The 576,716-nt window shown below is 45.2% G+C and overlaps 2 protein-coding genes across 2 annotated transcripts; both read left to right on the top strand.

Annotated features, from left to right (window-relative positions):
- The first annotated feature begins 1,839 nt into the window (after positions 1 to 1,839).
- On the top strand, positions 1,840 to 237,193 carry LOC146809818 (E3 ubiquitin-protein ligase TRIM39-like). Its single transcript, XM_085614908.1, has 7 exons — positions 1,840 to 2,253; positions 87,692 to 87,787; positions 88,401 to 88,625; positions 106,163 to 106,185; positions 122,176 to 122,285; positions 219,360 to 219,392; positions 236,658 to 237,193. The coding sequence occupies exons 1-7, from the start codon at positions 1,840 to 1,842 to the stop codon at positions 237,191 to 237,193; spliced, it is 1,437 nt and encodes a 478-aa protein (XP_085471034.1).
- A 328,136-nt stretch (positions 237,194 to 565,329) lies between these two features.
- LOC146809819 (erythroid membrane-associated protein-like) lies at positions 565,330 to 571,902 on the top strand. Its single transcript, XM_085614910.1, has 2 exons — positions 565,330 to 565,387; positions 570,366 to 571,902. The coding sequence occupies exons 1-2, from the start codon at positions 565,330 to 565,332 to the stop codon at positions 570,863 to 570,865; spliced, it is 558 nt and encodes a 185-aa protein (XP_085471036.1). The 3' UTR covers positions 570,866 to 571,902.
- The last annotated feature ends 4,814 nt before the right edge of the window (positions 571,903 to 576,716 follow it).

The following is a 576,716-nucleotide window of genomic DNA, read 5'->3' on the forward strand; positions in this document are numbered from 1 at the left end:
GTAGTTTAGGTATTATCAACATTTTGTATAAGGCCACCCACCCAGGATGTTCAAAGGGAGGCTTGTCCATCTTTTTGTAGCCTATCTGTTCACTGAGTCAGATTAAGGCTCAGTTGAGTCCGGGCTCTATTTTAATATGTATGCCTAGATATTTTAAACTTTGAGTTTGATGTCTTAATGGGGACTGGCTGTTGGTGACTCAGGCCCTCCCTTCATTGAAACCAAGATTGATTATTTTCCCCAGTTAATCTTCAGGTTAGAGACGTCTCAATACAAATCTATGCCCTGTCCACTGGATATTTCCCATGAAGAGCAGTGCAACGTCCACCTAAAAGCAATATGCAGGACCCACCCCTACCTCCTTGTGAAATTCCCTTACTTGAGTGTCGCCTTGGATCCAGGTCGCTCCTTTGCCAAGGTGAAAAGCAAGGGAAAGCACTGCCTGGTGCCACGTTTGATCAGGAAGGGTGCTAAGAGTGTTCCCTTCAATTTGACCAGAGCTAGGTGCCTACCATGTAAGAATTAAATATGTAGTAGAATGCGGGGCTTAGCCTCATGCACTGCAGAAAAGGAACGTCCAATCAATAGTGTTGCACGCCTTCTTAAGGATGGCCAGCATCATGGAATCCCCGAGCTCCTGCAACTGTGCAAGGGATATTTAAACCGTGCACATACTGTGACTTGTGCCCTGATTAGGTTTAAATCCACTATGATCTGGATACACCAGAGAGGAAATGAGACTTATTCATTTTTAAGACTGGCTAGAGGCAGCTATTGTTGTTTGCCAGAGCTACTGTAATAGCAAAAAAAAGATTTAAAAAACAAAATATTGAGAGGTCTGCAGTTTTCTTAGTCTACCAAAAGAGTGCTTCTACCCCAGTGCATAGACATGACGTGCCCTTGGAATGCCATGGAGGTGCAATATTATCAAACCACTCCTGCTGCTGCTCGTGCAACCACCAGCTATGCCACCCATATCCCCCAAGAACATCACCCGCCACAAACCCAGCCAAAGGTCAATGAGAACCTTTGGAGATGAGCCCAGGGCCGAAGCACTAAACCGCCATGCAACTTCTCCATTCTGCCACATGCAGAGATCTCCATTTGTTCCATTGTTTGGTGTAAACAGATCTCACAGATCTATTTCTTATTTATCCTCTGGTACTGTGGCCAGGCATTTGTTCAGGAAATGTACCACTGAACATTTGTCCTAAAAAATGGAAGCAGTTGATATGTCTTAACTTGTTCTCTGCATTTATCATTAACTTGTAACAAAAGCTATAGCTTCTTTCTGTCTCCTTATTAGTGTGCATACAGTAGTCCACTGAATACGTGGCAAGGGTATGTCCAGACATGGGTCCCATGCTCACTGTGCCACTGGCTCCACACTACAACCAGTTTCTTGTGTTCTGATTCAGGGATGACCTGGCCTGGAAATGTGTGCTGGGCGGTTCCTGTCAGAGCAGGGTTAAGAATGATTTGCATTGGTTGGGTCTAAACTGAGGTGGCATGGTGGGCAAAAGACTGATGGGTTTGAATGCTACCCTGAGCGATTGCTAGTGGTTAGACTTATTACAAGCATTTCTTCATCACCTTTTGTCTGTTTGATGTTGCTTAGTGTGATCTGGCATTCCATAACAATTTCACAGACACGTGTCATGAAATTAATGCCAAAACAAATTGGTATTACTTTTATGTGGTAACATGCAAACAACGTGTGTACATACCTATGATCTAATGCATTAGCAAAGTTAAGCCAGATTTGCCTCTGAGAATGATTGTTTGAAGAAACTGACTACAGTTGTCAATTATCCCCCTCTGCTTCTCTCAGCTAAAATAATGAATGCAGCGGATGAGTACCAGCCTCTCAATGCCGAAGCAACTTGCTGGATTTGCCTGCAGCTCTTCACAGAACCAGTCACCACAGAATGTGGACACAACTTCTGCAAGGCCTGCATCACTGCCCGCTGGGAGGTCCTGCCAGGAGAGTACCCCTGCCCTCAGTGCCGCGAGATATTTCAAGACATCCGCCTACTTCCGAACCGGGCGCTGGGCAACGTTGCAGATATAGTGAAAGAAATGAGCTTGAAGAGGAAGAGAAATGCAATGAACCACTACTGCAAGAAGCACCGGGGGGAGCTGGAGATGTTCTGCCAAGATGACGCCCAGCCCATCTGTGGAGCATGCCACCAGAGCCCAGAACACAAGGCGCACTCTGTCATTTCCGTACGGAAGGCTGCCTCTAAGTACAAGGTAAAGACACTGGATCTGTTGGGGTAACAGGTCAGAGGTACCATTACAGCCCCTATTCAACAGGGTCAATTCTTTGTGCTGTGCCAGATGTATACATCCAGCACAGCACAAAGAGGCTGGCCATAAGCTGCATCAGCCAGTATTCGTCCTGAAAAAGGTGTCTGATCAGATGCGAATTCTGCACTAAAAACATACAAGGAGTAGCAGTATTCGCAATATGCTGGTACTGCAGCCCCTGTCCCTTGCATGTTGTCTGTTCCTTACAAGAATAGTGGTTTCTGTAATAAAGCCACACCTATCATTCTCACGTTAGGAGCTAACCTTCAAACCGAGATTCCACAGGTCAAAATCATCAAATGACAAGGGCATTAAGAAACCATCGGGTGATTTGCGATTGGTTGAGCGGTCACAAAACATGAATACATCGTCTTGAGAATTGTAAGGACAGGGGAACAATTCTTTGGTTTGCAGTTTGCAAGTACTCATAATACTGACACAAGGAAGCACCCTCAGTAAATAAAGATAACACATATCACTTCAAATAACAGACAAAATAAACAAACAACATACACAGAATACACAAAACGTATTCAGAAAATGTAAGCAAAACACAAAAGAGCACAAATAAGTGCAACCCCCTCAATTTCTTGCCAAAAACACTAGACACTACACAAAACAACACAGCACAACACACTATGCCACACTCCATCGAAGCGTAGCCTAACATTAAAATTACTACAAAATACCACACCACAAATCGCAGCTGCATAAAACAGTGCAAAACATGGTTCCTGCCCAGGTTCAGAAGAGCTTTCCGACACATAAACTAGAATTCCTAGCATTCCGAAGGACCATAACTGAATACTGCTATGATTAAATCTATAGAGCCATTGATAACCTGCTCATTAATGTATGTGCTAAAAAAAGTAAAAGAGCAAAGTTTAATGCAATCATGCACACATTTCTGGCTGCTTTATCCTTGCACCATTTCCAAATACAGTAAGGCCCTGTAAAGACCAACATTGATTGTGACGCTTTAACCAAGATATCATACCCATCTACAGAGAATCGGGGTGAACAGTCAGATTTCAGAATAACAACTGTCTACCAGTTTGCCAAAAGAAGATATCAAAGAAACACAGATATTTATCCAGCAATAACTGAAGTACTCTTTCCCCAAAAAGTGGCCAAGGTATGGGAATTAGAGAAGCACACTTACTTTTATATTCCTGCTCCGCCTCCTCTCTATTTATTTCTCCAGACCACTAAGCCATAAAATAAACAGAAAGACTGGAGGGGTGCTGTTTTGTTGGATGTTTTAACACACCGGCCAATAAGGCCAGGGATGAGGCTGCAGGAAATGGAGCAGACCTGCAGGACCACCAGCGGATGGAGCCCAAGGATGTAACGTGCAAGTGAACGCTGTGATGTCAGCGGCGGACACTAGACAATCAGGCAGGAGCATGCACATAGTCAAACAAGACACAGACTCTACTCATTTGGAGAGATGTAGATGCTATGCATTGAGATCCCCCTGAGCACAACCTCACTATTACTCAAGGAAGTCTAAGGAGGATAGCAGACCAATTGGCTGGGAGACGCTTCCTGGAGAAGGGGCAGGAGTCTCCCCTCACTCTAGCCATGGAAATGACCCCACCCTGCCTGTCCCTGATACCCTTCTACCCTTGATAGAGTATCCCACTCTGAGGGCAGGGGTAGAGTCACTGGCCCCTTGGGCCCCATCTGCAGCAATGGGCATTCCGAAAAAGCTTCCCAATATTGGATCACTACCCCCGACCCCCTCCCCTTCCCCCACTCAGTTCTGTGAAGAATTGCCAAGCGTGTTTGAAACTTGCTGACTGATCTGGGCTGAGGGGAATCAATTGCTACGGTTAGTGGTACCGAGTGTAGTGAGAAAGTTGGCATGGACAAAACAGGGCCCCAGGAATGATGGGGACATTACCATGATAAACGATTCATTGTTGAATGCTGTTGTGGAAGTGTCTCCGGTGAGAGCAGATTAGAATTCAAGATTTGAAATTGCAAACAGAATAAGGGTGAATCACTCACAGATTATTTAGATTTACTCAAGGATGTGTTTGAAAGGTAATCTAGTCATCTCCGATGACTCAGACATCTGTAGGTGCTACCTTTGTGCAGGGATTGTTGTCGAATGTGCAAAGTTAACTGATGACAATATGCTTTTGATGGCAATCTAAGAAGCTAGTGACTGTTGCCTATTTCTGTGTGGCTATACAAGAAAGAAAGAAAGAAAGACAGGGTTTAATCCAAACTAATGTCTTTGTAACTGCACTACTTGCAGCAGAGTGTGAACTGAAGAAGACAAGGGAGAAAATTAGGGGAGAAACGAGATGGGGTAGAGGGAAGAAAAGTGGGGAAGGGCAATGGGCAGGAAATGAGATAAGCGTCTGGTACGGGGGTCTTGTTTTACCAGTGGTCAGTTGAGGCATTGGAAAAGTGATAAGCCTGTCAGCCTTAGGGTGCTCTTTCCCCAAACCTTTTGCCTGCTTACCACCGATTTTTGCTGATTCTTTATGCTGGCCTTAGGACTCTGCGCCCTTTACCTCTGTTGACCAGTGCAAACATGCATGTGCTTCTCCCTTGAACATGGTTACATTGGTTTATCCACAATTGGGTGATTTAATTTATCTTAGGTCTCTAGTAGAGTGTACTACCTGTGCTCAGGGCCTGTTAATTAAATGCTACTAGTGGGCCTCCAGCACTGACTGTGCCACCCACACCAGTAGCCCTTTAAACATGTCTTAGGTCTGTCACTACAGAGCCTGTGTGAACAGTGTTACTGCCATGTTGACTTGACATTTAAAACCCCTTGCCAAGCCTTAAACACCCATTTTATAACCCATAAGTCACCCCTAAGTTAGAGGCTAGGTAGCCCATAGGCCAGGGTGCTGTGTAAGTAAAAAGCGAGACATGTCATTTTCGATTTTGCATATCCTGGTGGTGAAAACCACATACATTCGTTTTTGCAATACTGTGAGGCCTACCCTTTCATAGGTTAACATTGGGAATTCCATAATACCCTTTTAAGCTGTAATTCCTGATTGAGTTGTAATTCCTGGTTGAGAAGGAGTAGCTCTGTCATGTTTCATATCATTGGACTGGTAATGATCAATCCTCTACTGGTAACGTTGGATTTAACATTACTATTTTAGAAATACCACTTTTAGAAAGTTGGTATTTCTCTGTTTTTAAAGAATTTCCTCTAGACAGCCACAGGCAAAGGAAAGTTAGATGTGTTTGAGTGCCCATCTGCATCCTGATGGCTCGTCCTGGGCAAGATGGGAGGGAGAACTAACACTTACACTTGAAAAGGCAGTGTCCTGTCCTCACTCTATGGGTTGATTACCCCCCTGTGGTGCGTCTGGAGCATGAAACTCTGTCAGGAAGAAGGACTGCTGTGCTGCTACATGTATTGTCACTCTGGTGGACTGCTGCTCTGTAAAAACTGCTTTTCTGCTGCGCTGTCCTGCTGCGTGACACCCTCTGTTCGTGCTGAGGAAGAACTAGACTCTGTTTTAACCCAGAGTGATCTCCAACAGCTTGTTGGTTTGCCTCCTGTTTCTGAGACTCAGGGATATCAAAGTCTCACCCCCTGCTTCTGTGCCTGTTCCATTTGAAGTGGACCCAGGTGCTTCCTCCAGTCGAACGACGCATCTCCTGTCTGCGTGTGGCAGAATTGACTTATCCTCGCTGTTGCAGAAGCTGAATCAGCACATCGCACTTGAAACCAACGCATCACCTTAAAGAACTATTGTCGTTGCTGCAGTGTGGGAAGATTGATGCATACCTTCGACTGCGTGGAGAAACCCGGCTCATCATCTACAGAACCAGCGCTGTGCGGTGCATCGTCTTCGTATCTGGTGCTTTGCCATCCCTGCATGATGAAAATTGATGTATTACTTCGATTGCTGGATCGACCCATCGATCAGCTGCACCCCGCATCTTGCGGTTGCAACCAGGATCAAGGTACTTTGTTCAGCGGACCCTGTGTGGCTCCTGCACCTGCCCTGTGCGTCTTCGCCGTTGGCCTGAACTTTTGACTTTGCCCCATTCAGCAGGTCCAGATAGCCCCCACAGGCGCTTATTGCTTCTAAGGGATCACTGACATAATATCGATGGGCAGAATATCGAGTTGCAAAATATCGACACCAAAATATCGACTTTAAGAAAATCGACTTCCTCTCTACATCATGGTAAGTACAAAAATATCGAAGAAAAATATCGGTCAAAAATATAGTTGTAAAAAATATCGTTATTTTTAAATGTTAAAAAAATCATGTAAAATAAAGTAAATAATACATATAATTAAAAGAAACAGTTAAGAATATTAAAACATGTTTAAAAATAATAACTAATACATATAGGGGCCGATTCCAATCCTGGAAAAAGGCTGTACGAATCATTGTACGGAGCATTTTCTCCGTACGACTCGTACCCGGTAAACTTTCCGTACATCCTAGGAAGTACGATTCGTACAGAAAGCCTATTTCCGTACGTTTCGTACAAAACACCGTACGGGTCAAACCAACGATTCTGATCCGGAACAGCTTGTACGCGACGTCCGGACGCATTCAAGCTGCGGTTTCCGGCACAGCAAGTACGATTCGTCCCTACGTCACTCGGTACGGCTCTTTTTTTTACGGGAGCCAAACACAGCCGGAAAAGTAGAGTCCTACGCGAACCACTACGCAATGGAGCCCCGGTACGCGACGTACACGCCATGAACCCCATCGTACGTGTCATCCCGGTCCTCCTAGACTACGACCTGGTGCACCGGACCCGACGCACACGCCGCAGAAGGTGAGAACAACACCCAGGGTCCGGGGGGGGGTAAGGGGCAGGAAACATACCCCATACCCAAAGCCAAACCTAGAATATGGAGCCCATACATTACCACCAGGGTCTGCTCACTGGGGGGGTGTGGCCAGCAACCCCTGCGTACCGTGTGTGTACGGTGCGTTGCACACGTACTCCTATGGCACCAGTAGAACAGTGATACGGACCGTACACACGCAATGAATGCGTGGGTACGGTGCGTTGCACATGTACTCCTACGGCACCAGTAGAACAGTGATATGGACCGTACACACGCAATGAATGCGTGGGTACGGTGCGTTGCACACGTACTCCTACGGCACCAGTAGAACAGTGATACGGACCGTACACACGCAATGAATGCGTGAGTGCGGTGCATTGCACACGTACTCCTACAGCACCAGTACATTTGGGATACGAGGCGTACACACGCCAGGAATGTGGGCTTATGGACTGGCCCTGCATGTTACCTTCATATTGGTGTGTGTGTAGGTCCAGGCCAGCAGTGTACTGCTCCAAGGGGGTGGGTGGGTGGGTGCAGAGGATTCCCAGCAGTGGCCAGCCATATGGGGGTGGCTGCAGATCAATACCAGCAGTGGCCTGCAATATGAGGGGTGTGCGCACATGAATACCAGCAGTGTCCAGACATATGGGGGTGGGTGCACAGGACTCCCAGCAGTGGACAGAGACATGGTGGTGGGTGCAGAGGACTCCCAGCAGTGTCCAGACATATGGGGGTGGGTGCAGAGGAATCCCAGCAGTGGCCTGTAATATGAGGGGTTTGTGCAGATGAATACCAGCAGTGTCCAGACATATGGGGGTGGGTGCACAGGACTCCCAGCAGTGGACAGAGACATGGGGGTGGGTGCATAGGACACCCAGCAGTATACAGAGACATGGGGGGGGTGCACAAGACTCCCAGTAGTGGACAGAGACATGGGGTGGGTGCACAGGACTCCCAGCAGTGGACAGATACATGGGGGTGGGTGCAGATGAATACCAGCAGTGTCCAGACATATGGGGGTGGGTGCACAGGACTCCCAGCAGTGGACAGAGATATGGGGGTGGGTGCAGAGGACTCCCAGCAGTGGCCTGCAATATGAGGGGTGTGTGCAGATGAATACCGGCAGTGTCCAGACATATGGGGGTGGGTGCACAGGACTCCCAGCAGTGGAGAGAGACATGGAGGTGGGTGCAGAGGACTCCCAGCAGTGTCCAGACATATGGGGGTGGGTGCACAGGACTCCCAGCAGTGGACAGAGACATGGGGGTGGGTGCAGAGGACTCCCAGCAGTGTCCAGACATATGGGGGTGGGTGCATAGGACTCCCAGCAGTGGACAGAGACATGGGGGTGGGTGCAGAGGACTCCCAGCAGTGTCCAGACATATGGGGGTGGGTGCACATGACTCTCAGCAGTGGACAGAGACATGGGGGTGGGTGCACAGGACTCCCAGCAGTGGACAGAGATGGGGGGGTGTACATCATTATCAGATGACCACACCTACATGGTGGTATGGACGCATCCCTAACTTTGGACTATGATGATAGTGCTATAACAACACATCACTGACAGCAGTGTCCCACTCCCAGGAGGATGGATGTATTTCACACACTGCATGACACACCACGTGTGGGTGTGAGGACAAATAACACATGCATACCCACCCATGGCGGATGCAGCACAATACACACCCTGATATCATGCCACAAGACTGTATAGTCATGTAATTGCCTACAAAACTAAGATAGCCAAAGGGAACACACACTGTCACGCACATCCCAGGACTGATAGGAATGTCCAGGTGGTGGTCCAGCCACCAATATGTTGTCTCTCATGGAAGGAATAGGGTGGAATTCCCCTAGATACAATGCCCACAATTGTCAGTCAGGTGCCCAAATACCCTGCATGACAAGTACCATTTGTGTGGTAGGCCGTGATTACACACATGCATAGTGCTGAAAAGGGTGAATTTGTCCCTGAAGGCATTCCTACATACTCAAAACACAAGTACAGTGACTAGCAAGGATGGCACAGACGATTCAGCAGGAGACATCGGTGAGCAGGCATGGCCATTGTTGAAGGGATCCGTCACCAACAAAGGAAATGTTGATACAGGTCAGCACAACAATTGTGCAACTGTTTGCAGGCAAGATGCCAGGTGCCACAGAGGAAGGAACACTCCTTGGTACAATGTCTCAAAACAAAATGAACACACACTACCAATGATTGTTTGCAGAGACATTGTGATGTCACACAGATACCATGGTCCACCTCATGACCATCATACAAAAACATTTCTCAGAACCCTAACACATTACCAGAACACCAACTCCAGGAGCCTCAGCACCAACATCAAGTACCTGGAATGCAATAGTGTTGAAAGTAAAACAAAAGGCTTTATTCAGCACCAAAAAAAAAAAAGAAAAATAGACTATGTACAGAGGCCAATGGCCAGTCCATATTTCAAGTCCAAGGGGGGATGTAGGGGACCGCGTCTACCCCTAGCTTGCCTGCACAAAGGAACCTCAAGGTTTATCGATGGGGGGGGGGGGCATCATCTGTGGCAGTACCAGGCACTGCAGGGACAGGAGGGGGAAGGGTAGGTGTGGCGGGTGCAGGGGTGGACGTCTCCACCACAGGGGGTGGGGCAGCGCCGAGGGTGGAGGCGAGCGTGGTGCTGCACACTGCTGCTAGGACGTCCAGCCTAACCCCTGCACCAGAGGATTCCCCAGGGTTAACGGAGGGTGTGGTGGGTGAGGGATGGGGTGCAGCACTCTTGGGGGAGGGGGTCGACATGGTGGGGGACTCAACTCCCGTGCCCGGGGACTTCCTCGCCCGCTTGTGGGGTGGTCGCTCAGTGGGGGCGAGGTCCAGCGCACCCATAAAGATCTCCTTGGGTGAGCGTTTGGCAGGGGAGCCAAGGGGAGTGGTTTTGAAGGGACAGGGTTGGGAGGACTGCGGACTGCGACTGTGGCTGCGTGTATGTTGTCTGTCCCCAGACCCTGTGGGTGTGCCTACATCCCCCTGAGTGTGCGTGCCAGGAGGTGTGCGCTTTGCCTTACTTGGGGGTGTGCTGGCTGTGTCTGGTGGGGTGCGTGCCCGTGACTGTCTGGGTGTGCGTTGGACAGGCATGGGAGAGGGAAGTGTGTATAGGTCTGGGGTAGGGGGGGCGGAGCGCTGCAGGAGAGTAACTGCTGCCGTCAGGGAAGAGTCCATGGACGCAGAATCCTGCGTTGGTCAGACATCGTTGCTGACATGCCCTCCATAAACGACACCATCTGTGTGAGCAGTTTAGTGTGTCTATGGAGGACATTCAGCACCGATGCCTGCCCAACCTGCAACTGCCGCAGTATGTCCACAGACTCTTCACTGAGGGCAGCAGGGGGACAGATGTGGGGATGCTGCCAGGTGGTGTTGCAGCCTCCACCTCCTCGAGGAGGTCAGCGTCGGACCCGTCGGTGTCGTAGCTGGTATCGTGTCCAGACATGTCCTCTGACTGACTCCCCTCGCCCTCCGTGCCACTGGCTCCTCCTGACTCTACAGCACTGGTGGCACTGTCGCTGGGTCCCTCCTCCAGGTCCGTGCAGATGTCTCCCTCTGTTGCGGATGATGATGCTGTGGGCAAGGAGAAGAAACAGAAATGCATCAGTCACCTGTATACATCTGACACATGAGCACAAAAACAATTGGTCACAGTGCATATCAGGCAATGCATCACGAGTAACAGCTAGATTACTCCGCACATATGTAAGCCCTGTACTGCCCAGTTGGTAGATCCACTATGCCACTTGGACACAAGGAAAAAAATAACACACCAGGCCACAACTTGAATGAGAAATACACTGAGAAGCTAGTGTCTGTGAACCGGTGAGCACAGCAATACAATTAAGTCATGCCACCTCTTGTTTACCCTGAAAGAAACAGTAGTGGTGCACCCAACGTAAACTAACACACCTCAATACTCAAGGTGTCACCACACTCAGAGACCTGTAAGTACTTTGGAACACTAAACGAAAAAATGTTGTTACCTTGGGACTCACAATACTTTACACAATCGACTTGTTTTTATTGTGGTTAATTCGCCATTCCGTGAAAATAACACTCATGTGCCTGCATGAAAGATGTCTCCCAAGGAAGTGCACACAAAACTACATTTACACTGTCATTGAAGAAGCTGGCACCTTTTTCAAAGAAGCCACTGTTAGAAATAAATGGTGTTGCAGAAAGTACATATACATGGGCCCACGGAGGTCTTGATGTCTTGACACTCGTTAGTTTGTATCACCAACAACAAAGGAGTTTCACAAAATCAAGACCACTGTGGGAACATGTATATGGAGAATCTGCAACACCATTTAATTCTAACAGTGGCTTCTTTGAAAAGGTGCCAGCCTGTTCCATGAAAGTGGAAATGTTGTTTGGTGTGCACTTCCTTGGGAGACATCTTTCATGCAGGCACATTAGTGTTCTTAACACAAATCATCAAATTACCACATTTAAAACATAAAGAACTGTTGACAAGTGCTGTGAGTGGCAAGGTACAATATCTGTTGACTAACAACTTGAATTATGTCAGTTGTCACATGGCCATCCGTTACCTGATGACACAGTTGGCTACACATATGACCTACTGCCTGTCATGTGGTGTGGCAAACATGTCCAAACCCAGGACAATGCATAAGCTAATGGGCCTGCAATTGGGTTTTAAAAAAGCATAGCTGTACTGTGGAGACACCCTTATGGCAAGCCAGAATGTCCACACAGATGTGAGCACACAAAGACCAAACTGCGTTGCATCTGAACCACACACAGGTGCCAAAAATGTATGAGCAGGAATCATGTTTTTTTTTAAATGACACAGGCTACAAAGCACGAACATTAAGCACTGGCCACCATCACAGGGGCACTGCATGGTGATTCTTTGTACAGCCATTTCTCACACAGAGGTCAAACCTGGCAAGGAAAAATCAGGGGTGCCCATGTAGGCCTCGCCCGCACAACCCCCCCATACCTGAGTCAATGTGATTGATACAGATCAAGAAGTGACAGCTCTTAATCAGGGTTACAAAAACTGTGCAGCAACAATTGCTACATTGACACAACATCACCTCGTGGGGCTGGCACCACATATTTGCGACAAACAACCATCAACAGATTGTTGTGAATAGCCACACAGGCACTGCCCAGTGCGAGTATGCACAAGCCAAATGGTGTATACCTGTCCAGTGGACACATGTAGCACACATTTTAAAAATACAAACTAGGCCAGGGAACAATGCCAAAGAGGCAGACCTATGCTGAACCCACAGAGAATGTGCACAGTGTTGGATGACACACATGATTAGGAAGCCAGGGTGTCTCAGGGGACTGTAGTGGGCACACTGCTCCGTGTTCCTGGAATGAGCTGACTGTACCATGAGCAACCGTCATGGCACTATGCATATCTCCCAGTCATGCTCATCATGTCTAAGGCCACAACATTGGTCATGCATGGTGCAAGGGTGTTCAGTTGAAACCTCACACTCCTATGTTGAGACTCATCATCAGTGCCAACAAATATGGACCCCCAACATAGTGAACAGGTCATGGCACAGGCAAGGTACCAACACAAGTCACAGACCACCCTCCCACATGATGCAGAAAGCAATGTGCACTTTGATTTTCTGGCACCCTAGATGGCCATGTGCAAATGTGATTACACACAGACCAGGGGACACATGTGAAGGAGGGTAAGGGATGAAAAAGAGCACCAGGTGACATTGGGGAACAGAAAATGCACTGCACATATAAACTCTGGGAGTGTATCCAGGCTACAGAGCACTTCCAAAAGCTGGTGACACATAAAACAACAAACAGCCATGTACCTACCCCCTCCTTGCTGCAGTCTCTCCTGTAACTGCCTATCGAGGTCAGGGAAGACCACCGCCAGGACACGGGTCATGTGGGGGGTCAGGCGTCGGCGCCCGCCGTGGGGGCGAGGAGGGTTGATCCCCAGCTGGACCCGGGCGATCCACCGGGTCCAGCACCGGATATCCTGTCACCTTTTTGTGACCTGTTGTAGGCGTCGACTACGATCCCCCGCCGATCTCACGGCCCTGACGATGTCCCGCCTGATCAACATCTTCTCGTAGGCAGTTGCCTGTCAGGATGACAAAGTGAAACAACATCACTACACCTGCTCCATGTCCCAGAGACACAGATTTGAACATCTTTGATATGTTGAACAGGGCATAGGATGCTGACAGGAATTGCATCATTCTCATGGAGAAACTGGCCTGTGTGCAAGCTCCAATGCACTACATGGCATTGAAAGTCAACAGGTGGCATAAGGGGTGCGGCACACTCACTGATCATAGCACACACTGTGCAGCACATGCAACAGCAGGTTGATGGACAGCACGTGCCAAGCAGTCACATGTCCCACTCCACTGACGCACCCTCAGCAGCCTAGACAGACACACCCAGGCACATATCACTCGCCTGTCAGTCACAACAGAGGATACAACCCTCACTCTGCACATGTGCCACTTGCCTGTGGGGTGTCGCAGGTTTTGTGCTAGCTCTGCAAGTCAGACACACAACACGGCTTACTTGTCACATCAGATGGGTAGAGCTGTTGCCTCCTCCATGCAGCTGTGGTGCAACACTTCACATAGACACTCACTCACATGACAAGGAACATTCACACACATCAATGTCCATGAGGTCATACACATCATTTGGACACTCTCACCACAGGTCCACTCAACTCATACAGATCTGTGGGTACAGTCACCTGTCACACCGGGGGGACCACTGAATCACCTCAGGACAATAGGAAAAAAAGCCACCAAGGATTTGCCAGGCTGAATGTGTCATGCAATATGCAGTGAATGTCACAGTAAGCACAATGCAAGTGAGGCGTGCACACAGGAACTACATCATGCTCTGCATGAGAGACATAAGCATGTCCCCCCCTGGGACCCACTCTAGACAACATTGCATGTCTGTCACACCTGGACACAATACCAGAAGTGACAGTCACACAACTGGTGCACAGTCAAAGGTAGTGTTTTACACCGCTTATGGTAACATTACAACAGTGATACGATACTAACAGACACCATGGGTACGATGCGTACACACGCAATGAATGCAGGTGTACGCTTCGTTTCACATAGCATGTCTGTCCCACCTGGACACAATATTGACAGTCACACAACAGGTGCATAGGCAAAGGTAGTGGAGTCAGCACTCACCTGCTCCCCTGGTCTCCCATACAGCTTGGGGTACTGTGGGAGGAGGCAGTCCAGCAACGCCTCATTCTCTAGGGTGAATGGCTGGGCCCTCTCCACAGTAGGCGACATGGTCCAGAGGAAGCAGAGAAGCAGCAGTGTGGTCGACTTGAAAGTTGTGCAGGCAAGTGCCCTCTCATGGGTTCTGGCTGCCTAATATCTGTCTTGCTGAGGGGCATTCATTTAGAGGACTACATTGTGATTGGACTCATTTGCATCATATGTTTACTCCAATCCCTTTAAACATACACCAATGACACGCATTTGCATTGTTCAAATTTTGAGCATCATGTCAAGTCAACAACCACTTTGCAACATTGTATTTTTTTGCCAACTGACTGTTCCAGGACACCTGATGGACACATTGCAACTGAAAACTCTGTACCCATGACAACCAGCATGCATTTTGGGCCTAATACTTGTCCCCTATGTGTCCCCTATGTAATTTTGAAATCCACACATATGTACGGTGCGTTTCACACGTACCCATACGGCACCAGTACAATAGTGATGCGGGGCATACACACGCAATGAATGTGTGGGTACGGTGCATTTCACACGTACCCCTACGGCACCAGTACAATAGTGATACGGGGCGTACACACGCAATGAATGCGTGGGTACGATGCATTTCACACATACCCCTACGGCACCAGTACAATAGTGATACGGGGCGTACATACGCAATGAATGCATGGGTACGGTGCGTTTCACACGTACCCGTACGGCACCACTACAATAGTGATACAGGGCGTACACACGCAATGAATGCGTGGGTACGGTGCATTTCACACGTACCCCTACGGCACCAGTACAATAGTGATACAGTGCGTACACACACAATGAATGCGTGGGTAAGGTACGTTTCACACGTACCCGTACGGCACCAGTACAATAGTGATACGGGGCGTACACACGCAATGAATGCCTGGGTATGGTGCGTTTCACGCATACCCCTATGGCACCACTACAATAGTGATACGGGGCGTACACACGCAATGAATGCGGGGGTACGGTGCATTTCACCCGCTTACAATGGTGATACGAGGCGTACACACTACAGGAATGGAGGGCTACGAGTCGCACAAGGATGTCCATCAAGTACTTGTCATTGCATACTTTCATGTGCAGGCCCTAGGTGTGTCAGCCAGTGATATTGCCCAGGTCATCTCATCTAGTTGCACAGTTGATGTGTGATGACCTGTGTACACATGTCATGTGTGATGGGGCACTATGTGCACACATCACCTTGACACTTGCCACATGTGTGTCTGTAGTCCAACTGTGTCATTCACAGCAGCAGTGGGATGGCACAGTCATCACCACCCGCACCTGTCTCCTGATGCCAGGGACAGGAACACTCTATCAACTGACATGTCACGATCAGCGTGCCCCTATGTGACTATGTCAGGTGTGTGTCATGTGTTCCCATGAGCTTGCTGTTAGTGTTCCGTCAACTGCATCTGCTGTTGGTGCATCCAACATGGGTCTGTGTGGAGATGAGCATGGCACACATCTACGCACACCATGCCACAGGTGGATTCCCACGCCTGTTGGGTCTGTGTGCATCAGACATCATATTTTCCCAGGCATACATGTCTGCGTCGTCTCAATGGCTGTGTTTTTTTGTTGTCACGTATACCCCTTCATCGCAATGTGTTTGATATGTACATTTGACATTCCATGTGACCTGTGAGTGTGCCTTGCAGTCAGCTGTCTGGATGAGATGACATCCTTCCAATGCTATGTGGATGTGTGTCACTCCGGAGATATCTCTGGCTGTTCACTCAGACTTGCCCCCAACTCATCTCAGGGCATGTCATGTAGACTTGACAATCAAAAGGTGTATCTGGCTTTTTGTAGGAGTGCCAGCAAGCTGGCATATGTGTCACACCAGACTCCATAGTTACCTGATGTTTAGTAGCAGTTTAGCATGTGCTATGTTCATTGACATTGATGTTGGCAGACTCTCAATCTTCATTATTCCTAACAATGTCCTGCAGGGCACCGCCTGTCCCAAGACCAATGCCAGACTTGGCTGCCATGAGGGAACATGCCTGCATCCGACGATACAGATTCATTCGACAGTTGATTGAGGACTTGACTGACAAGCTGGCACCACACCTCCAACCGCGACACAGGTATCCTACTGCGCTGACCCCCAAGATGAAGGTGATGGCAGCCCTACATTTTTTTTGCCACAGGTACGTTTCAATTGACCATAGCTGATGTTGGTGGGATGTCACAGACAATGTTCAGCCGTGTCCTGCGTGATGTTTCGGCAGCCATGTTGGAGCACCTTGATCAATTCATCAAATGTCCTACTCCTGAGAAGTTGACAGATGTCAAGGGTGATTTCTATGCCCTGGGAGGAATGCCCCATGTCATTGGGTCCATTGATGGGACACATGTGGCTTTGGTACCACCACAGGCACAGGAGCAAGCCTATCGCAACCGTAAACATTACCACTCAATAAATGCCCTTGTGGTGTGTCTCGCTAACATGCTGATTTCCCATGTCTGTGCACGTTTTCCAGGATCAGCACATGATGCCTACATCATGAGGCGTAGCAGGGTGCCACAAATGATGCTGCGGCTGCACAACGAACGAGCATGTCTTGTTGATGGGTATACTCTATTTGTCCTGTGTGTTGCGGTATCTTTTGCTCTTACGGCATCTCCTGACCCACTTATTTACATGATGTTTCCATGTAGGGAACTCTGGATATCTCAAAATGCCATGACTAATGACACCTCTCCGCAACTCAAGAACAGCTGCAGATCACCGGTACAACAATGCACACGGGCAGACCAGGCGAGTGATTGAGAGGACGTTTGGCCTCCTGAAGAGCCGATTCCGGTGCCTTGACAAGACAGGCGGGTCCCTCCCATATGCACCGGAGAAGGTCTGCAAAATCTTCATTGTGTGCTGCATGCTGCACAACATGGCAGTTGAGAAGGCAGTGCCACTCATCCTGGATCCGGATGAGCAGCAACATCCACCCGTGAAGGATCCAGGGCTTGGTCACAAGGCAAGTGATGAGGAGGAGGAGGATGATATCCGGTGTCAGCTGATACGCAACTTCTTCTCATAATGGTGAGTCACTGGGTATGAGTGTGCAAGCTTGTAGCATTGAGTGACATTTGTTGCAATGTGTGTGTCCAGCTGACTGAATGCAAAGTGACTTTGATGTGTGTTCTGATGTGTCACTCGAGTGATGATGTCATGCCACACAGTTTTGCGGAGAGACTTTCTTTGAAATTTGCATGTGTCCAACATTGTTCATGTTTCGTAACTGACCATGTGTGCGGTGAGATTTGTTTTAGGTGACTTCTTGTGTGTCTGTCATTCCCAGATTTTTGCGCCTGTTGTCTGCTCGTGTCATCTTTGTCCTCCTGCTATTCCTCATGAGTATTGCAACGTGTGCTGAATCAGCGTTCCATGCACGGACATGTGGAAATGTCTGTTTGGGTAAGGATTGCAGCAAGGCTTTTTGGTGGTGGTACGGGTTGGGAATGTGTGAGGACTGCTTCTGTGCATGTTGTGGTACCATGCATATATGTCTTCTCACCATGGAGCATATAACATGTAGCATCACTCCCATGACATGATAGTCACCCTTCTTGACAGTCATCTGCAGTGGAGTGTGGAGTCTGATGAAGGCATCAATGTGCGTAAACCTTGCCTCTGAAACATTGCGGATGCTACGGGTGAACATAGTGTGGGACATCACAACAGGCTCTATGGTGAATTGTAGCCTCTCCATGTGCAGCAGGATGTGTTTGGCTCATCCCCTTAACTTGTGTGCCAGTTCATTGGGATTTACAATATCCATGTTGTGAAGGGGGAGTTCAACGTATGTCCCACATGTTCTGTTAACTGACCTGTGAGTCTGTTCATATGGATGCATTTCCCTTTGTGTGAGTTTGTGTAATAAAGGTGTTCAGCACAATCCAAAGTGCCTCATCTCTGTCACTGCAGATCTCTTGCCAATTTGCATGCGTCATCTATGGCATAATTGTCAAAGATTGAGCATATGAGTGTATGTGTACTTTGGCAACATGCATGCAGTTCTTCATGGCTAATAATCTCTATTGTGCATGAAGTACCTGGTTGTGTATGTATTTGTGCAGGTTTCTCCCCACAACGGGACGTCAACGCCTGCTGACAGTGTGCCTCCTGTGCGCAGCTCCGCATATTGTTGCCTGATCCTGTGGCCGTCATTTTTGGTGATTGTTCATACATTTTCTCGGAGTGACCCATGAGTAACCTGACACTCCTTCCTTTACATACACCTGTTGCACTGTGCCTTTCTGACCTCCTTGTCTTTGGGTGCTACTTTTTGCATAGTTTCTCACCCCTTCCGCCTGCTGCTGCCTCACCTGCGTCACCGCCCCACCGAGTGCCCTGATTCTGCAACCCACACGCCTCCAAAATGCTCCTCCCTTCCCCCTCCGCCCATTCAAAATGCAACCAGCAGCTTGTCTCTGCCACTGTTGCGCCAACGCCGTGCCAAAGGCAGGACCGTCTGTACCTGCAACGTGCACAGTGCACGACCCTCTGGTCCTTGCATGACCCACGTCACACAACAGGCTCATGCTGCAGCCACCCTCCAAGCAATGTCCACCAGACAATCAACCGCCTGCTATCAGGCAACCCCTAAGCGCACACATGACACCTTCGCATGCTGAGTGTGCAACTCCAACTGCCTACACAGCGCAGCCCCGCCTACCAGACCCTGTCAGAACAACCAGTTCATGTGCCTCCTACTCCACACCCGCTCCGTCCACCAGCACGCCATTGGACTCTGTTACCTCCTCAACACAACAGCCCCACACATCACCTTCATGACAGTAACCTGGATAAAAGCATCCTCAGCACGCAACTCCTTCATTGCCATCTCTGACGGATACAAGATCACCCGCAGGGACGGCACTAACAATCCCGGAGGATGATTTGTAATTTATTCACAAGTACACCCTCAGACTCACCAATCTGGTTTCGCACCAACCCCCTGGCAACCCTCAGAGTAATACTCATCTACAGATCTCCAGGCCTACTTCCACAATTCCGCAAAGCCATCAACACGTACATCTGCACGCACGCCCTCACCTCCACAGGCTACATGTGGCTGGGGGCCAGTAACGTCTTGCTGGAGGAGAACCACACCACCATCCATCATTGGGCCATCAACATTTGCATCCACGTCTCTGACAAGCAACACACTGCCCCACACCCCACTACCGATCCCCCAAAGATGCTTGATGTAAGTCACCACAGACAAGCTGTGTGGGACACTCGAACCCACACCACCACCACACCCTGCAACCTCACACACTGGATCAACAGCTGATCCAACAATCTTGCCACATTGACGGACTTTCCTGTGAAGCACAACAACAGTTAAGCCACCTGGGACAAGGCAGACCTACTGGACTCATACAGATCGAGCCGGACTCTTGTGCAAACATTGCAACACAAAGAACCATCAGTTACCTTACAGCCCTTGAAAACGCCACACACAGCCATCACCATATCATCAGCAAGGACAAGTGGAGATCCTTCAGATAGGGCCGAGGCACCAAAACACACGACATCAAGGAGCTCATCAGCATTGTGAGTGAACTGACAGCAGCTCTCCCTCCAAAAGACACCCCACCCTTGCAAGGCAGATCAAATCCCTTGCAACTTTCTACCACTGCAAGCTCATGGACTTACACGACAGCCTTGGCACACAGAGGCAGACAGCACTATTATCCGCAGGACAAACCCCCCTCAGGTTCTGGACTCCCGTCAGCAGCAAACACACCACCTGGCTCATGTGCACCATCCACTCTGGCTCTCCATCAGGCCCCTTCCCACACAACATCTCAACCACATCATTCCCCATCCTTGAAGCCCACGTCAAGCACGTCATGAATGTCTCCTTTCAGTTTGCCACATTCCATGGGAGCTGGAGGCATGCAGAGACCCAGGCACTTCTTAAACAACGGACGGCAGTACCGCAGGATCTCCTGGAACATCACCATGCTTCCCTACCCAGCAAATGTCATCAGGAAGACACTCAACGAGCAACTGACAAACTTCCTCCATGCAAACAGCTCCAGGCAACCGGCACCAGACCATCTTCCACAGTAATCACACCACTGCAACCGTCATAATTGCCACCACCAACGAGAACTTTGCCTGCTCAACAATGGTGAGACCACCCCCTTGACCTCTCAACGGCATTCTACACCATGTGCTAGCACACTGTCAGCTCACACATCTCCAACACTGGTATCCAGAAGAGGGCACAGGATTAAATCAACAAGTAGCTCACCAGCAAGGCCCAGGGAGTCGGCCTCCACCCTTCAGCATGTAGTACACTGGGGTCATCTGGCCCATGCCCCAGGGCTCATCTCTCAGCGTGACGATCTTCAATGTCTCCATGACCCCCTCTCCACCATCACATGCGCACACGACCTCATCATCATCTCGTATGCCTTTGACACCCAGCTGCTCCTCACCCTCGCCAAAGACCCAGCCATTGCCAGATCCAACCTTCAAGAAGGCATGAGATCCGTTGACGAATGGCTGAACATCAGCCACCTGAGGCTGGACTTGGACAAGACTAAGGTCATCATCTGAGGATTGTCCCCTTACGGCTGGGTCAACTCCTTGTGTCCCACCGACCTGGGCACCGCACCAGCACCCAGTGGCCACGCACGCTAGCTGGTGTTCATCATGGACTCATCGCTCACAATTACCATGCAACTCAACACCATCTGTACCTCATGCTGCAACACCCTCCGCATGCTGCAAATGATCCACAGATAGATCCACTCCAAGGCAAGACAGACCGCCCCCCAGGTCCACGACACCAGCCGCGTCAACTACAGCACCGCCCTCTACGGAGGAACAACAGCAAAACTGCAGGAGAACTTGTCCACATCCAGGGTGCATCCGCACATCTCATCTTCAACATCCCCCGCCCCAGCCACATCACCGTCCACCTGAGATAGCTACAATGGCTCACTGTCTGCTGCAGGATCACCTTCAGACTCCTCAACCACACTCAGGAGGCAGTCCACAACCCCAGAGCCAAAACCGACCTTGGACGTCTGTCATCCAAAACCCCGTTGGGCCAACTCCGTGCAGCCAACCTTGCCCTGGCCAACATTCATCACATCCACAGAACAACTGCATGCAGGAGATAGTTCTCCCACCTCACCAAACAGACCTGGGACTCCCTCCCCGGGCACCTCCACATGACCCATGACCTCTACGCCTTCATGACACTCTTCCAAATGTGTTTGTCCAAGCAGTATTGCCAGCCCCCCCTCAGCAGCTTGAGGCCATCACGGGTGAGTATTGGGCTCCATGTCTGTATTTGATGATACATTGTGACCCATGTGTGTCCTCGACCGGACTCAGATCCCAGTGTATGGATGGCTGGAGTTAGTTCCAAACTCAGGCATACTTTGACATATCCCCACACGTATGAGGACTCATGCTAAATGACTGCAACATAAAATTTCAATTATTCTTTTTTGTATTATAGGTCTGGTTCGAGATTTGTGCAAAGAAAAAGGTGCAATACAGGGACCATAGAATCCAAAGTTCACAGGGGGAGATGGGATCCTTGGCATTTGAAGTCAGCAGAGTCCAGACCACAGTGTTTGGCATCATTGGTCAGACTGTGACCAGCAAGTCCACATGGCAGAAAATGTCAGTCAATGAGGTGATGCTGTCGCACATGAAGGCCAGGTGCCAGGCCAGGTGACCTGGGAGATGTGGATGGGCCGCTGCCTCTCACGGTCTTTTCCGTGGACGACCCACCTTCCTCAGGGGACCCTTAGATGCAGGCCTTGATGATGCTTGGGACGCTCCGTCGGACGAATACTCCTCCTCCTCCCTCCCTGTGGCTGGTGGTGGTCTTCGCCTGGTGGCACAGGGAGGGTTGCCCATGTTGTCGGCGATCCAACGGAATGAATGGCTTATGTCCCTTTGCACCGCCAGGAGCTCAACCAGTCTTGCCTCCATCCGTCCTTGGTGTTCTTGTTGACTGGCGTGTTGCTCGGCCTGCTGGTTCTTCATCTCTGTGATGGTCCCCTTTATCTCTGCGAGGGTCCCCACTACCTGGCTGAACTCCCTGGTGTCACGCCGGTATGCATCCATGATGTTGTGTATGTGTGAGATACCAGTCCCTTCAGCTGGCTGGTCAGGTTCTCGCCTCCGCCAGCCTACACTCCCACCACCCCTGCCCACACAAGCCTGGGCTGCCTTTGTGGGCACATCGGGTCTACGGGACCCCTGAGGGATGGCAGTGGCGGTGTTGTCTGACTCCTCTTGGGTGCCCGGCCCACCTTGTCCCTCCTGGTCAGACTGGCTCAGTTGTTCACTGGGGGCACGGCTCCTCGGTGTCTCCTGGGATGTGGCAGGAATGGGGTGGTGGTTGGCACAGATGTTCCTGAACCAGGTGCTGCAGGGGCTTGGACAGCAGAGGGTCCAGGTCGGTCGGGGTCAACCGCGGAGTGTTGAGAGGCGTCGCTGCCGGTGGGATCAGGTTCCTCCCGAGCCTGGGACTGTGATTCTTCACCCCCATTGTTGGGGGGAGATTCATCACGTTGCCCTGCGTGTGAGAGACAGACAATGTTGATGCTGTTTCATGCAACATCCATGTTTCATACACATTCAAGTTGGCACTGTTCCTCCAGGTAGTTGTATGTGCCTAGCATTCTCCTCAATGTTCACTTGTGGATGGGTATGTTGCGGGGGACAGATTGATATGTTCTCCTGAGTCTTTGACATGTAGATTTTTGGCTTGGATGCTTCTTCGGCTATGTATTGGTCTTGTTGGTTTACATGTCCATTGTGACAGTGGGTAAATCCATTGCCTGTCCCGTGGGTGTCTGCTTGTGTAAGGGGTGTGTGTGACAGGGCCTTCTGGTGGGTGTAGTGTGATTTGGCACTGGGGCTCCCAGGTGATGTAGCTGTCCCCCCATGGAGCATGCTGCCATGACAGTGAGTGTGAGTTCCTGTCCTAGATATCTGACCTTGTTGTCTTGGTGTTTGTGTTTGCACTGGTCACAGGAGGGCCTTGTGCTGCCTACACCAGGGCCAAGTGTCAGCTATCTTGACAGTACTTTCCCAGTCCCTGTGCATTGCGCATGGTGCATGGGTATGTACCTGGGCCATATGGGATGAGGGCAATTGTGTCTGATTTGGAGTTCAACAATGCGTTTTGTGACACCCACTCTCCCAGCATACCGGACATCCATTCTTGGGTTAGTGCTTCGTGTAGCATGGGACATAGCATGGCCTTGCTTTCTCAATGGGGCATACACATGTTAGTGGCATTAGCGTTGTTTTTGACTGTGGTTGTGGCCGGTGAGGGCTTGGGGGTAGTTGCGTGCATTTTGTGTAGTTGGGGTGTGGATGCCATTACCCCATGTTACATAAGTTGTTTGTGTACTCACCAGGCTCTGGAAGTCCTAGAAGTCCATGTACTCCCACCGGCGGAAGCAGGGCCATCACCTTCTCCTCCCAGGGATGGAAATGTACTGGTCTGCGGGGCCCACCACCTCCAGTGATGTTGCTCTGGGCATAGTCGTCATTCATTTTTCACTTGACTGACCTCCGCAGATCGTACCACCTGGCTTGGCATTCAGTCCTGGTCCTTCTGATGGGTGCAACAGCATTCACCCTATCGACGATCCTCTGCCACAGATGCGCTTTTTCGCCTCTGCTGGTCTGTCTGACCAATGTTCCAAACAGCTGTGGCTCGACTCTGATGACTTCATTGACAAGGATCTCCAGCTCCTCCCTTGTGAACTTTGGATTCTTGTCTGTGGGCATGGTGTGGGGTGAGGGTGTGGATGGTTGTGGGTGTGTGGGTCTGAATGTGAAGGTGTGGGTCGGAATGTGAAGAGGGGGTATGTGTGAAGGAGGTTGTGTGAAGGTGTATATTTTAAGGTGGATGGGTGCAGTTGTTGGTGTGTGCTCTCTAGCCGCAGTGAGTCTGTTGCAAAGGCTCATGGTTTGTGTGTGTGGACCCTTTTTATTGGTCCATTTGTGGGTGGGTCTCAGTTTGAATTTTTGGTGGGTGTGTTATAAGGGGTGGTTGTGAGTTTGCCCCTCTGTTTGCCTGTTTAGATATGGCCAGGTCAGTCATTTCGATGTTTTGTGCACTGTAGACGTGTTTTGTGGTGTTGTGCGAGTCGAATAGACCCTCCTTGTGCTGTTTTACAGTGTCCGTGGTTCAGTACGACTCGTTTCGTTGTATTTGCTTCTGTTTTTTTGTGTGTCCGACTCGGTCATAGGCGACGTTCTCCGCGGTACGAGTCGTACTCCGACACGTTCCCAGGGGTGTGAGTCGTACAGGGGTACAAGTCGTACAGGCATACACCCCCATGCGTTGTGTATGTACGGTGCATACCCCAACATTGCGTATGTACGGTGCGTACATACGCGATGTTGTTGTAAGGTGCGTACATACGCGATGTTGGGTTACGCACCGTACATACGCGATGTTGTTGTAAGGTGCGTACATATGCGATGTTGGGGTACACACCGTACATACACAATGTTGTTGTAAGGTGCGTACATACGCGATGTTGGGGCATGCACCGTACATATGCGATGTTGTTGTAAGGTGCGTACATACGCGATGTTGTTGTAAGGTGCGTACATACGCGATGTTGGGGTATGCACCGTTCATACGCGATGTTGTAAGGTATGTACATACGCGATGTTGGGGTACGCACCGTACATACGCGATGTTGTTGTAAGGTGCGTACATACGCGATGTTGTTGTAAGGTCCGTCCATACGCGATGTTGTTGTAAGGTGCATACATACGCGATGTTGTTGTAAGGTGTGTACATACACGATGTTGTTGTAAGGTGCGTACATACGCGATGTTGTTGTAAGGTGCGTACATATGTAGGGGGGGCCTGTACAACTCGTACCCCTGTACGACTCGCACCACGGGAACAACTTTTCCCGGGATACGAGTCGTACAAAGTTCGCTTCGTAGCGGATAAAGTCATTCCCCGTGTACGGGACGTTTTCCGTACGATTTGTAAATCGGAAATCCGGTCCGAATCGTACTTGTGCGGTCGGGCAGTATTTTTAGGATTCGTACAGAAAAGTGTTCGGGTCAGTCTTGTACAACTTTTCCCGATACGATTCGTACGGATCGGGCCGATCCGTATGTATTTTTCCCGTACGAATCGTACTTCGTGGGTCGGACGGGACTTGTACGATTCGTACGGAAAAAATCACGGATACGAGTCGTACTGAAAAATAAAATACAGGATCGGAATCGACCCCAATGTGTACTATAATGATGTAGAAGCTCTCTAACATGGAAGTTGCATGATGAAAGAAATGTTACCGATAAGTGTACAGTTTAAAAAACTGCATAGAAGTAGATCTGAACAAATATATAAGCATTACAGTATCCATCTACTACATTCAAAAAAGATTATGGGGATGCCATTGAACTGTATGAGATAAGCTAAAAATAACGCCAACAAGTGTCTGATGAAATGGTTTAAGTTGCTTCTTTGCAGTCCTCTTTGAAAAAAAGAAAATGTATAAAACTGTTAGAAACAACTTCTTAAACAACAACAGTACTTTTAACAAACATTTCAAAACTACCCCACAAAATCCTCCCAGTAGTAGTCACACAGTTTCTGACTAACACTGTATGTCAAATTGCACCCCTCTGGGTTTAATTCATACTTACTAACAAAGTCCTCCTTTATAGTGGGATACCTCAATCTTCCTTTTTCTAGAGCCAGCATGTTGTCATTTATCACCACGAATATTACTTCAAATGCATTTCGACAATCCTCCTAAGATATCCTCTCTACCACCACAGCTACTTCTTATGCCAGAAAGAACCTGTCTAAATCAAACCCCTCCTTAAAGTCAGGCAGCAAGTCTCTGAATATATGACCTCTTTCTTCTGCACTGGACACAGTGAAGGTGCTCACACATTTTCAGATACAGTCTAACACATATTTGGCCTTTTCTATTCTTAACCTCTCCTTTTCTCTCCTCTGGACCCAGCTAGTCCAGCTGTGGCCTTAGGTCGCATTCAGCCTTTCTGTCCTTTAGATCCTCAGGGGACTGGATTTGGGAGGCAACAGTACTTCCTGCACCATATCCAAGAAAGATGTTTGTGTCTGATGGATCCCCTCTCTCTGGAGACTTTACCCACTCACTTATTCACTCTTCTCCCTTCTTCTGACACCAATTACTCTTTAGGGCCCTTATTCTTAAGTACACTACAATCAGTGTTCTACCTTTTCAAGAGTGCTAAAGTAGTCCTCTTCAAACTCTTCCTGTGGTGCAGACTGCATTCTGTGCATGTCCTCCCAGTCTCTAGGGGGCAAACTAGGACTCAAACCTGGACATATAGGTGAGTAAATGGGTGTGTGAATGATTTCATGGTTGTGTGACTGAGTATTGCAGTTACTGTCTGGCTACATGAGGGGTGAGTACATAAGTGATTGTGTGGAAGTGTAACCGTATATGTAAGTGCCTGCCTGACTGTGTGAGTGTGTGCAAATTACATACTATTAAATTACATACTGTAAGCAAACACCCAAATCTAATTTCAAACACATTTAGCCATACTGGCTTACTAAAAGTACCGAACTTTTAGTATTCCAATTTATCTTCCTCCTATCCTGCTCACTGTATTTTGAGTCAATGTTCTCATCTAAGCCCCCTTCTATTTTCACTTCTAGTATAGTCTCTAGAAGGCACACATATACTCTCAATGTTTTATCTAAATATACTTTTATATACTACAACCTAATTAACATACCCGTAAAAAAGCTTTACTGTTCTTTCAGTTTTATTTCTAACTCTGATCACATCTGTTTTCATTCCAAATGTCCAGTCAGAACTCCTGTAAACCCCCTCCTCTTTCAGTAGTAAAGCAGGTACCCCTCACCATGTGGTCTCACTTATACTGCTCTAGTTAACAAATTACAGCATTCCTTTCATCTTTCTTTTTTGTTATACCCCTTCTAAATGGTCAGTATTTCTTTAAACCTTTCCATCCTTCCTGTAAACAGGCCCAATTTGTTTGGGTTTTTCTGCAACTCCACAAATCCTCCACAGCGCTCAGTCCCCCCCCCCTTGTAACTTTGAGGCATGGTTCACAGATTTACATGGACCATGCTAAGCATTGTGGAGGATTCACAGATTTCATGAGTGACCAAAAAAATGTTTTGGGACATTATACTGCCCCCTAAACATGCTTTCACCTCATTTATAACACACCCATAGGGTCCGGGAACCTCTACTCTGACTCATTCATCTGTTTTACATGCTTATTTCAGCCCCGGGGACTGTTTCCCAACATTAAAAAATGGCTTTTGCAACTTTTCTATGAACCAGCCAATCAGGGTCTTGCTGTGCCACGTGGAGCAGTAGATTCACCGCGGTGGATCTGTGGAGTGTCCGCACCCCTAGATATTCAAATTAGGATTTTGGTTCATATCTCTAAAACTACTGGATGGATTTACAACAATTAGTCAATTTTTGGGGGAAAATTTCGTCAAGGTTCATCAACCACTGCAAAAAATATAAGCAAGTCAAAAAACACTGTTCCTATACAAACATGGTCTTAATTATAACTACCTACTGCCACCCACAGCAGGAGATTTTACATATATATATATATAAATGACCTTGAAAAATGCATGCTAAATGGATTTTTTAAAAGACACTATAAAGATGTCTGTAAATGTAATTAGAGGACGTGCATAAATCCAGTCCGGGTTTTGGATAGAACTGAATGAGGCATGATGCATGCCTTTCTTAAAATAAAATGAACTGGAAGGCAGAAATACGGATTAGCACAGAACATGAACAATCCTAAAAGCAATTTAGTTTGCAGGACTGATGCTGTTGCGTTCTTTGAATATCTGTATGTGTGCTCTGTTAAGAATCACTGGTCATTATACCACATGCTCCAATCCACCCAATTGCAGTGAAGTGCAGTGCATCTTTAGTTTTAACTAATGTTTTCTTTAAATGGAGGAAGTATATGGCGCATACCAGGTTGAGAAAGACAGCTTGACTGCCGAAACGCGTTCCTGTTTTGTCCATGGGTCTATTGAAGCCTGCGCAATAAACGAGAGAACCCCCACGATAGCGAGTGCTGGCTCTTCAATCAGATAAGGTTGGGGAATATTTTTATATATATATATATATATATATATATATATATATATATATATATATATATATTCTTCAAATAAAAGGATGCACCGCACTCCAGAGAATGATTGTGATAGCTTAATTTATTTTAAGCACAAATCCCGCCACCATTCACCAACCACCAACGTTTCGAACAAGAAATGTTCTTTCTCACGGTATAGTGAGTCCGTTTTTAGTTTCTTCTTTAAATAGTGTTTGTTTCAGTTTTTCCCAGTGCAAAGCATTATGGTACTAGTAGTACATATTTGAATCATAGTTTAATGCAAGAATTATATATTTAGTAGTGCATTTTGTCAATAACGCAGTTAATATATTTCAGTTTATGATGGCATGATTCGATTGCCAAAGTGATTAGTATCATGTTTTGGCTCAAACACGTACTTCCCTTCATGTATCTAAATCGTCAGATACCCAATATTGTTCAAGGTATATCGCCTGTGTTTCCTCTTCTATTGCGATGACATGGGTCAGGGAAGATTTTTATATCGGATTTAGTATCCATATTTCCACGTATTTTACAGTTTTACAATGTACATATAATTCTTCGTCCCCATTTTGACCAAATGGGGTCTTTGTTTTAAAACGAATGATGAGGCGTGATTCCAATTTTCTCAGTTTCATAGTGCGATTGCCACCTCTTTCATGTATGGGTACAGTTGCAATTCCAAAATAACGGATGTCCTCCCAGTTTGTCCTATGTTGCGTATGGATATGTTTGGAGATTGCATATGTCATGTCTCTGTTGTGGATGGCTCTCAGATGTTCTAATATTCGTTTTTTCAGCGGACAGATGGTACTTCCAATATAGCGCATTCCACATGTGCATTCAATCATATATACAACATAGGTTGTATCGCATGTTATTCTTTCATTGATGTTGAAAGTTTTTCCTCTAGAGTCTTTGATGTTTGATACAGATTTTCCGATTTTGCAAGCCTTGCATTTCCCACAATGTTTGAATCCTTTTTGTTTGGCTGATAACAACGTTGTAGTTTCTTTAGACATGAAGTGGCTATTAACAAGTTTGTCTTTTAGGGAAGGAGCTTTGCGATAGGTTATGTTAGGTTTTTCTCCTAATGAATTTCCAATATCTGGGTCTTTTTCTAGGACATTCCAATATTTTAGGAGGATTTTGCGGATCTTGAAACTCTCCTTACTGTATGTTATAATCAGTCTAGTGGTGTCTTCTGTTTGTTTTTTGCTCTTATTGATGAGAGTTTCTTCTCGAGAGACTGATTTAGCTCGTGTTAGACCTTGTTGTACATCCCTATATTTATATCCTCTTTCCAAGAATCGTTCTTTACTTTCTTCAAGATTTGTTAAAGCCATGTCATCTGTTGAACAGTTTCTTTTCATTCTTATGAATTCTCCATATGGAATACTTCTTATTAGACTAGTAGGATGGAAACTTTTACCATGGAGAATACTATTAGTGGCTGTTGGTTTGCGATATACTTTAGCTTGTATCTGCCCATTTTCAATGTATATCTGCACATCAAGATATTGGATTGATTTGGAACTGATGTTGTAGGTGAACTTTAATCCCACTTCATTTGTATTGAGGATGTCAAAGTATTGTTTGAATTCACTTGTACTTCCGTTCCAAATCAAGAAAAGATCGTCAAGATATCTTAGCCACAGTTCTATTTTGGCTGTGTGTTCTTCATTTTCTTCTTGCCATGCCACAAATTTCTCCCACCATCCCATGGTCAGGTTGGCGTAGCTCGGTGAAAAAGAAATTCCCATGGCAGTACCACGTTTTTGATTGTAGATTTTGTGGTTGAACAAAAAGATGTTATTTCTCAGGCATAGTTCCACCATTTCTAATAGCATTTCCGTATGTTTCTTTTCTTGGATGTTTCTCTGTCGTAAGAAGTATTCTACTGCTTTTAATCCGATTTCATGGTCAATGGATGTATATAGGGATACCACATCAATAGTCACTAATTGGAAACCTTTTTGCCATCCCATGTTGGACAATGTTCTTAAAAAATCCCCAGTGTCTTTGATGTATGAACTGAGGTTCATAACTATTGGTGCCAAGTATTTGTCTACGTAAATAGAGATGTTTTTATATAGGGATTGGCAACTTGACACTATTGGTCTGCCTGGTGGATTGATGAATGTTTTATGGACTTTTGGAAGAAAATATATAGTGGGCATCACAGGACATTTATTGAGTAAAATCGAGCTTCCTCATCATTTAGAAGTCCATTGGTTTTCCATATTTTAATTCTTCTTTCTAGATCTAAGGTTAGATCATTGGTGGGATTTGTCCACAATTGAGCATAGTTTGGTTCATCTCTCAGTTGTCTCATTGCTTCTTTGATGTAGTCTGATGTATTTAGGACCACTACATTTCCTCCTTTGTCCGCTAGTTTGATAGTTATTTTTTCATTTTTCATCAGATCTTCTAATGCCAGGCGCTCTTTTTTTGTTAGGTTTTCTTTTTTAGTTCGTGATGTGGTATTTTCCATTTTTTCCAGTTCATTTACGACTAAATCGTGGAATTGATCAATTCTGATTCCTGGACTCAGAGTCGGACAAAATTTAGACTTTGGCTTCATTCCAGATCTTAAGTGTTTGTTTGTATCTATATTGAGGTCATCCAATATTTGTGTCTCTGTCATTTCTTCATCGCTTTGATTGAAAGCCAGGTCATAGATATTTTTAAGATTCGTAGTGTCCTGGATTGACAGAGTATTGTCCTTTGTAATGGTTGTTGATAGATCTTGTTCTGTTGTTTGTATTTGCTTTGCAAAGAACTTTTTTAGTTTCAATTTTCTAGTATATTTATATAGATCTATTCTTGTTTCAACAAAGAAGAAACTAAAAATGGACTCACTATACCGTGAGAAAGAACATTTCTTGTTCGAAACGTTGGTGGGTGGTGAATGGTGGCGGGATTTGTGCTTAAAATAAATTAAGCTATCACGATCATTCTCTGGAGTGCAGTGCATCCTTTTGTTTGAAGAATTATCGACGAGGTAAATGTAAATGTAAATGTAAATGTTGTAGACTTGTAAAGCGCACAGCTACCCAACACCGGGGCGTCCCGGCGCTGTAGACCGCTGGGGAACCCGTCCTGGCTATCCCTGTGAGATTGTCCCTTTCTGGGTATCTCCAAGGTGAAACCAGGCATCCCCGGCGTCTGTGGGGGGCCGTTGTAGAGATGAGGCAAGCTTAATGCCCAGAGTTGCCGAGTGTGTTCCTGGTTAGAGTAGGTACCGAGGCGAGAATTATCGAGTCCGTTTTGACCCTGGTCCACGACCCTGCCGCGTCGGGGATTGAACCCTGGTCCCTGGCCGATTCTCTGCTTACGGGTCTGCCGCCTCTAACTAGTGAGCCACACCTCTCCACGAGAGGTACTGTCTGACCTCGACACCGGCACACGCTAAACTAGAGTGCATCAGCTACAGACTATTCGTTTTAAACACATTAATTATGCTGATAGCACCCGGCGTCTAATTGAAAACCTCGTGTCAACCATTTGAGACGGAGAGGAGACTGAGGAAAACTACTAAACGAAGAAATCACTGGCAAGTCGACAACGATTCCTTCGGAGCCTCTGAGGAAAGTAATTCCTCTTTGCGAATAATTGGTGACACAAAGCAACATTTACAGAAACGTGCAAGCAGTTCCGAACCCGGAGTGGGAACATCGAGAAAGCGGAGCCGGAGGACGCTGCTGAACCGACGAACTCACCAGGTAAGGAACATGCTGGTAGCGCGACACTGTATAATTTGAAAGAACCAAGTGGAGTGCATTGTGGGCGCGCGAGTTATAGTTAGCAGAACTAACTATAACAGAGGAATTTCTATGGTTTTGTACGAGTGAAATGTCCAGCTAACTATAACACCCCTGAAACCTATGGTTTTTTCTGTGAATTTCTAAAGAGTTTTAAATGCTAATTTCTAACTATAACAACTCTGAAACCTATGGTTTTTCCAGTGAATTTCAAAGCTTTTTTAAATGCTAATTTCTACATATAACGTCTCTGAAACCTATGTTTTATTCAGTGAATTTCAAAGGTTTTTTAACTGTTTATTTATAATATTTTATTCATTAAATAACGTTATATATTTTTCTGAAAATTGCAAAAAAATAAAGAAATGAAAACTGAAATATTGTTTAATTTTTTTGTTTTATTATTGTATTTTAATATATTTATATTATTTTCTTTTGTAATTTTTTTGTTCTAAAATTTTTTCGGAGTCGCGCACCCAAAGCGTACACATCACGGTGGGTGCGCGGATTCTAGCCGCCATTTTAGAAACGTCGTGAAGGATCCGTGTACGGTGTGCGACAGTTGCGTGTTTTTCAGTTACATCATATCCATTTAATATTACTCGATGTGCGCGATTGGTATGTGACCAGTCTGCGACTCCTGCTCCCGTGCATTCGCGACACATGCACATTATGGTACGCGACGCTTGTGCAGTGGCGGGACCCGCGTGACATCATATACGTGCTGGGGCGTGCTGGGTGCGCGACTCCCGTGAAATTTTTTTATGTTCTAAAATGATATGTATGTGGGTTTAATATACATTTAGGGCAAGAGACTATCTAAGATATTCATAAAAATAATATATTTGTACTTATAATAAACATAATAATAATAAAATAAATATTATTTTTAAATATAATTTTCGGGAAGTTGCGTCAGGTGTGTGCTTCGTGAGCGCAGAGTGCGCGGATCCCATGTGACCTAAAAAAAAAAAGATTTCATCGGTTCATAACATTTCCCACTGTAACTATTGAAGTACCCCACCCATTTTAATCATTCTTGTTGGAGCATCTTTAGAGCGACATCTCTTTTCCTACAAGAACCCTTTTTGCTTGTTTTTTGGGTGTTTTTCAAAAAATATCAAACAAAATGGCATCTGGACAGCAGCAGGAGGAAGTATCTTCTGAAGAAGAATTCATGCAGGAGGCACCACGTCCTTAGAGGCCGGAATCTGTAGTGTGGAAATTCTTCACTTTTCCACCTGGAGAGAAGAAAGTAAATGCAAGAAAGGTGACGTGCAACATTTGTGACCGAGTCCTGTCAAGAGGCAGTGAAAAAAAATACTCTTGTGGCACTGCTTCTATGTACAAGCATCTCCAGACCACACATCCTCTCAATCTTGCTCGGGAGGAAATGAGGCGAGCTGCTTTGAACCCCTCACCTGCTGTGACAAGTACATCTGCAGCATCCTCAGGAACACCTGCAATGGATATTAGGCCAGAATTCGCCTTTCTCGAGCAACACTGCGTGAAGTGTAAGAAACTTATATGCTTTGGTGAGCAGTCGGTGGATGCAGATTGTGCTGCGCAACGCAACCATTGTTGTTATTTTTTTTGTTTTTGTAATGATAAGTAGCTCCAAATGTTTCCTGTTTTATTTGTTCTTTCTTATGTTCATTTTTTGAAAAAACACCGAAAAAAATACAAAACTGTTCAAAACAATAAAAAAAAAATACAAAAGAAAAAAGAAGGAAAAAAAAAAGTTCTTATCAGAACTACCTTATCTGGTTAAACACAGAAATATAATTGCAAGGTAATGTGTGAAAGTTTGGTTGAATATATGTATACAGCATGATTGACTGAAAGAATGCATTAGAAGTGTATGGTGAATCTATAGGTGAAGATTTATGAGGCAGTACTGCAGCGTGACACTTAAAGCTCTTTAGCTGCACTGCACTGTGGCACTTCCGAAGCACAGGGATGTGACATATGTGCATGGATATGTTGCAACTCTGTGCTTCCCTCTGCACTGCTGCACAAACTGCAGCCATGCGGTGACACAGGCACCCTTGCACCATGATGCAAGGATGTCTGTGTCGTGTGGAGATTGTTTTTGTGCAGGAAGGGACACCTTCCTGCACAAAAACAATCAGTAAAGGCATTTTCCTCTTTCAATGTATGCTGTGGAATGCAGCATGCATTGAAAGAGGACATAATGAGGAGAAATGAAAACAATTCTCCTCGTTGCGCCTTGCTACACCAACTCATAGATAGCGCAGCATTCACATACATCTCCAGATTTACGATTTCTCATAAATCTGGAGATGTGTCTTGTTCAATGGGTGTTGCGTGGAAACACCCACAGTAACACCTATGGGACGCTCCTTCAACGCAAAGTTCTGTGTATGAAGGGGTCGTATTTACAAGGAGAGGAAAAACCACGCAGGGTGGCTTTTCCTCTTCTTGCAAATATGAAGGAGTGCCTGGCGCCATCACTACGTTATAAAAAGTGACGAACTGGTGGCGCAGGGTGCTTGTAGATCTGCCCCATAAGTGCTTAGGTAATGGCAGACTGATACAATAAGAACATAGTGCTGGATGGGTGAAGAATTGCATGAGACTGACAGGAGGTATCTTACGCTGCATGGGTACTACTGCAGTATTTAATGGAGTGGACCAATAGTATGTATCTGCTTAGAGATTTGTAGGGATTATGCACAGAATTTTTTATGTGTACTTGTGTCGGTGCCTAGGTCATTTTATAAGAATGCCACTAGTAACTGGAATGATGACAGTGCTGCAAACAGAGTGAACACTTAATTTATAAGTGCTTATGTATTGGTGGAGTGATAGGATAAGTAGATAGTGGTAGATAAGTGATTAAAGAAGTGCTTGGGACAGACTGGACGATTCTTACACTGCATGAGTACTAACTGGGTATTTAGAAGAGTGTATCAATAGTATGTAGATAGTTAGAGGTCAGCTTGGATACTGCACAAAATATTATAGATGTACTTGTGTTAGTAGCTAGGCCATTCCATAAATTCATGGCTAGTAACTAGAATAATTACAGTATTACAAACAGAGTGTATAGTGAATTTATAAGTGCCTAGGTATTGCTGGAGTAATAGGATAAGTAGATAGTGCTGGATGGGTGATTGGAGAAATGCATGGGACAGACAGGAGGATTCCTACACTGCATAGGTACTAACTGGGTATTTAGAAGAGCGCATCAATAGTTTGTAGCTGGTTAGAGGTGTGCATGCATAGTGTACAAAATATTGTACCTGCACTTGTGGTTTTGACTACGCCATTCCTTAGGAATATGACTAATAACTGGAGTAATTTCAGTGTTGCAAAGAAAGTGCGTGCTGAATTTATAAGTGCTTAGGTAGTGGTGGATTGATAGGATACGTAGATAGTGCTGGATGGGTGAATGGAGAAGTGCATGGGATAGACAGATGGATTCCTAGACTGCATAGGTACTAACTGGGTATTTAGAAGAGCGTATCAATAGTATGTAGCTGGTTAGAGGTCTGCATGCATAGTGTACAAAATATTGTACCTGCAATGTGTTAATGGCTAGGCCATTCCTTAAGTATATGACTAATAACTGGAGTAATTTCAGTGCTGCAAAGAGAGTGCATGCTAAATTTATTAGTGCTTAGGTATTGGCAGAGTGATTTATCTACATAGATAGTGCTGGATGGTTGAATGGAGAAGTGCATGGGACAGACAGAAGGATTCCTAGACTGCAGAGGTACTAACTGAGTATTTAAAAGACTGTATCAAAGCTATGTATCTGATTAGATGTATGCATGCATAGTGCACAGAATATTGTAGCTGTACTAGTATTGGTGTGTCTATGGTTTCGAGAATGGTAGTCTGTATTGTAGGGTGTGAGGAGGTGCATCAGATGATCACGTAGATGATGTCATCAGTGATGTCATTTGAGATGTCATCAGTGATGTCATCAGTGATGTCGCTGACCATGTCATGAATGATGTAATATGTGACGTCATCAGCAGTGCATTACTTTAACCAAAAAAGCTGGCGGCCACATTGACCTGGTCACAATGTGAAAATTCAGGAATTGATACAATAAAGAAAAGAAAACAAGTGTTAATATGCACACAATGTCATTTCAGCATATCTTGCCCCGTGACCGCCATACATGTATGTTCGTCAACGTGACTTATTCATAATAAATATACTTAGAATTGCAAACAGCAACATAAACAATGGACTACACATTACTTTAAAGTGAAAGCCTATCGGCCATATTAATATGGGCACGTTGCGTATTATAATGGTTCTTACACGAAAGAAAAGGAAAAAAAGGGGTGTTAATATACACACACTATCCCTAAATAAAGTTCTAGCGATTATAGTTCCATTCCATTCACAGCTCATTTGAGATGTCATGATTGATGTCATGAGTGATGTAACTGACCATGTCATGAATGATGTAATGTCTGAGGTCATTAGCAGTACATTGTGGGGGCGTAAGTTATAGTTAGCTCAGGTAACTATAACTGCTGAATTTCACTGGTTGTGTATGAGTGAAATCTGAGTCTAACTATACCGTTCCTGTAATCTTTGTTTTTTTCAGCAAATTTCTAGTTTTTTTTAACGTTAAGTAAGATGCATATCACAATGGATGGTGGGGGGTTGGAATCAGGGCCTGGCATTGTGCTGCCCCACCCAAGCTTGCTGCTCTTGCCTTCCCTCCTCCTAGCCATCCATTGTCCAAGTCCATGTCCCTGCTCCCTTATTACAGCCCTGTGTGGCCGTTGTTCTGCCACTGGCCTTCCCGCCTTCTCTGAACAGTTAGCTTGCTGCCCCATCCACCTTCTCACTATACTCTGTTGTCTGAATCCATGGACCAGCCTCCTCCCTCCTGCCATGCATGGTCTGATGTGCTGCCACTGCCCTCTATTTAGCATGATGTACCAGTCCACTCCTCCTGTCCTCCATTGCCCATTTCTATGCCCCATCATTGACCTCCTGCTTAGCCTCTGTGCTTAGCTTGCTGCCCCTATTCTCCTTCCCCCTGCCCTCCGATGTCTTTGTGCATGCCCCTGCTCCATCCTTTTTGCCCACCATGTTCCATAGACCTGCCACTCCTATCTACTCTGAGTGTTCTGTTGAGCTGCCACTCCCCTCCCACCTGCCTAGCATTGTCAGATGACTGTAACCTGTCCCTGCCACCTCCACCCTGCCTGTCCACATTCCATGCCCCTATCCCCTTCCTCCTGTCCTCCATGGTCCATTTTACTGCCACACCCTTCTGCCCTCCCTGGTCTGTCGTGCTGCAGCTGCTCCTCCTGCCTGCCCCGCGTGGTCTGTTGTGAGGCCCCTTCCCCTGAACTCTCTTGTCTGTGCCCAGGTCCTGACCCTCCCTTCTATCCTCCATGGTCCTTTGTGCATGCCCCTGCACCCTCCTTCTTGCCCATCATAGCCATTGTGCTGCCACTTACCCTCCCGCTTGCCATGCATGGTCTTCTGTGCTGCCACAGCCCCTCCCACCTTCCCTGTGTGGTCAACTAGCTGCCCCTGACCCCCTCCCACCTTCCCTCCATGGTCTGTGTGTATGCCATCATATTCTCACTGTTGCTCTCCATGGTGTGTCTTGCCTAGTGCCCATCCTGCGGACCTCCATGGTCATCTTGCTGCTCCTGCCCTACCCCCTTGCCCCCAGCCCTCTGTTTCCATGTGCAGAACCCTACTCCCTCCCTCCTGGCTTGTCTGTTCCATTGCAATGCGCCTGATCCGTCCCTCTTGCCCTTTATGGTCTGTTATGCTGCATTTTTCTCTCCTGTCTGTCCATTATGGTCAGCTTGCCTCTTTCCCCTCTGTTCTCTGTTGTCCATGTGCATGGTCCTGTTCCCTCCCTATTGCTTTCTATGGATTGGTGTGCTGCACTCCCGTCCCGCATGCCCTGTGTGGTGTATTGTGCTGCTGCAAACCCTGATGCCTGCCCTGTAGGGTCAGTTTGGTGCACCTCTCGATGTCCCTCCTGCCCTCTGTTATGCGAGTCCATGTCCCTACCCCAATTCCTCCTGCCATCCATGATCCAATGTACCATACTTGCTAACATTTTGAACTGGGTAAGAGGGAGATTTGAAAAAAAACTGGGGTATTGATTTTCCCCTTTGACTTACATTGAAAAAGAGGAGATTGTAGACCGGAGACAGATCAAATAAAGCCCACTTGGGCTTAAAAACATTGGACGTTTCCTAGCTGAATCAGGACTGTTGGCATGTATGGTTGTACTACCACTGCCTCTTCCTTCTGCCCACAATGGTCTAATATATTGCCACAGCCTCTCTTGCCAGTCCTGTATTGTTGGTTTGTTGCCCCTGCCCCCCGTTCGACTGCCCTCCATAGTCTGTTGTGCTGCCACTGCCCTTACTGCCTGCCCAGTGTGGTCAAATTGTTGCCTCTGCACCCTCCTACCTGCCTTCAATTTTCAGAGTCCGTGCCCCTGGCCTCTGCCTCTCAACAGTATCCTAATGAACAACTAGATTGCTAACATTCTATATTTATTACAAAAGTGTGGAACGCCTGACGTCATCTTGATGTAATCAAAACTGTAATACCTAGAGCATTTCCTTTAGAAATCACATATATGAGAGGGTCTTATTTGCATCAAAATTATGGTTAGTGCTCTAAAAAACTAAAATGAGGACATATTTTCTGAGTTTTCAAATAGCGACGAAGCACTTTTAAATTATTTGTTATCTTTATGTTTTTTTATCCAGTTGACCACTTGATGAAATGTTGCACTTAGGGTAGAGGATGTGGTGTTACTTCAAGAGCTGCAGACTTTGCAACTGGGGAACCAGGTTGGAGTTTCTGCTTCAGGTCGACATTCTGTCATTCTGGTCAAATCACTTAATCTCCCCATGTCTACAACCAAAATGAATTTGTTCTTGTGTGATGTAACCAATGCTCATGTAAAGCACTGATACCTGACAAGTCTGCACTATATAAAACTGCAAAAACACAAAAAATAAAAAGTGTTTTGCACACTTCTGTCATTGGGCTACATGTGGGCTACATCTGGGTGATATTTTTGCTACATTTGGGCTCTTTTGTCTCTGGTGGCCATCTTGGGAGATTTATTTGTTATGAAGTTTCCTCATTTTCTGCAGTCTCCTCAGTAGGAAATGCTTTCAGTTTTTTACTTTGATTCCATCAAGAAGGTATTCAGATATGTCACACATTTGCCATAAATTCTGAATGTTAGCACTCTAGTTGCTCATTAGATCACTGTAGTAAGCTACTGCTCACCACTAGGGGTGGGCGGAATTTGCGAAAGTGACTTTCGCAAATTATCGCGAAAATGTTAAAAATCTCCGCAAACACGCGGAAATATCGCGAAGATGCGGAAGTTTTTTTCCCGCCCGTTCGCGGTATTTTCTGCGTGGTCGCGGCTCGCCAACTTACCCATGCGGTGGCTCGCGGGCGCGGCCATCTTGTTTTCACTCTTCTCGCGGTGCATGATCGCGAGAAGAAAGACGTGATCGCGTGACCAATGACATTACTGCGGGCGCGAACTGTCGCGAGACAGCGCAAATGGCTACCAACAATCCAACATCTCATGGAGAACGCGACCGGATCGGGAAAACTTGTCGGCGAACGCGGGGATTCAGGTAAGGCGATCGCGCGCGAGAATGTATTATTTTACAGCGCGAGCAAGAAACAAATTATAGCTAAGCTGCGGAATGCGGAAATTTCGACATTTTCGCGCTCTCCACGGAACGCGAAAATGTCAAATTATCGCAATTTCCGTGAGCGGAATGGAAATTTAGCCCAGGCCTACTCACCACGGAAGTCTGCTGCTGGTATTAAAAGTGCATGTTTCAGTCTGCATGTCAGAATTTTTTTATGAAATAGAAAAGGATTTGAGAAGTCAAAATGTGCGCTAATTTTTCTTTCTGCAGCACTAATCATAATTTCTATGGCAAAATGAACCCCCTCATTTTGTTCCTTTGCAAATTAAATGTTTTAAGTGTTACCACTTTATTCCAATCAAGATGGCTTCAGGTGTGCCATACTTTTGTCATAAGTAAGACTGTTAGCGCTCTAGTTGTTCTTTAGAACACTCTGGGACATTCTACCATTGAGCTATACTTGGGCTACATCTGGGTGATATGTGTGCTACATTTGGGCTCTTTTGTCTCTGGTGGATATCTTGGGAGACTTATTTGTTATGAAGTTTCCTAATTTCCTCATTTACTACAGTCTCCTCAGTAGGACATTTTTTCAGTTTTTTACTTTGATTCCATCAAGAAGGCATTCAGATGTGTCACACTTTTGCTATAAATTCAGAATGTTAGCACTCTAGTTGCTCATTAGATCACTGTAGTAAAGCTACTGCTCACCAGGGAAGTCTGCTGCTGGTATTGAAAGTGCAGGTTTCAGTCTGCATGTCAGAATTTTTTAATGAAATAGAAGAGGATTTGAGAAGTCACTCAAAATGTGCCCTAATGTTTCTTTCTGCAGCATTAATCATACTTTCTATGGCAAAATGAACCCCCTCATTGTGTTCCTTTTAAAATTAAAGATTTAAGAGTTTCCACTTTATTCCAATCAAGATGGCTTCAGGTGTGCAATACGTTTGTCATAAATAGGACTGTTAGCGCTCTAGTTGTTCTTTAGAACACTCTGGGAAGCTGCAGTAGAACACAAAGGAATCAACAGTCTCTGCCCTTGTTGGATGTACATGTTTTACTGAGAATGTCAGACTTCATTCTCACATGACTGAGAAAAATAATGTGAATTTACTGAAAATATGCTCTCATTTTAGCTTAAGATCACCTTCCAAACCTCTGTGGGAAAAGCATGAGAAAAGAGTTTTTTCTCAAACATGATTCATGATATCCCAGCAGAAGGCTTTTTCACATGGTAAAATCACCTTATAACACACCACAGTTCCTAAAATGAGTATGGTACCATCAACAAATGATTTATAATGTAACTAAAGTCTTAAAACCTTCTATTAACTGCAATGCTTTTTAATGAGGTGCCATCATGTATATTGGTCCCAAGATGGCTGTCAACACTTCTTGTATGAAGTGCTGACAGCCAATCAGATTTCACGATGAGATGTGTGGTTAGGCTCCGCCCAGATATATATATTTATTTTTCCATTAATAGTTTAAAAAACTACTGAACAGATTTACACCATTTAACCAAAAGGCACGACTCTGAACCAAGGGCGACATTTTTGCCAAATTTGGTGTAATTACGTTCAGCAGTTCGGGCTGTAGCTGTGACTAAAGGTTCCTATGGAAAATTGCATGGGGAAAACACGTTTTGGGACCCCCATTTTCTCTCGGCCCCCGCTTGACGAATCACCCCGAGTCTTTCAGGATAGGTGCCAACAGAGAGCCAGCTATTTACGCACTCCCCTGCTCAGTAAACAAAGTCCTAAAACACAACTTGTTAAATAGGGACCAATGTTGGATGCTAAGTAAGTACAAAATATATGAAAGTCCTAAAGGAAAGTAAGGTATTCCACAGTTCCACCGGATAGGATGAAAGGTCATCAAGGCTTCAATATCAAATGTTCTTTTTATTGGTTTTCAAACCCATATGCATTTTCCAAAACAGCCAACACGTGTTTCGTCCGTACTTGATAAGTACTATGACTTTCTCAAGGCTAATAGCTGACTGGTAGTAATTCTCTGGACTCTTCTACTTTGTGTTATCAAGCACGTTACTATATATGGATAATGACTGATACGGTTTCTTCACACATTCGCCACAGTCTATTCCAGTGGGAATTTATATTTTAAGATTTACCAATATTGATGAATACAGAGATTATTGATGCACTAATCGCTTTGAATTGATGTGATTTTGGCCTATATGCTGTGGAGATTCCTCATTGACTTGATACCTTATCTTTGTTACTATTTACTGGTCTCTGTAATTACTACCAGTCAGCTATTAGCCTTGAGAAAGTCATAGTACTTATCAAGTACGGACGAAACACATGGGAGTGCGTAAATAGCTGGCTTTCTGTTGGCAACTTTATTGACAAGTTGATTCGTCAACTTGCCATTGGCACTTCTGGGTAGTGAGTGCCTACAGCTGTCTCAGCACCCCGCTATACTCATAGCAATTGTATTTTTGATACGCCATTCGACTGGATTTGTATGACATTTGTTCTTTGTTTTTGATGTGCGATTCTCTCCCAATTTGGGAACACTACTACCTTTCTTTGTATTTACACTTTCAGGATAGGAGCGGACCGGAGCTGGCCAAAAGTTTTGAAAATTTCGCGAAGATTCGTCAACCGGTGTCAAAGTTATTGGGAATAGAATGTTGCGGATTTCCCATGGAAAATAGGTCCTAACTATAACTACCTACTGGCGACCGCCAGTAGTTAATATATAGATATATATAGATTCAGTGAAAAAACCATAGGTTTCACACATGTTATAGTTAGCTGGACATTTTACTCGTAAAAAACCAATGAAATTGCCCCGTTATAGTTAGTTCAGCTAACTATAACTCGCGCGCCCGCAATGCACTGCTGATGACGTCACATATTACATCACTCATGACATGGTCAGTGACATCACTCATGACATCACTGATGACATCTCAAATGACATCACTGATGACATCACTGATGACATCATCCAGTGAATGTGGGTTTTTCTGAAAATTAAATATGTTTTATATATGTATATCTCAAGGTCGATGGAAGAATAAATGGGTATATAAGTGTCTAAATGGATGATTTGTTTTTGAAAAATTGATTGTGTAACTGACTGATTAAGTGTATCTTAGTGAATACATGGCTTAGTGAGTAATGTTTAAATGTGTAAATATCTGTATGAGTCTCTCACTTTGTGTATAAGTGGCTGCATGGGTTGGTGAGTAGCTACATGGGTGTCTATATAGGTTATTAGTTGGTTTTTTGAGTATCAGTCTGAGTGTCTGTATGGTTCGGTGGGGGGTATTACGTAGTGCATAGGTGCATGAATGAGTGACTCACTGTTTGTATGTGTTGAACAGACCATGTGTGCAGGACTGCATGGGTGGATGAGTGTGTGTATGGGTGTGTTAGTGAGTGAATGACTGTCTCAATAGTGTCTTTATGAGTAACTACATATGTTTAAAACTAGTATATGTGACTATTGGTGTATATATGTGAGTATATGCAAGGGTGAGAGATTGGAAGAGTTCCTGTATGAATAAGTATGTGTTTCTATAAGTGATTGTTTAAAAGACTAAGTATGTGTAAGTTTCCGTAGAAGTAAGTATGGTGGTGTGTGTATAACTGTATATGCAAGTAAATGTATGTTTGATTCTTTATTAGTACGAGTGACTATGTGTGTGAGTAACTCTATGGATGAGTGGCATTGTGTAACAGGATGTATAGGTGTATGAGTACATATGATGAGTGAGTACATGTATGAGTGACTGTATTGGACTGTTGGTGAATGAGTGGATGTGTATGTGGATCTTAGAATTACTGAAGAGGTTGTTGTAACTGGTATTGGTATGTCCATTGTTTTGAAAATTTTAGTCTCTATTTTTGAATGTGTGTGTCAAAGGTTATATTAGGGTGAGAGGAGGTCTGCCACTCTATCACAAGGATGATGTCATCAGTGATGTCATCAGTGATGTCATTTGAGATGTCATCAGTGATGTCATGAGTGATGTCACTGACCATGTCATGAGTGATGTAATATGTGACGTCATCAGCAGTGCATTGCGGGCGCGCGAGTTATAGTTAGCTGAACTAACTATAACGGGGCAATTTCATTGGTTTTTTACGAGTAAAATGTCCAGCTAACTATAACATGTGTGAAACCTATGGTTTTTTCACTGAATTTCTAAGGTTTTTTAAATGCTAATTCCTAACTATAACGTGTGTGAAACCTATGGTTTTTTCACTGAATTTCTAAGGTTTTTTAAATGCTAATTCCTAACTATAACGTGTGTGAAACCCATGGTTTTTTCAGTGAATTTGCAAGGTTTTTTAAATGCTAATTTTTTTTTTTATTTTTTTTTTTTTCTAACATATTTTTAATTTAATTATCTTACCTTTTATAAAGACTATGATTAAATTTTTAAAATTCTTTAATATGTTTTTTTAAATATATTTTTTAAAATAAACGTGTAAAATTTATTTGCAGTACTTTTTTTTTTAAAAAAATATTTTTTTAGTACGCGTACCGTAAGCTCACGGTAAGCGTACGGTTTACGCAACGTCCGTAATCTATCTACGCTGCTTGCGTATAGTTACGCACTTTGCGTAGCCGCGCGTACTGCGCGTGGGACGCGTGCGCGCTTACGCTACACGCGCACGTTACGCGGAAGTGTCGGGTAGTGACTGTTATGCGCATGCGCGCAAGCGCGTGTCTTTTTTACGCGCATGCGTACTTTTTGCCGTAAGCGTACCGTAAGCGTACCGTAAGCGTACGGTAGGTCATGTGATCATGAAACACAACTTTTGATTGGTTGAAACTACTTTCAGTTCTAGAACTCTCCTACACCACACCCATTCCCCTCATTTCTGCTTGTGATCCCTTGGGAGAAGGAGCTGGTTTGTCTTTGGGATACGATGGCAGAACAGCAGAGCTCTTCTGAGAGTGAGGCTAGCACTAGCAGCACTGTCTTGAGGCAGAGATCGAGGAAACAAAAGCCCTCTTATGTATGGGATTATTTTACTTTTCCTGAAGGCCAGCAAAAGGTAAATGCACCCTTAGTGACTTGTAAGCTGTGTAAGCGTGTACTTTCTAGAGGTAATCCTAACAGGAAGTATTCCTTTGGGAATCACACCATGAAGAGACACCTCCAGGATGTACACAGAAGGACACATGGTCATCTTTTTGGAGGTAACTCTTCAGAAAGACGAGCCAGTACATCCACAGTAGCTCAGCCTGGACCATCATCTGCAGGGCTGACTCCTTCTTCTGCAGGTCAGGTGAGCCCTTCATCTGTGGGGGGAGAATCTCCTTTTGCTGGCCCTCTGGAAATGAACCCTCGATTTCGGAAGGTTGATATTCATTGCACATTTTGTAAAGATCTAATTTGCCATAGGGAGACCAGTGTTTCCCTAGTGAACAACAAAATAGATCAGCACATTTGTCGCTTTGAATAATTTTCCCATGCTTCCTTTCCTCTGTCCCTGCATGAACACAACGGTTCTTTTAAGAGCCAACCTTATCTTTCATCTTTTTTTTACATATGTTTTTAAAAACTTTTTTTTATTTTTTTTTTACCGTACGCGTACGGTGCGCGTACTTTTTTTTTTTTTTTTTAAAAAACACTAAATATCATTTATCACATTACATTGTCCTTGAGAGACTACAATTATTATTATTGACTTACCATACTCACTGAAAAAATATTTATTCATTTGTTTTTTTAAAAAATAGTTTTAAAAATGTTTGTAGTTTTCGAAAATTTTCTATATCTATCTGGAAAAAAAGAAAAAAGTATTAATATTTTTAAAACATTTTATAATACAGTACACATATTTACATTTTTTTCCAAAAAATATTTTTGCCTTATTTTTGCTGTTTTCAGAATATATTGCATTTCACTATAAATTGTGAAAGCAATTGCATTCATCATTTTACAGCGGGCAAAAAAAAATACCAATCACAAAGATTGTATTAAAAATGCCCTGATTCTTTTTTTACTTAAACTTAACATTATAGAAATGCATAATATTGTAAAAAAATATCATCTAATACCAATAGTTATTTCTTTAAAATACCGTCTGATATGTTTGTTTCAGAAGTATAATCACAATATTATATCTCAAATAACTCCAAAATACATCTGATTTCATTTCCTTCAGACCAAATAGTAATTTTAAATTTTTTTTTGGAATAAATTTCCAACGGTAATCCAATAAAATTCTAAAGTTTAATTTGTCCAGATCTCACCGATTCTCTGTAACATTTTGGTTCACGAAAATTTTTTGAATAATTTATTAAGTCCACAATAGAATTGGTTACTTTTCCACATGGCCAAATAGTAATTTTTTAAAACATTTTTGAAAAAATTTCCAATGGCAGTCCAATAACATTCCAAAATTTAAAATGTGCAGAAGTTACCGATAATCTCTAAATTATTGGTTTTTCAAAGTTTCATTAAAAATTAAAAAAGTCCACATTACAATTGGTTATCTTTCCATTAGGCCAAATGATAATTTAAAAAATCTTTTTTTTACAAAATTGCAATGGTAATCCAGTAAAATGGTAAAATTGTTTTGTCCAGATCTTGCCAAGTCTCTCTAAAATTTAGGTTTCAGGAAGATTAGATAGGAATTTGCTAAATCAAAAGGCAAACGTTGTTTGAAAATCAATTGGGAATCATTACACAGTGTCCAGCCTTTTTCACATTTAAGATAAACTGTGTAATGTCCAGAAGTAACAGTAGGTCCATCATGGAAAATTATTGCAACAGTTACAAAAGTTTTTCCTGAAATTGATAATTGCTGTCCTGTAAACTTCTTTATTAAAGTATCCAATTTTGAACCATCAGCTCTACATCGTTGCATCATTAAAATTACATACTGTCCGTATTCCTTTAAAATGAATGTTGAAAACATGTCAGAATTACACTCACCACATTTCATGCTATGATTAGCATCTTTAACTAATTTTGCAAAAGTGACTGTTTTACTCTCTGGCAATGTCAAATAAATAAACCTTTCATTATCAACAATAGAGCCACATATATTATAACAATTATCACAACTATGTTCCCATTTATAAGAGAGACCAAAAAAAATGTCAATGGGAACTCCTTCTTCTTCCACTACCTGAAGAAAATACATCAAAAATTCATGTGCATCTTGCTGTTCATTTTGAGAAAACTGTGTTCGTCCTGAACATACATCTAAAAGTTTTCTAATGTCAGTAGCACTTTCTATTTGAGTTTTATCTTTACTCAGCTTTTGAAAAAGGAGACTCAGCTCTGAACAGAATCTTTTTCCCTGATTTACTATTATCTTCTCTTGCAAACTTTCCAGAAAAAATGCAACATTCAGCACTACATTTGCGTAGCAGTTGACACCAGAGCTATTTTCAAATTGACATCCTACAACCTGTTCTTCATTTTCCTTTTTCTTTTTGCTTGCAATTACATCACTCCTCTTTTTTTTCCTCTTCTCTACATCTTCACTACAGATATTCTCATTTTTTCTTTTACGAGAAACTACACGTTTCTCCAACACAGGATACTGACCTAAATGAGGAGCATAGCTTCTTCTTAATCTATTATACTCCTTTACACAGTTTGTATCAGCACTAACTTTTGACTCATCAAAGTCTATCATGAATAAACCTGATAATGTTTTGACTCGTGACAAAGCAACATATGCCATACCTTCTTTGAACACAGTTGAACCAATGTTCACAAATGCACAATCTACAGTCAATCCTTGAGACTTGTGAATAGTTACAGCATATGCTAGAGAAAACGGAAACTGCTTCCTACGTACATATAAGTCTTTCATAAGCATAAAACGAACTGTACAACGACAAATATCTTTAACTTCATCTATCTGATCAAATTTTATTTTTAAACATTCAACTCCTTCTTTTTTCTGGTAATTAATAAAACCCACAACTCTTCCCATCGCTCCATTAACTAAACCTTTCTCAACATCCAAATTTCTCCTTAAAAACACTCTACAGTTCATGCAAACATATAGATTTTTTTCTAATCCAGCTGTTTTGGAGATGTTCTTCTCTAGTGAGTCCAATTTATTTTTCAGTTTGCCTGTTACTGTGACAGTAATTCTTCCATCCTCAATTTTGTCCACTGCTTCCAATTTCCTGATCTCTTCCTTTTCCAATTTCAAAAGCTCCTCATTGAATATTGAGCATTCACGTAGAGTTGGCATTAAGCAGATGACACTTTTGTTTTCTGCAATGTTCTTGTATATCTTCTCTGCAACTATTTCTTCCTTTGGAAATAAATTATGTAGCAGCCGACTCTGTAATGCTTTTTTGCCAACTTCTGTCAGTAGTCCAATCCTGATATCTTTCAGAATACTTCCATATTCTTCATCGTTTGCTTGCCTCATATTAGTAGTAAGTTCCTTGTACTCAAAGAAGGACCAAATATTTGTATTTCCGATGCTTCCCAATGACTTCTTCGTGTCTTCATGTGTCACAGTATTAAACACTGGTTGTCCTTTAACTGGAGTAAGTTGCAAAAGATCTCCAAAAACTATGACGTGTTTTCCACCAAATAACATGTCAAAGTCTGTCTTCAAAATTTGCTGCATTCTTAAATGCACAAAGGCAAGCATTAGGTTTGATACCATGCTCACCTCATCAATAATGAGAACTTGCATCTTCTTCAATACTCTTGAAACTTCCAAGGATGCTTCTCCAGTTAGCTTGTTGAATTGTATTTTGTTCTCATGCTCCACTGGTAACATTAGCAAACGATGTAAGGTGATTCCTTTTATGTTATATGCTGCTAACCCAGTTGGAGCAGTAACCACACAAGACAAAGTAGAATCCGTTTTTTGCTGTAGGTAGCTTCTGATGACTTTTATTAGGAAACTTTTTCCAGTTCCAGCTTGTCCGCTTACATACATCCTGATTGGATGAAATGATGTGCATGAGCACTCTTTTTTTACATGTAGAAATCCGTGATCAATTTTGTTTTTGATCTCTTCATAAATTTGTTGCTGCTCTTGATTCAGTTGTCTTTCCAAATTTTCTAAGTCTATAAATTCTTCTTGAGCTTGATTCATAGCCGTTTCCACTTCATTCATGGCTATTGATGCTTCATTTTCAATGATTGGTTGTCCTAGGGGATCTTGACTGTGTGTTCCTGAACTTTGGCTGTCCTGAGAACTGTCTCTAGCTATTTCTGCTGCAATTGTAGTTTCCTGTTCAATTTCTTCATTTAACATTTGCAGATAAGTTGTGAATGTATTGCATTGTATGCTGTCTTTGCAAGCATTAAATGAATCTTCATAGCTTTGAAATTCTCCCAGTAGTTCATCCTCTGTACGCCATGGTTTAAACAACTGTAAAAGAGCCAAGTAGTAAAATTCTTTCTTGTCAGTAGTGTCGCAACTCAGCTTCCGGTGATTTATCAAACTTCCTTTTGTTTGCTTCACCAAACATCCTTCTTCACCAACGACTTTATATTTTCCATTATTGATGTCTTCTGTGGCTTTCCTTGAATAAATGTAGTTCTGCAGCACTTCATAGAGACACATGTTCTCCAGATGTTGACTTCTCTTGGGATAATATGTGTCCAACATGTTTGTTTTCAATATATCTGTACTTTCTGGGTCATTCTCGACCAAATATTCAATTTCTCCTACAGATTTCAGTACCCGATTTCTCATTGCTGCAAGGCCTAAACTTGCCCAAATTATTCTTCTTGACTTCGAGTAGAGACTTGCAGAAGATAACCTATCTGAACATTCGTAGGATCCAATTTCTCGATGCGATAACATCTTCAAACTGAAACTGTACAGCTTCTTACTGACAGTCTTCTCGTGAGAAATCTCTTCCCACATTTCCTTCAATTCTGTTTTTTCTGATTTCGTAATGTAAGACGTTACATATCGTGCAACAGCAATGGAATTGTCAGCTACATACTGTATATCCATGTTAGCGTTCCACATGGATAAAATGACTGGGTTGTAGTCATTTATATTTTTTGATTCTTCTTTTCTTTTAAGGTTGTAGGTATTCTTAGGTGATTTTCTTGTGATAGTATGTCTCACAGCTGACATAAAACTGTTTACTCTTCCATTTGAAAGAACAGGTCTAGGAAATCCAAATCGACATTTAGTGTAGTATTTTTCTTTGCTCTTGTATTTCCGTCGACAGTATTTTCCACACCGATGACTTTGGAAACGTAAAACTTGCTCCTTTAACTTGTTCTCCTCTGTGCTTTTTGGTATAGCACATGTTGCATATTCAGCATCTGTTCCAAACTTTGGGGCATCCTTGATCCACAACAGCATATGAATATGAGGAGCACCTCTTGCCTGGTACTCTTTTCTCCAAAAGAAATCCACTACTTCTCCAAGGGGTGGATTTTTTTTATTGCAGATGAAGGACATCATAGCCTCAAATCTATGATTGAAATATCTGCAAACATTAACCGGATCCAATGAGCACAGTTCTCCTGCTGTCTTGTATTCGATGTTTTTAATGTTTGAATTGGCCTCTCGTAGAAAATCCAGTAAATCATCCCAAGCGTACTCGGCACAGCTTAGGGTAAGGAACCATGTTGGTGTTCCTAAATTCCGTAACATGCATTTTAGTTCACCATGGCGTCGGTACCAATATTCATTTGTCCCACGCTGACAAGCCATCAGATTGATCAGTTGTGTTTCCAAATGATCATCTCGGTGCTGCACTTTCTCCATAAAATCCTTAGCAGACACATTTTGTAAATGTACTCCACTTTTTAAAATGTGATTTACTGCATAAGACAGTGCAGACAAGTCGCTTTCAAATAAAAGATGGAACAAATAAGGAATACTTTGTCGAAATCTGGGATCTTCAGCATATAGTCTTGTAGTCCGATACTCTGAAGCTGGAATCTGTTCTGGACGTTCATCGTATCGTCCTCCTTTTCCTTTAGGAAACAGCTGAGGAAAACATCGAGCTTCCAAGCTCTCCTCCCATACACTCACAGGAGTTCCTTTTGCTTTCTTCATCTGAAAGAGATCAATATTGTCTCCCATAACTTCTTTCGAATGAAGAGGATGTATGCTAAAATGTTCATAAATTTCTTCTTCCTTTGACTTGTCCACTTTTTCAATTTGTCCAGTTGGTGTTTCTGTGTCTTCTTGAAAATCTTCTTCTTCTTCTTCTTCTTCTATATAAATTGATTCATACCATTTGTTATTTTTTTTCAAATACAAATTTGCTCTTTGTACTTTCCGCACATCTACCAGCTCCTGCCAAATCTTCTTATTCTTTGTAGGTACACCATTAACCAGAATAATTAATGGTTCAGTTTCCAAAGTATCCGCATCAATAGTTTCCATATTTTTTTTCAAATCCAAGGGCAAATACACCACTCTACCTTTTAAACCTCTCAGTAAATCTGAAGGAGGTAATTTACCAGTTTTGGGCTCCATACGTACTATGGTCTGGAACGGATGAACACATTGAATGAGTATAGACTCATATGTATTTAATTCAGAAAGTTCAGCAGGAATAGCATCCAATTCTAAATTATTATGTACAGCTCTGGTCGGCATTCTATTTTCCTCTAACTTGTTGTAACAGTATTTACAAATACGCTGATCTTCACCCAATTCAAAACAATTTTCTAGAAATATATATGTGGCAAAATCCTTCCACTTATAATTATCTTCATTTTCACTCTTTCTGTAGAGATCAACATTCCTAGTTTGTTTTCTATAATGAGTTCTGCGGCAACAAATACAAGTAACATTTGGTCTTTCATTAGAGACTATTGCAAATTTTGTTATGTGATCATTAAATGTCTTACTTACAGAAGGTTCTACATTCTCTTCCACTTCTTCCTCATTTACTGTGTCCTTCTCTGCACTGTTTTGTTCAGGACCAAAGTAACAAAACTGAATTTCATCAACAACCTTCTCTACATCTGATACCGTTCCTCGGAACAGAGCCCTATTCAATTCATTTAACTTTATTGCTGGACTTTTGGCAAAATACAACCGTCTCACAAACTTTCTCATTTCAGTATGATGAACAGCCAGCATCCTAAAATGATGGAAAACACTATTGCACACTTTTCTAGATAGACAAGCCAGAGAATGACCCTGCAAACCAGTATTCTCTCTCACTCTGCATGGATCCAGACTTTGAAGCACCTTAATCTTCTGTTTTACACTTTTTTTTACTATATTCTCTAAGAAACTCTCGAAATTTGTCAATAGAATCCTGACGCACAGTGCAAATACTACTACAATTCCAAGTGTACACTGGGGCTTTAGGACGTCTCCCCATTGCCTCATCTGCCATCACTTGTACCTCATCTCTTGGAACCATTATCTCCTTCTCCATTATGCAACCATTTTTCACTTCGTAAGCACGACCTCTGGTGTCAACTGCATGCAGCAAACTATTACTTTGAAAATAGCTCTCTTCATTAAAAAAAGGTTCACTACTTGAACTATGCATCCACTTTCCTAAAAACACTTTACAAAAGTTTGTTCTGTTCACTACTCTTTTGCTTTTGCTTTGTGATTTCAGTACATTAACCATTTTATCTAATGTACGCATCCTATTCAAAATTAATATGAATAGTTTCCTTTTTAATTCTAATGCCTTTGCTGCAATGGCTTCAATTTCTTTTTTTCTCTTGTAATATTTTGCCTTTTGCTTATATTTCTTCACATCCTTTATCAAATTGGACATAACTCTTCTCTGAAACATTTTTCTACGTATCTCTTTAAACGCTGTTTTTCTGTTTATGTAAATCTTTTCAGTTGCAGAAGGTATATTTGCATTAACTAAATTCTCAATTTTTTCCTGTTCTCTTCCTTTTGTAACATTCTTTCCAGTACAGACATTTTGTACATTTTTCTTTGTTTTGAATATATTTTTAAGAAATTGTTTTTTCTGCTTACCAGAAGATTTTTTCTTTTTCCCAACATGAGCATCTTCTACTAACTTTGGTCCTCCAGTTGTCTTCAAATATAGTTTTTTTTTTTGCGTTTTTTGAACTCTGGATTTTGTAGGCATCTTAAATTTTGTTCACTGCTCTTCAGCAATACCTGAAAAAAACTAAAAAAAAAATCCTTTATTGTATTTAAATATATTACTACATTTCTTTTCACAATAGTCACAAAACGAAATTTCTTTGCCAATTTGAATACACACAAACTGCTCTTTTTTTTGGGCAAGTGAAAATCACTTTTACAAACTGTCACATTATGAAACCACTTTTCAGATTTTTTAAAAAGCCCATGTCCAGAGTGCTACACTCCAGCAAGGGCAACCAGCCTTAGTGATGCTGAATGTATTTGCATTACAGAATGAAACCTGAAAACCCCACTCGCTTGTAAATACTGTGCATGACTATACATGGCAAGCACATGGGTGTGTGCTAAGACTCTGCTTCTTCCCCCAAAAATTCGCTCCCCCTTTCCATCTAATGCAACTGTGAAATCACCAGAGCAAGACGCAATAAATCTCTGCCTATAATTCCTCTCTGCACACAGAGTCATGTTTTCACATTAGTCCCAAAACGAAATTTCTTTGCCAATTTGAATGCACACTTACTGCTCTTTTTTTTTTCGGCGCAAGTGAAAATCACTTTTACAGACTGACACATTATGAAACCACTTTTTTTGATTTATTTAAATGCACATGTCCAAACTGTTTTTTCAGACCACCACCATGTGTATTCTTGGTGACTGCCTACACTCCAGCAAGGGCAACTAGCCTTAGTGATGCTGAATGTATTTGCATTACAGACTGAAACCTGAAAACCCCACTCGCTTGTAAATACTGTGCATGACTATACATGGCAAGCACATGGGTGTGTGCTAAGACTCTGCTTCTTCCCCCAAAAATTCGCTCCCCCTTTCCATCTAATGCAACTGTGAAATCACCAGAGCAATACGCAATAAATCTCTGCCTATAATTCCTCTCTGCACACAGAGTCATGTTTTCACATTAGTCCCAAAACTAAATTTCTTTGCCAATTTGAAAGCACACTTACTGCTCTTTTTTTTTTCGGGGCAAGTGAAAATCACTTTTACAGACTGACACATTATGAAACCACTTTTTTTGATTTATTTAAATGCACATGTCCAAACTGTTTTTTCAGACCACCACCTAGTGTATTCTCGGTGACTGCCTACACTCCAGCAAGGGCAACCAGCCTTAGTGATGCTGAATGTATTTGCATTACAGACTGAAACCTGAAAACCCCACTCGCTTGTAAATACTGTGCATGACTATACATGGCAAGCACATGGGTGTGTGCTAAGACTCTGCTTCTTCCCCCAAAAATTCGCTCCCCCTTTCCATCTAATGCAACTGTGAAATCACCAGAGCAAGACGCAATAAATCTCTGCCTATAATTCCTCTCTGCACACAGAGTCATGTTTTCACATTAGTCACCAAACGAAATTTCTTTGCCAATTTGAATGCACACAAACTGCTCTTTTTTTTGGGCAAGTGAAAATCACTTTTACAAACTGTCACATTATGAAACCACTTTTCAGATTTTTTTAAATGCACATGTCCAAACTGTTTTTTCAGACCACCACCATGTGTATTCTCGGTGACTGCCTACACTCCAGCAAGGGCAACCAGCCTTAGTGATGCTGAATGTATTTGCATTACAGACTGAAACCTGAAAACCCCACTCGCTTGTAAATACTGTGCATGACTATACATGGCAAGCACATGGGTGTGTGCTAAGACTCTGCTTCTTCCCCCAAAAATTCGCTCCCCTTTCCATCTAATGCAACTGTGAAATCACCAGAGCAAGACGCAATAAATCTCTGCCTATAATTCCTCTCTGCACACAGAGTCATGTTTTCACATTAGTCCCAAAACGAAATTTCTTTGCCAATTTGAAAGCACACTTACTGCTCTTTTTTTTTTCGGCGCAAGTGAAAATCACTTTTACAGACTGACACATTATGAAACCACTTTTTTTGATTTATTTAAATGCACATGTCCAAACTGTTTTTTCAGACCACCACCATGTGTATTCTCGGTGACTGCCTACACTCCAGCAAGGGCAACCAGCCTTAGTGATGCTGAATGTATTTGCATTACAGACTGAAACCTGAAAACCCCACTCGCTTGTAAATACTGTGCATGACTATACATGGCAAGCACATGGGTGTGTGCTAAGACTCTGCTTCTTCCCCCAAAAATTCGCTCCCCCTTTCCATCTAATGTAACTGTGAAATCACCAGAGCAATACGCAATAAATCTCTGCCTATAATTCCTCTCTGCACACAGAGTCATGATTTCACATTAGTCCCAAAACGAAATTTCTTTGCCAATTTGAAAGTACACTTACTGCTCTTTTTTTTTTCGGGGCAAGTGAAAATCACTTTTTACAAGTGAAAATCACTTTTACAGACTGACACATTATGAAACCACTTTTTTTGATTTATTTAAATGCACATGTCCAAACTGTTTTTTCAGACCACCACCATGTGTATTCTCGGTGACTGCCTACACTCCAGCAAGGGCAACCAGCCTTAGTGATGCTGAATGTATTTGCATTACAGACTGAAACCTGAAAACCCCACTCGCTTGTAAATACTGTGCATGACTATACATGGCAAGCACATGGGTGTGTGCTAAGACTCTGCTTCTTCCTCCAAAAATTCGCTCCCCCTTTCCATCTAATGCAACTGTGAAATCACCAGAGCAATACGCAATAAATCTCTGCCTATAATTCCTCTCTGCACACAGAGTCATGTTTTCACATTAGTCCCAAAACGAAATTTCTTTGCCAATTTGAAAGCACACTTACTGCTCTTTTTTTTTTCGGGGCAAGTGAAAATCACTTTTACAGACTGACACATTATGAAACCACCATGTGTAACTACAACAAAAACAATTTCCATTTCTATTATTCATTTCTTAAGTTACCACATACATCCCCTCTCAAACTGTAAACTCACCTTTAAAATTAGTTAGTTGTGAAAGAAATGTGACACTCAAACAGCAGATTATCAGAGCCAGGATCTCTGTTGTGTTCACCTCTCTCCTCTCAGCAGAACCAGATAATGGCAAACTTTCCCTCTATTTTTCCACACATATACTTGTAAGTTTCAAATCTCAGTGCTTCCCCCTTTTTTTCAAATGTAATCACACATTTCTATTGGTTGAAAACCAACCCTTTTCCAAAAGTACCCTTCCCCCAACTTGACTTCTGCCTAGTACCCTTCCCCCAACTTGACTTCTGCCTGCTACCATAGCAACAGCTCATGGAACACTGCTGTGTTGAGTTAGGTCAGAAGTTCGCCAAACAATGTTTCAATTCCACAGAGCAAGAGTGCTTGACTTTTCAAACCTAACAGCAAATCCATAGTACTGTTCTTTGGTTACACATTTTTTTTTACCAATACAAAACATGCTTCTATTAATTTACACATACAGCCTAGTTTTTATTCTAGAATGGTATGAAACAGCCAATCAGTTCTTTTTGTTTTGAAAAAAATATGTATGCCTCCATTTCCAAACTGTCTTTCTTTTCATATTGCCATTCTACTGAAAGACACCTCCTGAGTGCATCCAGTTCTCCTTTGAAGATGTTCACAGTGTGGATTGTAGGGCACAGCTATGTCTTCTGGAGTGAAAAGTTTGCAGAGAAAACAGGTATGGTGAGAGACCTTGCTTTGCCAAATGTAGACATTAAATGGATTGGTCAGAGAGGGTTAAAGTGGCACCAATTGATGCCATTGGTGAAATCCTTCATTCAAATCCAACACCCTGACCTCATAATAGTGCACTGTGGTGGCAATGACCTAGGCACTTTGACTGGGGTAGGTCTGGAAATGCTTATGAAGGACACCTTTGCACAACTGTTTACACTTTTCCCTAAAACTGCCTTTGTGTTTTCCAACATATGCCAAAGGCAAAAATGGAACTGGTCCAATCATTTCTGTCCACAGATTGACAAAGCAAGAAAGCACGTCAACAAATCTGTTTCTGCTTTCCTCCGTGACTATGGTATGGGTGCCATTTACCACAACAACTTGCGTTATGACATGCAAGACATTTATAGAGGAGATGGTGTGCACTTCAATGATGAAGGGAACAGAGTCTTCCTCTTGAACCTTAGACTCTGCATCGGTACTTACTTGTAGGTACCACTAAAAAAATGACTTCATAAACACAACAGCTCTTTTTAGAGCTCCCTAATATCTAAACTCTTAAATCTGCTTTTCATTTATTTTTTTTTATTTTTTTTACCGTACGCTTACCGTAAGCTTACCGTACGCGTACCCCGTGATTTTTTTTAAAATCAATAAATGTTTTTTTTGTACTTTTCTGTCCTTCTTTGACCCCCTTACAAATGTTAGGGGGTCTGTAACTCTCCTCATTGCCCCCTTTCCTTGTTTTCACTCTTTTTTTTCAGAGTGAAATACACAAAATGGCGGCCGCCGCTTCCTGGTTTCGACCGATTCGAATGTTTACTAAGATCTAAGAGCCAATCAGAATCGCGCTCACGCACGCCACCGTACGCTTACCGTAAGCGTACGGTAAGCGTACCGTAAGCGGGCTCAGATATATATATTGATTTAAAGGCTATTTTCTCAGAATCTACTGAACAGATTTACACCAAACCTACAAAAGGCACTTCCTTGACCTAGGGACTACCTCTCTGCCAAATTTTGAGTAATTCTGTTCAGCCGTTCGGGCTGTAGCTCGTTCTAAAGGTCCTATGGAAAAATGCATGGGAAAAACGCGTTTTGGGACCCCCCTTTTATCTCAGCCCCCGCTTAACGGATCCCCCCGAGACTTTCAGGGTAGGAGCGGAGCGTAGCGCCCCACCTATTTTGAGAAATTCGCGAGGATTCGTCGACCGGCGCCAAAGTTATTCAAAATAGAATGTTGAGGTTTTCCTATGGAAACGTGGTCCTAACTATAACTACCTACTGGCGACCGCCAGTAGGTAATATAGATATATAGATATATTACATCTCAGATATATGGACATATATGTACACATCAATACAGACATAGATTTACATTACATTCTTGTATATATATTCAACATTTTTAATTATTTGTCTATATGTCCATATATATTATGTATGTATGTGTGTAACCTATATTGTTATAGCATACAAAAATACAATTACTTATATACAACATTTAATTATAAATATAATGTATTTTTAAATAGCGCATTTCTATTTATAAATGATAAAAAAATATATATTGACAATAATATGCACATTCATTATACACACAATATATTTCTTAAATAATTAAATCAACGGTTTCATATATATTATACTCGCAAACACACATAAACCTATCTGTGATGTAATTCTACCTGAAAGGTAATAAATATAATATTATAATATTAAAACAAATTATAGCAAAACATCACTTACCTAGCCCCGCCACTTCAACTCCTAGCTGGGCAAATAGCTCCTGCTTGATGATGTCGTCCCAGCTGTGCGTCAATTGCTACTGGCAAGGGAGGAGACCCCAGTGTGGCAATGCATGTACCGCCGCACTCTACTCCACCTCAGCTGATGCTCCACTAGGCCGTAGGCTTGGCCGGGCCTGCTACCAGCATGAAAGGGAAGTGATGCTGCGTATAGCTCTGCCACCACTGCCTTACTAAAAATGTGGAGGAGCGTCGTCGGCCACAGGAGATGTGTTCCTGGTGGTTGGTGCTTGGTGCTGTCTGCCTTTGGTCATAGCTAGAGTGGGGCTGTTTGCAACAAGTATAAAACACAAAAACACACTAACTGGGAAACAATCATGTAAAATAAACACACAGATGAGTAGGAAGCTAATAAAAATAGTGAAAGTATACTAAAAAAAAGGCTGACAGGTGGAGCAGAACGGGTTGGATTATGTTGGATGGGGCATAGGTAGCAGGTAAGATGAGGGGATGACTTGACAGTGGCATGTCTTAAAAAATAAAATAGCCGCAATGCGACGTGTGCGAGATGCTTCTCGTGTAATTCTGCATAATCTCGTGTAATTTCTCGGGTATTCCACATGATCATGCTATGCAGGTTTATGCCACTTACACCCATGCGTACTGCTGATTGATGCTTATAACCAATTGTGATTTCATTTATGAACCTCATTTACGCTCACTAAAGCCTTAGCATTATTACACATTTTAAACAAACTACCATTCTATTACCCTGTGTTGTAGATTGCAAATTTTAGCATGACCGTTCCAGGAAACATAGCCGCGTTCTGAAGTTGACACATTGAAGCAAGTAAATAGCAGTCAGCCTTTTGTTCGAGACACTGTTAACAGTTTTATAAGGTCTTCTTGCATCCTTCCCACAAGAAGAACCCCACACTTTTCTGTAGGTTTCCTACGTTCATTTAATAGCATTGAAAAAAGAATGTAAATGTTGCACCAAAATGTCTGGATTGCAGCATTGCACTGTTCATACTGACTGGGCAGCAAAGCTCCGGTCCAATGTTTTGGCATTTTGTCCCAAGTGCAGTGGCTGCTGGTAAAACTTGAAAGTGGTGAAGCAGAAAGGACCAGCATGTAGTGCAGGAAGTTCAATTCCTGCCATTCCAACTTGACCTACAGTTTGCTGAGGCATCAATGATAATAGAAACAAGAGCTGCCATTCACCTGATGAAAATATTGTCATCAACGGGGTAGAACCTTAAAATGTAAATTCTCATGCAGAAGGCAAGGGAACTTCTACAAATGGTATGGCCAAGGCATAGTTTCACACACGCGCCTCTCACCCTAAAGAGTCAGTCACTCACCCAAGCAGCCACCATCACCCGAGGAACTATCCAAATCCATTACTCCTTTGCTCCCTCCAACTCCAAACCCCTACACCCATACAGGAAGTCCAAAAGCCACTGCACATGACCACCATGGAGCAAAAAGACATCATAGATTTCTGCGTGTTTACATTCTCTTTAAGGTTTGTGTGAGAAATCTCCTATGGAGGAAGGAGTTCACACAACATCCTCTAATAATGGAAACAGCAAGTAAAGAGGCAAATCATCCGGTTTGTATCACTACATTGTGGAGATTACCACTACAGCCACTGCTAAAGTTAACACTAATCGTAGCTTTAGGCTTTTGACCAGAATAATTAGTTTTGCTCCCTAACCAACATCAGTTTAATTCAGAGTTAGGAACGCATTACAGGTGAATGTTGGAGTTTAGTATTCTGCAGAATTAGGATTCAGCTGTGAAATCTGTGATTGCGATGAATCACTCTTAACACTGCCACCTCAGAAAGAAGTTTGCAGTCTACGCCTCGTAACTAGTTAAGTTGTGACAAAGGTCATAATGTATACATTTTGTCCAAATTAGTCTATGCTGCAAATTCAATGGAAACACTATTTTTTTTCATGGCATAACTTAAATTCTTCAGGCAGAGCTCACAAAATTACATTGGTTTCCTTAATTTAAGATCAATTTAAATTTCAGGAAAAACATTCCTGAAGGTGGTGGTGTTTAATTAATCTACTTGAGTGCAACTTCCGGTTTATGTGATACAACCTGGAAAGACAATATAGCAAATGCTTACCTATTGTAAAAGAAAATATGACACACTGCCACTGTATCCCTAACAATACGTTCTTCAAATCATTACTGGCATTGCTTACTTAAAAAAATAGTAATGCATTTTGTTAAGAGAACATGAGTTGCAGGATCTGTGAATAAACAGTGAGTGATGCGCGTCGGTTCGGAAAGTACCTATACATCTTTGAGCTGCGACTAACTACAACCACGAGTGGGCAGTCTGTCTTCAAGGAAGAATTGAAGACGGACTGCTGTAAAACCGGATATTTGCAACGACTTGAGAGGCCTGACCTCACCAGGGCGGGCTTCTGCATACATCGCCTTGGAAGACCAAATTCCATCTGCGGCATTCCACTTCCCTGATCTGGCATCTCCCTTGTGAAAATAAAAGGCTGTGATAAAGGTAAGCCCTGCGTGAGAAAGATTCCCCCATAGGCGCCTTTGGCTTTCCAACTTTGCCTGTCTATTCTCGGACAGGACAGAGTGTTACACAGCCCGGCGCCTCAGGCATTGTTTGGGAAGTGCGAGCCTCACCCAAAAAACGTATTGCCTCACAAATAGGAGGGGCGGCGATCCAAATCCCGAGTACAGAAGCCACCATTGCCTAAGTGTCTGTTTTCTTTTAAAGTGGTAAGTGCAAAGTGTTTCTCAGAAGAGAAAGAATGTAATTCAGAGTAAATCAAGAAAGATCAGACACACAGGACAAGAAGTCACTGGTGAATCCTAATGTGAAATGTCTGAACAGATCATGAAGTATGGGCAGAGGCATTAACACCACCAGTAACTGAAACACCCGTCTCTGAAAAGATGCTCTAAAGGCGCTGGTGCCAGTGGAGTTTAACAGGGATGCACCTGAACTCGGATGAGAATCAAAAACAGGTATAGGTCGTACTTTCAGTATTTTGGCATTTATATTTCAGAAATCTATTTGTTTGATGATCAATTCAATCACTGCAGGATAACCTGTATTTGAAATGAATAACCAGCAAGAGATCAGTCCATTCGTTCCAATTGATTAGCTGTAAAAACGAATATAGCACAAGCTTTGAAGAAGACCAGACCCGCTGCAAAGTTAGAAATTCATTTGTGTTTTATATGACGCGGATTGATTGTATGAAAACTAGTTGTTGGGGCAGTACCTGACTGAAGCTGTTGGAGTCAAGGAGGAACACAGAAAGGCTGAACAGAGTGATGAGACTGTTGGCTTTCCAATTATGTTAAAAGGTGTGCAGGACGAGGAGAAGGAAATAATTTATTTGAGCTGTGTGCACTAAACATGATTAGAAATCTGTATAATGAGCTGCTACGGTAAATGCCTTAACAGACTGAGGAAAGCTGTTTAAGCCACAGCTCCTTATCCTTCAAGCTCCTAGACTGACACACGATACTTGTCAAGGTTCTATTTCTTAAAACTCTGTATTAGAAATATCTACATTACTTGAAAGGAATAGGCTCAAATATTTCCAGAAGTCTATACAATTAAAATAGCCGAATTGTGTTTGATTTAAGTAAATGTAGGAAGGTATTTTCATATATGCACCAACATTATACGATTATATTTGAAAGTTACTTAGAAGAGAATTTTACCAAATACCATTTCTTAACTAAATGGAGAAAACATTTTTTTTTCCTTTTTTTAAGTTTGAGCTTATTGAGAAGCATTGATCATCATTTAGTAAACATAGAATAAAAAACATATTATATATCATAAAGCGTACAGTAGAACTATTGAGAAGGACATAGAGAGACCTAAATATACATCGTATGCTGTAAACAACAGTTGAAATTCACAAATTACATTGAGGGGGATCAGTAGAGGATAGGGATGGGATCCAGGCAAATGTTATCTGAGTAATATAGATAAGAAATTCCAATAGAAACTGTAGACGCATTAAAGGAGAGGAACATTTTTTGGCGATATGCATTTATGAACTATAGAAAAATATGTGTGGCAGGATTCATGCCGCAGCTCACTTCTCTTGACTATCACAATATATCGGCATGGCTCATATCATTCCCCCCAACACTTATGAATGAACAAACCTCTTGTACCATTACTTTTGACCATATTACATTCTATTGGTTATTGCTAGTTGCAGCTGGTGTTCATGGCCGGACTGGAAACCCGAAAGCAGCCCTGGCCAATTTTTCCTGAGCAGCCCCCGTCCGGCGCGGAGCATGCCCGACCGCTAATTGGAGGGTTCGGGGAAGGGGGGGGGGGGGGTCGTGGTAAATTCTCCCCCGAAGAAAACTTTGGAAAACAACAGATGGTGAATTTTACAGCACATTTTTCATGACATAATCAATTGTATCAACTTTCAAAGCACAGTAAATAGTAGATGATGACCTTAAAGAGCACCAGGTTACCCACCCAGTCATATGTACCCATAGACATTCTTTCAGAGAGCACCAAAAATAGACACAAGTAGTGAATCAGAGAGAACAAAGTAAAAGTGAGACCAGCCCCCACATGGTGTGTAGGGACAGAGAGAGAGAGGGAGAGAGAGAGAGAGAGGAAGAGAGAGGGATAGACAGAGAGCGGAGAGAGAGAGTGGAGAGAGAGAGAGAGCGAGAGTGGGAGAGACAGAGAGAGGGAGTGGGAGAGAGAAAGGGAGTGAGGGAGAGAGAGAGGGAGTGAGGGAGAGACAGGGAGTGAGAGAGAGAGAGGGAGAGGGAGAGAAATACAGGGATAGAAAAGAGAGAGATGGAGGGATAGAGAGAGAGAGAAAAGGATAGAGAGAAAGGGATAGAGAGTGAGAGAGGAAGCGAGAGAGATATGGGGATAGAGGGGGATAGAGGGAGGGAGTGAAGGAGAGAGAGAGAGAAAGGGAAGGGATGGAAGGAGAGAGAGGAAGAGAGAGGAGAGAGAGAAGGAGATAGAGGTATGTATATATATATATATATATATATATATATATATATAGAGAGAGAGAGAGAGGTATAGAGAGAGAGGTATAGAGAGAGAGAGAAGGAGAGAGAGAAGCAGAGAGAGAAAGGAGAGAAAGGAGAGAGAGAGAGAAAGTAGAGAGAGAGAGAGAGAAAGAGAGAAGGAGAGAGAGAGAGAGAGAGAGAGAGAGAGAGAGAGATTTCCATCATTTCACTACAGAACATACCACTAATTTACGTATAATTTTTCCCTCACTACACCAAAAGCGCCATCGTTGTTCCACATAATGCAATATTCTTTCACCACAGAAAAAGGGAATAGTTGAACTAGATAATCTTATTGTATTATAACAAAGCGGGTATCAACATACTGAACAACATGTCATTAATGTAGTACAGAATGTCCCCTTGACTGTACTTCCGAATGTAGCCATCTTTGTACCGAATATGACTACCATCTCTGTGCTTCTGTACTACAAAATATGCAATGATTGTAGTACAGAATATGCAATAAGTGTATTATAGAATGTCATTGCTACCCTACCGAATGAGGCTATTGTACTACAGAATATGTTATAATTTTACTAAAGAATAAGGCTATTATTGCACTGTAGAATGGGCATTAATGTAATGATGTTTCGTACTATGGTATATGTTCATTATTGTACTACAGAATGGTTTCATGACTGGACTCTACAGAATATGCTATTATTGTATTACTAATGCAATCACTCTCCTACAGGAATGAGGCCACAACTGTACTAGAGACTATGTCATTATTTGACTACAGAGAATGGCTATTATTGCCCTACCGAATAGGCATTAATGCACCACAAAACATGCTGTTATCCTACTGTAGTAAATGTGCATTATTGTGCCACAGAATGTTTCCATGGCTTTACTGAAGAAGGTGGCCATAGTTGTATAGAACATGAGTATCGGCTAATACTATCAATCAAATATTCTTTATCTATACTATCATCCCACTCATATGTCCTTAAACAATCAGAGATGGGAGCACCGGACAGATACACAAAAATAACCACACGCGCAGAAAGGCAAACAAGAGGCAATCAGACATTTAATTACACATGGAAACTCTGTCAGACAAGCATTTAGACACTGACACAGAGGCAGACACAGTCATGGTGGTGCCATTTTAGCACCCAATGTAGCTAGGCACAAAGATCCAGACGGATGCAATCACACAGAGACAGACAGTGTACACACTGTGACAGACACACATACATGTCACAGCCAGAAAAACAGTGATACAGTTATATCCCAAGAAATATATTATTATGTAAGTAAGTAAAATGTTAGCTACCCAAGAGAACTACTCTTCTCATGGCTACTAAGTAGTTTGGAAACTACTGCAATTGTCTTTTTTGTATAGCTGTTTTTATATTAATGACGTAGTGACATGTATTTTTATTTTTGTATAGTAATTTTGAAATTAATGATGCTGTAAAATGTTTCTTTTAGATTTGTATTTTTTCGAGTATGTTTTTACTTGGTGATGTAAATGATCATAAATTGATCGAATAAATTACTTACTATTAATATGTATATACAACACACACGGTGGCACAGTGGTATACAAGTCAAACACATGCTGTCAATCAGATGTACATACAGCCTTATCAAATTATCTACACTGTTTTTGTATAATATGAAGCTGTTATTAGACCAGCATGTGTGTGTATAGATTAAGAAAGATTTTCCCATTTGTTAAATTGACTGTGTATACAATGCACTATGTGCAGCTTTGGCCTTTGGGGCCTTGTGACTTGTAAGATAGTCCTCATTTTTATACTTGACAAGTTTGTTTTCTTACTTACTAACATAATCAAGGTATGTTTTGTATTTTATATACATATTATGGGTTATGGTTGTTTGAAACTATATGGATTTACTGTTTCTAGAGATGTACTTTGGCACCTCTATACTTATTCATGTATTTATGTAATATAACAATCACATACTGGTGATGGGATGTTTCTATGACTATACCTCTTTGTTGAAATTTAGTGAGTTTGGAAACTCATTCATGCATTTATGAAATGCAATGAGTTTACATTGGTGGTAGGATGCACCTTTAACCATATCCCTTCATTACAATTCAGTGAGTTTGGATATTGTAGGCACTATAAAGCCTTTTTTCCACATATTGATGGACCAATTCATATTCCATCTGACTTTCTTTGCGTTTTGCCCCATCACTCCAATGGGTGCATTATAAACATGCGTTTCAGGGATTTGTGCACACTAGACACTATGGGGTCGATTCCGATCCTGGAGAAACCTGGTACGAACCATCGGTCAGAGCGCTTTCTCCGTCCGACTCGTACCCGGTAAAAACACCATACAAACATGAAAGTACAATTCGTACGGAAACACCATTTCCGTACGATTCGTACAAAACACTGACCGACACAAAAACACATACAAATGTGATCCGGGATGGCGCGTACGCGACATGCGGATGGAGTTAGGCAGCTTTTTACGTACCAGCAAGTACGATTCGTACCGACAGCACTCCGGACGGCTATATTTTTACGGCACACAAAAAGTGCCGGTAAAGCAAAGTACGCCGCGAAGCGTCAGGAAAAGCGGGCACGGTACGCGCCGGACACCCCCCAAGCCCCCCCCATGTCCGCGCCGTACCCCCAACACCCCGGCATGTCCGCGACGTCCCCCCAGCCCCCCCCGTATGTACGGTGCAGACCCCCACCCCTGTATGTACGGTGCGGACCCCCACCCCACCCCCGTATGTACGGTGCGGACCCCCACCCCTGTATGTACGTTGCGGACCCCCACCCCCGTATGTATGGTGCAGACCCCCACCCCCGTATGTACGGTGCGGACCCCCACCCCACCCCCGTATGTAGGGTCCGCACCGTACATACAGAGGTGGGGGTCCACCCTGTACATACGGAGGTGGGGGTCTGCACTGTACATACGGGGGTGGGGTGGGGGTCCGCACCATACATACGGGGGTGGGGTCTGCACCGTACATACGGGGGTGGGGTGGGGGTCCGCACCGTACATACGGGGGTGGGGGTCTGCACCGTACATACGGGGTGGGGGTCTGCACCGTACATACGGGGGGTGTGGGGGTACGGCGCAGACGTACGGGGGGCTGGGGGTACGGTGCAGATGTACGGGGGGCTGGGGGGACATCGCGGACATACGGGGGGCTGGGGGGACATCGCGGACATGGGGGGGGTGTTCGGTGCGTATGCGGGCACATGTTTGGACGTCTCCATGGTTGCTGTGGAGGTTCGCTCCGTACGGGGTTTTTACCATACGGTTGTGGATTCGGACGGACGGGACGGATCGTACTTGCGCGTTCGGACGTCGGTTTACCGAGTCGTACGTAAAAACGTCCGGGGATGTGTCAGACACTTTTTCCGACCCGAGGACGTGTCGGGGTATATTCCCAATACGATTCGTATGGTGTTTTTTACATACGAATCGTACTTGCCAGTTTGTACGGGACTTGTACGATTCGTACGTAAAAAAATCCGGATACGATTCGTACGGGGAATATTTCTCCAGGATCGGAATCGACCCCTATATATTCGAACAATATTCATTACAATGACATTAACGGGGTTTCCCCGACATTTGTTGTGCCAATACTTTTTCATCTTTTCCTATGCCGAGTGCACCAGTTATTATTTACGATTAGGAGCCTAACCTTGCAATATGGCGGCCGTTCTCTGTGCATTTTCGCCGTATATTTTCACTTAGGTCACGTGAGCATCATGGAAATTTTGATCACGTAACGCGAGATCAGGACCATTGACTGTCTATTTGGCCACCCGCATTTTGTTCCTTAATTCGTCCGACGTCCAGCAGTGCCAATTGTCACGTTAGACAATTGCTATATGATAGGTGAGTGTGTAGGAATGTACTTTATCTTTTCCCTTGTTGAGTGCACTAGTGATTATTCACGATTAAAATCCTAACTTTATAAGATGGCGGTCATCCTTCATGCATTTTGCCATATAGCTTAACCCAGGTCCCGCGAGCGTCATGTGAACACAGATAACGTGAGGGTAGATCGGGACCATATATTTCCAATATGACCCCTCGCACTTTGGTTCGTACTTTGCAGATGGCGTTGGTTTATTGCCAGATTAGCGGTGAGAGTGTAGCAATGTTTTTAGCTATCTAGACAGATCATTGTACCAAACAGTTAGAGGCTGAATGGTTGTAATATTCTTCCTTCTCCAGCCAGGTACTTTCTTATCATGGATTTGTACCGATATTGCTGACATTTTGGGGAAGTAGATTGTGCTTATGTCAGACCGCTGACTATTTTCTCCATAGAGGCTTTCTTACACCAATAGGTATGTCATCTTTATGGGGGGTCGCATATTATGTTGTTCATTATTACTACATGGCTACTAGTATACCATTATATTTATTTTTCATAGATTTCCATTGGTGCGTTACAACACGGGTTTATCTGGATACCCATGATTTAGATGATAACAGTCCTCTCACAGTGACTAGTAGATATTCAGGTGAGATTATGCACATGCAACTGTTTGTAGAGATATGGTGTGCTTACTTTCATACTCTACATACGAAGGTCTTCCGTGCATCATCGCTTTGTTGGTGGTGTCGATTACGCTTTCTTGAAGTACATGATAATGTGTTGTGATGTATGGGTGATATTACCATTTTGGAAATCCAAAATAAACATGTACACACCTTCGTAGGGTATTTATTCAAGTATCGCTTGGGTATATCTACGCCCTGGGGCTTTTTACTTTTGGATTGGATTTCTGCCCCACTCTAGTATTGATAGGCAGGTTCATTATGGGGAGGTACTTACTATATATTGGCCCTCAACTATTTATTCATGACTATGTTTTACGCTTGCCCATGTAAGCGTGCCAATGGGCAGGTGGCCATGTTTTTATTTACTTAAGGCTTTTTTATAATTAGATTGAAATTACTTTATGGCCGATCTACATGCAGGTCGTTGTTCGTTTGATTATATTGAAGAAATTATATTTATCGAAGTCTGAAACTCCCAATCGGTGGGTTCCGTCTATTCTTATTTTTGTTTGTATTTTGTGTTCTTAGTCTATGGGCCTCCTCTCTACATTTCGAAGTCACAGTGATATCTGGTAGTGGGTCTATTTCAGTCTCTATCGATATGATTCACATATTTCCATTTTTTAATAAGAAACACTGTATTGGCATGTGCTTTTGAGCACTCAGGTTTGAGCACTTGTGCCAACTAAGCACCATTTTTCTTATGACTTCACTCTTTTCTCCTCTATGGGATTTCTTTCATAGGTCTTTTTCCTCCATCTGATGTCCTTTCTGGTACATAAGAATGAATCATAGTTGAAGTCATTGTATTTGTGCATTTTGTATGGAATATTTATTATACATATCTACTTTTCCAGAATTGAAAAAATCTGAGTACAGACGAAACACATGTCGGCTAGATCGTGTGCTGGGAATTCTTTTAAAGTCAATAAAGACAAGAATCTGCGAATTTGTTTAACTTGGATTGGACTCTCTGTTGGATGTGAAGAACATCAATTCAGTTGATCTTTTTAGAATTGCATGTACCAACAAGTACATTACAATTGCGTTTTCTAATCAACTGATATTAATGTTGGACTGACTATAGATTGAAGGGTGTGCGGTTAAAGCTTATATGGATCTTGAGATACATACAGCATGGTACCAAAGTAACACACTGCAAAGACACAGTGTCACACAATACATACACAATGACATAAAACACGCACATGGTGACACTGCAGCATACAGCACTAATACAGTGAAACACAGATCAAAAATACCATGACACATAGCCCAGAAAACAGTCACACAACACACAGTACAGGGCAGGCGCATTGTGGTACAAAGCACATAAGTCATGACGCGCAGCACGGACAGTGATGGGCACCACACAGCACAAAGATGCAGCAGGGACCACATCACAGCAAAACCCACATCTGTGGCATGCACACACTTGTTGCTGCCGAAAACACCACTCTCACAGGGTCAGACTGATTTGCATATGGCCATGTCTGAACTGGGGTGGCGGAGTGAGCTAAAGAATGATGATGGATTAAACCCAGATCAGTTGACTGGGGGTGAGTGCTTGCATTGTTCAACACTCCGTCCATCATCCCCTTTGGTTTTGCTTTGTTCGCCCTAAGTTGGCAGGGTATGCCCAGACGTAGGTCCCTTGCTCACTTTGCCACTGGATTCAAGCTAGCCTGGCTGATGATGGCTGATTAGCCAGAAACCGGTCAAAGGATGCTTGTTTCCGGTCCAGGGAAGACATGGCTTGGCAGTTCGGGCTGGACTGTTCCCATGATGCACAGGGTCAGACTGATTTGCATATGGCCATGTCTGAACTGGGGTAGCGGAGTGAGCTAAAGAATGATGATGGATTAAACCCAGTTCAGTTGACTGGGGGTGAGTGCTTGCATTGTTCAACACTCCGTCCATCATCCCCTTTGGTTTTGCTTTGTTCGCCCTAAGTTGGCAGGGTATGCCCAGACGTGGGTCCCTTGCTCACTTTGCCACTGGATTCAAGCTAGCCTGGCTGATGACAGCTGATTAGCCAGAAACCGGTCCCAGGATGCTTGTTTCCGGTCCAGGGAAGACATGGCTTGGCAGTTCGGGCTGGACTGTTCCCATGAGGCACAGGGTCAGACTGATTTGCATAAGGCCATGTCTGAACTGGGGTGGCGGAGTGAGCTAAAGAATGATGATGGATCAAACCCAGATCAGTTGACTGGGGGTGAGTGCTTGCATTGTTCAACACTCCGTCCATCATCCCCTTTGGTTTCGCTTTGTTCGCCCTAAGTTAGCAGGGTATGCCCAGACGTGGGTCCCTTGCTCACTTTGCCACTGGATTCAAGCTAGGCTGGCTGATGACGGCTGATTAGCCAGAAACCGGTCCCAGGATGCTAGTTTCCGGTCCAGGGAAGACATGGCTTGGCAGTTCGGGCTGGACTGTTCCCATGAGGCACAGGGTCAGACTGATTTGCATATGGCCATGTCTGAACTGGGGTGGCGGAGTGAGCTAAAGAATGATGATGGATTAAACCCAGATCAGTTGACTGGGGGTGAGTGCTTGCATTGTTCAACACTCCGTCCATCATCCCCTTTGGTTTTACCACTGTCACAACACCATCTAACACACCCAGAGTGTACCACAGCCACAACTTTACCACCAGACCTCAGCCTGGCCTGTTCCTGCCAGTGGAAATGTTTATTATTGCTCTGTGAACATTTATCCACAGCCCCGGTCTGTTCCTGCCTGTGAAAATGATTCCTGTTATGGGAACATCTCTCCACAGACCACTGTCAGCCCTGGCCTGGTCCTGTCTGTGGAGATTATTCATCCCGGTTCTGCGCTGCACAGTGGAGTGGAGCTGCCATGCTGGCCGCAAATCACATTTTAATTTTTATGGTGGGAATGCGGGGTGGGAATGCGGGGTCAGGGGTGGAAGTCATTATGCCCTCCATGCTGCACTCCTTCCCTCCTTCTGACACGTCTCCCTCCCTGCTCTCTCACAAGCAGGCTACATCGTTATAGCTTTTTTTTCTTCTCAATTTTCAGCCATGAATCCGATGCACAGAAGCCACTCTGCTGTGCAATAGGGCTACAAATATTGCAAAAGGCAATAGCTTGTTTCTTCTGCACCAATTGACGGAACACTTTTCCTTTTGCTGTTTGATTTTCTAGGCTCACCTCCAGTGAGAAGGTCAGCCATTTACAGAAGGGAGCCGTCTACTTGCTCGATGCCTGTCCAGAACCATGGGAGACCCTTACATACACGCTGTGCTTGTAGAAAGGCCATGTGTTGCCTCTCTAACTCTTTTCTTTCTTGGAATAATTGACAACCATTCCACATGTCCCAAATAATGTTTGCTCCGTTTTTTTTTTGCACATGCCATCTGATTAGGCCTCAATCTGATGGTATGTGCAAAAAATTAATTGGGCCTGTAATTTACTTTCATCAGCTGCGGCCGCCCCATGCAGCCCCCGAGAGGCTGAGGCAACAATCACAGTAGGTCACGATTAATGTAGGAGAACGAACGAAGCAGCCAGCCTGCATTAGCTTAATTCAGTTCTCCTACTTTAATCACGGCCTGGCCGCCCGCACCACGCGCACCAAATCAAAAATTGTAATCATGATGATGATTGATTCATCATCATAATTACAAATTTTGATTTATTGCCTGCACCCGCGACGGTCCTGTGAGAGGCTGAGCGCACAACCCAGGCCAACTCTGCCCTCCGCCCTGCTCACAGCAAGTCACTCAAAATCAAATAAAATAAAATTGACTCCACCACTGTGCGCGGTGCGAGTCCCTTCCGACCCAGTGCCAACTGTGCCACCATGAATCATTAATTGGCTGCAGTGCAGGGAAAAACTCACCTGCTGTGGGCGGCAGTCGGGGGGATAGCCTAGGAATAATTAAATTATGGCCACCCACAAGCTCCGGTCAAGTGCGCACATTGCCTCTCTGACTCAGTCGTCACTCGTGATGCTACAGGCAGTCTGCGCGAGGCCCAATGCACATGCAGCATGATGACATCAGCCCCGGCCCCCACCCTAAGAGTGGCACGCAGACATGGCTGAGGAGGAGACAGTGCATCATTCTGCGCACTGCGCATAGGCACCTCCTCTTCCTCCTGATTATTGGTTTGCACTGCACAGGTCAATCAGGCTGCGGTGTTTATTTTCCCTGCAGCCCAGGCCGTCCACTCCTGCACCACGGAGTAAGCGGAGACACGGCGGACAGAGAGAGCGGACTCGGAGTAGTAGTCTCAGGAAGTCTGACTGACTGTCTGTCTGAGTCTGACACAGACTGTCTCAGTCTGTCAGACTCAGAGAGACAGTCAGTCAGACTTCTCTTTGAAGTGACTCACGTCACGTCACTCACGGTCGGACCGAAAATCGGCCCCAGCCACAAAACCAGTCCCCATGTGAAAACCGGCCCCTAGCCCATCCAGCCTACCGGGATTGCCCGGTTCCAGGAAGTACCAGTCCGGCCCTGCTGGTGTTCCCCGGTTTGTTTGAAAAGGCTTAATAGCTTTCACAAATATTTTACCATGCATATGCAAGGTCAGGTTTTAGGCGCCACTTAAACCATCAGAAAATCCACCAGAATACGCATCAACTTTCTAAAGCACCTTCTAGAAGGCAGTCTCATCAAGTTAATTATCTGCACCTGTTATTGTTACAAACAATTAGAATATGACCTTTATGAACGTTCTAAAGCACTCTTATATAAAGACCGTCCACACTCCTACCCTTCACTTAGCCTCTTCGCCTGCCACAGACCTTTTTCTCAGCTTCCAGGACTCTGTCTTGCCAGCTCCCTTCATCCTCCCGCTTTGACCTCACCGCAAAGAATGTCCTGCATTAGTCTTGGACCTGGATGGAAAAAAGAACAAGAAGAAAAGGAGGGGCGCATTAACAGACTTGATTTTACTACATGCTGAGCACTGTTGCGACATCGTGCTGCAAACAAAGATAACCAATGCTTTTGTTCAGTTTGTACATACTGTTGGCAGGGCTCTGCCAGAGAGGGCTAAACCCGTCCAAATTTGCTTCTGGGTTTGATGCTTTAATCATACTCAGACCATTTATCAGACTGGTGTGGAAGCCTCCTGCAGTGTTGCTGTTGAGTAGACGAACCACACCATCTTTGACTCTACATGCACGTTCCATCCCAACCCACATTCCCCCGGGATTTGCCACAGGAGCAGTGCCTCCTCTTTAAACCAAGGGCAAGTCTCGGGAGGATTCGGGAACTAGCGTTGCCACCTCATTTGAATCATCTGAGATCCAGGTAGGTGGCTTAGGATAGACAGAAGGCTAAGCCACACACTTACCATTCCTTTCGGGCGGCGCCATGACCAATCAAGACCAAATATTCACGAACGATCTAGCACATGCCTTATCAGGGGACCTCAATGACGCTAACAATCTTCCTGAGTTAATGCAGCAGTTGCAACTAGATCTGAATAGGTTAAAAGCAGAGAATGCAACACTTAAAGAAGAGTTGCAACGAGAGAGGACACATTTCACACAATGGAGGGACACTAAACCCAAAGATAGTCTCCCAGTTTTAACCCAGCCTGTGTTTGGAGAATCATTTCAGAGAGGGGAATTTACAACTTCTGACCAGAATCTGCATGTATCTGTCTCTACACCCAGTCCTGTACCCTTAGCAGCTTCAGAACACTTTCATGGTAACAGTACTAAATTTACAGCCTTTAAGAGTCAAGAACAGGAAAAGCTAAGGCTCTCGACCAGAAGGGAGATCATCTCCTGGAAAAAAGCCATACAGATGTCACAATTTCTGAGACATGTAGGAACACAAATTCCAAGGCATCTGACTATCTGAGTCACAGTAATCCTATCACCACAGCGGAGTCACATAATGTCCATGCTTATTGACTCAGGGGCTACAGGCAATTTCTTTGATCTGACCCTAGCTGCCAAGCTCAGGCTCACAAAAGTTCCCAAATAGAAACCTGAGCCTGTGCGAGCAGTAGATGGTTCAGAGTTGTCCTCTGGACTAATTTGTTTTCAGACAGAGGTTCTAACATTAGTGTGCGAAAATGGGCATTCTACTTGTCTTTGATCTAATAAACAGTCCCACCTTTGGGGTAATTATGGGAGTACCTTGGCTAGATCACCATAATCCAAACATTGATTGAGTACACCGCACCGCAACCCTCGACTCACCATTCTGCACTACTACCTGCTAACAAGAGGCTCCAGAGGTAGGAATACCTCTGTATTGCACCTTGATCCAAGGAACAGAAAACCTTAAACTACCCAAAAAATACCAGAACTTTCACAATGTTTATGACCCAGTGAAAGCAACCCAACTGCCCCTTTGATACACCTCCTCCTGGGAGCAACGCTGCCCTGCAGTAGAGTTTACATGTTGACAGAACCTGAAACTCAATATATGCGCAAATATCTGGATGAACTACTAGAGGTTTTATACGTCACACCACATAGCCTGTGTCTTCCCCACTCATCTTTGTACCCATGAAGAATGGGGAGTTGGGGACTTGTGTGGATTATAGGGCGGCCAAGAAGGGGATTATTAAGAACCATTATCCTCTCTTGTTAATTCTGGTACTACTTGAACAGGTCAGAAATTCCACCATTTACACAAAACTAGATATATGGGGAGCTTACCACTTAATCTGCGTACAAGAAGGTGATGAATGGAAAACCGTCTTTAGGACTAGGTTCGGGCTGTTTGAGTATACTGTTATGCCCTTCTGCTCTGTAATGCTCCAGCAGCATTTCAATATTTCATTAATGAGGTCTTGAGTGAGTTTTTGGATGTTTGTGCAATCATCTACATAGATGACATTCAGATTTACTCAAACTCAGAACAAGAACATGTACAGCATGTACGTGGCATCTGGCAGCGCCTTAGGGAAAACTCTCTCTTTGCTAAATTAGACAAATGTTCCTTCCATGTACAGTCAGTAGAGTTTCGGCGCTATCACTTATCTCCGACAGGCATCATTATGGGCCCTAAAAAGGTATATGCCATTAGCAATTGGCTAACTCCAACAAATGTCAAGGAAATTCAACATATACTTAGCTTTGCTAATTTATATCGTAGTTTCATTCTTCAGCATCCCAATCCAGACCAGCCCTATTAAATCAAAGCTTATTCCCAAAAACATCTACCAGCGGAGCAAAACTAGATGATGGCTAAAAGAGAACTTATGACCATCAAACTGGTGTTCACTCAATGGAGGAGGCATTACCTACGGAGGGTTAAACATACAGTCACATTATTCTCAGATCATAAACATTTACAATTCGTAACGCCGATAGGGCTCTCACATTTGATGGCTGCATTTCTTTAGTGGGTAAGATTTCATCATCATCTATCGCCCAGGGACCACGCAGTTACAGTCTGATGTTCTTGCTAGAGTGGCGTATGCTCACTCTTCCCATTCCACATCAGACTCCCTAATTGTCATTCCACTGGAAAAGATAGTCGCAGTCAGCGAGGGTTACACCTTTATGGTGGCCTTACATGAAGAATATAACTAAAGGGCAAAGAATAGATCAAAACATTTAACCATACTATCACAGACAAGCTGTTCCTTCACTCTCAGAAACTGACATCCCTGCTATAGAAGTAAGACGTCAGGTAATTCAGTTGAATCACAACACAGCATTAGCAGGGCACCCCGGTATAACAAAAACAGTAAGGAATTGTACAAAAACCTTCTGGTGGAACAGCATGCAGAACGATATACAAGAATACGTATCTGGTTGCCCAGCTTGTGCACCAAACAAGAACACCCATGCTGCACCTGCAGGCTTATTACAGCCTCTGCCTATACCCCCAGTTCCTTGGCACATCATTACTCTGCATTTTATTACTAACGTTCCAGCAAGTGATACCTTCGCTACCATTTTAGTAGTTGTGGCGATGTTCTAAAAAACACCACAAACATCCCTCTCAAAAAGATACCCACCGCCGCAGAATTTTGTTAAATATTCATTGATCATATCGTAAGACTATATGATCTACCGACTAAAATCATCTCTGATAGCGGAGTTCAGTTCACATCTACATTTTTTAGAACTCTCTGCGATATGTTAGGACTAGAGTTAGCCTTGTCATCTGCCTTCCACCCACACACCAATGGCAAACTGAATGGGTCAACCAATCCCTAGAAACTACACTAAGATGCTTACGATCCACGTACACTAGACAATGGGATCAGGCCTTACCCCTAGCTGAATTCACCTATAATAATAGCACCTACTCAGCCACAAACTACACACCCTTCTTCTTCATCTCAGGACAACATCCTCAGGCCTTTCCCATTGAAACATCAGGCGTTTCTACTACGCTACCTTCAATCACAGAAAGATCGGAACAACTGAATGAGATTCAAAAACACGCTAGGAAGAGTTTAGCAAAAGCCAAATTGGCCATGAAAGTACAGACTGACAAGTATAGAACTCCAGCACCTATATACAAGGAAGGAGGCAGGGTATGGTTATCAACAGAACACCTACAACTAGAAGGCCCAATGAAACTACAACCACAGTTTACAGGTCCTTATGACATTATCAAGATAATTAATCCAAGTCAACGTCAAGCTACGGCTTCTCCTGAATACACTATTCACCCAGTGTTTCACATTTCACTAATCATGCTATACCTCCCTGCCAAACAAAAATATACCCCACTCCCACCCGTTCTGATTAATGGTCAAAAAGAGTGTGAAGTTTGCTGTATCTTGGACTTTAAACAATTTCTGGGAAAACTATATTACCTTATTGATTGGAAGCTTTATGAGCCCTCACAGCGTTCCTAGGAACTGGCCTCCTCAATTCATGCCCCCCGTCTGGTGAGGCAAATTCATGCCCTCCACCCCACCAAACCACGACCTGTAAGACTGCCTTTTGGAAGGGCGAGTGTCAGGATTCCTACCACAGCTCACCTCTCCTGACTAACACAATATACAAGCATGGCTCATATCATTCCTCCCAATACTTATGAATGAACAAACATCTTGTACATTGGCTTTTGACCATATTACATACTATTGGTAATAGCCAGCTGCAGCGGGTGTTTCCCAGTTTGTTTGAAAAGGCATAATAGCTTTTACAAATGTTTTACCGTGCATATGCAAGGTCAGGCTACAGGCGCCACAGAAACATCCAGAAAATCCATCAGAATAAGCATCAAGCAACTGACATTAGTGAACTCAATGTGAACCTTCTGGAAGACAGCCTTCATTAAATTAATCCCCTGCTCCTATTCATTGTTATTCTTGCTGTACTATTTTTCTTTCTAGGGATCACTTCTCCTCTACATCTCGTTGTCTTATTCCCATTATCCAAAATCTAGCCATTACGAGTTTTGCCGTTCCTCCTTTTTTGTTCATTGGCTTCTATTCATACCAGAACAAGTATACCACCTTTAAGATGGCTGATTTTTTTCCCCTTTCTTTCCCCGACAAACTTGCGAGTCACATGACTATCATGCCTTCATGTGACTGATGGACTCTCGCATTCTGCTTTTTTAGGCTGACGATTACGCAGAATCGGTTCGGACCTCAGAGACTCCCTCAATCTTTATACCACTTCAATTTGTCAACATTGCCTGCGTCCTCTTCAACATTGATTTACTGCCATTACTATTGAAAACCATCACGATTGAAACGATCGTCTCTTTTCTGCTCAGCCCTTTCCTCTTACCATTTGGTGCCACATATGGACGTCTCGTAAATACACTTAATGTACCTGTGCTCCCCTCCCCGCATTTTGCAGACTGTTCATGATTTTACCTTCCTTCTCTCCTACCCTTCTTCTATCTTTTCTACTATAGATGAATATACATTAAGACATATGGGGCCTCATGTAGGTAGCCAAATACCGGTCGGTAACGGCCGATTTTCGGTAAATATGCCGTTACCGACCGGTATTCAGACAAGTGAGATGTAGGAGTCCAAAAACGACTTTTCGGTAAATATGAGGCGGTAAATACCGAATCATATTTACCGAATTCTAAAATACCGAATCAGATTTACCGAATACATACTTAACGAATCGGTAAATATGAAGTGGTAAATATGAAGTGGTAAAAATGAAAATGACATGTAGGAGCACTCGGTAATTAAGAAATCCAAGAAAATCGGTAAATAAGAGTCGGTAATTAACACGATTGAAAGCAGGTGGTAACCATCAACAGTGCATATAAGCAATCCCAAAATGCAACAGCGTGGACAACATGGCCGCTATGTATGTCATTGCAAGGCGCCTACGTCTACAGGCAGCAGGACTGAGGGCTTGGCGACGGGAGGAACGCATCTACAGACAGCGCATCACACTATTCCACCTGACTGATGCAGAGATACATGAGAGGTACAGGCTACACCCCGAAACCATCATGGACTTAATCAGGGACCTTCACCCACTCCTGGACCAGCCAATAAGAAGGGCGCACGCCATACCCCCACATGTGCAGGTGCTCTGCAGCCTACATCTGCTGGCATCCGGCAGTTATCAGGTGGTGATAGCTGCGGTGGGTGGTGTATCCCAGAGTTGCCTGTCACGTTTCTTCAGGAAGTTCCTGGATGCCATGATGCAGAGAATGCACCACTACATCAGCTTCCCCAACACACAGGCTGCACTGCAGAAAACAAAAACAGACTTTTATCACATGGCACAGTTCCCCCATGTCATCGGCTGTATTGACGGTACACACATCCCAATCTGTCCACCAGCTGACACAGAGCACATCTACAGGAACAGGAAGTCCACCCACTCCATCAATGTGCAGGTGATCTGTGATGCAGGGAACATCATCACAGATATTGTTGCAAAGTTTCCTGGGAGCACCCACGATTCGTACATCTTCCAGAATAGTGGGATCTACACACGACTGAGTGCCGGAGAATTTGGAGAGGGATACCTGCTAGGTGAGTAACAGTGACGCCCCTTGCAACCTGCAAATCATAGTGTAAAGAAGCATGTGACTGATGTTTCCCTTTAACTCATCTAGGCGACAGTGCATATGCATGCCGGTCATTCATCCTCACTCCCTACCTACACCCATCAACCCAGAGTGAGAGACGATACAACGTGGCACACAAAACAACACGCAATGTGGTGGAGCGCACGTTTGGACTACTGAAGAGCAGGTTCCGCTGCCTCCACAAGAGCGGAGGCGCACGCCAGTACACACCCATCACCTGCTGCAAGATTATTGCCACTTGTGCAATGCTGCACAACCTTGCCACGAAAAAAGGTACAGATGTGGAACTAACATATTTTGAGGACAACGAGGATGAGTCAGGCCAGCCACAGGGCAACGCAGCTAGAGTGCCAACTGCAATCGATGGGAGAGAGAGACGGACAGAGATCACATGCAACTATTTCTGAGTAAGTAAGGGGACACAGCCAGTTGTGATTAGTCATGACGTAGTTTTAATGTGGCACCACGCCATGAACACATGAACAAGCCAATCTGGCAATATACCATCTATACAAGGAGTATGTCCAGGGTTACGTCACCCATTGGGAAGTGGCTAAGCAGGGCCACATCAATGTTTGCGCATACGCGCTGCAGTTGTGGATGGCACGGCCTGTGCATCCTCACTAGAGCCAACCCCAAGCCGCCTGCTGCTCCTGCGTCCTTCTGGGACGGGGGGTGTGATGCTGCTCCTGCTGCTGGTGTCGATGCTCTCCGCAGCATCCCCTGCAGCAGTTGTCGACGCCTGACTAGTAAATAGCACCCCTAGTGCACTTGTCACCTGCACCATCCCCCGAGACAGGTCGCTGCAGCAGTGTGTTAGGCCCTCCTGCATCGTCACAGAGCGCCGGCACAGTAGAGAAGTCGCAGTTGCCAGACGGTTGAGTGCCCTGTTGGTAGTGTCCCTTCTCTGCCGTTCCCGGCGCCGTGCCTCGATGTCAGCATCTAATTTGCTGCACAACTGCTGGATTGACTGGGACATGTCCCGAATGCCCGCAGCCATGCCGCTGATGTTATTGTCCATGTTGACTAATGTAGTTTTCATCACCCGCATGTGCCTCTGGACTGTCATGACTGCCTTTGTTTGCAGGCGCTGTTGTTTCAACATTTGGCCCTCGAGACCCAAGAAGACACCATGGCCGTCAATGGGTGCTGGTGGACTCTGGACACGCGACCTGCGGCGCCCTCTTGCTCCCGTCTGTGCTGCCTGTGAGGTGTGGGGCACAGTGGCATGGCTCCCTTCCTGGGGCCTGGTGAGTTCTTCAGGGCCCATGCTGTCGTCTGACGAGGTGTCTAAGGCTCGTAGCCTGGCTGCTGGACGCCTCCTCATTCCCACACCTGCAAGCGGAGATGTGGCCGGTGATTCAAACATGAGTGGCGATGCTGGCTCTGGGTGAGGTGATGCTGGCTCTGAGTGAGGTGATGCTGGCTCTGGGTGAGGTGATGCTGGCTCTGGCTGCGGCGAGGCTGCCTGTGTTGGTGGTGCGGCTGCCAGTGGGCCTGCTCCCTGGTCTGAACTTGTGCTGGCTAGAGGTGATATTTGTGGCCGGTGTGCCGTCTCTCCTGCAGCATGCCCTGTCCTGCATGATGTCACATCTGTGGACAGAAATACAACATTGGCTCAGTGTCCCCGAAGGGCTGCATTGAAAGCGTCACAATAAATAATTTCACATTCCAAAATGTCCTCTGTCTCCTTGTGCCTCGAGTGCGTGACATGCCTTGTTGCCCTGTAACATTTACGTCATGGTTGGTGTTTCCCTGACTACATCTCCCGGAATGCATTGCCTGTCTGCACTGACACGTGTGGACTGCAGTGTGATTCTCGTTTCACAATGGGGGATGTGGGATAGGGATAGGGGGTGCTACATTGCTGTGCTTTCGTCTTACCTTGTTGTGTGGCGGCTCTGGCAGAGCTGTCGGCGTCCCCAAGACCCACGACGCTCTCTTGCTCGATTGTGGCCCCCACCAGCTCCTCCAGTTCGGTGAGGGCAGGTGCCCTGTTGGTTCCACCTCCAGTCTGGCTGGCCTCCTTCTGGATGTCGCCCATCTTCCTCTTGGTTACAATCCTCAGGTCATACCAGCGCTTCTTTAGGACCTCTATGTCCCTGTGGGTCACTCCCACAGCATTCACATGGGCCTGGATGGCCAGCCATATGTTGCGCTTTTCAGCCTCAGGCACTTGCAGGGATTGCCTTCCAAACAGCTTCTGGTGCTGCTTCACCACCTCCTCCACCAGCACCTGGAGTTCCTTGGGGCTAAATTTCAGCTTCCTCCTCCTTTCCCCTCCGTCTCTCTGTGTTCTCTGGCTGGACATGATGTTCGTTTTCCCGCTCGCACAGGCACCGGCTCCCTGCCTCTCCTCTGCACTCCAAGCCTCTCCAGGGTCGGCTAATTATGTACACCTGCCTGGGTGTGGCCACTTCCTGGTTGGGTGGGCTGTGGTTGCACAGGATTAGCTGTTTCGTCAAGTCATGTGATTTTATTTACCGATTCCGTACATACCGATTCGGTATTTTCCGATTCGGTAAATACCACCTCGGTATTTTCCGATTCGGTAAATACCACCTCGGTATTTTCCGATTCGGTAAATACCACCTCGGTATTTTCCGATTCGGTAAATACCACCTCGGTATTTACCGATTCGGTGAATTCCGATTCGTGATTACCGAATGTTACCGAATCGGTAACTGTTACCGAATTTTTACCTACATATAACTTACCGATTCTAATTTACCGATTCGGTACGGCTCGGTATTTAAGAAACGGTAAAATTTATTTACCTACATGAGGCCCATGGTGAGCGATTATTTTTATTACCCCTCACAATTTTAGTTTTTTTTAAAAATAAGCAGCACTGTCTTAACACATGGTGTCTCTTATAATGCATTTTGGAATGATTTTACTATGCAGTTTGAATAATATTAATATGGTTCATGTCTGTTGCGCATGGGAGTTTAACAAATATAGATACTCACACGGTTAGTAACTTTACTTGCAACCACTTTAACCTGCCACCTAATAAGTTGTACAGGAACACTCTGCTTATGACCATATCATGATAAGCTTAAATATAAGCACATAAATTCTAGATAAGAGAATATCTGCATGTTATTCCATCAGAACGCTATGTTTGGCTGTTACCTTGCTAAAATATCAATGCGCCTGCCATCATATCATATATACGTTGTATTGAAGAATATTGCTGTTACTAATGATGTGATGGTGTGATGTAACCAACCCAGATATGTACTATATTAACCTTATGCTCATAACATACATTTTTTCCATTCCCCTTTTTTCCATTCCCTCTTTTTCTCTCTAATCTCCTTTTTCCTACTAAATGTTCCACCCCTTACGTCAGGTACTTCCCTGTTTACCCTTATTTGCAATTCCTGTGTCTTTTCTACTTTTTGTATTTTTATGCCCTTGCACCATGCATTATGATATAATAATGTTGTACTGATCAGCCTTGCGAAAGCCCTTGGTGGGATAGCCAGATGGGCAAAACACGTATTAGCTGTTCATTCTCTACGCTATCTTGATTACTTGTTCTCAGAACCAATAAAAGGAGGAACCATTATGCATTGACGTTGGAATTTGGAGAATTTCTTCCAAGACTAAATTTATAACCTGCAGGAGCTGTCCCTTCATTGACAATTATTTTCCAATTTCGGTGGACCTTGGGGTGTAACTACCGGACAGGCTTTTCTGCATTTGCATTATGACTTAGGGTCCTGTCTAGTTACACGTGAAATCCCTTCAGCTGCACACCCCTACTTTACTACTAGCAGTAATTTTTACATTGTGAGAGAACCTTATTTTCTTTTGGTATTAGACAAATCATGGCTTCCTAGAAATTGCCATCATAGGTGCAATTAATGCTGAAAAAGTCTAACAAAAGGAAAAGGTTAGGAAGGGGGAAGTTTGCAAAATGATGATAAAGTTCAATGGTAACATCATGTGGTCCAGGTGTTTTCCCTCTTTGTATGATAGAGACTGTATGAGTGATTTCTGATAAAAAGTTGTCTGTATCTAATGATTCAAAATCAATATGTTGGGATTGGGGGGATGCAATAGATTGAAAATAATTGGTCAACTTTGCTTCAGAAGGGTGTTTTTCTGGGGACTATAAATTAATATAAAAATTGACAAATTCATTAAAAATATCTTTGTCCATATATGGAACAGCCCCTTCACTGTTTCCTAAAGACTCTATCGTAGTTCTATCTTTTTTAACATTTAAGTAATTCACAAGTTCTTTACTCATCTTAATTTGGCCACCATAATATCTTGCACTTCTCTTCAATAAATAAATAGACATGACATCTGTAGTTAATCAATGGAAAGTTAATTTGGTGTCTATTAAGCTTTGTAAGGAGGCTTAATTTTTGTAGGGACAATAGGAGTATTCCTGTGTTTTTATTTTCTGAAGACGTTGGTTTTATTGAGCTTCCATGAGTTTTTTAGTGTGAAACAAAATTAAAAATGACACCTCGAGCTCGTAACCAAGTATCCAGTGCGGAATATTCTTGCTTCACTCTACATGTCCGACTTCTTTGGCGATCTGCTCACGACTTCCGACTTCCGTGTTCGTCACATGCACTGGATACTTGGTTCCGAGCAACAACCAAGACAGCAAGAGTACAAAAAAGTGCAATGTGTTCCTTTCTGCTGAGAAATGACTTCCAAACCCCTTTGAGAGAATACTCCGATTCATAATAGTGTCCTACACCGCAGTTCTAAGTCCTGAGGAAGACCTTCCTTAAATCCTCTCGGTCCCCACACGAAGATCAAAACGCGTCGGCACACCCTTCACTCACGCCTTCACTTCACGAGGCCAAGAGTATCGCCATATCAAACTGAAAAGAGATTATGGACATTCAGGTTTAACCAACCGATGCTGGTTTAAACAGATATAAAATGCACTAAGGCGTCCTCTGACCTCCACACTATCTGGACCGTCTACTGAATTAGTATCGAGTAGGATATAGATCCCGATACACGTTTATAATGAAGTAGGACCTTTCTGATTTATGACACTGTTCATGCAATGTTTTGTAAAGATGATTTATGTATTTTGTCTCCCATGCACTGTATATAGAGTATCTTTTTGTATTATAACCATGCACTAATATGTAAAATAGTATCAGAATGAAAACATGTGTTCAAATTTTGAAACAAAAAAAAGAAAATACAAAAGTATGAAGTGAATTAGTATTGATGAAACACGAAACATTGCGTATTAAATACTTTGAATAATTCATGTTTGTTAATTTACCCACTTGCCTAAGTAGCAACAAGAACCCTAGTTCATTTATGAACAAATACGGAGGTAATACGTTTAGACCTAAGCATTAAACAAGACTAGCGAATTCATGGTCAAAAAGGCAGCATTTCATTGTACTGTTTAATAGATCCCAGCCTCTTTGGTCCTGAACTGAATCAGTCCCCTTTCTTTTGGACAAATCAAAGGAATCCCATATCATGGCAAAAGAAAAAACTCAGAAGTACAATTTTCAAACTGAGAAGTTAAATTAGTAAAATGAGGGAATAGAGGGAAAAGAAAATAGAGTACAGCAACAGAAAAGAAAACAAAAAAGAATGCTTCAAAAAAAGGGACATAGAGACAGTACAAGTCATACAAATGATCACTGAAAAACATACCTAGGAATACAAATAAAGATGAGTGGAGGGTGGGAAAATGACGGAGACAACATCTTTACCAAAGAAGACAAGGAGAGCAGCTAAGAATTGAAATAGGGCATCACATGGAATTGGGACCAGAAGATAAAGAGGTAGAAAAATAAACAACCGTATAAAACAAGAAAAATATGTAAATAGAGCTTGTCATTAAGAGAGAAATATACCATAATAACAAGTCACAAAAGATACAGTTGTAACTGATTGATTATGAAAGAAAAAATTGTAAGGAACAAATTAATATTTAAGTAATTCTTAAAGTTTCCATGTCTTCTCCTCCATATTACTGACTGTATCTCCTGAGAGTGACAGAATCTTCATAAGTAGAAGCTTTTTCTTTATAAGTCATCTTAAATAAACATGGATGGATTAAACCAAATCTATCATTCATGGCTCTCAACTGAGGATGCATGTTCAGGAATTGTTTCAGATGGTCTGCTGTAGCTTTTGCCATGTCCCAGGAGAAGTAAAGTCTGCGACCAGCCCAGAATATTTGTTTTTTAGGTTTAACAGCAGGTATGACCTGTATAAGGTCTGTATATTGCAAGAAAAATAGAATAACTCCTCTCGGTTTAATAAAACCACTGGGACCAAGTTGGTGCGCCCTTTGAATATTGAGATGAGTAGGCATTTCCAGAAGTTTGGGGCGAAAAAACAGAAAATACACAGTCAGATCAGAAACCTCAGTGTTTTTGGGAAGACCATAAATGTGAAGGTTATTTGGTCAATTTTGGTTTTCAAGGTCCTCTGTCAGCTTTTTAAGTAGGGAGATCTCTGACTCTAAATTAGCAACACATGAGGGTGTATTGTCAAAATTATCAGTGTTTTGCTCTTCCGGTAGAACTTGCAATTCCAATAACGACCATTTATAATCCAAATGTTGTGAAGTCTTGGAAGCTTCTTTCATAAAGGGTTTTAATGCACTAATTTCCTCAAGGATCACTTCCTTGTTTGATCCCATGAGCATTTTACCAAGCGTAGACAATTTCGGAAGTGTTGCTGGGTTAGTGTCATAGTTCTGCATGGTATTGTCATCTATATAATTATAGGTAGAGTCAGAGTCTGAGAACAAAATAGTAGTTGAGGCTCCAGACAGTTAGTTTAAGGTTAATTTTTTTCCCCATATCAGATAAATGGACTAAAAAAGGGGGCAATTTTAGTGAAACAACAGTCACAAATGTAAAATGTAAGCAAAAATTCAAATGCAAGGATTAGTAGCAACTGAAAAACAGTAATTATGAGCCACCGAGGAAGGAAAAAGTCTTGTGCAAGAAAAATTATAAAAATAGAATTACTTATGTACTGGATTACAGATAATTAAAAGGTTGGTATGGTACATAGATGAGTACCAGCAGCATAGATTTACAAAAGCATGAAAAGTGGCTCAGGAAACCAAGTTGAAACATATAGGCAAATGGTGGGTCTCCTATAAATGATTGAAAGAAGGCAGGCAGACTGCTGTATAAAGTGATATGTTGGTGCAAGGAAAGTGCAAAAAATAAAAGAAATGCACTTACTGCCTTACAACAAATCAGGCGCAAATACTTGAGTTGACTAAAAAAAGTCCCCATGGCCGGCTGCATGTTAGAAAGAAGAGCCAGCTTTTGAAGGAGATTGCTATAGAAACAAATATTATTGTGTGAGACACTTACTGCCTTACACCGGGACAGGGGCATAGTATTATGTTGATGACAAAAGTCCCTGATGCTGGCCGCATGCTGGAAAGAAGAGATGATAATGAAATGCAAAGCAAGTGACTGAAAGAGGCTGATTTGCAAGAAGGCACTCTCACCGCCCTTCAAAATGGCAGGCGCGACCTCACATTCTGACTGAGATTCCCCCAAAACTGGCAGCGCTTTGTAATGAGGAGCTGGCAAGTTGAAAAATTAATCCAGCGACTCACATGGTGCTCAGGAGGATGTCCTCACTGCCGTTGAGTGCTGGAAAGGCCCCCAAACTGTAAAAAAGCTCCCGGCTCATACCAGAGCTCAGAAGTGTGCTACAATCTTGGATGGCGCTCAAACCACACCCCCTGGAGAAAACATTTGTATTTACATTTTAGTTGAATGGGAAAGCCTTAGACAAGTCTTCATTGAGAAAATTCAAATTCACTTTCATTAAGCAAACTGAAGAGTGTAACTAAACTTTATATTTAATATAAACTAAATCATTTATAAATTTAGACACTTTAGAAGTATAAGATAATGAACAAACATTTTAAAATGACTGTTTATTTTGGGAAATAGTCACACTTAGTTTGGTAACCTGGATATTTTAACCATGGGTTCAATAAATATTTGACTTTATTTTATCTCTGCTTTTGGGTTTGTGCTTGGATTATTAATAGACACTTGATGAGTATTGCATATGTGAGTAGCTCCTTGGTGCTTACATTAATTTAAGTTACATATGTGGCACTGCACTCGAGTTTTGAACTCATACTACACTATTATTTTCCGTACACTCAGGTATATGCACACACACTTACCCTCAGTTGAGTTCTACCAGTTTGGGAAGGGTTTATGTCTACTTACTGCAGCCACATACCTGAGAAAGTGGGGCCCCTGTGTAGTAGACCTACTGTGCCAAGATACATGTTAAACGTAAAGGGCCTAGAAGGAGTTTTAAGTAGAGCTCCTACAGTCAGTACAGATACCCACAGAGACCATACTGACCTGTAGCTAGAATGGTCCAAGACCCTCTTTACAACAGTGGTATTGAGAGGGATCAGGACATCAATAAAGCATATAGACCAGTTGTCCCTGTCAAGTGGGGTGATGGCTTAGGTCATGTGGACAGAATGATTACCACGCTGAAGACTGACAGCAGAACTCACAGCTGATGTCACTTTGGTGGCATGTTGGAAAATGTGTAAATTGCAACATAACACAGTAAATATCTTTGTAAATGCTTAACAGTGATCTTTCAGGAATCTCACTTTTGCTCTTTGCTAACTTTAAAGTAGTTCTTAATGACTCTTTCTTGTACTTTTCCTTTAACTGTTAGACTAAACTTGAGCAGCAGAAGGAAGCAATTAAAAAGACCTTGGAGGACATGACGAAAATTAACTGCACAAACATTAAGAATGCATCAGAATTAGAGGTGAGAAAACATAAAGGGATTATTCACCTGATACTGGTCATGTTTACTTCAATATGAGTTTGCTGTAGTCAGCTAAGAATGTTCCGCACAACAGTGGCGTAACGAAAGTTGAAGGGTCCCCCCTGCAAGGTACACAGAGAGGCCCCCGCTCCAGATTTATTCCAGAGCTCTCCGGTGTGAGTACAGAGCTGAGGGGGCCCCCTGCAGCTCGGGCCCCCCGCACTGTGGGGGATGCGGGGGCCTGTGTTATGCCCCCGCATAGATTCTGATTTAACTATGCATAATCCTGTATTTTGTCACAGTGATTGCGACAATTTATTGGAATAAAATATTAGCTGACATGACATATACAGAGATCAGGTAATATTCCTGTAAACAGGTAAATAACAGTTTCTCCACTATGCTTCTGTGTCCCCATGGGCCACTTGCCCTCTGCCACCTCACTCAGGAATTTCAAGAGACATCAGTGCAAACCATTATGCATTTTGTGTTTATGTTATTCAGAAGCCCTTGGTAGAAAGCATTCTTGTCAGTGATATTTAGACTCAACGTCTATACTTTGTTCCAAAGCTCATGTTAAGTTTAATGTGACATATTTTTCTTTCTCATAAAGGGAAAATTTGAAAGCCAAAAATTCATTAACTCATTTGATGAGATGCACTTCATGGTTAAGACGATGAAACTGCAGCTGTGCCTTGGCATAGATGAAGATCACCAGCTTGTTTTAGATGCCATAGAGAAGAAAGTGGAGAAGTCAAAAAAGCAGCAAACGTCCTTGAGAGATTACATCATCTTTCTGGAGAAGAAGCTTGCTCTGCCAGATGTAGAACTATTAAGGGTGAGCATCCATTTTAATATCTTAAAAACGTAAGATTTTCTTTGCTTTACCTAGGAGCTTTGTATAGCATGCTATTAAATGAATACTTCTTAGTTATTCAAATCGCTAAATGCACACAGGACAGAATGAGTTAAACATTAACGCAGATGGTTTTCTTTTCAGTTTGAAAGAAAGATTTTATTGATGCAAGCAAAGGTATCCATACAAAAGTAATAACAGTAAATGCTTGTCAAAGTATTTCATTAACATATGGCTAAAGAATGCGATAAGTTCATGCCACTACAACACAATAGATTATACTGCACAAAATGAAAAACAGATTCATGAGTAAGAAAGAGGCCATTAATACAAAGAGATTAAATCATAACAGTAGTGGATTTGGGAATAAATCTGGGAACGCACAAGGGGTTCAGGGGGGCTTGAAAACCTCTTGCTGGGATGGTTTTGGCTGGGAGCATTTTTTGGCACACATGTCAATGTAAAATGTAACAGGGGACCACAGGTCCAGACGTTTAGTTGCCAGCCGTATGGGATATACAAAAGAGGTGTCCAGTCTGTGATTATGGCAAACTGCATACCACCATGCCTTGTAAGAAATCTTTGTAAAATCCTTTCAATTAACAGTGATCTGCTGAAAAGCAGCCGCTAACAACAAATCAATAATTTTAGTATTAACTGGGATATTCTCCCAACACGGTGAAAGACTCCCCAAGAAAATATGAGTGGTAGAAAAGGGAAATGTAGTGTCAAAAATTAAATTAATTTGGGACCAGACTTGCTTCCAAAAACTGTGTACAAGCGGGCACAAAAATAACGCGTGCAGTATGTCAGCCTTTGGGGAAGAACATGACCAACAGGTATCTGGGGTGGATGCAAAGCTTTTGCTCAGAGCACTTGGAGTGAGTAGGAGTCGGTTATACACAAAGAACAGCGTTTGTGTGAGATTAGCTGCCCTGGAGGACTTACGCAGCTTGAGCCATATGTTATTTCAGAGAGATAATGGCCACGAAAGCTGAAAATCTCGTTCCCAGGCGTCTTCCACTTTAGATTTCTGTCTAGGGGTATCTGTCCCCTGTAAATGCTTATATATACTAGAGGCTGAGGGTGTAGTCTTAAGTAGGGAGGAAAGTTGTGAGGAAGAAGTCCGGGAAATGGGGGACTGGGACATAGCAGAGAATCAATCAAACCTATCCATCACAGCCAACTTGAGTAAATTATATTTATGTAGGAATGAGTCAGGCAAGTCAAAACGCTGTTTAAGTGAATGAAAGGTCATAAAATTTGAGTCTGAGAATAACTGACGTATCCATATTAAACCCTTACGACGCCAGGTCTTCCAATAAATTGGTTTACCATGAATAACTAAGTCTTTATTATGCCATATTGTTGAACTCAGGAAGTAATCAGTAGTGTCCGGGGGGGGAGGGTATAACAGCTAAAAGCTTGGAGGTAAACTTAATTATAGGAGAGGACACCGCCTGCGGCTTACGCGAGAAGGAAAGATATTCTGAGAAGGAGAAGGGAGAAAGGAAAAGACGCTCTGTTCTAAGCCATAGAGGGCAGTTCTCTGAGGGATCAAGTAACCAAAGTGAAGCCTGTCGCAAAAGGAAAGCTCTTTGATAAACCTGAAAATCAGGGAAACTGACTCCTCCCTCTGTCTTGGGACAAATTAATTTAGCTAGAGACATTCGAGGTCTCTTTGAGTTCCACAAGAAAGAAGAAAGGGTGGAATTAATCTTTTTAAAGAACTTGGCAGGGATAGGGACTGGAATATTAGAGATGGTGTACATTACAATGGGTGACAGCATCATCTTTATAGTGTCCAACCGACCCCACCATGATAAGTAAAGTGGGTGCCACTTGGCCACTAAGTCAGCAAGTTTCTGTATACATTTGTTTAAGCATAGCGCTACTGTGTCTGATATTGAGGGGGTGACGTACATGCCTAAATATTTAATATGGGAGGGGCTCCATGTGAAGTTTGAGGCGCTAAAATCTGCTTTAAAGGTATACTTGGTCAGGGGAAGAATCTCACACTTGTCGTTATTTAACTTGTAACCAGAAATTTGGGAATATGCCTGTACGTCTGCCAGAAAGGCAGGAATGGAGGCACTAGGATTGGACATAAAAAGTAAGATGTCATCCGCATAAGCAGCCAGTTTAAGGTGAATGCTTGCCGACTGAAAGCCATATAAATTCGGATTCTGACGGAGCTTAGAAAGAAAGGGCTCCAAGGCTAAATTAAAAAGGAAAGGAGAGAGAGGGCAGCCCTGACGGACTCCCCTACCCAAATCAAATTACGAGGAGATCAGACCATTAGCACAGATAGCCGCCCTTGGGTGGGAATAAAGAAGAGAGATCAAGGATACAAACTTGGGACCGAAACCAAACCAACGAAGAGTATAAAATAAATAAGTCCATTCAACTCTATCGAACGCCTTCTCAGCATCGAGCGCAATTGCCGCTAGGGGGTGCTTTAAGGATGAGGATTTAGACAGGACATCGAAAAGGAGTCTTGTATTGTCCGTGATAAATCTGCCTTTGACAAAGCCAGACTGTTCCGTACTTAATAGATCAGGTAAGTAGGAATCAAGACGCATAGCCAAGGCGTTGGAGAAGATCTTATAATCTATATTTACCAAAGAAATAGGTCTATAGTTTTTGCAGTACCTGTGATCTTTCCCCTCCTTCGGTATAAGGCATATGTGTGCTTCCGAAAAAGATCCCGAGGAGCAGCCCAAGGTATTGAAGGAAGTTATAAGAGAGTATAACTTGGGCAATAGGAGTTTGGAAAAGTGCTGGAAGAATTCTACTGTAAAGCCATCAGGCCCAGGCGCCTTATCCTTTTTGAGGCGCTGGAGAGCCGTTAATAGTTCTTGTTGTGTTAGGTCTAACTCCAGAAGACTTAGATCCGGTGAATGAAGCGGGGGCGTCTGGAGAGTTGAGAAAAACTGAGAAAGAGAGTGATCGGAGGGCTGCGATTCCGAGGCGTAGAGGGATTTGTAGCAGAGGGAGAATTCGTTCAGAATATCCGCGTCTTTGAACTTTAAATCCGAGCGGTCGTCGTAAATGGATTCAATGTTAAGTCTGTTGTGTTTGACTTTCAAGTAATTAGCTAGTATCTTTCCTGCCTTGTTTTTGCCCCCATAAAATTTAGCACTAGATTTTAACAAATATAGCGAAGCATCCTCCGTCGATTTCTTGTTAAATTCCAATTTAGTATTAATGAGGGCCGTGAGGGACTGTTTTGAATGTGAAGTGTAAAAAGAGTGCTCTAACTGTTTGATGTCCTGTAAAAGGTTGTCAGTGAATTTGCGAGAGAGTTTCCGCCTCTTAGCCACAAAGCCAATGATGAAATCTCTCGCTGAAGCCTTGAAAGCATCCCATACAGTTGAGAAGGGTAGAGATTGGTCTGTATTGAACATAAAAAACTCATCGAAAAAGGTGGTAAAAGCGGCAGTAAATTTTGGATCCAGGAGGAGGGCATTATTGAAGCGCCACCTCTTGGGACCTGCGACCCTAGGCAAAATTTCTAGGCCAATTGAAACAGGGGCATGATCTGACAGTAGGATAGGACCAATTTCCGCGTGTGTAAGGGTTTGTGAGATGGAGTGGGAGACAAAAACATAATCAATTCTTGATTGAGTTTGATGTGATGGGGAATAAAAAGTATACTCTCTGGCAATTGGATTCCAAAGACGCCAAGCGTCTAAAAGTTTGTGCTGGGAAATAACTCGTACAAATGATTTCTGAGGCTTGTTGGGAATGTAGGGAACTCTGGAATTCCTATCTATAAACGGATCAAAGACCTGGTTACAGTCACCAGCCAGAATAAAATTGTCCTCCATGCCAAAGGCAATCTGTGCGGCTAAGGTGGACCAAAAGGAAGGCTCTCCGCAGGTTGGAGCGTAGACATTAAAAAGAGAAACAGGAACACCTTTCAAAGACAGTTTAACATTTAACCATCGTCCATTAACATCTGAGTCTTGAGCTATTAACGTAAGCGGGAGGGATTTGCGGCAAAGAATCATCACCCCATTCCGTTTACCATCACCAGGAGAGAAGAAAAGTTCCCCTACCCAGCCCCTTTTCAACTTTAACGATTCATCATCGGAGAGGTGAGTCTCCTGCAAAAAGACAATGTCCGCATTGAGTTTAGCGAGGTGGGTCAGGACTCTTTGCCGCTTAATAGGAGAGTGTAAACCCCTGACGTTCCATGTAACCAGTTTCAAGGACATGAGCAATCAAAAATAATACAAAATGCAATTATAAGGCAAGATGTCAGTGCAGTACAAGAACAGTATAAAATATAAAAGAAGCGTGGCACAAAATAAATATTTTGTCTAAAGACGTAGGCAGAAGAAAAAAATGAGTCAAATATGCACAAAAAAATAAGGTTAGATAAGAGAGAAAAAGTCGGAGTAGTAAAGATACCAGACAAGCAATAGAACACGAATAAAGGAATGGATTGCCGAAGCAAAAACAATACAACAGGAATTACGTACAACAAAACAGAAAACATACCTACAAAAGGAGAGAATGGGTGGGAGGGTAGGTGGAACCACATGGAGCAAACACACGTCCAGGGAGGGCCCAGCGGGGATCGGGGAAGACCTTGTGAGAAGAAGTCAGAACTGTGAAGCAAGAACACAAGATGAAAGTTAATCTCAGGAAGAAGCTGTAAAAATATACATCAGGAAATTACGAGCTAAAAAGCATTAAAGAACATCATTGCAAAAATTCAGAAACGTTAATACAGTGGTGAATGGTGAATAAAACTAACGCTGCTATAAAGAATAAAATAGTAATAACTGCTCAACTAGCTTAAAAAAATCCATAAAAACAGGAAGGGTGACAGAAAGTTAAACATGTTGGTTAATGATTAAGTAACATGTGAGGAAGCAGTTCCTGAAGAAGTTGTGGCATCCATCCTGTGGGAATTAATAAAGCTCTGCAAGCGTACTGGATCCTCGTAAGTCGTAGTTCTATTGTTGTACGTGACCTTGAAAAGACACGGATGAAAAAGGCCATATCTGGCCCCCAGAGAACGAAGAGCAGGTCGTAAATTTAGAAAAGCTTTGCGTCTATCAGCTGTAGCTTTGGAGTAGTCCTGCGCAAAGAACAGTGTGGAGCCTGACCATGTAACACGTTGGATAGCTCTGGAAGCTGCTAAGACCTTTAGCAGATCTGTATACTCTAGGAAGTAAATGATGACACCTCTCGGTCGCTGCGAAGAGGAACCAACAGAAGGAGCGCGCCCCAATCTGTGGGCTCGTTGGATGTTTAACTGAGTATCTTCTGACATGTGAAGGATCTTAGGGAGAAAGGATTTGAAGAACGCAATGGGATCATTCCCTTCGATTCCCTCTCCCCGACCAAAAATGCGCAAATTATTCCTTCGATTGCGATTTTCAAGGTCCTCGACCTGCTTCTGAAGGCTTGTAATTTGCGAGTGTAGAAAAGGGACACTTTTAGTAGCATCACTGAGGGAGACAACACTGTGTTCGACCGCTGTAAGCCTTGTATCAAGTTGCACCCAATTTTCTGAGAGAGTTTGTAACTTGGAATTTGTTTCCTCCATAAAGGGTCTGAGAGCCCCAATCTCATGCAATAATAATTCCATGGAGACATCTGAAGATGGTTTGGGAGGTGAGGGAGGGTCCTTTTTTAACCGTTTTACGTTTGACTTGCCGGTCGCAGCAGGTACAGGATCCATCGTCAAGTGCGTGGTCTCAGTCAGGTGATTGCAGTTCTTCCAGTTTAGAAAGTTGTGAAAAAAGAGTAGAGTTTTTAATAAAGGAACGCTTTGGTAAGGACGCACCCGTGTGAGCACCCCGTGTTCTACCCATAAATTGGTAGGCTTGATGTTGAGGCACGAAAGAAAAGAGACTGCCAACTGGAATGCGCAATGTTCAAAACATAGATCACAGGTAGAAATGTTGGTAGGGGTGAAGGAGAGCACTCGATATTTATTTGCCGATGAGGTCACTAGAAACCACAGTCAATTAAATAAGAGCCGGTCAAAAATAACTGTAAGGACCATTCATGAATTCAAAATGAAGCATTACAATCCCAGCCAACACATACATGGTGTTAAGAAGCCAGGAATTGAAAAGTGCAGCAGGGAGAAGTTGTAAGGAGAACCATCACCCAAAATGGCGGCCGCAGCTGACATCCTCATAAGCTGAGATAAAAATTAAAGCAGCAGCACAAAAAGCCCAATAAAAACAGTCTTACAGTCATTATGGGCAGTGAGGAAACATATTCCAATGAAAAGTATGCATGTATGCTGCAGTTGGATAAGGCTTATGAGGAGAGGGTCGAATCCGCCGAAATTCGAAATGGCGGCCGCGATGTTGCTGGAGCGTTAGAAGCTCGTTACCTGGAAAAGAAGTGCATTTCGTCTCAGTCAGGCTCGGGTAACATCGTGCGCGATGCAGAAGCGCTGCCGATGCAAACCCCTGCCTGCCGCTTCGCAGAAAACCACCACGAAATGGGACTTCTCCGCTCCGGAGCCGGGAGCCTCACGGAGATGCGTCCATACTCCTTGGGCGCCTAGCCACGCCCCCCAGATGGTTTTCTAGATTCATGCTTAAAGATAGTTGTTGGGTATTCTTACCTGAAGCAGAAGCATAAGCCATTGCAAGGAGTCCACCTCTGAGATTCATTGGCCTTCATGCAATGGAATGTACAATAACTCCAGGGATACATATCTCAATTTGGTGTTTTGTGACTAAATTATGTTTAATCTCTTATGTAGATTCATGCCAGTAATAATAGGGGTGATGTAGATTCCCTCCTGTAATGGCAGGCTTGAAATCAAGAGTCTCTTGAAGTTGCTGAGTTTAAACCCCCAGAGCAATGAAAAGCATTTGGCATTTTTCACATGGCCTTTTCTCAGCTGTTAAATGAAAAGCAGATAGTTTGGTAGTCTTAAAAGACATGATTGAATTGAGTGGTTTGTGGGTTGCAAGAAAGGTGCAGCTGTTCATGAACACAAAAACGATTCAATTCCTCCTATTGTGTCAAACAAAATTTTGGTAAATACACATTTTACCAAATATTCTTATGGTATTGCTTTTTAATTTCACCAGTCAAATACCCTACTAATTGTGATTAAAGACATCATTTCTATGAGTGAGTGTAACTAGTGTAATTGAAATTACAGCAACATTATTCAAGATTATGTGGAATTACTTGATGAGTGTAACCCAGCATTTAGCGCTATTATCTTAGAGTAAAATGCACCCTCACATCCAAAATTGACCAGAAGTTGCATTTTGAGCTAAGAAAATGTCAATAAATGCAACAGCACACAAACAGTTGCAGCCATTGGCAATCTTTAGGTGTGTTGTTCCTGTGCTACTGCAGTAGGAGTTTAGCACTAAATTACCCACATTCACCACAAACAGGTGTAATAGCGTAATTGTAATTAATTTTGCATCAGAAAAGTGATATAAAATTACTGAAATCACTCCGATCACTCAGGTGTAATTAAAATTGCTCCCACATCTAATTGTTATTTTTTTTTAAATGTGTGGTCTTACTGATAGAACCCTCTATTGTGACTTGAATAAAAAGGTGAAAATTCTGGAAAAGGAGCAGGTAGGTAGAAAGGAATCTGTTGAAGCAACCCCTCATATTTTACTTTAATCTATTGACCCTTTTAAACATCTGCTGTATGTATTTCAGACCTAGGTGGTATTAGTTGACTAAGAAACACCATCTTGGGACAAACTTCTAATTAAAGTTCAGGTGTTCCCTTCTGGACTTCTCAGACTGTCCTCAAATGCTTTACCCTCTTCTGAGCTGTCAGAAGGTGTTCTCTATGATGAAAATGTCACATGTGCCTGGTAGTACAGGCCTAGGCACCTGGTTTTATCAGGTTTGTTCTGGTTAGCTTACATATTTGGGCAATAGGGAAACACAAGAATTTCAAATATTTAATACAGTATCTAATTTTCAATGCAGCAACATATAGTATGTATTGTCCTAATCTCTCAAGATTGTCATTATATTGTTCTCGCTCATTCTTCCCCTTATACTAGGTCTTGCTTGGCAGTTTGATTTAATTACTTAATAGACCCAAGTAAGCATTATCATGTAAGTTCAAATTCACCTGGAATGCAAAATCTTACATTCTTTTGTCCAACTGTGGCTGTTATGCATTGAATTCTAATGATAACCTTTAAGGTTCTCTAATTTGGTTTCAGATGGTACAGGGAATTTGCTGCATGTTGCTGAAATGAGGAAAGTTAAATTGGTCTTGTCTCAATCACAGTGTATCTCCATTGTCTCCCATCTTGACCCTGTTTCCAGGCAGCCGCGCAGCTCCACCTGTGTGTGCCCGTGCTCTGTACACAGCTGCCGCTGCTGTTGACTGTGTTCGAGGCCCGCCTCCACCCGCAGGCTACCACCTGCGCCTCATCCCTGGTGGCAAGTGGTAGGCAGGAGGTTGCTTACTGGTATCGGCACTGTATATTGTTTTATTGTTTTTCTGCTCTTATCTGGTATATGCACTGTATTTTGTTAATTATTTCTGTGATGGTTTTTCACTCCCCTCCTTTTGTGCCTTTTTGCCTTCTGTCTCCCTTCACTGTTCCTCCCTCCTTTTTCCCGCCGTTGCGTCCCCGCCCCCTCGCTCGCCCATTCGTCCACTCCCCCCTCCCAGCTGCTCCTCCCTCCCACCTCCCCTTCTTATGGCGGCCGTTGCGCGGTGAAGAGAGTGACCCTTGACCCTGTTTCCAGGCAGGTCGCTCCCCACGCCGCGCAGCTCCACCTGTCTGTGCCAGTGCTCTGTACCCAGCTGCCGCTGCTGCTGGCTGTGTTCGAGGCCCGCCTCCACCCGTAGGCTACCACCTGCGCCTCATCCCTGGTGGCAAGTGGTAGGCAGTTGGTTGCTTACTGGTATCTGCACTGTATATTGTTTTTATTGTTTTTCTGCTCTTTTCTGGTATTTTCACTGTATTTTGTTAATTGTTTCTGTGATCGTTTTTCACTCCCCTCCTTTTGTGCCTTTTTGCTTCTGTCTCCCTTTGCCGTTCCTCCCTCCCGTTTTCCCACTGCTGCGTCCCCTGTGGCCCTGCCCCCCCACTCGCCCATTTGGCCACTCCCCCCTCCCAGCTGCTCCTCCCTCCCACCTCCCCTTCTTATGGCGGCTGCGCTGCTGGCGCGCCGAGGGCGCGCCTAAGGCAAGCCCGTCGGCGCCCATCAGCGCCTGGACTGTGGCCAGCGCCAGAACCCCTGGCCCCTGCGACCGCCACGACGCCCGTCTCCGCTGCGATGCCAGCACCCTCCATGCACTCAACACCCGACAATCTCACACGTGCCTCCTAGCCGCCACGAAGCGCACCCAAGGACCCTTCTCCTGCCAGAACTGCATCTTCACCAGCATCCGACCTGCCAACCCACCCACCAGGAAAGAACCCAACTACCTCAGATGCATTCTTCTCAACACCTGCTCCGCCCGCAAACATGCCGTTGAACCCTGGGACCTACTCGACTCAACCTCCCCAGACGTTGCCTTCCTGACAGAGACCTGGCTGAACCCCTCCTCGGCATCCGACATTGCCATAGCCATCCCAGACAGCTACAAGATCTCCCACAGGGACCGCACCAATGGAGTAGGAGGAGGAATCACCATCATCCACAGGAACACTCTCAAAGTCTCGACCAACAACGCCCTCAGAGGAGCCCTCATCTACAGACCCCCCAGACCCCGACCACAGTTCAGCGACTCCATCGCCGACTTCGTCAGCACTCACGCCCTCACCTCCACGAACTCCATCCTCCTCGGGGACCTGAACTTCCACCTCGAGAACAACAACGACACCAACTCCACCACCCTGATCGACAACCTCACCAACCTCGGACTCAGACAACTCATCACAACACCCCGCCGGCCACACGCTTGACCCCATCTTCTCTGCTAGCTCCCACGTCTCCTTCAGACACACCACCGAACTCCACTGGACCGACCATCGCTGCATCTACTTCACCTTCCGGAAACCCACCACGCACCACCGCACCCAACAGATCCCATGCCGCTGCTGGAGCAAAGTCACCGAAGACCAGCTAACCACCACCCTTGCCTGGAGCCCACCCGCCAACCCCACCGACCCTGACACCGCCGCCCGCAACCTCAGACAGTGGATCGACGACTACGCCAACACCGCCGCCCCGATCAAGAAACCCTCCAACAGTCACACCAGAAAGAAAGCCAGTTGGTTCACTGAAGACCTCCAGGCCTCCAAACAAACCTGCCAAAAGCTAGAGAAGAAATGGCACCATGAACGAACACCGGACAGCTACGCAGCCCACAAGGATGCAACCCGCAGACACCATCACCTCATAAAATCCGCCAAAAGGACCTCCTTCAAAGACCGCCTAGACAACAATGCACACAACAGCAAAGAGCTCTTCAACATCGTGAAGGAACTCTCCAACCCCAGCTCCAAAACCAACGACATCCCACCTTCGCAAGACCTATGCGACTCCCTTGCCACCTACTTCCATCGCAAGATCGCAGACATCCACGACAGCTTCAACGTCTCGACCGCCCCGACAACCAATGAGACCACCACCCCCACGACCACCATCCGCACCGACCCCCTGCTCTCCTGGATCAACATAAACAACGACGACACCATCAAAATCATGAGCTGCATCCACTCCGGATCTCTGTCAGACCCATGCCCACACCACATCTTCAAGAAAGCCAGCACCACCATCGCACCCCATCTCTGGAAAGCCATCAACATCTCCTTAGAGACAGCAACCTTCCTGGAGAGCTGGAAGCATGCCGAGATCAACGCCTTACTCAAAAAACCCAAGGCTGACCCCAAGGACCTCAAGAACTTCCGGCCCATCTCCCTGCTCCCATTCCCAGTGAAGGTCAGTGAGAAGACCGTCAACAAACAACTGACCCACTACCTTGAGGAGAAAAAGTATCCTGGACCCGTCCCAGTCCGGGTTCCACAGCAACCACAGCACTGAAACTGCCCTCATCGCTGCCACCGATGACATCAGGGCCCTGCTAGACAACGGAGAAACCGCGGCCCCCATCCTCCTGGACCTGTCAGCCGCCTTCGACACAGTCTGCCACCGCACCCTACACACACGCCTCCACGATGCTGGGATCCAAGAGAAGGCACAGGACTGGACCACCTCTTTCCTCTCCGGCAGAACCCAGAGCGTCCGCCTCCCCCCTTTCCACTCTGAAGCCACCGAGATCATCTGTGGCGTACCCCGAGGCTCATCCCTCAGCCCAACACTGTTTAACATCTGCATGGCACTGCTCGCCCACGTTGCCCGACTGCATGACCTCAACATCATCTCATACGTCGACGACACCCAGCTGATCCTCTTGCTCACCAAGGACCCCCACACCACCAAAACCAACCTCCATGGAGGAATGAAAGCTGTCGCCGAGTGGATGAAGAACAGCCGACTGAAGCTAAACTCGGACAAGACGGAAGTCCTCATCCTCGGATCCACCCCCTCGGCCTGGGACGACTCCTGGTGGCCGACTGCACTGGGAACAGCTCCAACACCCACCGACCACGCACGCAACCTAGGGTTCATCCTCGACTCCACCCTCTCCATGACAAAGCAGGTCAACGCCGTCTCATCCTCCTGCTTCAACACCCTCCGCATGCTCCGCAAGATCTACAGGTGGATCCCCACCGAAACGAGAAGAACGGTCACCCAGGCCCTCGTCAGCAGCAGGTTGGACTACGGAAACGCCCTCTACGCAGGAGCCTCGGCCAAACTCCTGAAACAACTTCAATGCATTCAGAACGCCTCAGCACACCTGATCCTCGACATCCCTCGCCGCAGCCACATCACACCCCACCTGAGAAACCTGCACTGGCTCCCCGTCAACAAGAGGATCAACTTCAAGCTCCTCACCCACGCACACAAGGCACTCCACAACACCGGACTAGAATACCTCAACAGACGACTCAGCTTCTACACCCCCAACCGCCAGCTTCGCTCCGCCAACCTCGCCCTGGCCACTCCCCGCATCCGAAGAGCGACCCCCGCGGCAGATCGTTCTCCCACCTCGCCGCCGAGACCTGGAACACCCTCCCCATCCCCCTTCGGCATACCCAAGACCTGCTGACCTTGAGAAGAATCCTCAAGACCTGGCTTTTTGAGCAGTAGCAGCACCCCCCCCCCCCCCCCCCACCCCAGCGCTTTGGGACCCTCACGGATAAGTAACGCACTTTACAAATGTTCTGATTGTTTGATTGATTGATTGATCTGAGCATCATTAGCTAGTTGCTTGTACATGAACATGACACTTGGCACTACCAGGTCTCATTTATAGAGGCATCCAATGAATCACTTCTTTTGAAACCCTATTTTTACAATACCATAATAATTTTACTTTTTCCAGGGTGACCATGATTTGGTAGAACGTGGCTTGAAGACTTCATTAGTATTGATCCATTTGTCTTAGTGCTTGGACATGGCTTTGTTAAGTGCTAGATTCAAGAAAGTTGTCTCAGTTCCACTGAGATCCATGAAAGAGAGTCATTTTAATTGCATGTAGGTCAAGCATTCAGAAGCAATGGCTTTGATTTGTGTTCTTCTGACGTTAAAATGGCGCATGTTTATGCAGTTCCTAACACTAAGCCCTTCTAGGCTTAAACAGTTAATTGTAAACATTTTACTAGTTCACCACATTGCTCTAGTTTGTAAAGCACATCTTGAGACATCTTCGTTTTTGGTGTATGGTTGTAGCTACTACATACTGGCAATACGGTTAGTGATTTTGTAGGATCAAACCAAAACGGAGATATTTGCAATACAGATTTGGTATTTATGATGCAGCCATTGTGAAAGTCTTCGTAGCAAACATTTCCCTTCTCACCGGGATTTTATTGTGATTTGGATCATAATCACACAGCTTAGATAGTTACCTATGCAACTTTACGTCTTCTGTGACCGCATTTTAGCATCTTTTTAATCCATGTAATATTTGTGTTAAACCTTTTTGTTAAGATCGTGTTATATAAGTTAAGTTAATATTCTTTGGGTAAAATGGATCCTTCAGGCTTTACGTCAAAACTTCGAGATTTGTAATGCATAATATTCCATAAATATGATATCCCTTAATGTCAAGAGACTTAGATACGCACTGAAGAGACACAGGATAACTGAATAGTTAAAGAGTTTAAAATGTATTAAATTGCTGCGAGAGGTGCATGTAGCTGATAAACAAATGAAATCTATGGCCACAGGTCGCTTTTCTTATGCACCACATTGCTTCTTCTACTCAGCTGCCAACCAGTCCAGGTTGTTCTTACCCCTCTCGGCACATTATGATTTGCATGTTTGACAGCTGTCATGTTTTACTTGTCTGTGCCCTTGTTCTAAATCTTTCTTCGTCAATCATTTGCTAACCTGGAAATGCTACCCAGGCCGTTCCTCAGTCATACAACTTCTATGTTGTTTCTATGGCCACTGGTTGCGTTTTTTGTGCAATCATGTTTTGTGCCTATCCTGTTCTGTCCCCCCACCAACCTTCACACTCAACCTTGACTTTCTCTGCCCCTTAAGTGAACACACCACTGGTGGGTGTAGGTTGTTTTTAGGAATAGGGTACCTGTCTCTTTATCCGGCTCCTCCCTTTCAAGACCACATTTTACACCGTCAGCTTGGCTGCCTTCACTACCTTTGCCCTTTCCCCTTATTTGACTCACTGCTGACTTTCCTTGGCTGTGATTCAAACCGGAGAGGGGGTCCAAGCTTTTCCAGTTTTAGTGGATTCAGTAGAATGTGGATTATGTTGCCTGTACTTCTCCATTATATAGTTTCATTTTCTGACACTCTATTTCCCACCATTGTCTCTTTTTATTCCACTGCCCAATCAACCCAACTGTCTCTTTTCTTTGACTCCTTCCGCTGGTTTTTATTAGTCTCTTTATATTCATCCACTTCTATGTTCTGTCTCTTTTCATTCCTCCTTCTCCCTTTTTCCTCACTGGTTCTTTTTCTGTTCCTGGTACACAGCATGCTTTTCTCCTTATAATCAAGAACTCTTGTACCTGAGATTGGGCTCCTAAAGCTGGCACTGACTAATGTGGGTACACACATTTTTGCAACAGAAACTCTATCTACCTTTTGCACCAATTATTCTAAGCAAAAGTGATGCCCTGGCCCTTTTATAGAATGACTTCTTTCCACTCCACACCTAAATACATGGCCATCCGGGCACTAGACAAGGACACAGCCATGATCACATGGGCAAGAGACTGGGTCAAATATGATGCAATATGAACCACAATCCTTAGTGCGCTCTGTTAAAGTCGGTGGCAACATTATATATAGCTACTCAACTCATTGAGTGAGGCAGCACTGCAAGGTGTGGGGTTAACGGAAAATGCCTGGGACTGTGCCCCCTAGATATGCAACACATACCATAGGGGTAAACCAAGATGTCAGATCCAAACCAGTAAGTCAGAATGTGCTCCAAGAGTTTCACTCAAGTGAGTGACCCTGTGCTCTAAGAACTGTAGCTCACGCCCAGTAAGATAAACTTGTCCTGCAGGACGTGATATTTTTGAAAGTGCCATACAAAAGAGTGAACCTGTACTCTACAATAAAACCCATACCAAAGATGTTGTGTGCTGCAAGAAGCAAACCTTACAGTCAGTCAGTGAGTAAATCCGGACTCCCAGGCATGAAGACTCCCACCCAAAGACCAGAGACTCTACAGTCAGGCACAAGATTATAATTGATTACCTCTGTTGTTTCTCTGTCACTTGTGCCCCCTGCTGTTTTTACCTTCCTGGTGCTGTTTTACTCCATGGTCACTTGCTGCCCAGTCCTTCTGTGCTCTTTGTACTCTTCTGGTTCGGGATACAGTATACTTGGAAACATGGAAACACCTGGCCACTATCACAAGAAGCTTTACAGGACACTGGGCTTTACATCACTTACCTGTTGCAGTTACACAGCAGGATCGTCATACAAGAGTCTGGAGCCACTCAGTTAGGGAGCAAGTTCTTTATTTCATGTTAGACCCTTGGATTTCAGCAACAGTAGGTAGGTCCTGTTAGTGCACAATCTTCCCTCCAACTGTCTATATCTCCTATCTTCCACTCCACACCACACTTTAACATTCAATTACATCACTCACCCTCAGCATTGCAGACAGCTTCTCAGAAATACAGGGAATGGAAAAGCACCTCCCTTTTATACAAACAACATTACAAAGAACAGCCTTTCCCTTGCATATAATGTACAGGGACAGTCATTTACGTTCACTAAATCTTTAAATAGTTTAGCTTGCACTTTCAGCCAACAAAAACCTGTAAAACTCTCCACAGAAACCTCTTGATGGGTCAAAATATGGAGCTCCACACACCTCAGATCAAGCAAAGAAACAAGACAACAACTGAATTTTGACTACCATTTCTCAGTGGTACAAGAAGTGCAAGTCTTATGACATCCTTAGACCATAGGCCCCACCACCACATGTCTGTACACTCACAATAACACAATATAACGTTTATGAATGCATGGCATGTAGTCACAGATGTTCAGTCATGGAACAGCCAGAGCACGTAACACACCAGCTTCCTTCAACAGAGGTTTTCCCCATTATCCTTAAGTCTACACATTTAAGACACAGACAAAACAAAAACAGAAAGTTTAACCATATATCACCTTAACTCAAAATGTATTTGCTCAGAGTCCAACACAAAACATGTCATCACAACAACAGTCATACACAATGTCCTCAGACATCCACCTCACATCACTAAACTGTGCTTATAACAGAGAAGCATCAACTCTCACACTTTCTCTATCTGTCACAAGAAACACAAACAGCCCCAGAATGACAACATACTCCACCACACTGACACACAAAAGTGAGCTTAGTGCTCCAACATGCCCCACACAGAGTCACATTAGCTGGCCAAACCACAATGACTATTTGCAGGCCAAACAAAGCTCTTAATCTGCAACCCAATACTACACCTTCTAGAAACTGCACCAGAACAATTTGTTACATCTTCTGAACACAATGATGACAGCCTTTGGTAGAAACATACTAAGAAATTATTGGCACGACACAACAATCAAACACTGGAGCAATCCCACAATACCACATCAGCAGGTAAACAAGAATTCACCAACATTAAACACTACCATTGAAACATCACACACAAACTGAACAAAATGACCCACTAAACAATTCCAATCGTACTCTGCTTCTTGTACAACACACCTGTCAAATCTTCCATTCATACAGAATGATGACACAGGTGGAACGTGAGATTATCATTCATAACACTCAAGCAAACCTTATGTCTATTACTCAAAACATCCAGAGTACTATACTTCTCCATATTTTCACTCCATCTGGTACTTCCCTTGTAACCTCTTGAAACATGGCACTTCTCTTCTTCCACATAGCACCGGTGCAGTACTTCCCCATGCAACTTTACACAACAAGATACTACTCTTCCCCAGTTTAGCACACCCCAGGGTACATCCCCATGTAACTTCTCCCAACATGGTACTACTCTTCACCAACCTAGCAAACCACAAGGTACTCCCCAATTTAACTTCTCACGACCAGGTACTACCCTTTCCCAACTTCGCATTCCATGTGGTGCTTCCCAAGTACAACTTGTAGCCCCAGGCTACTGCTCTTTCCCTGGTTCGCACGCACACACACACACACGCACGCACGCACTCACGCACGCACGCAGCCAGAGCCCGTAACACACCAGCTTCCTTCAACAGAGGTTTTCCCCATTATCCTTAAGTCCACACATTTAAGACACAGACAAAACAAAAACAGAAAGTTTAACCATATATCACCTTAACTCAAAATGTATTTGATCAGAGTCCAACACAAAACATGTCATCACAACAACAGTCATACACAATGTCCTCAGACATCCACCTCACATCACTAAACTGTGCTTATAACAGAGAAGCATCAACTCTCACACTTTCTCCATGTTCACAGGGGCACCTTCCTTCTTTTGACAGGCCTCCTCCTCTGCCAGAAAGGGCTTCCAACTGCCACCAGATCCTAGCTACATTTTGACGGTGGTCCTTAACAACATATTGCCAAGATTTTGTAGTTAGACAGCAGGGTCTTCTTACAAGAACCACTCAGGTAAGAGATTAGTTCTTCATTTCATGTTAGCCATTAGGTTAAAGGAAAACAGATATGTCCCATCAGGGTATCATTCTCCCTCTATCTGTCTCAGTCTCTTAGCTTCCACTCCACACCACACACATCATTCACTCTCAGCATTCCAGACACTAGCTCAGAGGTGCAAGTAATGGGGACACACAGGATACTACATTACCCCATGTCACAGAGATTAGTGTTATTTGTTTCATGTACTTAATGTCTGAGGTGCCGTGACATTTAAGAAAATAGTACTCGTAGTCATTATGCTATCATTATTTCAACTTCTGTTGCATCACAGACTATTCTCACCTTGAAATGACAGACCTTCGGGGAACAGAAATTGATATGTATTTTCTCTTTCACTTTCTAGGATATGAAGAGCATCCTCATGGGGTATGTTGTATGCTTTTATTAACAATGAACATGAATGCTACTATTAATACTACTAATGTTATTAGTAATTTAAAAAATTGATCATAACATGCAGGAATGGCATAGGCAGTTAGCATTTAATATTGATTATATAAGGATTGTTAGAAATGGGGCCTCTGGTTAGCAGAGTATGCACCCTGTCCAAGCAGGAACCACAATCCTAGTCAGGGTAAGTCACTATATAATGTAAATTATTCTGTGCTCACCCTCTGGTATCTTGGCACAGAGTAGACAGGCTTAACTTAAGAGGTAATGTGTAAAGTATTTGTGCAACACTTAAACTGTAAAACAGTGAAAACACCACAAAAAGACTCCTCGACAGTTTAGTAAATTAAAGATGACATTATAAATAAAACAAGACCAAAGTGACAGAAATCCAATATGTTGAAGTTGAGATATGATTTTTTAAAGAATAAAGGAGTTCCATAGGGACAGGAGATGCATCGATTTCCATGATGCAAGTATCTGGGCCCACTTCCAGTGAACCAGGCACAGGATAAGGGTAGAGACTTTGATATCCCTGAGTCTCGAACAACAAGAGGCAAGCGAAGTAGGCCCTGTAGCACACTTAGATAAAAAAGCAAAGCCTAGCTCTCCTTCAGCAGAATCAGAGAGCAGCAGGCAGCAGAGCAGCACAAGATAGCCTTTTAAGTCAGCAGTCCAGCAAGGAGTCCTTTGAGCAGCACAGCAGTTATTCTGACAGAGCTCCAGTTGTAGGTGCAGAAGTGTTTGATCTCAGAGGGTCAGAGAGCCAGTAATTATACCCAAAAGTGCCTTCAAAGTAGGGGTGACTTCAAAGAGTAGTCTTTAAAGTACACAAATTTCCTTTCAACCCAGTCCTGACTGCTAGGCTATCTGTGGGGGATAATCAGTCCTTTGTGTGGAGCCAGACCACTATCTTTTGACAGATGTATGTAGATGGGTACTCAGCCATACTTAGCGTTCCTGTGTTTGTGGCTTTCTGGAGGGAATGCTCAAAGTATAACTGTCACCCAGGCCATATGTGTATTGGAGGCAGGCCGCAGAACAGTGAGAGCAAAGAAATGCCCACTTTCTAAAAGTGGCATTTCTAAAATAGTAATGTTAACTCCTACTTTACCAGTAAAGAGTATTTATCATTACCATTCCAAAGATACAAAACATGATGCAGCTACTCCTTTTGGATCAGGAATTACAGCTTAAAAGAAGGAATTTCCATTGTTAACCAATGAGAGGTTTTGACATTACAATAGTGAAAAACAAATGTAACTGTTTGTCAATACCAGGATACAAAATATAAATGTACATGTCCTGCCTTTTCCTTACACAGTACCCTGCCCTTAGAGCTACATAGGGCCTACCTTAGGAGTGACTTGTGTGTAATAAAAAGGGAGTTTTCAGGCTTGGCAGGTAGTTTTAAATGCCAGGTCGAAGTGGCAGTAGACGGCATATACAGGCCTTGCAATGGCAGGCCTGAGACATGGGTAGGAGAAGCACAATCATCAGTGCTACAGGCCCACTAGTAGCATTTAATTTACAGGCCCAGGGAATATGTAGTGCACTTTACTAGGGACTTATAAGTAAATTAAATATGCCAAATGGAGATGAACCAATATTTCCATGTTTAGGGGAGAGATCACAATCACATTTTCACTGTTTCGCAGAGTCCTGAAACTCAAACAACAAATAAGAGAGTAACTCTTCAAACAAAAGGGACACAGTTAGAGCCACTAACAACATATGTATATAATATATGTATTATTACCTTCAACTTTTCACACAGCACATATTCAACAATACTCTTTCATAATGACAATCATACAATGAGGCCTGTTAATTGTAAATATATCTATCCTTTTATTAAAAATACTATTTTTGTTCTCCAATACAATTCCTTAAAAACAATATCAACAATCCATAACTTAAAACTATCATAAAATATATCATTAAAAATGGGGTTTATCAACCCCTATTGCATATGGACAAATCACTAATATTTTCTTACTATATTCTATCAATATTGTCCTTTATGACAGTTTTACTGCATTGTTTAGGTAGAACACCATTATTTTATACACATGAAATATTGTCCAACAAAGTCAATGCATCTAAATCGCCTCTTAAAAGTTTAGAAAAACATAATTTTCAATTCACAAAGAGATCAAAAGCAATTTATAAAAATATAAATTTATAAAAACAACTTGATATTGTTATAAATTGTTTTTGATCTCTTTGTGAATTGAAAATTATGTTTTTGTAAACTTTTAAGAGAAGTTTTAGATGCATTGACTTTGTTGGACAATATTCCATGTGTATAAAATAATACTGTTCTACCCAAACAATGCCGTTAAACTGTACCCTCAGTGCACGGCAATATATCCAGAAAAGTGGAGTAATTCCATTCAAAACGCTTATAAATATGTGGGTTGCATCAATTTAATTTATTCATTTGGTAACAAGATTATTTGGGTCCCAATTTGTCAGTCTCAATGCATTTTGGGCTCAAGGGGGGATGTTCAATATCTGCATAAATGAAGCACAACTTGCTACAAATGTCCTGCCATGGGGATGTCATGAGCCAGGCTCAGTAGGAAGGCCTGGTAGCATTGGGGGACCACCAGCACACGGGCTACCCAGCACCAGAGACCTTAGGCTCACTGTAAATGACTTTGTTCTCCCAGTAAACTAGGTATCCCTAAAAGTATCACCTGCTGCATAGACTGAGACCTGGCACCTCAAGCCCTCAAGAATGGGACACTCCTTTGCGATGGGTAGAATTTCTCCCTGGTGGGGCCACCCTCAACCTGCCAGCTGGCAAACGGAGGTAGGTCACCTAGGGGGGAAATGTCTTTGCTGGTAGGCTCGGACCTCCTCCTCAGGGACCCCGTCAACCTCCACTGTGGGAACTTGCTCTCTCCTTGGCAGCTGCCTGGGCCATTTTCCTGGGCTCCCTTTCCGGGCAGCAATTGCTCCTGTGGTCATGCAGACGCACTCAGGCAACCGCATCATCTCAAAGTGAGACCTGAGCTCTAGTTCCCTCCAGGTAGTGTTCTGCAGGTCATTGCCTAACAGACAATCTACAGGCATGGCATGGCCCACAGCAACTTTAAGAGAACCCCACTAAAGGGAGCTGACTCTCACGATTGCTAGCGACTATGACTTGGTAGAATGTGTTTGGTGGAACTGCTCTGCAGACACTTGACAGTTGTCATGCTGGCTTCTCTGTCACCTGCTGCCCATCAATGGTGACCCACTCCCTATACTTGGAAGTATATGCAGATATGTGGGCTTTGGGCACCATTTGTCTATACCACATGGACACTAGGGTTACCTCTGTGTGTTTCCCAAACCTATCAGTGACTACCTCCTCCCCAAGCACTATACTCGCCAATGCAGGTGTCGCCCTTGAAGTGACCATATTTATAGCACTCTGTACAATGGCATACACACCTCCCTGTCTTGTGATCAAAGAACCCTATCTTCTTTGGATCAGATTGGGACTACACTAGTGCTACTCCCTTGGGAGTTATTTTGGGGGCATTTTGGGAACTCCTCGTTTTTACATATTTGTCCCCCCTTTTTCTTCTGTTGGTAGCCCTGACCACCTTTGTGGGTGCCCCCCAGATATCTTTTTGGACACTCTGGTGCTAGCCCAGAGGTTCTCCTCCACAGCAAGCTTCCTGCGGTCCGTCAGCTTATTGTCAACTAGGTGCTGGCACAACTCTGTAAAGCAAATACTGAGAATGTGCCATCTCATGACCAAATTGTAAAACCCAACATAATAATTTAATTTGCTGCCCCTCACCCAGCCGTACTGGAGAAATCAACAAAATCTACCCAGGACTGGTTGGGGAGCATCTGACAATCCCTCAATCTTTGCCGATACTTCTCAAATGTCAGTCCAAATTTGGCAAGTAAGATATCCTTCATGGGTGTGTACTTGGTGAGGTCCCAAACCTCTAATGTAAGAAGTGTGTCCCTCCCAAGTATAGGCTTGTGTTTCCACGGCCATCCCCCTCTCCCAGTGCTCCTCAGGAACCCTGTACACCTTTAGTGCAACCTCATAAGCAGAAAACCACTAATCGATGTAATCTCTCACCACAAAATTAGGCACCACATCCTTGGGTATATGAACCCTCTTTTCTACTTCAGGGACTGCATGTCTGCTCCCACCATCACTGCAGGAATCTTTCTGCCTGGCCTTGATTTCCAGATGTTTTAGACCCAGTTTGCGAGCTAGAAGTTTTAAAAAAAATTATAATTCTTTATATTGTTGACATCTGCAAGAGTTACAAGTACATATCAAACATTTCAGTATCAATTTGACACATTTCAACATATTCATACATTATTCTCAATACCATAGATAATTCCCTACTCTGTGCTATTCTACATCTAGTGTCGGGAGTCTAGCGACTTGGGGGGATTTGCAGATATTTCCTCTGTAGTCGTTCCATTTTTCCAAAATCTGTGACCACTTTTTAGGGCAGCCACGTGATACATGCACGGTCTTCTCCATTACCATACACCAGTCCATATCTTTTTTCCAGGAGTTCAGTGTAGGCGTTTCACTCGCACCCCATAGTTTGGCAATGTTTCTTTTGGCAATCAAGAATCCAAATGTCACCCAGGTTTTCCCCCTTCCTGTTAAATCTGTGGGGTCCCATACATTCAGGATACATAATTTTATCTTGGGCTCTATTTGTTTACCCTGTACATGTGCCATGCATTGAGCACGCAGGTCACAGGAGCGGCTTATCGTCACCAGTATCGGGAGCAGCTGCCAATGACACACTATTGACGTCATCAGCCCGGAAGAGCAGCTGGAAGCACTTCTAGTGCAGAAAGAAATACAAGTAACTGTAACAATAGAGGATCTTCTTCTAAAGTCCGAGTTCGAAATTCATTATTTAAAACGTCACCAGGATGTGCATGGCAACACGTGAAAGTAAATGGAGAAAGTAAGAGCAAGAATTGAGAGGTCGGGCTGGCCCCTGCAGCAGGCCAGAGTGTATCAGGCTTGCGCTTCTCCGGATGTGGAACTGAGGAGTGGCGGATGAAAATGGCAGCGATCGCTTGAGGGCAAATTAGAACCGCTAGCTTCCCCATTCCCTTGACAGCACGGCTGGGGCTGTGGATTCCCCTTGCTGTTCTCCAGCTTCTTACTTGAGCGGAGCGGAGACAGAGCATTGAATGGAACTGGCCGAGCGACTGGAACTGGGGCCTGGCGTAATCTGGCACCTGGTACGCGGAGACGAGGGAGAATGCTCCATTCCCGCTGAAGTGTGCCTGAGAGTACGCGGGCCGATGTCTGACTTTACAATGGTTGCCGTGCGAAAGCTCTCCCCTGATGCAGGTACCAGCAGGACTGGTGGAGACTGCAGGGGGAGCTAGAGGCAAATTGAGCAGCGTGCCCTGGGTTACTGAGGTGTCTGGGGGCATTGTAGGAGGGATTTTAACAAACTCAGGTGCCTGACCTTGACATGGTCACCACACCAAAAGCCTGAGACGGCCTGGCTCCTATCTACAATTCATGAGTCCCATGAGGCCATTCATCTACACAAGCAGAGAACTCCCTCGAATTGGAGACCCACACGGAGCAGAGGGAAACTAGCTCCCATGCAGGGACAGCCCAGAGGGAGGAAGAGATCTGGAAGAAGGGGGTCCCAGCCTATAATGTCCAACTAGGGTGGCATATTAGCAAAAGGAGGGAGGGTCGGTGCAAACCTCTTTAACTCTAGCAACGGTAGGTCTCTCCCCCTAAAGGCGGGTTCCCCCCCGAAGTTGTGGGGACATCTCCACAAGATGAATCCAAGGCGATGTCCACGCCGCACAGAGGTCACAAATGCAACAGCACCTGGAGTTGACACCGATCAGACCTTGCACATATCCCCCACCTCCCACCCCATCTGGCTCACCCACCAGGACAGGTGGTGCTCAGACGAAAACCAAAGAGACAAGGCAGCATTAATATCGGCCTCTGTGTAGACAATCACTCCATCCTTGGGCATCCACGTGCTCATGAATCGGCAGCCATACTAACTAATCAGCAAGATGGCCGACAGATGAGGTGCTCTGGTGGGGAGCTCCCTGGCTAGGATTTCCTTTTTGGCTCTAATCCCCTGGAATCTACCCCCTCCTTGATCCTTTTTACACACCTTGGGTTCTATGGACTGCGGTCCTTTGATTCTCCAATTCCCGCAATTGAATTTGAAACCAACCTCAGCAACTTCAGAGGAATCGGTGACTATATTCTCCTGACCGTGGAGACCTAATAATATGGCCGATGCCCGGTGGAGCTACCTAGGTAGCTATAGAGGAGATTGGCTGTGGATCAGCCGTCACCTACCCAGCCGGACATTGGGCAGACTTTCTTTCGTCTCCCCGCCGTGTCTCTTTCCTCCCCCGCCTTCTGACAAATCAGTCGGCTTGTTTGACTTTTGCTTTGTCTTTTTGGTTCCCCTGAATTACTTTCCCCCTTTCCGGTCTTTCCTGACCCGATCTTCATTCCAACCCCATGTTACTTTTTCTCTCTTCCTTCTATACCCCATAGGATGTGTGTATATGTTTAAGCTATGCTCTAGTAACTCATGTTACTGTGTACCACTGTTCCTTTCATATGTTATACTAGGCTCCTGTAACTGATGTAATTTTGTAACTCGCTAATCCTCATGTTCAGCACTCTGATACCTCCAGGTCTAGCCAGCGCTATATAAAACCTCTGCAAATAAATAAATAAATAAATAAATAAAGTCACTTTTGCCCAGTATCGCTGGATAAATACACAGCTTCAAATGGTATGTATAAAGTTCCCTTCCTGGTTACACCCACAGTTACATCTGGGATCTCCCTTGTACCCCATTCTCACGAGAACAGTTCTCGCCAAATATACTCTATGTAATATTTTAAGTTGCACCAGTCGCAACTTTTATGAAATTGTGGCTTCCCTAGGGGACAATAGAGTTTCTTGACATTCCTCATCCTCCATTTCCATTGTGTCGTTTTCCCAGTGTTTCCGGAGTTGCAAGAGGGGGTCGGGCATGTTATTTATTAACTTCCTATAAACCAATGAGATTGCTTTCCTGGGCATATACTCATCTAGAATCCTACCTTCGAGTGGGAAGGACTCTGGAAACTGTTGGCCCGGCTGGATGACTGTTTGCAGCGTGTGACGGATCTGCAAGTATCTGAATTTTTCTGTCTCAGCCATATCATATTCTCGTTGCAGCTGAGCAAATGGAATCATCTCCCCTTTCCTCCACAGATCACCCACATGAGGGACACCAATCAAATCCAAAGCCGTGAAACCCTTGGATTTTCTCAAGTTTCCTAATTTTTCTGTGTTAGAACTGGGGGTCTCCAATTGGTTGAGGTAGGTACCTTAGGCCAAATAGGGACCATTGCTTCCACGTCAGGGAAAGGAAGGACACCTTCTCAGATAGCCCATGCTCATCCCCTCGGTAGCTTGGCACGAGCAGCCAGGCTTATCTTCAAGGCTAGTGTGTAAAGTATTTGCAACCACGCTCTCAGTAACCCAATGATGACACCACAAATGGACTCCACACAAGTTTCATAAAAACAAGTATATATTTATATAAAAAGAAATACGATGAGACCACACGATATAAATCCAACATATGCGTATTTGTGATATTCCTCCTGGCCGGTTATTAGGCCAGCCAGCCCTTGTAGGTTCTGGCGATATTAATGAGCAATTCTAGATGATCCAATGCAGTCCTAATACAATGCTATGCAGTTCGTAATGCAAGAATCAGGCACTTTGCAATGTAAAAATTATGCAGTTCGTTATGCAACAATCAAGCAGTTCGTAATGCCAAACTAATGCAATGCGTAACGCAACAATCAGGTAGTACGTTATGCAAATGAATGCAATGCGTAAGGCAACAATCAGGCAGTTCGTAATGCAGAACTAATGCAATGCGTAATGCAACAATCAGGTAGTTCATTATGCAAAATAGTGCAAAGTGTAATGCAACAATCAGGCAGTTTGTAACTCAGAAATAATGCAATGCGTAATGCAACAATCAGGCAGTTCGTAATGCAGAAATAATGCAATGCGTAATGCAACAATCAGGTAGTTTGTAATGCAGAAATAATGCAATGCATAAAACACTCCAGCACCGATCACGGTGCTTTAGACAGTCTCTCCGCCACTCGTACTGACTCGCGGTCAGCTTCCACCAACATATGCGCCCAACATGGGTATGGGGTAAACCAAAGTGCAACTCCGCACTCTGGCCCCGGTACTGCCACTCCTCGGCAAGTACAGGCCGCAATACGAACTGAAGCACAGGCTCGCGCTGCAAGAATGGGAGAGGCCGAGAGCCTCTCTCTCTGAGCCCGCACCCCGCCCCAGGCGGCGACACACGTTACCTGGGGGGTGCGACCTCGCTCTCCTCTCCTGTTCTTGCGACTTGGGCCTCCGATGCGACTTTGTGGATTCCGGGAAGTGACGATAACAAAGATCTTAGGCTGCCACAGGGCACACGCACGCAGCGTCGCTGAGACTCTCTTGAGCTTCGGGTGTGCACGATCACGGGGCAATCCTCACGAAGGTCTCAGGCTGCAAGAAGCACACACACACTGCTTCGCTGAGACTCACCTGAGCTCTGGGTGCACACGATAACAGGGCATTCCTCACGAAGGTCTCAGGCTGCAGAAAGCACACCCACATAGCGCCGCTGACACTCACTTGGACTCCGGGTGTGCAAGATAACAGGGCAATCCTCACGAAGAGCTCAGGCTGCACGAAGCACACGCACACAGTGTCGCTGAGACACACTTGGACTCCAGGTGCACACAATCACAGGACAATACTTACGGAGGGCTCAGGCTGCACGAAGCACACGCACACAGCATTGCTGAGACTCGCTTGGACTCTAGGTGCCCATGATCACAGGGCAATTCTTACGAGGATCTCAGGCTTCAAAAAGCACATGCACACAGCATTGCTGAGACACACCTGGGAACTTTTGTGTTCCTGAGTTTCCACAACAGGGAGCCAGCTCTTCTCGGGCTCTTTGGGACAAGTTACTTCAGGACACAGCACACAGCAAAGTCCTTTCAAGCAGGGGAACACAGCAAGTCCCTTAGCCTCTCCTTGGTTAAATCAGCAAACTGCATGCCAGCCCCAGAACACACAGCAAGAGTCAGTCCTTTCCTTCAGTCTCTTCATCTGTTTCTTCCTTTGCAGAGGTTCCTCTTGACCACAAAATAGTTTCAATTCTTTTCAGTCTTGATCAATCCAACTTACAGGGGTTTCAGCTTTCATAGTTATACCCCTCAAGGTCTTTGAAGTCTTTGTGTTCAGGGGGGCACTGACCCATGTCCAAACCAGTTCTGGGTGTCTCCCTGCCAGTGACACCTTCTTTCTTTGATAGTGGGGGTCTGGATCCTTAATCATTCAGCAGGAGATGGAGCCATTGTTTTATGGCAGCAACCCAGGCCTCTTCACCTCCAGGAGCTACTCCTCCCCCTACACTCCAGATGCAGGTCAACCTGTTGCTGTCTCACCTCCTTTCCCTGAGTCAAGACATTCCCCAGAGCCTATCGCTTTCAAATCCAGACAGTCAATCCACAACCAGGCAGAGACACACAGAAATGTTAGAGCACAAAAACCCAGCCACTTCTAAAAGAGTGGTTTCTAAACACACAATGCAAAAACCACCTTCACAAAAAGATGTGTTATTGAATTGTGAGTTCAGGCACACTAAACTTCACCTCTCCATCTTAAGCCTTTGGGAAGATAGGCTGGAAACATATTGCACAGCCTCCCCATTCTGTCCTATAGGCAAGATGTCCTTTCAGCAGTGAAAAACGAAATGGAGAGTATTTTACTGTTAAGACATGGTACACAGCCCGGTACATGTCCTACCTTTCACATACACTGTACCCTGCCCAGTGGGTTCCTTGGACCTACCATAGGGGTGTCTGATGTGTGTATAAAGGGAAGGGTAAGGCCTGGCAAGTGGGTGCACTTGTCAGGACAACAGGCAGTTTAACAAACTGCTCGCAGGCACTGCAGTGGCAGGTGTGAGTTCTCTCTTTAAGGCTACTTGTGTGAGTGGCACAATTAGTGCTGCAGGCCAACTAGTAGCATTTTGCATTACCAGCTCTGGCACACATAGTGCACTTTACTAGGGACTTTACCTGTAAGGCAATCATACCAATCATGGACAACCAATTACCATTACACTTTACACAGAGAGCACTTGCACTATGACACTGATCAGCAGTGGTAAAGTGCCCAAAGCATCTAAGTTGGCAACACCATGTCAGAAAAAAGGTCTAGGGGGAAAGCAAAAGGTTTAGGGAACTTTAGCCAAAAAGGGCCAAGTCCAACACAACCCCCTCTCAGCCTAAAGCCAGGGTACACCAATCAACTACCTTGATATACTTCCCTGCTTGGGGCGATAGAACACCGACGCAGGCCCGCTACTGCAGGGACACCCTCCTGTTCTTTGCCTTCCTGACCCCAGGGGGTTCTCTTGGTCACTACTCCCTGGGCCAACTATGCTGCTCCATGGCTACTTCCTGGCAGTCGGGGGCCCTCCAGGAGTGCTGGTCCCTTGCCAGATCCCACCTAGAGCAGTACCCCTGGAAGACTCATCGGTCTGGATACTGTCTTCAGTTATCCTGCCCTCCAGGATAGAGGTGGGTTTAACCTGGTCACTTCTAGGGGACCTAGCCCTACTGGCTGGGCACTGTCCCACAGGTTTCCCCACTGGGGAACACTTCCCTCTCTTGACCTTCCATTTAGATTTCTGTGCCTGCCACGTAGGAATGGCACCCACAAACTTCAGGACCACGGGAGCTCTGGTTATTGACGCCCCACGCCCTACTGATGCTAGGGGTTCTCCCTCACACAGCTGGTAAGTAGGCGCTAGGCCTCCCACCTGGTGCTCCTCTAAAGAACCCTCCAGTCTCTGGGGTGGGGTGGTGAACCCCTGAGGACGCTACTCACACTCCCTCCCTCTCCTTTGTGACAGGGTGCTAGCCCGCATGCCCGTCCCACTACTCTCGGACCTAACTACTCTACTTCGCCTCTTTTCCCTCTCTAATGCCTCCTCAGACCCTTGGACCAGTGACCAGGGGTCGGGCTCATGTGCCAGCTCCCGGTAATCAAAGAGCTCGCACCCTAACACGGGTTGGCGCAATCCTGGAAAACAATGACTGAGCCTAGGCTCCCTGGGGGCCAAATTGAGCAACCTCTTCAAATCATTTGCCATGTTAACCAACACGCAATCATCCAGTGCATACTTGTACTCATCCACACTTGGCACTGGCTGTGCACTGCCACCATTCAAACTGGACTACACCTGTTGAACCTTAATGTCCAGTTCCCTCATGCTTAACTCATGAGCTAAGAGAATCTTTTTCTCGTTCTGGTTGAGAGCGTTCCTGCTCTCCTCTGCTCGCTTTTCACTTTCAATGAGCAGCTTCTTGTATTCCGCTTGAGTTTTAAGTTTAAAAACCTCCAACTCATACTCTCTGACCCTTTGGTTTTCCTCCAGTTCTTCTGGTGAAAAACTCCTCCCTGAATGATTACTACCAGCCCCTGAGGCTGGTCTTTCCACTGGCAAATCCTGTGGACCAAATCCATTCCCTGGGTCATCCTCATCCACCTCAACATCACCTGTCTCCTGAGCCCCTTTGGCTTCCCACCAGGCCCTCAAGGCCATTTGCAGCTCCTCCTTCTTTGCGCTATATTACATGGGACATCCCAAAGCTCTCCAGAATTGCCTCAATTGATAAACTTTGTAGGTAAGCAATGCCTCAATGTCGAACACTAATTCTGCAGCCTCACTGGTTACTTGACTCCTCTGAGACATGATGCGTGGCTTAAAGGTCGCTCAAAAATAGAACCAAAAATCAAAACACAAAATGTGGGTACGTCATGGTCTGCGCTACTAGTGATGTACACCAATTACTGTGAGTGAATGTGCAAATACACGTTCAAATCCAAAACCGCTGACCACCAATGTTAGAATTGGGGGTCTCTAGGTGGCTGAGGTAGGTACCTTAGGCCAAATAGGGACCCTTGCTTTCACGTCAGGTGCACTTGTCAGGACAACATGGCAGTTTAACAAACTGCGCACAGGCAATGCAGTGGCAGGCCTGAGTTCTCTCGTTAAGGCTACTTTTGTGGGTGGCACAATTAGTGCTGCAGACCCACTATTAGCATTTGCATTACCAACCCTGGCACACATAGTGCACTTTACTAGGGACTTTACTAGTACGGCAACATACCAATCATGGACAACCAATTACCATTACACTTTACACAGGGAACACTTGCACTTTGACACTGATCAGCAGTGGCAAAGTGCCCAAAGCATCTAAGTTGGCAACACCATGTCTGAAAAAAGGTCTCGGGGAGAGCAAAAAGTTTAGGGAACTTTAGCCAAAAAGGGCCAAGTCCAACATTCTGTACCCCAAAAAGGGGTCATCTGTGTTATTGTCCCCTCCCATCCCATTCTCTTATTGACAGTGTGCCATTTTTGAACTGCATGTTGGGTTGGGCCGGTTACGTTTAATTTTGTGGTATTCGTGTACAGTACCCGGGTATAGTGACCCTCAGGAAGGAGCCATCTATCCATCCTATAGCCAGGATCATCATTAGTTCTGTACATACATTGGTTAATTGCTGTCAGTTGCGCCGCCGAGCTAGATGTTTTTTATCTCTGCCAAAGCTCTGTCAGCCTCAGCTTTCTTCTCCTCTAATCCAATGTTTAATTTTGCCATCTGTAGCTTGAATTCCCTCTCCTCCCTCCTCTTAGCCAGTTCCTCAGAGGATAGGCCCGGGGCGGAGAGACTGCTTCCTGCTCTGTCAGGGAGCTCAAATTCAGAGATGTGTTACTTAGCTTCTACAAGTTTTTCCTCTGAAAAGCCATTTCTTGACTCACCTGCTTCATCGTTCTCCTACGAGCGGGCTACTGCCAGGCCCTCTGCACCTTTTAAATCTCCAACTTTTTGGTGGCTCCCTTGGCAGGTACTCCCATCTCCTTACAAAATTCTTCAAGATGGACCACTGTATTCGTATCCAGGTTGGACAGATCACCAAATTTTGTACCAGTTGTAAAACCAGCTTAAGAAAATATGTTAGAGGACTTAAAATTAAGAAAATGCAAATCAGAGAAAATGTGACAAAATGTGAAATATTTGGATGTGGATGGGTAGTGTATACCAAGTTACTGTATGCTGCACAAACACAAATCCTATCCTCACCGCTGATCACAAATGTTAGAAATGGGGTTTCTGGTTGGCAGAGTGTGCACCCGGTCCAAGCAGGAATCACAATCCTAGCTAGGGTAATTCACTACATAACATACATTATCCTGTGCCCACTCTCGGGTAGCTTGATACAAAGCAGTCAGGCTTAAATTAAGAGGCAATGAGTAAAGTATTTGTGCAACACTTAAACAGTGAAACAGTGAAAACACCACAAAAGACTCAAAACTAAAGTACGACTTCATTAATGAAACAATATGTAAAAGTTGAGATATTAATTTTCAAAGAATAAAATGGGTTCTAGCAATTAGAAGCAAATAGCACTTATGGGGTCACTTGAGGTCTTGCTGGACCGGGGCAAAGTCAAAAGTTTGGTCTGCCCACGATGGAGGGCAGACCTGCTATAGGACCCATGCAGGCCCTGGTGAACAAAGTACTTTATTCTGGTCCCAACAGTGAGATACGGCCCGCAGTCGAGCAATGTGTTGATGTCGATTCCATAGTGAGGGTGATGCGTCGCTTCCACAGATGGGATGCCTGGCCACGATGCGTTGGTTCTGAAGTGCGATGCATAGGGTTCCCCATGCAGCAGAGGAGATGCGTTGATTTCCTCAAGCTGTGGAGGTGCTGATGCGAGGTTCCGATGCATTGGGCCTCTCATGGTGATGCATTTGTTCCAAGAGCGATGCACCGATTCTACTCATGCAACCATGTCAATGCACCAGTTTTGCTACATGCAGGCAGAGGATGCATCGATTTCCATGATGCATGTATCTGTGTCCACTTCCACTGAAACAGGCACAGGGGCAGTGGTAGATTCTTTGATGTCCCTGAGTCTCAAGCAACAGGAGTCAAGTCAACAAGCCCTTGAATTACATTTGGATGGAAAAGCAGAGTTCAGCTGGAGTCCCAGCCCACCATTTAAATAGACCTGCAAAAACTATTTTACTGCGAAATATTCTACATCTTTAACTGCATCCAGCAATGAATTCTTTTTCTATTTGTAGATAGATCCTTGAACATTGAGCAAGTCTAGCCTTCATTATGAGGGCCCCTCTATCCCCTGGTAATTTTACCTCGGAGTTTCCAAAAACTAAGCGTCTGTAACTCCGGTGTCAAAGGGTCCCCATGGATTACAAGTGAGACCCTGTGCATCCCCTTAGAAATAAGTTATTCTAGTACTGTTTCCTCTCGCAATTCATCACTCTCTTCCACTATCGCACTCAAAATCTTTACGTGCCCTAGGGAGGTGGAGTTGCTTGGTGAAACATTACAGATCTGTGGGGTAAGCATGGACCATATATTCTGATTCAGATGGTAATTCATTTTACAGACCAAATCAGGATTAATGAAAACCTTATAATGAGGTCCCAGGGTTGAACTCTAGCCCCTGGTCTGGAAAGCTGACCGCTAAAATGAGGGGATGTGGTGGAGGCTGTGGCCCTGCCAGATGAACATTGTGCAGAATGATTATAGTTACATTTTTGGGAATTACAATACCTCTGGAGCTTCAGAAGGATCTCAAAACAATGGCATTACCTTTCAGAAGGACTTCTTTGGGTAGTTTTAGGCTTGGCCCTCTGGAGATTTTGAGCTCCAAAAAAGAGAATAAGCGCCTGATTTAAATATTGGCAGGGATGGAACCAAATTGCAATGGCAAAGGAGTGTCCTTTCCACCAACATTATGCCCCCCCCCCCTGATTTTGGTTTGGGAAGACAACAACAGAGACTTCTCTGTCTCTACCTTGGTCAAACTTCTCCAACGGCCCAATGGAGTAAGTGCTATCAGAGATTTAGCCCCTTCAATACCAGGAAAAACATGCTGGTAAGAGGCACTCTAAAGAGCGTAATGCTCCCCATGGCTTGGCGGGCATTGTTGTTTTTATTTTAGAAATAAATTTCACTTTGGGATTTTCTTTTTGAAAATATATATTTTTTTAATTTTGCCACGACTGAGTTATCTGGCAAAGTAAGACTGCATTGGAAGGAACCACCAAGACAGCACATTTTTGTCAATCCTTCAAACATCAGCTGGCCAATGACATTTCAAAACTTGGTTGTTGGCACCGCCGTCAATGCGATGGAGCAATTTATCGCTAAAATTTAAATGAGAAACCCTGACCGAGCGAAGGAATAAAAAATATCTGCCTGACAAATGGACTTCAGCGGGCCAAAAAATTTGAATTTTCCCTTTCAGAGTTTGTCCTGCCAAACCAACAGCTTCAGCAGCACCTTGTCCAGCAGCTATCCAGATTCCACAATTAAGAGTCCATTTTCTTACAATAACAGATCTATAGTCCTATTGACACCAAACGGAGGGTTCCTATTCATCATGTGGGTCCCAATAAAGGCCCACACGACCATCCTTAATTTTTTTTCATTTTTTTCATTTTTTTCATACAAAAATCCACTAACCAATCCCTTCGCTGAAAGCATTTTTTCTCTTTTCACATGCTTTACAGTGAAAGTAAGTGGGCCTGGATCCCTTGTAGGTTTCTCACTCTGGCCATGTACTACATCTGTGCTCTCTGTGGGGGAGCTATACGTTGATGTAATTGATACTGGGATAGAATCCACTCTGTCCTCACTCCATGCCCCTCTTTCTATATTTAACACCTTAAAGGCCTTTTAAACCCTACCACACATCTTTATTAAAGCCTCTCTGCCAAGTCTGACCTACCCATAGCTTGATAAAGTAACAGTTCTTGTCTTTTTTATTAGGTGTCTACAGTTACAACTCAGAACCTCAGAGCCGAGGGCCTTCAAGCGCTGTATACAGACCTTCAGGCACCAGCAAAGCCAAAAATATGATATTATAAAGAAGATAAAAGGTAAAGAACAAATATACTGAAGTGACAATTATGTCTTTGGAAGTATGAAAAAGGAAGATGTGTACCAGATCAGATTGATCGTTCCATGTATGTATTTGTACATTTGAGTTGAATAATGCTGCATGGCACTCAGTAGAATGTTTGCCACTTCTCTACTAAATTAAAGGAGAACTTCTGCCACTGTGACTGAAGGGTTTTTAGATCTAGCTGGACAGGACAACTGTTGTTACCTTATGTAATGGCAAAATAGCTTTAATAAGTAGTTCTTGGAGAAGAGCTTGTATTTGATTTGGCAGAGGCTGTGTAAAAGAGTGCTTATATTGTACTGAATTGAATTATTTATGCTGACAAGCAATGATGTCAGATTCCACAATATGATCTGTTTATTATGAAAAGTTAACACCAAGGCAGTAAGCCTGTCTTCTTTTAAATGTGGATTGTTATTCTACTGTGGTAAAGACTGTATACAGGTGTTTTGTTACATAGAATCTCACATATTATAATAGTAGGTAAAGGTTTTGACGTTATTTATCCCTCTGACAGACCCTCAGGTGAAAAGACCTTATTAGACCCACTTAGGAGGGGATGTATACTGTTTTGCCAACTGCAATGCTTTGTGTGAAAGCCCATGTTCGATACCGCAGGGCTGAGTTGGTTATAGTGACAGGTCATTGTTAAAGGCTCTAAGCCTGATTTGTTTTTTTAAAGAGTTATGTCAAGTACGATTTTTATGGTCTGTTTATTAGGAACAGTTTGACAAAGGCAATAGACCTGTCTTCTTTTATAGTGAAAAGCATATGTTAAAGCAAATAAACCTTTAACGATAGATTATTATTATACTGTTTTAAAGTCTGTATGTAGGTATTTTGTTGCACAGAATGTCACAGAGTTCTACAGTAGGCAAAGGTTTTGATGTTGGTTACCCCCTCTCACTAACTCTGAGGGTAAAAGTTGCTTTTGATCATCCTTATTAGACCCTCTTAGGATAGGATGCTTATTGTTTTGTCAACTTTAACTGTACACATATTTGTAATGTGAGGACTGTATGCTTCACGATTGCCTTGTAGGAAAGCTTATTCTCAGAACAGTAGGCCTTATTTTGGTGACAAGCCAGAAATAAAGGTTGCTCGGATGCCCTATGTCTGGTTGATTCTTTTATGAAAAGGTACAACAAAGGCAGTAGGAGCGCTAAATTATATATAGTGAAAAACACGTTAATGGGTCTTTATGAGTGAATTGTTATGGCATTGTGCTAATGCACTTAGTCAGACATTTTGCTACCTTGTCTCACAGATTACTGTAGTAGGCAATGATGTTTGTGTTGGCTACCCCCATCTGACAAACCCTGGGGGTAGAAGATTTGCTATGTGATAATCCTTGCTATAAAGTTTTAGGAGGTGTTGCATTTTCTGAGACGAAAGTCAAACTTTACGACTTACGGTATTCACAAAGATCAAAGGTTTAGTCTCAGTTAACCTTAAGACCAAAACTTAAGTTTAACTGAGACAAAAGTCTAACTTGACTACTCATAAATGCCCTTTGTGAATACCAAAAGTTGTAAAGTAAAACCTTTATCTCAGTCTATCTTTGTGGATCGAACTCTTTGTGTGTAGTGGAGAAGATTTTGAATTCAAGGCAAGGATGGCGAGGGTACTCGAACAGAAGGGACAACAAACTGGAAATGTGGTCTAATTTCTTCAATTGCTTGACTAGTCTGTCTGCTTGGCAGAGGATGGCTGTTGACTGTTTAGTACTGAACTGGGAACTGGGAAAAATTAAAAAAAAATCTTTGTTCTCTGCCAAAATGTTATATTTGCAGACTTTCTTTCTATGTGGTGAAGGCTTGAGCAGGAATTGGAGGATTGATGCTACTTTAGAGGTATTTGTTTAGAAAGCTAATTTAACTGATTACAGGCTAAGGTGAATACAAGTGATTTATTGTGGCAGTGCTTAGAGTGAGATCGCTTGGGCTGACAGAGGAACCTCAGTTAGACTATTGGCACATGGCTTATAAGGGCTGAGGAAAAGGAAGTCAGTCATCTGAGGATTTAGGATTAGCAAAGCTGAGAGCATCCACTGTTGAAATCAAGAGAGTGCTCATTTTAGGCTGTGGGTCTGATCAGGGGAGGTGATCCCTAGAAAAGGCTGAGTATGATCGGTATGCTGATGATTTAAACTCCTAGACTAGATAACTTGGCTACCACTTGCTTAACATAATAAGTAAACAAAATACTCGAGATAATCAAATCCTTAGAAAGACTATATTTCAAAGGCTACGAGGAATTGAAATCAATTTGCAGAAATGGGTATACCCGAAAGATAAGTAAAGAATGATCCTAGTACTTTTCCCTTGTAGCCCATAATGGCAGAAAGGAGAGCATAATGGTGAAATGAAAAGTCCTGTAAAGATCTAATTTCACCAGCAGGAGCCATTATTGAGGATGCGGTGAACTTTTTCCACTACCTACAGAGTCTCTGTCTCAGTGCTGAATCTATGAGTGACATTTTATTTGTAGTGTTGGAGGAGGTGGTTGTCATTTGTATGTACTAGAAGTTATTCCGTTCTGCGAGTCGGTGGTCTGTTCGCCTCCCCCATGGCTCCTCTGCAAGCTCTTTCACTTATCCAATCTTTAGTGCCCTGCCAAGCGGATGGCGCTTTTGGGCAGTCAGAATTTTGGGGATTCGGAGGGCGGAGCCTGCTTCAACCCCTGTCACTATAGTCACCTCTGCGGGCTAGGTGAGTTGGGTAGGTGGTTTGAATGTTGTTGGAGGGATGGGCATGATTGGAGGCTGAAGGTAGGGTAGTGCTGTCGGAGGAAATGCAGGATTGATTTCTGTCCTTCAAGGGGTATCGTCATTGCCTCTGATGGTGGGCAGTGTGTCTTTGGATTATTGATGAGCCACTGTTTCAGGGAGGGAGAGACTTTGAGAGTGTTGGGATGGACAGTGTTTCTTCGAGGTAGAGTATGGGACAGTGCTGCACAGGTTGGATCAGTGTGTCTCCATATGGGGGAATGGGACAGTGCTTCTTAAGACAGTGCTCATTGTTTTTTCAGCATGGGGCAGTGGTGCTCAGGGTGGATCAGGGTTTCTCTATAAGAGGGGGGTATGGGATAGGGATTCTTAGGATGGATCAGTGTTCTTCCTTGGAAGAAGAACAGTTTAACCGGATGGTCAATATTTTTTCGTGGGAGAATATGGCACAGTGTTTTCCGAGGGGAGAAGATAGATGGGTTTTCTCAGGGTGGATGGTAGTTCTTAGTAGATGAGCATGGACAGTGCTAGGACAGGTGAGTGTTTCTCAGGGTAGTATGATATTGTTGATTGAGAGGACAGTGCTTATGAAGACAACAGTATTTCTCCATGGGAGAGTACAGGACAGTGCTTCTCTGTATGGATAGTGTGTTTCCATGGGAAAGTATGGGACAGTGCATCTCAGGATGGACAGTTGGACAGTGTTTCTCTGGGGCAGGGGAATGGAAAAGAGCTTGTCAGGATGAACGGTTCTTTTACGTGGGAGAGTATGGGACAGAGCTTCCCAGGATAAACAGTGGTTTTCTGGGGGAGAGTGTTGGGCAGTCCTCAGGATGGAAATTGTTTCTCAGGATGGAAAGTGGTTCTCCGCAGTTGAGTATGGGACATTGCTTGTCAGCAGGATGGACAGTTGACTCTCTGGGGGAGAGTATGAGTCAGTGTTTGCAGGGTGGACAGCGTTTCTCCGTTGGGGAGAATGGACAGTGCTACTCAGGATTAACAGTGTTTTACTGAAGGAGACTATGGGAAAATGCTTCTCAGGATGGACAATTTTTCCTCAGAGGAGAGTATGGGACTGTGCTTCTCTGGGTGGACAATATTTCTCCAGGGAGAGTAGGACAGTGCTTCTCATGGTGGACAGTCTTTATGGGGAAAATGCTTGTCAGGTTTGACAATATTTCAAAAGTTATGAGGCAGGGCGTAAAGTAGATGTGTGTTTTTTTTCTGGACCAGATGCTAAAGTGTGAGGTTTCTCCACAGCTGTCAATAAGGTGGATGATTTCTCAGGGGCAAGTGATATGGAAAAAGTCAAGGCAGTGATTTTCCAGGGACTGGGGGGTTTCATTTCGACTGTCTCCAGAAACAAATTATGATTTTTTTGGGACAGAGTAGGATGTTAGTGATTTGTCTGATGCTCTCTGGGACTGAGAATTAACCCTGGGCGGCCAACTACGCTACGCTCGCGTAGTTTGCGTAGTTTGTGCTACTTCCCGCTACGCGAATTGCACGTAGCACAGTGCAAAAACGCATAGGGTAGTTGCCATTTTTTGCTCGCTCGCGATCCTCAACGTCAAGTAGGCGACCGCGAGCGAGCAAAAAGATATCACGGAGAGACTTTTTCCTCATTTGCGATCAGCAACATCAAGTTGGCGATCGCGAGCATGGAAAATAAACCTCCCGGCGAGATTCTCAACGCGGGGAGGTCAGGTTCCGCACTGCGAGTGGTCGCGTATGCTCGCGACCGCTCGCGATGAGAAACTACCAGTCTGCGTTGAGAAAGCAGCCGCTCAAGTAAAAATCTACTCGAGCGGCAGAAAACAACAGCTCGCACTGTGCGAGATGCCGTTTTCAATGATTGCACAGTGTGGACAAGCATCCGGCACTGTGCAATCATCCCGAACAGCGCACTACGCAGTTCGCGTAGTGCTACGCGTATCTTGCGTAGTGCGAAGTGCACTCCCTGTTGCTACGCGTAGCGCTACTACGCAAACTACGCCCAGGGTTATTGAGAATATGGCATTTGGGTGGGGATTAGGGATATATCTTCTTGAAGACAGAGGATGAGGTAGCTGATTTTTGTGGGCAAGGGAATAAGGTAGACGTTCAATGAGGTGCATGCTCTTGTGTGCATTGTGGTTTCCCTGAATGTAGATGCTGCCTTTTGTGTCTATGGTGGGGCAAATGGGGTGAGGAAGGTGGTATCCATGGGGGGGGAGTCTGTGAGTCTGGTGATTTCTTCGACAGGCAGAATTCTTTGGTATGGAGCAAGTGTGCCTTATAGCTTTGTTGCTGTGGCAAATGCCTTGAATGGCACAGAGGATGAGGCACATAGGTTCACTGAGGAATGTAGTGAAACTCTGAGTTTTTGGAACTGATGACGAAGTAGTTGTTTCCTGTTAGCCAGAGGTTAAGGCAAATGAATGTTCTAGATCAGGGAGTAAGGCAGGTGTTTTAGTTTTATACAAAAAAATGGCAATCTTCCCCAAACCACTACTCTACAAATAATAATATTTCTCTTTCAAAATATCCTGCGCTTCCAGCCTCTGACTCATCCCAAACCTCATTCATTACTATGAACTCCCAAAATAACTATTTCTAAACTCTTCACTCCTCTAGCCATCCTTTATCCTATTCGTCCAACTAACATACTCAAATGTCCACCACTCCCAATAATTATATTTCCCTCTACTAATCCACCTTTGGTTTACGGAGTGTGGTTCTCACCGGAAAGCACTTCAGCGCCTCGCAAGCTGTATGAGTTACTCAATGATTTTTCTTAGGATTGGGAGTTATGTCACTGCCAGGCAGCCAAATGATCTTTGATGGCTGGATTTATTACATAGTGTGTAAACCTTCCCAACATTGCGAGAGAAGAGCAATTATACTTGCTCAAGTGAAGCATTGTTTATTTCAGAGTTTGAGGGGGCTGCTGATGGATTAAAACCTATCCCCAGCCAGGTACACATATACCTGCATGGAATAACTTCACAGCACTAAGATAAAACAAACCACTAGTAAAATGTATGCTTTAATTTCACATACATTTTATCTACTGTGTTTTGGGAAGAGAAGTCCCTGGCAGACTGCTATATCATTGCCTGTTTCCCTTAGTTACATTGTGAAGGTGATTGCTTTCTGTTTGAGTGGAATTGTTGCATGCCACCCTCTTTATGGGGGATGGCAAAATGACGCCCTACGACAATCTTTTATCACTGCCATCCTGCAAACTATCTCCAAACACTTGGTCATTGCTGGCTCTTGTGCTAGTAAAATGATTGGGTACAGGCCATTGGGAAGAGTTGGTAAAAAACATACTGTCTAGTTGTGAAAGACACTGGATGAGGACCAACAGCATTGTTTGGATGGGGCTGGTCTACCCATGCTACCTACAAGAAAATATCATGCTTGAATTAGTCTTATCCACTGGTAAATCTTCGGGCTGAATTTATTTCCCATTTATTTCCAGCTGAACTTTGTCATTTGCAGTCATGCAATGATAATACGGAAACCAGTCTTTGCCCCACTCTATGAATAACAATGGTGTATACTGCTAGATCGCACCCTCTGTGGGCGGGAATGCCTGCAACCTCAGATGTATTTTAGACAGCTTTTCCCCAACTGTAGGTTGCAACCTACTGACCGGTCACCAGCCGATTTTTGGTGGGTTGTGACAGAGCATTAAATAAACATGCTTTATATTTAGTATTTTTCTTGTCACATGTATGTGCTTCAAAGACAGAGGTCCAATGTCAGGCTTCTGACAAATTGCTTCCTATTCTTTAAACATGGCAATTGATGTTTGCTGTTCTTTGTCTGCCTGCAAAGTGAGACAGTGAAGTGTGAAAGGAAAGGCTGTAGGATGTCATTTTTTGTAACACTTCCCCAAAAACTATTAACAGACCTGTGAATGAACTGTACACATATTTCAGAATAAATCAGCAGTTAGGAAAACAAAAAGGAACCACTTTTTTGTAATTCTGAAGTGTGATTGAAACAAAGATTTTAGTAGAATCCAAACAAATCAAGACACTTTCACTTGGTGATACGCAAATGATAAATATTCTTCCGCCATTATCTTTTGTGTGCTATATAGTTTTATCAATAAAACTGTGTGACTGTGCAAGTTTAGTGGCCATTTCAATGGAAAATGTGCTATCTTTAAATAACAGCGTGTTATTGCACAATGCTTTAGTAATATACCTGCAACAGTGTGCTCCAAAATGTACCACCAGCTACATACTACACCCTTATCACTCTCCTGCTGTATACATTTGCTACACTTAGGTGCCGATTCCGATCCTGTAAAACCCGGGTACAAATGGTCGTACGGAGCGTTTTCTCCGTACGACTCGTACCCTGGAATTCCACCGTACAAACCAGCAAGTACGATTCGTACAGAAATACCATTTCCGTACGAATCGTAAGAAACACCGTACGGCTAAAAAATATACAATTCCGATCCTGGACAGCGCGTACGCGACGTCCGCACGGAGTCAGGCAGCATTTTACAGACCAGCAAGTACGATTCGTACCTACAGCACTCCGCACGGCTATATTTATACGGGAGCCAAAAAGTGCCGGAAAAGCTAAGTACACTGCGATGCACGAGGAAAAGGGGGCCCACTACGTGACGTACACGCCATCACCCACATTGTACATGTCATCATGTACGGTGCGTACCCCAACATGGCATATGTATGGCCCGTACCCCCCACCCCCAGTATGTACGGCGCGTACCCCCACCCACGTATGTCCGCGCCGTACCCCAGGCATACCCCCACCCGCGTATGTCCGCACCGTACCCCAGGCGTACCCCCCACCCGCGTATGTCCGCACCGTATCCCAGGCGTACCCCAATCCTCACGTATGTACAGTCTGTACCCCAGGCGTACCCCAATCGTCGCGTATGTACGGTCCGTACATACGCGGGTGGGGGGTACGCCTGGGGTACGGTGCGAACATACGCGGGTGGGGGGTACGCCTGGGGTACGGTGGGGACATACGCGGGTGGAGGGTATGCCTGGGGTACGCATTCTAGCTGTGGAGTAGTGCGTGCGCCTGAACTCCTGAGACAGAACATATAGGTTGGATACCAATTTGAACAGAGTCTTAGCACATAGGAGAAAAGTGAAGGAGGGAAGAGCAGGGGGCTCTTGAAGATCATCTCTCAACAGAGCCAACATAGCATGGCGAACCCTAAAATAGTGAAACTGGGTGAGTGGAGAGGTGGAATGCAAACCCACAGAAGTCTCCTCCCAAGTAGAGACCCTACCATCGGTGAAAAGATCACCCATCATGCAAATACGAACAGCCTTGAGTGACTGTATCACAGCACTTTCCTCACACATCGGGAGCCATGGACACCAATCCACTGGTAGCAGAGGGGAGTATAGTAGTGCACCCACTTGTCTTTTTAATAAGTCGTGGCAAGCATGCACAGTCGAGTTTAGAGAGTCTAAAACTCTGCACTGTCTGCTAGTAGGCCGAGTAAGCCCCCGAGGCAGCGGGGAGGGGTCTACTGCTATTTTATCAATATGGAGATGAGGGAGAATGTATGGGCCATAGCACCAGGAGTAGGCATGTGAGCTCTGAGCAGCTCTATAATATAGTTCCAGATCCGGGGCTCCCAGCCCACCCCTAGAGTATGGAAGTGTAAGTGTGTCCATCTTAACATGAGGGGACTTCCCCACCCACGCCAATCGAACCATCAGAGCTCTCAGCCTCTTGAAAATATGTTTGCGGTGTACCATTGGGCTGTTAGTAAAAATAAATAATAATCTGGGCAACCTTATCCATTTATCGACATCTTCCTCTAGTTTACTCATTGCTTTACCATAATTGTCCTGCAGGACTATGTCTGAATCAGTATGAACTTGTATCCTCAGATATCGGACTGAATCCGTGGTCCACTGCAGAGGGAAGTCTAAATCAAATGGTGACATGGCAAGGGTTAATGGAAAAATAATGGACTTATTCCAGTTAATCTGTAAACCGGAGACACCCCCAAATCTAATCACCTCACAAATCAATGGAGCAAGGTTGGTTGCTGGGTCACTTGTGTACAGAAGCATATCATCTGCTGACATGACAAGGTTATAGTTGGGAAATCGTATCACCCGGGAAGCATGGTACTCTCTGAGAGAGAACGCCAAAGGTTCTGCCACTATGGCATAAAACAGCGGGGACAGGGGGCAGCCCTGCCGGGTGCCTCACCATATACAAATGGGGGATGTGACATGACTTCTGGACCTAACTCTAGCCGTCGGCTGGTTATACAAAACTGATAGCAATTATAGGAAAATCTCTCCAACTCCCATTCTTCGCAAAACCGCCAACATAAACGGCCACTCAACCAAGTCAAATGCCTTTTCAGTGTCTAGAAAGACTGCTGCAGCTTTGACATCCGGTTTAACATGCTAAATTACCCCAAACACTGTCCTACGGTTTAGGACGGCATGCGTCCCGGTACAAATCCTGCTTGTTCAGGTCCCACAAGCGTCGGAAGGAGAGGGGCAAGTCTATTTGCAAAAATTTTTTAGAAGATTTTCGTGTCTACATTAAGAAGTGATAACGGCCTGTATGAAGAACAAAACTGTGGAGCTTTACCTGGTTTCAGAAGAGTAACTATGAGGGCCTCCCTCATTGTTGGCAGCATTATACCCAATTCGCCAATTTCCTCGAATAACCGACCCAGGTGGGGTACCAGTAGGTCCTTATAAGTCTTGTAGAAGGTGACGGTTAGTCCATCGTGCCCTTGATCGCTTACGTCTCGCATAGAGTTCAAGACAAGCTAGATCTCTGTGAAATCCAGCGGCCTCATCAGATACTCCCTGTGCACAGCCGAGAGCCAGGGTAGCTGCACCTGTTCCAAGTAATCCAACAGGGCCGCATCATGAACCGCAATCTTAGAGCTACACAGATCTGCATAGTACTTACTAAATCTATGCGCTATATCAGAAGGGTCAATTAGAATAGTAGCATCCTCCTCAAGCAACTCTGAAACCCCACCTGAATCTCTTTGGCGCCAAGCCAGCACCACCAGCACGGATCCAGGTCTATCTCATTTCCCCATAAGCTCTAGCAACCGTGTATTTCCCCATGTGTTTAACTTCACTGTCTGCTTCCTCTCTGTATGAGCACAAAAACTGTACTCTACCCTTATTATTTAAACAGGTACAGTGTATCATATACTTAAATACAAGTTAGTGATCACATCCCATGAACATTTTTGCTAAGACGCCGGTCGATTGTTTTCGACGCTGTTTCTATTTCTCAAGCACTTGTAATCTCTACTGCTGATCCGATTTGAATTTATACCCGTTAGCTGCCAATTTTCCTGTACGTTGTGTTTTGCCTTGATGTCAGAGTTGAGCCCGCTGGAATGGCCTTTCTCCTAAAAGATTGAACCCCTTTTAAGGTTCTTCTTCTGCTAATTAGCCCTGATGATTTGACCCCTCATGACATTTAGAGTGATTTCTTTGCTCTTTGTGGAATTTCATTTCGGAAGTAATTGCGCTGAACAGCCCCTCTTTATCGACGCAGGTCCCGTTCCTATTTGTGCTGTTTGTTACGCCGTGAAGAAGGTGGTACTCCTTATTAGGAGTTGTTTCACTGAAACGCGCGTCTGCGTTTTGAAAAGGGCCCCACTATTTCTCCTACCTGATTGAACCTTGAAACTGTGCCTCTCAGAAACCTTGGATACCATCTTTATATATATTTATATATCTTTTTGAACAATTACAAGGACTCTTCCTGAGGTTTTGTTCTTGGGTGGGGCCTATGAGTGCTGTCGGTCCACACCATAATGAACAATGTGGTTGTGTGATGTTGTATGAATGTGTTTTGGATACGAATGAGTGTATGTTTGATTAAGCTCTTTTTCCTGATTGGGAACCTGTCACTCTCTTTCTTTTTTCCGCCTTGCATTACAATTGTATTTTGTGACTCACTTATTTTTTGCTGTGCATCAACCGCATTTGTCTGAATTATTATTTTTTGATGCGAATTGTGTTTCTGAATTTTTTATATGTATAAAATGTGATTTGTATACTTTGATCATATCGGAAAGAATCTAATGATAATTTATAAAAGAAATAATAATAAAAAAAGAAAAATTGATGTGATATCCTTTTCCCTTATCTTTTCTCAATTCTCAAGACGTGTTTATGTATGTGTATATATATTTCGTGTTTGATCCAGCCAGAGTGTCTTTAGCTTGTATTTAAGTATGTGATACACTGTACCTGTTTAAATAATAAGGGTAGAGTATAGTTTTTGTGTTCAAATTGACTTTCCCCTGACTCTCTACCCATATTAGTTCTCTAGGGGTCCCCTTTGTTTATTGGTTCTGCTTCCTCTCTGTATTCTTCCAGAGTTGTTTTCAGAGCATCAGCAAACCTGCGGGTCATTGCCCTTAAGGGTCTCCAGCTCGAGCTTGCACAATTGCCCCTCCAGGGTCGATAGTCTGCCCCTAATTGAGCAAAGAACTCATGCATGCTTGCTTATGGCCACACCCCTAATGTGCACCTTAAATGCCTCCCAGACAGTAGAGAATTGGTCAACTGAACCAATATTTATTTAAAGAAAATTGGATATTCCTGTAGCCAGCTCTGCCCTAAACACTGAGTCAAGTAACGAATAAGGAGGAAACCTCCATGTGAAAGGGGCAATCCCACGTGGGGGGATTGCAATCTCCATAAGGACTGGAGATTGATCTGAGAACGTGCGGGGTAGTACTATGCACTCATGGACCCGAGGAAGGAGAGATCTTGACATAAGCATGTAATCAATTCTAGTGTGTATGTCATGAGGGGAAGGGAAATGGATAAACCCTCCCGCCTCAGGATTCCTAGCCCTCCAAATGTCGACCAGTCCCATCTGCGTGGCTATATCATCAATAACTTTAGCAGCAGGTGAGGGGCACCTAGGCGGGCCCCGGACCTAGCTAATAGTGGGTTCAAAACACAATTTAGGTTGCCTCCCCATAATTGCAGCAACATGGGGTAAATGGATGTATGAGCTGATAATGCCTTATAGAACAGAGGGCATCATAGTTTGGTCCATATATATTGACTACCTGCATTTCTATGTCATTACCCTGACAGTGAGAGATGGCAAACCTACCATTTGGGTCTGTCTTAAGCTCAGTTAGAGAAATCCCCGATCTAGAGTTCAACCCAGGTCAGCACCCCTCTAGCATGGGAGGAAAATCAGCTACCTGAAACGCACCTTGAAACCTCCGTTTGTTGAGCATGCTATTATTAGGGGCCAGGTGCGTCTCCTGCAATAAAGCTACATCAACCCTGTGACATTTGAGAAAGGGTAGTATCTTGCGTAGGTTCCTAAATTCATTTAACCTTCTAACGTTCCAAGTCATGAACTGGACAACCACGCTCAGTATCTCCTAACGTCTATAGTACCTTGTTGTAATCTATCTCCAGCTGAACATCATCCTGTATACTCTCTGTTGCTGTAATCATATGGTACATGTATACAAAAGCTGGGTAAACAAAGCTATAACCCCTCCCACGCAATGCAAAACCCAACCCTGCAAATGTAGGCAAACTCCCACCCATTATGTAGCTGAACATTCCTGCCTTTCACAGAAATTATACACACAGAAAAGAAAAGAAGAAAAAAACTAGCAATAAACCAGTCAGGAGGTAACACACAGGGGAGGATGTTACCAGGCATGACATCTATACCGACTAAAATCACTACCGTCTGACAATGAGTGAATTCTCAGTCGAAAGTGCGTGAAGAAAAAATCCTTCCGCTGGTGTGAGCACTGTCATCAGCCGATTTCTTCAAATATTCATAATAAGTCAATTGAGAACAAGTATTCAATGTCTCCAAAATGTATTGCATTCATTTGATGCAAAAGTAATTCTTTGAAATCAAATGGTGTTCAAAACCATTCGTTAATCATCCATATATGACATCAGTACATCCAAACCCAATGCATTTCGGGTCCCATCCAGACCCTTCATCAGGGGTCATATGTCAATACTATAAGTGAAACAGAAAAAGGCAATTTTATCTCACAGCCCTCAATAACTATTGTCCATCATATTTACACAAAAATATGTAAAAATAAAGAAAAGCTCTTAAGAATGATTACGTGAAAATAAGTGCACATGCAACCTAATAGTGCCAAACGCTACGTGAAAGCGTGAAAATGCCAAATGAAAAAACATGCCTTAAGCGAAGCGTTGCTTACACTAGGTGCTAATGGCTATGTTGCGAAGCAACAGTAGTGGTGTCAGAAAAAATAACAGTCGCGGTGTCAGAGAAAATAATCGCGTGTTATAGAAAATAATAACAGTCGCGGTGTCAGAAAAAATAATAATAATCAAACCTCTTGGTGTCGGAAACAGTTCATAAAGTGAGAGCCAAAAGTACTCGCGGTAACCCACACCGTAAAGCAAAATAGCTGAACGCTAAAGAATTTCAAACGTTAAGAAATTCAAACTCACCGAGTTCAATGATTGTACGTGGCTTCCTCGGCCAAGAACATGTACGTGATGTAAGTGACGTGTTTATTTGAACTACCTCTAAAGATAGAAAGCGGATCACAGTGTCTCATCATAGAAATAGAAAACGGTGCATTGCAGGTGAAGGTGAACACTGACAGTGCGCTTAAAGTAACCAAACAATAGATATGGAAAAGCTACTTGATGGTTAGTGGTAGATTCACGTTGCAATCCAAGGAAAAATTAAATACAAGAGAAATTCGTTACAGCCTGTAGATCTAAAAAAACAATGCATAATAATAAACAGATGTTAAAAACGAAAAACGAAACACCACCATGTTGTGAATAATCATCAAAATCAATACTTTTTACGAAAAATCTTTACAAAAAACAACTGTATTCAATCCGATCATTCAACCCCATTGGTTGCAGAGATTGCAATTTTTTGGTCCAGAAGAATTCGGAACGTGCTAGTGATTTGGAGGGATCAGTGTCTTTTGACGGCTTTTGTGCTTCCAGAATAGTGAAACGGAGTTGCGCTATGTTATGTCTGGCTTCTTTCCAGTGTAATGCTACTGTTGACTTTTCATTCAACATACAAATGTTACTTTTATGTTCACCTATTCGGATTTTAACCTTTCTTTCTGTCCTGCCCACATAGATTTTATTACAGGGACATTTCAAAGCGTAAATCACATTCATAGTGTCACAAGTGCTAGAATGTCGTAATTTGATTTTGTATCCTTTAGTGGGATGATTAAAATGATCGCCTATCATGACGTTGTTGCAGTGTATGCAATTCATACATTTTTGCATGCCTTTAAACGTTCTTTTGGGGCCCGTAGATCCTTTAGCCAGCAGTTCTTTGAGATTCTTAGACCGTTGCATAGCAAAGATCGGACGTTGCGGAAATAGAAAACTGAGATCCGGTTCAGTTTGTAGAATGTCCCAATGTTTCATGATAATGGATTTAATCATTGAAGAATGAGTGGAATGTTTCAATATGCACACTATTCGATTGGTTTGTAATTTCTCTGTGCATTTCAATAGATTAGTGCGATCAATAGCTTCTAGTCTTTTTATGGTTTTTTCAAGAATGCATTCTGGGTAACCTCTCTTCCGGAATCTATCTGAGAATGTGTGAATGATGTCTACTGTGTCTTGAGGATCAGAAGTAATTCTTTTTAATCGAATACATTGAGAATAAGGTAGATGCTCTTTTAGAGCAGGTTGATGAAAGCTATTGAAATGCAGACAATTATTTCTGTCGGTTGCCTTAATAAATACATTGGTGTTGATAGTGCCTTGGTCAATTTGAATAAGTACATCCAAAAAATTGATGCAGGATTTGTCGATTTGATGAGTGAATTTGATGCGATTATGAATGTGATTCAGATCAACGATATTCTTTTCCAAAAGACTAAGGTCACCTCTCCAAATTATCAATATATCATCAATGTACCGTTTGAATAAGATCAAATGTTGAACCCGTGCTTCATTGTTTAAAATGTGGTCATGTTCAAGTTTAGCCATAAAAATATTGGCATATGAAGGGGCCCCGGTAAAGCCCATAGAAGTACCATTATTCTGGGCGTAAAAGACACCCTTCCATTCAAAATAACTATGAAATAATGCGAAATGAAGAAGTTCTAAGAGAAACACCTTTTCAGCTTTGATGTTATTGTGGTTCAGTAAAGCCCATTCAATGGCGTCTAATCCATCACTATGCGGTATGGAGGTATAAAGAGAAGTAACATCCACGGTGTATGTTACTTCTCTTTATACACAATAACATCAAAGCTGAAAAGGTGTTTCTCTTAGAACTTCTTCATTTCGCATTATTTCACTGCAACAACGTCATGATAGGCGATCATTTTAATCATCCCACTAAAGGATACAAAATCAAATTACAACATTCTAGCACTTGTGACACTATGAATGTGATTTACGCTTTGAAATGTCCCTGTGTTAAAATCTATGTGGGCAGGACAGAAAGAAAGGTTAAAATCCGAATAGGAGAACATAAAAGTAACATTTGTTTGTTGAATGAAAAGTCAACAGTAGCAGTAGAAGACACGGGCTACCATGCCGTTTAGGTGAGGATATGCAGATGAAACATTCTGGCCATAATTAAGGTGTTCATCGTGTAGGGGATGTCTGGTATGGAACGTGTTTATGTTGACACACTATTTGAATCCTAAGATCTGTAAACTCTTAAGCTTGTACGATATTAATATTTTCACTTTGCCTTTCCGCTTAGATTATAGTGATATATTTCACCTGGAAATATTATCTCAATGGTCACCAATTGATGCTTATCTATATTCGGTCATCTTAAGATGGCCGCACGGTTGTTTGCGTCGCTGATTTTCACTTATATCGTTCGCCAGGTATTGTATACTATGGAGCGGGAGGTTTAAAGAAGCTATTGCTTAGGTATCCGACTTATCTACTGCGACTGAAAAAAAGCTAGAGATATTATTTTGTTTGGGTGAGTTTATTTAGGACACAATACTTTTCTTCTTCTATATTGACAGGTAGTTTCATTTTCTTATTAGCGAGTAGGGTCTGATGTTTTATTTTATATGAGCCCAATTTTTTTCTTACATCCTTAAGAGCATAGATTTATAGTACTTGATTCAATAAGTGTCACTTGGTTTGTGTGAAATATCCTTGATTATTTTGGCTGTCTGTTGAATTTATTATTTTTTAATTTGACTACTATGCCTATGTTTCATCTTTTCATGGCAGCCTTTCCCTTTTTTTTAAAAAAAAGCGTTGCCCATTGTGTATGTAACACTTGAGAATATCTGTTGTTTTTCATAAATCGAATATCTACTTATGATGCTCACCTCTTATCTTCCCCTAATAGATATTGATCTGTTCATTATTTTTTATTAAAACATTCTGTTTTTACTAATCTTTCGATAGGTATTGAATATTATTGATTGGAGGTTTACATATGCCCTCACCTAGACAAATGCTTTGTTCCTTGACTGAGGAAACTCTATGAAATAGGTAATTTCGACTTTTTCTTTGGTAAGTTCTATATGGCCAACAATATTCCTTTTTAACGCATACTTAAGTTATTGAGATGCATCTATGATGAACTAAGTTCTTGCGCATCATGTTTGCTTCAGAAATAATAAGTTACTAATAAATAATTTTTCATTGATGTTTTGTGTATATGACACTGAAAATATTTGTGAATTATATGAGCAATATGGTTCTTGACAATGAACTCAGGGACTAGTAATAATGTTTTAATCTAGTAGAGTGTATAAATGTATTAGCAATCAATCAGGCAACAATTTGAAGGTGCGGTATTGTCTGAAATATACATTATAATATGTTGGTCTTTAGGTTTTGCTCTGTTTCCTTGATATTTTTCAATAATTCTCACATCATGAGTTATGTGGTCAACATTACATTTGTATAACTGACATTGGCTTTGGGATCTTTTATGTTTAATGACACAACATGAATTATCAAGGAGATGCAATGTCTATATTATGTGCTTTCTTGAACATTGCATTCAACATATACATGGTAATGAAAATGTAGAGTGATAGGCACTCAAACTACATATGATAGTGATTATATTCTTTTGTTATATAGGCCCTCCTTCTTCTAGTATTAATTTATCACTGGCGATTTATTATTATACATGCCGTATATTCGGCAACATTTTCTGTCAAACTCATGTTTTTAAAATGTTTTGTCTTTGTATTTACATATACATGTTGGTGTTTTGGGAATTAAATTATATTCTGTATGTTTCTTTCAATAGCCCTGAAGAAGTCTCCTTATAGGAGACGAAAAGCGTCGGCTATGGCTTTCTCGTGCTATTAAGGCTGTGATATTCCATGCCTGTGAAAGTATCAAATAAAGAAAAGAATTTCCTTTGAAAATCATATCTACGTCTTGGACATTCCTTTCAATACAACGGACTTTTTTTAAATAGTGCTGAACCCTGTTGCATTTATGTTTATGATAGGACTTGTTCCTGTTTGAGGAGCTCAGAGGGAAGTGTTCCTCGGTTCGTTGCACTATAGAATTACACGCTAACGACACTATTCATTTGTCAGGTGCGGTACTATAGCCTTCACCCTCTTCTTATTTGCTTAAAAAAAAAAAAAGTAACATTCGTTTGTTGTCACTATTCTGGAAGCACAAAAGCTGTCAAAAGACACTGATCCCTCCAAATCACTAGCACGTTCCGAATTCTTCTGGACCAAAAAATTGCAATCTCTGCAACCAATGGGGTTGAATGATCGGATTGAATACAGTTGTTTTTTGTAAAGATTTTTCGTAAAAAGTATTGATTTTGATGATTATTCACAACATGGTGGTGTTTCGTTTTTCGTTTTTAACATCTGTTTATTATTATGCATTGTTTTTTTAGATCTACAGGCTGTAACAAATTTCTATTTGTATTTAATTTTTCCTTGGATTGCAACGTGAATCTACCACTAACCATCAAGTAGCTTTTCCATATCTATTGTTTGGTTACTTTAAGCGCACTGTCAGTGTTCACCTTCACCTGCAATGCACCGTTTTCTATTTCTATGATGAGACACTGTGATCCGCTTTCTATCTTTAGAGGTAGTTCAAATAAACACGTCACTTACGTCACGTACATGTTCTTGGCTGAGGAAGCCACGTACAATCATTGAACTTGGTGAGTTTGAATTTCTTAACGTCTGAAATTCTTTAGCGTTCAGCTGTTTTGCTTTACGGTGTGGGTTACCGCGTGTACTTTTAGCTCTCACTTTATGAACTGTTTCCGACACAAAGAGGTTTGATTATTATTATTTTTTCTGACACCGCGACTGTTATTATTTTCTCTAACAATGCGATTATTTTCTCTGACACCGCGACTGTTATTTTTTCTGACACCACGACTGTTGCTTCGCAACATAGCCATTAGCACCTAGTGTAAGCAACGCTTCGCTTAAGGCATGTTTTTTCATTTGGCATTTTCACGCTTTCACGTAGCGTTTGGCACTATTAGGTTGCATGTGCACTTATTTTCACGTAATCATTCTTAAGAGCTTTTCTTTATTTTTACATATTTTTGTGTAAATATGATGGACAATAGTTATTGAGGGCTGTGAGATAAAATTGCCTTTTTCTGTTTCACTTATAGTATTGACATATGACCCCTGATGAAGGGTCTGGATGGGACCCGAAATGCATTGGGTTTGGATGCACTGATGTCATATATGGATGATTAACGAATGGTTTTGAACACCATTTGATTTCAAAGAATTACTTTTGCATGAAATGAATGCAATAAATTTTGGAGACATTGAATACTTGTTCTCAATTGACTTATTATGAATATTTGAAGAAATCGGCTGATAGCAATATACTTGCTGTGATAACAGTGCTCACACCAGCAGAAGGATTTTTTCTTCACGCACTTTCGACTTGATGTTACCTTTATGACGCCTCGGACAGGCGCCATGGTGTTTGAAGCACATGAGTAGGTATACAAGGAAACACGTTAAACTAAGTGTGCACGTCGGCATCTGTTAGATCTGGGGGTCTCTAGTTGGCAGGGTAGGTACCACTGTCCAAGTAGGGACCCTTGCTTCTAGTCAGGGAAAGGGGGATACACCGTTAAGATAACCCCTGCTCACCCTCTAGGTAGCTTGGCCTGAGCAGTCTAGGCTATCAAAGGCAATGTGTAAAGTATTTGTACCAACACTCACAGTAACACAGTGAAAACACCACAGATTTACTCCACACTAGTTTTAGAAAAATAAGGTATCTTTACTAAAAACTTCACAAGACCAAATACTTCAGAAAAAAACCAACATACAATTAAAAAGATTACTTTAAAGATAGTTCAAGAGTTTGCAGAAAGTACTCCAGGATGTAAAAGTCAGTGTCCTGCACAATGCGACTCTCAATGCACCAAATGCGACACTCTCGTGCCCAACAGTACCTGTAGTTGCGATAAGGTTCCCAAAAGCTATCACAAGGAAGATGGCAAAGGCGATGCGATACTCCTGAGATCTTGGGGAGGCTTTGCAGCAGCCCTGCTTCACACAGCAGAGGTGGATGCACCAGCTCCGATCTGTAGGGGGAGGATGCGATGACTTTGGCTTTCGTTGCGTAGGTTTCTTAGGGGGAAGCTTCACGCACAGGTACGATGCGACGATCTTCGGTGCGGCGCGATACGCGGCGCAGCGCTGACTTCTGGCGCGGCAACCCTCGATGCGTCACGGGACGGGACTCTGCGTCGACACACGCAGCGACTGGATACTTTCACGCACCGGCAGTGGTGCGGCTCGCAAACTGGTTCTGCGACGACCCTCTCAGCGTCAGGAATCTTCTCGCACCAGAACGATGCTCGACGCGCTCGGTGATGCGGGGACTCCGGGTGCTGCGATGACGCCGCGATGAAATTCTCCTCGCACTCTCGTTCTTGCGACACGCAATCGGATGATGCGTTGGGTACCAGTTACTCTTTTTCACGCTTCTGCGTCCCAGCTCCCAAACACAGCAAAACGACCTCCTGAGGCCCCAAGACTGGGCAAGCACTCCAAGGCAGGTCAGAACTCCTTCAGCAGAGTTCCAGGGGAGCTGGTGGTGAAGTCCTTTTGTTCCTGGGACTTCTTAACAGGGAGCCAGCTCTTCTCAGGCCCTTGGAGATCAGAATCAAAAGAAGGGGACACAGCAAAGTCCTTCCCCTCTCCTTGGCAGCAAAGCAAAACAGCAAGCAGGCAGTCTTCTCCTCTTCAGTTCTTTTCAGCTTTCTCCTTGGCAGAGGTTTCTTCTTAGTTCCAAAGTGATCTAAAGTTTAGGTGTCTGGGGACCTCGTTTTATACCCCTCCAAGTCTTTGTCTCTCTTTGTTCCAGTGGGGGTATTCCCCTGCTCAAACCGGTTCCTGGGTGTGCTCTGCCCTGGTGCACCTGGTTCCTTTCAGAGTGAGGGGCAGGGTCGTTAGACGCTCAGCAGGAGGTGGAGCCTTCTTTGTGCCAGCAGAGGCAGAGTCCTCAGCCTGGCCAGCAGGGGGTGGAGCCAGCATTTTGTTGGCAGGGGCAGCCCTATTCAAACCCATGGACTACTCCTCCCACCCATCTAAAGCAGATCTCCCTATTCACCCTGCTGCTGACTCATCCAGGCCCCTGGAGCCACCTAGCCCATCACATGACACCAGTCAGCCAACCAGCACACAGGCACACAGGAAGGTTAAACAGGAGAATAGCTACTTTCGAAAAAGTGCTATTCCCACACAGTGAATTTAAAAACCATCTTGCTAAAAAGATGTATAATTAAATTCTGAACACAGAGATACCAAACTTGGATTTTCTATCTTGCCCTTATGGGAAGATAGGCATGTAAACAGCCTCCCCCATTCTATCCTATGGGCAAGATAGCCTCTCAGCAGTGAAAAACGAAAATGGCTGTAATTCACTACCAGGGCATGTTACACACCTCAGTACATGCCCTACCTTTCAGATACACTGCACCCAGCCCAGGGGGGTACCTAGGGCCACCATAGGGATGCCTGACATGTACAGAAAGGGAAGGATAAGGCCTGGTCAGTGGGTGCACTGGCCAGGTCGACATGGCAGTCCTGGACTGCACATAGGCACTGCAAGCAGGCCTAAGACATCATTTTAGCGCTACTCCGGTGGGTGGCACAATCAGTGCTGCAGCCCACTAGTAGCATTTGAATCACCAGCCCTGGCACACGCAGTGCACTTTACTAGGGGCTAACAGGTGAAACAAATATACCAATCATGGATAACCAATCAATATAACAATTTACCAAGGAAGCACTTGCACTTTGACACTGATCAGCAGTGGCAAAGTGCCCAAAGCATCTAAACCAGCAAAAACGAAATCCAGCATAGCATCAAAAATACAGGAGGTAGAGGCAAAAAGTCAGGGGTAACCACGCCAAAGATGCCAGGTCTAACACGTGTCCCCTCCAGCTGAAAGTGGGGAGAACTACCCACCCTCTTGGGAGTTCTCATCGCTAAGGCGGAAAAACCTGGACAGACCATCAGCGTTGGCGTGTTGTGTACCAGGGCGGTGTTCCACCGTAAAGTCCATCCCCTGTAGGGAAATGGACCACCTCAACAGCCTAGGATTCTCACCCCTCATCTGCATCAACCATCTGAGGGGCCTGTGGTCCATCTGAACCCGGAAGTGAGTCCCAAACAAGTAGGGTCTCAGCTTCTTCAGCGCCCAGACCACAGCAAAAGCTTCCCTTTCAATCGCACTCCACCTCTGTTCCCTGGGAAGTAGCCTCCTACTAATGAAAGCTACAGGTTGGTCCAAGTCCTCATCATTTAGTTGTGAGAGCACCGCTCCCACTCCATGCTCACAAGCGTCTGTCTGCACTATGAATTCCTTGGAGAAGTCAGGTGCCTTAAGTACAAGTGCTGTACACATGGCCTCCTTCAGGGCATCAAAAGCTTCTTGGCAGGCACTGGTCCAAATCACTTTCTTCGGTAACTTCTTGGAAGTTAGTTCTGTCAAGGGAGCAACAATGGTGCCATACCCCTTGACAAAACGGCGATAGTACCCGGTGAGTCCTAAGAAGGCTCTCACCGCTGTCTGGGTCTTGGGGGGTTCCCAGGCCCGGATGGTATCTATCTTGGCTTGTAGGGGCGCCACCTGGCCGCTTCCTACTTGGTGTCCCAAATACACCACCGAACCCTGCCCTATCTGGCACTTACTGGCCTTGATAGTGAGGTCTACACTGCGCAGAGGTGTTGCAAGTGTTCTTCCCAAGTGGAGCTGAACACAGCAATGTCGTCCAGATATGCGGCGCTGAATTGCTCCAGCCCGGACAATACCTGGTTGACCAGTCTCTGGAATGTGGCAGGGGCGTTCTTCAACCCAAAGGGCATGACACGGAACTGGAAGTGCCCCTCTGGCGTTGAAAACGTAGACCTCTCCTTGGCCCCATCAGTTAAGACAATCTGCCAGTACCCAGAAGTTAAATCAAACGTACTGAGGTAGTTGGCAGCTCCCAACCAATCCACGAGCTCATCAGCTCTGGTGATGGGGTGTGCGTTAGTCTTCGTGACCGCATTGAGCCCACGGTAGTCCTCACAAAACCTAAGTTCTGGAGTGGCACCTGGCGCAGTAGCTTTCGGTACAAGTACCACTGGGCTAGCCCAGGGGCTGCTGGAGGTCTCAATCACCCCTAGTTCCAACATCTTAGAAACCTCCTTCTTGATGCTGGCCCTGACCTTGTCAGCCACCCGGTAAAACTTCTGTTTCACAGGCACATCTCCTGTGTCCACGTCATGGACACACCAGTTGGTGATACCGGGGGTCAGGGAGAACAGAGATGCAAACTGACCCAGCACATGGCGACAGTCCCTCTGCTGTTCTGGGGTCAGGGTGGGCGAGAGGACCACTCCATCCACTGACCCATCTTGCTCCTTAGCTTCCAGGAGGTCAGGAAGAGGATCGCTATCCTCCTCCATCCCTGCATCTGTAGCAAGTAGCATTGTGATTTCAGACCTCTCAAAATGGGGTTTGAGGCGGTTCACATGTAGGACCCTCATGGGGTTCCTGGGAGACCGCAAGTTGACCAGGTAGGTCACTTCACTCTTGTGCTCCACCACCTCATATGGCCCAGTCCACTTGTCTTGGAGCGCGCAAGGCTCCACTGGCGCCATCACCCACACCATCTGCCCAGGTTGAAATTCCACCAGAGTGGTATGCTGGTCATACCACCTCTTCATCTCATCCTGGCTGGCTTCCAGGTTCGCCTGAGCGAGGGCCCGGAAGCGCTGTGTCTGGTTGCGGATGGCCAGCACATAGCTGAACACATCCTGGGGGGTTTTCCCAGGGGATTTCTCCCAACCCTCCTTCACCAGACTGAGAGGTCCTCTAACAGGGTGCCCGTACAAAAGCTCAAAGGGACTGAACCCTAGAGACTTTTGTGGTACCTCCCTGTAGGCAAATAATAGGCATGGCAAAAAGACGTCCCACTTCCGTCTCATGGGCTCTGTCAGCCCCATGATCATGCCTTTCAGGGTCCGGTTGAACCTTTCAACCAACCCATTTCCTTGAGGGTGGTAAGGAGTGGTGAACTTATAAGTTACCCCACACTCCTCCCACAGAGACTTCATATACCTGGAGATGAAGTTGGTACCCCGGTCAGATACCACCTCTTTGGGGAAACCCACACGGGAAAAGATCCCCATCAATGCACGGCCCACCACCGGGGTTGTGGTTGTCCTGAGAGGGATAGCCTCCGGGTACCGGGTGGCATGATCCACCAGGACCAGGATGAACCTGTTGCCTAAGGCTGTCCTGGGGTCCAGTGGCCCCACAATATCTATCCCCACCCGCTCGAAAGGGGTGCTCACTACCGGAAAAGGCTGGAGAGGGCCTTTGCATTTTCCTCCAGCCTTGCCACTTGCCTGGCAAGTCTGGCATGATTTACAAAAGGAAGCGACGTCCGTCTTCATCCCGGGCCAGTAAAAGTGGGTGGCAAGCCTTTGTCGGGTCTTGTCCTGCCCGAGATGTCCTGCAAGAGGCACGTCGTGAGCCAGACCCAGTAGGAAGTCTCTGAACCCTGCGGGTACCACCAGGGTACGTGATCCACTGGGCTCAGCAAACCTAGGCTCACTGTACAACAAGTCATTCTCCCAGTAGAGAAAGAAGTTCTTCGGATCAGCACCTGCTGCCTGGTCTGCAGCCTGGTGCCGCAGACCTTCAAGAGTAGGGCATGCCTTCTGCGCTCGGCAGAACTCCTCTCTGGAGGGACCACCCTCTTGCTGCCAATGGGTCAGCTCAGGTATGTCTCCCAGCTCAGCTACCTGTTCCCCTGTAGGCTCCAGGGCATCCCCCGCAGGTTCTGCCCCTTCCTGGACCGTGGGAACAGCGGGGGTGGACGCACCACACCCCTTGCCCTTCCTCTTTCTGGCAGGAACCTGGGCCACTGTTTCAGGCTCCAGGTCTGCTTCACAACCCTGTCTGGCTGCCATGGACCGGGGGGTCACACAGACCCACTCAGGCAAACCCAACATCTCCAAATGAGCCTGGCGTTCCACCTCCTTCCATGGGGAACTCTCCAGGTCATTACCTAGCAGACAGTCTACTGGCATGAATGGACTCACAACAACTCTGAGAGGACCTGAGACCCCCCCCCACTCAAAGGGAACATGTGCTACCTTGCAAAGGCGCACAGAGTTGTCAGCTGACACTACAGGGTGAAGTACATCGGGAATGATCAGCTCCTCAGGGACCCACTGACACCTGACCGTGGTCACACTGGCTCCAGTGTCCCTGAGAGCCTCCACCCTCTTCCCATTGATGGTCACCCACTGCCTGTACTTCTTAGTGTTATCAGGGACAGGGGTTTCCTGGACCATCTCTGTGTCTCCTAAAGAGACAAGGGACATAACTGCTAATCCCTCCAAATCGCTAGAAATTAAATCCCCACCAAAAGCTACACTAGCTATACCCGGTGTTGGAGCACCAGAGGGTGCCTGGGATTTCTTGGGACACACAGGAGCTTTGTGACCCAATTCCTGACAGTGATAACACCTAATGGGACCCTTGTTATCCGACCTGCCCTTAGGGGGCCAGGTCGGTTTGGGTTTTGACTTGGGGGGCTGGGACTGGTTACCCTGGGAACTGTTTTGGGGCCCTTGTGAGAACTCCTTTTGGTTACCCTTGTCCCCCCCACTCTTCTGCTGGGGACCCTGCCCACCTTTGGCAATGGTACCCACAATTCCTCTGTGGACCCTGGTACTGTTCCAGCGGTCCGCCTCCTTAGCAAGCTCAATGGGGTCCGTCAGCTAGCTGTCTAAAAGATGCTGGCGCAGCTCTGGAACACATAGACTACTCAAGTGCTCCCAACTAATTAAATGTAACAACCCCTTATAATCAGTTACCTTGCTGCCCTTCATCCAACCTTCCAGTGCCCGCGAGTACAGATTCACACACTCCATCCAAGTCTCAGACTCTTTCTTCTTGGAGTTCCTAAACTGCAGTCTATACTGTTCTGGAGTAAGTCCATACCTGAGACATAGGGCCTCCTTCATATTGGGATAGGTCATGGTACCTGCTAATTCTAAGGGCTCTAGAGCACTCCTCCCAGAAGCCTCAAAATGTTTCCACAGGCCCGCCCCCCAATGCTGTTCAGGCACACCATTCATTCTCAATGCTATTTCATACGATGTAAACCAGGCATAGATATCTTCACTCCTATTGTAATTCTGTACTAAATCTTTGGGGATATATACTTTACCCCCCTGCACTGGCTGTGCGCTGCCACCATTGGAACCGGACTCCGCCTGCTTGGCCTTGATGTCCAGTTCTCTCATGCTCACTTCATGAGCCAGTAGCAATTTCTTCTCCTCCACCGCCCTTTCTACTTCCAATTGCTTCATTTTCATTTTTATTATTTCCAATTTATGGTTTCTCACCCTTTGATTCTCCTCCAACTCCTCTGCAGTGTGCCCCCTACTGGAATGGGAGCTGCCAGCCCTTGAGACTGCTCTGCCCACGGGCAGATCTTAGGGAACAAAACCATCTTCTTCATTTGCACCACCTTCCTCTTGGGCCTCCCACCAGGCCTTCAAGATTCTTTGTAGAACATCCTTTCTAGCTCCGCTTTTCACAGGGCAACCAAGGTCTTTGCAGAATTGCTTGAGTTCCTCGACTTTGTATGAATATAAATCCGAAATGGAAAACTCAAATTCTGCCCTCTCACTTGTTGTCACCTGAGACATGATGCTCTTGAAGAGTTACTCAAAAATAGAAAAATACAGTATGTGGTTGTCTATTGGTCTGCACTCCTAGTGATGTACACCAATTACTGTGGGTCAAGTACAAATACAAGTTCAATCCTCACCGCTGACCACCAATGTTAGATCTGGGGGTCTCTAGTTGGCAGGGTAGGTACCACTGTCCAAGTAGGGAACCTTGCTTCTAGTCAGGGAAAGGGGGATACACTGTTCAGATAACCCCTGCTCAACCTCTAGGTAGCTTGACCTGAGCAGTCTAGGCTATCAAAGGCAATGTGTAAAGTATTTGTACCAACACTCACAGTAACACAGTGAAAACACCACAGATTTACTCCACACCAGTTTTAGAAAAATAAGGTATCTTTACTAAAATTTTCACAAGACCAAATACTTCAGAAAAAAACCAACATACAATTAAAAAGATTACTTTAAAGATAGTTCAAGAGTTTGCAGAAAGTACTCCAGGATGTAAAAGTCAGTGTCCTGCACAATCCGACTCTCAATGCATCAAATGCGACACTCTCGTGCCAAACAGTACCTGTAGTTGCGATAAGGTTCCCAAAAGCTATCACAAGGAAGATGGCAAAGGCGATGCGATACTCCTGAGATCTTGGGGAGGCTTTGCAGCAGCCCTGCTTCACGCAGCAGAGGTGGATGCGCCGGCTCCGATCTGTAGGGGAAGGATGCGATGACTTTGGCTTTCGTTGCGTAAGTTTCTTAGGGGGAAGCATCACGCACAGGTACGATGCGACGATCTTCGGTGCGGCGCGATGCGCGGCGCAGCGCTGACTTTTGCCGCCGCAACCCTCGATGCGTCACGGGACGGGACTCTGCATCGACACACGCAGCGACTGGATACTTTCACGCACCGGCAGTGGTACGGCTCGCAAACTGGTTCTGCGACGACCCTCGCAGCGTCAGGAATCTTCTCGCACCGGAACGATGCTCGACGCACTCGGTGATGCGGGGACTCCGGGTGCTGCGATGACGCCGCGATGAAATTCTCCTCGCACTCTCGTTCTTGCGACACGCAATCGGATGATGCGTTGGGTACCAGTTACTCTTTTTCACGCTTCTGCTTCCCAGCTCCCAAACACAGCAAAACGACCTCCTGAGGCCCCAAGACTGGGCAAGCACTCCAAGGCAGGTCAGAACTCCTTCAGCAGAGTTCCAGGGGAGCTGGTGGTGAAGTCCTTTTGTTCCTGGGACTTCTTAACAGGGAGCCAGCTCTTCTCAGGCCCTTGGAGATCAGAATCAAAAGAAAGGGACACAGCAAAGTCCTTCCCTTCTCCTTGGCAGCAAAGCAAAACAGCAAGCAGGCAGTCTTCTCCTCTTCAGTTCTTTTCAGCTTTCTCCTTGGCAGAGGTTTCTTCTTAGTTCCAAAGTGATCTAAAGTTTAGGTGTCTGGGGTCCTCTTCTTATACCCCTCCAAGTCTTTGTCTCTCTTTGTTCCAGTGGGGGGATTCCCCTGCTCAAACCGGTTCCTTTCAGAGTGAGGGGAAGGGTCGTTAGACGCTCAGCAGGAGGTGGAGCCTTCTTTGTGCCAGCAAAGGCAGAGTCTTCAGCCTGGCCAGCAGGGGGTGGAGCCAGCATTGTGTTGGCAGGGGCAGCCCTATTCAAACCCAGGGACTACTCCTCCCACCCATCTAAAGCAGATCTCCCTATTCACCCTGCTGCTGACTCATCCAGGCCCCTGGAGCCACCTAGCCCATCACATGACACCAGTCAGCCAACCAGCACACAGGCACACAGGAAGGTTAAACAGGAGAATAGCTACTTTCTAAAAAGTGCTATTCCCACACAGTGAATTTAAAAACCATCTTGCTAAAAAGATGTATAATTAAATTCTGAACACAGAGATACCAAACTTGGATTTTCTATCTTGCCCTTATGGGAAGATAGGCATGTAAACAGCCTCCCCATTCTATCCTATGGGCAAGATAGCCTCTCAGCAGTGAAAAACGAAAATGGCTGTAATTCACTACCAGGGCATGTTACACACCTCAGTACATGCCCTACCTTTCAGATACACTGCACCCAACCCAGGGGGGTACCTAGGGCCACCATAGGGATGCCTGACATGTACAGAAAGGGAAGGATAAGGCCTGGTCAGTGGGTGCACTGGCCAGGTCGACATGGCAGTCCTGGACTGCACATAGGCACTGCAAGCAGGCCTAAGACATCATTTTAGCGCTACTCCTGTGGGTGGCACAATCAGTGCTGCAGCCCACTAGTAGCATTTGAATCACCAGCCCTGGCACATGCAGTGCACTTTACTAGGGGCTAACAGGTGAAACAAATATACCAATCATGGATAACCAATCAATATAACAATTTACCAAGGGAGCACTTGCACTTTGACACTGATCAGCAGTGGCAAAGTGCCCAAAGCATCTAAACCAGCAAAAACGAAATCCAGCACAGCATCAAAAATACAGGAGGTAGAGGCAAAAAGTCAGGGGTAACCACGCCAAAGATGCCAGGTCTAACAGCATCTATTTAGTATTTCTACAATGAGTGAATTCTCACCACTAGGGGACGCCGCCCCTGCAAAACTAGCTTACATGGAATTTGTACATCCAAATAGCCAATCTTTATAACCCACTAAGTCCTGCAATAAGTAAGTAAAAAAAAAGGGGGGAGGAAGGGAGAAGCGAAGAGGAAAACATGTAATGAGTCCGAGCCAGATCCCAATGTTCAAATTAGCAGGCAAAGAATAGGTACATTATTGTGCCTATCTAAGGATGTTATGAATCAAAACAACAATATTAAACAAAAATCGCAATCTGAGGTTAATCATTTTCGTCCAGAATGCCAGCTGTACCGGCCGCACCATCCCCGGCAGGGGCCTGTTTGAGGGTGCCGGCAATATTCCACTCTTTGATGGCTTTTTGAAGAGATTTCGGATCCGAGAAAACTTTAGCAGAGCCATTCACCACAACTCGCAGTTTAGCGGGGTACAACATAGCATATTCAACCTTAGGTTCTCTCAGTTTGTGTTTCATTGGAACAAATTTCCTCCTTGCCTCTTGAACCCTAAGTGTAAAGTCTGGAAACAACAAGATGGAGGAGCCCAATTCTCCCAATTAAATCTCCCAATTCTCTGGCTTTTTTCAGCGCAGCCTCTCAGTCCCTATAGTTAACCAGTTTGGCAATGATAGGGCGTGGTGCTCAATGAGCGGTGCGCTTGCTCAACAACAAACATAGCCATGAAGATTTCAGTGCCCAGCAGGGTAGTAAGCAATTTTTCAACAAAGATTTCCATGAGCCCAGTTGCGTTGGATTGTAGGCCAGTAATGCGCAGGTTGCTACGCCACGATCTGGCCTCCAAATTCTCGGTTTTATTCTGCAGAACGGATAAGGCTTTTTCCATTTGCTTTTGTGTAATGTGGGCGTCAGTTTGCGCCTCCTCTACCTCCATAATGCGCCATTCAGACATACCTAGGAGTTCTGCCTGCTTATCTAGCCTTTCCCACATCTGGTCCATTCTATATGATAGGGAGTCTAAATTACCATCTTTGGTGGACAGACTTTTTTGCACTGTCGCCCAAATCTGTTTAATGTCCCCACTCGTTACCTCAGTTTCTTCACTTGATCCTGCCATCGCCGCTTCCGATGATGCATCCCTCTGCCTGGATTTTTGTTGTTCAAAGCTGAATTTTGTTTGGGATTTATCTGTTTTACCCATTGCGCTGGATAATCCAGGGGAGCACCCTGATTGCAGACAATGTGGGCCGCAGGAACCTTCCGGCCTTAAAAACCTGCAGGCGATGGCGCTATCAGTGGCAACCATGTCTCAGCTAGAGTCTGCCAGCCTCGTGAATAGAACAAGACAACGGCGTGACAAATCGCTTCTATGTAGGACGGCCCAGCTACAGGACAGTTTGGCGCAGTCAGTAACTCCTCGCTGCTACATGAAAGGCCAGTCTAGTGTAATGTCAAACTCAGGAGTCAGGGAACACGGATCACACTGGCCCAGCCATGGGGGTTGGCCATCCCTGCAGCCAATGCCTATCAGATCGCAGGGTGTAGGCAGCCCTCACCTTACATGCGGAAACAGTCCATGAATTATAAACCCCCAATCTAGTACATGCTAATGGTAAGGCCTTTACGAGCAGCTGCAGGGATTAAACAGATTTCTGCAAGGAGGTGTAGTAAAAACAAGCCGCTGCCGATCCGCTCAAGCAGGGTGCCTCCCTTAGGGCACATCGTGGATGAAGCACAAGGGAAAACCCCGGGCATTCAACACACCGGTAATGTATCAAAGATCGGGAGGCCCAGTGTTCAGGCTGTGTACAGGAGTCAGGCCTTCTGGTGCGTATGGTTCTGGGCAGGTTGCCACTCGCAACCCAGCCTTCTGCAGCACTGCGTCCCGGCTAGCCCTAGTGCTACATGCTCGAGGCCAGCAGAAATATGCAATTTCCCCAGGCAAACCCCAGGGGGCAGGGGGCAGGTCGCAGCAGTGACACGGTCAGCGGATAGGCTCCAGATGCCTCCGATCGTAAGCCACGTGTTGAAACTTGCAGCGTGAGTACGATCTGGGGAGGCCGTGTCACAGTGCTCGTCATACCTCGGTGAATGCAGGCCACAGTACACAGCAGTTCCGAGTGGCACTCCAGGAGAGACTACCAGCCCATTTCCCCCATCGCAGGACTGCTCTTCTTATGACGCATCTCTCAGTCCTTTTCACGGGCTGCGGGCTCCGGGTGAAAAGGATAAATTATCGGATTGTTTCAGACGGATTGCGGAGCAAGCTCAATCCGCGGCCAACTTCGTGCCTGGCAAACTCTGTCCCAACTTATTATAGTTGTGTGTACTGATGATCCTACATATTCGGACCCCACAGAGGTTTGCTATTTGATTCAATAATCTACCAAGACCCCACAATATTAATGAACAGCTGTTAAAAAATCTAGCAATTGGCAGCAATAATGGTTACTCGATTCGTTGGGCTCTGGTAGACCAGGTAAAACTGGTCAGCAACATGGTAAAAAAAAAAAAATCTGATATAGATTTGTGCCTGAGCAAAGAAGCTGCCCCTGACCAGATTTTAACCTCATTTATGGCCATATCTACAGCAATAAGTAACTCCCTTATCAGGCAGAAAAAGAACATCGGATCATTACAGGGCTGGTTTGATACTAACTGTTCTCGAGCGCATTCCCAGCTAAAGAAGGAGCTACAGAAAACTCCTAGAAACCTGATTGCCACCAGGTTGGCCAGAGGAGTCTACAAACAAGCACTAAGGCACAGAAAGTCAAAAATGAAGCAGGAGGCTTGGGAGGCCATATATTTGGCCTCAGTAATGAATGACAGTGCGGCATTCTGGAAGGCAGTTAGGGCCCCTTTTTTAGCTGGTGATGGCGGCCCGTCGCTTGAGATAGCGATCGCGGAGGAACAATGGATTAACCATTTCTCCCAAGTATAAATGGCGAAGACCCTGCTCTTACGATCGATATGCATGCCCGGTATATACTGGGGGAAAATAGTTTTTTGCAACAGAAGAAGTTATGGATCACCCTAGAGGAGGTGGAGAGGGCCCTTCACGCAAGTCAAGGAGGAAAGGCCCCGGGCCCTGACGGGGTCCCCATTGATATATTTAATTCAAACGTTCCCATGTGGGGGCACCCGCTGGTGCAAGTACTTAATGCAAGTTGCAGCACACATTTTTTATCTACTTGGGTACTCTCAACCATTGTGCCAATTTTTTAAAAGGGGAATAGACAGGATCCAGGATGCTACAGACCAATTTCCCTGCTAGATTCCATAACAAAAGTAGCAGGTAGAGTTCTACTTGAGCGTCTTCAGGACTGGGCCGAGGAGAACTCCATCCTGTCAGACTTGCAGTATGGATTCCGGCCCGGCCTGGGGACCGTAGGGCAGGGTTTAAATCTCTCTCTGTTGGTGGGGAAATATACCAGGGCAAGGAATGGGCACCTGTTTTTAGCATTCGTGGATCTCACAGCCGCTTTTGACTGTGTGGTCCACGCTAAATTGTGGTCAATTTTAGAAGTTATGGGAGTCAATTTAAACATTATTTACTTTCTTAAACGCTTTTATTGTGATGCTAAGGCCTCTGTGCGTTATGGCACAAGGGGTGAATGCTCAGAAGCCTTCCCGATCAGGAGCGGAGTCAGACAGGGATGTGTCTTGGCTCCGTTCCTTTTTAATCTGTATATAAACGGGTTTGCGGAGGCGCTCCTGAACGACAATCAGGACTTCCCTACAGTAGCGGGCCGTCTGATTCCAGAGCTTTTGTACGCGGATGACGCGGTGCTGATGTCCCGTACTCAAGTTGGCCTTCAGCGAGTCTTAAACAGCTTCTCCCATTTTATGAATCAACTAGGCCTAAGGGTGAACACAACTAAAACCTTTATTATGCGTTGTGGTATAGGCATCAAGAAACAAAAGGATATGTTTATGGGAGGCCAAAAAATCGGGGTCACTATAAAAGTTTTGTACCTTGGTATTCTTTTTGCTTATAATGATACATGGGTACAAGCAGTCTCCGCTAAAAAATTGGCACTTGCACACACCACTTCTGCTCTAATTGCCTTCTCAATAAAACTGAGTAAAGGACCACCGGTGGAACTTTTAAAGTTCTAAAAGGCTAAATGTGTCTCAGTGGCAATTTATGGGAGCGGAGTCTGGGGATTTTCTGACCCTTTACCAATTCAAAGAGTAGAAAACTCGTATATTTTATCTGTACTAAATAGCTGTGTCACAAGTGTTTGTCATGCCTGTCATTTATTTCTGACCTAATCAAGACTGAACCCATGCTCTTGTGGCGCAGATTGTGGCTTGAAGAAGATGTCATCAGTGATGTCATTTGAGATGTCATCAGTGATGTCATCAGTGATGTCACTGACCATGTCATGAGTGATGTAATGTGTGACGTCATCAGCAGTGCATTGCGGGAGCACGAGTTATAGTTAGCTGAACTAACTATAACAGGGGAATTTCTAGGGTTTTGTACGAGGGAAATGTCCAGCTAACTATATCGCCCCTGAAACCTATGGTTTTTTCATTGAATTTCTAAGGTTTTTTTGAATGCCAATTCCTAACTATAACGCCCCTGAAACCTTTGGTTTTTTCAGTGAATTTCAAAGGTTTTTTAAATGCCAATTCCTAACTATAACGTGCATGAAACCTATGGTTTTTTCAGTGAATTTCAAAGGTTTTTTAAATGCTAATTCCTATCTATAACTTATCTCTAAAGATATCATGTTTAATGATTTTGATTGGATTTCTATATTTTTCAAATTCAGTGTGTCAATTTCATTAATTATGTTTTTTTTTAAATACTTTTTTATCACCATTTTTTAAACTTTTTTTTTCAATTAATTCTTATTAAAAAATATTATTTGAATTTAATGGGTTTTTCAAACATATTTTTTGATATTTTTCAAAATATTTTTTTAACTATATGTTCAAAACGTTATTTTATATATTTTTTTCCCATGTTTTTGGATCCGCGCACCCTATGCACACCGTTCTCGATCCCTACGTGATAGCATCCGTGCATGGTATGCGTTGGGTACGTGTTTTGTGCGCAATCGCAATGCGACCGGTACGCGACTCCCAGCCTATACGCGACACGTTTGATGTACGTAATGTGACGTTAACGCGCTTCCGCGATGCGTCATCTGTGTCTATGACGCGGTAGGTGCGCGGATCCCGCGAAATATTTAACATTTTAAAAAATATATATATGTATTTCATGTGAATATTAATTGAAGACAAACTCTGAACTAGTCTTAAAAGTAATATATTTGTACATCTAATCCTATATTTCTTTTTAATTCAATTTCGCGGATGCGCGCTGGGTGCGTGCTGCGTATGCGCAGGGTGCCGGGATCCAATGTGACCTGCAAAAAAAGAGATTTGATTGGTTCATTACACTTCCTCTTCTAACTATTGAAAGACCCCACCCAATTCAATCATTCTTCTTTGACCTTCTTTGGAGGAGCATCTCTTTGCAGAGAAGAAGATTTTTTTAGACTAAGTTTACACTTAGCTCTAACTTTTTTCTACCAAAAATGGCTTCAGGGCAGCAGGCATCACCTGCATCTCCTCATACATCTGAGGATGAATTTTTGGAGGAGACACCACGCACACCACGTTTTTCTTCAATGGTGTGGACATTTTTTACTTTTCCCGAGGGGCAAACAAAGACCAATGCCACCTTGGTCACATGCAAGATTTGCAAAAGAGTGCTGTCGCGAGGGGATACTCGTGCGGCACGGCGAGTATGATGAAGCACCTAAGGACCCTTCATCCGAACAATCTTGCACGAGAAGAGTGCAGACGGATGAGAAACACTCATGCGCCTTCCACCTCATCGCAGCCGAGCACTTCAAGAGTGCATCCATCAGCCAAAAACTTGGACATCCGTCCTCAATTTCAATATTTAAAAGTGCTCTGCACTAAGTGCAATGCGACTTCGTGTTACGGTGAGCAATCGATCGATCTGATCTGCCACCGGCAAGAAAGTCACATTTGCTAGTTCTTTTTAGTTTTTTTTTATTGTTCCCTGAAGTTCATTGTTTGGTTCCTCCTGGTTTTTTGGGGTTTATTTTTTGCAGAAAAACCCCCAAAATAATAAAAACTGTTCAGAAAACCCCCTAAAAAATATAAAAGAAGAAAGAAGAAAAAAAAAAGTTCTTGTAAGAGCTAACTTTCCTGGTTTAAAAAAAGAGCTAAATTTCTTTGTTAGTGTGTGAAAGTTTAGATGAATGTATGTGGAGTACGTAATTGAGTGAATGAATGCATTAGTAGCATATGGTGAATGCATAAGTGTAGAACTATAAGGAAGTGCTGCAGCATCACACAGTAACCCCTTTAACTACAGTGTGCTGTAGTACTTCCGAAGCACAGGGATGCAACATATGTACATAAATATGTTGCAAATCTATGCTTCTCTCTGCACGACTGCTTAAACTGCAGCCATGTGGTGACACAGGCACCCTTGCACCATAGTGCAAGGATATCTGTGTCATGAGCTGTTTGTTTTTGTGCAGGAAGACACACCTTCCTGCACAAAAACAATCAGTAAAGGCATTTTTCTCCTTCAATGTATGCTGAGCATTGTAGCATGAATTGAAGATATAAAAATGTGGAGAAATGAAAACAATTCTCCTTGTTGTGCTTTCCTACACCAATTTTAGAATGGTGCAGCATTCACACACAAATCGAGATTTATGATTTCTGACAAATCTAGACATGTGTCTTGTTCTATGAGTATTCAGTGCAATCATGCACAACAACACTTATAGAACACTCTTTCAACGCAAACTGGTGTGCATAATGAGGTTGTATTTACATGGAGTATATAAAGTGCACAGAGTGCCTTTTCCTCTCTTTGTAAATATGAAAGAGTATCTTGCGCAATAACTATGTTACAAAAAGTGACATATTTCCAGTTTAAAAATTTCTTGCGAATGATAGAAGGTAAGCACAGAGTTTTGTCTGCAAAGATGTTCAAAGAAGAATTATTGAAATAATTGCGGTCCTTCAATAGCTACAATGGGAAATATTATGAACCCCTCAAATCTCTTTTTTTGCAGGTCATATGATATCTGATTATGGTCAGATTTCAAAACTACATAGGTATAAACAGAGTGTTTTTAGAAACGTGTTTCAACTTTGTAGCTTCTTGCAGACCTCCTCATTCTGCATATTGAGACTTAGTTAAACTTACCTTCACAGTAATAGCAATAAAAAATGGTATACATTTTTTTCAGATTTTCATTGCAATCTAAATTCATATAAATTGCTTATTTTTAAATTTGGATCTGTGAAAGAAAAGGAAAAAAAATATATAAAATGTAATCATACATTTTTTACAACACAGCATAATTTCCACAAAGTAATTTGTTTGCCTTTTTTGCTGTTCTCAGAATATATTGAATTTCACTAAAAATAGTGATTTCAATCGTACTCATCACTTAACAGCGGGCAAAAATAAAACAATCAAAAACATTGTTAAAAAAAACCAACATTCTATTCTCAACAAAATACCGCAAGATACAAATCACAGATATATAAAATGCTTACAGCTAACAAAATTTTATAAGTTTAACTTACAAAAACGGTAAATGTCGTCGCTTTAAAATATTCACCAAATCTAAGGATGAATTTTTGAAGGACGCACCACGCCCACAACGTTTTCCTTCAGTGGTGTAGAAATTTTTTACTTTTCCCAAGGGGCAATGAAAGATCAATGCCCCCTTGGTCACGTGCAAGATTTGCAAAAGAGTTCTGTTGCAAGGGGATCCTAACAAGAAATACTCGTACGGCACGGCAAGTATGATGAAACACCGAAGGACTCTTCATCCAAACAATCTTGCACGAGAAAAGTGCAAACGGATGAGAAACACTCCTGTTCTGTATCTGTAAAAAATAATCACAAATAAATGTATATTAATAACTTTCAAATTTATACTATTCCATTACTGTACAAACACATTTTATATAAAAACTGACTAAGAAACTATAGCCCTGAACCACAAGTGTGACGATGGTTAAAACACTACATGCATAGTGCATACTACTTTGAAGCAGTTCATGCCCTAAAGCCTACCTCACTAAAAGACTACATGCTAACTGACTGAATGATTACAGTACTATAAGGAGACACACTGGGTGAGTGACAGGGTGTTTGCTAGAAGTGTATGAATACTGACTGGGGAATTGAAGGTGTGAAAGACAACTGTGTAGGTGGATAGAGGCCTGCATGCATAGTGAATAGGCATTTGAAGCAGTCTATGTGCTCAGGCCTGGCTCACTGCATGAGTACTTGGGAACTGACAGAATGATTAGAGTACAGCAAAGAGAGTGCCTGGGTGAATTTATAAGTGGTTGGTTTTTGACACAGTGAATGGATTAGTACTTGGTACTGAATGGGTCACTAGAGGAGTGCAAAGGGAGGTACAGGATGTTTGCTGGACTGTATGGATACTGACTAGGGAATTGAAGATGTGAAAGACAAGTGTATAGTATGTTAGAAGACTGCATGCATACTGCATAGACATTTGAAGCAGTCTATGTGGTAATGTATGGTTCACAACATGAGTACTTGGAAACTGACTAAATCATCAGACTATTGCTAGGACACTGCCTGGGTAAAACATTTACATTTTCAGTTCTGGCACAGTGAAGAGAATAGTACATGGTACTGCACTTTAGTGTCAAACCCTGACTCATTTTATCAATGCATAAGCAAAGAATAGCTTCTAAAGCTACTAAAACTTGACAACATGACAGATTTTAAAACAGTTATCTGCCAGCAAATACACCATGTTACCAAATGCTTCTATCACAATCCTTACTCAAATGTACACAGACTCACAGTGTGATTTTAGACAAGCATTACTATCCCTAGCAGTTTACCAAAACTCATTCACTAGTCTAGAAGAGGTAAGGGTACTGCACACAATCTACATATTTAAGTACACAGCACATTAGTGTCAAAGCATGACTTATTTAATCAACGCATAAGCAAAGACTGGCTTCTAATGCTACTAAAACTTGACAACAAGACAGGTTTTAAAACAATTATCTGTCAACAAATACACAATGTTACCAAATGCTTCTCTCACAGTGGTTCCCAAATGCACACAGACTCACAGTGTGATTCTAGACAAGCAACACTATCCCTAGCAGCTTACCAAAACTCAGTCACTACTGTGCAAGGGGTAAGGAGACTACACACAATCTACCTATTAAAGTACAGCACATTAGTGTCAAAGCATGAATCATTTTATCAATGCATAAGCAAAGACTGGCTTCTAATGCTACTAAAACTTGACAACATGACAGGTTTTAAAAGAGTTATCTCTCACCAAATGCACAATGTTACCAAATGCTTCTCTCACAGTGGTTCCCAAATGCACACAGACTCACAGTGTGATTCTAGACAACAGCCACTATACCTAGGATTTTACCAACAATCATTCACTTCTGTGGAAGTGGTAAGGGAACTGCACACAATCTACATATTTCAGGACTGCACTTTTGTGTCAAAGCCTGACTCATTTAATAGAAGCATAAGCAAAAACTGCCTTCTAATGCTACTAAAACTTGACAATAAGACAGGTTTTAAAACAGTTTTCTGTCAGCAAATACACGATGTTACCACATACTTCTCTCACAGTGGTTCCCAAATGCACACAGACTCACAGTGTGATTCTAGACAAGCAACACTATCACTAGCAGCTTACCAAAACTCATTCACTACTGTGCAAGGGGTAAGGAGACTACACACAATCTACATATTAAAGTATAGCACATTACTGTCAAAGCATGACTTATTGTATCAATGCATAAGCAAAGACTGGCTTCTAATGCTACTAAAACTTGACAACATGACAGGTTTTAAAACAGTTATCTGTCAGCAAATACACGATGTTACCAAATGCTTCTCTCACAGTGGTTCCCAAATGCACTCATACTCACTGTGTGATTCTAGACAAACAACACTATCCCTTGCACTATACCAAAACACATTTCTTCATCTAGAAGGAGTACTACATTTTAATATAGAAACATAACTCATTTCACAAATTCATAAACAATGACTGGTTTCTAATTCTACCAAAATATAAAAACAGCACAGTTATCTGTCTGCAAACACATGAAAAACACAAATGCTTATCACAGAATGGTTTCTACATGCACACACACTGTCAATAAGATTGTAGAGAAAAAAAATCAAAATAGTCTACATACATCCCCTCACAATTAAATAACTCACCTTTCAAGTTGTTTTGTAGATTAAGAAGTATATCAGTCACACACCAGATTTTCTTTTACAGAATCTCTGCACTGTGCACCTCTCAGCAAAAACAAAGAATGGAAAAGTTTCCCTTTCATTTTCCACACATCTACATGTAAACATCAAATCACAATCCTTCACACATAAATTCAAAAGCAAACACACATTTCTATTGGTTAAAAATTTCAACCCTTTCCAAATGAAATACATTTCAAATCTTCCCCCAATCTGCCTTCTGCCTGTTACCATAGAAACAGGTCATGGAACACTGCACTGAGCACACAGGTCACAGGTTCAGCACACAATGTTGCTAAACAAGACAGCAAGTGTGCTTGACTTTTCAACATATCAGCTTATCATATATAATGTTCCTTACAATCAGTTTTTGTTAACCAATAAGAATCATGCGTTTAAAAAACAGAAATATACACCCTACTTTTCAGTGTAGAAAGTTGTCATACAACCAATGATTTCTTGTCTTTTTTCAGTTTTTTTTTCCTTGGATCCGCGCACCCAACGCGAGAGGATCCGTGCACCAAACGCGATAGGATGCGCGCACCGTGCGCGCATTTTGCCGTATTAAAAAAAAACCCTAAGCACTTCTACAGGGTCAGAGTATTTCCACTCTGCCCCCTTTATATGTTTTACACACTTATTCCCCTTGCTTCTTCAGCCTCGCTTCTACCGAGGCTGAAAATGGCCGCCAACAGTTCCTGGTTTCGAATGTAGACAGACATTCGACAGCCAATTAACATTCAGCGCGCGATCGGAAGGGTGCGCGCTCGGTTCGAGCAGGGTGCGCTTACAGTGCGGGTAGGGTGTGCGGATCCTCCACGGCCATAGATGTATATGTACATTTAACTTTAATTTTCTCAGGAACTACTGAACAGATTCACACCATTTATGCAAAAGGCACGAGTCTGAACTGAAGACTACCTCTTTGCCAAATTTGGTGTCATTCCGTTCAGCGGTTCGGGCTGTAGCTGCGACAACAGATCCTATGGGAAATTGCAGGGGAAAAACGCGTTTTGGGACCCCCCTTTTTTCTCGGCCCCTGCTTGACAAATCACCACGAAACTTTCAGGGTAGGAGCGGAGCGGAGCTGGCCAAAAGTTTTGAAAATGTCACGAGGATTCATCAACCGGCGCCAGACTTATTGGGAATAGAATGTTGCGGATTTCCTAAGGAAAATAGGTCCTAACTATAACTATCTACTGGCGACCGCCAGTAGATAATATATATATATATAAAAACCAAGGTTGCCCAAGAGAAGAAGCCGCACATGAGAAGTTAATGCCCTTTTATTGCAGAAGGCAGCAGGTACAGCACACCATCAAACTTCGAGTAAAATTGCCAAAGTTATCACAAGACGCGTTTCAAACTCCATCGAGTCCTTGTTCACAGGCTGTTTGACAAAAGGGAAACAACAGACTGTCTAGGAATCATCTCTTCTTTTGCAATGGTACTACTGTCTTTCACTTTATAACATCGGGCAGTTATTTCAACTGCATACTCTAATTCATTGTCCTGTAAGTAGCTATATTCATTAAAGTAGCGGTCTGGAGTAGATGTCTAACTTACACCTCCTCCATTACAAATTTGGAGAGGTAAAGTAAATAGACGGCAGCAGTGTAAGTTAACGGGTGAGTTCCTAAAGTAGTTAATCAAAAGTTCAAGTTTCAACATGTTTCTGTAATTTTAAATAGTTAAATAAGTTGTGTCATGTTATTGTGTTAACTGATTGGTTTAAATTGTATTCTAATATGTTAAGAAAATATACTTGTAAAGTTATAAACATATTAAGTTGAGGGTCACAAACACAACCATACAGGTTCTCAGACATGTGCTCACACACCGATACAGTCATTCACACAGGTACTGACACACACACACACACACACACAATGTCACACACCCACTCTAAAAAATAACCTGCACGTTCAAACATTTGACATTTTGCACAGTGAGTAACCATCTCACTCAAATCTTCCCAAGCTGCTGGTATTATGATGACTGCACATCATGAAAGTTTTCTCAATAGTGCTGTGAAGATGGATCATTCTGCTGCACCTAATATCTCTTGCATCATTCAGTTGTACACTTGTTCATGAATTGTTTTTAAGTGGTTTCATTTGGAACGTGTTCAATGTAAGTACTTCTTTGCTCTGTTGCTGGGTAACTGTATGCTGCAAATATTACACTGCACATATTTAGAGAGGTAACCTTCTTTTCCCCTGAAGGTATTATAAAATGCTTGAAGACTTCACTTTCTTTTGTGCTTGCTGGTGTAAACATATATCTGCATGTGTTCAAAGTGGTTGTGCACAAAACTATTTGCAAATAGTTAAATAAGTTGTGTTATGTTTGTTTATTTATTTGTAGTGAGTGCAATGCACAGTGTTCCTTAAGTGCAATGAGACAGTGTGCAGTTTGGGGTTTTTCCCACAATCTTTACGATTGTTTTTTCGTACTGTTCACTAATGACTTCTTAAAAAGTACATTGTTTATGGTGTATGATTAAAGAAGCTGAGAACAGTAAAGAAGGAAAAATTAAATGCTTATTTATATTAATATATACCTTTACAGTATGAGACATGTCTAGTAATTTCTTAGAATTATGTGTTTATGCATTGTTGGAATTGTAAGTGACTTTTGTAATTCTATTAATTGTAAAACGTAAAAATATTTCAGTTTTTTCTTTCTATGCAGATCAATGGCACCATCTATTGGAGAAATGTACTGTACTAATTAGTTCCTGCAGTGTTGCTTCCTAACTTTAGATTTTAAGGATGCACATCCAAGGACAGATTGATACAGTTACTAACACACTGAAGCACACACCAATGCAGCAACTCACACACCCAGCTACACACATATAGAGGTACTAACATGCACAGGCTCACGCTGATACAGTCACTTACACACCTCGACACATATCAAGGTGTGATACAGTAACTGACAATTCAAGCCAAACACTAATGCATCCCATAAGATACCCATGCACAAACTGATGCATACATTGACAGATCCAGGGACATAACAATACAGACACTGATACATCCAGACACACAGCAATGCAGACACAGACACACCCAGCCAAACAATAATGCATCCAATAACACACTCAGGCACACACTGATGCATACACTGACATGCCTCTGCTCACACTGATGCATATGCTTACACATCCAGGCACACACTCACATATACACTGACACACTCATGTGCACATTATTGCATACACTAAAACACCCAGGGACACACTGAGGCATACAGTAACAAACACAGAAACACACTAATGCTAACACTAACACACCCAGGCAGACACTGACATATACATTGACACACTCAGACACACACAGATGCATACACTAACAAACCGCGGGACATACCAATAATGATACTAACACACCCAGGTATTCAATAACACACCAGGCACTCACTGATGCACACACTGACAGTCCCTGGGACTTTGCAGACACTGACACACCCAGGCATACTGCAATGCAGACACTGAAACACCCAGCCAAACATTAATGCATCTAGTAACACACCCAGACAAACACTGATGTATACAGTGAGACACCCAGGGACCTACCAATGCAGACACTGGCACACCCAGGCATTCAGCAATGCAGACACTGACACACTTATCTGAACACTAATGCATCCAGTAAGACACCCAGGCAAACAAGGACGCATACACTGAGACATAGATTGTCTACATACATTGCAGACTCTGACAAATCCAGGCATACAGCAATGTAGACACAGACACACCCAGCCAAACAGTAATGCATCCATTAATTCACTCAGGCACACACTGAGGCATAGACAGACATACCCATGCTCACACTGATTCGTATTCTAACACACCCAGGTACATACTGATGCATACACTAACACACCCAAGCACACATTCACGTATACACTAACATACTCAGGCACACATTCCTTCATATACACTGATACATACACTAACACACCCAGGCATACAGTAATGCATACACTAACACACCCCGGGCAGACTCTGACATATACACTGACACAACCAGGCACACAATGATGTACACACTTGCACACCCTGGGACTTAGCAATACAGACACTGACACGCCCAGGAATACACCACTGCAGACACTGACACACTCAGCCAAATATAATACATTGACATACCCAGGCACACATTGATGCATATGCTAACACACCCTGGCACTCACTAATGCATACACTAAAACACTCAAGGATACACTCATGCACACACTTACATACCCACTCACAACGATACAGTCACTGAAACATTAAAAATACAGAGTTAGCTCTTTGTTTGAGTAGATAGTGGTTGTAACAAGAACTGTTTTTCCCTAAAAGGGTCTTTTTTTGTCAAGCTTCTGTTTATTGATACAACTTTTTGACTTATTTCCATACAATCAAGGCCAGTTGCCAAATAGAAAATCCTGCTAGCTCCTCCGCTAAACCATTCACAGTGTCTTACAGTGCTGGAATTATCGCCGTCTGTTGCGTAAAACAAGCCAATGACACATTGAAATGAACTTTTTACAACTTTCAAAACTCCCCCCCCTCCCCCCCTATGGTGGAGAAGCAATACCGGTCTAGTCCCTGCTTACTGCTCTACCCCGGCATGTGGAGTGGATTCTTCTCATGTGGTCTCTAGGTTGTTCCCTTCCTTCTGTTGATGAGTGCAGTCTATGCTTACCCTTCTATACATCCTTAATCTGGAATAAGTGTAGTCATCTCAACGTGGGTGGGCACACCGCCAGCAGCAGCCCCTATGAAAGATAGGACACCAGAGGGCCCCATTTATACTCAAAATTTTTATATTCATCTCTGAAGATATCAAACATCTGCTCCATCGTGAGTATTCTCCACAGGCGTGACCTCTGACCCTCTGGGCCGGTCACACCACCACGCACCACGCACACTCCCCGTGGGTGTGCCCAGGCTGCCCTGATCCCGCCGCTGCCCGCAGCTGTGCTCCTGAACACTGGTGTGGTCTCAGCCTCCGTACCGCAGCGGCGCTTTCTCCTGCTGACTGTTTGTTTTCCCCCTGTTGCCCGTTTCGTGACCTGTCTCCTGTGATTTGCGGTTTGTTTCCCCTCTGATTGTTGCTGTATCCTCTGTTGCCCTTTCTGTGCCCAGCCTTTGTCCTCTTATTTGTTGCCCGCTGTTTTCCCTTGCTGTGCCCCCGCCGCGTTTCCCGCCACCTCCCCGCTCCCCGCCGCTGCTCCCCTGTGGCCCCACCCCCTTCTACCTAGGACCCTTCCCATTCGCCGCCCCGCTCCCGCCTCCCAGCTGCTCCTCCCTCGCTCCCCCCCCACTCTCCTCATATGGCAGAGTGGCAAAAGCGCAGCGTTGACGCGCAGCGGGTGCACCGTAAGCGCGCCGAAGGTGCGCCAAAGGTATGCCCGTCTGCGCCCGTCCGTGCCTGGACCGCGCCCAGCGCCCGATCCCCTGGCCCCCGCAGACATCAGCCCCCCCGCCGGACATACAACACCACCGAACTCAACGCACTCAACACCGGCCGAACCCCGGGATGCTACCCACGGACCCTTCAGCTGCCACTCCTGCAAGTTCACCTGCATCCGGACCTGCACCGCACCCGCCAAGCCGAGCACCAGCAGCAACCACCTGAAGTGCATCCTGCTCAACACTCGCTCCGTCCACAGACACGCCGTCGAACTCTGGAACCTCCTCGACACCACATCCCCAAACGTCGCATTCCTCACGGAAACCTGGATGAACGCCTCCTCAGCACCCGACATCGCCATCCCGGACGGATACAAGATCACCCGGAGGGACCGCGGCAACCAAACTGGAGGAGGCATCGCCATCGTCCACAGGAACACCATCCGCATCACGACCAACACCAACGACACCCTGACAACCGCCGAACACCTGCACTTCCAGATCCACACCAACCCGAAGACCACCCTCATCTACAGACCCCCGGGTCCCCGCACACAATTCAGCGAAGACATTGCCGACTTCATCACCCCGCACGCCCTCCCCTCCGCTGACTACATCCTCCTCGGGGACCTCAACTTCCACCTGGAGAACAGCAACGACCGCAACACCACCACCCTGCTGGACAACCTCGCCAACCTCGGTCTCAAGCAGCTGGTGACCACCCTCACCCACTACGCCGGACACACACTCGACCCCGTCTTCTCATCCAGCAAGGACATCGTCTTCAGCCACGCCACCGGACTCCAATGGACGGACCACAGCTGCATCCACTTCAGCTTCAAAAGAACAACGGTCCACCACCTCCAGCAACAGGTTGCACGCAGAAGCTGGAACAAGATCACAGCCAACCAGCTCGCCACATCCCTGAGCCAGCACCCCCCCACCAGCTCAGCGAACCCCAGCCAGGCTGCCGACATCCTCACGAAGTGGATCAGCAGCTGCGCAGACGACCTCGCCCCATTGAGGACCCCACCTAGCAGACCCGGCAGCAAGAAAGCACCCTGGTTCACCGACGAACTCAAGAGCTCCAAGAAGAACTGCCCTCGAGAGAACCTGCCGCAGAGACCCTACACCAGACAACATGACCACCCTCAAGCTCGCAACCCGAAAACACCATCAACTGATCCACGCCACCAAGAAAACTGCATTCAAGGAATGACTGGACAACAACGCACACAACATCAAGGAACTCTTCAACATCGTTAACGAGCTCTCCAACCCCAACGCCGGAAACAACGACATCACCCCATCTCAAGACCTCTGCAACTCCCTCGCCTCCTACTTCCACAACAAGATCGCTGACATTCACAACAGCTTCAGCACACAACCAACGCTCCCCACGACCGCACCTACGCTCCCCACCACCACCCTACGCGCATGGACCCAGATCAGCACCGAAGACACCATCCGCACGATGAACACCATCCACTCTGGATCTCCAACCGACCCCTGCCCCCACCACGTCTTCAACAAGGCCGACGCTGTCATCGCACCCCACCTGCGGGACATCATCAACACCTCCTTCGACACCGCTACCTTCCCTGAGAGCTGGAAGCACGCCGAACTCAGCGCTCTACTCAAGAAACCGTCAGCGGACCCCACCAAACTCAAAAACTACCGCCCCATCTCGCTCCTCCCGTTTCCGGCCAATGTCATCGAGAAGAACATCAACAAGCAGCTGGCCGCCTTCTTCGAGATGAATGGATCCCTCGACATCTCGCAGTCTGGCTTCCGGGCCAACCACAGCACCGAGACCGCCCTCATTGCTGCCACCGATGACATCCGAGCCCTGCTCGACAATCGAGAAACAGCGTCCCTCATCCTCCTGGACCTCTCCGCGGCATTCGACACTGTCTGCCACCGCACCCTAGTGCAGCGCCTCAGCAACGTCGGAATCCAGGAGAAGGCCCTGGAGTGGATCATCTCCTTCCTCGCCGGAAGGACACAGAGAGTCCGCCTTCCACCGTTCAGATCAGAAGCCACCGAAGTAATCTGCGGCGTCCCTCAGGGCTCCTCGCTCAGCCCCACCCTCTTCAATGTCTACATGAGCCCCCTTGCGGCCATCGCACGCCAACACAACCTCAACATCATCTCCTACGCCGACGACACTCAGCTGATCCTCTCCCTCACCAACGACCCCGCCACCGCCAGAGCCAACCTACACGAAGGGATGAAAGACGTAGCCGAGTGGATGACGACCAGCCGCCTGAAACTGAACACAGACAAGACGGAAGTTCTCATCCTGGGCTCCTCTTCCTCCGCCTGGGACGACTCCTGGTGGCCCCCCACCCTGGGCAGCGCACCCAAACCAACAGACCACGCACGCAACCTGGGCTTCATCTTGGATTCCTCCCTCTCCATGACCAGACAAGTCAACGCCGTCTCCTCGTCTTGCTTCAATATCCTGCGCATGCTACGCAAGATCTTCCGGTGGATCCCCACCGAGACCAGGAAGACGGTCACCCAGGTTCTCGTCACCAGCCGACTGGACTATGGCAACGCCCTCTACGCCGGAACCACCGCCAAGCTCCAGAAGAGACTCCAGCGGATCCAGAACGCCTCAGCAAGACTCATCCTCGACATCCCCCGACACAGCCACATCTCCGGACACCTGAGAGACCTGCACTGGCTCCCGGTCAACAAGAGAATCACCTTCTGTCTCCTCACCCACGCTCACAAAGCCCTACACAACCAAGGCCCAAGATACCTCAACAGCCGCCTCAACTTTTACACTCCCACCCGCCAGCTTCGATCGACCAGCCACGCCCTCGCCGCCGTCCCCCGCATCCGAAGAGCCACAACAGGAGGAAGGTCCTTCTCCTACCTGTCCGCCAAGACTTGGAACTCCCTCCCGACCCACCTCCGCCTGACCCAAAACCACCTCGCCTTCAGGAAGCAGCTCAAGACCTGGCTGTTCGAGCAGTAGCGGACCCCCCCTCCCCAGCGCCTTGAGACCCTCCGGGTGAGTAGTGCGCTATATAAATGCTTTGATTGATTGATTGAGGCGTGAATGCCATTGTGCCAACACTGGAGCCGCTTTCTACTTCCAATTAGCCGCTATGGCCTTCTTGGCTGCCCCTATACATGCCCACATAATTGCTTTGTCTGCCCTGGTTTGATGCTCTAAAGAGGTGTCCCTCCAGTCACAGAAGATTCGCCTCTATAGAACATTGGCATGGGATACCCCAAAATGTCTTTCATTTGGGCCAGAATCTCCTCCCAGAATGGCTTGATAGTTGGGCAGTCCCACCAGATATGGCAGGAATCCCCCAGTAGGCCACATCCCCTCCAGCAGAGGTCTGAGGTTAGGGGAAAGATCCTCGTCCCTCCTGCTCCTGTGCCTCACCTGCTGCCTGTGCCTGCCTGATTGCCGAACGACGTCTTCTCCCTCCCCCAGCGCCCCAGCCGCCGCAGGGCCGCCCGCCAAGCCCGCACTCGATTTTCCTGCCGCTGCCTGCCTGCGGCCCCGCCCCCCGCCAGCCGATAGGCTAACACGCTCCCGCCTCCCAGCGGACCCTCCCCTCCCGGCTCCCTTCTTATGACGCCCCCAGAGCGACTGTGCAGCGGACGCGCGCAGCGGGAACACCGATTGAGCACCGAAGGTGCGCCAAAGGTAAGCCCGTCTGCACCCGTCCGCGCCTGGACCGCGCCCAGTGCCAGGACCCCTGACCCCCACAAACACCAGCCCACCCGCCGGACCTACGACGCCACCGAACTCTACGCACTCAACGCCGGCAGAATCCCGGGCTGCTATCGAGCCACCCCGAGACGCACCCACGGACCCTTCTGCTGCCATTCCTGCCAGTTCACCTGCATTCGGACCTGCACCACACCAGCACCGACCAAGCCGAACTCCAGCAGCAACCACCTCAAGTGCATCCTGCTCAACACCCGCTCCGTCCACAGACACGCCGTTGAGCTCTGGATCCTGTTTGACACCACAGCCCCAGACGTCGCCTTCCTCACGGAAACCTGGATGAACGCCTCCTCAGCACCCGACATCGCCATCGCCATCCCGGACGGATACAAGATCATCCGGAGGGACCGCGTCAACCAGACAGGAGGAGGCATCGCCATCATCCACAGGAACTCCATCTGCATCACGACCAACACCGACGACACCCTCGCACCCGTCGAACACCTGCACTTCCAGATCCACATCAACCCCAAGACCACCCTCAGAGGCACCCTCATCTACAGACCCCCGGGACCACGCACACAATTCAGCGAAGACATCGCCGATTTCATCAGCCCGCACGCCCTCCCCTCCGCTGACTACTTCCTCCTCGGGGACCTCAACTTCCACCTGGAGAACAACAACGACCGCAACACCACCACCCTACTGGACAACCTCGCCAACCTCGGTCTCAAGCAACTGGTGACCACCCCCACTCACTACGCCGGACACACACTCGACCCCGTCTTCTCATCCAGCAAGGACATCGCCTTCAGCCACGCCATCAGACTCCACTGGACGGACCACAGCTGCGTCCACTTCAGCTTCAGAAGGACCACGATCCACCACCACCAGCAACAGGTTGCACGCAGAAGCTGGAACAAGATCACAGCCGACCAGCTTGCGACATCCCTGAGCACGAACCCTCCCACCAGCGCAACGAACCCAAGCCAGGCAGCCACCAACCTCGTGAAGTGGATCAGCAACTGCGCAGACGACTTCGCCACTCTGAAGACCCGGCCTAGCAGACCCGGCAGCAAGAAAGCCCCATGGTTCACCGAAGAACTCAAGAGCTCCAAGAAGAACTGCCGAGCCCTCGAGAAAGCCTGGCGCAGAGACCCAACACCGAACAACATGACTGCCCTCAAGCTCGCCACCCGAAAACACCACCTACTGATCCATGCCACCAAGAAAACTGCATTCAAGGAACGACTGGACAACAACACCCACAACAGCAAGGAACTCTTCAACATCGTTAAAGAGCTCTCCAACCCCAACGCCGGAAACAACAACATCACCCCTTCGCAAGACCACTGCAACTCCCTCGCCTCCTACTTCCACAACAAGATCGCGGACATACACAATAGCTTCAGCTCTCAACCGACGCACGCTACGACTGAACCACCGCCCCCTACCACCACCCTCCGCACCTGGACCCCGATCAGCACCGAAGACACCATCCGCACGATGAACTCCATCCACTCCGGATCTCCGACCGACCCCCTGCCCTCACCACGTCTTCAACAAGGCCGACGCTGTCATCGCACCCCACCTGCGGGACATCATCAACACCTCCTTCGACACCGCTACCTTCCCGGAGAGCTGGAAGCACGCCGAACTCAGCGCCCATCTAAAGAAGCCATCAGCCGACCCCACCGACCTCAAGAACTACTGCCCCATCTCGCTGCTCCCGTATCCAGCAAAATTCATCGAGAAGACCGTCAACAAGCAGCTGGCCGCCTTCCTCGAGACGAACGGATCCCTCGACCTCTCACAGTCTGGCTTCCGGGCCAACCACAGCACCGAGACCGCCCTGATCGCAGCTACCGATGACATCCGAGCCCTGCTCGACAATGGAGAAACAGCGGCCCTCATCCTCCTAGACCTCTCCGCGGCCTTCGACACTGTTTGCCACCGTACCCTAGTGCAGCGCCTCAGCAACGTCGGAATCCAGGGGAAGGCACTGGAATGGATCATCTCGTTCCTCGCCGGAAGGACACAGAGAGTCCGCCTCCCCCCGTTCAGATCAGAAGCCACCGAAGTCATCTGCGGCGTTCCTCAAGGCTCCTCGCTCAGCCCAACCCTCTTCAACGTCTACATGAGTGCCCTCGCAGCCATCGCATGCCAACACAACCTCAACATCATATCCTACACCGACGACACCCAGCTGATCCTCTCCCTCACCAACGACCCCGCCACCGCCAGAGCCAACCTACACGAAGGGATGACAGACGTAGCCAAGTGGATGATGAACAGCCGCCTGAAACTGAACTGGGGCAAGACGGAAGTCCTCATCCTGGGTTCTTCACCCTCCGCCTGGGACGACTCCTGGTGGCCCCCCGCCCTGGGCAGCGCACCCAAACCAACAGACCACGCACGCAACCTGGGCTTCATCCTGGACTCCTCCCTCTCCATAACCAGACAAGTCAACTCCGTCTCCTCGTCATGCTTCAACATCCTGCGCATGCTACGTAAGATCTTCCGGTGGATCCCCACCGAGACCAGGAAGACGGTCACCCAGGCCCTCGTCACCAGCCGTCTGGACTACGGCAACTCCCTCTACGCCGGAACCACCGCTAAACTCCAGAAGAGACTCCAGCGAATCCAGAATGCCTCAGCACGACTCATCCTGGACTTCCCCCGTCGCAGCCACATCTCCGGACACCTAAGAGATCTGCACTGGCTCCCGGTCAACAAGAGAATCACCTTCCGTCTCCTCACCCACGCTCACAAAGCCCTACACAACCATGGCCCAAGATACCTCAACAGCCGCCTCAACTTCTACACTCCCACCCGCCAGCTCCGATCGACCAGCCACACCCTCGCCGCTGTCCCCCGCATCCGAAGAGCCAGAACAGGAGGAAGTTCCTTCTCCTACCTGGCCGCCAAGACTTGGAACTCCCTCCCGACCCACCTCCGCCTGACCCAGGACCACCTCGCCTTCAGGAAGCAGCTCAAGACCTGGCTGTTCGAGCAGTAGCGGACCCCCCCTCCCCTAGCGCCTTGAGACCCTCCGGGTGAGTAGTGCGCTATATAAATGCTGTGATTGATTGATTGATTGATTTGGAGTTTGGTAGGGAATAAGTACCAATCATATAATGTTTTGTAATGAGCCTCCCTTAGTTCAAGTGAGTGGTTATTCTTGGCGATATCGGACCATAGGTGTTTCCATTCCCCCTCCATCATCTCCTTTCTCAGGGTCTGCTCCCAGGAGGGCATGTCTCGCATGTGGCGCATTTGTTGTGGAAACCAGGAGATTATATAAAAAAGAAATAGTGCCCCTTGAGGTACTCACCCTCCTAACAAAAGTTCTATTAGTGTCAATTCTCTAGTTGCCACCTCCCTAACTGGTGGGTGGAGTGCCCAATGCTTAAGTTGAAAGTAATGAAAGTATTCAGTGGTTGGAATCTGAAAGTCTCGCTGGCAATTTTCAAAGGTAAGGAGGTCGTGGTTGTGAAATAGGTCTGAAAGGACCAGGCATCCCCCCTCCCTCGAGGCATCATACAGCCCCGCCTTTAGTGCAGGAGGGAAGTCTGGGTTGAAGTGTATAGGTGTGTATGGAGAAAGAAAAGAGGTCAATCCCAAGTCTTGAGAGTAGTACGGGTGGGGGTGCTTAAGTAGGCGTTGGGGGGTCTGTCATTTTTGGGTTTCCAAAGAACACCCCAAATTGTCCTTGCCGCAATGGCCTGATCCATGTGGAGCCACTGTTTGTCCGACTCTCTCATGGACCATTCTGTTACCACTCTCAGTTGTTCGCCTTTGTAGTAAAGCCCGATGTCTGGGAGTGCTGCCCCCCCTCCGATCTTGGCCTTCTCAAAACATGAAAGGGTAGCCGCGCTCTACCATCTTGCCAGATGTAACGTAATATCATGGAGTGAACCCCTGATAGAAAATCTTTTTCCAATTCTATCGGGAGTGCTTGGAACAGGTCTAACAATTTGGGGAGAAGGGTCATTTTGACTGCATGTATCCGTCCTAGCCAGGATATAAACAATGGTTTCCATCGCTTTGGATCCTGTTGTATCTGAGCGAGCAAAGGTGTGAAATTCACCCCTCTATACGCAGTGTCATCTGGATCCCTAAGTATGTTAGCTCGTGTTTAGCCCATGTGAATGGGGACTCTCCATGGTTCTGCATCCTCTCCCCCTCCGGTAGTGTAAGTTTTAACACAGTGATTTAGACAGCTTGACTCGAAACCCGTCTACTGCCTCAAAGTTCTTCAGCTCCTCCTGCAATGCCCGCAATGACGTTCTGGGGGATGTGAGAGTCAACAGGACGTCGTCCGCTAAATATAATCCCCTGGATGTCCGGAGTTGCTCTGAGGTGAGCCACTAGCTGCTCAATGCTCAGAACAAACAGCAGGGTGGATAAAGGGCATCCCTGCTGTGTGCCTCAGCCTAGTTCAAAGAAGCTCAAGCTTACTCCTTTGACCTCTACTCTAGAGCGTGGGCTCATGTAGTTAGTTTTAATCATGTTTAAAAACTTGTCCCCGAAGCCAAAGCGTTCCAGATTGAGAAACAGAAAGTGCCAGTCTACCCTGTCAAAGACTTTCTCTGCGTCTAACCCCACTACTATCACTGGGATTTTAAACTTGTTTGCCTTTTCTATAAGATGCAGTGTCCTGCGGATATTATCTTGTGTCTGTCTCCCCTTTATTAAACCGGACTGGTCCAGGTGGATAATATTGGGCATTAAGTTTTCTAAGCGTGACTCTAAAATGGCCAAATAAAGTTTGGCATTTAGGTTCAGGAGGGAGATCGGTCTATACGAGGCGCATTGTTGAGTGTTCTTCCCAGGATTTGGTATCACCTTAATTAGCGCCTCTGCCATAGGTGGGGTCCCCTCTTGTACCATCGCTATGTTATTAAATAAGCCCATTAGGTGGGTTATTAGTTCCAGGGCATATGTCTTATAGATATAGTGCTGTTAGTCCGTCCATTCCTGGTGATTTATAAGGCTTCAGTACCCTGATCGTTTGCCTCACCTGGTTCTCAGATATTGGGGCATCTAACTGGTCTTTCCAAGGTTCCGGGAGCTTTGGGAGCACAAGTGTGGTGAAGTATTCTATCTGTGTCTTAGTATCGGGGGCGGTTGTCCTATTTAGGTCTTGATAGAAGGTACCAAAAATATTAGCCTTACCCAGATCGTCTAATTATATATCCCCATTGCCTTTGCTTATTCCCCCAACAAATTCCTCCCCTCTCTTTGCCCTTAGTTGCCACGCCAGGTGGGTGCCTACCTCGTTTCCCTGTGCATATGCATTATGGCATACTTGCAGGAGTGTGAATTAATCCCTATTAGCATATATTGTACCAAGTTTCCATTTTAGTGCACTCTTCTGGCGTTTTAAACAATGTGTTGGGTTCTTTTTATAATCGCTTTCTGTCTGGGTCAGGGCGACCTTTAATTCTACCATTTCCTTTGCTCTTTCTTTATTAAGCGCTGAAACCAATGCAATACATTTGCCCCGTATTAACGCATTGAAAGCATCCCAATTAATTTGAGGTGACGTGTCACCGGGATCGTTTGTCTGAAAATACACCTAAATCGCAACCCGCAACTCATCCTGTAGTCAGTGCGGCGGGAAAATTAAAAGAGTCTTTTAACAGATTTTTTATTTTTTTATTTATTTTTTTAACAAAAAGTGAACAGTGCAGTAAAAAGGGTAAGGGTGGGGAAATACAAAGCAGAAACTGACTTCACTCTTCAACAAACATGTAGCAACAACGAAAATACTAAGTGATGCTTTTTCACTGTATCCAAGAATTCACCCACAGAAGTAATTTTTAAAGCGACAAGCATGTGGCATTTTGCACAATGAAAACCATATAACTCAATTAATCACAGGCAGCTGGTATTGTAATGACTGCAGTTGATGATGGTTCTCCCAAAGCTGCTGTAGAGGTCGACTGCCCTGCTGAATCTGCTTTCTATCACATTATCTGGTTGTAGACCTTTTGATAAATTATTTTTCGGTGCTTCCACATGTGAATACTTCTTTGCAGTGCCTCTGGATAGCTGCTTATCGCAAATATTACACTGCACATATTGTGCTGTTACCAGAAGATATAGTAAAGTGCTTCCACACATTACTTTCTTTTCTGCTAATTAGTGTGTCTTCCTCTTCATCCTTAACTGGTTGTGGATGCTCATCCTGGACGGATATGTAGCTTCAGCCATTGTGTAAAAGCACAGCACTGCTGGTTCTCAATCGTCCTTCTAGATACTTCATTGGAGAAGTTACTGCTTTTGGGGGTGATTTTCCAGTGTGGGATCTTAATGTATCCAATCAGAAGGGAAGATTTGGGTGTGCTGTTAAGTGAATTTGCAAATCTGGCCCATAAATATGCGGATTTGCAAAACTGGTGATAAAAACAGATATAAGGTTGTTTAAATATGCTTGTAAATATATTTACACTGATATCATTAATGACATTAGAGGGGTGTTTATATGTGCAGTAATTTATAAACCTTTCGGCGAATCAATGGATTCAGACTAGCGTAATAGATCTGATCACATGATTGGGAGTAAAAACCATAGACTAATAGTCTGTCTATGTTCCCTTACCCATGAAAGTACCGATGTACACCTAAAATATTTGATAAAAATGCTATTTGCTCAGTTACATTAAAAAACATTATGTACTTTACATTAACTACATAAATGATTTTTATGTTTTAAAACATATAAAAAGTATATTTGTAAAAATATAAATGTATACAGCCGGGTCTGGTGGCTTAGGGGACTAATGCATCTACTGTATGGGCCTGTGTTTGACCTCATAGTCACAGGTTCAAATCTTGCTGGGTCCACTCAGCCTTTTATACTTCTGAGGTCTATAAACGGAGTTGGGTAACAAGAAACATCTGTTATTCAGAACCAAGATATCCTTGGGTTAACAGGTGCCTTACAAATACACGTTATGTGACAGTACAAAAAATTAAATAAATTGTGATGCACTTAGTATTAAAAATATACCTCACAAATGAAGTAAAAAAACTAAACATTAATGGGACATAATATTTAAGAAATGGAATTTGAAAATCCTTTGAAATTCACTGAAAAAAAATGAAATGTTAGAGGTACGTTATAGTTAGGAGATAGCAAAAAACCTTAGAAATTCACTGAAAAAAAATAAGATTACAGGGATGTTATAGTTGGAGATAGAAAAGCAAAACGTAGAAATTCACTGAAAAAAACTAAGGTTAAAGGACGTTATGGTTATAAAAGAGAATTAAAGTTGATGTAATATGTGAGGTTATAAGCAATGCATTACGGGGCATAAGTTATAGTAAGTTGAGGCAACTATAACTAGTGAATTTCAATGGTTTTGTACAAGTAAAATCTGATCCTAACTATAACGTCTCTGTAACCTTTGTTTTTTTTGTGAATTTCTAAGTTTTTTTATTCTATTCTCTAACTATAACTTCGCTGTAACCTTTCTTTATATGTATATATATATATATTCACTGAAAAAACCATAGGTTTCAGGGGCGTTATAGTTAGCTGGACTTTTCACTCGTACCAAACCATTGAAATTCCCCCGTTATAGTTAGTTCAGCTAACTATAACTTGCGCGCCCGCAATGCACTGCTGATGATGTCACATATTACATCACTCATGACATGGTCAGTGACATCACTGATGACATCTTAAATGACATCACTGATGACATCATCCAGTGAACGTGTGTTTTTCTGAAAATTACATATGTTTTATATATGTATATCTCAAGGTCGATGGAAGAATAAATGGGTATATAAGTGTCTAAATGGATGATTTGTTTTTGAAAAATTGATTTTATAACTGACTGATTAAGTGTATCTTAGTGAATACATGGCTTAGTGAGTAATGTTTAAATATGTAAATATCTGTATCAGTCTCTCACTTTGTGCATAAGTGGCTGCATGGGTTGTGAGTAGCTACATGAGTGTCTATATAGGTTATTAGTTGGTTTTTTGATCATCAGTATGAGTGTCTGAGTGTCTGTATGGATCGGTGGGGGTATTACGTAGTGCATAGGTGCATGAATGAGTGACTCACTGTTTGTATGTGTTGAAGACAGCATGTGTGCAGGACTGTATGGGTGGATGAGTGTGTGCATGGGTGTGTTAGTGAGTGAATGACTGTCTCAATAGTGTCTTTATGAGTAACTACATATGTTTTAAACTAGTATATGTGACTATTGGTGTATATAAGTGAGCATATGTGAGAGTGAGAGATTGAAAGAGTTCCTGTATGAATAAGTATGTGCTATAAGTGATTGTTTAAAAGACTAAGAATGTGTAAGTTTCTGTAGAAGTAAGTGTGGTGGTGTGTGTATAACTGGATATGCAAGTAAATGGATGTTTGATTCTTTATTAGCATGAGTGACTATGTGTGTGAGTAACTCTATGGATGAGTGGCGTTGTGTAACAGGATGTATAGGTGTATGAGTACATATGATGAGTGAGTACATGAATGAGTGACTGTATAGGACTGTTGGTGAATGAGTGGATGTGTATGTGGATCTTAGAATTACAGAATAGGTTGTTGTAACTGGTATTGGTATGTCCATTGTTTTGAACATTTTTGTTTCTATTTTTGAATGTGTGTATCAAAGGTTATATTAGGGGGAGAGGAGGTCTGCCACACTATCACAAGGATGGTGTCATCAGTGATGTCATTTGAGATGTCATGAGTGATGTCATGAGTGATGTCACTGACCATGTCATGAGTGATGTAATATGTGACGTCATCAGCAGTGCGTTGCGGGCGCGCAAGTTATAGTTAGCTGAACTAACTATAACAGGGGAATTTCAATGGTTTTGTACGAGTGAAAAGTCCAGCTAACTATAACGCCCCTGAAACCTATGGTTTTTTCTGTGAATTTTTAAGGTTTTTTAAATATTAATTCCTAACTATAACGTGCCTGAAACCTATGGTTTTTTCAGTGAATTTCAAAGGTTTTTTAAATGCTAATTTCTAACTATGCCTACAGAGATAGGACATGTGAAAAAAGAAGAAAAAACGCACAGAAAGAAAAAAAGAAATGCAGAAAGAAGCAACAGATGTCCTCAAAGACGAAGAAAAGTGCAGGAAGAAGGATAACGTGCAGAAAGAACAAACAGAAGAGCAGAAAGAAGCCTTGTTGCAAAATCATCCTGTACCCTCAACTTTTTCAGACGGATACTGGTGATAACTGAGTCTGACTAACCAGTCCTAGAGGCAGTGCTATGTTAAAAGACACTCAGATTACAGTGAAAACACCTACATACACTAGGGAACACTATGCGTTGGGGTCCCCCTGTGATTAGCATGACCTCCTATGTAAGCCCCTAGTATATAATAGGGCAGGGGATTAAAACTACCTCTTAAAATGCGCCGCAGGGCGTGTTTGCACACGTTAACTCAGGCCCCTCTCTTCACCACTGTGTAAACACGCCCTGTGGCCGTTTTTAGTTGGGAGATTAAGTTCATTTGAATCCTGAGGGTCCCTAGGGTCCAACTAGCCCACTAGGTACCGCCAGTAAGCGTCACAGAGCTGCGTTGCAGAGAGGTGTAAAAAGTGGCACGGCCTGGACCAACTCTCTGCAACGCAGCTCAGTTGCGCTTACTGGAAGCACCTGGTGGGCTAGTTAGCCCCCCGAGGCCCTCAGGATTGAAGAGGAATTATTTCTCCAACTTAAAATGCACATTGGGCGTGCTTGCAAACGTCACCTCAGGCCCCGTCCCCTCCCTTCCCCACTGTGTAAACACACCCTGTGGCCGTTTTAAGTTGGGAGATTAAGTCCCCTTGAATCCTAAGGGTCCCTAGGGGCAAAATAGCCCACTAGGTTCGTCCAGTAAGTGCCATTGCAGAGAGGTGTAAAAAGAGGCACGGCCTGCACCACCTCTCTGCAACGCAGAGCAGTGGCGCTTACTGGAAGCACCTGGTGGGCTAGTTGGCCCCCAGGGTCCCTCAGGATTGAAAGGGAATTATTTCCCCAACTTAAAACGTGCCACAGGGCGTGTTTGCACACGTCACCTCAGGCCCCATCCCCTCCCTTCACCACTGTGTAAATGCACCCTGTGGCCGTTCTAAGTTGAGAGATTAAGTCCCCTTGAATCCTAAGGGTCCCTAGGGTCAAACTAGCCCACTAGGTACCTCCAGTAAGCGCCACAGAGCTGCGTTGCATAGAGGTGTAAAAAGGGGCGTGGCCTCAGAACACCTGTCTGCAACGCATACTGGAGATACCTGTTGGGCTAGTTGGCCCTCAGGGATCCTCAGTATTGAAGGGGAATATATTCCCCAACTTACAACTGGCCAGGGGGCGCTCTTGCAGAGTGGTGCAAGGAGGGGGTATGGCCTCCGGCGCAATGCCGGTCTTTTATTTATTTAATTTTTTTAAGAAGGAGGGCTGTGTGGCCCTCCTTCTTTTTCTAATTTATTGGCCCTGGGGACCCCATCCCCCAGGGCCTGAACCCTAATTTTTTTTGTTGAAAAAAATTAATTTGGAATGGGGCCGCATGGCCCCCCTCCCAAGGCCTTAATCGTCCCCGGGCACCCCAACCACTGGGTCATGGCCTTTTTTTTTTTATTTATTCTTTAGGAGGGGGGCTGCGTTGCCCCCCTCCTCCGGCCACTTATGGCCCCAGGGACCCCATCCCCCGGGGCCGGCCTTTGTTTTTTATTATTTTAAAAATATATATATTTATAGAAGCACCTAGGACATGCTGGACAAACCGTATGTACCTATCACCATGACGATTTGCGTGATATTCATTAAAAGCCGACCATGCATACAATGAATCCACGTGGAATGTATATAGACCGCTAGTGAAGCTCTGACGTGTCTGATGCCCTACTGTGCCTAATCCCGGCGCCCCCGCCGGTGGGTACTCTCCAAGTAGATACCCTTGTCGTTTATTTATACAAACATGGGTAGCTATTGACGAGCACATTTAATACACACGCACACCAAGCCATTCAAAGGGGATTCGACAAAAATTCGACCAAACTATGCAAGAAACCCCCCTCACGGTTAATAAAAGACACATCCACCGCCGGATGTGTAATACTTTTTATTTTACTCTCTGGAAAGGAGACTAACCTCACTTGAGAGTCACAGCGTGCTCCTGGCTGAGCCCAATGCTGTGTTACACCCACCAGTGCCCGCCGAGTGCCACACACCTCTGTGTTGTATTCCACCAGCTAGTGCGTATGCTATGACACTCTCTAGCCCATGTGTACTGTAACACCACCCTGTGAATATGTCATGCCAAACTTGCCTTCGCACGGGTTATATTGCCCCATCTAACGTGCCTTCCTCGATGCCTATGTTATAACGCACAGCGCTATGCCATACATATTACAATCTGGGATCCATATCTTTGTCGCAGTACATATGCAATGTTACACTCCCCAGCACATATTTTACATTACAACTTTAGAGACTAGTTAGGTTACACAACACTGCCCTGTGCATGTTACACTCCAAGGCACATATCGCATAGCTCGTGCTAGTGCCTGTGCTATCTCGCGCTCTCCAATGAATCTGTCATTGCGCACAATGTATTGCATATTATATTTCACGCCCCGGTTCATCTTATATCATACTTTTTGGTGCATAGTTTATACCATATACTATATCTAGTTTTCATTTTCAATCATGCTCTCAGGACTATGTTCTATATAACACTGCGTCCACCTACCCTTTTCACGGGCATTACATTTTGCAATGGGGTGGAGGGTCAGGGGTGTTTCTGCCAAGTGAGCCCGGAGTCACAGTCACAAACATCCTCTTCTTCCTGAATAAAAGTGAGATTATGCTGCATACTTTTTCATATTTTAAGTAGTTCGCACAGACACACATTTTAAAAACAATAAAGTTCCTAATACCCCCTTCTCTGAACAGTTAGCTTGCTGCCCCATCCACCTCCTCCCTATCCTCTGTTGTCTGAATCCATGGACTAGCCTCCTCCCTCCTGCAATGCATGGTCTGATGTGCTGCCACTGCCCTCCATTTAGCATGATGTACCAGTCCACTCCTCCTGCCCTCCATTGCCCAATTCTATGGCCCATCATGGACCTCCTGCATAGCCTCTGTGCTTAGCTTCCTGCCCCTATGCTCCTTCCCCCTGCTCTCCGATGTCTTTGTGCATGCCCCTGCTCCATCCTTTTTGCCCACCATGCTCCATGGACCTGCCACTCCTATCTACTCTGAGTGTTCTATTGAGCTGCCACTCCCCTCCCACCTGCCTAGCATTGTCAGATGACTGTAACCTGTCCCTGCCACCTCCACCCTGCCTGTCCACATGCCATGTCCCTATCCCCTTCCTCCTGTCCTCCATGGTCCATTTTACTGCCACACCCTTCTGCCCTCCCTGGTCTGTTGTGCTGCAACTGCTCCTCTTGCCTGCCCCACGCGGTCTGTAGTGAGGCCCCTTCCCCTGAACTATCTTGTCTGTGGCCAGGTCCTGACCCTCCCTACTATCCTCCATGGTCCTTTGTGCATGCCTCTGCACCCTCCTTCTTGCCCATCATAGCCATTGTGCTGCCACTAACCCTCCTGCTTGCCATGCATGGTCTTCTGTGCTACCATGGCCCCTCCCACCTTCCCTGTGTGGTCAGCTAGTTGCCCCTGACCCCCTCCCACCTTCCCTCCATGGTCTGTGTGTATACCATCATAGTCTCACTGTTGTTCTCCATGGTGTGTCTTGTTTCTAGTGCCTATACTGCCTGACCTCCATGGTCATCTTGCTGCTCCTGCCCTGCCCCCTTGCCCCCAGCCCTCTGTTTCCATGTGCAGACCCCTATTCCCTCCCTCCTGGCTTGTCTCTTCCATTGTAATGCCCCTGATCCGTTTATGGTCTGTTATGCTGCAGCTTTCTCCCCTGTCTGTCCATTATGGTCAGCTAGCTACCATTGCCTCTATCCCCTCTGTTCTCTGTTGTCCATGTGCATGGTCCTGTCCCCTCCCTATTGCTTTCTATGGATTGTTGTGCTGCACTCCCGTCCTGCATGCCCTGTGTGGTGTATTGTGCTGCTGCAAACCCTGATGCCTGCCCTGTAGGGTCAGTTTGGTGCACCTCTCCATGTCCCTCCTGTCCTCTGTTATCCGAGTCCATGTCCCTACCCCAATTCCTCCTGCCTACCATGATCCAATGTACCATACTTGCGAACATTTTGAACTTGGTAAGAGGGAGACTTTGAAAAAAAAACCTGGGGTATTGATTTTCCCCTTTGAGTTACATTGAAAAAGAGGAGATTGTAGACAGGAGACAGATCACATAAAGCCCATTTGAGCTTAAAAACATTGGACGTTTCCTGGCTGAAATGGGTCTGTTGGCATGTATGGTTGTACTACCACTGCCTCTTCCTTCTGCCCACAATGGTCTATTATATTGCCACAGCCTCTCTTGCCAGTACTGTATTGTTGGTTTGTTGCCCCTGCCCCCTTTCCACTGCCCTCCATAGTCTGTTGTGCTGCCACTGCCCTTCCTGCCTGCCCAGTGTGGTCCAATTGACGCCTCTGCACTCTCCTACCTGCCTTCAATTTTCAGATTCTGTGCCCCTGGCTTCTGCCTCTCAACAGTATCCCAATGAACAACTAGATTGCTAACATTCTATATTTATTACAAAAGTGTGGAACGCCTGACGTCATCTTGATGTCATCAAAACTATAATACCTAGAGCATTTCCTTTAGAAATTACATATATGAGAGGGTCTTATTTGCATCAAAATTATGGTTAGTGCTCTAAAAAACTAAAATGAGGACATATTTTCTGAGTTTTCAAATAGCGACAAAGATCTTTTAAATTATTTGTAATCTTTATGTTTTTTTATCCAGTTGACCACTTGATTAAATGTTGCACTTAGGGGAGAGGATGTGGTGTTACTTCCAGAGCTGCAGACTTTGCAACTGCGGAACCAGGTTGGTTCTGTGATTCTGGTCAAATCACTTAATCTCCCCATGTCTACAACCAACATGAAGTTGATCTTGTGTGATGTAACCAATGCTCATGTAAAGCACTCCAATACCTGACAAGTCTGCACTATATAAAACTGGAAATGCTTTCAGTTTTTTACTTTGATTCTATCAAGAAGGTATTCAGATATGTCATACAGTTGCCATAAATTCTGAATGTTAGCACTCTAGTTGCTCATTAGATCACTGTAGTAAAGCTACTGTTCACCAGGGAAGTCTGCTGCTGGTATTCAAAGTGCATGTTTCAGTCTGCATGTCAGAATTTTTTTATGAAATAGAAGAGGATTTGAGAACTCAAAATGTGCCCTAATTTGTCTTTCTTCAGCACTAATCAAAATTTCTATGGCAAAATGAACCCCCTCATTTTGTCCCTTTGTAAATTAAATGTTTTAAGTGTTACCACTTTATTCCAATCAAGATAGCTTCAGCTGTGCCATACTTTTGTCATAAGTAAGACTGTTAGCGCTCTAGTTGTTCGTTAGAACACTCTGGTGCATTCTGTCAATAGGCTATACTTGGGCTACATCTGGGTGATATTTGGGCTACATTTGGTCTCTTTTGTCTCTGGTGGCCATCTTGGGAGATTTATTTGTTATGAAGTTTCCTAATTTCCTCATTTACTGCAGTCTCCTTAGTAGGAAATACTTTCAGTGTTTTACTTTGGTTCTTTAGAATACTCTGGGAAGCTGCAGTAGAACACAAAGGAATCAACTGACAGTCTCTGCCCATGTTGGATGTACATGTTTTACCGAGAATTTCAGACTTCATTCTCACATGACTGAGAAAGATAAGGTGAATTTACAGAAAATATGCTCTCAGTTTAGCTTATAGATCACCTTCCAAACCTCTGTGGGAAAAGCATGAGAAAATAGTTTTCTCTCAAACATGATTCATGATATCACAGAAGAAGGTTTTTTCACATGGTAAAATCACCTTAGAACACACCACAATTCCTAAAATGAGTATGGTACCATCAACAAATGATTTATAATGTAACTAAAGTCTTAAAACCTTCTATTAACTGCCATGCTTTTTAATGAGGATGTATATTGGTCCCAAGATGGCTGCCAACACTTCTTGACAGCCAATCAGATCTCACGATGAGATGTGTGGTTAGGCTCCGCCCAGATATATCTATCTTTTTAACTCTAATTTTCTCAGGAACTACTGAACAGATTTACACCATTTAAGCAAAAGGCACGAGTCTGAACTGAGGACTACCTCTTTGCCAAATTTGGTGTAATTCCGTTCAGCAGTTCGGGCTGTAGCTGCGTCAACAGGTCCAATGGGAAAATGCATGGGGAAAATGCGTTTTGGGAACCCCCATTTGTCTCGGCCGCCGCTTGAGGAATCACCGTGAAATTTTCAGGATAGGAGCAGACCGGAGCTGGACAAATGTTTGGAGAATTTCGCGAAGATTCGTCAATCGGCGCCAACGTTATTCCAAATAGAATGTTGCGGATTTCCTATGGAAAATAGGTCCTAACTATAACTACATACTGGCGACTGCCAGTAGGTAATATATATATATATGTATATATATATATATATATATATATATATATATATTCACTGAAAAAACCATAGGTTTCACACACGTTATAGTTAGGAAATAGCATTTAAAAAACCTTGCTAATTCACTGAAAAAACCATAGGTTTCACACATGTTATAGTTAGCTGGACATTTTACTGATAAAAAACCAATGAAATTCCCCCGTTATAGTTACTGTAGGCAACTATAACTCACGCGACCGCAATCCTCTGCTGATGCTAATACTGTATTTAGACACTTATTTGCCCATATCTTCTTCCATTAAATTTTAGCTATACATATATTACAAATAATTTTTTTTCATAAAGTCACATATGTCATCAGCAGAGGATTACGGTCGCGTGTGTTATAGTTGCCTACAGTAACTATAACGGGGGAATTTCATTGGTTTTTTATCAGTAAAATGTCCAGCTAACTATAACATGTGTGAAACCTATGGTTTTTTCAGTGAATTAGCAAGGTTTTTTAAATGCTATTTCCTAACTATAACGTGTGTGAAACCTATGGTTTTTTCAGTGAATTTGTACGGTTTTTTAAATGCTAAGTTACTTTACGCCATTTGTGGCGTGCGCGCCCACTTAACGCAGTTCGTTCCGTGCACGGTTTTTATCAACTTTAATAAGCCCTGTACATTTGGTGGCCTTCGGCCACCAAAAGCACAGGGGGTGAGGTCAATGTGGATAGTGTTTTTTTTATTTCGATTTTATAATTTCATGTTGCCAAAATTACGTTTTTTTTCTCTATTAATAAGCCCTGCACATTTGGTGGCCTGCGGCCACCAAAAGCACAGGGGGTGGGGTAAGTGTGGATAGTGTTTTTTTTATTTTTATTTTTTTACCGTAAGCGTACGGTAAGCTTACGGTAAGCGTACGGTAAGCGTACGGTAAGCGTACCCCGCAAAATTGCCGAAAAAAAAATAAAACCGTTTTTGCTCTTGGGGGATGTTTGGAGACTCCCTCAACATGACTATGTGGGAGGGAGTTGTCAAAACAGCCCCGTAACATGTTTTTGGCCATCATGTTTGATAAACAACACTCAGTGCGAGAGACAAAATGGCGGACGCCGCTTCCTGGTTTCGGCCGATTCGAATGTTTACTAAGATCTAAGAGCCAATCAGAATCGCGCTCGCGCACGCCACCGTAAGCTTACGGTAAGCGTACGGTAAGCGTACGGTAAGCGTACCGTAAGCGGGCTCAGATATATATATTGATTTAAAGGCTATTTTCTCAGAATCTACTGAACAGATTTACACCAAACCTACAAAAGGCACTTCCTTGACCTAGGGACTACCTCTCTGCCAAATTTCTAGTAATTCTGTTCAGCCGTTCGGGCTGTAGCTCGTTCTAAAGGTCCTATGGAAAAATGCATGGGAAAAACGCGTTTTGGGACCCCCCTTTTATCTCAGCCCCCGCTTGACGAATCCCCCCGAGACTTTCAGGGTAGGAGCGGAGCGTAGCGCCCCACCTATTTTGAGAAATTCGCGAGGATTCGTCGACCGGCGCCAAAGTTATTCAAAATAGAATGTTGAGGTTTTCCTATGGAAACGTGGTCCTAACTATAACTACCTACTGGCGACCGCCAGTAGGTAATATATATATATATATATATATATATGTATATATATATATATATATATATATATATTTTATAGGTGAAATGGTCAGTAACAACATAATGTTTTAAACAAAAAAAAGAAATTCCCCATAGGTAAGGTTATCTCAAATAAATATAACTCATACCCTAAGGTAACTATAAGTCACGCCATTCACAGAGATGGGTTTTTTCCAAATTTGGTAAAATCACTGGTATCAACAGCAAGATTTTTTCAGAAGCCTTGTGATTTTAGTGAACAGATGCCACAGGCTAGCAGCGCACTCTGAAAGGTGTTCCAGCTACAGAGCAGTTCACCATCCCAAGAAATTGTAGGAGTATGTTCTTCTGGTAATTCAATTTTTTTTTAAAGCATGTCTACTATACCATTAAAAAATTATCCCTCCCCCCCCCATTGTGAGTCCCTATATTATAGCAAGTTCTCCTACTTGAACAGCAAGAAACCTTTAGATGGAAATACTTGAATCAACCTGAGCCAGTGGCATTTGCTCTGAGAGCATGCCATCTCATAACTCCTGGCTTATAAGACATTACAGATAAGCAATCAGACTTAGCCCTTAGCAAAACATGAGGTAGGTCAGTATTACTGTGCACAGTCTGGCATTCCAGCTGGCCTGTCAATTTTGGCTCTATGGCTTCACATATAGATGTTCTAATATACAATGCATGTATTCTCACACACTTATTATATGGTCATGAACAGAAAGATGCTCTCAATGAGTGCTCAATGTAGACACAAAATGTCTTGCATGTGCTGAGTGACTCAAACGTCCAATCACAACAACTCTGTGAAGTGTATAAGTGCAGCACACTGAGATGAATTAACGCTGTTTTAAAAAACAATTGTGAACTGTCCTCAAGAAAGGCTAGTGGCTATCTGAATGCTCAGACCTTATGGAAAAAGGTCACAATGCTTTGCTCTTCCACATGTTCCTGCCTTCATTGAGACGTTGCCCAGATAAGCATGCCTCACCTTTGCCACTGACTAAAACTAGGTTCAGCATTTCAATGTAATTCTGTTGGAGCAGTAGCCCACCTCCAGAAATTCTCACGTACAGTGTTTTAGTAACAGGAGTTTCTATGTATGTTGCTGTAAAGATGTATTGTAGGTCTGACCTAGAGACCACTTTAGCTGTCTCACCAGCCTCATTAAAAAAAATACATACATTCATAGATATATACATAGAGGGGCTTTTAGCCTCATGCTTTGAAAAATACATATTCATATATACATACATAGAGGGGTTTTTAGTCAACCCTTGTTCAGTTCATGTGTCGTTCACATCTTGCTTTGCTCACCACAGCATGTAGCATGGGTCAAGGATCAGCCTTCTTCAGCCATTGGCTCCCTTGCACTTTGAGTGACAACATTTTCCTGATCATGTGCACAGCTGCCTAAAATGGAGCGCACTGTGGTGCAGGCCTAGTGTGCCTGGGCTGCTGACCCACTCATTTTACATGCTAGCAAAGCTGTTTGTTTTACATATTGCATGCTTGTGTTTGTCTGTTTTCATATGAAGAAAATCATTTCTGCAGCACTATGAACATGCCTGTGCCCCACATAGCTGGCAAGCTTTCAGATTGCTTATGTGTGACATTTTCATAATTTCAGTGCAATGATGAGTGACATTCAACGACTATGAGTGACACTTTCTTGTGAGCAAAACCAAGCAATGAAACTCTAAGAAGATCTTAAAACTGCTGCAAAGCACCAGAAATGGAAGGATACTAACCTGGTGCCCTTGGAACCTGATTGTACTGTTAAACAAATGTGTAACCTTGATATTAAACACGTTTTTCAGAGGCATAGCCTTTGGCAGTCTACACTGACTCGGCCCCTCTAGCTCCTCCCTGGCATTCATTCAAATAATGCAGAGCATCAGTTTGGACACCAGGCCACTCTCTGTCCCATGTGGGACCTGGGCTAAGTCTGTACCAAACAGGATGTAAGAGGTCCCAACACAAATCTCTGTCAACAGCTGACTCGCAGACTCAACAGCCGGCGCATTGATTAAGCCTCAGGTTGTATTATTTCAAAAGGACTAGTCTTGTTGAACCCTAATAAAAATCATTACCGAGCTGAGCGGTCCGCCCCGGTCTGCGAATGCTACCTGCCCAGCCCACAGCAGCACCAGATCACATCAGCTGCCGCCTGCCAGAGAACTACAGGCTCTGCTGACTTAATGATACTCTGCGCTGAAAGTAAAGTAGTTGGACCCACAGCACAGTGGCTCACCCTGGCCCAAAATAAGTTTGTGCGACTGATTAATAACGCTGAAAACAACAGTGAGCAGACAGACTGCAATGTGACTGCAGAGTTCATCTGTAACACAGGGCAGGCAGTTCAGAGGATAGATGAATGATGATCATGACCGCATGCTAACTCTAACATAATGCAATTTTTTATTAGGATGCAACTAGGAGATACCTCACTCAAGGTACTTACTTCTTTGTGAGGCAAGCGGCAATTTGATACGGGCCTTTTGGCTCCAGCGACAGGGACTCCTTGGCAACAATGGGCATGATTCTGAGGCTCAACTGCACAGAAGACTGGTGTGCTCTGGGTTGCTGGGAATTGTTCCGGTCGCTGGATCATTTAGATTACCGCCACGGTGCCGGCAACGGCGAGCTGCGCTGCCATTGCCAGCTGCCCTCTCGCGCTGTGGCTGGCAGGACCCGCCTATTAAAGTATGTCTGACAAAGCTATGTCCTGACCTCATCTGGCTGACACTGTCTCTGTAGTAGCCATTGAGCACTGGCTCCTGACGTCACTGAAATGGCTGACACTGTTTCTGTAGTAGCCATTAGACAGTAGCTACTGACGTCAGTGAATGTATCAGTAATGCTGAGATGTGTCGAGTCAATTCTATTATGTGTTACATTGTAGCAGTGTAGCAGTGTAGCAGCTAGAGCTGCAAGCTGCTGAGCCAGCCCCCATGCCTGCCGGGAGCAGTGTGCACCGTGCGCTGTCACTCCAGCTTTCAGTCAGTATGGTGCTTTAGTAGCATTCCGGCTTGACAGCGGAGAAGGCACTATAATGCGTGAGTTTGCATTTCAGTGCGGTGATGCAGACAAACACACTGATTTGTGTTAGTCTAACGCCTGATGCATGGTATTTGGTAGGGCTGGCCAAAAATGAACACTGTCTAGTATGCATTGGTTGAGATAGTTCAACTGTCACATTAAATAAATGAAAATGGACTTGCAGTGCATGCTTTTCCTTTATCCCTTTCGCTTTCATTCCCCGTCAGACTGCACTGCCTCAAAACCCCCTGCAGTTCACCCATGTCCCTTCCTGGTAATCCTGGCGGGAGACAGCAGCCCAGAAGAGAGACTGTAATAACTCTCCTTGGTCAACTGTATGCATGATTCTTGTGCTCCCTGCTCCAATCCCAGGCACAGAGTGAGTTTAGTAATACCAAGAGCACATCTGGAAAACACCTTCTATTGGGTGCTGGCCTCGTGTGGAGCCAGTCTCTCTACCCATGTGATACTACATAACTACTTTACCTCATGCGACAGTTCTTTTTAAAATGCATAGGTATGATTTGAAACATATGGAAAATAACATTCACCACTATAATAATCATTTCAGTGTCCTTTTTAAGTTTACATTCACTGCATGTTAATAGGCTCCTGCTCCACCTTGCGCTCGCCCCCTCCTTGGGCTTGCCTTCTGAGATCAGTTTCCCTAAAGGCATGTTGGTGGTTTGAATGGCATCTTTAGTGAAAGCATTGATGTTCAGGGTGACACTACAGACAACATGGAACTTAAATTATGTATGTCTAAAATGAAGTGATAACCGATGTCTTCTGACCTGCACATTTAGGGTCATGTGGACTTGCAGTTTATTGTGAAAACAGGTGTCTCACCGGCAAGGTGAACAGTGAAAGTTACCCAAGTGCACTTCTGCATGTCTGATGCGTCTTTGCGTTTTACGTCTGTACTGTTAGTCGACCCTGATAGTAAATGTAGTTGATATTAACAACTTAAGTAAACTTAAGTATATCTTATAATGTCTGTTTTTTTTTAAACTTTATATACTATTTTAGTGCATTATTGCAATACAAACATGAGTGCTCACTGTCATTGTTGCGTTTAACTGGATAGTACAAGAAAGCAGACCATATGAAATACCAAAATGTCAAGAAGCAAAAGGAAATGGAAGCGATGGGTAGTGTCTGCAAATACAGTCCCGGTGGCATGGTTGCGCCATACAAAGGCTGCCTCCAACAGCCCACCACCCAGCCTTCCCGCCAAGAGAACAAATCCAGAAATATGCATACAATCAAGAAAGCTAAACTCAGGAGTCTGCATGAAGGCATTTGTAAACAGGAGCATGTGATGCACAAGGCGACTATCCCACTCCGGTCGGGATAATGCCTTGTTCAAGTTGAGAGTCGGTGGATCGACGACCTGCTTCCGTATAAGCCCGAAATGGCCCCCAAATATCTTTTGGGCGGGAGGATCGTGGCAACATGGTAGAATAAATTCACTATTGGTGTTGCAGAAAGCTAGGCTGTTCAGCCAACCGTGTAATGTGGGAGCTGTTTTGCGGCCCCAGTGCAGTGCGATTTCCCTTTTGGCCAGCAGTAAATTGAGGGCGGCAAATCTTCGATTTCTTTTGGGTTTACCACATATCCTAATAATGCAATCTCAGGAGTGGAAATGATGGTCAGTTCAGTCATGTCTCCTAGTGTCCTAAGTCGGCTTCCCAGTCTTTGCCAATCTTGTCTCCATTGACTGGGATGATATCGAAGCTAGCCTTGTATAGTTTAGATATGAGATGTATCCCATCCTGACTCTGGATGATCATGGACATCAGGGTGAACAAATCTGGTTCAATGGGAAAACCAGGCAGAGATGCCCGTAGTGCCGAACTGATTCAGCCCAGAATGAAGTGATCCATGAAGGTGGCACCATGGAAGCGTTCCTCGTCCTCCACAGAGAAGATATGCCCACCAGGGTAGAAGTCCCCCGCTTTCGTGATGGCAAATTTAGCTAAGGTGCGCTGCACCAGTCTCTCTCCCATGATCGGCAGCCAGGGGCATTGGGAAGGGGCAGTGATGAGGAGTAAAGCGTGGGTGTGCCAGAGACCCGCTTCAGTTTTTCCCACGCCCAGCTGGTGGTAGAGACCATCTGTATGTCGTTGGGGTCTCTGGGTACACCCCTGGGTAATACCGTGGATAGCTTCTCAGGCAGTACAAGATCTGCCTCGGGTCGGAGATATGGGATCCTAGCGTCTGGGTGGAACCAAGCAAAGGCATAACTGCATTGGACCACTAAGTAGCACAACTGAAGGTCAGTCACCCCAAACCCCCCTCTTCCATACGGAAGTGTCAGTACTTGCCAGCGCACCCAGGGCTGTCTACCTCCCCAAACCAATCTGATAAGGTGTGAGCGCAATGTTAAAAAGAAACTGTTAGAGAGGGGTATGGGGATGTTGTTGAAGAGATATACAAATTTGGGGACCAGCACCATCTTGATGATCGCTACTCTACCAGCGATGGATAGTGGCAATCGCAGCCATCGCTCCACCTGCGCCTTCAGGGCATTGATTGCTTGACCATAATTTAGACGGATGATTTGGGCCAAGACCAAATGTATATGAATGCCCAGATACTTAACGGAGTCAGTGCACCATTCGAGGGGGAATTCACATTCCCACTGCAATGTGCTCAAGGTTAGGGGGAAGATAACTGACTTGCACCCGTTGATGCCCAGGCCAGAATGTTGCCCAAATCAAATTATTATTCCCTTATAAGGGGTTCCAGGTTAACGCCAGGTTCCCTAACATAAAGGATAGTGTCGTCCGCATAAAGTGGAACCAACAGAGGGCCAGTGTTGAATTGGAGACCCCTCTGTAAGTGTGTCTACTGGAAATGCCGTATTAAGGGGTCCATGGCGAGGAAAAACAATAATGGGGACAGGGGACAGCCTTGTTGAGTACCTCGGGATAGAGAACAGGGTCGGGATAGTGTACGGTTCAGGCAAAGTCTTGCTGTGGGGCGGCTGTACAATAAATCAATGGTGGCAATAAATCCCTTAGGCATCCCCACGTGGCGCATAATGGACACAAAAAAGGGCCACGCTAGGGAGTCGAACATCTTTTCAGTATCCAACAAAATGGCGGCCGCTGGGATCTCAGGGTTAATCCTATGAAGGATCAAGAAAAGCGTCCTAAGGTTTAATGAGGTAGAACGATGGGGTACAAAGCCACATCTGGCCGGAGAAATAATGAACTCCATCAGGAGAGACAAGGGCATAGCGAGAATATTGGCCAGGATTTTATAGTCTAAATTTAGTAAGCACAGGGTTCGATATGACCTACATAGAGACGGGCCCCTACCAGGTTTGGGAAGGAGGATAATGACAGCCTCGCGAAAGGTAGGCGGTAGGATTTGTTTTTCAAGGGCTTCTGCATATACCTCAATCAGTTGAGGCACCAGTAGGTCCTTGTATATCTTTTAAAAATCCCCTGTAAAGCCATCCAAGCCTGGGGCCAAGGATCCACAAAGGGCCACGATGGCACTAATGACATCTCCACTGAGATCGGCTCAGCCAAGAATTCCTGCATATTCTTCTCTAGGTAGACCAAGGTGATCTCGGATAGGTATGCTTCCTGTGCAGTGGGATCGTGCCCTACTCTAGAGGTGTTTAGAGAGGTGTAATAGTCGAGGAGTTTGTCATGGATCTGTGAGGTGGATGTGAGTGTCTGGCCAGTGAAGGATGTCAACTCTGTGATGTATGCTTTGCTGCATGGGTGGGCGAAGCATCTGCATCAGAACTCGGCCTGGCCGCTCTCCCTCACCATAACGGTGTGCGGTTTGATATTTGCCTAAGTACAGTATCTCACGGTCTGCAGTCTCCCTGTATTCGGTGAGGAGGTCGAGTCGGCGTGTAGCCGTCTGTGAGTTAAGACTGTTTGTTGTGTTGCTGTCAATGTCCATTAAGTTTCGCTTCAGATGTGAGAGTGTAGTTCGTAGAGCCTTCTGTACCCCGGCATGTTTGCAATGCAGACTCCCCTAATATATGCCTTGAACCCCTCCCATAGGACTGCCCAAGAGTCAACCGAGCCAGTATTGATGGCAAAGTATTATTTTATGGCCTCGTGCACCTCATTGAGGGCTCGACTAGGAATGCGCCATTGTCGCTCATATCCATCGGGTCTGGGCACACTAAGGAGAAGCTTGACTGGGGAGTGGTCTGAGTATGTTCTCGGAACGGTGGCGATGGATTTGGTACCAACAGGATATACCAGGGGAAATAAGCCAATAGTCTATCCTGGTCCAAGTGTTATGGTGACTGGATTAATGCGTGTATTCAGTGGTGAAAGGGTTGCGCTTGCGCCATATGTAGTAGAGTGATAATTGGTCACAAAGCTCTAGCAGGGTTCTGCAAGCGCGCGGTTTAGTGCTAGGAGATTTGGCGGTGCTGTCTATGGCAGGGTTGAGAAGCAGATTGAGATCCCTCCCCATCAGCAGCGGGACAAGTTGTGTCCGTAAATAATACAAAAATTCCGGGGAATTAGTGTTCGGTGCATAGACACACACCAGAGCGATGCTGTGACCCATTAATGAGCCTGTGGCAATTGTGTATCTGTCCTCATCATCCCCAATGGTGGAGCGAAGACTGAAGGGCACCCTTTTGTGTATAATAATTGCCGCACCACAGGAATAACTGCTGAAGCTGGAAAATATTTGTGTGTGCCCCAGCTTGAGGCAAATCGGTCGGAGTCAGATTTGGACAGGTGTGTTTCCTGCAAAAAAGCAATGTCGATGTTGTGACGTATCAAATACTGAACAACATGTCTTTTCTTGTGATTGTCATTAAGGCCCTTGACATTCCAAGATAGCAGGGACAAATCAGAGGGACCACAGACATTACCTAACTGCGCCATCTGAAAGTCTTGACATTCATAACTAAAATAAATAATCGTTGATAAATAAAGAGAGGCCGAACCCAGATCATACAACGAAACATGATATACCAAGAGACTTTGAGCTGGAATGAAAGAACCCTATCTCGGTATATCCATATCGCTAGAAACAAACCAAAGGTGTACACCAAGAGGGGTGGAAACGCCACGCAAGTCGGCCAGTCAATTGAAACATTACGTGGTGATGAGTGTTAATATCCCAATCCAGCTATGGTACCAATGTGTAGTATGGGAAAGTCAGCTAGTGCCTGCACTTGAAAAAAGTTTCATACTTGCGTTAGAACCGCTGCCTGGAGGAGGGGATCTGGCCTCATCCGCAATCATCTGGTTGTTGTTGTTTTATACGTGTAGCAGAATTCCTGCACCTCGGTAGGGGTATTAAAAATACGGGCCCGGCCATTGACATCGACTCGCAGCCTGGCCAGGTAAAGCATGCCATACCTCAGACCTAGGTTCCTGAGGGTGGCCTTAACCCAATTGTATTTTTGGCAGGTTTCTTGCACCATGAGAGTAAAGTCCGGCTAGAGTGCTAGTTTAGAGCCCTGCCATGTGGTGTCTCCACGCTCCCTGGCGAGGCGCAGTGCAGAATCACGGTCTCGAAAGTGCATGATGAGGGCGATGATAGGCCTTGGGGGGCAGCCCGGATTGGGTCGAGGGCCCAGAGTGCGGTGAGCGCGCTCCACCACAAACCCCGGGTTGACGGACTCCCTCCCAAACATGTCCGCAAGCAAGATTTCAACAAAGAGGTCAAGGTGGCCAGTAGCAGTGGTCTCCGGGACCCCAAAATACGGACGTTGTTGCGCCTACTGCGTGCTTCGAGGTCCTCGTTCTTAATTGCCACGTCTTTGAGGATGCGCTCCACGCGGTCCAATCTTTTGAGGGACTGCGAAGTGCCATCTTCAATCTCAGATATGCGTGTCTCAGCCACATGCAGGCTCCTGTCGTGTGCTTGAATTTTGGCCCCATGCTCTCAAGACATTTGCCCAACGTGTCAAATCACCCCTCCAGTGCCCGAAAGCCCGCCCTCATCTCCTGAAGCAGTGTGGGGGACTGAGCAGTCGGGTCATCCATGTGGTCTGCGCCCTTGTCACCCTCCGCCATGTTGGAGCTGCCCACTTGATCTTTCTCCTTGACCTTTTCAAAAGGGAGGGTCCTTTGTTTAGGGTCCTTGCGGCCCATGCCACTGTATGTCTACACGAGGGAGACGGTGGCAGCTCAATGCCTGCACCACGTGCAGGTAGAAGACAAGGCAGGAGAGTCAACCAGCAGGTGAAAAAAGGGGGAAACGTAGACAGGGCCCCGGGCACAGATGGAGCAAGCGAGCCGTTACTCTGAGCACTTTAATAGAGGGAGGGAGGCACTTTGCAGAGGAAGAACGATGGTTGGCACTGTCAGTGGTGAAATGATGTCTAGACTTCAACTGTCACGCAGAGGAAAGATGGGGCCACTACCCTAGTATACAGATGACCAGGGGAAGGCATAATCCGGGGTGCAGGCAGTGACGGGGCAATCGAGGCCCAGGGTGCAGCAGGCCGCCGCGCCGTGGAGTGATGTGGAGTGGTGGCAGCAGTCTCTAGGTCAGTGGCGCAGCCAATAGCCGGAGCGTTGGGCCCGACGGCCGTAGGCCGGATGGATGCGTGGTCATACAGGGGGGCAGCCGGGTGATGGGAGCGATGGATCTACTCCCGTCTCCCCCCGATCCCCACTGCAATGTCTGAGAGACGGCGGGGGGAGAGAACTGAAGATGACCCGTGCCCGGTGCACTCACCGCAGATGTAGGCGTTTACCCCAGTTGGGCGGCAGCCTCTGTTCATGTCTGCACCTCAGCCGCGCTGCGTGGAGAGGGAGACCGGTGCAGGCCGGCACTCGCTCCGCCCTGTGATCCCCAGAGTGCTGGGAATCCAGTCTAGGAAGCACCAAGCCGCGGTCTGGTGGGATCGATGTGTGTGCCACTGAGGCTGCTATCCGATGGCGCCGAGATGCAAACAATTAATGCCACATATGTGGGGGATATCACTACTGGTCTGGAATCGGCTGGCGGAGCTTTGACGCCGCGCAGCCAGGTTTGTCGGTGGCTTGGCCACGCCCCCCAACTTGTTATGTCTTTGTTGCCTGCTTCAAGGAAGCCCAGAAGAAGCCCAGAAGCAGCTGGCTGCCTTAAGTAAAACCTTAGCTACTTTTGTAATCGTTCGAATTAACAGTGCAATGGACGGTTTTCAGGGCAAAGTAACCAAATGTAATTGGAAACACTTTACTGTTACAGTGCTCAAAATGGATTGCTTCACTGGCAAAAATATTGTTCAAAGTCTTACATTGAGTATAGATAAATGTTTTTGATCAAACTCGAAGGCTAGGTGCATAGCCATCAATAGTGCAGCAGGTTCAGTGTCACCAGGGCCCAAAAGCTTGAGAAGCCCATTGTTCATTAGTAATTTCTGTATTCTACTGCTCAACCAGCAATCAAGTGGTCCATCCAGTTTAAGTGGTGTCATGTGTCTCAGTTAGCTCTAGAACGAAACACTGCCATTTTTACATCTACACAGGTCTCTTCATAAAGTTGCCTTCACTCTCACACACTTTGCCACACATTTGCAAGCATGACAGGCAGAGTGGTTTCTAGGAAACTATACTTGCTTACAAAGCAACTTTGCAAGAACACTATCATTATACTTTGACACATCATGCACAAGGTTACTACATACATTGTGGAAATGGGATTATTTGCTTTGTACATAATCGCAACAGAGCTATCTATAACACATAAACAATGGTGGCCTGACTAAGATCTCGGTCCAAGGCAAGGATGCCTTTTGTTATTAATAAACATATGTTTCCCATTTGGCAGAGGAGAGCTTTACTGTCATTGGTGAGGTCTCTACATTATTTCCCTTCAGGTAATGGGGGTTGGATCATCTAGTACAATAATAATTGAAAAATTAGATTTCTTAATACGTAGAGTCATGTTTTAGTATTACTGTTCTTGGTTTGTCATGCATCCTCAATAGGCATGTCTTTAAACATGGTTTGTGAATGACACTAAGGTTGTGATTCCTTTCCTCTCCTTAATATGGGCAGTAATGAAGTCCTCTGACTATTTCTACTTGCTTTCATTTAATAAAATTCAGCAAGGAACTTTGAGGACCCGCCTTATGTCCCTCACATCTGTCTCTCATAGCCCTTTCTCCTGCTCTCTCCTGCTCTCCCTTAGGCCAAAAAGCAAATAAGTATTGGCAAAGCCAGTGCGTCTTGCTATTTGGGACTGGCTTAGAGATGGTTTTAGCTGTTTACCGTCTCGGCATGATCACATAGTAAGACTATAAAACCTCGTAAATCTCTTTCTCTCACACCAATAAATACCCAAACACACATAGAGGGGATTTGGCTCAGCCCATTTCAATTCACTGGTCTTTTCGGACGCATCATGGTGAGCCAGCCTCAGTCGGGGTCACGACTTGCCCGCACATTACTTGTCCATGGCATTTGCCCAGCGCTTTTCTGTCATTTCTAGTTCTCAGTACTTTCTCATCTCCAATAGCCCTTGTTTCTACATCAGTGACACGTCTGGCACCTCACGCCCTGCACCACGATGGCCGGCATTTTACGCCTTCCACCCTGTTTCTCTCTTACCGCCACTTGTGCGCCCGTGCATGCAATCTCTATCCCCCTTTCCACTTCGCAGGAGGCTTTTCAAACTGCCGGAGCCTCAGGTGGAGCTTCATCAACCCCCCCTTCCTTTTTACAGCTCTCTCCCCCTTTTTTATCCTTTCGTTTTTTAGGTCTCGCCTGACCCAGCGCATGCGCTGATCTGGTGAGACTTATTGAGAGGGCTCCAAAAAGTGCTACCAGGCCAGCCTAGAGCAACAATACATGTGCGCGGGCGCGCGTGCCGCGCTTTACCGCGATTACTTTTGGTTTCGCGGCCCCACGGCCGCTTTGATGTTTGATCATGATCGCGATCACTTTCACTTTCGCGGCCACACGGCCGCTTTGCATAGCCAATAGGTCTCGCTTTTGGGACCTTATAAGTATTTAGTTATGCAACTGTTGCATGGCTGACCTATTGGCTATGCCAATGCTTGTTTATCGTTTTATCTGCTCCCGTCTCCGTTTCATTCTCTGCCAATATCTTTTTCGGCTCTATCATTGGCTATACCCTACTCAGCTTCATATCAGGGTTCCCTTTACCTCTATACTCCCAGCTCTCTCCACCCCTTCTCGGGTTGAGCGAACTTCATTATGTTACCCCCATTGTGGCTGACTGCATTTTTTACTTCCCTTGGCAGATCCTTCTCTTGGGCCCTTATCAAGGAGGCTCTCTTTGCACTTGGATCCGCCATACTACCCGTGACCGCTCCCACATTGTCTAAACGGTCATTCCCTAACAGGAGACCTTGTCACTACGGTACTTGCTTGAGCTCTTCAGCACATACACACGGTATGTATTTTTGAACGTCGCTGTCTTGATCTACCAGTTATGTCCTCTGTACCCCGTTACTACTTGGTGACCCCAAACGTGTCCTTCAACTATTTTAATACTTGTCTCTTTGGTGATTCTGTTTGTAGTATTTGTGATCTTTTCACTGGAAGCGATTTTTATTCTGGATCTCATTACAGCTGTGTGCCAACCACCTTTTTGCAACACACAGCGCCTACTTGTGCATCAACACACCCAGACTGCACCAGCTTTCAATGTGACCATGAGTCACTGTCCCCTCCACCACCTTTACTAGAGCGCTGCATTAGAACTGCCACTTTACTGTTAAACAGATCTGCCTTGACTTGGGTCCACTTGTACATAGGAGCTGGAGTGCTCTCAGATGATCCTTTCAGACGCCCCGCGTATGTGCCTTAGACTCACTTACTTTTAGCAATTGGATCTCAAACACGGAGCACACATAGGAGAACCTTCAGTACACGATGGACTCTGAACACACAGTCCCTTGAGGTACACTTTGGGAGGCCCATGCTTGCCTTTTTATTATAAACGCTTATTCTTTATATTTTTTGGCCACACGCTAACCATTCCCTTGGACACGCATAACAAGACGTGTCTATATCTACTTCTTATGTGACCAGTTCCCTCTCAGGTGTAGCACTAGGGACCATCTGTGGTATGAAAGGGGCGCGAGCTATCCCTTTAGGAATTGACCTTTTTAATATTTTTAACATTTATCCATGTTTTGTGTTCACTATTTGTATTTTGTTATCGGTTTCGTCTTTAGTTTAGGTGTTGACCCCATCTAAGGGTCTGTCATTATTTTAGGTTATGTCCTTTTAAGGTATTGTAGTGTCACTTTCGAATTGTGTTTTTTATTTATTTATCTGCGTTCTTGTCCTGTGCCCCTTTTTGTTATGTGCCCATGCTGTCATTTGTATATATCTATGTTACACCTCTTTTGAGCCCTGACAAAGTTCAATCCTGTTGAAAGAAATGCGTTGGCTGAGGCTTTTCTGAATAAAGAAAGTTTTTGTACAAAAGGAAAATGACTACTTGTTGTTACTGAAACAGACGACCAGGGTTGTGCACCGCTCCATTTGTTCTCAAATTCTTGTGTATCTGCATGGCAGTTTGCATCTCCTAACGGCAGGTGCAGGAGCAGTCTGTGCACACCAAATGTGATTACTTCACCAATTCTTTTATAACGGGAACACAGCCAAGAGGTGCGGCCATTGGAGTCCGCCGTTGATCCTTGCCCTCCACAGGTCTTTTCGGACGCCATTCACATGTTGCTGCTACCTATCACTACATACTACATAGGGCAATGTGTCAACCCCCTCCAATCAGTAAATCATTGGCTGTCTTGCACTGTCATAAACAGCATTTAAGGTAATCATATGTGTCTGTCAACCCAAGAAAAGTGCACATCAGAGGCAGGGCTGATGAGCAAAAACGTTTCCCAGTGTTTCTTTTCTTTAAACTCTTCAGTCATCTTGCATTTTTAAATGATGTCATCAGAGTTTTTTAATTAAAAGCAAATAGCATATTTTCTTTATTGCAATAGAAATATTATTTTTCTGTGATGTGCTTTGCAACTAAAAAGAGGTTCTACGCCTGTTCAAACAATACCAGTCCATTAGGAAGCACTCGTCCTGTTCTATTAACCCCTTCAGCACGGCGCGGATTACCGCGCCGTGCTGAAGGTTCTATTGAGCGGGCAGGGCCGCAACGGAGCGGTTCCGTCATGCGCACAGCGCAACCGACGCGCATGATGGAACCGCTCCGTCATGCGCATTGAAGGGGTTAAAACTGTATGTGATAATTAATTATATTTAACTATACATGTATTATTACAAGCATATGGCCACAGTGTTTTGACAGCAGCATATTTTCATTTTGGTTTTTATGTTAGCAGTAAAAGAACAATAGCACCAGACTGCAAAGGCCTGGACTATTGGCTTTGAAAAGAACCCAAACCAGGATGTAATGGGTTACATTTGCTCAGGAAATTAAAATCACACTTAAGAAGCCTCACAACTATTAGCAGAGATACTTCCTGAGAAATGTATTTGTAACATGCAACAGTGATGCAGTAAATAGTTCTTTTCTCATGTCAGTTTTGCTGCATTATTGTTATAACACTGAATCACTCTAGAAATAATTATATAAATGTGATTTAGTGTAGTTACTCTAAATATCTTTTGTTCGTGGTGCATATTTATTAGGCCCAGCCTTTGAGACAGCTTTAGATGTCAAGCTAAACTATTATTTTTTTCAAATAATTCATGCATAATATACATACATAGAGTGACTTTTGATCAGCAGGTGTCATCCATTGCTCCCTTACATTGGCATTCACATTTTGCTTTCACCCATCATAACATACAGTATGGGACAGCGGGTCAGCCACTCTGCCCATTCAATCCCATTACTTTGAGTGACTGCACAAAGCCTGTGCATATTCTTTGCATACTATGACTGCTTCTTCACATCTCACAATGGCAATCAGATATGGGATGATAGTAACAAAGTCCATCCCAGCAGCTCTCTGACCCATGTCCCCCTGCAACCTATGCCCACTTAGGACCATAAACGTCAGTTGTTAAACAAGACATCTCATAATGGATAACCCAGTTTAGTAACCTGCAAAATGAACTATGAAAATAAAAAGTACCATGTAGGGACCTGCAGAGATGCTCAAAGCTGCCAGCTTACTGAAAGCCATAAACTGCATGCCTGTCTCTCACACTTCTTCATCCATTACACTAGTGCTGCGTCCCATTATACGATAACCGCACCTCATTGGTCATCATGCATGACATGGAAACACTTTAATCATAGGATGAAAACAAAGACAAAACCCTTCCAACCACACACCCTACACGGTGTAGCATGCTCCCCATGTAGGAAAATGCTTCGGTACCCCATATGGGGGTAATACGCGCAATATAAATGTTGGAATACTATACAATACATACACTGTTTCTCTCAGTGACACATCTGGTTCAAACTGTGTTTTATTTCAGTTATTTTTTAAATCAACTTTAAAGAAACACTATTTATTTTGCCTGCACTTTGGGTCAGCATCAGACTGGGACCAGGCACCAAAACTAAAGCGGCCCCCATTTGTGAATTAGAAGACTAAGTAAGTGGCCTATGTTTGCAAATTGGGGAGGGTTCCCCAAGACTGCAGGGCTTTGACCTTCCTGCAGGCAATGTTTGTTCTAATATCTGGAAAATCAACAGTAAAGAACCATCCCAGCAGATAAAACAGGCCCACAAACAGCTAAAAGAAACAGCCCCAACACTGACCTTCCGGACCAGCCCACCGGCTTATAGGCCAGCCCAACACTTGTGAGGCTGTGCAGTCAAGTTATGATCTATTTTCCGACTCCTTTTAAAATACTGTTAGAAAGTGTTTAAGGGACGTTGTAACTTTTTAGCAGTCTGCAATTTGGGTGGTTAATTAGGTGGTGATTCATTCTTGCCTACTTTACAAGTAATAATAATAATAATAATAATAACAATAATAATTGTAATAATAAATTACAATAACACTAATAAAATAGCCACATCAGTGAATGTTTAATTCTAATGTTTTTATTGTAAACATATGCCAGAAATTTCTAGGTGGCAGTGTGTTTTCTTGTTTTTATTGTTGTGGCATATGCTTGCAATAATATACAATAAAATAACCATGGCACCTGCTTGCCAAGGCCAGACCTATTAGCTTTGCCTATGCTTGCTCAGGTGGGGTTCCTTTCGACCAACGCTCTAAAATATCTCTGTGTGTTGATGGCACCTGTGCTCTTACATCATAAGTGGCATGCGATCGTTCTGAATTCTATCAGTCCCAAAACACCCAGGGACTTATGGGTAGTTTTTGGTTAAATGTCAATGGCCAGTTAAGAAGGTGCCTGCGGGGACTTTGGGTCTGGCATGGCAGTGCAGCTGCCTACGGGACTTATTGCTATCAATTACTTAACATAGAGTGGGTTTTGTTCCTCACAGAGGAGTTGTCCTTCTGTTTCACCAAATGCTACTGACTGCTTGGTGAATCCTTTCACCTCCTAAGGAGCGTTTACTTTGCAATGAATGAGGAAATATTTTACATCTCAAATGTACATCGAATTGTGACTCGTTGAATTTAAATAAAAAATGTGTATGTCATGAATGGAGCATATAGAGAAAGCAGTTTCTTTTTTAAATTTCTTCTCCTTAGTAGACGATGTTTTAGTCATAATCTACATTTTGCTGCTGGGACGTACTTTATACGCTTAAAAAAGAGCTTTGGCTAAGCCAGCAGGTTTGGCTTTAATAGCCAAACACCGGCATACACACATGCTGTTTACATCATTTCGCACATAAAAGGTAGGCCTATTGCATTTGTCAATCCTACTTTTTGTGAGAACTGATGGAAATCTGATTTTGTTACAGAACGTTACAGACTTTTCTGTTGTGTTATGTGGGATGGTGTTTAGATGGTCTTTTCTAGAAGGACGGTGCATTTTCAAATGTGGTACTTAATGAATGGACAGACCGTACATCCCACTCAAATTGATTACATCATCTAAGTCGAAAAAACTTTGATGATTTGGCAGCAGAACCAAAAATAAAGACAACCCAAAATAGTTTTCACTGCTCCTGGTTAAAATCTTCAGTGACGTCCTCAAGATACATCGCCTTTACATGTGTCTGTCATGTGCGGATCTGCATCACAGCGTGTCCTTACATTTAAGTGAAAAAGCATATAATATTACATCTCACGATTACAACTCTCTCTCAGCTGTGGCCAAAGGCTCTCAGGGGCTGTACACATTCTATGGACTATTCTGTAGCTTCATGTAATGCAGACTAACAGTTCCTTTTTAAAACGAAACTAAATATCCCTGTGTTCTAATGCTCTTCCCAATTTTATGTTGTTTGTGTTTCTCAAGGTGGGTGTCAATGAGAGCTACTTTAGTGTAGTTCTACCAACAATTCTCATATCAGTAAAATAAACAGAACAGAAGTTTTCGAGATGTATGTTCTGAACATTCACTCTTAGCAGTTTCACATCTGGCAACTCAAGTTTCTTCTCCACATAATGCTCAATCTTGGCTGATGAACAATATATACAGCTTTGGGTGTGTGGACACCAACATGGCATTTTGAATAATACAGAACACAAAAGCAAAACTCGTGTTGTCTGACGTGTCCTGGGATCCCTTGGTCATGTGGTTGATTATGATTGAGAAGTGAGTGTAATGTCAGAACCCACCTCCTTCCAAAAGGTGTTAGGGGATACTGCGCTCAAGAAAAACCAGAAACAAATGTAGCTACCCGAAGAAGGAAATTTTTGAAAATAAAAAACACTTAGCTGTTCCCTAAAGGTGTATTAGGACCGTTGGAAATCTACATTGTGTGCCCCACCAAACAAAACAAGCATTGGCATAGCCAATAGGTCTCGCCTTTGAGACCTTATAAGTGCTTAGCCATGCAACGGTTGATGTTGTTGCACTAATGTCCCAAAGGCGGGATCTATTGGCTATGCCTATACTTGTTGGAATTTTGAAGTGGCTCCCTTATTATTATTACATGATGTTTGTTGCACTATCCTACATGACAAACATTTCCTTAACGCGACTCGTGCACGGTCTCATTCAAACAAAGCCAGAACCTTGGCTTGGCTCCATTTTAACCTTGGCTCGACCACCTCTATGGGTTAATAATGGCAGGCCGTGTGCTATGCACGTGCCAGGGACAAAACAGCATACACATTTCCAGGTGGTCATAAGCTTTCTTCCAATGTTGATACAATGAAAATTATTGCGCTGAGAAATAGTTGTTATAGCGCCTCAAAGCCGCCAGCACTATATAAAATATTAATGAAATAAATATGCTTCTACATTTTATAATATATCAAGTGCAGGTAATGAAAACAGTACGAGTGGGCTACAAATCATAAGTCGATGTCAGACAGTGGTGTGTGTGCATTTCAATTTATTCATTTATTTTTGCAGAATTATATAGTGAGAACTCGACCCGAAGGAAATGCTTTACATGAGTACCAGATACATTACACCAGGAGACATTCATTTTTGGTAGGCAAGGGGAGATTACGTAATTTTCCCAGAATCACAATATGCTGAGCAGACGCCGAGGCTTGAACCTAGTTCCTCAGCTCTAAAGTCGGCAGCTCTGGCCGTAAGTTGTGCTTGCACTATCTAGCTCATCTGACTGTTGTACATTGAGTGTGGTTTGAGTAAGGAAGTTTGCTCAAAGTATGACTGGAGGAAAAAACAAACTTGAAAAACATGTTCAAACGTGCCATTCGCCCAAGGGCAGCTCTGTCTTTTCCTCTGGGGACAAAGGAAATCCCAGCTTCATTTCTTGGCAATATTGTGTGATCCTGGCCAACGAGTATAAAAGCTTCACCTCCCTTTCCGGATCCCTTGGTTGCTTTGATATCTGGAAGATGGCTTGTCGTACTTTTGATTTCACATGAATATGCCTGTGAATGCCGTGAAGTGCACAGAAAGCGCGCCCACGAATACCAGGCTGTTAGTCGGCAAGTAAAGCAAGAATGGATGCACGGATTTCCTACAAAGTTAAACCGAGAGTGCAGGTCCAAAATTTACTATACTCAGGATGATCAGAAGAAGGGGCGTGAGGGGCGGGACAATAATAAAATCGTGAGAGCCTATGAGGATTTGCGTTGTCCTTCCCTTCAGAGCACTGCTTCCTTGGTTGTTCAGTTTAGTTGGGAGGATGATAGCTGGAGAAATATGTGTCTGTGCTATCTGTTCTTCATTGAAGTAAAGGGCCAGCGCTGCACTGACAGGCTCTAAAAGTCTCATCACTCCACACTACTAAACGGCGTTTCACAAGAACAAATCGCACTTGTGACGCACTATTGTTCCGGTGTCTAATCATCCTGCTTTTCGACAGCACTGTAAATTTCCCCAGGCCAAATTACACATACATTTGATTCTGACTAGGCGGCTCTCGATGCCCAACCAGACCTCAGAAGCACAGGTTTGTCGAAAGTCTCCCCTGCCACTCCTAAGAGATGCTCCACCACTGTGCCATCGACAAAAACAAAAGAAACAGAAACCAGCCTGCAGGCGGCGCACGTAGGCTTGCACTGCTGGGATTACGTAACCGCTCGGAGCCCTTCAGCCGTGCCCTGCGCTGCGAGGAGGGTGCGCGCACGGGCCAAGGCAGCAGCGTGCGAGCTTCACTGTTTAGAAATTGCGGCTGGAAAGGAATTTAAGTGGAGTGCGGCCGGAAGAAGTCCATGGACAGCCTTTACCTTGCGGGAGCGAGCAGCGGCAGGTGCGATGATTGCAAACAGATGACGCCGCTGCTCGCTCCCGCAAGGTAAACGCCATACATGCACGAGGGCTCATTGGAAACAGTGCAGAACATGCACGAGTTTCCAATAAAGCCCGGAGTGATTCCAAGACGTCACTCCAATGCAGCGCTTGTGCGCTGCGTCGGCAAGACCTAAAAATGTAACTGCTGGAGGAGGAAGTATGGGAGTAAGCAATTTTAGAAACTTAGCAAGGCAAGGTTCTTAGGTAGGAATCCTCTCTGCAAATTTTTTATTAGAGTCTGGTCTACCGTAGTAGTTAATGAAACTGACAATGAACCAAATTCTTTCTCCCCATTTGATTTCAAATCCTGTGTTATCGTCAGAATTTTATTTACGAAAAAAGTAGCGAGTTCATAACAAAGATTCTAGGATGTGGTGCATGTGGAAGACAGTGATCTGGATTGCTCAACTTTTTTTAAGATTGAGAACATTTCTTGAAGTTAATTTAATGCTAGATGAACTTGTGAGATGAAAAAGGCAGTTTTCAAATAATAGTGGTAGTTTTCATGTATGCATGCAGAGCATTGGAATAAATCAGTTTGTTCTGAGGAGAGTATTTAGGTCTCTACTGGCACTGAAGCTGTTTGTGAGGTGATTTTTCCGAACAATTTACAAACTATATTGTCTATAAAAATACATTTTAGAGGCAATTCTAAACGATAACTTCTAAACTATTCCAAAATCTCCGCATGTAAAGTATCATAGATGGGAGAGAATTGACCCAGTGTGTATAAATCTATAGCCAAAGCAGTTTCTACAGTGCACTAGTATGTGAAGACAAGTATCCAAAATTCCAGTAATTAGCTTTTAAATATTGATAATAAAAATTAAAGCAATTAATTTTTTGGCGCTTTTTGTTTAAGATTCTCTTCATCTGACACCACAGTTACCTCGGTCTCCAGGCGGAAGCCTTTGCACTGCGTCCGCAAGGCTTCCATCAGAAGCTAGGTGCTGTGCGGCTGCCCCACTAGTCTGTCTTCTGTTTCCACTTGAGGAGGGGGATTGCAGCCAGGGTCCAGAGGATGCTCGGATCCAGTTCCTTGCCGTTCCTCCCTGGTTCACTTGCTCCAGGCGTTGTTATCACTCCATAACCATTCAGGTTTATGTCAGTCTCAGACGTTTCCGAGCTTGTCACATGAAACATGCACTCACCTAAAACGAATGCTGAGACATTTTACCTGGCTAAGTCATTTGAAAAATAGTGGCATAGATGTTTACATCACAATAAATAATGTTATTCATGTATAATACTCCTCACCTGTAATGTGGAATGATCCAAATATTACAAAACGTGACAAGAGCATGTTTTGGTTTTCATCTTTATAAATAAAATCTATGTTTTCCACATTGCTTTCAATATGTAATTGAGCTCAGAAACGGCTGCAAGGGAGACTTTTATACAAACGTTAGGGAGTTAACAAAATGTGCTTAGTGAATTATTTTAAAACAAGCTTGCTTATTCCAGCTTCAAAGTACAAAAGCAGGACTGCACATTTGGCGTTTTTTAGGTGATAGAAGCATAAATGGTTCGAGGTTCCTTGTTAGTTCTCATATAAGACATTCACAGATAAACCCCTGCCAGGCTTCCCTATCAGATGAAGGGACTGCTATCAGCAGGAATCACTTTATGTAACACATAGCAATGCAGAGGACTTCATTCTGATCGAGAGTTCTTAAAACTCCCAATCATATTAGGTAAGAATGAATGCCTTTCAACTGTGCGCTCGGCCCTTTAACTGGTTTTCCATTATGTATATTTTTTTAGTTCATTATATTGTGCATGATACAATTGTTAAATAGGGAAGGGTGGAGTTTGGGGAGTTTCGTGTAAAATGTCCTCTGCCTATGCGGAGTTCCGCAAGTGGCGGAGTGCGTTAAGTCGCGCTGGCCGCACTGATTTTTAGCGATGGATGTGTGTCCTCTGCTGGAAAATCAGCACAAAGGGCACAGCGCAGCACAGGGGGGCGCTGCTTCTCTCTGCCACTTCCTCAACGTGAACGGAAGGCTTCTCAGCGTTAACGGTAGCAGCCATCCGCGACCGCCTGCACTGAGAAATCTCACCAGGAGGTGGTGGGGAGTAAGATTTTTTCTCACTCGTCAACTTAATGATGGCGACTGTAAGCTAAGAAAAAACTACGAAACGCGGAGCAGAGTTTTTTTAACGCTGCACACTAGGCGGAAAGCGGAGTGGGAAAAACTCCACAAACTCCATGGACTGAACAGAATTTCATACCCAGGCCGGATGTATGACGTAACAACGCGAGTCATTACAACGCGTGCAGTTACATCGCGGTCGTTACAACGACTGCGATGTTACTACGCTATGCCATTACAACGCAAGTCTTTACATCGACTTGCGCTAGATGGCGTGCTAACATTAGAAAAGCGTAATTTACTATTCCAACTCCAGTCCACTTAACAGTAGGGAAGGTGTTGGGATAGTAAACTACACTATTTGTAATGTTAGCACGCCATCTAGCGCAAGTTGATGTAAAGACTTGCGTTGTAATGGCATGCGTTGTAAAAGTTTTGTTATAATGGTAGTGCATTGTAAAAGTTGCGTTGTAAAGGTTGTTTACCACCCAGGCCTATTAGTAAACCCACGCATACACTGGTAGAAGTGAAAGTCCACACCCCAGGAATCTGGATATAACTCCAGGGGTGGCTGAAGGTATTATACATGGCCTGGGATCATTTCAGGGCTGTATAGAAATTGCTGGTAGCCTTTTAGATTTCATTTAAGATCATTCCCATTTTGAAATGAACAATGCATCAGTCTTAAGTGCCTCTGTGCATGCCTGTGCTCACTGACACTGGGCCTGAATGTAAAGTTCAGGAACAGTTTTTTAACAGAGGGAACTGTCAAGAATCATATGATGTACGTTGCATCCTCACTAATAAAGTTTCCCACAATAAAGAAACTCCACACTGGGATGTATGATGATACAACGCGTACCATCACAACGCGGTATGTTACATCGCGGTTTTGACAACGCAAGTCATTACATCGACTTGCATTGGAGGGTGTTGGATTTAGGAATAGTGTGAATTACTATTCCAACTCCAGTCTACATACAGTAGGGAAGGTGTTGGAATAGTAATTCACACTATTCCTTAGTCTAGAGCGCCCTCCAGTGCAAGTCGGTGTAACGACTTTCGTTGTAAAAACCACGATGTAACCATACCGCGTTGTAATGGTTGCGTGGTAAAGGATGCTTCCCCCACACTGATATATTTATTTATTGAACATGTAACTTGCTGGTGCTCCCTGATGCTTTGCAATAAACTGATGATGAACTGTTGTCAAGCTTTGTTATGGTTGATGATTGACATTCCGCGTGCACGCTTTAGGTGTGGAGACAAGAGTCAGGTGTCATCATAGGAGATACTAACTGGGTCTACAATACTTAATATATGTTGTGGCTCAACAATGTTTGGCAGCAGGACTCCATCTCATTAGGAGGATGAACGATCCTGCTAGCGTATGTTTGGTGGTTTTGGGAAATTACCAGCTGTCAGGTTCTCCCTTAAATGTGAGTGGCTCATTTGATCTTCCATTTGAGTTGCAGAGCCCAGGACAGCAACACCAGATAAGTGTAACTTCTGTATGCCAGCACACATACAGTGAATCGACACCAACCACACACACACCTTGAGAAGTAGAAAAGGGCAGTTCATGTGAAAAAAAACATGAATTTTCTAAAGCGGTTCACAATGCAAGAAGGTTTTACTGTGAGCCCATATAAAAATTCCAATCAACACACTGTATGCCCAAATAGCCACTTGGTTCCAAGAGGGAGGATTCATCCCCTATTGCTACCATGCTCCCATGCTGGGTATCCAAGTGCACCTGAAGGCTGGATGCTCAACGAACCTCCAGGTAACTTTACTATGCAGGAGTTGACACATGCAAGATTTTGCTGTGTTAGGACTGAGCTAGTAGCCAAGTTAGACTATTTCTTGAGAAAAATCTGTGCCATCTAGTACCAGTGCCTGTTGCTCTGTTTATCTTGGAGACAGTGTTATATCAAAGGTCTCAGAGTGTCTCATCTCACTTATAGTATTCTTCTCCACCTTAATCCGCATCTCTACCATAATGCAGCGTTTCCATTGACCCAGCGTACAGCCATCACAAGAACACATTTAACTGAAGTAACCCAAACGCTTAGCCAACGCTTGTTTGTTTTTACTCCAACACTCCATGAGCGTGTATGTGGTTGTAGTTCTCTGCCTCATATGCTGCTTTTTCCTACAAACATCCACCCCACCAAGTGTGCTACGTGTTACAACCTCATCCCCCACCCCAAACTCATCCATGGCTTTTCTCATCACACCCTACCCTACCTTTTTTTATGTTTTGATTTTGTTCTCCTCCTCAGCATCACGGACCTTTGTTGCTCCCTGCACCCCTCCCATTCTTGCTTCAACTCGTTCGTACGTTGCTTCCCAACCCATGCAGTTATTTAAAAACATGTTTTACTTTTTATATTTACACTCTTTATGTCAAATGGCGCTTTTGCACAAGTAAAATTGAATTTTTATGTTTACCTATTCAAGTGACGTCTGTCATCTTGCACTGGTAAATAACAAAAGCAAAAGAATTGGCACCCACATCATTCTGTAGGTGCATACATGTATGGTGATGCATGCGCGCAGACGCTCATCACACATGTATGTACCTTAGGAATGATGCATCTGATGATGCTGGACAGCTTTAGCATCGGCAAGACTTGCTGATATTGCCAACACTTGTTTTTCCTGACTTGCGCTTCAAAACCTTGATATAATAAGGGTTGCAGACTGGCAGGCAGTGGCTGGTGCAACATCTGCACCTATTAAGTTGTTTTTTAGGGTTTGGCAGGGAGCCCCTCCAGACCTCAAAGCGGCGTTTTCTGCCTCCAGCGCACCGTTTAGTACTGTCATCCAAGACCTTTTTAGTTACATCCTTTTGCATCTACAGTAAAGGAAAAGGACAAGCAAACAGTCAATAAGAACTACTTTAATGTTGGCAAGGAGCAAGGGTGATCTCGCTGTTCTCATGGTTTGAACAATGACTTGGACCAGAAGTAGAGATAATAACTCCAAGCATCCAATAAGGAAACCATAGCACTCAATCCTTAGTCCCAAACATGTATTATAATGTCCAAACAGTTGGGACTTTGTGATGAACACAGCTTTTATTGAAGAAATCGAAGATTTTTGTGTACTTCAGTACATTCACATATCCATATTACTCCTCAGAACTGGACAACAGCTGACACGTGTTTTGTCATGCAGGGGCTTTTTCAAGGCTTGGATCAGGTATTGCTGAGGTCAAAAATTCCATTACCCCATATACAGTGATGGGTATACAGTGTGATGCTCTCAGTAAATGGCACTTCTGTGAGATGTGACGTATACATAAATGACGCTGCTGTCCAGTATTCGTCCTCTAAGGTTGGAGCACAATATTTGCCTGTGTCTCACCAAGACGCTGTGAGGATTACTCTTCTCCAGAGATGAACTATCATGGTCCCTCTCCATTTATGTTTTTCACCTGACCTATACTTACATATGTACCACAAAAGATCTGCAGTGGTGGCTGGCGAACCGCAATTGAGTCAGTGGTAGACCCCTCCCCCAACTGGAGATGACTGTAGTGACAGATGAGTCACTCGTGGGCTGGGGTGGGCACCTCGGAGAGATGAAGGTCGGAGGCCTCTGGTCTCTGGTGGAGTCCAAGCTACACATCAACCATGTTGGAGCTCCGGCCGATTTGCTTTGCTCTAAAAACCTTTCTTCCTTCAGTCAAAGGAAGAGAAGTGCAGATGCTCACAGACAACACCACTGCCGTGTGGTGTTGTAACAAGTAGGGCAGAATGGGGTTGTGGACTCTTTGTCAAGAGTCCCAGTGTCTCTGAACATGGCTGCATCATCGGGGCATTTCCCTGGTGGATCAACACCTGAAGGGCTCTCCGAACACCAGAGCAGTCAAACTCAGGTACAGATGCCTAGTGGATCACAAACGGTGTCTCCATCCTAAGGTGGTGCAATCAGCAGTGATTAGAGCCTTGGTGAGATCTGTTTGCCACCTATGAGAACGCGCAACGTCAGCAGTTTTGTGAGCTGGAATTTCCAAGACGTCTCTCGCTGGGAGACGTTTTTCATCTCGAGTTGAGCTCTGGCTGCTTGTACACATTTCCGACAATACCAACCCTGCCCAGAGTTCTCAAGAAAATCAGAAATGACCGGCCCCAAGCCATTCTTGTGGCTCTGGGTTTGGCACAGAGAGTCTAGTATCCCGAGCTGTTGAGCATGACTATCGGTCCTCCAGTCAGGCTGTCTGTTGAAAGGATTTTCTGTCACAGTAACAGGGGAAGGTTCGGCACTTGCACCTATGCACCCTTCACCTGCATGCATCGAGATTGAGCGGCAACAGTTCTCAGTTTTTGACCTTCATCTTGAAGTCTGTAAAGTTATTCTGGCAGCCAAGCGTGCCTCCACCAAGTCAGTATGAACTTGCTGTTTGGACAAGTTTGTGTCATGGTGTGAGTCCCACATTGTTGATCCCCTCTCTGCACCTTTATCAAAATGTATCTTGTTCACATTATTCTTGGCCCAGCAGGGCTATGCTCTGAGTATAGTTAAAGGTGCCCTTTCTGCCATCTTGGCATTCTTGAGGTTGCTGGACCAACCTTCCTTCTTTAAGTAACCTGTTGTGGCTAGGCTCCTTAAATGCCTGTAACATATGTTCCCAACTACCCCCTTCATCATGCCTCCGTGGGACCTCAACCTGGTCCACACCTTTATCATTTGAGCCTCTGCACAATTGCCCTCTTAGGCCCTTGATTACAGAAACTGACTTTTCAGTGGCCATAATATTGGCCTGGAGGGTCAGCGAACTCCAAGCACTCTCTACGCACCCTCCTTATGCCTACCTCCTTCTATCCGGACAAGCTGGTTGTTAAAATGAAGTAATCCACGTAGACAGGTCTTGTAGATAAAGGTTATGGATTTATTCATCAGGTTACTTCTTCAGTTACAGGTTACAGGAAGATGGTAAGATCCATGTTATGCCTCATCAGGAGCAGCCTCCTTGCTGCTCAGCCCATCCACTCCAACTGATTCTTCCTCGAGCACAAACACTCTGAACATTCCAATGACCTCACCATTGGCTAAAGCAGCAAGGCAGAGAACAACAATAGGGAGGATGCATTAACCAGCAAGTAGATTATTACACATCTCCCCTTATAATGATTATAGAAAAACAAATGCATGAAGATGATAAGACACACATATGACATGTCCAATAAATTCATGAGAAATTACATGTCCATCCAATCTAGGAAAAGTAGGAAAAACACAGGTAAAAGTGTTGCATTCTTTAAAACAGTGGGTGCACAACACGACACACATAAAATAACCAGCATCATGCCACACACTTCACAAGATCCAGAAAATTACTTAAATCCCCCAAAACAAACGTGATAATACATGTATGCAGTAATTTAAGAATGGTAAATAAAAGTCCATGGTGAGAGGCTTCTCGCCCGAAACTCCTCACAGCATACCAGATCTCTGAAGACACTTCCAAGCCTTTCATGGAAAGCCTAATCAAAATACAGCACAACACGAATTCAAAGCGACATGAATTCAGTTGTTATCAATAGTTACTTCACCGATAAACCTCTTGACATGATGAAGATGGCAATTTGTCATAGAATGCTGTTTTCCAATATGTGGCCTGTTGGTCAAACTTGCACAGCCGCAAAACAGATGCCAGGCGAAGGTCGGACAAAGCGTGAACATCACCTAAGATGGCCGCACATAGCCAAAGCTGAGCCGGATTGCTCTCCGCATGTCCTTGCTGAAGAGCATCCCTAGGCAGCACAGGAGATGTGTTAACAAACGAAGATGTCACTGGAAACAACTGTGGTACCGCAGAGAGGTGAGGTGCACGCGCACAATTCCAATTTAAAATTTCTTCCTAATGTTGTGAACTGCTTCTCAGCAGCAGCACAATAAAGCTAATCAGGCAACACGTAGATTGCAGGCAACAAGACAGGTTTCTAAACACGCACAGAGCAAATTCAAAGCAGTAGTGAAATTCCTGCCGCCATATCAAACAAGCGTGAGAGCATACTTGCTCTGCCATTCCCCACTAGACTCCAAGGCAGTGTACATCACTTCTGTGCACTCACATGGCTCACCTCCAAAAAATCTTCAGGGCATCATAAACACTGCACAGCCCAGCACACAACGTGTCAAATCCTTATTGCGCTGTTGCCTCTTTTCTGGACACACACCGACCATTTCTTCACAAACACTAGTCCATTTATTGCCGATACCACAGGAGCCAGATGTTTCCAGATACACAGGCTCTTATTTAAGTCTGAAGGATAAAAACAGCTTACTGCTTGTGCTGCACACTGTGCTGGCTGTAGGCTGTCGATTCCAATAGACACTGGTGGGGCTGCTAGGCACAATTCCTCCATACAGGTTCACATCTCAAGTCTTCAATTTCTTTATCCACATATCTTCTTCTTAAATTCTTCTTTGTTTCTGGTGACACTTCAAATCTTTTGTGGCCTTGTATTAAACTCTCCTTCACGCTTGGGTCTTTTTCGCTTGTCACCAGTGCTAAATGAAGGATAGTACAAAGACATGTCTTGTAGATAAAGTTTATGGATTTATTCATCAGGTTACTTCTTCTGTTACAGGTTACAGGAAGATGGTAAGATCCATATTATGCCCCACCAGGAGCAGTCTCCTTGCTGCTCAGCCCATCCACTCCAACTGATTCTTCCTCAAGCACAAACACTCTGAACATTCCAATGACCTCACCATTGGCTGAGCAGCAAGGCAGAGAACAGCCATAGGGAGGATGCATTAACCAACAAGTAGATTATAACACAGGTTCTCTGGACACATGTCTCCTTCCCATGTGACCCCTTTCCATGTAGGACAGAAGATCACCCTGCCTACCATCTTTGCTCCATCTCATCCCTCTAAAGTGGATAAGAAACTCCACTGTCTTGACTCACAAAGAGCATTGTCGTTCTACCTTGACAGCATGAAAGAATTCCAAATAGGCTACATACTCTTCGTGGGTTATGTGGGAGCAAAAACAGAGAAGGCAGTGCGGAAAAGTACCAATTCATGATGGATTGTCTTATGAATTAAGATCTGCTATGCATTGGCCAAGAAGCAACCCGCCCAAGGGCTTGCTGGTAGCTGTAGATAGTGAGCTCTGCTCCTCTGGCGGAGGTCATTGAGTTTTTGTCACTTCGCACTCCATTCCTAGTGCGGAGTTTGGCATAAACTCTGCCTTAGCTGCGTGGCAGAGTTTACCAGCACCAATAAAACACCTGTTGCAGTGAACTCGACGCATTCACTGCAACAAGAAACTTCAGCTCTTCCATCCCTCCTCCCTAAATGGACAACAAACCTCAGATCGATGTAGGTACAGATTTGCAAAGTATGCTTTGCAGTAAGAGATATGGTACAGTCGAAGTGAACAAAGGACTGTGCATGCACGTTCCAATCAGAGTGAAGGCACTGGTGGCAGACAGTGTGGTTCCGGAAGTTCCGACTTAACTTTCCAACTGTGCTTCATGGACAAAAGACTGAGCCCAGCAACAGCAACAACCAATCAGGAGAGAGAAAAACAAGTACTAAGGCTCAAGTGCAAATAACATTTTTGAGTAGATTGTCAGTCCCAGCAGCTAATTATCACAGAAAAAAACAAGAGCTGGCAAAACCAGCAACCTGGCATGCAGAGTACAACAATAATTATTACAAGGGCAGCTCTTGCAAGTCATCGCCTTTAAACAATCTTCTCTTTTTTCATTAGCACCATTCACTATTCCTCTGAAAGTGTTCCAGGGGAGGAGCACATGAAAGCAGCAGGCTGCTGGATCAGGGCCACACTAAGGATTTTCTAGGTCCTTGGTGCAGTAGTTAGGAGATATACAGAGGTGAAGCACAGCTTGCATTGCATGTTAGCAGGGAAGATTATTGCACACAAAAAACCAAGCCCAGCACGCCAGCTATCGACAGTCTGCTGGGAGAGAGAGAGACATGAATGTTACTTGCCCTTCACTGCAGAAACACACAGCAATCCAACAGGTAAGGAATGGATGCAGAACAGCATTTGTGTGTATGACTGTAACTGCTTATGAAGCTACAGTACAGAATTAAGTTTGCCAGTTGCTAAATACCTTCTCGGAATGAAAGGGAAAGCAGGAATGGTGTGTGCGTGCGATAAGACTTGCTATCTTCCCGAAGTGTTGGGGTTGTTGAATGAAAATCCATCCTAATATGTGCAGGCCTGTGACTAATACCACTATTGTTGGTTTAGTGTAAGGCCAGTACCTCATGGGGACCACTACTTCTAAGGCAGTCAGTCAGATGAGGCCCAACATGACTGACTCAGCCCTTTTCACACGTCAGGGGCCCTCACCAGTCTGGGAGTCTCTACATGCCTGCATCGGTTAGGGGCAGGGCAAATGTACCATCTGACTGGCAGTCCCAAGGGTTTCTTTCTGCCCAAATCCAGATCCATTCTGAAATAGGAGGCCAGCAGAGACAGGTCATCTCCATGGTCGACACCCAATGATTGCTACAAATGCCAATTAGGAAGGAATGTGGTTTTATTTTATGTGTGTAAGAGTAGGGAGGGGGTGCCTTGAAGTAATGCATGGAGTGTGTGGTCCCACCAGGTGTTGTGCAAGATGTAAAGAAATATCACTCCCAGAGATTGCTTATTCCTGAAGCGAAGTGGTTTGGGCAGAACTCCGCAGATTGTTTCGGAGTATTTATGTTACTCTGTGGAATTCCGCTGAGTTAAACTCAGTGAGCTCTGCCCACCCCTTCTTGCGCGCTCACTCCACAAGAGCCAAGGCTGTGACCATTGCATCAGCACGTGGAATTCCAGTCCTGGACATCTGTCAGGCGGCAATGGGAGCTTCACTGCACACATTCACCAAACACTACTGCCTGGACTGTCAGGTCTGTCGGGATGGGCACTTCACCTGTTCGGTCCTACAGGACTATCTGGTCTAATTGGTTTTGCAGCCCCACCTTCGGGGAGGTATTGCTTGGGTATCTCTTCTAAGGTAAGGAATCTGTGGTTAGAAGTCTCTATCAGATGACTAGGTTACTTACCTTCAGTAATGCCTTATCTGGTATAGACTCCATCTAGCCGCAGATTCCTTACTGACCCACCCATCCTACCCACTCTGTGAACAAATTATGGTATAGAAAACTCCCTCCCAGGGGCTTTTGTTTATCACATCAATTGTCAGTCTTCATTGTGGCTCCACACTCCTGGCGTGGAAAGTCGTGAAAGAAACTGACATCCGCATGCTGAGGTGACACCTATATATATGTACTGGGCAGGTCACTTCCGGCGTGGATGACACCATGCAGAGGTGAATGATGCCACCTACCATTACTACTCGAACTACTAGAATTGGTAATTACAAATGGTACATTTGTGACAATCACCATGTGTGGATTGGAGAGAGGCGTAGAATTGACTGTTACTGCCCACTGACTCATATTGGCTTCAACCTCAACCCCAGAGGTCTCAGTCATTCCCCGTTATGGGTATCCTTCCATAAGCCAAACTCCCACGGACTCAGCTCACGTATCACACAAGCACTGGAAAACCCTATAGCTCAGTCTTTTAGAGCCGAGACCTCTTGGCTTTCCCAATACGCAGTAAATTAAATTACAATTACTATACAAAATTTCACTAAATAAAAGAGAGTGTACACATTTTAACAATTTCAAAGTCTTTATTTATGTAAAATTTGCAATGTATGTACAATAACATATTGCTAGAACCATTGGCAAAATCTTAGTTTCCGTAGATGAGAGCTGGTGGCTTTACCAATGCTTGTTCGAGTTTCTACTTGTGCATCCAAAATGATCACCCATCAACATTAATCACTAGCTATGTGCAGCCTCACTTCTAGTCATATCCTAAAATCTATGTGCGTCATTTGATTTAAAACTTGATTATCACCTCATCCTACAGGTCCACATGGTAAAGCTGATAAAAATCGCCTTCTTTCTATCTTCACTTGCTTTTCAAAGCCAATCTATTCATCTGCACTGAAGAAGTTAGGCAGAACATTGACAGCGGAAGCACACTCCAGGCGGGCCTCTCTCAATCCACCATAATCCCTCTCAAAGCCAAACAAATTTCAATGTACAACTTTGGGTATGGTCTCAAAGTAATTGTGAAAGAAAAGAAAATTCCCTGCAAAATTGAAACTACATGAGTCAGAAAAGCAAATACTTGTAATATTAAAATATATGTTTTTCTATGTTTCAGAAACACTATATGAAAAATTATATCCATGCTATCGTAAGTAAATATGATTCTCATCATTATTTCTGCTTCTTCTATTGTAATTTCCAAGTATTTTATATCTCTGGGGTTTTGGGGTTCTTGCATCTATTGTTCGTAGTACCGGTTTTACTGCTTTCTAAGTGAACAATCTTTTATCAAGATAACATGAGTTATAGTGTTTAAAATTATATTTACCTTCTCATGTCCCTCTCTCCTATTCTGGTCCTTACCAAAGCTGAAGCCAAAAAAGTTTTGAAAAGCATCTCCTGAGCCCTGTACAAAATTCCTGTTCCGCTTTTAGCAACTGACCATGTCCCTCTTTATCACAGATTGCTTAAGTCTCACCTGTAATATTAATTTGGAGATAGGTCTGGACTCTCACTCACACCAGACTGAATCTCACACCTACTAAGGAGGGTTTGCTCATGTGAGGGTAACCCTGATCAAACCTAAGTCTCACCCGTAATATCCATTTGGAGATAGGTCTGGACTCTCACTCACACCAGTCTGAATCTGTAATGGATGTGGCTTCACACCAATAACCAAAAACAAAATGTAAATAAGGGTCACAGGGGAATTAATTATGGACTAAACCACCTCCAATCCCCAATCAATACCTAACAACTAACAGGAGATGCTCAGTCCATTCACGGAGAACAGAAAACCACTGAACGCTGTGAAAAATGCTAAGAGACCTCTTCAGATAGTTTGCTCAACACCTGGCCAGAGTTAAGAGTCCATCGGCCCACCCTTACTGGCGGAACTTCGTCAGATGGAGCTCTAGGAGATCTAGATCTAGGGCCACAGTCTTAGGCCACCAGGCCCTGCTGGGTACCTGACCTTATGCTCCTGAGAAGAACTCTTGCCAAGGTGTATGCTCAAACTACATGAACTCTAGTGACGTGCAGTGCTCTAGTGTAAGTGAAAATTAAAAATGGCTACCTGGGCAAAAAATGTGTTTATTAAGAATTGTCCAAGTGTCATGCTTAAAATAACCTGATAGTCTTGAATAAATTGACTATTTCCTGGCTAAGTCTAGTACGGTCGACATGTTTCAGCCGAATTGGTCAGTTGACCCGGCTTTCTTCAGGACCTAGATGTAATAGAATACAGGCTACTGCAGGATAAACATAACTTGTGCATAAAATCGTGTGAAACAATACTCATAGAGGAAGTATAATAATCAGGTAAGTCCACCCTACCAGGCAAGCAAACCTCGTGCTTGAAGGTAAGAGCTACCTCTTCTTTCCTAGAGAGAATTCAAAGAGTCAAACCATCAAAAAAAGCGTATCTACATAAATCACAGCATCAGCGATTACTATTCAACAGTGCCCATTATGCGCTGTTTAAATCGTAAAATAACCCAAACAGTGGTTTCATGCAAAAAAAGGGTTTGGCAACAACTGTACTTAACTTACCCAGCTTTATGTGGGAGAAAAACCTCACCTCACCCGGCTGACTGCTCGGAGATGGAGGCACCGCTCTGTTTGTATGTGAAGTAAAACAGAAAAGTTGCATACTTATACTAGTCTGTCTGCACATTTCGGATGTATGTCGTTACAACGCACACTTTTACAACGCATGCACTTACAACGCATTTTTTACAACGCAAAATCCATTACAACGCATTCCATTACATAGCATGACACTACAACGCATTTTTAAAAACTACCTTTACAACGCATTCCATTACAACGCATACTACCTTTACAACGCATACCATTACAACGCATAATATTAAATTGCATTTCAGGTAAGTATTAGATAGTATAGGGGTAAAAATTACTTTTCTAACTCCAGGGGGTGCAACAGTAGGGTAAGTGTTGGATAGTATAGGGGTAAAAATTACTATTCTAACTCCAGGGGGTGCAACATTAGGGAAAGTGTCGGATAGTATAGGGGTAAAAATTACTATTCTAACTCCAGGGGGTGCAACAGTAGGGTAAGTGTTGGATAGTATAGGGGTAAAAATTACTATTCTAACTCCAGGGGGTGCAACAGTAGGGAAAGTGTTGGATAGTATAGGGGTAAAAATTACTATTCTAACTCCAGGGGGTGCAACAGTAGGGTAAGTGTTGGATAGTATAGGGGTAAAAATTACTATTCTAACTCCAGGGGGTGCAACAGTAGGGTAAGTGTTGGATAGTATAGGGGTAAAAATTACTATTCTAACTCCAGGGGGTGCAACAGTAGGGTAAGTGTTGGATAGTATAGGGGTAAAAATTGCTATTCTAACTCCAGGGAGTGCAACAGTAGGGTAAGTGTTGGATAGTATAGGGGTAAAAATTACTATTCTAACTCCAGGGGGTGCAACAGTAGGGAAAGTGTTGGATAGTATAGGGGTAAAAGTTACTATTCTAACTCCAGGGGGTGCAACAGTAGGGTAAGTGTTGGATAGTATAGGGGTAAAAATTACTATTCTAACTCCAGGGGGTGCAACAGTAGGGTAAGTGTTGGATCGTATAGGGGTAAAATTTACTATTCTAACTCCAGGGGGTGCAACAGTAGGGTAAGTGTTGGATAGTATAGGGGTAAAAATTACTATTCTAACTCCAGGGGGTGCAACAGTAGGGTAAGTGTTGGATAGTGTAGTGTAATATTATGCGTTGTAATGGTATGCGTTGTAAAGGTAGGATGCGATGTAATGAAATGCGTTGTAATGGATGTTGCGTTGTAAAAAATGCGTTGTAAGTGTAGTGCGTTGTAAAAATTGCGTTGTAAAGGTTGTTCCCCGCACATTTCACATGTAAATCAAACACTATAATTAACCTAAAAAATCAAAAACCAAAAAAACACTCAGCCCCTGATAGATACAACAATGCAGGTAGATGAAAAAGAGGGGGTCCTTCGTGAAACCTCAGTCTTCAAAAGACTCAATAGTCATGCAGTTTAAAATATCAATAAAAACCTCAGTCTATATAGTCCCTCATGGCTCAATCAGAAGCTGATGAAGACAGAGTCCAGAGAAAACCACATAGTATGAGAGGTTCAAACAGGAAAGTCTTGCCATCTTGCTGCTAAATTTAGTCAAAATGGACCAAAGCCTCAGGGACTACAACAGGGGCTCTCCTCTCCTTATCTGTCCGTCGGTACTTCAGACCAGACTGCGAGCAGTCTGGGAGGTGACGGCAGGGGGAGGGAGAGCTCCTTTTATGCCCGCCTTAATTGCTCAAGATTGTCCTATTTGTAACAGCTGCCGCTATTTCCTTCCCCAATGTGCAAGCGCCTAAAGAGCGAATGCTCGAACACCGAGACACTAACTACAGCGCATGCGCACTACGGTAATGCAACTGACTGCATGGCGCGACATGGTCTATTGTCATGCTCTAAGTAAAGACACTCTGCTTAGTACATGCGCGGTGTCAGGGACTAGTGGTGTGCCCTGACTCCGCACCCGCGCATGTGCATTCGCATCAGAACGGGCTCGGTGAGATAATCTTAAATAATGGTCAGCACATGTTATTTACTCAGCCCATTTCGATGTCAAAATGCCGTTGCGATAAAATCGCTCTGTGTCTTATTTATTATTATCCTACGTGGAACTGCCTCTTCAATTAGAGGCCCCCATCTGATAATGTATGTATGTACCCTAGGTTTGTGACCAAACGCCAGCTTAGTCAGGATACCTATACACCGGCAGCCAAACTCTGCTCCGGGCCGTTTTTAACATTGCGAGTGGCATATACTTGAATGTGACACTGCGAGTGGCACATATTTGAATGTAACACGAAAACAAGCCACAGCTGACAAGCCTCCTCCACATTCATGTGTCATCATAGCACAGTTCGACTCATACACAATAATGGCAAGCAGTAGCATCCACCCACCGCATTGGGGTAGATAGTTGAATTACCTTAACCCAAAATCTAGTAAACCGGCGCTCGATGGATTATGGCAAATGCCCGAATGTTCATGTGTCAGTGTGGGATGATATCTAGGCTAATTCTGCACAGTTGCGCGGGTACCTATTTGAATCAAATGTACTCATGATGATTCTTAATGTCGTCATATGGTAGAATGTCTACACGCTGGTCAATTGGAAGGGGATCTAGGATGGTCAGAAAAGGTTTCAGATAGAGGCCCATGGTATGCTATCATTAAGGCCCTGAATGTCAGTTTTCATTCTAAAAATCCACCTCTGCTCTTTTAGGAACAGAAATCTTGAGATATCTGTTACGTGCTGGGGAATAAAGGGACGTTCCAGCACAAGCCATTTCAAATCGTCCGCCTTGTGTTGTTTGGAAAGGAAATGGTCAGTCAAGCAGGTGGACTGTTTCCTACACCGGATGGTGCTCTTGTGCTCACTTATGCGTAGCTTCACTTTGCGTGTAGTGTGACCAATATATTGCAGAGCACAAGGGCATGTGATCATATAGATCACACACTCAGAATTGCAATTTGTGTGATTCTGCAATATCCAGGGACGGCTAGTGCCTATGTCCACTGATGTCGTTTTGGTTGTCTGGGGACATACACTGCACGAGCCACAAGGAGCCACACCCAACCCCTGCACTCCCACCTGGGAGGCAAATATACCACTGCACCTTTAAAAATACACTTTGAACAGCACTTCCTGTCGGCAAGGCAAGAAAACAAACCCAAATATAGGTAAAGTAACACACACTCAAATGTATTAATGAACGGTAGGCCAATTAAATACTTTTAAATGAACAAGTAAAATAAAATGTAGGGGCTCTCTCTATTTTAGAATAAGGCTTGGGGTTTATTACATAATGCTGTCTAAACAAAGGCTGTCTCAGATGCCAAATACACAAGCATGAATCAATAACTGAGCAAACTATAATCTAAATGGCACGAATCGATAATTATACTGATTGATAAACAAGCAATAACTGATATAAGATAAGATACACTGGACGTCCTGCAAGAGATCAGAAAGATATACATATGGAAACAGCAGAGGAGTACTTTGGATGTGCACCTCCCACACCACAAAGAAAACACCTCAAATGATCAAAGAACCACACAACTAAATACATCACCTGGTGCGTACACTGCCCACTTCTGACCGGGGGAATCACAGCCGGGGATCAGAGCTCAGCAAGCCAGGGTTCATTCCGAGATAGACACGCCTGCCCTCGCTCGGAATCCAAACTCCCAGTTTCTCAGCTTGCAACCCTCAGTTTTAAACACACTAGAAGTTTCGCAAAAGACCTCCTCCCACCGCCAGAGGAATTTTCCCAGAACTGGCCAAGTTCCAAGCAAGCATCCTCATGGCAGTAAGGAGCTCTCAAGTCTCTTTTTCCATTCGCACCTCTTCCATCCTCTGTCTTGACGAAGCTTTCACAAGGCCTTCCACAGTACACTTAACAAAAACAATCGCTCAGGAAAACAGCAAGACCTTGAATGTGAATAACCCAAACAACTTGCAAGCACTGCTGGGTACGCAACAGCAAGGCAAAGTCAAACATGAGGCCCTGTCAAATGCAATAGTCAGCACCTATAATTCTCATCCACACAACTTACAAGCACCACTGTGCACACAGAAAAGTTTGAAGCAAGGTAAAGTCAGAAAGAGGAGCAAGTATATGCAGGACCATCCTACATTAAGGCTAGGGTAAAATAACACACTAAAATCAGTTGAAATGGTGGCAGTCGAAGGTCATCATATGGTGCCAGACTACAAGAGTGGCTCTTTCACTACAGAATCTCACACCTATTAAGGAGGGTTTGATCATGTGAGGGTAACCCTGATCAAACATCTGCAGTGTAGTGTAGTTCCTATATCCCTGATAAGCTCTGAGCATTGGAATAACATACACTATAGATTTGACATAGGATTGGGGTCAGTATGTCTCTATCGAGTACATTAAACCTAATTACTTGTGTGTGCCAGCTAACTCAGAGGTCACTAGTAACTTCTCGAATAAACAAGAAGGGATTAGTTGCTGACAACCGCAAAAACATGACAACTTTGTTTCCCTAAGAGTTGGCACAATCTCAGAACCGTGGAAACAATAGATAACAGTTTCACTCAGTCAATCGTGCATGCTTCGTTTCTACAGAGTTGCATTGAAATAGAGAGATGGGCGTTTCAATAAAAAGGGTTTATTGAACAGTCCTATTTCTCGTGCAAGAGATACGAACTGCTACAATCGTAAGACAGGCTGCGAAGTACAATATGTACAGAGTTAGCAGTAAGATAAAATAATACTGCAATAGCATGGTTTGTAGCGATGACATATATTAATTAAATTACATACATAAATAATACAGGCTAAAATGTGAATACTCATCTGATGCTTCTAAATAGTTCTACCCCAGTGTACCTAACCTAAGTGTAGTACGAGGTAAGAAGTAGGTGCTGTTTCCTAAAGTATAGCTAGCTATAGTTCTGTTTTGCCAAGAGTTGCCAAAAGTTTTTCTGAGTTCTAGTCCGCTCCATACCTTAGAATGTGTGAGGTTGGAATCTCTTCTGGGACTCGATCTCTAACACACACCGCAAAGGGAGTCAAAAACACTGGAGCTGGATTCTCTGCGAGGAGGATGACAGTGTCTGGTCAGTGCATCAGGCTGGAAATCGATCTCCTTCCAAACTTTTCCGTGGTGAACCGCAAGTAGGCAGTCTAGCTGGACCGTACAGGAACCGTGGTTTGCCAGGGCAAGTGCAGGTATATTGATACCTTGAAGGTGTTTAGGAATGCCTGTATTGATGTAAAAGTCAGGCATCGGAACGTCATGAATGAACCCCTAAGGAATAGATGTTCATGCATACTAAATGAGTTCTTGGAGAAATCAATATCCAAGCAAGGGAAATTCCTAAAGGCTTAAGAGTCTGATTTTCCAAGAAGTCGTTGTGACGTGGATTGACGGATGTAGGAGACCATGCCTGTTTTTGGTTAGCATGGACAATGCCTAAATAAGGGTCGGATTTTCTATGCCTAAATAAGAGCAATATGAATTGTACCTATATAAGGGCATAAATCAAGAAACCTATATACGGAATCTAAATCTACACACAACAGCAATTGCCCATGACAGTGAGAGGGATTACAGTAAAGCTCTCTAGGGCCTCCAATGATTTTTTTCATACTGATTTCCCTGTAAGGCAACAATCACCTCAATGACTCACCCCTGCCAACGCTTGCTCCCGCCTCCCAGCTGCGCTTACCTCCCACTGCCCTATTTAATGGCGGCCACTGTGGGGGTGACCGAGCAGGACCTCTGACCTCCTGGCCAGAGTCCCGCTCTCCATCCCAGCAGCTCTGCTGTGCCTTGGCCTGCCACTGACCTCGACACTTCCTCCTGGTAGATGTTCGAAGCCCTCCTGCTCTCCGCCTGCCTCTCGCTGCCCACGTTTTTTCTGCTCATTGTGCCTCTGTTGCCCAAGTGTAATTGTGCCTCTATTGCCCAAGTGGAACTTGTTTTTTCTCCTTGTATTCCTCTCCTTACTTTTATTTTTTATTTTGCTCCTGTTTTTGCCGCCCTTCCTGCCGCTGACCCCCTGTGGCCCCTCTCCCTGCCAACGCCCGATCCCACCTACCAGCTACGCTTCCCTCCCCCTGTCCTATTTAAAGGCAAGCCCGTCGGCGCCCGTCCGCAACCCGACCGCGACCAACGCCAAGAAGCCTGGATCTCCAACAAGCCACCGCTACGACTCAGTCACCCTCCTCGCACTCAACCCCGGAAGGAACAACACCTGCCAGCAGGCCACGCTGAACACAACTCACGGCCAGTTCTCCTGCCGCCACTGCCGTCAGACCTTCACCACCACCCATGCTGCCAACACAACCGACGCCCTGAAATGCATCCTCCTCAACGTGCGCTCTTTGCACAGACACACCGTTGAAATCTGGAACCTTGACAACCTCTCACCAGACGTCATCTACTTTACAGAAACCTGGACAAACGCCTCATCTGCCACCAACATAGTCATCGCCATCCCGGGTGGATACAAGATCCAGAGGAAGGACTGCCCTAAGCACCCAGGAGGAGGACTCACCATCGCGCACAAAAACTCCCTCTGCCTCTCCACCTCGAGAGACGCCTTCTCCACTGCCAAACACCTGCACTTCCAGGTCCAAACAAGCCCCAATGCCACACTGCCACACTCTGCGGACCCCCCCTGCCCCCATGCCTCGTTCGCCTCCACCATCACCGACCTAATCGCACCCCACACCATCGCCTCCATGGACTACATACTCATCAGAGACCTGAATTTCCACCTCGACAACCCCAGCGACCACAACTCCACCACCCTCCTTGACAACCTCGCCCACATCGGACTGAAACAACTCGTCACCACGCCCATCCACAAGGCAGGACACACTCTCAACCCCATCTTCGCAGGAGGAATTCAACCACATCATGCAACCCCCATGGACTGACCACCACTGCGTACACTTCTTCATCAGCTAACCCAAGCAACCCAAACCTGATCCATGCCTTCCATGAAGAAACTGGAGCAGAGTTACAGAGGAGCAGCTCAACTCCACCCTCAACCCGTGACCCTCCCACTGCCACAACCAACGCCAACCTCACAGCCATGGAACTTCACACCTGGATCTCCAGCTGTGCAGATCAGCTTGGCCCACTACGCAACTCCGACAGACAGCACCACAGGAAAGCCACCTCGTTCACCGCCGACCTCCAAGAAGCCAGACATACCGGCAGACACCTCGAGAAGAACTGACGAAACAACAAAACGCCCAAAAACCACACCACCTACAAAGACGCCATGACGGAATACCACCATCACATCAGAACCACCAAAAGAACCTTCATCCAAAACAAAATCCTCTCCAATGCCAGCAACTCCAAGGAGCTCTTCATCATCATCCAGGAATTCACCAAACCCGCCAGTGAAACCACAGACATTACCCCTTCCCAGGAGCTCTGTGACAAACTCGGAACGTACTTCCACCTGAAAATCAAGAACCTCTACGATAACTTCAACGACAAAACCCCTGACTCCGCGACCTTCGCCCCACTCCAGCAGCACCATCCAGCCCACCATCGCCTCCTGGACACCGGTTACGACCAAAGAAAGCAGGTCTACAATGAAAGGCATCCACTCGGGCCCCCACGGACCCCTGCTCACCGCACATCTACCACAGAGCCGCCACCGCCATCGCACCAGAACAATGACACACCATCAACGCTACCTTCAGGAACGGCACCTTCCCAGATGACTGGAAATGAGCCGAAGTCAGTCCCCTGCTTAAGAAACCCTCAGCAGATCCCACGGACCTCTGTTACGGCAATAGTTGCTGAGAAGACCGTCAACACTCAGCTAACTAAGTTCATCGAAGACAGCTCCATCCTCGACCCCTCCCAATCTGGATTCCACAGCAACCACAGCACAGAGACTGCCCTACTCGCCGCCACAGACAACATCCGCACACTCCTCGACCAAGGCCACACTGCAGCCCTGATACTCCTCGACCTCTCAGCAGCATTCGAGACCGTCTCCCACCACACACTCACCGCCAGACTACACAACGCCGGCATACAAGGAGCCGCCCTCGACTTGTTCCGCTCATTCCTCACCAGCAGAAGCCAAACAATCATACTACCATCCTTACTCTCCAAACTCACAGAAATCGACTTCAGAGTACCACAGGGATCATCACTCAGACCAACCCTCTTCAACATCTACATGGCCCCCCTCGCCACCATCGTCAGACAGCACGGCCTCAACATAATATCCTACACCGACAACACCCAGCTCATCCTCTTCCTCACCAAGGACCTCACCACCACCAGAACATGGAACAACATCTGGTGGCCCACCACACTCGGCAACTCTCCGACCCCCACGGACCACGCCAGAAACCTCGGCATTGTACTCGACTCCTCCCTATCCATAAACAAGCAAGTCAACGCCGTTGTGTCCAGCTGTTTCAACACCCTCCGCATCCTCCAGAAAACCTTCAAATGGATCCTCCTCACATCATGAAGACAGTCACTCATGCACTCATAACCAGCAGATTGGACTACGGAAACGCCCTCTACGCCGGCATCAACAAGTCTCTACTCCGCATGCTCCAGACGATACAGAACACCGCAGCCAGACTCGGCCTCAGCATCCCCTGACACGAGCACATCAGCCAACACCAAAGGAACCTCCACTGGCTCCCCGTCGAGAAGAGAGTCACTCCAAGATACTCACCCACGCCTAGAAATGCCTCCACAACACAGGACCCCAATACCTCAACGAGAGAATGGCCTTCCACGTACTCAAAAGAAACCTCCGCTTGACAAACCGCACCCTCGCTGAAACCCCACGCATCCGCAGGGACAGAATAGGGCGAAGAGCCTTCTCCTACATCGTGGCCAAGACCTGGAACGAGCTCCTTGACACGCCCCCCCCGAACGCCTTCAGGAAGGCTCACGAGACCTGGCTATTCGACTAAATGGAACTGCTGTCCCCTCCCCCCAGCGCCTTGAGACCCTCATGGGCGAGTGTTGCTCTTAAAACCCCCTGTTTGATTGATTGAATGACTAGCCAGGTTGTGCGGCCAACTTTGCGTTCTGTCTACCCACTCACATCCTGGATGGCTCTCTGGGGTTGCTTTTGGCCAGTGGATGGGAGGTTGGCAGAGGGGTAGATAGAAAGCCTCATATGTTAAGGAAAGAGAAGCAATAGAAGTACAAAACCAATTAATGACAAGAAAAATAAGCACAATCCTTGATGGATTAATGTATTTTCACACAACACATTGCGTACTTGGACCATCTATGGCATGATTGGACCCACCTCCTTCCAGGATGTGGATGTCTGTGGCATGATGGCGCCCACCCCTTGACATAATGTAGCCAGAGCATAATGGTGATAATTATTCACATACTGTGGACACCAACCCTAACATTGTTTAATGCAGCAGGACCAATCATCCAAAGAAGCTTTAGTATTCTGTGATAGCTTCATCCTGCACTTGAGGTCCAGTCCTTTTAAAAGGAATGCCACATCATCTCTATTTTACTGGGGGGCCCTAACCACATGATCTTTCCCATCCTTACTGAGGTAGAATAAGATGACCATATGATACTGCTAATTTTACTATAACATAGAAAGGCAACCAGTAAGCCTGGGAGTTCATTGTCAGGAAAAAAAAAACATGAATTGACTGGATAGGTAAAAGTTACACAGAACTCAACACTCTATACCAGTAGTTCTTTTTTAAATAAGTGTGAAAGGGCACTATTTAGCGATGTTTGGTAGTCATTTGTCTTTTTATAATATGCAAACTGCCCTGCGTCAATGTGTAAGCCAGAATTCAATCTAATGGAATAATTTTCTTGATTACCCTCCATTGTTCTTGAACTTGACTTCTGAATACCTTCTTGTCTCTTCTTGATTTTAGTATGGAGACACGCCAGAAAGTTTGCTAGTAAGTATAATCCTTAATGACTATCAGATACCTTGATCCGTCATGTGATATACTTAATTAGGCGCAGGAGGGGTACATGCATTTCAGTAACAACGTTGTTATCTTAGCTAATGCAGACTGAACTGTTGCAGAAGTTTCACCCCATCAGAGCCAAGATCCAACAAGATGAATAGAAATGCTTCGTTGCAATGTCACATTTGTAGAAGGTGATGCTGTCCATCTCATTAAAGATTTTTCCACCACAAACAAAATTGATTTGTAAAGCACTTCTCGACCATGACTTGTTCTCAAAGATAAACATGTTTTACAGTTGGACCACTCTAGCACCTTTGCAAATTATTGATGGAAAAGCATGCTGCTTTGATGTAGGTGTGTACAAGGCATTGATAACTTCTTCGAGGGAAGGACTCCACTTCATGTTTTAGTTCTGAAAAATTGACTTAGAGGAACTTAACATGCACCATTTGGATACTTTCAGAACTGTATTTTGATCTGAACAGCTGTAGCTGAAGATGGAGTAGTGAAACTTAGTGCTGTTGGTTATCAGCTTAATGATTCTTATAGGGTAGGGGTCAAGAGGAGATACAGAATTAATGCACATCAGCCTGGCTCAGGTAAGAAAATGTATCAGTGAGGAAAATGTGTTGAGAATGGGTCCGGATAGAGGCTGGGTAAGAAAATACAAATAGGATGGTGAGTGGGTGGGGGGTGAGGGAAGGAAAGATAACTGATCAGTTCGATTTTGGAAAGGAAAACTGATACAGATCTTTACATAAAGATGTGCACATGTTCATTGTACAGCAGTTGGGATTTGTGAGTTTAAAGATCTCTTTGGAGGAATTAGATGCCTTGTTGAACTGCTAATAAAAGTAGTGTGAGCAGGCCTTACAAACAGATTTGCAGGTGCATTTAGACAGAATGTAGCATGCCCTGAACTCGCCACTTGCGGTTTTACTCCAGTGGCTTTCAACTTTCTTGCAGAAACCTTGAGATTACAGTTTTGTACCACTTTTAACCCAAATAATCAGTGTTGGATGGCTGCTGGAGCACTGTGGGATACTCTTTCTATTTATTGAGTGAATTCCATGGTTTGCATTCCTGATAAATTAAATAAATACGTTATACGTGAGAGGCTCAGTGATCTAGTTATCACACTCAAGTGTAATAAAGTGCTGCCTAAAACACTTAAAGTGTGCATCCGAGAGTATGGCCAACAATTGAACCTTGTATTTGTTTCTTGGTGTTTCTTGTCTGATTCGCCAGTTAGATCGATTGCTCATATATGGATTCCCTCTTTAATGAGGATTTTATCATCTAAACGCTGGCTGTGTGACGTGTAATTACTACTCCAAGAAAAAGGGTTAAATGCCAGAGAACACGAATAGCACGTGTGTGGACCCACTCGCGCTTTCTACATTTGCTCTTGGAGAATGTTTTTCCCCCAACTTACTCAAGAAATTTAGCACATTCTCTTAGTGCAGCATGCCTTCTTGTGTCCAAAATGGGTGCAAGGAGGCATTTTGCACTAACAAGTAGCGCTAAATGTGCTGTTGGGGTAGGATTTCTTCCCAATCTACTGCCCGTATTAAGCATTTTGTGTAGTGCAAAATGCATCCTCGTGTCCCAAATGGATTCGAGGATGCATTTTGCTTTAAGAAATAGCGCGAAATGCAGTAGAACATGAATTCTGCGTGGCCGCTCTCTCTCACTAAATGTGCTCTCGCTGTAGGATATTTCTCCCCACAATTACTCATAATTACACAAGCAGGAGTAATCGCATAATTATCCACAAATCCACCTTACTCTTTGATTTAGATTACTCCAGCGTAATTGAAATTACACCCAGGTCAATCTGCACGCAGCCCTGTGTAAAATTGGGTGTCTTATTCCCTATGAAACTAATATTTCATTCATATTCATGTTGGAATTATCACAGGTGAAGAGATTCGCCTTGTCAAGTTTGTCCAGAATCAAAAGAATGGAGATGGTGTTTATAACTGTACAGTACCCTGCAGAATGGCACCCGGGGTGCATTTACTCCCGACCACCAATTAGTATGCCTTCTCAGAAGTGGTCCTCCTCAAGAAATAAACTACAATAACCTCAAAAAGCATTGAACCCTTTCCGTCAAGTGTAAAAAGACGTCTAGCGCAACCAAACCTAAGAGAAGTGCTAGTGGAAAATAAATATATATTTAAGCAAATGAAGCAAAAGCTGGAAAGAGTAGGGACATTGGATTAGAGACCGAGAATCTTGAATCGCAAAGGCTGCATAACGAGAGAGATCATAATTTAGGAAGAGAAAGTAATTTAAAAGGCATGTTATGATCCAAACTAACAAAAATGCAGGGATTGCCCCATAAACAGCGATGTTATGAATTGCCTGAAATGGGGGACGGAGCACATACATGTCCTCTACAATAGAGATACCGCGAACTTAACTCATGCAACTGTCCTATATGTGCAGTCTGCAGAGAAATGTAGAAATGAGTGGTGTGCACATCATGAGGTCGAAGACATGTCAGATAATTGCGAGGGTCCGTTGGGGGTCCTTAAAGTCTGGAACTGCCTCTGAACAATGTGAATTGGTGCTGGTGGCTCTCTTGTGCTTGACCCTCCCACCCACTGCACCGGACTGTCCTCTCTGGATGTAAGAGTTGAAGAGGTCTGAAGGTAGGACACTGAGGCATCCCCTCTGGCTGATGAGCCGTAGGTTTCTGGGTATACTCAGTGAGGGCAGTTGAAATAATATCCTACATTCCATAGTGGTGTCAGGGTACTTGGCATTTGCTAGGGCAGTCTATGCCCCTGATATTTTCTCACGTCTGGAGGAAATATAACACACATTGAATACAATATATAGGGGCAGATTTATAAGCCCCTTGCGCCACTTTTGCGTCACTTTCCCCATGTTAAAAGTGACGCACAAGTGGCGCAAGGGGCTTGTAAACCTGCCCCATAGTGTATGTTGTTATGAAGGGTATAAGACGCAAGACAGAGACAGGTGATATCCGCGAATCAATCGAATATCTTTGAGCACACTATGGTTTATTTATCGCCTTGACACTTTAAAAACAATAGCGATGCTGGAAACCTCCAACAGACGCACGGGACTCATTGAGGTAATATATGATAATAATTGTGTTAGGTCAGGAAAATTAATTACATCTTATGTGTTTCTTTATAAAGTGCTTTGGTTTTCCAGATAATAATAATAGACATTTCGAATGACAGGCAAGCCACAATTACTTTAATGTTTGGGGGAAGGAAAATACAGGTTTATACCCATTAGAGAAGGCATTAGTGAGGGGGGGGGGTGCAATTGTATACAATAAGGTACAAAACCTCCACTAAAGAGCATCTGAGAATGTCAGTAGAGAGGAGTGCTCAAGAGAGAAAGGTTGGGACAGGGAGCAAAACCAGTCGTGGCAAAAATGTCCAAACCACGCTCATGTGGCAGAGTGACTGGAGAGAGGGTCTAAGTCTCTCCAGAGATATTTGGGAGGGGAGGAATGTCCCTAAAAAATGTAGGAAATCTGATGATGGAGCACACAGATTCAAATCTATTGGATAAGCGGTCGTAGGTTGTACCGCCATGTCGTACATAATTCCTTTGAGGAGCAATATTTCTCAAATATACAGCAGGTACCTTGCCCGGCCTTGTGTGCCCCAGCTAATTATGCCCATAAGTGTCCGATTTCAGGACAAACTGCGCCAGTTTAAAGTCCTGCTTCAGTCCTTTATGCCCATCTCTTTTTCTGACCAGTTAACAGTTCTCAACAAGTTTATCCTGCTAACATTATGAAGTTAAGAAATGCCAGAATGGCAGAAGTAAACACTGATGGGCTGAAGGGTAAACAGGTGAGTCTGCTGAAACACTGATGGGCTGAAGGGTAAACAAGTGAGTCTGTTGAAACACTGATGGGCTGAAGGGTAAACAGGTGAGTCTGTTGAAACACTGATGGGCTGAAGGGTAAACAGGTGAGTCTGTTGAAACACTGATGGGCTGAAGGGTAAACAGGTGAGTCTGTTGAAACACTGATGGGCTGAAGGGTAAACAAGTGAGTCTGTTGAAACACTGATGGGCTGAAGGGTAAACAGGTGAGTCTGCTGAAAGACTGATGGGCTGAAGGGTAAACAAGTGAGTCTGTTGAAACACTGATGGGCTGAAGGGTAAACAGGTGAGTCTGCTGAAACACTGATGGGCTGAAGGGTAAACAGGTGAGTCTGCTGAAACACTGATGGGCTGAAGGGTAAACAGGTGAGTCTGTTGAAACACTGATGGGCTGAAGGGTAAACAAGTGAGTCTGCTGAAACACTGATGGGCTGAAGGGTAAACAAGTGAGTCTGCAGAAACACTGATGGGCTGAAGGGTAAACAGGTGAGGCTGCTTATGATAACAAGAGACCACTCCCTTCTTCGAGATGATATAGGGGCATTGAATGTATTTATTAGGTTAGGGATGCAGATATTAAAGCCGTTCATTAGTTTAGAGGTTGCCAGTTTCCACTTTGGCCCATTACGCACAACCCACATTTCCATTCCAATTTTTTTGCCCCAGTTCATAGAGAATAATTAGGTACCCGGACCACACTGTCCGGATATGTGCAGAACCCCTGATGCGCCAGTATACCCTTTGCACCATTATCCAGCACTATTTTCTTGTCAGAAACCAAAATGGCCCGGTATGTAAACCCCAATTTAACCGCAGATACTATTGCCAATATGATGCCCAACACCATCTTCTCTCCCTTCACCTCTTCTCCTCTCCCTTCGACTCACAGAGGCCCAGGAAGTAATGGCTGCCAGAGCCGCTGGGACCACACACCGGGAGCTACAGGTGACGACCAACCACAATGGTTTTTTCAGCTGCTCCGTACACTGCTGGAGCATTGGGTGTAAGCTTAATCTTGTTGGAATGGAGACTTAAAGGTCCAACCACAATGGGGTTTGCCGCTCATCCATACGCTGCTAAAGCATTGGGTGTAAGCCTGATCTTGCTGGAATGTGGAATGAAGACTTAAAGGTCCAACCACAATGGGGTTTGCGACTGCTCCGTACACTGCTTAAACATTGGGTTTAAGCCTGATCTTCCTGGAATGGAGACTTGAAGGTCCAACCACATCGGGGTTCACAGCTGCTCGGTATGCTGCTCAAGCAGTGGGTGTAAGCCTGATCTTGCTCGAATGGAGACTTAAAGGTCCAACCACAATGGGGTTCGCCACTGATCCGTACGCAGCTTAAGCATTGGGTGTAAGCCTGATCTTGCTGGAATGGAGATTTAAAGGTCCAATCACAATGGGGTTCACCACTGATCCGTACGCAGCTTAAGCATTGGGTGTAAGCTTGACCTTGCTGGAATGGAGACTTGAAGGTCCAATCACAATGGGGTTCACCACTGATCCGTACGCAGCTTAAGCATTGGGTGTAAGCTTGACCTTGCTGGAATGGAGACTTGAAGGTCCAATCACAATGGGGTTTGCCACTGATCCATACGCAGCTTAAGCATTGGGTGTAAGCCTGATCTTGCTGGAATGGAGATTTGAAAGTCCAACCACATTGGGGTTCACAGCTGCTCGGTATGCTGCTCAAGCGGTGGGTGTAAGCCTGATCTTGCTGGAGACTTAAGGTCTGGATCATGACAGTCCATCCAGCCCTGATGTCTGCACCCAAGACTGTCGCCCACCAGGAAAGATGGCAGTGCCCGAATGGCCAGTCCAACTGGACAGGAAGAGCATTTTTAGACAGAATTTGTAATGCATACAACTGTTAACATACAACTGCAATGCCATCCCATGGGTCTCTCTGCACAGTCCTTGCAGGAATTGTAATCACTCACTAGTCTGATTTCATGATGTCTCTTGCTTTACATGAGTTGTTGATGTTGAGTGTCTCTGAGCTGTGCTTCGCTCTTTCTATTTCTCCAGGAGATATTACTTTTGATCTTGATACTGCCCACCCGCTCTGCGCCTTTTCAGATGACAGAAGACGTGTTAAAGTTGGGGAAAGATGGCAGGATCTCCCCAATACAGCTGAAAGGTTTGATAAGCGGCTCTGTGTCTTGGGCAAAGAGAGCTTCTCCTTCGGTCGACATTACTGGGAAGTTGCCACTGGGACCGCCAAGAACTGGGACATCGGAGTTTGTGAGGCTTCTGCAATCAGGAAAGGCTTTTTTCAACCAACTACTGACAACAGATACTGGGCCCTGGGACTGGACGATGCTCTGAAGTACAAGGTCTTCACCTCCCCCTCAATCACTCCTCTCTTTCCAGAAGAGCCCCTCAGAGTAATAGGGGTTTTACTGGATTGTGAGGCGGGAAATGTGACATTTTACAACGAGGAGGATACCTTTAAGCTCTTCACTATCTACTGTCGCCCTGTTCCAACATTCTTCCGTCCCTATTTTTGCACCGGGGACAAAGAAAGCTGCCTACAGCTCTGTGAAATGAACAAAAAGGAATGACTCAGGACAATTTAGTATGATTCTTAAGTCATAAACCTGAGGAAATAAACATATGAATACACCTTTGTTCTTTTATACATGGTCATATTTTTGCATCCAAATAATTCATTGTTTTTTTAGGTCTGGGTTTGACCTATTGTTTCTAATGTTACCGTGTTTTTGGGTCCGGCGCTTGCAGACAAGCCTCTTTCAGCTATTGACTTGAAGCTTTGCCAATCATGCATTCACTGAATCCCTAAAGAGTATTCATCTCTCATCTAATGCTTTTTGGTCTGTCGGTGTACCCTTCCACCTCCTCAAATGTGCTTCCATCGAAATGCACAAAGGAGTATTCTACATATAAAAAGTACACTTAGTTATCATTTATTTAATTCTTTATGTAAGACAATTATTTTATTCAGAAAGCATTTTTTACAGCAGCAGGTTTTTCTAAATGTTTTTGTCAGGACTTGAGTGCTAACCAAAGCCTGACGCTCTCATGGCCTCCTTATTGCTTTTTGTTTATCTTGTGAGACAGCCATTTGGAGTCAGTCAATACCACTACCAAAATACTGCACCACCACTACTACCAATACCACAATACAACCACCAATTCCACACTACAGCCATTACCCCCAATAACCCTACACCACCTACACCACTGTCAATTCAGCCACCACTAGTACTACCACCTATACCACTACTACCACCACTACTACTACCAGCAGCATGAATGACATCCTTGCCAGACTCCTTTCATCATACCTGTGTTGCAGCGAAAGCACAGTAAATCAAAAGGAGGGTGCTCTTTTTGAGCCATGGCCTCAGCAATATGGAATGCATTGCCCCTTTACCTAAGTAAAACCCCAAACCATCTCACCCTCAGGAATTTACTTAGGACCTGGCTATTCACAGCTTAGCTGTCTTTATTCTTGGATTCTTCTCCTCTTGTGACGGTATAGTGCTAGTACTATGTGCCTATGGTTCAGCACTGGGAAGCCACATTGCTGTGGTAGCTTTGCACTCTACAAGTCTCTATAACATAACGTACCATAACTTACCGTAACATATCATAGGATAACATAACATAAACATACTACCACCAATTCCAACACCAATGCCACCAAAACCTGTACCACTCCACTACCATTAATACCAGCCAATACTACCACCAATACCTCTACTACCACTAATACCACACCACCAATGGCATCATCCCAGCTACCACAAATGCCAGTACCACCTCCAGTAGCACCACAACCACCATCAGTAACCAGTGGCGGCTGGTGACATTCAAAAGTGGTGAGGCGTCAAACAATTGCCATACTTCACTGCGGTGAGCAAGCGAGCCTAAACCACCGACGGGGGATTCGGGGGTGTTCTCCCCCTGAGAAATGTTTGAAAAAAAGAGTGGGCAACTGGTGCATTTTCAAGCAAACCAGAAGGTGTGAAGAACAGCTCAGTCAATACTACTGTTTAGAGTTGTGGGAGTTAAAAAACCTTATAGAAGTTTGACACATAGTGAGAATGCTCTGGGAATATGGTACTAAACTGAACAACAATTACTGGTACCGCAGTAGCACAACTATTCTTAATCATACTGGATAACACCACAGTACACCCAACTACAGAGAGGTTCGACTTTATACCAACAGTGGAGGGAGAGGCGCCGACCCTATGTGGGGACATTCTAGTAGGGTTCGGAGGGCACAGCCCGCAGACCACCCAGCACCACATGGCCCGTCACTGTACCAACAAAAGGGACGCTCTGTTTCTTTAAAAAACACACACACAATCTCAGTAAAGAAAATAAAAAGATGCATTCTTGCGAGGTCTAAAAAAAGGTGAATTTCTGGGCAAGGGCCTCAGCAGCGCATTTAAGCTTGGTTGATAATACACATACATTACCCACTTTTCTTTGGAATACTTGAAATACGAGGTATTTGTCACACTCACAGAATACCCTACAAAAAGACTAAAGATATTTGCCAGGTGCAATACATAACCCACCCCATCAGCCCTCAAAGTCTCATGCTTATAAGGTATGAGATATAATGCAAGCACAGGAAGACAAAAAATTACCAAGGACTGGATCAACTGCTCATGTTTGGCACAGGACTGGGCATTCAATATTACACATATTCCAGCACCTGAACCCCCCAACTCTCTTACTCAATAGAGCTATCAAATGTCTATGAAAAACACCCAGAATGGACACAGACATAACAATGAAATGGACAACCCGACCCTGCAGTAAAAATCTGAATCAATACAGGTATGAATTACAAATTTGATTTTCGTATATTAGTAGTTCTCATTATGAATGCGTAACTGGTTTTAATTTAAAATGTAGTAATAAAAGAAGGAGATTGCAAAGGAGCAAAAAGCCAGGGTGGCCTCACACCTGACATTAGTATCAAACATCAACATTGTGGAAGCACAAGCATCCTCATGAGTCATGAAATGGAACATGAGTGCTCTATAACACACACAGAGGGGCTTAAGCGAGACTTTAAAAATGCTGGACTTTGAATTTTTCACAGTTGAGTGAACTTTCTGCCCGCCCCACCCCATCTACCTCAGTTCTAGATGTGTGCACAGAGTTCTGTTGAGTTTTTCTGTGTTTTCACGCCCAGAACGGTTGTGAAAAAGCTGGAGCCCAACGAGGCAAGGCATTGAGGTAATGGTAGGGGGACCCAGTGGGCACTAAGTACAAAGGGAGCTTGGTCAGGAGAAAGCTTGTAGCGCTGAAGGAAGGACGAGTGTAAAGTGGCATGGCCCCATAGGACCAGAGAATGGGGAGAGACAGGAAAGGATGAAGAATAGCCCCAACATGTGTTTCTCTAGCTGAAAACGATGCACAACAAAATGAACGATAATGTCCTAAAATTCAGGTGTGCACACTACCAGACTTGTGTTATATGGTGTACAGCTCAATTCGTTTAAGCTGAATTTTGTTAAGAACAACTTTCCTTGTACCCTTGAAGGCCTGCCAAGTTAAAATTAACCATATTTCTTTCAGTTTTGTTAATCTATAGATATATATCAGTGGCCTACTTGCGTTCTGTTTCTTCTTTAGACCTGTACAACTGCAATTTTATTGCAGCATTATAATGGTAACTTCCGTTTGTTGTTGATGTTGTCTATCAATTTTATTCTGTTGGTTTATTTGCACAAGTCCAATGGTATTGAAAGCAATGTTGAAATGTCACAAATGCACAAATGTCTGTGCAATCTGCCCACCTGCTGGCAAGATTGCCATTGAGATACTGGCATCCGACTCAGCCCTTCATCTCAATGAGATTGGTAAAATGAATACCAGAGTTAATTCCGTTTGCAGGTGTATTCGTTGTAAATGTTTAAATTGTCAGTATTATAACAGGTAATGTGGTGTTGGTTTACTACCTTGTTTAAACGCATTGCTCCCCGCACCCCCTTCATCTCTCACCTGGCCTTCACCAAGCGCATACATGAATTACATTGCTTTTTAAACAAATTCACAGTAGGACTCGACATTGAAAAGGTCATGCCCTTATTAGATTAACTCATCACTGGGGGGTATCTTTTGAACCACAAATGTCAATTTTTGGATTCGTTCCTCCATGTGGTAAAAAAAACGCACCCCAAACTACTCTTTGAAATTATAACTTAATTCTTACAAAGTTACTCACCACCGCCTTCCCACCCCCTCCACCACCCAAAATTTAAATTGATTTCCCTCTTTGCCAAGAAGGTATACTTGTATTTTTTAATGTAGTTAAGACACCACAAACGCCAGCAGTATAAATAGTTCTCCCAACACCTCTGCCTCTAGTATCTGTACCCAAGCGCTATAGCTTAGACCAGCAGTGTATTTAATGCTGCCCGCTCCCTCAGTTTCCTTCCAGAGCATCCCATCACGGAGCATTACAGTACCTCATCCCGTCAGCATTGATAACTGCGTCACAGCTCACCTCTCGCCCCTTAGGCCTACCGCAACCGCCATATTAGAAGTCGCTTCTTATTTTTTTGCCTCACCTCCCCCACACACACATACGTACAACCCAGTCGTGGCTCGCAATACTCGCGGGGGGTCGTGCGGGGGTGGGCGAAGGGGAGGGTTTAAAAATGAAGTTTAAAAAAAAGAACACTTTCCTGACCGCCAGGGTCCGCGCCGCCTCTGCTGCTGGCCAGGGGTCCTGCGTTGACACCTTCAACAGCGTCTTCTGCATCACTGGAGTGGCTGGCAACCCCTCTCACCCAATCCAGATGCTGCTCCAGCAGCTCCAGGATTGGCTTGAGCAGGGATGCACCTGGCCCATTAGGAGACCAGGGGCTGCAGCATGAAGCAACCCTCGCTCTCCTAAGGGGAAGGCGAGTGCGCAAAAATGACCAGCCCAAAACTGAACATGCGCCCTATTGCTGTCTAGTGTGCTGTCACTCAAACCCTGAGTGCTGCCGCAGCCCCACCCCCTTCAGCGTCCCTCATTCTATTTCTGATGTTAATTCTAATCAGGAGTCCTGCTTGGAATTAGCGTCACAAGTAGAACGAAGAATTTGTTTTTGGTAATTTATTTAAAGGATGAATGGGGCCGTGGCATTAGTGGGGCAACGCCCCGGCGCCACAATGGATGCACCGCCACTGTCAGTACCACCTCCAACACCACCAATAGGCCATTAACAATATCGCTAGTGCCACCAACAGTACCACAATATCAATAGTACACACCACCGCTACAAGCAATCCTACCAATGTCAATACCACCAACAATGCCACCACTACCAAACCCATACCACAACCACTATTCTAAATATCACCACGATTCACTACCAGTATTACCGCTAATACCACTAATACCACCACCACCAGTCCCAAAACAGTAATAACACTACTATCACAAATGGCACTACCACTAGTGCAACCAACTCTAGCACCAGTAATCCCACCACATTTACCATTGCTATTACCAATGGCACCATCACCAGATACTACCAATACCATTATCACTACACCTAACAATACCACAAATAATACCACTACGTTGAATGCTGCCACCACCATCACAACACCACCACCAATACCACCATTGCTAACATGACCACCAATACGACCACCCCATGCCACAATACCAGCACCACCACCAATACTAATACTTATACCACTACCAATATCATCATGAATACCTGTTGTGTAGTTCCTATAAACCTATATATGAGCTGCGCGTTTAGACAACATACACTGTAGGATTGGTGTCCAGACTGAGGTATGTTAGCCTGTATATGAGCTAGCTGACAGTGCCACTAGAAACCCTTCATACCAAGGAGAGAATAGTGTTTGGCAACTATCAAACATGACAACCCTGATCCCCCGGGATCGTGGAAACAGTGTATTATTTTTTGTTCAGTCACTCGTGCTCACTTTGTCTCAGAGAGATACACAGAATAAACAGTGGGGACGTTTTTCAATAACCATTTATTGAACCCGCCTCATTGCAGTGTAAAATAGGTGTGCTGAAACAGTCACTAGACAGTAACAGATACTAATGATTATATGCACTAACAGAGGAAAAGGATGCTAGATTTCTACCATCATGCTAAAACAATGAATACAGGCAAGTATATAAAATACATGACAGTAGAATGCGTACTCCCACGATGCGACCCTAACTAGAGGTACCTAAATGCACCTAGCATGCATGTAGGTCTAAGAGCTAAGAATCCCTCTAGGATAAAGTCAACCCCATTACCTGAAGTGAGAGACTGTGGGACCCCGTCTTTGTCTCGAGATGGAAACCCTGCAAGGGATGTGAGACCACTGCGAGCTGGAGTGTCTGCGTGCAGGAACCTCAGCTTCTCGCGTCAGTGTGTCGGCATGGAAGTTATTTTTCTCTTCTGACTACCTTAGCAAGATATGGTGTTTATATACCCAGAATGGTACCTTCCGAGGTTCTATCTTGTTGTGTCATTTCGGACTTAGAATGACGGAAGGAATGACCCTTGTACATAGTTATTATGCAAGAGATGGTAGCCCTGCTGAGTTTCCAGGAACCTCATGCATCATGGATGAAGCTAGTTTTCAATTAAACCCCCATGTACTGTAACCAGGTAAATGGTCAGTCCCAAGAACCGTTATGTAGTGTAATGGTAGGGGAGAATATAGGTGAAAGGTTAAATTGCTACCTAAGCCTATATTAGGGTACCTATATGGAACACAACATACCATAACAATCAATTACCACCAACACTAAAACACACATTTGCAAAGTCAGTGGTTCTGGCTTTAACATCCTTTTGCATGTAAACATCATTATTCTGTTTGTGTCCATTGTCACATAAGCCCCAGACAATATTGGCTTTGCCAAAGCTTATTCTGCCCTGAGTGGGGGTTATGTTTTTATCCTGCTACCATCACAAATATACCACTAACAATACCATACCACAACCACTAATATGAATACCAGTAGCATCACTAATACGCAGGGGTGTAGCTACAAGGGGGAACAACCCCCTATAATATTTATTATCAATCATGTAACAGGCCCCAGATTGTTGTTTGGTTGGGCATGGTACAGTGCCGTAGACACAGGTGGCATTTGAGGGCCAGTCCAGCCCAAATTAATCTTTGGCCCCCTTAAATGACTGAGGCAGCTGGCACAGTATAGAGGTGCAGGAGTTCAGAAGGTGTTTGAGCAATAAAAATGCATTTACGTTTAGATTTTATCTTGTTACATTTCCTGCATGTTCCAAGACAGTTTAAATGTCTGCCTATGTCTTCTGAAAAATTGCTTTCAATTCTTTTAAGTGAAGATGTTGTTTATTTTTCTTTCCCTGATGCAAATTGACAGGATTTTGTGAAGTGATCTATGTGACAATCTTGCTGGTGTACAGACAGGACCAATGGAATTATACAGTGGGAGGGGCCAAATAATGCAGCAATGTTGACGAAATCGTGTGACAAGAAAATACAAATTATACAGTTTATTGCAGCACATTTTGTGATAGTTTGCCTTCATGAGTTTTAACAATTTTACACATGTTAAGGCTGTCTGGGCCGTTGTTTCACTTCATTAGTACCAGTTCCACATCCAAATACAGCTATAAATAATTAAAAGGTAGCCAGTCAACACTTTTGCAAAGGCAGCAAGTATTGTAGTGCTTTCAGTCATTTTTGATCTGTTTGAAGTTGAAATAAATTACTTTTGTTAAAATCTGCAGATTATACTGCAGATTATGGAATATGTGGAAAATGCAGCAAATTCCTGGTTATGCGGAAAATGCCACAGAATCACATAATTCCAGTGGCTTCATGTACATGGAGTGCAAATGTACTGTCGGATCTCATTTTGTTTCTAATTCCCCAAAAATGCACAAACACCTGCAAATGAACGCTACAAACATTTCAACATATACAAGCACAACTGAAGCACATTTTGTTTTACAATTCTGAAGTGTGATGGAAACAAATATTTTAATAGGCTCAAAGCGAATAGTTCTTATGCACAAAAGATAAATAATGTATTTTATTTGTATAGTGCTTAATATCCCTTTGTGTGGCACTGTACCTCTTACCTACATGGGCAGCGCTTACATCCCATAGGGTGGTGTGTGGTTGGAAGGGTGGGGTCTTTGTTTTGTGATCCTATGTGGGAAGTGATTGCATGCTATGTGTGATGGCCTTCAAGGTGTGGGTATTGTGTTATGGGGCGCAGCTAGTAGCAGTGTGGTGGATGATGACACACGGATGTGCAGTTTATGTGTTTTTTAGTACACTGGCAGCTATGAACAGCTTTGCAGATCCCTCCATCATAGTGTATGATTATAGTCTGCTAGCTGGTTACTGCTTTGGGTTGCCCAATCAGTACCTTTCAGACAGATTTACTTAAATTTCGCTCAACACAACAGGGCAACTTGCTGTGCTGGGTTGCGTGAAAGGGAAGCATCAGAAATGCACCATATTTCCAATTACAATTCCAAGGGGTTTGTAAAGTGCATGCCGACCCAAACACAGGCTTCCCAGCGCTAACAGGTGACCTAAGTGAGTAAGACTGATTTCAGGAGAACAGATACATTTTCAGTTGTTTCCTGAAGCTGAGCAAGTTAGCGTTAGATCTTAAAGCTGATGGGAGTGAATTCCAGAGCCTGGGAGCCAGGTAGACAAAGGAGCGCCCTCTGCTTCTGGCTTTTTATATTCTTGGTATAGATAAAAGAGATTGATTGTCTGATCATAAGTCCAGTGCGTTCTGGTAAGGAACAATGAGTTCAAAATGTGTGACCTCTGAACATGCTTTACTTTGTGGACTATACAAAGAGACTTAAACTCAATTCTCTTCCTTACAGGCAGCCAATGAAGGTTTGCCAGTGCCAATCATCCTGAACGTAATTTATGGATATTCAGCAAGACTCTGGCTGCGGCATTTTGTATCACCTGTAGTTTTTTAGTGATAAACATAGGGCTCCCAAGATAGAGAGAATTGCCACAGTGGTAAGGTTCTTATCAAACATTAATCCCAGGCTTTTGATCTCATATTTTGGGGTGGGCCAATTGCCCAAACAAGAGAGGGATTATTTCCCACTAGCATAAGCTCTGTTTAGTCAACATTCAGTTTGAGGTGGCTGTTATGCATCCTCTTTTGCACCTGTTCCATACATTCCATCATTTTGCTCTCAGTTTGTCTAATATTGGAGGTGAGAGAGACGACGATCTGTGTGTCATCAGCATATGAGACCACTGCAAATCCTGCTGAACGGATGATGTCAGCTAGAGGACACATATACACATTGCAAAGAGTAGGGCTCAGGGATGAGCCCTTGGGAACTCCGCATTTAAGCTGATGTACTTCTGACGGACAGTGCTCTTCCCGGACTTGAAAGCTTCTGTTTTCCAAAAAGGAAACCAGCCAGCTCAATGCTTTATCCCTGACTCTTAACATACCCAGCCTGCTTTTCAGAATCAGATAGGAAAATGTGTAAAACTCTGTGCTCAAATCAAAAGGATGAGTGCAACTAAGCCTCCTTGGTCCAAAATTCTCCTGAGACCTCCAGTGGCTGCTAGAAGATTTGTTTCTGTCTCATGTCCTGATCTAAATCCCATTGAGTTGGATGTAACAGATCATGAGATTGTCAGGCTAGCTACTGACCGTCGTGTCTAGAATTTCGCTTACACCCGGAAGCAGAGAGATAGGCCTAAAGTTCTCTGTCTTGTCGGGATCTAAGGAGGGCTTCTTTGGCAGTTGACTAACGATTGCGTGTTTCAATGGATTTACAGTGATAGAGCGCATTTCTGCTGTCCACTAGTGCTGGTGCACTGTGTGCTGCCTTGAGCCAACACAGGCACTTTTGCTTCAAGGTGCAAGGGTGCCTGCATTAAAGGAACAATTGTTTTTGTGCAGGAAGGGGCACCTTCCTACACAAAACAATCCTTAGAGGCATATTCCTCTTTCTGTATGTGCTGCAGAATGTAGCACACATAGAAAGGGGAAGCTATGAGGAGTATATTTCTCCTCTTTACGCCTTTCTGTGGAAGGCATAGCATTTTGACAAATGCTCAGGTTTACTATCTGTAGTAAATATGAGACTGCAAAATCTATGGGCGGATGCATGGAAACACTCAAGCTCCAACCATGGATTGCCTTCCCAATGCAAGATAACTCTCGGCAGCGCTATGAAGGTCCTTTCGTTACTTTGTATTTACTAAACCTCGCAAAGCCATGTTAAGTGGCTTTGCATAGCTTCCTAAATATCAAAAATGATTGTGCGTCAGGGCTGCACCACAAAAGTGATGCAAACCTGACGCAAAATCTTTGTAAATCTGCCCCCAGTGTATAGTTCTTGGCGGCTTGGATGTACATTGTTACTATGAAGTTCAAACTGAAAATCAGTGTTAGATGAACGAAGTGGCCATAGTGTACAGATATTTAGGACCTGCAGTCATGGACTGGATTAAAGTCCTCAGAATGAATGGCGGTATGTGACAGATCTCTTCAGTTATTCCATGTCTGTTTATTTAGTGATGACTCGTTTATTGGCTGCTCAGTACTGGCGATGGACAACCCTCGTAGCAAATATGCCTCAAATGAATGAAGAGGTGTGAGTTACAGTTGGCTGCTGACTGCTGGATCTTAGGGCATTAGTATTAGTGTGGGCCAGAAATGTTATGAATGAACTTACATACCTATATAATACCCTGACAAAGCGTAGGTCAGCCCTTCTAAACTTTTGTGCTCATCGAAAGTAGTTTGCTGGTTGGGTTGTTTTCAGCAATTGGATTGTAAACTAAAGATAGATCTTGAAAGTGTGGCTGTCTTTCCAGATTCTACGGCTGGGAGTGTAGTGTAGTTCCTATATCCCAGATAGGCTCTGCGCATTGGAATAATATACACTATAGATTTGACATAGGACTGTGGTCAGTATCGAGTACATTAAACTTAATTACTTGTGTGTGCCAGCTAACTCAGAGGTCACTAGAAACTTCTCGAATAAACAAGAAGGGATTAGTTTCTGACAACTGCAAAAACATGACAACTTTGTTTCCCTTAGAGTCGGAATAACCTCAGAACTCTGGAAACAATAGATAACAGTCAATCATGCATGCTTCGTTTCTACAGAGTTGCACAGAGATAGAGAGACGATCGTTTCAATAAAAAGGGTTTATTGAACAGTCTTATTTCTCATGCAAGAGATATGAACTGCTACAATCGTAAGACCGGCTGCGAAGTACAATATGTACAGAGTTAGCAGTAAGATAAAATAATACTGCAATAGCATGCTTTGTAGCCATGACATATATTCATAAAATACAAACATAAATAACACAGGCTAAAATGTGAATACTCATCTGATGCTTCTAAATTGTTCTACCCCAGTGTACCTAACCTAAGTGTAGTACGAGGTAAGAAGTAGGTGCTGTTTTCTAAAGTATAGCTAGCTATAGCTATAGTTTTGCCAAGAGTTGCCAAAAGTTTCTCTAAGTTCTAGTCTGCTCTATACCTTAGAATGTGCGAGGTTGGAATCTCTTTCAGGGACTCGATGTCTAACACCCTGCAAGGGGAGTCAGAAACACTGGAGCTGGATTCTCTGCGAGGAGGATGACAGCGTCAGGTCAGTGCATCAGGCTGGACTCGATCTCCTTCCGAACTTGCTGTGGCGAACCGCAAGTAGGCAGTCGAGCTGGACCGTACCGGAACCATGGTTTGCCAAGGCAACTGCAGGTAGATTTATACCTTGAATATGTTTAGGAATGCCTGTATTGACGTAAAAGTCAGGCATCGGAATGTCATGAATGAACCCCTAAGGAATAGATGTTCATGCATAGTAAATGAGTTCTTGGAGAAATCAATATCCAAGTAAGGGAAATTCCTAAAGGCTTACGAGTCTGGTTTTCCAAGAACTCGTTGTGACGTGGATGGATGGAATGTAGGAGACCATGGTTTGGTTAGCATCGACAATGCCTAAATAAGGGCTGGACTTTCTATGCCTAAATAAGAGCAATATGAATTGTACCTATATAAGGGCATAAATCGGGAAACCTATATACGGAATCTAAATCTACACAGAACACCCACTCCAGTTACATACTAAACATGTCTAAAAGAGAGTATCGCATGATAATCTAAAACATGCTAAAACACATCTAAAAACATATGTCCTAAAAATGCATTACAAAAGCCATTGCTATGCATAAGGTGCTGTACATATTAAAAGCAATGTTTAATTCTAAGCATATGTGTGCATTGAAAATGCCAACAAGAATGAACCAGAAATATATACATTTGATGAAATGGCTTGTTAATACAGAAGAAAAAGTGCCGAAACCATTTCATATCAGGTTAACACAAATCAATCTTTGTTGTTGATGTGACAAGGTGGCATAACGTCCCTGGAAGATTTTCAAAGAATTCTGTTCTCTATGAACAGTTCTACTTTAAGCAGATTACTTGTGCCAAAAGACGAAAAAAATAAAAATTTGAAAAAAAAAATTAATCATAGGAAAAAGTTCCAAAGTTAGTCCCTTGTCTGAAAAGAATGAAGGCCAAATTAAGAGTCTCATCGGAACACTCTGTGCCGGAATCAAAAGTCACTGTGTGGGCCTGGAGAAAACATTAAATCTTCTAATCCTGTAGACAAAAAGTCGTCTACCGTTGTAGGTGAAAGTTGGAATACCTCGTTTAGAAGATTAACTGCACATAGATGTAAACTATCGCCTTCAGCATTGGTTGTGTTAGAATTGGGAATCTCTGGTTGGCACAGGTATGCACTTGTGACAAGCAGGGACTCTTACTTCTAAGTCAGGATAAGGGGATCACCCTTTCAAATAACCCCTGCTCACCCTTTAGGTAGTGTGGCGCAAGCAGTCAAGACCATTCTCAGGGCGTCATAGGTTAAGCATTTGTGAACACATACAGTAATGCAATGACACACCACAAATGGACACCAGTCAAGGTTGTATCAAAAATAGGTTTCTTTATATAAGGCGGTGCGAACAGAACAAAGTACCTTAAGTTCGCGGGGTCCGCGACGGACAGTGCGGGACAAGTTGATGGGTCCGGGTCGTAGTTCGGCAGCGTATTCAGATGCTGGTCGGGTCGCGGCGTCGGGATGCGGCGTTGGTACGGGACCTTCAGGGATACGTGCGGATGGCCCGGATCAGCTTGCAGAGTCCGTGGCATTCAGCGTTCGAGCCGTACCTTCGGTGCGGATAGGCAGCGACACTTCTCAGTGCCGTACAGCATACGGGGAGGATCAGCGTGATGCGGCTTCTCGGCTCTGAGTATGGCACAGTGCAGTACGTTAGCAGCGTACGGACCGTACCTGCGGGACAGCGAAGCTTGGGTCCCGCATACAGGATTAGGCAGCCAGGGTTGTATGTCTCGAATTGGCGGGGAAGGTTAGGTGCGATGCGGCCGGGAGGGATACGGTGCGTACTAACGCTTTTAAATCAGTGTAGACACACGGTGCCGGGCGGCAAAGACACGGCTTCGCGGCGGATGGGGTACGAGTCGTACTGGGGCCAAATCCAGCGGGAAACAAGCAAGAATTGTCCAGGCAACTCAGTTTTGGAAGGCAGATGAGTCCAATGGTCCTGGGACTCAGTTCAGGGGGCAAGCTCTTCTTCCAAGCCGTTGGAGATTGTTAAAAACAAAGTACAAAGTCTCTCTTAGTCTTTTCCTCTCCTTTCTCAGCAAGGCACCCACTGCAGGCCAATCACCCAGGTCAGGGAAAGTTACTCCTCCTCCAGCTTCTTCCAGGTCCTTCTAGTCAGGCAGAGTCTCTTCGTGGTTCAATCAGGATCTGATTTCTTAGGAGCAGGGCTCCTACATTTATACCAAGTTTCTTTTGCCTTTACAGGCCAGGGGGGCCTTTGCATAATCCCAGTCCAGTTCTTTTCAGTGAGGAGCACTTTGTTGTTGGGACTCTGGCTTCTTCTTTCAGCAGGTAGGGCAGAGACATCAGGCGCTCACCAGGGGGTGGAGCCAGCATTGTGGTGGCAGAGCACTGCCCTATTCAGAGTCAAGGTGCACTCCTCCCACCCATCCTGGTGTAATCTCTCTATTCACCACCTGGTAGCCCCAGGCTGTCTCCTGGAACTTCCCAGCCCTGTCACTCAAGCTACACACAAAGAAGATAACCCCTCCCAGCAGAGGCGGACTGAAATGGTTAGGCACGCAAAGGCTAACTTTCTAAAAGTAGCATTTGCAAACTCAGGATATTAAAATAACCTTTGCTAAAAGATGTATTTTATTATTCTGAGTTCAGGCATACTAAACATGAATTTCTGCCATGCTTCCTGAGCCTGCTAGGATTATTGAGTGTTATAATCTAGCAGCCCATTCTGGCCTATGGAGAGCAGGTAGCCTTACAATAGTGAAAAACGAAAATGGCTGGAATTCACTATTAGGACATGCCACACACTTCAGGGCATGTCCTACCTTATCCTTACAATGCACCCTGCCCTAGGGTCTACCATAGGGGTGACTAACATGAAGGTAAGGGAAGGTTTAGGGACTGTGAAGTGGGGACACATGCCCAGTCAGCATAGCAGTACCAGACTGTATGCAGGTTCTGCAATGGCAGACCTTAGACACATTTTACCCCGCTGCTTCTGTGGGTGGCACAACCAGGGCTGCAAGCCCACTAGCAGCATTTGGATATACAAGCCCTTGGCACCCCTGGTGCACTCTACTAGGGACTGATAGTAAACCAGATAAGCCAAACATGGAAGTCATTTCACATAATACATTTTCCCGTAGGGAGCACTTGCACTGTGGCACAGGATGGCAGTGGCACAGTGCCCTGAGCAGCTAACACCAGCATAAAAATACATTGAGGCACAGACAAAAATGGAAGGGTGACCCAAGCCAATGGTGCCAGGTCTAACAGGTTGTATGAGCAATGTTCGAATCAGATGTTACCTGCGTGCCTGTTGTTTCATCTCGTACGTCAGCAGTAGAAATTTGCGTCTGTGAGATCTCAATGAATGCCGTCATCAGGATTGGTAGCCGCTGGGGACAACACAGAGCATGGGCTGTTACCGGGTCCAGCAGAGTATCAATATCCGTAGGAATGACTGATGGGAGTGTTAGACAGATGTCTAGCATGCATTCTTCACCGCAGAACAGGCAGCGTAGAACAGGTAAGATGCAATCTTGCCAGATTGGTCTGAATGACAGAAACCATGTGGTGTTTAATTCTCATAGACGAGGTAAACCAAAAATTTGGACGATGCGCTCACGACACTTCATCTCCAATTGAGCTCTCTCCATGGTGAATTGGGTGTCAATGGTGAGTTGGCTTGCCATATCGTAGCAGTAGGAGCAAAAATAGGATCCCTGCAACGAGTGCTAAAAGGAGCGGCAGTCCGCCAAACACAGAGTGCACGAAGTTTGGAAATATGCCAAGGACTGCTTGAAAAGGTGCTAACAGTCCTGCACAAACGTTCTTAAATACATGTATAATACCGCTCGTATCAGATATTTTCAAGATACGACCTAGCATTTCTGAGAAATGTACAGGGCAGTTTGTATTCAAAAGGGTATGTACCTCCGCAGAAGTCCTTGCGACTTGGAGATCATTGGTTTCTTTGGCCGAGGTCAATGGCACTCTTTTTTGTAAAAGAATGGCTTTCATTCTGCTTAGAGTATCAATTCGTATAGAAGAGATGTTCTGTGAAGGCCGCAAAGACGACTCCCTGACAGTCTGTATTTGTGGAAACAAGACTTGCATGCAGCAAGTGACCCTGGATGTAACGGTAACTATATGGCATACCTGGCAGCATGCCACAGCACCTGTGATCATTCAACATAATGTAACTCGTGTTAGAAAGAGTGTGTTCACAGTTTTCACCGCTAACAAACACTTCACGTTCCCCACTCCAACATCTATGTGTGTAAGGTAAATCCCAGGATGTCTTGTTGTATTCTTTACCCAACCTTTCATATTTGCCAACTGGTATATGTTTTAGGCAATATTGAAAATGGAAAGTTGTAACAGGCAGAGTAATTTTCCCATGTATGGTCCACTCAGTAGCTGTTTTTTCTGCCACCGTGAATGGTAATTTTTCCAGTTTTTCAATGCTCAGCATAGTGTAGTTTGGAAATATGGATTTTTCTGGTCAGTTATGTCCCCTATCTTGGACCCCAACGGTTCTATGTGCATGTTATAAGTACATGTATGTTCCCTCCAGTTCCAGTTATGAAGACGCAAATACATGTGCGTCCACCGTTAACATGTCCTCTGTTGATCCGCCATGAATGGGCCGGATATTCCATTCCTAAGTACGAAAGGCCACCGCCTTTATATGGTTCACTTATGCCATTTTTACAGTCCAGGCAAGTAGGCCCTGATTCTGTCATCGAACTCTTCTTGCTTTCTGTCTTTGAAGCTCCAGTTCGAGCCTGCATCTGTGACCATGAACTTTGTCTCATTCTCTGCGCGGCTCACGAAGCCTGACATCAGCTTGCTGCCTGCCAAGAACTGTATTTCACCTTCGAAAATTATCTGCTCCGCTCCCTGCCCAATGCATTCCTGTCTAGTAGCTTAAGTAAAACATTCTTCCAGCTACCAAGCAAAGGCCCGACTTCTCTGTCTTCATACAAGTAATTCATAGCCCTGTTACTATGGAAGATTCCGCCCTCGCATCTAGTGTAGACACTTAGACGCTTGTACACGCACTAACAGTCAGTATAGTCAGTATAGAATAAGATTCTACTCTAAGAGACCTCTCTTTTGGATAACATAGTTCTTTAAACATAGGATGTTAGATATGATTTGGGATTAGGTTGACTTGACCCTCCAGACTTCTGTCGCCACATGTAGAGCTAAATGTCAAGTCTCCTTCACCCCCTAGTTGCACGTCAATCACACGTCATACTGCTGCGCGCGCATATCTGCCAAGTATTTCTGCTGACATTGCGAAATTCTTTCATGTAACCACCCTCTTATGACATCACATCTGATGACGTTCTTTCATCACTCCCAGTTACGCCTAATTTTTGCTACGTATGAATATATTATCACCACTATCAATTGTTACGCCTCTTGTATTGGCCTCACTGTAATGCCTATTGTATAAAAGTAATTGATTGTCAATAACGTATGTACTTCACTTCCTGAACCTTCGTGGTGATGGAACCTGGAGCAACCGATTATAATCGACCACTGGAATAAAGCCCATTCAGAACCTCTGATACCACGGATTCTGCCTCTTATTTACTGAGCTATTTTTATTATGTTTCTGTATCAAATTAAGTCCCGGTAATTAAATTATTTACCACATGAATGGCGCCCGAACAGGGACACTTTCTCATCTCACGCGCCGGCGGTGCGTTGCAGGCCCGGTCTCCTGCCACAGCTGGACGGACAATAACGCGTACCAGCAGGATTTCCTGTATCTCCCTCCGGTGAAGCGGGGGCGACTGAGGCTGCGATCAACACCCAGACGAGGCGGTGAGAAGTGCGAAGTATCCCGACCAGAGCCTAGCTGAGAGAGCAAGATCCGAGGTATACAGAGGCCCACCAGTTTCCGAAGTCCCAAGTCAAGTCCAGTGTCCGAAGTGTTCGAGTCGAGTCCAGTCCGGTTCAAGTTCAGTTCAGTTTCCGAGGCCTTCCGTTCCGAGCTACCCGGTGAGTACCATTACTGGGGAGGCGTTCTGGCGTGCACATAAGTTGTGCCGGTCCAGACGGGTTTGGGTACACAAATCCGGTCTGCACTGTTTCAGCAGTGTATCTGTACTGTTTAGCAGTATATCTAGCATATCAAGTATATAAATTCAGAATAATTCAGTTCAAGTCGAGTATTATGTTTAGTGATTAAGTTTTTCTTAGATCGTCATCATCATCGTTGCTCAGTTAAATGTTAAATGTTAAATGTTTTAATAACGTTCTGCATATTGTGGTGTGAATGACTGTTCATTATTGTGTTTAATGTATTAAGTTTGTTCAAAATCAAGTATCAGATCAGTTCTCAATATGCCGCTCTTTTCGAAATTAAGACAGATCACAACTAGAAAAGGGGTACTCGAAGAAGCTGTTCCTATTCCTCCTAGGGACACTCCAGGGTACTTCATGTATCATAAACACGGCTTAGACGCTATATTATTTCTTGATTTATGGGTAGACTACACTAAGGAATTACCAGAAAGTCAGAGGTGGCCCGTAGCGGGGACCTGGGATGCAGAGTGCATCGTGAAAGTAGAGGAAGAATTATGGAAAAAGAAAGCTAGACAATCACAGAAAGACGCCATTGAATTATGGCGTAAAGAATCATATAGACGTACAGAAAAAGCACGTAGACAGGAAGAGAAGAGTAAAGAGAATTCCAATGAAGTCCGAGAAAATCTATTAATTGAAGAAGGTGCACGAGTGAAATCAGAACAAGTAGACAGAGAAAGAAATGCCCTTATGAATGGTATGTATCCCCTTCTGGCCGAAGGATTACCTAAGGCTACTCCAGGGATACCAAAAGACTTGCCAACCCCATTATTTCCAATAAAGGTACATCCTAAGGGGCATCCTAGAACCGTAGAAGATGTTTTTCTTTCCTCATATTTAGATGACGCAGCTCCCGAGTATGCTAATCCCGCCCCACATAGACCGCCTGCCAGGGAGGTTCAACGCCAAGATCCAGTACCCGTATCCCTACAGCAACAAGTTCTGACACAAGTTCCGGCAAGCACATCTGTTACTGCATCTGTTCCTACAGCTACTTCTATAGCTGTATCCACACCTATAGTTGCTGTATCACGTTCAACGAATCCTTTCACACCCGATACCCCAGACGGGGCTACCGGAGGTGCTACCAATATCTTTTCTACGCCACCTAGAATAAATAAACTTACTTTTCAAGAGTCAGCACATTCACGTACCCCTAAACTCATAAATGCCCGTACGCTTAAGGAACTTCTTATAGATTGTAGATATGACCCTGTGCCCGGAAAAGAGGACGAAATGACCCTAGCATCATTACGTATCAGACGAGCCGCAGTATATTTAGGGAAATTACCAGGAATGACTGCACATCTAGATAATATATACCATTTTGTCCAAACCGGGCGAGATTCTGAATGTATTAACAGAGCTATGGAATACCAGAAAGTGGAAATACAGGGGGAACTGTTGCGTTTCCTCATAAATTGTGTGATCAGAAATCAAGACCGACCGGGGGTAGACCCGGAAGCAATGCAGATTCTTACCAGATGGAGCCAGAATATATCAGAAGGGAGACATGATAAGCAAAACTGTATAATAGCCATGTGCCGAAAGATCCGTAAAGAAATAGAACGCCTACACGAAGAAAGATTAGCGGTAGACCAGTTCGAACAAAGCGAGGAAGAAGCATCAGGACTGCCCACAGGACAGTCAGAAACTATAGCCTATGTAGGTAGAGGAAAATCTTGTAATAGTACTAGATGCCTTACTGATCCGATACGTCCGATATGTCTAGAAAATAACAGGAATTTTCAAACACCAATAATAAATATAAGGTCTAACGAGCATTCATTCCAAGCCGCTGACAAATTACTCCGAGAACGAAGGGGTTATCATTTTCTCGATTCTATGGATGAACAAGAATTAGCCAGGTCAGCTGTCCATTGGGTTGACAGTCCCGGGAAGTATAGTGATGATACAGTAGCACACACATTTTTTAATCTCACCCCAGATGAACAGCGTTTAGCTGGGATTTATATGATTCAACAACTTCTTATACTATATAAAAGCCAACATTCAGATCCTGGTCCCTTACCTGATATATTGACCGAATTACTCACGAATAGATGGAGAGGTTCAAGTACTAAGCTAATTAAAGAAATACTAGAATCAAGAAAGCAGTACATTCTTTTTGTATGTCCAGGACATGTCTCACTGCCCATTAAGGAAAGAACCACGTATTACATGGACAGACAGAATCCCTTACGAGAAGTACACCCAATAAAAGGCGAGGACAATGAGTTTAAACGTGTATTTGTATATACACCCATATCGAAAATAGAATTGTTGGAAATGAAGAAAGTGGTACCCAGTCATGACAAAGACCCAGCGTGTTTCCACCGAGAAATTAAAGACATGTTACTCATGGGAGAGTATACCTATCCCGACATTATGACAATATTAAAGGTATTAATGCCTGCTGGCATTTATGAAAAACTCAAGGAAAAAGAGTGGGAGGTGGGAGACCAAAAGATAGATTGGACAGCATTAGAAAATGAAGAAAAGGCCCGAGGTCCAGGTTCGGGGCTTGGGGACAAAACTAAAGCACTGCCAGGTTTATTAGTCCAGGTACTGCCACGTTTATTAACCACGAAAAAGGAAGACTGGGGTGCAATTTCAGCCTGTAAACAAAAGCAAGATGAAGACACTAGTGATTTCTATGCCCGATTCGAAAAATGTTTTGGTATAAATAGTGGTATAAAAGCAAGTAGCGAGTCCTACCCACATCTGTTTGTGACAAAATTAGTTGAAAATTCCTTGCCCCAAGTGAAGAATAGAGTATTAAAATTCGAGAGTACCTGGCAAGGTAACACTCCATCACAAATGTTACAAATGTTACAGTATCATCACAATAGAATTAGAGAGGAACAAGATCATGAACAAAGACGCATGAAAGACACGAAAATGAAAATGTTAGTCTCCCAGACAGTTCCAGCTGAAGGACATAAAAAGGGTACGACACATTCTGGCGATTTAGCAGGACCTGTAAAAGGGACATGCAACTATTGTAAACAACTAGGTCATCATGTACACGATTGTCCAGTCCTGAAGCGTAATATCGCCACGGGTATTACAAAAGAAAGACCACGGCCACTTAGACAGGATCAGAATGAACAAGGAGCCTTGCAGCATGCACAGTCCATGCCAGCTCCACAACAGACTATACAGTTTGTGCCAGCTGCACCAGCGCTGCCTGTTGCTGCCACGCAAACCACGACACGACAACTGTACCAGACCGCACAGTATGACTATCCTGATTATCAACGATATGCATGAACCAGCCTAGAGAGGGAAGTTGACTTACCCCTTATCGAGATCCCTGTAGATCAAGAAGGACCTTATGTACATAGTGAATTATTAGGCCAAGACAGAAAATTTTTACTCGATACAGGGGCAAGTCGAACAACTATAAAACGTAGTGAAGTTCCAGGGGCACCCCTCTCAGGCTCACAGAATATTTCCCTTGGTTTTTCAGGAAAACCTATTGTTAATGAAGTGTCACAACCTCTTCCACTTACGATAGGACCTTTGACCCGAACTACAGATTTATTGCTTACTAAATCATGTCCAGAAAACCTGTTAGGAATAAAGACATTGAAAGCTCTAGGAGCTATAATATGTTGTTCTCCGGAAGGAGTAAGATTGTTTTTACGTGATTTTAAAGGTCATTATGTGTCTAGAGACATGGATCCCCGATTGCAGACTTTACCTACACATCTATGGGCACAAGGCCCTACTGATGTTGGTTGCATGAATATTACACCATATCGAGTTACACTAAAGGCAGGAGTGGTACTACCACGAATGCGACAATACAAGTTACCACCAGATGCTGTAGTGGCTTTACTACAAATCATTGACGAGCTCATTGCCCAAGGAGTGGTTGTAGAAACAGACTCCAATGTATGTAATTCACCGATAATTCCGATTCTCAAACGAACAGATCCGAAGGCCCCGCCAGTATATCGATTGGTTATTGATCTGCGCGAATTGAACAAGTGTATTGTGCCACAATTCCCTGTGGTCCCCGATATCTCATCATTACTGACAGCTATTGATTCCGAAGCAACATTCTTTACTGTAATTGATCTCAAAAATGCCTTTTTCAGTGTCCCAATAGATCCGGAAAGCCAATATTTGTTCGGATTTAGTTTAAATGGACGTAGCTTTAAATTCTCACGCGCACCTCAAGGATTTACAGAAAGCCCCAGCATCTATAGCCAAGCACTGAAACGAGAACTCGACAGTATCCACATGCCAGTTAACACTGCCTTGCTTCAATATGTTGATGATCTGCTGATCACCGCTAGAAGCGAACCCGAATGTGAGAAAGCATCACTGACAGTTTTACAATTTCTAGCCGAAAAGGGGCACAAGGTGTCCCCTTCTAAGCTGCAATTCTGTGTCCAGCGAGTTGTTTATCTTGGACACTCGCTGTCCAAGGAGGGAAGGCAGCTTACACCCGACCGCATTCAGTTAATAGCTAACATGCCAATACCCAAGACACAAAAGGAGGTGCGGGCTTTCATAGGCCTCACTTCATATTGTAGGCAGTGGATCCCTCAGTATGCATTTCTAGCAAAACCACTCATTCAGTTGACAACACAGGAGGCAGCGACATCGACTGTTCTCCCTTGGACTCAGGAACATACACAAGCTTTTGAAAGCTTAAAGAAAGCTCTATGCCAAGCACCTGTTTTAGCAACACCATGTTACAGTAAACAGTTTACACTCTTTATTACAGAACGCGAAGGTACTGCCTTGTCAGTACTCACACAGGAACAAGCAGGAGCACACAAACCATGTGCTTATTTTTCTAGTACATTAGATCCCGTAGCTCAGGCTCTGCCTGCGTGTCTGAAATCAGTGGCAGCGACAGCTTTAGCAATCAGACAAAGCGATGCCATAGTGTTAGGACATCCATTGACAGTACAAGTACCACATGCAGTGGAGGTTCTTGTGAATCGAACGCAAACACAACATTTGACTATAGCAAGACTTACAGGGTATGAACTAACACTGTTTCAGCCACATATAGAAATCAGTCGTTGTAACACATTGAATCCTGCCACACTTTTACCTGTAAATGGAACAGACCCACTAGCCCATGACTGTATTGAAGTTATTACAATCACGACGAAACCCAGACAAGACTTGACAGATGTCCCATTGTCAGACCCAGACCTGACGTTGTATGTAGATGGTTCATGTATGAGAAAAGGTACAGGAGAACTAGTGGCCGCTTACGCAGTCACAACAGACACTGAAATCATTGAAACAAATTGCATAAATACCTTGTCCGCTCAAGCAGCAGAGCTCGTCGCTCTGACACAAGCCTGTATTCAAGCCACAAATAAAAAAGTCAACATATACACTGATTCACGTTATGCATTCGGAGTCGTACATGACTTCGGCGTGCTGTGGCGAGAGAGAGGTTATTTAACTTCTCACGGTGCCCACATTCAGCACGGACCCCTCATTCATGCCTTATTAGATGCAATACATCTACCCACTGCAATATCAATTATGAAATGTAAAGCTCATACGAAAGTTACTGATATCATTTCTCAAGGCAATGATTTAGCTGATAGAACGGCTAAACAGACTGCTCAAACTCAAACATCCGACATGACAAAGACAATAGTCCCGACGCCAACACATTGTATGACGGTTAAAGATCCTACTCTTGACGTAATTGATATACAGACACATGCTACACCAGAAGAAATAAGGAAATGGACTGAATTAGGAGGGATCCAAACGGATCAAGGATGGTTGATGAAGGAAAAGTCTGTGTGGTTCCTTCCTGATTCAATGGTCCAAGTCATTATTAACACTATCCATAGTCCAGCGCATCTAGGAGAGAAAGCTATGCTAGACAGTATTCAACATATTTGGTTCAACAAGCATTTACGAGCTGCAGCCAAACAAAAGGTTCGTACCTGTCTGATCTGTTGCCAGTTCAACCCAGGAAAAAGCGTTCCCGTAGAACAGGGTGGATTTCAGCCTCCTGATCACCCTTTTGAAGTCCTCCAGATGGATTATATCCAGATGGAACGATGTAGAGGATTCAAATATGTTCTCGTAGTTGTGTGTGCTCTTTCCCGTTGGACGGAGGCATACCCGGTTTCAGATTACACTGCCCCGACTACTGCCAAACAGTTGGTTCGAGAATTCTTCCCACGATACGGTTTACCACGTGTTGTTCACTCAGATAACGGCCAGCCGTTCTCATCCGAATTAATGAAACACGTTTCACTTTTGTTAGGCTATCAGTGGAAATTCCACTGTGTCCGACACCCCGAAGCAGCAGGTCTCGTAGAAAGACATAACCAGACTCTGAAAATAAGATTATCCAAAATATGCAGAGAGAAAGGTGTCGACTGGGTAGTAGCATTACCAGTTGCACTCTTTTACACAAGAATGGTAGCACACTCTCGAACAGGGTTATCCCCGTATGAAGTGATCTTCGGCAGACCACCAAATATGTGGGGGACGCCTATACCACGCAAAATAACTGATATTGACTGTAACATGCTGACAGATTACTTGGCTTCCTTGATGTCTGCACTACAATCTTGTCGTTCACAGGTAGCTGCAGCTTTTCCTGACAACACTGAGGTGAAACCCCATGACGTGGTTCCGGGAGACTTGGTCTTCGTGAGGAACTTTGATCGAAAGACTCAGCTGGAACCTAGGTGGAGGTCACCTCAGCTGGTGTTGCTCACCACAAGAACAGCCGTGAAGATCGAAGGCAGAAAGGGATGGATTCATTCAAGTCATATCAAGAAATTTCATGGACTAAAATCAGATGTGAATACCTCACCTTGTGTGTCTTCACCCATTGACTCAAAACTTCCTTTTGTGGAAAAAAGTGATTCCGAACGTTATAAATTAAAGCTCAGGCCCAATCAGTCGAGCAATTTGATTGTTTAAGTCCTCTCCAAGGTGAAGCGGTTGAATTGTCTCTGACATGTATCCCTTGGACCTGAATAGAGAAAGCACCCGAAAAATGTTGAAACGACAGGCGTACTGTAAATCACTGCGTAGTCATTGCATAGTGACGTTATTAATTTTATTTTTCTCAAGTCTTTTAATAATTACTGCAAGTATATTGTTGCACATATATTATCCTATTTCTAGACATGTTTACAATGTTACTGCTGAACATTCTTTTAGTGAATTACCTCCGCTTGAGTTGTCTTATAGATTTGCACTGCGCAATAACACTTTCATTAGTATGTTGCATCATTCCCATCAGGTTAGCAATGCTACAAATTGTTGGATATGTGGCCGACTCCCTCCCTATCAGAATTATAAAGGAATTCTACCTCTCTTTCCATACCCGTTCACACACAATGGCTCCTGTGGAGCATGGTTTAGTCTAATTAATTCCCTTGATTCGAATTCTGCAGTTTATCAAGACAACTGGGTATGGGGAAATTTGAACTTAGTTTTGCTTAAAGTCTGCCACCCTAACAAGGAGGGACTTCCCCAGAGAACAGGAACTGATCTAGAAAATGAAGTGTATGGATTAGGTAATTTTACGCTCAATCTTATGATCCTAAATGTCGAATCAGAAGCTACTTCAATTTTGCCCGCTATGTCAATATTTCCAGTAAAAGGTGAATTATGTATAAGAAAGAATGGTTCCATACACATGGGCCATAGTAAATGCACCACTGTAGTAGAATTTAGTGATCAAGGCAAGTCTACATTTAGAGCTTCCCGCCATTCCTATTTCATATGTGGTCAGACGGCATATGTACGTTTACCTCTAGATTGGGATGGTACTTGCTATATTGGATTCCTTTTGCCACCTGTTTTTCTAGCTCCTGCTGATTATCACAGAAATATTCATTTAGTATATAATAGAGTGAGGAGAGATCTCCCGATAGTCGATTACACTGAAACGGCATGGGAAAAATACACAGATTTCAATAAAGGTCTCTTTCCCTATATAGGTACCGTTACTAATAGTAAGCTGATACGTAGATTAACCAGAACCCTTGAAGCAGTAGTGAACGAAACTATTTCCGCCTTAGGCAATTTAACAGAAGAGCAGTCTGCTATGCGGATTGTTGTGCTTCAAAATCGTCTTGTCCTTGACGTCATCCTGGCCGATAGGGGCGGAGCTTGTAGGGTCATCGGATCAAGCTGTTGCATATTCATACCAGAAAATTCGCCATCTGTATATAAAGCCATAACCCGCCTTCATAAGATTGTAAGCCAGATACACCAGAATCCAGGCACCTGGACTTGGTCCGGTTGGTTTTGGAGCGTGTTATCAGCCTGGGGATGGAGAGTTCTATCCTTCCTAGGTGTTGGCCTTCTCATACTATTCAGTTGCTGCTTATGCCTGCAATGTGGACCAGCGATTTGTGGTCTGTGTGCCACATCGTGCATTCCACATCAAGATTTTCATTCAAGATCCCGGAAGAAGAAAGAAGAACAAATGATGCTATATGAACAGATCAATGGATTAATGAAGATTGATATCTCTTGACGGGCAAGTAGGGGACAAGGAGGGAATGTGGAAATATGGATTTTTCTGGTCAGTTATGTCCCCTATCTTGGACCCCAACGGTTCTATGTGCATGTTATAAGTACATGTATGTTCCCTCCAGTTCCAGTTATGAAGACGCAAATACATGTGCGTCCACCGTTAACATGTCCTCTGTTGATCCGCCATGAATGGGCCGGATATTCCATTCCTAAGTACGAAAGGCCACCGCCTTTATATGGTTCACTTATGCCATTTTTACAGTCCAGGCAAGTAGGCCCTGATTCTGTCATCGAACTCTTCTTGCTTTCTGTCTTTGAAGCTCCAGTTCGAGCCTGCATCTGTGACCATGAACTTTGTCTCATTCTCTGCGCGGCTCACGAAGCCTGACATCAGCTTGCTGCCTGCCAAGAACTGTATTTCACCTTCGAAAATTATCTGCTCCGCTCCCTGCCCAATGCATTCCTGTCTAGTAGCTTAAGTAAAACATTCTTCCAGCTACCAAGCAAAGGCCCGACTTCTCTGTCTTCATACAAGTAATTCATAGCCCTGTTACTATGGAAGATTCCGCCCTCGCATCTAGTGTAGACACTTAGACGCTTGTACACGCACTAACGGTCAGTATAGTCAGTATAGAATAAGATTCTACTCTAAGAGACCTCTCTTTTGGATAACATAGTTCTTTAAACATAGGATGTTAGATATGATTTGGGATTAGGTTGACTTGACCCTCCAGACTTCTGTCGCCACATGTAGAGCTAAATGTCAAGTCTCCTTCACCCCCTAGTTGCACGTCAATCACACGTCATACTGCTGCGCGCGCATATCTGCCAAGTATTTCTGCTGACATTGCGAAATTCTTTCATGTAACCACCCTCTTATGACATCACATCTGATGACGTTCTTTCATCACTCCCAGTTACGCCTAATTTTTGCTACGTATGAATATATTATCACCACTATCAATTGTTACGCCTCTTGTATTGGCCTCACTGTAATGCCTATTGTATAAAAGTAATTGATTGTCAATAACGTATGTACTTCACTTCCTGAACCTTCGTGGTGATGGAACCTGGAGCAACCGATTATAATCGACCACTGGAATAAAGCCCATTCAGAACCTCTGATACCACGGATTCTGCCTCTTATTTACTGAGCTATTTTTATTATGTTTCTGTATCAAATTAAGTCCCGGTAATTAAATTATTTACCACAGTAGTCTGCTCACCTTTGTGCCAGTCTGATTTGTTTGTCAGTGAGATTGAATTCTGAAAACAGTGACGTAGTATTGATTAAACGCCAAGGCACATAGCCTGCACGCAAGTTTTGTAAGGTCCAGCCCAATAGTATGATAGAATGTAGCTGAGACTGACCATGTTGCAACATGACCAAGTCTTGTTCCATGATGTCTCTGACAGAAGACACAATGCTGTCCAATGAATATATTCTGGACAACAGAGTCATTAATCCATTGTCTACTACAGAGAGAGTTTTCTCTAAATTAATATGATCAATTTCTGGTATTCGTTCTGCAGTCTCTGCTTGGGTAACCTTCCATGCTTCATTATAAGCAGCCTAGATACCGGCATATATAAAACGTTTTTGACGCGGTTTTCTTGGCCCTAGCAAGAATTCCCTATGGTCTGCGCCCTCTTGAAGCAAAGTTAAGTGTTGTTTTACATCCTTCAGTGTAGCTTTCTGTAGCCAATCAAGGCAAAGTTTCCCTACACTGTATGTTGTTACTACCCCTGGATGCTCTCTTTGAACATAGCGTGGGTCTGGCCTATTGATAGTGAAACCCTGTGTTTTGTTCAGGAATCGATCTTGACAGTTGTTTGTGTCTGTGGGCCAGAGCAACCATTTTTTCCATTCTGGATCTGATCTGTTGTGATGCAAAATATTATGTTCGCTGACCTCCCCCCGTTTAGTGCTATTACTTGCAGGTATAGGTATGGTCAGTGTGTTCATGTCTTTGAACCTGGCTAATCCAAGGCAAGACGTTTGTTGGACAGTGTCATTCGAAAACATAATTTGCTCAGGGATGATACAGACTCTAAACAAAGCTTCTACACCTGTACTTGCCAATCTTTTGTACCCCAGACAGATTTTGTCTCAAGGTTGTCTTTCCAAAAGTCGAAACCCTGTCTAGGCAGTTGGGCACTAAAGGGTGCAGAATAAATCAGTTTCGTATCGGTTAACATATTTTTCCGTTCCTGTTTTATTCACATTTTTAAAGTAAAACGTTTCTGGATTTGACAAGTTGAACCCTGAAAAATATAGAAACTTCATTGCAAAAGTTTTCGAACTACCCTTTGGAGGTGTAGGACAATGTTCCCATTGGTTATACATAAATACATTTCTAGGTGTTGCAGATTTATGCAAGAAATGATGACCATAGTGGTTATAACAATACATTTGTTCATAGTCTGATGAACACTCTAAATATTCATGATCTGTGAATACAGTAGACATCTCTAGATCAGACATCATGTTATTAACTGTCTCGAAGTCGCAATCATCAAAAAAGGTACTAGAGGTAATAAAGTCACTTAATGAAATCTTAAATAAATGTGGAATCTTCAAAAGCTCCGACGGGCTAAAAATGTCATATTGAGTTTGGTCCCAAACTATACCATCATGTATAGGAATGGCTGTGATGTTCACTGCCGACAAGTCTCTTGCTTCACGATGGGATGATTTGTGTAGCTGGAGAAGTTAAGTTCACTCTTTTACTTGCTGTGTCCATTTGAATATATCTTCCAATTATCAGCATACACAGAATCAATACCAGAGCTAACCAAAGTAGAAAGAAGAATATTCCCAAAACAATCCATAGTTCAATCCATGGTGAAACCAGATAAGTCTTTTTCAGGAGATGAAAAAAGTCTGTTGCTTGTTCTTTGAAAGTTCTTTGTGCTGGCATCGTTTCAGGTTCGCTGGGATCCTCAGAAAATGTATCAAAGTTAATGAAATAGCCAGAGGCAGTTCTGTCAATGGTTTGAATTGCATCAGGATTTGTTGAATTCGCTGGAACCAGTTGATCACTTGTCACTTTGTTGTAGACAGGTGTATCAGGACGAACTGTTATTTGGGTTTCAAGAGGGACAAGTTCCATAGCTTTGTTGCTTAGTCCTTTATTTCTCACTGTAGAATCGTCAAAGGTGATGAGTCTTTCAGTTTGAACCTCTTGGATTGTAGCTAGAGGAGTGCATCTACTACATTGGTGGTTGGCTTCAGGACCACGTTGTTTTGTTTTGTTCTCAGTTCATTTAAGTCCTGTAAAACAGCCAAACAATCTTTGATATCAAATTTCTTGTTTTCCATCACTGTGCCTTGCATATCAAGGTCCGGTACCAACATTCTAGTTCCAAATAGAACTTCGTGTGGAGTGACACCCCCTAGAGAACGTCTTGGCAAGTTATTAAGGGCGCGTTGGACACCATAAAGATGTTTGACCCCGAACCTAATACCCTAGCTGTCACAGACTGCTTTATGTCCCGTTTTTTTTCTTTCCACAACAGAATTTCCCTAATGATGGAATGGAGAAGAATACTGCAATGCTACGCCCAAACTGGCCATGGCTTCTTTGTAAGCTTGAAAGCTAAACGCAGGACCCTGGTCAGAATGTAGCATGCCAATTGCGTATGTGCCGATAAAGACATGCAAATCTTTTATAACAGTTTGAGCGTCAGCCGAGCGCTGAGGCCACATCCATAGGAACCTTGACTTAGTGTTTGTGGGATTGCATCTGTCCAAGAGGACGCCTGCACGTAGATAGTTTAATGTTGTCTAATAATGGTGTCTGAACTGGGCTGGCTATGTTGTAGTCAGGTATCTGGTGGCGTTCTGTACTTCGATCTCTATTGCAGTCTATGCAGTTATTGATGAAGATATGAATCAGTGTATTCATTCCTGGCCACCAGTACATCTCTTTTAGTTCTAAAATTGTTTTAGAGATCCCCCTGATGTGTCAGACCCTCTCCCAGATGTGCTTCCCAACTCAAAGCCGCTCTTCGTTCCATGTTTGGAATTACCCTATCCCCCACTCCAGGGATTCGGGCAAACGGAACATTGTTCGCATCAATTATATATGAGTGGAAATTTTTTAGGTAACGCTGCACCGCTGCCTTTGCTTGAAGCATTGACAGCCAGCATTATTTCACTGTCTATTTTTGAACAAGTGATTGCAGCTACAGAAGCCGTTTGCACAGCCCCCTTCGCGACTTCATCAGCCAATGAATTCCCTTCAACGTGAATGCCATCACGTTGATGACTCAGCGTGTGTATCACGTGAGTGTTTTGTAGTCCGTTTCGCAACTGAACTACTTGTTCCCAAAGCGTTTTATGCTTGATTGTGCCACCTTTTGCATCCTTGAAACCATTTTGAAGCAATTCTGTAAATATTCATTATAAGATTGGACACAGTAAAAAGAATCGCACACTATGAGTGTGGGGAATTCGCGATCCGTGTTTTCAAGTGCCATCTTGAATGCTTTTAGTTCAGCTCACTGAGCTGTACAATATCCTAGAGATTGCGTTTTTGTGACCATTGGTCTGAATTTGCCAAAGCGGATACGACCTTTAACGATCGCGCATGCTGCACTGTAAGCTTATTTACTCTCCGTAGCGGGTTGTGCAGATCCGTCAGTATAAATTATGAATTCGTACTGATCCAGAGGGAGACTTTCAGTAGGCAGAGGGCATTCGTGTTCGTATTGCAGGAATGCTTGTGTTTTCAAATAAGGATCAAAAACATATTCAACATCAGTTGCAGCAAGAGAATTAACCCATTGTATCCATCTCGAATGTAAAGTTTTTGCATTCGGAATGCTAGCTTTAGTAACTGCCTCTAAGGCTGGTACATGAGTCACAACCATAATGTGTTTCCCCTGTGCTAGGGCTCTTTCTTTTGTTATAGCGGTTTGAACTGCTGTCAGAATCTTTTCTGTAGAAGTGAGTTTAATTTGTGCTTGCGTATACAAGTGTGATTTGCATGCAATTGGTACTTTTTCACCTTCTTTAAAAGTTAAGTAGGTGAATCCGCATTTACCCGGAATGATTCGGATCACTAAGTTGCATAAGTTTACGCGTGTTTGCAAGTGTTTTGTTGCTAACGTGTCTGTTTGAAGTGAACGCAGAATTTCTGTGTGTTCTTGTGTCCAAGTTGTGGTTTTGAAATCAGGTTTGATTAATTTGTAGAGAGATTTAACCCTCTCTGCGTAGTTTAGAATGTAAGTTCTCCCAAAATTCAGGAAACCTAGAATCGACTGTTTTCAGCGTTTTTGAAGGTTGGAGCAGCGCACACTTTTCTAAAAAGTTGGCTACCAGGTTTTTGCCTTCCCTTCATAGTTCATATCCTAGGAAAAGGACATTTAGATGGGCAATTCTGGACTTTTTAAATTTGAATTTGTAACCCTCAGAGGCGAAGCCCAATAAAACGGTGTTCACCCTGTTCAAATGTCTGTCCAGGTCATCATCTGTCAGATATATATCATCGACATATGACAATGCCTCGTCATCATAAATTTGTAGTAACTCTGTTACTCTTGCTGAGAATAACCCCGGGCTGTTTTTGAACCCCTGTGGGAGTCGACAAAATTGACGCTGTCTCCCCATTATTGAGAAAGCGGTCAAATATCTACTTTCAGGTGCAATATTTTGACAAAAGAAACCATTTGAAATGTCTAATTTGGTTTTGTACTTTTTACGCACAATGTTATTCACTAATGCTGTACTATGTGCATTTTGCACTGCAAATGTAATACAACATGAGTTTAGGTGTCTGTAATCCAAAACTAGACGATATGTATTGTCTGGTTTTGGAAACAGGAAACAAAGGATTGTTCATTGATGAGGTGCATGTTTCAATCACCCCCTGGTATTCAAGTTGATCTAAGATCTCCCTGACTTGTTTTTTAGCTTCTTTCTTAACTGGGTACTGCCTTTGTGCAGTTGGTTGATTATTTAACTGGATATTGTGGTGAGGTGAGTCCTCATCCCATCCTACATGATCCTTGTATAATGCTGGGGCCTGGGCCACTGCCCATTTCCTGGCATAAGTATATTTTAAATGTATGGGGGGCGTGGCTTGGAGGCCGATGGCGATGGACGCGTGAGCCGAGAGCTCCGCACCCAGCCCGGCCGTCATCCTGTTTATTGACGCCCGGACCTGCCGCGAGTATCCCGGGGGCCGGACCTGGCCGCCCCCAACTCCCTTCACTGTGTTGCGGCCGGCCGGGGGCCGCTGCGGCTGGACTGACGCCGAGGAACGGCGGATGATTGGGCTGCCGCCGGCCATTTTGGGAGGCCTGTACCCGCGGACGGAGCAGCGGAGCGGCGTATCCGAGGTGCCGACCGGAAGTGCAGGATCGCCGGCGGAGACCACCGGCAGTGCAGGGTCAACGTCGGCGTATCAGAGGTGCAGACCGGAAACCACCGGAGTTGCAGGGTCAACGTCGGAGGCCCGTAGGCGTCTCTGCGGTGATGGTGGCGCCTGAGGCGCGACAGCGGAGTGTGGACACCGGGACCGAGGATCGGTAGGCAGCCCCGGAGCCCTTGCGGCGGACCCTGTGGTCGTGGACGGCCCCCGGTCCGCGGGACGAAGAGCGCGGCCCACTGCAGGGCGCTGGTTGGTGGAACGGCTGGGCCAGAGCGGCAGGAGCTGCGCGGTGGCGCCTGGAGCAGAAACGACCAGTCTGGTGGCCGGCCCTCCTGGAGAGCTGTGGACCTGTGGCTGGGGCGGACTGGTGAGCCTGCCTGTGTGAGGTGCGGAGGGTGGACTGGCCTCCCCCGGCCCCCTGTGCTGGGTCGGTGGGGGACCCCTGGTGGCTGAAGGGGCCACTCGGGCCGGCGGTGAGCTCAGCTGGGCCACGAGCGGGTTTGAAGTGCTGCCGTCCGCAGGCCGCCGCGGAGTGGAGGCCCTCTCCGGCGTAGCGCGAGCGACAGGAGGTTGGGGTAGCGGGACCCCGGACGTACCGCCCCTGAGCGGTGCGATGGGAAAGACACGCCTGAGGCAGGGAGCCGCTGCCCCGACCGGGGACACCTCTGGCGAGCGCGATGGCGACGAGACGGGGGATCCGTCAGGGGGCCTACAGCAAAAACAGATGGACCGGATCCTACAAGCCATCTCGGACACGAGGATTGCGCTGCAGAGGGACATAGCGCAAGTCTCCACGGACCTGGGGTTGCTGCGGGGGGATCACCGGAAGCTGGCCGACCGAGTCAAGCAGACGGAGGTCACGCTGGAACAGCTGGCGCCAACCCAGAAAGCCTCGGAGGCTGCCGTGGATGATCTGAAACGGAGAGTGCAGCTGCTGGAGAAGAGGGCTGAGGACGCGGAGGGACGTAATCGCCGCAATAACATACGGGTGGTGGGGCTGCCCGAAAAAATCGAAGGGACCGACATGCTGGCCTACTTAGAGACTTGGCTGCGAAAAGTGGTTGCGCCGGAGGGGCTAACGCCGTTCTACACGCTGGAGCGGGCGCACAGGGTCCCGGCCCGCCCCTTGGACCCGGGGAGACCGCCGCATCCGGTGGCTGCGCGTCTACTGCACTTCAGAGACCGGGACATTATACTCCAGAAGGCCAGGAATCAGGGTCCCTACCGGGTGGAAAACGCGTCGGTCTCTATCTACCCAGACTACCCCCTCGAGGTCCAGCGACATCGGTCATCGTTCCTGGCGATCAAAAAGGCACTCAGAGACGAGGGCATCCAATATGCGCTGTTGTTTCCTGCGCGCCTGCGGATTATGCTGGGCGGCAAGACATTCTTTTTCACCGACCCGGCCGCCGCGTGGGACTGGTTGGAGCTGCACAGAACCGGGACGGGGGCACACTCCGCTGGACGGGAATCACGGAGGGCTTCGCCGAAACCTCGCCGAAGCCGGCGTGCCAAGACTCGGCCGACTGGAAGGGGCTCCCCCTGGCATCACAGACGGAGCTGGAGCGGAAAGCAGCATTGCAGGCGGTCTCCGCCATCTCCGGCGCACTTGTGATCGCCCCTGCTGGGGAGCCGATCTCCCGCAAGGGGTCTGACACTCAACGTAGTGATGAGGCGGAGGAAGAGGACGAGGTGACGGAGCTGCCACATGTCACACCTGGGACAGCGGACGACATGTTGGACACTTGAACTGTTCCTGAAGTGCCGCTGACAGTAAGGAGGCTAGCTGGGGGCTGGAGGTGCAAACTGCTGTACTGCTGACTCTGCGCTGGGGATGGGACTGCCATGGATCTTTGGGGGACTGCCAGACTCTCCTTGATTGCGGGGTCGGGGGTGGGCTAGGGCGGGGGCACCGGGGGCGGGATAGGTCTGGGGAGGCGCGGTGGAGACTGGGCTGGGACTTCTGTTGGGAACACTTTCTGCACCCGTCCGGCCCCGGCCTCCCTCCCCTCACTCACACTAGTTGTGAGGCTCTGGTGGCTATCAGAGAAGTTGGTTAATTGTATTGTATTTGGATGGGTAACTACGGTTGGGAACCCGTTCTGGGGGCGGGAGGGACTGGGGGTTGTTGGGGAATTGCGAAAGGGTGGGGTGATGTCAGTGTGCCTAGGATGGGGAGTGGTTGGATAGTACATATTGCACAATGTGATGGCTACCCCCCCTGAGTTGAAGTGTATAACCTGGAATGTGAGGGGGCTCACCTCCATGACGAAACGTTGCAAAGTCCATGCTTATTTAGTGCGCAGAGGAGTGCAGGTGGCTTTTCTACAGGAGACCCATTTGGACCGGGTGGAGGGGCGGGCACTCCACAGGCGCTGGCGGGGTCAGTTGTTTTACACCACCTATTCCAAATTTGCAAGGGGCACCCTAATCTGGGTTAGAGCTGGTCTTCCTTTTCAGCCCCTCGCCTCGCAGGTGGACCCGGAGGGACGGTTTGTGGCAGTGCAGGGCCGGCTGGATGGGAGAGACGTGACGCAATGCAGCCTTTATGCCCCAAATATAGAACAAGCGGCCTTCTTCACGCGTGTTTCGGGCGCCTTAGCGGAGTATTTAAAGGGGCCGACCATACTTGGGGGTGACTTTAACTCCATCACTGATGTCCACTTAGATCGTTCTCACCCGCCCCTGACTCAATCCGCAATACATAGGATGGCCAGAAGTAGGCGGGACTGGCAGACTGCGTGGGGGCTGGTGGACACATGGAGGGAGCACCACCCACTGGAGAGGGACTACTCTTTTTACTCTGCCCCGCATGAGCTGCATGTGCGTCTGGATGGCATATTATGCTCTCCGGGCATACAGGCTCTGACTCGCCATAGTGAATACTTGGCGAGAACCATATCGGACCACAACCCATGTCTGATTATAGTGCACTGGAGTAGGCTGCGTCAGACGATACCCACCTGGCGCCTGAACCCGCGGATGCTGGAGGACTCGGTCTTCCATGCGGAGGTCCGGGATGGCATCACAAATTATTTTACAGAGAACTCAGGGACAGCGTCCAAGAGGGCGTTGGAATGGGACTCGTTCAAGGCGGTTATTAGAGGGATATGTATCTCCTCCACGGCCGGGGTCCGGAAAACGTTATTAGGAGATATAGAGAAGGCGGAGGCCGCGCTGCGCGGCACGGAGAGAGCACAGCACTTGGGGGAGCAATCCCAGGATGAGGTGGTTGTTGCGCGTGAACAGGTGGCAGTGCAGGTAGAGCGGCTCCGCTGTTTTGACTATAAGGCATACCTTGCCAGGGCGCATGCGGAGAGGGACAAAGTCGGGTCGCTTTTGGCCTGGTTGGCGAATCCAGATGCGCGCGGCTCTCCCATACTTTCGCTGACCACTGGGGAGGGGGTGACGGTGCACTCTCAGAGGGAGATTAATGGTCAGTTCTTGGCGTATTATGCCGCCCTTTATACTAATACCCTACACGACGCCCCTGGGGAACTGGAGGAGTTTCTGACGGCGGCCCACTTGCCAAAACTGGACCCCACTCTCAAGGAGGTGCTGGGGGGGGATATCTCGCTAGGCGAGATCCGTGTGGCGATCAAGCACATGGCGCACAAGAAGACCCCGGGCACAGATGGGCTCCCAGTGGAGTTTTATGCGGCCTATACGGACCAACTTGCCCCACAGTTACAGTCGGTCTACCGGGAGGCCTGGAAAGAGGGTCAGTTGCCTGCCTCAACACGTGAGGCGCTGATTATACCGCTCCTGAAGAAGGGAGGGGACCCGAGTGCCAGGACAGCGTATCGCCCACTCTCCATGCTCACCGTGGACTATAAGATCCTGAGCAAAATCCTGGCCACGCGATTGTTGGCACATATGCCCTCCTTGATACACCCTGATCAGGCTGGGTTCATCCCCCGACGGAACACGTCGACGTGTATCCGGAGACTATTGCGGGTTATGGAAGTAGATTGTCTAGATTACCCGGCCGCTCTGACGCTGTCAGTAGACATGGAGAAAGCCTTCGATAGCGTGGAGTGGCCTTACCTGTTTAGGGTCTTGCAGGAGTTCGGCTTGGGGGATGGGTTCGTGCGCTGGACGAGGTTGCTTTACGCTAACTCGGTGGCCAGGGTGCGAACGGGGACTACGATATCGGCCTCCTACCCGGTGAGAAGGGGTACGAGGCAGGGTTGCTCGTTGTCACCTTTGTTGTTCGCCCTGGTGGTTGAGCCCCTGGCGGCCCATGCCCGACTGGGACGCGCATATGCTGGGCTGTTACTGCGGGGGGAAACCCATTATATTTCCCTCTATGCAGATGATCTACTGCTCTTCCTGGCTGACGTGGAGGGGGCCTTACAGGGTGCCAAAGCGTTACTGAGGGACTTCGGTCACTTGTCGGGCTTGAAGGTCAACTGGGGCAAGACTTGTGTATACCCTGTTACACAGTGGGAGGAGACCCCCCCCGCCCTCGGGGCTATCCGCTGTGAAGCTCGCTGTCTGCCGTACCTGGGAGTGCATATCTACCGCACCCAGCAAGATCTGTTGGAGGGGAATGTTGGGAGGGCGGTTAGAGGTCTAGCGGGCAGTATTAGATTCTGGAGCACCCTACCTCTTTCGGTAGCCGGGAGGGTAGCGCTACTAAAGATGGTGGCGCTCCCGCGATTGTTGTATTTTTTCCGTACGCTCCCTATTTGGGTGCCGGTTTCGTTCTTCCGCAGGCTCACAGCCATGATCACAGGTTTTATCTGGGGATCTGGCAGGCAGCGGGTGGCGCTGGCCACGCTACGACGGCCCAGAGCAGAGGGAGGGCTTGCTGTGCTTGACTTCGAGTGGTATTATCTGGCGGCCCAGCTGCAATGGCTAACGCAGGCGGTGGCAAGGGAGTTTAGAGGTCCCGAAGACCCGTAGGGCAGGGTGATCCCGCGGCATGTCCTTTCTTTTATTGTCTTCCAGCAGCGACTAGAGTTGTCGCAACTGACGCTTGAGGAGCGGACGCTCCGGTTGTGTTGGAACCGCAGCTTGCGGAGGGTCGGCACTGTTCACCCCTACGCCCCGGATATCCCATTGGGCATGTGCACGGCCCTCCCCCACGGAGGGGACTGGTCGGGGCTGGCTCAGTGGGAAGACCTAGGGCTACAGATGGTGGGGGACCTGTACCTCAATGGAGCGCTCCAGCCATTCCAGGGACTGCAGGATTCCTTCGGGATCCCGAGGGGAGACTACCTACTCCACGCAGCCCTGGTGGCAGCCCTACAAAAGCACTGGAACACGGGACTTTCTGAACCGCAGACGGCTGCCGGCTGTCAGTATGTGGTCATGGCGGCGGGCACGGTCAAGGCCGTTACATGCCTCTATCAGAGAATGGCGATGGAACACCTAGCCCCGTTGAGTGCGCTGAAGGATAAATGGGAATTGGACATCGGGAAGCCCATTCCGGACTTGACGTGGCCCAGGTTACAGAGACGGGCCTGGAAGAGCACACGTAATGCCAGGTTTCAATTGGTGCAGTACTTTATCTTGCATAGGGCTTATTTGACGCCAGCTAAATTATTTCAATACTTTGGGGGTCCCGCTCCGCGGTGCCCTCGCTGTGGGGAGGAGGGGGCCGACTTTAAGCACATGTTTTGGTCCTGTGGCGTCCTCTGCGGTTATTGGGGGGAGGTCATTGATTGCTTGACCCACGTAACGGGGCGGGAATTGGGGGTGGACATGGGAGTTTGCCTGCTGCTGTGGTTCCCCCACACTCCACGCACGAAAGTCACGAGCAAGTTTTGCGACCTAGGGCTGGTGATGGCTAAAAGAGAAATTACCCTGAACTGGAAATCAAGAACTGGCCCCAGCTTTGAGAGGTGGAGAACCACCTTCACAAAATGGGCGGGTAGCGAGAGTACACTCAGGCTGCAGCTAGCATTGCGGGGAAATGATGAAAAAGCATTAGCCATGGCACATGCATGGGAAGCATTAGTGGTGGACCTCCGAGGGTGGGGCGCAGAAGCAGAGGAGGGCATTGACGCACAGGAGCAGCATGCAGCAGAGTAGCGGTGGAAAGGCTACTGACGGGTCACACGTGGGGGCGGGAGGGCTCCTCTTCTCCTTGCTGCTTGGCGCCTGATCATGGGGGTGGAGAGTGGCTCGCGGCCGCTCCCACGGCCAATCACGAGATGGACTTCTCACGGTACCTACGACTATGGCACACTGACATGCGGGTGGGGGGAGGGAATATTTGTGTTTGGGGAGTGTTGGGGGGCAAAGTATTGATAGTTGGAAGTGGTCTGCACTGTACTATGCACTGGAGTATATTACTAGGAGAAGACCAATGATATGCTGGTCATTGCAGATGGCTATTGTACTTGAATTATGCAATAAAAATTGTTTTTGCAAAAAAAAAAGTATATTTTAAATGTATTGGAACATTGTCGGAGAAAGCTGGCATAATGATGTCTTTTCCATGTGGGCACTCCCTAACAAATTCTGGTGGCCAGTCTCGTTCTACTAGAAGTATATCATAACCCCTTGAAAGATGCTCCCAAAAGAGTGCTGGTATGTCTCCCTCCATCCGGAGTGTTATTTCATATTATCTATGTGGAGAACTAACCCTGGTATCTGCAGTTTCAACTTGAATGTCCTCATTCATGGCCACTGTCTCCAGAAGCCTTTATTTTTTGGTTTGGTTTGGTTAGTTTTTCTGAACGTGTTGATCGTCTTTGGACTTCACGCATCCTCCTTGTTCTCTGACCGTCCTCTTCTTTTGGATGTCTGTGATGATATCTGAAAGTTACGAGAGGAACGTGTATCAGGATCTTGATATCTGTCAGGTTTTCTCAAATTATCCCTATTCCTGAGGTAATACCTCCTTTCAGAGGGCTCTTTTTTGGGGAGTCCTCCCTCGGGAATGAGAACGTTTCTCTTTGGAAGGCTGTTTGCTATTTTCCCACTTCTTTTTAGTAGAGGTAGGAGTGTTTTTAGGAAAGACCTTATCAGGACTTTCAGACAGTTGTGGTTTAACTGGTTTCCCTCCCAAACTGTCTCTGCCTAATTCTTCATAGGATTTTTCAATTATTCTGGCTAGTTCCTGTTCTTGTTCTGTTACATCAAATTCCCTTAATTTCTGGTGGATTGCCACTGACGCTGCTTCTCCTTTAATATTAGATAATATTATTGTTGATACCTGGTCGAAATCTTTCAGTAACTTCATACCTAAATTCAGAGCAGGCTCTGCCCCTTATTCGTTTTGAATCTGTTTCAGGACATCAGGTATTACTGCCATAGACGGAACACCATGTGTTTTTGTGTAGATTGCAGCAAAGACTGTGCCCCAAGTGGTGCAGTCTTCCAGATGTTGTGTGATCCCCATTGGTAGATAGATTGTTAGAATTCTGTGTTTCTCATAAGGGCTAGTATTAGGAAATACTGCTTCGATTTGAGTAATTTTTTGAGCTATTCAGAATGGAATTTGTTCACGTTTTATGAGCATTTTACCCATGACTGCATGTAAAGTCTGTGGAGTGATTTTTAGTGTATTCCCCTGATGAGGGGCTGGAGTTTCAATGGTTAATGGTAAGCCTGGGCGAAGCACTACGCTACGCTCGCGTAGTTTGCGAAGTTCGCGCTACTTCGCACTACGCGAACTGCACGTAGCAAAGTGCGAACACGCGTAGCGTAGTGTTGCGTAGTGCTGCGGTCATTTTTTGCTTGCTCGCGGTCCTCAACGTCAAGTTGGCGACCGCGAGCAAGCAAAATGACATCCCGGCGAGACTTTTTCCTTGTTCGCGATCAGCAACATCAAGTTGGCGATCGCGAGCATGGAAAATAAACCTCCCGGCGAGATTCCCAACGCGAGGAGGTCAGGTTTCTCATTGCGAGGGGTCGCGTATGCTCGCGACCGCTCGCGATGAGAAACTACCAGTTCGCGTTGAGAAAGCTGCCGCTCGAGTAAATATCTACTCGAGCAGCAGAAAACTACAGCTCGCACTGTGCAAGATGCCATTTTCAATGATTGCACAGTGGCGGTTGCTTGTCCGCACTGTGCAATCATTGAAAACAACATCTTGCACAGTGCGAACATGTTACAACGCAGTTCGCGAAGTGCTACGCGTAGCTCGCGTAGTGCGAACTTCACTTTGCGTAGCTTCGCGAAGTGCTACTTCGCGAACTACGCCCACCCTTAGTTAATGGTGGTTGGACTGTGAAAGTCCGCATGACATATTGAACTAATTGTCTATACATTTTAATTAGCTCCTTGAGTTGAGCTAGTAATTCTACATCTGTCATTTCTTCGATGTCAGGATGAGGTGTGTAGCCGGCTAAAATCGGCCATGTTGCTCCTGGTCTACCTAGTGGACCAAGCCTGGTAATGTGATTGTAATGTTTTAGGCGCCTTTAAACCAGAGATCATGCTCCTGGTATGTGAGTGGAATTTCAATATCCTCGAAAGGAGTATATTCCTCAGGTGGATCATCTTCTTTGAAGAAGTGAAACAAGTTTGTTACTGGATTTGATTCTGGGAATACTATCCATGAATAGAATACCTCTGTCTGGTGAAATTCATGTGCCTCTATCACAAAAACTGCTCTACCACCTCTTGGTGTTAGGCCCTGTTTTATAAGTTTTAGAGTGATGGCTCTCCTTAAATTTGGATGGATGTTTATAGCATCCTCGTCGGTTTCTTGAAAACCTGTACGATTAAAAGCTGCCGTGACTTGGTCAGCCGCAGCTCCACCAGTATGGGTGTTTGTGCCATTTTCGGTCATTGTTTAATGAAAGTTTCAGAGCAAGTTTCAAGGGGACCAAAGATAAGATGCACAATATTTTTGGAGCACTGTATCCTTCAACGTTGAACAAACCAAACAGCTAATACGTAGGATTTTTGTTCTACTCATCTATGGCGGATATTATCCCGACCCACTCCAGACGTCTTATGGAGTATTATGAGTAGAGGTCTCTGAGAAAAGCACGACTGAGTTATTTCAGTATCTAGCGTTAAATTAGTGCCTTACCAAACTGTTGGGTACCATGTAGTGTAGTTCCTATATCCCTGACAGGCTCTGTGCTTTGGAATAATATACACTATAGATTTGACATAGGACTGAGGTCAGTATGTCTCTATCGAGTACATTAAACTTAATTACTTGTGTGTGCCAGCTAATTCAGAGGTCACTAGAAACTTCTCGAATAAACAAGAAGGGATTAGTTTTTGACAGTCGCATAAACATGACAACTTTGTTTCCCTTAGAGTTGGAACAATCTCAGAACCATGGAAACAATAGATAAAAGTTTCACTCAGTCAATCGTGCATGCTTCGTTTCTACAGAGTTGCACAGAAATAGAGAGACGGGCGTTTCAATAAAAAGGGTTTATTGAACAGTCTTATTTCTCATGCAAGAGATATGAACTGCTACAATCGTAAGACAGGCTGCGAAGTACAATATGTACAGAGTTAGCAGTAAGATAAAATAATACTGCAATAGCATGGTTTGTGGGTATGACATATATTCATAAAATGCATACATAAATAACACAGGCTAAAATGTGAATACTCATCTGATGCTTCTAAATTGTTCTACCCCAGTGTACCTAACCAAAGTGTAGTACGAGCTAAGAAGTAGGTGCTGTTTTCTAAAGTATAGCTATCTATAGCATAGTTTTGCCAAGAGTTGCCAAAAGTTTCTCTAAATTCTAGTCTGCTCCATACCTTAGAATGTGCGAGGTTGGAATCTCTTTCCGGGACTCGATGTCTAACACCCCGCAAGGGGAGTCAGAAACACTGGAGCTGGATTCTCTGTGAGGAGGATGACAGCGTCTGGTCAGTGCATCAGGCTGGATTCGATCTCCTTCCGAACTTGCCGTGGCGAACCGCAAGTAAGCAGTCGAGCTGGACCGTACCGGAACCGTGGTTTGCCAAGGTAAGTGCAGGTATATTTATACCTTGAAGGTGTTTAGGAATGCCTGTATTGACGTAAAAGTCGGGCATCGGAACGTCATGAATGAACCCCTAAGGAATAGATGTTCATGCATACTAAATAAGTTCTTGGAGAAATCAATATCCAAGCAAGGAAATTCCTAAAGGCTTAAGAGTCTGGTTTTCCAAGAACTCGTTGTGACGTGAATAGACGGATGTAGGAGACCATGCCTGTATTTTGTTAGCATGGAAAATGCCTAAATAAGGGCTGGATTTTCTATGCCTAAATAAGGGCAATATGAATTGTACCTATATAAGGGCATTAATCAGGAATCTTATATACGGAATCTAAATCTACACACAACAGGAGGTGGGTAGTGTAGTTGTCTTGGAAATAGCGATGTTTTCAACTGTCGTCTGAAGTGTATAGGCTCCGGGATGCTTCGAATGCTGGCTGGTAGTGAGCTCCAGAGCTTGGCAGCTTGTACTGTGAAAGCAGTGCCTCCTACAGATTTTTTATGGTAAGGTAAAAATGATGATAAGTGGTGCAAGCCTGGAGCGCAATGTCCTGATTTGTTTGAATTGCATGAATTTAGCTTCTAAGTACAGCAGTCTTTTTCGTGGAGGCTCTGTGAACAAATCAAAGTGCTGTGAATACTGCCCTTCTTGCTATAGATAGGCGGTGGAATGATTGAAAGACTGGAGTCATGTGTTCTCTTGGGTGAGGGCAGGGAACACGTTTTGCAGCAACATTTTGGCTAAGTTGTATTGTGAATATGATGAATCCAGGTGTGCCAAGGTATAGGCTGTCAATTCTTATTCTCCGGTGAGGGTGGGCAATCCATGATGCACCCCTCGGAGAAGCAACTTTTCCCACATGGTTATAGTTCCTTTAAAAAAAATGCCTATTGATAGGAAAATAGGGAACTGATAATAATTGTTTATCGCTGTTGTAATTTTAAGTACTTTGCACATTAACCACTGTTTTTGTAAATATTGCTGCACTGTTTTGTTTGTCTATTCACATTATTTTTGTTTGAAAATCACAAGTTTTGTACTTAATATGTATCGCATCTCAGGCATGAAGTGAATGTCCATAAGAAATATGTTTGAATTAATTATGAAAGAAATGTAATTCACACATTAGAAGCATATGAACCTAGCGGTCATTGTTTTTTTCCGCCCAAAATAAATAGCGGTAAAACAGACAACCAGGTACCCTTTCTTGTTTGTACTAAGGTATAGGCTGTCAGCATAGTCAAACTTGGAGGTTATGATTGTGAGGATGGCTTGCAGTTTCTGTTGGTATCCAATGTATGAGAGGATGAAACATAGTATTTTAATTGTGTAGAAGGCATTCTATTTTACGTTTTCAACACATAGGTCTGAATCCCTGGTTACCAATAGGTTTCTTTCTTCTCTTGACATTTTTGGAGGGGCCTCATGTTCCTTAGGCCGTTTGGCGATAGGCTGGTGTTTCTGTCCACGGGGCATAAGCTCTGTCTATATAGTATTTAGCTTTATATAGTTATTCATTATCCATGTGTTTATGGCCAAAGGCAGTCATCAAGTTTCAGAGGTCTTCCAGAGCATCAATTTTTAAATTTGGGTGTCATATTCATGGTTGTAACAGCTGGGGTTGAATGATTTAATCAGCTTTGGTAAGTGGGTTAGGCAGATGGTGAATAATAGAGGGGATATGATGGACCCCTGTGGGATGCCATAGTGTTGTGTGTGAGGAGCTTTTATTAGTTTACTGTCACAGCTGTGAGGTCAATAATTCAGTGGGCAGTAGATGAACTTCCTTCTCACGTTTCATATATGTATGATATGTATGTCAAACAAGAATTTGCTGCGTGAAGAGATTGCACAATGTACTGGAGATTGAGTCATGTTGTTCTTAAGACAGTAACTTTCACAATATTTCCTATTTCTGATACAAAAGTGGTTGTCACTGTCTAAACCTACCACTGCATCAGAAGCCATGTCCAACCAGGAAACTCCTGGTTCCAATATGGCTTGGTGCTTTGATTAGCCTTTTGTGCTGGGGCGGAGTTATCAAAATTCAGATGCAACCTACATTTGACTGACATTGCATTAGCCCACACTGACCTGTTTTTGAATATAGCCTGGTGAGATAATGCTCTAGAGATCGTTATTTTGTTTTCAGGAGTCAGATAGTTTTTAGGTTAATGTGCCTGCTGCAAAGGGCTGCAAATACCCTAACCAGCAATAGTGTGAATCTGAAATGATCCAATACAGCATGCCATGTCAGAAAGGGCTGCTATAACAGACTATTTTTCAAAAACTATTTTATATCTAGATAGCACTGCCAGGCTTAACATACTGAGGATTCATCTGTTTGAAGCAAATATTGTGGAAACCATAATCGGGGCATTTGAGGCTGAAAGCAGTTGTGTTATAGTTGACTTCTCTACACATCTCCACAGGACATTGACTAACATTTTGTGATTTTGTATATTGTAATGTAAGATCTGTGTAGTAAGAATCTGCTTTTTGAAATGTATTGACTCCTTTGAAATTCTGCTTAACTTTATCTAATTTATGGGTATTGCCATAAATTGTTGTTTTGAAGTCCTATAAAAGTAATGTACTAAATGCACAATATTTGGTGGGAACATTTGTGGTAGCATTTGTAATGGGAGAAGTGTGGGAATGCTGGGTGATAGGAAATTCTAAGATTTAGCCACAGTTTGATTTTTGCAAGTCATTCCGTGTAAGTAAAAGTAGTGGGCTCTAAGCAAGCTACATCTCCCCAGACTACCCTAGGCACCTTGTTTTTAGAAATGTCTGGACCTGGCAGGTTTTCCTGGATGCCGAATGGTCCCTGGTCTAAACCCTGCAGCTACCCACATCCAGAAAAGGAGAGAAGATTGAGAGAAAAAGGAGAATAAATAGAAAAGAGAGAGATGATAGACAGGAATGGAAAGCCAGATGCAGCAGCAAACAGAACGGGATAGTGGGGAAAAGGCTGAGAGAGCCAGTGGGTACAGAGATTGGGACACAATAGAGAAAGTAAGAGAGAGCCTAAAGGAGCACAAGGAGAGCAGGTAAGCGTAGAGAAATGGTAATTCTAGATTATATGTGGAGTTTATAGCTTATCATGTTTTGTCCAATTCACCTGGCCCAATGTGATTTCAAAGGAAACACAAGGAGATGATAGACGAAGAGCTGAAACTTTTCAGACACACACCCCGGTCACAGATCTGGGTTGAAACCATCATCATTCTTTAGCTCACTGCGCCACCCCAGTTCTGACCCAGCCATGTGCAAATCAGTCTGGACCCTGTTCCTCATGGGAACATCCAGCTTCAACTGCCAAGCCAGATCTTCCCTGGACCAGAAACAAGCATACTGCAACCGGTTTTGGGGTAACACCCCCCATAAGCCAGGCTAGCTTGAATCCAGTGACAAAGTGAGCAAAGGAACCACGTCTGCGCATACCCTGCTAACTTACGGTGAACAAAGCAAACACAAGGAGATGATGGACGGAGTGCTGAAACTTTTCAAACACTCACCTCCAGTCACAAAAATAGGTTGAATCCATCATCATTCTTTAGCTCACTTCACCACCCCAGTTCAGACCCAGTCATATGCAAATCAGTCTTGACCCTGTTCCTCATGGGAACAGTCCAGCCGGGAACTTCCAAGCAAGATCTTCCCTTGATCGGAAACAAGCATCCTGGGACCAGTTTTGGGATAACACCCCTCATCAGCCAAGCTAGCTTGAATCTAGTGGCAAAGTGAGCAGGAGACCTGCGTCTGGGCATACCCTGCCACCTTAGGGCGAACAAAGCAAACACAAGGATATGATGGACAGAGAGCTTAAACTTTTCAGACATACACCCCCAGTCACAGATCTGGGTTGAAGCCATCATCGTTCTTTAGCTCACGTCGCCACCCTCGTTCAGACACAGCCATATGCAAATCAGCCTTGACTCTGTGCCTCATGGGATTAGTCCAGCCCAAACTGCCACACCTGGTCTTCCCCGGACCAGAAACAAGCATCCTGGGTCTCAGCATAACACCCCTCATCAGCCAGGCTAGCTTGAATCCAGTGGCAGAGTGAGCAAGGGACCCACGTCTGGGCATTCCCTGCCAACTTGCAGTGCTCCGTCCATCATCTCCTTGTGTCTGTTTTGTTCTTCCGAAGTTGGCAGCGTATGCCCAGAGTTCGGCCTTTATCTGCACCTGTAGTAATGCCGAACAATATTTTTGCAAATAAATATTTTCCATTTCTAGTAGAAATGGCAGGTTTCCATGCTTTCTATATTCACCACTCAAAAAGTGCATGCTTGTCCACTAAGCCACATTCTTGAGGATTCTATGCAAGAATTCCTCTGCATGAGAAAGAGTAGAGAATGTCCATAATCATGCTGCTGACTGCTAATCTATGGCTTCTCTAATTAGAGATGAAACTAGTGTCTTCAGCCAGGCCACAGGCTTCAATTGGACCCATCTCAGGCTCACACAATAACCTATCCTTTACCATGCCTACCTGTCTTGCTGGTGGACGTCTAATGAAGGTCTCCTTTTGTACAACACCTTTTGCACAACCTGCCTCTGACTATAAGGGGTGTATGCCAATGTTAGGGACTGCTTCAAGTCCATACAATTTTGACTAGTGCTTTTGATCAAATATAATAGAACTATCCATCTTTTGTCACAACCTTCTAATGAAATTTATTGTGGGACCTTCCAAATATCATCTGTAAAATGATATTTAAATTCTATTTAGTTTCCACCTTTGTTGCAGCCCTAAAATATTTAAAACACACTGTTTGTGACTAGTTTCCTAAAGAGTTCTGGATGGATATGCTCTCTGCTCTGTAAAGTTAGTTTAAATTAGTGGTAAAAAAAAACTCTGCCGCACTACGCGGGGTTCCGTGAGTGGGCAGAGTTGCTTGTTCTGCCCGTTCGTGTAATGTCCCTGCCGTATGGTAACGCAGATAGCGTGTTCGGGGGGAAATATCATGCGAACTGCACCACGCGGTTGCGCATGCCGCATGGGCATGCCCATCTTGTTTTCTTCTCTCTCTTATGGTGCTGGGGCCTACTTCTCAATCCTGCTTTAAACTTTTCAATCTTTCTTTCGAAAAAAAAAAATCTGATCTTTTTTTATCTATTATCTTCCCCTGTGTCGTCTGAAGTGTATATTTTGTCTTCTCTACTTTTTGTGTGTTTTTAGTGCATTTTGTACTGTTTCTATATTGCTTGCTCTCCAATTTTTTTACTTCCTTTCTTCTTCTCCGCCCTTCCTTTTTTACTTTCTACATTTTCTGTTCCGCCTGACCCCTCAGCATCATGGCAGGGAGTGCAACAAGGGCAAAGAAGGCAGCTTCCACAAGGAAGCCGGCTCCCGGAAGAGGTGCAGCCCCGGGCCTTGTTTTCGGGGGTGGAGGTGGCGGCACTTGTTTTTTTGTGCAGCGCCACCTCCCCTTCACCCTGGCAGCAGAAGGCAGGCCTGGGTCTGGGTACGAGTGCCGGGAGCACCAACAGGAGTGAGCGAGGGTGCGCCGGGCAGTGTATTGCTGCTCTGGGGTCCAGCGCACCCATAACCAACTGAGGCACTGGTGGTCCGATATCTTGGAGAGAGAGCTGGACCTGCTAGGTGTTGAGGTCGCGGGGCTTGGTGAGTAGTTAATTGTTATTGCAAATAATATTTTTTTTCCAAATCGCAGTTGCTGCTGCTCACATGCAGGTAAGTTACATATAAAAATCTTATATTATGTGATCGTTATTCTTGACAGGTGCTTGGCACTACCTAATTGTACATGTTAGCAACTTTGCGCTTGCTTGGGCTGATTATGTAATAGAACTTAAGTTAGGTAATGCAGACTAGAGAGACTCCTTTCCTTTGTCTTGTCACTAAGATAGTGGTAGCTAGTAAGTTAGTTAATATTAGTTAGTAATTTAGCGGAGTGCATCCTCTCACTTAGGTCCTTGACTACTTAGTAGAACTTTTTTTGTGGTTGCTATAGTGAGTGAATAGCAACCAACCAATTTAGTGTATGCAATATGCATACGTCCATCTATGCATTTAGACTAAATGCAGACTTAGTGAATTGGCCAGTCGAAGGAGATCGAGATGATTGCAAATGAGATTGCAACTTAGAAGCAAATATAACATTTTTGCAATTCATTCCAAAGTATTTGGAATAGGTGGGCTAGGTAGGTTTAGGATTCAGGAATTGGAATGGAACTGTGGAATAATAAAGATAGGACGGTCCCCGACCACAATAATAGTCTACTACTACTACTAGTCGATCTGATTTAGAAAGAGCAATGTTATTACAATTGCCGATTCCTGTCAAAAACAATTTGGAGCGATTAATTTAATATTTATTTAACACCAATCATTTTTTGTCTCTTTAATTATGTCTTACATCAGCATCCAGGGACAAGAACACAACGTCTTCGTTGGCGGGTGCCGGAGCTAGAGGTGCCTCCCAAGGCCAGCAACGCTCCTCGTCAGATGGCTCTGCTGGCCCCAGTAGGTCCTCCTGTTGTTAATATTGATAATTTATATATATATAATATGTATTTCCCTAACTTTTACCGCTGCTTATTTTGAACTATATTATTTCTGTTTCCTAATTTTATTTTTTTCCAATTCCTCTTCGATCTATCTGTTTCTAAATTCTTGTTATCCCTACATTACCTACTAACTTAGTTATTTATATTTCTAGTGTCTGTATTCTTTACCTCAAACTGCCTCTGCTCTGACTCTGTATTAGTCTGTCTGTAGCTTGATTTCTTCTGGTTTTTCAGTCAGCTTTCCCTCTCCCCATATATATTTTGTAGACTGCCTAGTGGTGGTACTGTAAAACTTAGATAACCCATTGGTCCATACTACTAGTAGTACTAGTACTACTACTCTGCTGTGCAGATTGCATGCCCTAGTAAAGTATTCTATGCATGTTTGTTGAGATGAGAAGGCTTTCTTTTACTTTCCTATGCTCAATCAGTAAATTATGGTCATGTTGGACACCCCAAAGTTGTGTCTACACTTCTTCTCATTTAGGCCTAGTAGTATTATATTAGCAGTACTTGTTGATGAAATGATTACTGTGCACCATGGCCGGAAGCAAGTATGAGGAGGAGGAGGAGGAGGAAGGTACCATTACATTTTCAAATTAAGAAGACATTATGTCTGATTGTCCGTCTAGTTGGCCACTCTTTTTCTTTTCAAAAACTCAGATTCGCTCAAACTCAGACTCAGATCCAATAGCTCCAGCCACTGAGTCCAGTCCTTTGGGTTGTCCTATTCTTGGGAGACTTTTCAAAATGCCCAACCAGATATTTTATTATTTTTGATGGGACAAACTGTCTACTCTAGTCTGTGTAGCTGTATTGTAGTGATGTGTGTGGTGTATGTATTGTATTTTCAATCTTGCTAGTGAAAATAAATAAATCGGGGGAGGCGTGTATGGCATCTAAAAAATGTGTAACATCTTTTCTAGGTGTACCGACCACCAGTGCCGACCCAGTGTGGGAGGCGGCACCAGCCAGGAGAGAGCAGATGTGGCAGCTGCAAGGGGTGAGCCAGCAGCAGTGGAGGGCGGTGGCAAGTCCTATTCCTAGCTCATTGACAATCAAATGTACACACTAACATCAAGGGTGTACACTGTGCTATTGTGAACAGTTGAAGACGACACCCTTTACTTGTTTGGCATTCGCGGGAGTTGAGTAACTAATGGCCTCTTCTCTTCAACTAATCAGAGAAAGTTTTATGAAGAAGACTAAGAGTCAGAGCTTGATAGGTTGATGGAAAGGGGAAAGAAGGATGGAAGGAGGGAGGATGGGCGGCATGTAATATATGACTGGCAGAGAAGCATGCTGTGGATGAAGGGCGCCCAGGATGCATATAGTTGGCTGATAGGATGCATGGGTGGGTGAAACTGTATGAGTGAAAGAAATCCTCTGGGGACTTTGATAGGTCAAACTGAAAGGCAAGCAAGGACGCATGGGTATTTAAATGACAAATGTATATTGGTGAAAGGTTTGTTGACAATAATAGCCATGTTTGGATGGATGGATGCCTGGATGGTATTTAATCATAGGGGAAGACTGGATGAAGAGAATGTAAAAGAAAATTAAACAGTACCAGAGTAGCAATGCCAAGGGTGAAGAATAAAAATAATGCTAGAAGAACAATACAATGATAAATGGAAGAATCCCTGGGGAAGAAGAATAACAAAGGTTTTCTTTTCTCAAGGTTTTTGATTCTAAGGTTTGAGGTTGTATTTCAGACTACTCCCTTGACTCACAGTAGTTTTGCAAGCAGAACATATATATTATATATGTATGTACCCACCCATCATCAATCACCTCCCTGCGAGTCTGAGGCCCACTCCCTCTGTACCCATGTTATTTTGACAGCGTCAGCCATGTGTGGTCTATCGGCTGCATGGTTATTACAATAGTAGTACCTCAGGTCATGTGATGTCTTGACGTATATCTTCAATCATTCATATTAGTAATTAATCATATAATCTGCCATGGTGTAGTAGTCAGGGTAAAATTAAAATTGAGCAGCATCACGAGTATGTCTGTCTAAGATTAATTTAGCTAAACAAGAGAGAGAAGAAGAATACTTGTCTACTCCATATCGCTTAATGCCTGAAACTCTAATCACATCCAAATCTTAAGGGCAGAGGAATCAAGGATACCACAAATGTTAAGTGTTGCTGGTGCTACTGTGCCTCTATAATTTTATGTGTATAATTTTATGTGTTACTGTTTTGCGAAGAGCATTGGGTATAATTTTCTTTTTTTCTTTCTTGATATAACTTCTCCTTCCCAGATAGCAGCCAAGACCCGGAAATGGAAGCTGGAGGCCATCAGGGCAGAATATCGCTGGCTGGTGGCTCTGGCAGGGGAGGAGGAAGAGGCAGCAGCTGCAGCCTCTAATGTTCCGGGCCCCAGCTAGGCCCCGCCAGTACCTCTGGTGGTACAGCACAGTGGTTCGGCAGCCGCCCGCCGCAAGTCAACAACTGCTGCAAACCCCTGTTCATGTAAAACCTTTCAGCATTGCATGCTCCTTTGGATGGCGCACCTAGAGGCCATGATGGAAGAGCTCTTTGACCATCTTGAGCGAAAGATCCGGCTCCTAGCCTGCTGCTAGATGATAGACCTCTCTTGCCCCTTTTTAAATCTTTTTTTGGGTGGGTAGGACTTGTTGGGGAGAGGGTGGGAATGTGGGAGTTTGGAAAAACGTGGGTGTTCTATTTTTATGGACATTTGGATTTTTTATGGACAATTGGACTTTTTACTGGACATTGGTTGGGGTTAGGGAGAGGGGTGGGCAGGCGCGTAGCTAGGGGGGGGCGGTGGGGGCGGACCGCCCCAGGCGGCACTATATTTAGGGCGGCTTTTATAATTTATTTAGGGACACAGTGTCACTAAATAAATTATAAAGTCCGCCGCGGCCGCAACGGCGCGCGCGGCCCACTTTGAGTGCAAGCAGCGCGCTGCGCACTGCGCGCACTGACCTACTTGGTTGTAGTGCGCCAGTGCGTCAGCGCCTGCTGCTGCAAAATTGCCACCATAATGATTGTTGATGACCGTTAATCTGCCCGCACGGCGCCGCCCGCGTATACTGGTCCCATCCATTCCCAGCCTGCTCCAGGGCCGTCAATCTTGGAGAGCGCGCACCAGCGCTACCAATGACGGCCCTGGGCTACATTTTTGCCCGGCCCTCGCGATGAGAACGTAGCGGTGACGTGTCACGCGCTTCACCACTACGCACTCTCGTGAGGACCTTGTGGCCTGGGGCACTGTGCTCTGCTGCGTCCGTGGATAATTCAGTGCAGTAGTAGGTAAGAGAATGTGCTTCTTTTCTTTTAAAAAAAATGCGCAGGTCCAGCAGGACACGTACTTCGTGTGCGCTTTATTTAAATAGTTTTTATCAATGTCATGGCCGATGCAGGACAACAATAAGACAATAAAAGATGCCCCAATAACGCTGGTGATGAACGCTTTGTGTGCACTGTAGATACTCTTTGAACACTTTGTGCACGCTTTGTGCGATCTTTGTGCACGCTTTGTGTGCACTGTAGATACTCTTTGAACACTTTGTGCACGCTTTGTGCGATCTTTGTGTATGCTTTATGCGCTCTTCACATTTCTGCCTCTTCGTCATCTTTCACCCGTGACCCTTCACTTGTCAGCGTCCAGTGCCGTTGACAACCCTCAAAGCTGATTTATTTAAAGTTATTAAAGTCACAGAACTATAGATATATAATACACAGAGGTGCAATATGCCATGTATTGCCATTGCTGGATGGGGGGGGGGGGGGGGGTTCGGTTCAAGTGTGGGTCACGAGGCCCCGCCCTCCCTTCAGCAGTTGCCATATTTATTGCGCTCCGTGGGTCCGCATCTTATGTCTGTTTTATGCCAAGAGTTTTTCCACGAGCAGTATTTTCACAGAGGAAGGAAGGTGTGTAACGGAAGACCAGGGGTTAAGTCTGTGCAGTGACGTGCATTCCACTGCTCGGGTCTTGTGAGCAGGGCCGGCTGTAGCGCCGATGATGCTGGGGTGACAGTCTGTATTGACGCCCTCCCCGTGGGCACCCTCTCCACGAATTCCGCACTGCCACCCTCCAGCAGTGCCCTCATACCTCCACACAGCCTCTCTGAAATACATTTCATTTTTTAAAGCGCTTGTCATAGCTCACTCACACTCAGTTCTGTGCTCTGCAGCAGGCACATAACCTTCTGCGCTACTTTATGATGCGTCAAAACTGCCACTAGACAACATTCCGATCTCTCAGCAGCAGAAACATTAATCACCAGACTTAACTTCACATTTTTATTTTTGCCTGAAATTGCTGTACGTCCAAAGAAGTTCACTGCTTTTAAACCCATAAGTTATTTGTAAACACAGCGCCCCCATCAAAGTCAGGGTCAGGTGCAGCTGCACCGGTCGCACTGCCCTGGTTGTGAGTGTGATCGCAGGTGCTCTCCTCTGGAGATCCAAGAATAAGACTTGAGGGGTACCCAGCTCGCTGTCTCCAGCGATGTTAAAAAGGCAGAGTTAAAAATCTTGGGGGTGGGTGGTAAAGAATGGGCTGGGGGTACATTCTAGAGAAAAGGGTAAAATGACTATTTACTATCCAAAGGGGGCACTGAAAGGGGACACCATCATTTGAGGGGCAATAATGGACAAGAACTCATAGGTTTACTTGACATAGAGAGTTCTCCTGCATGAAAAGATGCTTTAAAACTCGAAGGTTGGATTTGTGGCAATGCTGAAAGGCCCCCTAGCGGCTGCGAGAGTTGTGTCCCATGAGAGGGGTGTGAAGGGGACGTAACGCACCCACGACGCAGGATTAACCACTCTATTTAATTTTGTTATTTCATTTGCTTTATACAGCGTTGACAGTTGAGACTACCAGAATGTCAGCTTCAGGGCGCACACGCTGCAGCGGGAGGTGGAAGTGTGTGGAGTCCAGGGGCGCAACTAGACCCGAACTTCGGGGGTGGGGGGCTAAGACTCCCAGCCAGGGCTGGCCCTAGCACTGGTCGCGCACGGTGCAACAGTCATTTTTGGCGCCCCTCCCCCATTTCCTCCTTCTCCATGAATTCCCTCACTATCACTCACCAACAATGCACCTCATCTCTCTATAGCACCTTTGTGACAAACATTGAATTTATTTTAGAGCGATCCTCATAGTTCACTCACACTCAGTCAGGCGCGTAGCTAGGGGGGGGCGGTGGGGGCGGACCGCCCCAGGCGGCACTATATTTAGGGCAGCTGCGGCGGCCTTTATAATTTATTTAGGCACACAGTGTCACTAAATAAATTATAAAGTACGCCGCGGCCGCAACGTCGCGCGCGGCCGGGCGGCCCACTTTGAGTCTTTCATCATTCTAATGTTGCTAAAATGAGTATGTTTGGGCAGAGATACATTTTTATCAGTAAAGCTGACCCCCATGGAATACTCTTTTAAATCCTAAGGTTGTGTTTCCCCAGACCAAACCCTCTCAAAATATACTGCCCACCAGTATGGATGACATGTGATTCCTACACCTTGTAATCCTTATTGGCTTATGTGACATTCCCTGTAGACTGATTTACATACTTGTATGATTCATTGTCTCTGTATAATGTCTTCGTGGTGTAAAGTGCTGACACACTACACTGATATGAGTAGCGCTAAACAACAAATGCATATGAGAGAGGGGCTGTGGAGCGATGAGGGGCACTGGTGGAGGGTGACTGCAGGGCTCGAGTCGAGGTACCAGGCGGGTGGATGGCGTCCCCTCACTTATTTTAACTGGAGCTCGATTACTGGAGCAAATGGAGCCACACATTTACTCTTTGGCCTCTCTGGGGCGAGATCGGAGCTCATTCAGAACGCTGCTCATGCGCTGGCTTCTCTGATGCAATGGCATCTAAGGGGTGAGCGAGGGGAGGCAATGAGTCTGATGGTGCAAGCCACCTTTCGTGACATCACTTGCTGTTGTGACGTCAGCGTCCCCCCACTTCTTTTTTTAGGACTTGTGCCCTGGGTGACAGTGAGGGAATCTGAGGAAGAGGTCATGGTGTGGAGGGGGAGCTAGGGTGGGATGAGGAGCACTGGTGGAGGGTGGTAGTGAGGGAGTCCGAGGAGGAGGTCATGAGGGGGAGAGGCTACAGAGAGATAAGGGGCACTGGTGGATGGTGGCAGTGAGGGAGTCCAAGGAGGAAGTCATGAGGGGGAGGGGCTATGGGGAGATGAGGGGCACTTGTGGCGTGAGGCAATCTGAGGAGGAGGTCACTTAGGGGGGCCATGGAGGGATGAGGGGCACTGTTGGAAGGTGGAAGTAAAGGTATTTACGGAGAAAGAGGTTATTAGTGTGGCGCCAAAAAAGACTTTCGCATCAGTGCTAAAGCCGGCCCTGTCATGGCCTTTCTGTTTTTGTTTATTTAATTAGCAGTCGGGTCATAAGGGCTACTGTGGAACATACTTTAAAGTGCATGTTAATTATATTTACTGCTATATTCAATGTTTTAAGTTTGAAGGTAATTTTACTAATGGTTTTACCGGGAAAAAGCAAAGTGGAGCCCGATGGTGCCTGATATGGGGCTGGGGCCCAAGGTCACCTGTGAGATAAGGTGCACTGGAAAGAGGAGTAGTGGATAATCAAGCCTGTAAGGGAGAGCGTTGCCGAGTCCGGGGTCAGCGGAGGTAGTAATGAAGAGGGATTCTCCCTGAAGGCTCGCACAGAGGGAGCCTGTAAGGGAGTGCGTTGCAGAGTCCGGAGTCGGGTGGAGGTAGTAATGAAGAGGGATTCTCCCTGAAGGCTCGCACAGAGGGAGCCTGTAAGGGAGTGCGTTGCCGAGTCCGGGGTCAGGTGGAGGTAGTAATGAAGAGGGATTCTCCCTGAAGGCTCGAACAGATGGAGCCTGAGTAGTATCACTTGCCTGATACTCCCACCTCAGAAACCTCCTCTTCCCATCAAAGGAACCTTACATGGAAAGTGATAATATTTAGAAAGAGATTTGGAAAAGAGTGAGTTTTACTGGTCCTTATAAGACTAAGAAGAGATGTATGGTCATTTAATGTCAGCTGTAGATGAAGGTTAGATGAACAGTGTCATGTATGTGCATGTTTGCATTGTGTTGAGGGGATTACCAGGTAATTGTTCACGCAGCTCTCTGATGGATGTCACATGCGGTTTTTCTGTGTCCCCAGATAGATCATGCAGTCTGTGTGTTCTCTTTTGTACTGCCAGTCACCGCTGCATTCAACTGTGTAGCCTTGGACCGTGTAATGTATGTGCATGAAAGTTGTGTGATCAACATAACTATTAGCGGCGATACAACGTGTCTCTCGGACCTCTTTGAAGTGCATGCCCTCCCCCCCCCCCGGGGGGTGGGGGGGCGGCAATCTGAGGGATAGCCCCGGGCGCCATATGCTCTAGCTACGCCACTGGGGGTGGGTCAGGTGTTCTGGGTTTATTTCATTCTAATTTATTTGTTAGTGCAATACATTTATAGTTTTACATATGATGTCAATCTTTTTTGCGGGGTTACTCTTTTACTTCGCACTGTTTTCTTTGCTGCAGGGCTGCAGCCATTTTTAAAAATCTGCTGATAGTGTAAGGCACAAACAGATAGATGCGGTACCCTCGCTTGTCCTACTACTGTACTGTCAGTCTCTCCTCCTAGTCTTTACAGTCTGCAACTAAAACCCCTATGGATTCGGAAGGGGTGTGGGTGAGTGATTCATTTCCCTAGTATATAGATTATTACACGCTGAATGAATCCCCCATACTTCTTCTCTCTTACCTGTGATTAAGCAAAGTGATAGCTGCATGCTGATGGTTTCCAAAGGTGCCTTGGTGGTGGTAGTAGTAGACAGTAGGAGCATGCTAGCAGACTAGTCTAATGCTGGAAGCACCATATTTTGCAGCGAGGTTCCACTCTTTCCTAGCCGAACTTAAACTGCAGGGTGAAGAATATTCATCGCATGGAACTAAATAATTAAATTTACAAACTGAGTTAATGCCGTTTGATATGCAAGCTTTGCAAAACAAATGAGGCCGTCACCTGAGTGAGACTAGATAGACTGAGTAGAGTACGACTAGCAGTACACAAGAAGAAGACTGCCAAACGAGAAAGCATGGTAAGCAATGCTAAACTAAAATAAAAGATAATCAAAATGGCGGGCTAATACAAGTTACAAACTGAAGTCAACTCGAGCTATGAAGTGGAGTAGACAATCATAACCTTTAGGCTGGAAGGATGATGAAGGATGTTTCTCTGAAAAAAAATTGAATATCGAATACAGTCTGTGAATGGGTGGGCAATCTAATATATATATATATATATATTGCCAGTGTGGGCTATAGAACTGTAGAACTTAAGATCCTCTCCCTGCCTGCCCTCCTTGAGTTCTTGTTGCTTTCACCACATCCGCCCCACCAAGTGTGTGTTCAATTAATGGTGTAAATTTAATTTAGTCACACCAATAAATCACACAGCTCGGGGGAAGAGGGTTAGGGGTTCGATGAATGGATAGAAAAGGGGATTTGAGGGAAAGGTTTGACAAAGACAAACACTACTACACAAGGACAACACATTCATCTTAGCGGCTGACCATCATAATTCTGTTTTAAGAGGGAAAGGAAATACATGCATGAAAAATGAGTACTACTAGACTAGTACAGGTAAATTAATTTTCCGTCTGTGCCCAGAGAGACCCAAGTTATATTATGTTCTTGTAGCGGGCTTTGAAAGATAGCAAATAAAATTGAAATATCTATATGAGTCAAGTAAACAACTATAAACAACACATACACAGTTGTAATGATTGAAGAGAAAACAAGCATTGAAAATGCAATTGGTCTCGCCTTTCAGTTAAAGCCATTTGTTTTGCTAATGGTATTGTATAGCAAAGCAAATGGCTTTAAATTAATGAAAGGCGAGACCTATTGCATTTTTAATAATAAGGCAAGACTGTCAAAGTGTGCTTGCTAAACAAACGATCAGGATAGTATCAGTTCACTATGCACCTGAATCGGAGGTATGCAGCATTGGTGGTGTTTTTTTAGGAGAAGTTGGAGTTTGGGCTGGGCAAAGTTGGTGCAGACTAGAACATCCCCCCACACCCCTCGCATTTTGCGATGCAGCGCGCGCAAAGGAATTTGTTTTATTTATTTAAATGTGTACTTACCTCAGTTCATCCATATTCCGGTGTTTACATTTCCCCACCCTGCCCCTCCCCCGCCCCACCTCACTGCCCCACCGAACTCCCTCCACGGACCGCTACTGCCTAAAAAGATACTGTATTGCCAAATTGGGATATGCATCTTTCTGCACTGTATTCCTCTTGGACTGTCCGTTAAACTTGGGTGCTTGGCGGATGCAGTTCGGTAAGGTAAGTGTGAGTTGTTTTTCCAGTATGGCGCAGGGTAAGAATCTATAGATGGAAAAAAAAAAGATATTGAAGAATCGAGGGGGAAAGTTAAACTACATAAAGAAGTGCAAAAAGAAGACTTTGTTTTGGAGTCAGCATGGCCTAATGTCTGTTTCCGGCAGTTACCTCCTACAACAGGCCCCCCCACCCAACCTCCACTTAGCTTCAAATTTGATACAGACAGCACTGAGCACAGACACACAAAGCAGCATTTTCCCAATTAAGTAAAAAAATCAATGCACTGCTATTAGTCAGTCACACCACACTCATCACCACTACCACTACACAGACATGTATAGGTCTGGTGTTGTTGTTGTTTACCTTTAGTCCACTTCAAAGTCATCATCATCCAAATTGTTTGATTTCAGTGAATTTGAAAACTTCCATCTGCTTCTGGTGGCAGTTCTCAAAGTAGTCACGCTCATGCCGACGCCCTGAGTCTTTCCATCATTTTGATCCTCCTGAGTCAGACTCCGACTCCGAGTATGGTGTCCAACTCCATACTAACAGTGCCCCAAGTGAGTCCCGACCTGACTCAATGCAATGGATCGGCCTGTAGTAGTACAATTTTGTCATTGAACAACAAGAAGGGAAAGATTGACTTGACAGAGTCACTTTTTGTGTGTAGATTAGACTAGATTTGTATTTGCAAGCTTTGCATTAACTAACTGACTGGTCAGGTCTGAGTCTTTGAAGAGTATAAGTAAGCATAAAACAATAAAAAAAGCAGTGTGGACAGTGTGAAGTGGACCCGATGAAGGAATCTCGCTATCCGATCTTTCAAAGGGGAAGGAAAAAAATAACCTTCAGGGGAAAATTATTGATCAGCCGTCAGTAGGCCACCGCAACATTGCGATTCTCAATCATCATCACTAAAACATTAAGCGTACCAAACAATTACCCACTCTCACATTGCCTGCTGCCACCACATGCATCATCCCTTCTTCTTCTCAAGTCTTAACTCAAGTTAACAGACACCTGATTGATGATGTGACATATCAATCATTCACAAGTTGACATCACAACAAACAACAACCACTCAGCGTGCAATGCAGGCCATCATTTACCTGTTCTTCCAGTGTGATCACTGTGATCGATTGGTGGACGCGCCGACTACTCCTTGCCTGCACCTGTACCTTCCAAGGACTCCCAGGACCAGGCTGCACCACTCCCAGGAGGGAGGAGACATCCGCTGCCATCGCGCTAAAAGCGCCGCTCACCAGCGCGGCGCGGGATGCGCCGACTACTCCTTGCCTGCACCTGTACCTTCCAAGGACTCCCAGGACCAGGCTGCACCACTCCCAGGAGGGAGGAGACATCCGCTGCCATCGCGCTAAAAGCGCCGCTCACCAGCGCGGCGCGGGACGCGCTGACTACTCCTTGCCTGCACCTGTACCTTCCAAGGACTCCCAGGACCAGGCTGCACTACTCCCAGGAGGGAGGAGACATCCACTGCCATCGCGCTAAAAGCGCCGCTCACCGGCGCGGCGCGGGACGCGCCGACTACTCCTTGCCTGCACCTGTACCTTCCAAGGACTCCCAGGACCAGGCTGCACCACTCCCAGGAGGGAGGAGACATTCGCTGCCATCGCGCTAAAAGCGCCGCTTACCTGCACGGCGCGGGACGCGCGCAGGCCGTGCCCGGGCAAAGCCCGGGTCAAGGGTGGGCCCGTCCTTGCCCGTCAGGGGCCGTCAGAGGCCAGGCTGGGCCAATTCTCTTGGATATAAACGAGAGATCTGGAGTCGTTTCCTTACGGACAAATGGTAGGAACTTAATAAGTATATATAAGGCGGCGCGATTGATCAGTATTTCTGTTCTGAGTCTAATCGTACTGTATTCCATACAAGGTAAATTTCGCTCCCGTCATTACGAGCCGTGAGAAACGGGGTTTGGAACATCTTAGAATAACATTGTTCACATCACAGGGTTGCCTGACGCAAAGTGAAGCTGTGCAGGATAACATAGGACATAACTGTACTCAGGGAACAGGTAGTAAATAAATTAAAATGGGCAAAAGGAAAGCACAAACGCATGATCTATTGACAGGAAAGAACGGTAAAAAGCCCAAAAAACAAACACTGTTTACCTATTTGACCGGGGCGATGGGAGCAATCGAGAAGCAGATTACATCCGTAGAGCAGACATTAGCTGCAGGTACATCAGTAGTAATAGAAAACACTGAAAATGCTATTTCCGCCCAGGCAATTTCACCAAGTGATGATTTAACGGCCATTTTAACAGCGAATGGGTGTATTCAAGGGGCAATAGATGAAACTATAATCAGTGATCCTGAGATAACTACCTCACCCCCACAAAAAAGGAAAAAAAGGCCAGCTGAGAAACCCTTGGAAAAAAGACACAAGGTTGAAATAATAGGGAAATTGACAACAGTAAGAGAAGATATAGTAGGAAGAGTAAAATCTGGCAAACAAAATGGACCAGAGAATAAAACAGCGGGATCAAAACTAGCCGTTGTAAGGAATACTCCTGAGCATGAAAACAAGACTAAGACAAATAAGAGGGATGATGGTGCAGGTAATATGGCTATAGCTATAAAAAACTTAGAGTCCTATCTAAGAGGTGCGCTCACGAAAATTGAAGATAGATTAAGTCAGGTAGAGGTTCGGCTAGAAAGATTTTTAGTCAGGAAAGAAGAGGAAGAAGTTAGTCCACAAGTAAGAAGACAACACAATGAAGTGAGTAGTTATAGGGACCCAGAAAGAAAACACCCGAGAGAAGAACAGATTAGGGACACGCGAAGGACAACCGGTTGCACCTTTATAATATCTGTAATGTATGGCAAGCCTAGTTCGGTGTGACATATAAAAGTAGATGCAGTTCTAGGCACAGCCAATAAATATCTAAAAAATGCATTTTACACTTTCTGTATTTCAGATATGTTTTGGTGGCCCCATAGCCCTGCACCGTATGTTGCTACAGATTTACATTTAGCGTTGTAGATCTTAATTAGTTCAGTTGGGGGCCACTTACCCAATTTTTGTGAGAAATTTACAAGGGCTGTGGTGGTTTTTGCAAACAGAAGCTTCCTAATATTTATAGCTTGACCCCAAGAGCCCTTGTCCTCAATTAATATCCCTAAATAGGGATAAGTAGAAGTAGTCGCCAGCTTCCTCCCGTTTAAAAAAATATCCTTCTGCTTCTTGCTACCCCTGCCACAATTCATTATATATGTTTTTGAGACGTTTATTTGTAAACCTAGTTTCTTCATAAAAACATTATAAGATTCTAGTGCTCGTTGCAACACCAATGGAGTCCTAGCCATAATGACGGCGTCGTCCGCATATAATAAAACTGGTATTGGTCGTCTTTCCAATTGGGGTAGGTCCTGGCACTCCTCTAACATTGCCTTTTCTAGGCAATTTGTGTATAATGTGAAGAGGAAGGGTGCCAGGACGCACCCCTGTCTTACAGCTCTCTTCACCTGAAATGTTGTGGTGCATTCCCCGATAAACCCATAACGGACGCAGGCTTTTGCATTAGTATATAGGGCTTTCAGAAAGTCAATTAGGGGGCCTCTACCCCCATTGTCACTAGAATACTCCACAATTTCTCATGGAAAACACAATTGAAGGCGGCGGAAAGATCGACAAACGCCAGATGTAGTTTCCCCCTCTTTGCCTTCGTATATTTACCCATAAGAATAGGCAGGTTAAGCCCTTGATCGATTGTGTTCAACCCTTCCCTGAATCCGAACTGGAGATCCAAAAGTATATTCTTCTCCTCAGCCCATTGTTGTAGACGATTAAGCAGAATCCTGCCCGCTACCTTCCCCAGTGAATCCAGTAAGGAGATGGGTCTGTAACAGGCTGGATCCTGCCTATCTCCTTTTTTATAAATGGGGACCATAATAGAATTAGACCAAGTTTCGATTAGTCCCCTCGTAGTGGCAGCATTTAGGACGCAGGTTAACAGTGGAGCCCAGAGATCTGGGTTATGCTTATATATGTCCACATGGACCCCATCAGGTCCGGGAGCCTTGCTTCCTTTGCTTGTATTTAATGCTGCTTGAACTTCTTTTAAAGTAAAGAGTATATCTATTGGATGGGTTACTACTTTATTGACTAATGAGGGTATAACATCTTGGCTATCTAGGGGCACCTCTGCCTTCCCGAAAATTTGTGAAACACCGTCCACCCACTGATTTTCATCGTTGCTATTTCAATTGAGGGCTTTCCTTCGGAGCTAAAAAAAGGAGATCTAACCACACGCCAGAAAGTCCTGCTATCCTTTACAGCGCTAGCCCTATGCATATCTTCCCAGATGGATTCTTTTATTTCCTTTTTCCGCAATTTTATCGCCTGGTTGTACGCCTTCCGGCACCGTTTTATTTCTATCTTATCTTTGTTTTTATTATGTATTGCATTTTTGAGTGCAGAATGAGCCTTCGTACAAGCAGTATTAAACCACCCCTTTTTGTTGGCAGTCCCCCTTTTTATCTCCACGTTCAGGCTGTTTTTTACTATTTCTGTTATATGCAAAAAGCTTTTAAGAACCGTCTCCTGCGGGGTATTTTCGTTTAAGCAATTCATTATTAAATCCATTGCCTTCCCTACCACTAATCTTGTTATTTTGTCTGGATCAACCTTTTCCCACTTCAATGAGTAACCATTTACTTTATCGATCTCCAAATTAATATATATTTGGTCCGGTTCTTTGTTAGGATGTTGTTTTAACTTTTTACACAATATCATCACTGTTAGTGGGAAGTGATCACTGATGGCTATTTTGTGAACTTTAAATCCTATTACATTATGTGAGAAATGATTCGAAAACAGAATAAAATCTATAATGGAGCTCAAGCCTCTCCCATTAAAAGTCTGTGAGAATGGGATGGGGGGTGAAGTTAATGAGTTAGCAAAACCCAAATCTAGCACAAATATACTCTCGTTTAGAGCGTTGCCAAGGACGTTATGTGGAAAATGAAATAAATTGCAATTTTCCTCATCCACCAGACCGCATGTTGAATCATTGTTATGTGGGCATATGTTGGTATTAAAATCCCCACCCCATACAATCTGGGCAGTCCTCAAATTTGAATTCTGGATCTTTTGCAAAGCATGTCTTAGTTGTTTTACCGTATCTTCCACTTTTTGCCTTTGCAATGTTGTTATAAAAATTGACAATGATTATAAATTTATTACTGTCCATATTCAGTGTCACAATTTGATAATTTGGTTCGGACGCTATAAACGAAGATCTTTTTATTGGCAACATGTTTGAGATATATATACTTAGGCCACCTTTTGGCCTTCCAAAAATTGACAGGGTTGCAGTTGTATGGTAGGTTTTAAACCCATCTATGTGCATTTCTCTAGAAGCCCAAGTCTCCTGAAGACAAAAAATATCTGTTTTCCTAATAAAGTCTAAAAAGGGATCATTGGAGAGTTTAGATGATAGGCCTGCTATGTTCCAAAACGTGATCTTTATCCTCCCCTCGTTAGCTGTTAGTGTTCCTTGGATGGGGCCATCGTTTCCCAGTATTCTAACCTTTTATGGTTCGTAATTTGATCTCTCGCTGCTATTAGATAGTATTCTGTGATTAACATATTGATCTGATTTATTTTGCCCCTTCGTTTGTATACTTTTATCGTGGCCTTCTATAAGTTCCTCTGTGTCCTTATGAGTAGATACCAAATCCTTACTCCTATTGTTCATTAAGTTAGTTGAGACAGATGTTACCGGATGACGTAGTCAGTCTATTTCTTCTAAAGGGGATAATATTCTGAAACGATTTCTTACTGGTAAGTTATACGAGGGCCAAATACTACTCTCAAATTGTCGTGGTTTCTCTAAATCAGGATGTGGGCGATAGAAATAACCTAGAGGTAGTATATTAATCCCTTCCACTGCCATATTGTTTGCCCCTTCCCCAAGTTTTCCAATGGTCAATGACTGGTCTTAAAATTTTATGAACTGCCCGTGTGACAATATGTCTACTTTATCGACGATACATGTTGTGTTGTTTTGCAAATTTTACCAGGATTTAAGAAAAAAGTGGATAAAACCCATTTTAAAAATATGGGTCTTGCGACAATGCCGCCCAGCTTTTATTGCCCTCCAATTCTTAGATAATGAGTGTCTAACAAGTAACGTCGCCTCATTTTTGAAGAAAACAATTCAGTCTAGGAAACAATTTGATTTAGACACCCCTGAATGCAGGATGGTATTGTAACGTCTTTTTTTGAAGAATTGCTAAGAATCTAGAATGTAAATATGAGGGTTCAATCTTTCATTATCTTCCTTTATCTTTTGCACGAATAATTGTAAACTAATGGGACATTTTTTTAACGTTTTTTTTCACATTCTTGGCTTATTCGCCTCTAAAAAAATAATGAAATGTGAGAGATATTTTATAAGTGTATGAATATTTTAACAGAAATCCTGAATACGTTTTAAAAATTGGATTTGAATAAGTTGGCAACTTTTATAAATGTACATGTATGCTTTTATGATTTTTTATGTGACAAAAAATCGAATAAAGTACTTAGATTGATTGATGGGTGGCACATTGCAGAATGCAGATCATCCATTGTTTTGCTGTAAATCGAATTATTAATAATCTCACATGTGGTGCAGTCCCTCTAGGCTAGGAGGAAAGGATAGCTAGATAGTCAGGGCCCAGAGTTGGAGGCAGAGGCAGGCACACATTTGTTTGTATTCTCCATCGAATGTCTGGCTTGAGGGAAATAGCTGTGGGACAAGTCAGTACTTCTTCACAGCACACAGTTGCAACTCCAATCCGGCAATAAAATGTGTCTGAGAGTAAGACGGTGGGGATGGATTGGTCAACCAGACACACACAAATAATAAAGTAAATAATGTTCCTCAGCTATATCTTCTTTGTTTTTGGGGGACGTCAAAGAAAGAAAAAAAGTAACTAGAAATTAAAGCCTAGTTGTAAGCGAAGTAGAGCTCGTCCTCAAACTCTGTTTGCCCCGAAGTAGATCGCCTAACACATCACTTCATTGACCTAAGTGGCCGTCATTATCTTCCCTCTGTGGTACTTCAGGCATGGTGTAATCCGGTGGTATAAAGTGCTGATCCATTTTGATCATGGTTAACCTCTCCACATTTGGGGGCAAGAGACTGGTCCTTCTCACTTTCAGAACAGCACCAGGAGCACTGAAAACACGCTCAGCAAAGACACTCCTACGGGGCAAGCCAGATAGTTTATCTTCAGCCTGCTGAGCACTACCCAATAGGCATGGACCATCCGCACAATGGTCATGGGTGCTCTGCTTTGCTCTGCCTCTTTTGCCTTTGCCTCAGCACTGGATTTAAGCCCTGCACCTAGAAACCATTCCTTTGTGGATTTTGGGGCTGATGCTCCTGTTCTTGTAGTTGTTATTGATGTCATTGTTCTTGCTGTTGTTAGTGGTTTTAGCAGCTGTGAGCCATCCGCACTGCCCTCAGGCTCTAAAGTTGAACTTGAAGGCTGCCCCGCAGTACTTGTTGTGCCCTGAATGAGCAGGCCTCTAATTCCCAGACGTTCTTTTTCTAGCTGAATAGCTTGAACAGCTATCCAGGTTTTGTAGTTGGCAACATCCCCGTCTGAAAAAGGAATGAAAGTGTCTAGTAATGGTTTGAACCGTGGATCAAGAATTGTGGCACAAATGTAGTGGTTGGATGTCACAGTGCCTCTTTGCACCCTTGTGTTTTCAGATAAGCGAAGGGTTAAGCACTCCACCAACTCATATGCTATTTTCCTCCACATCTACTTACATTGCAGACACCTCCTTTAGCTGTTCCTGTGGCATGTGCAACAATGGGATAGCTCGGCCCATGGTACAGTCCTTGCTGACTTTACGTGTGAAGACCTCAAAAGGAAGCAGCATCTCTGTCAGGCATTTAACTAGGCCCCATTGGTCCATCTCTATGATCATGCCTTTCACAGTTGCATCCCCTCTTTGCATGACATATTAATTGATTGGTGTGTACTGCTCAAACAGACGTTCAAGCATTTAATAAGTTGAGTTCCAATGTGTTGGCACCACATGAATGAGTGCTTTAACTGGCATTCTGTTATCACGTTGAATGATCTCAGGTGCTTTCGGGCTTTAATAGAATGGCTGAAATGTGTGCAGATTCTTCTGCAGGTGGTCAGTAAGTAGCTGACTTGAACAATGATGTTAATGCAGTGCGCCAAACACTGGACCCTGAAATAGCCACCATCGGCCATGGCCTTAACTATATTACTGACATTGTCCGTGGCAACAAAGCCAATGTTAAGCCCTCTTGGTCACAGCCATTTAAAGACCTTACTGTTAAAGTCTTCCAAAATGTTTGCAGCGGTATGGGATTTCTCCATGGCGAACATGGCTACCGTAGCATGCTTTTGAGCATCATTAAAAATGTCAGCAGTGAGCAGCCGTGTAAGATGGCCGCAGCCTAATAGAGCTCCGTGACCAGGGGAGTTTCTCCAGATAAATCCGATCATTAATCCTGTCACCACACGGCCATAACCGGTCGGACCGCGATCCGCTTTTCCCGCGGTAATGATTGTGCCACTCAGAAGCCCAGTGGATGCGACAGAAGCGGCACTGTACATAGGGAGAGACTGCGGCCTGCGCCTCACGCTGCGACCGGGGCCTTGCGCGATCTCCGGACCCGTGGAGGGGCGGTCCCGAAAGACCCCAGAAGCAAAGGGGGGCCGGTGATGAGCATAGCAGCCCTACCGGAGACACAGTGGCAGACATGCCCCGAGGGGCGCGACAGAACACACAGGCATCCATCCCGATAAAGGAGAGGAAGACCGGGAGAGCAGCATGGCTGACCGGCGATCGCCCCGGAACTCTTCGGACAAGTGAGTGCGGGCCCGTTATACTCCTGAAGCCAGCGACCCCCGGGGACAAAGCACACAACCACTGAGGGCCACGAGAGAGGGACCGGTGCTGCTGAAGGCCCGGTAGATGTGGGGCCTGGCAATCCATTAAACTGGAGGCCACTGGAAAGCCGCTGGAGGCCGCTCTGGGCCGTGCTTAGAGGAGGCAGCGCTGGGCCACGTGAAGGGGTCTTTAGACCGGCGCCGAAGACTGACTTGGCCTGAAACAACGTGCGGTGGCGGGGGGTGTCCCGCTGAAGTCAGCTGGGCCCGCGCTGACGAATATTCACCGAATGTGGCTCTCTTTCCCGCCCATCGTTGTGGGGCATGGTGAGGTGGATAAAGATAGCCCCTCAGTTTTTCGCCCTACATGGAGCCCGAATAGTGGCAGACTACAGAAGTTTGGGATTTCACTGTGAAAAGGGATACAAGCACACCTTCCCAACAACTGTACTGTGAGGAGTGTTGGCAGGAAACCCGAAAGTCCGCGTGTGAAGGCATCTCACACGGCAGGCAGCGCTGACTACTGTCCACACCCCGCGACTGTGGGACTACTCCTGACAAGTGGGATACGATGGGAGGAAGGGGCCCCAGAAGTCAGCCAGCCACCAGACTGGATAAATACGCGTACAATAAAGACTCATCGGAGTCCTCACAAATGGGTCCTGCACGGGCAGCCGCATGGCGGCGGGTGAATCAGATAACTCAGATGAGGTCATCTAAAAGATGTAATGGCAGCCTTACAAACTGTTCAGTCCTCAATTGGCTCGATTTCTACAGATATCTCCCTAATACGAGCAGATTTTTCGAAAATGACAGAAAGACTGGTGGATGTTGAAAACACGGCAGCTGCGCTCTCCACAGACACGGCGGCCCTACAGCGACAAGTGAAGCGCCTGGAAGCAGACAACAAACTGATCATGGCTAAACTGGACGATCAGTAAGGCCGTTCCCGACGCAATAACGTCCGCCTCGTTGGCATACAGGAGCAAGCAGGCGGGCCAGCCCTAGACCTTTTTGTGGAAGACCTCATTGAGAACCAACTGCAGCCCCGGGGCCTGTCCAGCTTCTTTTCTGTGGAGAGGGCGCATCGCGTACCAGGTGGCAGACCACGCCCGGGCGGCCCACCCCAGCCAATTTTGGCGCGCATCTTTAATTTTTGCGACTGTGATGCAATTCTACAGACGGCGACAATAGCCCCCCCGATCCGGATCGATAATTGTGCTGTCACACTCTATCCTGACTACACGGCAGCGGTTACCAAACAAAGGCACAGTTTTCTAGAAGTGAAGAAAGAATTGTGCGCCAGAGAACTCAAGTACTCAATGCTTTTCCCGGCAAAATTGAGAGTGGAGGCAGAGGGGCAGATATGGTTCTTCGCAACACCAGAAGAGGCAAGGAGTGGCTGGAGGGATGGCACCCCGCCAAAGGCTCCAGGACACCAGGGAAATATCAGCAACACCTAGTGACTGAATCGCAAGTATCCAATACCAGAGAGCATAGTGAATTGGAAGATTGTACTTTGATGAACGGAACGACACGTGATGCTAAAGTCTCAACAATGGCGCCTGACAGATGTAAGCGACGGCCATCGCAGCCATGGGCCACAGAGCAGAGACGTCTCATGTGACAAGAACTCAATGATTGGGACTGGTCTCTCCAGAACTCAGGGGCCTGGGTGGGCGCTCCTTACAGGTATGAGCAGGCTATATATACTAATCACCGTGGCAGCAGGTCCATTTTAAGGGGGAGACTTTTGCAGGACATTGGTAGACTCACCCCCATTTACCATGGTACAAGTTCAGGGATTGAAGCACTCTGCTCATTTGGGGAGGCGGGTAGTTCTAGAACTGCTGGGCAGGGAGGCAGTGAGCGGGGAGACGATTGGGACACAGTTAGGGGATTTTTGTTTGGTATTGCTGTTTTTGATACACAAATTGCTCGACGATATTGACTATTATGTAATGTCGCTCTGCATGCTACGCAATCCATTCCATTGGACAACTACAGCGCTTGCACAGGGCACATACATTGACACAGGCAGGGAGGAGGGAGGGAGGAAAGGGAGACAGTTCTGGGTTTTCACGTTAATGTTGTTAATTTGTTTTCATGGGCACCCACATCGACACACTATGGTCGGCATGACACACAATTCCAGACCCCAGTACAGGTATTTTTGTAGATGGCAAACACCAATCCACTGACAGTAACCCCGGGTAACCTGCTCCACAACCCCGAGGGCCGCCCCCACTAACAGTGCTCCCTTGGAACGTGAATGGACTGGGAGATAAGATCAAAAGGGGACTAGTCCTTCAATATATCAAGCGCAAAGGTCCAGCCATAGTCCTGATACAAGAGACGCACCTAACAGGCTCGGCCACTAAAGCCCTAGATGGATGGGGATATACAATGGCAGTCCACTCAGAATTCATCTCCGGCTCCCGTAGGGTGGGGATTCTGCTAAATAAACCCTTCCCTCTCATACTCACTGACTCAAAACGGATGACCAAGGGCGCTTTGCTGCACTGACATGCCAATGGGAAGGGAGGTCGTATAACTTAGTCTCGGTATATGTACCTCCAACGTTGCACCAAACGGCCCTTCCAGCCCTTGGTACATTTTTACTCTCTTTACCGTCAGGTGACACTATCATGGGAGGGGACTTTAAAGCTGTGGTGGATGCATCTCTTGACAAACAACCTCCCAGGGACCCACGTAGCGCTCATGTTAAACTGACGGATTTCGTTGACGCCATTGGTTTAATAGACGTATGGAGAACTACCCACCCAGACAATAGGCAATACACATATCACTCAGGCGTCCACAATAGCCTCTCCAGAATTGATTACATATTCATGTTGGCGACGGGGCTGGATCTGGTAACAGGGATCCGACACTTACCCCGCGGAATATCAGCCCATTCGCCACTCTACATGACGCTCTCCTCTTATAATATTGTACGATGGAGGGTGTTCCCCATACATCCAGGATATCTTCAAAACCCTACAAGAGACTCCGTGCAACCACAAAACACTATTTCACCAAACATTTACACTCCGTGTCCTCCCCAGTAACACTCTGGGAAGCCTATAAAACAGTGCTGTGCGGACAGGTGATTTCACTGATAGCCGGGCACAAGAAATCACAGAGACAGCAGATGGAAGACCTTGAACAGGAGGTGGCAGACGCCGAGGGAAACCATGCACTAGACTTAACTGACGATACCTCACATGCGCTGCGTCTGGCACAGCAGGAATACAAAACATTTGCGTGGGAAGTGGCGAAAGCAAAACACACGGCCACAAGACATACTATATATGAATCAGGTGATAAAGCAGGCAAGCTCCTGGTACGGCTTGCCAAAAAAGGCCGAGCCAGTAGGTGGATAGCTCAGCTCCATCTGGAGAATGGAGAGACAACTGGGGACCCGCAACAAATAGTGGACTCCCTCGCCTCCTACTATAAGGAGATATATACGCCGACAGCCACTAACACACTGGAAGATAACCTCACCTTCATAAAAGATATTCGAATGCCCTCGTTACCAGCAGAAGCAGTCTCAGCACTCGAGGCTGAGCTGACCGAGGATGAACTGGCCTCTGCCATTGCGGCACTCCAACCCGGGAAAGCATTGGGCCCAAATGGCATACCGGTAGAACTCTACTACAAAAAAATTGTAACGCATCTCACGTCTCACATACTCAATATGTACAGGGCCAGTCTGGATATGGGTGAGCTCCCCGAGGACCAGCGGCTCGCGACCATAGTCGCGATTCACAAGGCAGGAATGCCGCCGCAAGAATGTGATTCCTACAGACCAATATCCCTCATAAATGCCGAGGCAAAAATTCTGGCCAAGGCACTGGTGCTGCGCCTCCAGCCATACCTCACTACATTAATCCATCCTGATCAATCAGGCTTCATGCCCCACCGCAACACGGCCCTGAATCTTCGTAGGCTCCAGGGGTTCATAGCTCGCAGCCCCACTATTGCAGAGGATGAAGTCATCCTTTAATTGGATGCCCGAATGGCGTTTGACATGGTGGAATGGCCCTTCCTTTTTGCAGTGCTCCAGCGCATGGGATTTGGTCCCAAGTTCTGTGCCTGGGTGAGTCTTCTCTACACCAAACCCATGGCGCATGTCGTGGCGAATGGCCGCACTTTGAAGAACTTTCCTTTGGGTAAAGGCACGAGACAGGGATGTCCACTCTCCCCTCTATTGTTCGCGATAGTGCTGGAACCCCTTGCGGCGTGGATCCTCCAGGACCCTGTCATCAGGGGGCTCAATAGGAGGATGGGGTGGACACTATATGCTGATGATAGCTTACTCTATATGACGTCTCCCACCCAGTCGCTAAACTGCCTTCTAGACATCTGTGTGGCCTATGGCAGAGCCTCTGGCTACACCATTAATTGGTTGAAATCGTTGCTTTATTTCCTTCATGGCACCCCCCGAGACTACCGTGGAACTGTGAGATCCAGATAGCGGAACGAGGTTTCAAGTGCCTCTGCATATACATCACCCCCCAGGCGGCACACTTCATAGAAGAAAATCTCATGAAACCGCTGGCCCGCTTCCGCCGCGATGTGCAGCACTGGCGCTCTGTCCCTCTTACGCTATTGGGCAGAGCAGCACTCTTTAAAATGATGGCACTGCCCAGATTTTTGTATGTTCTACAAAATACCCCCTTCCATGTTTCCCCCTCCTTTTTTGCTCTGATAAATACTGAAGTAACTAAACTTCTCTGGGATGGCGGGACAGCTCGCATCGCCATGAAAAAACTATTTAATGGGTGGTACGATGGAGGAATCACCCTCCCACATATACAGACTTATTATTGGGCATCGAAACTCACTGCAATAAATCAGTGGCTGCACACACCGCAGGAGCAATCCACGTTCCGTATGTATCGCCATCTCCTGGACGCTGAAGGGATAATGGCAGCGTTGTACAACAGCACTAAGAAACTACACTACACGGGCCCCACGGCCAATACACTGCGAATCTGGCATGAGGCACAGAGGGCAATGGGGTGGGGGGGACTCTTACACAGGCGACAACGCTGTGGGACACTCGACAACTTGGGCGACTGAGAAACACTAAGGGATTCCAACAGTGGGACCTAATCAGGATCTCCAGGGTGGGGGACCTTTAGCAGAAGGGGGGGGTTGTGCCGTTTACTCAGCTACAGGACACATATAAGCTGGTGCAAACCGAAACTTATAAATATGCCCAAATAAGACATGCCTTACTGGCACGGATCCTCGCGAACACGCAACTACCTGAGTCCTCCCCGTTAGAGGACAGGCTCCTCACAGATCACCTCCAAACGAAAGCTATCTCACTGACGTATCGGAAAATAATAAACAACCAACAAGATCCAACAGTAGCCATGAAATGGAAATGGGTGTCACGATCCTTGCAAGAGTACAGGGACATGTGGGGAAGAAGGCGGGCACTCCCCTCTTTGGCCCGGTTGCATGCATTGAAAAGAGCAGCAGGAACCTGACTACGAGTCCCAGAAGGCCATGGGACGCTGATCGCCGGGATGCTGGAAGATCCGCCTATCGCGAGACCGCGATTACAAAGCCCCCCCCTTCCTTAGGGCGGGGCTTGACAAACTCACCGGCAGTTCCAGGAAGCGGCGCTTAGCGGATGGTAATCCCCGCTGGAAGACAAGCGCTCGCTAACTCTTCAAAGACCCCTGTGTTCAGCTCAGCGTGGGTAAAGAGCCCGTGTAATTCAGCGGTATCCAGTGTGGTCCAACGTATTTCGGACCTTCGTCTGGGGTATTGATGACCCTGTATCAGGTATTTTGGTGCGCATGGTGGGAGGCGCGGCCGCGCTGCTCCTACGGACATAGCCGCGACTGTGAAAATAACTGTCTTGGGCGGCTCCCTTGGTTTCTTTTAGCTGTGGTGCCCTACAGTGATCGCTGGGGTCGCGCTGCAGACGGATCTGGAACCCTGCTGTGTTCAGAACAGCAGTCCGCACTTGGCAGTGCATGAAACAGCACCGTGACGTTTTGAGTTCTGGGGAAGACGTCCTATTCCCCTGAGAGAAGAAGCTCCTGTGGTAAGTGCTGGACCCTGGGGATATGGGAGGCATAGCGAGTTCAGTTGTTCCGCCTCCCATGTTTGGATAACTGTCTCTCTGTTGTTTCACCCCTTCTGCAGTGCGCCCACGAGCAGCTCGATCCCCAGTGTAGTTCCCTCCCAGGGATAGGAGACACCGCAGATCACGCACGATATCATTTGACTTCTTTATTTTCCGTTTCTTCCCCTGGGGTGCCCCCTCAACGCTGTGGTGTTTTGTTGTCCTTAGCATGGGGTTGCACACAGGAGAAGCAGGGAACTCTCTACGTGCCATCGTTCCTGCTGGCAGACTTCCGAGGTTGGTGGCTTCCAAGTTCTTCGGCTACTGACAGCCTGACAATAGGAGGCAGAGGTGGGCGACCTAGATGAGGAGGACTGGCAGATGGCCCTAATGTCCCCGGGAGAGGTGGCAGTACCTTCCACCCTTAGGTTACTCCAACTTAAAATCCTACACCGCATCTATTACACAAGGACCCTGCTACACAGGATGGGTAAGGCAAGCACTCCATTCTGCCTCCGAGACTGCGGTGCCGAGGGCACTTTTTGGCACACACTCTGGGACTGTCCGTGGGTCGCTTCTTACTGGACCTCTGTTCTACGCACCATGTCCCAAGTCACTAACGTAGAAATCCCGCTCGCTCCAAAATGCTGCCTACATAACATCTGGGAGCCCACAGACTTGAATCACGCAGACCAGGACTGGGTAACATTAGGGATGACACTAGCCAAACGCAACATAGCACAACGCTGGGGTTTGGAACGGTCCCCGATGCCTCAGCAGTGGTGTCGAGATATGGACCACACAATGGTGACGGAGAAATCTGTATACATCCACAGAGGCTGCCCTAAGAAATGGACACGAATCTGAGGCAAGTGGAATCACTAGCGGGGCGACATTTGTGAGCCTCCCCCACCTGAGCAGGTATCGGATGATAGCGACTAACCAATGCAGAATGACGAGGCAGGACCTGCCACATAGCACCACACCCAAGGGGCATGGAGGGGTTGATAAAGTTGATGTTCTAATGTATGATAATATGCCATGTTGATACATACCCGGATTATTATTGTTAAGTGCCACTGAGTATACAATATTGAACTACATGTTTGTCGATCTGTGTCAAATAATCAATAAACATTTCTCCCCAAAAAAATAAAAAATTCAGCAGTGTCAACACCTTATCTTATCTCTAACTCCCACAAAAGAGATCCAGTTTGTAGTGATGCACATGTAATCAGTGACTTGGCAACTGGTCCACATGTCTGTCGTCAGGTGGATAGTGTGAACAGCACTCTGCTGCAAAGCTTGTCCAAGCAATTCCAGCACGTCGTGATGTAGTGTTGGAACTGAAATAGGACCGGCTGGGAACCTTCCATTTCGGGCAGATGGCAGCCACAAAGTCCAGAACACCCACCCCTTCCACAAAAGAAAAAGGGAGGGAGTCCAGTGCTAACATTTTAGCCAGTTTCGCGTTGTACAAACGTGCAGTTGGGTGGCTGCATTCATATTGCCTCTCAGGCCTAAACATGCTTAGCATGGTAGCCTGGATTATTTTCTTTTCTCGTGCCACTTATGCAGGTGACTTCTTGGGACCAGATATTGTTAGGCTCAATGCATGTTTTTTCATTGTGGTAATCTCTTGCTTTGAACCCCTTGGTGTCTCCACCTGACTCTTGTGCCATTGAGATGTTGCTGATGATGATGTGGGCTGTATCACTGCACTGCTGGGGACAAGGCTGCTTTGTGTACCGTAGAAAATGTCTCCCTCTTTTTCAACTTCCACCGTGATCGGATCTTCATCCCCTCCACCAACAACAGTTTTTTGGCCGCTAAGCTGCGCCTCCCACTGGATCGAGTGGTGTTTTCTCTGATGGGTTGTTTGGCCTCTGGTACCATAGTTTGTACCAAGCTTACCCTGACTAACACCTACTCCACAAATGGAGAATATAGCAATATTCACATCCTTCTGGCTAACCGAAAAGAAGTCCCAAACCGGGAAGGTCAACTTTCTGACATTGCTGGTGCCACTTGCAATGTCGGATGTAGTCATAGGTGAGCGTGACATATGACACTCTGCACTACCTACTTCTAATGAGGTGGTTGTGCTGTATTTTGGTCTAGTGGCGGCCGGTAAGTTTTGAAGGGAGGGGTGCTGACGGGACACACGCACACAGACATATGAAACTCACAGCAATACATTCAAACACACGCGCGCACACAAACACATCCATTCACAACACTCTTCACAAATATTCATACATTCATGCATGCACCAAACATTCATTTAAACGAAAAACACACACTTACCTGCAGCTATCTCTGCCTCAGAGGTTCCAGGAGGCTTGGAATTGCTGCCTTCGCTCATTGTTCAGCCAATGAGGGAAGGAAGCAGTCGCATCACAGAGTGGAATGGGGTGAGTGAGACAGCTGACCCCACCCCACTCTGTGATGAAGTGTCAATGATTAACACTCGACGCTGGGCACTTCAGGGCTTAAAACTGAAGCGCCCAGGTACGAGACAATCAGTGACGCTACCCTCGTCCGAAGTGACCTGGACAAAGCACTGGGAGGAGCCTGCTGGACAGGCACAGAACGTTGGAGGCTCTGGGGCACTTCGTTCCTTTTGAAAAAAAAGAAAAAGGACTCCTTTAATAAAAAAGTATACCCAAATGTCAATTTGAGGATTTCTTTAACTCCAAATCATCATTTCGAGAAGGATTTGATGCTGCTTGGGAGAGAACCTTCTCCAGATTGCAGTTGCAGTAGATCCTTCATTTTCTGGATTGCGTTCTTCACAAAACCCCTGCCTGAAGTCCGCTGGCACGCTCAAATGACGTGTTGGCGACTGCAAACTTTCGTGGGACCATGCGGCTACCAAGCAAATCTCATGGCGCTCGCGAACAGCTCGGAAAATCTCGTCGCCGATCGCAGGCCCCCGTTAAGTAGCTCCAGCGCACTTGAAAATGTGCCAACACAAAAAATACTCTGCTCTGTTGTGGAGTGCGGAATTGTTCAGCAACTCTGCATTCTACACGGAAGGTGGAGTTGCCAAAACTCAACTCAGCGAGCGGAGTTTTACACTCAAGGTTAATTAAAACTTCACCACAGAATTTTGTCAGAATTAGGAAATTCCACACTTTACAAATCAGATGAAATTTCCTAAATGTACGTGAGAGAAGGTTTATTCTTTTGGGACTTCCAGGTGTGATGATTTCCTGATAGGACATCCTCCAGCCAAACAATTTGAGTGTGGAATCTGGACATCAACTACAAGAGAGTGGGAGGGAAGGCTCTGAGCTGAGGCCAGCTTTTTTTCTTTTTTTAAAAGAACTTGAAAAGCTGGGCATTGCACAACGCTTGAACAGTTTTGAAAATATATAAAGTTGGGAGTCAGCCTACTTTACAACTTTGCACCCATCCAATTGATAGAAGTTAAAGTTGGATTGTGAAAAGTTGATTGAGTGTGCCTTAATACTTACAAAAAGCCACGTGTTCCTTCACAATCCCATTGTGTGCACCCAAATATCGAAGGCAAAGAATATCAAGAGCAGCACAACAAATATAAAATGCTGACTCGTAATATTGTTCTTCCTACCCCGACATCCACATATAGGTACCTATGTGATAAATATCTCTTCAAGGTATGTAGAGTTAGGAGTAGTAAATCTAAACTTCCATATATCATTACTTTTCAATATTCTGTCATCAATATTCTTGTACCACAATATTCTTGGTGTCAATATTTAGAGGTTCAAACAGTATTTGGGAAAAAAGCACCAATAAAGCACAGCTTTAATATTTGGCCATTGCTGAGGGCCATGCATGCCTAAAAATATACTTCTGGCTATGGGTTTGCTGACATGCCCACTTTTGCAGCACTGGAAGACTTGTCAGGGGGGCAGGGCACTGTAAAGATGGACTTTCTCATTGCCACCCAGACAGGTGAGGAGTGGGGCTGCATGCCTGTGGGGCGAGAGGCCGGGGGGAAGTCGAGAATCTCTCTGCGGTGACTGACCATCTTCGTCTTGCACGCTGCTGCCCCAAGGTGGAGCCCCCATTAGTGGATTGCTAGTTGCCAGATGGGAACATCTGGGGACACTCACCTCTGACCCACATCATGGAAATACATAGCCAGTGTGGATTGTATGACTTGACAAAGGCTGCCTCATAGGACCGTGGCCCGCCAACCACCGCTTCTCATGGCAGAGGCCTGCAGGTTCTGGTCTGACTACCCTTATGATGGTTGCAACTAAAGGCAAAAACAAACACAACCTTGCATTACATGCTCACCCGCTCCACTAATCTGGCTCCCGAGGAACCCGCAACAACCTATCAGGTGCCCCAATATCCAGTCCTCATAGATGAGGAAGGACAAGATACGGCCCAAGTGACATGGGCCTTCTTAGCATCTTTGTTTGATTCCCTTAAAGTAGGCTTGCAAGTAATCAAATGACACCTGTCGCAGGAACTGAAGGAGGCGAGAATGGACCTGGACTCCTTGGGTAACAGAGTGTCCATGCTGGCAGACAATGAGCAGGCCAGGGGCAAAGAGATTAAAATGTTGTGGCAGGAAGGTGTTCACCCTCAAGAGCAACAGGCAGAAATCTCCAGGCCCATGTGGAAGACCTGGAGAACAGGTCACGCTGCAATAACATTCAACAACGAGGTGTCCCAGCAGGAGAAGAGAGGGTGGTCATACAGAGTTACGTACAGGCACTACTTTACTATGTCCTGGGCCACGCTGAGGATGCAACTTTGCAGCTTGTCAGAGTTCACCGAGTACGACACCCCGGGACCAACAATTTAAGGCTCAAAAATATCCTAGCATGTGTCTGTGACTTCCAGCTTGAAGAAGAAATCATCAGGAAGGCCAGGGACCTGCATCCTCTCTAATTTAAGGGTTATAAAATGTCACTTTTCCAGCACTTGTCGTCACTCACCTTACAACGTCACAGGGAATTCAACCCAACAAATGAATTCTCTGCTCCAAGGAGATCTCATATGGATGAGGTCATTCATTCTGAATTGTCGTCCGCTGGGAAAGGTCAATTCCTCCAACACAAATAACTGCATCACATCTTGAGTCTGCCAGCAGAATCCTCACCCTGCTCTTCACCAGGTCCCCCTGGGGGCTTCTACCTTCACTCATCTTACTGGCAGAAGTCGCCTAAACTTGGCAGACATTGTCGTCCCAAGCCAAAGGGGATTGCCTAGGAACGTAAAGTTCTGGACAGACTAATGTCAGACTGTTAGTGGCCCTATATAGTCTGCATCAATATCAAGATTCACCCTATCTACAGTCTATGCAAACAGTGGGGCCCCTTCCACCAAACCGAATCTGAGAAGGTGGAGGAGCACCACTACTTTCCATTGCCCAGAAAGCCAAACAGCAACTTCCTGACCGGACAATACCCCAATTTCTTTCTTCCATTGCTAATAGGCTTACTTTGGGTACTGTTGTGTTAGTTGTTATGTTGGGGGGTTTCTTGACGTTCACTCTTACCATACATTGCACTCACATCGCACAATATTGAGACACTGGGGCTCTGGAGTCACAGCCGTTGAGTCTTCATTATACTACCCTCCCTGGTGCCCTGGAGCTGGGAAAACACCATCACTTCCATCTCAAGACGAGACTACAAAGCATCTGTCTCAATGTTAGATCCCTGAATAACCAGATCAAGAGTTCTTCTTAGTGCGTAGCGGAAGTGACATCTGCCAGTTTCAAGAGACACATTTAATGGCAAGGGATGAGCATAGGATGGGGGTCATGCTGGGACTCTCACCAATTTTGGTCCTAAGGGCAGGTGAAGAAGGGAGAAGTGGCTTTATTGCTTTCAAAGGGTTTCCAGAAAGAAGTAGTGGATAAAATTGCCATATTAGACCTGGCATCTTTTGGTGTGTTTCCCCAGTCTGTTTGCTTTTTGACCTCCTGGTTTTGACTCTGTTTTGCAGGTTTACTGTCTTTGTGCACTTTCTCACTGCTGTACTGTAATAAAGTGCAAGTGCTCCTATTGTAAATTGTATTATGGATTGGTGTTTCCATAATTGGCATAATTGATCTCCTGGTAAGTCCCTAGTAAAGTACACTGAAAGTGCCAGGGCCTGTAAATCAAATGCTGCTAGTGGGCCTGCAGCACTGACTGTGCCACCTACACAAGCAGTCTTTCAAAGGGGTCTCAGACTTGCCAGTGCAGTGTCTGCACACAGTTTTTACTGCCATGTTGACTTGGCAAGTGCACCCACTTGCCAAGCCCTAACCTTCCCTTTTATTTCATGCAAGTCACCCCTAAGGTATGCACAAATTACCCCTATGGGCAGGGTGCAGTGTATGTGAAAGGTAGGACATAAGTGTCTGTCATGTCCTGATAGTGAAATAAAGGGTATTTCGTTTTCCACTATTGAAAGGCTATCTGTGCCACAGGATAGAATGGGAGTTTACTTATAACATCTTATAAGTATAACTTGACATTGGGACAAGATGGGATGATGGAGTTCAATATGCCTGAACTCAGAATATAAAAATGCATCTTTTAGTAAAGATGATTTTTATATTCTGTGTTTTAAAATATCACTTTTAGAAAGTGTGTATTTTCTTGCTTAGCCATGCCAATTGCCTCTGCAGGGTTGTGAATTGACTGAATGGCTTTGGATTGACAGGGGCTGGAGATGTGCATTCTCTTCAGACAGCCACTGGGTGGGTTGAGGTGTGTTCAGTCTTTCCTGGATGAGCCAGGGCTGGGCTGAATAGACCTGGACTGCATTTAGAGTAGTGGGAGGAGATTTCCTAGCACCTGAATGGGCCTGGTCTGCCTTGGACAATGCTGTCTCCACCTCCTGCCGAGATTCTGGGCCAGAGAGGACCAAACTGGTTTGGGCTAAGTACAGACCCTCTCTGCCCCAAAAATAATAAGAGAAATGCAGTAGGAATATTGAGGTCCAGACCCCAGAACTTTAGAACTCTTTTGGGACCAAGAAGAATGCCAAGAGGAAGAGCTGGAGAAGCTGTGAGAAGGAACTACCACTTTCCTGTGTGGTTTGCTGTATTGGCCTGCAGTAGCTGCTTCTGTCTTCGGCAGTAAAAGGACTGGACTGAAATTTCAACTTCTTTGTGTGAGTTTCTCCAAGGGCTTGAGGCAGAGATCGCTCCCTGTTCAAGAAGTCTCAAGAACAGCAAAGACTTCAAATGAATCTCCTACCAGCACTTGGAACTATGGGCCAGATGTAAGAAGCAAAATACCGATCCCAAGCGCTGAAAGTCTCAGAATTTCAACGTTTACGACCGCAAAAGAGCCCTGTGAAATGTAGAGAGGGAAAAAGCCAAGCGCAAAATAAGGAATTGCTAAAAACAAGAGAAGTCAGTTAACGATTCCTTATTTTGCAAATTTGACCCACCGACTCCCAAATTGTGCCTCGCAATTTGTGAAATCGTAAAAATAAATTCGCAAAGAAATGTAAGAAAAATCACAAATAGCGATTTCTCGCAAAACCGCTATTTTCAAGTTGCAAATTACCACCAACTCAAAGCAGGTGGTAATAACCAGGTGCACTGCATAAAACAGCCCCAGAATGCATCAGTTTCAACACAATGGCAGCCCTCTATGTCATTGCAAGGCGGATGCGGATGCAAGCAGCAACACAGAGGATGAGGAGGCAACAGGAACGCATATACAGAGCGCGCATCACCCTTTTCCAAATCACAGAGGAAGAAATACATGAGACGTACAGGCTTCACCCCACTACCATCCTAGACCTGATACGTGACCTGCACCCAATCCTGGAGCACCAGACACACAGGGCACATGCAATTCCACCCATGTGCAGGTCTTTTGTTCCCTGCACCTACTTGCATCAGGTAGCTACCAGGGGGTGATAGCTGTAGCTGGAGGTGTCTCACAAAGTGGCCTGTCAATCTTCTTCAACACCTACCTGGATGCCATGCTTCAAAAAATGCACCATTATATCCGGTTTCCCACCACGCAAATGGAACTGCCTAAGACCAAGATGGATTTCTATCAGATGGCCCAGCTCCCACATGTCATTGGGTGCATCGATGGGGTACATATTGGAATCTGCCCCCCCTCTGCTACTGAGTATGTATATCGGAACAGAAAATCATATCATTCAATCAACTTTCAGGTCATTTGTGATGCGTCACACATAATAACTGATATAGTAGGGAAATTTCCAGAAAGCACGCATGACTCCTACATCTTCAGGCACAGTGTAATCTATACACGTCTGGCTGGGGGTAAATTTGGAGAAGGATAACTGCTAGGTAAATGCATGTGACACACTCTGACCTTGGATGTATTTATTGTTGCCTGTGATTGATGTTTCAAATTTTCCCACTTAGGTGACAGCGCATATGCAGTGCATGCATTCATACTCACCCCATTCCTCAACCCATCTACCCCAAGTTAGAGGAGATACAATGCTGCCCATAAGTCTACACGGAATGTGGTGGAGCAGACAAAAGTGGAGGTGCATGGCAGTACCGCCCCGAGATATGCTGCAGAATTATAGCTACATGTGCCATGCTACACAACCCGGCTACAAAGAAGGGAACCTCAGTTGAAATCACCTATTCAGACTCAGAGGATGAGGAATGTCCACGGCCACTACACAGCACAGCAGGAGTTGTAGGAGCGATAGATGGGAGACACAGACGTGCTGGGATCACACGCAATATTTCTAAGTAAGTAATGACACAAAGCCGATACTGACAATTGTTTAACGGTGTTTTATTGTCCTTACATCAGGCAATATGTATGCACACCGCCTCACCATACTGGCCTCTGTGTGCCTTGAGTTGCCCAGCGTGGCATGCCCACACTTCATGCACATTGTCATCCACTCTCACTGGATACATGGGTTACCTCACCCATCAGAGAATGTCATAAACAGCATGGATTTATTTCCTGCGGCCACGTAAGCAGTGCTTCGCTCAGTGTGCACACTTCCTTCCCTTGAGGACTGTTCTGCTGATGGCCCTTGCCTTGCACTACGCCGTCTGGGCTCAGCAACAGGTGGAGTTATGCTGCTGCGGCTGGTGACCTCCTCACTGGCTCCACCATCCCACCATGTTGGCTGTCTGGAGCAGTTCAACAGCAGTGATGACCTGCACCAACCCCCTAGCAACATTCTGGCTGCAGTGGGCCATTTCCAACTGCATGGCCACTGTGCATCTGCTCAGGACAGATATGGCATTGCATAGGCGGTTGACCGCCTTTGTGTATCCCTCCATGCGCTGTTTTGCCCTGCGCCTTGCGGCACGTTCACTGTCCAATTTGCTGCATAACTGCCATACTGCGTCAGTCATGTCCCGCATGCCTTCTGCAACAGTGGTGTTCAGTCCATTGATGCCCTCCTTAATGTCACTCATGTTCTTGTTCATGGACACCAACTGCCGTTGCATTAATCGCATTGTCTTCATTTGCAGCTGCTGCACCTTCACCATGGTGCCCTCAAGACCTGTGAAGACACTGGATTCATCACCCTGCTCAGACGGACTGTATGCCCTTGGTCTGCGTTGGAGACCACTGGTGTGGCTACGCTGCATGAGGTGGCTGTGTTTTGAGAGACTGTGCTGGCTCTTTGGGCATGGTCTGTGGACATCCCGTGCTCTCCTTCTCTGCCCCTCCATCTCCTGTAGTGTTTCCACCGTGTACCTCCTCGGTCTGGGTGGTGGTGTAGGTGTGACATCTGTGGGTGTCTGGGACTCTTCCTCCTGAATATGTTGTTGCCCAGGTGCCTCATGTGTCTCCCTCTCTTCTGTCTGGGGCGCTGGTTCGCTTGTGGATACAGAATGTCCATTTACTGACTTGCCTTGCAGCATTTGTGCTACATTAAATTACATGAGTTGCTATTCACACTACATTCCTCCGCTTGGTAATTGACTGATGTGAGGCTCCTGCAATTGTGTTCACAAATCTCACTGATATGCTATATGGGTTTTGGGACTACATCTCCCATGCTGCATTGCTGGTTGTTTGCAAAATATGGACTGGAGTGGAATTCTAACTTGCTCATGGGGGATTGGGGATTGGGGAGAGGGTTGGTTCAGGCCATGCTGTGCATCCATCTTACCTTGTCTGGTGTTGTCTCGGGCTGAGCTGTCCACGTCTCCTATGCCACTGATGGTCTCAGGCTGGAGGGTGGACCAAATCATCCAGGGGTGTGGTTGCATGCGCTGTGGATGGTCCGCCATCTGTCTTCTTTGCTTGTTTCAGCCTTGCTGCTACCCTCTCCTTCGCCCTGGAGAGCAAGTCATACCAGCGCTTCTTCAGGTCATCCATGGAGCGCTGGGTGACCCCAATGGCATTGATCTTGCCTTGTATTTCCAGCCAGATCTTTCTCTTCTGGGATTCAGGGACATGCAGGGATTTTTTTCCAAATAACTGGTCATGTGTCTTCACCACCTCTTCAATGAGGACCTCCAACTCCTTCTCACTAAACTTCTGCTTCCTTTTCCTTTCTGCAGGCTCCTTTCTTTTCTCCTGTGTGTCCATCCTGTCAGTTGGTGTCTGCCTGAACACTCCTGTATAGCTCCTGGGTGTGTGCTCCTGCTCTCTGCCTCTCCCATAGCTTCAGGCACTCAGAAACAGCATGGGTGTGGCCACTTCCTGTGTGTGATGTCATCAGAATGCACCTGAAGGGAAGATTCGCAAAATTGCAATTTTTTAAAATTGCGATTTTGCTATTTCCGAAACGGTAATACCGATTCGGTATGGGGGTTTGCGAGTTTTGGGGAATCGCAATTTATTTCCAATTTTTTATCTACATTGCGGTTTGCAAAATCGCTATTAAGAACTCGCAAATATATTTTTACCTACATCTTCCCCTATGTGTTTTGTGCTGCAACATAAGAATAAGCAACCCAACTTCATCAACAATGCCGCTGTCGACTCTATGTCCTGAATGCACTTCAGAGGGCACCGGCGCACTTAGCACCGCAACCCTGGTCTCACGGATGATGCCACCTGATGCTTCCACCGAGCCGCTGCTTCCACCGCGATCTGTGGGCACCGCACTCAGCACCGCCTTGCTTCACGCCGCTGCCCTGGTATCACAATGACACCGCTCCACGCTGATATGGATGCCGCTTGTAAGTTACATGATGCATGACCCTCATCCTCCACCGTAGCCTTGGCCTACCAATGCCAGCTCCAGTTTGTCAGCCGACAACATCGCTTCCGCAACGATAATGCCGCTGCTTGCACTGTGACCTGACAGCACCGCGATGAGCACCGCATCACTTCACACCGCAGCCCTGGTCTCATCGATGCCACTGGATGACCGTCACCGAGCCACTACCTGCACTGCGACCTGAGGGCACCACACGTCGCACTGCTAAACTTCGAACCACAGCCCCAAAGCCTGCCGACGCTGGCCCTCCTGACTTCAACCACGAAGAGTTTGATCTGCAATGCATGTGACTTCAAGGGCCCAACGACTCCTGCACTAACATCCTGAATCGACGCCTGCCAACGCCGGTTCTTGGGAGCTCAACGAGAGGCCACCGAGGTCCTGCATTACTAAAGGTACTGTTTTGTAGGCCTTCCCAACACCGTCAGCCAGAACTGTTTGGATTTGTTGTTCATGACACCGTGATAGCCTCGTTCGGAGCTATCGACTTCAGTGAACTGTATTTCAAGTCTACTTTTGAGTATTGATATTTCAGAGAACTGTAGGGTGGATTTTTATAATTTTTGTTCTTGGTTGCACAGATAAAATATTGTTTTTTTTTTTTAACTGGTGTGGAGTCCTTTAGTAGTGTTTTCACTGTATTACTGTTGGTTATGTGCAAATGCTTTACACACTGCCTCTGAGATAAGCCTGACTGCTCGTGCCGAGCTACAAAGGGGGTAAGCAGGTTTTTTTTTAGTAGTGTATTCCCCTTATCCTGACTGGAAGGAAGGGTCCCTATTTGGACAAAGATGCAAACCATTGCCAACTAGAGACACCCATTTCTAACAGGCCGATATTAGAGGGCTGATGCTAGCATATTGCAGATAGATAGGACACTTTCATGTGACAATTGCCTCCAATTATGCTCCTAACGTACAGCAGTAACACTTTATTGAGAGGGCCTTGACGCATTTTGTTGGGAGGAGGTGATATAAACCTCGTTATGAACAATGACCTGGACTGGCAAGGCCAGCGTTTCTACCGAATTGGGGCTTTCTTGGCTGGAGGTTTGAGGTGGTTGAGCAAGTGCAGTCTGGGAGATGTGTGGAGGCAATCTCATCCTACTGTAAAAGACTACACATTTCACTCCGCAGCCCACAAAACATATGCCTGCATTGACTACTACCTAGCCACCCCTACCATTCAGGCCCTTGTCAAAGAATGAGCATTGCCCACATGCCACTATCTGACCAAGCCCCTCTCTCACTAGTCCTCCAGGTGGATAAAGTACACATGGGCCCTATAAGATGGAGACTTCGCAACTGCCTCATTCATTCAGAACACAAATAACATTACCGCTCTAGATGTGAATATCTTTACATTCCTACAGAACAATGATACAGGGGTGGCACAAGTGGCTTCTCTTTGGGAGCTGATGAAGGTGGTGGTTATAGGGGAACTGATCCCCATATCAGTGGCAGACAATCGGTGGCGACAAGAGAAACCAGATCAGTTGGAAAATGTAGAAACAGAATTAAAGAAGCCATACATAAACGAACAGGGGCCCCTAGGATCTGATGCAAGCTTGACAGGTGAGGACACACCTTAAGCATTTGGACCTAGGTAGGACAGAGTATTCCCTAGCGCATCTAAACCACAAATTTTATATTGGGAGCAATAAATGTAGGTAGATGCTGGCACATCACATCCAGTACAAAACACAACAGAATACCATCACTGCCATAACAGACGCCAACAGGAATGAGATGCGAACAGTCCCCAACATCGCAGGAATTCCCTTTGGATGGACCACGCATACTATCAGCGTAGATGCTGATGATATTACCCACTGAGCCAATGTCATCACTACCCCACCCTAGTGGAGGAACTTCATCAATTTGGGGCCATAGCTGTGTTTAAGGTTAATCTCCAAAAATCCCAAAATACTTAACTTGACAGTTCCCGCACTTCAAAAATAACACCTTCGCACTGCATTTCAAATTGCCTGGGCTTAGTCAACTATCCCATATCTGGGCATCCAACTTGCCCGAACCATAGACAGGGCAGTGGACCTCAACTACTCTATCCTTATCTCACAAGTTCAGGCAGATTTGGCTAAATTCGTTAAAGTTCTCCTTGCTTGGAAGAATAGCGGCTATAAAGAAGACTGTCCTCCCCAAGATCCTTTTTGTATTTCAATCCCTTCCACTGATACCTCCTAAAAATACCCTCTGGTCCCTACAACTAGAGATAAATACATTTATATGGGACGCTAGAAAACCTTGCATGCAAAACAACTCCTTTACCATACAATGCTAGAGGGACGCTTGAATGACCCTAGGATTGCAAGATTCTATCAGGCAATGCAACTCTGCTTCATGATGGAGTGGGCCAGAACAGCCATTGAGAAGCACTAGTACTTCATGGGCCAGGTGGTAGTTGATGCATATATCTGGAGGGGGCCTTGTTTGCCCTGCAGGCATAGGTCCTGGGGCCTCTACTCAAAGCCTGTAATTAAATCAACCCTCAAGGTTTGAGATGTAGTGACAGTCCGAGCTGGGCTGACCCCCTTTCCTTTGTCAATGGTCCCCATAGTAGCCAACCCAGACTTCGCGCCAGGTCTACAGGGTGACAACAGATGGCAGAAAGGGGGCTGCAAATGTACATGTTGTCCATTCGTTACCCACAGAAATATTCTGTTTGACCACATGAAAATAGATTATGGGCTGGAGGAGGCAGATCATATTCTGTACCTACAAGGCCGACACTGGGTAACACAACTCCTCCATCAAACCACATGCTGAGAGGCCTCTGACACCCTTTGAGAAATGGATAGTTCTTAAGAGGGACGACAGACAACTCATTACTCAGATGTATGCATTGTTAGGACAACTGCCCCTACAAGACAAGATTGTAGGGCAAAGAAGTTGGGAAGCAGATCTAGGCCACGCACAAAGAATGGGACACACAGCACACAAAATGGTTAGTACAGCGGTAATTTACAAAATAGCCACGTACTGGTACCTAACTCCTGCCCATGTTCACAAATCGTGCCCGGAGCGCACAGGGGAAAGCTGGAGGGGCTGTGGTGCAACTGGCAGTCTGGCACCCTACCACACTTGCTCTGGAACTGCCCAAAGCTGGTTCGCTACTTGAGAAAATAATCAACAACATTGATAGAGCCTTCAACACTAAAATCCTAAGGTTCCCTACATTCTCAATACTGAGGCTTCCTAATCCTCTGACCTACCCTCTAAAGTCAATGCGAAGGCAGTGGATAGCCTTTGCCTTAGGAGCTGCCCATCAGGCTATACTTTCACTATGGGGCACTGACAAAACCCCAAACTACACAGCATGGCTACATAATCTCTGGTACATACTAGGGACGGAAAAACTAGCACTCACAGCAGAGCTTAAGCAAGACACATATCAGGAACTGTAAGCCCCATATATTAACATCCTATCCACATGATTTAATGAGTTGACCTGTCAGAACTATCTTAAACTATTACACTTGATCCCGGCTCGATGAAGCCCTGGGAAATAGTCCAATGACATGCAGAGATGCTGTGCAGAGCAATGGACATGCTCCAACCTCAGCCCCGGTTCACTCTCCCAGATGGCATAGGACCCAACATGTGATGGGGGAGTTTACTAGGATAAAAGCTGGGTTTTGTTACCAGTTTGCTATTGCATTATGCTGCCGGTCCAACGGATGTAGGCAGAAAGCTTTGTAAGATATTTGCCTAAACAAATGTTTAACCATTATAAAAAGAATTGATCCATAAAAGCCTATGACTGCCTCTCTGGGGCCAATCTCTAGTGTTTAATTGCATCATAATGCATTCTTATCTGCAGAAAGTGATACAAGGTCTTAATTCTCTTAGGAGGCAGTTAAAAGCAGCCACAATAACTAAGCTTGTTACACAAGATGTGATATTTGATAGATACTTAGTGAAAATAGACAGTGATGTATTTTTAACTGTAAAAATTATACATTGCTTTTTTGTGTTTTATTGGAATCAAATGTGAGGGAAAACAACAACATGAAATTTTACTGGTCAGGTTAATCACACATCCTCATATTACTTGATATTTTTTATTATGAAAAGTCAATACTTCAGTCAAGAGGTGGCAGATCTGAGCCGTGAAGAAGATAGCTGCTCTTTAGTACAGGTTTGGCAGCCCTTCCCCATAAGTCTCCAATACAGCACAATCATTTCCCCTTTCAGCACTTCCAAGGGATGCCCAAAAGTTACTCTCCTGCCTGGCTAACTTACCTGCCTGGATTCTTCCGTCTGCTGCACATCTGCTGCAAAGACCTCAGTCCAGCCTATCACTTCCCAAGCCCTGAGACCCATAGCTGGGTATGGCCCACTTCAGAGTAGCATCGATACCCAGTAGGTGCTTGTGCTGCTGAGCACTTTATAGCCGGCAAGCCACCACCCGGGACGCTTTCTGCTGCTGCCAGCGCTCGGATCACCAGCCACTCCCAACGCGCATCGTTTCTCAGATCGTGCCACATCTGGCTCCATGCTCAGCTCGCAGCTCATTGCAACCCGACACTGAGAACCGGTGGTCCATCTTGAAATGGCACAGGTACCCTCTGCCTTCAATGCCAGCTTCTTGATGAAGCCCATGACTCTCCATGCCTCGAAGCCTGGAGATTAGGGCGATCTGCAGCAGTGTGGCTCCTCTATCCGGCATGTGCTGATTCTGCACGTGTTTCACAGCCACCAAATCACCTCCAGGGCCCTTATTGCTTAGTAGCTCTTTTGCAACTTATCAGGGCACTCGCTAGCCAACCTGTCAGCGACCTTCTACGGCTCCTTCATCCTGTGGCATCTCCTCTTGGTGCATAATTGGCAGATGGTTTTCTTTGTTGGCTCAGGAGGTGCTGCCCTTGTCTTGATTTACGGCAAGCGATCTCCTGGGTCTTTTGGGGGCACCCCCTAAGCTCTATGGCCCACACCTCCTGTTGACCTTCACATTGTCTTCCATACTAGCTCAGCCCTGCTAAAGTGAGATGTCTCTTCTAGCTTTCTGGGAGCTGACAGGAAACTACATCTGCCCCCCACCGGGTAGGTGCTGGTGGTGTGTCTATCCACCTGTGGCCAAGCTGCCTCCTGGGTGTGGATCTCCGCCCGCTACTGCCTGGTGCTTTACCTACCACATCATTATTGCTGTACATCCCTGGAAGGCAGAGGAGAGTCCCGCTCATGCAACATCTCAGGCCCCTCCGCTCTCCTGTCACACATTTCTCTCTATTACTGACCAACACACAAGAGGGCACAGTTCGTTACACCTGAAGGTTTGTAAAACAGCAACAGATGAAATAATTTGAGAAATGATGGGATTCCTGAAGGCACGGATGACTCTGATATGAACGCATTCCTTAAGCTCCATCTCTCTAAAATTGTTGGACTCACGGACTCTTCTGATCCCAACATACAACAAGCTCACCAAGTTGGGTCTATGTCCAAATCCAGATCTACTCCCACTCGTCCAGGAAGAATCATTGCCTATTTTCTTCAATACTCGCACCTTATGAGAGTACTTTCGGCTGCAAAGCAATGTAAGCACATGCTTTGGCCAGGGCAAAAGATATCCCTCGCTCGAGACATTAACCATACAACAGCAAACAGGTGAAAGGACTTTTTACAACTGGGTTGGGCATTAAGATCCATGAATGCCATGTTTGTCCTCATCCACCTTTGCTTCTTTAAGGTCACATATAAAACTTCCACATTTGAAAATCCTGAAGATTTGAAACAATTGATTCATTCCTACAAAAGAGAGGGTATGGATCTTGGACAAACTTGATCATTGCTATTTTAAATTGTGTAACTAAAGCCATGTTCTCTTATCTTGTCTAATTTGTTAAACAAAACTTGTACTCATTTGTTATTTAATACTGCTTAACACTTTCTTCTTTCCTTAGAGGTGCCTCCTTGACCCTAGAATTGATGTGTTCCATTTCTCCATATCCTCATGTTTATTTTCCCTCATCTCGGTGTGTTTTCATTGTCTTATTATTGGTAGTGTTGATCCTACTCACCCTTTGTCACCCCACAGTTCTATTATTTTCATAATTAATTTCTTTACTTTCTATCTTCATATACCTTCTCTATATTTTATTACTGGGTGATTGGCATCTCCTTTCAATTTGCTCTCCACCTCTTCCCATTTGGATTTTTCTCACTTTTTCTTAACTGTATTTTATGGTTAATGTCTTTTGACTTTTGACTTTTCACCATCTTTTTCTTCCCTTAACATGGGGTGGTCATTGTATCCCATTGTTCTCTTCTTTTCTTTCTGTTCTTTCCTCTTATCTTCTCTTTCTTATCTTTTTTCTCTTATTTTCTACCTCTTATTTTACTATACTTAGACTTTTACTTCACTTCTTCATCAAATTGTTGCCATGTTTTCTACAAATATTGTAAACCTCTAATTTATTTTTGTTCTGTTTACAAATTGTGCACATTGGGGCATATGTATCAAGCCCTTTTCCCTTTCGCAAACCATTTGCCTATTGGGATGTATCATCCCAAAAGGGCATCGCAAATTAGAGAATCGGAAAATTTGTGATTCCCTATTTTGCAATTGCATTTAAAGAAATGCAAATTGCGATTCCTTAAATGCGATGTAGAAAGCACCTAAGTTGTGCGAATTTGGCATAAGAAATCGCAAATTGCCATCAACTTACAGTTGGTGGTAATTTGCGAATTCTTTGAAAAAAGCACTTTTTTTGCTTTTTTCAAAGTGCCATGTTGCACAAATACATGCTCTTAGGGCATGTATTTGCGCCACATGTGCACACATGCTCATTTAGGGGGTGCCGCAGGGTGTCCTTTTGGAACCCTTGCACCCTTGAAATTGCGTGTGGAATTTGCAAGTACCTATTGGGTTCTCGCAATTTGCTCACACAATTTCCTTCATTCCTATTGGCCTCTTGGCCCATAGGAATGAATGGGAAGGGATTCCTTCATTGTGACTCGCAATTTGCGAGTGGCAATTAAGGAATGCGAGGGATTTACAAAAAAGTTGCACATTTTTTTTTACATATCGTTTTGTGATTCTCAAATAGTGATTTTCTAAAATTCGCTATTTGAGAATCGCTAATGCATTCTTTCATACATATGCCCCTTAATTGTAATATGACCCCTCCTATCTTATTTATTTATTTGTTAAGCGCAACACTCATCCCAAGGTGCTAGGAGAGAGTTATCCTGAAGATAGGAATGGCGGATGCTTGAACATCTTGATACAAAGAGATTGGGGTTGGGAAGCTGCACGTGCCAATACTTATATCCTGGGGAACAGCCAAGTTTTCAGCTTTTTTCTAAAGGACAAGGCGAAGATATAAGAGAAGTTAATTTCAGTGAACAGCTGCCAAGTTGGAGAAGGAGCGTCCCCCTGCTCCAACTTTCTTAAAGCATTTAGTTTTTGCCAGGGCTTGGTGGTGAGAGCTCAGTTGTTGCATAGGGATGTAAAATTCGAGTTTGTCCTGCAAAATTTGGGGTCCACATTTATGTAGTGCCCTGTGTGCATAACACAGTAGCTTGAATTTGGCCCTTTGGCGCACCGGTAGCCAGTGGAGATCCCTCAGGCATTCCGATGCTGAGCTGTATTTGCTTTTGTTACGGATCAGTTTGCTGGCAGCATTCTGGATCACCTGCAGTAAGGAAAAAAGATACTCAGGCATGCCCACATAGAGAGCAATTCCATAATCCAGCTTGCTGGAGAGTAGTGCCCGGGAATAGTCTTTCTCCAATTCAAGGGGATCCATGAAAAGAATAAGGATAAGAATACTGTAAAGTCCATGTTACTACTTTTTAATACTTGCCTTTTTATCACTAAACTATTTTTCTTGTAATGGTGTATTGCCCTCATCGTTTTAACCATACCGAAGATTTTATGAAATTCGTGAATTTTGTCTTATTCCCTCCCTAATTTTCTCAAATCGCCCTATTATTGAAGAAACGGTTATGACATTTTATTGTGTAATCTATGTGTTTTTACTGTGTACCGTATGTGTTTTATGTAATGTATTGTGATCTATTCTATGGTACTTTTATGGTTTTCAGTAACCGAATAAAGTGTTTTGAACTAAACTGAACTGAGTCTTCTTAGTAGTTTTAGTGTGGCAAACCTCTTTCTGCACAGCGCTCGGACTTGGTCTTGCATAGTTAAATCATTTTCAATAAGTATGCCCAGGTTTTTGGCAACTCGTTTGGGTTCTGGGGCAATTCCTAGTGACTGGGGCCACCAGGTGTTGTCACTCCCAAGAGCAGGATTTCAGACTTCTCAGCGTTTAGCTTCAGACAATGGTCTGTCATCCAGGGTGCCGTTTCTGAGAGACAGTTGACTGAGTATTTTCTGGTATCCTCATGCTTTTCTTCGAAGGCAATAATTAACTGCATATCGTCTGCCTAGGAACCGATGTTAAAGCCCCATTTCCTGCCAATTTTGGCCAAGGAGGAGACCTAGGCATTAAAAAGGGTCAGACTTAAAGGAGGCTCATTGTGGAACACCATAGTTGATGTTTTTTGAACTGGAGGAGAAGGGGCAGTTTATTACGAGTAATTTACGTATGGTTTCTTGGAACTTGAAGGGTCTTTGAAACCCAATGATACATCAAAGATTACTGACTCATTTTTCAAAGTTGGTTTGGTCAGGCATTTTGTTCCTCCATACAATATAACAAGAATGGTGTAATCATTCTTTTTCCTAAATCCTTATCTCTTGATTTTGAAACTATAGTTCCTGATGAGGATAGCAGATGTTTGTTATTAACTCTTAAAATTAATAATGTTCCCATTGCAATTTGTAACGTTCATGGCCCCACAGACATTGATATACAATTCTGGAAACATTTATCTACTCTCTTATGTGACTGCCCTACTGAAAATCTTATAGTGGGAGGCGATTGCAATCAAATGATGGATCCTTTCATAGATAGACGCTCACAAACTAAATCCAGATCAGATCAGTCCAACTCGAGGATAGATTACATATTTGTGACCCATCATGTCTTGAAATATACGGAACAGGCTGAAATTAGTTCTATTGTTATTTCCAACCATGGTCCTGTTATAATTTACTTAGACATCTTGCCTTTTGACTTATGTTCTAATAGATTGAGATTTAAAACTACATTAATGACTGATAAACCTTTTGTTAAAAATTTACACTCTTTACCACAGAATTCTTTAGTTCAATATTTCCACTGAGACTGCAATGAGTTGTATTTGGGATGCATTTAAGGCAGCAGCTATAGCCTGGGGACTCAAAAACATTTTACCAGGTGCCACAAAGTTTGGACTGTGATTAGACTACGGGCCACATTGATGTGAGCAGGGTGGCAGTCAAGGGTTGGTGTTGGGTTGACGATAAAGTTGGCTGGTATTAGGGGAAGCGATGCATATGCATCTGAATGTATATGCTTTGCTTCCCCTAGCAAATTGCATATTGTGAAAACAAAAACCTGGGATTAATCCTAGTTTCTCCATTTAATCAAATTGTGTGATCCTAGGTAATTTGTTTATTTCACTTTCCCTCCTTTTATGTCATTATCACATATAAGAGGACATCAAGATGACTTTAGGGTGTATACTGTACAAAACCTTCTCCTGTGTTTGATTTAATAATCCATAGTGTTGTTCATGTTTTGTCAGCAACCCATGCCAACCAAGGAGTACACATAACAACTGACTTGCCTCTTAGTTCACTATTGGCATTGTTCTCTGAGTGTGGGGGGGGGAGATAATCAATGTTTCTTAATTCATGTGTGAAAACTACCACTTGAAAAAAATGCTTCTCAATGCACTGCTATAATTTGATGTACTAAGGTGAAACTGTTCTGTATGTTAATGAAATTTGATTTTAAATTTTGAACAGAGTTTATCACACTTTTATAATTTTGCTCCTAGATGTCTTTAAAAATGAAGGTGCTTCTAAAGTTAAGAGGTGCAGGACACCCTTGTTACTTCCTTTCTTTAACTTCAGTTACCCTTTAAATAAATGCTTGCCTGTTTATTTACATATTTTAAATGTTAGCTCTTGTAGGAAAGTGATGTTTTTTCCATTGTTGCTCCCCCACATTTTTCCTGATGTTGATGCTCTTTGACTAAGTGTGTCCTGGGTTCCTGCCAACCAGTTACCCAGAGCATATGTTCCTTCCCTAAAACTATACTGTGTACCCCCAGATTGGCTCCTCTCTGGCCACATCTAAGTCCCTTGTAAAAGGTACCCTAGGTACCAAGAGCCCTGTGACCAGAGAAGGCATTTAATGACTGCAGCACTTATTGTGCCACCCATAGAGGTCCTATACCTTAACACACACACACTGCCATGGCAGGCTGCATGGTTTGGTGCAGGGAAAAGTGAAGAGTCGACATGGCATACATCCCTGTGTGCCATGCCTACAGTCCACTGCCTACAGCATAGGTCAGCCACCCCTCTAGCTGTGTGCGCTATGCCATCGGTGAGGGTGCTGGTGCATGAAACTGTATCCCTACAGTGTCTAAGTCTATTTTTAGACATGTAAATGCAGTAAAGCCATAAAGAGTATATGGTCTGGGAGTTTGTCATTACAAACTCCTCAGCATCATAATGGCTTTCCTGAAATCTGGGAAATTTGGTATCAAACTTCTCAGCACATTAAACCTACATTGATGCCAGTGTGGGATTCTTATAGATGCCCCCTGACAAACGACCTTACTATAATGTTCTGGCTGTCATACTCCTCACAAGCTGTCACCACAGACATGTTTCTGGACTCCTGCTCTTGCGTTCTGGAAACAATTCTCATCCTGGGCAGAGGTGCCAAGCCTCCTTTCCCAGGTTGGGAGGGTTAACTAAGGGGAAACTATGAAAGGCTTGCCACCTTTGTGAGCTGACCCAGACATTTGCTACTACCAACAACTGGACCCCACCGGTTCTGACCCCCACTTTGGGTGGGAGAATCAATGGGAAAACCAAGATAGGAGGAGAGGTGTACCCACCTTTGCCAATCCCACCCCTCAGGTGGGAGAGGCGAGGTAAAGCACAACTCTTAGCCCCGGCCATCTTGAAGATGGGGAGCCAGCTAACCAGATTGAGGCTTATGCCTCCCTCCCACTAGAGGGTGGCATAATAGGGAGTGTACCCACCCCAAGGAAAGAACCCATTAGTCGCAACCTGTACCTACCTAAAACGCCCCTAAACCTTGTATTTAGGAGCAACCTCGAACCTTGCCTCCTTAGACAAGGAGAGAAGACGAAAAAGGACCAAAGAGCCATGCTGAATGAAGAAGAGAAGGACACCAATTGACTTGGCCCCAGCACTCCCAACCTGTCCTGACCTCGACCTGCTCCAGCGGAATCCCGGCATGTCCTGTAGCCAGCAGCCCCCCCAGAAGCTGGAGGACCTGACCTGCCTTCACTGAAAAGACTTTGTCTCCTGTGAGCACTGGATTTGCTCACCAACAGACTCTGACTCTGGACAAATTCGCGAGTCTGCATCACTCTGCACCCGACAAAAAAGTTTGAGTGGCCCAACACCATGAGGAGGTCTCCCTGGCGATCCTGATCTGGGATCTGGTGATCCCTGACCTACCTCAAGTCTCCTGATGATGCCTGCAGCCCTTTTTTGAGGATCCCCAACCATGACCGGAGCCGGTAAGAAAAACCCAACGAAAAGACACCCCTACACCCAACGCCCCATGTCCTTGGGTGACCCAACCAACAGTGTCCTGGCATCCCACGACATCTCAACTTACCTCTCCAACCTGTGGTCCCCTCCAGAAGATCTTCGTCCCCAAGCCTGCATTGTTTGTTGAAACCGGAGAATCCCGTTGAAAACAACAGGGCACCTGAGGCTAAAACCGCACCCTGCACTCGGCCGACCCTGTGCCGTTGTGGGTGCACTTTGTGTGCTAACTTGAATCCCCCTTTGCCCTGAGCTTAACTCAAAGAGCTTTGCTTCCTCAACCTTGTGGCCTGCTCTTGAGTAGCCACCAACCGAAGGCCCCATACCCCCCAATGAAAAACACTGGGCCTCAGCACTCTGCACCCGGCCGCCCTAGTGCCACTGAGGGTGACATTGGAGTGCCTCCTTGACACTGGGAAACCCTGATACTAACCCCAGAAACCCAACTCCCAAAACCAAGTACTTACCTGTAAACCAATAACTTCATTTCCTCCCATTTGAATGCATTGACTGTTTTTCTGTGAACATTTTTCCAAGTGTGGAGTTGTAAATTCTATGAAAAGTCATACAAGTGTGTTTTGATAACAAATTGCATTACTTACCTTTATCCAGGAAATGTATCAGTGTGGTATCTAGGTATACAACACTGAGTAGGAAAAGTAATCTGAAAAGTAATCCAACAAACTATTCAAAAAGTAATTACAATGTAATTGTACAGTAATTCCAACTGTTTATGCACATTTGACTTACCTGTAACCAAACCAATTGCCCATAACTGCATTTCAACTGTATTCAACTGCATTATTCTTGCAAAGTACTATTACACTTACCTGTGCCAGGCCTTGCTTTGTTCAAGAAATAAAATACAACTGAATAATATTTTTATAGAAAACAAATTGGTCAGAGTTCAGTCTTTGAGTGTGTGACATCATTTCTTGTCTGAGTGTGTACAATAAATGCTTAACACTACTACCCTCTGATAAAGCCTTACTGCTCGCCCACACTACCACAAATAGATATTAAGGTATTATCTAATTTCTACCTCTGTAAGACTTTGGGGATCCACTGAACTCTGTGCACACTATACCCTACTTTGGTATAGTATATACAGAGCCAGCTTCCTACAGTGCTCAGTCGAGTAAATAACAACCCAATGCTGCTGTTGACCAGGGGGCCGGGGGGCCAGATGTACAGGTAAAGAAGGCCATATGCATCTCCCAGCCATACTAGGAGTATCACTGAGCTAGAGGTTTTATTATTGACCATTTTGCATCGAAAAACATACCTCACTCATAGAAACTTCCATGTTACTACAACATATAAAAAAACACTTAGGGGCATATTAACAAGGCGTCGATATGAAATTATCGCCGCTTTTGCGTCCGTTTTCGGGCGAAAGCGGCGATAATTTCATCGCCTTATCAGGAAAGACACGCTATCGCGTGTCTTGCTGACTTAGCGCCCGTTTGCAGCACGCGTCCGATCGCATCGCTAATGAGATGCAAAGGAGGCGTGCCTGACAAGACTCCCTTGGGAAAATATCGCGAAGGCAGCTTCGCGATATTAACAAGGGAGGGTAGCGATTTTTAAAATCGCATTAAGTATGCCTTAACACAGGAATTTAACGTCTGTTAAATTCCTGACTAAGGCATACTTAACATGGGGGGTGGATTTTGTGGCTAAGACCACAGGCCCTATCATCTAGGATATCGCCGTTTTCCACCATGGAAAACGGCGATATCCCAACTATCTCTGGAATTTTTATCGCCTCGGCGATGCGCGTTGTTAATAACGAGCAAACCGGGCGATAAATTCCAGAGATAGCCGGCGATAAATATGCAAGTGCTAAGCGCGCTTTGCGATATTTATCGCCGGCCCTTGTTAATATGCCCCTTGAACACAAATATTTAACTTCCAATTACAATGATACTTTAGCTTGCCTAACTAATGCTAAATTTGATTTTTACAAAAGGTCGGTTGAACATGCAAGTACACTTTTATTAAAAGTCAATGAAAACTTTTATGGCAGACTAAATAAATAAGTAAAAATGTTAGCCAATTACCTAAAAATAAAAAAAAACAGGAATCTAAAATAATTGTCATATCTGACAATGGAGGTAATAGATATTATACAGATTCAAACCTTTTAGAATGTTTCATGGAGTATTATAACTAATTATATACCCCGGAACATGATCCATTGCATGATGCAATGGAAAACCTTTTTAACTCTATCTCTAAAGATCCAACACACCGGGTTGACCTTTCCCCTTTAGAAACGGACATAACGGTGGCTGAATTTCAGGCAGCCATTACTAAATTACCTAAAGATAATGTCCCAGTACCAGGCGGATTTTCTGTTGAGTTTTACTCCCAATTCTCACAGATAATAATTCCAAAACTATTAATTCAACACTTTCTGTCATCAAGCGCAGTACAAGACACTTTTGTTGAGGCTATGCTTTGCCTAACCCCTAAGAAAGACGAAGACCTTTCTCTCTGTGGAAATTATAGGCCCCTTTCCCATAGTAATACAGATTGTAAATTTTTTTCTAAAATCATGGCGCTACGTATTAATCATTTATTAGACCTAGCATCCTTGGCGTGGTTTCCCCTGACTTTTTGCTTTCTGACCTCCTATTTTGCTGACTTCATTTTTTCTAGCTTTGCTAACAAGTGCAAAGGTGCATGAGCTCTCTGCTTAAAAAACATGGTAACATTGACTTCCCCAAAATGTACATATTTATTTCACTTATAAGTTCCTAGTTAAGTGCATTACATGTGCCCAGGACATGTGAATTGAATGCTAGTAGTGGGACTGCTGAAGTACTTGCGCCACACATTTCAGCAGTAATCTAAACATTTCTCAGTTGTGTGCACTTAAACTGCCATGTTGACCTGGCAAGTTAGCCCACTTGCCAGGCCCAATCCTTCCTTTTCAATATATATGCCACCCAAAGGTAGGTTCTGGACAGCCCCAAGGGAAGGTTGCAGTATATATGAAAAGTTGGAGATGTACGTTTTAGTTTTACCTGTCCAGGTGTGAAAAACTCCTTAATTCGTTTTTTACTGCTGTAAGGTATATCTCTCCCCTAGGTTAACATTGGGATTACCTTATTACATTTTATAAGTATAATTTCAAATTGGGAAAAGATAGATTTCTCGGATTTGTTGTCTCTGGACTCCCAATTTAAAATCACAATTCATGGTAAAGTTAGATTTTAATGTGCAAGCCTGAAAACGCCACTTTTAGAAAGTTGCCATTTTCTTACCATAACCATTCTGTGCCTTCTGCCTGTCTCTGAATACACATCTGGGGTGGGGGACAGCTGGGCTTTGTGCATTCCCGCTAGACAGCCACATACAAAGGAAGCTTAGGTGTGACTAATGGGCCATCAACAGCCTGATGGATCATCCTGTGCAGGCTGAGGGGGAGGAGCTGGCACACCTGAATAGGCTGTGCCTGTCCCCACACTAAGGGCTGCAACCCTCCAAAGCCTCTGTTGTAAGTCTCCTCCCCTTCAAAGGCAAATCTCGGAATAAGTACTGAACTCCTGACACCACCAACTTATTAAATTTCTGGACATGTGGATACTCTGCCAGGAAGAAGGACTGCTCTGCTGCTGAAAGTACTTTTACTCCTTGCCTGGGAGTGAGAAGGACTGGACCTGCATCTCTATACTCCAGAACCAAAGTGATTCCAAGGGCGTGCTAACTTTCCTCCTGTTCTGAAGTCTCAATCAAATTATTTGCCCTTCGATTCTGTTTCTGATGGCATGCACTTGTACTTCTGTATAGATATATAAGTTCTTTGCTGCTTGTTATAATGTATTTAAGTATATTTGAATTTATTTCAATGCGCTTCTTCATGTTGCATCTTCACCAAAAACTGTAATCGACAGCTAAATGTCTGTACAATAAAGCTCTCAGAGTGACAGAGGCAACGGCATGGAGCATGGAACTCTGGAATACTAAAAAAAAACTTATGGACTTGGAAGACAGGAGCAAAATGGAATAACAGCCGGATCTTTGGCATCCGGAGACGGAGGACTCTAGAGATGTCTTAGTTTTCCTCCAAACGTTTCTCCACACAGATACAGATTATTGCCAATCTTCTATGATTTTGGCAGCACAGGTCATTTTATCTGAGGCGCAGTGACATGGCCCCTACATCTATAAAGACCACTGAATCACCATCTCTGCTGACTTCTCCTATGAAACCCACATTACATGGGAGAAAATGTATAGCCTTATGCCCCACTCTCAGGAAGTTTGATATGTGATTTGTATTATTGGATCCAGCACTTAAGATTGTCACTGTGAATAGCCATACCAGGGAAACTCACGACCCAGCGAAGTTGGAACTTTGGCTGGAACAAGAGGGGGCTTAATCTGTAAACATGGATGAAATCCAACCTACTTCTGAGGAGCCCCTGAACCTCCGTGGATCCCGGCCCATGGTGATGAAAGGCCTGGACAGAGAGCACAGCAGATGAGAGACTCGCTTCACTAATACTGATACATATAAATCCAGCTCCCCCTGAAACCCTGATGTCAATGGGACAATGGCCTTGTGTTGACTTTTCCAAGTGGAGTCTCCCTTCCTCTTCTCCCATCTCCTTCTTCCGTGACCGTAGATCGTTTCTCTACATCCTAGATTGACCAGGCCCGAAATGCTGGTAGCTTCTACTACCCCATTCATGGATTGTTAGTTGGTGCTTTCTTCCTAGGCCCTGTATTACATAATTAACTGTTTCTCTAATAAAGATCTGTACATACCCTTTCCCTCCATCGTTTATCAATATGGCCCACCATCATCTAACCTAGCTCTAAAATTGGTGTCTCAGTGTCAACAGTATGACCCAATTTATAAAGCAGAAAAAGACACTAACATTCCTCGGCTCTAAATGACTGGACATCATCCTGAAACAGGAGATAACTCTTCCACTTCGGAATCTACAAACTGAAGTGAGTCTGGGTGGATAAGGTGATCCCTGCCTCGGGGTCATATGAACTACCCAGAGCAGCTGCTGACCCTGCACGGACTCCTAGTTAAATTTGAGTGACCAAGAAGTTACCGGTGAGAGTTCTAAAGATTTGGGGGCATATCAGCAACAACCGGCGATAATTATCGCTAAGCGCACTTAGCGCTAGGATAATTATCGCCGGCTAGCGTGGATTTTTATCGCTGAGATAGCGTGCTATTAGCAATGCTTATCTCAAAAGCGATAAAAATCCTAGCGCTAACTGCCAAACGTGAGATTTTCGCTGGAAACGCAGCGATAATCCCACGAAGTTTGGCGATAGCTTGCTGATAGGGCCTCACATACTTAGCCATGATATCCACCTTACATAGGATATCATGGCTAAGTCAGTTTCAAAGCAGGCGTAAGGAAAGTAGCGATAACAGAGGTTATCGCTACTTTTTTGGTCGCTATGCTGCTTTGCGTGAGGCTTGATAATAGGAGAAATGTCGCTTAGCAACATTTCACCCGTTATCCTGGGGAGGAACGCCCACTTTGCATCTCATTAGAGATGCAGAGATGGGCGTTAGGAATTCAGGCGCTAAGGCAAGGATTCACGCGATAGCGTGACCTTGCTGATACAGCGATAAAATTATTGCCGCTTTTCGGCCGAAAACGGCCGCAAAAGCGGCGATAATTTTATATCGCCGCCTTGTAGATATGCCCCCAAGATTCATGTACACTATTGGTATGTCTTTGCCCGGCTACATGTATTGGACTGTGCTTTCGTAGTGGACTCTATTTGTGCCCCAATAGGCACCAGACACCATTGGTTCACGAAACTGACTAAGCTACTGAATGAATTTTGTCCTTATCCCCTCATTATCGGTGGGGACCGGAAAAGTGGTGCTTGACCCCCTACTGGACAAGTCGGGCAGATCTGATCTTCATCACTAATGGGATAGAGCCATCATAAGTGACGTTATGGCTGACCTTTCCCTTCTCCACTCATGGCGATTATTGCACCCTAGGGAGAGAAATTATGCCAACGTATCTGCAACACATGGTACAAATATTAGTTTAGACTTCTTACTTAAGACAACTACTGTCCTCCCAAAAATCCAAGCTTGCGACATCAAAGTGGGGAGTGTCTCAGAACATTCCCAGATTGCGCTCTCTTTGGATCTTCATTTGGTGTCACCCAAATCCTGTACGTGGTGTATGGATGTCTTTAAATTCAGGATGCCAGGTGACAAATGGAAACTGCTTTCTTGGTTGATGGAGTACCTAGAAATGAATCACCCAAAAGCTCCCTCGAAGCAGATTTTAAGGGTAGCCGGCAGGTCTTACCTTAATGGAGTCCTTATGATGGAGTCCTATATCGCACGAAGGACCGCAGATTGTAACCAATTGGCTCTGGTATAGGGAGTCAAATTCCTACAGGCGGTTTATAGAGAGCACCCCATGCCAACCGTTTGCACCTTCTTCTCAACAAAAAAAAAACTGAACACAGCCTAAATCTATGCTTGCGGGAACAATGCTTACGGGAAAAGTACTCATGAGGATTAAACAGAAAAATGACAAACAGGGCAAAAAATCGGGTTGGCTTCTTGCTATAAAGCTTCAGCAAAGAGAGGCCAAGACAGTGATTCCAGATTTCCATGCTATCATGCTATTCATTTCTTTCTTGACAGACCTCATCTTGTGTGAATTTGCTGCCTTCTCCTCCAATCTCTATTGCTCTGAATATCTCAACAATACCATAAAAGATGAATCCTTCCTTTCACGTCTTCACCTCCCCATCCACCTTCAGGAGGAGCTGGAACAGGATAATATTGAAGGCGAGGAGGGGGAGTCCAGGGTTCGATTGGGATTAGAAATCAGCCCGGGCACGCTAAAAAAATGTGGGCTACATTTGCATATTGCCTTTCCTCAAAATACTGCTTCGGCAAAGTTTTAAAAACACCTGAAAACAAGTGAGGCCATTGCAGCTCGGGCCCCCTGCCCCCGCTCGCTATGCACACATTAATTGGCTGGCCCAGCGAGAGAAAGGGAGTGACACCTCTGCCCGTTGATGAAAGGGAGGTAATGGACGCCCATCTGCCTAGAGAAAAGCCACTCAGGGCCCCACTGGGCCACTGGCGACATCTGAACAAACCAGACACAGCCCAAATTGCCCCCCTCCAGACTGGCAAAAAAGTAGCCCAAAGCTGGAACTTTAAAACTGGCCCCTCGCCCATTGCCCGAATGCCCGCCTTAGCAATCCAACCTTGGGGGAGTCTCTCAAGCAGATGGCATCTGGCAAGGCAACTAGTGAAGACAAATTCCTGCTAGAGTTCTACAATATCACACACTCAGTCACTGTACCCCTTCTTATAGAAACCTTTCAGGAGGTTAAAGCTTCAGGCTTCCTGCGGGAAGAATTTAATTGAGCTCATATCATGCTCATTGCTAAGCCGAACAGGGACTCACTTTTATGTGCCAATTACCTCCCGATTACCCTCTTGAATGGTAATATGGAAATCTTGCCCATGTTTCTGACTAATAGACTGTGTAAGGTGAACCTTCTCCTCGTTCATGGAAACCAAGTGAGGTTTGTGCCAGGCCATTCCACACGTAATCATCTTCGCACCCTGCTAAATGTCATTGGCAAACCAGATTGGACACCAAATTGTTACTCTCCTTATAGGACATAAAGGTGTTTGACTGAGTCAGATGACCCTATTTTTCTCTTATTATGCAGCCCTATGGTATTGGTCCACATTTCTTGGATATGGTCAACTGTCTATATTCCGGCTCAACAGCTCAGGTCCTTTGTAATGGCTTCCTTTCTAACCATATACACCTCCAAAGCAGCATGAGGCAGGGTTGCCCTTAGCTGCCCCTGCTTTTCCTGCTGGCCTCAGAACTAATGGCCGTCACTATGCACTTGTCCAGTCCACCTCGATATCTGCAGTGATCACTCCAGTGGGAGAACTTAAACTGTTGCTATATGCGGACGATGTGCTCTTGACATTAAGCAATCCCTGGACCTCTGTGCCAGCCTTGATGGCACTTACTGAAGATTCCTCTGCCTTCTCCAGGTAAAGTATCAACTAAGGCAAAACAAATGCATGCACATGATGTCCGCCACCACATGGGATTTGCTTCAGTGACTGCCTGTAAAGTGGATCACCAAAGGCTGTAATATCGAGAGATACAGATTAGCACTGACTTTCCCACCATGGCCAGAGATAATATCCTTCTACTTCTGGAGAAGAGGAAAACATACGTTAACACCTGAAGATCCCTCCAGCTATCACTGTGGGGCAGGATCCAAATGATAAAGATGGTGATGGTCCTTAGGTTCAATTATGTTTTTGCCATGCTCCGATTTACTATCCCGGCAAGCAACTTGAAAAAGATCGATGTCACATATAGAAGGTACATCTGGAACACTACCCCACCTTAGTTAGCAGTTGCCAAGCTATATGTGGCCATGACCTCTGGAGGCCTCCACCTCCATCACCTTTGGTCCTACTACAGAGCCCATCACATCTCCCACATGGCTTACCACCTGAACCTTGAAATGGAACTTTAACTTTGTGTTAGAATAAAAAGCAGACTCTACAAGGGGGTGGTAAACCTGGTGCTTCTGAATGCTGACCCCAAATTTTCATCAGACCACCACACCCTATTCTCCTGGAAAAGCATAAGATCTGGAAGACAACACACAAGCTCCTCCGAGAATATGGGCTTGCGCTATCTAAAACCCTGTTATGGCACAACGCTTCTGTGACCATTGACTTTAAACTCTTCTTATGACAGGATTGGCGTCTCAAGGGCATTTTTGAAGTACACCGTGTCTTGATAGACAGAGTTATAAACCCTTTGCAGAACTCTCTGATACGTACAGACTACCCAGATGCCATTTCTGAAGATACCTGCAGGTGCAGCACTGCTTCCACTAGATGCTAAAGGCACGTGAATGGCTCCACACACTGTCATTGTTATACACTTACTTAGTTCAATGGGGCCACTACAAACAAATTGATCACAGGACCTGCTAATCACCAAACAGATCTCTGCTAGAACCTCTTCTCTTACTCCAGTGGCAGCACTTGCTTTCCACTTCATACTCCCTGCCTCAATGGGTGCATCTTATGTATGACCACATTAGAGAATTCTGGAAGACAGAGATGAAATTTAGCTACTTTAACATCCTCCAGGATTAGCTCTGGTCTCCAGAACGGCTCTTTCGGGCTAACCGCCTCAAATTGCTGTAGATGAGCCTGCATGCACAGTGATATTCTACACAGTCTGTAGTCCTGCCCAGTGCTTCAGCTCTATTGGGCCTAGTGTGGCAAGTCCTCAGATATATCTGTGCACTGGGCTGCACACCCTCGGCAGCACTCATAATTTTACATGATTCTCTGAACGTTCCTTTGGTAACTAGCCATGAGAAACATTGGCTTTCTACTGCCTTGGCGACAGCAAAAATGAGTATTCGTTGGATTTGGCTCTTTTTGGCTAAAGTTCCCTAAACTTTTTGCCTTCCCCCTAGACCTACTTTCTGACATGGTGTTGCCAACTTAAATGCTTTGGGAACTTTGCCACTGCTGAACAGTGTCAAAGTGCAAACGCTCCCTGTATAAAGTGTGAGGGTAATTTGTTGTCATCAATTGGTATGTTTGCCTTACTCGTAAAGTTCCTAGCAAAGTGCATTATGTGTGCCAGGGCTGGTAATGCAAATGCTAATAGTGGGCCTGCAGCATTAATTGTGCCACCCACACAAGTAGCCCTAAAGAGAGAGCTCAGGGCTGCCACTGCAATGCCTGCACGCAGTTTGCTAACTGCCATGTTGTCCAGATAAGTGCATCCACTTGCAAGGCCTTACCCTTCCCTTTCCATGCACATCAGACACCCCTATAGTAGGCCCAGGGTACCCCCCTTGGCAGGGTGCAGTGTCTGTGAAAGGTAGGACATGTACTGAGGTGTGTACCATGTCCTAACAGTGAAATACTCTCCATTTCGATTTTCACTGTTGCAAGGTCATCTTGCTCATAGGACAGAATGGGAAAGGCTGTGTAATATGTTTCCAACCTATCTTCCCATAGGCTTAATATGGAGAGGTGAAGTTTAGTGTGCCTGAACTCAAATTTAATAACACATATTTTTGTGAAGGTGGTTTTTGAATTGTGTGTTTAGTAACCACGCTCTTAGAAGTGGCTGTTTTATTTGTTCTAACAATTTTGTGTGTCTCTGCCTGGTTGTGGATTGACTGTCTGGATTTGAAAGTGATAGGATCTGGGAAATGTCTTGACCCAGGGGAGGAGTAAGTGAGACAGCAACAGGCTGACCTGCATCTGGAGTGTAGGGGGGGAGTAGCCCCCTGGATAGAGACCTGGGCTGCTGCCATAAAAGAATGGCTCCACCTCCTGATGAGTGATTGAGGAACCAGACCCCCACTATCAAAGGAAAAGGGTGTCACTGACAGTGAAACACCCAGAACTGGTTTGGACAGGGGTCAGTGCCCCCTGAACACAAAGACTTCAAAGACATGTAGGGGTATACCTATGAGAGCTGAAACACCTTATGTTGGACTGATCAAGACTGAAAAGGATTGAAACGATTTAGTGGTCAAGATGAACCTACGCCAAGGAAGAACAGCTGAAGAGACTGAAGAGAAGGATTGACCCTTGCTGTGTGTTCTGGGGCTGGCCTGCAGTTTGCTGATTTAACTAAGGAGAGGCTAAGGGACTTTGATGTGTCCCCGTGCTTGAAAGGACTTTGCTGTGTGCTGTGTCCCGAAGTAACTTGTCTCCAAGGGCCTGAGGAGAGCTGGCTCCCTGTTGTGGAAACTCAGGAACATCAAAGTTTCCAAGTGTGTCTCATCAGCGCTGTGTGCGTGTGCTTTTTGCTGCCTGAGACCATTGTAAGCATTGCCCTGGGACTGTGTGGCCCGAAGCCCAACCGAGTCTCAGCGACGCTTTGTGCGTGTGCAGCCTGAGACTGCCCTGGGGTCTGTGGTGCTGGTTGGAAAGTGCCCTGTGACTGCAGTGCCCCCGCAGAGTGAATTATTGCCCACGCTGCTATGTATCTGTTTGTGGCCGGAGACATCATCGAAACTGAGGCTGGTTATCAAGATCACTGCCGCCGGCCCGAGCCCCAACGTGCTGAAGGATTTTGTAAAGCTAAGGAAGTCATTAGGTAATCGTGATCGTTGTTTGCAAGAGGAATCTGCCCAAGATCGCAACGGAGAAGGCAGCACCTTAACCTGTCCGGCTACAGTGTCGCCTTGCATCGGAGCTGCGTCGTCAGCGGGTGCACCCAGCAGGACGTCCGACGAGCGGGGAGAGAGAGAGAGCGAGGCAGCGCATCCCCCAGGTAAGGCTTGGACTCCGATCGGGAACCGCAAGCGTGTGTGGCCTGGGGAGGCGTGCAGGAGGAGTACAGGAGTGCTCCCGTCTCTCTCCCGCTGCATCTAGTTAGACGCGCTGAGTCCTCGAGCGACCCAGACCTTCCCGGCAGTACCGGGCCGCCCTCGGAAGTTCAGGACTGTGGTCTGTGGTTGGGGCCTAGTGGTGCCCGTGTCATGCTAATTGCGTCGATTGGCCTGGTATTATTCCTGCATTACGAACTACCTTATTACTTGCATTAGGGATGGTGATATACTTGCATTACGAACTGCCTGATTACGTGCATTGAGGATTGAATTATTCTCGCATTACGAACTGCCTTTTTACTTCCATTAAGGAGTGTGTTATACTTGCATTACAAACTGCCTGATTACGTGCATTGAGGATTGCATTATTCTTGCATTACGAACTGCATTAGTCTGACGATACGAACTGCATTACAAACTCGATAGCATTGCATTGGGACTGCATTTGAACAGCGTGAACTGCTCAATAATACCACAAGAACCTACAAGTGTTTGTTGGCCTAATAACTGGCAAAGTGAAATATTACGAATACGCATATGTTGGATTTCTATTGTTTGGTCTTACCGTATTTTTCTTCTTGATAAAGATACTACTATTTTCATACATCAGTATGGTGTCCATTTATGGTGTTATAACTGAGTCACTAGGAGTGTGGTTGTAAATACTTTACATATTGCCTTGACGATAAGACTGGCTGCTCATGCCAAGCTACCAAAGGGTGAGCAGGGGTTATCAAAGAGGGTGTCCTTCCTTTCCCTGACTAGAAGCAAGGGTCTCTATTTGGACTAAGGTAACTGCCTCAGCCAACTAGAGACCCCAGTTCTAACAGTATTCTTCAGAACTAGTCCACAGTCCCTCCCTCTTGAGGACTGGATTGATTGCACGGTGCAGACAGCGGTATACGAGGACTTGATTTAGAGGTTGAATGACTAATCACAAGCTTTTGTGGACAGGCCCCAGTCCTAGCTCTCCTGTACTACTGCATCGCTCTCCCCAGCTTTGTGTCTCATTTGTACTGCGTTCTTCTCCCTTTGCCTGGCCTGGGTTCAGTGCACCATCGCTTGAGCAGGGAAGTCCAGGTTATTGTAGCCCCACACAACCCACTGAGCATACCTGCTAGTGTGGTGTCCACGCTTTCCGGGTTACTAAGAGAAACTGCGTTCAGGGACGCAGTGGTAATACTAACCTAATTCTGTTCTTTGGATTAACACACTTGAGCACTGCACTAAAAAAAGACACTATGTATGGTTAAAAGTGATTTATTTCAACAGTCTCATCTCACATATAGGGTTGACCACTGACTTTTAGCCTACATTGGGGGTCTTTCCATTAATCCGAGAAACAACTGGTGCGAAACAGCATGAGGAAAATGCATCAACTCAGACTACATGTTTCTTGTATACATCCACTGTCAGACCTTCGAACATAGGTATCAGTGGAGTCTGTAGCAGTGTTGTGGTGCCCCATGTGTTAGTGAAGTCATTGTTTAAATGAATTGGCACTTTCATGAGTTCTGCAAAAGATAATGACACACTGAATGTGGGCCAAAGGCACACAGGCTAACTTAATATGCTCACAAAGGAGTCTGGCTTTGGGAGTTTACAACAGTGGGGGGTATTGTTATTATGAGGTCATGACCGACTAGGGGTCAAATGTGATTTGACTGTGTCACCAAAAGTATTTTCATGTAACTGATGTATATATTTGTAAATTAATATGCAGTATTTAGTAGTGTGTGTGTGTGTTGATGTGTGTATAAATGTGTGTGCATAAATTAAATAGAATTTTCCATTTTCAGAGAAAAAGCACTACTATACAATAATTTATTGAATGTTGATATTGCGTGCCGGCGAATTGGGATTGCTACCTTACACCATCTCCCCTGAGTAGGCTTTGGAATCCTGAGAGAGTCAATCGCTACAACTGTGTAATTGGTCCCTGGTAAGGAGACAATTGTGGACCTAAAACCTGCACAGGACGCATGTTCTGCATGATTAAAAGCACAATCTCTTCCATTGTTGCACAAATATTAGAGTGCAAGGCTATGAGTGGGGTTTAAAGGTTTGGTAGTGTGAACTCCAAGATGTGGAAAAGGAAATTCCCCTCACATATATGTCATGTGAAGCAATTGATGGTTGCTGTATTGATTGTGTTTATTATGACCGATTTGTATTTTTTAACAATGTGATGGTGAGACCAGATTACACAGATCTATTTCCATAAGTCTGCCAGACCGTAGAACCCCAACACTACACACATAAGATCAGAATGGGGAGAATGCTCCTCTATAGGTTTAGGGACTGCAACAGGTACCCGCATGATAGATTTGGGTGAAGAGTTCAACACTACTTTTTGGTTGTGGGAGATGATTGAGGGGTCTCCAGAACATTTTCGTGCTTATTATGGGCAAGGCAAACTTCATGCGAGGGAGCTCACATTAAGTCCTTCTTTTTAGAGAAGTTTTCTTGCAATTAGCACAGGCCACAATCACTGAAAGGGCGGGGTGGGAGAGTACTCAGAAGTTGGTGGCACCCCCAGGGGTTCCAGCAAGGAGGGTGGGGTGGGCCCTGAGAAAAGTTCCCATGGCGGTGGTGCGAGGAAGGTTGTGGTTCTCATGGACCCCATAGGGGATGGGCTGCTGTCCAAGGGTGGCCAATAATGGTAGATGGGCCAGTAAGGGGATGGTTCCCTGAGGTAGTAGATGTAGTGGTGTCCCCTGAGGAGATGTGGGATAGGTAGTGATTATGCTAGTGATGGAGCGGGTAAAATGTTTCCTTTTTATATACCCAATCCATTTCTATATGTTTATATTAAAATAACTAATGAATAATTATAATAATTAATAGTGTGATGTGAAAGTACTAAACCAACCTTATTAACAAGGAGAATACACGTGGGAATGCATTTGCATGGCTAAAATAATAAGTGAACTAAGTTTGTATGCATATTAAAACCATAAATGTTGCTTAAGTAATGTTATTGCGATTTGCGCTTAAATAAACCAGCATTAACTGCTTTGAATGTTGCATATGGCTAGATAAATACATACACATAAGGGTATTAGCAAGGGAATAACAATGTTTTAATCATTTCTATGTATTAATTTTTGTGTTTCTTTGCTTAAGTTGACTATTCTGTCCTACCTAAAGATGGCCGCCGACTGAAGCCTAACTAAAGTACATTACTTCACCATTTGAACAATGGAGAAAGGCGCCTGCACTGACATCGACGTGTCCCTTGTGTGACCTGTCAGACCATGCCCATGAAGACTACCCTGGGCGAGGTGCCAATGCCCCTGAACGTGAAACAAATGTTGCTATTGGAAATATGAACTGTCAAACCCAACCTGTTTCCAACGAACTGATACATTTAGGACTACAGATTAGTCTTTCCCATACATTTGCTTTGAGACTTCTTCCACATGGGAAAATCTGAAAATGTTTCCTAATGTATTAGGATGTATTTGAATTCAGCCAATCGTTGGCTTGGGAAATGAGAAAATGTAACTTTAATATGTAAATTTTAGTATAAATATTAGTAGACTAGAGAGGGAATAGGCTAACGCTAGAAGCCACTTCATCCAGAAGCTATTGACGGAGAATCGATGATCAGAGATCTTTATGCTGACGGAGAGGACGGAGACTTTATAACTCTGATGAATTTACTGTGGACCAGTTCTGACTTAGAAAACGACAATTAGCCAGAATAGGTAAATATGACAAAAGATGATATTGCATTATTAGGAATTAACCTGCATATAAATTAGATAAAGAAAATCATTATTTGAATTACTGTGTCGGGTGATTATTTCCATTGAAATGTTCATTGATTAAATTGAGAGTAAAAGTATCATTGAACTAAATAACAACTAAATGATTCAGTCGACCTCTTGATGGAGGAATTGTTAGGGTGATTCAGGAGAAGTGGTTTTCCTCTATCAAAAAGAATAGTTGTGGTTCGGAATTGATGTCTCTTTGTAGGCACGGATAGTTTGAGAGAATGAATGTTGGTATTATGGGCCCCACCAGCGTGTGATGTGTGTATGTGCGTGTGACTGAGAAATCATTCTGTCCGTGGAAGCAAGGGGTGATTGAATAACCCGAACTGCACCAGTATTTCTGGTAGCTAGAGATGGTTTTTATTGTTTTGGTTTGATGATTTTGCCTGTATATAGCTTATCGATTGTTGATAGGTATTGATATGTATACTAACACTATATGTTGAAGTTGTATTGAGTTTTATGTAGTCTGTACGGCTTCTGGGATGTAAGAAGTCGGTGACAGTTCCGTAGTAGGGCAGAGGTAAGCGCTGCTCTCGGGAAAGACGGGATTGTGGTTGCCCGTAGGTGCACGGGGAAAAACGTGTGACAATTGAAGTTGCGCGTCGCATTGTCTGGGTTTGATTCGGGGACATTGCGTGTGTTGCCATTAGAGACAATTTCTGTGTGAGAGAAGTGCGTATGATAGCGAAGGGTACCTGTGAAAGTTTGGTCTTTAAGTACCAGGAAACCAATTGGCATACCGATAACGCTTATCACTGAAAAGGTAGCAGGTGTTCTCTGAGCTTGAGTGAAGGACAAAGTAGAGGTAAGCGCTGCTTTGTTAACGTATGTCATAATTCTGTAGTAGGACAGACTGTTCGCTGTTCTCGGGAAAGACAGGATTCTGTGTGAATGTACTACATTTTCTTGTGTGAAAGTGTGTGAATGAAATAGTATTCAGGTTAATTGCGGAACTCTGGTTTTATTTCTCAGGAGCATTGCGTTTCCAACTATGTGTTTTAATTCCAGAGAAAACAGTTAATTGATGCTTGATAGAAGGGTTAAGTAGAGGGATGTGCTACTTTATCAACGGAAGTAATGATTCTGTAGTAGGGCAGAGGTAAGCACTGCTCTCGGGAAAAGCAGAATTCTCGTGGGAAAGGTCTATTGCTATTCTGTGGTTAGCGAAGCAGACAATGGAGATGTTTGTATGTTGTGACTAACAGTATCGTAAAATTGAAAGAAAGTCTGCCGAGTAGTTTTGTAAAGGAGGGGTGGACTGGAGACAGTAGACAGGAGCAGGAGCTGCTGCAGCGACTGCTGACGTCAGAAAGACCGCGCTGGGATTGGACAGTGGGTCTGAACTGCAGAAACGCCCTTATTGGTGCGTTAGTGTGTGCCGCGAAAGGATTGGGAGAAGTACAGAGTGACGTAGACGCTCCAGGATTGGTGCGTTAGTGTGAGTCGCGCAGGGATTTGAGGATTGTGACAGTGACGTAGACGCCCAGGATTGGTGCGTAAGTGGGAGTCGCGCTGCTATTGGACTAGAAACCATATAGTTGACGAAAACCCCAGGGGTTCACGAAAGAGGGGAAGATGTATTATCATTCAGCCGAAAAGAAGAAGAAATCCCTATTTAGTAAAATAAAGGGGTGGTTCGTGAAAGACAAAGAGATTGTGACAAGGGAAGGACGGTAACTTCCTCCGACGAAGACACCCGCATCCTTCATGGTTGCGAAATATGGGTATCATACTTGCATTTGGTTAGACAATTGGGCAAAATATACAAGGGATGACGGAGGTTTAGCATTTCCGGAACATGGTTCATTTAATTTGGCAATTTTGAGGAACCTACGTGAAAGTATGATGGGATTAGACCCCCGTCCAAGACCTACACAGTTTGAGGCATTGACTGAGTGGGAAGATGAGATGCATGAGCGAGAAAAACAGAGAAATGGTAGTAGGTACAGATACATGTTTGGACGGCCAAATGATCGCGAAACTCATTGTGATCGAATGAGAAGGTCACGAGACGCAAGTATGACTGAAGGACTGTTTCCCGTTAGAACTGCAGGAGAAAATGAAGGAAGGAAATGTGTAGAAAAGAAACATAATGTAGAAACTAGAAGATATGGAGCAAATGAATCGGAGGACGATGTCCTCGATGATATGTTTTACAAAAACCCACCTCCGTACAGAAAAGAATCAGAAATATCAACCCCAGATACTCCAGTAAGGGAAACCCTACGAATTATTAAGACAGAGGTTACGACACCAGAGCTGAAGAGGTGAAACTCCCTAAGGGAAAGAGAGATGGAAAACAAGGCTGAAAGTGAAAATTCAAAAGAATTAGCAAAAACCACGTTAGAATTAACAGAGAAAATAAGAGAACTGACAAAGAATCTAGAAGCAGTTACAGTCCCTGTAACCATAGGTCCAGTAATGCCCATTTTTGAGAAGCAGAAAGAAAGTGAGCATGGTCTAACAGTTCCGTATGTAAGCAGTAGACAAGCGGAACAGCCCCAAATGAAAGCAAGGGAGAATCCTTGGAGACACACCATGAGTGAAGGTGGACTAAATATGTCAAATAACCCGTTTTATAGTCCTGATTCTGTAGAAAGAGACAAAATAGTAGGAGGATCAATATTAGAACCACAAAGAATGACAGAACCAGGCAATGTAGAAAAATCAGTAGGTATAACTACAGATGAATTGAGCGAATGGTTGAAGAGTCTGCAGGGAAAAGAGAAAGAATCTCAAACTATTGATGTGGCAAAATTACGCATGGTATTAGAAGAATTAATAGTAGGGACAATTCCCACAGAAAAGCTGAAAAATTACCAGGATGAGGAACTGTTGTTTTTGTGCAAGAGTGTCACTTGGAGAGCGAAGAATTTACATGACAGGCTAGAAGAAATAGCAAGTGAAATGGGAATTGACATGGATAAGGTAAAAGCTTTACAGAAGCCTTACCGAGTGGATTTCACGGAAAAGGATATTGAAAATCTGAACACTGCAGGACGAATAGGCCAGATTAAGGATATAATCACAGTGTTAAGGAAATGGGGAGATGTTGAGGTTCTGTAGCGATCCTAACCCGTGTATTCGGTATCGTAGTACTGACACGATTTTGGTACCAATGAACCGCAAATGATCCATTATATACATGACAGTGTTTTTGCTGCGCAACGAGCATGAATTCACTGAAAAATAGGGCATTCTGTTGCTAAATCATGGCATCCATCTTAGATACGGCATCCATTTTGTTTCTTGCCCTCACATAGTCAATGGACGAGCGATGACCCCGGCAGAATCACCTTGTTAAGGACACGTAAGCTCAAACCCCGAGAAAGCTGACGCTGCGTGACTAGGCAGAATCAAGCTGCCTCCCCTGCCTGAGGCCAATCCTGCTATACTGGTTCTCGTGTCCATTGTCCAGATTGAGAGGCCGAAGACGGTAGCCGTGCCCGTTTATGATCCATAAACACCTCTTATCCTACTTTTCAATCCTTTGCACCTGGCTCTGCTCCTCTCCTTCTGGGCTTTTACAATGGGGAGGTTACGATTTTTATGATGGGGAGGATCGGGCAAAGAATGGAAAACTGACAAGGGGACCTGATCGAATACCGAAAACCTACGACTAATTATTGTTTGATGTCTATTTATTGTTTGTTTGGGATACCGGGTTGGGCATGAGAAATATTCGTGTAATGTTGCCTAAAGACATATTTCGTGTATTTAAGGAACAACCCACTTAATGCAATTTGAACAGTCTCGTAGATTCTGCCTCTGTGTGGTTCCTATGATTTCTGTGTCCCTGCAGTAAATAAACCTTGGTCTCTGACGCCACCATCGAGAAACCTGCGTCTCTGTTTATTTGTGCACCGAGACAGGAAGGAACTCAGGGGTCTTCTGGTGTTGTTTCCCTGACACCTCTGGACTCTTAAAAGTCCAGAACCTCAATTTGGCGCCCAACGTGGGGCGACGTCATCCGGTACCGGTCCAAAGCCTGAAAAGTTCGAGGAGTTTTGTGTGAAGATTCCGGAGGGAGGTACCCCGCTTCATCGATCCCTGCATGTCGTAAAAGTGGCCCGACGATCTCTTCCACGAGGGTTCCCGTTCCCAGACGGCTACAGAGGACCGCTGCCCTGACTGCCGCCCTGTCTTGGACCCGAGGTGCAGACCTTAGTACGGCGAGACGGAGACGGGTTCTCCTTGGTGACGTCTTCCACCTTTCAGTTAAGTATTAAGTGGGTTACGCTCAGTTTGGTTGTTCTTTGTTGCTCTGGTTTAATTCGTAGATTATCATTGGTTGCTCTTGTTTAGATAATCTTTGTTTTGGTATTGGTTCATTTTGGTAGGCCTAAGTTCTTTGCGCATTTTGGTTGGAATTTGTCTTTGGTTTGTCATGACTAACAGTAGTAATTGTTTCCTGTCCTGGTTAAGTTGCAACAGGGATTCCCGGTTGGAGGATTCGTGTTCGGTTCCTCCGATTGGAACTCCCACATATGAGCTCTATTGTAAACATGGTGTAGGTCCTATTGCTTATAATGAAGTATGGGTCCGTTATACCAGAAAAGATGGTGTCCTTAGTTGGCCACCGCATGGTAGCTTCGAAAGCGAAATTCTAGACAATCTAGAAATGAAGTTGTTTAAAAGAAAAGCCCGGCCGGCAATGTTTGATTCTTTTCGCGTATGGCGTAAAGAAGCTAAACAGAGAGAAATTAGGAAGACGAAGAAGGAACAGAAAGAGAAAGGGTTGACTTTAATGGAGTCTGCTAGACAATTACATGTCAACGAGACTGAGAAGACAATAGAAATGGCGAATAGAAGACATAATTTGGCGATTGATAAATGTTACCCTGTATTGCCATCTTGTCTTACTCAGCCGATAGAGGACCATGAAAAGGATCCTCTGTTGTCTTACCTGTTGAGATCACCTCCACCGTATGCACAGGGTATTACAGCACCACAGTTACTACCTGTTGTACAGCCAGCTGCTGGTCAGCCTGGAATAGTTGCTCCACTTCCTTTGATTCCAGCTCCTGTCCTTCCCGTGGTTAATGTTCCCTCGGCACCCCCTCTTCCTGGGTCGCCTAATCCGCCTTTGCCTGTCGTTTCGCAAACTGCTTTACCTGCTACTCCCACCCTTACTATCTCATCTGCTCCAGCTGCCCTATTCCCGAACCCTGTAAACATTTCCGCTCGTCGGAAAATAACCGACTCTGTAACTAATATCTTAACTCCTCTCTACAGGTCTTTAATTGGGACCCCCGTTTCTGACTCTACACAGAGACGTAGCCAGCTTCCTGGTCCCCAGGAACGAGAAATGTTAGATTCAACAGCTCTTAGGTGGATGTCAAAAGCTGCGAAGTATGATGCACGAAGAGTGTTAGATACCTTTATGCAATGGAATGAACCAACTCAACGTTATGTTTTTGACGTGATGTGTTCTCTTGTGCGTGAGGAATGGGATGATGATGACTTAGATTCTGTCCCCTCTGATTTGATAAATGTTCAGCAGAAATTTGCCGCAGGAATGGTGATAGGTTCAGAAGTAAGGGAAGCGATAGAACTGATTTTAGCTTATAGGGATGATTCCCCTCTTCGAGCGCCAAGGGACCCTGATGGTTCACCGATTACTAGGAAAAGACGAGGTCAATATCCGATGAGGGAAGTTCCACCCATATGGCGCGAAGCAGTTTAAGCTGATGGGGCTAATGGTATTGCAGCTGCCCCGGCGCATTTCCACAGAGTGTGGATACACATCCCTTGGAAGCGGACCGAAGTATTAGCAGTAAAACAGGCATTGCCGGACCCGCGTTAAAATCCTGCTGGTTATTATAAAGAGTTAACGCAGACAGTTCAAGCGTGTATCATGAATTTAGCCGACATCGAAATGCTATTTGGCAATGTAGTGCCACAACCCATATGGGCCAAGATCCGGCAAGAGAACCACCCAGTCGCCTTAGGAGGTGATTGGCCAGCTATTATAGCTGCAGATGTGCAACAAGTTGGTGGTGCTAAACCTGAGCCTCTGATTGCTGCTTTACCTGGCAGAATAATTAATTTGATGAAAACGCTGATGTCGGCGTTACGGGTCAATTGGGATAAATTATCAGCATGCAAGCAAAAGAAGGACGAAAGCGTCTCTGATTTCTTCACTAGATTTGAAGAGACCTTCGTAGACCACAGTGGGCAAGATATGAGTACTGAGGGAGGTCAGAGGTTGTTTGTCGACAAGTTTGTGTTTAATCTACTACCTGAGCTTAGTAACAAGTTAAAGGATTCTGAAAGTGCATGGGCAGTGTCGACGACAGCACAGATACTTGCAACTGCTCAGTATTACGAGAATAGAGAGAAAGAAGAGAAGGAAAAGTCAGAAAAGAAGACAAAAGATTTGAAGACTAAGGTACTATTGCAACAAGCGTATCCGCCTCCCCCGAATCAGTCAGATTCACAGCAGCGACCCCAGTTTCAGCCACAGCCACAATTCCAGCAAGGGACGTCCCAAAGATTTAATTATGGATTACCTCGACAACAGTTAGCATGGAATCAGTGTGCCTATTGTAAAAAGGAGGGCCATTATAAGAACGAATGTCCAGTACTACACGCACAAACCAGTGGCGTCCCAGCTCGGAGAGGAAATGGTGGATTTATGCAAGCACCTAGAGGTAGAGGACGTGGTACTATGACTCCACAGGCTGATCGCTCATCAAATTATTTCGATCAGCGAAATGTACAACCTACGCAACTCGGTAGATCTCCACAGTATCATGTTGAGGATTACTATGAACATAATGAAGAGATTCAGAGAAACGAGTACTTGGACAGCCACAGGCAAAGAGAGGGAGTAGTATCAGTTCCAGTTGATCAGAGTGGACCTTATGTCGCAGTAGTTACATCAGGCGTGGTCGAACCGTTTCTGTTGGAAACTGGTGCGGCAAAAAGTTCAATTATGCATGCGAAACTCCCTGGCGCACCTTTGTCTGGCTTAACGAACACTTCAGTAGGTTTCCCAGGCGCCCCTGTTCACAATCCTGTTTCTAGTCCTTTATCAATTTCTGTTGGGCCATGCGAACTAGAAGCACCCCTTATCCTAACAGGTTGTAATGAGAATCTGCTTGGTTTAGATCTGTTGAAACGCCTGCATGCGACACTGTACTGTTCTCCTTCGGGAGTACAGCTGACATTGGGTAAAAGAGTCATTTCTCCAATGTACATGTCGATGGATAAGCTCCCACCGGAGCTGCGTTCTCTCCCTTATACTCTTTGGGCGACTGGTCCAAACGATGTAGGTCTCTTGGAAATTCCCCCTTATGTGGTAAGTCTGAAAGCGAATGTTAGATTCCCACGAATCCCACAGTATCGGATTTCGAACGAAGGTGAACGTGCACTTTTGCTGATCGTGAAAGACTTGATACAGAAAGATGTGATAGAGGAAACTAGAGGAAATGTCTGCAATAGTCCTGTTCTGACGATTTTAAAACGCACTGACCCTTCCAAACCTCCAATCTACAGATTTGTGATTGACCTCAGAGAAGTTAACAAAATAGTGATTCCGCAGTTTCCTGTGGTACCAGATATCACTGCATTATTGACGTTGATTCCTGCCTCAGCCTCATGGTTTACAGTGATCGACTTGAAGAATGCCTTCTTCAGCATCCCAATAGCCGAGGAAAGTAGAGACATTTTTGGTTTCTCCTTAGGAGGTCGCAGTTTCAGATTCAAACGCGCTCCACAAGGTTATTGTGAGAGCCCTTCAATTTACAGCCAAGCGTTAAAAGGTCAACTAGATGCTCTTGTACTTCCTCCTGGTGTTGCTCTGATCCAATACGTAGATGATCTTTTACTGGCCGCCGATGACAAGGAAACTTGCAAAACAGCTACAATTTCTTTATTACGTCATTTGTCAGACTTACATCACAAGGTTTCACCTTCTAAACTGCAATATTGTTGCCAAGAAGTGACCTACTTAGGTCATCTTTTGTCAAAGGAGGGAAGAAGGTTGACCCCAGAGAGAATCAAAGCAATTTCGCAGATGACTGTACCAAGCACACAGAGAGAAGTGCGTGCGTTTTTGGGTATTACGTCATACTGCAGGCAATGGATCCCAAATTTTTCTCTCATGGCAAAACCATTGGTGGCTCTGACTGGAAAAGGTGTTCCAAATCCTTTGCCATGGTCTGATGAATGTCAACAGAGCTTCTCCGACTTACGTGATGCGCTGTGTTCAGCTCCTGTGTTGGGTACTCCTGACTACAGTAAGCCGTTTACTTTATATGTCCATGAAAGAGAAGGTTGTGCGTTGAGTGTATTAACGCAACAATTTGGTGACAAACAGCGGCCTTGTGCATATTTCTCATCCACATTAGATCCGGTAGCCAGAGCATTGCCAAGTTGTTTGAGAGCTACAGCAGCAGCTGCAGTGTCTATTCGACAGTCTGCTGGACTAGTCATGAACAACATGTTGGTAGTTATGGTTCCACATGCTGTGGATACACTCATGAATCGAACGAAAACTCAGCACCTCACCAGTGCGAGACTATCAGGTTATGAGCTGACGCTTTTGGCAAGTCACATTCAGATCAAGCGATGCAACATATTGAATCCAGCAACGCTGTTGCCGACTACTCAAGAGTCGAGTGATTCAGAGCCCCATGATTGTTGTTTCAGAACTGAGGAAGAGACAAAAGGTAGGATTGATTTAAAAGATACTCCGTTACCAGATCCAGATGGCACTTTGTACGTCGATGGGTCATGTTTTAAACTACAGAATGGTGATGTGACGGCCGCGTATGCAGTTACGACTTTGAGTACGATTGTTGAGACCGCAAGAGTAAGTCAGAATTCTGCCCAAGCTGCAGAATTAATTGCACTTACAAGAGCGTGTGTTTTAGCTGAGGGAAAGAGAGTGAATGTGTTTACTGATAGCCAATACGCCTTCGGCGTAGCACATAGCTTTGGACGTCTGTGGAAAGAAAGAGGTTTTCTCACGTCCCATGGGACTAAGATCCAACATGGACAGTTAGTCAACGATCTTTTGGAATCTCTGACCCTACCGAATGAAGTTGCGATTGTGAAGTGCAGTGCACATCGAAAGATTACGGATGATGTTGGCCGTGGGAATGCGTTTGCTGATGAAGTCGCCAAAGAGACGGCCAAGAACATGACGAGCCGAATGTACGTTGCAACGTCTGCAAGATGGATTGCTGAATCAGGAATGTGTGAGAATACGATTGAAAGTGTGAAGACAATCCAGAATGAAGCAACTGAAAACGAGAAGAATGCATGGAAGGAAAAAACGGGTAAAGTGGATTCAAGTGGATGTTGGGTTGATTTGTCTGAACAGCAGCGTTGGATGTTACCTGATGCGTATGTACTTGCGGTAGTCACGATGGCGCATGGAGCGGCGCACATTAGTTCGAAAGGGATTTGTAAAATGTTAGCTCCAGTATGGAAGAACGACGGAATTACTAAGTGTGCGGAAAGAGTGGTAAAAAATTGCATGATATGCCTGATGCATAACCCGGGCAAGGGAACCCCAACCCCAACTGGTCATTTTGCTCCCCCTTCTTGTCCCTTCGAAGTGATCCACATGGACAGGTGTAACAATCTTAAATATGTCCTAGTGGTAGTCTGTGCCTTTTCAAGATGGATTGAGGCATATCCATTAAAGGATAACACTGCTATGTCCACTGCCAAAATCCTCCTCAAAGAGTACTTCCCCAGATATGGTATGCCACGGATTGTTTGGTCAGACAATGGAAGTGAGTTTGTAGGGAAAGTTATGAAAAGTGTGTGTACGGGTCTGGGAATCATCCAGAAATTCCACAGTGCGAATCACCCACAGTCAGCAGGTTTGGTTGAAGGGTACAATGGTACCTTGAAGCTGAAACTTGCTAAAATTCAAGCTTCCACTGGTCTCTCTTGGCCAGACGCACTGCCTTTAGCTTTACTGTCCACCAGAGCGACTGTACACTCTTGAGTAGGGCTTAGCCCATATGAGATTGTGTTCGGTCGTCCTGCTAATGTTTGGGGAGTCCCTAGGCCAAAGAAATTCAAACAGATCGAATATCCAATGTTGATTGATTATCTTTATGACCTGACTGCTAAATTAAGCCTTATTCATCAACAGGTATTCGAATCCTTGCCCAAACTGCCAGAGAGTCCAGGCCACACGTTGAAACCCGGTGATCAAGTGGTGGTGCGGAATTTTGGGCGAACCCGGAACCTCCAGCCAAGATTCGTGGGCCCGTTCCAAGTGCTCCTGACAACAAGAACTGCTGTACGCCTAGCTGGAAGGAAGAATTGGGTGCACGCTAGCCATACGAAGCGTGTCCCTCTCCCACTCCCCTATGACAACTGGGTTAGACAGGGATTTGGTGTATCCGAGACAGAACCTGTTCCTAGGCTCATCCCTTTCAGTGATGCAGAGTACATAACGGACCAACGAACTGAAACGCAGAACTCTGACACCTCAGCAGGAACTGCTCCTTTGAACTCTGAACAGAGTGTTGTACAAAGTGAACATTTGTCACCTGTGGATTCGAACATTTCTGCACCTGTAGACCAGCTATTTCAAGATCAGACAAGACCCGGGAAGTACAGATATAATCTACGTGCTCATGCTATGAACCAATGATATTGCATAATTACCTTCCTGTTTGAAAACTGCTTTGATCTTATCGCATTTCATTCAGTCAGGAAGTTTGCTCTAATTTTTTATCTTTTTGTTTTTGTTGTTCTCTCACCTTGCCATCTGGGTTACCGTAGGGTCGTAACGTGTGCCTTGTTTTAATTTGCAGGGAACCTGACACAAGGTCGGTTTCTTCTGTTTACTTTGGGAACTCCCAGGGTAGACAGAGGCAATTTTTTTAACAGGTACAAACCATCCGTTGCGAACGGTTGTAGAAGATGGAGCTTCCTGAACTGCGACGGGTTAACGTCATAAATGTGCACAAGACAAAATTATACGAAATATTGTATAGCAAATGTTTTCTAATGCAATGTGCTCTGACACTTCTGATTGTTTTAATAACTCTGGTAGGCGGAATTATTTTTGGTATTCAATTGATCTTTTCACCTGTTACATCTACAGTATCTCCCCATGTTCCCGTTTCTCCGACTGTTGTTTCTCTTCATTCTTTCCATCCTTTTCCTGCCCATGAGCAAGTTCGACGCTCCGAGTTTATAAATAACACTTTCATTCAGCTCTTACACCAACATCAACTAGTGGTTAACACAACGAACTGCTGGGTGTGTGGCTTGATACCGCATACCATGGACAAGGGCATCCCTTATCTGGTTCTGCCCTTTAGTTATAATGGATCATTCTGGGCATTTCAGACCATGTTCGCCTATGCCCTAGAGACCTATCCCCCGCGACCTCCGCGTTCCACTAGGTATAACTCCGCTAATAGAGCCTTGGTAAAAGGAATTACTGACATGGTTAGAGACGTCAATAACACTCCGTTTATTCCCAAGGATGAATTGCGAGTTTACATGGGTTGGAATGTTACGGAATATGGCATTACTTTGGGTGAGAACAAACGTAAAAGCTCGACTCCGATCTGGGTCGTACCCCACCAAGGTCAGGTCTGTTTGCAAGGAAATGGGAGGAATCCGAAAGCTCGACTTGGGAAGAGTGACTGTATCGAAACATACGTTTTCCCGTCACAGTCTTCCCCTGCATTCTTAGCTGCTAAGGGCACCTATTTTGTTTGCAGAGACAGAGCATATACATGGCTGCCTGCTGACTTTTCAGGTTCATGTTATATCGCTCAACTGTTGCCTCCGACATACACTGCTGCACCGGATTATCACAAAACTAGAGTTGTGAGAGGTGTTTTCAGTAAGGAAGACACTGCTGGCCAAGAAGCAGGAGACTTCTTCAAAGGTTTCGTTCCGTTCTGGGGCCCTATGGCCAACAGTAGAAACTTACGTCAACTAACACGGGTAGTTGAATCCACTATTACAGAAACTGCGGGTGCCCTTAGTAATCTGACAGCTGAGCTCCAAGCGGATCGCCTCATGACGTTACAGAACCGTATGGTTCTTGATGTATTACTTGCAGATCGAGGTGGGGTATGTAAGATGATCCAATCGAGTTGCTGTGTTTTTATCCCAGATAATGCACCAACGGTATATAAGGCCATCTCTAAGTTACACAAAATCTCTGACTCTATTCATGTAGAGGAAGGTGACTGGTCATTAATGGGATGGTTCTGGAGTCTGTTATCTGCGTGGGGATGGAAGGTTCTAATAGTCACTGGTGTTGCATTGGTATTTTTATTCTCATGCTGTCTCATTGTTCAGTGTGGTCCTGCCTTGTGTGGCCTTTGTGTGTCAACATGCGTAAGAAGACCACCTGTTTTTGGAGATACGCCACGAGATAGAGTAATGCTTCAGCAACATATCAGTGACCTGATGAACATAGAAATGGACTCTGACATAGAGTAAGTAATTGCCTATGTAAGGGCAAAAGGACGGTCTGAGGTTCTGTAGCGATCCTAACCCGTGTATTCGGTATCGTAGTACTGACACGATTTTGGTACCAATGAACCGCAAATGATCCATTATATACATGACAGTGTTTTTGCTGCGCAACGAGCATGAATTCACTGAGAAATAGGGCATTCTGTTGCTAAATCATGGCATCCATCTTAGATACGGCATCCATTTTGTTTCTTGCCCTCACATAGTCAATGGACGAGCGATGACCCCGGCAGAATCACCTTGTTAAGGACACGTAAGCTCAAACCCCGAGAAAGCTGACGCTGCGTGACTAGGCAGAATCAAGCTGCCTCCCCTGCCTGAGGCCAATCCTGCTATACTGGTTCACGTGTCCATTGTCCAGATTGAGAGGCCGAAGACGGTAGCCGTGCCCGTTTATGATCCATAAACACCTCTTATCCTACTTTTCAATCCTTTGCACCTGGCTCTGCTCCTCTCCTTCTGGGCTTTTACAATGGGGAGGTTACGATTTTTATGATGGGGAGGATCGGGCAAAGAATGGAAAACTGACAAGGGGACCTGATCGAATACCGAAAACCTACGACTAATTATTGTTTGATGTCTATTTATTGTTTGTTTGGGATACCGGGTTGGGCATGAGAAATATTCGTGTAATGTTGCCTAAAGACATATTTCGTGTATTTAAGGAACAACCCACTTAATGCAATTTGAACAGTCTCGTAGATTCTGCCTCTGTGTGGTTCCTATGATTTCTGTGTCCCTGCAGTAAATAAACCTTGGTCTCTGACGCCACCATCGAGAAACCCGCGTCTCTGTTTATATGTGCACCGAGACAGGAAGGAACTCAGGGGTCTTCGGGTGTTGTTTCCCTGACACCTCTGGACTCTTAAAAGTCCAGAACCTCAATGTGGACAAATGGAAAAGCAGGTGGTATAGAAAGCGGGATGATACATCAGACAGAACTTTCCCAGCATTTCCTGTGAGAGAAAAGGAAAAGGTAGTGACAGAGTTCCCCATGAGAGAGATTCCAGGAGGGGGATATGTACATGTCCCGTGGACAAGACAGGACATTTGTCCCCTCGATTGCGGGAAAAGCCCGTCGAGTGGTACAGACAGGTGGACAGATTTGTTAAGCTGTCAAAAGTACTGTGGATTGATCTAAATAGCCTATTTGATATAATAGTGCCAGCAGACTTATGGGCAGAATGCAAGATAATCATAGATTGGCCAACTAAAGAATACCCGAGAGACCCCAAAACAGGAGCACCAGACCCCGAGGTAATGAAGAAATACGAACAGGTTATGGTATTTTTGAAAAACAAAGCGCCTTCCAAAGAAACAGATTGGGTTAAAATAGATCGAACGCATCAGGAAGTGAAAGAATCAGTTCATGCTTATTATGAAAGGCTAATATTAGCTTTCAAACAGTTTAGTGGAGATGAAAATCTGCGAGAAAAGGATCTAAGTCATTTTGTATACAGATTTGTGTATGGTTTACGCCCCGAAATTAGTGAAATGATCAAGCAGCATACGGTAGACTGGCAGAGTAAGAAAATAGATGAGATCTTGAGACATGCCAAATACTTTAGCGATGAGATCGAGGCAAAGCAGCGAAAACTAAAAGAAAAGGCAATGTGGGCTCAAGTGAAAGTCGCAGAGAGACAGGAAGCTCAGTTGGTCGAACAAGACAATAACCCAGGAATCAAACCGAGATTTGGTCCAGGCAAAGGTAAGGGTAATATAGAAGAAGCCAAAAATAAGTTTCCATGCCACAATTGCGGTAGGTTAGGGCATTGGAAATCCGAGTGTAAATATCCACCAAGTATTAATAGTGAAAATCCATCATTGAATCCACAGATGCAGTGCGAGGTGGGTGGCCAGCCGCAGCAACAGCAGAAGGCTGTTAATCCACAGAATCAGGTGCCAAAACCGCCATCACCGCAAAGCAGGAATACCCAGAAATACAATAAAGAAGTGGGATTCTACAATGAAGAACAGGTAAACAAGCCGCAACGCGCGAGCGCTGTTTCACAATATTGGCTGCGAAATGAAGAGAGTGATTCAGAGGAGAATTATTGACGATGCGGAAGGGAGGAAGAAGAGTGCGTGCTTGGCGCAACTCTAGAAATAGATCAGACAGGACCATTTGTAGATGGAAAAATTAATGATGACAACATTACTTTCCTAGTAGACACTGGAGCTACACGATCAACTGTCAGGTCAGCAGATGTAAAGAATCTTCCTCTCTCGGATGAAACAATCCAAGTAGTTGGTGTGTCAAACACCCAGATTAGGACCTACCTTACTGAACCGGTAAAGGTTAAAATAGGGAAATTCACAGACATGCACCGATTTGTGGTGTGCGATACCAGTCCTGTGAATTTGTTAGGGAGAGATTTGTTGTGCAAGATGAATTGCACTATATTCTGTACCCCAGATGGAATAGCCTTTGAAACACCAGATGAGGATGTACTGTATAAAATGACAATAGCTAATCAAGAGCATGAAGTTATAGGAACTTATGCAGTATTCAACCCTGATGAGTTACCCAAAGAATTGAAGCTGTCTGTGAAAGCAGGAGTCTGGGATTTTACTGGAGAAGATGTAGGCCTTATGAGAAATGTAGATCCAGTAAAAATCACATTAAAAGAAGGAGTAGTTTATTCAAACATTCCACAATACAGACTGGCACCTGAAATAATTGAAGGAGTGACACCTTTAATTGAGAAAATGATTCAACAAGGAGTTTTGAGGGAAATCATGAGCAGTCCATGTAACTCACCAATAATGGGACTGAAGAAGCCTAATGGAAAGTTCAGAATAGTGCAGGATTTGAGAAAAATTAACAAAATTGTTGTGTCATGCTATCCCATTGTTCCAAATCCATCAGTAATTTTGTACCAGATTCCCCATGATGCAGAATGGTACACAGTAATTGATTTGTGTCATGCTTTCTTTTCCATTCCGTTGCATCATGACAGCCAGCCGATATTTGCATTTCGTTTTGGAGAGCGTATTTTGGCATGGTGCCGAATCCCACAGGGGTACACAGAGAGCCCCTCAATATTTAATCAGTTGCTGAAGAAATCTCTGGAAAGTCTTACGATGCCTGAAAATTCAGTTTTGGTCCAGTACATCGATGATTTACTGGTGGCATCGAAAACGTGTGAAGCCTGTGAAACAGATACCATAGCTTTGCTAAATCATTTGGCAGATGGAGGACTAAAGGTATCTCCGGCAAAATTGCAATTCTGCAAAAAGGAAGTACAATACCTAGAACATAACATTGAAAAAGGGCTGAGAAAAGTGACAATAGACAGAATCAGAATTATCAGAGGAATGAGAGCCCCAATGACGAGAAGTGAGAATGTTCCTAGGGATGGTTGGCTACTGTCGTGAGTGGATAAGTAACTTTTCCTTGATTGCTAAGCCCTTGGTAAAGTTGACAAAAAGTGAGGTTAAGGATCCTCTTGAATTGAACAAAGAAGAATTGGCAGCATTCAGACAATTGAAGGAAAAACTTTGTGAAGCCCCAGCTCTGGGTATGCCAGACTATGAGAAAGAGTTTGAATTGTACTGCAGTGAGAGAAACGGATGTGCACTCTCAGTGTTAATACAAAAACATGGAAGACTGAGGAGACCAGTTGCATATTTCTCATCAATGCTAGATCCAGTAGCGGTGGGTCTGCCAGGAAGTCTGAAAGCAGTAGCTGCTACATGTCGAAGTCTAGAGCAACGTGAGGGAATTGTGATGGGATATCCAGTAAGAGTGTTTGTACCTCCTGATGTGGCGATCCTTTTAACAAGGAGCCGAACACAGTTCATGTCACATAGTCGGCTGACTAAGTATGAGAAGGTCATTCTAGGTGCAACCAATGTAAGTCTGGAGAGATGTGTGAATGTGAATCCAGCTACACTATTGCCAGATGCGGAGAGAGTGGAGGTAAGAGATGATGTTGATCATGATTGCTTGGATGTGCTTGATTTCTGCACAAAACCCAGACCAGACATAAAAGATTTACCATTGCCAAAAAGTGATTATGTGATGTTTGTGGATGGATCTTGTTTGAGAACGGATGAAGGATTGTTGAGTGCAGCATATGCAATATGCACAGTTGCAGCAGTCGTGGAAGCATCGCACTTGAAAGGAGTTAAATCCGCTCAAGTAGCAGAACTAGTGGCACTGACAAAGGCATGCAAAATTGGAAAGAATGTGAGAGTGACTGTGATAACCGACAGCCAGTACGGCTTTGGAGTTGTCCACGACTTCGGCCAACTGTGGCTACAGAGAGGTTTCCTGACCTCTAGTGGAACTCCTATAAAGAATGCAGAAGTGGTTGGAAAATTGCTTGAAGCAATACAGTTGCCTAAAGAGCTGGCTGTTGTGAAATGTGCTGCTCATAGTCAAGGTAGTGATTACATCGCTACTGGGAACCGATACGCAAATGACATGGCTCAGTACTGTGCCAGAAACCAGTACTTCATCAATAGGGGAAAAGAAAAAGAAATGTCTTCTTGCTCCTTAATGTTCACTAATGTTGTGGGAACATGGGAAGAGGTGAGGCAATTGCAGGATGCAGCAGGAGATGAAGAAATGAAACAGTGGGTAAAAGCAGGTTGTGCCCCAAGGGAGAAAGACCATGTGTGGGTCTATAGAGATGGAAGACCAGTTATGCCTGATAGCATGATGTCAACCATGGCACGGATGTACCATGGCCAAGGGAACCTAGGGAGGGATGCCATGATAAGGGCCTTTAAGCAGACCTGGTACAATGCAAAATTCAGGTTGGTAGCAGAAAGTCTCTGTCAAAGGTGCCTGATATGTCAGCAGTACAATCCTGGAAGAAAAACAGTGGTAAGCCTAGGCACAATAGGTCGAGAGGGAGGACCTTTCACCAGAATGCAAATAGATTTCATTGAAATGCCCCCTTATAACAGGTTGAGGTATGTTCTGGTGGTAGTTTGTCTATTCTCTAGGTGGGTGGAGGCGTACCCAACATGAAGAAATGATGGACTCACAGTGGCCAAACTATTGTTAAGGGAATTCATCCCAAGATTCGGGTTCCCAGTGACCATTGAATCAGACAGAGGAGGACATTTTTACAATGAGATCATGGGATTGATTTGTGAAGCATTGGGTGTACAGCAAAAGCTACATTGTGCCTATCGACCAGAGGCTTCTGGTGTAGTTGAACAAATGAATGGTACGATCAAAAAGAGAATAAGGAAAATGTGTTTAGCCACAGGAATGAAATGGCCTGATGTCTTGCCTCTAGTCTTGATGACAATCAGATCTACTCCAGACAGAACTACAGGTTTGAGTCCCCACGAAATTATCATGGGATGCGCCATGAGACACGCATTTGTTCCAGTCAACAAATTGATGACAATAACTGATGACATGATTTTGGATTACTGTAAAGGCCTGGCTGACGCAGTCCATTCTGTGTTTCACCAGGTTGGAGCGGATGCCACCACCCTTGAGAGGAAACCAGCTCATGATCTGAGCCCAGGTGACTGGGTGAGAATAAAAGTCTACAGAAGAAGGAATTGCTTGGTTCCAAGGTGGGGAAGGCCAAGGCAAGTTATCCTGATCACAACAACTGCTGTGAAGTGTGCTGGACTGAAAAACTGGATACATGCAAGTCACACTTTGAGAGTCCCAAATCCAGCAGATAGCATTGGGAAAGAATATTTTGATGCTTCGGAATCAAGTGCGGATTCAGATGATGAGAATTCAAAGACAAAAGAAAATCCTGAAAGGGGGGAGAAGGAGCCAAGATTAGTTCCAACCCCAAGAGAAGAAATCCTGAGAAAGAGATTGCAGATTTCAGACGGTTCAGATTCTGGAGGCGAACAAAACGCCAGTGGTGAGCACAGAAAGAGGAAAAGAAAAGAATGTATCAGCAGAAGTAACATTCACACCAGACGAAAGAGTAGGAGAAGTTCCACCGGAGAAAATTCTTGAAGGAGAAGGAGGGACAGGTACAGAGAGAGAGGGACAGATTGCGGAGGATCCCCGAGGAGATGTAGGGAACTGCAACATCCAGTTAGGTGAAGGGACAAGTAGTCAGCAGGAAGATTGCGTGTCGGAGACCCGAGGAGGGACAGAAGTAGGGCAAAAACAAGAGGTAGGTAAAGAAACTGCTGAAAAGGAAAAGCAAAACGAGACAGAATCTGAAGACAGTGAAACTGAAATACCAGAGGGTCGAGTTCTGAGAAAGAGATCTTGGATCGAGGCAAGAAATGGTAAAGAAGGTAAACTAAGAAGAAATTCTAAAGGAGACCTTTGGCCAAACAAAATAAAGAGACTGAGATACCGATTGATACGAGTCAAACCCACAAAAGCTGAACAAGTGAATGAAGTGACAAGTCAGCTCAAAGAAAAGGAGGGTGAGACAGAGGTGTCTGAAGAAACCTAAAGATCAAGAAAACCCAACCAGAAGTATAAGTCACCTGAATGGACGTACGTGGCACTGCCTGAACAAGGAGAAGAGGTAGATAGTCAAGGAAATCCAGAGGAGACTTTACTGAAAGTGGTGGAGGAAGAAGAAACAGTGGAAATCCTGAGAGTTATCCTATCTGATATTGGAGAAGAAGCGGAAATTCAGGAATTTCTGTATGTGGATGACGAAAAGGAAGTGAAAAACGATGAGATGCCAAACTGAGTAATTTCAAGAAGATCATTGTAGAAAATATAAAGAATTGAATAAGAAATTGAAGAACTGGGTTAACCTGATAAGTCAAAAGACACGGTCAATTTATCAAGATGGCTAACATAGATAATAACAAGAGCAGTTGTACTTTCATGAGAAGATGGTGCAAAATGTGTTGCTGTTGTACAGGATTATTAATGCTTCTATGGAGCATACTCGCTCTTTTGATCTCTGTCAAAGTCACTTTAGATACACTAGAAGGGCATACAGAAAATATGACTAACATAGTGAAGAAGCACTGAACATATATATAGGTCTATAACTGATTTTTATAGCAATGTATTTTAAAAACTATTGTATGAATATGTAAAAACCATGAATGTAAGGGTTTGCTACGTCTGTATGCAATTACCTGCCTCTGTTTCAGAAGGGGTGACTTACCATCACCTCCCAGCAACTTATGGAATAACATGTAGCGTTTTAACAAGTATATTTTATCAATTAGGGAAATTAGAATATAATCTGTCTAATATAGATAACATTCTTGGACAATTGCCCATAAATAATGAATTGAATCTAAAACTGCTAATGTTCTAGGTGAAATTTTTATAGAGACTAAGGAACTAACATTAGAATACATTTTAGAAACAATTTAACTTGCAGTTTGAAGAGAGAAGAGAAAACATTTCTAGATATGGTTGAAGAAAGGAGATTGAAGATGCATGAAAAGGCAGAAGGACATGAAGTAGAAGAAAATATTTGGACCATAGATGGGAAAAGGGAGATAAAGGGTGAAGTTAGACCAACAATAGCTATAGACTCACCCCAGAAAGGCAAATTATGCATTATGAGGGAAAGATCCCAATATGATTATATTTATATAGGGACAAGTGAATGTCATGATACATATTTTATTGCATCTGGATGGGGATTTAGAGGCGGAGAAGATCCAGTGTTTCCTGGATTATATTACATTTGTGGGAACAAGGCTTATTACAGGTTGCCCGACCATTGGTATGGCACATGTTATGTTGGCCTGGTCTTTCCAAAGATCTTTAACATGGATAGAGTAGAAAATAGTGGATCACATAACCTACTAATGCGTAGTAGAAGAGAAACGTGGTTAGAAATTGTAGGTGATATTTTTGGAGCCTTGATACCAGCAGTGGGAATATCTTTGAATGCAAATAATATTCGGAAATTGTCAACAATAGTGGATCGCTTGTCAACAAGCACCGCTGGATGTTTTCTCTTGGTAAACACTGAAATGGTTGCTATGCGTGCTATGATTATGCAAAATCGACTTGCCCGTGACATTTTATTGGCAAAAGAGGGTGGAGTCTGTGGAATGCTGAAAGTTCAACATTGTTGCACTTACATTCCAGATGAGAGCAAAGATCTGAAAGTTTATATCAAAAATATTACAGAATTGCATGATGAAATAAAACCACTGGAGGTTGAAAGTATCTGGACTAGAATTAGTAATAAGATGGCTGCAATTAAAACTTTCTTAGGTAAATTAGGTAGTACTATATTAGGGAAAATATTATTTCCATTAACGTGTGTGATTTTCATATTATTAATATTTAGATTAGGATGTATGTGTTGCAAACACAAAAGAAATAAAAAGAAATTTAGACGAGAAATTATTAAAAAGAAGGAAAAGAAACAAGAAAGAGATTTTGAAGAAATAGAATTAGAAGAATGGAAGGAGAGTATGTATGACAAAACAAAAAGAGAAGATGAAGGGGAAACCGAATTATAATTGAGCAAGAAAACATTTCGAATTTCCATAAAAGGGGAAAATAAACTGATTTTTGTGGTTTTTGATTTGTGGTGATAAAATCACCAAAGGGGGGATTGATGGAGCGGGTAAAATGTTTTCTTTTTATATACCCAATCCATTTCTATATGTTTATATTAAAATAACTAATGAATAATGATAATAATTAATAGTGTGATGTGAAAGTACTAAACCAACCTTATTAACAAGGAGAAAACACGTGGGAATGCATTTGCATGGCTAAAATAATAAGTAAACTAAGTTTGTATGCATCTTAAAACCATAAATGTTGCTTGAGTAATGTTATTGCGATTTGCGCTTAAATAAACCAGCATTAACTGCTTTGAATGTTGCATATGGCTCGATAAATACATGCACATAAGGGTATTAGCAAGGGAATAACGCTGTTTTAATCATTTCTATGTATTAATTATGATTTTTGTGTTTCTTTGCTTAAGTTGACTATTCTGGCCTACCTAAAGATGGCCGCCGACTGAAGCCTAACTAAAGTACATTACTTCACCATTTGAACAATGGAGAAAGGCGCCTGCACTGACATCAACCGTGTCTCTTGTGTGACCTGTCAGACCATGCCCATGAAGACTACCCTGGGTGAGGTGCCAATGCCCCTGAACGTGAAGCAAATGTTGCAATTGGAAATATGAACTGTCGAACCCAACCTGTTTCCAACGAACTGATACATTTAGGACTACGGATTAGTCTTTCCCATACATTTGCTTTGAGACTTCTTCCACATGGGAAAATCTGAAAATGTTTCCTAATGTATTAAGATGTATTTGAATTCAGCCAATCGTTGGCTTGGGAAATGAGAAAATGTAACTTTAATATGTAAATTTTAGAATAAATATTAGTAGACTAGAGAGGGAATAGGCTAACGCTAGACGCCACTTCATCCAGAAGCTATTGACGGAGAATCGATGATCAGAGATCTTTATGCTGACTTAGAGGACGGAGACTTTATAACTCTGATGAATTTACTGAGGACCAGTTCTGACTTAGAAAACGCCAATTATGCAGAATAGGTAAATATGACAAAAGATGATATTGCATTATTAGGATTTAACCTGCATATAAATTAGATAAAGATAATCATTATTTGAATTACTGTGGCTGGTGATTATTTCCATTGAAATGTTCATTGATTAAATTGAGAGTAAAGGTATCATTGAACTAAATACCAACTAAATGATTCAGTTGACCTCTTGATGGAGGAATTGTTAGGGTGATTCAGGAGAAGTGGTTTTCCTCTATCAAAAAGAATAGTTGTCGTTCGGAATTGATGTCTCTTTGTAGGCACGGATAGTTTGAGAGAATGAATGCTGGTGTTATGGGCCCCACCAGCGTGTGATGTGTGTATGTGCGTGTGACTGAGAAATCATTCTGTCCGTGGAAGCAAGGGGTAATTGAATAACCCGAACTGCACCACTAGTTTCCCCTGGAGGGCTAGTGACTAACCCTAAGAAGATTGAAGAGATGGGGGAGAACTCCCTAGATTTTCAGGATGGGATTTTGGTGGACCCCGAGATGTCAGGATAGGAGGTTACTGCTGAGTACAGTGAAGCTTGTCATCGTAGAGACTGTTTTTGTGGGTAGGGCCTGTGGAGTCAGACATAAGAACACAGGGCAGAGGCCCTGTAGACCAAGGGTGTGCAGGAGGTGGATAAGCCCACTGTGACCTATCCAGGTGGCTGGGTGGTGCCTCCTCTTGGACAGGACTCTGAGTATCAGTCTGGAGGGAGAGAAGCACAGCTGTTAGGGGGATTGTCGCTCTGAACTGTTGCAAGGACAGGCTGCAGAGGTACTGCCATAGCAAACGTGTTCCTGGTGCACTTAAGGTGTACCAGCCGTGGTCTCAGCTCTGAGGCTTCTTGAAGTCCTGGTACACCAGGCATTGGTTTGGCTTAGGGCTGTGACCCCCAGCGTGATGGTGCAGAAGCCAGTTGTGCCTACAGTAGCACAGCCAGGCAGCCAGCTTGGGCCTTTCATGAGTAAAGGGAACTTTGGCATGGGATTTTGCTTAGTGTTAGATGCTTCTGTTAGGAACTGCTGCTCTGGGCTGTTGGAAGGACAGGTCTTAGACAGCTCTGCCTTGGCAGACGTCTGCCTGGTACACTTTAGAAGTACCAGCCTTGGGGTTCAATGCCCTAAGGTCCCTCAGGAGTCATAGTTTGCCAGACAAGGACTCAGCAGGCGGAGGCTGCACCACAGCTGAGTGAGGTGGGAGGCAGCAGTGTGTGCCTTGAGGTTGACCTGTATAATTTCACATGGGGATATTGAGGGTCCCTGGTTGGTCTCCTACTTGTCCCCTTGGAGGCTGCAAAGTGGCCCAGAGTGGGGTCTTGGTGAGTTGTGGCCAACAAAGTGCCCAGTTGAACTTCGAGTTTACCTGGTGGGGCTTGACAGTGCATGGGTGGGCGACAAGGACCCTGTTCTCAAAGAGAACACCCATTTAGTCCACCAGGCTTTTTTGCTTTTGATAACAAGTTTTTTTAACCTTTACTGCCAGTGAGTCTCACTACCTAAGTCTCACTCCTCATAATTTCACAGTAATTAAACTGAGCGTGTGTACCACCACTGTCAGCATTTTAACATAAGGCCAGTGTGGCACAGCTATGGTAAGGGGAACTGAGATGGTTACACATGAGCACATGTGCACATTCATGTGCGCACGTGTGCGGCCTGCACATGTGCGAATACCATTGTACTCAGCCCGGTAGCCTCGTGCAGATGGTACTCTGCAAGGATAGGCGCTGATCTGTGGTAAGCCTTATAATATTAGTGGGCATTCATACAGAGGTTAGTAGGGTTTACTAGAAAATCTGTAGTGCTCTCACTGTATTATAAATATAAAATAAATCTGCCTTAAAGTGCAGTTTCGCCCCAATTATGCTAACACAATTCAGCAAAGTGTCAAACTGGAGTAAATCATGCACACATAGATTGATTTTGCAGGTTCCAATAACATACATCAACATCATAAACATCTTATGGGACATGAAGAATTGTTCATTTTCTATCTTTGCTCATAATCAAATTCCAGGCCTTTGTCCCACGTGCTGGGTCAAGTTAATTACTTTGCTCCCTGGCAGAACAAAGGGCTACCCACGTAAAGGGAGCAATTATCAGTGATTTACCCAGTTACTAGGAAAGGAAAAGGGGTTGGGAAATCTACATCTGATAATAAGTTGTTACACTGCATCTGGGCTGGGTCAGCCCAAGCCTGCTGAACAAGGGCGAAAGATCAGACATCTTGAACCCCCATATCCCTTTGGTTGGAAGGGATATGGAAGTGATGTCAGCTAGTGGTGGAGCTGAGACCCTCAGAGGAGCTCTTCATAGAGCCATTTTTGATTGTCCCAGATTGCTGTGCAGGAGGTTGGGACAGGGGTGATGAATGATGTGGCATCCTAGGATTGCCTAGGGAGGACCAGTTTTGAGAAGATATGGAGTCCACCACCACTCCAAATGTCCTGCAAAACACCCAGGAGTCTTGGGAGAGTGAGCAGGGGGTTGCTCTATTGGCTGAAGTAGCTGATTTGGACTGCAAATTCTTTCATCCGGGGAAAATGCTTTGCATTCATACCCCTAAAACTGGTAAATTTCAGAATGTTTTATAAATAGACTGAGTCTGAATATGCCAGTATAACAGATGCTACGAGTCACAGCATTGCAACAGCTGTATGCGGCTGTTTCACCAGGTGCACATGAATTACTTTTGAAATCTTTCACTGCTAGAGAGGTTGAGAAGCAGATTGTTATAGTCACACCATCTGCACTGGTCGTTTCAATGCCTTAATTTTTAGGTCAAGCCTAGGCAGTGTGCATGCGCTGTCTGCAAGACCTGCTGTCATTGCTCTATATGGAGTATATTCTCGCCTTCTGCTTCATTTCGTTTACTTCTTATTGGTGGCGCTCCTGATACTGGACTTCCATTTTTTAGTTCAGGGGCACTGGCCTCCTGCATTTTCCTTATGCTGTAGTTGTTTATGTGTTCTTTTGGGGACTACTTGTTTAAAATTTGTGCTAGTGTTACTATCTACATGGGCACCGTGCATCATGTTTTAGCAAGGTGCCCCTCTTATCTTCCTTTGCATGAGCATAAAAGGAACGTGTGCCATGCTTTATATTTAGCATGGCACCTACTTTTATGTTTTTTATTACAATGGCGTCCATTTCATGGGCTGCCACACATACACGTTCATCCAAAAACAATTACGCCCATACAAGGGACACGTGCACTATGCTTTATATTTAGCACAGCGCCTACTTTTATGTATTTTTTTTTATTGCTCCGTTCATGCATAACAGAGCATTCAGTGAGGGGCGGGACTTGGATAAATCTCACCAGGATGAGCAGTGAGACCCGAGCACCAGATTATGCGTGAGGAAGGGGGGAGTCCTAAAGAGGTGCAGAGGTTGCTCTAACCCATGGCGGGACATCAATTATTATACTTGTGCGACTGCCTGGCAATCCAGCCTCCTATAGTGCCTCACATATTCTATCAGTTAATGTAAGCTGACATTCGATTGGCTCACCTTGCTCCCAGTTTTGTAAATAGTTTCAGTCTAAACAAAAGTCGCTGCAGTCGGACCGTATACTATGCCAGTGGGAGGTAAGTGTCATGTTCGTGATCTGTAAACAGTTGAAATACTGCTTTGTAAACCGTTTACAGAAAGGGTAGGTAAGGGAATCCAAATATAAACTTGCTATTGAATTGTTACTTTCCATCTGTGGATTTTTCCCGTGTTTATGTACTCGCCCCCTTGCTAGAGCTGCTCTGTCATCATTATTTTCACGTACATTCCTGTGACACTTTAGAGAACCCTCATACTGTCTTCTGGCAATACAATAATACGTTTTGTGTTAACAAATATTATAGCATTATCATTCGTTCTGGAAATTCCGCTCTACCACTGAATTATCTTGTCGTACAACAGGCATTATATAGTATGTTACTGTGTATCTCTTTCCTGGTTTGAAAATGGCCACTGCAGCTTCCCTTAGATGTAAACATGGCAGATTTTCCTGCATCTATGTTGACTCTGCACTCCCCCAGCTCCTGTTCCAAGAGGACTGTTTCCAGACACTAGGTTCTCGAGGGAGGCTTCGGGCGAGGTTATTACGGAGATCTTGGGGGCAGATCAACAACAGCCGGTGATAATTATCTCTAAGCGCACTTAGGGGCATATCAACAAGGGCTTTATCTCTGCTTTTTTGGCTTTAAAAGCCAAAAAAGGAGAGATAAAACTAGCGCCCTATCAACAACAGGGTGCTAACATGCAAATTTGCATGTTAGCACCCTTTTACTCTACGCTTCCCCTTGCATCTCTAATGAGATGCAAAGGGGGCGTTCCAGAGTAAAATAATAGGAGAAATGTCGCTAAGCGACATTTCTCCTATTATCAAGAATGTCGCTAACCCTGTTAGAGACAAAAAAAGCAGCGCTAACCGCGGTTAACGCTGCTTTTTTACGTCTGGTATTTTTCAGACTTAGCCATGATATCCTATGGAAGGAGGATATCATGGCTCAGTTTGCCTGTCCCTATCAACAAGGTAACGTGAGATTATCGCTGGGTTTCCAGCGATAATTATCCTAGCACTAAGTGCGCTTAGAGATAATTATCGCCGGCTGTTGTTGATCTGCCCCTTAGTGCTAGGATAATTATCGCCGGCTAGCGTGAATTTTTATCGCTGAGATAGCGTGCTATTAGCAACGCTTATCTCAATAGCGATAAAAATCCTCACGCTAACAGGCTAACGTGAGATTATCGCTGGAAACCCAGCGATAATCTCACGTTACCTTGTTGATAGGGACAGGCAAACTGAGCCATGATATCCTCCTTCCATAGGATATCATGGCTCAGTCTGAAAAATACCAGACGTAAAAAAGCAGCGTTAACTGCGGTTAGCGCTGCTTTTTTTGTCTCTAACAGGGTTAGCGACATTCTTGATAATAGGAGAAATGTCGCTTAGCGACATTTCTCCTATTATTTTACTCTGGAACGCCCCCTTTGCATCTCATTAGAGATGCAAGGGGAAGCGTAGAGTAAAAGGGTGCTAACATGCAAATTTGCATGTTAGCACCCTGTTGTTGATAAGGCGCTAGTTTTATCTCTCCTTTTTTGGCTTTTAAAGCCAAAAAAGCAGAGATAAAGCCCTTGTTGATATGCCCCTTGGGGCTCTGCAGTTTCACTGCCGAGAAGTTAATACCCAAACAATGATCCTGCTAGTATTACATGTTAGTGTAAATGTTTTCTACCATGTTCAAGATGTCAGCTATTTATATGAGCGAGTGTCTAAGAGTCACACGTACATTAAGCTCACAGATACAGTTCTTTCTTTATTCACTTTATTTAGTTTTTGAATCTGTATATTTATTTGCATTTTGCGTGCACTGGTGGACCAGCCCTAAACTCCCCATGAGGCTGCTGTGCATATCAGAGACCAGAATGCCACGGCACTCGCCTCTTCTCCCCAACGCTTCAGATCCGGGCACTTTCCCCTGCTCCGGGGCTATCCCAGAAAGGTAGTTAGTGCCATTACAGGCAACACTCCCCACCCACTGTCAGAGCATGCATGATGACATAAATAAATACACAACACAACTTTTGTTTGGGAAAACATTGCTGCAGGTTTATTTCAACAAAAATATGCAATATGGTGGGTTGTCTTACGGGGATCCAAGGGCAGGCAGCGGTAACCGACCTATGCTGCCCTGCCCGCCTGATGAGCCAACTTGCACTGTGGCGAACCCAATCAGTGCTACACCTTATGGGGTGATCCTCTTTGCCAGATCACATGACACCGTGGTCCCTCATTACTCACGCCCCTTTCAGGGTGGAGCGTAGCAAGGCAAGCCCCCGGTTGTTCAGGCCCACAACCGCCCGAAGGACTAGCGGGCGCCAACAGACTTCTTCCAGGAACGACGCAAGACAACCAGTCGGACGGCGTGTCCGGCGCAAAGAGGATGCCAGAAAGGCAGGTGGAGGTATAAGTACCCTCCCCTGACCTCTGTGCGCCGGAAGTGACGCACCTAGTGCGCCAAGGCAAGGGGACTCCTCCCCGAGTCCCACCACTAGAGGGGCGGTGTACGTGCCTAATTGGCACTAAGCAGGCCGCCCTTTTAGGGTGGCCCCCTGTGTGGGCCGCGCGCAGCCACATTACTTCTGTTTTTTTTAAATCCGGTTTGGCGTATTGTTGTAACCTTGGCTTGTTTTTCTTGGTTTACTTTTACATATGCTAGGAGTGCCACCCCTCTCCCAACCATGCTTTTTTTTGTTTTTTTGTTGCAGTTTTATAAAGTGCAATCTCAACCCGCAGGAATGAGAGCACTCGTTGCATTAGACACACACACACATTCATTTAGGTTTCGAAGGCACTCCCTTTCGGCCTCAGAAGCAATTAAAGGTTGCTGGCACACATCTTTAGTATTTGAGATGCCATATAGCGCCTATCCTCAAGACCTCAGCATAGTGGCTTTCATATCAGCATCAATAGAGACTGGGTGTTGTCAGTATTAGAATGAAAACCTACATTCAGCTGCTTAACTGTGCTTTGGCGGTGTTTCTTTGAGTGAGCATCCCATATTTCTTTATTAGCATTTCAACAACATATGCCATTGCTGCAGGAAGTGTTAAGCATTTGATAAAATAAGCAGAGTGTGAAATAAGTAATACACTCCCACAAAAACACTTATGTAACTGTATTCTGTATTGTGATATGACTGCGTTGGGCTTCAAACAATAAGTTCATGGTTTCCTTTGTTTTGCTTCCTACATTTACCAATTTCCAAGTTTGTATGGCATCCCAGGGAGTAAAAACCACTCATGTGTAAACCAGATTGCAGATTCCAGTGTGATGTTTTCATAGTGATCTCAAACTATGTACAATATCATTTATTCAAGGTGCTTTACATTACACCGTTTATCTTCATTCTATAGTTTTTGCATGCTTAGAACCTGTACAGAAATGCAATGTATAATAGAATACTTTGGTTTGATTCTCTGAGCAGTGGCAGTAGTCTTCCATTGCATTGTTACTCTTTTATCAGGTATCAGCTCATTTGGGCTACAGCAAATGGCATCCATCTTTTAGGGTTTAAAAGTGTCTGAAGAGAAAACTGTAGCCAATCTTTTCATTTTATTTATTTTTAATAGTTTCTTATCATGCATTCAGAGTCGGACTAGGGCAGAAAATAGGCCCTGGCACCAAAAGAAAAGTGTACCCTTTTAGCTAACAAAATAGCTAAAAAAGTCTTCCACTTTTGCAAATCAGGACAGTTTTGACTTTGTAAACACATGCTATATAGGTGTTTTGCAAGGTATGGTAGACTGCATGTATGTGTGCTTGCTACAGGCAATGTTTGTGGTATATCAGCTAAATCAGTAGTAAAAACCAAACCATAAAATAGGCCCACAAACATCCCTCAAAACTGCCCACATGCTGACCTTTCTGACCAGCCATTGGCACTGCCTGATTTCCCTCTAGGCCTTGCCGACCTTGCATGAATTGCACAGAAAACGGGTAGTTATATTACAACATTGTATCAAGCCAAACAATGACAACATAGAAATGACACGCAGTTACAATGCAATAGGTCTCGCATTCGTGAGAATTTGAGCTATTGGCATTGTAAATGACAATGCATTTTATTTATTTGTTTTGAAAACCTGAAAGTAGTGCGCAAACACGCACTTTGTACTTATAGTCCTTGCTTACAAGAAGCAAGGCTGGCAGTAAAGAGACACAGTTACTGCCAGCCTTGCTTCTGGTAAGCAACACCTATAAGTACAAAGTGCGTGTTTACGCACTGCTTGCAGGTTTTCAAAATACATAAATAAAAGGCATTGTCATTTACAATGCCAATAGCTCAAACTCTCGCAAATCTGAGACATATTGCATTGTAAATGATGTTGCAATATACCGTCATGGCACAAAATGTATGTGGTCATCTTAACCTTAAGCTTGCATTTTTCCTCTGTTTTATCTCGTGTTCTTCATTTTCCCTGTTCCCGTGCCTTCCCTTCCTGTCTCATGCCTGCCCATCGCCCTTACTGTCATGAGATTCTTTTAGTGTCCTTGAGTTTTGTAAGGGCTGGGTTACCAGCCTGGGCTGCAATAGAGTCCTTCGTGGATTCCTGCCTGTGGACATCAATTCTACACAGAGTGCGTATTTGCAATCAATGCTTGTAGGTGCATTGTTGCGAAAAACAGATATTGTTGTGGTTTTAAAAAAGGATGAAATTCAAATGCTTGATACATACTGTTATGGTTCCATTTAATAGGTAATATGTGTGTTAATGCCATGTTCATATGAGTTGTGTGTTACCTGTGGTTGCACTGTTGTGTTTCTAACGCTTCACTTCCCATTATACCTCTCTTTGTTCAGTTGCTTCCATCCTTAACAAGACAATCTCTTGAACAATGAACAGCATCCAGGTTAAATCAAGGTTGTCAATATTTTTTGCACAAAGAATCTAGCGTCATCAACCTTAAGAAATAATAAACAATGAACAGAGTCCAGATTGAATCAAATGTTGTCAATGTTTTTGCACAATTGACCTGGTGTAATCAACATTAAAAAGTAAGCATAGTGATTGTCAAACCTGGGATCATTGGAGTGGGTTTTCCCTGTATTTTTGCCTGTGCCTCCTGTTATTTTGCTGTGTGTTGGGCTTTGTTTGTGCCGCCGGTCTAGATGCTTTGGGCACTTTGCCACTACTGTTCAGTGCCAAAGTGCAAGTGCTCCCATAAATTGTTGTTATGGTTGGTGATTCCAAGATTGGTATATTTGATTTACTACTCAGTCCCTAGTACAGTGCACTGTGTGTGCCCAGGGACTGTAAATCAAATGCTGCTAGTAGACCTGCAGCACTGATTGCGCCACCCATATAAGCAGCCTGTAAAGGCAACTCAGACCTGCCACTGCAGTGTCTGTGTGCAGTTTGGTACTGCGATGTCGACCTGGTAAGTGCACCCACTTGCCAGGCCCTGACCTTCCCTTTTCTTTCATGTGAGTCACCCCTAAGGAAGGCCCAAGGTACCCGTTCGGGCAGGGTGCAGTGTATGTGAAAGGTAGAACATGCCCTGATGTGTGTGGCATATCCTGATAGTGAAATACTGCCAATTTAATTGTTCTCTATTGAAAGGCTGTCTCTCCAATAGGATCATCTATAACATCTTATACATATAACTTCCAATTGGGACAAGATAGAAAGATAAAGTTTAGAATGCCTGAACTCAGAATGTAAAGATGCATCTTTTAGTAAGGATGATTTTTACATTCTGTGTTTGAAAATACCACTTTTAGAAAGTAGGTATTTTCTTGCTGAGCCATCTTGTGTATTGTGTATTGTTTATGGACTGTCTGGCTTTGGAGTGACAGGGGCTGTGGATGTGCATTCTCTCCGACAGCCCCTGGGGGGTGGGGTTGATGCGTGTCTTGCCTTTCCTGGGTGAGTCATGGCTAGGCTAAATAGACCAGAGCTGCATTTAGAGTAGGAGGAGGAGATTTCCTTGCACCTGAATAGGCGTGGTCTGCCTTACACAATGCTGTCTCCACCTCCTGCCCAGAAGTTGGACCAGAGAGGACAGACCTGGTTTTGACTGAGCACAGGGCTTCTCTGCCACCAGAGAACAAAGAGAATTGCTGTATAAATATTGGGTCCCAGACCCAAGAACTTTAAATCATTTCTGGAATTCAAGAGGAACCTTTGCCAAGGAGAAGAATTGGAGAAACTGAGGAAACGTACTGCCCCTTTGATGTGTGTTGTCTGGGGTTGGCCTGCAGTGGCTGTTTCTACCAAAGAAAGGACATGGACTTTGCTGTGTGCTGTGTCCCTTGTTTGAGTAAGATCTCCAAGGCCTTGAAGTAGAACTTGCCTTTTGTTTTGAAGTCACAGAGATACAAAGACTTCACCCCCAGCTCCCCTGAAATCCCTTGCTGAGAGTTCTGACCTGCCAAGAGGTGTCTGTTGCTGTTCTGGGCCTCTGGAGGTTGTTCCTGCTGTTGGGAGCTGGAAAAGTAACGCAATGAGGAGAAGCGAAGAAGAGTCCCTACTTGGACAAAGGTACCTACCTCTGCCAACTAAAGACCCCCATTTCTAACAGTGATAGTGAAGCAAATATTCCGGATCCATTTCCAGCAGTTTGACCCCTGATACTCATTGTACAGCCCGGGCCATGTACGGCCTGCAACGCCATCGCTTGAGTCCTCCTTGTAAGCATTCCATTGCTATTTGAAGCCTGAACCAGTGAAAGCAGACACTTGCATGTCAGATTGCTGCCCTATTTTATTATTGAAATGTAAACATACAATTCAGTACACACAAGGGGCACTGCAAAAATATACAGAAGAGGAATTTAACACATTTCTAAGGCACTTTAGCATATCATATTGCTGTGTAAATCATTGACTTATTTCAAGATAACTTTTCCAGGTGACATTTTCTCAACTAGTTTTCCCTGGTTTGTAAAACACACAAAAAAGATGAGAAAATAACAAAATATATAGAAATGTATGTGGTATTTACTACTTCTGTTCTATGTTGACTGTAATAGGTAATTTCATTTTGCATTGGAATTCTTAATTATGCTTGTGATGTAGGATGTTGGAATGTGATGGTTTGAATATGGGGAGGTTGTTGAAGCTTTGCTGTGGGAGCAGCTTTGCTCCTGAACCGCGTAGCCAAAGGAAATAAACTACAAGATGGAAACGACCTACCTTCTCGGAGTAGTTACTACAGATTACTGGTGAGGAGCCAGCTACACAGTGAACCCAGCATGTAAGTGTCTCATTGGACCACCACAGCATTCCCTGCATCCTGAGTGCCTATTCTCGCCGAGAGCGACCTTCCTTCAGTCCTGATTTGTGTGGCCTGCCTTTTTCCACACTGCGAGTCAACTTGGATATGGGTCCAGCTCTACTCATCTTGAACCGGGGTGTCACCTGCCTGCTTCCACAACACGTTACTCATCGTAATCACAGTGCTTCTTCGATCACGGTCTGACCTGTCTTTTCTACATTCTTTTAGGCCTTAATCATGCCACTGAATGCGTACTTTTGCCTGTCTGTGACGTTGCACTTCCACCAGGTCGTTTTTAAAAAAAAATGTTATATCCTCTGGTCACTCTGCGGTGTGGTTCACCTATTTCCACGTCGCGGGCTGAAACCTTAATCATGGAGCTCAATGCCCGTTTTTCCTGTCCGTGACGTCGCACTTTCGCCACTTTAAAATCAGAGCCTCTGGAGTTAGACTCATGCGTTAGAGTGCGTGACATGACTGCTCCCATCGGTGGACTGAGGTTTTTTTCATGAAAACTAGACTGCACGCAGCTCTTCTGGCTTGACTGTCTGCAACCGGATTTTCATCTGCTCTCTTCCGATCTCTTTATCAACCAATGGAGAATACGACTTTGCTTCTATTCTGCCGCAATCTTGGAGTGTGCAAATCCTATACTCCAGGCACACAGCGTAGTCTACGATGAAGCTCAAAGCTCACACTGGCACAAATTTGGTAGTGATAGTGCAAAAATATATTTTATTTCTTATTCTATATTGCACTCCGTATAGTTTCACCATATGCCATATGGGATGTGTGTAAATTGAGTGCACTGACTGTTTCTGTTGCCTTATCACAGTCACTACATTGTTTTTTTTTTCTCCTCTATGTCTCATTTATCACAAATTGTAGAGACAGAGTAACTTAACTGGCATGCAAAGCCATCCCTTCTCATTCTGGTAGTACTCTGCTGAAAATTGGTATATACTGTGTGTGCACTGCATTATTCTTGCATGATTTTTCCTCAGTGACAGTACTTCTTACTACATTTCTCAAATGTACCTTTATTGACACCTGTTCGGAATGCACTATTTTGCATATTTGTGCACATTCTCTGTTATAGGGCATTTATTATCTTTTTACAATGTGCACCATGCAAGCTGTCAATCTTCCTATTGCTTTCTTAGAAAACCTAGCAAACCGCCGGTTAGGTGGGAGGTATGGTATGAAGCCTTCAAAACCTATTTGGGGGCGATTGGCGCACTCAGGTTTGTGCAGAAAGGAAGAAATGTTTGCTCCTCTATTAATTGGGGTTTGAAGGGAGGTCCATATTCAAACACCTTCCGGATGTAACAGAACAAGAGGGTGAGGTATTAGATGAATATAGTGCAACTGTTCAAAATTTAAAAATAAGGTTTGACATGCAACCAAGCCTAATGGTCCTCAGGCACACATTTTTCGAATGTAAGCAATATGAGAGTGAAGATGTTGATGGCTATATATCTTTGTTGCGTAGGTTATCATCTGAATGTCAATTTACAGCATTTACTGATCAGTTGATCTGGGATCAGTTTGTTTGCCTTTGTAAGGACAAACAAATGAGACTAAATTTGTTAAGTATGGGTAATCCCACTCTAGAATAAACTATCAAAGTTGCCAATAGCATCGAAATATCCCAAACCTGCTTGAGGGAATTGGAGGATAAAACTTTAGAAAGTAGGCTGCAGTTGGCGGGTAAAAAAGCAAACAGAAATCTGGTAAACCAGATCATTTTAATTCTCAAACTGTGGGTATGTGCATGCGTTGTGGTAATCCACCACCTTCCAAAAGTGGAAGGTGTCCTGCAGTTAATGTTATATGCAACTATTGTAAGAAATTGGGTAATTTTGTGAAAGTGTGTTTGAATAAGAAGTCGCACAAGAAAAGTGTTGCATGTGTCTTGAGTCTGAAGGCGAGTCTGACTCTGAAATCATATCAGTGGTGTGTGATTGTTCAGGGGATGTACTCTATTAGGAGGTGATTCTTCGAGTTATATTGATCCCATTGTGGAGGTTGTTGTGGGTGGAAAGCTGTTCAGTCTTCTAATGGATTCTGGAGGCAGGATAACCATGATAACCCAAAATCCTTTTGAAGAAACGTAGGATGAGAGACAACTCTATCCCCCTGATCATTCTCCTGTCTCCTATAAGGGTCGCAGAATCAAGCTATTGGGCTACTTAGAATATTGGGATGGTGTTTAAAGTCAGAAAGATTAAGGGGAAAGTCTATTTGGCTTTTAAAGGTCTCAACATACTTGGGTGGTTCTACCAAGGTCTGTTTGGCATGATTTTGAGACCTGGGATCAAGGAACAGGTCCTCGGTGTTGACTGTGATGACAGTGGTATGAAGAGGAAGGAAAGTTTCCCACTGTTTTTGGAGACAGGGTAGGAAAGATAGTTTGATTCAAGCATAAGATCATCATGAAGGAAGGTGCAATACCCATCAAGCACAAAGTAAGGGGAGTTCCATTTAGTATTAGGGTGGACTTAAATAAAGAATTGGAGTGCCTTTGCGCCAAAGGCATCATTGAGGCTACTGAATCCTCCCTGTGGCTTTCTCTCCTTGTAGTTGCCCGGAAAAGGTGTGGACAACTGCGTGTTTGTGTGGCTCCGAGTTCTTTTAACAAGGAGATCTTGGTGGATTTGCATCCTTTACCCAAAATAAATGATCGTTCTGCTTGAATAAAGGGAGCTAAATATTTTACCAATTTGGACTTGGCCAGTGCATTTCACTAGATTGAACTACATCAGAAAACTCGCCATCTTACTGCCTTTACATCAACTTTATTCACTTTTCAATACCGTCATATGCTGTTTGGACTGGCTTCGGCAGCTCCAGTTTTACAAAGGGTAAAGTTTAACCTTCTCAAGAATGTAAATGATGTTCTTGTTTTTCAAGTTTTGCGAAAGATTACGTCACATGACAAAGTGTTGCAGAAAGTCCTAGACATTTTTTGGAAAAAGGGGGTTGTCCTGAAGTCTGAAAAATGCTAATTTAATTGCTCTGAGGTAGAATACTTGGGTCATTTGATTTCGGGAGAAGGTATCTGCCCCAGGCCAGGTCTAGTAGATGCTATAGTTGATACTCCTCCTACTACAGAGAAACCCGGTGTGAAATCCTTACTAGGATCGTATGAATCTTTTTCAAATGTTATTCCTGATTTTGCCTCTAAAGTTCACCCTATCATCAATTTGTTACAAATGAAGTCAAATTTGATTGGAATGACGACTGCATGGAGGCTTCTGTCCTGATCAAATCTATGTTGAGAAACAGCAAAGTTTTGAAGCCTTTCGATCCAGATTATTTGTGTTGCATCACTGTGGATGCCAGCCAAGTAGCGCTAGGGGCAATCTTGACACAAAAGGTTGTCACAGTGGAAGATACCATCATGTTTGCCTCCAGAGTACTTAAGGAAGCAGAGTTGCAATTCTCTATGATTAAGAAGGAACTATTAGCTTGTGCATGGGCCATAGAGACATTTTGTCCTTATGTGTGGGGAAGACGATACTTGTTACAGACTGATCACGAACCATTGGGCAGCATTCTAGGGGGAGGGGGTATGGGCAAGTGTTGCACCTCCAGAATTTTAAGGATGGTTTCCAAACTTCTCCAATACCAGTTTGATGTATCCCAAATTTCTGAAGGTAAAAAGGGAAGGTCTGACTTCCTTTCTTGTTTTCCCCTGGGTGGTATTGAATGTGATGACATACAATTAGGAGATTTTCTTGAGAAGGACTGTGAGGATTGTTTGGTTGCCACATTGGAAATTCCAGAGCTCAAGATGTGTTCTGAGATGGAATGGTTGAGTGCTTTCAATGAAGACTAGATATTATAGTATGCTTTAAGGTGATTTCAGACGAAAGCATACATTTGTTGTTTTCAATCTTACTTCGCGTCTCTGATTGCTCCCCCAGACCCCTTCCCCAACAATGCATCTCACAATCAAATCCTAAACCTTTACCTGTGGCCCCTTAGTAAATATTTGTGAGTACCCCTGAGTTAGAGAATCCCTGGTCCTGTTCACAGCTGTGACTCAAAATTGAGCAGTGCCTGTCAGCTCATTTGGTCTGGCTCCAGCGCTGTCAAGTAATGGTCTGCCAAAGTACTGTACGTTACCCTAGACTAGAGATGGGCCCTAGCAGTGGAGACAAGAGAGTCATTACCTGAATGTGTGTTGGTGGTTGGGAGTCAACTAGTTATTCATCTTTGAATCCTGAGCTGTGACCTTCTTTATGTGGGTGCCATGTTAGATGCAAGCTTCATTGATGCCAGGTAGTTCCAGTCATTTCAGTAGTTCCTGACATCCCAGGTCAACATTCCGAGCCCCCTCAGGCCCATGCACTGAGCTGCCCCTGTGCCTCAGCCTGAACCAGTGCACACAATGCGGAAGCATTGCATATCCTAGCTGAAGCACACTACACTGCAGCATTTCCACTCTATTCCAGACTAGTGTCCCCCGCCGCAGCCGCTCCCTGGCCTGACTTCATCTCTGACAAGCCTGTCTCACTTCATAGGGAGTCCCTGCATCGTTCCTCAGGTGATTCACTCCTGTCCCTCCAGTGACATCAGCGCTACCTAGACACCTGCTACTTGAATGCCACTGTAGTCTTCTACTTTTATGTTAGCCCCCACTCAGATTCTACCCTTATTGCAACCATACCAGGCTCCTGCTCCCAAGATTAGTTTCCCAGAAGTTGTTAACACCAACCTGGTATTAACAAGATGAGGGTGATGAGCCTGAAGCTGCCTAGTAACCAGATCCACATCACCCATAAATCCCACACTATTGTAAGTCTGCCTGTAGTGGGTCCCTGCACAGCCCCACCTCTGTGACCATAATGTGCTTTTCGTCTGGATCATGATCTGTCTAGGTCACCTTCCCCAAGCTGCTCGGGTCCTCTGCCGCGCATTTGTGCCTCCATCGAAGCCCATTTTCCCTGCTTACCCTATCCAATGGCCTCCCTTTTACAAATGCCTTGCTCTGTTGTGCCGGTGAGGACCTATGACCTGCACTCCATCACTGCAGTTAAAAAGAACGTCCTCTTAGGTCTGCACTGCATCAGGGAGCCAATCCGCCAGGCTACCTCAACCGTGTGGAGGGGCGGAAGTTTCCGTACCCTACAGACTAGCAAAGGAAATGGGCACAATTAAGTTGGCAGGTGTAGATAAATAACCTGGGAACTTCCATGCTCCCCATTTGTCTCTCTTTGACGGTAAGGCTGCAGCCATATGTAACCCAAACTGGGCCAAATCAAGCCTCCAGTTTAATTTGTGCTGGTGGCTGACAGTGGGTTCTGGGAAGCAGGACTGTAGTTATCCCACAGGGAGCAGCCCGGAAGCCCCAATCTTGATTCAACCTGTTCTGTCTTGCGAGGGCCTACCCACGCAATGCATATTGAAATGTTATCTTGTAAGCACTGGACTTGGAGCACCACCATGTCGCATACTCCCTTCGTTTGACCTGCAAGCAGAGAGCACAGGGATGGTGATGAGGCAGATGATTTTGGCATACGCGTTACCCTCAAGGTCAGACTAGGACAGAACGCTCACGTGGCACAAATTTCTTTTTTTTTTTAAAAAGGACCCCATTAGTGATTTAGATCTGCAAAAACGTCGCCCAGGTTTTAGGAGTAGAGCAGTTTTTGACCTGTGAAGACACGTTGTGTAGGTGTTTTGCAAGGTATGGAAGACTGCGTGCATTTGTGCTGCTGACAATATCAGGGAAATCAACCGTAAAACCCAGTCCACCAGACTATGAAACAGGTACTCCACAAAACGTGCCCACACACTGACCTGCCAGAGCAGCCCTACAGGTACTGCATGATTGTCATATGGGACTGGCTACCCTGGTAGTGGCCCTGGGCTCTGCGGTGGTGCTGATCCAGCGGCGTACCAACAACAGATACTCCACTACCATATACACACCTGGGCCCATAAACACACTTACAAATTGAGTAAACCGCTGGAGTCAAAGTTTATGATTTTCCACAATTTAAGATTAGTTATTCCTTATTCCTAGCTAACCTTTCACTGATCAAAAAGTTCTTTCCTCTGGTCGATGGACCATTAGTTGAACTAGTTGATGATGAAAAGACATATGCTAACTTTTTCTTTTATTGAAAGTTAAATAACCACAGACTCAGGAAAGTTTTAAATCTTTATCTAAATTAAATTCATGTGAACCATCTCAAATACACAGTGCAGTCACCCTCATTCTTAGGAGAGAAATTCAAATAAAGACATACTTTAGATACACGCAATGATCAATGCTCAGAAGAGGAAGTGGACAGAGAGAAAAAAACATCTACAAATAACACGGAAAATGTATTTACCAAGAATGGTGTGAAGACCAACCCCTTGGCCAAAGGGCTGGTAAGGGCCCCCTGGGATAGATCAGGCGACAAAGGCTTCAGGACCGGAATCAGGACAGGATAGATGACCTCTCTAATACAGACGCTTGCGTAACACCCCTCTCTAACACTCTCTTCCTCCTCGAGATTCTTCTGCGATCTTCTTTCTAACCCAATTAGTTATGATAATAGGTTCTGCATTTGGTTCTTCATCAGCATCTCACAGCATCTCATCAGCACCACCGACAGCATCCGGTGCTCTCCAGCATTGAGCAAATCTTCATCTGACTAACTAACTAAAGCTATCTCAATTTTATCTTTTGTTTTGTATGTACCACCCACTAAAGTTTCAATATCGTAAAAATACGAAATCTAATTGGTCAGGCAGGAGGGGGAAGATCATCACACCATGCTTACATATCACTTTATTCAGTTAGCCCATTGTTCACAGACCCATCCCCTTAAATTGTATTCATAATTTTTATTTCCCACCCACATTCACATTTCATCTGCAACATTTGTTAAAAATCTGTTATGTAGATCCATTAATTTGAACTTTTCACCGCCTGTTCTCTGGCTCGGACACTCTGCGACCTTGTCCCTCTTCAAAGCTTTGTGTCATCCTTCTGGGTCCACTCTCAATAGTCATGCGCAGCTGTCATGTGACTCAGCTTACTTCAGCTATACACGAGAGGCCCAAATGCACACTAATAATAACGTCAGAAAGATAGATGTTACTTTAAATATAAATGATTTCACTGTATACCACCCATCTCTACTCTATTTCCCTTTATTTATTATTACTTTCCCAGCATTAGCATTAGTAAAATAGCAAGTTTTCGCTTCAGCTAAGCAGGTGCCATGCACGCCAGTCTTTAAGACTCCATTTTAGTGCCTTCTGCTCATGCGTAAGAATTTCCCTCCAAGCGTTACTTCGTCATATTTCGTAGATGCAATTGACGCATACACAGTAAAGATTTCCCCGTTAAAGTTGTTTTAGCAATTTGTTTGAGTTGTTAACGTTAGCAAACACATAAGCAAGCTTCACTAACCCGTGTGTTTATGTGGTGCGCATTAGTTTTACACAAAACGCAATTAATAACATGTTAGTGAGTTAAACGAGGGGATTGCTTCAGAGCAAGTCTCTTTTCTACGAGTCCTTGCGCCATCAGTGCGGCCTGGTCATGCATTCTGTCCAGCAGTCTATATCCCACGACTGTGACAATACCATTGAGCAGCACAGCCACCCCAGGCCACTCCATTTATCGGTCAGTCACTGAAGTACACACAGGTCAGGGAACTTGGGCTAGACCAAGAATCAGGTTGTACTGCAGGAGCACTGGAAGCACTTCCGTAAATGAGAGGGTCCATCTACATGAGCTGCTGTTTTCACTAACATTTTTGCTGAGATAGGACAACTAAGTAAGATGGCCACAATATAGAGCAAATGACAGGATGCATCCGTGCCTTGGCCCCGTTGCTACCAGTCTTTAAAGTCTCACCTCGTTATGTGGCATTGTGTTGTCTTGGGCGGATCTTTTCTACAGCTTTGGTTTGGCGGTCACTTTAGGTTAATGTGGACAACGTTAAACACTGCAACCTGTACAGCTTCATCATAAACCTTAATAATTGTTATCAGATTCGGATTTAAGATCAGAAACCCTGATATCTGAGGGGATCATACTGGGCCCTGCTGATGATGCCCTTTGAATTGCCATTATACACAGTACCGTTTGACCCTAGTCTAGGTTGTCTCAACATTACCAGACCCCACCCCCATTTAAAAGAAATGATCAAAAATGATTCCAGAGCTCCCACATTTTCTTGATCCAGACGTGAGTAGCTCATCCAGTCCAAGATCTTCCTTTGAATTCTGGTATTGGTAGTTCTGTTGAGCTTATTATAAAATCAGGACTACAAGCCCCCTCCCCCACCCCAGCACCTTGAGACCCTCACAGGTCAGTAGTGTGCTTACAATTCCCCTGATTGATTGATTGATTGATTGAAGCCCCAGAATGCAAAGAATAAACCTGGATGAGCTACTCATTCATGGGTTTGTGAAATCTTGGAGCTCTGCCACCCCCACCACCCAAGGCCCTAACTCAGGAGACCAGCTGGGGCAGGGTGCATGCAGGTTGCATTTCATGTTAGAGTGAGACCTGCCCTCACCTGGATCTGAGGTGCCAGTGAACTGAGCTCTGAAGAGGATTTGGGCCTGCACACAGCTCCTAGAGACCTTTGTGGAAATGTGTCCAGGAGGAGTGTAAAGATGCACTGTAGGGAAGCCTGAGGTCTGCACACTGTTCTGAGAGCACTGTGTTCTCAATAAGATACACTTTAGAGTAAGTCGAAGGTCTGCACACTGCACACTGGCATCACAGCACTGTGTACACAACATGGGCATGACCTAGATGGATTAAAAATGTAAATGTTCTATTTCACAGCTAAACACTGTTTTAGTGGTGGGGGGTTTATTTGTCCTAAATGCGTCTTTTGTACTCCACAATAAAATGTCTACAATGATTAAAAAAGCAAGAATTATCCCTAAAACTGATATTAACAGGATAATTCATACAGCAGGCACAAGCCCTATGCTTGGTACCACTTACTGCTATGACTTTTATTAATGGTTTGTGTTGCCATGGTTATTTATTTTCATCTGTATTCGAATAACGTTCTTTAGTTTCACCATCGCTGCCTGGGCCCTTGCTGACTGGTATAACCTATATCTACTCTCTGTCGGAGTAGGCGGTAATGCTCCAAAATTTGGGGGATAAACAGACACGAGGCCTCCCTGATAAAGTTAACGTGAAAATGAGTACAGATTGGGCTAAGCCTATGCAAAAAAAACGTGGTGAGCAATCTGCTAGGAGAAGGTGCCATGAAGGGTTGACATATTACAAGGTGGCAGAAAAAAATAACAAAACACAAACTCCTGGCTGGGAAGGGGGTGGGGAGGGCCTGAGAAATAGGTAGCTGATAATAGGTGGAGATTACTTACAAATCGTGCTAGGCGTGCACGAGGAAATGCAATGTAAATGTCCGCATACCCATGCCAGCTTGCCTTGTAATAGTGCCTATTTGCTAGTTTTTCTTTTGTATTTCTTTTTGGAATTAAATTAATTAAAGATCTTCTCTTTCACCCTGCAAGTCCATGTAATTGTACAGGGGAACTGTGAGTATGCAGGATTTGTCTAGCATTGCTTACGATGAGCTTACTATGTAGGAGGAGTGTGGCTCAATGGTTAGAGCGGCAGACCCTGAAGCAGACCCTGAAGCAGAGTTCTGGCCAGGGACCAGGGTTCGATTCCTGCCTCGGCGGGGCTCGGGCTCAATTTCCTCGGACCTGTCTATTCTCCCCTCGGTGCCTATTCTAATCACGGGCCCCACGCTGCTACTCTGGGCAATAGCTTGCTTAGCCTCCACACCGGCCCCAACAGCACTAAGGATGCCTGGTTTCACCCTGGGGGTGCCCAGGAGTGGACACTTCACAGGGAAAGCCAGGAGGGGTTCCACAGCGGTATGAGTATCAGCGCCAGGAAACCGCAAAGGCGACACCGCAAGGTGTCCGTCTGGTGACAGTGCGCTCTATAAGTACCTTGACATTTACATTTACATTTATGACGTGATTGTGATTTAAATTCCTCCCCTCCCGAATTTTCCACGTCGATTCCGAAATTCCAAAAGGAAGGGACAGAAAGAAGTCAAGAAAATATGCTAGATTCATGTTGTTAAATTATATGCGATGTGAAACTGGTTGAATAGTTTCTTTTAACTATATGTCTTGAGCTGCATCTCTCCTTCAGGAAGCAGCTCAAGACATGGCTCTTCGAGCAGTAGCAGCACCCCCCCCCCCCCCCCCCCCAGCGCCTTGAGACCCTCACGGGTGAGCAGCGCGCTTTACAAATGTTGTTGATTGATTGTGTAATAGATACAACAGCTCTTTACCCAGTTTTTATGGAAATTAGGATGAAAAATCCAATTTTGCCACCATTGTATTTGAGACTTCTTGGAGAAGGTAAGCCACAAGGGACGGTAAGGCTTAGTGGGCACAACACGAATGTTACGGAATATTACATCACTTTACCGGCGTCACTGCTTGCACGTGCCTCGGGCACTAATGCTGAAGACCGTGGTCCGTGCCATATGTGGAAGTGCAGTGTGCCAGTGGTGGGGGGAGTGTCCAGCACCCTCCTAAAATCTATTGGGCGCCGCCCCTTCTTCGAAAGTAAGCGCTGCATGTCTCCACGTTATTTCTTCTGCCTGCACTGAATGAAAAAGATACAAGTGCGTAAAGAGGATCGTAACTCCTCTCCTTTATTATTACTTTGGGAATAACAAGTTACATTTAAATAAAGAATTCACCATGAAGGATGTAGTTGAACATTTTTTTTCGTTTAAAGACAACATAGTTTGAACAGTGCAAACAAGAAACGCCTTGAATCAGTCACTAAGATACAGATAGGGTATCACCCTACCCAGAGCTCGGCAAACGCATGCTCCGCAGCAGAAACAAAAGGGCCGCGCCGTTTGTACACTGGTCCTTATCTCGGTTTCCATGGATACCTGAGCTACTTAAGTGAAAATAGTGGATAAACAGAGGATTAACCTTACCTACAGGCTGTTATGCGTCAATCATCGACCTACCATTTAAAATTCAGATAAAGTGGGGGACGTAGCGGGAGTGTTTTGGAGCCCAGCTCCAACGCACAGAGCCAGTGCAATCTGTTGTTGGGCCAGCCCATTCTATGGGACAGGACTAGAGGCCGAAGCAGGTTCCGGGGCCAGAGGGGGGAAAGGGTGCAAGAGCTGGGAAAGGGTGCAAGAGCGGGGAAAGGGTGCAAGAGCGGGGAAAGGGTGCAAGAGTAGACAACAGTCTGAAAAACCCTTCTCTTCTTTGAGAAATTATAAAAAGTTACCTTGAGAAAGTTGTATCCTCCGAAATTCAGCTAACAATGGACACTGGGTGGACTTGGAATTGGTGAATATATATTGGAATGCGTCTTCTTTCTGCAGATTAAATATTTTTTCTAAGATCAGTGTGACTCTGTAATCGTTCATTTTTTGGCTTCTGTCGCTGGAATATGTGTGTGTGTGTGTGCGTGTGCGTGCGTGCGTGTGTGTGTATATACAATAAAAACATTAAAGGATAAAGTGACATTATAGTTAGGCATGGTAATAAGATTTTACCTTATGTAAAAATAATCCTAGAAATTCACTGAAAAAAACAAAGGTTGAAGTGATGTTATATTTAGGTGTTGAAATAACATAAAAACCAACATTTGAAAACCAAAAAAACACTCAAATTCACCAGTAATACTTCTCAGAGCTAACTATGCCTTGAGCCTCCACCATACACTGCTTATGACCTCTAACAATATATCACTCATGACTTGTTAAATTATATAATCGATGACATCTCAAATAACATAATTGATTTCGTGAAGACTGGTCAAATGATGGCAAAGTTATTCACCAATGACTTTAGTCTTTGACACCGCTACTTCCCCAAAATAAGCTCATCCACCTTGGTCCCTTCATATAAAGGTTTGCCCATGTGAGAGAAACTGGACGTTGGTCAAGTGGGGCGAAACCCTAAGCTCAAGCAACAGCCACAACACCTGTTATTGTGAACCACAAAAAGTCACTAAATTAAACTGTGCTTAACCCTCTGGTAGCTTGGCAGGAAAGGAGTCAGGCTTAACTTAAAGGCAATGTGTAAAGTATTAATGCAGCACACAAACAATAATGATGTAAAAACACAACACAAGAAAAATCCCATACCACTCTAGAAAAATAGAGTACATTTTATTAAATTATTTGACACCAAAATTATAAAAATGCAATCACTAGAGCTGGGCTTATACATTTTTAAAGTATAAGATAAAAAATAGCACCTAAAAGAGCAAAGCGCCAAACGTGGACATCTATTTATGCAAGACCTGGGCAAAGACAAAAGTTACGGCTGACTGTGATGGAAGTTCGGACTGGATTAGGCCTGATCTTTGCTTACCTTCAAACTTAGAAAAAATTCGAAGAAAAATGTCTGAAAAGGTAAAGTTCAGTGGGGCAAGGTAGGTGGCAGTGTCTGAAGGACAAAGGAGAGGCACCAGCATCTAATAGATGGTGGACAAAGTCGTAGTGAAGATTCAGATGTTCAAACTTAGTCTCTTTTTTGGAAGTCAAAAATCTCCAGCAAGGGGCATGGCTTAACAGACGAAGATGGCGAAGCGTGAGCTTGTAGCTTGGCGCCAGCCCTAAATTAATTCTGTCTGACCAAGCCTGCGCTTCGATTATAACAGTGCTGAAAACGCTTGCAGGTGCCACAGCAGTAATAAGGAATGTCAGAGGACCTCCTGCAGTCCTGTGACTGGGAGAGACGTCGAGTTGAGCCGAGTGCCGGCCATGTTGGCGCATTGAATTAACGGACTTACGAACCTCTGGAACTTGAAGCAATGCAAAAAGAACGCTCAGAGGAAGTAAAGCCAGCAGGCCGCTGATGCCAAGAGCTGAGCAAACCCTGCATGCGGCACCAGGACATGCAGTGTGGAAGAGGAGTCGGGCGCCGAATAAACTTATGTCGGCCCTGAGAGAAGGAGGGGCTGGACACAACCCAGCAGCAGTCCGTAAAGTAAGGTCTAGGAACTGAGTGTGGACGACCCACAAGAGATCAGCAGCGGACTCCTGCCCCGATTGGAGGTGAGGATCTTCTGAATGGAGCGGGTTGTGTGGGCAGCGGGACTGCAGTGAATCTTGGAACGGTGGAAGACAGGCAAGGCCTAAATGACTGAGGGCTGGGAGAAGCCCTGGCCCCTCCTGGATGGCCTAAGTGGGAGTCACTGCAGGGAAGCAGAGCAGAGACATCCAACACCAGGTAGGACCCGGGGCCCAGGCCGAGACCCAGCACCTTGATCGTGGAGAGTACCTCTATTGGACAAGAACTAGTGGCACTTCCGCCGCCTGCCTCCACTTACAGGAGCTGAGAACCTAGCTAACTTTGAAGACTCCTGGCCTCTGTAACCAGGAAAGTAAGACCAAACTGAGAGACACTAAACACTGGGGATTAGACTCACTCCCTGCGAGAAGGGAAGCCCATAACTGGTACCACGTCATGAAGACGCAGCAAGATCACAAAGACAACTTACAGCCACACCTCGGGCGAGGGAGGGCGATCCATCTATAGTATACACACACTACTTGCCAGATGTCACTCCTTGATGGGGATGGCTGGTGAGGCCTAGAGAAAGTCCCAGGATACAGATCACAGCTACCCCGGGAGCGCATCTGAGACCTAGTGGGGCGCCGGCGGAGGACACACTAGTCACAGTTTGACTGAACTCCGAGCTCCCCCTGTGACCTCATTGGTTGGCCCCCACTCTTATCCTTGTCGCCTACATAAGATCAAGACAAAGGCTGTCTCACAATCTTGCCGGACAATACCCTCAGTGGAAATGGGTAAAACCAGAGCCAAGCCCGCAAAAGCACCCGTAGAGATGGGGGAGACCCCGGCTGCACAGAGGCAAGGGTCAGAAACTGCCAGAGACAGCAGTTAACTAGAATACTTGAAGCAATCGAGGAAACCAAAGCCACGTTACACCAAGACATAAGCACTGGGTCTGTGGGGCTTGGCCTGCTCCAGGCAGAACACCATAAATCAGCTGATAGAGTCAAGGTTGCAGAGGCGACCCTCATCAACCTTCCCGCGCAGCAGCCGACCTCCCTCCGGGTGGCTGAGCTCACGGACAGGGTGTGTGCCCTCGAATGTAGATCTGAAGATGCCAAAGGTTCAACAGATGCAACAACATACGAGTGGTTGGTCTGTCGGAAGGGGTGGAGGCCATGTACATGGTTGCCTATCTAGAACCTTGGCTCAGAAGTGTGGTTGCACCAGAGGGTCTCTCTGCTTTTTACACACTTGAACAAGCACACAGAGTGCCAGCCCAGCCACCGGCGTCCAGAAGCCCTCCACGCCCAGTGGTGGCATGCCTCCTTCATTATAAAGACAGGGATACCCTGTTCCACCTGGCCAGAACCACGGGCCCCTTCACAGACAATAATAGCCAAGTATCCATATTCTCCGATTACACTGTGGACATGCAGAAGAATAGAGCATCCTTCTTTGAAGTTCGGAGAGCCCTGAGGGAAGAGGGCTTGCAATACTCTCGGATGTTTCCCGCTAGGTTGCGTATTATGCAGGATGCAAAACACATTTCTGTGAAGAGCCCCGGCAGTGGCCTGGGAATGGATTGAATCTTATAAAGTGGGGGCACAGCCTCCAGGGAACATAACTAGACCTAAAAAAGGTGGAGATGAGAAAAAGACCCCGGAAATGACCCAGGAAAGGACCGGCAAAGAAACCCAGCCCTTCACAGACCGAGAAAGAGAGAGCAGCGGTCCTCCAAGCAGTAGCAACACTCTTGAGGGTGTCGGCGAACATCTCAGAGCCTGATTCCCCATCAGTGAAAGGAACTGAGCATCCAAGTGCAAGTCCTCCCAGACAGACAGCACACAGATGACTGATGTTACCCCTGGGACAGCAGACAACATCATTTAAAGCACTGTCACTAGAGAGCAGCGGTGCCTGCCTGTCCATATGACATCCTTGAATAATTACAGGCGTAAGAAATTATAGATTGATATGGGCACGGCCAGACGTATTTGGGAACAGACAGACTTCCTAAGGACTGAAACACCCCTCCATAAGAGATTACTCCTTTTACTCATCCCTATACCAAGTGCACACATGCTTTGATGCCTTTCTGTGCTCCCATGCTTTGTGCAGTACTGTTCCCCACACTGAATACCAAGGTTGCACAATATCAGACATTTGACCCTTGTTATTGGAGTTTCTTTTTTTTTTTTTTTTTTTTTTTGAAAATTTTATTGAACAATAAATCAATTACAAGCATGGGCCTACAACCACCAGGGCCGGCCGCTAGATTCGGGAAGGATCATACAGATGTCTAGGCAGTAGTCGACTCCCGGGGCCCAGCCCCGTACATGGCTCCGGATAGTCCTAGGGAAGCAGGATACATAAGTTTAACATAAATAACAAATAAAAACAAAAGGCGAGGCGTAAGGGCAAAAAAATTTGGGTCAGGCTACCTCCGGGGGACTCTACTTCTGACCTTCAAATAGCTATCAAAAGGAAGGAGTACTGATAGGTCGGGGGGGTAACGGGAGAGGAACGTCTATATTCGGTTACTTCAAAAGTCGCAAGGAACCATCAAGGGTCAGGGGGACAAAGCAATATCGGTGTCTACTAGGGGGGGAATACAGATACCCCCACGATACGCGTTCCATTGCCCCCAGATTCTACCCCATGCCCCCGGTTTACCACGAGCCACATACACAGTCTTCTCCCTGAACATGCACCAGTCCATGTTCTCCTTCCATACGGACACGGTGGGAGGCCGCTGGGAACCCCAAAGCTGCGCTATATCTCTCTTGGCAATCATGTTCCCCAGGGCCGCCCACCGAGTCTGAGCCGCGTTATAATCATTGGGCTCCCACACATTCAGGACACAGCGACGCACCTCCGGCAGCAGCACAACCCCGGTGACTTGTCCCATGATCACATGAACCCGGTGCCAGTATTCCGCCACCTCGCGACACTCCCAAAGGATATGGAGAAAGGTGGCTCTGAGTCCACATCCCCGCTTACAGAGCCCGTCTTCAGAAAATCCCATCGAGACCAGACGGGGACCCGTCACATACACCCGGTGGAGAATCTTAAGTTGGACCAGGCGGAGACGGGCTGGAATGGCCACTTCCTTGGGGGACGACAGTGCGGACTGCCAGTCCTCGTCGTCCAGTTCCACCCCATCCCCCGTCCACGCCTCCCGGAGGCGCACCAAGAGGTCAGCCCGATTGTTAATAAGTTTTTTATAAATTAATGAGATAGTACTGTCGGGGACATGACCATCGAGTATGCGGTCCTCGAGGGGCGAAGAAGCCGGGATCTTGGTCCCCTCCTCAAAAACAGAGAGCAGGGCATGCCGAATCTGGGCGTAGCGGAAGAACTCCCTTTCCGTAAGTTCGTATTCACTCTGGAGCGCCGCAAATGTTTTAACCGCACCCTTAATCCATAAGTCTCCCACTCTACTAATACCAATCGTGTCCCAACGTTCAAACCCCTTCGTTGTCCAGAGGCTTCCCAGGCGGTCGGAGGCAAACAGAGGAGTAGCACATGTTAATCGCTCACTCCAGCCCAAGGCTACATTGGCCGCCTTCCAGATCCGGACCGCAATCTTAGTAGGGCCCGTAAGGGTCCGTCCAGCCGAGCTGGAGTAAAGTGCCCTGTTATAGTTCCCGCCGGGAAGCAGGAATTTATCCATCTCATACGCCGGATTCAAGCCAGGCGCATACGTGGCATGGTTGATGGCCGATAGCTGTGAGGCCCAATAATACCTGCGAATGTCGGGAAGCGCGATGCCCCCGTCGTACCAGGGGAGAGTAAGCTTTGCCAGAGCGATACGTGCCCGTCCGTCCCACACCAGTCTCCTCTGCAGGCTCTCCACCTCCCGAAAGTAGGACACAGGAATAACATCGAAGGAGTTCTGAAGTGCATAGAGAAATCTGGGAAGGGACATCATTTTAAACAGTGCTGCCCGACCCAGCGGGGACAAGGGCAGCCTGCACCACCGAGCCGTGTCCTCCCTCAAACGCCGAAGTGGAAGCAGGAGATTCTGCTCATAGCGAGCTACCGGGTCCGTCGAGACGTATATGCCCAAGTATTTAAAGCCGGACAGGGATAATTGGATCGGAAGCCGAGGCGGCAAGAGAGGAGGGTCACCGGAGATAGGATAGACACAGGATTTAGACCAGTTGATCGTTAGACCCGAATTTCTCCCAAATGTGGAAATATGGATTTTTCTGATCAGTTATGTCCCCTATCTTGGACCCCAACGGTTCTATGTGCATGTTACAAATACATGTATGTTCCCTCCAGTTCCAGTTATGAAGACGCAAACACATGTGCGTCCACCGTTAACATGTCCTCTGTTGATCCGCCATGAATGGGCCGGATATTCCATTCCTAAGTACGAAAGGCCACCGCCTTTATATGGTTCACTTATGCCATTTTACAGTCCAGGCAAGTAGGCCCTGATTCTGTCATCAAACTCTTCTTGCCTTCTGCCTCTGAAAGCTCCAGTCTGAGCCTGCATCTGTGACCATGAACTTTGTCTCATTCTCTGCGCGGCTCACGAAGCCTGACATCAGCCTGCTGCCTGCCAAAAACTGTATTTCACCTTCGAAATTATCTGCTCCGTTCCCTGCCCGATGCATTCCTGTCTAGTAGTTTAAGTAAACATTCTTCCAGCTACCGAGCAAAGGCCCGGCTTCTCTGTCTTTATGCAAGTAATTCATAGCCCTGTTACTATGGAAGATTCCGCCCTCGCATCTAGTGTAGACATTTAGACGCTTGTACACGCACTAACAGTCAGTATAGTCAGTATAGAATAAGATTCTACTCGAAGAGACCTCTCTTTTGGATAACATAGTTCTTTAAACATAGGATGTTAGATATGATTTGGGATTAGGTTGACTTGACCCTCCAGACTTCTGTCGCCACATGTAGAGCCAAATGTCAAGTCCCCTTCACCCCCTAGTTACACGTCAATCACACGTCATGCTGCTGCGCGCGCATATCTGTCAAGTATATCTGCTGACATTGCGAAATTCTTTCATGTAACCGCCCTCTTATGACATCACATCTGATGACGTTCTTTAAATCATTCCCAGTTACGCCTATTTCAGCTACGCATGCAAAATGTTATCTTTGCTATCAATTGTTACGCCTCTTGTATTTGCTTCACTGTAATGCCTATTGTATAAAAGTAATTGATTGTCAATAATGTATGTACTTCACTTCCTGAACCTTCGCGGTGATGGAACTTGGAGCAACCGATTATAATCGACCACTGGAATAAAGCCCATTCCGAACCTCTAATACCACGGATTCTGCCTCTTATTTACTGAGCTATTTTATTATGTTTCTGTATCAAATTAAGTCCCGGTAATGAAATTATTTACCACATGAATGGCGCCCGAACAGGGACACTTTCTCATCTCACGCGCCGGCGGTGCGTTGCAGGCCCGGTCTCCTGCCACAGCTGGACGGACAATAACGCGTACCAGCAGGATTTCCTGTATCTCCCTCCGGTTAAGCGGGGGCGACTGAGGCTGCGATCAACACCCAGACGAGGCGGTGAGAAGTGCGAAGTATCCCGACCAGAGCCTAGCTGAGAGAGCAAGATCCGAGGTATACAGAGGCCCACCAGTTTCCGAAGTCCCAAGTCGAGTCCAGTGTCCGAAGTGTTCGAGTCGAGTCCAGTCTGGTTCAAGTTCAGTCCAGTTTCCGAGGCCTTCCGTTTCCGAGCTACCCGGTGAGTACCATTACTGGGGAGGCGTTCTGGCGTGCACATAAGTTGTGCCGGTCCAGACGGGTTTGGGTACACAAATCCGGTCTGCACTGTTCCAGCAGTGTATCTGTACTGTTTAGCAGTATATCTAGTATACCAAATATATAAATTCAGAATGATTCAGTTAATGTCGAGTATTATGTTAGTGATTAAGTTTTCCTTAGACCGTCATCATCGTTGCTCAGTTAAACGTTAAATGTTAAATGTTTTCTGCATATTGTGGTATGAATGACTGTTCCTTATTGTGTTTAATGTATTAAGTTTGTTCAAAATCAAGTATCAGATCAGTTTTCAATATGCCGCTCTTTTCGAAATTAAGACAGATCACAACTAGAAAAGGGGTACTCGAAGAAGCCGTTCCTATTCCTCCTAGGGACACTCCAGGGTACTTCATGTATCATAAACATGGCCTAGATGCCATATTATTTCTTGATTTATGGGTAGACTACACTAAGGAATTACCAGAAAGTCAGAGGTGGCCCGCGGCTGGGACCTGGGATGCAGAGTGCATCGTGAAAGTAGTGGAAGAATTATGGAAAAAGAAAGCTAGACAATCACAGAAAGACGCCATTGAATTATGGCGTAAAGAATCGTATAGACGTACAGAAAAAGCACGTAGACAGGAAGAGAAGAGTAAAGAGAATTCAAATGAAGTCCGAGAAAATCTATTAATTGAAGAAGGTGCACGAGTGAAATCAGAACAAGTAGACAGACAAAGACATGCCCTTATGAAGGGTATGTATCCCCTTCTGGCCGAAGGATTACCTAAGGCTACTCCGGGGATACCAAAAGACTTGCCACCCCCATTATTTCCAATAAAGGTACATCCTAAGGGGCATCCTAGAACCGCAGAAGATGTTTTTCTTTCCTCTTATTTAGATGACGCAGCTCCCGAGTATGCTAATCCCGCCCCACATAGACCGCCTGCCAGGGAGGTTCAACGCCAAGATCCAGTACCCGTATCCCTACAGCAACAAGTTCTGACACAAGTTCCGGCAAGCACATCTGTTTCTGCATCTGTTCCTACAGCTACTTCTATAGCTGTATCCACACCTATAGTTGCTGTATCACGTTCAACGAATCCTTTCACACCCGATACCCCAGACGGGGCTACCGGAGGTGCTACCAATATTTTTTCTACGCCACCCAGAATAAATAAACTTACTTTTCAAGAATCTGCACATTCACGTACCCCCAAACTCATAAATGCCCGTACGCTTAAGGAACTTCTTATAGATTGTAGATATGATCCTGTGCCCGGAAAAGAGGACGAAATGACCCTGGCATCATTACGTATCAGACGAGCCGCGGTGTATTTAGGGAAGTTACCAGGAATGACTGCGCATCTAGATAATATATACCATTTTGTCCAAACAGGGCGAGATTCTGAATGTATTAACAGAGCTATGGAATACCAGAAAGTGGAAATACAGGGGGAACTGTTACGTTTCCTTATAAATTGTGTGATCCGAAATCAAGACCGACCGGGGGTAGACCCGGAAGCAATGCAAATTCTTACCAGATGGAGCCAGAATATATCAGAAGGGAGACATGATAAGCAAAACTGTATAATAGCCATGTGCCGAAAGATCCGTAAAGAAATAGAACACCTACACGAAGAAAGATTAGCGGTAGACCAGTTCGAACAAAGCGAGGAAGAAGGATCAGGACTGCCCACAGGACAGTCAGAAACTATAGCCTATGTAGGTAGAGGAAGATCTTGTAATAGTACTAGATGTCTTACTGATCCGATACGTCCGATATGTCTAGAAAATAACAGGAATTTTCAAACACCAATAATAAATATAAGGTCTAACGAGCATTCATTCCAAGCAGCTGATAAATTACTCCGAGAACGAAGGGGTTATCATTTTCTCGATTCTATGGATGAACAAGAATTAGCCAGGTCAGCTGTCGATTGGGTTGACAGTCCCGGGAAGTATAGTGATGATACAGTAGCACACACATTTTTGAATCTCACCCCAGATGAACAGCGTTTAGCTGGGATTTATATGATTCAACAACTTCTTATACTATATAAAAGCCAACATTCAGATCCTGGTCCCTTACCTGATATATTGACTGAATTACTCACGAATTGATGGAGAGGTTCAGGTACTAAGCTAATTAAAGAAATACTAGAATCAAGAAAACAGTTCATTCTTTTTGTATGCCCAGAACATGTCTCATTGCCCATCAAGGAAAGAACCACGTATTACATGGACAGACAGAATCCCTTACGAGAGGTACACCCAATAAAAGGCGAGGACAATGAGTTTAAACGTGTATTTGTATATACACCCATATCGAAAATAGAATTGCTAGAAATGAAGAAAGTGGTACCCAGTCATGACAAAGACCCAGCGGGTTTCCACCGAGAAATTAAAGACATGTTACTCATGGGAGAGTATACCTATCCCGACATTATGACCATATTAAAAGTATTGATGCCTGCTGGCATTTATGAAAAACTCAAGGAAAAAGAGTGGGAGGTGGGAGACCAAAAGATAGACTGGACAGCATTAGAAAATGAAGAAAAGGCCCGAGGTCCAGGTTCGGGGCTTGGGGACAAAACTAAAGCACTACCAGGTCTACTAGTACAGGTACTGCCACGCTTATTAACTATGAAAAAGGAAGACTGGGGTGCAATTTCAGCCTGTAAACAAAAGCAAGATGAAGACACTAGTGATTTCTATGCGCGATTTGAAAAATGTTTCGGTATAAATAGTGGCATAAAAGCAAGTAGCGAATCATACCCACATCTGTTTGTGACAAAATTAGTTGAAAATTCCTTGCCCCAAGTGAAGAATAGAGTATTAAAATTCGAGAGTACCTGGCAAGGTAACACTCCATCACAAATGTTACAAATGTTACAGTATCATCACAATAGAATTAGAGAGGAACAAGATCATGAACAAAGACGCATGAAAGACACGAAAATGAAAATGCTAGTCTCCCAGACAGTTCCAGCTGAAGGACATAAAAAGGGTACGACACATTCCGGTGATTCAGCAGGACCTGTAAAAGGGACATGCAACTATTGTAAACAACCAGGTCATTATGTACACGATTGTCCAGTCCTGAAGCGTAATATCGCCACAGGTATTACAAAAGAAAGACCACGGCCACTTAGACAGGATCAGAATGAACAAGGAGCCTTGCAGCATGCACAGTCCATGCCAGCTCCACAACAGTCTATACAGTTTGTGCCAGCTGCACCTGCGCTGCCTGTTGCTGCCACACAAACCACGACACGACAACTGTACCAGACCGCACAGTATGACTATCCTGATTATCAACGATACGCATGAACAAGCCTAGAGAGGGAAGTAGACTTACCCCTTATCGAGATCCCTGTAGATCAAGAAGGACCTTATGTACATAGTGAATTATTAGGCCAAGACAGAAAATTTTTACTCGATACAGGGGCAAATCGAACAACTATAAAACGTAGTGAAGTTCCAGGGGTACCCCTCTCAGGCTCGCAGAATATTTCCCTTGGTTTTTCAGGAAAACCTATTGTTAATGAAGTGTCACAGCCTCTTCCACTTACGATAGGACCTTTGACCCGAACTACAGATTTATTGCTTACTAAATCATGTCCAGAAAACCTGTTAGGAATAAAAACATTGAAAGCTCTAGGAGCTATAATATGTTGTTCTCCGGAAGGAGTAAGATTATTTTTACGTGATTTTAAAGGTCATTATGTGTCTAGAGACATGGATCCCCGATTGCAGACTTTACCTACACATCTATGGGCACAAGGCCCTACTGATGTTGGTTGCATGAATATTACACCATATCGAGTTACACTAAAGGCAGGAGTGGTACTACCACGAATGCGACAATACAAGTTACCACCAGATGCTGTAGTGGCTTTACTACAAATCATTGACGAGCTCATTGCCCAAGGAGTGGTTGTAGAAACAGACTCCAATGTATGTAATTCACCGATAATTCCGATTCTCAAACGAACAGATCCGAAGGCCCCGCCAGTATATCGATTGGTTATTGATCTGCGCGAATTAAACAAATGCATTGTGCCACAATTCCCTGTGGTCCCAGATATCTCATCATTACTGACAGCTATTGATTCCGAAGCAACATTCTTTACTGTAATTGATCTCAAGAATGCTTTTTTCAGCGTCCCAATAGATCCGGAAAGCCAATATTTGTTCGGATTTAGTTTAAATGGACGTAGCTTTAAATTCTCCCGCGCACCTCAAGGATTTACAGAAAGCCCCAGCATCTATAGCCAAGCACTAAAACGAGAACTCGACAGTATCCGCATGCCAGTTAACACTGCTCTGCTTCAATATGTCGATGATCTGCTGATCACCGCTAGAAGCGAACCCGAATGTGAGAAAGCATCACTGACAGTTTTACAATTTCTAGCCGAAAAGGGGCACAAGGTGTCCCCTTCTAAGCTGCAATTCTGTGTCCAGCGAGTTGTTTATCTTGGACACTCGCTGTCCAAGGAGGGGAGGCAGCTTACACCCGACCACATTCAGTTAATAGCTAACATGCCAATACCCAAGACACAAAAGGAGGTGCGGGCTTTCATAGGCCTCACTTCATATTGTAGACAGTGGATCCCTCAGTATGCATTTCTAGCAAAACCACTCATTCAGTTGACAACACAGGAGGCAGCCACATCGACTGTTCTCCCTTGGACTCAGGAACATACACAAGCTTTTGAAAGCTTAAAGAAAGCTCTATGCCAAGCACCTGTTTTAGCAACACCATGTTACAGAAAACATTTTACACTCTTTGTTACAGAACGCGAAGGTACTGCCTTGTCAGTACTCACACAGGAACAAGCAGGAGCACACAAACCATGTGCTTATTTTTCTAGTACATTAGATCCCGTAGCTCAGGCTTTGCCTGCGTGTCTGAAATCAGTGGCAGCGACAGCTTTAGCAATCAGACAAAGCGATGCCATAGTGTTAGGACATCCATTGACAGTTCAAGTACCACATGCAGTAGAGGTTCTTGTGAATCGAACGCAAACACAACATTTGACTATAGCAAGACTTACAGGGTACGAACTAACACTGTTTCAGCCACATATAGAAATCAGACGTTGTAACACATTGAATCCTGCCACACTTTTACCTGTAAATGGAACAGACCCACTAGCTCATGACTGTATTGAAGTTACTACAATCACGACGAAACCCAGACAAGACTTAACCGATGTCCCATTGTCAGACCCAGACCTGACGTTGTATGTAGATGGTTCATGTATGAGAACTAGTACAGGAGAACTAGTGGCCGCTTACGCAGTCACAACAGACACTGAAATCATTGAAACAAATTGCATAAATACCTTGTCCGCTCAAGCAGCAGAGCTCGTCGCTCTGACACAAGCCTGTATTCAAGCCACAAATAAAAAAGTCAACATATACACTGATTCACGTTATGCATTCGGAGTTGTACATGACTTCGGCGTGCTGTGGCGAGAGAGAGGTTATTTAACTTCTCACGGTGCCCACATTCAGCACGGACCCCTCATTCATGCTTTATTAGATGCAATACATCTACCCACTGCAATATCAATTATGAAATGTAAAGCTCATACGAAAGTTACTGATATCATTTCTCAAGGCAATGATTTAGCTGACAGAACAGCTAAACAGACTGCTCAAACTCAAACATCCGACATGACAAAGACAATAGTCCTGACGCCAACACATTGTATGACGGTTAAAGATCCCGCTCTTGACGTAATCGACATACAGACACATGCTACACCAGACGAAATAAAGAAATGGACTGAATTAGGAGGGATCCAAACGGATCAAGGATGGTTGATGAAGGAAAAGTCTGTGTGGTTCCTTCCTGATTCAATGGTCCAAGTTATAATTAACACTGTACATAGTCCAGCACATCTAGGAGAAAAAGCTATGCTAGATAGCATTCAACACATTTGGTTCAATAAACATTTACGAGCAGCAGCCAAACAAAAAGTTCGTACCTGTATGATCTATTGCCAGTTCAACCCAGGAAAAAGCGTTCCCGTAGAACAGGGTGGATTTCAGCCTCCTGATCATCCTTTTGAAGTCCTCCAGATGGATTATATCCAGATGGAACGATGTAGAGGATTCAAATATGTTCTCGTAGTTGTGTGTGCTCTTTCCCGTTGGACGGAGGCATACCCGGTTTCAGATTACACTGCCCCGACTACTGCCAAACAGTTGGTTCGAGAATTCTTCCCACGATACGGTTTACCACGTGTTGTTCACTCAGATAACGGCCAGCCGTTCTCGTCCGAATTAATGAAACACGTTTCGCTCCTGTTAGGCTATCAGTGGAAATTCCACTGTGTCCGACACCCCGAGGCAGCGGGTCTCGTAGAAAGACATAATCAGACTCTGAAAATAAGATTGTCCAAAATATGCAGAGAGAAAGGTGTCGACTGGGTAGTAGCATTACCAGTTGCACTCTTTTACATGAGAATGGTAGCACACTCTCGAACAGGGCTATCCCCGTATGAAGTGATCTTCGGCAGACCACCAAATATGTGGGGGACGCCCATACCACGCAAAATAACTGATATTGACTGTAATATGCTGACAGATTACTTGGCTTCCTTGATGTCTGCACTACAATCTTGTCGTTCACAGGTAGCTGCAGCTTTTCCTGACAACACTGAGGTGAAACCCCATGACGTAGTTCCGGGAGACTTGGTCCTCGTGAGGAACTTTGATCGAAAGACTCAGCTGGAACCTAGGTGGAGGACGCCCCAGCTGGTGTTGCTCACCACAAGAACAGCCGTGAAGATCGAGGGCAGGAAAGGCTGGATTCATTCAAGTCATATCAAGAAATTTCATGGACCACAATCAGAAGTGAATACCACACCTTGTGTGTCTTCACCCATTGACTCAAAACTTCCTTTTGTGGAAAAAAGTGATTCCGAACATTATAAATTAAAGCTCAGGCCCAATCAGTCGAGCAATTTGATTGTTTAAGTCCTCTCCAAGGTGAAGCGGTTGAATTGTCTCTGACATGTATCCCTTGGACCTGAATAGAGAAAGCACCCGAAAAATGTTGAAACGACAGGCGTACTGTAAATCACTGCGTAGTCATTGCATAGTGACGTTATTAATTTTGTTTTTCTCAAGTCTTTTAATAATTACTGCAAGTATATTGTTGCACATATATTATCCTATTTCTAGACATGTTTACAATGTTACTGCCGAACATTCTTTTAGTGAATTACCTCCGCTTGAGTTGTCTCATAGATTTGCGCTGCGCAATAACACGTTTATTAATATGTTACATCATTCCCATCAGGTCAGCAATGCTACAAATTGTTGGATATGTGGCCGACTCCCTCCCTATCAGAATTATAAAGGAATTCTACCTCTCTTTCCATACCCGTTCACACACAACGGCTCCTGTGGAGCATGGTTTAGTCTAATTAATTCTCTAGATTCGAATTCTGCAGTTTATCAAGATAACTGGGTATGGGGAAATTTGAATTTAGTTTTACTTAAGGTCTGCTATCCTAACAAGGAGGGATTTCCCCAGAGAACAGGAACTGATCTCGAAAATGAAGTGTATGGATTAGGTAATTTTACGCTTAATCTTATGATCCTAAACGTCGAATCCGAAGCTACTCCAATTTTGCCCGCTATGTCAATATTTCCAGTAAAAGGTGAATTATGTGTAAGAAAGAATGGTTCCGTACATACGGGCCATAGTAGATGCACCACTGTAGTAGAATTTAGTGATCAAGGCAAGTCTACATTTAGAGCTTCCCGCCATTCCTATTTCATATGTGGTCAGACGGCATATGTACGTTTGCCTCTAGATTGGGATGGTACCTGCTACATTGGATTTCTTTTGCCACCTGTTTTTCTAGCTCCTCCTGATTATCACAGAAATACTCATTTAGTATATAATAGAGTAAGGAGAGATCTCCCAATAGTCGATTATACTGAAACAGCATGGGAAAAATACACAGATTTCAATAAAGGTCTCTTTCCCTATATAGGTACAGTTACTAATAGTAAGCTGATACGTAGATTAACCAGAACCCTTGAAGCAGTAGTGAACGAAACTATTTCCGCCTTAGGCAATTTAACAGAAGAGCAGTCTGCTATACGGATTGTTGTGTTTCAAAATCGTCTTGTCCTTGACGTCATCCTGGCCGATAGGGGCGGAGCTTGTAGGGTCATCGGATCAAGCTGTTGCATTTTCATACCAGAAAATTCGCCATCTGTATATAAAGCCATAACTCACCTTCATAAGATTGTAAGCCAGATACACCAGAATCCAGGCACCTGGACTTGGTCCGGTTGGTTTTGGAATGTATTATCTACCTTTGGATGGAAGGTCCTATCTTTCCTAGGTATTGGCCTTCTCATACTATTCAGTTGCTGTCTATGTCTACAATGTGGACCAGCGATTTGTGGTCTGTGTGCCACATCGTGCATTCCACATCAAGATTTTCATTCAAGATCCCGGAAGAAGAAAGAAGAACAAATGATGCTATATGAACAGATCAATGGATTAATGAAGATTGATATCTCTTGACGGGCAAGTAGGGGACAAGGAGGGAATGTGGAAATATGGATTTTTCTGATCAGTTATGTCCCCTATCTTGGACCCCAACGGTTCTATGTGCATGTTACAAATACATGTATGTTCCCTCCAGTTCCAGTTATGAAGACGCAAACACATGTGCGTCCACCGTTAACATGTCCTCTGTTGATCCGCCATGAATGGGCCGGATATTCCATTCCTAAGTACGAAAGGCCACCGCCTTTATATGGTTCACTTATGCCATTTTACAGTCCAGGCAAGTAGGCCCTGATTCTGTCATCAAACTCTTCTTGCCTTCTGCCTCTGAAAGCTCCAGTCTGAGCCTGCATCTGTGACCATGAACTTTGTCTCATTCTCTGCGCGGCTCACGAAGCCTGACATCAGCCTGCTGCCTGCCAAAAACTGTATTTCACCTTCGAAATTATCTGCTCCGTTCCCTGCCCGATGCATTCCTGTCTAGTAGTTTAAGTAAACATTCTTCCAGCTACCGAGCAAAGGCCCGGCTTCTCTGTCTTTATGCAAGTAATTCATAGCCCTGTTACTATGGAAGATTCCGCCCTCGCATCTAGTGTAGACATTTAGACGCTTGTACACGCACTAACAGTCAGTATAGTCAGTATAGAATAAGATTCTACTCGAAGAGACCTCTCTTTTGGATAACATAGTTCTTTAAACATAGGATGTTAGATATGATTTGGGATTAGGTTGACTTGACCCTCCAGACTTCTGTCGCCACATGTAGAGCCAAATGTCAAGTCCCCTTCACCCCCTAGTTACACGTCAATCACACGTCATGCTGCTGCGCGCGCATATCTGTCAAGTATTTCTGCTGACATTGCGAAATTCTTTCATGTAACCGCCCTCTTATGACATCACATCTGATGACGTTCTTTAAATCATTCCCAGTTACGCCTATTTCAGCTACGCATGCGAAATGTTATCTTTGCTATCAATTGTTACGCCTCTTGTATTTGCTTCACTGTAATGCCTATTGTATAAAAGTAATTGATTGTCAATAATGTATGTACTTCACTTCCTGAACCTTCGCGGTGATGGAACTTGGAGCAACCGATTATAATCGACCACTGGAATAAAGCCCATTCCGAACCTCTAATACCACGGATTCTGCCTCTTATTTACTGAGCTATTTTATTATGTTTCTGTATCAAATTAAGTCCCGGTAATGAAATTATTTACCACATGGAAGTCAGAACATCAAAGAGAACATTAAGCGACTGCCGCGGCGAGGTGAGATACAGGAGAATATCGTCCGCATACAACGAGACCCGATCCTCGAAGCCCGGGGCCCACCGGATCCCTCTGATCGAGGGCTCCCAGCGGAGCCAAGCAGCGAGCGGTTCCAAGGCAAGAGCAAAGAGCAGAGGGGACAACGGGCACCCCTGCCTCGTACCCCTACCGAGAGCGAAGGGCCGAGAGACCCGCCCATTAACTACCACCTGAGCCATGGGTCCCGTGTAAAGAAGCTTCACCCAGCCAAGAAATCCCTCCCCAAAGCCGAATTTGGTCAAGACAGCCCAGAGGAATGGCCACTCGATGGTGTCAAAGGCCATCGTGGCGTCTAAAGAAACCAGCACGGCTGGTTCGGAGAGGTACTCCGCCCTGGCGAGGGCGCCGTGAAGACGCCGCAAGTTAAGAGCGGTGTTACGGTGAGGGATGAAGCCGCATTGATCCGGATGAATCAAATCGCAGATGACGCTCAACAAACGATTGGCAAGGACTTTAGCCAGTATTTTAGGCTCTGCATTTAGCAGTGAGATAGGCCTGTAGGAGGCACAGCGGTCTCGTGGCTTACCGACCTTGGGGATCACGACTATCGTAGCCAGACGCTGGTCGTCAGGAAGGGAGCCTGCCTCAAGGGACTCCTGAAACATACGACGGAGGAAGGGCGCGAGTTTATCCGGGCGCAACTTATATAATTCAATAGGCAGCCCGTTGGGACCCATCGCCTTACCCGAACGAAGGGACCGAATCGCAGTTGCGATTTCATCTACAGACAAGGGGGCGTCCAGATGCTCACGGTCTTCGACGGACAGGCCGGGCAAAGCAATATCCCTCAGCAGAAGGCAAGAGTCTTCTTCATCCCTATCAGTCACCGGGGAGTACACGGCCCGGAGGTGGTCAGCGAAACATTCCACAATCTCACCAGGCTCAGTCACACACACTCCATCAGAGACACACAACTCCGGGACCACACAATTCACTCTCTCCTTCTTATCCAGCCACGCAATCAACTTTCCCGCCTTGTCCCCGGCATCATACAATCGACCCTGCTGCTCCCTATACATCGTTTTGGCAGCGTCAGTGACAAGAGACCTGTATTCAAACTGTTTCAGGCTGAGGGCATGGAGCCCGTCCGGAGTGACACCCGTCTCCAAGGCCGACTCCAGCCCTGAGATGTCAGTCTCCAGCTTCACCACTGCCTCACTCTTGAGCTTCTTAGCCACCACTATCTGGGAGAGGGCGTGTCCGCGGATCACGGTTTTAAAGGCTTCCCACAGGGACATTGCGGACGACACCGACCCCTCGTTTTCAAGGAAGTATTGGTCCATAGCCTTAACCAGGCTATCGCGAGTCCTAGGGTCTCGCAGGTACCACGGGTTAATGGGAGCAATCCGCCCTGCAGACCGCGACTCGGTGTCAAAGAGCAGCCACAGCGGGGAATGATCGGAAATACCCCGCGCCAGGTGCCTAACCTCTCGAATCCGACCAGTCTGTGCCGCGGGCATAAGGAAATAGTCTAACCTAGAAAGACTCCCATGCGCCCCAGAGTGAAATGTGTACTGACATTGGGTCGGATGCATTAATCTCCAACTATCCACCAGGCCGAAGGTCTCCAGCAGGCCACCAAGCCATGCCTGGGCAGCGGGGAGGGCCCTGGGTGGGTGACGATCCAGGTCACCCGAAACCACCGAATTAAAGTCCCCGCCCATAAGCAAAAGACCATCCGGCAGTTCAAGCAGCATTCGACCCAAGTCCGCGAAGGTGGAGTTCTGGAGGCCCGGGGGGACGTAAACTGAGACCAGGGAAAGGGGCTGCCCCTCCCACCTCCCAGTCAGACACACATAGCGCCCTCTGTCATCCGAGATTACCCTAGTGATATCCAACGGAAGTGAGGATCGCAGGAGAATGCCCGCCCCCCTGGAACCAGTTGTGAAACCAGAATGGGCCACGAGGCGGTATCCCCCCCTGTTCATTGCATGACAAACATTGCCAACCAGATGCGTCTCCTGGATAAACACCACATCAGGAGTAAGACGACGCAAATACTGCAGTATTACACCCCGTTTGATACGATCCCCCAACCCATTGACGTTCCATGACATCAGTCTCAACCCGTCCCCCCCCATCCCCTCCAATAGATCAAAGGCCCCCCAGTCAGCAGCACAGTTCCCGAATCTGGACAAAAATCAATACCTCGCCCTGCAAACAAAAAACACACAGCAAAACAACCCCTCCCTCCCCCCACCCCCCCCCAAATCCAACTCCCCCCACCCTGCACCCCTGCGGGCCAGAAAACCCCCCCAACTTGCAGTGTGCCTGTCGCCCTACTAACCCCATTCTACGAAAAGACCCCGGAGGAGGAAAGGGACCCGTCCCCGCCCGCCCCCCACACAGGTCCTAGTGAGACAAAATGAACAAAAGAAGTAACACCCAGCTGAACAATGCAAAATGGCAAAATCAAGGACCAAAAGTCACTCCAAAGGGGACCCATCACCTTCGGCGCCTGCAGAGGGCCCGGGACGGTCACCTCTGTCCGGCAACGAGTCCAGCCAGTCACTCACGGCCACAGGAGAGTCAAAAAAGGCAGTCCGATCCTCATGTTCCACTCGGAGTTTTGCAGGGTAGAGCATAGAGTACTTTAGGCCCAGTTCACGGAGACGGCGCTTCACCCCCTGGAATCCCATCCGCTGTTTCTGGACAAGTTGAGTAAAGTCCGGATAAAAGTTAATGGATGAGTTCTCATGACGAACCGGGCCGTGGACCCGTGAGGCCTGCAGAATCGCATCTCGGTCTCTATAGTGGAACAGTTTGGCCACGATAGGCCTCGGGGGGGCCCCCGGCCGTGGCCGACCGCCCGGAACTCGATGGGCCCGCTCCACGGCAAAGAACTTACTTAGGCCTGCAGGGGCCAACTGTTGGAGGATGAGTTCCTCGACCAGGAGGTCAACCGGGCGGCTGTCGGAGGACTCCGGTACGCCTATGACGCGGATGTTGTTGCGTCGGGCCCGTCCCTCGAAGTCCTCCAGCCGCCGGGCCATCTGATCGTTGACCGCCTTAATGTCACCAAGCGCGGCCTGCAGGTCCGACACATCCGTACCAAGGGTGGAGGTCCGCACATCGAGAGCCTGAACCCTCTCGTTAGTTTTGGAGAGATCCGCCCGAATTAAGGTGACATCGATTGCCACCGTGTCGATTTTACGGGCCAGGGCCTCGTATTGCGTGGCGATGGTTTCCCTGATGCCATCAATGGCGCCCATGATGTCCTGCAGGGAAAGCTCCGAAGAGACGGTCGTGCCACCACCGACGGCATCCGGGGGGGGCCGGTCGCTCCAGGGGACCCTCTGCCCTGAGTGTAGCGGTCCATGTTGTTGGCCTGGACCGGTCCCCCGCGGAGGGAGGCCTTAGTCTTACGCCCCTCGGGGCCCCCCTTGCCCCCCATGTGGTCACGGACAACGAAGGGGACCGCCGATCAAGAGTCGCAGGGGCACCGGCACCGCAGACCAGCGCCTCTCCAGAGACCACAATATGGCGGTGCGGGGGGACCCAAGGCGATGGGCACACTAGTGGCAGGTGGAGACAAGGCCTCGCGCAGAGGCCAAGGAAACACCCCGCCACATCAAGTGCATTCGCAGGCCAGCCCCCTGAAGTCCGAAAGTGAAACCAAAAGTGGTAGAGCGGCCACTGGCACCGCACTACAGCCGCTGTTGTTCAATTACGACACGGCTCCACGGTCCACCTTCGCCCCGGGCACCCCCGTCGGGTGGGTCCCAAAAGTTCGAACAGCGACAACTCAGGATTCCCAGGTCCGATTCGAGTGCTGAAAAGAGATACGTGCTCAGCCGGTCTTCATCTGCCAGATTCCATAAACCACATCAGGATATTCTCAGGATAAATTCCGAGGAGCAGCAAGGGTCCGGGGAGCCCTGTGCTCACGCGACCATCTTGGATGCGCGCTAGGCTCCTCCCTCTGTTATTGGAGTTTAACCCCTTCGCTGCTAGGCCTTTTCTTCCCCTGTGTTATGCCTTTTTTTGGCTATTTGGAGTAGTTCGCACTTAGGCCCCTGTAACTTTTTGACCACATAAGGAATCCACGCCAAAATTGCGTCCTTTTCTTCCAACATCATGGGGATTCTAAAGGTACCCAGGGTTTGTGGAATTCCCTAGAGGGGACCCAGAAATTAACCAAAATATAGCAACATTTTTTTTTTGTGGGGGGAAATGGGAAAAAAGGGCTACAGATGAAAGCGTCAGTTTTTTTCCCTGCAAATGGTATCAACAAAGGGGTTGTGGTGCTGAAACCACGTATTCTGATGCGTAAAACTTACAGGAGGTACTAGGAGGATTACTTGGCCCCCAAAATACCTCAGGAGTAAAGTGGACTTCATCCCCCAACCAGTACTGTGCCAGGAGGCACGTTTGCAGAGTGGTGGACATAGGTGAGCGGGGCCTCCTTAGTCCTATTAGCAATCCCACTGTGTAGGACTTACTGGAGGGAAAGTTTGGCCCCAAGGACAACCTTGGGGGCCAACTTCCCTTCCTTTTACTTCCAGTAAGTCCCACACAGCAGGATTGCTAAGTTCTCATAGCAGGCCACGCCTCCTTTTTCCACCACTGTGCAAACGTGCTCCCTGGCACTCTCTTGGATGGGGATTAAAGTCCCCTTAGCTGTTTGGGGCCCTTAGGGGCCAACTAGCCTACCTGATACCTTCAGTATGCACTAGATAGTGGGATTGTTGACAGGTGGACACAGGCCATGCCCCCTTTCTCCACCACTCTGCAAACGCACCTCCTGGTGTACTCTTGTTTGGGGGATGAAGTCCCCTTGCCTCCAGAGGGTTCCTGGGGGGCCAACTAGCCCTCCTGTTATCTCTAGTAAGCACCACACAACTGGATTGCTGAGAGGTGGGTCAATGCCACGCCCCCTTTTTACACCACTATGAAAACGCACTTCCTGGCACACTACTGCTCGGGGGATGAAGTCCACTTTAGTCCTGAGGTCCTCAGGACACAAGAGGACCTCTTTGCTCAACCAGCAATGTGCCAAGAGGCTCCTTTTCAGAGTGGCGTAAAACGGGGTGTGGCCTCGGACCACCTCTCAGCAATCCCACTGTTTGGGGCTTACTGGAGGTACCTGGTGGGCTAGTTGGCACCCAGGGACCCTCAGGATTCAATGGGACTTAATCCCCCAACTTAGAACGCCCCAGGAGGTGCAGTTGCACAGTGGTGCAGGGAGGGGGGCTGTATGGCCCCACTTCTCCTAATATTTTGTGGGCTCTGGGGACCCTACCCCCCAGGCCCTGAGACTTTTTATGTTTTTTTGTAAAATAAAACAGGAAGGGGGCCCTGGGGACACCATCCCCTGGGACATAGCTGCATATTTCAAATATATATATATATGAATCCTTTTAAAGGAGAGGGGCTGCATGCCCCCCCCCCTCCTCAGGCCAATTTTAGCCCCGTAGACCCCATCACCCAGGCCCTGGCCTTGTATTGTTTCTCTTAAATTTTTGTAAAGGGAGGGGGGCTGTGTGGCCCCCTTCCCTTGGCCACGTTTGTACCCAGAGACCCCTTCCCGCCGGGCCTGGCCTCAACGTTGGGGACCGCGGGGGAGCCCTAAAGCCCCCGCAGTCCCTGACGGCTCCCCGCCTTCTGCCGGAGCCAGCTTTGCTTTTGGGCAAATGGAGCTGCTAACATGCAAATATGTGTGTGTGTGTGTGTGTGTGTGTGCATATTACAGATATTGGGCATAAACTGAAACTGTTCAGGTGAGGGATGAAGTACGCTTACGTAATTCTATAGCTTTGGTTTTTAACACATAATTATGGATTAACTGCACTCGTCTCATAAAGGGCAGACACATTTTTTTTATATGACAAAACTCTCACCATCATATACTAATTTGTACAATCAACCATCATCCTTCATACCGCCATCCATGCAACTTCCACAATCATATATAACTGCTCAAGCACAAATATATTTGCACACAAACACCAGTATATATAAGATTTTCAAATATTGGCAAACATTATCCTTTCTAAGTTAATACATTTTTCAAATAACACGTGATGAATGTCTGCTACTTTTGCACACTTTTCAATAATGCTACTAAACACATGGTTGCAATTATCCAGCAGATAATTCCTAGACCTGATCATATTGAAATACTGATTCTGCAAACAAGCAGTAATGTTGTTAAAAATCCATTTGAAACAGTTGTTCAGCCTGCTACTCCAAAATCAAGGGGCCATACAGGAGAACCTTCTAGATTGATACTTCATAATCCGGCCTTGAGGCCCACAAATACCGAGAGCTACAACAACAATTGAATGTAATTTTGAAGCAAGAAATCCACCCACCAAACCAGAGCTAGGAACTTAGCTTTACTTCTTCACTGAGCAGTATCCAAAATGCACAATTTCACTAGTCACAGGTTCTGCAGTATCAAAAAACACAGCAGAAACAGCCAGAGGAGCGAACCCCAGAGATGAATGGTTTGCCAGAAACAAAAAGCAGTTGCAGACATGTCACCATCCAATCTTCCGATACCAGCAAAAATACTATCTTATTCACTCCAAAATATGTTGCAAGAGGCCAACATGACGTATTGAACACAACCAGCCTCCTATAGGCAATACATTCCCTATCTGGCTTGGGAAATGTGTCTTCAAATAATTTAATTTGTGTTGGCTTTACCACTTCAGCAAAAACTGATTAAAGAGACACCAGCATAACTTGGAGGTCAAATAAAGGCAATTTTATCTAAAGGAAACTCATTAGCAAACCGGGGGATGCTTATATCAGAAGGAAGACCAGAATCATATCCAACCATTTTGAAGATCCCTAATGACTTACATCCACCTCAAAGCTACGGGACTAACAGCTCTACATCAGACCTTAAGGAGGTCCATAGTCCTACTAGTGACAGCGCTAGAGAGGAGCATGCAAACTTAATAATAGAGACTCACTCACTTACGGTCAGTGGTGACTACCTGCAAAATGGATACCCACAAAAGATCTGTGCCCAATCATCGCTTTTGCAGTTGCAGTCTTCCACCTCTTGGACCATGTCCACTGGTCCCAGAGCAAGGGGTTATTGTAGCATTCTCAAACCATCTGCCATAGGAATCATTTTCTGCCTATGTGCCTTGTGATCAAGGAAAAATCTTAAGCTGGAATATACCAGACCTGAAAGCAAGACTTGAGGATAAAGACTGGGTGTTTTTCATCAGATCTAAAAGCATTTTCTGTTCTCAAGAGACCTGGGCACTGGATAAGATTGAAATAGATGACTACTAGTGCTACTCTATCAAAGCAATAAACGACTCCAAGGGAAGTCCCTAAGAGAGTTTGACTATCTGGGCGTCTGCAGGTCTTGGCAATGTATAACATAATTATGTTAAAATTAAAGTAATATTGAATGGATTCAAATAACTCATGAATTGTGGAGCATTGATATAATTAACATTTACAAGCCACCACAAAATGTTGTTGGTTTTGTTGATAGAGATATGCATTGGCATTATCCGCCAAGAATCTCTCACCCAAATCCCATCCTGAAATATAAATCAAATCTCCATATTATACTAATGTGTGGGGATTTTAACACCATGCCTGATGTGTCATTGGTAGCTTCTAAGGTGAACAAGGAAGAGGCATCCTGATTTCATATCTCTTGGGAAATCAAAATGCAGAACTATACTACATTTGTTTATGCTAAGCAATGATTTACGCACACTCAATGGGTGCACTACTACAGATTCTCCAGCACAATCTACTTTTCGATCAGGTCACACGATAGCCTCATTAACTATATATTAATCAACCTAGAGACCTGGAATATGGTATTTGATCAGAATATCACACAAAGAATTGAAAGTGATCACGATCCTCTAAATGCAATTCTGAGGATCCCTTATGAAGTACATCAGGGGTTTCAGTCATCTCTCTAGCAAAAATCTGTCATTAAAACAAAATTCAATCCATCAATCAAATAATTTGTAAAGCTCACTAAATACCAGCAAGGGTTTCAAGGCACTGAGGGTGGGGAGTGGGGGGGTGCTGTTGCTACTGGTCGAACAGCCAGGTCTTGAGTCATCTCCTGAAGGTTAGAAGGTCTTCGGTTTGTCATAGGTTGAGGGGGAGGGTGTTCCAGGTCTTGGCGGCGCGGTGGGAGAAGGATCTGCCTCCGGCTGTGGTTCTACGGATGCATGGGACGGTAGCCAGGGAGAAGTCTGCGGAGCGGAGTTTCCTGTTGGGTATGTAGAAGGAGAGTCGACTGTTGAGATAGGCTGGGCCGGTCTTGTAGAGTGCCTTGTGTGCGTGGATCAGGAGTTGAAGGAGATTCTTTTGTCGACGGGGAGCCAGTGCAGGTTCCTCAGGTGGGGGGTGACGTGGTCGCGGCGTGGGATGTCGAGGATCAGGCGTGCAGAGGCATTCTGGATTCTTTGCAGTCTGTTGATGAGCTTGGTCGGGGCTCCGGCGTAGAGGGCGTTTCCGTAGTCGAGTCTGCTGCTGACTAGGGCCTGGGTGACTGTTTTCCTTGTGTCTGTCGGGATCCATCTGTGGGTCTTGCAGAGCATACGGAGGGTGTTGAAGCAGGTGGAGGAGACAGCGTTGACTTGTTTGGTCATGGTGAGTCTCGAGTCGAGGATGACTCCCAGGTTGCGTGCGCGGTTGGTAGGTGCGGGGGGTGACCCCAGCGATGCGGACCACCAGGAGTCGTCCCATGCTGAGGGGTTGGGCCCGAGGATGAGGTTCTCCGTCTTGTCTGTGTTCAGCTTAAGGCGGCTGTCCTCCATCCAGTCGGCGACGGCCTTCATTTCCTGGTGGAGGATGGATTTGGCGGTGAGGGGGTCCTTGGTGAGGGAGAGGATCAGTTGCGTGTCGTCGGCGTAGGAGATTATGTTGAGGTCATGATGTCAGGCGATGGGTGCGAGAGGCGCCATGTAGACGTTGAACAGCGTCGGGCTGAGGGAGGATCCCTGCAGGACGCCGCAGATAATCTCGGAGGCTTTGGATCGGAATGTGGGGAGGCAGACTCTCTGGGTTCTACCGCAGAGGAAGGAGGAGGTCCAGTCCAGGGCCTTGTCTCGCATCCCTGCGTCGTGGAGTCGTGTGCGTAGTGTGCGGTGGCAGACGGTGTCGAAGGCGGCGGAGAGGTCCAGAAGGATGAGGGCCGCCATCTCGCCGTTGTCCAGTAGGATCCTGATGTCGTCTGTGGCGGCGATGAGGGCGGTCTTAGTTCTGTGGTTGCTGCGGAATCCTGACTGGGAGGGGTCCAGGATGCTGTTGTCTTCGAGGTAGCAGGTGAGCTGGATGTTGACTATCTTCTCGATGACCTTAGCTGGGAACGGAAGCAGGGAGATGGGCCGGAAGTTTTTGAGTTCACTCGGGTCCGCCTTGGGTTTCTTCAGTAGGGCGTTGATCTCGCCATGTTTTCAGCTCTCAGGGAAGGTCGTGGTCTCGAAGGAGAGGTTGATGATGTTGCGCAGGTGGGGTGCAATGGAGCTGCTGGCTTTGTTGAAGATGTGGTGTGGAAAAGGGTCAGACGGCGTGCCGGAGTGGATTGTGCCCAAGGAACAAAAATTGAAACAAAAATGTCTGGCACAGCACCAGCATTAAAAGACCAGAGATGCAATCAGTCTTTGAGCAGTGGAGCTGGGAATATGAGAAATTATTAAATTTAACAGCCACTCCAAACACCAGTGTAATCTGGAAACAGGAAGAATTGTTAAAGATAACCGGAAGGCTAGGTGTTAATGGCGTTAGAGAGGCCAACAAACCTACGGCAAAATTTGAAACATTTAAATTTTAATGGTTTTTTAATAAATGCCTAAAGCTAAATCAATCTTTAGCAAATAGGCTAAAAAAAAGGTGCTCAATATCAGAAGGGGAATTACACCTAAAAACATTAAGGAAGGAGTACAAGTGTCTTATTAAACTTAAGCGATGTCAACTCTAAGTAAAAGCATGACAGGCCCTTAAACAATCTTCACGAAAGAAAAATACAAAAAGCTTCTGGAAACTGATTCAATGGGGTTGTGAAGGTCTGTAAAAGCCCTGGTACCCTGCATTACATCTAGTGATTGGGTTAACACTTCTCAACATTGTATGACTCAATTAATTTGGACCCTTCCAACTTTATTAAAGTCATCAATATAACTACCAGCACAAATGACCTTATGGATCGTATAACAAAGCAAATAGCCATTAATGTAACCATTGAAGAGTCCTGTATAAAGTTTTCGCTGAGGAGTAGGTATGGGCAGCCATACTTAGTCAAAAATGGCAGAAGGCATCTGACTTGGACAGAGTATCTACCAACAGTTTGTTATATTCTCAATAGTTCTTGGGTTTTAAATGTTTTACACTGTGCTCAGTAAATGGTACTGCATTCCAGGCTCTGTCATGTGGAATGTAGATGGTTGCCAGGATGCAGTGTCACTGGGTTCTATGTTTTGAATAGGCAGAGAGAGCAGTTGGGATCTTGCTGTTGGCCATCTACTTTGCTGTCTCTGCTGTGTAGCTGATTTACAGTAAACTCAACTTGACGTTCTTCCTGTCTATTGGAGTTCTTTACTACACAGTTATTGTGCCGTTCAGCCAGCCTGGGTTCCTAGTCTAACAGCAGTCTATAATATGGTGTGGGATAAGGAGGAGGTCCCAGCATTCTGGAGATCAGCAGTTATTGTACCTCTGTACAAAAAATGCTCCCACAACGATCCTGCCAACTACCGTTCAATTTTACTGTTGGATGGATCCGGGAAGATTTATGGCAAATTGCTGCTCAATCCTCTAAAAGATTGGTGAATGCTAATAAGAGCATTTCACCACTACAAGCCGACTTCAGGAACTCGCAAGGCACAATTGACCACGCTATGGAAATGTACACTATTGCAATTAAATATACACACATAATAATTTTGAAGCTGTACTTGACGTTTATGGATCTCAAAACAGTATTCGATTCAGTGGGTAGTTTACTGCTTTGGCATAACTTATTAGATGTGTGCCCCCCAGAGAATCTTGCGACTGCCAGAAAGCTTCTGCACTGAGGAAATTCATCCACAGTCAGATATGTCTCCGGCGGAGAAAATATAGTGAGTTTTGAGATAAATATTGGTATTGTACAGGGCTGTGTATTGGCACCATCCCTATTTAACATTTTATCAATGATGTAGATGAATTTCTACTGGCTTTGAACTTGGATGCAACAATCTGCGAGGGGCTAAAAACTAAAATTCTTTTGTTTTCCAATGATGTAGTACTTCTGCCCCACAGTGAAGTGTCAATGTACAAATTATTGAGATGTTTCGAAGATTATTGTAAAGTGAAGCAGTTTACGATTAACACCAAGAATGCTATGTGGATGTCTCAAAGACACAGTTTATGGTCTTAAACTGTAGACAAAATCCAAAGAATATATTCAGAATATATGGTAAACCCTTGGAACGTGTGGGCTATTAGGATTATTTGGGCATCAGATTTGACAAACATTGTCCTGGCCAAAACAGCTGGTAAAAATTGACGCTAATGCGGTCCTTATAGTCAAGTCTAAATGCAGCCGCAGACTAATCGCCCCGGCTCTGGAAGCATCCAGAATGAAGGCAGTGGCCACAGGGTCTTATGAGGTAAAGCTGTATGGTCACAAAAAGGTCACTGGACTGATTAAATGTCAGAACCATTTTCTAAGATGCTTATTATGTCTTGGCCCTGGGAATGGCAACTATTGTAGCACGTTTGTCCCTTAACCAATGTAGTATTATATTCGTATATGGACAAAGCCAGAGATGGCCAATGATTTGAGGTTTACACACGAACTATGAAAAAACAATAAATCTAACAAATTGCCTTGATATAAATGTTTTCCAAGCACCATGACAGCTATAGGCTGCCAACAATTTTGGACAAAGCCCTGGTCAATGTCACCCTCGAATGTGCACCTCATTAAAGATAAATACGTGTCTTATATCACTGCACAGTGGAGAGGCAAACTAGTGTATCAATTTTATGAAATCAAGCCCCACTGCCTATATGAGTGTTATATTGACCAGTTATTTCCAGAATAAAAAAATCTCTCTATATAGGATTTAGAGTAGGCACACTTCCTGTATTTTCTTACACTAGCAAGTGGTCAAACAAAATTAGTGTCACAACTGCTTCCAAATGGAAATAATGAGAAGATGAAACATTGCACATTCTATGCTACTCTGCGCTAATGTTTTGTGGGCCAGAAGGGGCTTTTTTCATCCTCTTTTTATTATTCACAATATTAGGCACTGCAAGGCTGCGAATGCTCTTTGTCTTGGCCTTGACTCTGCTTCTATTCTTCTCCCATTGGCTTCACATATATATTGAGTGAAGGACAGATTCTTCAATAGGAGGAGACACTCTTTACTGGTGGGCAGCACCATGATTATGGTTATATTATGCACTTGGTTTTACCCAATATGTGAACCCGCTGGTTAGCACTAATGTATTATATACTTAATCAGCTCCCCTGATTGACTAAGGGTAGTAATAGCACTCTATGCATATGCACTCTATCTCTACTTACTCATTGCCATGTACAGTGAATGACAGTTCAATTATTTCTCTATATTTCTCTTTCTGTTGGATACATTTGGACAGAGGTTCATGCTTGCAGCGATGATTTAATGTGACCTTAATATGCAGTGCTTTAATAGCTACTTGCCAGCTGGGGAAATTGAGAATTGTTGGCACTTTATCTTTTATATCCCATGTAAAAATGTTAGCCGACCATGAAGATTAGTATTGGCATATATGAGTATAATATGTAGCATTTTAATAGTCTATTTTTACCAGCTGAGGATACTAAGAACCATTTGTATTTTATTATTTTATAATCCCTTGTACAATAGGGTATGATGTTTACCTGTGTTGTCTTTTAGTAGCCAGGCTACACTTATTTGAGCTGGGTTGTCACAACACACATATTGTCCATATTAGGCACACTATCCATGTAACTATATTTGTTCTTTTAGTCATTGTATAATGTTGTCATATCTATAAATATTGCATTTTACCAGCTATCAGTAATAACTATGATAGCCATATTAATTTCTCCTACCTTCCCTTTACGTTATCCTACTTAGTCATTTTGACTGACTATCAGTGCCTTGAGATTCGCCATTTATTTGCTTATGCTGTAATCTAAAGTTGGAGATGTTTAGGAGGGAGGTAGTTTATTGACCTTTAATAGTAGGTAAAACTATAAGAAGAAAATGTATTTGTGGCTTGTTTTTTGTATCACAAGTCGTTTTTGTATTGTTTTAATGCTTGTGTTTGAGTTTTGTTATATTTGACTCTTTTTAATTCTATGATTAGATATTGTATGGCCTTCGCCGTAAAGCGGAAACAATTAAGAAATTGATTTCAGATGGGCTTGTTTTAATTATCATCTTAATTTACTGATTGAATCAAGGTTAGCTTACTACTCTTGTACTGATTTCTGGATTCTATGCTATTCCTGGGTCTAGTAGGCAGAGCAGCATGCTGTTGAACATAATTCAGCATGAGTTTGTGTTGGACAGTAGTCAAAATAAAGTGGTTTGGATTTCATGAGATGTAGAGAGGTGCTTCCCACAACAGAGTATATCCTGTCAGCACCCTCCTAAAGTAGTTATTCTTCAAGTAAAAGGTAATTATATTGGAAATATTTCAAATTCATACCTTTCCTTGTTAATGAAGGAAAATCTTGGCTATTTACATGTCATTTATTCCCAAAGAAACTTGATTTTTTTCTGCACTGCCCTACAACAAAAGAAGCTTTTCATTACTGACCTTAACCCAATGATGGTCGGTATATGATGCAACATGAATTGTGTCTTGACTGCACTTTACGGAGATTACGATTTTGGCAGTATCTACCACGGCAGTATAACATATAACAACTTAAATCAATTTCACTGAGATGATGTTCATTGTCCGGATAAGGATAATGCTGTCTTTTTGTGTTCACAAGGACCTACAGTTCTATAATGAGTTGCAATGTTCTTAATATTTTTTTATTGTTCAATTTTTTGTAGAAATTGTAGTTAATCCTCAGAAACATTTGTTCAAGGATCGCAAACTTTACACTCAGAAAAAACTGACTTAAAAATGTTCTGATGTACTCTTAAAAGCCCGAGGGAGGACGTTAAAAAAGGGAGTGGTAAAGAAAAAATCACAGTATTAGGCAATATAGAAGAATAATGTGACTCATTACAGAAAATACAACCTTACCACTGTTTGTAGATAATCAGTTTTATGTTCACAAATGATAAAATGGCGTTCTGTACTGTACAGCCATCACAGTACAAGTATCTGCCACAGAGGTCAAAATTAAGTGAACAAGGGTGTGAATAAGCCTTGGACCAATTTTGCACTAGTACTGTAGTAGAAGCACGTACTGCTAAGCATCTGTCCACTAATGTTGTTGGTTCCCCTAGTCCAAAACCTGAACATTTTGGTTGTTGTCTAGTACACACTGCTGCTCAAATGAGAGTGATTCGGTATGGTCAGTATGTGTTCGTCCATTACCTGGACTTAGATACAGATATATTTTGTGAGAAATGTTGTCATAGTAGAATGTTTGGATACCTCATCACTGTGCGTAGATTGTAGCAATAATGAAGTTTATCAATATCACGTTTCCACCAACTATCCCTTCAGTATGCTTACAACCTGCTCCATTCAAAGATTTAAAAAACTGCCCTACCCAAGAGTGCAGTAGACTAAAAGTACTACTTGCATGGGTACATCGTTACCAAGGAACAGATTCTTCAAAGGTATCTTCTTCTACCTGACTGGCCCAACACCTTCACCAATATTAGCCTTATAGAAGAAACAGTATCTTCTAAGGAAATGTTTCGATTTATGGGCCAGATGTACTTTATTATTGGTTACAACAAGTGGTTGTACATTTTATACAGACTTTATGTGACCACTTTTTTTTATTTTGCAAACTGAAATATGTACTAATAGGTTGGTTTACAAAATAATAAAATCCAGGATGTCATAGAATGGCTTGCCAAATTATTATTCATTGGACAGGATGCAATTTGTTACCCCTATGTTTGGCTACAATAACAAGGATGGTGGCCCACAACGGACAGCAGTCCACCATCCCTGTGATTATATTCCAAATGGGAAACTACATTTTTTTATAAAGCAGACTGGATTCCTTAAAGATTTGGGAAAATGTAAGTGAGAGCAGGCAGTGGTTCCCTGGATCACACCCTACTCCCTCTGAAGCTGCTACCAGGTTTTCCAAATGGGAAGAGGGCCAAAAAGCGACCTGTTCCCCTTTGCAAACCAGTTACCATCCTAGCTTGGAAGTTGTTAAATCATCAATGGTTTGATAACTGAATTATGGTCGCAAACCATTGATACATATGCTACTGATTCACAATTTGGAAGGAACAACCAAAATACACCCCTTCCAAATTGAGAATCGATGTTGATTTCTAGACTAATTTTGCGAATTGCAAAATAGGTTTGCAAGATAACAAAAGTGATTTAGTAGTCCGTGCGTTTTTACAGAGAGGTGAGAGGAGACAGGCAAATGGAAACATGCAAGAGAGATGAGTGACATACGGGGAATGCGGACAGACATGCTCTATAGCATGCCAGAGAAAGAGCGAGAGGTGAGCTCGGAGAACAGGTGTGAAGAGACAATGCCGAGCCGCCGGCCTGGTCTCTGGAGCCAGCATGAGTACAGTGAGCACTGCCAGGGAGCGCAAGCGCACCAATCACATCACAAGAAAAGAAGCTTTCGCCATCTGTTTTCATTCAGCTGCTTGTTTATAAACACGGGGCAGAGTGAAAACAGATTGCTGGCCCCCTAAGATAAGAAATACCTTTGTGACAGAAGGAAAGCAGATGAGCCAGTCTGGGTGGGCCGGCCCAAAAGGCGAAAGGGAGTAAACCCAAACAGCTAATTTCCAATGGCAGCCTACCGTTTACCATAAACAGTGACGCCAGCCAATGGAAATAAGGGGCAGGGCTTCAAGCCCTTTTCTGAAACTCCTCGTTGACAATAAATATCGCCGAGCGAGCAGCGTAAAATTTGTTTTTCCCCCAATAGTTTGAGGTTTGCTATGAATTCTGGGTAACAGAACGTGGTGAGTGCCACATAAGTCACCCCATACTGGATTCCACAGGGTTTCTAGATTTCGCAAATGTACTGGCTTACTAGGTTTCCGTCGGTGCCGGCTTAGCTAGAGCCCAAAATCCACATCTAGGCACGTTGCAAAAGAAGGTCAGTTTTCAATGGAAAAATGTGATGTGTCCAAGTTGCATTTTGGGCTGGTTCATGCTGCGGGTACTAGGCCTACTCACACAAGTGAGGTTCCATTGTTATCGGTAGACTTTGGTGACTACTGGGTGGGTGGAAGTTTGTGCCTCCTTGCAGATTCCAGAACTTTTCACAACAGACGTGGTTGAGGTTTGCAAGGTATTCTGGGTAACAGAACCTGGTTAGAGCCACACAAGTCACCCCATCCTGGATAACCCTGGGTGTCTGGTTTTCAAAAATGTATAGGTTTGCTAGGTTTCTCAGGTGCCATCAGAGTTAAAGTCCAAAATCCACAGCTAGGCACATTAAAAATAAAGGGTCAGTTTTCACTGGAAAAATGTGGTGTCCACTGTAGTATAGCACCGACCTCCACCACCGGATTCCAACATGGTGGCCGGTGATAGCCAAAGAAAAGCAGAGGTTAGCACACCAGTCTCGGCGGTACACAAAATGGAAATGGAGGACAACGCTGCACAGCTGGAGAGGAGAAAAGGATCCTGGACAGCGAATGAAGAGAGCTGAACACCGGAGGAAACAGAAAACGCGATGGATGGGTCCGAGCAGCAGACGAAGGGAACCAAAAATTGGTACAGCGTAGACGAGGACTCCAGAGTTGCTGAATCGTCTCTTTGTGTCCGTGGACCCGAGAGAAGCGCTCATGTTACTGCCGAGGTCTCCAAACAGGAACCCCCCTGCCCCCCGCACCGTGGGGGAATTACCCCCTCAGCGAAGGGGTTAAAAGCACACCAACAGTATGCAGCCGCTTACTTAGGTAACATCGTTGTATTCAGCCCTGACTGGGACACCCATTTGGTCCACCTGGAGCATATTTTAGCCACCCTTAGGCAAGCCGGCCTCACTCCCAACCCAAAAAAAACCTTCTTGCCACAAACCATATCAACTACTTGGGGTATGCAATCACACAAGGACACATTCATCCTCAAGTAAACAAAGTTGAGGCTTTACGTAACATTCCACAGCCTTCTTGAAAAAAAGAAATCCGATCCTTCCTCAGGTTGGTAGGTTACTATCGCCAATTTATCCCACATTTCTCTGAACTCGAATGCGCCCTCAACGATTTGTTAACTAACTGTCACAAGAATACCAATATCCCATGGTCTGGACACCAAAATTACAGCTTTCAAAGCTTAAAAAATGCCCTCTGTCAGTATCCTGTGCTCAATTGTCCAGACTTTGAGAAAACCTTTGTCGGACTAGGAGCGGTCTTGTTCCAGCTAGATTACCAACGGTATTTGCGACCTATCTTATACATCAGCAGAAAACTATTTCCGAGAGAACGCCCCTACTCTACGATCAAAAAAGAATGTCTAGCTATTAAGTGGGCTGTTGAGGCCCTTCAATATTATTTACTAGGTCATACTTTTGTGCTGTTAACCGATCACACCCCTCTTACCTGGTTGTCTGCCAACAAACATTCTAATCCCCGAATACTACGCTGGTTTCTAGCCCTTCAAACTTTTTCCTTCCAGACGTACCACGTTCCTGGGAAGCTCCAAGGAAATGTTGATTTCCTATACAGATGTTCGGTCTCTGTCTGGCAAGAGCAGCCATACCTAACAGGGGAGCAGTGTAGAATTGCACAGGCCGCCTTCCCGGATAGCACCATGGTGGCCGGTGATAGCCAAAGAAAAGCGGAGGTTAGCGTACCAGTCTCAGCGGTACGCAAAACAGAAGTGGAGCATAACGCTGCACAGCCGGAGAGGAGAAAAGGATTTTGGACAGCGAATGAAGCTGGACACCGGAGGAAACAGAGAACGTGCCTGATGGGTCCGAGGAGCAGAAGAAGGGAATCGAAAACAGGTACAGCCTAGACAAGGACTCCGGAGCTGCTGATTCGTCTCCTTGTGTCGGCGGACCAGAGAGAAGCGCTCCTGTTACTGCTTAGGTCTCCAAACAGGAACCCACCTGTGCAGCCCTTGCCACGACCCAGGAGGGTCGTGGTTATAGGCAAGTCTTTCTCTTCAAATGTTTAGTAAAGCACAGATGGTGGATGGAAGTACACCATAGCAATGCAGCTCTAACAACACCATAGACACGGGTGTGTTGATGGTTGCACTGTTTTGCTGAATGGAAAAAGCAGTCCATTTTTATTTTTTGTTTTTTATTTTGTTTTTTATTTTGTTTCTTTTCTCTTTTTTGCGATATTGTCCTCTTCTTCCTGAGGGCCTTCCACAAACCCTCCTGGCATCTGGAGACCTGTGGAACACGGAGGAACACCCAGGCAAAGCGTGGAGCAAACTAAGCGAACACTAATTCAGGAGGAAACAGACTAATAGCACAACCCAGGACTATCCTAACTCCTTAGTTGGAAGCCAGATATATAGTTTCATTGCATTTTTTTTTGTGGGGAAATAAAGAGATGTATACACTCCTTCTGTTTGTCATCAGGAGAATCTGTATCTTGCAGACTCCCTTGCAAGCCACCACCACCACAGAAAGGAAGGGGAGGGGCCCATATCACATCCACATTGCAATTTGGGCCATTTCCTGTTGCGGGTAGTAGGCCTGCCAACACATGTGAGGTACCAGTTTATCGGGAGACTTTGAGAAATGCTGGTTGGGTGGAAGTTTGTGGATCCATGCAGATTCCAGAACTTTCCATCACAGAAATTTGAGGGAAATGTGTTTCTTTTAACAAAGTTTGAGGTATGCAAGGGATTCTGGGTAACAGAACCTAGTGAGAGCCACACACGTCACCACATCCTGGATTTACCTAAGTTTCGCGTTTAAAAAAAGGTATAGGTTTGCTAGGTTTCCTTAGGCGCCAGCTGAGCTAGGGTCCAAAACCCACAGCTAGGCGAATTGCCAAAAAAGGGTTCGTTTTCACTGGAAAGATGTGATGTATCCACGTTGCGTTTTGGGCAGTTTCCTTTTGCTGGCACTGGTCCTGCCCACACAATTGTGGTACCATTTTTATCGGGAGTCTTGGGGGAATGCTTGGTTGGTGGAAGTTTGTTGCTCTACTTAGATTCCAGAGCTTTCAATCACAGAAATGTGGGAAAATGTGTTTTTAAAATAAGTTTGGGATTTGGAAGGGATTCTGGGGTAACAGAACCTAGTGAGAGGCACACAAGTTACCCCATCCTGGATTCCCCTTGGTGTCTAGTTTTCAAAAATGTGCAGGTTTGCTAGGTGTCCCTAGGTGCCAGCTGCACTAGGACCCAAAGTCCACAGTTAGGCACATTGCAAAAAAAGTCAGTGCCTAGTGGTCTTTCTGCCGCCCTGAAGGGAAGGGGGGAGGGAATCAGGAGCTATACCCCTGATGTGCCCCCAAGGGAGGCAGAAAGACTTTGGCTTCTGCCCCATCTGCCTCCTGGGGGTGCAGAACGTCTGTGGCATTTTTATTTTGGGGGTGGAGGCATTGGCATGCCCATTCTGGGCAGCTCCCACCCCTGAACTTTGAAAAAATATTCTCTTGTTCCTAGTGAGCTTTCTGCCCCATCTGGGGGGGGGAGATAAGGGGCTATTGCCCCCAACTGCCTCCCCAGGGGCAGAAAGACTGTAGCAATTGTTTGGGGGTGGGGACATTGGCATGCCCGTTCTGGGCAGCCCCCACCCCTTTGACAAAGAAAACAAAATCCCTGGTGCCTAGTCGGCTTTTTGCCCCCCACTGGGGGCAGACCAGAGGCTATTGCCCCCATAAGCCTCCTGGATGGGCAGAAAGACTTTTACCTTTTTGGAGGGGAAAGAGTGGGGGCTTTGGCATGCCCATGCTGGGCAGCTCCTACCCCTGGCCTATAAAAATAATCCCTGGTGTCTAGGGGGCAGATTGGGGGCTACTGACTGGTTATGCCAGAATGTATTGGGGGGAGCAAAGGCCCTTGCCCAAGGAGATGCTCCTCCCTCCCTGGTGGCTAGTGGGTGGATCCCTGCTCGAGGATCGCCCTCCTGGGGTGATCCACAAGCAGCGATCCAATAGGGAGGGGTACCATTGGAAAGGGGAGATTCCCCCCTTTCCAACGATACCTCTCCTATGTGTTTTGGTACTCTTGGGGGGCTGAGATAGCCCCATGAGCACTGAAACAGTGAAACTGAAACTATGTTTCAGTTTAGTTTTTAATGTAATGACGACAGCCCACCATGCGCACTATCGTCATTACATTGAAAGAAAAGAAAAAAGCTCGGGAGGTTGGTGAAGCTCTTCCCCACCTCCCATGGCAAAAAAGAAAAAAAGGAAATCCCTCTGTTGTTTATAGTAAAGGGATTCTCTGCAAGTGTGCTCAAGATGGAATCATTCCGTCAGGAGCACAGAAAGGGTTAAATGAGGTGTAATTTAAAATGTTATTTAATTACATTTATTTTAAATGTTTTGCTATCTTTCAGTGTTAATGTCAGCCTCCATTGACTTCTAATGGCTGGTACTTCAAAACCTGTTTTGTCAGTAGAACTAAAGAAGTAAATGTAGGTGTGTATTTTGTGAATGGTAACTGTCTTAATATTTTTGTGTGTGCTTATCTTTTTGCATATCCCTTGCTAAATGCCTCCACTAATGTGCCTAAACCCCACCCATTTTGTATTATTTATTCCACATTTTCTCACAATTTTCTCATGCCCCTCCCATATTTTCTTCCAAAACCTACACCTCCATATTGGAAAAGGTAGGCAATACAGAGGCATGATGTCACTGACTAGTAGTTGGTGTACTGCATTTTTGAGTTGCAAGAACCCCATGGCCAAGCAGGAGCTACTGGGTCTAACCGCGGGGGTTGAGGCCTGATGTCCTGGCCTACTATAGATCCTGAGCAACTGGGCCAAGTACCCCTTCAACACTTAAGCCTCAGTGGTTGCATAGTTCGAGCAGTCCCTTCTGGGGGAGGTAGATAAAGGGGTGTGAACACAGGCTTCCAGCTCAAAATAAGTTCAGCAGTAGCAATATATAATTTTCTAGTCAAATACTTGCTTTTATGACAAATGAAATATTTATATATGAAGAGAAAGTAAACTACAACATTCATGAACAATGCACACAGTCCCCTGGGATCTTGGTTCTAGTGTTTTATAGGTGGATCCCTCAGCCCCACTCCCTTCTCGTAGCGATAGTGGTTATTCTCTATTCAAGTCAAGTCAAGTCAAGAAAGTCTTTATTTAGAATATTTCATCTTAAAAGACATAGATAAAAAATACATTTAAGAAAATATGCGATAGTTTACATCATTTCCATAAAAAACATTTATAAATACATAACTCTTTAAAAACAGGAATAAAAAGGTATTAAATGGTTAAAGAACACGACTTGAATTAGTTAAAACAGACTCCAAGAGAGTAAAAATTGCTATAATTCTGTAGTAGGAGGCAGAGTGTTACAAGAATTATGCCTGCTCCGTAGGAGCCAAGCCCATCTAATGTATTTAGCTAAACCAATAACCACAAGGGAAGATGTATCAGTCTTAAGAATCCTTTTGGCAGCCTGGGCAGATCTTACACCTAGTTCACGACACACAGGCCGCAACCAAACTCTTCTAGGTCGGTCATATACCGGACAGACAAATAAAAAGTGATCGTCTGATTCGACTAAATTCTTACAGTTTGGACATTTGTCATTGCCGTTAATAGACCAACCAGAAGTGAAAGATCATAATGGGAGGGACCCTATTCTGAATTGATGATACAATTTCCGGTCCAGCTTCTTAGTTTTTACATCCCAGTATGCCTCAAGAGTGGGTTGATCCTTAATAGACAGGTAACATGTTGTCAAAGAGTTGGCAGTCAAGGAGGAATGACGTTTGTACTGTGACCAAAGCCAGTAGGAATCCCTGAAGACTTTTTTAGGGGGAAAAACGGCCGTCACAGGGTTAGACCACAGATCGCCCATACCCATATCTATCAGAATAGATTTAATTTCTGTTAACCAGCTAATTCTATGGGAGACACCCATGTCTTTTACCTCCAGCAGTGCCCTTGCATAATGAGATAACTCCGGGGTGGTCCATAGGCGACGCCAAAACGCCAAAGGCCTATACCGGGTCATATCTTCAATAGGCTGACATCCTAGATCGTATAGCAAGGGAATTCGTGGGGCTGATGTGGGTAGCCCAACTATAGACCTCAAAAAGTTGTTTTGGGCCACCCTCAGAGGGTCCAGTTTACTGAACCCCCATAACTCAGCACCATACATAACTGCTGGGATGATTTTGGACCCATAGATTTTGATCAACGGAGCTACTGGTTTGGTGCAAGATAGTCTATGTTCTTTATACAACGCACCACCTAATTGTGAGTGCTTAAGACTAAGGAGGTCGATCTGGGGCCTCCAGCTTAAATTGTCACTAAATGTGACCCCCAAATAGGTGAAGGTGGAGGTCTGTTCAAGCGTTACGCCACCCATATCAACCCTGGCTTTAACTGGGTGGGTGCCACGAAGGACCATAAACTTTGTCTTTCCCACGTTAACCTCAAGCTCATGGTCGCGGCAAAATAACTCAAACCGAGTCAGTGCTAATTGAAGCCCCTGGCGGGTTTTGGAAATAAGAAGAGTATCGTCCGCGAACATGAGCAGGGGAACTTTCATACCTGCTAACGTGGGTGCATCTGTTGGAAAATCTAAAAAAATACCTAGTTACACCATTGATAAACAAGGAAAACAAAGTGGGGGCCAGTACACACGCTTGTCTGACCCCTTTGGTCACGTTAAATCTCGCTGTCACCTCGCCTGGTTTGCCCCATCGGACCTGTGCATATGTATGAGAATGTAAAATAACTAAGAACCGCAATAGTTCAGCCGGCATGCCCATCTCACGGAGGACATCCCACAATTTAGCTCTGGGCACCGTATCAAATGCGGACCTGAGATCCACAAAAGCTGCAAAAAGCTTCCCCCCCCCAAATGAACTACCTTCCAATAAAGAAGCATGAACCTAAAAGCTTGATCTATGGTCCCGACATGTGTCCGAAACCCTGCCTGGAGAGGCGTTAGAATGTCGTGTTCGTTGATCCAGCTTGTAATACGACCCAACAACAGACGGGCAGTAATTTTTTGAACTGCGTCGATGAGACTAATCGGGCGGCAGTTGACAGGGGCAGATCGATCACCCTTCTTATAGATAGGCAATATCTCTGCCCCAAGACACCGGGACCGACGCGCCACCAGCCAGGGCATTGGCTAAAGTTTGAAGGTAGGGAACTCATAGATCCTGTTCCTGCTTGAATAGATCGGCGGGAATACCGTCGGGGCCTGGGGCTTTTCCCGACGGCAATGATTTCAAAACAGACACTACCTCACTAGAGGTAAACTCTAGTGGAGCAGCACCACTAAAGACCCGTGGGGATTCTAAAGGCAACACCCTAGAGAAAAATTGGTTTTCAAAATAGCTGACCCACTAGTCAGGAGCTACATGGTTAGCCGGTATCATAGCATGTGGATTCCTACCCCATTTTAAAAGGTACCAAAAGTGGGTCATGTTTCTGCCCTCGCAGGCCTCGAATAACTCTTGCCAACGTGATTCGTCCCATTTAGATTTAGCCAGGCTTTGGGCAAGTTTATAAGCGGCTCTACAGCTCCTGATCGTTTGCGGGTGTCTAGATTTGATTGCTGAGATCAGTGCTTTGCGTGAGGCTCTGCAACCACCATCAAACCAAGAGTTTCCTGGCTTGGAAACCGGTTTAGTAGTGGCAGGGACAATTTTAATAAAAAGTTTTTTAAGCCCTGTAAACAGTTCACTATGAATGTCCGACATGGAGTTTATGATCCCCTCCCTTGATTCACAGTTAGATAACTTAAGCCTTGCTGCAATAATCAAATTCCTGATAGCGACCCGGGTAGAGGGGTCCGAAGCAATTTTAGGCCAGCGAACCCTTCTCATGTCCAGAGACAGAGTAGCTTGCACATGCGGGACACTTCCAACATCACTATATGGCTTGGCAAAGCTACTGTCCGATAAGGTCAACATCAGGGGGTTATGGTCACTTTCTAATCTATCAGACACAACCATATCGACTACGTCGACCCACATCTCACAGTTCACTAGAATATAATCAATTCTGCTCCCGCATCTACCATTATTAAAAGTTATCTTCCCCTGCCTGTCAGATGTTGTTCTGCCATTAACGGCCCTCAACCCCATCTCCAGGCAGATCCCCTTCAAAAAGAGGGCTGCTTGAGTCCATTTACTAATAGGTGGTAAACCTAATTGCGGTATACCCTAACAGGTGTTGAAGTCACCTGCCACAACCCAATGGCCGTCTCTTGTAGAATTACAGAGAAACTGTTCTAATACAAGAACTGTAGGGGAGCATTTACCTCCGGGAATTCCCCTAGAGTAAATATTAATAACGAGAATATTTAGACCCTTTGAAGAGGTAATATGAGTGGCCAATATGTCAGGGCTATCTATCGGCACTTCCACAGCAACTATGCCTTCGCATTGGCGAACCCAGGTTGTCAGACCACCCGTTGGTCTCCCTCTGGAGCCCCTGGTGGCTGGTTTAAAGTAATTCATATACCCTACTCGAAAAATAGGGTCAGCCGCCCACGACTCCTGGAAACACCAGATATCCACCTGGTCGATAAAAGCCACCCAGTCAGGAGAAATTACTTTAGATTGGAGGCCAGCTATTTTCCAGGAGGAGAGTGATAGATGGCAGTTGGTGTCTGGCGGTTTTAACGTTCGAATCTCCATATTAGGGTTAGTTGTAGGGCTACCACTAGAGGGGCTTAGATGATCATGAGTGATAGGTAGGATGGAATCCACAACAGGTACAATGGACTGTATTAGAGCTTGTGGCTCCCTACTAACAAACAATGGGCTCCTAGACTGGAATTTCCAGGGCTGTGCAGAACTATCCCCATGTCAATCGTTGTCCTCCAAGGAAGAGAGAACAGCGAACCGGTTACTTAACCCCACTGGGTGAGAACCAAGATGGAAATTACGATGGGGGGCACATGGTTGCATATGAGCCGCCGGCCTTACAGGTCTATAGAAGTAACCCAAAGGTAAGATCTGTATCTCATCTAACAAGGGTACATGATATGAGGCCATCTCCAAAATACGTTCGACCAAATAGCGGGACCCAAAACTTAGCACCACACAATCACCTGTCATAGCCTTTTGAGTGTGACCAACCCAGGGCACCCGCCTGACCATTTTAAATTCTTCAAATAAGGAATGGGGTACCCCACATTTCCTACTGAGGAAGTGCAACGCTTTGTTTTTTAGGTTGGACCAGTGCTCACTAGACCCTTCCGGTAATTGGGGAACATTGGCTAAAATAACTATATAAGGGGTGGCCTCAGAGGGGAGATGTAAGCTTCTGAAAACTTCGGGATCTACTGCATTAGGTGGCATGGGCCTTAATTGGTTCACTGAGGGCTGCTGATCTATCAGCGATCTTCTGGCGGCTATGGGGGCAGCAATAGGCCTAGAAAGTTGTACCCCTGTTGCAGGGGGAGTTGGAAGAATATTAATGTTAGTTCCCAAGTCAGGTTGACCAGTAATAGTCCTAACACTAGGTCTACTGACCTCATCCTCAATATTTGTAACAGTGGTTGTTGGCACAAGCGGCGGACCATTAGACAAAGTAGTTTCAATATGGCTGAGTCTAGTCAACACAATTTCTAACTTTTCCAGGACTGGTTGTATTAGTGTAACTATTTGGTCCCTAAGTGCAGAACTTAAGATGTCGATGCTCTGGTAATCAATGGGTTGCTTGTTATTGGTGCCTGTAGGGGCGGATAGAGGAACAGAAGAGTGTGTACTTAACAGATCCACGGCAACTCGGGGATTGGGGGGTTTATTTTGGGTCCTGCCTTTCCTTTTTTTACATGGGGGTTCACTAATTTTAGGGGCTACTACTCTTTTGTTTGCTCGTGTAGAAACCATTGCCGAGAGGGAGGGGGACTAGAAGTGCGGGGAGAGTCGGAAGCACCGGGACAGAAGGGTACACTTGCCGAAGTGACATTGGCGGCTATGGGTGGGGCACCTGACAGGGAGATAATGGGATCCAGTGAGAGCCTACGTTCTACAGCTAGGATCTTATCAGGGATTTCAAGTTCGACCCTTGTTAAATAATCGTCAAGAGTGCCAGCTAGCCTACCTTCAGCCTTCCTTTTGCTCATGATGGGGACGAGGCAACACAGCAACAGCCCAGTAAAAATGAAGTTATCTCCAACAAATTTTACACGTCCAGATGCTGTAGTGGACCCCTGCAACGGACAGATCGATCGTACAAACCAAAACCAAAAGGGTAGGCCCAGCCCGGCCTCTCACGGCCACTGACGGGCAAGGACGGACCCGCCCTAGGCCCGGGCTTCGCCCGGGCGCTGCCCGCGCGCGTCCCGCGCTGCGGTGTCACCAGGCGGCCTAAGTAGTGTTCCGGCACAGCCTGGTGACGTCGCCGCAAGCGCCGATGTCAGGGTGGTGCTGGGAAGTGTAGTTCGTGAGGGGCCGTTCACCTCACGGCAGCAGGTAGCAAGGAACAATGGCGAGAAGCGACCAGCAGCAGGGACCTTCCCCTTCCCCTCAGAGACACCCTCGTAGCAGGTATAGAGCACCAAAAGCTAGTAAAGCAGCAAAGCGTCCCGCGCTGCGGTGTCACCAGGCGGCCTAAGTAGTGTTCCGGCACAGCCTGGTGACGTCGCCGCAAGCACCGATGTCAGGGTGGTGCTGGGAAGTGTAGTTCGTGAGGGGCCGTTCACCTCACGGCAGCAGGTAGCAAGGAACAATGGCGAGAAGCGACCAGCAGCAGGGACCTTCCCCTTCCCCTCAGAGACACCCGCGTAGCAGGTATAGAGCACCAAAAGCTAGTAAAGCAGCAAAGTGTCCCGCGCTGCGGTGTCACCAGGCGGCCTAAGTAGTGTTCCGGCACAGCCTGGTGACGTCGCCGCAAGCGCCGATGTCAGGGTGGTGCTGGGAAGTGTAGTTCATGAGGGGCCGTTCACCTCACGGCAGCAGGTAGCAAGGAACAATGGCGAGAAGCGACCAGCAGCAGGGACCTTCCCCTTCCCCTCAGAGACACCCTCGTAGCAGGTATAGAGCACCAAAAGCTAGTAAAGCAGCAAAGCGTCCCGCGCTGCGGTGTCACCAGGCGGCCTAAGTAGTGTTCCGGCACAGCCTGGTGACGTCGCCGCAAGCGCCGATGTCAGGGTGGTGCTGGGAAGTGTAGTTCGTGAGGGGCCGTTCACCTCACGGCAGCAGGTAGCAAGGAACAATGGTGAGAAGCGACCAGCAGCAGGGACCTTCCCCTTCCCCTCAGAGACACCCTCGTAGCAGGTATAGAGCACCAAAAGCTAGTAAATTCTCTATTCACAATGGGAGACATTCAGATTAACCCCCACTAGTAGTCAGAGTTTCAGAAGTCATACTCTGACTTTTCACTAAAGTCAACGTGTTCTAGTGCCAAAGCGCTATCTGGTAGGGGAGCTCCCCCAGGATCGTCTGGCCTGCAATCAATTGTACCCACACCAGCAGGATCCAAACAACTAGAGTTTCTGAGTGTGTCCCCTAAGCATGAGCTGAAGCAGCTGCCTCTGGTAAGTCTTTCAGACGCTGCCTCTGGCATACAAGGGGCGCTGACTTTTCCCTACACATGGTCAATGACCCATACGTGCAGCAGCCATCTCTTAACTAAGAGTGGGTGGTAAGCTGCGCTCTGCCAGTAGAGTTCGAAGAGTTTTGCCGCTCCACTTGTTGCACAAAGTTCAACAAAAACTTTGTCACCCACAATGTAGCGGAGTTTACTGATGCCGGCCCATCCTTACCTTTCATTCAAGACAATTTGGTCTCCTTTGACCCTAAAGAAACTGCCTTGGGGTCCACAGATGACCCAAGCAGTTCCAGCTTCTTTGAATTGTATTGATCCACAGCACTCATGCTGATGCCATCGCCTCCGACCATTCGGTTCTCCTCCCCAATTTCAGCATGTGTGTTACCAGCAGCTGTGGCAGCTGTCACTGCCATTTAATGGTGCGTACTGACACCCAAGTTTATGCTGGGGCCCCCTAGGGAACCCCGGGGTCCCAGCATCACAATGCATCTCTTCGCACCATGTTTCTATCAATAGTTCCAGCACCAGTGCGCCTGCATGGACAGTGCGGTTGAAAAATTGGCCAGGGATCGCACAGCTCCACAAAGCAGTGCCAGCCATCTGACTCCTCGCTGTGCCCAGAAAGTAAGAGAGGCGTTAGCTGTATGGGTGCAGGCAATAAGCAAATAACACTGTTCAAAGAGAGGACACTCTTGGCAGATCGCTCTTTCTCTTCCATGTGTAATTACATTCAGCTTACTGACAGTGGATACCAGTTCGGCCTCCTGTGGGTGAGCGCCCCAGTCACCTGGGCTGTGGCCTCTGCGTGGGCAGCAGCTAGCTATCAGCATTGGGCCTGTGTGTCTGCAGGTGTCTGCAGGATTGAAGTACGGAGTTGTTGGGCACCTCCAGGTTTTGCCACTTGCTCTGGATCCAATGCAGGGAGGTCACGCCGGGCTCCACCTGACATGACGGAGCTGATACGGAATAGCCTGAAGTGCAACACCCTTGCAAGACATAGGCCAGTCTGCCCAAACACACTCACCTGTGGCGCGGGGTGCTCTTCTTTACACACTAGTGGCAACTTTATGTACATAGTGAGGTTAGGACTACATATGGACACTAGGGGCCCGATTCACAGAATTAACTTAAGACTAAATCCTAAACTTACTACTTTGTGGTATTCACAGAATGCACTTACTACTTTTGGTATTCACAGACTGCACTTACTACTTTTGGTATTCACAGAATGGATTTACGACTACTAACTTTACGTCCGCACTCGGGCCGGAATTTCCGGCCCGGAGGTGGGGCTTCCGGGCCGGAGGCGGAGTTTGCGGCCCGGAGGCGGAGCTTCCGGCCCAGAGGTGGGGATTCCAGCCAGTGGCGGAGATTTAGCCATGGTATGTACAAAGGTATAGCTTGGGGTGCTGGGAGCAAACTTATTAGAAATTCATTTTCCACAGTTTGAAGCTCATTGCAGTTTTTGTAACCCCAAATATCGGAACCATAGTTCGCGATGACGATACTCTTAGATTTATACATTTTTAACATTGCCTGCACAGGTTTGGCACCCAACCTTCGAGCAAAATCGAGTACCATACCAGTGGATCGTGCCATAGCGTTTCTCTTTGCCCTCCTTTGCGGGGCCCATGAACATTTATCATTGAATAGAACACCTAAATATAGGAAAGAGGTGACATTGGTCATTTTGTTACCGTCACAACAAACCGTTTTGATGTTACTTAGCTGTACACCCATACTCATGGTGGTTGATTTTGAAAAATTCAAATTTAAGTCCAAAGTGCCCATAAAATAAGCAAAGGAGAACAGCAAGTGTTGGAGCCCCGCCGCTTTGCGTGCCAGTAGAGCCGCGTCATCGGCATACAGCAAAGCAGGGATCAATCGTTTCCCCGCCCGGGGGATGTCCTTGGCTGCTCCACACAAGACCGAAGCTAAATTATTAATATATAGAGCAAATAACAAGGGGCCAGGATACAACCCTGTCTAACCCCTCTTAAACCCCTCTTATAATATCTATCCTTTGTGTTAAATTACCTTTTTGGTCGAACCTTACTGCTGCCGAGAGATCCCTGTGCAGATTAGCTAAAAAATACACCATATTTTTATCCATACCCATCGCTAACAACAGGTCCCAAAGCTTGGATCTATTCACTCAGTCAAACGCCGATGATAGATCCATAAACGCAAGGTGAAGTGTCCCTTTCTTGGCTATCATATATTTTCCTATTAAAAGGTAGAGATTAAGGCACTGATCCAAGGTGGCTCTGCCCTTCCTAAAGCCGTATTGAAGGTTTGACAGGACACAACATTGATCGATCCATCTGGTCAGATTGCTGAGAACCACTCTCCCCAGCACCTTGACCGTGGAGTCGATCGATGAGATTGGTCTGTAGCACCTTGGGTCCCCTTTCTCTCCGTTTTTAAACACCGGAACAATAATTGATGTGGCCCAGGACTTAGGCATTCCTTGTAAGCATGCTATGTTAAAACATTGGCCAGTAGCTTTGCCCATAGGGGGATGTCTGCTTTAAAAAGGTCAACAGGAACCCCATCTGGGACCAGGGCTTTATTACTGGTCAGTTGGGCTATAGCCAAGGCCACTTCTTGTTCAGAAAAGTTCAGACTATATACAGTGGTTGGACAAGTGGGCCCTGTGATTACATGCTCAGACTGGCCGCCATAAATATGTTTAAAATGGTTAAACCAGAGCTCTTCAGGGATTTTACACTCAACAGAGTTGCCCTCAAGACCAGAAAAGAAAGGCCTATTTAAAATGTCCCAAAATTTGGCACTGTTCTTTATCATGTTGACAGACAGCAAATTGTCCCAGGCTTCTTGTTTAATTTCCGATTTGCGTATGTACCTAACGCGATTATACTCTAGTCTATTGAATTTCTATCCTGGGTTTTTGTTTCAGGGCAGATAATAATTTCTGATGGACAACAGTGCATTTATGGTCAAACCATCTCTCTTCTTTATGAGTGCCTACTTTATTAGGTTGGGAGAGGGCGCTGGCTACCTCTTTACAAATCCTTTTAAAGGCTGCCACAATTCCCACTTCCCCCTGTGTACTATCTTAACAGATGGCAATCTTGTTCCCTGCGGTATTTAGCAAATCGTTTAGAAAAAGATCTGGTACCACCTTAGCCCATTTTAATCTGCGCTCTTGATCTCTATTTTTAATGTAGGAGCCAAGGCCCTAGACTCTTCCACATCTGGGGACTTTAAACACCCTCTTAAACTAATGAGAATAGGGTTATGGTCACTATAATGTGACCGTTTCGCAGCATAAACCAAAACGAGGAATTAAAAATGTGTTAACAAATATATAATCAACAGTGGAAAACAATCCCCTACCCTTAAACGAGGGGATACCCATACCAATTTCTGCTGTAGTTGGAAGAACCAAACCAAAGTCGGCTAGAACATCCTCTAAATATTCACCTTGGAGAGGGTGTTCAAAGTGAGTCTCAAGATTTTCTCCCGGCCCGAATTCATCGGACACCTGCCATTTTTTGTTACACAAATGAATGTTAAAATCACCAAGTAAAATAATCAAAAACTGGGTAACTTGCTTCTCCCTATATGAAACTAGAAAGTGATTTAGGCTGCTTAAGTGCTCATTTATCAAATGAGTTATAGAAATTTTATAGAAATTAGGAACAAGTATTTTCTGAGCCTGTGGGGGGTTAACCTCGACCGCTAGACAATTAGGGGACCCTGTATCTAATTTACAATGACTACCCCTCATTTTTAAGGAAATTAGTGTTAGTAGGCTGCCCCTGGAGCGGCCAGCAACCGAAGGTCGCGCAGCCTCCATGTAAGTTGTATACCATCCAGCCATAATACATTTTCAGACTCCCGGGTTTCTTGAAACCCCAGTATATCATGCTCCCTCACCAGATCTAGCCACTCTGGGTCATCAAACTTATTCTTTAGGCCGGCTAAATTCCAGCTTAAAATTTTCAAAATTTCAGGCCCTCTTTCTGCAACCCTTATAGGGGTGCTCAGGCTGAGTAGTCTCACTCGGATTGGTCTGTGCCAGTATGGGCGTGTGACCAGATAGTCAGTCATTGGCGTCCAACTGGGACAAAGGGGAGAATCTATTGGCCAGTTCTAATGCGTTCCCAGTTGGTCTAGGCCCTGGGACACTCACAGATGTTAACCAACGTATCGGTTGTGGGTTTGGGGTCTCATTGCGCGGGTAAATCTGTCTTGGCCAACTCGTAGTGCCTTGCCCTATGTGTGACCTTTCTGTGGGATGACCACGTAGAGACATCAAATTCTCATCTAGGTTTCTCATAAGTGGACGATAGAAAAACCGCAGAGGCAATGCTCTAATCTCTCCCGAACCAGGAATCCCAGACTCACCAAACAGTAGGCAAGCTACGTTGGCTGATTGAAATTGACAACAACACAATCTCCATCAACCGTCTTCACGCCCTGTCCCACCCACCCCACACACCTGGCCATTATAATGCGTGATGCTGCTTTAACCCCTCCGTCTGACAGCCTTGAGCACCAAAACTTAACTTTGCGGATTAGTTTATCCGGGGATTCATAAATATTGTCTTTCAGAGAAGGAACCTCAACTAACACTGCTGACAAGGGTGTGGCCTCTGGGGGTAGATGGAGCCTACATTTGCTTCCCTGTACACCTGAGGAATGATTCGGCCGCGCTCAACAGGCAGATGATAGTGTCACTTTCGACTGGGGTTGGGACCCTGTGGTGCTAGACTGGGCACCCAATCCTAATTTGTCACTGTTGAGAGCTAAATTATTAAAATTGGGTGTCCCTTGATGCAAGGCAGAATTTTGAACCCCATTGGGCGGTCCTGCTAATGTATGGCCAGTTGTAACTTGGTCGTCCAAAGCCAATTTACGAGGACCCTTAACCTTATTCTTAATCTTGTCGTCTTTATGCTCCCTCAGTTTACTCAAGTGCAAGTCTATAGAAGTCAGTTTAGTTAACATTGCCTCTAATGCATTTTTAATACAATTAGATTGGTCCTCTTTGAGTGTCCCAAGGGGAGTCACAAGATGCGTTTGAATAGAGTTCTTCACATTAGTAGCGTAATGGGCTTTAGTACAGGGTTCTGCGCCCAAAGTTCGTCTACTCCCCACCCCATGCATAGAGTCAACAGTATTTTGTCCCAGCTTCAAACCCTTTCTGCGTTTCTTCTTGTTTATAGCCCCCGTTGAGGAGACAGATGCAGCTTCCCTCAATCTTCCACTGGTGACAGCCACAGGATCCAGGGCACTGCGTAAAATAACTTGTGACACTTCAGTGGGGGCTAACTCATCCTCCTCAGAATCTGGATCAGTGTTAACACAGGACGTGTTCTTTCACTCATTGGCTCCCGAAGACTGGTCTGTAAGTTTTTATCTGATCCAAGATCCCCCCCTAGACTCAACTGCTCCTCCACAACATGGATTTCTTCATTTAACACCCCAACAACAGTCGTCAGATATAAAATAATAGAAGCACAGTTTCTAGGTATCTTAGCTTTTACTTTCCCTCATCAGAATTAGCGAGTAATTTGCGCTTACCCATTACGGATTGTAGATGAAAGAGACCTGGCCCAGTCCAGTCTCTGCCAGGCACTGACGGGCGCAGACTTGGCCGAGGCTTCACCCAGGCGCAGCCCCGGCACGCCCGCGCGCTTCCCACCCTGTGGGAGCCCTTTGATGTCTTTAAATTGCCTCCTGGCATAGTCTGGCGGCGGCGGTGGTCAGGGACTGCAAGTGGTATTGGGACTTGTGGTCCTTGTCCCTTGTTCAGGTCCCCCAGCAGCAGAGCCCAGCAGAACAGATAACGGGTGTCCGGGGGTTCAGTGAGTTAACATAGCAATGGTTATTAGGGTGGTACGAATTAAGGTTGGCCTCTGCCTGCTCCAACTTGAACAGACAAGCGGGAGCACTGCTCATAATTCATCACATCTTGTAATTATCATAATAAGACATGAGAGTATCAGAATTCTTTTTTTTATGTTGGTCCCACAGAAGCTATCTAAGGCAACAAAGTATTTCATGTATACAATAACACCATGTGTGACTGTGAACCCCTCCATTACAGCAGCAGTACTGTTGCAAAGTCATCCTTGTTCTCTGAGCATCCCCATTTTTTTCTGACTGGTACTGGTGGTAACTGACTCTGACTGTCCCTGGGCTCTGCCTAACCAGGCCAAGGGCCAGTGCTATGCTGAAAACACACTTAGAATACAGTGAAAACAACTACATACATTAGGGTGCACTATGGGTTAGGGAGTCCCGATGATTGGCATGACCTCCCCTGTAAGGTCCCAGTACATAATAGGGCAAGGGCGTTAAAACTAACTTTAAGTTCATAGTAAATAACAGGGCATTGTAGTTTACAGGCCAGCAGCCTTTTCTTCACTTGCATGTGTGCACTTCTGAGGCTTGAGGTCAGTTTAGAAGCAGCCCTGTGCTGCAGGACTACTGTTAAAATGTAAAATGTGCCCAAACTTGACTTTGGTGTTTGAACGTCAATATTGTGGCATATTAGTTACCCCTAGGGTCTCCCCCAGGTGTCCCAGGGGTGGGGAGTCAGATATGTATAAGGAGGACCCTTATAAAATAGGTTTTCTATGACCTGGGAATAGTGAAATTGCACATTTCACTTCCCTCATGGTAGTAAAGTGCTTCCCAAAATCTCTTTACACAAGCAGAACAGGAGCATTTGTTATCTAGACTGTGTAATTTTCTTAGTAATTTAGACAAAAATGTACCATAATCATTACATTAATTGCTTCTACAATACTCCAATCAAACAAAAGTTTAATGAGAAAAAGTATATATGTATCTATACTATGTACATAGAGTCCAAACAAACAAACAATCAATCAGCCCAGTCAACGTGTTTCGTCCTTGCGGACTTCATCAGGGCTGAAAAAATTCAAACAAATACAAAATTGGTTTGATATTTAGACAATATACACATATTTATTGGCTTAACTCTTTGGAGTTGCGGGTCTGATTTGTACCAAAATTTTGGTGTTCATCAAGTTCAAAGATTTTAGTATGAATTTCTTGGAATATTGATTTGGTGTTGGTGTCACACTCTTATTGTATTTATATTAGCATAGAAAATATAAAAAATAAAAATTATAAAATAATGTATGAGATTGTGTATGTAAATATATATATTGTCTAAATATTTAACCAATTTTGTATTTGAATTGTTTCTGCCCTGATGAAGTCCACAAGGACGAAACGTGTTGACTGGGCTGATTGATTGTTTGTTTCCGAAAAGAATTAAAAAAATTAAGAAATTTTCATCAAGACTACATGATTCCATGTACTAATAAGAATCACTTCAGTTTATTTGAGTTGGACTCTATGTACATAGTATAGATAAATATATACTTTTTCTCAATAAACTTTTGTATGATTGCAGTATTGTAGAAGAAATTCATGTGATGATTATGGTAAATTTTTGCCTAAATTATTAGGAAAATTAGATTGTCTAGATAACAAACAATCCTGTTCTGCTTGTGTTAAGGAATTCTTGTATGTAGTGATTTTTGGGCAGTAGGATCTCAAACAGTTCAGTGTTTTCTGCAATCAATAATATAGATAGAGTGCGACCATTTCATAGCCTAGACTGCCCTTTCTAGTTATTGTGCTTCCCAAAATCGACTTTTGTGCTAGGAGCACTTTGGAGTGAGGATTTACAATATTTTTACATATTTAGAAACCCTAAAGTCTCCCCAGATGTGGGGGGGCTATAAATATATAGGCAGCCCTGGTGTTGGAAAAATTGCCCAGTACAATTTACCCATTGCAGATCCCCAGCCCCATAGGTTAACATTACATTCAGTTATTAACTAATAACTAATGCTGGGCTTTGCAAAAAAATATCATTCAAGGACTTAGGAGAATGGTATTGATAAATCAAACAACAAGCTGTGGTTGAATTTATCCTTATATGTACAGAAAAGAAGTTATAAGACGTTCTTGTCTGCAAGTCAAAATTCTGCCTTCTCGTGGTCTGTTCTGATTGGTCGGAGTTAAGTGGATTAGCCAGGCTGCTTTGATGAAGTTATTAGTGGCACCTGGGGTGAAGAGCCATTCTGGGAGGAGAGGGTTTTGCTGCATAGGAATGCCAGAGCAAGGGGGAGGGGTCGTAAACAATGAGCTTTAAAGGTCCAGTGAACAGACTGAGAAAGCCAGGTCCAACTATGCTAAGGATGGGCAGTATACTCCACTCTGTTGTCAGAGTGTGAGGAGTTTTTGCCACTTTGCACTCCACTTGAAGCGTGGAGTTCGGCACAAACACCACATACTGGCACTTAGAGCACTCATTCCTTATTTCTTATTTTTTTACAAACACCCATCATTCCCTAAGGTAGACATGCGCACGTCTGTGATATCTGGCTGAGCATGTGCAGAGAAAATACTCTACTACCACGTTTTGAAGCTGCCCAGCAGTAGGGCAGGCTGGGAAATAGTACATGGGCACCCCGCCTGGCGCAGTAGCTATTGAGCATCGAAGTACCCCAGTATTGCCCGGCAAGAAGTCTGTTGTTCTGTGCTGTGTGATTCAAAGTGCGCTGATAAGCGCAGCGGCAGTGCACACCTGAAAACACGTGGGTGTTTGGGGATTGAAGTCCCCTGGAAATGCCCGACAAGAAGTGTCTGTGGTCCACTGACTTTGGCTGTTTGTCTTCGGGCTGTTAAACTTAAGACTAATATTGTCATTGCTTCATGGAATTGATGCTCCTCACCCACTCGCCTGATGGGAATTAGGCCCAGCTGTGCTAATGCTATGTGACTCATGTCTGAAACGGCTGCGAGGCAGTGCGAGCAGACAGACTGCCTCATTCCTCAGGACTCCGGGACCCTCACTTTTCCCCCGTCCCTACTATTGACGACTGAGCCATTCTGGCTGCTATCTCCACTGCAGAAGGAGGGGTCCAGCAGAGTAACTAACTCTCTCAGAGGCTAGCAGAGAGGAGCTGCTGCTGAAGTACCCATTCCGGCACCAAAAGTCACAATGAGCCCCCCAGGCCTTTCCTGAGACCATCTGCAGGATGGCGGAGGCGAGGAGAAGCACGTCTGGCAGATCGGGCAGCCTTTTCCCCCTGGCCGGGGACTTTTTCACAGCCAGTATGTGCACCTTCTCTTCTTCTTATGGTATAGCTCGGGTGCATCATCTGGTGATATTTTTTAAATATGGGTGTCAGGGCCTGCTCTGTGTGCAGGGCTGCTTCTGTGCCAGGGCGCGGCCCAATTGGAGGATTCTGGCATCATGTGCTGGTGGTGTAATGGAAGGATGCCCAGTCAGTCCTAAACCTCTAGCAATTGACAGTAATGCATTATTCTACAAGTGGCTGAGAAGTTTGCTGAGGTTTTAGAGAACTTTGCAGAATTCTGTGGAGTAGGACTCCGTGAGCTCTGCTCACCCGTAATCTATGCCCATCACCTCTGAATCCAGCCAGATGGCAGGCTTAAGGAATGCGCAGATGCCGGGGGGAGGGAGACGATGGAGATGAGACATCCTGGACGTTGGTTTATCCAGCTCTCGCCTCTCTGCTGAGACTTCAGCCATATTGAATTTTGGAGAAATAGTGCTTTCTGGGAGACCATTGTGCAACACTTTGGAGTAATTGATCATGATCTGGGGTGTTGGGCTGAGACTATCAGATCTGCTGTTTGAAACAAGAGGAGGAAGAAGGGTTCATTCTGATTAGTTGGATTTGCAACAACCAGGCCCTGCACCCTGACTGACTGCACCTGCTGTACAATCTGGAATTACAGCCCTGTGGACCTAACTTGCTGCAATAGGACTAAAGAGTGCATTCCCTGCAAGCTACAGGTTAACAGAGCTCACCTGGACCATCACCACCAAGAATCTCCAGCCCTGAGTGACTCCAGTGGATTTGCAAGGGTTTTGTCCAAGTGGATTGTAGGACTTGATGTCCCAAACTTTTTGGGACAATCTTGGAGCCTCTAGATCCTTGGAGTAAGTTTTGGACACTTTGGGACCCTCAAAGGAACTTCAGGAAGAAGTTCCAAAAGTTTGAAGAAGTTTGGAGAAATTTTGGAAAAACGCTCTATAAGTGAACCGACTCAATCTGGCCAGCCAAGCTGGCGACCCTCAACTGCGAGCAGGCCTCCCCTCTAGGTTTGTCCCACTGAAAAGCTCCGTGGGGCTGACTTCCAGAGTGTGACTGGGAGCTGGTTGAAACCCAAGCCGGCAAACCCTCACCGAATCCGGCCTGTTGAAGAGCCTCAAGTGACCCAGTAAGAAAAAAGCACAGTAAAGGTTTCGAAGTCCAAAGGTAGAAGAGTTGACCGGGACCAACTGCGAGAATCAAGCTGCCCACCTTCAACCTTCCTGTATCTCTGGTCTGTCCAGCTTGAAAGCGCCCGAGGTCTGACTTCCACAGGTTTGACCAGGAGGTCGTCGCAAGGCAGGCCGGTGAACCCTCACTGAATCCGGACTGGTTGAGAGCTTCGAGGACCTTGCGAGATAAATCTCTAGAAAACATTCTAAGTCATGAGGTAAAAACGCTGACCTAGGCCTTCGGCAGAAGGTAGCTGCACAGGGCTCGATCGCGGTCGGCCTTAAACTTTGACTTTGACCCGGTCTAGCATGACCATAGGCGTTATTGTTTTCCATGTGCTACAAAGGGCGAAATCTTTAAAAATGTATATCTCCGGTTCCCTACTTTGCATTTTGTTCATTTTGGTGTCATTCTGATGTATTCTTTATTCTACTTGTTGTCCTCTAGCTCTTTTTAATCTGTAGGTCCGGTGCATCCCAAAGGTGGGAGTGGATCCCTGTGCCCTGATGAATTTGCAAAAAAATTAAATGGCAATGAAACATGTTGGCCACTCAGATTAAATTGATCTAAACATGATGTGGTTTTTAGGATGAGTACGGGCACAATGAATTAAAGACAAATGTTGTTGTTTTCCTGCAACTCAATTTTAACCTTCGAAGTGCCAGAGAAGGCCTCCTTTCTTTAACTCTGTATATAGGTAATGTATGATTTGGATGCTCAAAAATTTCTTTTGTTTGCACACAGTTTTCTTCTTACTTATATTTTGGGAGTTGGTTTTCGTTTCCGCTTGGGAAAGTGCCGATGATGAAACAGTGAGAAAAATGGTGAGTACCTGCCAACGGCTCCCAGGATGTTGCTTACGTGAGGCACTTCCAAAACACATACAAATATTTTGTGTCTGAACAGTTGGCAGTATCACCCTGGGAGGTTGGACCTACGATAACTTTTCAAAAGATACACGTGGTGGGTCTATGAATAGACATCAAACCCTTCCCCACTGAAAGGAAAAAAGTGGAGTACCCTTGAAATGTTTAAATGTTCATGTGTAATGTACAAAATGGGATTTTTTTTGTTGGTCATTTTAAAGATATAAATATTTCCTATTTTTATAAATTAGAGTCGGATTTTTATTGTGTCCTGGGTCTTAATTATTTACTGAATTTGTGTTTTTAAATGCTTTACATATATGTCTCTGAAGTTAAGCGTGCCTGCTCGCAGCCAAGCTACCAAGGGTTGAGCATGGGAATACATTTCTGAGACCTATTCTGAGCCCTAGAGTGTGCTAGTGGCCTTATTGCCAGTGGTAGCTGTATATTTACACTACTCCACTTTCCAACACTGTCTTTTTCTGAAGTCTGCCTCCCTCTCTTTGTCTGTCGATACTGCAGCTTCTGCTAGGCATAGTGTGGGTACCAGGATGAAGCCAACTTCTTTAAAAGTGGCTTAATATGGTAATAGTGTCTTTTGACAACTGTGGTTCGTGTGAAACCCAACCTGATTTCCTGTGCTCGTCCTTCTATTTGCTGGAAGCGGTGGTTCCTTCTTTTATTATTTCAATTTTTATGGCGATTATGTTAAAAGGCATTCTTTTCCTACACAAATTAGGGGCCAGCCTCAGAGAAACTGACATCAATGTACAACCTTATAAAATATGTCTTAAAATATCTGAAAATGTAATGTACACATACCAAGTATTAACATATATATTCTTATATCTGTATCCTGTACTCTGTGACCTTAAGTGGATCAAGTCGGTATGGGCCAACGTTCTAGTCACTGTTTTCTGTGTCTTGTTGGATATTGCAAATGATAATCTATTGGCCAAATAGGAGGGTTTTTTGGGCCTTCTCTGAGGGCAATGATGAGCAATGAATAGAGCTGCATCTGTCACATATGTCAATATGTTGCAAGCAAGGGGCGATAATCTCCATTTGGGGAGCTGAATGTCTAATTCTCTTTTGAAGTGGACTCTCTGCTAGTTTTTTCGAAGCGGGGAGGGGACAGAATGGGCCTGGTTACACAAGGTTGAGCATCTCAAAATGAGTTATGGTGCCCTCCTAAAATGCTGCGAACACTAGCAGTTAATGTTCCATTCCCACTATACAATTTGGCCAACCAGACAGATTCCAGGCCCATAGTTTGTTCTCAGCTCTGTGGCTGCCACGCTCAACCCCAGACTTGCAGTAGGCTCCACGTTTGCCACAGCTCAGCCTGGCTGCAACAAGCATGGAACTTCTGCTGCCACCACCCGCTATACTTGGCAGAAAGCAAGCAGGCAGAGAAAGCATGCTGCAGAACCTGGGAAAATCTGCTTATTCGAGCTATAATATGAGAAAGCCGCCGGAGCAGGGGGACTGAGTCATTCTGAAGCTGTTGTTTGACAACTGAGGGAGGCTGTCATCGGGGAGCGGCGATGCTGTGCAGCTGAGGGTACTCTATGTCTCCCATCACAACAGCTGCTGCTGTTCTGCCTTCCATCTGCCGTCTTTCCCATTGCTGCCTCTAATTCAGGGTATTGTATACAGTAGATGCAGAAGCAGGACCGGAATTCCACCCATTGTGGAACTCTGTGTAATATTGCGGAGTTTTTATGTAACTACGAGGAATTCTGCAGAGTAATACTCCATGAATTCTGGCCACCCCTACTCTTAACACCTCTCTATGGGGATCCAATCACCGGGATCTCCATACTGGACCTCGCTACCTCCAATGCTCTCCTCTTCCTTACAGGGCACACTGGTCTTGCAAATAGGCAGGCACTGGTGCTCCAGGCGCCAAGGGCAGGTGGTCTTGGTTCCCTGGATGATGTCCCCTCACCAAGCTGGGAGACTAGCAGACCTTGGGCCATAGTCTTCGTCACGGTCAGAAGTCTTGCAGAGCTTCTCCTTTTCACATAGCCTGACTGGCTGCTTAACAGTTGATTGTTCTGGGGGCCTCCTCTTCTTATAGTCCATTTCCAGACACACATGTGAATGAGTCAGAGTCTTTGTAGTTTATGTAGGGGGTCTGCTTCCTGTTGAATTGCCCTCCCCTATGCCCTTCACTTCCTCCAGCAAGAAGTCTATCACTGTGTGTGCTACTCCAAATCTGATACCCCCACAACATAGGCCATGGGAGTGACTAGACGTTTACACCTGGAAGTCAGCCACAGTCATATGTGTATCGAAAGGTTACCCCAGGGCCCCAGCCCTACTCTTTATGATTCTCTCATCAGTCCCATCTCCTTCATGAGATGTGCCCAGACCCCTTCCTATTGACCTCTCGCTGAAGCAAATAGCACCACTTGAAGTATATGGAAGAGCCTAGCTCTCCCTTCCTCTGGTGTGTCCTACCCAGCTTAAAGGAATGTAGCAATCCACAATCTGTCTGGGGGAATTTCTCTACCTCCTCTCCTCATGTTCCTCCAGTCAGCTCTGGGTCTCCCAAAATGGAACCCAGAGTCTTCAATGTATTGTACAATTCACAGGCACACATACACCCAGCACATTCATAAAGCATACACACACCACACAGCAATACATCCTTCATGTGTTGTACCATTCACAGGCACACATGCATCCAGCGCATGCATATAATATAAATGAACTGCACAGCACTGCATTATGCATTTATTGTACCATTCACAGGCACAAATACACCCAGCACATGTATACCACACATAGCACTTCTGTGTGTGTCTTTTCTATGAATAATTTGAAAACACAAAGAATGCTGTAAAGCTGTTCTGTACAGATGTATGTCCCAAAGGGAATGTAAGAGTACATAAATGAGTACTTCTATAGTACATTTATACATGTTGTTACATGCATTTGTAAATCAAAACTGCGAGCAAAATTGGAATATTCGTGTCATATTCAGATGCAGGTAGGTGAAATAGAAAGTACTGTGCCCTCTTTGTACTTTTACAAATGGAGAGTTAAACTTTTGCTTTTGTGAATTAGCCCCATATGTTTCACTGTTGTGTTGTTTGTGTGAAGGGATATGTGTTGATACGTACGTTGTTGTGAGTGTATGCTGCGTGTGTTTTTATGTATCTTTTCCATTAATTTTTTGCAAACCCTTCCTCTCCGATCCCACGAAGATCACTTGCGGAGTCCAACAAGGGTTGTCTCTGAGCCCGACCCTTTTCAACATCTATATGGCCCCCTCGCTGCCATCGTCCGACAACACGGCCTCAACATCGTAGTCTACGCCGACGATACCCAGCTCATACTCTCCCTCACCAAAGACCCCACCACCACCAAACTTAACTTCCAGAAAGGAATGCAAGACGCCGCAGTCTGGATGACCAATAGCTGCCTGAAACTCAACGCCGAGAAGACAGAAGTCCTCGTCCTTGGAAACACCCCCTCAGCATGGGACCACACCTGGTGGCCGACCGCCCTCGGAAGCCCATCTACCCCCACAGACCACGCCAAGAACCTCAGCATCGTACTCGACTCATCACTCACCATGAACCGACAGATCAACGCCGTCACCTCCAGCTGCGTCAATACACTCCAAATCGTCCGAAAGCCCTTCTACTGGATCCCACATGAATCAACAAAGACGGTCACCCACGCACTCATCACCAGCAGGCTGGACTATGGAAATGCACACTACACCGGCATCAACAAGTCCCTAAACTGCAGACTCCAGACAATACAGAACGCCACCGCCAGACTCGTCCTTGACATCCCCAAGCATGAACACATCAGCCAGTACCTACGAAAACTCAACTGGCTCCCCGTGGAGAAAAGAGTAACTTTCAAGATTCTCACCCATGCCTAAAAATGCCTACACAACACCGGGCCAAAATACCTCAACGACAGAATCAACTTCCACGTACCCAAGAGAAACCTCCGATCTTCCAACCTCGCGCTGGCCAAAACCCCACGCATCCACAGAGCCAGAGCAGGCGGAAGATCCTTCTACCACATCGCAGCCAAGACCTGGAACGAGCTACTGGCAGACATCAGACGTGCCCCTTCCCTGAGCACCTTCAGGAAGGCCCTCAAGACCTGGCTCTTCAGGTAAGCGGCCCTGCTGACCCCCCCCCCCAGCGCCTTGAGACCCTCACAGGTGAGTAGCGCACTTATAATCTCCCTGATTGATTTATTGATTGATTGATATTGATGGTGAGGTGTGTGTTCTCCCTATTTTGTGAGTCTGTGTGTGTCTTTTCTGTTGATATAGTCTCGAAGACAAAGATTGATGCACGGCTGATATGTGTCAATTTACTTTCATATGTTCTACTGTCCTATTGTGTATGTGAGTGGATTTGTATTGTGTGCCCGTGTTGGTGTGAATTGTGTATGTATGTGTATTGTGTTCTCTTCTGTTAATTTATTTGAAAAGATAAAGATTGGTGCAAAGTTGGTGCAAACTGTCAGGTTGTTTGTGTGATGGGACTTGTTTTGTGTGTGTACTAAAGTATTTGTGAACAAAGAACATAATGGCAAGTACATTTTTTTAGACGGAATCTGCATATATCCCACACTGGTGTGTGTATTCATGATCCACAATGTGTTGATTTTGCTCGTGCTGATTTAGCTTTGGGTGTCCTCTACCCTTTACTTTTACTTTCACTAGTGTTTGCAAACATTTCCAATTGTGCAAAGTGCTTTGTAGTATAATACAACTCTGAATATGCCACAGACCCTGGGCATACGAACTCTATTTTAATGTGTTTCCACTGTTTTGTTTTATTTGTGTTTGCAAACTTATGGCACTATATTTCCCAACATGCATGTGAAAAGTCCCGTGCATGCGCAATTGGGTGTTTGCAAACTTAATGACAAATATACGTAATTTGTCATGAGTACTAGACCGTACCTTTTAACTTATAGCCTAAACGGCTGGCCAGCTTTTCACCAAGTCAAGAAAAGACACCGAAAGATCGACAAAACGCTTTGTCATAAAAATGTAGATGACATCCATTTAGCTGTTTTGGAGTTATTCGAGGATACTCTTTAGGGGCATATTTGCAGATGCAGGCAAAAGTCAAATTTCACCACACTCCCAAAGTCTTGGATCTGCAATGAGTACAATATGGGCCGATACAATGAGACTGTGCTCTGGGTCTTCTTAAATACCTAGGTTTATATCCAATACACATACAAGAACACCATTGCATAAGCAGATGCAAACATGAATGAATTAATGAGGTTTTGAGAGCGCTCTGGTACCCCCAGGACCATCCTGGTGCTGAGTGGAGGAAAAGAAGATAGAATCACTCAGCACAATATGGGCGAGCATTCTGGTCGTTGGCAGTAGGGAAGGAGAAGGTGTGACCTCGCGAGTGTGCTCGTTGATAAAAAGAGAGGAGAGTCCTGCAAGAAGAATGAGTGCCAGCTTTATAGACTGGCCAGTGACGAATATAGAGGGCTTTGATGAAGGAATGCTTGGCTACTGACAGCTAGTGGAAAGTGTCTAGCAGCTAAAGCACAAGTCAGTAATCCCAAAATGACCCGGAAAGGAGCAGTTTGGGCACCATGAAAAAGAGTTGCACAAATTCAATAATGTAGCGATGATGAGAGTGATAGACCAGCAAAGGCCTTCCTGGAGGAGTTTTACTTTCTTCTTCAATTCAGCAGGTGCAAAACCTAATCCTAAGAGGTGTTGAGATTTTTTGTTATTATTTTGCTTTGTTAATGATAGGAAACGTTTGAAAAGATACAATAATTCCAGCACCAATTGCAATCTAGAACCTGTTAATGGCATTTGGCCTTGATGAACTTCTCGTTTAACCATGTGTAATTAAGGGGCTGTTTGAAGGTATGCCTTAAAACAAGTCATTGGGTTTGGTAAAACAAATCCTGATTAAAGCATTCTCAAATCATTCATGATAAATGTCAACATTAATATTCCTATCTTTGGTGAAGACAGCTGGACTAAGGGAGAGAAGTGCATTTACTTGAATGTCAGAAGAAGTATTGGACCAACGGGTGGTTGAAGTGATTTTGGTGCATCATCAATGTGTTTTTTGCACTATAACACCTAAAAGAGATGGGAACAGAAAGATAGTTAGTCCTGAAAAGAAGATATGGGTAGTATTCACGTGTGTGATTGGTTTGTGCTCTCTTGATCTTATGAATTTGCAGGGTAAATAAATTCTAAAGTTGCGTATTGAATGTGGTATCTGCAGTCCTTTTTTAGGTCTCGCCTACGCAGCGCGCATGCGCTGCATAGGAGAAAGACCTTTAGCCATCGATGCGCCTTTTCAACCAAAAACGTGCACGCGTTGCATTGTTTTTAATGGCAACGCGTGCACGTCTGGCGATTCCCTTGCGGGAGCGAGCTTTGACACCATATGTTTGTAATTAACTTGCAAACATATGGTGCCCCTGCTCATTCCCGGAAAGGAAACAGGTGCAGGTCCTGTCTTCCCTCCCTCTGCTGCCTCCTTCTTTAGCGCGAGTTGCACGCGCATGTTTGTTTTCTTTCATGGTGGTGAAAGAAACTAGCCAATTTTTTTTTTTTTGTCCTCATTTGCCTGCCCCACAATCCCAAAAGAGGAGCGCCAATCACCTTGGGTGTCGTCTGGAACTAGGTACTGTTCTCTCCCAGACCCGGACACCAGGGAAATATAAACCAGCGAAAGGCGGAAACTAGCCAATTTATGTCCCAAAGCTAACATTGTGTAATATCTGTTAGAAAGTGCAGATTTGGGCTCAGTATTACCGGGAGCCGCAATTGTAATATCCCAGTATTTTAATAGTTAGCTAACATTGTGTAATATCTCTTAGAAAGTGCAGATTTGGTCTCAGCATTACCGGGAGCAGCGAGTTTCAGGAACTGTGTTTCGAGAAGTGGGTTTCGATACAACCATCACCCCACTCTACTGAATGTTGAAATTCAGCATTGGCGGCATTGACTTGGAGCATTTTTGTGGTGGACTTTCTCCACAAAGAGGGACAAAATATTGCGCTGGCACGCGTCAGAGCCATACCTCCACCACTCTCTCTCCCGTTGTGTGTACCAGCCCGGGCCGAGACAGCTTCCCGGGCTGGCGACCGTCTGATTGCAGCCGCATCGAAGTACTTCAAAGGTCGGTGAAAGACCATTTAGTTGTTAACGATGCTTTGCAGTGTTATCACCCCTTCTTAGAGCCCCTGCATCTCCGTTCTAAGGGGAGCGGGGAGCCGTGTTCGAGTCTCGGCATCTGGGGCCAACATTCTCGGGGCTGTCTGTGCACGGGGGCTTGCCCCTGAAAAAGCACCCAAGTGCCACCCGCACTCCTAAAGGCAGTGTCCCAAAGCTAACATTGTGTAATATCTGTTAGAAAGTGCAGATTTGGTCTCAGTATTACCGGGAGTAAATGCTTTGCATTGCTTCAAAATTAACCTGAAGGCTGCTCTCCATAGCTACCACTACGGTAGCTTTCAATAAAGGTTGTATAGAACCTATCACCTACATTCAACTACCCCTCTACTACCACTCCACTAACCCTCTTCTACCCCTCTACTACCCCTCTACTACCCCACTTCTACACATCTTCTACACCTCTACTCCTTTACAACCCCTCTACCACTCTGGTACCCCTCCTCTAACACTCTACTATCGCTCTACCCCTCTTATACCCCTCTTCTACCTTTCTACCACTATACCCATCTACTACCCCTCTACCTCTTTACTACCCTTCTAGCCCTCTACTACCCCTCTACCCCTGTACTAACCCTCTAGCCCTCTACCCCTCTACTATCCCTCTTCTACCCCTCTACTAACGCTCTAACACTCTACCCTTCTACCCTCTTCTACCCCTCTACTACCCCTCTACCCCTCTACCCTTCTACCACAACCATATAATTACATAACACATAATAACAAAACAATAAATACAACATACATCCCACATAATACCGCTCACTGCAACAAAATTACTTCTAAACAATCACTTAAGGTCCCAAAAGCGAGACCTATTGGCTATGCCAATGCTTGTTAATCGAAAGCATGTGCAAAAGCAAATAACAGCCGACACGTGTTTTGCCCAGGGGCCAGCAGGCCAGGGCTTTCTCAAGGCAGAATATCCTATGTTAATTAGGTTGCAGTTCAAATGAATGAAGAAACATGGTTCCGGCAAAGTTGTGGCTTCTGTGCGTCTGGTGATCTCTGCGGTCTGTGTGGGTGAAAAAAGATATGGGTGAAGCAGTAAGAACAATGGAAGACATGAATACAGGGTCCAGGAAATGCCCTGCCTGATGGGCTGGTGCAAGGGTTTACTAGCAGGGCAAACAAAAGATGTTATCAGTCAAATGGTGTCTTGGCCATTGGGATCATAAACAAACACATTTCGGTCTTCTAAGACAGTGAAATTGGCTTATGTTCTGCTATCAAGAAATTTATGTTCAGACGTCATCCATCTAAAGTTGCCAGCTAAGCCAGGAGGACAATGTTTGAGGAAGCTGATAATGGAGATAGTGGGTTAAGCAACTATCTTAAAACTAAAACAAACGGAGCTGGAGTAGAAGAATTCAAGGAAGCGGCCATTTCATCTCCAAGAGACTGTTCTAGTCCTGAGGGATTGCCATGGCTATGCATGGGCCAGATGAGTTGTGAAGCCAAACTTCCAAAATAAAAAAGATCTCCAAACTGTTATTTACAGAGCAGATCAGTATTTTACATTTGTGTAGTGACTGAACATTTAATTGTGCAGGGGAGGGGCGGTATGCTCTACTTGAGGAAGTGTAATAGCGAAGAATCTGCTCAGTGCCTCACAAAATGCATTTTACAATGACTTGACAGAGGAAAACTACTTTGCTCATAACCACAAGGCCTATTGTGTGCGATTTTATTTAAATGCAGGACTTAACCCCTTATATCCTGGTTCTGGTTAAATACCTTTGTTAATAACTACTCCACATGACAAAATGACATGGCATAAACTATACATGCAGACCCACAGAGACAATATTCTATTTATTAGCATTGATGAGGGAGGGGAAAGACATCAAGAACCATCCAAGACTTCACCTCTTGAGAGTGGTCTCCCCTCCTACAACCAATACTGGGAATAAATAACATATTACATTCTGCTTGTATATATCTGATGTATGCTATGCCTGTGAAACTACAAGCAGCCTAAAGACATGTCTTATTCAGAGCACATCTACTGATACTAATAGACTAACATTTATCACTGCAGTGCAAATGTCCAATCCCATGTTATTACCGCAATACAAGAGAGATGGATCTGGACTATAATCTGGGTTTTCACGACCTAATTTTATGGGCTCATGAAATGTTACTAGGTTCTTATTCTGTTTAACCTCTTCAGTGCCCATGACGAGATAGTCTCGTCATGGAGCACGGTTGTGCTGTGCCCATGACGAGACTATCTCGTCATGAACCCCGCCCGCTAATGTAACGCCCGGCACAGGGCGGGGAAAGGGCGTGGCACTGAAGGGGTTAATGACCTGTGTTAAGAACTAATGCACATCATCAAATTGACCGGCCTAAACCACATATGCATGTGTGCAGAGCGTAATAGGCATTTTCATCTATTGCAGAGGGAGAGATAGGGAAGCACGATACACTAGTGGCCTTGCCTGAAGCCTGACACCTCCTTACGGATAATAATGGTAGTCAATAGCATATTACATTCTGCACATCTGCCAAGATATATTAAATATGACCTGGGAAAGAAGTTGCCATTTAAAATGTGCTGAAATTGTTTTGTCATATATGATACCAACCAGTTAATAACTAACCTATTAATGCCCATGCTGCCGCTGAGAAAAGTGACTGTGTCCCAAGTCGACAATAAATCAAGGAAAACAAGAAGACAAGAGTTTCAAGGGTCATCAACAGCCTGGAGAAAGAAGGTCTCATTAATACAACCCAGTTGAAATTCACCAAACAGTTCATTATCATAGGTTGCAGCTTGAGTTATGTACTACAAAGAGCTTTCAATATTAATTTGAGGAACAGTGATCCTGAAACAGACTGGTAGTTAATGAGATTGCCAGCATCAATCAATCAATCAATCAATCAATCAATCAATCAAACACTTGTAGAGTGGACTACATACCCGTGATGGTCTCAAGGCGCTGGGGGGGGGGCCGCTACTGATCGAACAGCCAGGTCTTGAGTAGCCTCCTGAAGGTCAATAGGTCTTGGGTCTGTCGTAGGCTCAGTGGGAGGGTGTTCCAGGTCTTGGCGGCGAGGTGGGAGAAAGACCTCCCGCCGGTGGTTGTTCTTCAGATGCGCGAGACGGTGGCGAGTGCGAGGTTGGCAGAGCGGAGCTGGCGGTTAGGGATGTAAAATGAAAGCCGTTTGTTGAGGTAGGCTGGGCCGGTCTTGTGGAGTGCCTTGTGTGCGTGGATGAAGAGCTTGAAGGATATCCTCTTGTTGACGGGCAGCCAGTGCAGGTTTCTCAGGTGGGGGTGATGTGGCTGTGGCGTGGTTCGTCGAGGATCAGTCGTGCCGAGGCGTTTTGGATGCGTTGCAGTCATTTGATGAGGTTGGCCGGGGCTCCCGCGTAGAGGGCGTTTCTGTAGTCGAGTCTGCTGCTGACGAGGGATGGGTGACTGTTCTTCTTGTATCTGTCGGGATACACATGTAGATCTTGCGGTGCATGCGCAGGGTGTTGAAGCAGGAGGAGGAGATGGTGTTGACTTGCTTGGTCATGGAGAGCGTTGAGTCGAGGATGATTCCCAGGTTGCGTGCATGGTCGGTGGGTGTCGGGGCTACCCCCAGTGCCATCGGCCACCAGGAGTCGTCCCAGGCTGAAGGGTTGGAGCCGAGGATAAGAACCTCCGTATTGTCCGTGTTCAGCTTCAGTCGGCTGGTCTTCATCCAGTCGGCGACAGCCTTCATTCCTTCGTGGAGGATGGCTTTGGCGGTGATGGGGTCCTTGGTGAGGGAGAGGATCAGTTGAGTGTCATCGGCGTAGGAGATTATGTTGAGGTCGTGCTGTCGGGCAACGTGTGCGAGCAGGGCCATGTAAATGTTGAACAGTGTCGGGCTGAGAGAGGATCCGTGGGGCACGCCGCAGATGATCTTGGCGGCTTCGGATCGGAATGGGGGGAGGCGGACGCTCTGGGTTCTGCCGGAGAGGAAGGAGGTGGTCCATTCCAGGGCTTTGTCTCGGATCCCTACGGCGTAGAGGCGTGCGCGTAGTGTGTGATGGCGGACGGTGTCGAAGGCGGCGGAGAGGTCCAGGAGGATGAGGGCCATGGTCTCACTGTTGTCCAGCAGTGTCCTGATGTCGTCGGTGGCGGAGATGAGGGCGGTCTCGGTGCTGTGGTTGCTGCGGAAACCTGACTGGGAGGGGTCCAGGATTCTGTTTTCTTCGAGGTATCGGGTTAGCTGTCTGTTGACGATCTTCTCGATGACCTTGGCCGGGAACGGGAGCAGCGAGATGGGCCGGAAGATCTTGAGGTCTCTAGGGTCTGCCTTGGGTTTTTTGAGTAGGGCGTTGATCTCGGCGTGTTTCCAGCTCTCTGGGAAGGTCCCGGTCTCGAGGGCGAGATTGATGACATTGCGCAGGTGGGGTGCGATGGAGCTGCTGGCTTTGTTGAAGATGTGGTGCGGGAATGGGTCTGATGGGGAGCCGAAGTAGATTGTGCTCATGGTCTTGATGGTGTCATCGATGCTCACGTTGGTCCAGGCTAGCAGGGGGTCGTGGTCGATGGTGTGCAGAGAGTCTGTTGTGTTGCTGTCTGTAGGGGCTGTCTGGGTGTTGAAGCTGTCGTGGATGTCTGCTATCTTGCGGCAGAAGAAAGTGGCAAGGGAGTCGCACAGGGCCTGCGACGGCGAGATGTCGTTGGTGTTGGAGCTGGGGTTGGAGAGTTCCTTTACAATGTTGAAGAGCTCCTTGCTATTGTGTGCATTGTTGTCGAGGCGGTCTTTGAAGGAGGTCCTCTTGGCAGTCCTGATGAGGTGATGGTGGTTGAGGGTGGCGTCCTTGTGGGCTGCGTGGCTGTCCAGAGTTTGTTCACTGTGCCATTTCTTCTCTAGTTTCCGGCAGGATCGCTTGGAGGCTAGGAGTTCTAGGGTGAACCAGCTGGCCCTATAGCTGGTGTCTCTGTGGGGGGGTTTCTTCAGCAGGGCGAGGGTGTTGGCGCAGTCGTCGATCCAGCATCTGAGGCTGTGGGCAGCGTCGTCGGTGTTGGAAGGATCGGTGGGTGGGCTGAGAGCGAGGTTTGCGTGTAGTTGGTCTTCGGTGATTTTTCTCCAGAAGCGGCGAGGGATCTGTTGGGTGCGGTGGTGTGTGGTGGGTTTCTGGAAGGAGAAGTGGATGCAGCGGTGGTCGGTCCAGAGGAGTTCGGTGGTGTGGCTGAAGGTGACGTGGGGGCTTGCGGAGAAGATGGTGTCAAGCGTGTGGCCGGCGGAGTGGGTAGGCGTTGTGATGAGTTGCCTCAGTCCGAGGTTGGTGAGGTTATCGATCAGGGTTGTTGAGTTGCTGTCGTTGTTGTTCTTCAGGTGAAAGTTCAGGTCTCCGAGGAGGATGTCGTCGGTGGAGGTCAGGGCGTGCGTGCAGATGAAGACGGCGATGGAGTCGCTGAACTGAGGTAGTGGTCCGTGGGGTCTGTAGATGAGGGTGCCTCTGAGGGTGGAGTTGGGGGTCTGTGTGGATCTGGAAATACATGTTTTCGGCAGTGCTGAGGGTGTAGTCGGTGCTGGTCGAGACCCTGATGCTGTTCTTGTGGACGATGGCGATTCCTCCTCCGACTCCGTTGGTGCGGTCTCTGCGGGTGATCTTGTAGCCGTCTGTTATGGCTATGGCGATGTCGGGTGCGGAGGAGTCGTTCATCCAGGTCTCTGTCAGGAAGGCGACATCTGGGGATGATGTGTTGAGCAGGTCCCAGAGCTCGACGGCGTGTTTGCGTGCGCAGTGGGTGTTCAGTAGGATGCATCGGAGGTGGTTGAGGTCTTTCCTGGCGGCTTGATCGGCGGCTCTGAGGTTGGTGTAGCTGCAGTTCCGGCAGGTGAAGGGACTGTGTGTGCATTTAAGGGCGGCCTTGAAGCAGGTGTGGGACCATCCGGGGTTGAGAGCGTGGAGTGTGCTGGCAACGTAGCGGTGGTGGTCGTCGTGGTGAGTGCAGAGCCCAGGGGTTCTGGCGCTGGGCGCCGTCCAGGCGCAGACGGGCGCAGACGGGCGCAGACGGGCTTGCCTTAGGCACGCCGAGGCACGGCCGCACAGCGGCCGCCATATATGGGGGTGTGGGAGGGAGGAGCAGCTGGGACGCGGGAGGCAGGGGAAGCGAAAGGGCAGTGAGGGGGGTGGGGACGCAGGGGATGCAGCGGCAGGAATGGGAGCAGCAAGGGCACCTGAAGGCAACCGGGCACAATCAGGGGCAGCGAGGGGGAAACAGAAGGTAAGAGGGCACAGAATGAAGGGGCAGCGAGGGGGGAAACAGAAGGCAAAATGGCACAATCAGGGCTCAAATCAGGGGCAGCCAGGGGGAAACAGAAGGCAAAAACGCGCACAATCAGGGGCAGCGAGGGGGAAACAGAAGGGAAGCAAAACGAGCACAGATAAGAATGCAGGCAGTACAGGGAAGACAGACAGCGACAGAGATACATACCTAAGGCCTACCACTGGCCACCAGGGATGAGGCGCAGGTGGTAGCCCGCGGGTGGAGGAGGGCCTCAACTTCTACAGCAGTGGCAGCGTTGGGACACACAGGTGGAGCTGTGTGGTGGGGGAGCGACCTACCAGCAAGGTCAGGGGTCGCTCTCCTCACCACGCAGCGGCCGCCATATATGGGGATGTGGGAGGGAGGAACAGCTGGTAGGCGGGAGGCAGGAGGCAGGGGCAGCAAATGGGCAGTGAGGGGGGTGGGCCGCAGGGGACGCAGCTGTGGGAACAGGAGGGGCGAGGGCACCTGAAGTCAACCGGGCACAATCAGGGGCAGCGAGGGGGAAACAGAAGGTAAGAGGGCACAGAATGAAGGGGCAGCGAGGGGGAAACAGAAGGCAAAACGGCAAAATCAGGGCACAAATCAGGGGCAGCGAGGGGGAAACAGAAGGTAAGAGGGAACAGAATGTGGGGCAGCGAGGGGGAAGCAGAAGGCACAACGGCACAATCAGGGCACAAATCAGGGGCAGCGAGGGGGAAACAGAAGGTAAGAGGGCACAGAATGAGGGGCAGCGAGGGGGAAACAGAAGGCAAAATGGCACAATCAGGGCACAAATCAGGGGCAGCTAGGGGGAAACAGAAGGCAAAAACGGGCACAATCAGGGGCAGCGAGGGGGAAACAGAAGGCAAAACGGCATAATCATGGCACAATCAGGGGCAGCGAGGGGGAAACAGAAGGCAAAAACGAGCACAATCAGGGGCAGCGAGGGGGAAACAGAAGGCAAAAACAGGCACAATCAGGGGCAGCGAGGGGGAAACAGAAGGAAAAAACGCGCACAATCAGGGGCAGCGAGGGGAAAACAGAAGGCAAAAACGCGCACAATCAGGGCACAAATCAGGGGCAGCGAGGGGGAAACAGAAGGCAAGAAAAACAGGCATAGATAAGAATGCAGGCAGTACAGGGAAGACAGACAGCGACAGAGATGGAAACCTAAGGTCTACCACTGGCCACCAGGGATGAGGCGCAGGTGGTAGCCTGAGGGTGGAGGAGGGCCTCAACCCCTACAGCAGCGGCAGTGGAGGGACACACAGGCGGAGCTGTGTGGTGGGGGAGCGACCTACCAGCAAGGTTTTTTCACAAGCGGAAAGATTTGACCAATTGTAAGACAGTCCTGGCGAGTATCTTGCACAAGAGTTAAACTCCCTAGGCAGGTCAAAAAAGGTAGTAGCTGATGTGTCACTGATTGGCAATATTTGCCAATGTGGCTAGGCAAAGCAATGGCAAGAGCTAAGTAGGAGTTGGAAAGATGTTTTTAGACTTTTTCTTCATTTCCAGAGGTCAGAAAGTGTACCTGATGAAAGAAAGGGCAGAAATTAAGGCTACAGGCTGAAAATCCAGGTGAAAAATTCTTACAGCTGCATCGCAATGCAGTTTTCTTTAAATCCTTCACTCTTTATATAGGTATGTGCTATCTAGGATTTTTTTGTATCCTCCCCAGTGGGAGACAAGGCGTCAGCAGTGGGGTCTGGCTGCCCTCTTTCTTCAATTGTTACCTGACAAATGTGCACCTATGTACATTCAGAGGCAACTGGAATGGGTAAGGTAAAGGCAGGAGTCAGCTAGAGTCAGGAGTTGGCAGGAAGCAACAGGTGTGTCTTGATGTAATGTAATGTAATATCCATTTCTAAAGCAAACGACTACCTCTACAGAGGGGTCCCTGCGCTAGTTGCAGGCTGAGTGAAGAGCCAGGTTTTTAGTGCTCTCCTGAATTCTAATTCTGATTCCAACTGGCAGAGGTGAACCTGCAAAGAATTCCAAAGTTTTCCTGTTTTACCAAAAAAGACCTGTCACCTTGCCAGGCTTTGCAGAAGCATGGAACCCATAAAAGCTGCAGGTGGTTGGATCTCAAGACATGATCTTGATGATATAGATGCAACCTCTGTCTAAGGCCCAGATCTCTGGTGGCTCTAAATGCCAGAATCAATGACTTGAACTCAACCCTCCTGATTACTGGAAGTCAATAAAGCTGTCTCAAATGAGAGGAGATGTGGTGACAGAAAGGTACCCGCCTAATCAATCTTGCAGCGGAATTCTGGGTAATTTGTAGTCTGTGATTCAAGTATGCAGGCAACCCCAGGTATAGGCTGTTAGCGTGGTCAAGCTGTGAGATCACCAAAGCATGAACCATTGCCTTACAGTATTCCTCCGGCAAGAAGCGTATGAATTTCTGAATGGATCTAATTTTCCAAAAACACGTAGAAGAGATGTGTCATACCTGAGCGGTGATAGATAGGTCCTTATCCAGCTTAATTTCCAAATTTCTGTCTGAGTCTGTCGAGATTGGAGGTGGATTCAACTCTGTCGGCCACCAAAGATTAGACGGAGGGGGATGAGCCTGACTAAAGAACAGGACTTTTGTTTTTTCTGCACTCAATTTCAGGCAGTTTTCATTCATCCATATTGAGATGTTTTTTAGGCATTCCTTGAAATTGTGAAAGGCCACCACTGAATGTTGTTTAAAAGAGAAAACTAGCTGTGTATCATTCGCATAAGAGACTACCTTGACAACCCCAAGATTCAATAAGAGTGGCCAACGGTACGAGGTAGATGTTGAAAAACAAAGGGCTCAATGACGATCCCTGTGGCACCCCGCACACCAAAAGTTTCTTTGAAGATAGAAAAGAGCAAAGAAACACCTGTTGAGAGCGATTCTCCAGGAATGAACATAGCCAGGACAGAACCATTCCACAAACACCTGCCTGATTCAGTCTCCTGAGCAGAAGAGGGTGTGCCACCATACTGAATGCTACCGATAAATCTAGCAGTACCAACATGGCAGAAGCCCCTTGATCCATGGACTCTCGTACAGATACGGAGACTTCCAAGAGAGTGGTCTCAGTACTGTAACCAGCTCTGAAGCCTGACTAGGAATCATGTAAGAGTCTATAAAACCAGCCAGTTGCTTATGAACCACCCTCTCTAAGATTTTAGCAGGGGCGGGCAGCAAAGAGATAGGTTTAAATTTGCTGAGACCCCAGGATCAGCCTCAGGTTTCTTTACTAAAAGGAGCAGGAAAGCTTGCTTCCATGCCTCAGGATAAAAGCCTGATTTCAAGGAGGAGTTCCAGATCTGATTTAGTGTAGGATTTAACCAGTGCGGCACTATACAAAAAAACGGGCAGGGATCACCAGGGGAGCGCGATTTGCATTTTAGTAGTTCCAACAATGACTCCTCAACTAACAGAGGAAGAAATTCTGACAATGAGATGTGAGAATCAGGGATCAGCAGGCGAGTGGTGGGTTCTACATCTGGTAGAAAAGTGGCCTAGATCTTCAAGATCTTTTCCTCAAATAAGACCGACAAGTTCAAGTATAGGGTGGGAAAGGGGAGAAATGGGCTGTCTAGAGCTGTAGGATTCGTAAAAGATTTTACGATCTTAAAGATTTCTTTGGTAGAGCTATCTGAGGTCTTAACACAATTAGCAAAATATTCTCTCATCTTGCACCACTTCAGCCCATGACATATTTTCAAGGCTTCTTTATAGAGGCCTTTGTCTTCCAAGTTATAGGACTTTTTCCAAGTCGTTTCAAGCTTTTTCCAATGACTATTCTACGTTCTTAGTTCCTCAGAAAACCAAGGGGCAGAAGGTTTAGATCTTTTCGAAGTGGCTGGCGTTAGCGGGCCACTATATCTAAGGCAGTCTTGACTCATGCAAGTTGAGTCACTGTGCGGGTTGCCTGCTAGCCGGGGCAGAGATTTTGAAAGTACCGGACCAAGGGCCTCTTTAGTGATTTACCGCCAGTCTCTTTTCATTCCCTCATTTGTCCTGTGTACTGGTGGCCTAGATTCTAAGTTAAAAGTAAGCGGTACCAAAAAATGATCTGTCCAAGTCTAGCGCAAAGAGTACCCCACTCTAAGATGTCGATTTTTAGAGAAAATCAAATCTTGCATATGGCCCGCTCTATGAGTAGGTGCAGTAACCAATTGTGTGAGGTTAACGCCCTTTAATGTGTCCAAAAACTGGGTTTCCTGGGCACTGCTGTGGTCATCCGCTTGAATATTGAAATCTCCTAGGACAGTTAAATTAACATACTTTAAAGAAAGCTGATCGATAATATCGCTGAGCTCTGACAAGAAGCCAGATGGACAGTCTGGAGGTCTATATAGTAGTAACCCAGCCAAAGAGGAGGAGGTAGAAGGCCTAACGCAGAAGGTTAGGGCCTCGATATTCCCAATAGGACCCATTCTCCCAGTGGTGATCTCCAAGCAGTCTTTTAGGACAACTGCACCGCCACCCCCAACCCTGTTTCCCCCTTGATTGGCACAAACTATCCAAATTTCAGGTGGGGGTAGCTAGCATCAGGTTACGATTAGTGCCTTCCTTCAACCAGGTTTTCGTTAGAAACATAATATCCCACACGTTCTCATCTAAAGAACGCAAGACGTCATCAACATGCTTCGGGAGAGATCTACAGTTAATCAGGCAGGCTCTAACTTTCTATTTATTGTCAGTACAGGAACCTGGGGGGGCAGATTTCCTCTAACCATACCTGCCAATTACACTTACATACACTACAGCAAAAATGTGTCTCCTCCGATCTGAGGTCAAACTTAGCCTTACCCGAACAAGTGCCCCTATTCATAGCTAGGAGCAAGTCTTACAACCATGAAACGGTCTGAGAGCAGGAAATTTGGGTAGCATGACTGGCGCTGGGCATGATCCGGATGCGGACGGGTGCAGACGGGCTTGCCTTTGGCACACCAGCGGCACCCCCGCTGCATGCCTCCGCGTCACTGCTCTCCTTATATAGGTACTTGGGCAGAAGGTAGGTTCAGACACTAGACTGTCAACCCTGTAAGTTGGAGCCTATTCGGCGTCCCCAACGAGGTGAGTAGAAATGGAAACTCACTTGAGGCAGGCACTGGCTGGAAGCAGAGAAAGCCACTCCAATCAGGTAGGGAAAGGTAAAATCCCACAGAGCCCTTCCAGACAATATTGTAATAGTCTAAAACTGCAGATCTTAAAAAAAACAATCGCTCCACCCTGCAACACACAGCAGTGCAGAGAGAAGTAATTGTTTTAAAATACGTATGCACAATAAACATAAAAAGTAGAAGATCTCTAAAATAGGCAGAGCAGCCAGCACGAGTTCACTCATGAAAGTCCACTGCGCGTCCGTGTCGCGGCTCTCATTTTATAGGCACTCGGGCAGTCTAGCAGATTCAGACACTAGACTGTCAACCCAGCAAAATGGTGCCCATCCGGGGTCCCCACTGAGGATAGGAGAAATGGAAACTCCCTCAAGGCAGGCACCGGTTGAAAGCAGAGAGGCCCGATACCACTCCAATCAGGTGAGGGAAAGATAAAACCCCACAGAGCCCTTCCAAACAATATTGTAATAGCCTAAAACCGCAATCCTAAAAAAACAATCCCTGCACCCTGCAACACGCAGCAGTGCAGAGAGAAGCAATCGTTTTAAAATACATATGCACAATAAACATAACAAGCATTGGCATAGCCAATAGGTCTCGCCTTTGGGACCTTATAAGTATTTAGTTATGCAGCACAATATCCTTGGTGCAACAACATCAACTGTTGTATGGCTAAACACTTATAAGGTCTCAAAGGCGAAACCTATTGGCTATGCCAATGCTTGTTTTCTTTTGAATGAAAGTCTGAGCTTTTATTTCAAGAATCCTGGCCTTATGAAGACATAAAGGACATCTAATGCTCTGTGAATTCTTTTAAGTTGTACCTAAGCGCATGATGGTCTCGATTACTTTTGCAGGATTGCTATTTTTTTAAAACCTGAATCCCTGAAGCGAGACTATCGGCAAACGCTCTACGATCCAGTGCAACCATTTAATTTTTAGCTCTAGCTAATGCCAGGAAACTCACTTTACTAAACTTCTATGCATAGTACTTATTTTCAACCAGTCCTATTCTTCCATTGGTCTCTTGAAATTTTTTTTCCTTCCGCTCACTATAGCAAAAAGTATGGTGCTGTGGGTCAGCTCTCTGCAGCCATTGGCTAACTTCATTGTGAGTGACAGCATTCTGCTCTTTGACAAGGAACACATCCACAAGCAAAGTAGTTCCCTTCAATGCCAGGGGCTACCATGTCAATGTATGGGTTTTTTTCTTGGTAGTTTTTTTTCTTTTTAATATTTGGATTTGTCTGTGTCTTTTTATATTGGAGAAGACCAGGCAGCTACTCAGTTTTACCAACACAGTGACAGAACAAATCAAACATTGAGAAAGCCAAAAGACTGCCAGACAATCTCAGGCTTATTGGCATTGTCCATGCTTGTTCTGTTTGAAACTGTTTAAAAAATATCTTCAACGGTTTTACCTTAATGATTTGATAACAGAACTGTTTAATGGAAAACCTGAAAGTCGTGTATTTGGGTGAGTACAGCGGCGTAATTAAGGCCCCCCGAGCTCCAGGGGGCACCGAAAGCACAATTCCTTCACTTGACAGCTCCTGACTAAGTTTGGGGGGTCCTCCATGTAGTTTACAGGGAGCCCCGCCCCTCAAGTTTTGTTACGCTAGTGGGTGAATAGTCTCATAAAAGGCCACCTCCTTCATAGAGGGTAAGGGATTCCCAGTGTCACGTCCCATCTCCACAAGCTCGCCCATTTCCAAAGCTGTGAAGCATAACTCTCCTCTTAGATAATGGGTCCTGGTTTACCACAGTTGTTGTTTGCATAATTAACTCAGGGGGGCTTGTCAGAGGGGGCTAAACACCAAAACTCTGGCTGACTAATGTAATGTATGAGATTCCATGTTACAAAATACTTGTGCAGACTTTACCACAGTGTAACAACAATCCACCCTAAAAAGACCTGTTAGCTTTAAACTACGCTTTTTAAATAAATCTTAGACTACTGCATTTGTCATACCATTTCATAATAAACAGATTTCACTTATGGCATCAGACATCATTTGTCGATGGGAAATGGGAAATACTCATCTACAGGCTTCACAACAGTGAAATAACAAGCCACCCTTAAAGGCCTGTTTTCTTTGAGGTATGCCTTTCACAATAAGTAAGCCAACCCCACTGCATTTGTTTTTAACTTTCCAAGATTACCAGATCAATGGCAACTAACATGGCATAATTTGCTTATCACCATAACGAACTTGAGGCCTAGGCTTTACAATAAGGCAAAAAGTGCAATTCAAGCACTCTGTTTCAGTGGAAGCACACATCTCCTGTACAGAAGGTAACCAACATTTAGGCAAGGCCAAACCCCTCTCTTAGCAGTGTTTCTTGTAGCTCTTTTGATGTTAATTACATGAGGTAATGAGACAGCTGTGCTTTCAAGCCAGATCTAAAAAGAGACTCCTTATAATGTTACATCCGTTTAGAGAAGTTTTGGGGATGGGATGGACACAAATGGGATTGAATTGCTCCACAATGTATATATGTACCTACTTGTGTAGTATGAACTTAGTCGAAAGTCAGCAGAGCGCCGTACAGAGTCAAAGGAAGAGACACAACCAGAAACGTAATCTAGACAAAGTTCCGGGTTCAGACAGGACAGGAGTACTAATTACAGTTGGTGGAGGCAAGAAGGTACTTACGTGACACAAACTCACAATAATGGTCACCGTGTGCTCTTTATAGGGACCAATCCTGACTGCTGGGGCCAACACACAGGGGTACTGCACGTCCTGCTGAATACCAAAAACTAGAAACAGCTGCCAAGTAGGCCACCTACATGAAGTCAGCTCGGTGAGAGTACTCGCCTCCGAAAGGGGATACTGGGGAACGAGGCATGAATGTTCAGCGCTCTGGGCAAAATGAAGGTTTGATTCCGGAGTGCTCCCCGTCTTCTAACAAAAATAATATTTCTCATGACATAAGCTTACCTCGCTTTATAAAGGCACTGGCCATATGGCTAGTATCAGTACCCTCAGCCAGCAGAAGCCTGGTGCTCCTGTGTCACACCTACTAGGTCGGATGGGAGCAGAGTTGACAGGGTGTGGTGCAGAAACAGACGAGCCAAGCAAATATACTGCCATCTAGACCTTATGTTTCCACAGGGGGACAATGATGAGGCGAGGGAGACAAAATAGTCACGGTAAAGGGAATGAGGGAGGGAGGGGCAGATGGACGGTCAGGCACATGTACCTGTGGCGAAGAGAACATGATGGAAAACTATAAAGAATGGAGGGTAAGTGTGAGAGAGAAAAACTGTAGCGAAGAGGGATGATGGAGGAAAGGAGAATATGATAAAGGGATGGGAAGGGAAGAGAGGTAGGCAGAAGGATACAGAGATATGAGTAAACATGAGGGGAGATGAAAGAAGGTGGATGAGATGACTGTAGGGAGAGCGATACAAAGGAGGCAGATACTGTGAAACAGACAGTAGATGAGAAAAGGTCGAACAGGGAAAGGTGGATTGGTAAACGAGAAGCGGTGATATAAAGACTAGGAGAAACAAGCATTGGCCACGCCACCGCGAAAGTGACGCAGCCGCGGCCGCGAATGACAAAAGCATTAAAATAAACGAGCTTTGGCCACGCAGCCACGAAAGTACGCGGCCGTGAAAGTGAAAGTGATCGCGATTGCAATCGCGTGCTGCGAGCGCGACGGTGGAAAGACACATGGCGCAGCGCGCGTGCACGCTCATGTGCACGCAAGCTTTGGGCCACAGGCAGCACTTTGAAAAGCCATACACAAAATGTCTCGGCCAGACCAGCGCATGTGCTGGATCAGGCGAGACCTAAAAAGTAGAAGATCTCTAAAAGAGACTGAGCAACCAGCATGAGTTCACTCACGAGAGTCAGCTGTGCATCTGCATGCATTGATGTGCTAATAACGTTGATACTTTGTGAAGAATAGTACATAAAAATGTCAGGTAGCACATTCAGCTTAGTTTCATTACCTCAGGTTTTGGGCAGGTCTGTCAAGGAGGGAGTAAAGTTAAAGGGGGATGGAGTTGTGACTTAATAATAACTTTGGCGTTGTGACATGAATGGAATCCTACAGACAGCCTGTATACTGAAATTAGAGTTGTTGAGCCAAGTTTTGTAATGCTCCATCAAGTGGGGCAAGGTTAAATCAGCCTTCTTAAAATCGTAATATTTAACCAAAATAGAAATGTAACCATGGGGATGCAAAGACCATCTCCTATGCCCAAACCCCATTCTGCACAGCTAAACCTTGTGTTAAGTGGGCTTTGTACATGAAGCTTGGTGCAGGAATCTCACGCAGAGACTCTTGCACCCAGTGGAAACTGTGCACAGCTGATTTGAGTGGTATGGGCCTGTTCCAGTGCACACGTTGCAATGCCAAGGCATACACAATGAGCTCTGTATACAGATATGTGTGTTTTTGAAGGTTTCTGTTGATTTTTTTCATGGAAACAGTTTTTCACATGGTTGAGGAAACCAACCTGATTAAAAGCCATTCTTGCAGAAACATTTTTTGCAGGTTATTTTCCTTGTTTGACTATTCAAAGGGGGTTGCCTTGCACCTCTTGAACCCCTTTTTAAGAAGGGGTCCACTCCCCTAGTTCTTTTACCTTTCTCTTTTCTCTTAGTACCCTTAACGCTGCTCCCCACTGCTTCCCAGTGCTCCTCCTTCCACAATACCCCCCCTTTTTATACTACACCTTATTAGAGGAAGGCGGGGCCAGCATCGGCCGCGCCGCCATTATGGTGGTCGGCCGTGCCCCCACCGGAACTGTGCCCTCCCCCCAGTCCTGGTCACTCGCTGGCTATCATGGCCCGGAAGTGATTGAATCACTTCCGGGTCACGTGAGATTCCCCCGCGCCCCGGAAGCGATTCGATCACTTCCGGGGGCGTGGGCGACCCTCGGGACTTTAAAACCGGGGGGAGCTCTGGGATCATTCTCTCTTTCCTCCCCCCGGCTGCACATCGGGCGGATGTGCGTTACCTCCCTCGGGAGGCTCTTTAACTGTTTTTCTTTTCTTTTGTTTAGCAGGTCATTCAGCCTCGTGTTGTCGGCGGTTCTGCGGCTTTAGAGGACACGCGACGGGGACATTAGTCGAGCCAGGGTCGGCGGCAGCGTTGTAGGCGTGCGGCGGACTCGGTTACTTTCCCCTTTTTGCAGAGCGGATTCGTGGTGGGGGACGCGCTCCGTTTGACGGAGGTAAGGTGTTGTGGGCGTGGGCGGCGGCTCGTTCTGCCTACAGCGGTCCGTTTGCTGGTCTCCGGGCAGTTTTCGCTGTGTCGGCCCCCAAGGCAAGAGCCTTTCATTCGCGCCAGCTCGGAGGCCTACCGGTACAGTCTAGGGGAGGGGGCAGGCCTTTCCGGATTACCTGCATACCGGTGAACACTGTGCTTGCTGCGCGGCGCCTCGGGACACTTCCCCGCGGCGCTCGCTCTTACGGAGGCAACACGTACACGTAAGGCTGTACGAAGCGCAGGGACAGATTGCCGTTTCCTTGATGTGTGTGTGTATAAGGAACTGAGAGGCTGGGGGGTTTATTAAACAGGGAGATCGTTTTCAACAGGAAATTCGATTATTTTGAGGCTGCAAGGGATTACCGTTGTTTTTTCGTGTTTAAGGAACTGAGAGGCTGGGGGTTTATTAAACAGGGAGATCGTTTTCAGCAGGGAATTCGTTTATTTGGAGGCTGCAAGGGATTACCGTGGTCAGAAGCCTTTGATATTCGCTGTGTTTTGTAAGCCATCGGCCGCCTACTATTGTTCCACTGCAGCAAGCATATATTCATCGTTTGTCTTTTTCTACATAACAGGAAGGCGCGGGGTGTAACGCTGTGGTTTTACAGGCACAGGGTTGTTTTACGTAACATTTATACGGTCTTGGATACCATTGGAGGTTGAATGCTGTTGTATTTTATTAATCACTTTCTTTTGTTCCTGCATCATAGGAAGGCACGCTGTTATACGCACTAAGCAGATCGGGTAAAAGCAGCTCCAGGCGCAGGAAGGTGCCTTCTCATCGGTGAGACGCGGCAGTAACATCGGAGAGTGCCTGAGGACACGGTCTGTGGACTGCACCCCGGCGCTGCTGGGAGCCAAGCGGGTTGGAGCCTTTTGCCCACCTGCCCTGCTGGGTTAGCCAGTTGTGAGGCTCCGGTAGCGAGGGTGAAGTGGCCCGCGTGTTTCCTCCATCAAAATCTTTGGTAAAAGTCTGGTGCAGGTAGTAGGGTAGCCATGCCCCCGAAGGCTAAGCGTGGCGAGCCGCGCCCAGGTATAGCGATTGTGTTAGACGCGCTCATGAGGAAGATTGGGGAGATGGATAGTACCATGGCACAGCTGGCAGAAAGGCTGGATGCGCAGGAGGGGCCATCTGGGAGGTCGCGCAGGGACGCTTTACCTCCAAGGGAAGCGTTTCCTCCCTTGCCAAAGAGGAGTAGAGCTAAGAAAGGCCCGCGGGTTGTCCCCGATAGTGGTGGGGCCCCAGTTTTGCCAATACTTCCCGCATTGCCTAACGCACCGGAGGGCGAGCCCCTGCCTGTTGCCCCACTAGGAAGGCCTGTTCCCTTGCTCCCCGCAACGCCTCTTGTCCCGCCTGCACCCCCTATCCCCATTCCCGCGCCAGCGGTGCCAATCCAGGCGGTTCCAGTGCCAGCGATGCCAGATCCTTCCCTACCTCTTCCCCCGGCACCGGCAAATCCTACCCCGGCGCCAGCACTGCCAGTCCCGGCGCTGCCTGCGCTTTCGGTACCTATTCCCCCCGCACCTGGGGGGGTGCCAACGCTGCCTCCCGATTTTGTTTCCAGTTTAGCAGCTGTGCTACCCTAGCTGGGGGGCATGGGTTTGAACGTGAGTGCGGCGGGTGTTGTCGGGGCGGACGCGTTGGAGGGGGCGAAGCAGCTGGTCGAACTAGCAAAGCCTAAAGACGTGCCGGCGGTTGGGGCCCCCAAGGAAACCCCGGGACCTTCGCAGGGTAAGCCACAGACGTTGCCAATGTTGGGCATGGGTGAGGCACGTACGTCTTACGAATCGCTCTCACGCCACCTGTCGCAGGAGGTGAAGGAACGCATTTGGAAAGGGACCTATATCGATATTTTTTCACTCCTGATAGATGATGTGGAGAGGGAGGAGATGAGGAGAAAAAAGGATTATATGCCTGCGCGGGAGTGGGCTAATGAAATGTCAAAGTACAGGGTTGAGGAGAACATTAGGCATTGGATGCTGGCATACAACATCTACATGGCAGTGGTCACAGAGCGTTTCCCTGAGGAGGCACCTGCGATGGCATGCTATATGTCTAGGATTAGCACGGCGCAGGCGACTAAAGGGGGCTCGGGGTGGTTGGAGTATGATAAGAAGTTCAGGCGTATCAGGGCTTCTGATCCTACGTTAAAGTGCAATCAGGTAGAGGGGATTTCCTGGTTGGATCATGTGGGCGGACTTTCAGTGGAGGCTGTCACTGACTCGCCAAAACCTCAGCCCTTTCGGGCGTTCCCCCCAGCTGCGCAGGGCGGGGGGGGGCGGAAAGAAGGGATGTTGTTGGGATTACAACAGACGCTCCTGCGTTAGGGCACCAGGGACATGCAGGTTTAGGCATGCATGCAGTTTCTGTGGTAACGCAGGGCATGGCGAGGCAAAGTGCCTTAAGAAGCAGAAAGATAGGGGGGGAAGAAACCAGACGGTAGGGGTTTCCACCAGAACTAGGACTCCCATCCTCCTCCACGCCATGATGCCCTGGTTAAATCGATATAGGTGCACAACCTCTGCAAAAACCTTAATTGGGGGTTTCAGAGATGGTTTTAGAATCCCGGTAGTGAATTTTGTGGGTCCCTCTTTCTGCAGAAATCAAGTATCGGTCACCCAAAATGCCGGGGTGGCAGAGGCCAAGATTGCAAAGGAATGTCGATTGGGTAGAGTAGCAGGGCCCTTTGACAGCATTCCAGTGCATAACTTCGTGTGTTCACCCCTGGGGGTAGTCCCGAAGAAGGACCCTGGAGAGTTCCGGCTGATTCATAATTTGTCAGCGCCACGGGGGCAGTCTGTGAACGACTCCATTGATGATGATTGCTGCTCGGTGCGTTATGCATCTATTGATCAGGCGATTGAGATGCTGAGGGATCTGGGGCCGGGCGCACTGATGGCGAAATCGGACATAGAGTCTGCTTTCAGGCTCCTGCCCGTACACCCGAGCGATTTTCACCTCCTGGGCTTTCAGTTTGAGGGCAAGTTTTTCATGGACATGTGCATGCCAATGGGGTGTTCGGTGTCATGTGCCTACTTTGAAATGTTTAGTACATTCTTGGAGTGGGTTTTTAGACAGGTGACAGGGCATGGCCATGTGCTGCATTACCTTGATGACTTTCTCTTCCTGGGGCCTCCAGGGGGCGCAGGGTGTGGGCAGGCACTGGAGCAGTTCTGCGCATTAATGAAGAGCTTTGGGGTACCACTGGCGCAGGGAAAAACCGTGGGCCCCTCCCCGGTCATAGAGTTCTTAGGGATTGAACTAGACTCAGTCTCGGGATGCTCACGGCTTCCTGCTCACAAAGTGGCCAGGTTTGGGGAGACACTGAGGCAATGTTTGGAAGCAAAAAGGGTAACGTTGCACCAGCTACAGCAGATGGTGGGCCAGTTGAACTTTGCGCTACGCATTATACCTATGGCACGCCCTTTTTCCAGGTCCATTGCACAGGCAATGTCAGGCCTTAAACAAAAACACCACCACACCAGATTGAGCGGCGAGGTCAAGCAGGATATGCGGATTTGGCTAGCATTCCTGTGGGATTTCAATGGCTCTGTCCTGTGGCCCGGCCCTGTCACTTCCTGCAAGGAGTTGGGTTTGATGACGGACTCCGCGGGTAGTGAGGGGTTTGGCGCCATACTGGGCGTTCAGTGGGTGGCGCAGCGTTGGCCAGCATGGTGGGTGGACAATAGACTAACGTCTAACATTGGTTTCCTGGAATTATTCCCCATCTGGGTGGCATTGTGTGTCTGGCCTGAACAATTACGCAATAAGGCAGTGGTGTTCTGGTCTGATAACATGACAGTAGTGGAGTGTATAAATAACCAGGCGGCAAAATGTAAAATGATCTTGCGTTTGACTAAGGAAATTGTGTTGAGATGTCTCCAGCTGAATTTGCTTTTTAGAGCGAAACATGTCCCGGGGGTGTTGAATCATGCTGCTGACGCTCTGTCTCGTTTCAAGATGCAGGTGTTCAGAGCACAACTCCCGGGAGCAGCACCATACCCAACACCGTTTCCCGAGCAGCTCTGGCAGATTGGTGCCCACACTTACCAGACTTGGTGGCAGCAAGTCTAGCACCAGGAACGCGCAAGGCATACGAAGGGGCGTTTGGTGCATATTGTAATTTCCTACAGAGTCAGGGGGGCACAGATTGGGCGGATGCGGGCGGGGTTTGCCGCTTCTTGCAAGCCCTGCGGGACAATGGGAAGTCGGTGGGGGTAGCTAGGAGACACATAGCTGCAATTTCATTCTTTGCGCAGCTGGGCGGCGGGCGGGACCCTACGCAATCATTCATAGTGCGTAAGGCATTGAAGGGCTGGCAGCGTTTGCAGGGGAACGCGCCGGATACTAGACGCCCTTTAGGTTTGAATACCCTGACTGCAGTCTTGACAGCGCTAGAACAGATCTGCAACTGTGTTTTTGAATGCTTATTGTTCAGGGCAGCCTTTACATTGGCTTTCTATGGGGCCTTTAGAATAGGGGAGCTAGTGGCTAACAACAAAAGGGACCTGGAGGGTGGTTTACAGGTGGGTGACATTCATTTCCACAACGGTGCTTTGCAAGTTACAATCCGGCGTTCAAAGACTGATCAGCAGGGCAGAGGTCAGGTAGTGTTTCTCAGCCGGGCGCCGGGCAATCCCTGCTGCCCGGTTTATCATGTGGAGGCTTTCCTGTCACACAGGCCGAGCGATAGGGGGGGGGCACTGCTGATACACATGGGGGGGGATCCGCTGACAAGGTTCCAGTTTAGGCGGGTTTTAGACCAGGCAATAGGCAGGGCGGGTCTGGACCCAGGTAGTTTTGGGACACATTCATTCAGGATTGGTGCCGCCACCGAGGCGGTTGCGCAGGGTCTCGGGGAAGAGGCGGCGCGTAGGATTGGGCGGTGGGCTTCCAATTGCTTCAGGCGTTATGTGCGGGTGGATATGTTGTGACTCCATATGTTAACGGTACTGACGGCATTCTTTTCTTGTCTATCACCAGTTCCCTCTGCCTGCCACGCGGGTAGAGTGACGGCGACGCCTCACCAAGACAGCAACACAGTCAAGTCCACAAGGATTTCCCCAAAAGCACAGCGGGAGCATCATGCCTGTGTTTTTGGCCATTCTTATGTGTCCCGGTTGGGCAGTTTTTTCAGGGCAAGCAATGGGGCAGCAGGTGCACAGCGTTTGGGTTTCAGGGTTTCCTTTTTCGGCTATGGGGGCTTACGTTTTGACAGGTTCAGGGAACGGATAGGTCACATGCTTACCTCTTCGGATGCCCCTCCCGACGCCATCATTTTGCATCTGGGAGGCAATGATTTGGTACACCTCAACAGGAGGGTCCTGATAGAGATGGTGCTGTCGGAGTCGGCATGGCTGGCAAAGCGGTGCCCTGAGACGGTTATCGTGTGGTCACACATGATACCGCGACTTGAATGGCGTGGGGGGGTATCGGTGAAGGCGCTCAACCGCTCAGTGCAGAGGGTCAATAACAAAATAGACAGGCTGTTTAGGACCCCTAGATTACAGGTGATTGCTCATGGTTGCATTAAGGGGGACGTATGCTACGTGCAAGACGGAGTCCACCTCTCTCGGTTGGGTAAAGAGTTCTTCCTGGGCAATATTTTAGCTTGGTTGGAGGGTTTCCGGTGGTAAGTATGACCTTGTGTTTGGGGTGGGGGGCCTGATAGTCGGTCTACTATGCAGGCCTGTGCGGTAAGGTCATAGGTTGGACAGACTAAATTGACTCATCTTTTGGGGCGTCTCATTACGTGAGCCGCCCAGAGGGGAGGGACATTTGGTTCTCACCAGACTCCAGGGGCAGTTACAACCGGTTGGTTGGAACGGTGCGGGGACAAAGGGGGGGTTACGCTTTCCATTGGCTGGTTAGCCACCCCGCACGCGGGCGTAAGTAAGCTGCGCTGTCTGCATGGCCCCTTTATGGAGTAAGTCCTGAACGTTTGGGGGTTGCCTGGGGGTAAGTACTTCCGGGTCAGCTGGGCCTCCGGCGCATGCGCGTCCCGGTTGGGGTGCGCGGGACAGTTTCGGTGTAAGGGGGAGGGGCCAGCATTTTTGACCTTGCCGTAGGCCCAGAACAATACGCAGAAATGTGAACAGCAATGTGTTAGACTAGGATAGGAACATTTATGTATTAGAGTTTTTGTTAAAGCTAGGATCTAAGCAAATGTACCGAATCCTGTCATGTCATTTCTGCGTTATGGTATGTTATGAATATAACTTGTTTGTGTGTTAATAAATACGATCGGGGGTCAACGACCCCCTATTCCAAAAAACAAGAAAGTTTCTTGGTTTTTGTCACCGTCAGGGGAGGAGGGGGCGTTAGGCCGTACCAGACCATAGAGGAAGGCGGGGCCAGCATCGGCCCCGCCGCCATTATGGTGGTCGGCCGTGCCCCCACCGGAACTGTGCCCTCCCCCCAGTCCTGGTCACTCGCTGGCTATCATGGCCCGGAAGTGATTGAATCACTTCCGAGTCACGTGAGATTCCCCCGCGCCCCGGAAGCGATCCGATCACTTCCGGGGGCGTGGGCGACCCTCGGGACTTTAAAACCGGGGGGAGCTCTGGGATCATTCTCTCTTTCCTCCCCCCGGCTGCACATTGGGCGGATGTGCGTTACCTCCCTCGGGAGGCTCTTTAACTGTTTTTCCCCACCCACCATCCCTGAACTGAGAGCTTCGTTGTAAAGTGTATGTTTTCTGTAAATTTTTCCACAGGTTACCAATTTGTAGATATGTTTTGATGCCTTTTTTGTCGTGTTTTAGGCGATATTCCTGGGCGAGCGGTAAGGTCATAGGTTGGACAGACTAAATTGACTCATCTTTTGGGGCGTCTCATTACGTGAGCCGCCCAGAGGAGAGGGACATTTGGTTCTCACCAGACTCCAGGGGCAGTTACAACCGGTTGGTTGGAACGGTGCGGGAACAAAGGGGGGGGTTACGCTTTCCATTGGCTGGTTAGCCACCCCACACGCGGGCGTAAGTAAGCTGCGCTGTCTGCATGGCCCCTTTATGGAGTAAGTCCTGAACGTTTGGGGGTTGCCTGGGGGTAAGTACTTCCGGGTCAGCTGGGCCTCCGGCGCATGCGCATCCCGGTTGGGGTGCGCGGGACAGTTTCGGTGTAAGGGGGAGGGGCCAGCATTTTTGACCTTGCCGTAGGCCCAGAACAATACGCAGAAATGTGAACAGCAATGTGTTAGACTAGGATAGGAACATTTATGTATTAGAGTTTTTGTTAAAGCTAGGATCTAAGCAAATGTACCGAATCCTGTCATGTCATTTCTGCGTTATGGTATGTTATGAATATAACTTGTTTGTGTGTTAATAAATACGATCGGGGGTCAACGACCCCCTATTCCAAAAAACAAGAAAGTTTCTTGGTTTTTGTCACCGTCAGGGGAGGAGGGGGCGTTAGGCCGTACCAGACCATATAACCCATCTATGATTCCTCCGTCCTCTTTTCCCACCCCCTTTTACCTTCATACCACAGTCTGTTTATTTTTAAGTACTGGGACGCAGTAGATACAGAAGAAAGACGGCCACAGCTTTTTTTTTTTAAGATAATTACATTTCCCACAAAAACTATGGGACAGATTCACAAATGTAATCTGAGATAAAAGTCTAACTTGACGACTTTTGGCATTCACAGAAGTAATTTATGACTTTTAGTATTCACAGAGGTCATTTATAAGTCATATCTTTAGGTCCGTAGTTCGGCTGTACTCTCTGCACCTGGGCCATACTCTCCCCAGTAAGACAAAAAGGGTACAAAGTTCCTCAGACAAGTTAAGAAAAAGTAGTGATTTCAGCACAAAATGTCATTTGCCATGAAAAAGGCGGGGGAAACCCTTTAGTTGGAACTAGGGCCCTCACACACCCAGCAAGCTAGGTGTCATGCTTCATCATTTGAGCCTGCCCCTCGTCAGGTCGGCGCTGCAATTCCTGACGGGCTCCCAAGATTGGGGCTCTTTGGCGGGGATCTTTTGTTCCTGCCGAAGGGTGCTGTGGGGGTAAGGGGCCCTAGGATGTGTAGATGTGGTGTACGAATAAAATAGGTACTGTTAGTCCACAAGAATTGTGTTTAATAAAGTGGTAAACAGCCTAATTAAAAGGAAAGTGAGGTGGGAATAGCTACTAGTGATCTGGAGGATCATACACAACTAGCATCATAATCACTAGTAGCTATTCCCACCTCACTTTCCTTTTAATTAGGCTGTTTACCACTTTATTAAACACAATTCTTGTGGACTAACAGTACCTATTTTATTCGTACACCACATCTACACATCCTAGGGCCCCTTACCCCCACAGCACCCTTCGGCAGGAACAAAAGATCCCCGCCAAAGAGCCCCAATCTTGGGAGCCCGTCAGGAATTGCAGCGCCGACCTGACGAGGGGCAGGCTCAAATGATGAAGCATGACACCTAGCTTGCTGGGTGTGTGAGGGCCCTAGTTCCAACTAAAGGGTTTCCCCCGCCTTTTTCATGGCAAATGACATTTTGTGCTGAAATCACTACTTTTTCTTAACTTGTCTGAGGAACTTTGTACCCTTTTTGTCTTACTAGTTGCTTGGGTATGTACACTGGACCTCGTTAAACCTACCCATCTATCCCTCCTTTTGTTGCCATACTCTCCCCACCCAGGCCATACTCTCTGGCTTGGGCCAGATGAAGTAATCAATGGGTAAGAATGCAATTTGTACAAATAGGAACATTAGGAACGTGTTATAAATGGTAGAGGAGGTCATGAAAAACAGTTTGGGCAGGGAAAATGGTGTGGCCAGACACCACACCACATCCCAAAAATGTTTGCTCCTTTGCATCATGGTACAATTTGCGCTTCCCACAGTGTTGACTGTAGTATCAACACTACAGTAAATACTAAGGGCAATCCCCTCAGTGTTGACTATAGTGTTAACACTACAGTCAACACTGAGGGAAGCGCAAATTGACGTTGACGTGTCTTATCACACATTAACTAAGACAAATTTTGGGAGAAGAAGGTAATTGGTAAACACAAGTTGCAGCCTATGTTCTTTTTTTGTACTAACATTTCTTTATTGAGTGATGCATATAGTAAACAAAAATGGCGTCAAGGTGTATCAGCCAAGCTAACAGTTGTTTTCTGGTCACAGTAGTAGATAAGATCTAGTAGAGAACCAATTGTAACAAGATATGACTAATAAACAAAGACTCGGGGTGCCGGAGCACTTGCCTCAACTGAGGCGCAAAGGTATCAAAGAAAACACTTAGAGCAGGAAGATATGGTAGCTGCATGGTGGAGTTGAGCTTGGCAAAAGGGGTGGGGAGGTTAGGAGAAGGTAAGTGGCGGAAGGCTGTGCATATAGGGAAGGGCAACCCCTTGCCATAATTACAAGGGTCCTATCTGTAGAGGAAGTATCCTTGAGATCTGTGGTGGCAACTGATAGTAGTGAGTAGTGGGTGACTCTGCTCAAGGATTGGCACTCTAGGTCAGTACTGTTCTCTTTGGTGCACGATAGTCTGTCCAGTCTCGACCTTGGGGCTGGATCGTGTCCCCAGCTCTTGGGTCTTTGATAAAGGCCCTCCACGTTTCCAAAAACCTATCCAGTTGGTCATTTAGCATGGTGATAATGTACTCATAAGAGGCTGTCTTATACAGATCCTCAAGCCAGCATTCATGACTATAAACTCAATGTCTCATCCTACTTATACTTCATTAAAAAATGGGTCTTTCTACATATAAAATGAAGCATTGCTCAATACGTTGCACCAACAGAAGACAGAAGGCCACAGTGCCTTCTCAGGCTGTGCTATGATGCTAAATACTATAACCTACAAAGTGAGGTGCTAACATTCTGTTATTATGGTAAGTCATTGACTATATTAACCTATAGGGAGAGTTACATTTCTCTCATGTCTTTTGAGGTTGTCAACATAGTCTGGCTTCCATGCTCCACTTAGTGGCGACTAAATACTAGAGAGATACTAAGATTGTGCGCCGTGGTTGCATCACAAAAGTGACACAGAACGGTACAAAATCTTTTCTTCCTAATTTACTTTCCCGCGCTAAACTTGTTTAGCGCTGGAAATAACGTAAAAGTAAGCACTGCTTTGCATTACTTTGTGCCATGGGAGCGTGCCAAGGGTGGTGCATGGGCATTTCCATACAAACACCCAAGGTTTCCCACACTAGACCCAATTTACTAAATACAGTAGATTGGGTTTAGCATGAGAAATCTGCGTCCTTTTAAACTAGGTGCAAGGAAGGAAAAATGCTTTAATTTCTCATTCCTTTTCCGACTTTGCATGCATGCTGCACTGTGCAGCACGCATACAAAGTGGGAAAAGCTTTCGCTCATGTCTAGACATAGTATTTTGTACAGGCAGGGTGCTAGACTCACACACACCCCCTAGTGCTATGGGGCTGAGGTGATGCATGGCGCACAGCAGCTGTGTGTGGCGCACGGCAGCTGTAACCAGCACCGGCACAAGGGAAAAGAGAAAATATGGCGCTTTCCCGCTCCTTCCCTGTCACACAGCGCAACGCAGCCTCATAGGAGGCTGTGCTGCATTGAGATTTGGTAAATCTACCCCAGAATATGTCATACTTAATGCGCTAAAAGCCTGCATGAATGTTGTTCTAGTTTCTCTGTGGCACTAGGATCAAGGAGGGAAGTTGCTGTGTTCCCTGAAATTATTGAAGTTGTATAGTGTAAAAGCCTCAAATTTTCATAAAAAGGTGAAACTGGCAGATGTCTCTCAACCTTCTTGCTGATTTTAGCTCTTGTGGGCAGGGGTGTTTGGAGTCAGACAGACCTGTCAGAGATCTCTGATTTGCAGCTCATATTGTACAGCCCAACTTTGAACCCCAAAATTAGTACACACGCAAGGATTGGTATATTATAATCAACTACTGTGTCCTATACGTTATACCAGTCAGAATTATCCCCATGATTAAACAAATGGATAGAGGGGAGAACGCCAGATACACCCCAATCATGCCTCATCACGCATCCTCAACAGATTAGTCAAAACCCTACCTAGTTTATTATTAGCTGTTGCACAGCTTACGTATTTCAAAATATTTTGTGCCCAGTCATGTGACTCCCTCGCCATATCATTATACCATCAGGCACCCCTCTAGCAATCAGCCCATCTGTCTAGCCACACCATCGTCACTGGCACCTTTTCTGCCTTTTTTACAGATGGTGGTTTATGAAGCAAATAGGGCTCTGTTTATGCGCGGTTCCTGTATTTTTTAAACAGAACATTAAACAGCTACTACAGCACCACCAAGCATATTGCTGTGCCAGACCGCTGCACCACCGCCAGGGAAGGCTGTTTTCTGACGGTTGTGGCAGTCCCAAAAGGGTCCGACCGCCTACTTGTATTGCGCCAGTTGGACCACTGGTGTGGCAGTCCCTGACTGCCACTTAACCTCCATCACGGGTTCGGCAGTCTCATAATCAGGCCCTTAGAGTTTGGCGCAGAGGTGCTCTGTCCCAAACGTGGCAGATATCGGTGCATTATATCCTAATGCACCTGTAATAAGGAGGATGGCATATCTGTTACGTCTGTGACAAAGCACCCGTCCACTAAACTCTAAATCAGCCCCTGAGTCTTTATAAATCTTAAAGGCTCACTAATGAACAGGCTTCTTTTCTAGACCATAGACTTCTGTGATGCATCCCACTGCACAAACAATGACCATGTTATCATACAGCAAAGCATGTGTTGTATGTTGCATTATCAAAGCAAACAATAAAGCCATGCCACACATGTGAGGAAGGCTCAGGCAGGTGGGAATCCGAAATGTAAGTCCCCGTAGGTGTAGATAACTCAACCAAGGTAAACCCCAACTTCCCAGCTGTAGCCTGAGGGTAAAATGATGCAGAAAAATCTAGTCACCAAAGAGTGAGGAGGACAGGGGAAGGACTGAGATGTCCTATCCAGATGGGTAGAGCACGCCAAAAGCAACAATGCAAATAAAAAAGTTGCGAGGTGAGAGCTGGCTTTCATTTAGCCTCAAGGTTCCTGGTAGAAGGAAAGTAGGGAAGAGGCCTTAAAGGGATGCAAATAGCTCGGATATTTTTAGACTGAGAGGAAGACAGTTGCTGCTATTTCACTGTAAATAGATTTTTAAATAAAATACTTAACAGTGAGCTCCAAAACAATGCATAGACATTGTTTCATACATGATGTTGTCAGAAAGGGAATGACTTCACCCTTTCTCTGAGGAAACTTTGAAAGAGGGCAGTGTGTGGGAATAGGAGAGTAGCCCAGATGACCCCATTGTTGGAAGGAGCACACCTTAAGTTTCAGTGTTTTCTAATAAGTTACCCTGGTACATAATAAGGGTGGACAGAACTCGTGGAAGTTGACTCTGCCCGCTCTGCAGAGTAACAAAAAAACTCAATGGGATTCTGTGAAGTTCTGCCAACAGGCATGTGGTGCTGCTCACATTGTGATTTAGCGTTGGGGGCTTGTTCTGTGCTTAGAAATGAGCACAAACGGAACCACAAAGCGCGCCAGAGGGCGCAGCTACTTAAGTGCATTTTGCTGCCGCTCAAGCAGCAGCCTGCTGATCACAAACAGTTGCGAGTCACCAGGGCCGGACTGGGAATTGAAATCAGCCCTGGCCAAATTTGGCAGACCAGCCCCCGTCAAATTTTGCAGACCAGCCCCCGTCCAGCGCGTAGCGAGCGAGCGTAGAGAGCGAGCCCGACCGCTATTAGGGGAGTTTGGGGGGGTTCTCCCCCCAAGAAAATTTTGAAAAACAACCGACCAAAATGGTGAATTTTACAGCACATTTTTCATTACATATTCAATTGTATCAACTTTCAAAGCACAGTAAATAGTAGATGATGACCTTCAAGAGCACCAGGTTACCCACCCAGTCATATGTACCCATAGACATTCTTTCAGAGAGCACCAAAAATAGGCACAAGTAGTAAATCAGAGAGAAGTAAAAGTGAGACCAGCCCCCACATGGTGTGTAGCGAGCATGCGCAACAGTTAGCAACCACTACTAGGGCTTGCGCTAGTGGTGACATCCTGGTGACATATGTAGTAAAAGGGCATATTTTTAGGCCTGGCAAAAGGTTCCAATTGCCAGGTCAAAATGGCAGTTTTACAACTGCACAGGCAGACTGCAATGGTAGGCCGTGGCCTTGACACATGTTTAAATAGGCTACTTACGTGGGTGGCACAATAAGTGTTGCAGGCCCACTAGCAGCATTCAATTTACAGTCCCTGGGGACATGTAGAACCACATTTTTAGGGACTTACAAGTAAATTAAATGTGCCAGTTTTACCATGTTTAAAGGAAAGAGCACAAGCACTTTAGCACTGATTAGCGCTGGTAAAGTGCACTGAGCCCTAAGAGCTAACAAAAATGGCTTTTGATGTAATAAAGCAGATCAAACCTGCATTTAATTTGGAGAAATCTTAGGCCAACAAGGACTTATCTAACCATGTCTCAGCAGTCAGTATGAACAATAATGTATCTAAAAAACACTTCACAGGGGAGGCCTGTGGAAGACTAGTGCTACAGCTCATCATCCTTTAAGAGCATCTCCCCATGAAGTCCCAGTATCATTTTGAATGTTTAACACAGGAGAGAGTTTATGGATGCATATTCTTTAAGTTCTTTTCAAGTATTCTGAGTGTTATGTGAAGCAGATTAGCAGATCTCTATGTCCATTTACTTTGAGGAGTTAATAATTGGCATATCCCACTGTCATTGTATCAGCAGCAAATAGTTACAGACCCCACCAACCATTTAGCCCAACCATGAACATGAAGCATAGGTTGTCCTCAAGGGCACGCCACTTATGCAACAACTTGTAGGACACTTTATGACAGGCATGTGCTTTAAATGTGCATCACATGTGCGCAGCCTTTTGAATCTCAAAAGAACCTGGAGGGGACTACGGAGAGTAATCCCATTTAAATGGATGGATATATGATGGATGGATGGATAGATGGATGAGCTTTGATAAGAGGACAGAGATGTACGCGAAGGACATTGTAAGAGTTTGGCCCAACAGCTTTGTCACAGTATATCCAAGATAAAGCCCTCACAGGTTCAAAATACAAACAGTGCACCATCATATATTATAATTGCATGGCCTATGCACACATTTGTGCCAAGCAAGGAAAATCCTCCATGTTCATCACACCATCAGTGAGCTCATTATCAGACGCGGAAAGGGCGCGCATTGAGTTCGCACTGTGAGGGTTTCGAGCTGGGGCCATGCAAAACCCTTACTAACCAGAGACCATCAAACCAACCAATGGTAGAACAGGTCTGGTTGGCAAGAGGGGATTGCTTTGTTTACAGTCTAGGAAAAACCATGTCCTCCATTGTGCTCCTTGTGAAGATGACTGGTTTCCAAGAAAATCAGAAACAGCTATGGGCTTGGTAGAAACGTGGACAGGCTTCCAACACCACAGGCACATCTGTGTTTCTTATTTAAGTCTGGCCTAGAGACAACTTTAATTGACTCTGTGTTAAGCTATGGAATGGAAAGAGGCGCATCAAGGACAGGCAAGAATGCACTTGCACAGGCCGTAGGCTGAGATGGCCTTGGGTAGCCACACAGGTCATGTACAACTGTACAGTCAGCAAGCTACGATGCATACTAGTAAGTAGTGGGGTAAACCAAACAGCAGGCATGCTGCAGGTCAGAAGGAACTCATGTTATATTACAGGTATGATACAGTAGAGACTGCTTCTATTTGGTAGAGAATAAGCACACGCAGTACCAAGTGAAGTAAATCTGGTGCGTGTATTGGGAAGAAAGAGGTATTGTAGTAAGTGCGGGCAAGAAAAACACTTAACGAATAAATAAAACAGAATAAACCGTCCTATCAAGATACATTGATACTTTTAATTTGGAACACAATATGTTATAAATAGATGGAAAGAGTAACTTTTCCAAATTGAGAGAAAGAGCCCTGAGAAAGCGGGTTTACACTTTTGCAAAACATGTGTTGGCTGTTGTCTTAAATGTCATGAACTTATAGAATGAGATGTTAAAAAAACTACGGTCGCAACTTCAGTGTGGATAAATAGTTGTCGAACTGAACTAAAATTAAAAAGAACAAGCATTGGCATAGCGAATAGGTCTCGCCTTTGGGACCTTATAAGGGTTTAGTTATCCAGCACAATATCCTAGGTGCAACAACATCAAATGTTGCATGGCTAAACACTTATAAGGTCCCAAAGGAGAGACCTATTGGCTATGCCAATGCTTGTCTATTTCCTGTTTTGTTCTAAAATGATACAAAAGAGGGCGATAATACTATTAGAAAAAGAAGTTGGAGGCACCTTAATGACGTGTAAGATAGAGAGTGCTTCTCACGCTGACGACACTGCTGGACCGAAAGGACCAGGCGCAATGCAATTTACATGAATTTAAGACTGTGAAATTCTATAATAACAAGAGATCCATTACAATTCAAAACCCCTGGTGGCCTATATCATTGTGGGGAATGTGAAAGATATTAGGACATTATTTCTTGCCTTGAGAACCATCTCTTCAGGGCCCTGTAACATTTCATTTTGTTTATGATATTACACTGTGCTTTCACTAGAAGGAGATGGGACGGCTAAGGACACGTGGCAACAAGAAGCCTGCTGGAGAAATCATCAGACAATCTGTGCAGCGAACCCTACCCACGAGGGGAAGTAAGCCTCTGGTTCAAAATATTTCCCATAGTGCTTGTTCCTTTTGAAGTTGCCCAGGTCGCCAGCAGGAAGTAGGCCTCTTCTCGGTGCACGCACTGGGACTGCAGCACTTGCTTCCTCAGGTGCCAGCAGGCACGCGACACCCATTGCACTCAAAGGGCTTCAGCCCCCCCCACCCATCGTGTGTGGCAGCCCGGGATGAGACAGCTTCCCGGGCACACACACAGCTGCACCCGAGCACTTCATAGGTCTTTAAAATACCATTTGCACGTTAATGAGGCCTTGCTGTCGTTCCACCTCTTTTTAGAGCCCCTGCAGCTCCACTCTGCAGGTTGCTTAAAGATTCAGCCCCCTCCCCGAATTTGTTTCTTAGCCCCGTTCCCTCCCAGCCCCCCCCCCCCCCCTTCCCAATGAAATTTGGCTCTAGTTGCGCCTCTGGGTGCCAGTAATAATAGTATCTTGCTGTTCTGTCACTGGGAGGAGAAAAGAAAAAACAAAAGAAAGGGAGTTAGTGTGGATCCTTCGACGAACAAAAGTGCTTTGTGATGGTGCAGCCAAGTAGTGACGCTGTTTCAATTCCGCCCTTGTCAATGCACGTGCAGAGTTAAAAAGAACACACATCCGGCGTTTTCAAAGAAGCAAGCGGCCAACAATATATGTGTGTTGGTAAATGTCCATGACGTGGTGCTGTCACACCATCACACAGCTGCCACTGCCCGTGTCGTATGTCACCTCTACACCATCCTGCTTTTAGCCAAAATATTCTGTATGCTTGTAATTGTAGGAGCGTTACGTACAACGGGGGGAAACCTGCAAGCTCCAGAATCCAATCCGCTGTTGGAACAAAATAGGTGGAGGTGTCACAAGCGGCCTGGGTCCCCATGGTAGCTATGCAAGTGCAGTCTGTGTACATTGATGGCAGTAATAGGCTCACACTGTTGTTATGAGGCAGCACGAGATTTGCAGAATCAGTATATGGGAGGGGTGCTAACTTTAGATAAAGTGTGTTCGATAGCTGTACAAGGCTACAGCTTAAAACAAACCAATCCTTACAGTTAGTATTAAATGTCAACAGGAAGTCGGAGCCAGCAGTAACTTAGAGCCCCGGGCACCCATATCGGGTTGCAATGCAGATACATTTACTGTGCACGATTACTCTGTGATTTGCCTTGTGGGATACGTCAGTGCAAACAAACTGCAAACAGGAGAAACCGCAGAATACTTGTCCCGTTAATATCAATCAGGCAGGGATGCGGTTTGCATATTGCTCTGAAATGCTGTGAATGTAGGCAAAGGACGGCAAAAACCCAACCCTGCATTCTTAGCATGATAGAGAGCAGCCCCCGCCCCTCAGCCTGGCAGGGGCTACAATGTTAAAACAAGCCGGTTGTTTGTGTAAACCAAATGTGTGGGAGCGAACGGGAGTTGTGTGCGCGTGAAAGTCGAAAGAGATCAGGAACAGAACATTTGAGAGGCGGAGCGAGGCGCATGCACTTGTGCGCGTAACAGCAAGCTGGTGGCCGCCTTTGGTAGCACTTTAAAAACCCGCTTTCTAAATGTCTTGCCAGACCAGCGCATGCGCTGGCTCTAGCGAGACCTAAAAATGAATTTCATAGTATGAATTTGACATTTTTTGAACAATTTCCTTTCCATTATTCTGATTAGCATTATTCTGATTGCATGCATTAGAAAGTATACATCTTATTTTCTGTTTTTTAATAAATACACTGGGGGTGGCATCTAGTTTCTCACTGAGGAGCACCAGTTACAACAAGACCACTATCTCCCTAAACTGCAACTGCAAGTTTAGCTCAGATATAATAGGATGTTCTGACTGCACTACTTTGGCTATTAAACACATTTCCTATCTATGAGATGCCCCTGGCTTCTTCACATTCACTCCTGTTCAAGTACTTTCAGCCAGATTCAATAATCTTCATCTAGCTGTTTATCATACTTTATTTAAAAACGTGTTCTTTCCCAGAAAAATGGGCATTCTCCCAGTTACCTTTCTTTCCCTTGCTACTCTTTTTCCTAATCCTGCCTTCTACGCTTTTTACTCAGATGGCAAATTCTCCATTCTTAAACCTTTGCCATTGGATTTTCCTCTCTTTTCCTCTGCTCTCTTATCCTTTCAGTTCTTATCCTCCTTGTCTCTCCCTTTTTCTAACCCATGTTCTAAATATAATCTCCCCTCTCATTCCATTGTATTCCTTTCTTTTCCCTTTCACTCTTCCCTACCATTTCTCCATGATCACCTAAGAGTCTTTACTTAATTCCTATCCTGGTTAATGCTCTCTCATTCCTCCCTCACCCTTGTTCCTCCTTCCTTTCACCCCATTACTTGATTCCATTCCTTCTCTCACTTCTCTCATTATTCCTCTTGTTTCCTCTTCCTTCAACTCTGCTTCCCATCCTCAATGACCTACTGTTGTAGGGCAGACTGCGGCACAACTGAATTCAGGCAAAACCTGCAAATATTCACGGGCTTAAGCGCAAACTTAGCCATCACCCCCTCTGAGGTCCGGGACCAGACCGGGTCCTGTCCGACTCCTGGCCCGGGGCCTAAACCCTTGCCCCTTAGGCGCCTTTTGCTTTCCCAGGTTCCGTAATTCAGGAGGACAGGTCATAAAACGAGGAGTGCCACATCTGTGTGCAAATTGTTTCTAGTAAAGGGAATATCTACATGCTAATTCCAATAGTGTTGTTTAATTAGATGGAGGCAAAATGGAGGCGTTAATTAAAAACTTTGCTTAGATCGAGTTTGTGGGCTGGGCCTGACAAACGTGTCCACTCTCTCACAGTGGAAGAGCTCAGTGGAAGAACTGAATGCAGAACCAAACAAATCATGTTTTTGCATTTAATCAGTCAGCTTTAGTTAACTCATCTAGGTTTCCCAGACGTTTAACAGAGGCTCGTCTCCCCCCCCCCCCCCGCCACCAACGCAATGTTTCTGCTGATGCAGGCGGAATCAAGAAGAAACACCCCGCACATTAAAATACCTATAACCTGTTCGCCGATTAGTATGTAAATCATGAGCACATGAGGGCCATTACACTACAGCAAGGTGAAAAGGAACAGCAATTTTCAATGTTAGCGTGCCGATGTCAAGTGCAAGTGCTGCTGGAAGATGGGATAATTCTATGTGATGTCGAGGCGGTCCTGCCAACATAACCTGCTCCTTCTGCCGAAGCTCCAATCCTTACATCTAAACAAAGGCAATACCAGCTGGACAAAAAGGTGACCTCCCCCTCAACAATAAAGAATCAGTAGTGTGATGCAGTTTTATCTGAGAATAGAGAAAACGCTCCTTTTGTTGAGGTCACAGACTAGCTCCAGCACCAGCCTGCTGTATATAAGGACTGTAGTCCCAGATCACACCGGCATCCGTCTCCATAGAGCAGCCAACATGGGAAAGATAAGAGCACATTTTCATTAACAATATTTGACGACAAAACCATCCCGCCTTTAATATGTTGTCAACGCGTCGGGTGGAAGCATCCATAAAAGTTGTTTTCAGGAGAGAGGAGCCTAGCGCGCAACCAAGATGGCCGCGTAGGTGCGAAGCTCCCGAGGACCTCCGCGACCTCCTGAATTAATCCTGATTATATCCTGTCTTTGATGAGGGGACTGTGTCTGTGTACCCGAGCTGAGGCGGCACCCGTTTTCCGTTTTCGAATCGGACCCCGGACACCGGTGGGAGCACCGATCGAAGATTGCGGCCTTCTCCGCGCCGGCCCCCCGGATTGGAGTTGTGGGGCGATCCGGGGACAAAGCGAACAACAGCGGCGGGCAGGGCTGGGCGACTCGCGTACCCCACGCTTTCACTTTCGCTTTTGCGCCCTCCTTGCCCTCAAGCGAGGTAGGGTTGCGGAGCGGGGTGCGGTGGTGTGGCCTTGTCCCGGTGCCCGGCTGACCCGCCGGCTGTGAGTTGTCCTGCGGTCCAGTGGTCACCCCCCCCCGGAACCCGTGAACTGGTTTATCGGCCCTTTCGAGGAGATTGGCACGACTTTGGGAGTGCGACATGTCCACAAAGCAAGATGGCGACCGGGCAAAGGTGAAATCGACCCGCCGTGGCCCGGCACATCAGTCTAACAGCATGGACCGCTACACCCTCCAGAAGGGATCTCCAGAGGCACCGCGTACATCCCCCGCGGGCCCGACTGAGGCGTCTGCTCAGCCCGCGGATCTGACCCTCCGGGACGTCATGGGCGCCATTGCCGAGATGAAGGCCTCGGTGGACCAGCGCTTTGATACTCTGGCGCAGAAGATAGACTCGGCCCTGGTGGATGTGGGCCTGGTGAGAGCCGACTTGTCTAAAACAAATGACCGGGTCGATTCCCTGGCCCACACTACCTCGAGTCTCACTACAGACGTGGCGGCCCTTCAAAAGGAGGTGCACCGGCTTGGCCAGGCGAGCGCCCTGATGGACCGTCGACTCCGAGGGTCGGGCCCGGAGGAACAACGTTCGCATTGTCGGGGTGCCGGAGGGACGGGAGGAGGAGGCGGCAGATTTGTTTGTGGAAGACCTGATCCTCACCCGTCTCCAGCCCCGGGGGCTGAGTAAACTTTTTGCGGTGGAACGTGCTCACAGGGTCCCCGGCGGAAGACCTAAGGCCGGAGCCCCGCCGCGGCCTCTCATTGCCCGGATTTTTAACTTTCGGGACAGAGACGCTATCCTGCAGACTTCCAGGCTACAGGGACCGGTCAAGCTCGATAATATGGACGTGAATTTCTACCCTGACTTTACTCCGACGGTCCAAAAGCAGAGACTGAGTTTTCTCGGAGTTAAACGTCGCCTACGGGACCTGAACCTTAAGTACTCAATGCTTTTTCCAGCTAAGCTGAGGGTGGAGGTGGATGGTCGCACGCACTTTTTTGACCGTCCCGAGGCGGCTGGGGACTGGTTGGATACTCTGCCTGGGGATCGGGGCCGGGGGGGTGGGGGGGGTGCGGTTGGCGGGGAGGGCTCGCCGGATCAGAACTGAGGGGTGAATAGTAGGCCTTGCTCTGGACAACATTCCGGTTACCATTCACTGATCGTGTATGTTCCCCTCCTATGGAGGTCGTACGGGGTCCATTGGGGGCTTTCCCTCCTCCTCTGGGGGACTAGTTAGTTTTTCGTCTATGGGGCGACAGGCACACTGCACTTTGGGGGGGCTGTCTGGGCTCATGCAGGGGTGCAGGGAGGGGGGAGTTCTGTTGGGATGGGTGGGCGGGGGTGGAGTGTTGTTTGTTTGCACCGCAAGGCGAACCCTTTACTGTATTGTTGTTTTCGAGATGCTCTTTGGGGGACGACTGATGGCTTCCATGTATGATGGGGGGTAGGGATTTGACTTTGTTATCATGGAACGTTAACGGACTGGGGGATAGGATTAAGCGTGGTGTGGTCCTGCAGTATCTGAAACGAATTTCACCAGATGTGGTCTTCCTGCAGGAGACACACCTTATAGGCAATTCCTTTCATGCCATGAATCGGCGAGGCTATCGCTTGGTGGCCCATTCGGGCTTCACTTCGGGCTCGCGGGGGGTGGGCATCATGATTAAGAACTCGCTCCCATTGGAGATTGATGAGGTGCGCCATGATGAGAGGAGACGTTACACTGTCTTGGTGGGTAGAATGGAGGGCAGAGTGGTCGTTTTTGTATCAGTGTACGTTCCGCCGGGGTTGCAATCTACCACGTTTGCGGACCTGGGGCGCCTCCTCCTTGACCTCCCGGGTGGGCTTCTGGTAGTTGGGGGGGACTTCAATGCGGTGGCTTCTGGGTCTATGGATCGTCATCCCCCCAGGGACCTCCCCCGGGCACAGGCGTGGCTGTCCGGCCTTTTAGATACACTAGGATTGGTGGATTGCTGGCGACTAAAGCATCCCGCGCAGCTGCAATACACCTTCCACTCGGGTGCCCATGGTAGCCTCTCGCGGCTTGATTATGTCCTTGTCCCTGCGGCCTATGCTGGGAGAGTGGGAGAGGTGCGCCATTTGGCGCGGGGTATTTCAGATCACTCCCCACTACTGTTGCACTTTGATGTCTTCCCGAGGGGGGAGGGCAGGGTAGCCCCAATCAATGCCTGGTACCTGCGCGACCCCACTATTCGAGCCGAATTGATCAAATCCTTGCAGCGGTACTTTGAGGAGAATGTGGGGTCTGTCCCTTCGGCTATCTCCCTGTGGGAGGCTTTTAAGGTAGTTCTCAGAGGGGAGGCCCACTCCTTTATCTCCCATGCCCGGAGGCGCGAGCGGGAGGAGGTAACCCGGGTGGAGGCCGAAATTACTGAACTAGAGGGTGACCTGGGGAGCGGGGTGACGGATGCCACATTGCATGTTCTACACCTCAAGCAGGCGGCCTATAGGGCCCTCGTCACGGAGGCGGCCAGGGGCCTCAGTAGAGAGCAACAGGGGCGACTGTATGATGTGGGTGATAAGGCTGGTAAATTGATTGCGTGGTTGGACAAAAAGGAGAGAGCGAGTCGTGTGGTTCCGTTGATCGAGAGGATGGATGGTGTGTGTGTCACCGAGCTGGACGCCATTGTCTCCTGCTTCGCGGATTATTTCCGCGAGGTGTATTCCCCGGTTTCTCCCTGCTCGGAGGAGGATTCCCATGCCCTGCTTCGGGACATCGCGCTGCCCTCCCTTTCGGTAGAGGACAGGGATTCGCTGGACGCTCCTCCCACCTCGGACGAAATTGCCCTTGCTATCCGCTCGGTCGCATCTGGCAAGGCCATGGGCCCCAATGGCATCCCTATCGAGCTGTATAAGCTGCGACCGGATGTACTGGCGCCCCACCTGCGCGCGATGTTCCTGGCGGCCCGCTCGCGGGGTTCCCTTCCGCCGGACCAGCGTCTGGCCACGATCGTGGTGATCCACAAGGAGGGGAGACCCCGTGAGCGGGTCACATCCTATAGGCCTATCTCGCTCTTGAACGCGGAGCCCAAAATCCTCGCCAAGGTGCTGGCCAACCGGCTGGTCGGCGTGGTGGGCGATTTGGTCCACCAAGACCAGTCCGGCTTCATACCCCATCGCAACACGGCCCTTAATCTGCGACGCTTGCACGGGGTGCTCGCGCGTGTCCCGTTCGTGCGGGAACCGGCCATCTTGGCGTCCTTGGACGCCACCATGGCGTTTGATACGCTCGAGTGGCCATACATTTGGGCGATGCTGGCGAAGTTTGGCTTCGGACCGGGCTTCATCAGCTGGGTCAAGTTGTTGTATTCCGGCCCATTGGCGCAGGTGGTGGTGAATGGACGAGTCTCGGCCCCATTCGCACTGGGACGGGGCACGCGACAGGGTTGCCCCCTGTCGCCTCTCCTGTTTGCATTGGCCCTGGAGCCCCTGGCGGAGTGGCTGCGGTGGCACCCTTCCATCCGTGGTCTCCGCTGGATCCCCGAGCATGAGGACCGTGTGTCCCTCTACGCTGATGATATCCTTCTATATCTTGCCTCCCCGCGTAAATCACTGATCGTCCTAGTTGATGTTTTGCGCTCATTCGGTCGCAACTCAGGCCTCGTCATCAACTGGGCGAAATCCTGTGTATATGTGCTTGCCGGGGAGGCTCCGGTCCTACCACGGGACTGTCCGATCCAGATTGCCTCCCAGGGGTTTCGGTACCTGGGTATATATATTACTCTGGACCCGGAGGCCCGCTACGAGCGGAATTTGCTGCCCCCCCTCCAGCGCTTGAAGGAGGACGTGGTGCGTTGGCGGTGTCTGCCGCTTTCGCCGCTCGGCCGAGCGGCCTTGTTTAAGATGATGTCGTTGCCGCGCTTTCTGTACGCTCTCCAGAACACTATGGACTTGGTCCCGGCGCGCTACTTCCGTGAGGTGGAGAGTTTGCAGCGTCGCCTGTTCTGGGACGGGAGGCCACGGATTGCCTTGGCTAAATTGACGCTCCCGTGGTACGACGGGGGGGTTGCCCTCCCGGATATTAAACGGTATTACTGGGCCTCCCAGCTAGCTGCGATTAATCATGGCCTTTACGGGCCCGCCCTGAACCCGGCATTTGAAATGGACAAGATGCTCCTGCCCGGTGGCGACTACAATCGAGCGCTCTACTCTGGCGCGCCGGACCCTCGCCTGACGGGACCGACGCGTGTCATGGTGCGTGTATGGCACGCGGCTAACGCAGCTATGGGGTGGAAGGACCGTTTGACCCGGGCGTCACCGCTATATGCGTCTGCGAGGTTGGGCTCCCTGTGGACCTCGAAGGGCTTCGAGAAGTGGGACACGATCGGCATCAGCACAGTGGGAGATCTCTGGACGAGGGGGGGATTCAAAACTTTCGAGACGCTGCAGACGGAGTTTCAGTTGCAAGGCAGTGAGTACTTTCGGTACTTACAAGTCCGCCACGCGCTGGGCTCCGTCTTCCCGGATGTCGCGTCCATTCCGGAGTCTTCCCCCCTGGAGGACAGAGTGCTGGATGGCCATGTCCCAGACAGCACGATCTCCCTTATATATAAAAAACTGATCAACGACCGATCGGGCCTGCTGACTGGCCTCCGCGAGGCCTGGGTTGCCGATGGGCTGGAATTGGACGACGAGGACTGGATTTCCGCGGTGGCCTCTCCGAAGGAGGTGGCCATCCCGGCTCGCCTTCGCTTCGTCCAGCTTAAGATCCTCCACCGGGTTTACGTGACGGGGCCAAGGCTTCTACGTATGGGCTTTGCTGAGGATGGACTGTGTAAGCGTGGCTGTGGTGCTTTGGCAACTTTCTCGCATATTCTGTGGGAATGCCCAAAGGTGGAGCGATTCTGGCGTGGTGTGCACGAGGTCCTGCGAGTGGTTACGCGTGTCGCGCTGTTGCCTGAAGCGAGGAGATGCTTGCTGAATGTGTGGGAGCCAACTGACTACTCGGTTCCGCAGACGCGGTGGGTGACTCTGGGATACATGATAGCTAAGCGTGACATTGCTCAATTGTGGGGATCCCAGAGGCCCCCGGCGGTGTCGGCCTGGAAAGAACACATGGATTGGTGTATGTTTCGTGAAAAGGTGGTGTATGTTGCGAGGGGTAAGCCTGGGGCGTGGGTGAAAATCTGGGGCCCCTGGAACGCCTATCGCGGGGGTATTTGCGAGCCGCCACTGCTGCCGGCTGCCTCACCAGCTCCGTCCCCCTAGCCGACCCCCTCCCCCAGCCACGGGCACGTGGTTCCCCAGTCCCTGATCTGTTCTCATTCCCCTCTTCAGAGTTTGGCGATTGGTTGGGGTCCCCCACTTAAGGAGCGCGTGCTGTCACTTGGGATTGCGGGTTGCCTTGCGGGTGTGGTTTTTTGTGTTGTTGTGTTTCGACAAAAGGAAACCGTATTGTGGGTTTGGAGTTATGTGGCCTGCACTACTGATATCTCCTGATTTACCTTTTTGCACCGCCAAGAGATTTTTCTGTATATACGTCATATGCTTCTGCCACTCTAGCGACCGGCCAGACGGTTGTAGGCCCATACCTGTAACTATTTGAGATTGCAATAAACGGTTTCAAAAAAAAAAAAAAAAAAAAAAAAAAAGTTGTTTTCAGTATTTGCAGCATGCTACTGAGGGTACATTAGGTTCTGAAACCGAGTTACTAGCGCAGAGGAGCCTAATATTTGAATGAGCATTTATCACGAGAAGCAAACGAGTTATGAAGCTATCACCTGATGTGGCTTCCGCTAATCCACGCATCAATTATATGTTTAGACTACATTTTAAATGTTGAATATGGAGGAGTTAAAATTGTTGGGCGTAGGAGACCAAAAATGTAAAGCCCTGCTTATTGTACGCATTCAATACTAAGGAGTTAATTATCAGTTTATAGCGCTTGACAACTGGTACACAATTCTCTCTCTTTAAACCCTCCAATCTCTCACGTCACAATGCCCTGGGCCTGCACAATGCACCCTTACTTCCGACAGGAAGACAGAGCCAGCGCGCGGTGTTCCATAATATGAGCACACGGCCAAGAATAATTCAACTTCTGGCCGGCCCGCCCCGGTCACGACAGACAGTGCCACAGTGGCATTGGCAAACCCCGGTCGCCTGGTTGCGACTCTCAACAGACAGGGGCACGTGACCTTGCGACCAGGCCAGAAAGAATTAAATCAAAAGGGGCCTAAGGGGCAAGGGTCCCGGCAACCACCGCGGATGAATCAGATCAGGCCAGAAGCATTTAAGGATTTAATGCAATTTAAACGACTGGACGGTGACCAGTCTAGTCGTAAATAGACTCACCTGCGGGTGGCAGTCCAGACAGGGGGAATACAATTAGGGGGTGCCTCGCTCTTTCCCAGTCCCCCCCTGGCCTCTGAGATGCCTGCCTTGCCTCCTCGACCTCGAAGTCACGCTGCGCGCACTTTTTATTGCGCGAGCCAAATGCGCATGAGCATCACCAGGCAGCAGACCTCACAACTAACTAAAACCACAGCGCGCAGACGCGGAGGAGGTGACATCTGGGCGCTGCCGGCATCTACGTCACTGACAATGATCACATGGTCAGGTATTTTTTGTAAATAAATTATAATGAGTCCGGTATAGCAAGCTGCCTGCTGCTGCCTAAATTAAATTGAAATCAGCCGGCGGGTCACTGCGCACGTCACGTCACGGAGGGTTGTTGTTAATGCAAAGTTATGTTTAACTTTACTTTGTACGGTCGGTCCGACACGGCCAAATCGGCCCCCAGCAACAGAACCGGCCCCCTATCATAAAACCGGCCCCCACCCCATCCAGCCTACCGGGGGATTGCCCGGTGCCCGGAATTGTCAGTCCGGCCCTGGTTGCGACCGCCCACAACCTCCTGCACTGGAAAAATCTCGCTTGGGGATTTGATTTACCGTTTTAGCGTGCATATGAGAAACAATTCTGTAATGCGGCGATTGATGGGATTTGGCCAGAACTCTGCATTATAAGAGTAACACGGAGTAGCCAAAATTCTGCCAATTCCGCCAGCGCAAATATATTTCCTACCTTCTGAAAAAAATCAGGAGACATAGTCTCATTAGATCAATGAGATCAACTAATCTAATTATTCCAAAGAGAATTGCTTGCACTTAATGTCCGGCATTTCACTGGCATGGATCTTGGATGTGAAAAAAAATGTCACCCTCTTGAGTGTCAGAAGGACCTCAAAATCCCCCCTTTTGCCAAGTAAATTTGGTGGAAGATTGGAAACAGGGCCTGGCAGCTATAGACTGCTTATGATATGATCTCACATATAACTTATTACATAACTCATGACATGTTTTATGATCATTGATAACATCACTGATGACATCTGAAATTAAACTATTAATGAGATCCCTGTGCATGGCGAGTGAGCAAGTTATAGTTATTTCATTTATCATTAACTGTTGAATCTCAGTGTTTTTTTGTGTAAATTGATATTATTTAAATTACATATTCGCCTAACTATACCATCACTATAACCTTTAATAAACATATATATTACTTACCCAGCGATGGTTGCTTCTGAGTAGTTATAGTCAGGATCATGTATCCATAGGGGAAGCATTTTTTGTTTTCCTATAAACTTGGGCACCATTTGACGAATCTACACAAAATGTTCTTCCACATTACCACATTTGTTCCTTCAAAGGTGATCCGTGAACCGGGGAACGAGAAAAGGTGTGGGTCCCAAAACAGTGTGGATATTTATTTCATTTCCTACCCTGTAACACCAAACCCATAACATAACTCTTCAACATTTTTTATTAACTTTTCTTCCATAATTAACATAATTAATAATATAATAATGAATATTGTTAATAAAACAAACTAATAAACATTAATTGACTAAACACACTTTAACACTATAATATCCACAACACATATCTAAATTAAACTATAAAATTATAAAACACAATTAAATCTTATTTTTAAATCAAAAACTATTACTATTATCAACTAATAGTAAAGTAATTAAAATGTATTTAATACCCACCCTTTATACCTTTAAAAGTGAAAAAACACACAAAAATAAACAATTACCCCAAATAAATATCAAATAATTAACAACTATATATTAATTAATTAAATACAAATTACTTCCCACTCTTTACTTCTATAAACACCACAACACACACCTAAAATGTATTACACAATTACATAATTAACTACTAATCAATGAATTAACATCCAATTATTAATTCATCAATTAAAAATAAATTACTTCCCACCCTTTACACCTATAAGCACCACAACACACACCTGAAATTAATTACACAATTTCCATAATTAATTACCAATTAATTAACATTAATTAACCAATTATTAATTAATTAATAATAAATTCCTTTACACATTTAACATTAAAAACATCTCAATTAAACAAATATTAATAAATAAAACATAATCAATACATTTATTATAATTAAATGACTTTACTTCCCACCCTCCTCCCCTATAAACCCACAACCCGCTACGGAACGAAAAACGCAAAATTCAATTAAAACAAAATAATAACAACTAAAAATGTAACACATGTATTAAAAATACAAACAATTCTTATACAAAAAAAATACATCAGATACATAACAAATATATGTTAAAATACATAAAATTAGGAAAAAAAACAATATTTTTAACAACTATATTTTTGCAAACGATATTAAACACTTCCATATTTTTAAAATCGATATTACTTACCTTAAGTCGATATTCTTGACCACGATATTCTTGCTGTTGATATTTCTGAACCACGATATCAATGGCTCGATATTTGTGCAACTCGATATTTTTTACTCGATATTCTGTCTCTGCACCATTAAAAATATGGGTGATTTTTGGAGAAAGATGATATTAGGGTCTCATTATCTATTATGTTGTTTTGACTCTGTGGCAAAGCCAGTAAGTCTACTTGAGAGGAACTATGTCCTGAGTGGCCAGGCCGTGTGACCAACCCAACGCTGGGACAGGGAGTTGGCTTCCGGTGGAGGTTTTGGATACTGGACCTGACCACAGGCCATGCTCGGTGGGGGGGTTGGCTTTATGTATGGTAACTATAACTTGCACCTCTTCCATTCACTGCTAAATACTCCAAATATTACATTATTCATTACATCTTCCATGACATCATTGATTTTATCACTGCCACAATTGCAATGAAATTGTTGATGAGAAAACTATACATGGAGGGAGTGCAAGTTATAGTTACCTTCGAGCACGAGTTATAGTTACTTGAGATAACTATAAATAGTGAATTTCAGTGGTATATTTTATAGTGCTGGTCTTCTGAGTATGGATGAATTCAAGTTTCTCAAAGTCAACCATCCAGTAATCCCAGTCATCTACCTTATTCCCAAGATACATAAAGACCCAATCAAGCCTCCCGGTAGGCCGATAATATCAGCCAGAAACAGTATCATGGAGAACACCTCGCGATACATCAACTATTTCTTGCAGGAACACGTTAAACATTTACCATCGTACTTGCAAGATACTGGAGACTTTCTGAGGAAGGATAACGATGTAATATGGCAAGATGATTACCTACTAATCACTCTGGATGTCACCGCGTTATACACGAGTATACACCATTTGGATGACATCAAAGCAGTTAAACACTTTTTGAGGACTAAACCTTTGTGCATGTTGAACCATAACAAAATGCTTTTGGAGATTATTTCAATATGTTTAAACAATAATTTCTTTCTATTTCAGAATCAGGTCTTTCAACAGATGAGAGGCGTGGCTATGGGGGCTTGCTTCTCCCCAGCGATGCCTGTTTGCATATGGGGCTGTGGGAGGAGCAGGTCCTCAGTACCAAGTTTGCAAATTTACTAGCTGAAAATGTAATAGCATGGCATCGCTATATAGACGATCTATTTATAATCTGGAAAGTCCCTGAGGCATTAACCGCTATGTTTATTCATGAAATCAATATCAATGATCTGAATTTGCGGTTCACAGCACAAATCAGTAAGGAAACAGTCAACTTCTTGGATGTTGAAGTATTTATTCAGGAAGGAAAATTGGAGACCAGATTGCATCATAAGCCAACTACGGGCAATACTGTGCTCCACGCCACGAGCCATCATCCAGAGCATCTGATATGCAGCATCCGCAGCATCCCCTATGGTGAGATGCTACTTGTCAGACTCATATGTAGTGTGGGTGACGACTGTTTAAAGGCCCAGAATGAGAGCAATAATAGGTTCCTGGCCAGCGGCTACACTGTTGAAATGGTTGTCAAAGCAATCATGAAAACTAAGTCTACATCCAGATCAACAGCATTAAACAGAAGTCCCAGAACAGGTGATACGCATATTGCACCTCTCTCAACTGTAGAACCTCCGAGATTGATTGTTACTTACAACCGCCAACACTTTGCATAAGATTTTTAACTAAAACTGAGTCATAGTCCGTAATGACCCCGTGTTTGGCAAATCATTGGCTGAGGTTCCCAAAATCACATTTCGAAAAGCACGCTCCATGAGCGATATGCTTGTTAAAAACAGTCCAGAGGTTGTCACTCCTAAAACATGGCTACAAACAGCCAAAGGTTTCATCAGATGTGTAACATGCAAAGCGTGTAAGTTTGGGAAGAGCAGAACATCTTACAGAACTCCTTTCCATGATGTGTCCACCTTAATATCCAAGAGGCTCACATGCAAAACTGATTTTGACCTATATATGCTGGAGTGTACGTGTGGCCTGCAATATGTGAAAAGCACTAAGTTGCAGGTCCACAAGCGTATACTCCAGCACATGAGGGCAATCAGTAACAATGACACATCCTATCCAGTAGCCAGGCATTCTAAGGAGGTCCATGGCAGATGCCTGGATCACCTTAGCTATTATGTGGTGGACATGGTTCCGCCACTTAGGCGTGGTGGCGACCGAGAGGCCTTGTTGAGGAAACTAGAAAAAAGGTACATCCTTGAGTTGGATACAAAGACGCCCAATGGGCTCAACTCGAGTGAGGATTTTTTCACCTGCCTATGATAATATCTATACCAAATCAGAAGCTTGCTGCACATCTCGTTAATAATAATTTTCATGCCTGACCTCCTCAAATGAAATTCTAGTTATTTTAACCTTTTTAAGGTAGCACGTTCACTTGCACGAGCACTTTTTTACACAATGCAGAATAGACACAGGGCCCACTTGGGCACAAGGTTTTATTTTGATGGCTAAAAATGAAATGTTGTTGGTTTTCAAAAAATGGTTAAATAATTTGCACACAAAACATAATTTTAGATACTTATGATGTAATAGGTATTTATTATAGTTTTTAGCATGTTATGGTAATGTGGCAGCTTTTAAGTTATTTATTATTAAGCTGTATCTGTTTGCTGGCCGGCCACATATGGGAATTTATATCTGACGCAATTCCTTATATGTGGTAGAGTCACTATTTTCCAAACAACTACAAAATTATTTCATTTGAATTGCCAACGTTTGTTGAATATCTTTTGTAGTAATAATTCATTGTATCACTGAACACTAACAAACATATCAGAGAGCAGTTGCACTGCAGCATGTACGAACCCACTAGGATGCTATTTTCAGTATTTATGCATCTGTGAATATATAATGGGAGGACAAGAGGGAAGGAATAGATGTGACTTCCCTGCCCAGTTCAGTGGCTTTTTGCAGTATTTTAATTGAATATATTTATGTTCATTAATACTGGCATATTTGCGCTATGTTACACAGCCCTGACGGCTTATTTGCACAACGTATTTATTGTCTTTTAAATTACCCATTTTAAATGCTTGCTTGTATGCATTTATCTGTATTTTGAATTAACTTAATAAGGTTCATTAATTATTTCGTATTTGCACATTGCCATGCAGCACTGCTTGCGTATTTGCACAATTGAATTAATGTTCAGAATTGTATTTCAAGCCGATTTCTACAGGGCACAATGAGTTGACTAAATACATTCTCTATGTCTATCTGCACCGCTTCTCGTGGTACTGCACTGTCACTTTAAAATTGTGGGTCACTCCTCATGGCGTCATGTGATCAAGGTCTCCTGAAGGCCGAAACGCGTCATGGCGGTGGTGCTGGGTGTACTTACCAAACTTTCCCTAAAACCTATGGATTTTTCAGTGAATTTCAAAGGTTTTTTAAATGCTAATTTCTAACTATAACGTGCCTGAAACCTATGGTTTTTTCAGTGGATTTCAAAGGTTTTTTTAAATGCTAATTTCTAACTATAACATGCCTGAAACCTATGGTTTGTTAAGTGAATTTCTAAGGTTTATTAAATGCTAATTTCTAACTATAACGTGCCTGAAACCTATGGTTTTTTAAGTGAATTTCAAAGGTTTTTTAAATGCTAGTTTCTAACTATACCTACAGAGTTAGGACATGTGAAGAAAGAAGAAAAAACGCACAGAAAGAAGCAACTGAATTCCACAAAGACGAAGAAAAGTGTAGGAAGAAGCAAGACACGTGCAGAAAGAACCAACAGAGGAGCAGAAAGAGGCCTTGTTGCAAAATCATCCTTTGCCCACAACTTTTTCTGACGGGTACTGATGGTAACTGACTCTGACTAACCTGACTTAGAGCCAGTGCTATGCTAAAAGACACTTAGAATACAGTGAAAACCCCTACATACACTAGGGAACACTATGCATTGGGGTACACCTGTGATTAGCATGATCTCCTCTGTAAGGCCCTAGTACATAATAGGGCAAGGGGATTAAACCTACCTCTAAGTCAGAGGTGCAGAAATATGCTACTTTAACTAGTAGTCGTGTTTGCAGATTGGTGGAGAAAGGGTGCTGGGCGTCCAACCAACGCTCAGGAATTCCACTGCATAAGACTTACAGGAGGTACCAGGAGGGATTCTTGGCCCCCAAACTCCATCAGGACTAAATTGGACTTCATCCCCCATCCCGTAGTCTGCCACGAGGCACGTTTGCAGAGTGGTAGAGAAAGGGTGGCATGGCCTCCGAAGACGTCTTAGCAAACCCACTGTGTGGGACTTACGGGAGTTAACAAGAGGGGTAGTTGGCCCCCAAGGACATCCTTGGGGGCCAACTTCCCAAACTATTACCTCCAGTCAGTCCCACACAGCAGCATTGGTAAGTACTCGTACCAGGCCACGCCCACTTTGCCCACCACTCTACAAAGGCACTCCCTAGCACGCTCTTGGATGGGGATTGAAGTCCCCTTCACTTCTGGGGGTCCTTTAGGGGCCAACTAGCCTACCTTTTACCTCCAGTAAGCCCCACGCAGAGGGATTGGTGAGAGGTAGACAAAGGCCATGCCCTCTTTCTCCACCACTCTGCAAACACGCCCCTGGCACATTGTAATTTGGAGGATTAAGTCCCCTTGAATCCTGAGGATCCCTGGGGTCCAACTAGCCCACCAGGTACCTCCAGTAAGCGCCACAGAGCTGCGTTGCAGAGAGGTGTAAAAAGGGGCGTGGCCTGGGCCACCTCTCTGCAACGCAGACCTGTGGCGCTTTCTGGAGGTACCTGGTGGGCTAGTTGGCCCCCAGGGGCCCTCAGGATTGAAGGGGAATTAATTCCCCAACTTAAAACGCGCCACAGGGTGTGTTTGCACACGTCATCTCAGGCCCAGCCCCTTTCCTTCACCACTGTGTAAACAGGCCCCGTGGCATGTTTTAAGTTGGGGGATTAAGTCCCCTTGAATCCTGAGGGTCCCTGGGATCCAACTAGCCCACCAGGTACCTCCAGTAAGCTCCACAGAGCTGTGTTGCAGAGAGGTGTAAAAAGGGGAGTGGCCTCTCAACACCTCTCTTCAACGCAGCTCCCTGGTGCATACTGGAGGTACCTGGTGGGCTAGTTGGCCCCCAGGGACCCTCAGTATTCAAGGGGAATTAATTCCCCAACTTACAACGCACCAGGGGGCGCGTTTGCTAAGTGCTGCAGGCTCAACATTCTGTAACTCTGGGAAAATCACTTTTCTCTCCGTGCCTACCAAAAACGAACGTGTCTTAGTGTAATGGAACTGGGGCTCAAGCAAAGCGCTCCAATACCTCAGGTCGAGTTCGCGCTATATACAACTGCAAAAAAAAAAGAAAAACACCTTAAACTTACAGTTAATTGCCTGACAGCATTTCTGTGCCTCTACACACCTTCCATTGATAAGTTTCGGGGAGGCATAGAAAGACGTGTAGTCAGTGGCAACAACATACGGGACGCATCAGTATTTCTAAGCTTCTCTTTCACTTTCGGAATGCAGACCACGACATGCTCCAAACACCCCACCTCACTCCCCTACCATACACACGAACCAGCCGGAGTTAGTCGCCTACTACGCCTCGCCTGTCCTAGGCTACCCGGCGCCTAACAGTATCATCTAAAGGGATGAAAATCCCGAACTACAAAAGGCACGCGCGAACGCCACAGCCAATCAGCACTTCGGAGGACAGTATTGCGCACTTGGATTGGGTTGGGTGTTACCGATACTCCAATCACAGCTTACATGTTAGTAGTCCCGTCCACTGATAGATGACTATTACAATATGTGCAGCCTTGGAATTGGTTGTTATGGGACCCGGAAGTACTATAACTTTTTGGACCAATAACATCCATTCAAACAAAAGTTACTGACTACGCACATGAGAATACCTATACTTACTGTTCGCATAAAGTAGCAGTCAAGTGGTCTCTGTAAAGTATAAGTGGAGCTCTGGTTCCAGAGTTTCTGTCTGCCCTTTCTCCTGCCGTTATACCAATACTGTTATTTTCCCGCGTCTTTCAAGCGTGAGTCCAGTATGAAATCTGTGCTACTTGTCTGTAATGCCTTGACATTGTAAATCAGGTAGTGACATTTTATTAGAAAAGTGTGTAAATTTACCACGAGCTCAGTACTCCTGCTCCTATAGCTGAACAGTGTGTAATGTTGCTCACTTCAGATGCAGTTTTGGGAATGAATTCCTGGGGGTTTGGTTGTGGAAATTGAGGTTGTCCCTTAACCTGGGTGTACAAGGGCAGAGGAAGTGGAAACTGGGGATGATCAACATGTCTCGTGTGTAGATTTAATACATATCGATGTTTCAGAGAAAATTATGCTTTTAATGATGATGTCTGTTCCTTCCAGATGGCAGAGTAGCTAGGTTTAAGCCTTCAATTCTGTCCACATACATACCTGTCAGCACGCGAAACAAGCATTGGCCGCGCAAGCGCGAGCGGCCGCGAGACGCGGTCTGTGGTGGGGGATGGGGAGAAGCGGGAGTTGTGTGTGCGTGCACGCAAAAGGGAGGAACAAAGCCCGGGAGTTGTGTGTGTGAGCGCGCGCGCTAAAAGAAAATTTAATAAAAGCACGCTAGTGGCAAAGCTGGCGGCTGCACGCGTGCTCGCACACGTAACGCGCGCGCGTGCTCGTGCGAGTAATCGCAAGCGCTAGGCCAGCAAAAGTGTGTGGCAGCACTTTTAAAAGCCACTTACTAAATGTCTCACAGAGCAGCGAATGTGCTGGCTCAGGCGACACCTAAAAAGGGCACTTTCAGAACCAAGCACTACCTTTTTGCCAAATTTGGTGTAATTCCATTCAGCAGTTCGAGCTGTAGCCGTGTCTAAAGTTTACTATGGAAAAATGCTTTTTTTTACCTCGATTTTTTTATTTCTCAGGAACTACTGAACGGATTTACACCATTTAACAAAAAGGTCTCTTTCTGAACCAAGGGCTACCTTTTTGCCAAATTTGGTGTAATTCCATTCAGCAGTTCGGGCTGTAGTCGTGTCTAAAGTTTCCTATGGGAAATAACATGGAGAAAACACGTTTTGGAACCCCCCTTTTTTCTCGGCCCCTGCTTACCAAATCACCCCGAAACTTTCAGAATAGGAGCTGACCGCATCGCCCCACAAGTTTTGAACATTTCGCGAAGATTCGTCAACCGGCGCCGAAGTTATTGGGAAAACAAAAAACGAGTTTCCTATGGAAACTAGGTCCTAATTATAACTACCTACTGGTGACCGTCAGTAGGTAATATATTGAATATAAGGAAAGGATGAACTGTTATTCCTGCCCCTGCCCGGCGCGTGATTTGCAAACCTGGGGGCTTGAACGTTTGGGGATCCAAGGAAGCCCTGGAATGTGAAAATGAATCAGATGGATTCCTTTCCACAACGCGAGCTGCCCTGCCCTCCGCTAGTGCACTGTACACTTTAACCAACTAATCCCTCACGTAATACCTACCTTGACAATAGAACTCTGGGACTTGCAGTTCCTATGATCGGCAAGAGGTGTACGGACACATGGCCGGGGGTGGAGTGCTTTTCCACCAATGTGAAAGATGCAGGACATATTTAAACGCGGATGTGGCAACATTTCAAAGTATTGGGGCATCTGAGGAAGGCCATCTAGGTCGAAATGCATTATGCCATGTCATCGCCAATAAAGTATAAGCTTCCATGGAAATCCCCGTGTGGCCTCTGCTTCTTCGCTTTGGAGGAGTTACCTGTGCATATTTTCGTGTCAACCAGAGACACGCTTCAGATGCCCCGTTCAGCAAGTTGGCCCGGGCTACACTGGTGTCTGCTCCGGCAGTTTCTTCGGTTTCCAAGGTGTTGGAATGGCCCAGGCCCGCCTCCAGATGCAGACACAGCAAGGGCGGCTGCCGCGCAGTTCATGACTTCATGAAGGAAAGGATGCACTGTTATTCCTGCCCCTGCCTGGCGCGTGATTTGCAAACCTGGGGGCTTGAACGTTTGGGGACCCAAGGAAGCCCAGGAATGTTAAAATGAATCAGATGGATTCCTTTCCACAATGCGAGCTGCCCTGCCCTCCGCTAGTGCACTGTGCACTTTAACCAACTAATCCCCCACGTAATACCTACCTTGACAATAAAACTCTGGGACTTGTAGTTCCTATGATCGGCAACAGATGTACGGACACATGACCGAGGGTGGAGTGCTTTCCCACCAATGGGAAAGATGCAGGACATATTTAAACGCGGATGTGGCAACATTTCAAAGTATTGGGGCATCTGAGGAAGGCCTTCTTGGCTGAAATGCATTTACCGTGTCATCGCCAATAATGTTCCTGCTTCTTTGCTTTGAAGGAGTTACCTGTGCACATATATATACATATTATTCTCATATTAGTACTTCGGGATATTTAGGAAAATAGTATCCTTGGGGCAATGTTGGGGTACATATATATAATTTTGTTGACAAATTTTCGTTGAAAAAATGAAAAGAAGAGTAATCCGAATGTTTACATTTATGTAATTATTGTGACTTTCTTCAGTACCTCTTCGCTGCATTGTAATGTTTCTTCTGTGTCTATTAATCAAGCCACTTGCACTTGCACTTTAAATAGTGTGGTTACAAGCTAATGAGTTGTCATATGATCAAGGGCGGGATCGCCCGAAACGCGTAATGGCGGAATTGGCTAAATAAAATACAGCATAAGAATTACTGGGTCTGCGCTCGTTTGTTTCATCAGGAAAAGAAAGTGAAGGCGAGTTGCTGCAGATTATTACCGGACTGACCTTCTTTGGTTCGCAGACCCCCTATCCGGCAGTGGCTTCGTTCGTGGCAAGTCTTGTCCCGGTGCATCCGGCTGCAGTCAGCGCTACGGGCTCGTGGTGCGTGCTGGCGGGGACCCCCGGGGCACTCAAGGAATCTCCGGTTCGGAAGTTAACGAAGCCCCCTGTGTGCCCGAAGTGGATGCGCATGTACGTGAATTTGCCTGTACGGATTGCTGAGGTGTTTTCCCTGCTCCGGTGTTCCAGTGGGGGCCGGTGAAGTTATATCGGCGGGGAAACGGCAGCGGTCGGAGTCGGCAGTTCCAATAAGGTACAGCGCGTGGTGGCAAAGTGCAGGTGGAAAGGTGTGCACTGCAGAGCGAAACCCCTTTAAGTATATACTATTAAGGGTTTGTAACTCGCAATAAAAATAACTTTTCAAAAAGCCATAAATATGTCCGCAGACATACTCAAGGACCGCGAATTGGCAGCTGAGGGGATGTTTTCTGACTCCCCGGAAGACACTCAAGGGGCCAGTAAGGTGACCAATGAGGAGCCCAGCAAGGGCATGGGGCTCAGGGACAGCTTTCGAGCACTAGAGAAATTGAAGCGTCAAGAACAAGCGAAATGGTGGGAGGCTCGATCACTCCAAAGATATCTGGATGTGGGGAGGATTCCGAGGGGTCTCCGCATAATGATTGCCCCCAGTTATGAATCCCCAAACCCCCTTTTGATGGCAGAGTGGGGGGAATGTAATTTAGAGTCATCCAGACGACTTGTTCAAATTTTAGTAAAGTATGCGGATATTGATAGAGGGGCGCTTCAAGAGAAAATAGAGCTCCTGGAAAAGGAAATTGAACCACAAGGGGATCCGCAATTTAAACAGAAAATGGTGGAGGAAATGAATGTGAACCTTAAGAAAGAGGAAGAAAAAATAGAACCGTAAAACATACAAGTTTAGACGTGATCGGGATGATTATGCGAACGGACAGATATTTACGTTCGCAAGAAGGTATGACTCAATGCGGGTGGATACGGCAAAAAAACATATGGGCAATGTGGAGGGCAGAAGAAATTATCAAGTCAATACCAATGCATCCCCCTCAGCCTCTGAATTAAGCTCAGCCGTGGAAAGCGGGTCTGAGTCAGAAAACTTGGGAACAAGATCGGAGGCAAATAATATCAGATTAACATTGGGGGAAGAGTTAGAGATTTTAAAACGCAGCCGGAGAGAAACATTGAGAACACGCACCCAGGCACCTGGAAAAACAGGGCAACCCAACGGAGAAGGGAGCGTAGGAAAGCAAGGAGAAGGCGTCAGGAGACGCGGGAGAGGCAGGGCTCGTCGATAGGGGGTCCAGCAATGGGAAATCAAAATGCTGACCCCGCTACCTCAGAAAACAACAATACTATTGTCAACCTTGCGGGAATTGATCTCTCTGCTGCAGAAAAGCAACTTTTATCATTGGGACTTTCTTACTGCCCAGAATCTAATTTCAATTATACTCAGACCCGGGCAGATATCTATAAGTTCATACGTAAATTGAAATTGAAAAAGTATCACCATCAGCGCAGTGCCAGGGGAGGATTGGAGCAAGCTGAAGGAGCGATCCATGCCTCAGAGATGCATGGCCTGCGGGGGTCTGACTATGAGATACTCAATGACTTGCGAAGCTTGGAAAGAGGAGATTTAGAGGCTACAGACATCCATAATCAGTCCCAAGGGGCAGTTGGGTCAACCAACGTGCAAGCATCCCAAATTCAAGGTACAGATGTCAAACCACGGACTCCATTTAAACAAAAATCTAAATTTGTCCCCATTATGGCAAGAGACTCCATAGATGTTTTTAATGAACAGATTGTGGCACAAATTAAGAGACTTAACATTGCTATCAATAATGTCAATAATAAGAAATTTACCAATCATGAGAGGAGATATTGGCAACTCATTAAAAAATTGAGAGAAAATCATGAGATCATCATACGTAACTCGGATAAAGGAGGCAATTTGGTGTTATGGCCGCTAAAGGAATATTTGGAAGAAGCATACAGCCAGTTGAACAACATAGAATGCTATAGAAGGGTCTCACCTGTTAAATTTAAGGACACACAGGAGACATTGTTTTCTCAACTTGTAGCTTGGAGAAGTATGGGGTTACTTAGTTGGGATGAATTTAAATACCTTAAAAAGGAGCATGCTATCATTCCCGTGATTTATTTCATACCCAAACGACATAAAGATATGAATAAACCCCCAGGGCGTCCCATTATTGCTGCATGTGATGGCCTGTTAGAGAACCTGTCTAGGTATATTGACTTTTTCCTGCAAGAATTTGTAAGAAATTTTAAGTCATTTGTGCAGGATACAAGTGATTTCTTGAGAAAAGTGCAGAACATTACATGGAAAACCACTTACTTTATGATAGCACTTGATGTGTCCTCATTATATACTTGTATCAGGAATAATGATGGTATGAGGGCTGTGGAATATTTCTTGATGAATAGACCGATTGATCTTTTTCACCATAACAAAACGCTCCTTAAAATGCTTTTATTCTGCTTAGAAAACAATTTGTTTCTGTTTAATGGAAAGATGTACCAACAGATCCAGGGAGTTGCTATGGGGGCCAGCTTTTCTCCAAGCAACGCCTGCTTATTTATGGGGTGGTGGGAGGAGCTGGTCCTCATGCAACAATACGAGCAGATTTTTAATAGGAGAGTAGTTACTTGGCTCCGCTATATTGATGATCTGTTTATAGTGTGGGATGGCGATGTTGAAAGTGCCACATCTTTCATTGAAGTGTTAAATGACAATTCGCTCAATTTGAATTTTACTTCAGATATAAGCAAAGAGAAGGTCACATTTCTGGATGTGCAAATCCAGATAACAAACAATAGGTTATCTACTACCCTTTTCAGGAAACCTACGGCAGGTAATACATTACTTCATGCCTCTAGTGCACATCCTCCACACCTGATTAAGAGCATCCCCTATGGGGAGATGCTCCGCATTAGACGTATATGTAGTGAGGAGGAAGAATGCAATAGAAAACAGAGGGAGAGTCGTATTAGGTTCCTGGACAGGGGATATAGCTCAGATGTGATTGAGTCTGCCATTATTAAATCCAAGACTTTGGCTAGACATGATTTGTTAAAATATAAAGATATTTCAGCTAGCCAGAAAAGAGAAGAGGAACCCATCAGGTTGATTTTAGGATTCTCACGTCAAGAAAAACAAATAAGGACCATAGTGAGAAAAAGCTGGCCCATTGTGAAAGATGACCCAATAATTGGAGAATTATTACCCAATAATCCTTCAGTCACTTTCAGGAAAACCAATAGCATGGGTATGGCACTAGTCAAAAGCAACCTGGAGATGGGCAACAAAGGCTCATGGCTGACGACGAGAAAGGGATTCTTTAAATGTGCATCATGCAAGGCATGCAAATATGCAATCAATACTAAGACCTATATTACAGCATTTGGGTCCAAACTATGTGAAATTGGGCATTTCCTTACATGTAAGTCAGAATTTGTAGTTTATGTGCTCACTTGCAGCTGCAACTTAAGATATGTAGGAAGCACAAAGCTGCCTGTGCATAAAAGAATCCTTCAACACATACGGGCAATATGCAACAGTGATGTTAATTATCTGGTTGCAAGACATTTTAAGATTAACCATAACAGCGACGCAAAATATATGAAATATTATGTTATTGATACTGTTACCCCACAAAGAAGAGGAGGGGATAGGGAATCTAAATTGAGAAGGCTGGAAACAACGTATATTCTGCAGTTTGCTTCCAAATACCCCAGGGGTTTGAATAACAGTGAATATTTATATACATTTCTATAACAGTTGGGCAAAGGACAAGTATCACCCTTTGGGGAATCAAAAACATTATATACAAGACAAAAGAAGGATATTTTTCTTCATTACTGGTTCTTCCTATAAAGGTGTACATTATCGATTTTCACTATAAAGAAATTTTAAGGCAAATTTTAGGATGATATTTATTTATTTCTGATGTTTTAGGATTGATTTTAGAAATTAGTAAAGGAAAGCACATTATATGCTTCCACCTATTTCGGTATGATTTCCGGCAGGGTCTACCTAATATATTTAAATATTTATTTATTGTCATCCTGAGACTATTTGCACTTTAAAAATACTCTTGCTGTTTGCACATCCTTTCAACCCACAATAGAGATGATATGATGCAATATGTGGGGTTGGTAAGGTATTGAGATCTGGATTGGTCACCTTGAAATAACTTGAAATTTTGTAATATTCACATATATTTGTATTTGGTTATTTGCACTTTATTTTATTTTATCTTTGCAAGCACTTTTGATAAATGTTAATATGGACACAATGAAACATGGAATGAATACAAGCATTTATGCTAATATTAGTACTTCGGGATATTTAGGAAAATAGTATCCTTGGGGCAATGTTGGGGTACATATATATAATTTTGTTGACATTTATGAAAAAATGAAAAGAAGAGTAATCCGAATGTTTACATTTATGTAATTATTGTGACTTTCTTCAGTACCTCTTCGCTGCATTGTAATGTTTCTTCTGTGTCTATTAATCAAGCCACTTGCACTTGCACTTTAAATAGTGTGGTTACAAGCTAATGAGTTGTCATGTGATCAAGGGCGGGATCGCCCGAAACGCGTAATGGCGGAATTGGCTAAATAAAATACAGCACAAGGAAAAGAAAGTGAAGGCGAGTTGCTGCAGATTATTACCGGACTGACTTTCTCCTTTCACTTTCAAAGAAGTGCACTGGCACAGGTCTTGTCATTTTGAATTTGTTTAATTCATGGAACTGCCCTGTCAAGGTCGGACTCTCTGTAGGCAATTTGGAGGCGGATATATATATATATATGTGAACAAGGACTGTTCCAGTCCGAAACGCGTCATCTTTGAGGAAAATAAATAATAACAGCCATACCTTCCAGTGGTCCGTCTCTCTCTATTCGCCTTAATTGGAAGTTGGAGAGATACCTGTTCTGCATATATATATATACATATCTATATATATAAAAAATCACTGATATATATATATTCACTGAGGAAAGATTACAGTGACGTTATAGTTAGGTGAAAATGTAAGTTAAAACGAAACGTTTTCAAAGTATACACATGAATGTATGTACATATGAATGTAATGAATGTACTTGCATGTTTATATATAAAAATATAACAATATCACATAATATTTTTTGTAAACAGATGAAAACCCACTGACACAATTCCTTCTACCATACCAACCCTATAAAGGAGAAAATTCTGCTTGCCTGCTTTTGATTTGATAACGGAAAATGATCTGGTGAGAAATCTCATTCATTCAACCAGCATCGGAAACAACATCCCGAGTCCATCAGGACCACCCCAACGCTGCTCCAATTTAGGGAATCATTGAAGATGCACCTCTTTAAAGAACATTGCATCACAACACATTAAAAATAGCTGTTCCTTATATTACTCATTGAATGAATGCTTGTCTTTGACCTGTACTCTGCTCTGCTGCCTTTTGGCTTGGATTGCGCTATAGGAATACCATATACAGACATACAAACATACATACATACAGATATGCATATAGGGGGATATCATGGGGCAGAAAATCTGCTGGTTGATTCTCCACCTGGTTTAGTGGTTCCTCCAGGAATCGCAAGATTTCTGTTCCCGCGTAACACGGCTCACTAAGCAGACGTGAGAAAACAATTACCATGAATGGACTTTTTAAGAACTAATCTTATCATTTTGAGCAGCGCAAACAGGGAGAGGTGTGAATTAGTAAGCTACAATATCAGGGGCATTTGCAGCTGGGCAAACACAAATTCTAAGGAGGCCATTGGGCAGCCCCATTTGTACACAGGGTCTTAACTAGGTTTGCAATCAGTGACGGTGGACCTCGGCCAACAAAAGCCCTGTGTGCGCGGAAGCTTATTAGACACCTCCTTGCATCCGTCAGGGGCAGTGCCTACAAAAACCAGAGGAAGCGGAGACAGTGCCAGAGACTCAGAGGTGTACAGCTCCTGGCACCCAGATCCAGGTGAGGAGGTGGGGAGTGGGGGAGAGAGCGGGAGAAAGAGAGAGAGGGCGAGAGAAAGAGATACAGAGAGAGAGAGAGTCTTTTTCGTAAAAACCTGATGCGAGGTTGAGTTTAAGATCATATATTAATGCAAGAGTAAATGGAAAGTTACTGTGCCAGAGAAACCTTAGGGTCTAATTCAACAAAAGGTGTGACATATGCGAGGCCTAATCTATGCAACTGGATGTGTGTTAATGCTGCATCAGTGCCTTATTCACAAGCCTTTCACGCTTCCAGAGGCATAACTTAAGAATGACGATTTACTCGCAGAAACTTTTAACCCCATGTGTGTGTATTCTACATACAGTGTAAGGTATGCACTTATGGGGAAAAACATTTTTAAATGAAACTCTAATTACCTTGTGTTAAGAACAAACACACAGAAAGTGGCCTTTCGGGCTTTCAGCCTTCCCTTGCTTGGTTGGGTCGGCACCCTTCACTTCATTCTTTTTTTGTTTTTGTTTAAAGTGCTCTTCCTAGACTGGGGTAGCCCACAACATTTTGGCGATGTTTTCATTTCGTAATTACATTTTGCAGTAGTCCCTCTCTGGGGTAGTAGGTGCTGTTTTCTGCTTCACTCTCGTGAGCATGCGCAGATGGTGAGTGCAGCAGGACATCCCAATCCTGCTCTTGCGATCCGCGCACTGCAAGTGGCTGGCTTGTTCATTATTAAAAACGAATGGAAAGTGACCGTGAAACGCCGTATTCAGAGCCCACTCGCCGCTTTTGTGGGCCGCATGATTGTTTGAAGTCGAAGAAAGGTCTTTTCATTGAGGAGGGGCGAGCGAGAGCCTACTAGTGTTGGCAGAGTCGCATCCACCATGCTCTTGATGGCTGGTAGAGACGTCATTGGCCAGTCACAAATGGATCGAGCCAACGGCGTAGGCAAATAGGTTGTGACCCAGTAGTCAACTTATGTGGAGACAGGTCCAGTGGCACCTTGGGCCTAGCAGTTCTCTTTACTGGCCACTGTGGAAAGTTCCTTGGTGTTTCAGCTTCGTGCTGTTTCTGCTTTAGAATTTAGTGTCCAAAAGCTGATTTGCCACAGTGAATCCAGGGCAGACTGATGGGACCCTGGCAACTGGGATTCCCACTAGGGCTTGAGAGATGCATCACTGGACTCTGTAAGCGGCTCAATACGGGTTATAATACCATGGAGAGGCCAACCCTCGTGCATCCCTATCACACCACAGTAAAAGTAAACACATCTCCTTTTCTATGGCCATTGGCGAGTATTACTACAGTTTTTTGGACAGCACCCCGTACATCTAATGCTGTTTCAATATTATGGATTAAACATGAAGTGAGAGTGACATATCACCGATTACTGGTATTTCGTGTGGGGTATGATAGATAATCTTTGCATAAATAGCTTTGCACTGCTTTAGCTAAAGCGGCGATAAGGGGCTTGATAATATGCCCTTGAGAATTCCCATTATTATCAAGAACGGCGTTAAAATTATCGCCGCTTTAGCGGCGGGTAACTGCCGCTAAAGCGGCGATAATTTTAACGCTGTTCTTGATAATATGCCCCCAAACCTCTCTTTCCTTCCCTACCACATCCTTACAGAGATTTGTAAGTCTGTGCACAGAGATGCAGGTACTGAGCAACAGCATAAGACAGTGGAGACAGACACTCGGAATACATAGGATGGAAGTCAGCACCTCACTGTGCGGCCTACTCTCACTGACCACAAACAAACATCCATGAATGGTAAATGCATGTTTCTAATTTACTTTCAAAATGATTCCACTGAGGGGTCTTTTCATTTCCTGAAATTATCAGTCCAACCCTTCTGGCCATACGATCGTTTATGGCGCCTGCAGCTCCGAAACTGCTGTTAATATACATTACCAAGTTAATAGTGTTGTCTCCTTCGAGTGCTAAGCTCTTTTCTTTGACAATTTTCTAAAAATGATATGTAAGCCAAAATAGTGCTTCTCCCTTCGCATGGAGATTTTTAAAGGTAACTCGGGTTTGTCATTTACCTGGCAGAATGCTAATGAAATAGTCAAAATATTGGATTCTTTTTTTTCCAATAATTGGGATAAAAATCCTGTACAAGGAAGTATATTTTTTTCTAAACGAGGCATCAAGAAAAGGTTTTCTGTGCTCAGAATAAGATCACTCTTTTCCTAGCTTGTACAAAGAAACAGAAGGTGCAAAAACATTTTTCACCACCTTTTTTGAAATTTTCTTTGCGGTGTTCAACATTTGTTTGTTTTCTGTTTTCTACCTATTTGCAGATTGTAAGAGAAACAGATTTGAAACTCAGCAGCAAACCCATAAAGCTTTACATTTCTAAAAACTACACAAAATTCCGAATTCAGCAAGGCATCATTTAAATCACTAAAATGTTTCCTAAAGAAACAAAGGGCCTTATTTCGATGTCGGTCGAAAAGCCTCCAACCCCTGGTCGGAGACTTTCCAACCAACATCAGTGGTTTGAACTTCGACTGCCGTATTTCAATGTCTACGGTTGGACTCCAAACCGGCTGGGAATTCTGACTCGGTTCTATACAGGCTCAAGAAGCCCGTCGGCCAGTCGGAAACTGCTCATTATCCCACAAGGACAGCATTTCCACCTTTGGGATTATGATGTCAGTTTCCGACGGCCTTTCCATGTCGGCCTTTCTGCCATGGAAAGGCTGTTGGAAAGCGACTTTAAGGGCCCGTAGCAGGGACCCCATCTCTCCGTGGCCTAAGGTTACCTATGGTGCCCCCCTGAAAATCTCTGCACTGTGTGGCAGGCACCTCATGTTAGGGATTTACACAAACTCCCATATGACAAGATATACAGAAACCATATGACAAGATATACAGAAACCGTCCTTCTAAGTGTAAAATGTGCACTTTTGGGAAGTAACATATTCACGCAAGAAATATTCGAGTGATGCAGGGAGCCTTTTAAAAAGGAACTCGTTTAAGGCGGTATTGGGGGGAGGATGTGGTGTAACAGCCCGAGATACTGACTTTGGAATTGGAGAACCAGGTTCCAGTCTCGGAGTCGGCTCAACACCCTGTGATTCTGAGCAAATCACTTAATCTTCCAGTGCCACAAAAATATGAATGTATTCTTGTATAATGTAACTGGTGCCCATGTAAAGTGCTTCAGGACCTTTGGGTGAAGTTTGCTCAATATAAAACTACACACAAAAGGCTAGCGGACAGATCTGGTACAAAAAACTCAACAGCACACTCACAATTTGCACTAATTTGAGACTAAGTTGATGCATCTGATTTTCGCCCTCATTACAGTTCACTAATAACACTAGCTGTCAATTCAATTCAATTTAATTACTCTTTATTCAGCCATTTTTTTGCTATAAAAGACACATAGCAATCTGAAATTAGATAACATTTGTATAAAGAGCAAAGTGCCAAATAAAATAGGTAAAACGTGTTAAAACCATGTGATAAAAGGCATAAAATGCAGAATTTAAAAAGCGACAAACAGACAAACATTGTTTCAACAGAGCGGGTCCTCCATGGTATTGCTAGTTCTAACTGCAGCTTTTAAAAACGAGTATACCCTGAAGCAAATAGCAGGTCTATTCAATAGTTGCAAACGGAACAAAGCTTCTCTACATTTGCAGTGGCCCAATGATTTTAAAAGATGTTCGAGCAAAAGCCTGCAACAGTATCTAAAAGAGTTGCAGAAAAACATATAGTGTAATAGCGATTGTTCAGAAACCCCCATCACAGGAACAAGTTAAATTATATCCTTCCGACATATCATTTGGGTTACCTGCGCTCATGAGCCTCCAAACCGTACCAGCCCTAAAACAGAAAAGAAGAGACCTCTACCATAGAGTGAGGCAAAGTGTCAAATAAAAAAAGGGCTCTGCGCTACAGAAGTGTCTGTGAAAAAACAACACTGTGCTATTCGTTAACTCACTTTGCAGCCTTCTAGTTTCACAAGAATACCAAAACTGGCTCTTGACCAATGATTTATCATCTTTTTAAATACTCTTTTGAGGCAAAAAAAGAGAAGCCAACCCAGCTCCTGAAATGTGCGCAAGAAGTAATTTAACCAGGGAATGGTGCTCCATTTATCCAAACTGAGACAGTACGAGATGATGTCTCTACTGAACTGAGCATGCGGATTAGCCCACGCGCTGACCCACAATAATAGTGGGGCTAACTGAACCCTGTCGGCTGGTTTAGCTCCAGGTGCATAATATGACAGGAGGCTGTGGGTGGCAAGTTGAAAAGCATCTGGCATATACAATTTTCCTCTTGCTGGAGAAGGGCACTCTTGTGGCCTCCCCAAAACCTCGCCACATATGAGGCACCTGGGACACACTGTGTGTTATATATTTTCCTCAGTGGCCAGATGGTTCCCCTTCCCCTCGTTTATGGCAGGTTGAAAATTGGCCCAGCTGACCTACTCAGCTTAAGACATGAACTGTTCTGTTGGGGCTGCCAGGACCCCGAAGTATTAAAAGTAACTTCCAGGTAGCTAAAGTTATTTACGCCATGCAGTGACTGGCCCTTGATAACAAGCCTGCGGGTGGCAATCCTATCTGGACTACGGGCCATGATCTGGGACCTGCCATAAATGGTAACCAAGTCAAAACTATTCATGAAATGGACAAAATGGTCCACCTATGCCCACAGGGCATTCGGTGGCTGGGTCAGCAGAACAGCGTAGAGCAATGCTAGAACCGGAGCACCAGCAACTCTATGCGTGTCTACTGGGGTTAGTGCCAAGTGTGGGCAGAGGTCATTAATATATAGTATGAAAAACAGCAGGCCAACACGTAGCCTTGGTGCACTGTGAGCTTCAAACAGACTTCCGAAGACATTTCTCTGTTCAAACTCACCTGCACGTTGGCTGTGGAGTCAGAGTGAAAATTATGCAAGAAATTCACTAGGAATATGTCGACTCCCATGTCCAGCAGCTTCAGCCACAGCTTGGTCCTGTTGATGGAATCAAAAGCTGTAGAGCTGTCCATAAAGGCTAGGTACAGAGGGCAGCAGCTGGCATTGATGTATTTGTTGAGGATGAGACTCAAATTGAGGCACTGCTCTACCGTACCCAGCCCTTGGCAGAATCCAAACTGGAAGCGAGATAATATATCTTGCTCTTGTGCCCACTCAACTAGGCTATTGTATATTACCTTGCCAATGATCTTCACTAAACTTTCTAACAAGGAAATAGGCCTATAACACTTTGGTGACAGACGGTCGCCTTTTTTAAGGATAGGCACAATGGTTAAAGGTTTCCAGGAATGTGGAATGTGAGTATTTAAGGAACGGTTAAAAACTTTTAGCGATCAAGTGCCCGCAAAGCGTAACATTTCTGCTAATGAGATCAATTGGGGTCCGATTAGGGCATGGTGCCTTTCCTCCGGTACTCTGTCATATGGCCTGCTCAACTTCAACTAGGTTCACTACTGCTGGGGATGAGTTGAGCAACCTAGGAGATAGAGAGCTGGTCAACTCGATATTTTCCTCAAGATGATGAATGGAGGAGAAATGTGCTGCCCAAGCAGTGCCCAAGATGTTACATTGCAATGAGGGGCTTTCAGGAGAGCTTCTGGATTTCAATCTTTTGACTGTATCCAAAAAACATCTGTTGTTGCTCAATGCAGCATTTTCCAAGATTTCCAATCCATCTTATGCAAGGTCTCCCTCCTGACTTTAAGGGCTTGGTTTTAATCTTGACGTGCAAACCGGACTTCAGCCTGATCACGTGGGGATGTAGACTTAATCTCCGGTTTGCTACCGAACAATGCTCGTTGAACCAGCGTAGGCCCCCCTAATCTGCCTTCATGGATCTAAGGAGGTGTTGGTTGATTGTCTGGGTCAGTGCATCATAATGGGCTGATACGATGTTCCCCACACTTCTGTTCGGCATATTATAAATAGCCCCTGATGTTGAGTCAATAGTAAAAACAGTAAATTTGTCTTGGGCGCCATATAAGCCTAAGACTGTCAGTAGAGTGATGGGTGGGAATACAATCAGACGTGGGTTGAAACCTGCTTATGGGTAACTGCACTAAAGCTTCTAAGATATTATGATCCTCCCAATCAGACAACACTTCTCCTTCCCACACTGCGATGTTCCAAATCAAAAGAGCGAGGGTACGGGTAGCACTGGGGCCAACAACTCACAATCAGGGAGGGGCAGTTGGACCTCACTGTTGGTGGTGACGGAGGATATTGTAGTTAACAATCAGTCCACACTTGCAGGAACCTCAAATCTGTTAGACGTGGGGATAGGGTATCGGGCAATCGACTGCCCTGAGATGACTTTAGGGCATTGCAGGGAAGCCCTAGGTATATCACTTGGTGGATAGTGGGCTGGAGGAAAAAATGTGAACAACTGCTGGTGTTTGTGGAAAACTTTAGATTGATCAGTTAGATCACCCCCTGGGCTAACACTTCTCTGGGGATAGCAGTTTGGCAATTTGTAGAAAAATCCCAGTGGCACCAGAGTGATAGCCCTTTACTGTGCTGAAATGCAATATGGGCCAAACAGTAATTTGTGAACTAAATTCGGTAATATAAAATTTATAATGACACGGACACTGGCCAGGTGTCTGGGATCAGGTCAAATCCAAGTGTACCTACGCACCATTAAAATATCTTTCGCATAAAAGATTGAGAATCCTCAATTCCGTACTAACCAATCAAAGGATTTGTTGAAAATTTTCTGAAATGATTCATTCTGCCCCTTTCGAAGGGGCAGGACCCCAATGAGCACTGCCACATAGGGACATGCAGCAGGCGGTAGATTGACCACAACTTTGCCGACACATTGTGATAGCCTCCTTCGGTGAGTTCAATCTCGATACAGATGACACGCACTGCACGCTCCAGCATGCGAGCTAAAGAAATGCCACTACCAAGAGAGGTAGAAACCGGTGCACAACTTGTGATCTACTTGAGGTACGGCTTTGTAGTAAGTAAGGTCCATAAGACTAATCGCTTTCTTCCTTTTCTTTACAGGTCCGGAATCAGGAGTCTTTCCCACTGATCCCTCAGGAGAAAAGTAAAGCAAAAGGCAGGTACGCTACCTACCCTCTATATGTTGCAAACGACCACCTTCACCATGTTGTATAGTGTGGTGGCAATGTAAAAAGAGAGCCTAGGAAAGGCGACTAGCAATGTAAGGGTGGGAAGAAAAACCTTAGTATAATAACAATGTGATGAACATCAAGTAGATTAACATCCGATAATGTTGATATTATCAATTTTATTTATGAAAAATATTTTGTGTATATTTTTTTAAAAAGAGAAAACATTATTCAATAATAAATATTTTTACAAAAAACATAACTTGTGTCAAAGACATACACAGATACACATCAAATGTTGTACCTGCTGTTACAAAATTTCAGTGAGTATCGATTGCATACATTGATCCTGAGATTGTTTTAATAATTCATTTATAACCATGAAAACATATCAGACAAATTTGACAACCATTCCTAATATGTTATAGATTTATGATGTCACGGTACAGTATAGACAACTGGAGGTATGTTGGCACTACGCGCGTTTTGGCAAAGCCTTCGTCAGGGTCCCATCACAGTAAAAACGATGCTATGATGGCTCCTCTGAGCTGACAAATTGGTGTGATTGTCAGGGGAATATGATCACAGGCTGGAGACTTATCCTTGAAGTAATGGAGGGTCAAGGCCAATACTCTTGAACTGATGTTATGTTCATACGATATTGCATATATACGATGGCCTGATGTACAGAATACAGCAGACAGCGATGCGTCCAGAGAATGTTCTAGGTGGCAACTATGGAGGAGGCACTGGTAATGCAAACTGATGCGATGCCCTGATAATGGGGACTGTACACACTCTATATGGTTGCCTATATTGATTATATATTAATATACCTATTTGGTACTCCACTAGGGATACAGTGGTGAAGAGATGTGGAGGTGTATAGAGACAGATCCTCAATACGAGATGCCAATGAGGCGTCCTGTCTTGGATGTAGATATGCTGATATCCAGAGCGCGTACCTTAAACCGGGTGGTGTCTCACTTCTATATATAGTGTGGCAGCACACTTACTCTGGGCTAAGCAGAATAGTGCTCAGTAGGTGAAAAAGGAAAAAGAGAAAGGTTTTGCCAAAGAGCCTCAAGTTGTAAACTAATAGGACATTTATAGGGAAAGCCCTAATTGTGTATACACCAGTAATTAATACCAGGTGAGGGGGGGGAAGAGTAATGCATGACTATGACCATATTTACAAATGGCCCGCGGTCTCCCCTTCTTTTGCGGACCTCCCCCTCTTTCCCACGCCTTGACCCTGTTATGCACCGGGAGGAGCCACGCTCCTCTTGGAGCGTGGCTGGGACAGCTGGCACGCCGGCGGGGTTCGTCCCCAGTAAGTGGGACACTGCCTCTCCGTATACCGCGGTCGGCTCCCTCACTGATGGCTGACTAGCTGTCAATTTCCCAGTGGGAAAATAACAATATTGTGGTGTTTGTTATTTCCTGTAGGTCTCAATTTCCATAGTAATTAGAGCTGAAATGTTCCGCATGATGATTAACCGTGGAAACCGCTGTTCATGCACCAGTTTCTCATGTTTTTCCACTCATTCGTGAACTTTTCCCTGACATGGTCATCAGAGCCGGACAAGCCTATTATTCTACTGGGCATTTCTCAGGTGGGCTACAGCCCTTCGAGGCCGGTTTTAAAGCCCAGGGCCGCTCCTGGTGTTTCTGTCACTTTCCCCAGCTCACTGAGGATAACTGCAGCGGGCACTAGGGGGATTCAAGACAAAGAGAGAGAGGGAGGGAGGGAGGGAGTGAGGGAGGGGTAAGTAGGGATAAAGCAATCAGAGAGGGAGGAGGGAGAGAGGAGAGAATGGATGATGGAAAGAGAGCGATAGCTCAAGGAGACAAAGGGCATGGGCTGGTCTCAGCATTTTTCCCAGGGCTGCTTTTGGTTCCCCAGTTCGGCCCTGAAGTTCAGATAAGTTTTCACTCGTGTAAATGGTCGAGGGAAAATCCCAGAGCTGTGGCTTTTTCCTCTGTATCTATATCCCTATTTCAACTGTAAAGTCCTGTTTACTGCTGTATCGGAATTAGTATATAATATATAATGGGATTCAAGCATGTTACAGACGGGTAATAACGCATGAACAATTTTGTGCCTGCTTTAAACATGTTTTGAGCATGTTCAGTGCTGCTTTTCCCCAAGCTGGTAATGGCAAAATGGATCACAAACCCAGAGCAAGTGGGAGCTAATAATGCACATGTAATCTGCATTCCTGTAGCAAGTATCAGTAAGCCATATCACTCGGCCTGTTTTAGGTGTCTGTTGTTTTATTTTAAGCACTGCAGTGACAGACACTGCAAATGTTAAAAGGAAAGCAGGGGTCCTGGAGTTTTCTTATGTTTTTATTCTTCAAGTCAGGTAATCCAACAGGATTTGATAGGAGGAAATCCAAACGCCTCTCTCAGTTCAAACCCATACACTCCTAACTCTTATGTGTATGCCGCTCTATGTCTCCTTCAGCACAGAACAATTAAAAATTCTACACTCTGAAGTTCTACTAACCACAAATGCTAAAGATGTAAGCTAAAGACCCAACTCATCTTCCCCCTGCGCACTGACAGCTGCGAGCCCGGCCCCACCCCAACTCAGAGCAGCCCTATCAGACACTGACAGCCTGAGGCAGTGGCGTAACGAAACTTGAGGGTGCCCACCGGCGACTCGGCCCACCCCCTACCTACCACTTTGCCCTACCACCCAGAAATCTAGTATATTTTGATTTGAAACCTCCAACATTTAAATGAAATGCCTCTATATTGTCTTTCTCTAAGTTCTAATGAGAAAATGGGAAATACTCTTAGCATACAAGCTACGCCATTTGTAACAATGTCAAAAGCAGATTATCTAACTGAGGCAGCAAGCAGAACAATGCCAAAGAGCCATCCTATTGTCTCAGGGACTGCCTATGGCTGAAGAACAAAGAACAACTATGAAGGGTCTGAAATAGAATTGTCATCAATGGACAATAACTTGAAACTTTGAAAGACAAACCCAAACCTGCAATTTCATAAAAACTCGACTGACCATATACCTGAGAGTGTGAACTGAGGAAGCAATTTCAATTTCTACCATCAGGTCTTTATTAGTAAGCATTGCAAAACAGGCAGACAAACAAGGCTGAGGAAGAAAACTGTTTGGATACGTCAGAACATTGATGCAGACGTTTGTCTGAATTTATCATGCCTTTAGTGTAAACAATGCTAAATACAAGATTTAAGGCACATGTATTACAGACAAGTGCAAGCAACACCATAAATAACACTGCATGTCTAATAAAAACAAACCATATCAGCAAGTACCTAATGACAATCTATACAAACTGTAGTTAGTAAAGCAAAAGAAAAATTGCAAATACTTTCAAAGTGCAGAATAAAGCAATCAACAGTCCAACAATATACAAAAATCAAGCACGTTTTGTAAAACAATCGACTTTCTTCTTGCATCAAGATGAAAATACTTTCAGAGTGCATGGTAAAAACAAGTCCAGCAGTATGCAAAAATTAAGCCAGGTTAGTCAAACAATTACCCGCTTGGTGTGTGCATAAAGGCACATATATTTCAAAGTAACTGGTAAACAATAACAACTACAGCACCATACAATAATCAAACCAGTTTAGACTAACAATTCCCCTTTTGAAGGCTCAAATATTTCAAAGTGACTAGCAAAACAGTAACAAGTACAGCAGGCAGCAGCATACAAAAATCAAACCACTTTAGTCAACCAATGCCTTTTGGTTTGTGCATGAAGGTGCAAATATTCCAATTTACTGGTAAAACAACAACAAGTACAGCAAGCACCAGCATACATAAATCAAACCTATTTAGTCAGACTAATTCCCACTTTAATTGTGGATGAAGGCATAAATATTTCAACGTGCCTGGTAAAGTAATAACAATTTAGCAGCATAAACATCAAACCCGTCCAGTCAAACAATGCCCCTTTTATTTGTGCATAACGGTGCAAATATTTCAACGCGAGTAGTAAAAACAAAAACAAGTTTAGCAGCATGAACATTAAACCAGTCTCAAATAAGTTTGCCCCTTTAGTTTGTGCATAAAGGAGCACATTTTTAAGTGACCGGCAAAACAATAACAAGCTCAGCAGCAAAATAAACAAAGCTGTTTACTCAAATGATGCCCCTTTTGTCTGTGCAAAATAAAGTGTCAAGGGGGTGCATATATGTCAGGTTAAACTGAATACATTTCTTCTTGCCTCTATAAACGTATATGTTCAGAATATTGAGGTAGCCTATATATAAGCAAACAATATTTAAAGTATGATATACTGGCAGAATACCATATTACTTACTGCTTCCTCTTGTGATTCAAAGGACAGATACATTTAGAAAAACAGACTATGAGTAGGAACAGTACTTGCAGGATCCTGATGAAATTAATTGCAGAGTTTGAAGGCTGCTACAGCAGAAAACCAATACTTAAAGAGTGGACACAAGGCTGAAGACTGCTTACTCTAGGAAGAGTGACTGGCAAATTAGACTGGTGGCTGAAGGCTACTACTGCTTGGTTCACTGAGTTGGAGAGATGTACTTGACTGAAAGAATGTTTGCCTATTTGCCGTTCTTCGTGCAAACTCTTCTGTTAGAGCTTTCACATTTAATTTTTTTGCCAGATCCCTCTCAATGCTTAAAGTTGCAAGCCCCGACAGCCTTTCCTGCGTCATTGTGCTTCGCAGATAGTTCTTGATTAATTTTAACTTTGAAAATGACCACTGGCTTAACAGTAACTGGAATTGTAAGAAAAAGTTTCAGTGCTGTTGCAACATCCAAAACACTGGGCAGAATTGCATGGTTTCTAAAAAATAAAAGGTCAGCAAGATCCTTTATTGTGCCACCTGAGATAAGTTGTATTTGTCCTTTCAACACTGCTTTGAAAGTGATGAGTTGTTGTGGAAACTCTAGGGACAAGTCTTTTTCATAATGAGCTGCCAGGGTCATTGCTGCTTCAAACAACTCCTCCTCACTAGCTCTGAGAATTTCTGAAGGCATCATGAAATGAAAGACGGAAGAACTCTGGGCCCAAATAATTCAAGGGTGTGCCTTTGCGAATCTAAGGGAACAGATCCTGGAAGTACTAAGGAAGTCACTGCCAGATATACTGATGCTGGGACGGTCTAAGGAATTGTCAAAGTCCAGAGCCTCTCAAATGGAGGTAGTACTCCACAAGCCGGTCAAAGCAGAGCCAGTTAACTTGGTCACTACCCCGCCCTGGGAAGAGACAGAAGCAAAGGACGCTAACCACAGTGGTGCCTGTGTTGACACTGTAGATGCCAGTCCACACCTTTCAGGTAGCCCGGCCTGAAAGAAAAAGTGTGCAACCCGCTGCAAATTATCCCATTTTGCAAAATTCTGCAGATCCAGTTAGTCTAGAAGAGGAACGAAAGTGGCAAATGTACACTTGGTGGATCTCAGGAACACAGACATCCACCAAGAGGAAGACATGGATCACGATGACCTCAACACAACAGTCCACACTGTCTTAATAATAAGGCATGTCCCATGAACAACAATGCAGTCCCCGAGATGCACAGTCAATGTAAGAAAGACAAAGTTCCTCACCATCATTAACACCGGAGCATTTTTTAACGTTGTGGTTAAAGACATCTATTCTACACTAAAACCAGCTCTACGGCTCACCCCATCACGGATTAGAGTCTTTTATTTGGAGAACAGAAACTGCTTGCAATAGAGGGGCAATTCATGACTACAATTTCCCACAATCACTTAGAAGCAGTTACCCCAGTACATGTGATTAACACCGGATCAGACATGATCCAGAGTGGCAACACAGCTGAACACCTCGGTCTGATCCAGTTCGCATTCAGTGTGCATGAAATATCAATAGACTACCTCCTACAGGAATTATAGGGTCTCTTTGATGGCATTGGATGCTTAAAAACAAGCCGGTGTCTCTTCGCATAGATTGCTCTATACAGCCAGTGGCGCTCAGACATCGGCCCATTGCGTTCCACCTCTGGCCTAAGGTGGAAGCGTAACTGCAACAACTGGAAGAAGTGGGCATAATCAAAAGGGTGGAGGGACCCATAGTGGTCATCCGGAAGCTGAAACAGCCCAGGGACGTCTGGCTGTGTGTTGACATGTGCCTCCCAAATACTGCCATCAAACAGGAGCGGCACATAACACCCACAATTGATGACATAATCAAAGAACTGAATGGAGCAGGATGATCCTCTAAAATGGACCTTCATTCTAGATACCATCAACTGATGCTACACCCTGACTCCCTCTACATCACCACCTTCTCCACACTTAGGTATACAGCGCTGCACAAGGCTCACCTTTGGAATATCCAGCATGGCAGAGGTTTTCCAAAATACGATAGGAGAAGTGCTGGAGGGATTGGATAGAGTCATGAATGTCAGTGGTGACATACTTGTATACTCAAAAACCCAAGAAGAACACCACAAGAGACAATGGATCCAGCCTAATTCGCTTGAAAGAGAACATTTTTACTCTACACAGGGACAAATGTGAGTTTATGCGGACATCCATCAGCTTCTTTGGATATCGCTTTTATGAGCATGGAGTGGCCCCTGACCCCGCAAAGGTAATAGACATACAGGACGCACCATCATGTTACAACGTCTCAGAAACTGGAGGTTTTCTGGGCATCTTGAATTACTGTGGCCACTTCATCAAGAACCTGGCCTAGCTCATCCAACGGCTTCAGGTACTGACTAAAACATCCATACAGTGGGTTTGGGGATGCGAACATGAAGACACGTTCCGGCACATCAAGTAGGCTCAGTAAGCAGATATGACGCTTGCATACTTTGATCCCAGAAAACACACAGCACTCATGGTAGATGCCAGCCCAGTGGGCTTGGGTGCTATGCTGCCACAGCAGCAAGACTGTGGAGATTGGGCCCCAGTGGCATATGCCTGTCAGGCACTGACATCAACGGAGCAACGTTACTATCAGATATAGAGACAAGCTATTGTGGTGCACTGGTGGTATCGCCACTTCCACCTCTACGTATTTGGGCATCCATTCCAGGTCTACAAAGACCACAAGCCACTGGTATTGCTGTTCAAAGGACGTAGAAAGTAAGCATTGCACCGCTTGTAATAGCCGTTGGGAGATCTGGGCTGTAGAACATGAGGGACATTGCGAGAACGTTTATCTTTCACAGTTTTAATACAGTCTCACATTTTTAACTTCGCTTTTAACATCGTATTGCACTAGCATTATTTTGCACCTTTTTCCTACCTCACCGCAGCTCTAAGGGGGCATCATGTCAGTTAAGCCATATTGACTCTCTGGTACGCCGCCGGGTTTTTTACCCGTTTGATGCGGAGAGAGTTTGCTCATCAGGTTTCTTGATCGCATCACTTCCGGCCAGCCGCCATCTTTGGTCAGGCCACTACTTTAGATGGTAACCATTACAAAATAATGGGGAAACCCAAAGAAGGTCACAGGACCTGGGTACAGTATACTATGAAAAATAATTGGTCCTGGACCCAGTTATGTTGTAACAAAATCGATCTATAAAGTTTTTTTAATCAAGGCTGGCTGGAAGGTCAACAGCTAGTAATTAATACATCAATGTACACGGAAAATCCTTAGTAAGCAACCTGAAAGGAGAAAGTAGAAAGAGGACGAGAAACACACCCAACCACAGTTTAGTTCAAGGTTTTTTTTACTTTGATTTTCATAAATGCATTCAAATTGGGTAAAGACATTACCACATGTCATCCGCAATTTAGAGTAGGTTGCTGACAGAAAAAAGGTGTGAGAAGAGAAAGAAGTGCTCGTGTTTTAAATCAGATAGGGAAGGAAGTAGTAGCTAAACAACTTAGTTATCTATTCATTGTAGGTACTGGGTCTTGATTTAAAGCACCGCCCAGTACAAAAAACCTGACCATATTCATATACAGTAGATAATTAAATACTCTTTTTTGTGTATCCGTGCAATTATGCACCATCAAAGGCAAGGGGTGAGGCAGTATATTATGGTACACGTTCTTGAAGAAGGTACGCGTCGACGTTTCGACCCGACTTATGCGGAAATACAAGGCTGTTTCCATATTACTGCTGCTCCAATATTATGAGAGATTCTTGTCAGCACATGCCGGATTTATCATGCCGGAAGCGAGGAACGTGGTGATATTCTGGATCACAATGTAGATATTTGGAGTTCTGGTAAAGACTGGAGGACCTTAGAAGTAGTAATGTTCAGATGTGCTCACAAGAAGCTCTCATAATATTGGAGCAGCAGTAATATGGAATCAGCCTTGGATTTTTGAATAATAATTTCTGAATAGACAGTACGAATTGAGTATACGATGAAGATGGGTATCAGATTTGGGTACTAAGAAGGATTCTTCGGATCAGAGATACGGTTCAGGTGTTGGAAAGATAACGACCACTAACTAAGAAAGTTTTCACATTTGGGACCGATTGTTTGCAACAGTAATAAAGATTCAAGGTCAGATATCGACCTGCGGATTCGATTTAGTTGGAGCCCTGATGATGTCCCAGATGGGGACGAAACGCATCGGCTGTTAATTGTATTAACTATTTGTCGAGTTGGCTGACATTGATGAATTAACTGAATAAAGAAAAAGAACTACACATCATTCGACTGGAAGATTTTCTTTGGGACTCTTTATATGATTTTGATATGTGATATAAATAACTTGTTTCAACACTAAAACACTCCTTCTGGACTAGTGTGCCCTTAGATATAGTGTCAAAGTTATCGATCCATTTACACTCCCTGAGGCTGAGACTGTTTGTAAAGTTACCCCCTCTGGGATTAACAGTGACTTTTTCGATAATCCACCATTTGAGGCTCTCTGGTGAGTGTCCAAACCTCAGAAAATGCTCCACTAAAGGGGCGCCCTCCACCTTATAGCATACCTGACTGCAGGTTGTAGTATGCGTGTCTTTAATTTTTGTATTATCTGCCCAATGTAGAGAAAGTCACAGGGGCATGCAATCGCGTATATAACTCCAGAAGGGTTGCAGTTAGTATGTTCTCTTATAGTGTGGGTATATCCATTGTGGGTAAAACTCTTGATCTCCTTGGTCATGTGGCAAGCCTTACACCCTCCCCATTTGAAATGCCCTTTGGTAGGTTGAATATTCCAAAGTGACATCTGTGGATTGTGGAGAGGTGCGGGGAGCATGGATTTAACCAAATGGTCCCCGATACTTTTAACTTTTTTGAAAGCGCTCATCAGTGGATGGGGAATACCTGTGTCCTCAGCCACCCAGTGCCAATGCCTAATGATGGTTTGCTTAATCGCATTGCTCTTGGTGCAGAATGTTTCACACATGTCAGGAGATCCGGTGTGGTGTTCTCCCTTATTTTGGGCTCAAGAAAGAACTCCCTGTGGCAGAACCAGGCCTGTTTGCTTGCTTTCTTGAGAAGACTTTTAGGATACCCCCTTTCCGTAAGACAGATCAGGAGGTCTGCTGATTCCAGGAAATAATCATGTTTCATGGTACAATTCCTTCTGATACGAAGGAACTGACCGAAGGGCAGGTTCTCATGGAGGCTGTGTGGATGGTGACTTGAATACCCCAAAAGGGTATTTCTTTCGCTCGGCTTCCTTTAAAGGGTAGTATTTAACCTCCCCTCACTCCCCCTGGTCATGATGTCTAGAAAATGTATCTCTTCCCTGTTGGACTCTATAGAAAACTGGATGTCATTGGATCTATCATTCAACCAGGAGTGAAAATTGTTTAGCTGGTTTTCACTGCCCTTCCATACCATGATGACATTGTCGATCTAACGACGCCAAAGGTCTATGTTGTCCCTGAAGGGATTCCCCTCCTTCAATACATGGCTGTGTTTGTAGTAGTCAATGTAGAAGATAGCCAGATTAGGAGCAAAGCTTCCTCCCATGGCTACCCCCTTCTTTTTTAATGTAAAAATTACCCTGACAAATGAAGACATTTTTGGTCATTGCACTTTCTAGTAGGTTTATTATAAAGTCTGTGGGTACCTGGAAGGGTCTTGGTCTATTATCTAGAATTGTTCTGATAATGTCAAGAGCTGGTCTCTGGGGAATACTGGTATTCAATGACGAGATGTCCATTGTCACCAAAATTTGTCCTGCAGGATTGTGAGGAAGATTTTCAACCAATTTGATTATTTCCATGGTGTCCCTCAAGTAGGCAACCGTATTTTCAGCAATGGGTTTTAAAAAACAATCAATATATTTACACAAAGATTCCAAGATGGACCCACATCCGAAGATGATGGGTCTGTCTGGTGGATTACACATGCGCTTATGAATCTTCGCTAATGTGTATATGGTAGGCATCCTGGGTTGTGTTTTGTTCAGATAGTCGTGTTCATGTTTACTTAGATATCCATCTAGTAGTCCTGCCTCAGTGGTGCTTTTTATCAAAGCCAATATCTCTTTACTGGAGTCTGCTCTCAATTTCATGTAGTTGTCTGTTATGCCTAGTTGATTCAGTATCTCGTGCTTATAGTCAGCGGTGTTCTGAATGACTATGTCCCCCCCCCTGCTCCTTGTCAGCGGGTTTGGTGACAATTTCCGTGTTTCTTTTGAGAGGTTCTAATACCAAATGCTCTGGCTTGGAGATGTTAAACTTGACATATACTCTGTTAGACAGGGTTTTCATGACATACCTCATTACCACCTGCTCATAAGCCAGTATTTTATGAGACATCAACTGGTATGGTGGCGTAAAGCTAGAAGGTGGATGTAGGCCTGTGTTAGAGAGAACTGGATTGTGGGGAATTTTATTAAAGTAGTGCTTGAGACGTCCATTCCGGAAAAATTGGTACAATTCCATTTTCAGGTTAAAAATATTTGGTAAAGTTGTAGGCACAAAAGAGAGGCCCTTGCCTAGTATTTGATTCTCCTCTTTAGTCAGGGTATATCCAGATAGGTTAACCACAGGATTGGCTGTGAGAATGGGTGGGATTGCTCACTATCTGTAGTGTTGGCGTCTCGTCTGTATTTCGCCGTGGGATTCGGATGGGAAGTGTACTTGCTTCTTGGCCCTGCCCCTGCCTCTCTTTCATGTCTGTTGTACACATCCCCTGGGACGTGTCCACGGTTGACCCCTCCGCCTGGGGTCTAGCCACTGTCCTTTGCCTAAAAAATTGTTCTTGTTTTCGTAGAAAGAATAACCCTGTGCGTATAGATGGGCCAAACCCGGGCACGCAGCAGATGGGTGCAGCGGGTGCGCCACTGGCGTGCTGAATGCAAGCCGGTCTGCACCCGTCAGCACCCGGACCGCACTCAGTGCCAGCCATCCTGCCGTTTTTGTGTCAGAAGCCATCTGTCTTAAACCCACGTTACTCTACAACCGTAATAGTCTTATGGAGCTCCAAGGGGGTGATAAGCTGTGCACTGGCTCATGCATTGATCCCCACTTGATTCAGGGAAACGAGCTGTGTTCAAAATGTGGCCTCAATGCCCAGCTTACCACACCATCTACACAAACCCACAGTACCGTTAAGTTACAATACAAAAACGGTATCCTGTGTCCTCATCAATGTCAGATCATTAATTAAGAATGCTATAGCTTTTTGTGAAGTCCTGGAGTCTAACCAAATTGAAATAACCTTTGTCATAGAGACTTGGGCAGATGCCTCCTCTGACCCAGATCTTTTACTGGCCCTACCCTTAGAGTATAAAATTCACAAATTAGATCGGGTAGAGAAAAAAGATGGGGGCATTGTCCTTATTCTTAAATCCACTTTCAAGTCATCTATTAAAACAGACTTGGACATCAAGGACTGTGAATCATTTAATTTTAAAATTGAACTGTATGGCCAACACTCTGTTAGTGGGATTCTACTTTATCGACGTCCCAAACCCAAGGCCGCTTTTTTAGACAACCTAGGCACACTGTTAGCTCACAAAGCGGAGCACCCTGATTTCACAGTACTTGGGGATTTTATCTTTCATCTGGAAAAAATTGCTGACCCTGGGACAAAATAAATTTTAGATCATATGGATAGTGCAGAATTGCGCCACTGGTGAAGGGATCAACCCACAGAGCTGGGCATTGTTTAGATGGTATTTTTCCGGATAACCCCTCTCTAAATCGGACCGGGGTTTTGCCCATGGTCTGGTCAGACCACAAAGCAGTTCTATTCGAGATAACTACTGCTGCACAAAAATCATTCCAAAGCTCCCAGAGTACCCTATGTCAGTCGCCCTTGGAAAAATGTTGTGGTTAACTCCCTTAACCCTATTCTTTCAGATACCTTACCTAACCTGTCCTCTGACCCCAATCTGGCATAACGCAACTAGCACCCCCCAAACAGTGTCGCCAATCCAGGAGGTTACCATCAGAACCCTGGTTCAATGATACATTGAAAACCCACAAACAACTCTGTCGCAAATCAGGGAGGAAGTGGAGACTTGAAAATAACGCAAAGACTAGAATGGAATACAAGACATCTCTCCAAACCTATAAGAAACTCATTCTCAGGGAAAAGGTGTCATACTTTGCTGAGGAAATCACAGCGGCTAATAATTGTCCCAAAGCTCTGTTCACCACTGTAAAAAACTTGCAAAGTTGCCGATTGCGCCTGACATCAATATCAGCCAAGAATTCTGCAACTCCCTTTCAGCATAAAGTTAAGTCTGTTTTTGACCTGTTTGCATAGCAGAATAATCACCTGGCCCAGACTCCGGCCCAGCTTAATAAGATGCAAACAGCCCCTCAGGACCTAATACAAGACTGCTCTGAATCAGACATCCCATCTCTTTCTTCTTTCTCTATGTTAACAGTGGAACAAACTCCCAAATTCATCACAACGACAAAATCGGGCTCCCCATTATAACCTTGCGCTCCTAAAGTCCTGCATATCTCGCCTGAAATTATTTCCATCCCATTAACAGCTATCTTTAATACAGTGTTCGTAACTGGACACTTTCCTACGAAATGGAAGAAAGCATCTGTCCTTTTGATGCTAAGGAGACTCTTAATTACAGGCCGATATCCAGATTCTTGATTCTTCTCAGTTTGGCTTTCATGTTCAGCATAGTACCGAGTTTGCCCTTATCACTGCCAAGGAGGAACTTAGGCTGATACTCGATGGTGGGGGGAACGCTGCTCTGATCCTTCTAGACCTGTCAGCAGCCTTTGATACGGTTAATCATGGGCTACTGCAGGAGCGGCTGACCGCCATCGGGATCAGGGGAAAGGCGCTGTCCCTGCTGAGCTCCTTCCTGTCAGAGCGATCCCAGGAAGTGGCCCTGGGTAACCTTGCATGAGCTCCCTTCATGCTGCCTTGTGGAGTTCCCCCAGGCTTATCTCTTAGCCCAACACTTTTTAACCTCCATATCACTCCTCTTGCTAGCCTAGTACGGAGCCATGGATTTACCCTGGTGTCATATGCGGACGACACTCAGATCATCGTCTCGGTAAGCAGTCCAGCCACTCAGACAGCTACTAGGATTCATGATTGTATGAGCCATATAGCCAACTGGATGTCTGATTACTGCCTCAAGTTAAACTCAGCTAAGACTGAAGTTTAGTTGCTGGGAAACACCCAACTTTTTGGATAGATAGCTGATGGCCAGTCCAACTTGGTGCTCTGCCCAAACCGGTGCTCAAAGCCAAATATCTTGGTGTCATTTTTGACTCCATGCTGTCTTTTTAGTGGCACAAATCAATTTGGCTACCTTCGCATGTTTCTTCATCCGTAAGATGCTGAGGAAAGTCCATTCAGCAATACCCATGGACCTAAGGAAGACGGTGGTAACAGTGCTGACATCTTCAAGACTGGACTACTGTAATTACCTCTTTTCCAGTGCCCTAAGGCATAGCATTAATAAACTCCAGACGGTACAGAATGCTGCTGCAAGTGTATTGCTGGGCATCTCCAAATTCGACTCAGTCTCCAAGTCCTTGGCCCGACTCCACTGACTACCCGTAGCCAAGAGGATTCAATTTAATTCTCTGTGCATCGCATTTAAATCCCTCAACAACAGGGGGCCAACCCATCTGGCAACATTTTTAAAACCATATACACCCGCCAGAGGCCTTAGATCCACCAACCTAGGAGATCTACTTGTTCCTAGTGTCAGCAGGGCCAAATGAGGCAGCAAGAGCTTTACGGCTACAATGGGTAGTTTATGGAACGCTCTACCAACTACACTGAAAAAAGAGCCAAGTGTCTTCAAATTTAGGAAAGGCCTAAAAACGTAGTTATTCTCAGCATAATTGTACCTCGGGGTCTGCTCCGATTAATATACACCAAAGGCAGAGCCTATACACCTCAGGGTATTTGGCGCGCTTTATAAATCTCTCATCATCATCATCATCATCTTCTCAAACCCCTACACGCATCGAAAAATTGGTGCTTAAGTTACAGGAACACAACTTTCAGCTGGAGTACCAGCTGTGGTATGCCGGTGTTATTCAAAACCTTTTGATTTTACCAAATATATATGTATAATATACTTATAGGGTTATTTTCATCCATTGGTCTGTTGTTGTGCAAATTCGTTACAGCATATAGCATACAGCATCGCATTTTCCAATGCAGCATGGGGCAATGAGCCATCAGTGGCATACCGGAACTTGAGGAGGCCCCCCTGCAAAGTACATGGAGGGGTCCCCCCCATTCTCTGCGCCAGTCAAGAGCTCTCAGGCCAGCGACCTGCCATACTGCAGTGGCTCACCCCAGCCATAAAAAAAGGATTCTGGTTCCTCCATTGGTCACACCCGCCCTCTTATCGGGTGATTTACATACATCAGTAAATACTGCTGCTGCGCCCTCCAGAAAAGTTACATAACACTGCCTCCAACCAGCCCACCAAACACCTCCTCCTACTTGATGACCCACCTCCAAGCGAAGCCTGCTCAGTTAACCATCTCCAAACACAGACCACTGCCGTCGTGCCTGCTACTAACGCATCCATTACACTCTACTCTCACCCGCACAAAACCGGCAGTTATGCTTTTCTGCCCATCTTTAAAACCACCCCTCGGATGTCACTCTGATCCCGTGACCACCACCCACTGCTCCCCTGTCCACCACTAACAAAAAGACTGATGGCTGGTCCCCATCTAACCAATGCCTACCAGTACAGACAGAGCCTTTCAGCTGCTGCCCTCTCCAATGCCACTGTGGTAGTTTAAACATGTTAAACAATCTCTTCAACTGACCACCCCAAAACATTTCTTTCAGCTAGCCTACATGACACCAAAGCCGTTCCTGCTATTTTTCATCCTCTGCATGATGCACACAATAATACTAAATGTATAAAGGGTCCGATTTTTGTTTCCTCACGCCAACATTAATTTACACTATGTACCCCAATAAACCATACCTCCCGTCAAAGGCAAACCTCATCCCATATGTAGCACCAGTCAGCAAGTACCCCAAGGACAATGTGCGATTCATGTAATTAAACCTACAGTGACAACGTAGCATTTCCCCACCCACTGTCAGCCCAGCGAAGTCTCCAACCGCGCAGTAGCCATCACAACCGGCAATGTCTAAAATGCATTTCCACTTCCTTTCATTGGCAGCTCCTGATAATTATACCTATGCCTTCTGGGTGGCATCTACCACAGACCAGAGCATTCTTTGTCTCCCTAAGACTAACCATATGCTGTCGGTGAACGCCTCTCTTCCCCCTTCCTTACTAATAACTAATGGAGGATAACACAAAAAGATATATAGTATTTTCTTATGTAAATAGCGTATCAAGCACTTACTGCCAGCAGACCTCACCAAAACCACACTGTAGGAAGGTAGGATCTGACTGGATAGTTACCCCTACTTTTTGACAGGTCTTTTGCTGGTTTTTTGACTAGTCTGGCTGGGATCCTGCTAATCAGCAACCCAGCCCATTTGCTTTCTCCCTAAATTGATTGTGTTATCCAGATTGGATACTGGGGTATCCTTGCCAGTCCCTAGTATAATGTACACATGTACCCAGGGCATAGGTATCCCAGAGGTCTCTTGTTGGCTGAAGCATGTATTATGCCACCCATGAGAGGTCATGCAAACAAAATTGAACTACAGGCCTGCCATTGCAGCCTGTGTAAGATGGTGCATGCACCACTTGCGAAGGATATAGGTTTACCATATCTATAGGTCACTACACTTAAAACCTATCAGTCACCCCTCTAGCAGGCCTTGACAAACCTGAAGGCAGGTTGCTGGGTTTTATGTGAGAGGGTGTGCCTGCATGAGCAGAGCACCCTTGCAGCCTTCAAAGACCATTCTCCCTGGTTGTCGGTGACGCTGCCAGACATATGGGTAGAGGTGCATTATATGCTCGCGTAAAATGCTATCTCGAAAACGGCTGCAACAAAACATGTTGTGTTTGGTATCAAACACATTGCAATCATACCTTCACACTGGTAACCTGTGTGGGAGGTATGATTCCACCCCTCAGAAGCAAGCTTTGTGGGTCCCAGGTCTTCCCTGTACCAGCCTTCTCGACCCAGACAGCACAAAATGGATCCTGCCGACAAGAGACACATTTCTGCCCTCCTGCTGCTGAACCACTCTGGAGCAGGGGAAGGCAGGACAATAGGCATCCCATCACAGGGAGGTGTGGCCACCTCCCAGGCAGGATTTAGTGTATTGGGACTGGGTGGATGCATTTCCAAAGTGCCTCAAAGTCTGCACGACGGCCACACTTGGTGTCCCTGTGCATTATACTGTTTAAACCAGTCCTGGGAGTCGTTGGTTCCTGCTCTGGCACAAAACTGGACAAAGGACAGTGGAGTAACCTCCCCACTGTCCTGACCCTTCCCTGGGAGGGTCCCCTGAATCTGTCCAACCCTCTCCCATGGGTACTTAAGGGCTTACCTAGATGTGGGACCCTAGATTCGATCTGGAAAAGATTCTGAACAAGAAACTACTGACTTTCAACCGTCTGGGCACTCTGAACTTCGCTGGACTTCGACTGGGCCCAACTTCGTCTCCCTCTCCGTCTATGCCCGTGCACAGGCAGGACCTGTGAAGCATCAAGGACAACCGAAGTATCTCCCTTGGAGTGAAGGAATCACTCCTCTGCATTTGCAGGCACCATAACGCAACTGACCGGTCTGCTGATCCTGAGATCCTGCGGACACCAAAGGCTCCAGCAACATAGGAGGTGGGTTCCTACAAGTATGAGGCCAGTATCCCTCGTAGGTTCTGCATAACCCGAACCCTAGTGCACTGCGTACTTTTGCAAGCGCATATGCTTGTTGGCGCTCCCCAACTACGTGCATTGAACTATTGATAGCCCCAACCTCTGCTCACATTTCATACAAAGGACTTCGGCCTCCTCGCACTCGATTCCCTGCTAGCTGTGTCTTTGTGAAACTGCTAGAGGTCCCCTCGCGACTCCTGTGCCTTTGGCCTATGGGTCCGTTTGAGGGACAACACTGCTTTTCTTGGGCTCCCCTGGTTGCTCAAGGCCTGTCCGGACTCGCCTTGCTGTGGTGAGTCCTCTGGTCTTTGCTGGGCCAGACCATAACCTTCCTTGACCTTCTTCGTGGGTTGCCGCTGCCATGGCTTGTTGGTGCTCCCTCCGTACACCACCCCTCAGAACTCAACATTCTTCATGGGACAGCTCGTATCCAGCTCCTGGTCGTCCTCAACGTCTCCTGGTCCCTGCAGCTGTAGAGTCAATGTCTCCATCATCACACCTGAAGCCCCCGACATCGGTGGACATTTGTCTACGAGCCCCTGGTCACTCCTGAGTGACCCAGACTCTGCCCCCTCTGCTTTCAGGTACTCTTCATCAAGAATCCACCCTTGGACTCCATCTGACACTTTTCTTCCTACCCACAGCGGCATTTCCTTGAAGAATTCCATTGAGATCGACAACATTTTCCGACACCACTTCAGCCCTATGCACCCGGCTTCCCTGGGATAGGTAACTCGTGTACTACAGTATCCACAGGTGGGGTGGCTCTTCAACCTCCTGTGATCCAAAAGTCGTCCTTGTAATCCACTGGGAAGGTCCTTAAACTTTAAATCTGCAACTGCGACTCTCCAATTGAATTGTTCGTAGCACGCTGTCGTGTTCTCACACTGCACCCTTCCTCCATGGGGTCCCTACATACTCACCTTGGGTGGTTCCTTGGGGTCCCAGCAATTCTACATCCTTTAGACACTAACTAGACTCGAGTCGTGGTTCTTATACCACTATTTTAGTATATGGTTTGGTCCCCCCCTGGAGCTCACTGTGTATTAATGCTACTTACGATTGTTTCTGTGCTACAGTATTGTGTACTTTGTGATTATCTGTGTGTAGCAGATACTGTGAGGTATTTAGTGTGTTATATTAATAAATACATATTTTTATAACTACTGTGTGGTTCTTCTTTTATTGAACCGCTTAACCGCTGCGCAAATTCCGCCGTGGTGCGGCGGTTTTAATCATTGGGCGGGGCCACGTCAGCCAACGGACGTGCAAAGCACTACGGAGGTAGTGCTCGCGACGGCCGTTGGCAGACATGAGCACTTAAGGGGTTAACCAATACAATTAGGTTGCATTCTGGTAAAACAAGCTGCTTAACATTCCTTCAACACTAAGCCTGAATGCTGCTCTCCATAGCTACCACTTGGATAGCTTTCTAAGGTTTTCTTTGACCTCTTAAATCACCATAAGGGTTGTTTGGACTGGTACAAGGTGCCCACTTTAATTAGTGGGCAGCATATACCAGGCCATCTTCTCACACACACGTATCAAAAGTCTGCTATCGCACCATCCTGTCAACCATATTATTATTATCTGGAGAAGTGTTTTTTATCCCTTCCGTGAACTGGGGAAAGCAATACCTTGCAGGAAAACAAGTCCCTTTAAAACCGTTGCTACTTATACAGGCTGGCAAAGTACTTACTTGTTTTACTAACTGTCGTTGTGAAGCAAAAAGGTAACTCATTCTAGGATTGGAATTACTGCATAGAATTGTGGAAGTTAATACTGAGACGTAGCGTGATTTTTTGCATGTCTGCCAGTCACTCGTTCTTCCCTGCATGCGCACAAAATGCAACAATACAATTTAGCTTAACAAATTGTTCAGAAATGTACCAGAAGGTAAAGAAACATCCCATATGATTTTTACAAACTTTATACCCCATGGCATAAAAGCCGTAGCGTGCACAGTTTGTCCAAATCCATGCCACCTAATTCTATCATACACAGCACATTAGAACATCTCATAATTCCATGCCGCACAATTCAACTATAAATAATCTAACTCTACAACATTCCATACCACATAATTACACTCCTAAAAAATAAAAAACACATATTTCCACTTTACTCCATACCACATAATTCCACATCACATAACATTTCAACCAACTTAATACCACTCCAAACCACATAATTACACTCCACAGAACACAATTCGACTACACATAATTCCACTTCAACCTATATAATTATACTTCAAACAACATATTTACACTCAACTCCAAAACACATAATTACCCTCCACAAAATACAACTCTGCAACATGCTGCATAATTCAACTCCGCACAATTATACACCTCACCATGCCACATAATTCCACACATCACACAATTCCACAGTTCACCCCCACACAATTCATCACACAACATAGTTACACTCCACATAATACCACTCAGCACCACATAATTAAGCTATACTGCATAAATACACTCCACACAAATCCAGTCTATGCCACGTAGCAACACTCCACATAACTACACTTGTGCCTCATAATACCACTCAACATAATTTTCACTCAAAACCACACACTTCCACGTCACACAATTCAACTCTGCACATTTCCATTCCACACCACATAATTCAACAACAAACTACATAATTCAAACCAACAACACAATTACACAATACACCACAAACATCCAATCTACACCACAAAATTCGACATCATAGACCACATTATTACACTGCACACCATGCCACATTATTTCACTGCACAGATTCAATACACACACAACACAATTCCACAACTAACAATTCCAATCCAAACCACATAAGTCCACTTGACACCACCCACATTCACTCCACTCCACTCCTAACAGAAGACGTATAGGTAAAATACATTGTTCTTTACAATGTCAATAGCTCTAACTCTCACAAATGCGTGTTTACCTTCCAATGCGCGTCCCAGCAGAGTCCTGTTCCTGGAGCTGCAGACCAATGCTCTCTCTTTGTAGGCCCCCACCCTTGTCACGGTCCTGAGCAGTGCCCTGTGGGGAATGCTCTCTCTGAGGGCCCCCACCCTTGTCACTGTCCTGAGCAGTGCCCTGTGGGGAATGCTCTCTCTGAGGGCCCCCACCCTTGTCACGGTCCTGAGCAGTGCCCTGTGGGGAATGCTCTCTCAGATGGCCCCCACCCTTGTCACGGTCCTGAGCAGTCCTCTGGGGAATGCACTCTCTGAGGGCCCCCCCCCTTGTCACAGTCCTGAGCAGTGCCCTGTGGGGAATGCTCTCTCAGAGAGCCCCCACCCTTGTCACTCTCCTGAGTAGTCCTGTGGGGAATGCTCTCTCTGAGGGCCCCCACCCTTGTCACGGTCACGGTCCTGAGCAGTCCTGTGGGGAATACTCTCTCTGAGGGGCCCCACCCTTGTCACGGTCCTGAGCAGGGCCCTGTGGGGAATGCTCTCTCTGAGGGCCCCCACCCTTGTCACGGTCCTGAGCAGTGCCCTGTGGGGAATGCTCTCTCTGAGGCCCCCCCCCCCCCCTGTCACTCTCCTGAGTAGTCCTGTGGGGAATGCTCTCTCTGAGGGCCCCCACCCTTGTCACGGTCACTGTCCTGAGCAGTCCTGTGGGGAATGCTCTCTCTGAGGGGCCCCACCCTTGTCACGGTCCTGAGCAGTGCCCTGTGGGGAATGCTCTTTCTGAAGGCCCCCACCCTTGTCACGGTCCTGAGCAGTGCCCTGTGGTTAATGCTCTCTCAGAGGGCCCCCACCCTTGTCACGGTCCTGAGCAGTGCCCTGTGGGGAATGCTCTCTCTGAGGGCCCCCACCCTTGTCACGGTCCTGAGCAGTGCCCTGTGGGGAATGCTCTCTCTGAGGCCCCCCCGCCCCTTGTCACGCTCCTGAGTAGTCCTGTGGGGAATGCTCTCTCTGAGGGCCCCCACCCTTGTCACGGTCACTGTCCTGAGCAGTCCTGTGGGGAATGCTCTCTCTGAGGGGCCCCACCCTTGTCACGGTCCTGAGCAGTGACCTGTGGGGAATGCTCTTTCTGAAGGCCCCCACCCTTGTCACAGTCCTGAGCAGTGCCCTGTGGTTAATGCTCTCTCAGAGGGCCCCCACCCTTGTCACGGTCCTGAGCAGTGCCCTGTGGGGAATGCTCTCTCTGAGGGCCCCCACCCTTGTCACGGTCCTGAGCAGTCCTATGGGGAATGCTCTCTCTGAGGGGCCCCACCCTTGTCACGGTCCTGAGCAGTGCCCTGTGGGGAATGCTCTTTCTGAAGGCCCCCACCCTTGTCACGGTCCTGAGCAGTGCCCTGTGGTTAATGCTCTCTCAGAGGGCCCCCACCCTTGTCACGGTCCTGAGCAGTGCCCTGTGGGGAATGCTCTCTCTGAGGGCCCCCACCCTTGTCACGGTCCTGAGCAGTCCTATGGGGAATGCTCTCTCTGAGGGGCCCCACCCTTGTCACGGTCCTGAGCAGTGCCCTGTGGGGAATGCTCTTTCTGAAGGCCCCCACCCTTGTCACGGTCCTGAGCAGTGCCCTGTGGTTAATGCTCTCTCAGAGGGCCCCCACCCTTCTCACGGTCCTGAGCAGTCCTGTGGAGAATGCTCTCTCTGAGGGTCCCCACCCTTGTCACGGTCCTGAGCAGCCCTGTGGGGAATGCTCTCTCTGAGGGCCCCCACCCTTGTCACGGTCCTGAGCAGTCCTGTGGGGAATGCTCTCTCTGAGGGCCCCCACCCCCATCCCTTTTCAGGGCCTGGCTCTGACTGAAGAGAAACAATGTAACTTGTTACTTTGTTTCTCTTCAGTCCTGGGTCAGCAGGAGGAGCTCAGAGCAGGCTGCAGACTGCAGCTTCTTTAAAGTAAGCCTCTCTTTCACAGCTCTCTACAGATGATCATGAGCTGAGGGGGCACCCTTCATGTACTCAAGACTAGCCCCCCGCACCGCGGGGGCTGCGGGGGTGTCTGTTATGCCTCTTTGAACCAGGCCTCCTCAGCCATTGGTTAACTTTACTGTGAGTGACAGCGTACTGCCCTTTCACAAGAAGCACATTCACAAATAAAGTATTTCGCTTCAGTGCCAGGAACTACTAGTATGGCAATGTGTGCTTTTAGAGACCAAAAAATATGCTTGATTTTAATCAATGGACTTTTTTTAGAATGACGAGGGCCTAGCAGCTTCATCTACAATAAAGTTTTACAAAAACCATGACAAAAGCAAACAAGCATTAGCAAAACCAAAAGGTTAGCAGCCAGCGCAACACCTACTGGCTAAGCTAATGCTGGTTCACTTTTCTTTTTTATTATGACACCAGCTATGATGCACAGCTAAAGATATGACTTGAAAGATCTAGTGTGACGAAACATTTTGCGGATGTCATCTCTAAAGCTGATCTCTGACTCAGCACCCAACACTAATGCCACTAAATTGAATTTCAAGACTCAAGCTGCATTCCGAAATATAGAAGCTTGTGCGAGGTCAGAAGCTGGTGCTTAATTTGTCCCATAATGCTTGTTCCCGGTCCAGGCAGGACCTGGTTTGGCATTTCGGGATGGACTGTTCCCTTGGGGGGTAGGGTAAAAACTGATTTGCATATGGCTGGGTCTAAATTGGGATGGCTTGGTGAGTAAAAAAACAATGGCTAAAACCCAGATCTGTGACTGGGGTGAATGTTTAATTTGTTCAATAATCCATACATCATTTGTTCTTTTTGTTCGCCATTGCTCGGCACCAGCACCTATTTATTAATGTGGACCCACATTTATGACAGTATACCACATGGCGGCGCTGTCAGTCTATTTTAAAATAAGCACATGAGCAACATTTTCAACAGTTCAATGTACAATCACAAATGTACTGACCAGGCTGCTCATGCCTTTCTTGGTTTGGGTCACCCTAGTGTAGTCACAATTGTCACATTTGTAGGACTGTAAAGGCTACATAGGTGCCATTGGTATATATATTTGGCAGCGCTGGAAGGGGCCACAGGTGCTGCAAACTGAGTGGCCGCCTGAGAAATATTGTGGGCCCTGGCAGTTATTATTTTCAAACTAAGCACTGCCAGTAGTGTACCCAGTGCAAGTTATATCAGTTTCTTTAACATTTTTTTACAGCAGACATTTTTTGGGGCGTTTAGTGTACTATGTGTGTTGGGTATTTATGCTGTGGGATTTGTTTATATCAGTGCAATAGAACTAAAGTGCGCGTGCCTCCTTTTCCCTAGGGGTGAGTAATGAAAACAACGGATGTGGTGTGTAAACAGTTCTGTGCATCCAAACTAATGCCTGTAATCTCTCTTCAGCAGCAGTCGGACATCTGAAGGAAGCGGAAGACTGCATCGGATCACACAGAGAATGGGCAACGGAGCAGGTACCCATGTGGCCAACTCCACCGGGAGGACCATCTGTGTCTTCTACTGCACCGATAAGATGGTCACTGAAGAGGTGGTGACGGACGTGGACACAGGGTATGGAGGGTCCACCCTGGAGACGGAGGAGTACATCTGTTCTGCAAGGACCTCGAAGTTCAGTCTGCGCAGGAACCCGCAGGTGCAGTGCTTCGCCCTGCCAGCAGGTGATCTGGCCAAGATACCCAGGGACGGCGACATGTTCATCTCTGTGTTCTTCGACGACGATGGAGGAGACGACGGGGACATGATCTGCTACAACTTCTTCATCCCCTCTGACCGGTCTGTGATCGTGACCCCCGACTACAACGTCAGGCTCCAGAAGTACGGCTCGCGCGAATGGGAGGACGAGGAAGGCAATTTCTACCAATAAAGCCTTCTTCACTCCAGCATAGCAACTTGGTTTCAATCCCCCCAGCCCATCATACAAAAGGACTCACTGCGCCATGCACGTATCCGGTAGAGTTAAGCATTTCCCCCTGTCCTGCTGCGACGAACTCTGGTCTTACCCTCCCAGCGCCAAGATGCTCATTTGGGGCGAAAATCGCGCTTTACACATACAATATTCATTAATTCATTCAAAAGGAAAGAGCTGAATGATTATGGATTGAATTACACAACATGAGATATCTCTCTACTAAAACTACCAGAATGTCCAAGTCACACTCCAGGAGCAATCTTGTAGTGGTTCCACTGCTAGCTACACACCTCACTGCTACCAACAGGTATAACCACACTGCTACCAACACATATAACCATACACATGAACTCCAGTCCGTTTCCCGCAGGAGTGCCAAATGAATTATCCAAGAGATGCTAAGTTATTTGATCAGATCCTAGCCTCGAACTTTCTCTCCATGACTGTGTTGTACCAGACGTTCGCATGAAAGAGGACGGCGTGGCATGGATCAAGATGGTATATGTTTTTTAGAATTATTTTAATCAAAATTCCCATTTTATTATATATATGTGGATAATCAGTATTTTACATACCATGTAATGCGGGACAATTAAATGACAAATCTTTAGCAGTCTACTTATTTTCTGCACTGCATTTGACTTTTTGTTTATATGGTTTATTGAAACCAATCTGAAACTATTAAATACATATTAGTGAACCTCTGGGCCACGGTGAAAATCCCCAAGAGAGTGCCAAGTTCATCCAGTTTGAAGCACAAATGCTGAAGCCCTCCAACTCCCGAAGCTCTTCACAATGCCTCGGAATCTGACCAAGCACCGGAGCCTTCAGCCACGGACCTGACCATCCAGGGTAAGATTGAAATCCACCTTGAATACCCTGGGAAAGACGCCCTTTTGCACCAGTCCGTAATCCTTGGTACAGAAGGTAACAGTCTCCGCAGGATCTCTAGATTTGCTGTGAAAGAGTGAACCGGAAATAATCCTCCAGGGACTCTCCATGCTGAAAGAACGTTCCGGGGTGGGGGAAATGTTGGCAGGTAATAAGAATATGGATCCAAAATGAATGGTTCCAGGGTAATTCCATATTTCTAAGGGTACCCTGTGACTGAAGGAACAGCATGGGATTTGTAAAGCGCACTATCGCCCTGACAGGGCGTGGCGGCATTCCACTGGCAACCCCCAGTACCTCCATCCACGGATGTACTAGTACCCCCAGAATCAGTAACTGCAGTGAGTGAGTTACCAGGAGAAGTACCGGGCCACTCGTAATGAGGGCCTCTGTCCATTACTTTAGAGAGTCTATTTCCTACCCTGAACCCCAAGCACTCCACCAACACACTCACACTGTTGGGAATTCCAGGCATAGAGCAACGGAGCAAATCACGAAGTACATTCTTTTTTTAAATCAAAATATTGTTTACCAAAGGGAAGCAGGTGAGGCAGCAGCTCAGGAAAATAGCACCAATTGTTTTACTAGCTGTAGCATTAAAAAAATTCCAGACATTTTAAGCACATGCGAAACACATTGAAATGAAAATCAGTGATATTTGAGAGTCAATAAAGAAGCATTTTACAGTTAAGTTTGTATGTCAGAATACCGAACATAAAACTTAAAGTAAGATCAGATTGCAAAATGGCAGCAGTCATGGGAAAAGAAAGACCAGGTCACACAGGTGGCAAAGGAACCAGTCTAGCCTGCTTTACTTCCTTCTTGAGCAACCTCAGACGACAAGTCAGGCTAGGGCTCCTTCTCATCCGCCATGTCTCCCACCGATCCTGTCCAATATCTATAGCCACATCGTGGAACGTCTCTTCGGCCTCCTCCCATCTTCAATTTGAGCAATGTTAATACATACTAACCAACATCAGAAACACAGCAATATTGTTTGGATTCTAATGCTGCTGCACGATGGGATGCATACAAACCTAGATCAATTCCTATATACTTGCATGACCAGTGAGCACCCGACAAAATGCACCACTGGAACTGATATTTCCAGGGAGTGTGTCCAGACCATGGACACGATTAACGCATTGCTGAGTGCCACGTCTATGTAGGTTAATTATATGCTTGCAGAATTTGTTACTCTCACTTAATTAGAAGGGTGCACACCCAAGCGTTTGGAGTAACCACTGGATTTTAGTAAATGTATTTTCCCATTGTGGCAGTCTCCGTTTTTTAAAATGTTTTTTCTTTAGGGAGGAAACTTGGCTGTCTTAAACAAATCTCTGCTGAATTTATTGCATGGGTTTTATAATGATAAAAGCAGAAAATATTTACTTTTTTTGTTAAAAAAAGGTTGTATAGTTTTGGAGTAAACATTGGTTGTGTCATTAAGACAAGGAGTGACCACTTATAATGTTTTGGAGATTCTACAAATGGACTGATTGCCCATGCACTTGCCCTTTAGTTATGCAATAAATCCATACATTTTAAATTGAATTTGTGAATGAATATATCAAATGTATCAAATTAAGCGGTTACCCCAGCCAGATAACCTTAAATGTTAAGCAGTGAGAACGTTTGTACTGAGTTTTGTGGGGAGAAGTCAAATTAAGTGACCACAGAAATAAAAGGATAGAACAATTACCGGCTCCTCTCTCCAATTTCAATAAGTCCTGTCCTGAGAAATTCTCCCATGCTCTCGCCAGCACGTTGAAAGACCCTGTCTCCCCGGTGGGTGCAAGTCTTCTTGTCTCGGGAGCCTCGAGGTCAGGATACACCGTACCCAGAGTTTGGAGAACGTTGTCCACTGCGAAGACGCGGTGACCTTCAGTCTAGTATGTATGCTTGTACGCCCGTGTGCATGTATGTGCTTGAGGCCATCCCTTTTGAAACTGGCATCTATTTCTCATGAATCCTGGAACGAGACCGACAGAAACCTTCTTTCTTCTTCCCTAGAAGCACTCCCAAACTGTCTGCAGCCATATCTGGCAAAGCTCGTGCCAGACCGAGCTAATGGCGGACTCACCAGAGCAGCCAGACCAACAGCCTAGGGGTGAGGGATAGACGACAGAGCTTGCTCAGTTTAGGCTTTTCCTTTACATCCTGGAATTTGTAGTGCTTTTAGTCCATCATAAATGCAAGACTACAAGTCGCAGAATACTAAGAATACACCTAGATTGGATGAACTCCTCACGCCCGAGAGGTTTGAGAGTACTGACAGCCTGAGCCATGCTGTCCTGGAATTAGAGAGAGACGCGGCCTTTTCCCAAGCACTCCAACTAGACCTATCTCTCTTGGCACCTTTGTCCTCATTCAAGCCTTTGTTCCTCCGGGAAATGAGCACATGGCACTGCCCTAGCACTCTCTTCTGTCAGAAGCTCGAGTTCCATTTCTGGGCAGGTTAATATACTTATGAATCATGCATATTTCTGCTATCCTCCAGGTCAGATCACACCATCATGAACAGAGGGAATAAATACATTGCAAGAACCTTTGGGCATATGTGAACCTTGAGGCTTTGAACCTCAGCTGTCACTGAGTGCCAGGTCATTTGGATTTACCCTGGACACTAACCCCACCCTCACGGAACACATTCCTAAAAACCCCACAAAGATGGCTTTGGTCCGGTTCTTTGTTATAAAGAAAGTTAAACCATTTCTTCCAGAAATAGGCTACATAACTTCGGTTTAAAGCCTTGTACTCTCGTTTCCGAATGGTGGTAATGTCCAACTCCATGGCCTCCCAGACTCCACACTGCCACCTATTAGGGGCACCCTACATGCTGCAGCACATCTTATTTAGGGCTTAAAGAAGTATGATTGCATCACCTCCATCCTGATGGAACTCCAATGACTCCCCTTGCTGGCCTCTCAGCATCTTCAAAGCGTCTGCATCTTTTACAAAGTTATCACAATCAACCTGCCCCCCTCCACCTGCTTATTTAGCAGGCAATATCACCCTCTCTGGTGGATCTCGGCACACCCACAGTCAGGACACCAATAGACTGGAGACTAAGAAGCGTAAAGAAGAAAAAACAAGACAGCAGGCCTTTCCATCTATGCACCTAGGATCTGAAACAACATGCCTATAACCACCAGGACTGCCCCAACGCTGTTCCAATTTTGGAAAGAGTTGAAGACTCACCTCTTTATAGAACTCTACATCACAATGCATTAACCATCCACAATCCAGTTTCCTCTCCTCTTACTCGTTGACTTTATACTCGTCTTTGACCATGTACGGTGCGACACTACCCTTTAACTAGGTTAGCAACTAAAGAAATGCCATTTATATACATACATACATTTATCCACCTGCAGTTTCAGGACTTGGGGAATAATTCTAGAGAAATAAGTCCATCTGGAAGTGTTAGGTAGCAGGGTAGTTGCCTTGAACATGGTGCATCCTTTCGCCCTTGCCTTTTCTTTGTGTTTGACAGAATATGAAGCAGGGCTGAATGGTACATACAGTGGGAGATTGCATTGAAGCAGGTAAACTTCATCCACATAACAGAACTTTATTATTGGATATGGATGAATGCTGAGCAGGGTGCTGTCTGCAGAAGAATGCAAAATAGCCCGAGGGGAACATGGAACAGGCTGGCTGTATGAGTGTCAAGCTCCAACCAGTGCTGCTCTGTCAACACTACAATCTGTATAGTTTCTTCACGTAAAACATTTGTTACAACTCTAAAAAAAGATTTGGCTGTGCCAGGTCAAGAAGGGACATGTGGAGGCCTGCTGATTTCGAAACAGCTAGAACTGGAATCTGAGAGGCAAGTGAATCTGAGCTGAACATTGGAAGGTGCCCACTTTTGTGTCTCAGCAGCCACGCATGGGAAGTTTGCTTCAGGCTCAGTGCCACAGACTGTTACAAATAAGTGCTCGTGAAGTTGGATGCTGTTATTATGAGGAATAAGGATATAGCTGGGGTCTAACTCATATCCGAGGGAAGAAGCCAGGAGACAGCTCCTTACTCAAGGTAGACACATATGACTTTACTGTGGGTTTGTGTGTCCTGCCACTATCTGATGGTGACAAGCCTCTAGCGCTTTTCAATTAGCACATTGACTAGGGTTACAAGCTCAGACTGTTTACACTCACTATGTCAAATGTCTGCCATTTCAATTCCTTACAAGCTAGTCATTCAATGTCATAAGGGAGTGCATGGGGGAGGGATGAAGCGATCTAATTGTACCTTGCTGGCTGGCTGTGATGCCCTGGTGACCTTATGGCAATCAGATGACGCAATGCAGCTCATGATCCAATACTCAGTTGGTGTGTGTCTATACAACATGGGATGGGCAATGTTGGGCCCCAAACTATCCAACATTTAAGAGACAAAGACTCCATCCCAAATGGGCCTGTGGCTTATCTGAAGTGGGCAATATCTAACATCCCGCGGGTTGGGCAGCTTATTGCATGGTATGAGGTTACCTCTGTTCAGACTAGGCAGTTACCTGGATGAGTTTGGCACTATATAATAAATAATACTCCCATGACAGGAGTGCCAAGAAACAAAGTCCCCTAAAGTGGTACAGCTATCAAAGGAATGGGCAATGATTAACTGACCACATTGAAGCTCACAAAGAACTTGAGACTGACATTCATCAGACATGGTCTGCTGATAACTACATTATCCAGGTTGGTTTTTGACTGCAGTCAGTGTACACCTCTTAGACATGGGTAACTGTTTCTTCTCAGCACTGGGATCTGCAGGATGTACTGAAAAGTATGGGAACAGCAGGGTTGGGGGCAGCTTGTGGAGTACATCTGAGGGTGAGCCTACAACTTCGAAAACATCTAAACAATATGGGCGAAACACGGGAGTGAAACCTCTATTCCTAAAGCAACAGGGAATCATTAGGGCGTGGCCTAGAGAAGAATGCAAAACTGCTCCTTAACTCTTCGATAGGGGGGATCATGTCCTCAGAAAGCCTGGAGCAGAGGGTGAGAACCCCTTTCCTCTGTAAAAGTAGGCAACAGGTGCATGATTGATCAAATGAAAGATCTGATTTGTATTCAGGCGGTGTTACTTTTTGCAATAGTTCAATACTGATTACTTGTCAGGTAACCCTACCTGTTCTATTCTTCGATAAACGTGGAATAAATAGGTTTCACACTGAAAGCTGTGCAGTCTAATTTTGCTGTTGCTCAGTAACATACACAAAGATCACTCACAATGCGTGGGGCTAGGGTATCAATGCTATGTGGGAAGAGGTGTGGCGCCGCGGCCAGGGCGACTGACTCCGGAATCTGAGGATCACGGTTCGATGCCGGCAGCAGATTAGCCCAGCACCATGTGACTCTGGGCATTAGCTTGTTTAATCTTCCCAACGGCTCCCAGCGCCTAGAGACTCTTACGGGTGATTGTTCATGCTTTACAAATGTGGATTTAATTTTAATTTAATGTGGATGGTCATGCCACACGAAGGACGACTGTAGAGGAGACTGCAGCTCAGAGGCTTTTTCAGAGTGGTCGATGCAGGACATTCACCAATACATAGTGGATGTTCCATCTGCCATATTATAATTGCATTGATGTCAATGGAACCCTGAATATGAAGGACAGGACAGCTGCCACTTTCTGGAGGCATTCCCTCTCTGCCAAAGCAAGGCCCTTGGTGTTTCTCCCAGGAACGAAATAATGATGTAATTTTGGGTGGAAACTCAGTGCTTTCTCCCCTGCTTGGAATACTACCTTCCACCACCATTGACAGAGTAATACTTGCATCAGCACCTGGGTTCCTGAGGAATAGTAGCCACCACCCATATGGCATTGTTTCCAGGGGTCGGGCAGAGCATGGCATGTATTTAGGGGTCTAGCAAAAGAAGCACACCCCCCTTTTGCCCTATATGTCTTTTGCCTCCCCTCTTACATGCTTGATGTGCATCAGTTTGACATAAGCTAAGTAATTTTGCTGTACAGAGCCGCAATGGTAATCCTAATGCTGCAACAATGTTAAAACACCCCATGGTTACAATCCTGGTTTCAGCCTTCTCGTACATCTTATATATCAACCTCGTGATCTGGATAGGTATCCCAAACTTCGCTAAAATACAGGAAAGAGACTCTCAGACCACGATGTAAAATCCAATCAAAGAACTACAGCAGGAATCTTATAAATGGAAGGGTAGTCCAGTGTTTCAGCTGAATAATGTGTATTAGTCCCTAACTGTCATCCAGCAATTAAACCATTCTGAACCTGGTGTATTCGTTTTTTCACTATAGAATTCAATCTGTTAGCTAATAGTTTCATTATGATCTTGTAATCTGAATTCAAAATTTCCAATGTATGGATAACGTGTGTGAGAAGCTGACCTGACATATGATGCCCACTAATGTAAGTGGGAACCTTGCATCAGTCCACACAAGCCTTATATTGATTTAAGAGGTCTTAGACAACCTTCGAAAGCTCCCTAACCAGTATCTGTGGAGAGCAACCTTGAGGCTTAATCCAGAAGGAGTGTAAAGCAGCTTGTTTTACCAGAATGCAATTTTATAGTATAGATTAAGTGAAAAAGAACCACTCAAAGTTTTTATAAAAATATAGATTTGTTATATAATACTCTCTAGTATGTCCCAATATCTCCAACATGGAGATAAACACAATGCACACAATACTTTAGCAAAGAAACACAGTAAATAGCACAAAATACACAGTGGCCACAGGGGGGGACCAAACCATATACTAAGAAAATGGTATAAGAACCATAACTCGAGTCAAGACAGTGTTGAGAGGACGTAGAAGTGCTGGGACCCCAAGGAACCACTTGAGGTGAGGAGATAGGGACCCCATGGAAAGCATGTGCAGTGTGGAAACTCGAACGCGTGCACCGTACAACTCTATGTGCAAGACGCAGTTGGATTTTTAAAGACTAAGGACCCTTCCCAGTGGCCCCCGAAGAAACCCCATGGTAGACAGAAGGTTGGAGAGCCACCCCACCAATGGATACCCTAGTACCCACGTTACCTACACCTGGAAAGCCGGGCGCATAGGTGTGAAGTGGTGTCGGAACCCACTGTTGAACCCAATGGAGGACTTCAGGAAAGTGCTGCTGCTGGAAGAGGAGAAAGTGCCTGTGGGAATCCAAATGTGGATTTTTGAAGAGGAGTACCTAAAAGCAGAGGGGACAAAGTCTATGCCACTCAGGGGGGACCAGGGGACTTGGAAGACGAATGCCCTCCGATGTTGGGTGCTTCAGGGAGGATGACAATGACCTTGACTCTGCATCTGTGAGGACCAGGTAACGCTGAGGATGACCAGGAGCCATGCATGAGCTGTCCCACGAGGGATGTCGAGTGCTGTGGGGTCGGTGTCCGGCAGGAGCACCAACAAGCCTTGGCAAAGGCAAGCCATGCATGAATTAATAAAGGACCAACGTCAGGACCAGCAAGGTCCAGGGGACTCATCAAAGGCAGATGAGTCAGGTCAAGCCCCAATCAATCAGGGGAGCCCAAAAGAAACAAGTGTGACCCTCAAGTGGACCCGCAGGCCAGAGGCACTGGAGTCGCAGGAGGACCTAAAGCACCTCACTAAAAGATGCAGGCCACAATACACATGATGTGGTGTGGCTGAAGATTCTGGTAACAGGAGATGCTCGAAGTTGGAGCCCAAAGATCTTCTTGCAAAGTGGCCAACAAGCCTTTGCAACTGCAAGTTGGATGCGGTACACAGGGGTTCGGTTATTGCAACCCCCACGAGGGATACTGGCCTCAAACTTGGTGAGAGGGTAGAGCAGGCCTCGGGAGCCGTGGAAAACCACACCTGTGATGCAGAGCCCACGGATCCCTGAGGAGCTCAGGACCTTCAGACCTACCAACTTAGTTGTGGTGCCTGCAAATGAAGGGGAGTGACTCCTTCACTCAAAGGGAGATTACTTCAGGTGTCTTTGATGCTTCACAGGCCTTGGAAGGTTCCTGTATGATGCACAGGCACAGACGATGCAGCAAACTGGAACGGAGATGCAGTCAAACCCAAACTAAGTCTAGCGAAGTCCAGGGTGCCCAGACGGTCGAAGTGCAGTGGTGTCTAATCTGAATCTTATCCCACAAAGAATCTAGGGACCTACTCCCAGGTAAGCCCTTAAGTACCCTAGTGAAAGGGTTGGGAAGATTCAGGGGACCCTCCCAGGGGAGGGTCTGGACAGTGGGGAGGTTACTCAAATGTCTTTTGTCCAGTTTCACACCAAAGCGGTAGCCAATAGCTCCCAGAACTGATTTGAACTAGACTATGCATAGTGACACACTTGGTGCCCCTCATGCAGACTTTCTGGCACTGGCAAGCGCACCCACCCGGTCCAATACAATAAATCCTGCATGGGAGGTGGTCACACCTCCCCGTGACAGGATGCCTATTGTTCCACCTTCCTCTGCTCGAGCTTGGCTCAGCAGCAGGAGGGCAGAAATGTGTCTCTGGTCGGCAGCACCCATTTTGTTCTGTCCAGGTCTGGAAAACTGGTACCGGGAACACTGAGAGCTTAACGGAGGGTTCTTCCAGTGCTTGGAATCATACCTCCCACACTGTTATGGTGTGGGGGTATGATTCCAACATGTTTTATACCAAACATGATAGGAATCGTTGCAGCCATTTTCGAGATGGACATCGCGTAATTACGCGGTGCCCCTCTATATAGTATAGCTTCACTGACAACCAGGTAGAATGGCCTCCTTAGGCTGCAGGGGTGTCCTGCTCATGCAGGGGCACCCTCTCACTTAGGACCAAGCACCCTGCCTTCAGGATTGCAAAGGCCTGCTATACGGGTGACTTATAGGTTTTAAGCGCAGTGACCCTTACATATAGTAAACCTATATCTTCAGTAAGTGGTGCATGCACCAACTTACACAGGCTCCAATGGCAGGCCTGTAGTTCCATTTTGCATGGTCTTCCATGGGTGGCATAATGCATGCTTCAGCCCATGGGAGACCTCTGGGGTACCTATGCCCTCGGTACCTTGGTACCATATATTAGGGTCTGATAAGGGTACCCCAGTATCCAATCCGGAGTGTGCCTGTGTAATCAACACTACAATTTAGGGAGAAAACAGATAGACTAGGGTCCTGATTAGCAGGATCCCAGTCAGACTAGTCATAATACAGCTTAGCACCAGGCAAAAAGTGGGGGTAACCATAGAAGTAGATCCTACTTTCCAACAATGTGTGAGTAGCAAATGTTCTTTAAGAGCGGCCACTCAGACCCAAAGTGTTTTATGCTTTATTGCGCTACCTTGTGAATCACGAAAATCATTTTGCTGCCAAAATAACAAGTTGTCATTAAAGGATTGCACACAGTAAAAGGAATCGCACACTACAAGCGTAGGTGCCTGAGGATCAGCAAACTCAAGAGCTAGAACCAAAGCACGTAACTTGGCCAATTGCGCCATGCATTCCCCAAGGGATTGTGTGTGAACCGAGGAGAATTTAAAATCACCGTCTGCTATGGTGCCCGCTACAATCGCGCAGAATGCGGAATAAGCATGTTTAGAATTAATGGCAGGCTGTGCTGACCCATCAGTGTAAAATATGCATTTGTACTGATTATGAGGGAGTAGTGGGAAATGAGTAGGATAAACATGTTCATATTGTAAAAACTCTTGTGTTTGCAAAGAGGGATCAAAGATAAAATTGACATCAGCCAACGTCAAAGAACTAGCCCATTGTATCCAACGAGGATGCATGGCTTTAGAATTGGGTAAACTCACCTTCGTGACAGCTTCTAAAGCGGGCAATGGCGAAACCATGAAAATGCGTTTTCCCTGAGCAATGGTAACTGTGTCCCCTTCATTGAAAGTTACGTACATGAATCCTAATGCTCCTGGCACAATCCTTATGACCAATATTTGTGGTATTGTCTCTAGTTAACAGGATTTGAGTCGTGGGCAGACCAGACAGCAAAGACCTAAGTACTGCAGTATGTTCCGGGAGCCAAATGGAACAGGGAAAAAAAGGTTGTATCAATGCGTATAGCAGTTTGAGATGCTGGGCATAATCAGGAATGTAAGTCCTGACAAAATTCAAGAAACCCAGCAAAGATTGCAATTTTTTGAGGGTAGATGGAAGATGTAATTAAGCACATTTCTCCAAAAGGTGGGGGGCCAACCCCCTACCATCGTTATTGAGCTCATAACCAAGAAGAAGGACAGCCAAGAAGGCAGTATGCAACTTCGCAAAATTACATTTGTAACCTAATGTCGCAAAAAGTTTGATAATGCGATCCACATGCATAAGATGCAGATTCATTTAATCGTCCATCAAATATATGTCATCGATGTACGAAAAGGCATCAGGGTCAACTTCATGAGATCAACACAATGCGTGCTGCAAACACCCCTGGGCTATACCTATATCCCATAGGCAATCGCGAATATCGTCTTGTATTGCCTAGAGCGCTAAATGCTGTCAAGTCAAGGCTTTCAGGAGCCAATATGTGACTGAAAAATCTACGGAAAATACACAACGTAGTTTTACACTTCTCGCAAACTATGTTGGTTACTAACGCAGAGCTATGTATGTTCTGTACTGCAAAGGTAATAACATGACTGTTCAAATGTCAGTAATCTAAAACTATATGATATAAACCATCCAGTTTCAATATCGGAAAAAGAGGATTGTTCATTGACGAAACACAGGGCTCAATAACACCCTGATATTTAAATTGAGTCAAGATATTACTAACGGACGCCTTAGCATCACGTTTAATTGGATATTGCATTTGGGGCTGTGGCGTAGAATGCAAAACAATGACACGCACTGGTGAATCCGTGTCCCAACCCGCTTGATTGCGATATAATGCAGGAGCTAAGGCAAGGGCCCACTCTGATGTGTATGCTTTTTTAGTCTCCTCTGGGTCATTATGTGAAAAACATGGTAGGATAACCTCCTCTCCCCTAGAGGAAGCAAGGACAAAGGGGGGAGGTCAATCAACTTCTGCCAGCAAAATATCATCAGAAGATGTGAGATTATCCCAAAAGACTGCTTCAACAGTATGTTTTTTATTACCCTCAATTTGGATGCTCACTTCATAAAGCCTATCAGGAGGAGCAACATGAGTGTCAGCGGTCTCAAAGGTAATGAAAGTGTCAGTTGCTTTTCACCTCCAGACACTGGTGGAGTGTCTGCCACACTATAGTAACCTCCGCTGAGCAGTCGAGGAAGGTTACTGCACAACTCCTGTCGAGGAGGAGGGTTCTCACTGTCTGAGGCATACTTAGCAGTCAAAATTGGCAACTTTTTCCTTCTGAAATGGGGCTCGATATTGAAGTGGTTTCTTTTGCTTGACCTTCACGTCAAACTGGCACTGGGGGACTCGCCTTGTCTGCGATACTGTCGCCTTCCTCCACCAAATTGTTGATCTGACGATTCCTGAAAGAAACGAGGAGAACGAGGATCAGGAACCTGGAACCTCTCCGGTGTCTTAATTTTAGAGCGGTCTCGTAAATCATATCTGCGTTCAGAAGCGTCCGGTGGAGACGAACCAGCACGAGAACCAGGCTTCTGTTGCTGCTGCCACACATTCTTTTTCCATGTCTTCTTTGGAAAGACTGGACGACCCTCCTTGTCAGGAGGGGGCTTACCTTGTGGCTGTGTAAATAGTCAGACCCCCAAACTATTGCGACCTAGGGACGTATACACATCCGCAATTATAAATCAGCAACTGTGACGCCTGATCAGCATCCGCCACCGCCGCCAGGCATTGGCGCACCTGCAAGCAAACTGATTCACCTTTAATGTTGGCCAGAATCATATAGGAGACAATAGGGAACATGCTCACTAACTTCATCCTCAAATCCAGGGCTGGACCAGCCCCGTGTTCATCCTGTACTCATTTGAGAACACTCGGCAAAACACTTATGAAGGGGGTGCCAAAGCACAGTGTATACACCAAAGGAAACACCATACCCAGGTGTTGCAGTCTGCTAAAGGAGGTATCAGACCACTCGGTATACTCATTGTAAGGATTCTGTGTTTCTCAACAGGATATGTATGTGGAAAACAGCCTCAAGCTGCTCAATTGTTTGTGCTATCCAAAACATTAAGTTCTCATGATTTTGAGGACATTTTCCAATCACTGAGTTAGACATGCCGGGACTAATCATAAGTCCTCTGCCCTGACCTGGTGACGGAGGAGCAGTTCCAGCCAGAGCTGCCTGAAGTGCACAAGACATAAACTGTATGACTCGCCGATGAAGATGAACTAACTGTGTATATAGTAGACGTAGCTGAATGATAGTAACATTGAGATAATTAGGATGTGGTGTAAAACCAGCCAAAATAGGCCACGGAGTGCCATTGAAAGACAAGGGGCTCAGTCAAACAAAAGAGACGGGGTGAGGAAGGGCACCATTAAACCAAATAGTATGCTACCAGGACGACAACACAACTTCAATCATCGCATAAGGACAATACACTGCTGGAGGAGCTGCGGCCGTGTAAGTATGAAACAAATTGTCATTAGCATTAACTGCGGGAAATGTAACCCACAAATAAAACACCTTTGAAACGGTAAGCTGGATCTGCCTCAACCACCAAAACTCAAGGTAGCCACCGCATTGGGGACCCCAGGCTGGGTCAAATAATTTGTAACCACCCCCCGGCTATGTGCTGGAATAGCACCGGTTGTGCCATGTAAAAGTGACAAGAGTCAATAAAATAGTAGAGCAAACGGGTCTAAAAAACCTTTAAACTTCAAGCTTGAACAACCTACAGAAATAGGTGTACCCTACAAATGCAGGAGGCGAAGCCCCCTATCACCGACGTCCCCGGGAACCAGTGAGAGGATATCGTAAACAAGCACAAGCACTACTCAGGAGTCTCGTGAAGAAGTACCAGACCAAGGGATTCTGCACAAACACAGAACTATGCATAGGATTATGGGAACATTAGTGCATAGGGACTGGGTCACCCTACCAACTTAGTACCCATGAGCCCAGGACCGACTAGCTATAGTGTCTCACTTGCTCTTTTATAAGCCAGTTTATAAGATTATCACATCCTGCAAGTAAAAGTGCATTCATTTCTATGTTCAGTACTTTCAACCACAAAGCAAACACAAGCTAATATTTCAGAAGGAATTCCAGCTCTTCCACCTATGTTAGATGTCACATCGGATAAAAAAGATGTTTTGTCCTGTTTTGTACTTATGAAAACATTTGATGTATAAGATCTGTAAAATAAGTGCAGAATACCAATAATTCACACTATCGCTGATGGCACAACTACAAAACAACCAATTGTGATTTTAATGCTATCTTTATTACAGTGTATCACAATTATTAAGTGAGTGCAAAAACTATTAATTTGTTGGCTAAAGAAAAAATCACTGAACACAATGAAAAGAAATTACAGGTACATCAACTGATATTTTTATTTTGGTTTGCTGGAAAAATAAACATAATTTGGTAGGAAAAATGAAAAACTGATATTTCACTTTTTAAATTTCATTCGTTGTGCACACAATTACCTCATCTACATATGCTCGACATTTACTCAAAACACATCATGTAACTGCATATGGAAGAGTTCCTATATGTCACTGCAGATACCAAACATATATCCACAGATAAACAGTAGACGTCTGAGGTAGAAAAGATACCATAATTCATGTCTCCTACAGCTTCTGAATTTTGCACCTCTTGACAGAGGAACACTATAGTGCTTATCCATGGGCACGTAAAATTTCAAAAGAAGACAGTGCACGTACGTTTGCATTGTAACCTTCTAATAGGACAGCAATTGCCACCCGTTGGGAAATGATTCCATAGGATGGATGACACACAATCTTAGTCTTATTAAAATGTGACATTATTAGGGCTTTTTACTTATCCTAAATAAGGATCAACCCCTGCACTTGTCTTCAGAGGCAAATATGCTCTAAACTAAGGCGCATAGAATTTTATTGGTTCCTAATTAATATTGCATATTCCTGTTTTGCCAACTGTTCTTCATTTTTCCAAATATCCCAGGGAGCTGTAACAACAGATTATATACCAGAGCATTCATCCCTTTTACAATTAACCAAATTCTGTTACTACTAGACAGATAAGGATACTCAGACAAGGTTTGTCAGTTTAACGTTGCTGCGGGTTTGCATTACAGAGAGATACCCACAGCAACAACTTGGCTAGTATATTAAAGTGTTAAAAAATCTTGAGACCAGTCTCCTTGTGTAAAGAGACCATGAAGAGATTGAGTGGGGAGATTCAACAACTGCCTAAGGGACTGTTTTTCCTGATAATGGAGTACCATTAAATGCATATAACCGCTACACCCCATGTCATCCCCACATCTCCCAAGCATGGCCCCCACCCAACACTATCTACCTCTCCAGTGACTTTTTCTAGATATTAATGTGACTGAACACCTCTTTATGTCACTGCCCCTAATCTCTCAATACAGTCAACCTCTCTTACACCATTATTCACATCCCCTCTCTCACTGTCCGCTTCTCCTCTTCTGTATCCTTCTCCTCTCAAGGTCACCTTCTCCCATCACTGCCCACCTCTCCTATCACTGCTATGTACTCCCATAACTGTTCATCTTTGATCACTCTGTATTCTCAATCTCCTCTCATAGTTTCACTTGCCATTTCCTATCACTCGTATATCATGCCACCTTTCCTGTCTCATATTCATCATTGCCAACCACTTGATAACACCGAAAGCCTGGTAATGGAGGGACAGAAGTTAGCAGGATATTTCACTGTGTCACTGACTCTTCCCCTATACCAATTACACAACGGGTATCCTACAAACCATTGCAGGAATCCCAATAGAGGGAAAGTCATTCCCAATACCAACATCATTTCAGAGAACTAATGAGGAGCAATTTGTCCCCAGGAAACACCTCACCATCAGTCATGGGATATTTGGAAGTCTGGGTTTTGCTTCTTTTCCATGAGCCATGATTTTCATTGACAAGCAATGCCAGTCAGATTATTGCAGTGTACCAAGCCTACAAAAGTCTCCTGCACTTCCAAATGACAAGAATTATGTTTCCCTCTACTAACCAGGGCCCTGTGCCTTGCTTACCCATCACAACTTTCACTGTATCATTAGACACAACTGAACACTCAAAGAGATCAGAAAAAACAAAGACTTATTTATGACTACATTCTGTGGTGTGTGATGCTCCTGATAAGATTAGATCCTTAAAAGGAATCTAGTACTACAGAATTGCTAAATATTCTAAACCCTAAAGCAGAAACGCATTGCTTAGGGCACTCTGAGAACCCGCAGTGTATGTTTGCCCACAATTGTCCCATGCCACAAAATTAGACTCAGTTAAAAATGACAATCCCCAGTACGTGTCCCTTTTCAATGCATTAGTCATTTTAGCTAATTTATTCTAAAATTGTGCTGTAAATGCGCTTTTGATTTAATCTTTTTCAAAATTTTCATGGGGCAGGGGAACCTCCTATCAAAACCTTACTTGGAGGAAGGCTCCCATGCTGAAATTCAGATCTGGTATTACATCTAACTTTCAGCAGTGCCAGTTGAGGATGTGGGTGGAGCTAATAGAGTAAGTAGGTGGAGCCAGTGGAGGAAGTGGATGGAGCCTGGGAAAGTGGGTGCGGCCTCCGACAAACATTTGAGCACCTGTACTTCATATTTTACAAATTAAGCACTGCCTCTGACTGAGTCTGTAATCCACTAGTTCCTTCTGCTTGAGCCGACTTCCCTTCATGTTATGTTATGTTATGTTATTTTATAAAATTTATAGAGCGCAGCTGTTACCCGTAGGTGTCCTGGCGCTGTGATAGAAGTCCTCCTTCAGTTGAGTGGGTTGACGTAATTGCCTGTTAATACGCAAATAGCCAGGTTTTTAGTGCCCTCCTGAAGCTAAGGTGATCCAAAATGCCTCTGAGGTATGATGGTAGCGTGTTCCAAGCCCTAGTAGCTCCGATCAGGAAACTCCGACCAACCCAGTTTGTTTTTTTCGCTGGTGCAATTGTGGCCAATTTGGCCTCAGCAGAGCGTAATGCTCTCTTGGGTATATACCAGTGGATGTGCTTGGTGAGGTATGAAGGCCCCTTACCCTGAAGTGACCTATGCACTATGCACATGGCTTTAAACAAAATGCGCTTTTTTACTGGAAGCCAGTGTAATTTTTTAATTTCGGGTGAGATGGCAGCATACTTGGGGATTCCTGTGATAAGTCGTGCAGCTGCATTTTGAAGCAATTGAAGTTTATTCAAAAGCCCTTCCCGAATATTTAGATAAAGGCTATTACAATAGTCCAGTTTTGAGAGCGCAAGGGCTGATACCACTGTTCTTAAACTTTCTTTGGGAAGAAGGGGCAGAATTTTTTTGCAGGATTTTAAAGTAAATGAGGTGGCCGAAACCACCGCATTGACATGATCTTTGTGGGATAACTAATTATCTATCATTATCCCAAGATTTTTAACTTTCCTGCTGGGTGTCGGAAGTGACCCCAGTGAATCTGGCCACCATTCTGGGGTCCAAAAATGTAGGTCGTTTCCAAAGAGGACCACCTCGGTTTTGCTAGAATTCAGCTTTAGGCAGTTTTGAGCCATCCACTTGCCAATTTCTGTCATACAGTCATTAAACCCAGAAGTAATGTTCTGCTGACCTCCCGGGAGCAGGGACACCACAATCTGGGTATCATCGGCATAGGAGGTGAGAGAGAAACCGAAGGATTCTACCAGTGTGGGACTCCACAGGGGAAGGAAAAAGGTTTGGCGGAGAAGTCTCCCAGAGTCACCGTTTGCACTCTATCTTCCAGGGAGGAGTTAATCAGATTCCAAGCCATACCTCGGACACCGATCTCCTCTAGTCGGTCCATCAGCAGCCCGTGATGGACCGTATCAAAGGCCGCTGATAGATTCAACATGATCAGTGCCGCTTTTCCTCCTTGATCGAGGGTGGCTCTGATCTCTTCCATTGATTTAAGGAGTGCCGTTTCCATGCTGTGACCCGCTCGAAAGCCATATTGAGTAGGATCCAGCAGCTGACCTGCCTCCAAAAAATTGCTGAGTTGGGTATTCCTAATTTTTTCAACAATTTTGGCCGGAAACGGAAGCCTGGATATGGGCCTAAAGTTATTAGGGTCATTATTATCCAGTTGAGGTTTTTTTAGGAGCGGGAGGATGGATGCTGTTTTCCAAACTGACGGGAAGTGACCTTTTGTGAACATAGCATTGATTATGGATGCTAGAAATTTTGTCACTGGTTCGGGGGCGAGTTTGAGCACAGATGCAGGACATGGGTCCAGCGGAGATCCTGGTCTGATTTTGGTCAACACATTCCCTAATTCTGGAGCTGAGATGGGGGCAAACTGGAGTAACTGGTTTGGTGGTGGATTCGAATTAGTCTGATTAGGCGCGCTTAGTTGGGATTTTTGAGGTAGTTGTGAAAAGGTTGAAAATATCACATTGACCTTGTCAAACAGGTGATTGGTTATCCTGTCGCAAAGCTCTTGAGAGAAATTTAGAGGAGGGGGAACCGGATGAGCCAGCATCATGACTGTTTTAAATAATTCTTTAGATGAGTTTTTGGTCTCATTGATTTTGAGGGTAAAAAATTCTTGTTTCGTTTTGAACACCAGATTTTTATATTCCTTAATACACTCTTTGTAAATTGATTTTTCTACTTCATCGTAGTTCCTTCTCCAATTTCTTTCAAGCAATTTGCAACTGAGTTTTTTTTCTCTAAGTTCCGGCGAATACCATGGGGACATTGGTCGTTTCCTAGTATTCTTACATTTTTTCTGTGGGGCCAGTTTGTTGCTGGCGGCTTCCACCCAAATAGAGTAACTTCTGGTGGCGTCGTCTAGATTAGTGGGAAGGGTAGGAAAGGTGGCACCTAATAAGTTGTTTAAATCCTGTCCGCTTACCTTCCCCCAGGGGCGGTATAGCCGATATGTAGTCTTACCATGAATTGGGCCGGGAGAGGGAGGGGTGACAGAGAATATTACAGCGTTATGGTCTGACCAGGTAACAGGATAGGTATCAATGAAATTAAGTTGTTCATTGTTGGAAAAAATTCCATCTAGGGTGTGCCCTGCTTTGTGTGTGGGCCCCGGGACCATCCGTTTCAGATCAATTGAGTTTATTAGATCAATTAAGGTACTAGTATCTGGGTCTCCTTCTTTTTCTAAATGATAATTGAAATCCCCTAAAATCGTGGAGGATCTTGATCCAAGTTCATTTTCGACCCAACTGGTAGCATGAGTGAAAAACTGAGATTTGGGGCCAGGAGGCCGATAGACCAAAGTCCCTTTGAACGTATAGCGTTGGGAGAGATAGAAACAGAAATCCAGTGTTTCACATTCTGGTGTTAGTGAACCCTTAAACATGGCCTTCAAAGACTCATGAAAAATTACTGCGAGCCCCCCTCCTTTCTTATTCGCCCTGTTGAGAGAATGACAGCTATACCCAGGCGGTGTGGCTTTGACCAGATCTGGACCTGAAGCCTCGTTCATCCAGGTCTACGTAAAAAAAGCTATCTTAATTTCTTCATTTTCCAGGAGCTGCGCGCATTCCAGACTGTGTTTAACTAGTGATCTGGTATTTAACAGGAGGCATTTAAACGTTTTGTTTTCATGCTCTCCCCTAACAGTTTTATGACTGATCTGTGTCTTCATTGACGCGTGGTAGTGGTGTAGTAGTATCCTTCCACTACAGTTAGGGCATGTTATCTGGTCTATTCCTGGGAGTGTGTTTGGGAATAAACCAATACAACCAGAGTTGTGTGACTTGCTGTTTAATTCATGCAACTGAGGGCTTGAGTATGTCCGCCGTGTCTCTGCATTGCTAGTAAGGCCAACAATCGGGCTGGCACTGGTCGCGGATCGTGCGCGGACGGGCGCAGACGGGCTTGCCTTTGGCGCACATTCGGCGCGCCGGCGGCACGCCCGCTGCGTGCGTCCTCTGCGCGCGTCCGCTGCACGTTCGCTCCAGATTCCGGCTAAATAGCCTGCAGGAGCGAACACTAGAGCGCTAACCCACCTCCCTTCAGCCAATGGCGGTCAGCGGTACGGTGTATGAACCCCAGAGGGACAGGGCAGACACGAGGTAAAAGTAATGATAAGTATCCACACAATTGAAATTGTTTAAAATACTTAAATACTAATTCATAGTAATCTGGATTGTATGGAGGTGGTCTCTCAGACAGTAACCTCTCTACTAGACTGTCATCTGTATCACTGTCATCGTCATCTACACTCTTTGCCTTAGCACTGTCTGTCTTCTCTAGTAGCTGGTACAACCAGTCCCCCTCTATCGTTTCTACTCTCCACCTCTTCTCATGTGTATCCCACCTCGCATCCTGGAATGCCTTAATTGACTTCTTCACCCTTTCTTGACTACGATCTCATTTCCTGTCATGTGCTGCTCTGATCCATGCATGCAATGCCTCAAACTGAGTTGGTCTCGGCAGGAGTCATTTAAACGTTTTGTTTTCATGCTCTCCCCTAACAGTTTTATGACTGATCTGTGTCTTCATTGACGCGTGGTAGTGGTGTAGTAGTATCCTTCCACTACAGTTAGGGCATGTTATCTGGTCTATTCCTGGGAGTGTGTTTGGGAATAAACAAATACAACCAGAGTTGTGTGACTTTCTGTTTAATTCATGCAACTGAGGGCTTGAGTATGTCCGCCATGTCTCTGCATTGCTAGTAAGACCAACAATGGTGCTGGCGCTGGCCGCGGATCGTGCGCGGACGGGCGCAGACGGGCTTGCCTTTGGCGCACCTTCGGCGCGCCGGCGGCACGCCCGCTGCGCGCGTCCGCTGCGCGTTCGCTCCAGATTCCGGCTAAATAGCCTGCAGGAGCGAACACTAGAGCGCTAACCCACCTCCCTTCAGCCAATGGCGGTCAGCGGTACAGTGTATGAACCCCAGAGGGACAGGGCAGACACGAGGTAAATGTAATGATAAGTATCCACACAATTGAAATTGTTTAAAATACTTAAATACTAATTCATAGTAATCTGGATTGTATGGAGGTGGTCTCTCAGACAGTAACCTCTCTACTAGACTGTCATCTGTATCACTGTCATCGTCATCTACACTCTTTGCCTTAGCACTGTCTGTCTTCTCTAGTAGCTGGTACAACCAGTCCCCCTCTATCGTTTCTACTCTCCACCTCTTCTCTTGTGTATCCCACCTCGCATCCTGGAATGCCTTAATTGACTTCTTCACCCTTTCTTGACTACGATCTCATTTCCTGTCATGTGCTGCTCTGATCCAAGCATGCAATGCCTCAAACTGAGTTGGTCTCGGCAGGGGTCGCAACGAAGACATTACAGATTTCAACTGATACAACACCTCCGACCTGAAAGTACCATATTGTGGGAAAGCTAGTTCTCCCTCTCCATGAGTCATTTTATGCCAATTTTCAAGCCAAATTATAGTATGCAAGCCCACATTTCTTGCCATTTAATGCGCCGGGGTATCCTCAGGAGGGGCTTCTTCTCCCCCTAGAATAACCACATGTTTGTCACCTCTACATAATTCTTGGAAAATCTTAAAACATTTCATGATGAACACATTTTTGATCATGTAACAAAACTGAAAGGACACTGTTCCAACAATAGGGTGCAGATAGACACCCATATGCTTAAAGATAAAAAGGGAGAAGATTCTAGGTTAACTGGACCCACCAAATGAGGGGAAGAACGTGTCTTGCCTCTTGTTGCCCTCACACACCCCAAGGGGTGTCATGCTTCATCATCGGGCAGTTGCTCCTCGTTGGGCCGGCGCTGCAATCCCCAACGGGTCCCCCGAAGGGTCACTTTGGCGGAGATCTTTTGAGACATGCCACATTTTTGATCACGCATAATGTTTTTGTTCACTTCCTGATGTCAATCCACCAATAGCAGCGCGACTCACACCAACCAACCTATCGCAGCGCGACACCTTCTGGCATCACTTTTCCTCCACTCGCAGCAGTTCCCCTCCTTCACAGTTCACGTCTCACCCTTGCATTCGTCCCATTCACACTCTGAAGTAATTATCTGTCCACAAAACGACCGGACAATCACTTCTCTGACTGTCAAAAAACAGACTCTCGAAATTGTTGACCTCAACTGGCAACTGTCTGTCCGTGAAACGACCGGACAATCGTCTCAACTGATAGGTTTCAATCACTCAATATTCCACATACAGTACCCCTCGACCAGCGTCGGTTACTCACGCACTCACACATTTGCACCCCCTATCTCTGTCTGGGTAATCGATTATGTCTCACAATCCCCTTTCGGTGGTCAACAAAATCTACCTTGGGTGTCTTCTACACCACAATCACTTAAACTACTCGTCAAGCCTAAGATTTTCCCGGGCTGCGTGCACTCACAGCCTGATCTTACAATCACTCAACACTCACTCCAACTCCGCAAGACATCACACAATCAAATCAACACTGCAATCTACAAACATATCACCCTGTTCATACTCACTCCTCCACGAACTGCTGCTTTCCACCGCACCGCTATTCTCCATCAATCTCCATCAACTGCCATCGTCCGCTGCTCGCCATCCGATGAGTCACCATCACTTGACTTCTATGGGCCTCTAGAATCTCTTATCTTGATCTAGATCTCCCCTCACTATCAGAGATAACCATCCTACTCTGCTACCAACTGATAGGACCGGATTCTTACCTCCCTTATAATCTCCAAGAATCCTCTCAGGTCGCCAGGATCTTTTTATCTGCTAAATAGTGTAGAGGGGAGGAAATTCAAATCACAATACATAATCAACAGAATCAAATTTCCGTTCCAAATGACCACTGACTCCGAATTTAAATTTTTAAGATTTTATTACAACCAAGAATAACTGCACATACAAACACCTCAATACAAGGTGAAGAAAATAAATGGGCACTAATACAAAGGAAATTCTACGCAAGAGTCTCATTCGACTCAGAATAGAAAGAATAATCAATTCTAAAAACATCAATAATGCAATAGTTAGTCCAATCTCTACATCTACAGTTAGTCTATCCATACTCTATCTCTAAGGTGACATCCCTGCTTAGCATTTCCCTTCCCAGGCAAGAGAATAAAAATGTGCCAGAAGTGAAGACTTCCTTAGAAGTACATTCACTTAGTCAGAGCTCGTTCTAAGATGCTCCTTCTAGCTTCCCATCTAAACCTCAACTACTCCACCCTCGGGGCACTGTCCCTAATACAAAATCCCAAAAACGTAGAACACGCCCTTCGGCACACCTCTTCAGCCAGGTCTTCTTCCAGTACTTTTCCAGCAAAACTTGTACTCCATCCAACGACGGTTGGCTTGACCTTGGGTCCCAGGCACCTTCCCTGCTGAAAGCATCATCCATAAATTCCAATGTACTCCCCTGTTGGCTTTTCGTACCATTCTAACTCCTAAAACAAAGACCTAGTCTCTCTAACGAGCTAAATGTCCTTGTACCTGCAACAGAAACATGGGAACGAAAAACTTTTCACTTCTCTAAGATTTTCCATTCTCTTGAAATCCAAAGCCTTTACCATGGGAAATCATTTTCGGCCTACAAAGTTTAGCTAACATAAGAAATGAACATGCGTATATGCGATCAGGCCTTTACACTGTTAAACACACTCCTAAATCACACTTTAAACATTAGTTTCATTAGTCCTTTATACGTGAATAAGCAGACTAAACGTGCAACTTTAATATGGCACCTGTTTAACTAATACATCGCATTACATAAAAATCAAACACTATGCGTTTACTAAAAATTACAATTACAATGATCTAAGACATTACTCTTCATAAACATGGTTACATTTCTAATCACCCCTATGTTAACCAAATGTAATGATACATTTCTATGTCACACCTAAACTACTTTGATTAATATATGGGTGCGGATTAACAGTGAATATGATGCACCCCTACAAAATTTCAGAATAACGTGGCGCTCTTTCACTACTTTGAAAGTACAAAACATTATTTTCTATGCCTTTAGGATGGCCAGCTGCTGCTATTGACTTTCCCTGTTGCAATTGTGAAAGCATTGAGTTGATTCATATATTATATATCACTAAGCGACACCATAGTGATCGTCCACTTTACAAATGCACTTGCTATGTAATGTTCATTTACATACTAGAATAAATAATAGAAGATGTTTTACTATGAGTGTGAGTGAACCACTTTGTAAATGAGATCCTAGTTAAATGTACACGCCACTCACTTATGGGACACACATGCAGTGTTTTGGCTTCTCTTAGTTAACACTTTATCTGTTTTTTCCTCAGTTGGTGTTAATCTGGATCCAGTGACAGCACATCCTCGTCTCATTATATCTGAAGCACAACGGTGTGTGGAATATGGCGAGAGGACTCCGCTCCCAGCAGAAGACCCCAGGAGATTTGACTTCTTCCCCTGTGTGCTGGGGAGTGAGGGTTTCACCACAGGGAGATCTTACTGGGAAGTGGAAGTGAGGGGTGGAGGCGGATGGTACGTGGGTGCGGCCAGAGAGTCTGTAAAGAGGAAAGGAGGAAGTAACACGTTACCTGCAAATGGAATCTGGGCAATATGGGGGTGGAAAAATAAGTACAAGGCCTCTCCATTGACCATTCTTTCTCCCAAGGAAACCGTCGGTAAACTGGGAGTTTATCTGGATTATGAAGGGAGGCAGCTCTCTCTTTACAATGCTGACACCTTGGAACATCTCTTCACTTTCAGACACGCCTTCACTGGAAAAATATACCCATTCTTCTGGGTTGCTTCCAAAGTCAAGCTGTGCCTTGTATAGAGATGAAACCTCTGCCCATTTCATGTCTTTTTAAAATTTCAAGAGCAGATCAACAATTCGGGGAATTTGATCAGGGAATCCTAATATTGGAGAGAATATGATACAATCCTTTCCAAACCAATCAAATATCATATATCACTAATCTTAAAATATAAAATAGCATCCTCAATTATTTTCTTGCCCCCCCCCCCTCTCCTCCCCCCTCCCCCATTCCTTAGAATGTATCCGTAGGCGTGTCCAGGGAGTGGAGAAAAGTGTAACAGATCTGTTTTGTTTGAATTGCCAGCAAGGTCCTATCAGGAGTTGTCTCTCTGTTCTAAGAAAGAAGGAAAACAGAAGCAAACGCGTTGTTTACCTGCTGAATCTGTGTGAACTCAGAACAATTCCTGCTATGAGGATGAACCAACATACAGCACAGCTTTCTTTAGTGGTTACTGAATGCATCACCAGGGTTAGTGCTGAATAAATGGCATGATTATAATGAGAACAGACATACATTTTAATCTGCATGTTTTGTAGTTCAGACACTTTAGTCTACGTTGCGTCTGTATTAGAATTTTCTGTGAGAAAGGGGAAGGAATGTAGTTACCAAAGTCTGCTTGTTGTTTATGTGCTTGTTTCAATGCAGAGCGGAGGTATGCAAATTGCCATTCACATTCTTTGTAAGTTTTATTGAATCATAATCAAAAATAGTCATTTTTAGGGCAGACATATTTAAGCTCCTTTGGCTAGCCAAATATACATTGCAGCAGTTTCTTTGTACATTGATAGCGTACCGTAAAAAAAGAAAGATGCAAGCCATTTGTTATGGGGGGAAAGTCGATATTTTACTTTGTAAATAGTGAAGAAAAATTATTGTGATGCAAGTTGTGTATGTTTACAACAAGAGGTAAGATTCACAATCTCTCATTTGTAGGCAAAATTCCTTTGTGTGTTCTCCTAACAAAAAAATATATATACAGCTGATTAGACAAGTCTCATGTTTACCAAGCAGTACATACTGTCATTTCTATATGAATAAATAGTTTTGGAATTCATTCGCTAGGAAGTTGGCACATTTATTGGTTTTGCTTAAAGAAAGCTTTTTCCATCTGTTGACGACCTTTTGTCAACAGTGCATAGAGTGGGCTTTGGAAAAGCCACTTACTAAACTGTTTTGCCTCTCTGCGCCTATTCCAGGGATTTTCTCCCTATTCTTGTGTTTCTCCTGCTTAGAAGCATTTTGGTTGCCCCTGAAAGCTTTATGTTTGAGGCATGTGTGCTGTATATACACTTGCTTTGCATACTCCTGCCATATAGTGTTGGATCTGGATGTATGCAAGTTTTTTTTCTTTTTAAGAAGTCTCCTCCAGTCACAAGGTAGGTTGACTCCTCCTTTCAGTGATAGTGCGCATGGGCATCATTAGCATTGTTAGATTGTTTTCTTTCTGCAATCAGGTTTGGACGTGGCTTGCTGTGCTCCGGTTCGAAACCGTTCGTCGGGATCCCTTCGGTTCGCAACCCACTCTACCCACGTCAGTATTGTTTTGAACGCATTTCCCGTCCACCGCATGTCAAAAGTCGAAAGAATCTCCTAGTTGGATCGAGAAAACTCCAACCGCTGCCTTTGGGCCTTGCCCGTTTGTTTTGCTTTTACTCGAACAAACACTATTGAGTAATCATCCGACGGAACAGGCTCCGTTCAAATTTTGCCCTTTGTGCCACTCCGAATATCCGTGCACCAACCTTCACAAAGTCTATAATCTGTGCCTGTCTACGGAGCACAAGGAAGAAGACTGTGACTCCTGTCAATTAAAAAAGACACTCCCAAGACCACCGGGCTTAACAGAAAGAAAAGCGGCAAAAAAATTATCGAAGACTTCCCCCATATCTTTGGACAAGAAATCGAACAAGAAGAGATTCCGCGTCCGCAGCTGAAAAGAAAGAGGCCTTCTACGTCCAAGGCTCCAACTCTGACTACGAGCTGGAGCTAGAACTGGGGTCCTATGATGTTCCACCCGGTCAAAGTGCTGCGAGTACCGAAGCCCCTTTGCCCACAAAACCAGCTTCCATGAAACATAAGGATTCACGGCCACCACAGTCATCCTGCCATGGTAGACACTGAGACTCTGCTTCAAACGCCCCACCATCTGGCTTGGCACTGAAAGAGCCCGCCAAGCCTGCGACACGGGCTCGAGTTGAGATACCACATCCTCTGCATCTAAAACATTGGTCCGAAAGACAAAAGGGACAAATCCAGCTCGGCACGGAAAATTTCAGCACCAAAACGGAAAAATGATTCTCCAAAGCCTCCAAAGCCAATTCTGGAAACCATGCAACAAAAGCTGGATCTAAAACAAAAGAAAATCTATATAAATCCAGACACTGGACATATTACAGCAAATCCAGTGATACCATCCACCAAAAAGAAAATAGACGATGGATATAAAATCCATCTGAAGCCCTATTCACCTCATTGCTCAAACCCCTCCACCATCTTAACCGATACCATTTATACCAACCTCAGACCCTCTAGATATCACACCACAGGGCTCTCCTTGAACATACTCTGATGCAGGGGATGGACAACAGATCCATGGGAGGATTACAATATAGATCCTCCTACACTGACCCAGATTTATACCCTGCTACTTACCTTCCCAATGACAACAACTCATATCAGGAGCTAATTGCAAGGCAGCCACATACCATGTAGTCACATTACACAAGGAATCTTTGGAAGAAGATTTCTTATTTGAAACTTCAGGAACCATACATAGACAACACTGTCATTACTTATGTTCAGGAGTATGATGAGGCAAGCTGATGATATTTTTAAAGATCCAGTAAGGGCAAGTATTATAACACCGAGGGTGGATAAAAAATATAAACCCCCACCATCTGACCTAATTTTTATTAAGGGCCAGCTTCCTTTACATTCCTTAGTTGTGTCCAGTGCTCGTAAAAGAGCAAATTTCTAAACTTCAAGTGATGCACCACCTCCAGACAAAGAGTCCAAGCTAATAGATGCATCAGGCAAAAGCATGGCTGCACAATCAGCAAACCATTCCAATACACAAGGTCTTTTGGCTAGGTACGCTAGGGCCCACTGGGACAAAATGGAAGACTTACTCCAATACCTCCCAAAGGACCATAAGAAAAGAGGACTGGAAATAGTACAAGAGGGAAAACTAATTTCCAATTCCTCTATTAGGTATGCGCTAGATGCTGCTGATGCAGCAAGATGAGTTAATCGTAGTATTCTCCTCAGAAGACACTCATGGTTAAGAATGTCTGGATTTAACCCCGAGGTACAACAGACAATACTTAATGCCCCATTCAATAAGGAACATCTTTCTGGTAGTCAAGTGGATGAATCGCTTGAAAAAATGAAAAAGGACACAGAGGTGGCAAAATCCATGGGAGCGCTACAGTCACCCTCTAACAGAGGCTCTTTTCGCTGCTCTTTTTATAGGGGAGGCTCAAAAAATTCCTCGAGAGATGCCAGTACATCTTTCTATAAACCACAGAATCAAGCCTCCACATCTAGAGGATTTTACAAAGGTGGTTACAGAGGAGATAATTTTAAAGGCAGAGGTAGAGGTATGCCAGCACGTACCTCCCCATCTCCCAACAAGCAGTAACTTGATAACAATGCCCCCCAATCATCATACACCTGTCGGGGGAAGACTGCATCAATTTCTTCCCATTTGGCAATTAATAGCATCAGATAAATGGGTGTTGTCCAACATAGTTATTGCCTGGAGCTCACCAGACATCCTCTCACTATTTGACCTTGCATTCACAAACTCTCTCTAGAGCACCAACAACTGCTCAAACAAGAACTACAAGCGCTTGTCTAACAAAAGGAGCTATAGAACCAGTTCCAATACAACACCAAGGATCAGGGGTTTATTCACTTTACTTCCTAATCCCAAAAAAGGACAGGTCCCTATGACTAGTATTATATCTCAGACTGCTAAACGTATACATACGGTCAGAACACTTCTATGTGATCACACTTCAACAGGAGCATCCTCTCTTACAGCAAGGTGACTTTATGTCAACACTAGACTTAAATGATGCATATTTTCACATCCCTATTCACCCAGCACATCACAAATATCTCAAATTTGTAGTAGCAGGAAAGCACTATCATTTTCAAAGTACTCTCATTCAGATTAGCTACTGCACCCAGAGTATTCACCAAACGTCTAGCAATAGTAGCAGCTCATCTAAGAAGACAACAAATTCATGTCTTCCCATATCTAGACAATTGGCTCATCAAAGCCAACACACATCTCTCTTTCAACCACCAAAGAGAGCCTGACTAAGCTAAGACCATTGCCTGGTCCTCAGATCACCTACTCACCCCACCAAGAAGCTGTGGGGTTTTATACTGTTTAACTGCATCTGTTGCCACACACGTGTCCCTCTTTCCCCTATGTGTCCAGCACCCCTGCGCCTTCCAATCGTTTCATATACTTCTGAATGTCTATGCCTTTTTGTTCACTTCTGTAAATTTTATTTTGTAAACCTTGTAAAGCGCTCTGATACCCTCACGGTTCAAGTTCGCACTCTATAAAACACTAAAATAAATAAATAAATACATCTCAAGTGTTTACAACACACTCATATTACAATAAATCTTCTTCATCAATTGGGATTTACAGACAATGCGCAAAAATCCCATTTCCAGTCTGCACAGCTGCAACCCTATCTAGGAGCTATGCTCAACACTCAAGCAGTTTTAGCTTATCCCAGCGCAGCCAGAATTCACAATTTTCAGACACTGCTACTACAATTTAAACGCAATCAGTATCTAACATTAAGAACTTTAATGCAACTTTCAGGAATGATGGCATCATGCATTGCCATAGTACCTAATGCAAGATTAAATAAATATCGTCTACAAGAATTCTTAGCATGTCAATGGAATCAGTCACAGGGTCAACTAAAAGATCTATTGTTGGTAGACAGCTGCACCCATCACTCTGCAGTGGTAGAATACACAAAACTCATCAAAAGGGCGGCCCTTTATCATCCCTGTTCCACCAATGGTGCTCACAACAGACTCAACCCTTACAGGGTGAGGTGCCCATCTACAACAGTTTAGGGTCTATGGAATACCAAATACAAGAGTCTCCACATCAACTGCCTAGAGCTTCTTGCTTTTCACCTAGCGCTAAATGCATTTCTACCTCACCTGATAGGGAAAGTTGTCCTATTCCGGATGGACAATGACAGCTATGTACAAGAAAAGAGGGGGGGCACACTCTCTACAGTTATCATGCCTCTCTCATACCATTTGGCGTTGGGCACTATATCACAAAATCCAACTGCTGGCAGAACACCTTCCTGGGATGGGCAACAAATTTGTCGACCTCCTCAGCAGGATGCAGCAACATATCCACCCCAAGTCCTCCTCCCATAAAAATGGGGATTTCCACAAATAGATCTCTTTGCAACAGCTCAAAACTCAAAATTTCCAAACTTCGCTTCCAGGTTCCCCTCAATCCAAAGGCAATGCCCTATGGATTAACTGTTCAGGGATATTTGCTTATGCTTCTCCCTCTTCTTCCATTTCTGGTTCGGTAGCTCAGGCAAACATCTCTCATCCTCATTTTCATAGCTCCCACATGAAAAACTTTCGCAAAACAAAACAACTTTTTGTTTCATTTGCTTTCCCCTCATAAATGGAAACCTATCTCTAAATCTGGTATCTCTAGATGGATTGTTAAATTAATTCAAACAACTTATATCTAATGTTAGACTTGGCATCTTTTGGCGTGTTTCCCTTGAGTGTTTGCTTTCTGACCTCCCAGTTTTGACTCAGTTTTTGCTGGCGTAGTGTCACTGCTGATCAGTGGTA

This window comes from Triturus cristatus, chromosome 7 (genome assembly GCF_964204655.1).
Source record: "Triturus cristatus chromosome 7, aTriCri1.1, whole genome shotgun sequence".
NCBI lineage: Eukaryota > Metazoa > Chordata > Amphibia > Caudata > Salamandridae > Triturus > Triturus cristatus.

Excerpts from the sequence above, each read along its gene's own strand:
- LOC146809818 (XM_085614908.1), top strand. The coding sequence starts at position 1,840 with ATGAATGCAGCGGATGAGTACCAGCCTCTCAATGCCGAAGCAACTTGC. Across the intron at positions 2,254-87,691 it reads AGGCTGCCTCTAAGTACAAG|ACTAAACTTGAGCAGCAGAA; the intron begins GTAAAGACACTG and ends TTTAACTGTTAG. Across the intron at positions 219,393-236,657 it reads AAAATTATATCCATGCTATC|GAGATATTACTTTTGATCTT; the intron begins GTAAGTAAATAT and ends CTATTTCTCCAG.
- LOC146809819 (XM_085614910.1), top strand. The coding sequence starts at position 565,330 with ATGAGTGAAAAACTGAGATTTGGGGCCAGGAGGCCGATAGACCAAAGT. Across the intron at positions 565,388-570,365 it reads AGACCAAAGTCCCTTTGAAC|TTGGTGTTAATCTGGATCCA; the intron begins GTATAGCGTTGG and ends TTTTTTCCTCAG.